Source organism: Lonchura striata, chromosome 37 (genome assembly GCF_050655825.1).
Source record: "Lonchura striata isolate lonStrDom1 chromosome 37, ASM5065582v1, whole genome shotgun sequence".
Classification (NCBI taxonomy): domain Eukaryota; kingdom Metazoa; phylum Chordata; class Aves; order Passeriformes; family Estrildidae; genus Lonchura; species Lonchura striata.
In genome coordinates this window covers 9151183-9727898 of record NC_140739.1, presented here as the reverse complement: position 1 = coordinate 9727898, position 576716 = coordinate 9151183, and the positions used below count along the sequence as shown (strand labels likewise).

The 576716-nt window shown below is 49.2% G+C and overlaps 1 protein-coding gene across 1 annotated transcript; it reads left to right on the top strand.

Annotated features, from left to right (window-relative positions):
* The first annotated feature begins 191505 nt into the window (after positions 1-191505).
* On the top strand, positions 191506-194117 carry LOC146763961 (uncharacterized). The gene has a single exon (XM_085565918.1). It carries the CDS (start codon positions 192058-192060, stop codon positions 193753-193755), a length of 1698 nt encoding a protein of 565 aa, XP_085422044.1. The 5' UTR covers positions 191506-192057; the 3' UTR covers positions 193756-194117.
* Positions 194118-576716: the final 382599 nt, after the last annotated feature.

Below are 576716 nucleotides of genomic sequence, written 5' to 3'. Positions count from 1 at the left end.
TGCTCTGTCCACGCTGCCCCTGGTCCGCACAGGGAGCAGAGCCCTCCACAGCCGGGGCAGGGCTCGCAGCTCCCCCGCCAGCCCTCGCGTGCAGCCCGCTGCCCTCACTCACCCTCACAGATGAGATGGAGCTCTTCCTTCCTCCCCCTCAGGTACCGCCCGGCCGTCCCTGGGAACACAGAGCCTGTCAGGCCCAGCGACACAGCTCCCTGCCAGCGGCGCCGCCAGCCCTGTGCCCACACGCCCTCCTGGCCCGGCTCGTGGCTCACCCATGAACCTGACGGCCGCCTCTCGCAGGGGCTCCTGTGGGCTCTGCAGGTAGGGCAGGGCCTGGCGCAGGTGCTCGGCCACGCTGCTGCTGTCCTCTGCCAGCTGGAGAGAGCGACAGGAGGGAAGGGTTGGCCCCGCAGCCCCCCGGGCCGGGGCTCCATGGGCACCCGGCTCGGGCCGCAGGAGCCTGGAGCAGAGCCCGCGCGGCCTCGGGCTGCAGCAGCGGGCAGGGGCACAGCTGCCAGCCTGCACACCGAGCACCGCGCTCAGGGGCTGCTCCAGGCTGGGGCTGCGGCTTCCCGGCCCTCCTTACCAGGATCTCAATGAACCTCCACAGTTTCTCCTTCTTTACAGGCTTTTCAAGAACTCTCCTGTTCAGGAATTTGGCCACACAAAGCAGGGTTTCCCAAGAAGCCTGGAGAGCAGTAGAGACACGGAAATGGCCCCACAGCCCAGGATCAGCATCCCTGTGCCAGGGCCAGGAGGAGGATGCAGCCTGCCAGGCGCCAGGGCAGGAGGCAGCCAAGCCCCCTCCCAGGGCGACAGCAGCAGCCCGTGAGTCCTCACCTCTGCCACACTCTGATTCTCATCATGGCAGTGGAAGAAGAGTGGGAGCAGGCTGTGACACACTTGTGTCATCAGGAACTTTTTCTCTTCTTCCACTACAGTAGACAGCAAGGCTCGAAATACAAACATGGAGATCCACTGCACATGCCAGTCATCCTGTGTAACAGGAAGGAAACAAGACCTTGGCATCAGCTGATTCTGGCCCACCTTGGCGCAGGCCTGCATCTCCACAGGGCACCAAGTGTCTGGGCAGCAGCCAGTGGCCGTGGCTGAGGGCACAGAGCCTTACGTGTTCAAAGAGTGGCAGGAGCACCTTAGCCAGCTGCAGGGCGATGGGGCTGGGTATTGGGGTGTCATTATCCAAGAAGAAATCACTAAGTAGAACAATGCTCATCCTGACCACATCACTATCATTTTCCTGCAGGAGCTCCCCGAGGCTTTCAGTCAGGCTCCGCATTCTTTTGGCCTGTGCGGAACAAAAGTGTGTGAAAGGCCACCCTGCTGCCACAGGGCCCAGAGGCCAAAGGCCTGTCCCGCAGCCCTCGGGCAGCTGAAGTGGGAGGCAGGAGAGCTGGGAGCAGCTGACCCAGTGCCTGAAGACCAGCAACTGCGTTCCCCAGCACCACGCTGCCTGCACGGCTTCAGCTGCTGCCCCCTCCTTACCATCGAGGGATTATCCCTGACCAAGAGGAGGGCTCTCAGAACCTGGCGGCGCATCTCTGTGTGCTCACTCAGCAAGTGCCTCGACAAGAGATCCATGATGCTGTCACTGCATGCACTCAAGTCCAGGCAATGCAGGACCTGAAAGGCACAGGGCAGTGACAGGGGACCCGGCCGGCAGGAGCCCAGAACCGCACAGGGCGGGGACCAGGCAGCAGCACAGGGCGTGGGCACCATCCCAGGCAGCTGCGGCTACGAGAGGGCAGAGAGCTGGGAGGCAGCGCCGGCCTTCAGACTCACCTCCACAAGGAATGCCAGGGCAGGGAAGTGCCAGTATGGCATCTCTTTGCGGAGCAACTGAAGGAGATAGTCTAAGATGCTTTTACACTCATCGATGGATTCTTTGCCCATCTCCCTGGAAGGCAGAAAATGGCACTAAGATGTGGCAGCAGCTCTCTGGCCTCAGAGAGAAACAAACAACTTTCCCAGGCATCGCCTGAGAAAGTCTGAGAAGATCAGAGGAAAGAATGAAAAAACATTCTTATCTTAACATGCTGCACCTGGCATTGTGAACATTCGGAATATGTTACAGAGATTTGTCTACCAAAATGTGCTTTCTTAAGTAACTAATGGTATAGTGTTTAGACTAGAAAACACATTAAATCAACCTATATCATAACTATCTATAAGAACAATGGGTTTCTTAATAATAATTATTATTGATCGGACCTCTGAAATACATGGAGTCAGTGATAATTACTGGCCGGGGGCCCGCTCCTACGACACTAAGACCCTGAGTCGGGGGGGGAAGCCCCTCCCAGGACAGACTGATGCAGTTCTTGTCTTTACCCCCCACCCTGCAGGGGGACCTGGGCCCTTTGAGATGTGGCTGCTGCTGGGCACCCTCCTCTCCCAGCCTTTCCCAGTCTGCTTGGCTGTCCCTCGTCCCTCTGGCCCATGGCCATGGGGACTGAGTGGGATATCCCAGCCACAGAGCACAAATGTCGGGAGCAATGGGGAGAAGGGGGTCTCACCTGGCCAGCAGACCCACGGCATAAATGTGGGTGTCAGCACAGAGCAGCGTGTCCCAGCCACGCTTGCGCTCCATTGACAACACCACATCCTCATAGTCCATTTGGCACAGCAGGGACTTCAGGGTCCTCACTGCAAACCTGAGTGCAGAGCAAAGCCCGGGTCACACTGGGAGCACTGGCTCCTGCCCTGGCCATGTGGCAGGGACAGAAGGATTGGGATAGAGCACCTGTTGGGGCTGCTGGCAAGGCCATGTTCTTCCTGGCATCCCTTCCAGAAGGTATCCACCTCCTCTGGCATCTCTTTGGTGCTGAAGAACACTTGGAAGAGCAGATGCACAAATAACTGCGGGAAATGCTCATCCACTATATCTGGGACACAGCGCTCCTGAAGGATCTTCCACATCACCACAGTTGCCTGCAAAGGACGAAGCCCCCCGAGGCAGCGTTCAGTGCCAAGGTGTCCGTGGGACAGGGCCCGAGCGTGGCAGGGAGAGGCCCAGAGAGACACAGGGGGAGCAGCGGGCCTGGTGGCCCTGCAGCTGTCCCTAGGCCAGCTTTCAGGCCAGTGCCTGAGGCAGGGAGATGCAGTGGGGAAAGGAGGATGGAGAGCTGCTGGACAGGTGGCCTTGGGGCCAGCAAAGTCCACTGGCAGAAACTCACAGCCAGGGCAAAGACAGTCATTCTGTTCCCATCGCAGGTGCTCATGCTGTGCTCTGGCCAGCTCCCCAGCACATCCAGGAGTATCTGCTGTGCCAGCTCTGCAGTCCAGGGTGTGCACATGATGGTCTTCCACATGGCCATGGCAGCTCTGCGGGGTTAGAGCTCTGTCTCAGGGCATCTCAGACACAGCACCGTGGTCTGGGCATCTCTAGAGGCCCGGGTTGACTGCCGGCTCTGCCTTTGCCCACTGCCCCTCTCCAGCAGCAGCCAGGCAGCCCAGCCCTGTGGGGACAGGCCCCTGTGGGACAACGAGGGAGCATGGCAGCAGGCTTGGGGCTGACATGCCAGGGCCTGGAAAGGGAGCAGCCAGAGGGCCCTGGGACTCTCTGTTGGTCAGAAACCTGGCCCAGGCTGTACAGGGCGATGGGTTGGGGTGAGCCCTGAGCCCTCTGGGCAGATGGGCCCCATACCTGTCACAGGATGGGGCCACACGCAGGAGTGTCATTACTGCCTCATTTGGCTGCGCTTCTGTGAGATACAGCAGGGCGTTGTCCAGCCTGTGCTCAGCAGAATCATTGGCCATGAGCCACTGGTGGATGTATCTCACCATGCCGGGCACCTGGAGAAGGCACAGGGAGACTTGGAAAGCTGCCAGAGGGATCAGCGTTCCCAGGGTCCCGAGAGAAGTGCTTCCCTTCCCGCCACACTGCGATGGCCTCAAAGGCTCACAGGGGCCAGCACTAGTGGCTTGGGAAGCCATATGACTCATGGGGCAATTGAAGCCTGGCCACATCTGCTTACTTGCTCTGCTCTGGGAACACCACTCTGCACAAGCAAATCCAGCAGGGCGGCACTGGTCTCATGTCCGAGGAGCTCTGAGTATGCTCTGAGCCCAGGGCTCATGACACTGGTCTCTTCCTGCCGAATTCTCTTGATGAATTTGCAAACGAGCTGTAGGAGAAGAGCAAGAAGCCATGGCATGCTGCAGGTGTGCTGCTGGGCTGAGCAGTGACAGCAGGCCCAGCCCAGGTGGGGATGGCTGCAGGTACCTGCGCTGTTCTGCGGAAGCGGCCACGGGTGCGTTCCTGCTCTTGTGTGCGCTGCACGGCTGCACCTGGCAAAGAGCGAGCGCAGCCCGAGCTGAGGGGCTGCCGGAGAGGCCGGAGAACACAGCCCAGCCCTGCACCGCCCAGGCAGGGACAGCCCCGTGACGGCCCAGGGCACGGAGCACGGCTGTGGGGTGTCTGCCCGGCCCCTATTCCATCCTGACCATGGGCATGGCCCCAGGGGATGGCATGGCATGGCATGGCATGGCATGGCATGGCATGGCATGGCATGGCATGGCATGGGGCCAAGCTGGCTGCAGGCACCAGCCCTGTGGCCCAGCTCTGCCACTCACCCTTCTGCCGTGGCTGGAACTGCTCCAGCTCTTCAGGCTGCTGTGCTGGGGCAGCTCCAGGGCCTTCTTTCTCCTCCTTCCCCCGGGCCAGCTTGGGCACGCTCACAGGTCTGTGCTCTACGACACTGCCTGGATTCATGGCTGCTTGCAGAAGGTGAAAAGGAAAAGGTCCAAGTCAGCAAGTGCTGCAGTCGTGCCTTAAGGGCACCTGCAAGTGTGAAGACTTGGCAAGGCTACAGGACAGCAAGTCCTGCACTCTGCTCTTGGGGCTCCAGCCACAAGGACAGGAGACTCCTGTCAAGGACAGTGAAAAGCAAATGCCACAGTCTGCCCTCGAGGGCAGCTGCAGAAGATTTGCCTTGGGAAGGCCAGGGGTCACCAAGTGCTCTGCTCTGGCCACGAGCTCACCTGCAGGAGTAATACCTTGGGAAAGCTCTGGGTCAGCAAGGAACGAGTGGCTGTGCGAGGGCTCCTCACAGCACCGCTCTCTCGCGTCCTCTCTCGTCGTGTGCACCGAGCACTGTGGAGTGTAACTGTAACTTGTAACTGCCAACACCTCTGCCAGAGCGTGTCACCAAGGGCCCTTGGAATCCCTGCCCCGTTCCATTCCACGGTGACCATGCTGCACCCTGTCACCAAGGGCCCTTGGATCCCCTGTCCCGTTCCATTCCACGGTGACCATGCTGCACCGTGTCACCAAGGGCCCTTGCACGCACTGCCACCTGCCCTGGGGCCACCCCCAGCCCCCCAGAGTGGCCCAGGGTGGAAGGAATGCCTTGCCCCAGGTGTGTCAGACAGCCAGACAGGATCTTTAGGAAGGGCTCAGCCCATCAGCAAACCCTGCCCTGCTCTGCGGGCTCAGAGCAGCAGGAGCCCCCGCAGCTGCCGACGCAGCCGCGGCGGGAAGGGCACGGGGCCTCCACAGAAGCTGGCACGGCCTCCTCGGGACACGTCCCACATGGTGGCCGTCCTAAGCACGGCCGTGGGACACAGACCGGGAACATGTGGACCAGGGCAGGAATGCTGCTCTGAGCCCTGGGGCCCGGGCAGCGCTGACAGCAGCAGGTGAGGCACAGTCCCCGCCCAAGCAGAGTTCCCCCGAGCCCTGGCAGCACCGGTGCCCATCTCCTGCCCCAGAAACCTGTGCCCCAAAAGGGCTTCTCTGCCAGAGGGCAGCCAAAGCTGGTGTGCACTGGGGGCTGTGCTCTGTCCTACAGGGGCTATTGGTAGCAGCACCTGGAGCAACTGGTGGCAACATTTGGTGCGTGTCAGATGTTGTTGCTCCTTCCCAGAATGATTTTTTCATGGAGGGGATTAGCAGTAGCACAGAAACACCAACAGCTACTGAACTTCACAGGACAAAAGGACTCCACCGAAACACTGCCATGTTTCCTTGTGCTTTTGCGTCTTTCTTGCACTCTGAAAGAAAAAGAATTGCCCCAAGCCCTGCTATTCAAATCTCCAGCTGCTGTGTGTCTTCCTGTGGCAGCTCTCTGCAAACAAAACTGGCTGCCTGCTCAGCTGGGCAATGGACGGCCACAAACAGGGAGGGCCCTGGTGAACATCTCTTTGGTCTCGTGGGGCAGCGAGGGCACAGGAGACAAAGACTGCTCCTCCCGAGTTCATGGGGCAACAGAGAGATTTTATTTCCCAAGCCCCCCCTTACACAGGGCATTTGAAAGACCAGGCCTGGAAGCTCTCATCGGTTTTAGCTCCACGCTCCTTCAGGTTCTGGCCCGTGAGGTGCCTGCAGTTTTGGGAGATATTTGATTGGTCAAGACCCCTGTCAATCATGGGAACACCTCACCCTCCTTTTCTTTATAAAATTCTGTGTATTGTTCTCTGTCACCCATCTGCAAGGGCCCTTTGCCAACATGGGGACAGAGGAGAGCGTGCATCTAATTTGCACTGGAGCTGCAGCATTCCCCTCCAGGAACTGTTAGGGGAGAACTCAGGCCACAGGCATAATGCTTCTTGGTTACAAATTGAACTTATCTCTAAAAGCAGAAAGCTATTTAATCCTGAGCCCATTAAACACTTAGAGAAAAACCCAATTTTAAAAAACAACCTTTAAGCACTTGATCCCTTGGGGAAAAACCAAACTTCCAGAAAACAATCTGTAAACAGAAAAACTGTTTGCAAACTTGAGAAATAATTTGTAAACAAATCAAATCCATCTATGAACTGTCCATGAGGCAGGTGATCATTTGTAATGCTGTCTGTGGTTTCCAGTGTCCATATTTTAGGCAGCTGTATTGTCCTGTTGTAGGATTTATTGTAAAACATGAGAACAGACTCAGAGGGGAGGAGGGTGTACCCTCAATCCAACCCCTTTCCCCTTTTTTCTTTGTATAAAAATAATAATAGGAACAGAACATGGACTTTGAATACTATTAACTTATGCAACGTTTCATCCACATTTACTGAAAATATTTGTCTTTATCAGTCAGGTTCAGGGCGAAGAACTTGATTGGGAGATGTTTTGATCAGAGCAAGGAACTTGGTTGGGAGACATTTTCTGTATTTATATTTTATCTAGTGCAAACCATATACTTTTTTCCCTTTGTTAGAAGTTAGAAATTTTGTTATTGACTTTAATAGCTGACTTTTCACTTTTAAAATGATGACAAGTGGCAGAATGTCAGTGAAAATCTTTGCAACTGCAATTTGCTTATGATAAATCGATGTTCTATGTGTACCTCAGTGGATATTCTTTGAATCATACCAGTTTATCTTAAAGCAATGCAAGAATAATTACTCGAATATTAAGAAAAGACATGTTAATGCACATACTAGGACTTCTTTAGGACAATGATTTACTAAAATATGAATATCAATCTAATATCGATATCCAACTGAGATGGACAAAAACTCTCTACGGGTTTAAAGTTAGAAAGTGTATGTTTATTGAGACAGCCAGGCAGTACCTGGGATAATTCCCTAATGCACACTGCAAAAATCACAGGTATTACAAAGCTTTTCTATTTACAGAAGTCTTGAATACACAAAATATGAATGCATATTCATATCCCTGTCACTTCCTCTGATCTGCTTCACATGCTGATTGGCAAAAAGGCAATTAAGCATGTGTAGTTCTGTTCCCTGAAATGAGTCTGGGGTCCATTTTGGGGAGGGGTTTCCAAAATGAGGAAGTAAAATAAGTCTTCCTCGTTCTGACCTTTCTGCCTTTCCCATGCACACGTGACAAATGAATCCTTGCCGTTTTCCTGTGCTTAATGGATTCCTAAAGTATGGGAAGTCTGCAACTGTTTTTGTGTCCCTGAAATCTGTTTATCACATTCTGTTTCACATGATAAGCACAGCTACCCAAGCATAAAGCTGGCAAGCAATGAGTTAATAGATCCTGGATATCTTATCTAAGATCCAGCTACTGTTAACTATGAACAAAGCCCATTTATCTACTTCCGATAAGTCAGCAACATCTAATTTAACTATCATCTTAACTTTCCTAAAATTCTTAATTCTTCAAAATTAATGTCTCACCGGGATTGGGGACAGAGAATGGGAATGGGGACAGGGAATGGGAATGGGGACAGGGAATGGGGAATGGGAATGGAGACAGGGACTGGGAGTGGTGACAGAGACAGGGAATGGGGACAGGGACCAGGAATGGGGACAGGGAATAGGACTGGGACAGGGACAGGGAATATGGTACAAGGATCAAGAATGGGGTCCGGATTGGGATGGGAGCAGGATGGGAACGGGACGGGGGGACACGGGAACAGGCAGGGGCAAGGGGAGTATGGAAGGGGAGTAAGGAATGGGGCAGCTGCTGCAGGGGATGAGGTGTTGGGATGGGGCACATGGGGACAGTTCCAGGGCAGGGGATCCTTGACCAGCTGCCCAGAACCTCCACCAGGGTCTCCCAGGGCAACTGGAGCCGCTCAGCCTGGGGTGCCCAAAGCCCTGAGCAACTCCCAGGTCCCTCCCAGGAACCCCCAAGTCCTTCAAACCCAGCATCCCCCATATCCCCTGCAAGACCCCCCCCTCCATGTCCCTATCCTTGTCTTAGCTCAACATCTTTATTTTTGCCTGCTTTTAAGAGTTTTGAAAGGGCAAAGAGAAATGAAAAGAAAATCCAGGCCACGGGGAGCCAGGAGGATGTGGATCCCCCCAGCTGGGTGTCTTCCCAACATGGATCAGCAGCACCACAGGTCACCAGGGCTCTGCCCACCGGGGCTCACTGGGGATCATCCAGCACGGATCCTCCCATGGGGGATGGAGCTGGAGCAGCGCACGGAGCTCTTCCCACACTGGGGCACTCGCAGGGCTGCCCTTCGTGGTGCCTCTGCTGGTTTGGGGTCAAGGTTGAGCTGTGTGATGAGCTCTTCCCACAACTGGGACACTCGTAGGGCCTGGGACATCACCAGGAGTGGGGCTGGGATGTGCCCTGGTGCTTGGGACATCACCAGGAGCGGGGCTGGGATGTGCTCTGGTGCCTGGGACATCACCAGGAGTGGGGCTGGCTCTGATGCTCTCCAGTGCCTGGGACATGACAAGGGGCGCTGCTGGCTGGGGTTTGTTTGGTGCCTGTGCAATCCCAAGGGCAGTGTCACAGCGGGGCAGCTCTCAGTGTCCCCAGCAGGTCACAGTGTCCAGGGCAGCCCGTGCCAGCGGTCACTGCGCACACAGGGCAGGCTGGGCTGGACAGGGGACGGGGCAGAAACGCTGCCCCGGGACTGGGGTCTCCCCCTGCCTCTGGGGCCCAGCCCCTGCTGGGAGTGCCTTGGGCAGGGCACGGGGCTGCTGCTGGGCCAGGGGGACAGGCCGTGCCCCCTGTCCCCTGCTGCTGGGCCAGGGTGTTATGGACAAATTCAATTGGGGAGGCTAATTTTAGATAAATCAATTAACAAGAATTTATTAAGCAAACGGTATTAAGCAAAATAACAGGTCTGGGTGGCCAGGGAGCCTCTGCTCTGCCACGGCGCACCTTCCCTATTTGACATTTTTGTTTTTATAGTCCCTTTTTTTTTCCGGCTGACGTATTTTCTCTCTATGCACTCTGTACCCGTGCAATTGGTTGCTAGGGGGTCTTTTTTTCTGCCCTTGGTGGTCGTAGGAATGAATGCTCCTCATCTTCCTTGCAGATTGTCCTTGGCCTAAAAGTTAACTTGTATATAATTACACAGTCTTCTATGCTAGTTGCATTCCCTACTCAGTTCAAATTCTCATATCCTTTAACGCTCATTTTGATGAACAAAGACCTTTTTATTTATTACAATGTCCCCTTTTCCTCTTTACCAATTTGTTCATTAAAATGCTTAAACTCTTGGTAGTTTAAGAACAGGGTTTCATCTACTTCTAAGTCCCTGGGCAATGTTTCCTACCTATCTCTATTAAGCATTAGATGAGCTGCCTCTAGTCTTCCTTTTACAATGTCTATGATTTTATTAAAAATGTAAGGTTTGAAAGTTAAACTTAGTAACAACAATATTACGGGATCTGCAATCCCCCTTATACAGAATTCTCCTTGAGTGCCATACCCCGGAGTTTTGCACCCCTCAGGGTACCATGAGGTATTTAAACATTTATCTTGATGGGTGACTGCCCAGGCGGTTGCTATGGTTTCACAGCCCCAATCCTCACACAGACATTCCACAGGATAATGACAATATCCCCTCCCAGGATTGGAACTAGGACACCAATAGGTAGCCTGGAGTTCAGGTTTACTCCATCCCCAGATAGAGTTTATCAAGTCTTTGTTAGTAACAAAAAAATGGGAGCTACAGTGGTGGCATTATGCTTAACAACTTTCCCTTGGTCTGTTTTGGTCAGAGTCCAATTAAATGGCTGGTGTGCATAGTCCCCTTGACCAGGCCAGGTACAACATATAACTAATATGCACAGAATTTGCAAGCAAGGGTGGAGTCCAAACCGCCCCAGGGTTTGATTATCATTATCTCCCCATTCCCAGTGCTTGTTTTGACATGTTATTGCCGGGCTCACCTTTACCCTTGGGAGATCAGTATCCTTGAGGCAGTTCTGGAAATACTTTGAATTGTCCCAGTCTGAGGGCTCTTTCCTCCACCGCTTCTCATCCCTCTGCCTCGCTCGCCGACTCGGTTGCTCTGAGCCGCGAGGCGCACCATCTTCTCGGAGCAAGGATATTCTTCAGGAGGACCCTTACTCTGTTTTTGTTGCCTCTTTTTGAATGATTCCAAATTTTTATCCTTCACTTGTGATGAGTCACACTGAATCCCAGGTAAAGTTTTCCAGCAATTCCCTTTTATAATTTGGAGTTCATTGGAGTGGAAACAAAAATTTTCAGGCCTAGCTCCCTTAATAAACACCTCCCACCACTCTTGGGATTCTCTTGGCAGGGTCCCGTTCTCTTCTCCAATCCTTAGGACTGACTCTGTCAGTTCTCTTTCTAACTGATAACACCCTTAACAAATACCCCTAGGAGGAGTGCCTCTGTAACTATGGACCCACCACTGTTCCGGCAAATTTTACAAATATGGCATACAAAAGGGTAACAATCACAATCACAATTTGTACAATATACTCTAAAATCATTAGTTATAGGATATCCATAGTCCAATATCTCACTCTACCAGCTGGTTCGTACAATTCTTACTGAGTCCACTCAGTCCATTTAAATGTGACCTTAAGATCCCCGGGCTGGCTGGTTATTCTCCAGGGCTCTTCGGCAGCAGCAGGAATCGCTCCCTTTATTCGGCTCGCATGGGTCCACCCCTTCTCGGAGGTTCTGACTGCAGTTTCTGTAGTGAGTAAAACAACATAGGGGGCTTGCCAATTTGGGGTTAGTGAGGTTTCTTTCTAGGTTTCTTATTAACACCTTATCACCTGGATTTATATTGTGGATTGCTAGGTCTAAAGGAGGTTGTTGCACTAGTAACCCAGCTCTTCTAAGCCCTTCCCGAGCCTTCATAAGTTGCATGACATATTGGTTAATTTGTTGATTACTTATTTCAGGGTGATCTATAGGAGAATCCATGTCATAAGGCACCCCATAAAGCATTTCAAATGGAGAAATTCCAATATTGGTTCTGGGCAGAATTCTTATATTTAACAAGGCTAAAGGTAAACATTTTACCCAAGATAACTGTGTTTTATACATCAATTTAGTTAGTTTTTCTTAATTTTCCCATTTACCCTTTTCACTTTACCTGAGCTTTGTGGATGTCAGGGAGTATGATATTGCCACTTTGTTCCTAGAGCTGTAACTACTTCTTTGATTATTTTGAAGGCAAAGTGCGGCCCTCTGTCAGAGTCTATTACTTCTGCTAGTCTGTAGCAAGGGATTATCTCTTCTAATAGTATTTTTACTACTGTTTGTGTAGTTGCCCTGGAGGTAGGGAATGTCCCTACAAAGTGAGTCAAGTGATCTATTATCACCAATAAGTGTTTATACCTTCCTACTTTAGGCAAATCAATAAAATCGATTTGAATGTGGGAAAACAGTCTATGTGCCAATTCCCGTCTTCCCCCATTTCCCAAACCACTCAGGATTTCTCACACCTGGGTCTACTCCTGGGTCAGGGGTCTCTTCAGCCCCTCTAGAAATCTCAGCCCTCGTTCTAGAGAGACTGCAGACTGTGTAGAGAAAGTTACCAGATTAAACACCAGGAAGATGGTCTCTTTAACAGTCAGGGGAAACGGAACATTCTCTAATAGGGAGCTAAGAGATTCTGAGGAGAAGAAGGAAAGCAACGGCTGAAAAGCCTCATCCCCTGCTTCCCCTCTAACAAACTGGCTGCACAAGCAGGACCATGAGCCATGCATTCCTGGAACAGACTTCAGCACCTTCATAAACCCCCTGGATGCCACCACACCCTAGCACAGCCTGATGGATATTCTGGTCAGTGCCCTTCTACTGCAAAAACTACGTATTAGGGACAATACCAGAGCTATTCCTGGATAAAAAAATAAACATAGAGACCATAGAGGGATTAAGATCTCAAAAAAAACCCTAGGGACCAGGAACACATACAGGCCTCCGCTCTAAAAGACACTATGAATTCAAACAACAAAGCCAGTAACTGCTCCATACTAACACAAAGTAATTGGAACCAAAATATGATTAGAACGTTTTTGGTTTTTTTTTCATTCTCTCCAGCCACGAGATGGGCAGCAAAATATTTGTCCTAGTTTGGGGCAAATTTGGGAGAAAAACCTCTGGAAGGAGCCCCCAGAAAACAAACCCCCATGGCCCCTCCCCACCCACCTGATTCGGGAAGAATTTTCTCTGAGAGAAGTGGAAAATAACCTGTTTATTTAACAAACAAAACCCTTCCCAGCACTAAAAAAATTAACAACACCAGGTGACAACCGAATTCTTTCACCACTCTGCAGAGATGACAAATCCAGAAAGTCTCTCCTGGGAGTGGTCGCCCGGGTCTGGGCGCTGGGGATTGCTCTGGGCACTGGGGATGGCTGCTGCAGATCACAGAGCGCAGGCTCTCGGTGCTCCTTGGTGTTTAGAGGGTCCCAGTCCAGAGCAGGTTGGAGTGACATTCAGGAAAGGGAAAGGGAAAGGGAAAGGGAAAGGGAAAGGGAAAGGGAAAGGGAAAGGGAAAGGGAAAGGGAAAGGGAAAGGGAAAGGGAAAGGGAAAGGGAAAGGGAAAGGGAAAGGGAAAGGGAAAGGGAAAGGGAAAGGAAAAGGGAAAGGGAAAGGGAAAGGGAAAAGAAACAGTCCAGGGAAAGAATTGGACTGCTTAGCTAAATTAATTTAAAATGCAAAGGCAAAAGGAAAAGCAAGCAAAAAAGCAAAGCAAAGCAAGCAAAAGCCAGCAAGCAAAAGAAAGCAAGTCAGTCAACACTGGCCTCTTCTAGACAGCAGACCATGGGGGCAGGTGAGCCGTCCGATAACAAGGCAAAACAAACCTTCACTTTCTGAGTCAGTTCTGAGAGCACAGAACAGAATATCAAACATAAACAGAACACACGATTGGAGATACAAACACCATAATGTCACCCTTGGACATTCCACCCCTTACCTCCATATCTTCAACATCATGTAAAAACTCCATCAAGTAAAAACTTCCATCTTTCACTTACTCATACACATTTCCTTCTATTTCACTTGCTCAAACCTTTGAGCCTTACACATTTCCTTCTGTCTCATGTCTGTGTGTTTTCGTGTACAGACACTGGCAGTAAAATCCAGCAAATAGTGATATTTGCACGAGTCTCACCCCACAGTCAGATCCCCCTGAGGTACACATCGTGTTGCTCCATCTCTCTGCATTATCCACCATGTACAACCTGGTCCCTGAGCAAAGACAATCCCACAAATGGGTTTGTCTGTACTTGAGGCAGAATTGATCCACACTGATTTCCCTAACAAACCTCTGACATGTGCCACTGGGACTTTATCTCCATCTACTATATTCAGGGGCTCAGACTGGGCAGGACCTGCTCAATTGGTGGAACCTCGGCTGTTAACTAACCAGGTGGCCTTTGCTAAATGCTGCTCCCAATTTTTGAAAGAACCCCCACCCAAAGCTTTTAAGGTTGTTTTTAACAGTCCATTGTACCTCTCCACTTTGCCTGCAGCTGGTGCATGGTTTGGGATGTGGTACGCCCACTCAATGCCATGTTCCCTAGCCCAGGTGTTGATAAGGCTGTTCTTGAAATGAGTCCCATGGTCTGACTCAATCCTCTCAGGGGTACCATGCCTCCAAAGGACCTGCTTCTCAAGGCCCAGGATGGTGTTACGGGCTATAGCATGAGACACAGGGTAGCTTTCCAACCATCCAGTGGTGGCTTCTACCATGGTCAGCACGTAGCGCTTGCCTTGGCGTGTCTGGGGCAGTGTGATGTAGTCAATCTGCCAGGCCTCCCCATACTTGTACTTGGACCACCGCCCACCATACCACAGGGGCTTCACTCTCATGGCCTGTTTGATGGCAGCGCACGTCTCACAGTCATGGATCACCTGAGAAACACTGTCCATGGTTAGAGCCACCCCTCAGTCTTGTGCCCACTTGTAGGTGGCATCTCTGCCCTGATGACCTGAGGTATCATGGGCCCATCGAGCCAGGGACAACTCCCCCTTACGGTGCCAGTCTAAGTCTATCTTTGACACCTCTATTGCTGCTGCCTGATCTACCTGCTCATTGTTTTGGTGGTGCTCATTAGCCCGACTTTTGGGGACATGGGTGTTGGAGGGATGCCGCGGGAGACAAGACTCATGATATCATGATCATCAAGTCTCAGTTTATTGTGACAGATTACACAGTTTATATATGTTCGTTAATTAGCTCATACATATTGCAAAAGCCAAGCTCATGATTGGTTGCTATGTGACTTGTACTATTATCTTAAAAGTATCTTTGTGATCGATACATGCCTGTCCAGCCGGCCTTGCAGTTAGAACAGCTTAGTACTCCTTTGTTCTTCTCTATCTACTTCTACATACCAAGCAGTTTCAATATCCTGCTTTCTGCACACCATCTACTCTTCAGGGCCATACGAATTTTGCAGCAGTCACGTAGCCCTCCCTATTTGGACTAATTTTACAATATCATGTCCCTTGTCGTTCAACCATTCCTCTGTCAGGCTCTCTTCATCTCCCCCGTTTTCCTTTTGTACAAGAAGGTGTGCATTCAGCATTTTCTGCAAAAGCTGCTGCATCAAGCCTTGCAAGCAAGTAAACACACAGGGCAAAACAAGCAAAAGCATCACAATTATGCTTAGAACTATTATGCCGTATTTGATAATGTCTCTTAACTATGGTCCGATCTCTAATCCTTTTAGCTATCTTTTTAAACCTAATCTATCCTCTACCTTTAACTGTTGAGTTAGCTTGGTCAATTTTCGTATTTGGTTGTGGATGGATGTAGAGTGATCAGATAAGTTCATACAGCACATTCCTTCAAATTCTTCATAACTATGACCTTGGGCTAGAAGAAGTAAATTAGTGGCAGCTGCTCTGTTTTGTAGAACTGCATGACAGATACTACCTATATTTGTGGCAAGCTCACTTAACATTTTAGATGGAATATTAATTTATTTTTCTGTCCAGTAGGCTAGGATTTTTAATTGTGTGAGAGCTTGCACTGAAGCAACTCGTGGGGTGAAAAATGAGGTTAGTATTACAGAAGTGCACCCCACTTCATATTTCTCATATTTTTGATTGTTCTGTTTAACATGAAAGGAACAAACTTAATTCTAAATACAAACTATATTTATGATAAACTTAATGTTATGCTTCTGATTATCTAATTGATTGTCCCTCTTTTTCTTTTACCATTGAAAAGCAATGGTAAAATGAACAGAAAAATCACAGGCATTACTAAAACTCATTAAAACTTAGTAAAAAAATCTATAACATAATTAAAAACACACTTATGAAAAAACCCAAAGTCTACAATCTTCTGTGGGTGAAACACAAATCTTTGCACAATCCACTTTTGCTGTGCATCCTCTGATTTACTTGTGGAGAGATTAGTGTTCTCTTGAAATTGATAAGTTTAACATTCTTCAATGAAATCTATCCAGATTCTGCACCTGCTAAAACACAAACAAACTCAACACTCCCCACAGGGACTGGAGGGTCCTCTCTCAATTCTGTTTCCTAAAATTTGCATGAAGAAATGGAAATATCAACATCTTTGTTATAAACATGAAAAAACATCAAGAACAAAACAATGCATACACAATTAATATTACATATAAAATCACAGTTACCAAGTGCTACACTATCAAATTGTCATCCCAGAGTCTGAAGCAGCTGATAAACCTTAAAACAACAGAGATCCGGATAAAACATGTCCAGATCATGTTTCTCCAAAACTCCTTTTGAGGCTCAGCTGCCCTATATGGTCAAATTGTCAAGCCAAAAGGACTTGAATACTTTTTGATGCAGAAAACACCTGGGTCAATCACACCATCCACGTAGAGCCAGAGCTTGGCCAGAGCTCAAACTCTAATTGGAGGATATGTTTTAACACATTATAAAACAAAAGTCCTAGAAATAACAGTTATAAGTAAAAAATCTTATTATTAAAAATGTATCAAACTATTAAATAATTGAACCTGTTTAAAATCTCTTTCAAGACAAAAATTCTCTAAATACAACAAACCCTTTCTTCAGAAATCTGAAAATTTGAAGTCTGAAATTTTGAATTAAAATTTGGACAATGAATTTTTAAAGGAAGATGAATTGCAGCTGCATAAAAGATTGGATAAAGACAACACATGAGTAGTTAAAAAATCAAAAACACAGGATCCTGAAAAAATATCTTGTAATCAATCACCTAAAGAGACAATAAAACATACAAAAACTGACTGTAAATACTATAGCAACACCTTAATACCTTAATACCTTAATAATAATTCTTATCACAAAAATCAGACAACTCACATTTTATGATCAACCTATTAACAAGAAATGTTTAAAATAGTTTAAGACAATCCTTTTAAAGCACTCATATAACATTAGTAACAATCACTACTTATCATTACTTACAAAAACTTAACAATCACTATTTATCGTATTATCTATAAAACTTAAAAATCACTATTACTTATATTATTATCTATAAAAACCCAAAGACAGAGATTACAAACTCAATACTAAAATTCCATCAGATGACATTTTCTCAACTCTTTGTTTTCAGAGACATTTTTGGTAATTAAATCATTACTAACATTTCTATCTTTATACAGTGATTTTTATCTATATCATATTTGAAATAACATTGATTCACATAATGTTCATCCTTCTTGGTATCTTGGAAAACACTCGGTACTGCTGTACTTTTTCATTACGTCTTCTGACTCTTGTAAGAAATTGGGAAGATGCTGTTGAAATTTTTGCTGTAGTGTTGCGATCCCGCCACCGGTGGCGCTGCTGCTCTCGGCGTTGTCGCTGCCATGGCAACCAGGACTGTGCCGCCATCTCCGCCGCCATTGCTGGGCGCTGCGGGGAGATGAGGGGCGGCGCCGCCTCGCTCCCGTCCTTGTTGTGTCACCTTGTGGATGGGAGAAGAGACACCCCCGCCACGGCCGCGCCCCGCCTGCTCCGGCTCCAGCGCGGCTGAGCCCCAGGAACGCCCCTCTCCCCCCTTGCGCTGCTGCTCGGCAGCAAGGAGCCTTCCGTCTCTCGGCTGATGTTCGCTCCGCCCCGGGCTCGCCTCCGGCTCGGTGCTGGCCGTCCCCGCTCTGTCTGGCCCCGCGCCTGCTCCGTTCTACCTGATTCCCGTTCACAAAAAGTGAATTTGGGATCCCATTCCCGTTGCTATAAAGCAATTTGGATCTCAATTTCCAGCACCTCAATGCTACTAGTGTCTATGGGAGGTACAGGCATTTCAGAAGCAGAGATGGGAATGGGAAAATTTGTGAGAACCGGAGGGTTTGGCTCACTGGAGAGAAGCGAGGGTTTACATTCCTTATTTTTCTCCAGAGCTGTCCGTATCGCTTCCACTGCCCTCTTTTCTGCCTGACACATTAGCAATTCGTTATCAACCACACTCCAAAGTTTACTCATTTTCTTGTCCGGTTTATCCTCATCTAACACTAATTCCCACAACTTATCCCTATATCTTCTCCATTCTGAAAGTTTATGAACACTATGGGGGTTAACAAAAAAGCCGTAAGACTCAGCATGATGCAATAGCGAAGGGAGATCCTTATCTAAGTCAATCCCCCTAATCTGCCTTTTTCTAAGAGAAGCACTAAATAAATCATATGCTGCTTGCCTTTCCATGATTACATCGGTACCGTTGCTGGCTCCTTCAGGCTTCGGCAGCACGTATCGGCTGAGCTCGCCGCTGCGGTCACTCAGGGTGCGGAGCAGAGCGTTTCGGCTCTTTCGCCGTCCTTCCAGCTGCAGGACCCGAACTCCAACGCAGCACCTCTCTCGCCTTAGGCTCGGATCAGGTCCCTGCTTTCGGGCGCCAGTTGTTAGAGGGAATGCCGCAGGAGACAAGACTCATGATATCATGATCATCAAGTCTCAGTTTATTGTGACAGATTACACAGTTTATATATGTTCGTTAATTAGCTCATACATATTGCAAAAGCCAAGCTCATGATTGGTTGCTATGTGACTTGTACTATTATCTTAAAAGTATCTTTATGATCGATACGTGCCTGTCCAGCTGGCCTTGCAGTTGGAACAGCTTAGTACCCCTTTGTTCTTCTCTATCTACTTCTACATACCAAGCAGTTTCAATATCCTGCTTTCTGCACACCATCTACTCTTCAGGGCCATGCGAACTTTGCAGCAGTCACGTAGCCCTCCCTATTTGGATTAATTTTACAGTGTCGTGTCCCTTGTCATTCAACCATTCCTCTGTCAGGCTCTCTTCATCAGGAGAGTAGCATAAAACAGCTTTAATATTAAGTGACAGCACCACAGAGTTCCTTGGCAAGAGTCACTCTGCTCCTGACTGGACACTTCAGGCACACCAAGGAAACAAAGCAACAACAAAACCAAACAAAATCCAGGCAATCAAACCAAAAATGGGTCAAGAACTGTCCCGGTGTCTGTGTGTCTCTGTGTGTTTGTGTGTGTCTGTGTTTGTGTGTGTCTGTGTGTGTGTGTGTGTGTGTGTGTGTGTGTGTGTGTGTGTGTGACAAAAGGACAGTGAGGGCAAGGATAAAAGGAATACAGCCTAAAAGCTAAAGAGAGCTGTGGAATAACACTTAACAATATTCAACTTCGCTTATAACTTCTATTAAGCTTCACAAATTAGCAAAAGAACAACTCTTAGCAGCATTTAACTTTGCTTACAGCTTGTGACTTTGTCGCTATAAGACACGTGAAAGCACGACGCGAGCCACCTGCTATTTTCAAGGTAAAGCTAAAAGTTTATTCTCTGACTCCAACTTTTATACTTTCCCAAAGGTGACATTGGATTGGAGAGTGAATGGGCCACCTGTCCAAAGACATTGGACAAAGCACTAGTACATCAAGTTTGTCCAGCCCCATAAAAGATTGTAAACAATATGTTGTTGAGTGAAATTGTGTGGGAAGGTTCTCCAACAGAATGGAAACTCAGAAGGCTTTAGAAAATCTTAAGAATCAGGGTGACATGACTTAACCTTACTTACAGGCCTGACTGGCTCAGCTATCCAAGGCAATCAAAGTCCTCAGAGAGCAGCATTTCTGCCACATTTCCCTGATCACAGGCACTCCTGTGTGCACACAGACACAAAGAGTCACTACAAGGCACCTGTGAGAAATTCCCCTGAGCAAAGGGAAATGTTCCCTGTGGAGGCTTTGGCATCTCCCCAGGAAATGAAGGGTTGAGCCTGGAGCAGACAGTGTCTTTGATGAGCTCCAGAGGAGCTGAGCCCAGGGGCTGCTGGCAAAGGCCCTGGCCCAGTGAGCATTTCTCAGCTGGCAGGGCGGCCTGAGAAGGGGAAAGGGGAATGCACCAGACCAGGAACCATGGAACCAAGGGACCATTGTTACACTGTGGGGCCTTGTGAGAAGAAGTGACCATTGGGACACTGTGGGACCATGTCAGATCAAGAGACCATTGGGATACTGTGAGTCCTCATGGATTCATGGACACCACTGACATTGCTGGGCCTCATGGAAGCAAGGGGACCCTAGTGATGCCGTGTGCCTCAGTGGAATGTAGGCATCATTGTGACACTGTGAGGCCCCATCCAGCCAAGGCTCCATTGGGACACTGCGAGACCCCACGGAAACAAAGCTCCAGGGTAACACAGAGAGGCTGCCTGTAATCAGTGCTCCATTGTGACACTGTGGAGCCAAAGGAGAGCGTTGTGACACTGCAAAGCCCCATGGTCCATTGGTCCAAAGGTCCATTGTGACATTGCAGGACTCATGGAACAGAGGAGTCACATGACACTGTGGGGCCTGTGGAACCATGGAGAACATTGTGACACTGCAAGGCCTCATGGAATCATTAGGACTGTTATACGTGTGTAGGATAATTCGTGCAAATAAAATTGTCATCTCTTTTATAGCTATGTGCTGTTAAATTATACTCTTATAGGAAGTTTTTAAATCGCACAAGCCAGCAACTGCGATTGCAACACCATGTCAAAGCCACCTGGACAAGAGAGGGAGGACTTTATTTACAAGCGAACGAATGTGGCCAGCCCAGAGAGGGATCATGCATCAAGGTTGTCCGAGAAACAGCCGGATGATAAATTGTCCTGGGTGGGTTGTAAGATATGCTTTTATTCTATTTGCCATCTGTTGGAAGTTGGGCAGGTTTGTTATCTCTCAAGAACAATGGTGTGCTAGAAGAGGTAATGGTTTTTAATGGTCCATTTACTGATTCAGTGCAGGGCTGGTAACGTAACACCATCCCATTGTGAGATGTTCCACCCAGAGGGGGAAGCCAAGCACTCTTTTATTGTATAAAGGGGTAGCTTTTGGGGAGACGAAGCAGCTCTCTCTTTGCGGGATTCCCAGAGAAGCAGCTCCTTCGGCAGGACTCCCAGAGAAGCGGCTGGAGCGCGGTGAGGCAGCGGCAGCGGGGCTCAGAGGCATCCCCGGCGCAGAGGAAGACCGGCCCAACTGCCAGCAGATCTTCAGAGAAAACTATACCCTTTCTAAAGATCACCACTTCAGCTGCATTTCATCAGCCACTGCAAAGGAGCAGCTATCATTTCGACCGGAGTGATACCAACACCCCGAATACTCAGGTTCTGGACTTTTTCACTAGTTTTTTTTGTACCGATTGCATTTGCCTTTTTAAATTCTTATCTGGTTTTCTCCTAGTAAAGAATTGTTACTCCCATTCCCATATATTTGCCTGAGAGCCTTTTAATTTAAAGATCCTGGTAATTCAGAGGGAGGGGGGTTTGCCGTTCTCCATTGCACAGGAGGCTTTGCCCTCTTTCACAGACTCCTGTCTTGTCGAACCAAGACAGATTTTGGCGCATCAATGTGGGGCACGAGGGCATTGAGAGGGAAAAAGTATTAACAGTTCTTAAGTAATTTGGTTTTTTGTTGTGTGTAAAAACATCTTAAGCATCACCTTGTGGTCTAGTTTACCTTGGTTTGGGTGGCATGTGATCATAGCTATACTTTTCCCATTTGCAGACCCCTATCTAAAAATGGGTCCTATAACTAAGGCTACTGTGTCTGTTATCAAGTTTGGCTTCTGGGTTAATTGGGTGAGGAATTCATGGATCTTTAATTTCCTCTGGAAGGCAGGTACATGGATTCATAGCTATCACACACTAACTGTATGTTTTTGGGGTTACTTTAATAACGGTACCTACTGCAAGGAAATAGCACCTGGGGAAACTTTCTCCCAACCTTTTAACCATCTTTTTGGGTCTGCTCCACCAGTTCTCAAAGGGTTAAGATCCTTTCTAAGTGCTAATGATACCATTCAACGGGCGGTGTTGCTGATAGTCCTGTTATATTTAGCACTCAGAGATAAGGGAAGATTAACCTGGATAACTACCCTCACACCTACACCAGAGGCTAGGTATGCTCCTGCAGAACCTGACACTGCCCCAGAGACTCGAGATGCTGCTGCTCCAGAGCCTGACCCTGCCCCACAGTCCACCTCAGAAATGAACCACCCAGATTGGGTGAGGGTTCTGGTTAAGGAGATACAAGAGATGCTGAAGGAGTGCATTTCCCCAGCTGGTGAGAAACCGGCCCTTTGCTTTGAGGAGGGATAGTCTAATAGTACAGCTGTGGAACCCACAGATGTTACAACTGTTCAGGTTCCAGCTGAACCACAAAGGCAGACACGGTCAGCAGCAGTTGCCCCAGTAGAAACAAGGAAGTCTAAGGTGAAAGCAGAGCACCCTGCAGATAGGGACACGAATGGAGGAACCTCACAACCCACAGGGGACCCAGAGATTGCTATCATCACCGAGTCCCTGACGTACGAAAGTCTTCGTAATCTGCATAAAGACATTGTGCGACGAGGGCATGAGGCTTATGCTACCTGGCTACTCCGGGTTTGGGATCTTATGGGTACAGGCGTGCAGCTGGATGGTGGTGAGGCAAGGAACTTGGGACCCTTGACCCAGGACTCGGGTATAAATCAGATTTTTGTAATGGAACCAGGGTCCCTTTCTCTCTGGGAGCGGCTCTTAATGATTGTCAGGGAGAGGTTTGTCCACAGGGAGAGAATGCAGGAGCACCATCATAGAATGCGCTGGAAGACCCTCGAGGAAGGGATCCAACAGCTGAGGGAAGTTCAGTATTGGAGGTACTCTTTGGGAGGGATGGACGACACAATAATAACCCCGACACGGTCAGGTGTACAGGACAAATGCTGTGGAGTCTAGCAAATCTTGGGCCATCTCAATACACCACTTTCATTGCAACAATCAGTGCTGACGCTCACCGGGAGACAGTGGGCTCTGTTGCCAACAAACTTAGGAATTATGAGAGTATGATTAATGGCCCAATGCAGGCTCATATCTCAGCTGTGATTAAGGAGTTTAAAGAGGAGATGAGGGAGGAGATAAGGAACCCGTGAGAGTCACAGGCCCCAGAATCAGTGCCCAACAATCCCCAGCTAGAGAGAGAGGGTGGTTCTTCCTGCGTGACCATGGGGAAGACATGGGGAGGTGGGATGGGAAACCCACTTCTGTCCTGGCAGCACGGGTCCGTCAACTCAAGGAGGGAAACTCTAACTGGGGGAGTTCCAACAAAGTAAAGGTAGCCTCAACCTCCCGTGACCAAGCTTGTGGGTACGATCTGTCAGACCCCCTTGAAGGGACCTCTAGTATGTATGCCCAAGAAAGGAATAATAACCAGTGTTAGAGGGGCCCTGTCTCTAGCCAGGGAGAGGCACGGGAAAACCGGATCTTCTGGACAGTGTGGATCCGATGGCCTGGCACATCAGAGCCACAAAGATATGATGCTTTAGTTGATACTGGTGCACAGTGTACTCTGATACCATCGGGACATGTGGGGGCAGAGCCTGTTTCCATTGCTGGTGTGACAGGGGGATCACAACAATTGACTCTGGTGGAAGCCGAGGTGAGACTGACTGGGAAGGAGTGGAAGAAACATCCTATAGTGACTGGCCCAGATGCTCCGTGTATCCTAGGCATAGACTTCCTCCGGAACGGCTATTACAAAGACCCAAAGGGACTCAGGTGGGCTTTTGGAATAGCCGCTGTAGAGGCAGAAGACATTAAGCAATTGAACACCTTGCCTGGACTGTCAGAAAACCCCTCTGCAGTAGGACTGCTAAGGGTGGAAGAACAACGCGTGCCAATTGCGATCTCGACAGTGCACCGCCAGCAGTATCGGATGGATCGAGATGGCGTGATCTCCACCCACAAAATGATTCGGGAGTTGGAGAGCCAAGGGGTGGTCAGCAAAACCCACTCACCCTTCAACAGCCCCATCTGGCCTGTGTGCAAATCTGAAAAAGAATGGAGATTGACTGTGGACTATCGTGGCTTAAATGAAGTGACTCCGCCACTGAGCGCTGCTGTACCGGATATGCTGGAACTCCAGTACGAGCTGGAGTCCAAGGCAGCAAAGTGGTATGCCACCATTGATATTGCTAATGCATTTTTTTCCATTCTTCTGGCAGCAGAATGCAGGCCTCAGTTTGCTTTCACCTGGAGGGGTGTGCAGTACACCTGGAACCGACTGCCCCAGGTGTGGAAACACAGCCCCACCATCTGCCATGGACTGATCCAGACTGCACTAGAAAAGGGTGAGGCTCCAGAACACCTGCAATAGATTGATGACATCATTGTGTGGGGGAGCACAGCGGCAGAAGTGTTTGAGAAAGGTGAGAGGATCATCCAGATACTACTAGAAGCTGGCTTCGCCATCAAGAAGAGCAAAGTCAAGGGACCTGCCCGAGAGATCCAGTTCCTGGGAGTGAAATGGCAGGATGGACGGTGCCAGATTCCCACTGAGGTCATCAACAAGATCACAGCTATGTCCCCACCAACCAGCAAAAAGGAAACACAAGCTTTCCTAGGTGCCATAGGTTTCTGGAGAACGCACATTCCCGAGTATAGCCAGATCGTGAGCCCTCTTTATCTGGTTACCCGAAAGAAGAATGATTTCCACTGGGGCCCTGAGCAGCAACAAGCCTTCACCCAGGTCAAGCAGGAGATCACTCATGCTGTAGCCCTTGGCCCAGTCAGAACGGGACCAGAGGTCAAGAACGTGCTCTACTCTGCAGCCGGGAACCATGGGTTGTCCTGGAGCCTTTGGCAGAAAGTGCCCGGGGAGACTCGAGGCCGACCACTGGGATTCTGGAGCCGAAGTTACAGAGGGTCTAAAGCCAACTACACTCCCACAGAGAAGGAAATCTTGGCTGCCTTTGAAGGAGTCCAAGCCGCCTCGGAGGTAATTGGCACAGAAACACAACTCCTCCTGGCACCCCGACTACCAGTGCTGGGGTGGATGTTTAAAGGAAAGGTTCTTACTACCCACCATGCCACTGACGCCACATGGAGAAAATGGATTGCCCTCATCACTCAGCGTGCCTGTATTGGAAACCTGAATCGCCCTGGGATTTTGGAGATAATTACAAACTGGCCAGAAGGTGAAAACTTTGGTCTCACTGATGATGAGGAGCAGGTACAAGTGGCAAGGGCTGAAGAAGCTCCACCATACAACCAACTACCAGCAGAGGAGTCCTGCTACGCTCTTTTCACTGATGGTTCCTGTCGCATTGTAGGGATGAACCGGAAATGGAAAGCAGCCGTATGGAGCCCCACACGCCAAGTTGCACAAGCTACTGAAGGAGAAGTTGGATCAAGCCAACTCGCTGAACTCAAGGCCGTTCAGCTAGCTCTAGACATTGCTGAAAAGGAGAAGTGGCCAAAGCTCTACCTTTATACTGATTCGTGGATGGTGGCCAATGCTCTGTGGGGCTGGCTGGGAAGGTGGAGGAAGGCCAACTGGCAACGTAGAGGAAAGCCAATCTGGGCTGCTGATATATGGAAAGACATTGCCTCTCGGGTGGAAAAGCTAATGGTGAAAGTCCATCATATAGATGCCCATGTTCCCAAAAGTTGGGCTAATGAGGAGCACCGAAACAACGAGCAGGTAGATCAGGCAGCAAAAATAGAGGTGTCATAGACTTAGATTGGCATCGTAAGGGGGAGTTGTTCCTGGCTCAATGCCTCAGGTCATCAGGGCAGAGATGCCACCTACAAGTGGGCACGAGACCGAGGGGTGGATCTAACCATGGACAGTGTTTCTCAGGTTATCCATGACTGTGAGACGTGTGCTGCCATCAAACAGGCCAAGAGAGTGAAGCCCCTATGGTATAGTGGGTGGTGGTCCAAGTACAAGTATGGGGAGGCCTGGCAGATTGACTACATCACACTGCCCCAGACACGCCAAGGCAAGCGCTACGTGCTGACCATGGTGGAAGCCACCACTAGATGGCTGGAGACTTTCCCTGTACCTCATGCCACTGCCCGGAACACCATCTTAGGCTTGGAAAAGCAAGTCCTGTGGAGACACGGCACACCTGAGAGAATTGAGTCTGACAACGGCACCCGTTTCAAGAACAGCCTTATCAACACCTGGGCCAGAGAACATGGTATCGAATGGATATGTCATATTCCTTATCATGCTCCAGCTGCCGGCAAAGTTGAACGGTGCAACGGACTCCTTAAGACTACCCTAAAGGCACTTGGTGGGGGAACATTTAGATACTGGGAAATTAACCTGGCAAAAGCAACCTGGATGGTCAACACCCGAGGGTCTGTCAGTCGAGCTGGCCCTGCCCAGTCAGAACCCTTACACACAGTAGATGGAGATAAGGTCCCTGTAGTAGATATGAAAGGTATTTTAGGGAAATCTGTTTAGATTAATCCCACCTCAGGCAAAGGCCAACCCATTCGTGGGGTTGTCTTTGCTCAAGGACCTGGTTACACTTGGTGGGTAATGCAGAAAGATGGTGAGACCCGCTGTGTACCACAGGGAAACTTAGTCTTAAGTGAGAACTGGGTGTAAGATTTCATTGTGTGCAGATGGAAATAGAATAAGGGGTGGATAATGTCCTGGTTTGTAAGATAAGCTTGTATTCTATTTGCCATCTGTTGGAGGTTGGGCAGGTTTGTTATCTCTTCCAAGAACAATGGTTTGCTACGAAGAGGTAATGGTTTGTTAATGGGCCATGGACTGAATCACTGCAGGGCTGGTAACATAACACCATCCCATTGTGAGATGCTCCACCCAGAGGGGGAAGCCAAGCACTCTGTTATTGTATAAAGTGGTACCTTTTGGGGAGACAGAGCAGCTCTCTCTCTTTGAGAGATTCCCAGAGAAGCAGCTCCTTCGGCAAGATTCCCGAGAGAAGCGGCCGGAGCGCGGTGAGGCAGCGGCGGCGGAGCTCGGAGGTGGCCCCCGCGCAGAGGAAGACCAGCCCAACTGCCACCAGATCTTCAGAGAAAACTGTACCATTCTAAAGATCACCATTTCAGCTGCAATTCATCAGCCACTGAAGAGGAGCAGCTGTAATTACAACTGGACTGCTACCAACACCCCGAATCCTCAGAGTGAAAGGTTGTAGAATTTATCACTAGTTTTGTTTGTACCAATTGCATTTGCCTTTTAAAATTGTTCTTTAGTTTCTCCTAGCAAAGAATTCTTACTCCCATTCCCATATCTTTGCCTGAAAGCTTTTAAATTTAAAAATCCTGGAAATTCGGAGGGAAGGGGTTTACCTTCTCCATTGCACAGGAGGCTTTTGCCCTACTTCACAGACTCCTGTCTTGTCCAAACAAGACACACAGACACTGGGACAGTTCTTGACTAATTTTGGGGTTGATTGCCTGGATTATGTTTGGTTTTGTTTTTGCTTTGTTTCCTTGGTGTGCCTGAAGTGTCCAGTCAGGAGCAGAGTGACTCTTGCCAAGGAACTCTGTGGTGCTGTCACTTAATATTAAAGCTGTTTTATGCTACTCCACTGCTAGGATTTCTAAAGTGCTCTCAAGCCCTCCTTCATAAGAGGGTGAAGGAGCCCTGGCCAAGCTCTGGCCCTGGGGGCACAGGGATGCTGCTAGGGGGTCCCTGTCTCCCTTTTCCAACTGTGACGGCCCTGAGCCCCTGTCCCCGTGTCAGGCTCTGGGCTTGATCTCCTCGAACATCCTCAGCGGGAGGCTGCAGCGCCAGGGGCAGGGGGACCCAGAGGGACACGGAATGCCACTGTGCACCAGCAGCTTTGGACTTCTCTGGGAGGAACTGTGAGTGGGAGCTGGCTTGAAGTGACCTCCCCAGTAAGGTCACAGAGCCCTTGAGATGTCACACTGCCTCCTGTGATGTCACAGCCCACCCTGGGATCTCACAAATCCCCCTTGTGATGTCACAGAGCCAGTGCTGCTCTATCACTCTGGGATGTCATACAGTTGCGCTGTGATGGCACAGAAGACTCTGGCATCACAAAGTCAGCCCGTGTCACAATCCTTTAGTGCAAGCGGGAATCATGACAGTTCATTTTCCCCGTCTCAGAATTAGCAGAAGTAGATAGGCTTATCATGAGAAACCGAATGTGATGAACATGTTAGAAATGCAAGGCTCCAAGTTATTAGTTATTATTTTAAAAAAAGTTATTAAGAGTACCAAATATAAATTTTGAGAAAAATGAAAAAATGCCACTATAAAAAAAGTCAGCGTGGAGCCAGGGATTGCCACCGGGTGAGACACAGGTTTGACAGCTGCAGCAGAGGGTCCTCTATGCTTCACACCGACCGTCCTGTCTGACCCATTTTTATACGATTTTCCTTGCCTGAGCCAGAGTCCCTTTTCTTCCTTTTTGGAGTGCATGTATTCATGTGGAGTTCTTTTCTCTGTGGCAAGTTGAACAAGACATGTCCGGAGAGTGATGAACACCTGTGTTTGCAGTCCCAGAATTCGGATTTGAGATGTACATCCCTGATGGCTCTGACTATCTCGGTCTCGGATATTTATCGTGTATTTATCGTCCAGGTGTTTCTCGGACAACCTTGATGCATGATCCCCCTCCGGGCTGGCCACTTTCATTTGCTTGTAAATAAAGTCCTCCCTCTCTTGTCCAGGTGGCTTTGACATGGTGTTGCAATCGCTGTTGCTGACTTGTGCGATTTAAAAACTCCCGATAAGAGTATAATTTAACAGCACATAACTATAAATTAGATGACAATTTTTCTTACTGACGTATAACAGTCCTAATGATTCCATGAGGCCTTGCAGTGTCACAATGTTCTCCATGGTTCCACAGGCCCCACAGTGTCATGTGACTCCTCTGTTCCATGAGTCCTGCAATGTCACAATGGACCTTTGGACCAATGGACCATGGGGCTTTGCAGTGTCACAACGGTCTCCTTTGGCTCCACAGGGTCACAATGGAGCACTGATTACAGGCAGCCTCTCTGTGTTACCCTGGAGCTTTGTTTCCGTGGGGTCTCGCAGTGTCCCATTGGAGCCTTGGTTGGATGGGGCCTCACAGTGTCACAATGATGCCTACATTCCACTGAGGCACACTGCGTCACTAGGGTCCCGTTGCTTCCATGAGGCCCAGCAATGTCACAGTGGTGTCCATGAATCCATGAGGACTCACAGTGTCCCAATGGTCCCTTGATCTCACATGGTCCCACAATGTCCCAATTGTCCCTTGGTCTCACAAAGCCCCACAGTGTCCCAATGGTCACTTCTTCTCACATGGCCCCACAGTGTAACAATGGTCCCTTGGTTCCATGATTCTTGGTCTGGTGCATTCCCCTCTCCCCTTCTCAGGCCGCCCTGCCATCTGAGAAATGCTCACTGGGCCAGGGCCTTGGCCAGCAGCCCCTGGGCTCAGCTCCTCTGGAGCTCATCGCAGACACTGTCTGCTCCAGGCTCAACCCTTCATCCCCTGGGGAGATGCCAAAGCCTCCAAAGGCAACATTTCCCTTTGCCCAGGGGAATTTATCACAGGTGCCTTGTAGTGACTCTCTGTGTCTGTGTGCACACAGGAGTGCCTGTGCTCAGGGAAAGGTGGCACAAATGCTGCTCTCTGAGGGCTTTGATTGCCTTGGATAGCTGAGCCTGTCAGGCCTGGAAGTAAGGTTAAGTCATGTCACCCTGATTCTTAAGATTTTCTAAAAACTTCTGAGTTTACATTCTCTTGGAGAACCTTCCCACACAATTTCTGTCAACAACATATTGTTTACAATCTTTTATGGGGCTGGACAAACTTGATGTACTAGTGGTTTGTCCAATGTCTTTGGACAGGTGGCCCATTCACTCTCCAATCCAATGTCACCGTTGGGAAAGTATAAAAGTTGGAGTCAGAGAATAAACTTTTCTCTTTACCTTGCAAATAGCAGGTGGCTCGCGTTGTGCTTTCACGTGTCTTATAGCAACAAAGTCACAAGCTGTAAGTAAAGTTAAATGCTGCTAAGAGTTGTTCTTTTGCTAATTTGTGAAGCTTAATAGAAGTTATAAGCGAAGTTGAATATTGTTAAGTGTTATTCCACAGCTCTCTTTAGCTTTTAGGCTGTATTCCTTTTATCCTTGCCCTCACTGTCCTTTCGTCACACACACACACACACACACACACAGACACACAAACACACACACACACACACAAACACACAGAGACACACAGACAGCGGGACAGTTCTTGACTCCTTTTTGGTTTGATTGCCTGGATTTTGTTTGGTTTTGTTGTTGCTTTGTTTCCTTGGTGTGCCTGAAGTGTCCAGTCAGGAGCAGAGTGAGTCTTGCCAAGGAACTCTGTGGTGCTGTCAGTTAATATTAAAGCTGTTTTATGCTACTCCCCTGCTGGGGATTTTTAAAGTGCTCTCAAGCCCTCCTTCATAAGAGGGTGAAGGAGCCCTGGCCAAGCTCTGGCCCTGGGGGCACAGGGATGCTGCTAGGGGGTCCCTGTCTCCCTGTTCCAACTGTGACGGCCCTGAGCCCCTGTCCCCGTGTCAGGCTCTGGGCTTGATCTCCTTGAACATCCTCAGCGGGAGGCTGCAGCACCAGGGGCAGGGGGACCCAGAGGGACACGGGATGCCACCGGGCACGAGCAGCTTTGGACTTCTCTGGGAGGAACTGTGAGTGGGAGCTGGCTTGAAGTGACCTCCCCAGTAAGGTCACAGAGCCCCTGAGATGTCACACTGCCTCCTGGGATGTCACAGCCCACCCTGAGATCTCACAAATCCCCCTTGTGATGTCACAGAGCCAGTGCTGCTCTATCATTCTGGGATGCCATACAGTTGCGCTGTGATGGCACAGAAGACTCTGGCATCACAAAGTCAGCCCGTGTCACAATCCTCTAGTGCAAGCGGGAATCATGACAGTTCATTTTCCCCATCTCAGAATTAGCAGAAGTAGATAGGCTTATCATGAGAAACTGAATGTGATGAACATGTTAGAAATGCAAGGCTCCAAGTTATTAATTTTTAATTTAATAAAAGTTATTAAGTGTACCAAATATAAACTTTGAGAAAAATGAAAAAAAGCCACTATAAAAAAAGGCCAATGTGGAGCCCGGGATTGCCACCGGGTGAGACACAGGTTTGACAGCTGCAGCAGAGGGTCCTCTATGCTTCACACCGACCGTCCTGTCTGACCCATTTTTATACGATTTTCCTTGCCTGAGCCAGAGTCCCCTTTCTTCCTTTTCAAAGTGCATGTATTCATGTGGAGTTCTTTTCTCTGTGGCAAGTTGAACAATACGTGTCCGGAGAGTGATGAACACCTGTGTTTGCAGTCCCGGAATTCGGATTTGAGATGTACCTCCCTGATGGCTCTGACTATCTCGGTCTCGGATATTTATCGTGTATTTATCGTCCGGGTGTTTCTCGGACAACCTTGATGCATGATCTGCTTTGGGTTGGCCACTTTCATTTGCTTATAAATGAAGTCCTCCCTCTCTTGTCCAGGTGGCTTTGACATGGTGTTGCAATCGCTGTTGCTGGCTTGTGCGATTTAAAAACTTCTTATAAGAGTATAATTTAACAGCACATAACTATAAAATAGACGACAATTTTATTTGCACGAATTATCCTATAGACATATAACAGTCCTAATGATTCCTTGAGGCCTTGCAGTGTCACAATGTTCTCCATGGTTCCACAGGCCCCACAGTGTCATGTGACTCCTCTGTTCCATGAGTCCTGCAATGTCACAATGGACCTTTGGACCAATGGACCATGGGGCTTTGCAGTGTCACAACGGTCTCCTTTGGCTCCACAGGGTCACAATGGAGCACTGATTACAGGCAGCCTCTCTGTGTTACCCTGGAGCTTTGTTTCCATGGGGTCTCGCAGTGTCCCATTGGAGCCTTGGTTGGATGGGGCCTCACAGTGTCACAATGATGCCTACATTCCACTGAGGCACACGGCGTCACTAGGGTCCCCTTCCTTCCATGAGGCCCAGCAATGTCACAGTGGTGTCCATGAATCCATGAGGACTCACAGTATGCCAATGGTCTCTTGATCTCACATGGTCCCACAGTGTCCCAATGGTCCCTTGGTCTCACAAGAACTCACAGTGTCCCAATGGTCCCTTCTTCTCACATGGCCCCACAGTGTAACAATGGTCCCTTGGTTCCATGGTTCCTGGTCTGGTGCATTCCCCTTTCCCCTTCTCAGGCCGCCCTGCCAGCTGAGAAATGCTCACTGGGCCAGGGCCTTGGCCAGCAGCCCCTGGGCTCAGCTCCTCTGGAGCTCATCACAGACACTGTCTGCTCCAGGCTCAACCCTTCATTTCCTGGGGAGATGCCAAAGCCTCCACAGGGAGCATTTCCCTTTGCTCAGGGGAATTTCTCACAGGTGCCTTGTAGTGACTCTTTGTGTCTGTGTGCACACAGGAGTGCCTGTGCTCAGGGAAATGTGGCAGAAATGCTGCTCTCTGAAGGCTTTGATTGCCTTGGATAGCTGAGCCAGTCAGGCCTGGAAGTAAGGTTAAGTCATGTCACCCTGATTCTTAAGATTTTCTAAAGCCTTCTGAGTTTCCATTTCGTTGGAGAACCTTCCCACACAATTTCACTCAACAACATATTGTTTACAATCTTTTATGGGGCTGGACAAACTTGATGTACTAGTGCTTTGTCCAATGTCTTTGGAGAGGTGGCCCATTCACTCTCCAATCCAATGTCACCTTTGGGAAAGTATAAAAGTTGGAGTCAGAGAATAAACTTTTAGCTTTACCTTGAAAATAGCAGGTGGCTCGCGTCGTGCTTTCACGTGTCTTATAGCGACAAAGTCACAAGATGTAAGCAAAGTTAAATGCTGCTAAGAGTTGTTCTTTTGCTAATTTGTGAAGCTTAATAGAAGTTATAAGCGAAGTTGAATATTGTTAAGTGTTATTCCACAGCTCTCTTTAGCTTTTAGGCTGTATTCCTTTTATCCTTGCCCTCACTGTCCTTTCGTCACACACACACACACACAAACACACAGAGACACACAGACACCGGGACAGTTCTTGACTCCTTTTTGGTTTGATTGCCTGGATTTTGTTTGGTTTTGTTGTTGCTTTGTTTCCTTGGTGTGCCTGAAGTGTCCAGTCAGGAGCAGAGTGACTCTTGCCAAGGAACTCTGTGGTGCTGTCAGTTCATATTAAAGCTGTTTTATGCTACTCCCCTGCTGGGGATTTTTAAAGTGCTCTCAAGCCCTCCTTCATAAGAGGGTGAAGGAGCCCTGGCCAAGCTCTGGCCCTGGGGGCACAGGGATGCTGCTAGGGGGTCCCTGTCTCCCTGTTCCAACTGTGACGGCCCTGAGCCCCTGTCCCCGTGTCAGGCTCTGGGCTTGATCTCCTCGAACATCCTCAGCGGGAGGCTGCAGCGCCAGGGGCAGGGGGACCCAGAGGGACACGGGATGCCACCGGGCACGAGCAGCTTTGGACTTCTCTGGGAGGAACTGTGAGTGGGAGCTGGCTTGAAGTGACCTCCCCAGTAAGGTCACAGAACCCCTGAGATGTCACACTGCCTCCTGGGATGTCACAGCCCACCCTGAGATCTCACAAATCCCCCTTGTGATGTCACAGAGCCAGTGCTGCTCTAGCACTCTGGGATGTCATACAGTTGCGCTGTGATGGCACAGAAGACTCTGGCATCACAAAGTCAGCCCGTGTCACAATCCTTTAGTGCAAGCGGGAATCATGACAGTTCATTTTCCCCATCTCAGAATTAGCAGAAGTAGATAGGCTTATCATGAGAAACCGAATGTGATGAACATGTTAGAAATGCAAGGCTCCAAGTTATTAATTTTTAATTTAATAAAAGTTATTAAGTGTACCAAATATAAACTTTGAGAAAAATGAAAAAAAGCCACTATAAAAAAAAGTCAATGTGGAGCCCGGGATTGCCACCGGGTGAGACACAGGTTGGACAGCTGCAGCAGAGGGTCCTCTATGCTTCACACCGACCGTCCTGTCTGACCCATTTTTATACGATTTTCCTTGCCTGAGCCAGAGTCCCTTTTCTTCCTTTTTGGAGTGCATGTATTCATGTGGAGTTCTTTTCTCTGTGGCAAGTTGAACAATACGTGTCCGGAGAGTGATGAACACCTGTGTTTGCAGTCCCGGAATTCGGATTTGAGATGTACCTCCCTGATGGCTCTGACTATCTCGGTCTCGGATATTTATCGTGTATTTATCGTCCGGGTGTTTCTCGGACAACCTTGATGCATGATCCCTCTCTGGGCTGGCCACTTTCGTTCGCTTGTAAATAAAGTCCTCCCTCTCTTGTCCAGGTGGCTTTGACATGGTGTTGCAGTCGCTGTTGCTGGCTTGTGCGATTTAAAAACTTCCTATAAGAGTATAATTTAACAGCACATAACTATAAAATAGACGACAATTTTATTTGCACGAATTATCCTATAGACATATAACAGTCCTAATGATTCCTTGAGGCCTTGCAGTGTCACAATGTTCTCCATGGTTCCACAGGCCCCACAGTGTCATGTGACTCCTCTGTTCCATGAGTCCTGCAATGTCACAATGGACCTTTGGACCAATGGACCATGGGGCTTTGCAGTGTCACAACGCTCTCCTTTGGCTCCACAGGGTCACAATGGAGCACTGATTACAGGCAGCCTCTCTGTGTTACCCTGGAGCTTTGTTTCCGTGGGGTCTCGCAGTGTCCCAATGGAGCCTTGGCTGGATGGGGCCTCACAGTGTCACAATGATGCCTACATTCCACTGAGGCACACGGCGTCACTAGGGTCCCCTTGCTTCCATGAGGCCCAGCAATGTCACAGTGGTGTCCATGAATCCATGAGGACTCACAGTATCCCAATGGTCCCTTGATCTCACATGGTCCCACAGTGTCCCAATGGTCCCTTGGTCTCACAAGGCCCCACAGTGTCCCAATGGTCACTTCTTCTCACATGGCCCCACAGTGTAACAATGGTCCCTTGGTTCCATGGTTCCTGGTCTGGTGCATTCCCCTTTCCCCTTCTCAGGCCACCCTGCCAGCTGAGAAATGCTCACTGGGCCTGGGCCTTGGCCAGCAGCCCCTGGGCTCAGCTCCTCTGGAGCTCATCACAGACACTGTCTGCTCCAGGCTCAACCCTTCATCCCCTGGGGAGATGCCAAAGCCTCCACAGGGAACATTTCCCTTTGCTCAGGGGAATTTCTCACAGGTGCCTTGTAGTGACTCTTTGTGTCTGTGTGCACACAGGAGTGCCTGTGCTCAGGGAAATGTGGCAGAAATGCTGCTCTCTGAGGGCTTTGATTGCCTTGGATAGCTGAGCCAGTCAGGCCTGGAAGTAAGGTTAAGTCATGTCACCCTGATTCTTAAGATTTTCTAAAGCCTTCTGAGTTTCCATTCTGTTGGAGAACCTTCCCACACAATTTCTGTCAACAACATATTGTTTACAATCTTTTATGGGGCTGGACAAACTTGATGTACTAGTGCTTTGTCCAATGTCTTTGGACAGGTGGTCCATTCACTCTCCAATCCAATGTCACCTTTGGGAAAGTATAAAAGTTGGAGTCAGAGAATAAACTTTTCTCTTTACCTTGCAAATAGCAGATGGCTCGCGTCGTGCTTTCACGTGTCTTATAGCGACAAAGTCACAAGATGTAAGCAAAGTTAAATGCTGCTAAGAGTTGTTCTTTTGCTAATTTGTGAAGCTTAATAGAAGTTATAAGCAAAGTTGAATATTGTTAAGTGTTATTCCACAGCTCTGTTTAGCTTTTAGGCTGTATTCCTTTTATCCTTGCCCTCACTGTCCTTTCGTCACACACACACACACACACACACACACACACACACCCACACACACACACACACACAAACACACAGAGACACACAGACACCGGGACAGTTCTTGACTCCTTTTTGGTTTGATTGCCTGGATTTTGTTTGGTTTTGTTGTTGCTTTGTTTCCTTGGTGTGCCTGAAGTGTCCAGTCAGGAGCAGAGTGACTCTTGCCAAGGAACTCTGTGGTGCTGTCAGTTCATATTAAAGCTGTTTTATGCTACTCCCCTGCTGGGGATTTTTAAAGTGCTCTCAAGCCCTCCTTCATAAGAGGGTGAAGGAGCCCTGGCCAAGCTCTGGCCCTGGGGGCACAGGGATGCTGCTAGGGGGTCCCTGTCTCCCTGTTCCAACTGTGACGGCCCTGAGCCCCTGTCCCCGTGTCAGGCTCTGGGCTTGATCTCCTCGAACATCCTCAGCGGGAGGCTGCAGCGCCAGGGGCAGGGGGACCCAGAGGGACACGGGATGCCACCGGGCACGAGCAGCTTTGGACTTCTCTGGGAGGAACTGTGAGTGGGAGCTGGCTTGAAGTGACCTCCCCAGTAAGGTCACAGAACCCCTGAGATGTCACACTGCCTCCTGGGATGTCACAGCCCACCCTGAGATCTCACAAATCCCCCTTGTGATGTCACAGAGCCAGTGCTGCTCTATCACTCTGGGATGTCATACAGTTGCGCTGTGATGGCACAGAAGACTCTGGCATCACAAAGTCAGCCCGTGTCACAATCCTCTAGTGCAAGCGGGAATCATGACAGTTCATTTTCCCCATCTCAGAATTAGCAGAAGTAGATAGGCTTATCATGAGAAACTGAATGTGATGAACATGTTAGAAATGCAAGGCTCCAAGTTATTAATTTTTAATTTAATAAAAGTTATTAAGTGTACCAAATATAAACTTTGAGAAAAATGAAAAAAAGCCACTATAAAAAAAAGTCAATGTGGAGCCCGGGATTGCCACCGGGTGAGACACAGGTTTGACAGCTGCAGCAGAGGGTCCTCTATGCTTCACACCGACCGTCCTGTCTGACCCATTTTTATACGATTTTCCTTGCCTGAGCCAGAGTCCCCTTTCTTCCTTTTCAAAGTGCATGTATTCATGTGGAGTTCTTTTCTCTGTGGCAAGTTGAACAATACGTGTCCGGAGAGTGATGAACACCTGTGTTTGCAGTCCCGGAATTCGGATTTGAGATGTACCTCCCTGATGGCTCTGACTATCTCGGTCTCGGATATTTATCGTGTATTTATCGTCCGGGTGTTTCTCGGACAACCTTGATGCATGATCCCTCTCTGGGCTGGCCACTTTCGTTCGCTTGTAAATAAAGTCCTCCCTCTCTCGTCCAGGTGGCTTTGACATGGTGTTGCAGTCGCAGTTGCTGGCTTGTGCGATTTAAAAACTTCCTATAAGAGTATAATTTAACAGCACATAACTATAAAAGAGACGACAATTTTATTTGCACGAATTATCCTATAGACATATAACAGTCCTAATGATTCCTTGAGGCCTTGCAGTGTCACAATGTTCTCCATGGTTCCACAGGCCCCACAGTGTCATGTGACTCCTCTGTTCCATGAGTCCTGCAATGTCACAATGGACCTTTCGACCAATGGACCATGGGGCTTTGCAGTGTCACAACGCTCTCTTTTGGCTCCACAGGGTCACAATGGAGCACTGATTACAGGCAGCCTCTCTGTGTTACCCTGGAGCTTTGTTTCTGTGGGGTCTCGCAGTGTCCCAATGGAGCCTTGGCTGGATGGGGCCTCACAGTGTCACAATGATGCCTACATTCCACTGAGGCACACGGCGTCACTAGGGTCCCCTTCCTTCCATGAATCCATGAGGACTCACAGTATCCCAATGGTCCCTTGATCTCACATGGTCCCACAGTGTCCCAATGGTCCCTTGGTCTCACAAGGCCCCACAGTGTCCCAATGGTCACTTCTTCTCACATGGCCCCACAGTGTAACAATGGTCCCTTGATTCCATGGTTCCTGGTCTGGTGCATTCCCCTTTCCCCTTCTCAGGCCACCCTGCCAGCTGAGAAATGCTCACTGGGCCAGGGCCTTGGCCAGCAGCTCCTGGGCTCAGCTCCTCTGGAGCTCATCACAGACACTGTCTGCTCCAGGCTCAACCCTTCATCCCCTGGGGAGATGCCAAAGCCTCCACAGGGAACATTTCCCTTTGCTCAGGGGAATTTCTCACAGGTGCCTTGTAGTGACTCTTTGTGTCTGTGTGCACACAGGAGTGCCTGTGCTCAGGGAAATGTGGCAGAAATGCTGCTCTCTGAGGGCTTTGATTGCCTTGGATAGCTGAGCCAGTCAGGCCTGGAAGTAAGGTTAAGTCATGTCACCCTGATTCTTAAGATTTTCTAAAGCCTTCTGAGTTTCCATTCTGTTGGAGAACCTTCCCACACAATTTCTGTCAACAACATATTGTTTACAATCTTTTATGGGGCTGGACAAACTTGATGTACTAGTGCTTTGTCCAATGTCTTTGGACAGGTGGTCCATTCACTCTCCAATCCAATGTCACCTTTGGGAAAGTATAAAAGTTGGAGTCAGAGAATAAACTTTTCTCTTTACCTTGCAAATAGCAGATGGCTCGCGTCGTGCTTTCACGTGTCTTATAGCGGCAAAGTCACAAGATGTAAGCAAAGTTAAATGCTGCTAAGAGTTGTTCTTTTGCTAATTTGTGAAGCTTAATAGAAGTTATAAGCAAAGTTGAATATTGTTAAGTGTTATTCCACAGCTCTGTTTAGCTTTTAGGCTGTATTCCTTTTATCCTTGCCCTCACTGTCCTTTCGTCACACACACACACACACACACACACACACACCCACACACACACACACACACACACAAACACACAGAGACACACAGACACCGGGACAGTTCTTGACTCCTTTTTGGTTTGATTGCCTGGATTTTGTTTGGTTTTGTTGTTGCTTTGTTTCCTTGGTGTGCCTGAAGTGTCCAGTCAGGAGCAGAGTGACTCTTGCCAAGGAACTCTGTGGTGCTGTCACTTAATATTAAAGTTGTTTTATGCTACTCCCCTGCTGGGGATTTTTAAAGTGCTCTCAAGCCCTCCTTCATAAGAGGGTGAAGGAGCCCTGGCCAAGCTCTGGCCCTGGGGGCACAGGGATGCTGCTAGGGGTTCCCTGTCTCCCTGTTCCAACTGTGATGGCCCTGAGCCCCTGTCCCCGTGTCAGGCTCTGGGCTTGATCTCCTCGAACATCCTCAGCGGGAGGCTGCAGCGCCAGGGGCAGGGGGACCCAGAGGGACACGGGATGCCACCGGGCACGAGCAGCTTTGGACTTCTCTGGGAGGAACTGTGAGTGGGAGCTGGCTTGAAGTGACCTCCCCAGTAAGGTCACAGAACCCCTGAGATGTCACACTGCCTCCTGGGATGTCACAGCCCACCCTGAGATCTCACAAATCCCCCTTGTGATGTCACAGAGCCAGTGCTGCTCTATCACTCTGGGATGTCATACAGTTGCGCTGTGATGGCACAGAAGACTCTGGCATCACAAAGTCAGCCCGTGTCACAATCCTCTAGTGCAAGCGGGAATCATGACAGTTCATTTTCCCCATCTCAGAATTAGCAGAAGTAGATAGGCTTATCATGAGAAACTGAATGTGATGAACATGTTAGAAATGCAAGGCTCCAAGTTATTAATTTTTAATTTAATAAAAGTTATTAAGTGTACCAAATATAAACTTTGAGAAAAATGAAAAAAAGCCACTATAAAAAAAAGTCAATGTGGAGCCCGGGATTGCCACCGGGTGAGACACAGGTTTGACAGCTGCAGCAGAGGGTCCTCTATGCTTCACACCGACCGTCCTGTCTGACCCATTTTTATACGATTTTCCTTGCCTGAGCCAGAGTCCCCTTTCTTCCTTTTCAAAGTGCATGTATTCATGTGGAGTTCTTTTCTCTGTGGCAAGTTGAACAATACGTGTCCGGAGAGTGATGAACACCTGTGTTTGCAGTCCTGGAATTCGGATTTGAGATGTACCTCCCTGATGGCTCTGACTATCTCGGTCTCGGATATTTATTGTGTATTTATCGTCCGGGTGTTTCTCGGACAACCTTGATGCATGATCCCTCTCTGGGCTGGCCACTTTCGTTCGCTTGTAAATAAAGTCCTCCCTCTCTCGTCCAGGTGGCTTTGACATGGTGTTGCAGTCGCAGTTGCTGGCTTGTGCGATTTAAAAACTTCCTATAAGAGTATAATTTAACAGCACATAACTATAAAAGAGACGACAATTTTATTTGCACGAATTATCCTATAGACATATAACAGTCCTAATGATTCCATGAGGCCTTGCAGTGTCACAATGTTCTCCATGGTTCCCCAGGCCCCACAGTGTCATGTGACTCCTCTGTTCCATGAGTCCTGCAATGTCACAATGGACCTTTGGACCAATGGACCATGGGGCTTTGCAGTGTCACAACGCTCTCCTTTGGCTCCACAGGGTCACAATGGAGCACTGATTACAGGCAGCCTCTCTGTGTTACCCTGGAGCTTTGTTTCCGTGGGGTCTCGCAGTGTCCCAATGGAGCCTTGGCTGGATGGGGCCTCACAGTGTCACAATGATGCCTACATTCCACTGAGGCACACGGCGTCACTAGGGTCCCCTTGCTTCCATGAGGCCCAGCAATGTCACAGTGGTGTCCATGAATCCATGAGGACTCACAGTATCCCAATGGTCTCTTGATCTCACATGGTCCCACAGTGTCCCAATGGTCCCTTGGTCTCACAAGGCCCCACAGTGTCCCAATGGTCACTTCTTCTCACATGGCCCCACAGTGTAACAATGGTCCCTTGGTTCCATGGTTCCTGGTCTGGTGCATTCCCCTTTCCCCTTCTCAGGCCACCCTGCCAGCTGAGAAATGCTCACTGGGCCTGGGCCTTGGCCAGCAGCCCCTGGGCTCAGCTCCTCTGGAGCTCATCACAGACACTGTCTGCTCCAGGCTCAACCCTTCATCCCCTGGGGAGATGCCAAAGCCTCCACAGGGAACATTTCCCTTTGCTCAGGGGAATTTCTCACAGGTGCCTTGTAGTGACTCTTTGTGTCTGTGTGCACACAGGAGTGCCTGTGCTCAGGGAAATGTGGCAGAAATGCTGCTCTCTGAGGGCTTTGATTGCCTTGGATAGCTGAGCCAGTCAGGCCTGGAAGTAAGGTTAAGTCATGTCACCCTGATTCTTAAGATTTTCTAAAGCCTTCTGAGTTTCCATTCTGTTGGAGAACCTTCCCACACAATTTCTGTCAACAACATATTGTTTACAATCTTTCATGGGGCTGGACAAACTTGATGTACTAGTGCTTTGTCCAATGTCTTTGGACAGGTGGTCCATTCACTCTCCAATCCAATGTCACCTTTGGGAAAGTATAAAAGTTGGAGTCAGAGAATAAACTTTTCTCTTTACCTTGAAAATAGCAGGTGGCTCGCGTCGTGCTTTCACGTGTCTTATAGCGACAAAGTCACAAGCTGTAAGCAAAGTTAAATGCTGCTAAAAGTTGTTCTTTTGCTAATTTGTGAAGCTTAATAGAAGTTATAAGCGAAGTTGAATATTGTTAAGTGTTATTCCACAGCTCTGTTTAGCTTTTAGGCTGTATTCCTTTTATCCTTGCCCTCACTGTCCTTTCGTCACACACACACACACACACACACACACACCCACACACACACACACACACACAAACACACAGAGACACACAGACACCGGGACAGTTCTTGACTCCTTTTCGGTTTGATTGCCTGGATTTTGTTTGGTTTTCTTGTTGCTTTGTTTCCTTGGTGTGCCTGAAGTGTCCAGTCAGGAGCAGAGTGACTCTTGCCAAGGAACTCTGTGGTGCTGTCACTTAATATTAAAGCTGTTTTATGCTACTCCCCTGCTGGGGATTTTTAAAGTGCTCTCAAGCCCTCCTTCATAAGAGGGTGAAGGAGCCCTGGCCAAGCTCTGGCCCTGGGGGCACAGGGATGCTGCTAGGGGGTCCCTGTCTCCCTGTTCCAACTGTGACGGCCCTGAGCCCCTGTCCCCGTGTCAGGCTCTGGGCTTGATCTCCTCGAACATCCTCAGCAGGGGGCTGCAGCGCCAGGGGCAGGGGGACCCAGAGGGACACGGGATGCCACCGGGCACGAGCAGCTTTGGACTTCTCTGGGAGGAACTGTGAGTGGGAGCTGGCTTGAAGTGACCTCCCCAGTAAGGTCACAGAGCCCCTGAGATGTCACACTGCCTCCTGGGATGTCACAGCCCACCCTGAGATCTCACAAATCCTCCTTGTGATGTCACAGAGCCAGTGCTGCTCTAGCACTCTGGGATGTCATACAGTTGCGCTGTGATGGCACAGAAGACTCTGGCATTACAAAGTCAGCCCGTGTCACAATCCTCTAGTGCAAGCGGGAATCATGACAGTTCATTTTCCCCATCTCAGAATTAGCAGAAGTAGATAGGCTTATCATGAGAAACTGAATGTGATGAACATGTTAGAAATGCAAGGCTCCAAGTTATTAATTTTTAATTTAATAAAAGTTATTAAGTGTACCAAATATAAACTTTGAGAAAAATGAAAAAAAGCCACTATAAAAAAAAGTCAATGTGGAGCCCGGGATTGCCACCGGGTGAGACACAGGTTGGACAGCTGCAGCAGAGAGTCCTCTATGCTTCACACCGACCGTCCTGTCTGACCCATTTTTATACTATTTTCCTTGCCTGAGCCAGAGTCCCCTTTCTGCCTTTTCAAAGTGCATGTATTCATGTGGAGTTCTTTTCTCTGTGGCAAGTTGAACAATACGTGTCCGGAGAGTGATGAACACCTGTGTTTGCAGTCCCGGAATTCGGATTTGAGATGTACCTCCCTGATGGCTCTGACTATCTCGGTCTCGGATATTTATCGTGTATTTATCGTCCGGGTGTTTCTCGGACAACCTTGATGCATGATCCCTCTCTGGGCTGGCCACTTTCGTTCGCTTGTAAATAAAGTCCTCCCTCTCTCGTCCAGGTGGCTTTGACATGGTGTTGCAGTCGCAGTTGCTGGCTTGTGCGATTTAAAAACTTCCTATAAGAGTATAATTTAACAGCACATAACTATAAAAGAGACGACAATTTTATTTGCACGAATTATCCTATAGACATATAACAGTCCTAATGATTCCTTGAGGCCTTGCAGTGTCACAATGTTCTCCATGGTTCCACAGGCCCCACAGTGTCATGTGACTCCTCTGTTCCATGAGTCCTGCAATGTCACAATGGACCTTTGGACCAATGGACCATGGGGCTTTGCAGTGTCACAACGCTCTCCTTTGGCTCCACAGGGTCACAATGGAGCACTGATTACAGGCAGCCTCTCTGTGTTACCCTGGAGCTTTGTTTCCGTGGGGTCTCGCAGTGTCCCAATGGAGCCTTGGCTGGATGGGGCCTCACAGTGTCACAATGATGCCTACATTCCACTGAGGCACACGGCGTCACTAGGGTCCCCTTGCTTCCATGAGGCCCAGCAATGTCACAGTGGTGTCCATGAATCCATGAGGACTCACAGTATCCCAATGGTCTCTTGATCTCACATGGTCCCACAGTGTCCCAATGGTCCCTTGGTTCCATGGTTCCTGGTCTGGTGCATTCCCCTTTCCCCTTCTCAGGCCACCCTGCCAGCTGAGAAATGCTCACTGGGCCAGGGCCTTGGCCAGCAGCCCCTGGGCTCAGCTCCTCTGGAGCTCATCACAGACACTGTCTGCTCCAGGCTCAACCCTTCATCCCCTGGGGAGATGCCAAAGCCTCCACAGGGAACATTTCCCTTTGCTCAGGGGAATTTCTCACAGGTGCCTTGTAGTGACTCTTTGTGTCTGTGTGCACACAGGAGTGCCTGTGCTCAGGGAAATGTGGCAGAAATGCTGCTCTCTGAGGGCTTTGATTGCCTTGGATAGCTGAGCCAGTCAGGCCTGCAAGTAAGGTTAAGTCATGTCACCCTGATTCTTAAGATTTTCTAAAGCCTTCTGAGTTTCCATTCTGTTGGAGAACCTTCCCACACAATTTCTGTCAACAACATATTGTTTACAATCTTTCATGGGGCTGGACAAACTTGATGTACTAGTGCTTTGTCCAATGTCTTTGGACAGGTGGTCCATTCACTCTCCAATCCAATGTCACCTTTGGGAAAGTATAAAAGTTGGAGTCAGAGAATAAACTTTTCTCTTTACCTTGAAAATAGCAGGTGGCTCGCGTCGTGCTTTCACGTGTCTTATAGCGACAAAGTCACAAGCTGTAAGCAAAGTTAAATGCTGCTAAGAGTTGTTCTTTTGCTAATTTGTGAAGCTTAATAGAAGTTATAAGCAAAGTTGAATATTGTTAAGTGTTATTCCACAGCTCTGTTTAGCTTTTAGGCTGTATTCCTTTTATCCTTGCCCTCACTGTCCTTTCGTCACACACACACACACACACACACACACACACACACCCACACACACACACACACACAAACACACAGAGACACACAGACACCGGGACAGTTCTTGACTTCTTTTCGGTTTGATTGCCTGGATTTTGTTTGGTTTTGTTGTTGCTTTGTTTCCTTGGTGTGCCTGAAGTGTCCAGTCAGGAGCAGAGTGACTCTTGCCAAGGAACTCTGTGGTGCTGTCACTTAATATTAAAGCTGTTTTATGCTACTCCCCTGCTGGGGATTTTTAAAGTGCTCTCAAGCCCTCCTTCATAAGAGGGTGAAGGAGCCCTGGCCAAGCTCTGGCCCTGGGGGCACAGGGATGCTGCTAGGGGGTCCCTGTCTCCCTGTTCCAACTGTGACGGCCCTGAGCCCCTGTCCCCGTGTCAGGCTCTGGGCTTGATCTCCTCGAACATCCTCAGCAGGGGGCTGCAGCGCCAGGGGCAGGGGGACCCAGAGGGACACGGGATGCCACCGGGCACGAGCAGCTTTGGACTTCTCTGGGAGGAACTGTGAGTGGGAGCTGGCTTGAAGTGACCTCCCCAGTAAGGTCACAGAGCCCCTGAGATGTCACACTGCCTCCTGGGATGTCACAGCCCACCCTGAGATCTCACAAATCCCCCTTGTGATGTCACAGAGCCAGTGCTGCTCTAGCACTCTGGGATGTCATACAGTTGCGCTGTGATGGCACAGAAGACTCTGGCATTACAAAGTCAGCCCGTGTCACAATCCTCTAGTGCAAGCGGGAATCATGACAGTTCATTTTCCCCATCTCAGAATTAGCAGAAGTAGATAGGCTTATCATGAGAAACTGAATGTGATGAACATGTTAGAAATGCAAGGCTCCAAGTTATTAATTTTTAATTTAATAAAAGTTATTAAGTGTACCAAATATAAACTTTGAGAAAAATGAAAAAAAGCCACTATAAAAAAAAGTCAATGTGGAGCCCGGGATTGCCACCGGGTGAGACACAGGTTGGACAGCTGCAGCAGAGAGTCCTCTATGCTTCACACCGACCGTCCTGTCTGACCCATTTTTATACGATTTTCCTTGCCTGAGCCAGAGTCCCCTTTCTGCCTTTTCAAAGTGCATGTATTCATGTGGAGTTCTTTTCTCTGTGGCAAGTTGAACAATACGTGTCCGGAGAGTGATGAACACCTGTGTTTGCAGTCCCGGAATTCGGATTTGAGATGTACCTCCCTGATGGCTCTGACTATCTCGGTCTCGGATATTTATCGTGTATTTATCGTCCGGGTGTTTCTCGGACAACCTTGATGCATGATCCCTCTCTGGGCTGGCCACTTTCGTTCGCTTGTAAATAAAGTCCTCCCTCTCTCGTCCAGGTGGCTTTGACATGGTGTTGCAATCGCTGTTGCTGGCTTGTGCGATTTAAAAACTTCCTATAAGAGTATAATTTAACAGCACATAACTATAAAAGAGACGACAATTTTATTTGCACGAATTATCCTATAGACATATAACAGTCCTAATGATTCCTTGAGGCCTTGCAGTGTCACAATGTTCTCCATGGTTCCCCAGGCCCCACAGTGTCATGTGACTCCTCTGTTCCATGAGTCCTGCAATGTCACAATGGACCTTTGGACCAATGGACCATGGGGCTTTGCAGTGTCACAACGCTCTCCTTTGGCTCCACAGGGTCACAATGGAGCACTGATTACAGGCAGCCTCTCTGTGTTACCCTGGAGCTTTGTTTCCGTGGGGTCTCGCAGTGTCCCAATGGAGCCTTGGCTGGATGGGGCCTCACAGTGTCACAATGATGCCTACATTCCACTGAGGCACACGGCGTCACTAGGGTCCCCTTGCTTCCATGAGGCCCAGCAATGTCACAGTGGTGTCCATGAATCCATGAGGACTCACAGTATCCCAATGGTCTCTTGATCTCACATGGTCCCACAGTGTCCCAATGGTCCCTTGGTCTCACAAGGCCCCACAGTGTCCCAATGGTCACTTCTTCTCACATGGCCCCACAGTGTAACAATGGTCCCTTGGTTCCATGGTTCCTGGTCTGGTGCATTCCTCTTTCCCCTTCTCAGGCCACCCTGCCAGCTGAGAAATGCTCACTGGGCCAGGGCCTTGGCCAGCAGCCCCTGGGCTCAGCTCCTCTGGAGCTCATCACAGACACTGTCTGCTCCAGGCTCAACCCTTCATCCCCTGGGGAGATGCCAAAGCCTCCACAGGGAACATTTCCCTTTGCTCAGGGGAATTTCTCACAGGTGCCTTGTAGTGACTCTTTGTGTCTGTGTGCACACAGGAGTGCCTGTGCTCAGGGAAATGTGGCAGAAATGCTGCTCTCTGAGGGCTTTGATTGCCTTGGATAGCTGAGCCAGTCAGGCCTGCAAGTAAGGTTAAGTCATGTCACCCTGATTCTTAAGATTTTCTAAAGCCTTCTGAGTTTCCATTCTGTTGGAGAACCTTCCCACACAATTTCTGTCAACAACATATTGTTTACAATCTTTTATGGGGCTGGACAAACTTGATGTACTAGTGCTTTGTCCAATGTCTTTGGACAGGTGGTCCATTCACTCTCCAATCCAATGTCACCTTTGGGAAAGTATAAAAGTTGGAGTCAGAGAATAAACTTTTCTCTTTACCTTGAAAATAGCAGGTGGCTCGCGTCGTGCTTTCACTTGTCTTATAGCGACAAAGTCACAAGCTGTAAGCAAAGTTAAATGCTGCTAAGAGTTGTTCTTTTGCTAATTTGTGAAGCTTAATAGAAGTTATAAGCAAAGTTGAATATTGTTAAGTGTTATTCCACAGCTCTGTTTAGCTTTTAGGCTGTATTCCTTTTATCCTTGCCCTCACTGTCCTTTCGTCACACACACACACACACACACACACCCACACCCACACACACACACACACACAAACACACAGAGACACACAGACACCGGGACAGTTCTTGACTCCTTTTTGGTTTGATTGCCTGGATTTTGTTTGGTTTTGTTGTTGCTTTGTTTCCTTGGTGTGCCTGAAGTGTCCAGTCAGGAGCAGAGTGACTCTTGCCAAGGAACTCTGTGGTGCTGTCACTTAATATTAAAGCTGTTTTATGCTACTCCCCTGCTGGGGATTTTTAAAGTGCTCTCAAGCCCTCCTTCATAAGAGGGTGAAGGAGCCCTGGCCAAGCTCTGGCCCTGGGGGCACAGGGATGCTGCTAGGGGGTCCCTGTCTCCCTGTTCCAACTGTGACGGCCCTGAGCCCCTGTCCCCGTGTCAGGCTCTGGGCTTGATCTCCTCGAACATCCTCAGGGGGAGGTTGCAGCGCCAGGGGCAGGGGGACCCAGAGGGACACGGGATGCCACCGGGCACGAGCAGCTTTGGACTTCTCTGGGAGGAACTGTGAGTGGGAGCTGGCTTGAAGTGACCTCCCCAGTAAGGTCACAGAGCCCCTGAGATGTCACACTGCCTCCTGGGATGTCACAGCCCACCCTGAGATCTCACAAATCCCCCTTGTGATGTCACAGAGCCAGTGCTGCTCTATCACTCTGGGATGTCATACAGTTGCGCTGTGATGGCACAGAAGACTCTGGCATCACAAAGTCAGCCCGTGTCACAATCCTCTAGTGCAAGCGGGAATCATGACAGTTCATTTTCCCCATCTCAGAATTAGCAGAAGTAGATAGGCTTATCATGAGAAACCGAATGTGATGAACATGTTAGAAATGCAAGGCTCCAAGTTATTAATTTTTAATTTAATAAAAGTTATTAAGTGTACCAAATATAAACTTTGAGAAAAATGAAAAAAAGCCACTATAAAAAAAAGTCAATGTGGAGCCCGGGATTGCCACCGGGTGAGACACAGGTTTGACAGCTGCAGCAGAGGGTCCTCTATGCTTCACACCGACCGTCCTGTCTGACCCATTTTTATACGATTTTCCTTGCCTGAGCCAGAGTCCCCTTTCTTCCTTTTCAAAGTGCATGTATTCATGTGGAGTTCTTTTCTCTGTGGCAAGTTGAACAATACGTGTCCGGAGAGTGATGAACACCTGTGTTTGCAGTCCCGGAATTCGGATTTGAGATGTACCTCCCTGATGGCTCTGACTATCTCGGTCTCGGATATTTATCGTGTATTTATCGTCCGGGTGTTTCTCGGACAACCTTGATGCATGATCCCTCTCTGGGCTGGCCACTTTCGTTCGCTTGTAAATAAAGTCCTCCCTCTCTCGTCCAGGTGGCTTTGACATGGTGTTGCAGTCGCAGTTGCTGGCTTGTGCGATTTAAAAACTTCCTATAAGAGTATAATTTAACAGCACATAACTATAAAAGAGACGACAATTTTATTTGCACGAATTATCCTATAGACATATAACAGTCCTAATGATTCCTTGAGGCCTTGCAGTGTCACAATGTTCTCCATGGTTCCACAGGCCCCACAGTGTCATGTGACTCCTCTGTTCCATGAGTCCTGCAATGTCACAATGGACCTTTGGACCAATGGACCATGGGGCTTTGCAGTGTCACAACGCTCTCCTTTGGCTCCACAGGGTCACAATGGAGCACTGATTACAGGCAGCCTCTCTGTGTTACCCTGGAGCTTTGTTTCCGTGGGGTCTCGCAGTGTCCCAATGGAGCCTTGGCTGGATGGGGCCTCACAGTGTCACAATGATGCCTACATTCCACTGAGGCACACGGCGTCACTAGGGTCCCCTTGCTTCCATGAGGCCCAGCAATGTCACAGTGGTGTCCATGAATCCATGAGGACTCACAGTATCCCAATGGTCTCTTGATCTCACATGGTCCCACAGTGTCCCAATGGTCCCTTGGTCTCACAAGGCCCCACAGTGTCCCAATGGTCACTTCTTCTCACATGGCCCCACAGTGTAACAATGGTCCCTTGGTTCCATGGTTCCTGGTCTGGTGCATTCCCCTTTCCCCTTCTCAGGCCACCCTGCCAGCTGAGAAATGCTCACTGGGCCTGGGCCTTGGCCAGCAGCCCCTGGGCTCAGCTCCTCTGGAGCTCATCACAGACACTGTCTGCTCCAGGCTCAACCCTTCATCCCCTGGGGAGATGCCAAAGCCTCCACAGGGAACATTTCCCTTTGCTCAGGGGAATTTCTCACAGGTGCCTTGTAGTGACTCTTTGTGTCTGTGTGCACACAGGAGTGCCTGTGCTCAGGGAAATGTGGCAGAAATGCTGCTCTCTGAGGGCTTTGATTGCCTTGGATAGCTGAGCCAGTCAGGCCTGGAAGTAAGGTTAAGTCATGTCACCCTGATTCTTAAGATTTTCTAAAGCCTTCTGAGTTTCCATTCTGTTGGAGAACCTTCCCACACAATTTTTGTCAACAACATATTGTTTACAATCTTTTATGGGGCTGGACAAACTTGATGTACTAGTGCTTTGTCCAATGTCTTTGGACAGGTGGTCCATTCACTCTCCAATCCAATGTCACCTTTGGGAAAGTATAAAAGTTGGAGTCAGAGAATAAACTTTTCTCTTTACCTTGAAAATAGCAGGTGGCTCGCGTCGTGCTTTCACTTGTCTTATAGCGACAAAGTCACAAGCTGTAAGCAAAGTTAAATGCTGCTAAAAGTTGTTCTTTTGCTAATTTGTGAAGCTTAATAGAAGTTATAAGCAAAGTTGAATATTGTTAAGTGTTATTCCACAGCTCTGTTTAGCTTTTAGGCTGTATTCCTTTTATCCTTGCCCTCACTGTCCTTTCGTCACACACACACACACACACACACACACACACCCACACACACACACACACACAAACACACAGAGACACACAGACACCGGGACAGTTCTTGACTCCTTTTTGGTTTGATTGCCTGGATTTTGTTTGGTTTTGTTGTTGCTTTGTTTCCTTGGTGTGCCTGAAGTGTCCAGTCAGGAGCAGAGTGACTCTTGCCAAGGAACTCTGTGGTGCTGTCACTTAATATTAAAGCTGTTTTATGCTACTCCCCTGCTGGGGATTTTTAAAGTGCTCTCAAGCCCTCCTTCATAAGAGGGTGAAGGAGCCCTGGCCAAGCTCTGGCCCTGGGGGCACAGGGATGCTGCTAGGGGGTCCCTGTCTCCCTGTTCCAACTGTGACGGCCCTGAGCCCCTGTCCCCGTGTCAGGCTCTGGGCTTGATCTCCTCGAACATCCTCAGGGGGAGGTTGCAGCGCCAGGGGCAGGGGGACCCAGAGGGACATGGGATGCCACCGGGCACGAGCAGCTTTGGACTTCTCTGGGAGGAACTGTGAGTGGGAGCTGGCTTGAAGTGACCTCCCCAGTAAGGTCACAGAGCCCCTGAGATGTCACACTGCCTCCTGGGATGTCACAGCCCACCCTGAGATCTCACAAATCCCCCTTGTGATGTCACAGAGCCAGTGCTGCTCTATCACTCTGGGATGTCATACAGTTGCGCTGTGATGGCACAGAAGACTCTGGCATCACAAAGTCAGCCCGTGTCACAATCCTCTAGTGCAAGCGGGAATCATGACAGTTCATTTTCCCCATCTCAGAATTAGCAGAAGTAGATAGGCTTATCATGAGAAACCGAATGTGATGAACATGTTAGAAATGCAAGGCTCCAAGTTATTAATTTTTAATTTAATAAAAGTTATTAAGTGTACCAAATATAAACTTTGAGAAAAATGAAAAAAAGCCACTATAAAAAAAAGTCAATGTGGAGCCCGGGATTGCCACCGGGTGAGACACAGGTTTGACAGCTGCAGCAGAGGGTCCTCTATGCTTCACACCGACCGTCCTGTCTGACCCATTTTTATACGATTTTCCTTGCCTGAGCCAGAGTCCCCTTTCTTCCTTTTCAAAGTGCATGTATTCATGTGGAGTTCTTTTCTCTGTGGCAAGTTGAACAATACGTGTCCGGAGAGTGATGAACACCTGTGTTTGCAGTCCCGGAATTCGGATTTGAGATGTACCTCCCTGATGGCTCTGACTATCTCGGTCTCGGATATTTATCGTGTATTTATCGTCCGGGTGTTTCTCGGACAACCTTGATGCATGATCCCTCTCTGGGCTGGCCACTTTCGTTCGCTTGTAAATAAAGTCCTCCCTCTCTCGTCCAGGTGGCTTTGACATGGTGTTGCAGTCGCAGTTGCTGGCTTGTGCGATTTAAAAACTTCCTATAAGAGTATAATTTAACAGCACATAACTATAAAAGAGACGACAATTTTATTTGCACGAATTATCCTATAGACATATAACAGTCCTAATGATTCCTTGAGGCCTTGCAGTGTCACAATGTTCTCCATGGTTCCACAGGCCCCACAGTGTCATGTGACTCCTCTGTTCCATGAGTCCTGCAATGTCACAATGGACCTTTGGACCAATGGACCATGGGGCTTTGCAGTGTCACAACGCTCTCCTTTGGCTCCACAGGGTCACAATGGAGCACTGATTACAGGCAGCCTCTCTGTGTTACCCTGGAGCTTTGTTTCCGTGGGGTCTCGCAGTGTCCCAATGGAGCCTTGGCTGGATGGGGCCTCACAGTGTCACAATGATGCCTACATTCCACTGAGGCACACGGCGTCACTAGGGTCCCCTTGCTTCCATGAGGCCCAGCAATGTCACAGTGGTGTCCATGAATCCATGAGGACTCACAGTATCCCAATGGTCTCTTGATCTCACATGGTCCCACAGTGTCCCAATGGTCCCTTGGTCTCACAAGGCCCCACAGTGTCCCAATGGTCACTTCTTCTCACATGGCCCCACAGTGTAACAATGGTCCCTTGGTTCCATGGTTCCTGGTCTGGTGCATTCCCCTTTCCCCTTCTCAGGCCACCCTGCCAGCTGAGAAATGCTCACTGGGCCAGGGCCTTGGCCAGCAGCCCCTGGGCTCAGCTCCTCTGGAGCTCATCACAGACACTGTCTGCTCCAGGCTCAACCCTTCATCCCCTGGGGAGATGCCAAAGCCTCCACAGGGAACATTTCCCTTTGCTCAGGGGAATTTCTCACAGGTGCCTTGTAGTGACTCTTTGTGTCTGTGTGCACACAGGAGTGCCTGTGCTCAGGGAAATGTGGCAGAAATGCTGCTCTCTGAGGGCTTTGATTGCCTTGGATAGCTGAGCCAGTCAGGCCTGCAAGTAAGGTTAAGTCATGTCACCCTGATTCTTAAGATTTTCTAAAGCCTTCTGAGTTTCCATTCTGTTGGAGAACCTTCCCACACAATTTCTGTCAACAACATATTGTTTACAATCTTTTATGGGGCTGGACAAACTTGATGTACTAGTGCTTTGTCCAATGTCTTTGGACAGGTGGTCCATTCACTCTCCAATCCAATGTCACCTTTGGGAAAGTATAAAAGTTGGAGTCAGAGAATAAACTTTTCTCTTTACCTTGAAAATAGCAGGTGGCTCGCGTCGTGCTTTCACATGTCTTATAGCGACAAAGTCACAAGCTGTAAGCAAAGTTAAATGCTGCTAAGAGTTGTTCTTTTGCTAATTTGTGAAGCTTAATAGAAGTTATAAGCAAAGTTGAATATTGTTAAGTGTTATTCCACAGCTCTGTTTAGCTTTTAGGCTGTATTCCTTTTATCCTTGCCCTCACTGTCCTTTCGTCACACACACACACACACACACACACACACACACCCACACACACACACACACACAAACACACAGAGACACACAGACACCGGGACAGTTCTTGACTCCTTTTTGGTTTGATTGCCTGGATTTTGTTTGGTTTTGTTGTTGCTTTGTTTCCTTGGTGTGCCTGAAGTGTCCAGTCAGGAGCAGAGTGACTCTTGCCAAGGAACTCTGTGGTGCTGTCACTTAATATTAAAGTTGTTTTATGCTACTCCCCTGCTGGGGATTTTTAAAGTGCTCTCAAGCCCTCCTTCATAAGAGGGTGAAGGAGCCCTGGCCAAGCTCTGGCCCTGGGGGCACAGGGATGCTGCTAGGGGGTCCCTGTCTCCCTGTTCCAACTGTGACGGCCCTGAGCCCCTGTCCCCGTGTCAGGCTCTGGGCTTGATCTCCTCGAACATCCTCAGCAGGGGGCTGCAGCGCCAGGGGCAGGGGGACCCAGAGGGACACGGGATGCCACCGGGCACGAGCAGCTTTGGACTTCTCTGGGAGGAACTGTGAGTGGGAGCTGGCTTGAAGTGACCTCCCCAGTAAGGTCACAGAGCCCCTGAGATGTCACACTGCCTCCTGGGATGTCACAGCCCACCCTGAGATCTCACAAATCCCCCTTGTGATGTCACAGAGCCAGTGCTGCTCTAGCACTCTGGGATGTCATACAGTTGCGCTGTGATGGCACAGAAGACTCTGGCATCACAAAGTCAGCCCGTGTCACAATCCTCTAGTGCAAGCGGGAATCATGACAGTTCATTTTCCCCATCTCAGAATTAGCAGAAGTAGATAGGCTTATCATGAGAAACCGAATGTGATGAACATGTTAGAAATGCAAGGCTCCAAGTTATTAATTTTTAATTTAATAAAAGTTATTAAGTGTACCAAATATAAACTTTGAGAAAAATGAAAAAAAGCCACTATAAAAAAAAGTCAATGTGGAGCCCGGGATTGCCACCGGGTGAGACACAGGTTGGACAGCTGCAGCAGAGGGTCCTCTATGCTTCACACCGACCGTCCTGTCTGACCCATTTTTATACGATTTTCCTTGCCTGAGCCAGAGTCCCCTTTCTTCCTTTTCAAAGTGCATGTATTCATGTGGAGTTCTTTTCTCTGTGGCAAGTTGAACAATACGTGTCCGGAGAGTGATGAACACCTGTGTTTGCAGTCCCGGAATTCGGATTTGAGATGTACCTCCCTGATGGCTCTGACTATCTCGGTCTCGGATATTTATCGTGTATTTATCGTCCGGGTGTTTCTCGGACAACCTTGATGCATGATCCCTCTCTGGGCTGGCCACTTTCGTTCGCTTGTAAATAAAGTCCTCCCTCTCTCGTCCAGGTGGCTTTGACATGGTGTTGCAGTCGCAGTTGCTGGCTTGTGCGATTTAAAAACTTCCTATAAGAGTATAATTTAACAGCACATAACTATAAAAGAGACGACAATTTTATTTGCACGAATTATCCTATAGACATATAACAGTCCTAATGATTCCATGAGGCCTTGCAGTGTCACAATGTTCTCCATGGTTCCCCAGGCCCCACAGTGTCATGTGACTCCTCTGTTCCATGAGTCCTGCAATGTCACAATGGACCTTTGGACCAATGGACCATGGGGCTTTGCAGTGTCACAACGCTCTCCTTTGGCTCCACAGGGTCACAATGGAGCACTGATTACAGGCAGCCTCTCTGTGTTACCCTGGAGCTTTGTTTCCGTGGGGTCTCGCAGTGTCCCAATGGAGCCTTGGCTGGATGGGGCCTCACAGTGTCACAATGATGCCTACATTCCACTGAGGCACACGGCGTCACTAGGGTCCCCTTGCTTCCATGAGGCCCAGCAATGTCACAGTGGTGTCCATGAATCCATGAGGACTCACAGTATCCCAATGGTCTCTTGATCTCACATGGTCCCACAGTGTCCCAATGGTCCCTTGGTCTCACAAGGCCCCACAGTGTCCCAATGGTCACTTCTTCTCACATGGCCCCACAGTGTAACAATGGTCCCTTGGTTCCATGGTTCCTGGTCTGGTGCATTCCCCTTTCCCCTTCTCAGGCCACCCTGCCAGCTGAGAAATGCTCACTGGGCCTGGGCCTTGGCCAGCAGCCCCTGGGCTCAGCTCCTCTGGAGCTCATCACAGACACTGTCTGCTCCAGGCTCAACCCTTCATCCCCTGGGGAGATGCCAAAGCCTCCACAGGGAACATTTCCCTTTGCTCAGGGGAATTTCTCACAGGTGCCTTGTAGTGACTCTTTGTGTCTGTGTGCACACAGGAGTGCCTGTGCTCAGGGAAATGTGGCAGAAATGCTGCTCTCTGAGGGCTTTGATTGCCTTGGATAGCTGAGCCAGTCAGGCCTGCAAGTAAGGTTAAGTCATGTCACCCTGATTCTTAAGATTTTCTAAAGCCTTCTGAGTTTCCATTCTGTTGGAGAACCTTCCCACACAATTTTTGTCAACAACATATTGTTTACAATCTTTCATGGGGCTGGACAAACTTGATGTACTAGTGCTTTGTCCAATGTCTTTGGACAGGTGGTCCATTCACTCTCCAATCCAATGTCACCTTTGGGAAAGTATAAAAGTTGGAGTCAGAGAATAAACTTTTCTCTTTACCTTGAAAATAGCAGGTGGCTCGCGTCGTGCTTTCACGTGTCTTATAGCGACAAAGTCACAAGCTGTAAGCAAAGTTAAATGCTGCTAAAAGTTGTTCTTTTGCTAATTTGTGAAGCTTAATAGAAGTTATAAGCGAAGTTGAATATTGTTAAGTGTTATTCCACAGCTCTGTTTAGCTTTTAGGCTGTATTCCTTTTATCCTTGCCCTCACTGTCCTTTCGTCACACACACACACACACACACACACACACCCACACACACACACACACACAAACACACAGAGACACACAGACACCGGGACAGTTCTTGACTCCTTTTCGGTTTGATTGCCTGGATTTTGTTTGGTTTTCTTGTTGCTTTGTTTCCTTGGTGTGCCTGAAGTGTCCAGTCAGGAGCAGAGTGACTCTTGCCAAGGAACTCTGTGGTGCTGTCACTTAATATTAAAGCTGTTTTATGCTACTCCCCTGCTGGGGATTTTTAAAGTGCTCTCAAGCCCTCCTTCATAAGAGGGTGAAGGAGCCCTGGCCAAGCTCTGGCCCTGGGGGCACAGGGATGCTGCTAGGGGGTCCCTGTCTCCCTGTTCCAACTGTGACGGCCCTGAGCCCCTGTCCCCGTGTCAGGCTCTGGGCTTGATCTCCTCGAACATCCTCAGCAGGGGGCTGCAGCGCCAGGGGCAGGGGGACCCAGAGGGACACGGGATGCCACCGGGCACGAGCAGCTTTGGACTTCTCTGGGAGGAACTGTGAGTGGGAGCTGGCTTGAAGTGACCTCCCCAGTAAGGTCACAGAGCCCCTGAGATGTCACACTGCCTCCTGGGATGTCACAGCCCACCCTGAGATCTCACAAATCCTCCTTGTGATGTCACAGAGCCAGTGCTGCTCTAGCACTCTGGGATGTCATACAGTTGCGCTGTGATGGCACAGAAGACTCTGGCATTACAAAGTCAGCCCGTGTCACAATCCTCTAGTGCAAGCGGGAATCATGACAGTTCATTTTCCCCATCTCAGAATTAGCAGAAGTAGATAGGCTTATCATGAGAAACTGAATGTGATGAACATGTTAGAAATGCAAGGCTCCAAGTTATTAATTTTTAATTTAATAAAAGTTATTAAGTGTACCAAATATAAACTTTGAGAAAAATGAAAAAAAGCCACTATAAAAAAAAGTCAATGTGGAGCCCGGGATTGCCACCGGGTGAGACACAGGTTGGACAGCTGCAGCAGAGAGTCCTCTATGCTTCACACCGACCGTCCTGTCTGACCCATTTTTATACTATTTTCCTTGCCTGAGCCAGAGTCCCCTTTCTGCCTTTTCAAAGTGCATGTATTCATGTGGAGTTCTTTTCTCTGTGGCAAGTTGAACAATACGTGTCCGGAGAGTGATGAACACCTGTGTTTGCAGTCCCGGAATTCGGATTTGAGATGTACCTCCCTGATGGCTCTGACTATCTCGGTCTCGGATATTTATCGTGTATTTATCGTCCGGGTGTTTCTCGGACAACCTTGATGCATGATCCCTCTCTGGGCTGGCCACTTTCGTTCGCTTGTAAATAAAGTCCTCCCTCTCTCGTCCAGGTGGCTTTGACATGGTGTTGCAGTCGCAGTTGCTGGCTTGTGCGATTTAAAAACTTCCTATAAGAGTATAATTTAACAGCACATAACTATAAAAGAGACGACAATTTTATTTGCACGAATTATCCTATAGACATATAACAGTCCTAATGATTCCTTGAGGCCTTGCAGTGTCACAATGTTCTCCATGGTTCCACAGGCCCCACAGTGTCATGTGACTCCTCTGTTCCATGAGTCCTGCAATGTCACAATGGACCTTTGGACCAATGGACCATGGGGCTTTGCAGTGTCACAACGCTCTCCTTTGGCTCCACAGGGTCACAATGGAGCACTGATTACAGGCAGCCTCTCTGTGTTACCCTGGAGCTTTGTTTCCGTGGGGTCTCGCAGTGTCCCAATGGAGCCTTGGCTGGATGGGGCCTCACAGTGTCACAATGATGCCTACATTCCACTGAGGCACACGGCGTCACTAGGGTCCCCTTGCTTCCATGAGGCCCAGCAATGTCACAGTGGTGTCCATGAATCCATGAGGACTCACAGTATCCCAATGGTCTCTTGATCTCACATGGTCCCACAGTGTCCCAATGGTCCCTTGGTTCCATGGTTCCTGGTCTGGTGCATTCCCCTTTCCCCTTCTCAGGCCACCCTGCCAGCTGAGAAATGCTCACTGGGCCAGGGCCTTGGCCAGCAGCCCCTGGGCTCAGCTCCTCTGGAGCTCATCACAGACACTGTCTGCTCCAGGCTCAACCCTTCATCCCCTGGGGAGATGCCAAAGCCTCCACAGGGAACATTTCCCTTTGCTCAGGGGAATTTCTCACAGGTGCCTTGTAGTGACTCTTTGTGTCTGTGTGCACACAGGAGTGCCTGTGCTCAGGGAAATGTGGCAGAAATGCTGCTCTCTGAGGGCTTTGATTGCCTTGGATAGCTGAGCCAGTCAGGCCTGGAAGTAAGGTTAAGTCATGTCACCCTGATTCTTAAGATTTTCTAAAGCCTTCTGAGTTTCCATTCTGTTGGAGAACCTTCCCACACAATTTCTGTCAACAACATATTGTTTACAATCTTTCATGGGGCTGGACAAACTTGATGTACTAGTGCTTTGTCCAATGTCTTTGGACAGGTGGTCCATTCACTCTCCAATCCAATGTCACCTTTGGGAAAGTATAAAAGTTGGAGTCAGAGAATAAACTTTTCTCTTTACCTTGAAAATAGCAGGTGGCTCGCGTCGTGCTTTCACGTGTCTTATAGCGACAAAGTCACAAGCTGTAAGCAAAGTTAAATGCTGCTAAGAGTTGTTCTTTTGCTAATTTGTGAAGCTTAATAGAAGTTATAAGCAAAGTTGAATATTGTTAAGTGTTATTCCACAGCTCTGTTTAGCTTTTAGGCTGTATTCCTTTTATCCTTGCCCTCACTGTCCTTTCGTCACACACACACACACACACACACACACACACACACCCACACACACACACACACACAAACACACAGAGACACACAGACACCGGGACAGTTCTTGACTTCTTTTCGGTTTGATTGCCTGGATTTTGTTTGGTTTTGTTGTTGCTTTGTTTCCTTGGTGTGCCTGAAGTGTCCAGTCAGGAGCAGAGTGACTCTTGCCAAGGAACTCTGTGGTGCTGTCACTTAATATTAAAGCTGTTTTATGCTACTCCCCTGCTGGGGATTTTTAAAGTGCTCTCAAGCCCTCCTTCATAAGAGGGTGAAGGAGCCCTGGCCAAGCTCTGGCCCTGGGGGCACAGGGATGCTGCTAGGGGGTCCCTGTCTCCCTGTTCCAACTGTGACGGCCCTGAGCCCCTGTCCCCGTGTCAGGCTCTGGGCTTGATCTCCTCGAACATCCTCAGCAGGGGGCTGCAGCGCCAGGGGCAGGGGGACCCAGAGGGACACGGGATGCCACCGGGCACGAGCAGCTTTGGACTTCTCTGGGAGGAACTGTGAGTGGGAGCTGGCTTGAAGTGACCTCCCCAGTAAGGTCACAGAGCCCCTGAGATGTCACACTGCCTCCTGGGATGTCACAGCCCACCCTGAGATCTCACAAATCCCCCTTGTGATGTCACAGAGCCAGTGCTGCTCTAGCACTCTGGGATGTCATACAGTTGCGCTGTGATGGCACAGAAGACTCTGGCATCACAAAGTCAGCCCGTGTCACAATCCTCTAGTGCAAGCGGGAATCATGACAGTTCATTTTCCCCATCTCAGAATTAGCAGAAGTAGATAGGCTTATCATGAGAAACCGAATGTGATGAACATGTTAGAAATGCAAGGCTCCAAGTTATTAATTTTTAATTTAATAAAAGTTATTAAGTGTACCAAATATAAACTTTGAGAAAAATGAAAAAAAGCCACTATAAAAAAAAGTCAATGTGGAGCCCGGGATTGCCACCGGGTGAGACACAGGTTGGACAGCTGCAGCAGAGAGTCCTCTATGCTTCACACCGACCGTCCTGTCTGACCCATTTTTATACGATTTTCCTTGCCTGAGCCAGAGTCCCCTTTCTGCCTTTTCAAAGTGCATGTATTCATGTGGAGTTCTTTTCTCTGTGGCAAGTTGAACAATACGTGTCCGGAGAGTGATGAACACCTGTGTTTGCAGTCCCGGAATTCGGATTTGAGATGTACCTCCCTGATGGCTCTGACTATCTCGGTCTCGGATATTTATCGTGTATTTATCGTCCGGGTGTTTCTCGGACAACCTTGATGCATGATCCCTCTCTGGGCTGGCCACTTTCGTTCGCTTGTAAATAAAGTCCTCCCTCTCTCGTCCAGGTGGCTTTGACATGGTGTTGCAGTCGCAGTTGCTGGCTTGTGCGATTTAAAAACTTCCTATAAGAGTATAATTTAACAGCACATAACTATAAAAGAGACGACAATTTTATTTGCACGAATTATCCTATAGACATATAACAGTCCTAATGATTCCATGAGGCCTTGCAGTGTCACAATGTTCTCCATGGTTCCCCAGGCCCCACAGTGTCATGTGACTCCTCTGTTCCATGAGTCCTGCAATGTCACAATGGACCTTTGGACCAATGGACCATGGGGCTTTGCAGTGTCACAACGCTCTCCTTTGGCTCCACAGGGTCACAATGGAGCACTGATTACAGGCAGCCTCTCTGTGTTACCCTGGAGCTTTGTTTCCGTGGGGTCTCGCAGTGTCCCAATGGAGCCTTGGCTGGATGGGGCCTCACAGTGTCACAATGATGCCTACATTCCACTGAGGCACACGGCGTCACTAGGGTCCCCTTGCTTCCATGAGGCCCAGCAATGTCACAGTGGTGTCCATGAATCCATGAGGACTCACAGTATCCCAATGGTCTCTTGATCTCACATGGTCCCACAGTGTCCCAATGGTCCCTTGGTCTCACAAGGCCCCACAGTGTCCCAATGGTCACTTCTTCTCACATGGCCCCACAGTGTAACAATGGTCCCTTGGTTCCATGGTTCCTGGTCTGGTGCATTCCCCTTTCCCCTTCTCAGGCCACCCTGCCAGCTGAGAAATGCTCACTGGGCCTGGGCCTTGGCCAGCAGCCCCTGGGCTCAGCTCCTCTGGAGCTCATCACAGACACTGTCTGCTCCAGGCTCAACCCTTCATCCCCTGGGGAGATGCCAAAGCCTCCACAGGGAACATTTCCCTTTGCTCAGGGGAATTTCTCACAGGTGCCTTGTAGTGACTCTTTGTGTCTGTGTGCACACAGGAGTGCCTGTGCTCAGGGAAATGTGGCAGAAATGCTGCTCTCTGAGGGCTTTGATTGCCTTGGATAGCTGAGCCAGTCAGGCCTGCAAGTAAGGTTAAGTCATGTCACCCTGATTCTTAAGATTTTCTAAAGCCTTCTGAGTTTCCATTCTGTTGGAGAACCTTCCCACACAATTTTTGTCAACAACATATTGTTTACAATCTTTCATGGGGCTGGACAAACTTGATGTACTAGTGCTTTGTCCAATGTCTTTGGACAGGTGGTCCATTCACTCTCCAATCCAATGTCACCTTTGGGAAAGTATAAAAGTTGGAGTCAGAGAATAAACTTTTCTCTTTACCTTGAAAATAGCAGGTGGCTCGCGTCGTGCTTTCACGTGTCTTATAGCGACAAAGTCACAAGCTGTAAGCAAAGTTAAATGCTGCTAAAAGTTGTTCTTTTGCTAATTTGTGAAGCTTAATAGAAGTTATAAGCAAAGTTGAATATTGTTAAGTGTTATTCCACAGCTCTGTTTAGCTTTTAGGCTGTATTCCTTTTATCCTTGCCCTCACTGTCCTTTCGTCACACACACACACACACACACACACACACCCACACACACACACACACACACAAACACACAGAGACACACAGACACCGGGACAGTTCTTGACTCCTTTTCGGTTTGATTGCCTGGATTTTGTTTGGTTTTCTTGTTGCTTTGTTTCCTTGGTGTGCCTGAAGTGTCCAGTCAGGAGCAGAGTGACTCTTGCCAAGGAACTCTGTGGTGCTGTCACTTAATATTAAAGCTGTTTTATGCTACTCCCCTGCTGGGGATTTTTAAAGTGCTCTCAAGCCCTCCTTCATAAGAGGGTGAAGGAGCCCTGGCCAAGCTCTGGCCCTGGGGGCACAGGGATGCTGCTAGGGGGTCCCTGTCTCCCTGTTCCAACTGTGACGGCCCTGAGCCCCTGTCCCCGTGTCAGGCTCTGGGCTTGATCTCCTCGAACATCCTCAGCAGGGGGCTGCAGCGCCAGGGGCAGGGGGACCCAGAGGGACACGGGATGCCACCGGGCACGAGCAGCTTTGGACTTCTCTGGGAGGAACTGTGAGTGGGAGCTGGCTTGAAGTGACCTCCCCAGTAAGGTCACAGAGCCCCTGAGATGTCACACTGCCTCCTGGGATGTCACAGCCCACCCTGAGATCTCACAAATCCTCCTTGTGATGTCACAGAGCCAGTGCTGCTCTAGCACTCTGGGATGTCATACAGTTGCGCTGTGATGGCACAGAAGACTCTGGCATTACAAAGTCAGCCCGTGTCACAATCCTCTAGTGCAAGCGGGAATCATGACAGTTCATTTTCCCCATCTCAGAATTAGCAGAAGTAGATAGGCTTATCATGAGAAACTGAATGTGATGAACATGTTAGAAATGCAAGGCTCCAAGTTATTAATTTTTAATTTAATAAAAGTTATTAAGTGTACCAAATATAAACTTTGAGAAAAATGAAAAAAAGACACTATAAAAAAAAGTCAATGTGGAGCCCGGGATTGCCACCGGGTGAGACACAGGTTGGACAGCTGCAGCAGAGAGTCCTCTATGCTTCACACCGACCGTCCTGTCTGACCCATTTTTATACGATTTTCCTTGCCTGAGCCAGAGTCCCCTTTCTGCCTTTTCAAAGTGCATGTATTCATGTGGAGTTCTTTTCTCTGTGGCAAGTTGAACAATACGTGTCCGGAGAGTGATGAACACCTGTGTTTGCAGTCCCGGAATTCGGATTTGAGATGTACCTCCCTGATGGCTCTGACTATCTCGGTCTCGGATATTTATCGTGTATTTATCGTCCGGGTGTTTCTCGGACAACCTTGATGCATGATCCCTCTCTGGGCTGGCCACTTTCGTTCGCTTGTAAATAAAGTCCTCCCTCTCTCGTCCAGGTGGCTTTGACATGGTGTTGCAGTCGCAGTTGCTGGCTTGTGCGATTTAAAAACTTCCTATAAGAGTATAATTTAACAGCACATAACTATAAAAGAGACGACAATTTTATTTGCACGAATTATCCTATAGACATATAACAGTCCTAATGATTCCTTGAGGCCTTGCAGTGTCACAATGTTCTCCATGGTTCCACAGGCCCCACAGTGTCATGTGACTCCTCTGTTCCATGAGTCCTGCAATGTCACAATGGACCTTTGGACCAATGGACCATGGGGCTTTGCAGTGTCACAACGCTCTCCTTTGGCTCCACAGGGTCACAATGGAGCACTGATTACAGGCAGCCTCTCTGTGTTACCCTGGAGCTTTGTTTCCGTGGGGTCTCGCAGTGTCCCAATGGAGCCTTGGCTGGATGGGGCCTCACAGTGTCACAATGATGCCTACATTCCACTGAGGCACACGGCGTCACTAGGGTCCCCTTGCTTCCATGAGGCCCAGCAATGTCACAGTGGTGTCCATGAATCCATGAGGACTCACAGTATCCCAATGGTCTCTTGATCTCACATGGTCCCACAGTGTCCCAATGGTCCCTTGGTTCCATGGTTCCTGGTCTGGTGCATTCCCCTTTCCCCTTCTCAGGCCACCCTGCCAGCTGAGAAATGCTCACTGGGCCAGGGCCTTGGCCAGCAGCCCCTGGGCTCAGCTCCTCTGGAGCTCATCACAGACACTGTCTGCTCCAGGCTCAACCCTTCATCCCCTGGGGAGATGCCAAAGCCTCCACAGGGAACATTTCCCTTTGCTCAGGGGAATTTCTCACAGGTGCCTTGTAGTGACTCTTTGTGTCTGTGTGCACACAGGAGTGCCTGTGCTCAGGGAAATGTGGCAGAAATGCTGCTCTCTGAGGGCTTTGATTGCCTTGGATAGCTGAGCCAGTCAGGCCTGGAAGTAAGGTTAAGTCATGTCACCCTGATTCTTAAGATTTTCTAAAGCCTTCTGAGTTTCCATTCTGTTGGAGAACCTTCCCACACAATTTCTGTCAACAACATATTGTTTACAATCTTTCATGGGGCTGGACAAACTTGATGTACTAGTGCTTTGTCCAATGTCTTTGGACAGGTGGTCCATTCACTCTCCAATCCAATGTCACCTTTGGGAAAGTATAAAAGTTGGAGTCAGAGAATAAACTTTTCTCTTTACCTTGAAAATAGCAGGTGGCTCGCGTCGTGCTTTCACGTGTCTTATAGCGACAAAGTCACAAGCTGTAAGCAAAGTTAAATGCTGCTAAGAGTTGTTCTTTTGCTAATTTGTGAAGCTTAATAGAAGTTATAAGCAAAGTTGAATATTGTTAAGTGTTATTCCACAGCTCTGTTTAGCTTTTAGGCTGTATTCCTTTTATCCTTGCCCTCACTGTCCTTTCGTCACACACACACACACACACACACACACACACCCACACACACACACACACACAAACACACAGAGACACACAGACACCGGGACAGTTCTTGACTCCTTTTCGGTTTGATTGCCTGGATTTTGTTTGGTTTTGTTGTTGCTTTGTTTCCTTGGTGTGCCTGAAGTGTCCAGTCAGGAGCAGAGTGACTCTTGCCAAGGAACTCTGTGGTGCTGTCACTTAATATTAAAGCTGTTTTATGCTACTCCCCTGCTGGGGATTTTTAAAGTGCTCTCAAGCCCTCCTTCATAAGAGGGTGAAGGAGCCCTGGCCAAGCTCTGGCCCTGGGGGCACAGGGATGCTGCTAGGGGGTCCCTGTCTCCCTGTTCCAACTGTGACGGCCCTGAGCCCCTGTCCCCGTGTCAGGCTCTGGGCTTGATCTCCTCGAACATCCTCAGCAGGGGGCTGCAGCGCCAGGGGCAGGGGGACCCAGAGGGACACGGGATGCCACCGGGCACGAGCAGCTTTGGACTTCTCTGGGAGGAACTGTGAGTGGGAGCTGGCTTGAAGTGACCTCCCCAGTAAGGTCACAGAGCCCCTGAGATGTCACACTGCCTCCTGGGATGTCACAGCCCACCCTGAGATCTCACAAATCCCCCTTGTGATGTCACAGAGCCAGTGCTGCTCTAGCACTCTGGGATGTCATACAGTTGCGCTGTGATGGCACAGAAGACTCTGGCATTACAAAGTCAGCCCGTGTCACAATCCTCTAGTGCAAGCGGGAATCATGACAGTTCATTTTCCCCATCTCAGAATTAGCAGAAGTAGATAGGCTTATCATGAGAAACTGAATGTGATGAACATGTTCGAAATGCAAGGCTCCAAGTTATTAATTTTTAATTTAATAAAAGTTATTAAGTGTACCAAATATAAACTTTGAGAAAAATGAAAAAAAGCCACTATAAAAAAAAGTCAATGTGGAGCCCGGGATTGCCACCGGGTGAGACACAGGTTGGACAGCTGCAGCAGAGAGTCCTCTATGCTTCACACCGACCGTCCTGTCTGACCCATTTTTATACGATTTTCCTTGCCTGAGCCAGAGTCCCCTTTCTGCCTTTTCAAAGTGCATGTATTCATGTGGAGTTCTTTTCTCTGTGGCAAGTTGAACAATACGTGTCCGGAGAGTGATGAACACCTGTGTTTGCAGTCCCGGAATTCGGATTTGAGATGTACCTCCCTGATGGCTCTGACTATCTCGGTCTCGGATATTTATCGTGTATTTATCGTCCGGGTGTTTCTCGGACAACCTTGATGCATGATCCCTCTCTGGGCTGGCCACTTTCGTTCGCTTGTAAATAAAGTCCTCCCTCTCTCGTCCAGGTGGCTTTGACATGGTGTTGCAATCGCTGTTGCTGGCTTGTGCGATTTAAAAACTTCCTATAAGAGTATAATTTAACAGCACATAACTATAAAAGAGACGACAATTTTATTTGCACGAATTATCCTATAGACATATAACAGTCCTAATGATTCCTTGAGGCCTTGCAGTGTCACAATGTTCTCCATGGTTCCCCAGGCCCCACAGTGTCATGTGACTCCTCTGTTCCATGAGTCCTGCAATGTCACAATGGACCTTTGGACCAATGGACCATGGGGCTTTGCAGTGTCACAACGCTCTCCTTTGGCTCCACAGGGTCACAATGGAGCACTGATTACAGGCAGCCTCTCTGTGTTACCCTGGAGCTTTGTTTCCGTGGGGTCTCGCAGTGTCCCAATGGAGCCTTGGCTGGATGGGGCCTCACAGTGTCACAATGATGCCTACATTCCACTGAGGCACACGGCGTCACTAGGGTCCCCTTGCTTCCATGAGGCCCAGCAATGTCACAGTGGTGTCCATGAATCCATGAGGACTCACAGTATCCCAATGGTCTCTTGATCTCACATGGTCCCACAGTGTCCCAATGGTCCCTTGGTCTCACAAGGCCCCACAGTGTCCCAATGGTCACTTCTTCTCACATGGCCCCACAGTGTAACAATGGTCCCTTGGTTCCATGGTTCCTGGTCTGGTGCATTCCCCTTTCCCCTTCTCAGGCCACCCTGCCAGCTGAGAAATGCTCACTGGGCCAGGGCCTTGGCCAGCAGCCCCTGGGCTCAGCTCCTCTGGAGCTCATCACAGACACTGTCTGCTCCAGGCTCAACCCTTCATCCCCTGGGGAGATGCCAAAGCCTCCACAGGGAACATTTCCCTTTGCTCAGGGGAATTTCTCACAGGTGCCTTGTAGTGACTCTTTGTGTCTGTGTGCACACAGGAGTGCCTGTGCTCAGGGAAATGTGGCAGAAATGCTGCTCTCTGAGGGCTTTGATTGCCTTGGATAGCTGAGCCAGTCAGGCCTGCAAGTAAGGTTAAGTCATGTCACCCTGATTCTTAAGATTTTCTAAAGCCTTCTGAGTTTCCATTCTGTTGGAGAACCTTCCCACACAATTTCTGTCAACAACATATTGTTTACAATCTTTCATGGGGCTGGACAAACTTGATGTACTAGTGCTTTGTCCAATGTCTTTGGACAGGTGGTCCATTCACTCTCCAATCCAATGTCACCTTTGGGAAAGTATAAAAGTTGGAGTCAGAGAATAAACTTTTCTCTTTACCTTGAAAATAGCAGGTGGCTCGCGTCGTGCTTTCACGTGTCTTATAGCGACAAAGTCACAAGCTGTAAGCAAAGTTAAATGCTGCTAAAAGTTGTTCTTTTGCTAATTTGTGAAGCTTAATAGAAGTTATAAGCAAAGTTGAATATTGTTAAGTGTTATTCCACAGCTCTGTTTAGCTTTTAGGCTGTATTCCTTTTATCCTTGCCCTCACTGTCCTTTCGTCACACACACACACACACACACACACACACCCACACACACACACACACACAAACACACAGAGACACACAGACACCGGGACAGTTCTTGACTCCTTTTCGGTTTGATTGCCTGGATTTTGTTTGGTTTTGTTGTTGCTTTGTTTCCTTGGTGTGCCTGAAGTGTCCAGTCAGGAGCAGAGTGACTCTTGCCAAGGAACTCTGTGGTGCTGTCACTTAATATTAAAGCTGTTTTATGCTACTCCCCTGCTGGGGATTTTTAAAGTGCTCTCAAGCCCTCCTTCATAAGAGGGTGAAGGAGCCCTGGCCAAGCTCTGGCCCTGGGGGCACAGGGATGCTGCTAGGGGGTCCCTGTCTCCCTGTTCCAACTGTGACGGCCCTGAGCCCCTGTCCCCGTGTCAGGCTCTGGGCTTGATCTCCTCGAACATCCTCAGCAGGGGGCTGCAGCGCCAGGGGCAGGGGGACCCAGAGGGACACGGGATGCCACCGGGCACGAGCAGCTTTGGACTTCTCTGGGAGGAACTGTGAGTGGGAGCTGGCTTGAAGTGACCTCCCCAGTAAGGTCACAGAGCCCCTGAGATGTCACACTGCCTCCTGGGATGTCACAGCCCACCCTGAGATCTCACAAATCCTCCTTGTGATGTCACAGAGCCAGTGCTGCTCTAGCACTCTGGGATGTCATACAGTTGCGCTGTGATGGCACAGAAGACTCTGGCATCACAAAGTCAGCCCGTGTCACAATCCTCTAGTGCAAGCGGGAATCATGACAGTTCATTTTCCCCATCTCAGAATTAGCAGAAGTAGATAGGCTTATCATGAGAAACCGAATGTGATGAACATGTTAGAAATGCAAGGCTCCAAGTTATTAATTTTTAATTTAATAAAAGTTATTAAGTGTACCAAATATAAACTTTGAGAAAAATGAAAAAAAGACACTATAAAAAAAAGTCAATGTGGAGCCCGGGATTGCCACCGGGTGAGACACAGGTTGGACAGCTGCAGCAGAGGGTCCTCTATGCTTCACACCGACCGTCCTGTCTGACCCATTTTTATACTATTTTCCTTGCCTGAGCCAGAGTCCCCTTTCTGCCTTTTCAAAGTGCATGTATTCATGTGGAGTTCTTTTCTCTGTGGCAAGTTGAACAATACGTGTCCGGAGAGTGATGAACACCTGTGTTTGCAGTCCCGGAATTCGGATTTGAGATGTACCTCCCTGATGGCTCTGACTATCTCGGTCTCGGATATTTATCGTGTATTTATCGTCCGGGTGTTTCTCGGACAACCTTGATGCATGATCCCTCTCTGGGCTGGCCACTTTCGTTCGCTTGTAAATAAAGTCCTCCCTCTCTCGTCCAGGTGGCTTTGACATGGTTTTGCAATCGCTGTTGCTGGCTTGTGCGATTTAAAAACTTCCTATAAGAGTATAATTTAACAGCACATAACTATAAAAGAGACGACAATTTTATTTGCACGAATTATCCTATAGACATATAACAGTCCTAATGATTCCTTGAGGCCTTGCAGTGTCACAATGTTCTCCATGGTTCCCCAGGCCCCACAGTGTCATGTGACTCCTCTGTTCCATGAGTCCTGCAATGTCACAATGGACCTTTGGACCAATGAACCATGGGGCTTTGCAGTGTCACAACGCTCTCCTTTGGCTCCACAGGGTCACAATGGAGCACTGATTACAGGCAGCCTCTCTGTGTTACCCTGGAGCTTTGTTTCCGTGGGGTCTCGCAGTGTCCCAATGGAGCCTTGGCTGGATGGGGCCTCACAGTGTCACAATGATGCCTACATTCCACTGAGGCACACGGCGTCACTAGGGTCCCCTTGCTTCCATGAGGCCCAGCAATGTCACAGTGGTGTCCATGAATCCATGAGGACTCACAGTATCCCAATGGTCTCTTGATCTCACATGGTCCCACAGTGTCCCAATGGTCCCTTGGTCTCACAAGGCCCCACAGTGTCCCAATGGTCACTTCTTCTCACATGGCCCCACAGTGTAACAATGGTCCCTTGGTTCCATGGTTCCTGGTCTGGTGCATTCCCCTTTCCCCTTCTCAGGCCACCCTGCCAGCTGAGAAATGCTCACTGGGCCAGGGCCTTGGCCAGCAGCCCCTGGGCTCAGCTCCTCTGGAGCTCATCACAGACACTGTCTGCTCCAGGCTCAACCCTTCATCCCCTGGGGAGATGCCAAAGCCTCCACAGGGAACATTTCCCTTTGCTCAGGGGAATTTCTCACAGGTGCCTTGTAGTGACTCTTTGTGTCTGTGTGCACACAGGAGTGCCTGTGCTCAGGGAAATGTGGCAGAAATGCTGCTCTCTGAGGGCTTTGATTGCCTTGGATAGCTGAGCCAGTCAGGCCTGGAAGTAAGGTTAAGTCATGTCACCCTGATTCTTAAGATTTTCTAAAGCCTTCTGAGTTTCCATTCTGTTGGAGAACCTTCCCACACAATTTTTGTCAACAACATATTGTTTACAATCTTTTATGGGGCTGGACAAACTTGATGTACTAGTGCTTTGTCCAATGTCTTTGGACAGGTGGTCCATTCACTCTCCAATCCAATGTCACCTTTGGGAAAGTATAAAAGTTGGAGTCAGAGAATAAACTTTTCTCTTTACCTTGAAAATAGCAGGTGGCTCGCGTCGTGCTTTCACATGTCTTATAGCGACAAAGTCACAAGCTGTAAGCAAAGTTAAATGCTGCTAAGAGTTGTTCTTTTGCTAATTTGTGAAGCTTAATAGAAGTTATAAGCAAAGTTGAATATTGTTAAGTGTTATTCCACAGCTCTGTTTAGCTTTTAGGCTGTATTCCTTTTATCCTTGCCCTCACTGTCCTTTCGTCACACACACACACACACACACACACACACACCCACACACACACACACACACAAACACACAGAGACACACAGACACCGGGACAGTTCTTGACTCCTTTTTGGTTTGATTGCCTGGATTTTGTTTGGTTTTGTTGTTGCTTTGTTTCCTTGGTGTGCCTGAAGTGTCCAGTCAGGAGCAGAGTGACTCTTGCCAAGGAACTCTGTGGTGCTGTCACTTAATATTAAAGTTGTTTTATGCTACTCCCCTGCTGGGGATTTTTAAAGTGCTCTCAAGCCCTCCTTCATAAGAGGGTGAAGGAGCCCTGGCCAAGCTCTGGCCCTGGGGGCACAGGGATGCTGCTAGGGGGTCCCTGTCTCCCTGTTCCAACTGTGACGGCCCTGAGCCCCTGTCCCCGTGTCAGGCTCTGGGCTTGATCTCCTCGAACATCCTCAGGGGGAGGCTGCAGCGCCAGGGGCAGGGGGACCCAGAGGGACACGGGATGCCACCGGGCACGAGCAGCTTTGGACTTCTCTGGGAGGAACTGTGAGTGGGAGCTGGCTTGAAGTGACCTCCCCAGTAAGGTCACAGAGCCCCTGAGATGTCACACTGCCTCCTGGGATGTCACAGCCCACCCTGAGATCTCACAAATCCTCCTTGTGATGTCACAGAGCCAGTGCTGCTCTAGCACTCTGGGATGTCATACAGTTGCGCTGTGATGGCACAGAAGACTCTGGCATCACAAAGTCAGCCCGTGTCACAATCCTCTAGTGCAAGCGGGAATCATGACAGTTCATTTTCCCCATCTCAGAATTAGCAGAAGTAGATAGGCTTATCATGAGAAACCGAATGTGATGAACATGTTAGAAATGCAAGGCTCCAAGTTATTAATTTTTAATTTAATAAAAGTTATTAAGTGTACCAAATATAAACTTTGAGAAAAATGAAAAAAAGACACTATAAAAAAAAGTCAATGTGGAGCCCGGGATTGCCACCGGGTGAGACACAGGTTGGACAGCTGCAGCAGAGGGTCCTCTATGCTTCACACCGACCGTCCTGTCTGACCCATTTTTATACTATTTTCCTTGCCTGAGCCAGAGTCCCCTTTCTTCCTTTTCAAAGTGCATGTATTCATGTGGAGTTCTTTTCTCTGTGGCAAGTTGAACAATACGTGTCCGGAGAGTGATGAACACCTGTGTTTGCAGTCCCGGAATTCGGATTTGAGATGTACCTCCCTGATGGCTCTGACTATCTCGGTCTCGGATATTTATCGTGTATTTATCGTCCGGGTGTTTCTCGGACAACCTTGATGCATGATCCCTCTCTGGGCTGGCCACTTTCGTTCGCTTGTAAATAAAGTCCTCCCTCTCTCGTCCAGGTGGCTTTGACATGGTGTTGCAGTCGCAGTTGCTGGCTTGTGCGATTTAAAAACTTCCTATAAGAGTATAATTTAACAGCACATAACTATAAAAGAGACGACAATTTTATTTGCACGAATTATCCTATAGACATATAACAGTCCTAATGATTCCTTGAGGCCTTGCAGTGTCACAATGTTCTCCATGGTTCCCCAGGCCCCACAGTGTCATGTGACTCCTCTGTTCCATGAGTCCTGCAATGTCACAATGGACCTTTGGACCAATGGACCATGGGGCTTTGCAGTGTCACAACGCTCTCCTTTGGCTCCACAGGGTCACAATGGAGCACTGATTACAGGCAGCCTCTCTGTGTTACCCTGGAGCTTTGTTTCCGTGGGGTCTCGCAGTGTCCCAATGGAGCCTTGGCTGGATGGGGCCTCACAGTGTCACAATGATGCCTACATTCCACTGAGGCACACGGCGTCACTAGGGTCCCCTTGCTTCCATGAGGCCCAGCAATGTCACAGTGGTGTCCATGAATCCATGAGGACTCACAGTATCCCAATGGTCTCTTGATCTCACATGGTCCCACAGTGTCCCAATGGTCCCTTGGTCTCACAAGGCCCCACAGTGTCCCAATGGTCACTTCTTCTCACATGGCCCCACAGTGTAACAATGGTCCCTTGGTTCCATGGTTCCTGGTCTGGTGCATTCCCCTTTCCCCTTCTCAGGCCACCCTGCCAGCTGAGAAATGCTCACTGGGCCAGGGCCTTGGCCAGCAGCCCCTGGGCTCAGCTCCTCTGGAGCTCATCACAGACACTGTCTGCTCCAGGCTCAACCCTTCATCCCCTGGGGAGATGCCAAAGCCTCCACAGGGAACATTTCCCTTTGCTCAGGGGAATTTCTCACAGGTGCCTTGTAGTGACTCTTTGTGTCTGTGTGCACACAGGAGTGCCTGTGCTCAGGGAAATGTGGCAGAAATGCTGCTCTCTGAGGGCTTTGATTGCCTTGGATAGCTGAGCCAGTCAGGCCTGCAAGTAAGGTTAAGTCATGTCACCCTGATTCTTAAGATTTTCTAAAGCCTTCTGAGTTTCCATTCTGTTGGAGAACCTTCCCACACAATTTTTGTCAACAACATATTGTTTACAATCTTTTATGGGGCTGGACAAACTTGATGTACTAGTGCTTTGTCCAATGTCTTTGGACAGGTGGTCCATTCACTCTCCAATCCAATGTCACCTTTGGGAAAGTATAAAAGTTGGAGTCAGAGAATAAACTTTTCTCTTTACCTTGAAAATAGCAGGTGGCTCGCGTCGTGCTTTCACATGTCTTATAGCGACAAAGTCACAAGCTGTAAGCAAAGTTAAATGCTGCTAAGAGTTGTTCTTTTGCTAATTTGTGAAGCTTAATAGAAGTTATAAGCAAAGTTGAATATTGTTAAGTGTTATTCCACAGCTCTGTTTAGCTTTTAGGCTGTATTCCTTTTATCCTTGCCCTCACTGTCCTTTCGTCACACACACACACACACACACACACACACACCCACACACACACACACACACAAACACACAGAGACACACAGACACCGGGACAGTTCTTGACTCCTTTTTGGTTTGATTGCCTGGATTTTGTTTGGTTTTGTTGTTGCTTTGTTTCCTTGGTGTGCCTGAAGTGTCCAGTCAGGAGCAGAGTGACTCTTGCCAAGGAACTCTGTGGTGCTGTCACTTAATATTAAAGTTGTTTTATGCTACTCCCCTGCTGGGGATTTTTAAAGTGCTCTCAAGCCCTCCTTCATAAGAGGGTGAAGGAGCCCTGGCCAAGCTCTGGCCCTGGGGGCACAGGGATGCTGCTAGGGGGTCCCTGTCTCCCTGTTCCAACTGTGACGGCCCTGAGCCCCTGTCCCCGTGTCAGGCTCTGGGCTTGATCTCCTCGAACATCCTCAGGGGGAGGCTGCAGCGCCAGGGGCAGGGGGACCCAGAGGGACACGGGATGCCACCGGGCACGAGCAGCTTTGGACTTCTCTGGGAGGAACTGTGAGTGGGAGCTGGCTTGAAGTGACCTCCCCAGTAAGGTCACAGAGCCCCTGAGATGTCACACTGCCTCCTGGGATGTCACAGCCCACCCTGAGATCTCACAAATCCCCCTTGTGATGTCACAGAGCCAGTGCTGCTCTAGCACTCTGGGATGTCATACAGTTGCGCTGTGATGGCACAGAAGACTCTGGCATCACAAAGTCAGCCCGTGTCACAATCCTCTAGTGCAAGCGGGAATCATGACAGTTCATTTTCCCCATCTCAGAATTAGCAGAAGTAGATAGGCTTATCATGAGAAACCGAATGTGATGAACATGTTAGAAATGCAAGGCTCCAAGTTATTAATTTTTAATTTAATAAAAGTTATTAAGTGTACCAAATATAAACTTTGAGAAAAATGAAAAAAAGCCACTATAAAAAAAAGTCAATGTGGAGCCCGGGATTGCCACCGGGTGAGACACAGGTTTGACAGCTGCAGCAGAGGGTCCTCTATGCTTCACACCGACCGTCCTGTCTGACCCATTTTTATACGATTTTCCTTGCCTGAGCCAGAGTCCCCTTTCTTCCTTTTCAAAGTGCATGTATTCATGTGGAGTTCTTTTCTCTGTGGCAAGTTGAACAATACGTGTCCGGAGAGTGATGAACACCTGTGTTTGCAGTCCCGGAATTCGGATTTGAGATGTACCTCCCTGATGGCTCTGACTATCTCGGTCTCGGATATTTATCGTGTATTTATCGTCCGGGTGTTTCTCGGACAACCTTGATGCATGATCCCTCTCTGGGCTGGCCACTTTCGTTCGCTTGTAAATAAAGTCCTCCCTCTCTCGTCCAGGTGGCTTTGACATGGTGTTGCAGTCGCAGTTGCTGGCTTGTGCGATTTAAAAACTTCCTATAAGAGTATAATTTAACAGCACATAACTATAAAAGAGACGACAATTTTATTTGCACGAATTATCCTATAGACATATAACAGTCCTAATGATTCCTTGAGGCCTTGCAGTGTCACAATGTTCTCCATGGTTCCACAGGCCCCACAGTGTCATGTGACTCCTCTGTTCCATGAGTCCTGCAATGTCACAATGGACCTTTGGACCAATGGACCATGGGGCTTTGCAGTGTCACAACGCTCTCCTTTGGCTCCACAGGTCACAATGGAGCACTGATTACAGGCAGCCTCTCTGTGTTACCCTGGAGCTTTGTTTCCGTGGGGTCTCGCAGTGTCCCAATGGAGCCTTGGCTGGATGGGGCCTCACAGTGTCACAATGATGCCTACATTCCACTGAGGCACACGGCGTCACTAGGGTCCCCTTGCTTCCATGAGGCCCAGCAATGTCACAGTGGTGTCCATGAATCCATGAGGACTCACAGTATCCCAATGGTCTCTTGATCTCACATGGTCCCACAGTGTCCCAATGGTCCCTTGGTCTCACAAGGCCCCACAGTGTCCCAATGGTCACTTCTTCTCACATGGCCCCACAGTGTAACAATGGTCCCTTGGTTCCATGGTTCCTGGTCTGGTGCATTCCCCTTTCCCCTTCTCAGGCCACCCTGCCAGCTGAGAAATGCTCACTGGGCCAGGGCCTTGGCCAGCAGCCCCTGGGCTCAGCTCCTCTGGAGCTCATCACAGACACTGTCTGCTCCAGGCTCAACCCTTCATCCCCTGGGGAGATGCCAAAGCCTCCACAGGGAACATTTCCCTTTGCTCAGGGGAATTTCTCACAGGTGCCTTGTAGTGACTCTTTGTGTCTGTGTGCACACAGGAGTGCCTGTGCTCAGGGAAATGTGGCAGAAATGCTGCTCTCTGAGGGCTTTGATTGCCTTGGATAGCTGAGCCAGTCAGGCCTGGAAGTAAGGTTAAGTCATGTCACCCTGATTCTTAAGATTTTCTAAAGCCTTCTGAGTTTCCATTCTGTTGGAGAACCTTCCCACACAATTTTTGTCAACAACATATTGTTTACAATCTTTTATGGGGCTGGACAAACTTGATGTACTAGTGCTTTGTCCAATGTCTTTGGACAGGTGGTCCATTCACTCTCCAATCCAATGTCACCTTTGGGAAAGTATAAAAGTTGGAGTCAGAGAATAAACTTTTCTCTTTACCTTGAAAATAGCAGGTGGCTCGCGTCGTGCTTTCACATGTCTTATAGCGACAAAGTCACAAGCTGTAAGCAAAGTTAAATGCTGCTAAGAGTTGTTCTTTTGCTAATTTGTGAAGCTTAATAGAAGTTATAAGCAAAGTTGAATATTGTTAAGTGTTATTCCACAGCTCTGTTTAGCTTTTAGGCTGTATTCCTTTTATCCTTGCCCTCACTGTCCTTTCGTCACACACACACACACACACACACACACACACCCACACACACACACACACACAAACACACAGAGACACACAGACACCGGGACAGTTCTTGACTCCTTTTTGGTTTGATTGCCTGGATTTTGTTTGGTTTTGTTGTTGCTTTGTTTCCTTGGTGTGCCTGAAGTGTCCAGTCAGGAGCAGAGTGACTCTTGCCAAGGAACTCTGTGGTGCTGTCACTTAATATTAAAGTTGTTTTATGCTACTCCCCTGCTGGGGATTTTTAAAGTGCTCTCAAGCCCTCCTTCATAAGAGGGTGAAGGAGCCCTGGCCAAGCTCTGGCCCTGGGGGCACAGGGATGCTGCTAGGGGGTCCCTGTCTCCCTGTTCCAACTGTGACGGCCCTGAGCCCCTGTCCCCGTGTCAGGCTCTGGGCTTGATCTCCTCGAACATCCTCAGCAGGGGGCTGCAGCGCCAGGGGCAGGGGGACCCAGAGGGACACGGGATGCCACCGGGCACGAGCAGCTTTGGACTTCTCTGGGAGGAACTGTGAGTGGGAGCTGGCTTGAAGTGACCTCCCCAGTAAGGTCACAGAGCCCCTGAGATGTCACACTGCCTCCTGGGATGTCACAGCCCACCCTGAGATCTCACAAATCCCCCTTGTGATGTCACAGAGCCAGTGCTGCTCTAGCACTCTGGGATGTCATACAGTTGCGCTGTGATGGCACAGAAGACTCTGGCATCACAAAGTCAGCCCGTGTCACAATCCTCTAGTGCAAGCGGGAATCATGACAGTTCATTTTCCCCATCTCAGAATTAGCAGAAGTAGATAGGCTTATCATGAGAAACCGAATGTGATGAACATGTTAGAAATGCAAGGCTCCAAGTTATTAATTTTTAATTTAATAAAAGTTATTAAGTGTACCAAATATAAACTTTGAGAAAAATGAAAAAAAGCCACTATAAAAAAAAGTCAATGTGGAGCCCGGGATTGCCACCGGGTGAGACACAGGTTTGACAGCTGCAGCAGAGGGTCCTCTATGCTTCACACCGACCGTCCTGTCTGACCCATTTTTATACGATTTTCCTTGCCTGAGCCAGAGTCCCCTTTCTTCCTTTTCAAAGTGCATGTATTCATGTGGAGTTCTTTTCTCTGTGGCAAGTTGAACAATACGTGTCCGGAGAGTGATGAACACCTGTGTTTGCAGTCCCGGAATTCGGATTTGAGATGTACCTCCCTGATGGCTCTGACTATCTCGGTCTCGGATATTTATCGTGTATTTATCGTCCGGGTGTTTCTCGGACAACCTTGATGCATGATCCCTCTCTGGGCTGGCCACTTTCGTTCGCTTGTAAATAAAGTCCTCCCTCTCTCGTCCAGGTGGCTTTGACATGGTGTTGCAGTCGCAGTTGCTGGCTTGTGCGATTTAAAAACTTCCTATAAGAGTATAATTTAACAGCACATAACTATAAAAGAGACGACAATTTTATTTGCACGAATTATCCTATAGACATATAACAGTCCTAATGATTCCTTGAGGCCTTGCAGTGTCACAATGTTCTCCATGGTTCCCCAGGCCCCACAGTGTCATGTGACTCCTCTGTTCCATGAGTCCTGCAATGTCACAATGGACCTTTGGACCAATGGACCATGGGGCTTTGCAGTGTCACAACGCTCTCCTTTGGCTCCACAGGGTCACAATGGAGCACTGATTACAGGCAGCCTCTCTGTGTTACCCTGGAGCTTTGTTTCCGTAGGGTCTCGCAGTGTCCCAATGGAGCCTTGGCTGGATGGGGCCTCACAGTGTCACAATGATGCCTACATTCCACTGAGGCACACGGCGTCACTAGGGTCCCCTTGCTTCCATGAGGCCCAGCAATGTCACAGTGGTGTCCATGAATCCATGAGGACTCACAGTATCCCAATGGTCTCTTGATCTCACATGGTCCCACAGTGTCCCAATGGTCCCTTGGGGTCACAAGGCCCCACAGTGTCCCAATGGTCACTTCTTCTCACATGGCCCCACAGTGTAACAATGGTCCCTTGGTTCCATGGTTCCTGGTCTGGTGCATTCCCCTTTCCCCTTCTCAGGCCACCCTGCCAGCTGAGAAATGCTCACTGGGCCAGGGCCTTGGCCAGCAGCCCCTGGGCTCAGCTCCTCTGGAGCTCATCACAGACACTGTCTGCTCCAGGCTCAACCCTTCATCCCCTGGGGAGATGCCAAAGCCTCCACAGGGAACATTTCCCTTTGCTCAGGGGAATTTCTCACAGGTGCCTTGTAGTGACTCTTTGTGTCTGTGTGCACACAGGAGTGCCTGTGCTCAGGGAAATGTGGCAGAAATGCTGCTCTCTGAGGGCTTTGATTGCCTTGGATAGCTGAGCCAGTCAGGCCTGGAAGTAAGGTTAAGTCATGTCACCCTGATTCTTAAGATTTTCTAAAGCCTTCTGAGTTTCCATTCTGTTGGAGAACCTTCCCACACAATTTTTGTCAACAACATATTGTTTACAATCTTTCATGGGGCTGGACAAACTTGATGTACTAGTGCTTTGTCCAATGTCTTTGGACAGGTGGTCCATTCACTCTCCAATCCAATGTCACCTTTGGGAAAGTATAAAAGTTGGAGTCAGAGAATAAACTTTTCTCTTTACCTTGAAAATAGCAGGTGGCTCGCGTCGTGCTTTCACGTGTCTTATAGCGACAAAGTCACAAGCTGTAAGCAAAGTTAAATGCTGCTAAAAGTTGTTCTTTTGCTAATTTGTGAAGCTTAATAGAAGTTATAAGCAAAGTTGAATATTGTTAAGTGTTATTCCACAGCTCTGTTTAGCTTTTAGGCTGTATTCCTTTTATCCTTGCCCTCACTGTCCTTTCGTCACACACACACACACACACACACACACACACACACACCCACACACACACACACACACACAAACACACAGAGACACACAGACACCGGGACAGTTCTTGACTCCTTTTTGGTTTGATTGCCTGGATTTTGTTTGGTTTTGTTGTTGCTTTGTTTCCTTGGTGTGCCTGAAGTGTCCAGTCAGGAGCAGAGTGACTCTTGCCAAGGAACTCTGTGGTGCTGTCACTTAATATTAAAGCTGTTTTATGCTACTCCCCTGCTGGGGATTTTTAAAGTGCTCTCAAGCCCTCCTTCATAAGAGGGTGAAGGAGCCCTGGCCAAGCTCTGGCCCTGGGGGCACAGGGATGCTGCTAGGGGGTCCCTGTCTCCCTGTTCCAACTGTGACGGCCCTGAGTCCCTGTCCCCGTGTCAGGCTCTGGGCTTGATCTCCTCGAACATCCTCAGCAGGGGGCTGCAGCGCCAGGGGCAGGGGGACCCAGAGGGACACGGGATGCCACCGGGCACGAGCAGCTTTGGACTTCTCTGGGAGGAACTGTGAGTGGGAGCTGGCTTGAAGTGACCTCCCCAGTAAGGTCACAGAGCCCCTGAGATGTCACACTGCCTCCTGGGATGTCACAGCCCACCCTGAGATCTCACAAATCCCCCTTGTGATGTCACAGAGCCAGTGCTGCTCTAGCACTCTGGGATGTCATACAGTTGCGCTGTGATGGCACAGAAGACTCTGGCATTACAAAGTCAGCCCGTGTCACAATCCTCTAGTGCAAGCGGGAATCATGACAGTTCATTTTCCCCATCTCAGAATTAGCAGAAGTAGATAGGCTTATCATGAGAAACCAAATGTGATGAACATGTTAGAAATGCAAGGCTCCAAGTTATTAATTTTTAATTTAATAAAAGTTATTAAGTGTACCAAATATAAACTTTGAGAAAAATGAAAAAAAGCCACTATAAAAAAAAGTCAATGTGGAGCCCGGGATTGCCACCGGGTGAGACACAGGTTGGACAGCTGCAGCAGAGGGTCCTCTATGCTTCACACCGACCGTCCTGTCTGACCCATTTTTATACGATTTTCCTTGCCTGAGCCAGAGTCCCCTTTCTTCCTTTTCAAAGTGCATGTATTCATGTGGAGTTCTTTTCTCTGTGGCAAGTTGAACAATACGTGTCCGGAGAGTGATGAACACCTGTGTTTGCAGTCCCGGAATTCGGATTTGAGATGTACCTCCCTGATGGCTCTGACTATCTCGGTCTCGGATATTTATCGTGTATTTATCGTCCGGGTGTTTCTCGGACAACCTTGATGCATGATCCCTCTCTGGGCTGGCCACTTTCGTTCGCTTGTAAATAAAGTCCTCCCTCTCTCGTCCAGGTGGCTTTGACATGGTGTTGCAATCGCTGTTGCTGGCTTGTGCGATTTAAAAACTTCCTATAAGAGTATAATTTAACAGCACATAACTATAAAAGAGACGACAATTTTATTTGCACGAATTATCCTATAGACATATAACAGTCCTAATGATTCCTTGAGGCCTTGCAGTGTCACAATGTTCTCCATGGTTCCACAGGCCCCACAGTGTCATGTGACTCCTCTGTTCCATGAGTCCTGCAATGTCACAATGGACCTTTGGACCAATGGACCATGGGGCTTTGCAGTGTCACAACGCTCTCCTTTGGCTCCACAGGGTCACAATGGAGCACTGATTACAGGCAGCCTCTCTGTGTTACCCTGGAGCTTTGTTTCCGTGGGGTCTCGCAGTGTCCCAAAGGAGCCTTGGTTGGATGGGGCCTCACAGTGTCACAATGATGCCTACATTCCACTGAGGCACACGGCGTCACTAGGGTCCCCTTGCTTCCATGAGGCCCAGCAATGTCACAGTGGTGTCCATGAATCCATGAGGACTCACAGTATCCCAATGGTCTCTTGATCTCACATGGTCCCACAGTGTCCCAATGGTCCCTTGGTCTCACAAGGCCCCACAGTGTCCCAATGGTCCCTTGGTCTCACAAGGCCCCACAGTGTCCCAATGGTCCCTTGGTCTCACAAGGCCCCACAGTGTCCCAATGGTCACTTCTTCTCACATGGCCCCACAGTGTAACAATGGTCCCTTGGTTCCATGGTTCCTGGTCTGGTGCATTCCCCTTTCCCCTTCTCAGGCCACCCTGCCAGCTGAGAAATGCTCACTGGGCCAGGGCCTTGGCCAGCAGCTCCTGGGCTCAGCTCCTCTGGAGCTCATCACAGACGCTGTCTGCTCCAGGCTCAACCCTTCATCCCCTGGGGAGATGCCAAAGCCTCCACAGGGAACATTTCCCTTTGCTCAGGGGAATTTCTCACAGGTGCCTTGTAGTGACTCTTTGTGTCTGTGTGCACACAGGAGTGCCTGTGCTCAGGGAAATGTGGCAGAAATGCTGCTCTCTGAGGGCTTTGATTGCCTTGGATAGCTGAGCCAGTCAGGCCTGGAAGTAAGGTTAAGTCATGTCACCCTGATTCTTAAGATTTTCTAAAGCCTTCTGAGTTTCCATTCTGTTGGAGAACCTTCCCACACAATTTCTGTCAACAACATATTGTTTATAATCTTTTATGGGGCTGGACAAACTTGATGTACTAGTGCTTTGTCCAATGTCTTTGGACAGGTGGTCCATTCACTCTCCAATCCAATGTCACCTTTGGGAAAGTATAAAAGTTGGAGTCAGAGAATAAACTTTTCTCTTTACCTTGAAAATAGCAGGTGGCTCGCGTCGTGCTTTCACGTGTCTTATAGCGACAAAGTCACAAGCTGTAAGCAAAGTTAAATGCTGCTAAAAGTTGTTCTTTTGCTAATTTGTGAAGCTTAATAGAAGTTATAAGCGAAGTTGAATATTGTTAAGTGTTATTCCACAGCTCTGTTTAGCTTTTAGGCTGTATTCCTTTTATCCTTGCCCTCACTGTCCTTTCGTCACACACACACACACACACACACACACACACCCACACACACACACACACACACACACAAACACACAGAGACACACAGACACCGGGACAGTTCTTGACTCCTTTTTGGTTTGATTGCCTGGATTTTGTTTGGTTTTGTTGTTGCTTTGTTTCCTTGGTGTGCCTGAAGTGTCCAGTCAGGAGCAGAGTGACTCTTGCCAAGGAACTCTGTGGTGCTGTCACTTAATATTAAAGCTGTTTTATGCTACTCCCCTGCTGGGGATTTTTAAAGTGCTCTCAAGCCCTCCTTCATAAGAGGGTGAAGGAGCCCTGGCCAAGCTCTGGCCCTGGGGGCACAGGGATGCTGCTAGGGGGTCCCTGTCTCCCTGTTCCAACTGTGACGGCCCTGAGTCCCTGTCCCCGTGTCAGGCTCTGGGCTTGATCTCCTCGAACATCCTCAGCAGGGGGCTGCAGCGCCAGGGGCAGGGGGACCCAGAGGGACACGGGATGCCACCGGGCACGAGCAGCTTTGGACTTCTCTGGGAGGAACTGTGAGTGGGAGCTGGCTTGAAGTGACCTCCCCAGTAAGGTCACAGAGCCCCTGAGATGTCACACTGCCTCCTGGGATGTCACAGCCCACCCTGAGATCTCACAAATCCCCCTTGTGATGTCACAGAGCCAGTGCTGCTCTAGCACTCTGGGATGTCATACAGTTGCGCTGTGATGGCACAGAAGACTCTGGCATCACAAAGTCAGCCCGTGTCACAATCCTCTAGTGCAAGCGGGAATCATGACAGTTCATTTTCCCCATCTCAGAATTAGCAGAAGTAGATAGGCTTATCATGAGAAACCGAATGTGATGAACATGTTAGAAATGCAAGGCTCCAAGTTATTAATTTTTAATTTAATAAAAGTTATTAAGTGTACCAAATATAAACTTTGAGAAAAATGAAAAAAAGACACTATAAAAAAAAGTCAATGTGGAGCCCGGGATTGCCACCGGGTGAGACACAGGTTTGACAGCTGCAGCAGAGGGTCCTCTATGCTTCACACCGACCGTCCTGTCTGACCCATTTTTATACGATTTTCCTTGCCTGAGCCAGAGTCCCCTTTCTTCCTTTTCAAAGTGCATGTATTCATGTGGAGTTCTTTTCTCTGTGGCAAGTTGAACAATACGTGTCCGGAGAGTGATGAACACCTGTGTTTGCAGTCCCGGAATTCGGATTTGAGATGTACCTCCCTGATGGCTCTGACTATCTCGGTCTCGGATATTTATCGTGTATTTATCGTCCGGGTGTTTCTCGGACAACCTTGATGCATGATCCCTCTCTGGGCTGGCCACTTTCGTTCGCTTGTAAATAAAGTCCTCCCTCTCTCGTCCAGGTGGCTTTGACATGGTGTTGCAATCGCTGTTGCTGGCTTGTGCGATTTAAAAACTTCCTATAAGAGTATAATTTAACAGCACATAACTATAAAAGAGACGACAATTTTATTTGCACGAATTATCCTATAGACATATAACAGTCCTAATGATTCCTTGAGGCCTTGCAGTGTCACAATGTTCTCCATGGTTCCACAGGCCCCACAGTGTCATGTGACTCCTCTGTTCCATGAGTCCTGCAATGTCACAATGGACCTTTGGACCAATGGACCATGGGGCTTTGCAGTGTCACAACGCTCTCCTTTGGCTCCACAGGGTCACAATGGAGCACTGATTACAGGCAGCCTCTCTGTGTTACCCTGGAGCTTTGTTTCCGTGGGGTCTCGCAGTGTCCCAATGGAGCCTTGGTTGGATGGGGCCTCACAGTGTCACAATGATGCCTACATTCCACTGAGGCACACGGCGTCACTAGGGTCCCCTTGCTTCCATGAGGCCCAGCAATGTCACAGTGGTGTCCATGAATCCATGAGGACTCACAGTATCCCAATGGTCTCTTGATCTCACATGGTCCCACAGTGTCCCAATGGCCCCTTGGTCTCACAAGGCCCCACAGTGTCCCAATGGTCACTTCTTCTCACATGGCCCCACAGTGTAACAATGGTCCCTTGGTTCCATGGTTCCTGGTCTGGTGCATTCCCCTTTCCCCTTCTCAGGCCACCCTGCCAGCTGAGAAATGCTCACTGGGCCAGGGCCTTGGCCAGCAGCTCCTGGGCTCAGCTCCTCTGGAGCTCATCACAGACACTGTCTGCTCCAGGCTCAACCCTTCATCCCCAGGGGAGATGCCAAAGCCTCCACAGGGAACATTTCCCTTTGCTCAGGGGAATTTCTCACAGGTGCCTTGTAGTGACTCTTTGTGTCTGTGTGCACACAGGAGTGCCTGTGCTCAGGGAAATGTGGCAGAAATGCTGCTCTCTGAGGGCTTTGATTGCCTTGGATAGCTGAGCCAGTCAGGCCTGGAAGTAAGGTTAAGTCATGTCACCCTGATTCTTAAGATTTTCTAAAGCCTTCTGAGTTTCCATTCTGTTGGAGAACCTTCCCACACAATTTCTGTCAACAACATATTGTTTACAATCTTTTATGGGGCTGGACAAACTTGATGTACTAGTGCTTTGTCCAATGTCTTTGGACAGGTGGTCCATTCACTCTCCAATCCAATGTCACCTTTGGGAAAGTATAAAAGTTGGAGTCAGAGAATAAACTTTTCTCTTTACCTTGAAAATAGCAGGTGGCTCGCGTCGTGCTTTCACGTGTCTTATAGCGACAAAGTCACAAGCTGTAAGCAAAGTTAAATGCTGCTAAGAGTTGTTCTTTTGCTAATTTGTGAAGCTTAATAGAAGTTATAAGCGAAGTTGAATATTGTTAAGTGTTATTCCACAGCTCTGTTTAGCTTTTAGGCTGTATTCCTTTTATCCTTGCCCTCACTGTCCTTTCGTCACACACACACACCCACACACACACACACACACCCACACACACACACACACACACAAACACACAGAGACACACAGACACCGGGACAGTTCTTGACTCTTTTTTGGTTTGATTGCCTGGATTTTGTTTGGTTTTGTTGTTGCTTTGTTTCCTTGGTGTGCCTGAAGTGTCCAGTCAGGAGCAGAGTGACTCTTGCCAAGGAACTCTGTGGTGCTGTCACTTAATATTAAAGCTGTTTTATGCTACTCCCCTGCTGGGGATTTTTAAAGTGCTCTCAAGCCCTCCTTCATAAGAGGGTGAAGGAGCCCTGGCCAAGCTCTGGCCCTGGGGGCACAGGGATGCTGCTAGGGGGTCCCTGTCTCCCTGTTCCAACTGTGACGGCCCTGAGTCCCTGTCCCCGTGTCAGGCTCTGGGCTTGATCTCCTCGAACATCCTCAGCAGGGGGCTGCAGCGCCAGGGGCAGGGGGACCCAGAGGGACACGGGATGCCACCGGGCACGAGCAGCTTTGGACTTCTCTGGGAGGAACTGTGAGTGGGAGCTGGCTTGAAGTGACCTCCCCAGTAAGGTCACAGAGCCCCTGAGATGTCACACTGCCTCCTGGGATGTCACAGCCCACCCTGAGATCTCACAAATCCCCCTTGTGATGTCACAGAGCCAGTGCTGCTCTAGCACTCTGGGATGTCATACAGTTGCGCTGTGATGGCACAGAAGACTCTGGCATCACAAAGTCAGCCCGTGTCACAATCCTCTAGTGCAAGCGGGAATCATGACAGTTCATTTTCCCCATCTCAGAATTAGCAGAAGTAGATAGGCTTATCATGAGAAACCGAATGTGATGAACATGTTAGAAATGCAAGGCTCCAAGTTATTAATTTTTAATTTAATAAAAGTTATTAAGTGTACCAAATATAAACTTTGAGAAAAATGAAAAAAAGCCACTATAAAAAAAAGTCAATGTGGAGCCCGGGATTGCCACCGGGTGAGACACAGGTTTGACAGCTGCAGCAGAGGGTCCTCTATGCTTCACACCGACCGTCCTGTCTGACCCATTTTTATACGATTTTCCTTGCCTGAGCCAGAGTCCCCTTTCTTCCTTTTCAAAGTGCATGTATTCATGTGGAGTTCTTTTCTCTGTGGCAAGTTGAACAATACGTGTCCGGAGAGTGATGAACACCTGTGTTTGCAGTCCCGGAATTCGGATTTGAGATGTACCTCCCTGATGGCTCTGACTATCTCGGTCTCGGATATTTATCGTGTATTTATCGTCCGGGTGTTTCTCGGACAACCTTGATGCATGATCCCTCTCTGGGCTGGCCACTTTCGTTCGCTTGTAAATAAAGTCCTCCCTCTCTCGTCCAGGTGGCTTTGACATGGTGTTGCAATCGCTGTTGCTGGCTTGTGCGATTTAAAAACTTCCTATAAGAGTATAATTTAACAGCACATAACTATAAAAGAGACGACAATTTTATTTGCACAAATTATCCTATAGACATATAACAGTCCTAATGATTCCTTGAGGCCTTGCAGTGTCACAATGTTCTCCATGGTTCCACAGGCCCCACAGTGTCATGTGACTCCTCTGTTCCATGAGTCCTGCAATGTCACAATGGACCTTTGGACCAATGGACCATGGGGCTTTGCAGTGTCACAACGCTCTCCTTTGGCTCCACAGGGTCACAATGGAGCACTGATTACAGGCAGCCTCTCTGTGTTACCCTGGAGCTTTGTTTCCGTGGGGTCTCGCAGTGTCCCAATGGAGCCTTGGTTGGATGGGGCCTCACAGTGTCACAATGATGCCTACATTCCACTGAGGCACACGGCGTCACTAGGGTCCCCTTGCTTCCATGAGGCCCAGCAATGTCACAGTGGTGTCCATGAATCCATGAGGACTCACAGTATCCCAATGGTCTCTTGATCTCACATGGTCCCACAGTGTCCCAATGGTCCCTTGGTCTCACAAGGCCCCACAGTGTCCCAATGGTCACTTCTTCTCACATGGCCCCACAGTGTAACAATGGTCCCTTGGTTCCATGGTTCCTGGTCTGGTGCATTCCCCTTTCCCCTTCTCAGGCCACCCTGCCAGCTGAGAAATGCTCACTGGGCCAGGGCCTTGGCCAGCAGCTCCTGGGCTCAGCTCCTCTGGAGCTCATCACAGACACTGTCTGCTCCAGGCTCAACCCTTCATCCCCTGGGGAGATGCCAAAGCCTCCACAGGGAACATTTCCCTTTGCTCAGGGGAATTTCTCACAGGTGCCTTGTAGTGACTCTTTGTGTCTGTGTGCACACAGGAGTGCCTGTGCTCAGGGAAATGTGGCAGAAATGCTGCTCTCTGAGGGCTTTGATTGCCTTGGATAGCTGAGCCAGTCAGGCCTGGAAGTAAGGTTAAGTCATGTCACCCTGATTCTTAAGATTTTCTAAAGCCTTCTGAGTTTCCATTCTGTTGGAGAACCTTCCCACACAATTTCTGTCAACAACATATTGTTTACAATCTTTCATGGGGCTGGACAAACTTGATGTACTAGTGCTTTGTCCAATGTCTTTGGACAGGTGGTCCATTCACTCTCCAATCCAATGTCACCTTTGGGAAAGTATAAAAGTTGGAGTCAGAGAATAAACTTTTCTCTTTACCTTGAAAATAGCAGGTGGCTCGCGTCGTGCTTTCACGTGTCTTATAGCGACAAAGTCACAAGCTGTAAGCAAAGTTAAATGCTGCTAAAAGTTGTTCTTTTGCTAATTTGTGAAGCTTAATAGAAGTTATAAGCGAAGTTGAATATTGTTAAGTGTTATTCCACAGCTCTGTTTAGCTTTTAGGCTGTATTCCTTTTATCCTTGCCCTCACTGTCCTTTCGTCACACACACACACACACACACACACACACACCCACACACACACACACACACACACACAAACACACAGAGACACACAGACACCGGGACAGTTCTTGACTCCTTTTTGGTTTGATTGCCTGGATTTTGTTTGGTTTTGTTGTTGCTTTGTTTCCTTGGTGTGCCTGAAGTGTCCAGTCAGGAGCAGAGTGACTCTTGCCAAGGAACTCTGTGGTGCTGTCACTTAATATTAAAGCTGTTTTATGCTACTCCCCTGCTGGGGATTTTTAAAGTGCTCTCAAGCCCTCCTTCATAAGAGGGTGAAGGAGCCCTGGCCAAGCTCTGGCCCTGGGGGCACAGGGATGCTGCTAGGGGGTCCCTGTCTCCCTGTTCCAACTGTGACGGCCCTGAGTCCCTGTCCCCGTGTCAGGCTCTGGGCTTGATCTCCTCGAACATCCTCAGCAGGGGGCTGCAGCGCCAGGGGCAGGGGGACCCAGAGGGACACGGGATGCCACCGGGCACGAGCAGCTTTGGACTTCTCTGGGAGGAACTGTGAGTGGGAGCTGGCTTGAAGTGACCTCCCCAGTAAGGTCACAGAGCCCCTGAGATGTCACACTGCCTCCTGGGATGTCACAGCCCACCCTGAGATCTCACAAATCCCCCTTGTGATGTCACAGAGCCAGTGCTGCTCTAGCACTCTGGGATGTCATACAGTTGCGCTGTGATGGCACAGAAGACTCTGGCATCACAAAGTCAGCCCGTGTCACAATCCTCTAGTGCAAGCGGGAATCATGACAGTTCATTTTCCCCATCTCAGAATTAGCAGAAGTAGATAGGCTTATCATGAGAAACCGAATGTGATGAACATGTTAGAAATGCAAGGCTCCAAGTTATTAATTTTTAATTTAATAAAAGTTATTAAGTGTACCAAATATAAACTTTGAGAAAAATGAAAAAAAGCCACTATAAAAAAAAGTCAATGTGGAGCCCGGGATTGCCACCGGGTGAGACACAGGTTTGACAGCTGCAGCAGAGGGTCCTCTATGCTTCACACCGACCGTCCTGTCTGACCCATTTTTATACGATTTTCCTTGCCTGAGCCAGAGTCCCCTTTCTTCCTTTTCAAAGTGCATGTATTCATGTGGAGTTCTTTTCTCTGTGGCAAGTTGAACAATACGTGTCCGGAGAGTGATGAACACCTGTGTTTGCAGTCCCGGAATTCGGATTTGAGATGTACCTCCCTGATGGCTCTGACTATCTCGGTCTCGGATATTTATCGTGTATTTATCGTCCGGGTGTTTCTCGGACAACCTTGATGCATGATCCCTCTCTGGGCTGGCCACTTTCGTTCGCTTGTAAATAAAGTCCTCCCTCTCTCGTCCAGGTGGCTTTGACATGGTGTTGCAATCGCTGTTGCTGGCTTGTGCGATTTAAAAACTTCCTATAAGAGTATAATTTAACAGCACATAACTATAAAAGAGACGACAATTTTATTTGCACAAATTATCCTATAGACATATAACAGTCCTAATGATTCCTTGAGGCCTTGCAGTGTCACAATGTTCTCCATGGTTCCACAGGCCCCACAGTGTCATGTGACTCCTCTGTTCCATGAGTCCTGCAATGTCACAATGGACCTTTGGACCAATGGACCATGGGGCTTTGCAGTGTCACAACGCTCTCCTTTGGCTCCACAGGGTCACAATGGAGCACTGATTACAGGCAGCCTCTCTGTGTTACCCTGGAGCTTTGTTTCCGTGGGGTCTCGCAGTGTCCCAATGGAGCCTTGGCTGGATGGGGCCTCACAGTGTCACAATGATGCCTACATTCCACTGAGGCACACGGCGTCACTAGGGTCCCCTTGCTTCCATGAGGCCCAGCAATGTCACAGTGGTGTCCATGAATCCATGAGGACTCACAGTGTCCCAATGGTCTCTTGATCTCACATGGTCCCACAGTGTCCCAATGGCCCCTTGGTCTCACAAGGCCCCACAGTGTCCCAATGGTCACTTCTTCTCACATGGCCCCACAGTGTAACAATGGTCCCTTGGTTCCATGGTTCCTGGTCTGGTGCATTTCCCTTTCCCCTTCTCAGGCCGCCCTGCCAGCTGAGAAATGCTCACTGGGCCAGGGCCTTGGCCAGCAGCCCCTGGGCTCAGCTCCTCTGGAGCTCATCACAGACACTGTCTGCTCCAGGCTCAACCCTTCATCCCCTGGGGAGATGCCAAAGCCTCCACAGGGAACATTTCCCTTTGCTCAGGGGAATTTCTCACAGGTGCCTTGTAGTGACTCTTTGTGTCTGTGTGCACACAGGAGTGCCTGTGCTCAGGGAAATGTGGCAGAAATGCTGCTCTCTGAGGGCTTTGATTGCCTTGGATAGCTGAGCCAGTCAGGCCTGGAAGTAAGGTTAAGTCATGTCACCCTGATTCTTAAGATTTTCTAAAGCCTTCTGAGTTTCCATTCTGTTGGAGAACCTTCCCACACAATTTCTGTCAACAACATATTGTTTACAATCTTTTATGGGGCTGGACAAACTTGATGTACTAGTGCTTTGTCCAATGTCTTTGGACAGGTGGTCCATTCACTCTCCAATCCAATGTCACCTTTGGGAAAGTATAAAAGTTGGAGTCAGAGAATAAACTTTTCTCTTTACCTTGAAAATAGCAGGTGGCTCGCGTCGTGCTTTCACGTGTCTTATAGCGACAAAGTCACAAGCTGTAAGCAAAGTTAAATGCTGCTAAGAGTTGTTCTTTTGCTAATTTGTGAAGCTTAATAGAAGTTATAAGCGAAGTTGAATATTGTTAAGTGTTATTCCACAGCTCTGTTTAGCTTTTAGGCTGTATTCCTTTTATCCTTGCCCTCACTGTCCTTTCGTCACACACACACACCCACACACACACACACACACCCACACACACACACACACACACACAAACACACAGAGACACACAGACACCGGGACAGTTCTTGACTCTTTTTTGGTTTGATTGCCTGGATTTTGTTTGGTTTTGTTGTTGCTTTGTTTCCTTGGTGTGCCTGAAGTGTCCAGTCAGGAGCAGAGTGACTCTTGCCAAGGAACTCTGTGGTGCTGTCACTTAATATTAAAGCTGTTTTATGCTACTCCCCTGCTGGGGATTTTTAAAGTGCTCTCAAGCCCTCCTTCATAAGAGGGTGAAGGAGCCCTGGCCAAGCTCTGGCCCTGGGGGCACAGGGATGCTGCTAGGGGGTCCCTGTCTCCCTGTTCCAACTGTGACGGCCCTGAGTCCCTGTCCCCGTGTCAGGCTCTGGGCTTGATCTCCTCGAACATCCTCAGCAGGGGGCTGCAGCGCCAGGGGCAGGGGGACCCAGAGGGACACGGGATGCCACCGGGCACGAGCAGCTTTGGACTTCTCTGGGAGGAACTGTGAGTGGGAGCTGGCTTGAAGTGACCTCCCCAGTAAGGTCACAGAGCCCCTGAGATGTCACACTGCCTCCTGGGATGTCACAGCCCACCCTGAGATCTCACAAATCCCCCTTGTGATGTCACAGAGCCAGTGCTGCTCTAGCACTCTGGGATGTCATACAGTTGCGCTGTGATGGCACAGAAGACTCTGGCATCACAAAGTCAGCCCGTGTCACAATCCTTTAGTGCAAGCGGGAATCATGACAGTTCATTTTCCCCATCTCAGAATTAGCAGAAGTAGATAGGCTTATCATGAGAAACCGAATGTGATGAACATGTTAGAAATGCAAGGCTCCAAGTTATTAATTTTTAATTTAATAAAAGTTATTAAGTGTACCAAATATAAACTTTGAGAAAAATGAAAAAAAGCCACTATAAAAAAAAGTCAATGTGGAGCCCGGGATTGCCACCGGGTGAGACACAGGTTTGACAGCTGCAGCAGAGGGTCCTCTATGCTTCACACCGACCGTCCTGTCTGACCCATTTTTATACGATTTTCCTTGCCTGAGCCAGAGTCCCCTTTCTTCCTTTTCAAAGTGCATGTATTCATGTGGAGTTCTTTTCTCTGTGGCAAGTTGAACAATACGTGTCCGGAGAGTGATGAACACCTGTGTTTGCAGTCCCGGAATTCGGATTTGAGATGTACCTCCCTGATGGCTCTGACTATCTCGGTCTCGGATATTTATCGTGTATTTATCGTCCGGGTGTTTCTCGGACAACCTTGATGCATGATCCCTCTCTGGGCTGGCCACTTTCGTTCGCTTGTAAATAAAGTCCTCCCTCTCTCGTCCAGGTGGCTTTGACATGGTGTTGCAATCGCTGTTGCTGGCTTGTGCGATTTAAAAACTTCCTATAAGAGTATAATTTAACAGCACATAACTATAAAAGAGACGACAATTTTATTTGCACGAATTATCCTATAGACATATAACAGTCCTAATGATTCCTTGAGGCCTTGCAGTGTCACAATGTTCTCCATGGTTCCCCAGGCCCCACAGTGTCATGTGACTCCTCTGTTCCATGAGTCCTGCAATGTCACAATGGACCTTTGGACCAATGGACCATGGGGCTTTGCAGTGTCACAACGCTCTCCTTTGGCTCCACAGGGTCACAATGGAGCACTGATTACAGGCAGCCTCTCTGTGTTACCCTGGAGCTTTGTTTCCGTGGGGTCTCGCAGTGTCCCAATGGAGCCTTGGCTGGATGGGGCCTCACAGTGTCACAATGATGCCTACATTCCACTGAGGCACACGGCGTCACTAGGGTCCCCTTGCTTCCATGAGGCCCAGCAATGTCACAGTGGTGTCCATGAATCCATGAGGACTCACAGTATCCCAATGGTCTCTTGATCTCACATGGTCCCACAGTGTCCCAATGGTCCCTTGGTCTCACAAGGCCCCACAGTGTCCCAATGGTCACTTCTTCTCACATGGCCCCACAGTGTAACAATGGTCCCTTGGTTCCATGGTTCCTGGTCTGGTGCATTCCCCTTTCCCCTTCTCAGGCCACCCTGCCAGCTGAGAAATGCTCACTGGGCCTGGGCCTTGGCCAGCAGCCCCTGGGCACAGCTCCTCTGGAGCTCATCAAAGACACTGTCTGCTCCAGGCTCAACCCTTCATCCCCTGGGGAGATGCCAAAGCCTCCACAGGGAGCATTTCCCTTTGCTCAGGGGAATTTCTCACAGGTGCCTTGTAGTGACTCTTTGTGTCTGTGTGCACACAGGAGTGCCTGTGCTCAGGGAAATGTGGCAGAAATGCTGCTCTCTGAGGGCTTTGATTGCCTTGGATAGCTGAGCCAGTCAGGCCTGGAAGTAAGGTTAAGTCATGTCACCCTGATTCTTAAGATTTTCTAAAGCCTTCTGAGTTTCCATTCTGTTGGAGAACCTTCCCACACAATTTCTGTCAACAACATATTGTTTACAATCTTTTGTGGGGCTGGACAAACTTGATGTACTAGTGCTTTGGCCGATGTCTTTGGACAGGTGGTCCATTCACTCTCCAATCCAATGTCACCTTTGGGAAAGTATAAAAGTTGGAGTCAGAGAATAAACTTTTCTCTTTACCTTGAAAATAGCAGGTGGCTCGCGTCGTGCTTTCACGTGTCTTATAGCGACAAAGTCACAAGCTGTAAGCAAAGTTAAATGCTGCTAAGAGTTGTTCTTTTGCTAATTTGTGAAGCTTAATAGAAGTTATAAGCAAAGTTGAATATTGTTAAGTGTTATTCCACAGCTCTGTTTAGCTTTTAGGCTGTATTCCTTTTATCCTTGCCCTCACTGTCCTTTCGTCATACACACACACACACCCACACACACACCCACACCCACACACACACACACACAAACACACAGAGACACACAGACACCGGGACAGTTCTTGACTCCTTTTTGGTTTGATTGCCTGGATTTTGTTTGGTTTTGTTGTTGCTTTGTTTCCTTGGTGTGCCTGAAGTGTCCAGTCAGGAGCAGAGTGACTCTTGCCAAGGAACTCTGTGGTGCTGTCACTTAATATTAAAGCTGTTTTATGCTACTCCCCTGCTGGGGATTTTTAAAGTGCTCTCAAGCCCTCCTTCATAAGAGGGTGAAGGAGCCCTGGCCAAGCTCTGGCCCTGGGGGCACAGGGATGCTGCTAGGGGGTCCCTGTCTCCCTGTTCCAACTGTGACGGCCCTGAGTCCCTGTCCCCGTGTCAGGCTCTGGGCTTGATCTCCTCGAACATCCTCAGCAGGGGGCTGCAGCGCCAGGGGCAGGGGGACCCAGAGGGACACGGGATGCCACCGGGCACGAGCAGCTTTGGACTTCTCTGGGAGGAACTGTGAGTGGGAGCTGGCTTGAAGTGACCTCCCCAGTAAGGTCACAGAGCCCCTGAGATGTCACACTGCCTCCTGGGATGTCACAGCCCACCCTGAGATCTCACAAATCCCCCTTGTGATGTCACAGAGCCAGTGCTGCTCTAGCACTCTGGGATGTCATACAGTTGCGCTGTGATGGCACAGAAGACTCTGGCATCACAAAGTCAGCCCGTGTCACAATCCTTTAGTGCAAGCGGGAATCATGACAGTTCATTTTCCCCATCTCAGAATTAGCAGAAGTAGATAGGCTTATCATGAGAAACCGAATGTGATGAACATGTTAGAAATGCAAGGCTCCAAGTTATTAATTTTTAATTTAATAAAAGTTATTAAGTGTACCAAATATAAACTTTGAGAAAAATGAAAAAAATACACTATAAAAAAAAGTCAATGTGGAGCCCGGGATTGCCACCGGGTGAGACACAGGTTTGACAGCTGCAGCAGAGGGTCCTCTATGCTTCACACCAACCGTCCTGTCTGACCCATTTTTATACGATTTTCCTTGCCTGAGCCAGAGTCCCCTTTCTTCCTTTTCAAAGTGCATGTATTCATGTGGAGTTCTTTTCTCTGTGGCAAGTTGAACAATACGTGTCCGGAGAGTGATGAACAACCTGTGTTTGCAGTCCCGGAATTCGGATTTGAGATGTACCTCCCTGATGGCTCTGACTATCTCGGTCTCGGATATTTATAGTGTATTTATCGTCCGGGTGTTTCTCGGACAACCTTGATGCATGATCCCTCTCTGGGCTGGCCACTTTCGTTCGCTTGTAAATAAAGTCCTCCCTCTCTCGTCCAGGTGGCTTTGACATGGTGTTGCAATCGCTGTTGCTGGCTTGTGCGATTTAAAAACTTCCTATAAGAGTATAATTTAACAGCACATAACTATAAAAGAGACGACAATTTTATTTGCACGAATTATCCTATAGACATATAACAGTCCTAATGATTCCTTGAGGCCTTGCAGTGTCACAATGTTCTCCATGGTTCCACAGGCCCCACAGTGTCATGTGACTCCTCTGTTCCATGAGTCCTGCAATGTCACAATGGACCTTTGGACCAATGGACCATGGGGCTTTGCAGTGTCACAACGCTCTCCTTTGGCTCCACAGGGTCACAATGGAGCACTGATTACAGGCAGCCTCTCTGTGTTACCCTGGAGCTTTGTTTCCGTGGGGTCTCGCAGTGTCCCAATGGAGCCTTGGCTGGATGGGGCCTCACAGTGTCACAATGATGCCTACATTCCACTGAGGCACACGGCGTCACTAGGGTCCCCTTGCTTCCATGAGGCCCAGCAATGTCACAGTGGTGTCCATGAATCCATGAGGACTCACAGTATCCCAATGGTCTCTTGATCTCACATGGTCCCACAGTGTCCCAATGGTCCCTTGGTCTCACAAGGCCCCACAGTGTCCCAATGGTCACTTCTTCTCACATGGCCCCACAGTGTAACAATGGTCCCTTGGTTCCATGGTTCCTGGTCTGGTGCATTCCCCTTTCCCCTTCTCAGGCCACCCTGCCAGCTGAGAAATGCTCACTGGGCCAGGGCCTTGGCCAGCAGCCCCTGGGCTCAGCTCCTCTGGAGCTCATCACAGACACTGTCTGCTCCAGGCTCAACCCTTCATCCCCTGGGGAGATGCCAAAGCCTCCACAGGGAACATTTCCCTTTGCTCAGGGGAATTTCTCACAGGTGCCTTGTAGTGACTCTTTGTGTCTGTGTGCACACAGGAGTGCCTGTGCTCAGGGAAATGTGGCAGAAATGCTGCTCTCTGAGGGCTTTGATTGCCTTGGATAGCTGAGCCAGTCAGGCCTGGAAGTAAGGTTAAGTCATGTCACCCTGATTCTTAAGATTTTCTAAAGCCTTCTGAGTTTCCATTCTGTTGGAGAACCTTCCCACACAATTTCTGTCAACAACATATTGTTTACAATCTTTCATGGGGCTGGACAAACTTGATGTACTAGTGCTTTGTCCAATGTCTTTGGACAGGTGGTCCATTCACTCTCCAATCCAATGTCACCTTTGGGAAAGTATAAAAGTTGGAGTCAGAGAATAAACTTTTCTCTTTACCTTGAAAATAGCAGGTGGCTCGCGTCGTGCTTTCACGTGTCTTATAGCGACAAAGTCACAAGCTGTAAGCAAAGTTAAATGCTGCTAAGAGTTGTTCTTTTGCTAATTTGTGAAGCTTAATAGAAGTTATAAGCAAAGTTGAATATTGTTAAGTGTTATTCCACAGCTCTGTTTAGCTTTTAGGCTGTATTCCTTTTATCCTTGCCCTCACTGTCCTTTCGTCACACACACACACACACACACACACACACACCCACACACACACCCACACACACACACACACAAACACACAGAGACACACAGACACCGGGACAGTTCTTGACTCCTTTTTGGTTTGATTGCCTGGATTTTGTTTGGTTTTGTTGTTGCTTTGTTTCCTTGGTGTGCCTGAAGTGTCCAGTCAGGAGCAGAGTGACTCTTGCCAAGGAACTCTGTGGTGCTGTCACTTAATATTAAAGCTGTTTTATGCTACTCCCCTGCTGGGGATTTTTAAAGTGCTCTCAAGCCCTCCTTCATAAGAGGGTGAAGGAGCCCTGGCCAAGCTCTGGCCCTGGGGGCACAGGGATGCTGCTAGGGGGTCCCTGTCTCCCTGTTCCAACTGTGACGGCCCTGAGTCCCTGTCCCCGTGTCAGGCTCTGGGCTTGATCTCCTCGAACATCCTCAGCAGGGGGCTGCAGCGCCAGGGGCAGGGGGACCCAGAGGGACACGGGATGCCACCGGGCACGAGCAGCTTTGGACTTCTCTGGGAGGAACTGTGAGTGGGAGCTGGCTTGAAGTGACCTCCCCAGTAAGGTCACAGAGCCCCTGAGATGTCACACTGCCTCCTGGGATGTCACAGCCCACCCTGAGATCTCACAAATCCCCCTTGTGATGTCACAGAGCCAGTGCTGCTCTAGCACTCTGGGATGTCATACAGTTGCGCTGTGATGGCACAGAAGACTCTGGCATCACAAAGTCAGCCCGTGTCACAATCCTCTAGTGCAAGCGGGAATCATGACAGTTCATTTTCCCCATCTCAGAATTAGCAGAAGTAGATAGGCTTATCATGAGAAACCGAATGTGATGAACATGTTAGAAATGCAAGGCTCCAAGTTATTAATTTTTAATTTAATAAAAGTTATTAAGTGTACCAAATATAAACTTTGAGAAAAATGAAAAAAAGCCACTATAAAAAAAAGTCAATGTGGAGCCCGGGATTGCCACCGGGTGAGACACAGGTTTGACAGCTGCAGCAGAGGGTCCTCTATGCTTCACACCGACCGTCCTGTCTGACCCATTTTTATACGATTTTCCTTGCCTGAGCCAGAGTCCCCTTTCTTCCTTTTCAAAGTGCATGTATTCATGTGGAGTTCTTTTCTCTGTGGCAAGTTGAACAATACGTGTCCGGAGAGTGATGAACACCTGTGTTTGCAGTCCCGGAATTCGGATTTGAGATGTACCTCCCTGATGGCTCTGACTATCTCGGTCTCGGATATTTATCGTGTATTTATCGTCCGGGTGTTTCTCGGACAACCTTGATGCATGATCCCTCTCTGGGCTGGCCACTTTCGTTCGCTTGTAAATAAAGTCCTCCCTCTCTCGTCCAGGTGGCTTTGACATGGTGTTGCAATCGCTGTTGCTGGCTTGTGCGATTTAAAAACTTCCTATAAGAGTATAATTTAACAGCACATAACTATAAAAGAGACGACAATTTTATTTGCACAAATTATCCTATAGACATATAACAGTCCTAATGATTCCTTGAGGCCTTGCAGTGTCACAATGTTCTCCATGGTTCCACAGGCCCCACAGTGTCATGTGACTCCTCTGTTCCATGAGTCCTGCAATGTCACAATGGACCTTTGGACCAATGGACCATGGGGCTTTGCAGTGTCACAACGCTCTCCTTTGGCTCCACAGGGTCACAATGGAGCACTGATTACAGGCAGCCTCTCTGTGTTACCCTGGAGCTTTGTTTCCGTGGGGTCTCGCAGTGTCCCAATGGAGCCTTGGCTGGATGGGGCCTCACAGTGTCACAATGATGCCTACATTCCACTGAGGCACACGGCGTCACTAGGGTCCCCTTGCTTCCATGAGGCCCAGCAATGTCACAGTGGTGTCCATGAATCCATGAGGACTCACAGTGTCCCAATGGTCTCTTGATCTCACATGGTCCCACAGTGTCCCAATGGCCCCTTGGTCTCACAAGGCCCCACAGTGTCCCAATGGTCACTTCTTCTCACATGGCCCCACAGTGTAACAATGGTCCCTTGGTTCCATGGTTCCTGGTCTGGTGCATTTCCCTTTCCCCTTCTCAGGCCGCCCTGCCAGCTGAGAAATGCTCACTGGGCCAGGGCCTTGGCCAGCAGCCCCTGGGCTCAGCTCCTCTGGAGCTCATCACAGACACTGTCTGCTCCAGGCTCAACCCTTCATCCCCTGGGGAGATGCCAAAGCCTCCACAGGGAACATTTCCCTTTGCTCAGGGGAATTTCTCACAGGTGCCTTGTAGTGACTCTTTGTGTCTGTGTGCACACAGGAGTGCCTGTGCTCAGGGAAATGTGGCAGAAATGCTGCTCTCTGAGGGCTTTGATTGCCTTGGATAGCTGAGCCAGTCAGGCCTGGAAGTAAGGTTAAGTCATGTCACCCTGATTCTTAAGATTTTCTAAAGCCTTCTGAGTTTCCATTCTGTTGGAGAACCTTCCCACACAATTTCTGTCAACAACATATTGTTTACAATCTTTTATGGGGCTGGACAAACTTGATGTACTAGTGCTTTGTCCAATGTCTTTGGACAGGTGGTCCATTCACTCTCCAATCCAATGTCACCTTTGGGAAAGTATAAAAGTTGGAGTCAGAGAATAAACTTTTCTCTTTACCTTGAAAATAGCAGGTGGCTCGCGTCGTGCTTTCACGTGTCTTATAGCGACAAAGTCACAAGCTGTAAGCAAAGTTAAATGCTGCTAAGAGTTGTTCTTTTGCTAATTTGTGAAGCTTAATAGAAGTTATAAGCGAAGTTGAATATTGTTAAGTGTTATTCCACAGCTCTGTTTAGCTTTTAGGCTGTATTCCTTTTATCCTTGCCCTCACTGTCCTTTCGTCACACACACACACCCACACACACACACACACACCCACACACACACACACACACACACAAACACACAGAGACACACAGACACCGGGACAGTTCTTGACTCTTTTTTGGTTTGATTGCCTGGATTTTGTTTGGTTTTGTTGTTGCTTTGTTTCCTTGGTGTGCCTGAAGTGTCCAGTCAGGAGCAGAGTGACTCTTGCCAAGGAACTCTGTGGTGCTGTCACTTAATATTAAAGCTGTTTTATGCTACTCCCCTGCTGGGGATTTTTAAAGTGCTCTCAAGCCCTCCTTCATAAGAGGGTGAAGGAGCCCTGGCCAAGCTCTGGCCCTGGGGGCACAGGGATGCTGCTAGGGGGTCCCTGTCTCCCTGTTCCAACTGTGACGGCCCTGAGTCCCTGTCCCCGTGTCAGGCTCTGGGCTTGATCTCCTCGAACATCCTCAGCAGGGGGCTGCAGCGCCAGGGGCAGGGGGACCCAGAGGGACACGGGATGCCACCGGGCACGAGCAGCTTTGGACTTCTCTGGGAGGAACTGTGAGTGGGAGCTGGCTTGAAGTGACCTCCCCAGTAAGGTCACAGAGCCCCTGAGATGTCACACTGCCTCCTGGGATGTCACAGCCCACCCTGAGATCTCACAAATCCCCCTTGTGATGTCACAGAGCCAGTGCTGCTCTAGCACTCTGGGATGTCATACAGTTGCGCTGTGATGGCACAGAAGACTCTGGCATCACAAAGTCAGCCCGTGTCACAATCCTTTAGTGCAAGCGGGAATCATGACAGTTCATTTTCCCCATCTCAGAATTAGCAGAAGTAGATAGGCTTATCATGAGAAACCGAATGTGATGAACATGTTAGAAATGCAAGGCTCCAAGTTATTAATTTTTAATTTAATAAAAGTTATTAAGTGTACCAAATATAAACTTTGAGAAAAATGAAAAAAAGCCACTATAAAAAAAAGTCAATGTGGAGCCCGGGATTGCCACCGGGTGAGACACAGGTTTGACAGCTGCAGCAGAGGGTCCTCTATGCTTCACACCGACCGTCCTGTCTGACCCATTTTTATACGATTTTCCTTGCCTGAGCCAGAGTCCCCTTTCTTCCTTTTCAAAGTGCATGTATTCATGTGGAGTTCTTTTCTCTGTGGCAAGTTGAACAATACGTGTCCGGAGAGTGATGAACACCTGTGTTTGCAGTCCCGGAATTCGGATTTGAGATGTACCTCCCTGATGGCTCTGACTATCTCGGTCTCGGATATTTATCGTGTATTTATCGTCCGGGTGTTTCTCGGACAACCTTGATGCATGATCCCTCTCTGGGCTGGCCACTTTCGTTCGCTTGTAAATAAAGTCCTCCCTCTCTCGTCCAGGTGGCTTTGACATGGTGTTGCAATCGCTGTTGCTGGCTTGTGCGATTTAAAAACTTCCTATAAGAGTATAATTTAACAGCACATAACTATAAAAGAGACGACAATTTTATTTGCACGAATTATCCTATAGACATATAACAGTCCTAATGATTCCTTGAGGCCTTGCAGTGTCACAATGTTCTCCATGGTTCCCCAGGCCCCACAGTGTCATGTGACTCCTCTGTTCCATGAGTCCTGCAATGTCACAATGGACCTTTGGACCAATGGACCATGGGGCTTTGCAGTGTCACAACGCTCTCCTTTGGCTCCACAGGGTCACAATGGAGCACTGATTACAGGCAGCCTCTCTGTGTTACCCTGGAGCTTTGTTTCCGTGGGGTCTCGCAGTGTCCCAATGGAGCCTTGGCTGGATGGGGCCTCACAGTGTCACAATGATGCCTACATTCCACTGAGGCACACGGCGTCACTAGGGTCCCCTTGCTTCCATGAGGCCCAGCAATGTCACAGTGGTGTCCATGAATCCATGAGGACTCACAGTATCCCAATGGTCTCTTGATCTCACATGGTCCCACAGTGTCCCAATGGTCCCTTGGTCTCACAAGGCCCCACAGTGTCCCAATGGTCACTTCTTCTCACATGGCCCCACAGTGTAACAATGGTCCCTTGGTTCCATGGTTCCTGGTCTGGTGCATTCCCCTTTCCCCTTCTCAGGCCACCCTGCCAGCTGAGAAATGCTCACTGGGCCTGGGCCTTGGCCAGCAGCCCCTGGGCACAGCTCCTCTGGAGCTCATCAAAGACACTGTCTGCTCCAGGCTCAACCCTTCATCCCCTGGGGAGATGCCAAAGCCTCCACAGGGAGCATTTCCCTTTGCTCAGGGGAATTTCTCACAGGTGCCTTGTAGTGACTCTTTGTGTCTGTGTGCACACAGGAGTGCCTGTGCTCAGGGAAATGTGGCAGAAATGCTGCTCTCTGAGGGCTTTGATTGCCTTGGATAGCTGAGCCAGTCAGGCCTGGAAGTAAGGTTAAGTCATGTCACCCTGATTCTTAAGATTTTCTAAAGCCTTCTGAGTTTCCATTCTGTTGGAGAACCTTCCCACACAATTTCTGTCAACAACATATTGTTTACAATCTTTTGTGGGGCTGGACAAACTTGATGTACTAGTGCTTTGGCCGATGTCTTTGGACAGGTGGTCCATTCACTCTCCAATCCAATGTCACCTTTGGGAAAGTATAAAAGTTGGAGTCAGAGAATAAACTTTTCTCTTTACCTTGAAAATAGCAGGTGGCTCGCGTCGTGCTTTCACGTGTCTTATAGCGACAAAGTCACAAGCTGTAAGCAAAGTTAAATGCTGCTAAGAGTTGTTCTTTTGCTAATTTGTGAAGCTTAATAGAAGTTATAAGCAAAGTTGAATATTGTTAAGTGTTATTCCACAGCTCTGTTTAGCTTTTAGGCTGTATTCCTTTTATCCTTGCCCTCACTGTCCTTTCGTCATACACACACACACACCCACACACACACCCACACCCACACACACACACACACAAACACACAGAGACACACAGACACCGGGACAGTTCTTGACTCCTTTTTGGTTTGATTGCCTGGATTTTGTTTGGTTTTGTTGTTGCTTTGTTTCCTTGGTGTGCCTGAAGTGTCCAGTCAGGAGCAGAGTGACTCTTGCCAAGGAACTCTGTGGTGCTGTCACTTAATATTAAAGCTGTTTTATGCTACTCCCCTGCTGGGGATTTTTAAAGTGCTCTCAAGCCCTCCTTCATAAGAGGGTGAAGGAGCCCTGGCCAAGCTCTGGCCCTGGGGGCACAGGGATGCTGCTAGGGGGTCCCTGTCTCCCTGTTCCAACTGTGACGGCCCTGAGTCCCTGTCCCCGTGTCAGGCTCTGGGCTTGATCTCCTCGAACATCCTCAGCAGGGGGCTGCAGCGCCAGGGGCAGGGGGACCCAGAGGGACACGGGATGCCACCGGGCACGAGCAGCTTTGGACTTCTCTGGGAGGAACTGTGAGTGGGAGCTGGCTTGAAGTGACCTCCCCAGTAAGGTCACAGAGCCCCTGAGATGTCACACTGCCTCCTGGGATGTCACAGCCCACCCTGAGATCTCACAAATCCCCCTTGTGATGTCACAGAGCCAGTGCTGCTCTAGCACTCTGGGATGTCATACAGTTGCGCTGTGATGGCACAGAAGACTCTGGCATCACAAAGTCAGCCCGTGTCACAATCCTTTAGTGCAAGCGGGAATCATGACAGTTCATTTTCCCCATCTCAGAATTAGCAGAAGTAGATAGGCTTATCATGAGAAACCGAATGTGATGAACATGTTAGAAATGCAAGGCTCCAAGTTATTAATTTTTAATTTAATAAAAGTTATTAAGTGTACCAAATATAAACTTTGAGAAAAATGAAAAAAATACACTATAAAAAAAAGTCAATGTGGAGCCCGGGATTGCCACCGGGTGAGACACAGGTTTGACAGCTGCAGCAGAGGGTCCTCTATGCTTCACACCAACCGTCCTGTCTGACCCATTTTTATACGATTTTCCTTGCCTGAGCCAGAGTCCCCTTTCTTCCTTTTCAAAGTGCATGTATTCATGTGGAGTTCTTTTCTCTGTGGCAAGTTGAACAATACGTGTCCGGAGAGTGATGAACAACCTGTGTTTGCAGTCCCGGAATTCGGATTTGAGATGTACCTCCCTGATGGCTCTGACTATCTCGGTCTCGGATATTTATAGTGTATTTATCGTCCGGGTGTTTCTCGGACAACCTTGATGCATGATCCCTCTCTGGGCTGGCCACTTTCGTTCGCTTGTAAATAAAGTCCTCCCTCTCTCGTCCAGGTGGCTTTGACATGGTGTTGCAATCGCTGTTGCTGGCTTGTGCGATTTAAAAACTTCCTATAAGAGTATAATTTAACAGCACATAACTATAAAAGAGACGACAATTTTATTTGCACGAATTATCCTATAGACATATAACAGTCCTAATGATTCCTTGAGGCCTTGCAGTGTCACAATGTTCTCCATGGTTCCACAGGCCCCACAGTGTCATGTGACTCCTCTGTTCCATGAGTCCTGCAATGTCACAATGGACCTTTGGACCAATGGACCATGGGGCTTTGCAGTGTCACAACGCTCTCCTTTGGCTCCACAGGGTCACAATGGAGCACTGATTACAGGCAGCCTCTCTGTGTTACCCTGGAGCTTTGTTTCCGTGGGGTCTCGCAGTGTCCCAATGGAGCCTTGGCTGGATGGGGCCTCACAGTGTCACAATGATGCCTACATTCCACTGAGGCACACGGCGTCACTAGGGTCCCCTTGCTTCCATGAGGCCCAGCAATGTCACAGTGGTGTCCATGAATCCATGAGGACTCACAGTATCCCAATGGTCTCTTGATCTCACATGGTCCCACAGTGTCCCAATGGTCCCTTGGTCTCACAAGGCCCCACAGTGTCCCAATGGTCACTTCTTCTCACATGGCCCCACAGTGTAACAATGGTCCCTTGGTTCCATGGTTCCTGGTCTGGTGCATTCCCCTTTCCCCTTCTCAGGCCACCCTGCCAGCTGAGAAATGCTCACTGGGCCAGGGCCTTGGCCAGCAGCCCCTGGGCTCAGCTCCTCTGGAGCTCATCACAGACACTGTCTGCTCCAGGCTCAACCCTTCATCCCCTGGGGAGATGCCAAAGCCTCCACAGGGAACATTTCCCTTTGCTCAGGGGAATTTCTCACAGGTGCCTTGTAGTGACTCTTTGTGTCTGTGTGCACACAGGAGTGCCTGTGCTCAGGGAAATGTGGCAGAAATGCTGCTCTCTGAGGGCTTTGATTGCCTTGGATAGCTGAGCCAGTCAGGCCTGGAAGTAAGGTTAAGTCATGTCACCCTGATTCTTAAGATTTTCTAAAGCCTTCTGAGTTTCCATTCTGTTGGAGAACCTTCCCACACAATTTCTGTCAACAACATATTGTTTACAATCTTTCATGGGGCTGGACAAACTTGATGTACTAGTGCTTTGTCCAATGTCTTTGGACAGGTGGTCCATTCACTCTCCAATCCAATGTCACCTTTGGGAAAGTATAAAAGTTGGAGTCAGAGAATAAACTTTTCTCTTTACCTTGAAAATAGCAGGTGGCTCGCGTCGTGCTTTCACGTGTCTTATAGCGACAAAGTCACAAGCTGTAAGCAAAGTTAAATGCTGCTAAGAGTTGTTCTTTTGCTAATTTGTGAAGCTTAATAGAAGTTATAAGCAAAGTTGAATATTGTTAAGTGTTATTCCACAGCTCTGTTTAGCTTTTAGGCTGTATTCCTTTTATCCTTGCCCTCACTGTCCTTTCGTCACACACACACACACACACACACACACACACCCACACACACACCCACACACACACACACACAAACACACAGAGACACACAGACACCGGGACAGTTCTTGACTCCTTTTTGGTTTGATTGCCTGGATTTTGTTTGGTTTTGTTGTTGCTTTGTTTCCTTGGTGTGCCTGAAGTGTCCAGTCAGGAGCAGAGTGACTCTTGCCAAGGAACTCTGTGGTGCTGTCACTTAATATTAAAGCTGTTTTATGCTACTCCCCTGCTGGGGATTTTTAAAGTGCTCTCAAGCCCTCCTTCATAAGAGGGTGAAGGAGCCCTGGCCAAGCTCTGGCCCTGGGGGCACAGGGATGCTGCTAGGGGGTCCCTGTCTCCCTGTTCCAACTGTGACGGCCCTGAGTCCCTGTCCCCGTGTCAGGCTCTGGGCTTGATCTCCTCGAACATCCTCAGCAGGGGGCTGCAGCGCCAGGGGCAGGGGGACCCAGAGGGACACGGGATGCCACCAGGCACGAGCAGCTTTGGACTTCTCTGGGAGGAACTGTGAGTGGGAGCTGGCTTGAAGTGACCTCCCCAGTAAGGTCACAGAGCCCCTGAGATGTCACACTGCCTCCTGGGATGTCACAGCCCACCCTGAGATCTCACAAATCCCCCTTGTGATGTCACAGAGCCAGTGCTGCTCTAGCACTCTGGGATGTCATACAGTTGCGCTGTGATGGCACAGAAGACTCTGGCATCACAAAGTCAGCCCGTGTCACAATCCTTTAGTGCAAGCGGGAATCATGACAGTTCATTTTCCCCATCTCAGAATTAGCAGAAGTAGATAGGCTTATCATGAGAAACCGAATGTGATGAACATGTTAGAAATGCAAGGCTCCAAGTTATTAATTTTTAATTTAATAAAAGTTATTAAGTGTACCAAATATAAACTTTGAGAAAAATGAAAAAAAGACACTATAAAAAAAAGTCAATGTGGAGCCCGGGATTGCCACCGGGTGAGACACAGGTTTGACAGCTGCAGCAGAGGGTCCTCTATGCTTCACACCAACCGTCCTGTCTGACCCATTTTTATACGATTTTCCTTGCCTGAGCCAGAGTCCCCTTTCTTCCTTTTCAAAGTGCATGTATTCATGTGGAGTTCTTTTCTCTGTGGCAAGTTGAACAATACGTGTCCGGAGAGTGATGAACAACCTGTGTTTGCAGTCCCGGAATTCGGATTTGAGATGTACCTCCCTGATGGCTCTGACTATCTCGGTCTCGGATATTTATAGTGTATTTATCGTCCAGGTGTTTCTCGGACAACCTTGGTGCATGATCCCTCTCTGGGCTGGCCACTTTCGTTCGCTTGTAAATAAAGTCCTCCCTCTCTCGTCCAGGTGGCTTTGACATGGTGTTGCAATCGCTGTTGCTGGCTTGTGCGATTTAAAAACTTCCTATAAGAGTATAATTTAACAGCACATAACTATAAAAGAGACGACAATTTTATTTGCACGAATTATCCTATAGACATATAACAGTCCTAATGATTCCTTGAGGCCTTGCAGTGTCACAATGTTCTCCATGGTTCCACAGGCCCCACAGTGTCATGTGACTCCTCTGTTCCATGAGTCCTGCAATGTCACAATGGACCTTTGGACCAATGGACCATGGGGCTTTGCAGTGTCACAACGCTCTCCTTTGGCTCCACAGGGTCACAATGGAGCACTGATTACAGGCAGCCTCTCTGTGTTACCCTGGAGCTTTGTTTCCGTGGGGTCTCGCAGTGTCCCAATGGAGCCTTGGCTGGATGGGGCCTCACAGTGTCACAATGATGCCTACATTCCACTGAGGCACACGGCGTCACTAGGGTCCCCTTGCTTCCATGAGGCCCAGCAATGTCACAGTGGTGTCCATGAATCCATGAGGACTCACAGTATCCCAATGGTCTCTTGATCTCACATGGTCCCACAGTGTCCCAATGGTCCCTTGGTCTCACAAGGCCCCACAGTGTCCCAATGGTCACTTCTTCTCACATGGCCCCACAGTGTAACAATGGTCCCTTGGTTCCATGGTTCCTGGTCTGGTGCATTCCCCTTTCCCCTTCTCAGGCCACCCTGCCAGCTGAGAAATGCTCACTGGGCCAGGGCCTTGGCCAGCAGCCCCTGGGCTCAGCTCCTCTGGAGCTCATCACAGACACTGTCTGCTCCAGGCTCAACCCTTCATCCCCTGGGGAGATGCCAAAGCCTCCACAGGGAACATTTCCCTTTGCTCAGGGGAATTTCTCACAGGTGCCTTGTAGTGACTCTTTGTGTCTGTGTGCACACAGGAGTGCCTGTGCTCAGGGAAATGTGGCAGAAATGCTGCTCTCTGAGGGCTTTGATTGCCTTGGATAGCTGAGCCAGTCAGGCCTGGAAGTAAGGTTAAGTCATGTCACCCTGATTCTTAAGATTTTCTAAAGCCTTCTGAGTTTCCATTCTGTTGGAGAACCTTCCCACACAATTTCTGTCAACAACATATTGTTTACAATCTTTCATGGGGCTGGACAAACTTGATGTACTAGTGCTTTGTCCAATGTCTTTGGACAGGTGGTCCATTCACTCTCCAATCCAATGTCACCTTTGGGAAAGTATAAAAGTTGGAGTCAGAGAATAAACTTTTCTCTTTACCTTGAAAATAGCAGGTGGCTCGCGTCGTGCTTTCACGTGTCTTATAGCGACAAAGTCACAAGCTGTAAGCAAAGTTAAATGCTGCTAAGAGTTGTTCTTTTGCTAATTTGTGAAGCTTAATAGAAGTTATAAGCAAAGTTGAATATTGTTAAGTGTTATTCCACAGCTCTGTTTAGCTTTTAGGCTGTATTCCTTTTATCCTTGCCCTCACTGTCCTTTCGTCACACACACACACACACACACACACACACACCCACACACACACCCACACACACACACACACAAACACACAGAGACACACAGACACCGGGACAGTTCTTGACTCCTTTTTGGTTTGATTGCTTGGATTTTGTTTGGTTTTGTTGTTGCTTTGTTTCCTTGGTGTGCCTGAAGTGTCCAGTCAGGAGCAGAGTGACTCTTGCCAAGGAACTCTGTGGTGCTGTCACTTAATATTAAAGCTGTTTTATGCTACTCCCCTGCTGGGGATTTTTAAAGTGCTCTCAAGCCCTCCTTCATAAGAGGGTGAAGGAGCCCTGGCCAAGCTCTGGCCCTGGGGGCACAGGGATGCTGCTAGGGGGTCCCTGTCTCCCTGTTCCAACTGTGACGGCCCTGAGTCCCTGTCCCCGTGTCAGGCTCTGGGCTTGATCTCCTCGAACATCCTCAGCAGGGGGCTGCAGCGCCAGGGGCAGGGGGACCCAGAGGGACACGGGATGCCACCGGGCACGAGCAGCTTTGGACTTCTCTGGGAGGAACTGTGAGTGGGAGCTGGCTTGAAGTGACCTCCCCAGTAAGGTCACAGAGCCCCTGAGATGTCACACTGCCTCCTGGGATGTCACAGCCCACCCTGAGATCTCACAAATCCCCCTTGTGATGTCACAGAGCCAGTGCTGCTCTAGCACTCTGGGATGTCATACAGTTGCGCTGTGATGGCACAGAAGACTCTGGCATCACAAAGTCAGCCCGTGTCACAATCCTCTAGTGCAAGCGGGAATCATGACAGTTCATTTTCCCCATCTCAGAATTAGCAGAAGTAGATAGGCTTATCATGAGAAACCGAATGTGATGAACATGTTAGAAATGCAAGGCTCCAAGTTATTAATTTTTAATTTAATAAAAGTTATTAAGTGTACCAAATATAAACTTTGAGAAAAATGAAAAAAAGACACTATAAAAAAAAGTCAATGTGGAGCCCGGGATTGCCACCGGGTGAGACACAGGTTTGACAGCTGCAGCAGAGGGTCCTCTATGCTTCACACCGACCGTCCTGTCTGACCCATTTTTATACGATTTTCCTTGCCTGAGCCAGAGTCCCCTTTCTTCCTTTTCAAAGTGCATGTATTCATGTGGAGTTCTTTTCTCTGTGGCAAGTTGAACAATACGTGTCCGGAGAGTGATGAACAACCTGTGTTTGCAGTCCCGGAATTCGGATTTGAGATGTACCTCCCTGATGGCTCTGACTATCTCGGTCTCGGATATTTATAGTGTATTTATCGTCCGGGTGTTTCTCGGACAACCTTGATGCATGATCCCTCTCTGGGCTGGCCACTTTCGTTCGCTTGTAAATAAAGTCCTCCCTCTCTCGTCCAGGTGGCTTTGACATGGTGTTGCAATCGCTGTTGCTGGCTTGTGCGATTTAAAAACTTCCTATAAGAGTATAATTTAACAGCACATAACTATAAAAGAGACGACAATTTTATTTGCACGAATTATCCTATAGACATATAACAGTCCTAATGATTCCTTGAGGCCTTGCAGTGTCACAATGTTCTCCATGGTTCCACAGGCCCCACAGTGTCATGTGACTCCTCTGTTCCATGAGTCCTGCAATGTCACAATGGACCTTTGGACCAATGGACCATGGGGCTTTGCAGTGTCACAACGCTCTCCTTTGGCTCCACAGGGTCACAATGGAGCACTGATTACAGGCAGCCTCTCTGTGTTACCCTGGAGCTTTGTTTCCGTGGGGTCTCGCAGTGTCCCAATGGAGCCTTGGCTGGATGGGGCCTCACAGTGTCACAATGATGCCTACATTCCACTGAGGCACACGGCGTCACTAGGGTCCCCTTGCTTCCATGAGGCCCAGCAATGTCACAGTGGTGTCCATGAATCCATGAGGACTCACAGTATCCCAATGGTCTCTTGATCTCACATGGTCCCACAGTGTCCCAATGGTCCCTTGGTCTCACAAGGCCCCACAGTGTCCCAATGGTCACTTCTTCTCACATGGCCCCACAGTGTAACAATGGTCCCTTGGTTCCATGGTTCCTGGTCTGGTGCATTCCCCTTTCCCCTTCTCAGGCCACCCTGCCAGCTGAGAAATGCTCACTGGGCCAGGGCCTTGGCCAGCAGCCCCTGGGCTCAGCTCCTCTGGAGCTCATCACAGACACTGTCTGCTCCAGGCTCAACCCTTCATCCCCTGGGGAGATGCCAAAGCCTCCACAGGGAACATTTCCCTTTGCTCAGGGGAATTTCTCACAGGTGCCTTGTAGTGACTCTTTGTGTCTGTGTGCACACAGGAGTGCCTGTGCTCAGGGAAATGTGGCAGAAATGCTGCTCTCTGAGGGCTTTGATTGCCTTGGATAGCTGAGCCAGTCAGGCCTGGAAGTAAGGTTAAGTCATGTCACCCTGATTCTTAAGATTTTCTAAAGCCTTCTGAGTTTCCATTCTGTTGGAGAACCTTCCCACACAATTTCTGTCAACAACATATTGTTTACAATCTTTCATGGGGCTGGACAAACTTGATGTACTAGTGCTTTGTCCAATGTCTTTGGACAGGTGGTCCATTCACTCTCCAATCCAATGTCACCTTTGGGAAAGTATAAAAGTTGGAGTCAGAGAATAAACTTTTCTCTTTACCTTGAAAATAGCAGGTGGCTCGCGTCGTGCTTTCACGTGTCTTATAGCGACAAAGTCACAAGCTGTAAGCAAAGTTAAATGCTGCTAAGAGTTGTTCTTTTGCTAATTTGTGAAGCTTAATAGAAGTTATAAGCAAAGTTGAATATTGTTAAGTGTTATTCCACAGCTCTGTTTAGCTTTTAGGCTGTATTCCTTTTATCCTTGCCCTCACTGTCCTTTCGTCATACACACACACACACCCACACACACACCCACACCCACACACACACACACACAAACACACAGAGACACACAGACACCGGGACAGTTCTTGACTCCTTTTTGGTTTGATTGCCTGGATTTTGTTTGGTTTTGTTGTTGCTTTGTTTCCTTGGTGTGCCTGAAGTGTCCAGTCAGGAGCAGAGTGACTCTTGCCAAGGAACTCTGTGGTGCTGTCACTTAATATTAAAGCTGTTTTATGCTACTCCCCTGCTGGGGATTTTTAAAGTGCTCTCAAGCCCTCCTTCATAAGAGGGTGAAGGAGCCCTGGCCAAGCTCTGGCCCTGGGGGCACAGGGATGCTGCTAGGGGGTCCCTGTCTCCCTGTTCCAACTGTGACGGCCCTGAGTCCCTGTCCCCGTGTCAGGCTCTGGGCTTGATCTCCTCGAACATCCTCAGCAGGGGGCTGCAGCGCCAGGGGCAGGGGGACCCAGAGGGACACGGGATGCCACCAGGCACGAGCAGCTTTGGACTTCTCTGGGAGGAACTGTGAGTGGGAGCTGGCTTGAAGTGACCTCCCCAGTAAGGTCACAGAGCCCCTGAGATGTCACACTGCCTCCTGGGATGTCACAGCCCACCCTGAGATCTCACAAATCCCCCTTGTGATGTCACAGAGCCAGTGCTGCTCTAGCACTCTGGGATGTCATACAGTTGCGCTGTGATGGCACAGAAGACTCTGGCATCACAAAGTCAGCCCGTGTCACAATCCTTTAGTGCAAGCGGGAATCATGACAGTTCATTTTCCCCATCTCAGAATTAGCAGAAGTAGATAGGCTTATCATGAGAAACCGAATGTGATGAACATGTTAGAAATGCAAGGCTCCAAGTTATTAATTTTTAATTTAATAAAAGTTATTAAGTGTACCAAATATAAACTTTGAGAAAAATGAAAAAAAGACACTATAAAAAAAAGTCAATGTGGAGCCCGGGATTGCCACCGGGTGAGACACAGGTTTGACAGCTGCAGCAGAGGGTCCTCTATGCTTCACACCAACCGTCCTGTCTGACCCATTTTTATACGATTTTCCTTGCCTGAGCCAGAGTCCCCTTTCTTCCTTTTCAAAGTGCATGTATTCATGTGGAGTTCTTTTCTCTGTGGCAAGTTGAACAATACGTGTCCGGAGAGTGATGAACAACCTGTGTTTGCAGTCCCGGAATTCGGATTTGAGATGTACCTCCCTGATGGCTCTGACTATCTCGGTCTCGGATATTTATAGTGTATTTATCGTCCAGGTGTTTCTCGGACAACCTTGGTGCATGATCCCTCTCTGGGCTGGCCACTTTCGTTCGCTTGTAAATAAAGTCCTCCCTCTCTCGTCCAGGTGGCTTTGACATGGTGTTGCAATCGCTGTTGCTGGCTTGTGCGATTTAAAAACTTCCTATAAGAGTATAATTTAACAGCACATAACTATAAAAGAGACGACAATTTTATTTGCACGAATTATCCTATAGACATATAACAGTCCTAATGATTCCTTGAGGCCTTGCAGTGTCACAATGTTCTCCATGGTTCCACAGGCCCCACAGTGTCATGTGACTCCTCTGTTCCATGAGTCCTGCAATGTCACAATGGACCTTTGGACCAATGGACCATGGGGCTTTGCAGTGTCACAACGCTCTCCTTTGGCTCCACAGGGTCACAATGGAGCACTGATTACAGGCAGCCTCTCTGTGTTACCCTGGAGCTTTGTTTCCGTGGGGTCTCGCAGTGTCCCAATGGAGCCTTGGCTGGATGGGGCCTCACAGTGTCACAATGATGCCTACATTCCACTGAGGCACACGGCGTCACTAGGGTCCCCTTGCTTCCATGAGGCCCAGCAATGTCACAGTGGTGTCCATGAATCCATGAGGACTCACAGTATCCCAATGGTCTCTTGATCTCACATGGTCCCACAGTGTCCCAATGGTCCCTTGGTCTCACAAGGCCCCACAGTGTCCCAATGGTCACTTCTTCTCACATGGCCCCACAGTGTAACAATGGTCCCTTGGTTCCATGGTTCCTGGTCTGGTGCATTCCCCTTTCCCCTTCTCAGGCCACCCTGCCAGCTGAGAAATGCTCACTGGGCCAGGGCCTTGGCCAGCAGCCCCTGGGCTCAGCTCCTCTGGAGCTCATCACAGACACTGTCTGCTCCAGGCTCAACCCTTCATCCCCTGGGGAGATGCCAAAGCCTCCACAGGGAACATTTCCCTTTGCTCAGGGGAATTTCTCACAGGTGCCTTGTAGTGACTCTTTGTGTCTGTGTGCACACAGGAGTGCCTGTGCTCAGGGAAATGTGGCAGAAATGCTGCTCTCTGAGGGCTTTGATTGCCTTGGATAGCTGAGCCAGTCAGGCCTGGAAGTAAGGTTAAGTCATGTCACCCTGATTCTTAAGATTTTCTAAAGCCTTCTGAGTTTCCATTCTGTTGGAGAACCTTCCCACACAATTTCTGTCAACAACATATTGTTTACAATCTTTCATGGGGCTGGACAAACTTGATGTACTAGTGCTTTGTCCAATGTCTTTGGACAGGTGGTCCATTCACTCTCCAATCCAATGTCACCTTTGGGAAAGTATAAAAGTTGGAGTCAGAGAATAAACTTTTCTCTTTACCTTGAAAATAGCAGGTGGCTCGCGTCGTGCTTTCACGTGTCTTATAGCGACAAAGTCACAAGCTGTAAGCAAAGTTAAATGCTGCTAAGAGTTGTTCTTTTGCTAATTTGTGAAGCTTAATAGAAGTTATAAGCAAAGTTGAATATTGTTAAGTGTTATTCCACAGCTCTGTTTAGCTTTTAGGCTGTATTCCTTTTATCCTTGCCCTCACTGTCCTTTCGTCACACACACACACACACACACACACACACACCCACACACACACCCACACACACACACACACAAACACACAGAGACACACAGACACCGGGACAGTTCTTGACTCCTTTTTGGTTTGATTGCTTGGATTTTGTTTGGTTTTGTTGTTGCTTTGTTTCCTTGGTGTGCCTGAAGTGTCCAGTCAGGAGCAGAGTGACTCTTGCCAAGGAACTCTGTGGTGCTGTCACTTAATATTAAAGCTGTTTTATGCTACTCCCCTGCTGGGGATTTTTAAAGTGCTCTCAAGCCCTCCTTCATAAGAGGGTGAAGGAGCCCTGGCCAAGCTCTGGCCCTGGGGGCACAGGGATGCTGCTAGGGGGTCCCTGTCTCCCTGTTCCAACTGTGACGGCCCTGAGTCCCTGTCCCCGTGTCAGGCTCTGGGCTTGATCTCCTCGAACATCCTCAGCAGGGGGCTGCAGCGCCAGGGGCAGGGGGACCCAGAGGGACACGGGATGCCACCGGGCACGAGCAGCTTTGGACTTCTCTGGGAGGAACTGTGAGTGGGAGCTGGCTTGAAGTGACCTCCCCAGTAAGGTCACAGAGCCCCTGAGATGTCACACTGCCTCCTGGGATGTCACAGCCCACCCTGAGATCTCACAAATCCCCCTTGTGATGTCACAGAGCCAGTGCTGCTCTAGCACTCTGGGATGTCATACAGTTGCGCTGTGATGGCACAGAAGACTCTGGCATCACAAAGTCAGCCCGTGTCACAATCCTTTAGTGCAAGCGGGAATCATGACAGTTCATTTTCCCCATCTCAGAATTAGCAGAAGTAGATAGGCTTATCATGAGAAACCGAATGTGATGAACATGTTAGAAATGCAAGGCTCCAAGTTATTAATTTTTAATTTAATAAAAGTTATTAAGTGTACCAAATATAAACTTTGAGAAAAATGAAAAAAAGACACTATAAAAAAAAGTCAATGTGGAGCCCGGGATTGCCACCGGGTGAGACACAGGTTTGACAGCTGCAGCAGAGGGTCCTCTATGCTTCACACCGACCGTCCTGTCTGACCCATTTTTATACGATTTTCCTTGCCTGAGCCAGAGTCCCCTTTCTTCCTTTTCAAAGTGCATGTATTCATGTGGAGTTCTTTTCTCTGTGGCAAGTTGAACAATACGTGTCCGGAGAGTGATGAACAACCTGTGTTTGCAGTCCCGGAATTCGGATTTGAGATGTACCTCCCTGATGGCTCTGACTATCTCGGTCTCGGATATTTATAGTGTATTTATCGTCCGGGTGTTTCTCGGACAACCTTGGTGCATGATCCCTCTCTGGGCTGGCCACTTTCGTTCGCTTGTAAATAAAGTCCTCCCTCTCTCGTCCAGGTGGCTTTGACATGGTGTTGCAATCGCTGTTGCTGGCTTGTGCGATTTAAAAACTTCCTATAAGAGTATAATTTAACAGCACATAACTATAAAAGAGACGACAATTTTATTTGCACGAATTATCCTATAGACATATAACAGTCCTAATGATTCCTTGAGGCCTTGCAGTGTCACAATGTTCTCCATGGTTCCACAGGCCCCACAGTGTCATGTGACTCCTCTGTTCCATGAGTCCTGCAATGTCACAATGGACCTTTGGACCAATGGACCATGGGGCTTTGCAGTGTCACAACGCTCTCCTTTGGCTCCACAGGGTCACAATGGAGCACTGATTACAGGCAGCCTCTCTGTGTTACCCTGGAGCTTTGTTTCCGTGGGGTCTCGCAGTGTCCCAATGGAGCCTTGGCTGGATGGGGCCTCACAGTGTCACAATGATGCCTACATTCCACTGAGGCACACGGCGTCACTAGGGTCCCCTTGCTTCCATGAGGCCCAGCAATGTCACAGTGGTGTCCATGAATCCATGAGGACTCACAGTATCCCAATGGTCTCTTGATCTCACATGGTCCCACAGTGTCCCAATGGTCCCTTGGTCTCACAAGGCCCCACAGTGTCCCAATGGTCACTTCTTCTCACATGGCCCCACAGTGTAACAATGGTCCCTTGGTTCCATGGTTCCTGGTCTGGTGCATTCCCCTTTCCCCTTCTCAGGCCACCCTGCCAGCTGAGAAATGCTCACTGGGCCAGGGCCTTGGCCAGCAGCCCCTGGGCTCAGCTCCTCTGGAGCTCATCACAGACACTGTCTGCTCCAGGCTCAACCCTTCATCCCCTGGGGAGATGCCAAAGCCTCCACAGGGAACATTTCCCTTTGCTCAGGGGAATTTCTCACAGGTGCCTTGTAGTGACTCTTTGTGTCTGTGTGCACACAGGAGTGCCTGTGCTCAGGGAAATGTGGCAGAAATGCTGCTCTCTGAGGGCTTTGATTGCCTTGGATAGCTGAGCCAGTCAGGCCTGGAAGTAAGGTTAAGTCATGTCACCCTGATTCTTAAGATTTTCTAAAGCCTTCTGAGTTTCCATTCTGTTGGAGAACCTTCCCACACAATTTCTGTCAACAACATATTGTTTACAATCTTTTATGGGGCTGGACAAACTTGATGTACTAGTGCTTTGTCCAATGTCTTTGGACAGGTGGTCCATTCACTCTCCAATCCAATGTCACCTTTGGGAAAGTATAAAAGTTGGAGTCAGAGAATAAACTTTTCTCTTTACCTTGAAAATAGCAGGTGGCTCGCGTTGTGCTTTCACGTGTCTTATAGCGACAAAGTCACAAGCTGTAAGCAAAGTTAAATGCTGCTAAGAGTTGTTCTTTTGCTAATTTGTGAAGCTTAATAGAAGTTATAAGCGAAGTTGAATATTGTTAAGTGTTATTCCACAGCTCTGTTTAGCTTTTAGGCTGTATTCCTTTTATCCTTGCCCTCACTGTCCTTTCGTCACACACACACACACACACACACACACACCCACACACACACACACACACAAACACACAGAGACACACAGACACCGGGACAGTTCTTGACTCCTTTTCGGTTTGATTGCCTGGATTTTGTTTGGTTTTGTTGTTGCTTTGTTTCCTTGGTGTGCCTGAAGTGTCCAGTCAGGAGCAGAGTGACTCTTGCCAAGGAACTCTGTGGTGCTGTCACTTAATATTAAAGCTGTTTTATGCTACTCCCCTGCTGGGGATTTTTAAAGTGCTCTCAAGCCCTCCTTCATAAGAGGGTGAAGGAGCCCTGGCCAAGCTCTGGCCCTGGGGGCACAGGGATGCTGCTAGGGGGTCCCTGTCTCCCTGTTCCAACTGTGACGGCCCTGAGTCCCTGTCCCCGTGTCAGGCTCTGGGCTTGATCTCCTCGAACATCCTCAGCGGGAGGCTGCAGCGCCAGGGGCAGGGGGACCCAGAGGGACACGGGATGCCACCGGGCACGAGCAGCTTTGGACTTCTCTGGGAGGAACTGTGAGTGGGAGCTGGCTTGAAGTGACCTCCCCAGTAAGGTCACAGAGCCCCTGAGATGTCACACTGCCTCCTGGGATGTCACAGCCCACCCTGAGATCTCACAAATCCCCCTTGTGATGTCACAGAGCCAGTGCTGCTCTAGCACTCTGGGATGTCATACAGTTGCGCTGTGATGGCACAGAAGACTCTGGCATCACAAAGTCAGCCCGTGTCACAATCCTTTAGTGCAAGCGGGAATCATGACAGTTCATTTTCCCCATCTCAGAATTAGCAGAAGTAGATAGGCTTATCATGAGAAACCGAATGTGATGAACATGTTAGAAATGCAAGGCTCCAAGTTATTAATTTTTAATTTAATAAAAGTTATTAAGTGTACCAAATATAAACTTTGAGAAAAATGAAAAAAAGACACTATAAAAAAAAGTCAATGTGGAGCCCGGGATTGCCACCGGGTGAGACACAGGTTTGACAGCTGCAGCAGAGGGTCCTCTATGCTTCACACCGACCGTCCTGTCTGACCCATTTTTATACGATTTTCCTTGCCTGAGCCAGAGTCCCCTTTCTTCCTTTTCAAAGTGCATGTATTCATGTGGAGTTCTTTTCTCTGTGGCAAGTTGAACAATACGTGTCCGGAGAGTGATGAACACCTGTGTTTGCAGTCCCGGAATTCGGATTTGAGATGTACCTCCCTGATGGCTCTGACTATCTCGGTCTCGGATATTTATCGTGTATTTATCGTCCGGGTGTTTCTCGGACAACCTTGATGCATGATCCCTCTCTGGGCTGGCCACTTTCGTTCGCTTGTAAATAAAGTCCTCCCTCTCTCGTCCAGGTGGCTTTGACATGGTGTTGCAATCGCTGTTGCTGGCTTGTGCGATTTAAAAACTTCCTATAAGAGTATAATTTAACAGCACATAACTATAAAAGAGACGACAATTTTATTTGCACGAATTATCCTATAGACATATAACAGTCCTAATGATTCCTTGAGGCCTTGCAGTGTCACAATGTTCTCCATGGTTCCACAGGCCCCACAGTGTCATGTGACTCCTCTGTTCCATGAGTCCTGCAATGTCACAATGGACCTTTGGACCAATGGACCATGGGGCTTTGCAGTGTCACAACGCTCTCCTTTGGCTCCACAGGGTCACAATGGAGCACTGATTACAGGCAGCCTCTCTGTGTTACCCTGGAGCTTTGTTTCCGTGGGGTCTCGCAGTGTCCCAATGGAGCCTTGGCTGGATGGGGCCTCACAGTGTCACAATGATGCCTACATTCCACTGAGGCACACGGCGTCACTAGGGTCCCCTTGCTTCCATGAGGCCCAGCAATGTCACAGTGGTGTCCATGAATCCATGAGGACTCACAGTATCCCAATGGTCTCTTGATCTCACATGGTCCCACAGTGTCCCAATGGTCCCTTGGTCTCACAAGGCCCCACAGTGTCCCAATGGTCACTTCTTCTCACATGGCCCCACAGTGTAACAATGGTCCCTTGGTTCCATGGTTCCTGGTCTGGTGCATTCCCCTTTCCCCTTCTCAGGCCACCCTGCCAGCTGAGAAATGCTCACTGGGCCTGGGCCTTGGCCAGCAGCCCCTGGGCACAGCTCCTCTGGAGCTCATCAAAGACACTGTCTGCTCCAGGCTCAACCCTTCATCCCCTGGGGAGATGCCAAAGCCTCCACAGGGAGCATTTCCCTTTGCTCAGGGGAATTTCTCACAGGTGCCTTGTAGTGACTCTTTGTGTCTGTGTGCACACAGGAGTGCCTGTGCTCAGGGAAATGTGGCAGAAATGCTGCTCTCTGAGGGCTTTGATTGCCTTGGATAGCTGAGCCAGTCAGGCCTGGAAGTAAGGTTAAGTCATGTCACCCTGATTCTTAAGATTTTCTAAAGCCTTCTGAGTTTCCATTCTGTTGGAGAACCTTCCCACACAATTTCTGTCAACAACATATTGTTTACAATCTTTTGTGGGGCTGGACAAACTTGATGTACTAGTGCTTTGGCCGATGTCTTTGGACAGGTGGTCCATTCACTCTCCAATCCAATGTCACCTTTGGGAAAGTATAAAAGTTGGAGTCAGAGAATAAACTTTTCTCTTTACCTTGAAAATAGCAGGTGGCTCGCGTCGTGCTTTCACGTGTCTTATAGCGACAAAGTCACAAGCTGTAAGCAAAGTTAAATGCTGCTAAGAGTTGTTCTTTTGCTAATTTGTGAAGGTTAATAGAAGTTATAAGCGAAGTTGAATATTGTTAAGTGTTATTCCACAGCTCTGTTTAGCTTTTAGGCTGTATTCCTTTTATCCTTGCCCTCACTGTCCTTTCGTCACACACACACACACACACACACACACACCCACACACACACACACACACACACACAAACACACAGAGACACACAGACACCGGGACAGTTCTTGACTCCTTTTTGGTTTGATTGCCTGGATTTTGTTTGGTTTTGTTGTTGCTTTGTTTCCTTGGTGTGCCTGAAGTGTCCAGTCAGGAGCAGAGTGACTCTTGCCAAGGAACTCTGTGGTGCTGTCACTTAATATTAAAGTTGTTTTATGCTACTCCCCTGCTGGGGATTTTTAAAGTGCTCTCAAGCCCTCCTTCATAAGAGGGTGAAGGAGCCCTGGCCAAGCTCTGGCCCTGGGGGCACAGGGATGCTGCTAGGGGGTCCCTGTCTCCCTGTTCCAACTGTGACGGCCCTGAGTCCCTGTCCCCGTGTCAGGCTCTGGGCTTGATCTCCTCGAACATCCTCAGCAGGGGGCTGCAGCGCCAGGGGCAGGGGGACCCAGAGGGACACGGGATGCCACCGGGCACGAGCAGCTTTGGACTTCTCTGGGAGGAACTGTGAGTGGGAGCTGGCTTGAAGTGACCTCCCCAGTAAGGTCACAGAGCCCCTGAGATGTCACACTGCCTCCTGGGATGTCACAGCCCACCCTGAGATCTCACAAATCCCCCTTGTGATGTCACAGAGCCAGTGCTGCTCTAGCACTCTGGGATGTCATACAGTTGCGCTGTGATGGCACAGAAGACTCTGGCATCACAAAGTCAGCCCGTGTCACAATCCTTTAGTGCAAGCGGGAATCATGACAGTTCATTTTCCCCATCTCAGAATTAGCAGAAGTAGATAGGCTTATCATGAGAAACCGAATGTGATGAACATGTTAGAAATGCAAGGCTCCAAGTTATTAATTTTTAATTTAATAAAAGTTATTAAGTGTACCAAATATAAACTTTGAGAAAAATGAAAAAAAGACACTATAAAAAAAAGTCAATGTGGAGCCCGGGATTGCCACCGGGTGAGACACAGGTTTGACAGCTGCAGCAGAGGGTCCTCTATGCTTCACACCAACCGTCCTGTCTGACCCATTTTTATACGATTTTCCTTGCCTGAGCCAGAGTCCCCTTTCTTCCTTTTCAAAGTGCATGTATTCATGTGGAGTTCTTTTCTCTGTGGCAAGTTGAACAATACGTGTCCGGAGAGTGATGAACAACCTGTGTTTGCAGTCCCGGAATTCGGATTTGAGATGTACCTCCCTGATGGCTCTGACTATCTCGGTCTCGGATATTTATCGTGTATTTATCGTCCGGGTGTTTCTCGGACAACCTTGATGCATGATCCCTCTCTGGGCTGGCCACTTTCGTTCGCTTGTAAATAAAGTCCTCCCTCTCTCGTCCAGGTGGCTTTGACATGGTGTTGCAATCGCTGTTGCTGGCTTGTGCGATTTAAAAACTTCCTATAAGAGTATAATTTAACAGCACATAACTATAAAAGAGAGGACAATTTTATTTGCACGAATTATCCTATAGACATATAACAGTCCTAATGATTCCTTGAGGCCTTGCAGTGTCACAATGTTCTCCATGGTTCCACAGGCCCCACAGTGTCATGTGACTCCTCTGTTCCATGAGTCCTGCAATGTCACAATGGACCTTTGGACCAATGGACCATGGGGCTTTGCAGTGTCACAACGCTCTCCTTTGGCTCCACAGGGTCACAATGGAGCACTGATTACAGGCAGCCTCTCTGTGTTACCCTGGAGCTTTGTTTCCGTGGGGTCTCGCAGTGTCCCAATGGAGCCTTGGCTGGATGGGGCCTCACAGTGTCACAATGATGCCTACATTCCACTGAGGCACACGGCGTCACTAGGGTCCCCTTGCTTCCATGAGGCCCAGCAATGTCACAGTGGTGTCCATGAATCCATGAGGACTCACAGTATCCCAATGGTCTCTTGATCTCACATGGTCCCACAGTGTCCCAATGGTCCCTTGGTCTCACAAGGCCCCACAGTGTCCCAATGGTCACTTCTTCTCACATGGCCCCACAGTGTAACAATGGTCCCTTGGTTCCATGGTTCCTGGTCTGGTGCATTCCCCTTTCCCCTTCTCAGGCCACCCTGCCAGCTGAGAAATGCTCACTGGGCCAGGGCCTTGGCCAGCAGCCCCTGGGCTCAGCTCCTCTGGAGCTCATCACAGACACTGTCTGCTCCAGGCTCAACCCTTCATCCCCTGGGGAGATGCCAAAGCCTCCACAGGGAACATTTCCCTTTGCTCAGGGGAATTTCTCACAGGTGCCTTGTAGTGACTCTTTGTGTCTGTGTGCACACAGGAGTGCCTGTGCTCAGGGAAATGTGGCAGAAATGCTGCTCTCTGAGGGCTTTGATTGCCTTGGATAGCTGAGCCAGTCAGGCCTGGAAGTAAGGTTAAGTCATGTCACCCTGATTCTTAAGATTTTCTAAAGCCTTCTGAGTTTCCATTCTGTTGGAGAACCTTCCCACACAATTTCTGTCAACAACATATTGTTTACAATCTTTCATGGGGCTGGACAAACTTGATGTACTAGTGCTTTGTCCAATGTCTTTGGACAGGTGGTCCATTCACTCTCCAATCCAATGTCACCTTTGGGAAAGTATAAAAGTTGGAGTCAGAGAATAAACTTTTCTCTTTACCTTGAAAATAGCAGGTGGCTCGCGTCGTGCTTTCACGTGTCTTATAGCGACAAAGTCACAAGCTGTAAGCAAAGTTAAATGCTGCTAAGAGTTGTTCTTTTGCTAATTTGTGAAGCTTAATAGAAGTTATAAGCGAAGTTGAATATTGTTAAGTGTTATTCCACAGCTCTGTTTAGCTTTTAGGCTGTATTCCTTTTATCCTTGCCCTCACTGTCCTTTCGTCACACACACACACACACACACACACACACACCCACACACACACACACACACACACACAAACACACAGAGACACACAGACACCGGGACAGTTCTTGACTCCTTTTTGGTTTGATTGCTTGGATTTTGTTTGGTTTTGTTGTTGCTTTGTTTCCTTGGTGTGCCTGAAGTGTCCAGTCAGGAGCAGAGTGACTCTTGCCAAGGAACTCTGTGGTGCTGTCACTTAATATTAAAGCTGTTTTATGCTACTCCCCTGCTGGGGATTTTTAAAGTGCTCTCAAGCCCTCCTTCATAAGAGGGTGAAGGAGCCCTGGCCAAGCTCTGGCCCTGGGGGCACAGGGATGCTGCTAGGGGGTCCCTGTCTCCCTGTTCCAACTGTGACGGCCCTGAGTCCCTGTCCCCGTGTCAGGCTCTGGGCTTGATCTCCTCGAACATCCTCAGCAGGGGGCTGCAGCGCCAGGGGCAGGGGGACCCAGAGGGACACGGGATGCCACCGGGCACGAGCAGCTTTGGACTTCTCTGGGAGGAACTGTGAGTGGGAGCTGGCTTGAAGTGACCTCCCCAGTAAGGTCACAGAGCCCCTGAGATGTCACACTGCCTCCTGGGATGTCACAGCCCACCCTGAGATCTCACAAATCCCCCTTGTGATGTCACAGAGCCAGTGCTGCTCTAGCACTCTGGGATGTCATACAGTTGCGCTGTGATGGCACAGAAGACTCTGGCATCACAAAGTCAGCCCGTGTCACAATCCTTTAGTGCAAGCGGGAATCATGACAGTTCATTTTCCCCATCTCAGAATTAGCAGAAGTAGATAGGCTTATCATGAGAAACCGAATGTGATGAACATGTTAGAAATGCAAGGCTCCAAGTTATTAATTTTTAATTTAATAAAAGTTATTAAGTGTACCAAATATAAACTTTGAGAAAAATGAAAAAAAGACACTATAAAAAAAAGTCAATGTGGAGCCCGGGATTGCCACCGGGTGAGACACAGGTTGGACAGCTGCAGCAGAGGGTCCTCTATGCTTCACACCGACCGTCCTGTCTGACCCATTTTTATACGATTTTCCTTGCCTGAGCCAGAGGCCCCTTTCTTCCTTTTCAAAGTGCATGTATTCATGTGGAGTTCTTTTCTCTGTGGCAAGTTGAACAATACGTGTCCGGAGAGTGATGAACAACCTGTGTTTGCAGTCCCGGAATTCGGATTTGAGATGTACCTCCCTGATGGCTCTGACTATCTCGGTCTCGGATATTTATCGTGTATTTATCGTCCGGGTGTTTCTCGGACAACCTTGATGCATGATCCCTCTCTGGGCTGGCCACTTTCGTTCGCTTGTAAATAAAGTCCTCCCTCTCTCGTCCAGGTGGCTTTGACATGGTGTTGCAATCGCTGTTGCTGGCTTGTGCGATTTAAAAACTTCCTATAAGAGTATAATTTAACAGCACATAACTATAAAAGAGACGACAATTTTATTTGCACGAATTATCCTATAGACATATAACAGTCCTAATGATTCCTTGAGGCCTTGCAGTGTCACAATGTTCTCCATGGTTCCACAGGCCCCACAGTGTCATGTGACTCCTCTGTTCCATGAGTCCTGCAATGTCACAATGAACCTTTGGACCAATGGACCATGGGGCTTTGCAGTGTCACAACGCTCTCCTTTGGCTCCACAGGGTCACAATGGAGCACTGATTACAGGCAGCCTCTCTGTGTTACCCTGGAGCTTTGTTTCCGTGGGGTCTCGCAGTGTCCCAATGGAGCCTTGGCTGGATGGGGCCTCACAGTGTCACAATGATGCCTACATTCCACTGAGGCACACGGCGTCACTAGGGTCCCCTTGCTTCCATGAGGCCCAGCAATGTCACAGTGGTGTCCATGAATCCATGAGGACTCACAGTATCCCAATGGTCTCTTGATCTCACATGGTCCCACAGTGTCCCAATGGTCCCTTGCTCTCACAAGGCCCCACAGTGTCCCAATGGTCACTTCTTCTCACATGGCCCCACAGTGTAACAATGGTCCCTTGGTTCCATGGTTCCTGGTCTGGTGCATTCCCCTTTCCCCTTCTCAGGCCACCCTGCCAGCTGAGAAATGCTCACTGGGCCAGGGCCTTGGCCAGCAGCCCCTGGGCTCAGCTCCTCTGGAGCTCATCACAGACACTGTCTGCTCCAGGCTCAACCCTTCATCCCCTGGGGAGATGCCAAAGCCTCCACAGGGAACATTTCCCTTTGCTCAGGGGAATTTCTCACAGGTGCCTTGTAGTGACTCTTTGTGTCTGTGTGCACACAGGAGTGCCTGTGCTCAGGGAAATGTGGCAGAAATGCTGCTCTCTGAGGGCTTTGATTGCCTTGGATAGCTGAGCCAGTCAGGCCTGGAAGTAAGGTTAAGTCATGTCACCCTGATTCTTAAGATTTTCTAAAGCCTTCTGAGTTTCCATTCTGTTGGAGAACCTTCCCACACAATTTCTGTCAACAACATATTGTTTACAATCTTTTATGGGGCTGGACAAACTTGATGTACTAGTGCTTTGTCCAATGTCTTTGGACAGGTGGTCCATTCACTCTCCAATCCAATGTCACCTTTGGGAAAGTATAAAAGTTGGAGTCAGAGAATAAACTTTTCTCTTTACCTTGAAAATAGCAGGTGGCTCGCGTCGTGCTTTCACGTGTCTTATAGCGACAAAGTCACAAGCTGTAAGCAAAGTTAAATGCTGCTAAGAGTTGTTCTTTTGCTAATTTGTGAAGCTTAATAGAAGTTATAAGCGAAGTTGAATATTGTTAAGTGTTATTCCACAGCTCTGTTTAGCTTTTAGGCTGTATTCCTTTTATCCTTGCCCTCACTGTCCTTTCGTCACACACACACACACACACACACACACACCCACACACACACACACACACACAAACACACAGAGACACACAGACACCGGGACAGTTCTTGACTCCTTTTTGGTTTGATTGCCTGGATTTTGTTTGGTTTTGTTGTTGCTTTGTTTCCTTGGTGTGCCTGAAGTGTCCAGTCAGGAGCAGAGTGACTCTTGCCAAGGAACTCTGTGGTGCTGTCACTTAATATTAAAGTTGTTTTATGCTACTCCCCTGCTGGGGATTTTTAAAGTGCTCTCAAGCCCTCCTTCATAAGAGGGTGAAGGAGCCCTGGCCAAGCTCTGGCCCTGGGGGCACAGGGATGCTGCTAGGGGGTCCCTGTCTCCCTGTTCCAACTGTGACGGCCCTGAGTCCCTGTCCCCGTGTCAGGCTCTGGGCTTGATCTCCTCGAACATCCTCAGCAGGGGGCTGCAGCGCCAGGGGCAGGGGGACCCAGAGGGACACGGGATGCCACCGGGCACGAGCAGCTTTGGACTTCTCTGGGAGGAACTGTGAGTGGGAGCTGGCTTGAAGTGACCTCCCCAGTAAGGTCACAGAGCCCCTGAGATGTCACACTGCCTCCTGGGATGTCACAGCCCACCCTGAGATCTCACAAATCCCCCTTGTGATGTCACAGAGCCAGTGCTGCTCTAGCACTCTGGGATGTCATACAGTTGCGCTGTGATGGCACAGAAGACTCTGGCATCACAAAGTCAGCCCGTGTCACAATCCTTTAGTGCAAGCGGGAATCATGACAGTTCATTTTCCCCATCTCAGAATTAGCAGAAGTAGATAGGCTTATCATGAGAAACCGAATGTGATGAACATGTTAGAAATGCAAGGCTCCAAGTTATTAATTTTTAATTTAATAAAAGTTATTAAGTGTACCAAATATAAACTTTGAGAAAAATGAAAAAAAGCCACTATAAAAAAAAGTCAATGTGGAGCCCGGGATTGCCACCGGGTGAGACACAGGTTTGACAGCTGCAGCAGAGGGTCCTCTATGCTTCACACCGACCGTCCTGTCTGACCCATTTTTATACGATTTTCCTTGCCTGAGCCAGAGTCCCCTTTCTTCCTTTTCAAAGTGCATGTATTCATGTGGAGTTCTTTTCTCTGTGGCAAGTTGAACAATACGTGTCCGGAGAGTGATGAACAACCTGTGTTTGCAGTCCCGGAATTCGGATTTGAGATGTACCTCCCTGATGGCTCTGACTATCTCGGTCTCGGATATTTATCGTGTATTTATCGTCCGGGTGTTTCTCGGACAACCTTGATGCATGATCCCTCTCTGGGCTGGCCACTTTCGTTCGCTTGTAAATAAAGTCCTCCCTCTCTCGTCCAGGTGGCTTTGACATGGTGTTGCAATCGCTGTTGCTGGCTTGTGCGATTTAAAAACTTCCTATAAGAGTATAATTTAACAGCACATAACTATAAAAGAGATGACAATTTTATTTGCACGAATTATCCTATAGACATATAACAGTCCTAATGATTCCTTGAGGCCTTGCAGTGTCACAATGTTCTCCATGGTTCCCCAGGCCCCACAGTGTCATGTGACTCCTCTGTTCCATGAGTCCTGCAATGTCACAATGGACCTTTGGACCAATGGACCATGGGGCTTTGCAGTGTCACAACGCTCTCCTTTGGCTCCACAGGGTCACAATGGAGCACTGATTACAGGCAGCCTCTCTGTGTTACCCTGGAGCTTTGTTTCCGTGGGGTCTCGCAGTGTCCCAATGGAGCCTTGGCTGGATGGGGCCTCACAGTGTCACAATGATGCCTACATTCCACTGAGGCACACGGCGTCACTAGGGTCCCCTTGCTTCCATGAGGCCCAGCAATGTCACAGTGGTGTCCATGAATCCATGAGGACTCACAGTATCCCAATGGTCTCTTGATCTCACATGGTCCCACAGTGTCCCAATGGTCCCTTGGTCTCACAAGGCCCCACAGTGTCCCAATGGTCACTTCTTCTCACATGGCCCCACAGTGTAACAATGGTCCCTTGGTTCCATGGTTCCTGGTCTGGTGCATTCCCCTTTCCCCTTCTCAGGCCACCCTGCCAGCTGAGAAATGCTCACTGGGCCAGGGCCTTGGCCAGCAGCCCCTGGGCTCAGCTCCTCTGGAGCTCATCACAGACACTGTCTGCTCCAGGCTCAACCCTTCATCCCCTGGGGAGATGCCAAAGCCTCCACAGGGAACATTTCCCTTTGCTCAGGGGAATTTCTCACAGGTGCCTTGTAGTGACTCTTTGTGTCTGTGTGCACACAGGAGTGCCTGTGCTCAGGGAAATGTGGCAGAAATGCTGCTCTCTGAGGGCTTTGATTGCCTTGGATAGCTGAGCCAGTCAGGCCTGGAAGTAAGGTTAAGTCATGTCACCCTGATTCTTAAGATTTTCTAAAGCCTTCTGAGTTTCCATTCTGTTGGAGAACCTTCCCACACAATTTCTGTCAACAACATATTGTTTACAATCTTTTATGGGGCTGGACAAACTTGATGTACTAGTGCTTTGTCCAATGTCTTTGGACAGGTGGTCCATTCACTCTCCAATCCAATGTCACCTTTGGGAAAGTATAAAAGTTGGAGTCAGAGAATAAACTTTTCTCTTTACCTTGAAAATAGCAGGTGGCTCGCGTCGTGCTTTCACGTGTCTTATAGCGACAAAGTCACAAGCTGTAAGCAAAGTTAAATGCTGCTAAGAGTTGTTCTTTTGCTAATTTGTGAAGCTTAATAGAAGTTATAAGCGAAGTTGAATATTGTTAAGTGTTATTCCACAGCTCTGTTTAGCTTTTAGGCTGTATTCCTTTTATCCTTGCCCTCACTGTCCTTTCGTCACACACACACACACACACACACACACACACCCACACACACACACACACACACACAAACACACAGAGACACACAGACACCGGGACAGTTCTTGACTCCTTTTTGGTTTGATTGCCTGGATTTTGTTTGGTTTTGTTGTTGCTTTGTTTCCTTGGTGTGCCTGAAGTGTCCAGTCAGGAGCAGAGTGACTCTTGCCAAGGAACTCTGTGGTGCTGTCACTTAATATTAAAGCTGTTTTATGCTACTCCCCTGCTGGGGATTTTTAAAGTGCTCTCAAGCCCTCCTTCATAAGAGGGTGAAGGAGCCCTGGCCAAGCTCTGGCCCTGGGGGCACAGGGATGCTGCTAGGGGGTCCCTGTCTCCCTGTTCCAACTGTGACGGCCCTGAGTCCCTGTCCCCGTGTCAGGCTCTGGGCTTGATCTCCTCGAACATCCTCAGCAGGGGGCTGCAGCGCCAGGGGCAGGGGGACCCAGAGGGACACGGGATGCCACCGGGCACGAGCAGCTTTGGACTTCTCTGGGAGGAACTGTGAGTGGGAGCTGGCTTGAAGTGACCTCCCCAGTAAGGTCACAGAGCCCCTGAGATGTCACACTGCCTCCTGGGATGTCACAGCCCACCCTGAGATCTCACAAATCCCCCTTGTGATGTCACAGAGCCAGTGCTGCTCTAGCACTCTGGGATGTCATACAGTTGCGCTGTGATGGCACAGAAGACTCTGGCATCACAAAGTCAGCCCGTGTCACAATCCTTTAGTGCAAGCGGGAATCATGACAGTTCATTTTCCCCATCTCAGAATTAGCAGAAGTAGATAGGCTTATCATGAGAAACCGAATGTGATGAACATGTTAGAAATGCAAGGCTCCAAGTTATTAATTTTTAATTTAATAAAAGTTATTAAGTGTACCAAATATAAACTTTGAGAAAAATGAAAAAAAGACACTATAAAAAAAAGTCAATGTGGAGCCCGGGATTGCCACCGGGTGAGACACAGGTTTGACAGCTGCAGCAGAGGGTCCTCTATGCTTCACACCGACCGTCCTGTCTGACCCATTTTTATACGATTTTCCTTGCCTGAGCCAGAGTCCCCTTTCTTCCTTTTCAAAGTGCATGTATTCATGTGGAGTTCTTTTCTCTGTGGCAAGTTGAACAATACGTGTCCGGAGAGTGATGAACAACCTGTGTTTGCAGTCCCGGAATTCGGATTTGAGATGTACCTCCCTGATGGCTCTGACTATCTCGGTCTCGGATATTTATCGTGTATTTATCGTCCGGGTGTTTCTCGGACAACCTTGATGCATGATCCCTCTCTGGGCTGGCCACTTTCGTTCGCTTGTAAATAAAGTCCTCCCTCTCTCGTCCAGGTGGCTTTGACATGGTGTTGCAGTCGCTGTTGCTGGCTTGTGCGATTTAAAAACTTCCTATAAGAGTATAATTTAACAGCACATAACTATAAAAGAGACGACAATTTTATTTGCACGAATTATCCTATAGACATATAACAGTCCTAATGATTCCTTGAGGCCTTGCAGTGTCACAATGTTCTCCATGGTTCCACAGGCCCCACAGTGTCATGTGACTCCTCTGTTCCATGAGTCCTGCAATGTCACAATGGACCTTTGGACCAATGGACCATGGGGCTTTGCAGTGTCACAACGCTCTCCTTTGGCTCCACAGGGTCACAATGGAGCACTGATTACAGGCAGCCTCTCTGTGTTACCCTGGAGCTTTGTTTCCGTGGGGTCTCGCAGTGTCCCAATGGAGCCTTGGCTGGATGGGGCCTCACAGTGTCACAATGATGCCTACATTCCACTGAGGCACACGGCGTCACTAGGGTCCCCTTGCTTCCATGAGGCCCAGCAATGTCACAGTGGTGTCCATGAATCCATGAGGACTCACAGTATCCCAATGGTCTCTTGATCTCACATGGTCCCACAGTGTCCCAATGGTCCCTTGGTCTCACAAGGCCCCACAGTGTCCCAATGGTCACTTCTTCTCACATGGCCCCACAGTGTAACAATGGTCCCTTGGTTCCATGGTTCCTGGTCTGGTGCATTCCCCTTTCCCCTTCTCAGGCCACCCTGCCAGCTGAGAAATGCTCACTGGGCCAGGGCCTTGGCCAGCAGCCCCTGGGCTCAGCTCCTCTGGAGCTCATCACAGACACTGTCTGCTCCAGGCTCAACCCTTCATCCCCTGGGGAGATGCCAAAGCCTCCACAGGGAACATTTCCCTTTGCTCAGGGGAATTTCTCACAGGTGCCTTGTAGTGACTCTTTGTGTCTGTGTGCACACAGGAGTGCCTGTGCTCAGGGAAATGTGGCAGAAATGCTGCTCTCTGAGGGCTTTGATTGCCTTGGATAGCTGAGCCAGTCAGGCCTGCAAGTAAGGTTAAGTCATGTCACCCTGATTCTTAAGATTTTCTAAAGCCTTCTGAGTTTCCATTCTGTTGGAGAACCTTCCCACACAATTTCTGTCAACAACATATTGTTTACAATCTTTTATGGGGCTGGACAAACTTGATGTACTAGTGCTTTGTCCAATGTCTTTGGACAGGTGGTCCATTCACTCTCCAATCCAATGTCACCTTTGGGAAAGTATAAAAGTTGGAGTCAGAGAATAAACTTTTCTCTTTACCTTGAAAATAGCAGGTGGCTCGCATCGTGCTTTCACGTGTCTTATAGCGACAAAGTCACAAGCTGTAAGCAAAGTTAAATGCTGCTAAGAGTTGTTCTTTTGCTAATTTGTGAAGCTTAATAGAAGTTATAAGCAAAGTTGAATATTGTTAAGTGTTATTCCACAGCTCTGTTTAGCTTTTAGGCTGTATTCCTTTTATCCTTGCCCTCACTGTCCTTTCGTCACACACACACACACACACACACACACACCCACACCCACACACACACACAAACACACAGAGACACACAGACACCGGGACAGTTCTTGACTCCTTTTCGGTTTGATTGCCTGGATTTTGTTTGGTTTTGTTGTTGCTTTGTTTCCTTGGTGTGCCTGAAGTGTCCAGTCAGGAGCAGAGTGACTCTTGCCAAGGAACTCTGTGGTGCTGTCACTTAATATTAAAGTTGTTTTATGCTACTCCCCTGCTGGGGATTTTTAAAGTGCTCTCAAGCCCTCCTTCATAAGAGGGTGAAGGAGCCCTGGCCAAGCTCTGGCCCTGGGGGCACAGGGATGCTGCTAGGGGGTCCCTGTCTCCCTGTTCCAACTGTGACGGCCCTGAGTCCCTGTCCCCGTGTCAGGCTCTGGGCTTGATCTTCTCGAACATCCTCAGCAGGGGGCTGCAGCGCCAGGGGCAGGGGGACCCAGAGGGACACGGGATGCCACCGGGCACGAGCAGCTTTGGACTTCTCTGGGAGGAACTGTGAGTGGGAGCTGGCTTGAAGTGACCTCCCCAGTAAGGTCACAGAGCCCCTGAGATGTCACACTGCCTCCTGGGATGTCACAGCCCACCCTGAGATCTCACAAATCCCCCTTGTGATGTCACAGAGCCAGTGCTGCTCTAGCACTCTGGGATGTCATACAGTTGCGCTGTGATGGCACAGAAGACTCTGGCATCACAAAGTCAGCCCGTGTCACAATCCTTTAGTGCAAGCGGGAATCATGACAGTTCATTTTCCCCATCTCAGAATTAGCAGAAGTAGATAGGCTTATCATGAGAAACCGAATGTGATGAACATGTTAGAAATGCAAGGCTCCAAGTTATTAATTTTTAATTTAATAAAAGTTATTAAGTGTACCAAATATAAACTTTGAGAAAAATGAAAAAAAGACACTATAAAAAAAAGTCAATGTGGAGCCCGGGATTGCCACCGGGTGAGACACAGGTTGGACAGCTGCAGCAGAGGGTCCTCTATGCTTCACACCGACCGTCCTGTCTGACCCATTTTTATACGATTTTCCTTGCCTGAGCCAGAGTCCCCTTTCTTCCTTTTCAAAGTGCATGTATTCATGTGGAGTTCTTTTCTCTGTGGCAAGTTGAACAATACGTGTCCGGAGAGTGATGAACAACCTGTGTTTGCAGTCCCGGAATTCGGATTTGAGATGTACCTCCCTGATGGCTCTGACTATCTCGGTCTCGGATATTTATCGTGTATTTATCGTCCGGGTGTTTCTCGGACAACCTTGATGCATGATCCCTCTCTGGGCTGGCCACTTTCGTTCGCTTGTAAATAAAGTCCTCCCTCTCTCGTCCAGGTGGCTTTGACATGGTGTTGCAATCGCTGTTGCTGGCTTGTGCGATTTAAAAACTTCCTATAAGAGTATAATTTAACAGCACATAACTATAAAAGAGACGACAATTTTATTTGCACGAATTATCCTATAGACATATAACAGTCCTAATGATTCCTTGAGGCCTTGCAGTGTCACAATGTTCTCCATGGTTCCACAGGCCCCACAGTGTCATGTGACTCCTCTGTTCCATGAGTCCTGCAATGTCACAATGAACCTTTGGACCAATGGACCATGGGGCTTTGCAGTGTCACAACGCTCTCCTTTGGCTCCACAGGGTCACAATGGAGCACTGATTACAGGCAGCCTCTCTGTGTTACCCTGGAGCTTTGTTTCCGTGGGGTCTCGCAGTGTCCCAATGGAGCCTTGGCTGGATGGGGCCTCACAGTGTCACAATGATGCCTACATTCCACTGAGGCACACGGCGTCACTAGGGACCCCTTGCTTCCATGAGGCCCAGCAATGTCACAGTGGTGTCCATGAATCCATGAGGACTCACAGTATCCCAATGGTCTCTTGATCTCACATGGTCCCACAGTGTCCCAATGGTCCCTTGGTGTCATAAGGCCCCACAGTGTCCCAATGGTCACTTCTTCTCACATGGCCCCACAGTGTAACAATGGTCCCTTGGTTCCATGGTTCCTGGTCTGGTGCATTCCCCTTTCCCCTTCTCAGGCCACCCTGCCAGCTGAGAAATGCTCACTGGGCCTGGGCCTTGGCCAGCAGCCCCTGGGCTCAGCTCCTCTGGAGCTCATCACAGACACTGTCTGCTCCAGGCTCAACCCTTCATCCCCTGGGGAGATGCCAAAGCCTCCACAGGGAACATTTCCCTTTGCTCAGGGGAATTTCTCACAGGTGCCTTGTAGTGACTCTTTGTGTCTGTGTGCACACAGGAGTGCCTGTGCTCAGGGAAATGTGGCAGAAATGCTGCTCTCTGAGGGCTTTGATTGCCTTGGATAGCTGAGCCAGTCAGGCCTGGAAGTAAGGTTAAGTCATGTCACCCTGATTCTTAAGATTTTCTAAAGCCTTCTGAGTTTCCATTCTGTTGGAGAACCTTCCCACACAATTTCTGTCAACAACATATTGTTTACAATCTTTTATGGGGCTGGACAAACTTGATGTACTAGTGCTTTGTCCAATGTCTTTGGACAGGTGGTCCATTCACTCTCCAATCCAATGTCACCTTTGGGAAAGTATAAAAGTTGGAGTCAGAGAATAAACTTTTCTCTTTACCTTGAAAATAGCAGGTGGCTCGCGTCGTGCTTTCACGTGTCTTATAGCGACAAAGTCACAAGCTGTAAGCAAAGTTAAATGCTGCTAAGAGTTGTTCTTTTGCTAATTTGTGAAGCTTAATAGAAGTTCTAAGCGAAGTTGAATATTGTTAAGTGTTATTCCACAGCTCTGTTTAGCTTTTAGGCTGTATTCCTTTTATCCTTGCCCTCACTGTCCTTTCGTCACACACACACACACACACACACACACCCACACACACACACACACACACAAACACACAGAGACACACAGACACCGGGACAGTTCTTGACTCCTTTTTGGTTTGATTGCCTGGATTTTGTTTGGTTTTGTTGTTGCTTTGTTTCCTTGGTGTGCCTGAAGTGTCCAGTCAGGAGCAGAGTGACTCTTGCCAAGGAACTCTGTGGTGCTGTCACTTAATATTAAAGCTGTTTTATGCTACTCCCCTGCTGGGGATTTTTAAAGTGCTCTCAAGCCCTCCTTCATAAGAGGGTGAAGGAGCCCTGGCCAAGCTCTGGCCCTGGGGGCACAGGGATGCTGCTAGGGGGTCCCTGTCTCCCTGTTCCAACTGTGACGGCCCTGAGTCCCTGTCCCCGTGTCAGGCTCTGGGCTTGATCTCCTCGAACATCCTCAGCAGGGGGCTGCAGCGCCAGGGGCAGGGGGACCCAGAGGGACACGGGATGCCACCGGGCACGAGCAGCTTTGGACTTCTCTGGGAGGAACTGTGAGTGGGAGCTGGCTTGAAGTGACCTCCCCAGTAAGGTCACAGAGCCCCTGAGATGTCACACTGCCTCCTGGGATGTCACAGCCCACCCTGAGATCTCACAAATCCCCCTTGTGATGTCACAGAGCCAGTGCTGCTCTAGCACTCTGGGATGTCATACAGTTGCGCTGTGATGGCACAGAAGACTCTGGCATCACAAAGTCAGCCCGTGTCACAATCCTTTAGTGCAAGCGGGAATCATGACAGTTCATTTTCCCCATCTCAGAATTAGCAGAAGTAGATAGGCTTATCATGAGAAACCGAATGTGATGAACATGTTAGAAATGCAAGGCTCCAAGTTATTAATTTTTAATTTAATAAAAGTTATTAAGTGTACCAAATATAAACTTTGAGAAAAATGAAAAAAAGACACTATAAAAAAAAGTCAATGTGGAGCCCGGGATTGCCACCGGGTGAGACACAGGTTGGACAGCTGCAGCAGAGGGTCCTCTATGCTTCACACCGACCGTCCTGTCTGACCCATTTTTATACGATTTTCCTTGCCTGAGCCAGAGTCCCCTTTCTTCCTTTTCAAAGTGCATGTATTCATGTGGAGTTCTTTTCTCTGTGGCAAGTTGAACAATACGTGTCCGGAGAGTGATGAACAACCTGTGTTTGCAGTCCCGGAATTCGGATTTGAGATGTACCTCCCTGATGGCTCTGACTATCTCGGTCTCGGATATTTATCGTGTATTTATCGTCCGGGTGTTTCTCGGACAACCTTGATGCATGATCCCTCTCTGGGCTGGCCACTTTCGTTCGCTTGTAAATAAAGTCCTCCCTCTCTCGTCCAGGTGGCTTTGACATGGTGTTGCAATCGCTGTTGCTGGCTTGTGCGATTTAAAAACTTCCTATAAGAGTATAATTTAACAGCACATAACTATAAAAGAGACGACAATTTTATTTGCACAAATTATCCTATAGACATATAACAGTCCTAATGATTCCTTGAGGCCTTGCAGTGTCACAATGTTCTCCATGGTTCCACAGGCCCCACAGTGTCATGTGACTCCTCTGTTCCATGAGTCCTGCAATGTCACAATGAACCTTTGGACCAATGGACCATGGGGCTTTGCAGTGTCACAACGCTCTCCTTTGGCTCCACAGGGTCACAATGGAGCACTGATTACAGGCAGCCTCTCTGTGTTACCCTGGAGCTTTGTTTCCGTGGGGTCTCGCAGTGTCCCAATGGAGCCTTGGCTGGATGGGGCCTCACAGTGTCACAATGATGCCTACATTCCACTGAGGCACACGGCGTCACTAGGGTCCCCTTGCTTCCATGAGGCCCAGCAATGTCACAGTGGTGTCCATGAATCCATGAGGACTCACAGTATCCCAATGGTCTCTTGATCTCACATGGTCCCACGGTGTCCCAATGGTCCCTTGGTCTCACAAGGCCCCACAGTGTCCCAATGGTCACTTCTTCTCACATGGCCCCACAGTGTAACAATGGTCCCTTGGTTCCATGGTTCCTGGTCTGGTGCATTCCCCTTTCCCCTTCTCAGGCCACCCTGCCAGCTGAGAAATGCTCACTGGGCCAGGGCCTTGGCCAGCAGCCCCTGGGCTCAGCTCCTCTGGAGCTCATCACAGACACTGTCTGCTCCAGGCTCAACCCTTCATCCCCTGGGGAGATGCCAAAGTCTCCTCAGGGAACATTTCCCTTTGCTCAGGGGAATTTCTCACAGGTGCCTTGTAGTGACTCTTTGTGTCTGTGTGCACACAGGAGTGCCTGTGCTCAGGGAAATGTGGCAGAAATGCTGCTCTCTGAGGGCTTTGATTGCCTTGGATAGCTGAGCCAGTCAGGCCTGGAAGTAAGGTTAAGTCATGTCACCCTGATTCTTAAGATTTTCTAAAGCCTTCTGAGTTTCCATTCTGTTGGAGAACCTTCCCACACAATTTCTGTCAACAACATATTGTTTACAATCTTTTATGGGGCTGGACAAACTTGATGTACTAGTGCTTTGTCCAATGTCTTTGGACAGGTGGTCCATTCACTCTCCAATCCAATGTCACCTTTGGGAAAGTATAAAAGTTGGAGTCAGAGAATAAACTTTTCTCTTTACCTTGAAAATAGCAGGTGGCTCGCGTCGTGCTTTCACGTGTCTTATAGCGACAAAGTCACAAGCTGTAAGCAAAGTTAAATGCTGCTAAGAGTTGTTCTTTTGCTAATTTGTGAAGCTTAATAGAAGTTCTAAGCGAAGTTGAATATTGTTAAGTGTTATTCCACAGCTCTGTTTAGCTTTTAGGCTGTATTCCTTTTATCCTTGCCCTCACTGTCCTTTCGTCACACACACACACACACACACACACACACCCACACACACACACACACACACACAAACACACAGAGACACACAGACACCGTGTGTTCTTGACTCCTTTTTGGTTTGATTGCTTGGATTTTGTTTGGTTTTGTTGTTGCTTTGTTTCCTTGGTGTGCCTGAAGTGTCCAGTCAGGAGCAGAGTGACTCTTGCCAAGGAACTCTGTGGTGCTGTCACTTAATATTAAAGCTGTTTTATGCTACTCCCCTGCTGGGGATTTTTAAAGTGCTCTCAAGCCCTCCTTCATAAGAGGGTGAAGGAGCCCTGGCCAAGCTCTGGCCCTGGGGGCACAGGGATGCTGCTAGGGGGTCCCTGTCTCCCTGTTCCAACTGTGACGGCCCTGAGTCCCTGTCCCCGTGTCAGGCTCTGGGCTTGATCTCCTCGAACATCCTCAGCAGGGGGCTGCAGCGCCAGGGGCAGGGGGACCCAGAGGGACACGGGATGCCACCGGGCACGAGCAGCTTTGGACTTCTCTGGGAGGAACTGTGAGTGGGAGCTGGCTTGAAGTGACCTCCCCAGTAAGGTCACAGAGCCCCTGAGATGTCACACTGCCTCCTGGGATGTCACAGCCCACCCTGAGATCTCACAAATCCCCCTTGTGATGTCACAGAGCCAGTGCTGCTCTAGCACTCTGGGATGTCATACAGTTGCGCTGTGATGGCACAGAAGACTCTGGCATCACAAAGTCAGCCCGTGTCACAATCCTTTAGTGCAAGCGGGAATCATGACAGTTCATTTTCCCCATCTCAGAATTAGCAGAAGTAGATAGGCTTATCATGAGAAACCGAATGTGATGAACATGTTAGAAATGCAAGGCTCCAAGTTATTAATTTTTAATTTAATAAAAGTTATTAAGTGTACCAAATATAAACTTTGAGAAAAATGAAAAAAAGACACTATAAAAAAAAGTCAATGTGGAGCCCGGGATTGCCACCGGGTGAGACACAGGTTGGACAGCTGCAGCAGAGGGTCCTCTATGCTTCACACCGACCGTCCTGTCTGACCCATTTTTATACGATTTTCCTTGCCTGAGCCAGAGTCCCCTTTCTTCCTTTTCAAAGTGCATGTATTCATGTGGAGTTCTTTTCTCTGTGGCAAGTTGAACAATACGTGTCCGGAGAGTGATGAACACCTGTGTTTGCAGTCCCGGAATTCGGATTTGAGATGTACCTCCCTGATGGCTCTGACTATCTCGGTCTCGGATATTTATCGTGTATTTATCGTCCGGGTGTTTCTCGGACAACCTTGATGCATGATCCCTCTCTGGGCTGGCCACTTTCGTTCGCTTGTAAATAAAGTCCTCCCTCTCTCGTCCAGGTGGCTTTGACATGGTGTTGCAATCGCTGTTGCTGGCTTGTGCGATTTAAAAACTTCCTATAAGAGTATAATTTAACAGCACATAACTATAAAAGAGACGACAATTTTATTTGCACAAATTATCCTATAGACATATAACAGTCCTAATGATTCCTTGAGGCCTTGCAGTGTCACAATGTTCTCCATGGTTCCACAGGCCCCACAGTGTCATGTGACTCCTCTGTTCCATGAGTCCTGCAATGTCACAATGGACCTTTGGACCAATGGACCATGGGGCTTTGCAGAGTCACAACGCTCTCCTTTGGCTCCACAGGGTCACAATGGAGCACTGATTACAGGCAGCCTCTCTGTGTTACCCTGGAGCTTTGTTTCCGTGGGGCCTCACAGTGTCACAATGATGCCTACATTCCACTGAGGCACACGGCGTCACTAGGGTCCCCTTGCTTCCATGAGGCCCAGCAATGTCACAGTGGTGTCCATGAATCCATGAGGACTCACAGTATCCCAATGGTCTCTTGATCTCACATGGTCCCACAGTGTCCCAATGGTCCCTTGGTCTCACAAGACCCCACAGTGTCCCAATGGTCACTTCTTCTCACATGGCCCCACAGTGTAACAATGGTCCCTTGGTTCCATGGTTCCTGGTCTGGTGCATTCCCCTTTCCCCTTCTCAGGCCACCCTGCCAGCTGAGAAATGCTCACTGGGCCAGGGCCTTGGCCAGCAGCCCCTGGGCTCAGCTCCTCTGGAGCTCATCACAGACACTGTCTGCTCCAGGCTCAACCCTTCATCCCCAGGGGAGATGCCAAAGCCTCCACAGGGAACATTTCCCTTTGCTCAGGGGAATTTCTCACAGGTGCCTTGTAGTGACTCTTTGTGTCTGTGTGCACACAGGAGTGCCTGTGCTCAGGGAAATGTGGCAGAAATGCTGCTCTCTGAGGGCTTTGATTGCCTTGGATAGCTGAGCCAGTCAGGCCTGGAAGTAAGGTTAAGTCATGTCACCCTGATTCTTAAGATTTTCTAAAGCCTTCTGAGTTTCCATTCTGTTGGAGAACCTTCCCACACAATTTCTGTCAACAACATATTGTTTACAATCTTTTATGGGGCTGGACAAACTTGATGTACTAGTGCTTTGTCCAATGTCTTTGGACAGGTGGTCCATTCACTCTCCAATCCAATGTCACCTTTGGGAAAGTATAAAAGTTGGAGTCAGAGAATAAACTTTTCTCTTTACCTTGAAAATAGCAGGTGGCTCGCGTCGTGCTTTCACGTGTCTTATAGCGACAAAGTCACAAGCTGTAAGCAAAGTTAAATGCTGCTAAGAGTTGTTCTTTTGCTAATTTGTGAAGCTTAATAGAAGTTCTAAGCGAAGTTGAATATTGTTAAGTGTTATTCCACAGCTCTGTTTAGCTTTTAGGCTGTATTCCTTTTATCCTTGCCCTCACTGTCCTTTCGTCACACACACACACACACACACACACACCCACACACACACACACACACACAAACACACAGAGACACACAGACACCGTGTGTTCTTGACTCCTTTTTGGTTTGATTGCTTGGATTTTGTTTGGTTTTGTTGTTGCTTTGTTTCCTTGGTGTGCCTGAAGTGTCCAGTCAGGAGCAGAGTGACTCTTGCCAAGGAACTCTGTGGTGCTGTCACTTAATATTAAAGCTGTTTTATGCTACTCCCCTGCTGGGGATTTTTAAAGTGCTCTCAAGCCCTCCTTCATAAGAGGGTGAAGGAGCCCTGGCCAAGCTCTGGCCCTGGGGGCACAGGGATGCTGCTAGGGGGTCCCTGTCTCCCTGTTCCAACTGTGACGGCCCTGAGTCCCTGTCCCCGTGTCAGGCTCTGGGCTTGATCTCCTCGAACATCCTCAGCAGGGGGCTGCAGCGCCAGGGGCAGGGGGACCCAGAGGGACACGGGATGCCACCGGGCACGAGCAGCTTTGGACTTCTCTGGGAGGAACTGTGAGTGGGAGCTGGCTTGAAGTGACCTCCCCAGTAAGGTCACAGAGCCCCTGAGATGTCACACTGCCTCCTGGGATGTCACAGCCCACCCTGAGATCTCACAAATCCCCCTTGTGATGTCACAGAGCCAGTGCTGCTCTATCACTCTGGGATGTCATACAGTTGCGCTGTGATGGCACAGAAGACTCTGGCATCACAAAGTCAGCCCGTGTCACAATCCTTTAGTGCAAGCGGGAATCATGACAGTTCATTTTCCCCATCTCAGAATTAGCAGAAGTAGATAGGCTTATCATGAGAAACCGAATGTGATGAACATGTTAGAAATGCAAGGCTCCAAGTTATTAATTTTTAATTTAATAAAAGTTATTAAGTGTACCAAATATAAACTTTGAGAAAAATGAAAAAAAGACACTATAAAAAAAAGTCAATGTGGAGCCCGGGATTGCCACCGGGTGAGACACAGGTTGGACAGCTGCAGCAGAGGGTCCTCTATGCTTCACACCGACCGTCCTGTCTGACCCATTTTTATACGATTTTCCTTGCCTGAGCCAGAGTCCCCTTTCTTCCTTTTCAAAGTGCATGTATTCATGTGGAGTTCTTTTCTCTGTGGCAAGTTGAACAATACGTGTCCGGAGAGTGATGAACAACCTGTGTTTGCAGTCCCGGAATTCGGATTTGAGATGTACCTCCCTGATGGCTCTGACTATCTCGGTCTCGGATATTTATCGTGTATTTATCGTCCGGGTGTTTCTCGGACAACCTTGATGCATGATCCCTCTCTGGGCTGGCCACTTTCGTTCGCTTGTAAATAAAGTCCTCCCTCTCTCGTCCAGGTGGCTTTGACATGGTGTTGCAATCGCTGTTGCTGGCTTGTGCGATTTAAAAACTTCCTATAAGAGTATAATTTAACAGCACATAACTATAAAAGAGACGACAATTTTATTTGCACAAATTATCCTATAGACATATAACAGTCCTAATGATTCCTTGAGGCCTTGCAGTGTCACAATGTTCTCCATGGTTCCACAGGCCCCACAGTGTCATGTGACTCCTCTGTTCCATGAGTCCTGCAATGTCACAATGAACCTTTGGACCAATGGACCATGGGGCTTTGCAGTGTCACAACGCTCTCCTTTGGCTCCACAGGGTCACAATGGAGCACTGATTACAGGCAGCCTCTCTGTGTTACCCTGGAGCTTTGTTTCCGTGGGGTCTCGCAGTGTCCCAATGGAGCCTTGGCTGGATGGGGCCTCACAGTGTCACAATGATGCCTACATTCCACTGAGGCACACGGCGTCACTAGGGTCCCCTTGCTTCCATGAGGCCCAGCAATGTCACAGTGGTGTCCATGAATCCATGAGGACTCACAGTATCCCAATGGTCTCTTGATCTCACATGGTCCCACGGTGTCCCAATGGTCCCTTGGTCTCACAAGGCCCCACAGTGTCCCAATGGTCACTTCTTCTCACATGGCCCCACAGTGTAACAATGGTCCCTTGGTTCCATGGTTCCTGGTCTGGTGCATTCCCCTTTCCCCTTCTCAGGCCACCCTGCCAGCTGAGAAATGCTCACTGGGCCAGGGCCTTGGCCAGCAGCCCCTGGGCTCAGCTCCTCTGGAGCTCATCACAGACACTGTCTGCTCCAGGCTCAACCCTTCATCCCCTGGGGAGATGCCAAAGTCTCCTCAGGGAACATTTCCCTTTGCTCAGGGGAATTTCTCACAGGTGCCTTGTAGTGACTCTTTGTGTCTGTGTGCACACAGGAGTGCCTGTGCTCAGGGAAATGTGGCAGAAATGCTGCTCTCTGAGGGCTTTGATTGCCTTGGATAGCTGAGCCAGTCAGGCCTGGAAGTAAGGTTAAGTCATGTCACCCTGATTCTTAAGATTTTCTAAAGCCTTCTGAGTTTCCATTCTGTTGGAGAACCTTCCCACACAATTTCTGTCAACAACATATTGTTTACAATCTTTTATGGGGCTGGACAAACTTGATGTACTAGTGCTTTGTCCAATGTCTTTGGACAGGTGGTCCATTCACTCTCCAATCCAATGTCACCTTTGGGAAAGTATAAAAGTTGGAGTCAGAGAATAAACTTTTCTCTTTACCTTGAAAATAGCAGGTGGCTCGCGTCGTGCTTTCACGTGTCTTATAGCGACAAAGTCACAAGCTGTAAGCAAAGTTAAATGCTGCTAAGAGTTGTTCTTTTGCTAATTTGTGAAGCTTAATAGAAGTTCTAAGCGAAGTTGAATATTGTTAAGTGTTATTCCACAGCTCTGTTTAGCTTTTAGGCTGTATTCCTTTTATCCTTGCCCTCACTGTCCTTTCGTCACACACACACACACACACACACACACACACCCACACACACACACACACACACAAACACACAGAGACACACAGACACCGTGTGTTCTTGACTCCTTTTTGGTTTGATTGCTTGGATTTTGTTTGGTTTTGTTGTTGCTTTGTTTCCTTGGTGTGCCTGAAGTGTCCAGTCAGGAGCAGAGTGACTCTTGCCAAGGAACTCTGTGGTGCTGTCACTTAATATTAAAGCTGTTTTATGCTACTCCCCTGCTGGGGGTGCTCTCAAGCCCTCCTTCATAAGAGGGTGAAGGAGCCCTGGCCAAGCTCTGGCCCTGGGGGCACAGGGATGCTGCTAGGGGGTCCCTGTCTCCCTGTTCCAACTGTGACGGCCCTGAGTCCCTGTCCCCGTGTCAGGCTCTGGGCTTGATCTCCTCGAACATCCTCAGCAGGGGGCTGCAGCGCCAGGGGCAGGGGGACCCAGAGGGACACGGGATGCCACCGGGCACGAGCAGCTTTGGACTTCTCTGGGAGGAACTGTGAGTGGGAGCTGGCTTGAAGTGACCTCCCCAGTAAGGTCACAGAGCCCCTGAGATGTCACACTGCCTCCTGGGATGTCACAGCCCACCCTGAGATCTCACAAATCCCCCTTGTGATGTCACAGAGCCAGTGCTGCTCTAGCACTCTGGGATGTCATACAGTTGCGCTGTGATGGCACAGAAGACTCTGGCATCACAAAGTCAGCCCGTGTCACAATCCTTTAGTGCAAGCGGGAATCATGACAGTTCATTTTCCCCATCTCAGAATTAGCAGAAGTAGATAGGCTTATCATGAGAAACCGAATGTGATGAACATGTTAGAAATGCAAGGCTCCAAGTTATTAATTTTTAATTTAATAAAAGTTATTAAGTGTACCAAATATAAACTTTGAGAAAAATGAAAAAAAGACACTATAAAAAAAAGTCAATGTGGAGCCCGGGATTGCCACCGGGTGAGACACAGGTTGGACAGCTGCAGCAGAGGGTCCTCTATGCTTCACACCGACCGTCCTGTCTGACCCATTTTTATACGATTTTCCTTGCCTGAGCCAGAGTCCCCTTTCTTCCTTTTCAAAGTGCATGTATTCATGTGGAGTTCTTTTCTCTGTGGCAAGTTGAACAATACGTGTCCGGAGAGTGATGAACAACCTGTGTTTGCAGTCCCGGAATTCGGATTTGAGATGTACCTCCCTGATGGCTCTGACTATCTCGGTCTCGGATATTTATCGTGTATTTATCGTCCGGGTGTTTCTCGGACAACCTTGATGCATGATCCCTCTCTGGGCTGGCCACTTTCGTTCGCTTGTAAATAAAGTCCTCCCTCTCTCGTCCAGGTGGCTTTGACATGGTGTTGCAGTCGCTGTTGCTGGCTTGTGCGATTTAAAAACTTCCTATAAGAGTATAATTTAACAGCACATAACTATAAAAGAGACGACAATTTTATTTGCACGAATTATCCTATAGACATATAACAGTCCTAATGATTCCTTGAGGCCTTGCAGTGTCACAATGTTCTCCATGGTTCCACAGGCCCCACAGTGTCATGTGACTCCTCTGTTCCATGAGTCCTGCAATGTCACAATGAACCTTTGGACCAATGGACCATGGGGCTTTGCAGTGTCACAACGCTCTCCTTTGGCTCCACAGGGTCACAATGGAGCACTGATTACAGGCAGCCTCTCTGTGTTACCCTGGAGCTTTGTTTCCGTGGGGTCTCGCAGTGTCCCAATGGAGCCTCGGTTGGATGGGGCCTCACAGTGTCACAATGATGCCTACATTCCACTGAGGCACACGGCGTCACTAGGGTCCCCTTGCTTCCATGAGGCCCAGCAATGTCACAGTGGTGTCCATGAATCCATGAGGACTCACAGTATCCCAATGGTCTCTTGATCTCACATGGTCCCACGGTGTCCCAATGGTCCCTTGGTCTCACAAGGCCCCACAGTGTCCCAATGGTCACTTCTTCTCACATGGCCCCACAGTGTAACAATGGTCCCTTGGTTCCATGGTTCCTGGTCTGGTGCATTCCCCTTTCCCCTTCTCAGGCCACCCTGCCAGCTGAGAAATGCTCACTGGGCCAGGGCCTTGGCCAGCAGCCCCTGGGCTCAGCTCCTCTGGAGCTCATCACAGACACTGTCTGCTCCAGGCTCAACCCTTCATCCCCTGGGGAGATGCCAAAGTCTCCTCAGGGAACATTTCCCTTTGCTCAGGGGAATTTCTCACAGGTGCCTTGTAGTGACTCTTTGTGTCTGTGTGCACACAGGAGTGCCTGTGCTCAGGGAAATGTGGCAGAAATGCTGCTCTCTGAGGGCTTTGATTGCCTTGGATAGCTGAGCCAGTCAGGCCTGGAAGTAAGGTTAAGTCATGTCACCCTGATTCTTAAGATTTTCTAAAGCCTTCTGAGTTTCCATTCTGTTGGAGAACCTTCCCACACAATTTCTGTCAACAACATATTGTTTACAATCTTTTATGGGGCTGGACAAACTTGATGTACTAGTGCTTTGTCCAATGTCTTTGGACAGGTGGTCCATTCACTCTCCAATCCAATGTCACCTTTGGGAAAGTATAAAAGTTGGAGTCAGAGAATAAACTTTTCTCTTTACCTTGAAAATAGCAGGTGGCTCGCGTCGTGCTTTCACGTGTCTTATAGCGACAAAGTCACAAGCTGTAAGCAAAGTTAAATGCTGCTAAGAGTTGTTCTTTTGCTAATTTGTGAAGCTTAATAGAAGTTCTAAGCGAAGTTGAATATTGTTAAGTGTTATTCCACAGCTCTGTTTAGCTTTTAGGCTGTATTCCTTTTATCCTTGCCCTCACTGTCCTTTCGTCACACACACACACACACACACACACACACACCCACACACACACACACACACACAAACACACAGAGACACACAGACACCGTGTGTTCTTGACTCCTTTTTGGTTTGATTGCTTGGATTTTGTTTGGTTTTGTTGTTGCTTTGTTTCCTTGGTGTGCCTGAAGTGTCCAGTCAGGAGCAGAGTGACTCTTGCCAAGGAACTCTGTGGTGCTGTCACTTAATATTAAAGCTGTTTTATGCTACTCCCCTGCTGGGGATTTTTAAAGTGCTCTCAAGCCCTCCTTCATAAGAGGGTGAAGGAGCCCTGGCCAAGCTCTGGCCCTGGGGGCACAGGGATGCTGCTAGGGGGTCCCTGTCTCCCTGTTCCAACTGTGACGGCCCTGAGTCCCTGTCCCCGTGTCAGGCTCTGGGCTTGATCTCCTCGAACATCCTCAGCAGGGGGCTGCAGCGCCAGGGGCAGGGGGACCCAGAGGGACACGGGATGCCACCGGGCACGAGCAGCTTTGGACTTCTCTGGGAGGAACTGTGAGTGGGAGCTGGCTTGAAGTGACCTCCCCAGTAAGGTCACAGAGCCCCTGAGATGTCACACTGCCTCCTGGGATGTCACAGCCCACCCTGAGATCTCACAAATCCCCCTTGTGATGTCACAGAGCCAGTGCTGCTCTAGCACTCTGGGATGTCATACAGTTGCGCTGTGATGGCACAGAAGACTCTGGCATCACAAAGTCAGCCCGTGTCACAATCCTTTAGTGCAAGTGGGAATCATGACAGTTCATTTTCCCCATCTCAGAATTAGCAGAAGTAGATAGGCTTATCATGAGAAACCGAATGTGATGAACATGTTAGAAATGCAAGGCTCCAAGTTATTAATTTTTAATTTAATAAAAGTTATTAAGTGTACCAAATATAAACTTTGAGAAAAATGAAAAAAAGACACTATAAAAAAAAGTCAATGTGGAGCCCGGGATTGCCACCGGGTGAGACACAGGTTGGACAGCTGCAGCAGAGGGTCCTCTATGCTTCACACCGACCGTCCTGTCTGACCCATTTTTATACGATTTTCCTTGCCTGAGCCAGAGTCCCCTTTCTTCCTTTTCAAAGTGCATGTATTCATGTGGAGTTCTTTTCTCTGTGGCAAGTTGAACAATACGTGTCCGGAGAGTGATGAACAACCTGTGTTTGCAGTCCCGGAATTCGGATTTGAGATGTACCTCCCTGATGGCTCTGACTATCTCGGTCTCGGATATTTATCGTGTATTTATCGTCCGGGTGTTTCTCGGACAACCTTGATGCATGATCCCTCTCTGGGCTGGCCACTTTCGTTCGCTTGTAAATAAAGTCCTCCCTCTCTCGTCCAGGTGGCTTTGACATGGTGTTGCAATCGCTGTTGCTGGCTTGTGCGATTTAAAAACTTCCTATAAGAGTATAATTTAACAGCACATAACTATAAAAGAGACGACAATTTTATTTGCACAAATTATCCTATAGACATATAACAGTCCTAATGATTCCTTGAGGCCTTGCAGTGTCACAATGTTCTCCATGGTTCCACAGGCCCCACAGTGTCATGTGACTCCTCTGTTCCATGAGTCCTGCAATGTCACAATGAACCTTTGGACCAATGGACCATGGGGCTTTGCAGTGTCACAACGCTCTCCTTTGGCTCCACAGGGTCACAATGGAGCACTGATTACAGGCAGCCTCTCTGTGTTACCCTGGAGCTTTGTTTCCGTGGGGTCTCGCAGTGTCCCAATGGAGCCTTGGCTGGATGGGGCCTCACAGTGTCACAATGATGCCTACATTCCACTGAGGCACACGGCGTCACTAGGGACCCCTTGCTTCCATGAGGCCCAGCAATGTCACAGTGGTGTCCATGAATCCATGAGGACTCACAGTATCCCAATGGTCTCTTGATCTCACATGGTCCCACGGTGTCCCAATGGTCCCTTGGTCTCACAAGGCCCCACAGTGTCCCAATGGTCACTTCTTCTCACATGGCCCCACAGTGTAACAATGGTCCCTTGGTTCCATGGTTCCTGGTCTGGTGCATTCCCCTTTCCCCTTCTCAGGCCACCCTGCCAGCTGAGAAATGCTCACTGGGCCAGGGCCTTGGCCAGCAGCCCCTGGGCTCAGCTCCTCTGGAGCTCATCACAGACACTGTCTGCTCCAGGCTCAACCCTTCATCCCCTGGGGAGATGCCAAAGTCTCCTCAGGGAACATTTCCCTTTGCTCAGGGGAATTTCTCACAGGTGCCTTGTAGTGACTCTTTGTGTCTGTGTGCACACAGGAGTGCCTGTGCTCAGGGAAATGTGGCAGAAATGCTGCTCTCTGAGGGCTTTGATTGCCTTGGATAGCTGAGCCAGTCAGGCCTGGAAGTAAGGTTAAGTCATGTCACCCTGATTCTTAAGATTTTCTAAAGCCTTCTGAGTTTCCATTCTGTTGGAGAACCTTCCCACACAATTTCTGTCAACAACATATTGTTTACAATCTTTTATGGGGCTGGACAAACTTGATGTACTAGTGCTTTGTCCAATGTCTTTGGACAGGTGGTCCATTCACTCTCCAATCCAATGTCACCTTTGGGAAAGTATAAAAGTTGGAGTCAGAGAATAAACTTTTCTCTTTACCTTGAAAATAGCAGGTGGCTCGCGTCGTGCTTTCACGTGTCTTATAGCGACAAAGTCACAAGCTGTAAGCAAAGTTAAATGCTGCTAAGAGTTGTTCTTTTGCTAATTTGTGAAGCTTAATAGAAGTTCTAAGCGAAGTTGAATATTGTTAAGTGTTATTCCACAGCTCTGTTTAGCTTTTAGGCTGTATTCCTTTTATCCTTGCCCTCACTGTCCTTTCGTCACACACACACACACACACACACACACACCCACACACACACACACACACACAAACACACAGAGACACACAGACACCGTGTGTTCTTGACTCCTTTTTGGTTTGATTGCTTGGATTTTGTTTGGTTTTGTTGTTGCTTTGTTTCCTTGGTGTGCCTGAAGTGTCCAGTCAGGAGCAGAGTGACTCTTGCCAAGGAACTCTGTGGTGCTGTCACTTAATATTAAAGCTGTTTTATGCTACTCCCCTGCTGGGGATTTTTAAAGTGCTCTCAAGCCCTCCTTCATAAGAGGGTGAAGGAGCCCTGGCCAAGCTCTGGCCCTGGGGGCACAGGGATGCTGCTAGGGGGTCCCTGTCTCCCTGTTCCAACTGTGACGGCCCTGAGTCCCTGTCCCCGTGTCAGGCTCTGGGCTTGATCTCCTCGAACATCCTCAGCAGGGGGCTGCAGCGCCAGGGGCAGGGGGACCCAGAGGGACACGGGATGCCACCGGGCACGAGCAGCTTTGGACTTCTCTGGGAGGAACTGTGAGTGGGAGCTGGCTTGAAGTGACCTCCCCAGTAAGGTCACAGAGCCCCTGAGATGTCACACTGCCTCCTGGGATGTCACAGCCCACCCTGAGATCTCACAAATCCCCCTTGTGATGTCACAGAGCCAGTGCTGCTCTAGCACTCTGGGATGTCATACAGTTGCGCTGTGATGGCACAGAAGACTCTGGCATCACAAAGTCAGCCCGTGTCACAATCCTTTAGTGCAAGCGGGAATCATGACAGTTCATTTTCCCCATCTCAGAATTAGCAGAAGTAGATAGGCTTATCATGAGAAACCGAATGTGATGAACATGTTAGAAATGCAAGGCTCCAAGTTATTAATTTTTAATTTAATAAAAGTTATTAAGTGTACCAAATATAAACTTTGAGAAAAATGAAAAAAAGACACTATAAAAAAAAGTCAATGTGGAGCCCGGGATTGCCACCGGGTGAGACACAGGTTTGACAGCTGCAGCAGAGGGTCCTCTATGCTTCACACCGACCGTCCTGTCTGACCCATTTTTATACGATTTTCCTTGCCTGAGCCAGAGTCCCCTTTCTTCCTTTTCAAAGTGCATGTATTCATGTGGAGTTCTTTTCTCTGTGGCAAGTTGAACAATACGTGTCCGGAGAGTGATGAACACCTGTGTTTGCAGTCCCGGAATTCGGATTTGAGATGTACCTCCCTGATGGCTCTGACTATCTCGGTCTCGGATATTTATCGTGTATTTATCGTCCGGGTGTTTCTCGGACAACCTTGATGCATGATCCCTCTCTGGGCTGGCCACTTTCGTTCGCTTGTAAATAAAGTCCTCCCTCTCTCGTCCAGGTGGCTTTGACATGGTGTTGCAATCGCTGTTGCTGGCTTGTGCGATTTAAAAACTTCCTATAAGAGTATAATTTAACAGCACATAACTATAAAAGAGACGACAATTTTATTTGCACAAATTATCCTATAGACATATAACAGTCCTAATGATTCCTTGAGGCCTTGCAGTGTCACAATGTTCTCCATGGTTCCACAGGCCCCACAGTGTCATGTGACTCCTCTGTTCCATGAGTCCTGCAATGTCACAATGGACCTTTGGACCAATGGACCATGGGGCTTTGCAGAGTCACAACGCTCTCCTTTGGCTCCACAGGGTCACAATGGAGCACTGATTACAGGCAGCCTCTCTGTGTTACCCTGGAGCTTTGTTTCCGTGGGGCCTCACAGTGTCACAATGATGCCTACATTCCACTGAGGCACACGGCGTCACTAGGGTCCCCTTGCTTCCATGAGGCCCAGCAATGTCACAGTGGTGTCCATGAATCCATGAGGACTCACAGTATCCCAATGGTCTCTTGATCTCACATGGTCCCACAGTGTCCCAATGGTCCCTTGGTCTCACAAGACCCCACAGTGTCCCAATGGTCACTTCTTCTCACATGGCCCCACAGTGTAACAATGGTCCCTTGGTTCCATGGTTCCTGGTCTGGTGCATTCCCCTTTCCCCTTCTCAGGCCACCCTGCCAGCTGAGAAATGCTCACTGGGCCAGGGCCTTGGCCAGCAGCTCCTGGGCTCAGCTCCTCTGGAGCTCATCACAGACACTGTCTGCTCCAGGCTCAACCCTTCATCCCCTGGGGAGATGCCAAAGCCTCCACAGGGAACATTTCCCTTTGCTCAGGGGAATTTCTCACAGGTGCCTTGTAGTGACTCTTTGTGTCTGTGTGCACACAGGAGTGCCTGTGCTCAGGGAAATGTGGCAGAAATGCTGCTCTCTGAGGGCTTTGATTGCCTTGGATAGCTGAGCCAGTCAGGCCTGGAAGTAAGGTTAAGTCATGTCACCCTGATTCTTAAGATTTTCTAAAGCCTTCTGAGTTTCCATTCTGTTGGAGAACCTTCCCACACAATTTCTGTCAACAACATATTGTTTACAATCTTTTATGGGGCTGGACAAACTTGATGTACTAGTGCTTTGTCCAATGTCTTTGGACAGGTGGTCCATTCACTCTCCAATCCAATGTCACCTTTGGGAAAGTATAAAAGTTGGAGTCAGAGAATAAACTTTTCTCTTTACCTGGAAAATAGCAGGTGGCTCGCGTCGTGCTTTCACGTGTCTTATAGCGACAAAGTCACAAGCTGTAAGCAAAGTTAAATGCTGCTAAGAGTTGTTCTTTTGCTAATTTGTGAAGCTTAATAGAAGTTATAAGCAAAGTTGAATATTGTTAAGTGTTATTCCACAGCTCTGTTTAGCTTTTAGGCTGTATTCCTTTTATCCTTGCCCTCACTGTCCTTTCGTCACACACACACACACACACACACACACCCACACACACACACACACACACAAACACACAGAGACACACAGACACCGGGACAGTTCTTGACTCCTTTTTGGTTTGATTGCCTGGATTTTGTTTGGTTTTGTTGTTGCTTTGTTTCCTTGGTGTGCCTGAAGTGTCCAGTCAGGAGCAGAGTGACTCTTGCCAAGGAACTCTGTGGTGCTGTCACTTAATATTAAAGCTGTTTTATGCTACTCCCCTGCTGGGGATTTTTAAAGTGCTCTCAAGCCCTCCTTCATAAGAGGGTGAAGGAGCCCTGGCCAAGCTCTGGCCCTGGGGGCACAGGGATGCTGCTAGGGGGTCCCTGTCTCCCTGTTCCAACTGTGACGGCCCTGAGTCCCTGTCCCCGTGTCAGGCTCTGGGCTTGATCTCCTCGAACATCCTCAGCAGGGGGCTGCAGCGCCAGGGGCAGGGGGACCCAGAGGGACACGGGATGCCACCGGGCACGAGCAGCTTTGGACTTCTCTGGGAGGAACTGTGAGTGGGAGCTGGCTTGAAGTGACCTCCCCAGTAAGGTCACAGAGCCCCTGAGATGTCACACTGCCTCCTGGGATGTCACAGCCCACCCTGAGATCTCACAAATCCCCCTTGTGATGTCACAGAGCCAGTGCTGCTCTATCACTCTGGGATGTCATACAGTTGCGCTGTGATGGCACAGAAGACTCTGGCATCACAAAGTCAGCCCGTGTCACAATCCTTTAGTGCAAGCGGGAATCATGACAGTTCATTTTCCCCATCTCAGAATTAGCAGAAGTAGATAGGCTTATCATGAGAAACCGAATGTGATGAACATGTTCGAAATGCAAGGCTCCAAGTTATTAATTTTTAATTTAATAAAAGTTATTAAGTGTACCAAATATAAACTTTGAGAAAAATGAAAAAAAGCCACTATAAAAAAAAGTCAATGTGGAGCCCGGGATTGCCACCGGGTGAGACACAGGTTGGACAGCTGCAGCAGAGGGTCCTCTATGCTTCACACCGACCGTCCTGTCTGACCCATTTTTATACGATTTTCCTTGCCTGAGCCAGAGTCCCCTTTCTTCCTTTTCAAAGTGCATGTATTCATGTGGAGTTCTTTTCTCTGTGGCAAGTTGAACAATACGTGTCCGGAGAGTGATGAACAACCTGTGTTTGCAGTCCCGGAATTCGGATTTGAGATGTACCTCCCTGATGGCTCTGACTATCTCGGTCTCGGATATTTATCGTGTATTTATCGTCCGGGTGTTTCTCGGACAACCTTGATGCATGATCCCTCTCTGGGCTGGCCACTTTCGTTCGCTTGTAAATAAAGTCCTCCCTCTCTCGTCCAGGTGGCTTTGACATGGTGTTGCAATCGCTGTTGCTGGCTTGTGCGATTTAAAAACTTCCTATAAGAGTATAATTTAACAGCACATAACTATAAAAGAGACGACAATTTTATTTGCACAAATTATCCTATAGACATATAACAGTCCTAATGATTCCTTGAGGCCTTGCAGTGTCACAATGTTCTCCATGGTTCCACAGGCCCCACAGTGTCATGTGACTCCTCTGTTCCATGAGTCCTGCAATGTCACAATGGACCTTTGGACCAATGGACCATGGGGCTTTGCAGAGTCACAACGCTCTCCTTTGGCTCCACAGGGTCACAATGGAGCACTGATTACAGGCAGCCTCTCTGTGTTACCCTGGAGCTTTGTTTCCATGGGGCCTCACAGTGTCACAATGATGCCTACATTCCACTGAGGCACACGGCGTCACTAGGGTCCCCTTGCTTCCATGAGGCCCAGCAATGTCACAGTGGTGTCCATGAATCCATGAGGACTCACAGTATCCCAATGGTCTCTTGATCTCACATGGTCCCACAGTGTCCCAATGGTCCCTTGGTCTCACAAGACCCCACAGTGTCCCAATGGTCACTTCTTCTCACATGGCCCCACAGTGTAACAATGGTCCCTTGGTTCCATGGTTCCTGGTCTGGTGCATTCCCCTTTCCCCTTCTCAGGCCACCCTGCCAGCTGAGAAATGCTCACTGGGCCAGGGCCTTGGCCAGCAGCTCCTGGGCTCAGCTCCTCTGGAGCTCATCACAGACACTGTCTGCTCCAGGCTCAACCCTTCATCCCCTGGGGAGATGCCAAAGCCTCCACAGGGAACATTTCCCTTTGCTCAGGGGAATTTCTCACAGGTGCCTTGTAGTGACTCTTTGTGTCTGTGTGCACACAGGAGTGCCTGTGCTCAGGGAAATGTGGCAGAAATGCTGCTCTCTGAGGGCTTTGATTGCCTTGGATAGCTGAGCCAGTCAGGCCTGGAAGTAAGGTTAAGTCATGTCACCCTGATTCTTAAGATTTTCTAAAGCCTTCTGAGTTTCCATTCTGTTGGAGAACCTTCCCACACAATTTCTGTCAACAACATATTGTTTACAATCTTTTATGGGGCTGGACAAACTTGATGTACTAGTGCTTTGTCCAATGTCTTTGGACAGGTGGTCCATTCACTCTCCAATCCAATGTCACCTTTGGGAAAGTATAAAAGTTGGAGTCAGAGAATAAACTTTTCTCTTTACCTGGAAAATAGCAGGTGGCTCGCGTCGTGCTTTCACGTGTCTTATAGCGACAAAGTCACAAGCTGTAAGCAAAGTTAAATGCTGCTAAGAGTTGTTCTTTTGCTAATTTGTGAAGCTTAATAGAAGTTATAAGCAAAGTTGAATATTGTTAAGTGTTATTCCACAGCTCTGTTTAGCTTTTAGGCTGTATTCCTTTTATCCTTGCCCTCACTGTCCTTTCGTCACACACACACACACACACACACACACCCACACACACACACACACACACAAACACACAGAGACACACAGACACCGGGACAGTTCTTGACTCCTTTTTGGTTTGATTGCCTGGATTTTGTTTGGTTTTGTTGTTGCTTTGTTTCCTTGGTGTGCCTGAAGTGTCCAGTCAGGAGCAGAGTGACTCTTGCCAAGGAACTCTGTGGTGCTGTCACTTAATATTAAAGCTGTTTTATGCTACTCCCCTGCTGGGGATTTTTAAAGTGCTCTCAAGCCCTCCTTCATAAGAGGGTGAAGGAGCCCTGGCCAAGCTCTGGCCCTGGGGGCACAGGGATGCTGCTAGGGGGTCCCTGTCTCCCTGTTCCAACTGTGACGGCCCTGAGTCCCTGTCCCCGTGTCAGGCTCTGGGCTTGATCTCCTCGAACATCCTCAGCAGGGGGCTGCAGCGCCAGGGGCAGGGGGACCCAGAGGGACACGGGATGCCACCGGGCACGAGCAGCTTTGGACTTCTCTGGGAGGAACTGTGAGTGGGAGCTGGCTTGAAGTGACCTCCCCAGTAAGGTCACAGAGCCCCTGAGATGTCACACTGCCTCCTGGGATGTCACAGCCCACCCTGAGATCTCACAAATCCCCCTTGTGATGTCACAGAGCCAGTGCTGCTCTAGCACTCTGGGATGTCATACAGTTGCGCTGTGATGGCACAGAAGACTCTGGCATCACAAAGTCAGCCCGTGTCACAATCCTTTAGTGCAAGCGGGAATCATGACAGTTCATTTTCCCCATCTCAGAATTAGCAGAAGTAGATAGGCTTATCATGAGAAACCGAATGTGATGAACATGTTCGAAATGCAAGGCTCCAAGTTATTAATTTTTAATTTAATAAAAGTTATTAAGTGTACCAAATATAAACTTTGAGAAAAATGAAAAAAAGCCACTATAAAAAAAAGTCAATGTGGAGCCCGGGATTGCCACCGGGTGAGACACAGGTTGGACAGCTGCAGCAGAGGGTCCTCTATGCTTCACACCGACCGTCCTGTCTGACCCATTTTTATACGATTTTCCTTGCCTGAGCCAGAGTCCCCTTTCTTCCTTTTCAAAGTGCATGTATTCATGTGGAGTTCTTTTCTCTGTGGCAAGTTGAACAATACGTGTCCGGAGAGTGATGAACAACCTGTGTTTGCAGTCCCGGAATTCGGATTTGAGATGTACCTCCCTGATGGCTCTGACTATCTCGGTCTCGGATATTTATCGTGTATTTATCGTCCGGGTGTTTCTCGGACAACCTTGATGCATGATCCCTCTCTGGGCTGGCCACTTTCGTTCGCTTGTAAATAAAGTCCTCCCTCTCTCGTCCAGGTGGCTTTGACATGGTGTTGCAATCGCTGTTGCTGGCTTGTGCGATTTAAAAACTTCCTATAAGAGTATAATTTAACAGCACATAACTATAAAAGAGACGACAATTTTATTTGCACAAATTATCCTATAGACATATAACAGTCCTAATGATTCCTTGAGGCCTTGCAGTGTCACAATGTTCTCCATGGTTCCACAGGCCCCACAGTGTCATGTGACTCCTCTGTTCCATGAGTCCTGCAATGTCACAATGGACCTTTGGACCAATGGACCATGGGGCTTTGCAGAGTCACAACGCTCTCCTTTGGCTCCACAGGGTCACAATGGAGCACTGATTACAGGCAGCCTCTCTGTGTTACCCTGGAGCTTTGTTTCCGTGGGGTCTCGCAGTGTCCCAATGGAGCCTTGGCTGGATGGGGCCTCACAGTGTCACAATGATGCCTACATTCCACTGAGGCACACGGCGTCACTAGGGTCCCCTTGCTTCCATGAGGCCCAGCAATGTCACAGTGGTGTCCATGAATCCATGAGGACTCACAGTATCCCAATGGTCTCTTGATCTCACATGGTCCCACGGTGTCCCAATGGTCCCTTGGTCTCACAAGGCCCCACAGTGTCCCAATGGTCACTTCTTCTCACATGGCCCCACAGTGTAACAATGGTCCCTTGGTTCCATGGTTCCTGGTCTGGTGCATTCCCCTTTCCCCTTCTCAGGCCACCCTGCCAGCTGAGAAATGCTCACTGGGCCAGGGCCTTGGCCAGCAGCCCCTGGGCTCAGCTCCTCTGGAGCTCATCACAGACACTGTCTGCTCCAGGCTCAACCCTTCATCCCCTGGGGAGATGCCAAAGCCTCCACAGGGAACATTTCCCTTTGCTCAGGGGAATTTCTCACAGGTGCCTTGTAGTGACTCTTTGTGTCTGTGTGCACACAGGAGTGCCTGTGCTCAGGGAAATGTGGCAGAAATGCTGCTCTCTGAGGGCTTTGATTGCCTTGGATAGCTGAGCCAGTCAGGCCTGGAAGTAAGGTTAAGTCATGTCACCCTGATTCTTAAGATTTTCTAAAGCCTTCTGAGTTTCCATTCTGTTGGAGAACCTTCCCACACAATTTCTGTCAACAACATATTGTTTACAATCTTTTATGGGGCTGGACAAACTTGATGTACTAGTGCTTTGTCCAATGTCTTTGGACAGGTGGTCCATTCACTCTCCAATCCAATGTCACCTTTGGGAAAGTATAAAAGTTGGAGTCAGAGAATAAACTTTTCTCTTTACCTGGAAAATAGCAGGTGGCTCGCGTCGTGCTTTCACGTGTCTTATAGCGACAAAGTCACAAGCTGTAAGCAAAGTTAAATGCTGCTAAGAGTTGTTCTTTTGCTAATTTGTGAAGCTTAATAGAAGTTATAAGCAAAGTTGAATATTGTTAAGTGTTATTCCACAGCTCTGTTTAGCTTTTAGGCTGTATTCCTTTTATCCTTGCCCTCACTGTCCTTTCGTCACACACACACACACACACACACACACCCACACACACACACACACACACAAACACACAGAGACACACAGACACCGGGACAGTTCTTGACTCCTTTTTGGTTTGATTGCCTGGATTTTGTTTGGTTTTGTTGTTGCTTTGTTTCCTTGGTGTGCCTGAAGTGTCCAGTCAGGAGCAGAGTGACTCTTGCCAAGGAACTCTGTGGTGCTGTCACTTAATATTAAAGCTGTTTTATGCTACTCCCCTGCTGGGGATTTTTAAAGTGCTCTCAAGCCCTCCTTCATAAGAGGGTGAAGGAGCCCTGGCCAAGCTCTGGCCCTGGGGGCACAGGGATGCTGCTAGGGGGTCCCTGTCTCCCTGTTCCAACTGTGACGGCCCTGAGTCCCTGTCCCCGTGTCAGGCTCTGGGCTTGATCTCCTCGAACATCCTCAGCAGGGGGCTGCAGCGCCAGGGGCAGGGGGACCCAGAGGGACACGGGATGCCACCGGGCACGAGCAGCTTTGGACTTCTCTGGGAGGAACTGTGAGTGGGAGCTGGCTTGAAGTGACCTCCCCAGTAAGGTCACAGAGCCCCTGAGATGTCACACTGCCTCCTGGGATGTCACAGCCCACCCTGAGATCTCACAAATCCCCCTTGTGATGTCACAGAGCCAGTGCTGCTCTAGCACTCTGGGATGTCATACAGTTGCGCTGTGATGGCACAGAAGACTCTGGCATCACAAAGTCAGCCCGTGTCACAATCCTTTAGTGCAAGCGGGAATCATGACAGTTCATTTTCCCCATCTCAGAATTAGCAGAAGTAGATAGGCTTATCATGAGAAACCGAATGTGATGAACATGTTAGAAATGCAAGGCTCCAAGTTATTAATTTTTAATTTAATAAAAGTTATTAAGTGTACCAAATATAAACTTTGAGAAAAATGAAAAAAAGCCACTATAAAAAAAAGTCAATGTGGAGCCCGGGATTGCCACCGGGTGAGACACAGGTTGGACAGCTGCAGCAGAGGGTCCTCTATGCTTCACACCGACCGTCCTGTCTGACCCATTTTTATACGATTTTCCTTGCCTGAGCCAGAGTCCCCTTTCTTCCTTTTCAAAGTGCATGTATTCATGTGGAGTTCTTTTCTCTGTGGCAAGTTGAACAATACGTGTCCGGAGAGTGATGAACAACCTGTGTTTGCAGTCCCGGAATTCGGATTTGAGATGTACCTCCCTGATGGCTCTGACTATCTCGGTCTCGGATATTTATCGTGTATTTATCGTCCGGGTGTTTCTCGGACAACCTTGATGCATGATCCCTCTCTGGGCTGGCCACTTTCGTTCGCTTGTAAATAAAGTCCTCCCTCTCTCGTCCAGGTGGCTTTGACATGGTGTTGCAATCGCTGTTGCTGGCTTGTGCGATTTAAAAACTTCCTATAAGAGTATAATTTAACAGCACATAACTATAAAAGAGACGACAATTTTATTTGCACAAATTATCCTATAGACATATAACAGTCCTAATGATTCCTTGAGGCCTTGCAGTGTCACAATGTTCTCCATGGTTCCACAGGCCCCACAGTGTCATGTGACTCCTCTGTTCCATGAGTCCTGCAATGTCACAATGGACCTTTGGACCAATGGACCATGGGGCTTTGCAGTGTCACAACGCTCTCCTTTGGCTCCACAGGGTCACAATGGAGCACTGATTACAGGCAGCCTCTCTGTGTTACCCTGGAGCTTTGTTTCCGTGGGGTCTCGCAGTGTCCCAATGGAGCCTTGGCTGGATGGGGCCTCACAGTGTCACAATGATGCCTACATTCCACTGAGGCACACGGCGTCACTAGGGTCCCCTTGCTTCCATGAGGCCCAGCAATGTCACAGTGGTGTCCATGAATCCATGAGGACTCACAGTATCCCAATGGTCTCTTGATCTCACATGGTCCCACGGTGTCCCAATGGTCCCTTGGTCTCACAAGGCCCCACAGTGTCCCAATGGTCACTTCTTCTCACATGGCCCCACAGTGTAACAATGGTCCCTTGGTTCCATGGTTCCTGGTCTGGTGCATTCCCCTTTCCCCTTCTCAGGCCACCCTGCCAGCTGAGAAATGCTCACTGGGCCAGGGCCTTGGCCAGCAGCCCCTGGGCTCAGCTCCTCTGGAGCTCATCACAGACACTGTCTGCTCCAGGCTCAACCCTTCATCCCCTGGGGAGATGCCAAAGTCTCCTCAGGGAACATTTCCCTTTGCTCAGGGGAATTTCTCACAGGTGCCTTGTAGTGACTCTTTGTGTCTGTGTGCACACAGGAGTGCCTGTGCTCAGGGAAATGTGGCAGAAATGCTGCTCTCTGAGGGCTTTGATTGCCTTGGATAGCTGAGCCAGTCAGGCCTGGAAGTAAGGTTAAGTCATGTCACCCTGATTCTTAAGATTTTCTAAAGCCTTCTGAGTTTCCATTCTGTTGGAGAACCTTCCCACACAATTTCTGTCAACAACATATTGTTTACAATCTTTTATGGGGCTGGACAAACTTGATGTACTAGTGCTTTGTCCAATGTCTTTGGACAGGTGGTCCATTCACTCTCCAATCCAATGTCACCTTTGGGAAAGTATAAAAGTTGGAGTCAGAGAATAAACTTTTCTCTTTACCTTGAAAATAGCAGGTGGCTCGCATCGTGCTTTCACGTGTCTTATAGCGACAAAGTCACAAGCTGTAAGCAAAGTTAAATGCTGGTAAAAGTTGTTCTTTTGCTAATTTGTGAAGCTTAATAGAAGTTATAAGCAAAGTTGAATATTGTTAAGTGTTATTCCACAGCTCTGTTTAGCTTTTAGGCTGTATTCCTTTTATCCTTGCCCTCACTGTCCTTTCGTCACACACACACACACACACACACACACCCACACACACACACACACACACAAACACACAGAGACACACAGACACCGGGACAGTTCTTGACTCCTTTTTGGTTTGATTGCCTGGATTTTGTTTGGTTTTGTTGTTGCTTTGTTTCCTTGGTGTGCCTGAAGTGTCCAGTCAGGAGCAGAGTGACTCTTGCCAAGGAACTCTGTGGTGCTGTCACTTAATATTAAAGCTGTTTTATGCTACTCCCCTGCTGGGGATTTTTAAAGTGCTCTCAAGCCCTCCTTCATAAGAGGGTGAAGGAGCCCTGGCCAAGCTCTGGCCCTGGGGGCACAGGGATGCTGCTAGGGGGTCCCTGTCTCCCTGTTCCAACTGTGACGGCCCTGAGTCCCTGTCCCCGTGTCAGGCTCTGGGCTTGATCTCCTCGAACATCCTCAGCAGGGGGCTGCAGCGCCAGGGGCAGGGGGACCCAGAGGGACACGGGATGCCACCGGGCACGAGCAGCTTTGGACTTCTCTGGGAGGAACTGTGAGTGGGAGCTGGCTTGAAGTGACCTCCCCAGTAAGGTCACAGAGCCCCTGAGATGTCACACTGCCTCCTGGGATGTCACAGCCCACCCTGAGATCTCACAAATCCCCCTTGTGATGTCACAGAGCCAGTGCTGCTCTATCACTCTGGGATGTCATACAGTTGCGCTGTGATGGCACAGAAGACTCTGGCATCACAAAGTCAGCCCGTGTCACAATCCTTTAGTGCAAGCGGGAATCATGACAGTTCATTTTCCCCATCTCAGAATTAGCAGAAGTAGATAGGCTTATCATGAGAAACCGAATGTGATGAACATGTTAGAAATGCAAGGCTCCAAGTTATTAATTTTTAATTTAATAAAAGTTATTAAGTGTACCAAATATAAACTTTGAGAAAAATGAAAAAAAGACACTATAAAAAAAAGTCAATGTGGAGCCTGGGATTGCCACCGGGTGAGACACAGGTTGGACAGCTGCAGCAGAGGGTCCTCTATGCTTCACACCGACCGTCCTGTCTGACCCATTTTTATACGATTTTCCTTGCCTGAGCCAGAGTCCCCTTTCTTCCTTTTCAAAGTGCATGTATTCATGTGGAGTTCTTTTCTCTGTGGCAAGTTGAACAATACGTGTCCGGAGAGTGATGAACAACCTGTGTTTGCAGTCCCGGAATTCGGATTTGAGATGTACCTCCCTGATGGCTCTGACTATCTCGGTCTCGGATATTTATCGTGTATTTATCGTCCGGGTGTTTCTCGGACAACCTTGATGCATGATCCCTCTCTGGGCTGGCCACTTTCGTTCGCTTGTAAATAAAGTCCTCCCTCTCTCGTCCAGGTGGCTTTGACATGGTGTTGCAATCGCTGTTGCTGGCTTGTGCGATTTAAAAACTTCCTATAAGAGTATAATTTAACAGCACATAACTATAAAAGAGACGACAATTTTATTTGCACGAATTATCCTATAGACATATAACAGTCCTAATGATTCCTTGAGGCCTTGCAGTGTCACAATGTTCTCCATGGTTCCACAGGCCCCACAGTGTCATGTGACTCCTCTGTTCCATGAGTCCTGCAATGTCACAATGGACCTTTGGACCAATGGACCATGGGGCTTTGCAGTGTCACAACGCTCTCCTTTGGCTCCACAGGGTCACAATGGAGCACTGATTACAGGCAGCCTCTCTGTGTTACCCTGGAGCTTTGTTTCCGTGGGGTCTCGCAGTGTCCCAATGGAGCCTTGGCTGGATGGGGCCTCACAGTGTCACAATGATGCCTACATTCCACTGAGGCACACGGCGTCACTAGGGACCCCTTGCTTCCATGAGGCCCAGCAATGTCACAGTGGTGTCCATGAATCCATGAGGACTCACAGTATCCCAATGGTCTCTTGATCTCACATGGTCCCACGGTGTCCCAATGGTCCCTTGGTCTCACAAGGCCCCACAGTGTCCCAATGGTCACTTCTTCTCACATGGCCCCACAGTGTAACAATGGTCCCTTGGTTCCATGGTTCCTGGTCTGGTGCATTCCCCTTTCCCCTTCTCAGGCCACCCTGCCAGCTGAGAAATGCTCACTGGGCCTGGGCCTTGGCCAGCAGCCCCTGGGCTCAGCTCCTCTGGAGCTCATCACAGACACTGTCTGCTCCAGGCTCAACCCTTCATCCCCTGGGGAGATGCCAAAGTCTCCTCAGGGAACATTTCCCTTTGCTCAGGGGAATTTCTCACAGGTGCCTTGTAGTGACTCTTTGTGTCTGTGTGCACACAGGAGTGCCTGTGCTCAGGGAAATGTGGCAGAAATGCTGCTCTCTGAGGGCTTTGATTGCCTTGGATAGCTGAGCCAGTCAGGCCTGGAAGTAAGGTTAAGTCATGTCACCCTGATTCTTAAGATTTTCTAAAGCCTTCTGAGTTTCCATTCTGTTGGAGAACCTTCCCACACAATTTCTGTCAACAACATATTGTTTACAATCTTTTATGGGGCTGGACAAACTTGATGTACTAGTGCTTTGTCCAATGTCTTTGGACAGGTGGTCCATTCACTCTCCAATCCAATGTCACCTTTGGGAAAGTATAAAAGTTGGAGTCAGAGAATAAACTTTTCTCTTTACCTTGAAAATAGCAGGTGGCTCGCATCGTGCTTTCACGTGTCTTATAGCGACAAAGTCACAAGCTGTAAGCAAAGTTAAATGCTGGTAAAAGTTGTTCTTTTGCTAATTTGTGAAGCTTAATAGAAGTTATAAGCAAAGTTGAATATTGTTAAGTGTTATTCCACAGCTCTGTTTAGCTTTTAGGCTGTATTCCTTTTATCCTTGCCCTCACTGTCCTTTCGTCACACACACACACACACACACACACACCCCCACACACACACACACACACACACAAACACACAGAGACACACAGACACCGGGACAGTTCTTGACTCCTTTTTGGTTTGATTGCCTGGATTTTGTTTGGTTTTGTTGTTGCTTTGTTTCCTTGGTGTGCCTGAAGTGTCCAGTCAGGAGCAGAGTGACTCTTGCCAAGGAACTCTGTGGTGCTGTCACTTAATATTAAAGCTGTTTTATGCTACTCCCCTGCTGGGGATTTTTAAAGTGCTCTCAAGCCCTCCTTCATAAGAGGGTGAAGGAGCCCTGGCCAAGCTCTGGCCCTGGGGGCACAGGGATGCTGCTAGGGGGTCCCTGTCTCCCTGTTCCAACTGTGACGGCCCTGAGTCCCTGTCCCCGTGTCAGGCTCTGGGCTTGATCTCCTCGAACATCCTCAGCAGGGGGCTGCAGCGCCAGGGGCAGGGGGACCCAGAGGGACACGGGATGCCACCGGGCACGAGCAGCTTTGGACTTCTCTGGGAGGAACTGTGAGTGGGAGCTGGCTTGAAGTGACCTCCCCAGTAAGGTCACAGAGCCCCTGAGATGTCACACTGCCTCCTGGGATGTCACAGCCCACCCTGAGATCTCACAAATCCCCCTTGTGATGTCACAGAGCCAGTGCTGCTCTATCACTCTGGGATGTCATACAGTTGCGCTGTGATGGCACAGAAGACTCTGGCATCACAAAGTCAGCCCGTGTCACAATCCTTTAGTGCAAGCGGGAATCATGACAGTTCATTTTCCCCATCTCAGAATTAGCAGAAGTAGATAGGCTTATCATGAGAAACCGAATGTGATGAACATGTTAGAAATGCAAGGCTCCAAGTTATTAATTTTTAATTTAATAAAAGTTATTAAGTGTACCAAATATAAACTTTGAGAAAAATGAAAAAAAGACACTATAAAAAAAAGTCAATGTGGAGCCTGGGATTGCCACCGGGTGAGACACAGGTTGGACAGCTGCAGCAGAGGGTCCTCTATGCTTCACACCGACCGTCCTGTCTGACCCATTTTTATACGATTTTCCTTGCCTGAGCCAGAGTCCCCTTTCTTCCTTTTCAAAGTGCATGTATTCATGTGGAGTTCTTTTCTCTGTGGCAAGTTGAACAATACGTGTCCGGAGAGTGATGAACACCTGTGTTTGCAGTCCCGGAATTCGGATTTGAGATGTACCTCCCTGATGGCTCTGACTATCTCGGTCTCGGATATTTATCGTGTATTTATCGTCCGGGTGTTTCTCGGACAACCTTGATGCATGATCCCTCTCTGGGCTGGCCACTTTCGTTCGCTTGTAAATAAAGTCCTCCCTCTCTCGTCCAGGTGGCTTTGACATGGTGTTGCAATCGCTGTTGCTGGCTTGTGCGATTTAAAAACTTCCTATAAGAGTATAATTTAACAGCACATAACTATAAAAGAGACGACAATTTTATTTGCACAAATTATCCTATAGACATATAACAGTCCTAATGATTCCTTGAGGCCTTGCAGTGTCACAATGTTCTCCATGGTTCCACAGGCCCCACAGTGTCATGTGACTCCTCTGTTCCATGAGTCCTGCAATGTCACAATGGACCTTTGGACCAATGGACCATGGGGCTTTGCAGTGTCACAACGCTCTCCTTTGGCTCCACAGGGTCACAATGGAGCACTGATTACAGGCAGCCTCTCTGTGTTACCCTGGAGCTTTGTTTCCGTGGGGTCTCGCAGTGTCCCAATGGAGCCTTGGCTGGATGGGGCCTCACAGTGTCACAATGATGCCTACATTCCACTGAGGCACACGGCGTCACTAGGGTCCCCTTGCTTCCATGAGGCCCAGCAATGTCACAGTGGTGTCCATGAATCCATGAGGACTCACAGTATCCCAATGGTCTCTTGATCTCACATGGTCCCACGGTGTCCCAATGGTCCCTTGGTCTCACAAGGCCCCACAGTGTCCCAATGGTCACTTCTTCTCACATGGCCCCACAGTGTAACAATGGTCCCTTGGTTCCATGGTTCCTGGTCTGGTGCATTCCCCTTTCCCCTTCTCAGGCCACCCTGCCAGCTGAGAAATGCTCACTGGGCCAGGGCCTTGGCCAGCAGCCCCTGGGCTCAGCTCCTCTGGAGCTCATCACAGACACTGTCTGCTCCAGGCTCAACCCTTCATCCCCTGGGGAGATGCCAAAGTCTCCTCAGGGAACATTTCCCTTTGCTCAGGGGAATTTCTCACAGGTGCCTTGTAGTGACTCTTTGTGTCTGTGTGCACACAGGAGTGCCTGTGCTCAGGGAAATGTGGCAGAAATGCTGCTCTCTGAGGGCTTTGATTGCCTTGGATAGCTGAGCCAGTCAGGCCTGGAAGTAAGGTTAAGTCATGTCACCCTGATTCTTAAGATTTTCTAAAGCCTTCTGAGTTTCCATTCTGTTGGAGAACCTTCCCACACAATTTCTGTCAACAACATATTGTTTACAATCTTTTATGGGGCTGGACAAACTTGATGTACTAGTGCTTTGTCCAATGTCTTTGGACAGGTGGTCCATTCACTCTCCAATCCAATGTCACCTTTGGGAAAGTATAAAAGTTGGAGTCAGAGAATAAACTTTTCTCTTTACCTTGAAAATAGCAGGTGGCTCGCATCGTGCTTTCACGTGTCTTATAGCGACAAAGTCACAAGCTGTAAGCAAAGTTAAATGCTGGTAAAAGTTGTTCTTTTGCTAATTTGTGAAGCTTAATAGAAGTTATAAGCAAAGTTGAATATTGTTAAGTGTTATTCCACAGCTCTGTTTAGCTTTTAGGCTGTATTCCTTTTATCCTTGCCCTCACTGTCCTTTCGTCACACACACACACACACACACACACACCCACACACACACACACACACACAAACACACAGAGACACACAGACACCGGGACAGTTCTTGACTCCTTTTTGGTTTGATTGCCTGGATTTTGTTTGGTTTTGTTGTTGCTTTGTTTCCTTGGTGTGCCTGAAGTGTCCAGTCAGGAGCAGAGTGACTCTTGCCAAGGAACTCTGTGGTGCTGTCACTTAATATTAAAGCTGTTTTATGCTACTCCCCTGCTGGGGATTTTTAAAGTGCTCTCAAGCCCTCCTTCATAAGAGGGTGAAGGAGCCCTGGCCAAGCTCTGGCCCTGGGGGCACAGGGATGCTGCTAGGGGGTCCCTGTCTCCCTGTTCCAACTGTGACGGCCCTGAGTCCCTGTCCCCGTGTCAGGCTCTGGGCTTGATCTCCTCGAACATCCTCAGCAGGGGGCTGCAGCGCCAGGGGCAGGGGGACCCAGAGGGACACGGGATGCCACCGGGCACGAGCAGCTTTGGACTTCTCTGGGAGGAACTGTGAGTGGGAGCTGGCTTGAAGTGACCTCCCCAGTAAGGTCACAGAGCCCCTGAGATGTCACACTGCCTCCTGGGATGTCACAGCCCACCCTGAGATCTCACAAATCCCCCTTGTGATGTCACAGAGCCAGTGCTGCTCTATCACTCTGGGATGTCATACAGTTGCGCTGTGATGGCACAGAAGACTCTGGCATCACAAAGTCAGCCCGTGTCACAATCCTTTAGTGCAAGCGGGAATCATGACAGTTCATTTTCCCCATCTCAGAATTAGCAGAAGTAGATAGGCTTATCATGAGAAACCGAATGTGATGAACATGTTAGAAATGCAAGGCTCCAAGTTATTAATTTTTAATTTAATAAAAGTTATTAAGTGTACCAAATATAAACTTTGAGAAAAATGAAAAAAAGACACTATAAAAAAAAGTCAATGTGGAGCCTGGGATTGCCACCGGGTGAGACACAGGTTGGACAGCTGCAGCAGAGGGTCCTCTATGCTTCACACCGACCGTCCTGTCTGACCCATTTTTATACGATTTTCCTTGCCTGAGCCAGAGTCCCCTTTCTTCCTTTTCAAAGTGCATGTATTCATGTGGAGTTCTTTTCTCTGTGGCAAGTTGAACAATACGTGTCCGGAGAGTGATGAACAACCTGTGTTTGCAGTCCCGGAATTCGGATTTGAGATGTACCTCCCTGATGGCTCTGACTATCTCGGTCTCGGATATTTATCGTGTATTTATCGTCCGGGTGTTTCTCGGACAACCTTGATGCATGATCCCTCTCTGGGCTGGCCACTTTCGTTCGCTTGTAAATAAAGTCCTCCCTCTCTCGTCCAGGTGGCTTTGACATGGTGTTGCAATCGCTGTTGCTGGCTTGTGCGATTTAAAAACTTCCTATAAGAGTATAATTTAACAGCACATAACTATAAAAGAGACGACAATTTTATTTGCACGAATTATCCTATAGACATATAACAGTCCTAATGATTCCTTGAGGCCTTGCAGTGTCACAATGTTCTCCATGGTTCCACAGGCCCCACAGTGTCATGTGACTCCTCTGTTCCATGAGTCCTGCAATGTCACAATGGACCTTTGGACCAATGGACCATGGGGCTTTGCAGTGTCACAACGCTCTCCTTTGGCTCCACAGGGTCACAATGGAGCACTGATTACAGGCAGCCTCTCTGTGTTACCCTGGAGCTTTGTTTCCGTGGGGTCTCGCAGTGTCCCAATGGAGCCTTGGCTGGATGGGGCCTCACAGTGTCACAATGATGCCTACATTCCACTGAGGCACACGGCGTCACTAGGGACCCCTTGCTTCCATGAGGCCCAGCAATGTCACAGTGGTGTCCATGAATCCATGAGGACTCACAGTATCCCAATGGTCTCTTGATCTCACATGGTCCCACGGTGTCCCAATGGTCCCTTGGTCTCACAAGGCCCCACAGTGTCCCAATGGTCACTTCTTCTCACATGGCCCCACAGTGTAACAATGGTCCCTTGGTTCCATGGTTCCTGGTCTGGTGCATTCCCCTTTCCCCTTCTCAGGCCACCCTGCCAGCTGAGAAATGCTCACTGGGCCTGGGCCTTGGCCAGCAGCCCCTGGGCTCAGCTCCTCTGGAGCTCATCACAGACACTGTCTGCTCCAGGCTCAACCCTTCATCCCCTGGGGAGATGCCAAAGTCTCCTCAGGGAACATTTCCCTTTGCTCAGGGGAATTTCTCACAGGTGCCTTGTAGTGACTCTTTGTGTCTGTGTGCACACAGGAGTGCCTGTGCTCAGGGAAATGTGGCAGAAATGCTGCTCTCTGAGGGCTTTGATTGCCTTGGATAGCTGAGCCAGTCAGGCCTGGAAGTAAGGTTAAGTCATGTCACCCTGATTCTTAAGATTTTCTAAAGCCTTCTGAGTTTCCATTCTGTTGGAGAACCTTCCCACACAATTTCTGTCAACAACATATTGTTTACAATCTTTTATGGGGCTGGACAAACTTGATGTACTAGTGCTTTGTCCAATGTCTTTGGACAGGTGGTCCATTCACTCTCCAATCCAATGTCACCTTTGGGAAAGTATAAAAGTTGGAGTCAGAGAATAAACTTTTCTCTTTACCTTGAAAATAGCAGGTGGCTCGCATCGTGCTTTCACGTGTCTTATAGCGACAAAGTCACAAGCTGTAAGCAAAGTTAAATGCTGGTAAAAGTTGTTCTTTTGCTAATTTGTGAAGCTTAATAGAAGTTATAAGCAAAGTTGAATATTGTTAAGTGTTATTCCACAGCTCTGTTTAGCTTTTAGGCTGTATTCCTTTTATCCTTGCCCTCACTGTCCTTTCGTCACACACACACACACACACACACACACCCCCACACACACACACACACACACACAAACACACAGAGACACACAGACACCGGGACAGTTCTTGACTCCTTTTTGGTTTGATTGCCTGGATTTTGTTTGGTTTTGTTGTTGCTTTGTTTCCTTGGTGTGCCTGAAGTGTCCAGTCAGGAGCAGAGTGACTCTTGCCAAGGAACTCTGTGGTGCTGTCACTTAATATTAAAGCTGTTTTATGCTACTCCCCTGCTGGGGATTTTTAAAGTGCTCTCAAGCCCTCCTTCATAAGAGGGTGAAGGAGCCCTGGCCAAGCTCTGGCCCTGGGGGCACAGGGATGCTGCTAGGGGGTCCCTGTCTCCCTGTTCCAACTGTGACGGCCCTGAGTCCCTGTCCCCGTGTCAGGCTCTGGGCTTGATCTCCTCGAACATCCTCAGCAGGGGGCTGCAGCGCCAGGGGCAGGGGGACCCAGAGGGACACGGGATGCCACCGGGCACGAGCAGCTTTGGACTTCTCTGGGAGGAACTGTGAGTGGGAGCTGGCTTGAAGTGACCTCCCCAGTAAGGTCACAGAGCCCCTGAGATGTCACACTGCCTCCTGGGATGTCACAGCCCACCCTGAGATCTCACAAATCCCCCTTGTGATGTCACAGAGCCAGTGCTGCTCTATCACTCTGGGATGTCATACAGTTGCGCTGTGATGGCACAGAAGACTCTGGCATCACAAAGTCAGCCCGTGTCACAATCCTTTAGTGCAAGCGGGAATCATGACAGTTCATTTTCCCCATCTCAGAATTAGCAGAAGTAGATAGGCTTATCATGAGAAACCGAATGTGATGAACATGTTAGAAATGCAAGGCTCCAAGTTATTAATTTTTAATTTAATAAAAGTTATTAAGTGTACCAAATATAAACTTTGAGAAAAATGAAAAAAAGACACTATAAAAAAAAGTCAATGTGGAGCCTGGGATTGCCACCGGGTGAGACACAGGTTGGACAGCTGCAGCAGAGGGTCCTCTATGCTTCACACCGACCGTCCTGTCTGACCCATTTTTATACGATTTTCCTTGCCTGAGCCAGAGTCCCCTTTCTTCCTTTTCAAAGTGCATGTATTCATGTGGAGTTCTTTTCTCTGTGGCAAGTTGAACAATACGTGTCCGGAGAGTGATGAACACCTGTGTTTGCAGTCCCGGAATTCGGATTTGAGATGTACCTCCCTGATGGCTCTGACTATCTCGGTCTCGGATATTTATCGTGTATTTATCGTCCGGGTGTTTCTCGGACAACCTTGATGCATGATCCCTCTCTGGGCTGGCCACTTTCGTTCGCTTGTAAATAAAGTCCTCCCTCTCTCGTCCAGGTGGCTTTGACATGGTGTTGCAATCGCTGTTGCTGGCTTGTGCGATTTAAAAACTTCCTATAAGAGTATAATTTAACAGCACATAACTATAAAAGAGACGACAATTTTATTTGCACAAATTATCCTATAGACATATAACAGTCCTAATGATTCCTTGAGGCCTTGCAGTGTCACAATGTTCTCCATGGTTCCACAGGCCCCACAGTGTCATGTGACTCCTCTGTTCCATGAGTCCTGCAATGTCACAATGAACCTTTGGACCAATGGACCATGGGGCTTTGCAGTGTCACAACGCTCTCCTTTGGCTCCACAGGGTCACAATGGAGCACTGATTACAGGCAGCCTCTCTGTGTTACCCTGGAGCTTTGTTTCCGTGGGGTCTCGCAGTGTCCCAATGGAGCCTTGGCTGGATGGGGCCTCACAGTGTCACAATGATGCCTACATTCCACTGAGGCACACGGCGTCACTAGGGACCCCTTGCTTCCATGAGGCCCAGCAATGTCACAGTGGTGTCCATGAATCCATGAGGACTCACAGTATCCCAATGGTCTCTTGATCTCACATGGTCCCACAGTGTCCCAATGGTCCCTTGGTCTCACAAGACCCCACAGTGTCCCAATGGTCACTTCTTCTCACATGGCCCCACAGTGTAACAATGGTCCCTTGGTTCCATGGTTCCTGGTCTGGTGCATTCCCCTTTCCCCTTCTCAGGCCACCCTGCCAGCTGAGAAATGCTCACTGGGCCAGGGCCTTGGCCAGCAGCTCCTGGGCTCAGCTCCTCTGGAGCTCATCACAGACACTGTCTGCTCCAGGCTCAACCCTTCATCCCCTGGGGAGATGCCAAAGCCTCCACAGGGAACATTTCCCTTTGCTCAGGGGAATTTCTCACAGGTGCCTTGTAGTGACTCTTTGTGTCTGTGTGCACACAGGAGTGCCTGTGCTCAGGGAAATGTGGCAGAAATGCTGCTCTCTGAGGGCTTTGATTGCCTTGGATAGCTGAGCCAGTCAGGCCTGGAAGTAAGGTTAAGTCATGTCACCCTGATTCTTAAGATTTTCTAAAGCCTTCTGAGTTTCCATTCTGTTGGAGAACCTTCCCACACAATTTCTGTCAACAACATATTGTTTACAATCTTTTATGGGGCTGGACAAACTTGATGTACTAGTGCTTTGTCCAATGTCTTTGGACAGGTGGTCCATTCACTCTCCAATCCAATGTCACCTTTGGGAAAGTATAAAAGTTGGAGTCAGAGAATAAACTTTTCTCTTTACCTGGAAAATAGCAGGTGGCTCGCGTCGTGCTTTCACGTGTCTTATAGCGACAAAGTCACAAGCTGTAAGCAAAGTTAAATGCTGCTAAGAGTTGTTCTTTTGCTAATTTGTGAAGCTTAATAGAAGTTCTAAGCAAAGTTGAATATTGTTAAGTGTTATTCCACAGCTCTGTTTAGCTTTTAGGCTGTATTCCTTTTATCCTTGCCCTCACTGTCCTTTCGTCACACACACACACACACACACACACACCCACACACACACACACACACAAACACACAGAGACACACAGACACCGGGACAGTTCTTGACTCCTTTTTGGTTTGATTGCCTGGATTTTGTTTGGTTTTGTTGTTGCTTTGTTTCCTTGGTGTGCCTGAAGTGTCCAGTCAGGAGCAGAGTGACTCTTGCCAAGGAACTCTGTGGTGCTGTCACTTAATATTAAAGCTGTTTTATGCTACTCCCCTGCTGGGGATTTTTAAAGTGCTCTCAAGCCCTCCTTCATAAGAGGGTGAAGGAGCCCTGGCCAAGCTCTGGCCCTGGGGGCACAGGGATGCTGCTAGGGGGTCCCTGTCTCCCTGTTCCAACTGTGACGGCCCTGAGTCCCTGTCCCCGTGTCAGGCTCTGGGCTTGATCTCCTCGAACATCCTCAGCAGGGGGCTGCAGCGCCAGGGGCAGGGGGACCCAGAGGGACACGGGATGCCACCGGGCACGAGCAGCTTTGGACTTCTCTGGGAGGAACTGTGAGTGGGAGCTGGCTTGAAGTGACCTCCCCAGTAAGGTCACAGAGCCCCTGAGATGTCACACTGCCTCCTGGGATGTCACAGCCCACCCTGAGATCTCACAAATCCCCCTTGTGATGTCACAGAGCCAGTGCTGCTCTATCACTCTGGGATGTCATACAGTTGCGCTGTGATGGCACAGAAGACTCTGGCATCACAAAGTCAGCCCGTGTCACAATCCTTTAGTGCAAGCGGGAATCATGACAGTTCATTTTCCCCATCTCAGAATTAGCAGAAGTAGATAGGCTTATCATGAGAAACCGAATGTGATGAACATGTTAGAAATGCAAGGCTCCAAGTTATTAATTTTTAATTTAATAAAAGTTATTAAGTGTACCAAATATAAACTTTGAGAAAAATGAAAAAAAGCCACTATAAAAAAAAGTCAATGTGGAGCCTGGGATTGCCACCGGGTGAGACACAGGTTGGACAGCTGCAGCAGAGGGTCCTCTATGCTTCACACCGACCGTCCTGTCTGACCCATTTTTATACGATTTTCCTTGCCTGAGCCAGAGTCCCCTTTCTTCCTTTTCAAAGTGCATGTATTCATGTGGAGTTCTTTTCTCTGTGGCAAGTTGAACAATACGTGTCCGGAGAGTGATGAACAACCTGTGTTTGCAGTCCCGGAATTCGGATTTGAGATGTACCTCCCTGATGGCTCTGACTATCTCGGTCTCGGATATTTATCGTGTATTTATCGTCCGGGTGTTTCTCGGACAACCTTGATGCATGATCCCTCTCTGGGCTGGCCACTTTCGTTCGCTTGTAAATAAAGTCCTCCCTCTCTCGTCCAGGTGGCTTTGACATGGTGTTGCAATCGCTGTTGCTGGCTTGTGCGATTTAAAAACTTCCTATAAGAGTATAATTTAACAGCACATAACTATAAAAGAGACGACAATTTTATTTGCACAAATTATCCTATAGACATATAACAGTCCTAATGATTCCTTGAGGCCTTGCAGTGTCACAATGTTCTCCATGGTTCCACAGGCCCCACAGTGTCATGTGACTCCTCTGTTCCATGAGTCCTGCAATGTCACAATGGACCTTTGGACCAATGGACCATGGGGCTTTGCAGTGTCACAACGCTCTCCTTTGGCTCCACAGGGTCACAATGGAGCACTGATTACAGGCAGCCTCTCTGTGTTACCCTGGAGCTTTGTTTCCGTGGGGTCTCGCAGTGTCCCAATGGAGCCTTGGCTGGATGGGGCCTCACAGTGTCACAATGATGCCTACATTCCACTGAGGCACACGGCGTCACTAGGGTCCCCTTGCTTCCATGAGGCCCAGCAATGTCACAGTGGTGTCCATGAATCCATGAGGACTCACAGTATCCCAATGGTCTCTTGATCTCACATGGTCCCACAGTGTCCCAATGGTCCCTTGGTCTCACAAGGCCCCACAGTGTCCCAATGGTCACTTCTTCTCACATGGCCCCACAGTGTAACAATGGTCCCTTGGTTCCATGGTTCCTGGTCTGGTGCATTCCCCTTTCCCCTTCTCAGGCCACCCTGCCAGCTGAGAAATGCTCACTGGGCCAGGGCCTTGGCCAGCAGCTCCTGGGCTCAGCTCCTCTGGAGCTCATCACAGACACTGTCTGCTCCAGGCTCAACCCTTCATCCCCTGGGGAGATGCCAAAGCCTCCACAGGGAACATTTCCCTTTGCTCAGGGGAATTTCTCACAGGTGCCTTGTAGTGACTCTTTGTGTCTGTGTGCACACAGGAGTGCCTGTGCTCAGGGAAATGTGGCAGAAATGCTGCTCTCTGAGGGCTTTGATTGCCTTGGATAGCTGAGCCAGTCAGGCCTGGAAGTAAGGTTAAGTCATGTCACCCTGATTCTTAAGATTTTCTAAAGCCTTCTGAGTTTCCATTCTGTTGGAGAACCTTCCCACACAATTTCTGTCAACAACATATTGTTTACAATCTTTTATGGGGCTGGACAAACTTGATGTACTAGTGCTTTGTCCAATGTCTTTGGACAGGTGGTCCATTCACTCTCCAATCCAATGTCACCTTTGGGAAAGTATAAAAGTTGGAGTCAGAGAATAAACTTTTCTCTTTACCTTGAAAATAGCAGGTGGCTCGCATCGTGCTTTCACGTGTCTTATAGCGACAAAGTCACAAGCTGTAAGCAAAGTTAAATGCTGCTAAGAGTTGTTCTTTTGCTAATTTGTGAAGCTTAATAGAAGTTATAAGCAAAGTTGAATATTGTTAAGTGTTATTCCACAGCTCTGTTTAGCTTTTAGGCTGTATTCCTTTTATCCTTGCCCTCACTGTCCTTTCGTCACACACACACACACACACACACACACCCACACACACACACACACACACAAACACACAGAGACACACAGACACCGGGACAGTTCTTGACTCCTTTTTGGTTTGATTGCCTGGATTTTGTTTGGTTTTGTTGTTGATTTGTTTCCTTGGTGTGCCTGAAGTGTCCAGTCAGGAGCAGAGTGACTCTTGCCAAGGAACTCTGTGGTGCTGTCACTTAATATTAAAGCTGTTTTATGCTACTCCCCTGCTGGGGATTTTTAAAGTGCTCTCAAGCCCTCCTTCATAAGAGGGTGAAGGAGCCCTGGCCAAGCTCTGGCCCTGGGGGCACAGGGATGCTGCTAGGGGGTCCCTGTCTCCCTGTTCCAACTGTGACGGCCCTGAGTCCCTGTCCCCGTGTCAGGCTCTGGGCTTGATCTCCTCGAACATCCTCAGCAGGAGGCTGCAGCGCCAGGGGCAGGGGGACCCAGAGGGACACGGGATGCCACCGGGCACGAGCAGCTTTGGACTTCTCTGGGAGGAACTGTGAGTGGGAGCTGGCTTGAAGTGACCTCCCCAGTAAGGTCACAGAGCCCCTGAGATGTCACACTGCCTCCTGGGATGTCACAGCCCACCCTGAGATCTCACAAATCCCCCTTGTGATGTCACAGAGCCAGTGCTGCTCTAGCACTCTGGGATGTCATACAGTTGCGCTGTGATGGCACAGAAGACTCTGGCATCACAAAGTCAGCCCGTGTCACAATCCTTTAGTGCAAGCGGGAATCATGACAGTTCATTTTCCCCATCTCAGAATTAGCAGAAGTAGATAGGCTTATCATGAGAAACCGAATGTGATGAACATGTTAGAAATGCAAGGCTCCAAGTTATTAATTTTTAATTTAATAAAAGTTATTAAGTGTACCAAATATAAACTTTGAGAAAAATGAAAAAAAGACACTATAAAAAAAAGTCAATGTGGAGCCTGGGATTGCCACCGGGTGAGACACAGGTTTGACAGCTGCAGCAGAGGGTCCTCTATGCTTCACACCGACCGTCCTGTCTGACCCATTTTTATACGATTTTCCTTGCCTGAGCCAGAGTCCCCTTTCTTCCTTTTCAAAGTGCATGTATTCATGTGGAGTTCTTTTCTCTGTGGCAAGTTGAACAATACGTGTCCGGAGAGTGATGAACAACCTGTGTTTGCAGTCCCGGAATTCGGATTTGAGATGTACCTCCCTGATGGCTCTGACTATCTCGGTCTCGGATATTTATCGTGTATTTATCGTCCGGGTGTTTCTCGGACAACCTTGATGCATGATCCCTCTCTGGGCTGGCCACTTTCGTTCGCTTGTAAATAAAGTCCTCCCTCTCTCGTCCAGGTGGCTTTGACATGGTGTTGCAATCGCTGTTGCTGGCTTGTGCGATTTAAAAACTTCCTATAAGAGTATAATTTAACAGCACATAACTATAAAAGAGACGACAATTTTATTTGCACAAATTATCCTATAGACATATAACAGTCCTAATGATTCCTTGAGGCCTTGCAGTGTCACAATGTTCTCCATGGTTCCACAGGCCCCACAGTGTCATGTGACTCCTCTGTTCCATGAGTCCTGCAATGTCACAATGGACCTTTGGACCAATGGACCATGGGGCTTTGCAGTGTCACAACGCTCTCCTTTGGCTCCACAGGGTCACAATGGAGCACTGATTACAGGCAGCCTCTCTGTGTTACCCTGGAGCTTTGTTTCCGTGGGGTCTCGCAGTGTCCCAATGGAGCCTTGGCTGGATGGGGCCTCACAGTGTCACAATGATGCCTACATTCCACTGAGGCACACGGCGTCACTAGGGTCCCCTTGCTTCCATGAGGCCCAGCAATGTCACAGTGGTGTCCATGAATCCATGAGGACTCACAGTATCCCAATGGTCTCTTGATCTCACATGGTCCCACAGTGTCCCAATGGTCCCTTGGTCTCACAAGACCCCACAGTGTCCCAATGGTCACTTCTTCTCACATGGCCCCACAGTGTAACAATGGTCCCTTGGTTCCATGGTTCCTGGTCTGGTGCATTCCCCTTTCCCCTTCTCAGGCCACCCTGCCAGCTGAGAAATGCTCACTGGGCCAGGGCCTTGGCCAGCAGCTCCTGGGCTCAGCTCCTCTGGAGCTCATCACAGACACTGTCTGCTCCAGGCTCAACCCTTCATCCCCTGGGGAGATGCCAAAGCCTCCACAGGGAACATTTCCCTTTGCTCAGGGGAATTTCTCACAGGTGCCTTGTAGTGACTCTTTGTGTCTGTGTGCACACAGGAGTGCCTGTGCTCAGGGAAATGTGGCAGAAATGCTGCTCTCTGAGGGCTTTGATTGCCTTGGATAGCTGAGCCAGTCAGGCCTGGAAGTAAGGTTAAGTCATGTCACCCTGATTCTTAAGATTTTCTAAAGCCTTCTGAGTTTCCATTCTGTTGGAGAACCTTCCCACACAATTTCTGTCAACAACATATTGTTTACAATCTTTTATGGGGCTGGACAAACTTGATGTACTAGTGCTTTGTCCAATGTCTTTGGACAGGTGGTCCATTCACTCTCCAATCCAATGTCACCTTTGGGAAAGTATAAAAGTTGGAGTCAGAGAATAAACTTTTCTCTTTACCTGGAAAATAGCAGGTGGCTCGCGTCGTGCTTTCACGTGTCTTATAGCGACAAAGTCACAAGCTGTAAGCAAAGTTAAATGCTGCTAAGAGTTGTTCTTTTGCTAATTTGTGAAGCTTAATAGAAGTTCTAAGCAAAGTTGAATATTGTTAAGTGTTATTCCACAGCTCTGTTTAGCTTTTAGGCTGTATTCCTTTTATCCTTGCCCTCACTGTCCTTTCGTCACACACACACACACACACACACACACCCACACACACACACACACACACAAACACACAGAGACACACAGACACCGGGACAGTTCTTGACTCCTTTTTGGTTTGATTGCCTGGATTTTGTTTGGTTTTGTTGTTGCTTTGTTTCCTTGGTGTGCCTGAAGTGTCCAGTCAGGAGCAGAGTGACTCTTGCCAAGGAACTCTGTGGTGCTGTCACTTAATATTAAAGCTGTTTTATGCTACTCCCCTGCTGGGGATTTTTAAAGTGCTCTCAAGCCCTCCTTCATAAGAGGGTGAAGGAGCCCTGGCCAAGCTCTGGCCCTGGGGGCACAGGGATGCTGCTAGGGGGTCCCTGTCTCCCTGTTCCAACTGTGACGGCCCTGAGCCCCTGTCCCCGTGTCAGGCTCTGGGCTTGATCTCCTCGAACATCCTCAGCGGGAGGCTGCAGCGCCAGGGGCAGGGGGACCCAGAGGGACACGGGATGCCACCGGGCACGAGCAGCTTTGGACTTCTCTGGGAGGAACTGTGAGTGGGAGCTGGCTTGAAGTGACCTCCCCAGTAAGGTCACAGAGCCCCTGAGATGTCACACTGCCTCCTGGGATGTCACAGCCCACCCTGAGATCTCACAAATCCCCCTTGTGATGTCACAGAGCCAGTGCTGCTCTAGCACTCTGGGATGTCATACAGTTGCGCTGTGATGGCACAGAAGACTCTGGCATCACAAAGTCAGCCCGTGTCACAATCCTTTAGTGCAAGCGGGAATCATGACAGTTCATTTTCCCCATCTCAGAATTAGCAGAAGTAGATAGGCTTATCATGAGAAACCGAATGTGATGAACATGTTCGAAATGCAAGGCTCCAAGTTATTAATTTTTAATTTAATAAAAGTTATTAAGTGTACCAAATATAAACTTTGAGAAAAATGAAAAAAAGACACTATAAAAAAAAGTCAATGTGGAGCCCGGGATTGCCACCGGGTGAGACACAGGTTGGACAGCTGCAGCAGAGGGTCCTCTATGCTTCACACCGACCGTCCTGTCTGACCCATTTTTATACGATTTTCCTTGCCTGAGCCAGAGTCCCCTTTCTTCCTTTTCAAAGTGCATGTATTCATGTGGAGTTCTTTTCTCTGTGGCAAGTTGAACAATACGTGTCCGGAGAGTGATGAACAACCTGTGTTTGCAGTCCCGGAATTCGGATTTGAGATGTACCTCCCTGATGGCTCTGACTATCTCGGTCTCGGATATTTATCGTGTATTTATCGTCCGGGTGTTTCTCGGACAACCTTGATGCATGATCCCTCTCTGGGCTGGCCACTTTCGTTCGCTTGTAAATAAAGTCCTCCCTCTCTCGTCCAGGTGGCTTTGACATGGTGTTGCAATCGCTGTTGCTGGCTTGTGCGATTTAAAAACTTCCTATAAGAGTATAATTTAACAGCACATAACTATAAAAGAGACGACAATTTTATTTGCACAAATTATCCTATAGACATATAACAGTCCTAATGATTCCTTGAGGCCTTGCAGTGTCACAATGTTCTCCATGGTTCCACAGGCCCCACAGTGTCATGTGACTCCTCTGTTCCATGAGTCCTGCAATGTCACAATGGACCTTTGGACCAATGGACCATGGGGCTTTGCAGTGTCACAACGCTCTCCTTTGGCTCCACAGGGTCACAATGGAGCACTGATTACAGGCAGCCTCTCTGTGTTACCCTGGAGCTTTGTTTCCGTGGGGTCTCGCAGTGTCCCAATGGAGCCTTGGCTGGATGGGGCCTCACAGTGTCACAATGATGCCTACATTCCACTGAGGCACACGGCGTCACTAGGGTCCCCTTGCTTCCATGAGGCCCAGCAATGTCACAGTGGTGTCCATGAATCCATGAGGACTCACAGTATCCCAATGGTCTCTTGATCTCACATGGTCCCACAGTGTCCCAATGGTCCCTTGGTCTCACAAGGCCCCACAGTGTCCCAATGGTCACTTCTTCTCACATGGCCCCACAGTGTAACAATGGTCCCTTGGTTCCATGGTTCCTGGTCTGGTGCATTCCCCTTTCCCCTTCTCAGGCCACCCTGCCAGCTGAGAAATGCTCACTGGGCCAGGGCCTTGGCCAGCAGCCCCTGGGCTCAGCTCCTCTGGAGCTCATCACAGACACTGTCTGCTCCAGGCTCAACCCTTCATCCCCTGGGGAGATGCCAAAGTCTCCTCAGGGAACATTTCCCTTTGCTCAGGGGAATTTCTCACAGGTGCCTTGTAGTGACTCTTTGTGTCTGTGTGCACACAGGAGTGCCTGTGCTCAGGGAAATGTGGCAGAAATGCTGCTCTCTGAGGGCTTTGATTGCCTTGGATAGCTGAGCCAGTCAGGCCTGGAAGTAAGGTTAAGTCATGTCACCCTGATTCTTAAGATTTTCTAAAGCCTTCTGAGTTTCCATTCTGTTGGAGAACCTTCCCACACAATTTCTGTCAACAACATATTGTTTACAATCTTTTATGGGGCTGGACAAACTTGATGTACTAGTGCTTTGTCCAATGTCTTTGGACAGGTGGTCCATTCACTCTCCAATCCAATGTCACCTTTGGGAAAGTATAAAAGTTGGAGTCAGAGAATAAACTTTTCTCTTTACCTTGAAAATAGCAGGTGGCTCGCATCGTGCTTTCACGTGTCTTATAGCGACAAAGTCACAAGCTGTAAGCAAAGTTAAATGCTGGTAAAAGTTGTTCTTTTGCTAATTTGTGAAGCTTAATAGAAGTTATAAGCAAAGTTGAATATTGTTAAGTGTTATTCCACAGCTCTCTTTAGCTTTTAGGCTGTATTCCTTTTATCCTTGCCCTCACTGTCCTTTCGTCACACACACACACACACACACACACACCCACACACACACACACACACACAAACACACAGAGACACACAGACACCGGGACAGTTCTTGACTCCTTTTTGGTTTGATTGCCTGGATTTTGTTTGGTTTTGTTGTTGCTTTGTTTCCTTGGTGTGCCTGAAGTGTCCAGTCAGGAGCAGAGTGACTCTTGCCAAGGAACTCTGTGGTGCTGTCACTTAATATTAAAGCTGTTTTATGCTACTCCCCTGCTGGGGATTTTTAAAGTGCTCTCAAGCCCTCCTTCATAAGAGGGTGAAGGAGCCCTGGCCAAGCTCTGGCCCTGGGGGCACAGGGATGCTGCTAGGGGGTCCCTGTCTCCCTGTTCCAACTGTGACGGCCCTGAGCCCCTGTCCCCGTGTCAGGCTCTGGGCTTGATCTCCTCGAACATCCTCAGCGGGAGGCTGCAGCGCCAGGGGCAGGGGGACCCAGAGGGACACGGGATGCCACCGGGCACGAGCAGCTTTGGACTTCTCTGGGAGGAACTGTGAGTGGGAGCTGGCTTGAAGTGACCTCCCCAGTAAGGTCACAGAGCCCCTGAGATGTCACACTGCCTCCTGGGATGTCACAGCCCACCCTGAGATCTCACAAATCCCCCTTGTGATGTCACAGAGCCAGTGCTGCTCTAGCACTCTGGGATGTCATACAGTTGCGCTGTGATGGCACAGAAGACTCTGGCATCACAAAGTCAGCCCGTGTCACAATCCTTTAGTGCAAGCGGGAATCATGACAGTTCATTTTCCCCATCTCAGAATTAGCAGAAGTAGATAGGCTTATCATGAGAAACCGAATGTGATGAACATGTTCGAAATGCAAGGCTCCAAGTTATTAATTTTTAATTTAATAAAAGTTATTAAGTGTACCAAATATAAACTTTGAGAAAAATGAAAAAAAGACACTATAAAAAAAAGTCAATGTGGAGCCTGGGATTGCCACCGGGTGAGACACAGGTTTGACAGCTGCAGCAGAGGGTCCTCTATGCTTCACACCGACCGTCCTGTCTGACCCATTTTTATACGATTTTCCTTGCCTGAGCCAGAGTCCCCTTTCTTCCTTTTCAAAGTGCATGTATTCATGTGGAGTTCTTTTCTCTGTGGCAAGTTGAACAATACGTGTCCGGAGAGTGATGAACAACCTGTGTTTGCAGTCCCGGAATTCGGATTTGAGATGTACCTCCCTGATGGCTCTGACTATCTCGGTCTCGGATATTTATCGTGTATTTATCGTCCGGGTGTTTCTCGGACAACCTTGATGCATGATCCCTCTCTGGGCTGGCCACTTTCGTTCGCTTGTAAATAAAGTCCTCCCTCTCTCGTCCAGGTGGCTTTGACATGGTGTTGCAATCGCTGTTGCTGGCTTGTGCGATTTAAAAACTTCCTATAAGAGTATAATTTAACAGCACATAACTATAAAAGAGACGACAATTTTATTTGCACGAATTATCCTATAGACATATAACAGTCCTAATGATTCCTTGAGGCCTTGCAGTGTCACAATGTTCTCCATGGTTCCACAGGCCCCACAGTGTCATGTGACTCCTCTGTTCCATGAGTCCTGCAATGTCACAATGGACCTTTGGACCAATGGACCATGGGGCTTTGCAGTGTCACAACGCTCTCCTTTGGCTCCACAGGGTCACAATGGAGCACTGATTACAGGCAGCCTCTCTGTGTTACCCTGGAGCTTTGTTTCCGTGGGGTCTCGCAGTGTCCCAATGGAGCCTTGGCTGGATGGGGCCTCACAGTGTCACAATGATGCCTACATTCCACTGAGGCACACGGCGTCACTAGGGTCCCCTTGCTTCCATGAGGCCCAGCAATGTCACAGTGGTGTCCATGAATCCATGAGGACTCACAGTATCCCAATGGTCTCTTGATCTCACATGGTCCCACAGTGTCCCAATGGTCCCTTGGTCTCACAAGGCCCCACAGTGTCCCAATGGTCACTTCTTCTCACATGGCCCCACAGTGTAACAATGGTCCCTTGGTTCCATGGTTCCTGGTCTGGTGCATTCCCCTCTCCCCTTCTCAGGCCACCCTGCCAGCTGAGAAATGCTCACTGGGCCAGGGCCTTGGCCAGCAGCTCCTGGGCTCAGCTCCTCTGGAGCTCATCACAGACACTGTCTGCTCCAGGCTCAACCCTTCATCCCCTGGGGAGATGCCAAAGCCTCCACAGGGAACATTTCCCTTTGCTCAGGGGAATTTCTCACAGGTGCCTTGTAGTGACTCTTTGTGTCTGTGTGCACACAGGAGTGCCTGTGCTCAGGGAAATGTGGCAGAAATGCTGCTCTCTGAGGGCTTTGATTGCCTTGGATAGCTGAGCCAGTCAGGCCTGGAAGTAAGGTTAAGTCATGTCACCCTGATTCTTAAGATTTTCTAAAGCCTTCTGAGTTTCCATTCTGTTGGAGAACCTTCCCACACAATTTCTGTCAACAACATATTGTTTACAATCTTTTATGGGGCTGGACAAACTTGATGTACTAGTGCTTTGTCCAATGTCTTTGGACAGGTGGTCCATTCACTCTCCAATCCAATGTCACCTTTGGGAAAGTATAAAAGTTGGAGTCAGAGAATAAACTTTTCTCTTTACCTTGAAAATAGCAGGTGGATCGCGTCGTGCTTTCACGTGTCTTATAGCGACAAAGTCACAAGATGTAAGCAAAGTTAAATGCTGCTAAGAGTTGTTCTTTTGCTAATTTGTGAAGCTTAATAGAAGTTCTAAGCAAAGTTGAATATTGTTAAGTGTTATTCCACAGCTCTGTTTAGCTTTTAGGCTGTATTCCTTTTATCCTTGCCCTCACTGTCCTTTCGTCACACACACCCACACACACACACACACACCCACACACACACACACACACACAAACACACAGAGACACACAGACACCGGGACAGTTCTTGACTCCTTTTTGGTTTGATTGCCTGGATTTTGTTTGGTTTTGTTGTTGCTTTGTTTCCTTGGTGTGCCTGAAGTGTCCAGTCAGGAGCAGAGTGACTCTTGCCAAGGAACTCTGTGGTGCTGTCACTTAATATTAAAGCTGTTTTATGCTACTCCCCTGCTGGGGATTTTTAAAGTGCTCTCAAGCCCTCCTTCATAAGAGGGTGAAGGAGCCCTGGCCAAGCTCTGGCCCTGGGGGCACAGGGATGCTGCTAGGGGGTCCCTGTCTCCCTGTTCCAACTGTGACGGCCCTGAGCCCCTGTCCCCATGTCAGGCTCTGGGCTTGATCTCCTCGAACATCCTCAGGGGGAGGCTGCAGCGCCAGGGGCAGGCGGACCCAGAGGGACACGGGATGCCACCGGGCACGAGCAGCTTTGGACTCCTCTGGGAGGAACTGTGAGTGGGAGCTGGCTTGAAGTGACCTCCCCAGTAAGGTCACAGAGCCCCTGAGATGTCACACTGCCTCCTGGGATGTCACAGCCCACCCTGAGATCTCACAAATCCCCCTTGTGATGTCACAGAGCCAGTGCTGCTCTATCACTCTGGGATGTCATACAGTTGCGCTGTGATGGCACAGAAGACTCTGGCATCACAAAGTCAGCCCGTGTCACAATCCTCTAGTGCAAGCGGGAATCATGACAGTTCATTTTCCCCATCTCAGAATTAGCAGAAGTAGACAGGCTTATCATGAGAAACTGAATGTGATGAACATGTTAGAAATGCAAGGCTCCAAGTTATTAATTTTTAATTTAATAAAAGTTATTAAGTGTACCAAATATAAACTTTGAGAAAAATGAAAAAAAGCCACTATAAAAAAAAGTCAATGTGGAGCCCGGGATTGCCACCGGGTGAGACACAGGTTGGACAGCTGCAGCAGAGGGTCCTCTATGCTTCACACCGACCGTCCTGTCTGACCCATTTTTATACGATTTTCCTTGCCTGAGCCAGAGTCCCCTTTCTTCCTTTTCAAAGTGCATGTATTCATGTGGAGTTCTTTTCTCTGTGGCAAGTTGAACAATACGTGTCCGGAGAGTGATGAACACGTGTGTTTGCAGTCCCGGAATTCGGATTTGAGATGTACCTCCCTGATGGCTCTGACTATCTCGGTCTCGGATATTTATCGTGTATTTATCGTCCGGGTGTTTCTCGGACAACCTTGATGCATGATCCCTCTCTGGGCTGGCCACTTTCGTTCGCTTGTAAATAAAGTCCTCCCTCTCTCGTCCAGGTGGCTTTGACATGGTGTTGCAATCGCTGTTGCTGGCTTGTGCGATTTAAAAACTTCCTATAAGAGTATAATTTAACAGCACATAACTATAAAAGAGACGACAATTTTATTTGCACGAATTATCCTATAGACATATAACAGTCCTAATGATTCCTTGAGGCCTTGCAGTGTCACAATGTTCTCCATGGTTCCACAGGCCCCACAGTGTCATGTGACTCCTCTGTTCCATGAGTCCTGCAATGTCACAATGGACCTTTGGACCAATGGACCATGGGGCTTTGCAGTGTCACAACGCTCTCCTTTGGCTCCACAGGGTCACAATGGAGCACTGATTACAGGCAGCCTCTCTGTGTTACCCTGGAGCTTTGTTTCCGTGGGGTCTCGCAGTGTCCCAATGGAGCCTTGGTTGGATGGGGCCTCACAGTGTCACAATGATGCCTACATTCCACTGAGGCACACGGCGTCACTAGGGTCCCCTTGCTTCCATGAGGCCCAGCAATGTCACAGTGGTGTCCATGAATCCATGAGGACTCACAGTATCCCAATGGTCTCTTGATCTCACATGGTCCCACAGTGTCCCAATGGTCCCTTGGGGTCACAAGGCCCCACAGTGTCCCAATGGTCACTTCTTCTCACATGGCCCCACAGTGTAACAATGGTCCCTTGTTTCCATGGTTCCTGGTCTGGTGCATTCCCCTTTCCCCTTCTCAGGCCACCCTGCCAGCTGAGAAATGCTCACTGGGCCTGGGCCTTGGCCAGCAGCCCCTGGGCTCAGCTCCTCTGGAGCTCATCAAAGACACTGTCTGCTCCAGGTTCAACCCTTCATTTCCTGGGGAGATGCCAAAGCCTCCACAGGGAACATTTCCCTTTGCTCAGGGGAATTTCTCACAGGTGCCTTGTAGTGACTCTTTGTGTCTGTGTGCACACAGGAGTGCCTGTGCTCAGGGAAATGTGGCAGAAATGCTGCTCTCTGAGGGCTTTGATTGCCTTGGATAGCTGAGCCAGTCAGGCCTGGAAGTAAGGTTAAGTCATGTCACCCTGATTCTTAAGATTTTCTAAAGCCTTCTGAGTTTCCATTCTGTTGGAGAACCTTCCCACACAATTTCTGTCAACAACATATTGTTTACAATCTTTTATGGGGCTGGACAAACTTGATGTACTAGTGCTTTGTCCAATGTCTTTGGACAGGTGGTCCATTCACTCTCCAATCCAATGTCACCTTTGGGAAAGTATAAAAGTTGGAGTCAGAGAATAAACTTTTCTCTTTACCTTGAAAATAGCAGGTGGCTCGCGTCGTGCTTTCACGTGTCTTATAGCGACAAAGTCACAAGATGTAAGCAAAGTTAAATGCTGCTAAGAGTTGTTCTTTTGCTAATTTGTGAAGCTTAATATAAGTTATAAGCGAAGTTGAATATTGTTAAGTGTTATTCCACAGCTCTGTTTAGCTTTTAGGCTGTATTCCTTTTATCCTTGCCCTCACTGTCCTTTCGTCACACACACACACACACACACACACACCCCCACACACACACACACACACAAACACACAGAGACACACAGACACCGGGACAGTTCTTGACTCCTTTTCGGTTTGATTGCCTGGATTTTGTTTGGTTTTGTTGTTGCTTTGTTTCCTTGGTGTGCCTGAAGTGTCCAGTCAGGAGCAGAGTGACTCTTGCCAAGGAACTCTGTGGTGCTGTCACTTAATATTAAAGCTGTTTTATGCTACTCCCCTGCTGGGGATTTTTAAAGTGCTCTCAAGCCCTCCTTCATAAGAGGGTGAAGGAGCCCTGGCCAAGCTCTGGCCCTGGGGGCACAGGGATGCTGCTAGGGGGTCCCTGTCTCCCTGTTCCAACTGTGACGGCCCTGAGCCCCTGTCCCCATGTCAGGCTCTGGGCTTGATCTCCTCAAACATCCTCAGCGGGAGGCTGCAGCGCCAGGGGCAGGGGGACCCAGAGGGACACGGGATGCCACCGGGCACGAGCAGCTTTGGACTTCTCTGGGAGGAACTGTGAGTGGGAGCTGGCTTGAAGTGACCTCCCCAGTAAGGTCACAGAGCCCCTGAGATGTCACACTGCCTCCTGGGATGTCACAGCCCACCCTGAGATCTCACAAATCCCCCTTGTGATGTCACAGAGCCAGTGCTGCTCTAGCACTCTGGGATGTCATACAGTTGCGCTGTGATGGCACAGAAGACTCTGGCATCACAAAGTCAGCCCGTGTCACAATCCTCTAGTGCAAGCGGGAATCATGACAGTTCATTTTCCCCATCTCAGAATTAGCAGAAGTAGATAGGCTTATCATGAGAAACCGAATGTGATGAACATGTTAGAAATGCAAGGCTCCAAGTTATTAATTTTTAATTTAATAAAAGTTATTAAGTGTACCAAATATAAACTTTGAGAAAAATGAAAAAAAGACACTATAAAAAAAAGTCAATGTGGAGCCCGGGATTGCCACCGGGTGAGACACAGGTTTGACAGCTGCAGCAGAGGGTCCTCTATGCTTCACACCGACCGTCCTGTCTGACCCATTTTTATACGATTTTCCTTGCCTGAGCCAGAGTCCCCTTTCTGCCTTTTCAAAGTGCATGTATTCATGTGGAGTTCTTTTCTCTGTGGCAAGTTGAACAATACGTGTCCGGAGAGTGATGAACACCTGTGTTTGCAGTCCCGGAATTCGGATTTGAGATGTACCTCCCTGATGGCTCTGACTATCTCGGTCTCGGATATTTATCGTGTATTTATCGTCCGGGTGTTTCTCGGACAACCTTGATGCATGATCCCTCTCTGGGCTGGCCACTTTCGTTCGCTTGTAAATGAAGTCCTCCCTCTCTCGTCCAGGTGGCTTTGACATGGTGTTGCAATCGCTGTTGCTGGCTTGTGCGATTTAAAAACTTCCTATAAGAGTATAATTTAACAGCACATAACTATAAAAGAGACGACAATTTTATTTGCACAAATTATCCTATAGACATATAACAGTCCTAATGATTCCTTGAGGCCTTGCAGTGTCACAATGTTCTCCATGGTTCCACAGGCCCCACAGTGTCATGTGACTCCTCTGTTCCATGAGTCCTGCAATGTCACAATGGACCTTTGGACCAATGGACCATGGGGCTTTGCAGTGTCACAACGCTCTCCTTTGGCTCCACAGGGTCACAATGGAGCACTGATTACAGGCAGCCTCTCTGTGTTACCCTGGAGCTTTGTTTCCGTGGGGTCTCGCAGTGTCCCAATGGAGCCTTGGTTGGATGGGGCCTCACAGTGTCACAATGATGCCTACATTCCACTGAGGCACACGGCGTCACTAGGGTCCCCTTGCTTCCATGAGGCCCAGCAATGTCACAGTGGTGTCCATGAATCCATGAGGACTCACAGTATCCCAATGGTCTCTTGATCTCACATGGTCCCACAGTGTCCCAATGGTCCCTTGGTCTCACAAGGCCCCACAGTGTCCCAATGGTCACTTCTTCTCACATGGCCCCACAGTGTAACAATGGTCCCTTGGTTCCATGGTTCCTGGTCTGGTGCATTCCCCTTTCCCCTTCTCAGGCCACCCTGCCAGCTGAGAAATGCTCACTGGGCCTGGGCCTTGGCCAGCAGCCCCTGGGCTCAGCTCCTCTGGAGCTCATCAAAGACACTGTCTGCTCCAGGTTCAACCCTTCATCCCCTGGGGAGATGCCAAAGCCTCCACAGGGAACATTTCCCTTTGCTCAGGGGAATTTCTCACAGGTGCCTTGTAGTGACTCTTTGTGTCTGTGTGCACACAGGAGTGCCTGTGCTCAGGGAAATGTGGCAGAAATGCTGCTCTCTGAGGGCTTTGATTGCCTTGGATAGCTGAGCCAGTCAGGCCTGGAAGTAAGGTTAAGTCATGTCACCCTGATTCTTAAGATTTTCTAAAGCCTTCTGAGTTTCCATTCTGTTGGAGAACCTTCCCACACAATTTCTGTCAACAACATATTGTTTACAATCTTTTATGGGGCTGGACAAACTTGATGTACTAGTGCTTTGTCCAATGTCTTTGGACAGGTGGTCCATTCACTCTCCAATCCAATGTCACCTTTGGGAAAGTATAAAAGTTGGAGTCAGAGAATAAACTTTTCTCTTTACCTTGAAAATAGCAGGTGGCTCGCGTCGTGCTTTCACGTGTCTTATAGCGACAAAGTCACAAGCTGTAAGCAAAGTTAAATGCTGCTAAGAGTTGTTCTTTTGCTAATTTGTGAAGCTTAATAGAAGTTATAAGCAAAGTTGAATATTGTTAAGTGTTATTCCACAGCTCTGTTTAGCTTTTAGGCTGTATTCCTTTTATCCTTGCTCTCACTGTCCTTTCGTCATACACACAAACACACAGAGACACACAGACACCGGGACAGTTCTTGACTCCTTTTCGGTTTGATTGCCTGGATTTTGTTTGGTTTTGTTGTTGCTTTGTTTCCTTGGTGTGCCTGAAGTGTCCAGTCAGGAGCAGAGTGACTCTTGCCAAGGAACTCTGTGGTGCTGTCACTTAATATTAAAGCTGTTTTATGCTACTCCCCTGCTGGGGATTTTTAAAGTGCTCTCAAGCCCTCCTTCATAAGAGGGTGAAGGAGCCCTGGCCAAGCTCTGGCCCTGGGGGCACAGGGATGCTGCTAGGGGGTCCCTGTCTCCCTGTTCCAACTGTGACGGCCCTGAGCCCCTGTCCCCGTGTCAGGCTCTGGGCTTGATCTCCTCGAACATCTTCAGGGGGAGGCTGCAGCGCCAGGGGCAGGGGGACCCAGAGGGACACGGGATGCCACCGGGCACGAGCAGCTTTGGACTTCTCTGGGAGGAACTGTGAGTGGGAGCTGGCTTGAAGTGACCTCCCCAGTAAGGTCACAGAGCCCCTGAGATGTCACACTGCCTCCTGGGATGTCACAGCCCACCCTGAGATCTCACAAATCCCCCTTGTGATGTCACAGAGCCAGTGCTGCTCTAGCACTCTGGGATGTCATACAGTTGCGCTGTGATGGCACAGAAGACTCTGGCATCACAAAGTCAGCCCGTGTCACAATCCTCTAGTGCAAGCGGGAATCATGACAGTTCATTTTCCCCATCTCAGAATTAGCAGAAGTAGATAGGCTTATCATGAGAAACCGAATGTGATGAACATGTTAGAAATGCAAGGCTCCAAGTTATTAATTTTTAATTTAATAAAAGTTATTAAGTGTACCAAATATAAACTTTGAGAAAAATGAAAAAAAGCCACTATAAAAAAAAGTCAATGTGGAGCCCGGGATTGCCACCGGGTGAGACACAGGTTTGACAGCTGCAGCAGAGGGTCCTCTATGCTTCACACCGACCGTCCTGTCTGACCCATTTTTATACGATTTTCCTTGCCTGAGCCAGAGTCCCCTTTCTGCCTTTTCAAAGTGCATGTATTCATGTGGAGTTCTTTTCTCTGTGGCAAGTTGAACAATACGTGTCCGGAGAGTGATGAACACCTATGTTTGCAGTCCCGGAATTCGGATTTGAGATGTACCTCCCTGATGGCTCTGACTATCTCGGTCTCGGATATTTATCGTGTATTTATCGTCCGGGTGTTTCTCGGACAACCTTGATGCATGATCCCTCTCTGGGCTGGCCACTTTCGTTCGCTTGTAAATAAAGTCCTCCCTCTCTCGTCCAGGTGGCTTTGACATGGTGTTGCAATCGCTGTTGCTGGCTTGTGCGATTTAAAAACTTCCTATAAGAGTATAATTTAACAGCACATAACTATAAAAGAGACGACAATTTTATTTGCACAAATTATCCTATAGACATATAACAGTCCTAATGATTCCTTGAGGCCTTGCAGTGTCACAATGTTCTCCATGGTTCCACAGGCCCCACAGTGTCATGTGACTCCTCTGTTCCATGAGTCCTGCAATGTCACAATGGACCTTTGGACCAATGGACCATGGGGCTTTGCAGTGTCACAACGCTCTCCTTTGGCTCCACAGGGTCACAATGGAGCACTGATTACAGGCAGCCTCTCTGTGTTACCCTGGAGCTTTGTTTCCGTGGGGTCTCGCAGTGTCCCAATGGAGCCTTGGCTGGATGGGGCCTCACAGTGTCACAATGATGCCTACATTCCACTGAGGCACACGGCGTCACTAGGGTCCCCTTGCTTCCATGAGGCCCAGCAATGTCACAGTGGTGTCCATGAATCCATGAGGACTCACAGTATCCCAATGGTCACTTCTTCTCACATGGTCCCACAGTGTCCCAATGGTCCCTTGGTTCCATAGTTCCTGGTCTGGTGCATTCCCCTTTCCCCTTCTCAGGCCACCCTTCCAGCTGAGAAATGCTCACTGGGCCAGGGCCTTGGCCAGCAGCCCCTGGGCTCAGCTCCTCTGGAGCTCATCACAGACACTGTCTGCTCCAGGCTCAACCCTTCATCCCCTGGGGAGATGCCAAAGCCTCCACAGGGAACATTTCCCTTTGCTCAGGGGAATTTCTCACAGGTGCCTTGTAGTGACTCTTTGTGTCTGTGTGCACACAGGAGTGCCTGTGCTCAGGGAAATGTGGCAGAAATGCTGCTCTCTGAGGGCTTTGATTGCCTTGGATAGCTGAGCCAGTCAGGCCTGGAAGTAAGGTTAAGTCATGTCACCCTGATTCTTAAGATTTTCTAAAGCCTTCTGAGTTTCCATTCTGTTGGAGAACCTTCCCACACAATTTCTGTCAACAACATATTGTTTACAATCTTTTATGGGGCTGGACAAACTTGATGTACTAGTGCTTTGTCCAATGTCTTTGGACAGGTGGTCCATTCACTCTCCAATCCAATGTCACCTTTGGGAAAGTATAAAAGTTGGAGTCAGAGAATAAACTTTTCTCTTTACCTTGAAAATAGCAGGTGGCTCGCGTCGTGCTTTCACGTGTCTTATAGCGACAAAGTCACAAGATGTAAGCAAAGTTAAATGCTGCTAAGAGTTGTTCTTTTGCTAATTTGTGAAGCTTAATATATGTTATAAGCGAAGTTGAATATTGTTAAGTGTTATTCCACAGCTCTGTTTAGCTTTTAGGCTGTATTCCTTTTATCCTTGCCCTCACTGTCCTTTCGTCACACACACACACACACACACACACACACCCACACACACACACACACACAAACACACAGAGACACACAGACACCGGGACAGTTCTTGACTCCTTTTTGGTTTGATTGCCTGGATTTTGTTTGGTTTTGTTGTTGCTTTGTTTCCTTGGTGTGCCTGAAGTGTCCAGTCAGGAGCAGAGTGACTCTTGCCAAGGAACTCTGTGGTGCTGTCACTTAATATTAAAGCTGTTTTATGCTACTCCCCTGCTGGGGATTTTTAAAGTGCTCTCAAGCCCTCCTTCATAAGAGGGTGAAGGAGCCCTGGCCAAGCTCTGGCCCTGGGGGCACAGGGATGCTGCTAGGGGGTCCCTGTCTCCCTGTTCCAACTGTGACGGCCCTGAGCCCCTGTCCCCATGTCAGGCTCTGGGCTTGATCTCCTCAAACATCCTCAGCGGGAGGCTGCAGCGCCAGGGGCAGGGGGACCCAGAGGGACACGGGATGCCACCGGGCACGAGCAGCTTTGGACTTCTCTGGGAGGAACTGTGAGTGGGAGCTGGCTTGAAGTGACCTCCCCAGTAAGGTCACAGAGCCCCTGAGATGTCACACTGCCTCCTGGGATGTCACAGCCCACCCTGAGATCTCACAAATCCCCCTTGTGATGTCACAGAGCCAGTGCTGCTCTAGCACTCTGGGATGTCATACAGTTGCGCTGTGATGGCACAGAAGACTCTGGCATCACAAAGTCAGCCCGTGTCACAATCCTCTAGTGCAAGCGGGAATCATGACAGTTCATTTTCCCCATCTCAGAATTAGCAGAAGTAGACAGGCTTATCATGAGAAACCGAATGTGATGAACATGTTAGAAATGCAAGGCTCCAAGTTATTAATTTTTAATTTAATAAAAGTTATTAAGTGTACCAAATATAAACTTTGAGAAAAATGAAAAAAAGACACTATAAAAAAAAGTCAATGTGGAGCCCGGGATTGCCACCGGGTGAGACACAGGTTTGACAGCTGCAGCAGAGGGTCCTCTATGCTTCACACCGACCGTCCTGTCTGACCCATTTTTATACGATTTTCCTTGCCTGAGCCAGAGTCCCCTTTCTGCCTTTTCAAAGTGCATGTATTCATGTGGAGTTCTTTTCTCTGTGGCAAGTTGAACAATACGTGTCCGGAGAGTGATGAACACCTGTGTTTGCAGTCCCGGAATTCGGATTTGAGATGTACCTCCCTGATGGCTCTGACTATCTCGGTCTCGGATATTTATCGTGTATTTATCGTCCGGGTGTTTCTCGGACAACCTTGATGCATGATCCCTCTCTGGGCTGGCCACTTTCGTTCGCTTGTAAATAAAGTCCTCCCTCTCTCATCCAGGTGGCTTTGACATGGTGTTGCAGTCGCAGTTGCTGGCTTGTGCGATTTAAAAACTTCCTATAAGAGTATAATTTAACAGCACATAACTATAAAAGAGACGACAATTTTATTTGCACGAATTATCCTATAGACATATAACAGTCCTAATGATTCCTTGAGGCTTTGCAGTGTCACAATGTTCTCCATGGTTCCACAGGCCCCACAGTGTCATGTGACTCCTCTGTTCCATGAGTCCTGCAATGTCACAATGGACCTTTGGACCAATGGACCATGGGGCTTTGCAGTGTCACAACGCTCTCCTTTGGCTCCACAGGGTCACAATGGAGCACTGATTACAGGCAGCCTCTCTGTGTTACCCTGGAGCTTTGTTTCCGTGGGGTCTCGCAGTGTCCCAATGGAGCCTTGGCTGGATGGGGCCTCACAGTGTCACAATGATGCCTACATTCCACTGAGGCACACGGCGTCACTAGGGTCCCCTTGCTTCCATGAGGCCCAGCAATGTCACAGTGGTGTCCATGAATCCATGAGGACTCACAGTATCCCAATGGTCTCTTGATCTCACATGGTCCCACAGTGTCCCAATGGTCCCTTGGGGTCACAAGGCCCCACAGTGTCCCAATGGTCACTTCTTCTCACATGGCCCCACAGTGTAACAATGGTCCCTTGGTTCCATGGTTCCTGGTCTGGTGCATTCCCCTTTCCCCTTCTCAGGCCACCCTGCCAGCTGAGAAATGCTCACTGGGCCAGGGCCTTGGCCAGCAGCCCCTGGGCTCAGCTCCTCTGGAGCTCATCACAGACACTGTCTGCTCCAGGCTCAACCCTTCATCCCCTGGGGAGATGCCAAAGCCTCCACAGGGAACATTTCCCTTTGCTCAGGGGAATTTCTCACAGGTGCCTTGTAGTGACTCTTTGTGTCTGTGTGCACACAGGAGTGCCTGTGCTCAGGGAAATGTGGCAGAAATGCTGCTCTCTGAGGGCTTTGATTGCCTTGGATAGCTGAGCCAGTCAGGCCTGGAAGTAAGGTTAAGTCATGTCACCCTGATTCTTAAGATTTTCTAAAGCCTTCTGAGTTTCCATTCTGTTGGAGAACCTTCCCACACAATTTCTGTCAACAACATATTGTTTACAATCTTTTATGGGGCTGGACAAATATGGAGAGTTTTGTGGAAGAATGGCTTCGTGAGAAAGGACATGACTACGTGCAGTTAGTGAAGCAGTAGCTGAAAATTGCACAGTGCAGCAATAGCAGATGTAGCAATAATATCTTATGTCCTTGGCTAAGCTGGTTCTCAACAGTAGAATGTTCAGCAAATAGATAAATGTAAGGGAAGACAAAGCAAGCTTAGAAAGCTCCAAAGGCGGGGTTGACCTGTTTTCCATACACCAATGATGAGCTTAAATTTTGCAATATGCATGAGCTTCATTATAACGGGTATAACTATACATGTGTGCTTGAAATAAACTGAGACTTGTTGACATTATAGAATGGACTTGTCTCCCGTCATTTTTTCCACAAAATGGTGACCCCGACGTGATAGGCGCCACGGTGGAGTGACGAAAAAGGGTTCGGGTCCTGATGCAGCCAGGACGGCAAAAGTGCTGAATTGAAATAGAGTGCACCGTGCCCCAGGTGACTGCAGAGGCAAGCCTGGCCGATACGTGCTGCCGACGACCTCGGAGGGCTGCAACAGCGCTGACAATATAGGTATGGAGAGGCAAGCAGCATATGATTTATTTACTGCATTCTTGCAGAAAAGGCAGATTAAAGGCATTGATTTGCAAAAAGATCTGCCAGGGTTATTAACATATGGGTATTCTAAGGGGTTCTTTGTAAATCCTCATACAGTACATGAGTTGTCTGAGTGGCGTAAGTTTGGGGATAAACTATGGGAGGAAGTTTTAGATGATGATAAGACAGCTAAAAAGTTGGGAAAGTGGTGGAAGATAGTTCATAATGAATTATTACAACATCAGGCAGAAAAGAAAGCTGCCGAGCAGAGAACTTCAGCACTAGAGAAAAATAGAGGTTTTAACGGGGAGGATTGGTTGCCTGGTGTTTCCATGCCACCTGCTGTATCTACAGTGGAGTTACCTCCCTTGCGACCTGTGCCTGAGGATACGGGAACAGAGTTGCGTTGTGAGCCCACGGCTCCTCCAGCCCCCTCAGAACAGAAATCGACAGTTCGTCAAAGTTTGTCTGCCAGTAAGCCGACCCCTAGGGCAGAGTCTGACCTAACGGAGGCTCTGGCCAGGGAACGGAGGGAAGTTTGGGCGACTTTGGCAAGAGAGGAACTGGACAAAGGAGATGGGCAGGCTTTGGAACTAGCAACAGAACTGGCTTGTCCTGTAATTTTTCAGCAGCAGGCAGGCGGGGGGTTAACAGCTCAGATTACACCGTTAGATTGGAAGTTGTTGTCACAGTTGCGAGCTACAGTGAGTCAATTTGGAGTTACTAGTGAACCGGCTAGGCAGATATTGGATTATGTTTGGAGTACTAATATATTGCTACCAGGAGATTGTAGAAGTCTTGCTAAGCTTATTTTCTCGCCACATCAGAGGCTTTTGTTTGGTGCACACTGGCAGGCAGAAGTTAATGAAGCTGTAGCTATACAAAGGCAGCCTGGAGATCCTCTTCATGGAGTAACTGTAGATGAATTGATGGGCTTAGGACCATATTTTCGCACTGAGGCACAAGCTATGCTAGGACCTGAGAAGTGTCGAGAGGCAATGCGACTAGCTCGAAGGGCTATAGATAAGGTGAAAGACCCGGGAGGTTTGCCAGCGTATATGGGAATTAAACAAGGAAGGGATGAGACTTTTGGAGCATTTATTGATAAGGCAGCGGCAGCAATAGAGAGAGCTGGAGTGCCTGAGTTTATGCGTGGATCATTGTTGAAGCAGTGTGCTTTGCAAAATTGTAATGCTTCTACAAGAAGTGTGTTAAACACATTAGGAGCTAATTGGACTATAGAAGATGCATTAGAGAGGATGGCTACTATACCAACGGGGCAACAGGCATTTTTAGTTGAGGCTATTAAAGAGCTGGGGGAGGGATTAAAAGAGCAGGCAAAAGCTTCACAGACACAAGTGTTAGCTGCTCTTGCACCCCTCCAAGCGTCAGTAGCAACCCAGGGAAATGTTTACGGCAGCCGTATGAGATGTTTCCGATGTGGAGGGACAGGACACGTTCGGCGAGAATGCTCTGCTGCTGGAATATGGTGTCCTAAGTGCAAATCGGATACTCATAACATTGCTGCCTGTAAGAGGAGACCGGGAAACGCCCGAAACAGCGCGAACAAGAGCAGCCGCGCTCCGACACAAATAGCTGCTCCAGCCTTTCCAACAGCGACACCTTGCGTCCAGCCACAAGAGGGAGCCTCGGGTTGGACTTGGCAGCCGCAGTAGAAGTGACTTTAATGACACCACAGCCGCAGAAGATCCCCACTGGAGTTAATGGACCTATTATAATAGAGGGCAGGACAATGGGAGCTTTGTTATTGGGAAGATCATCGGCCTCTATGCTTGGATTATTTGTGCTGCCTGGTGTCATTGATGCAGACTATACTGGTGAAATTATGATTATGGTTCATACTCCATTTCCTCCTATTCGGATTAATAAAGGACAAAGGATTGCTCAATTGGTTCCTCTAGAGCAAGTTACTAAGGCTGTATCCTCACGGAAAAGCCGTGGAGGAGATGGATTTGGATCTACAGGAGGTTTGACTCTATTAACTTTGGATCTGAATGACAGACCAAGAAAGGAGGTTTTGTTGGAATATAAGGGACAAAAATACATGCTTACAGGTTTGCTGGACACGGGTGCTGATTCAAGTATTATTGCACCACAGTGTTGGCCTGCACATTGGCCTTTACAGCCAGCTGCTACAGCAGTAACAGGAGTTGGAGGTTTAACTCTTGCAAGTCGCTCGCCATCTCTTACTGTCTCAATAGATGGTAAAATCATAAAGGCAATATTTTCTGTTGTTCAGTTACCACCTACGGTGCAATGCCTAATTGGGCGAGACATTTTAACACAGTTAGGGGTTGTCCTGACAAATGAGCACCCTTTGGGATAATAGCCATTGCTTGGACTTTCCCGATTCCCATAATTTGGAAAAGTGATGAGCCTATATGGGTAAAGCAATGGCCTTTAAAAAGGGAAAGTCTGCAACATGCTCATGCCTTGGTCACTGAACAATATCAACAAGGGCATCTGAAATTATCTACAAGTCCTTGGAATACCCCTATCTTTGTGATAAAGAAAAAGTCAGGGAAATATCGCTTGCTACATGACTTGCGGGAGGTTAATAAACAGATGGAGCCAATGGGTGCACTACAGCCAGGTCTGCCTAATCCAGCAATGTTACCTGAAGGATGGCCTCTATTGATAATAGATCTCAAAGATTGTTTTTTCACAATAGCTTTGCATGACAGGGATACAAAGCGTTTTGCATTTACTTTGCCAGCTCTGAACAGAGAAGGTCCAGATCAACGATTTGAATGGACGGTTTTGCCTCAGGGTATGCGTAACAGCCCTACTTTATGTCAACTTTACGTAGATTCTGCATTACAACCATTGAGGCAACAGTGGCCACAAGCTATCATTTATCACTATATGGATGATATTTTGATTGCTCAGCCTAAGTCATTTACAAGTCAACAGGTTAAACATGTACAAAACTTGCTGGGACGTTTTAAGCTTGTTGTGGCCCCAGAGAAAATACAGTTAACTTCTCCTTGGAAATACTTGGGATGGACATTGTCTCAAAGTTTGGTGACACCTCAGAAATTAGAACTGAAAACACAGATTGTTACTTTAAATGATGCTCAGAAATTACTAGGTGATTTACAATGGCTTAAACCTATAGTGGGCCTTCCAAATGAACTGTTAGATTCTCTTAGACCCTTATTGAAGGGCACAGACCCAACAGCACCAGTGATCCTTAATCCTCAGCAGAAAAGAACTCTTCAGCAAATTACAGACTGTGTGGTTCAGGGTCGTGTACATCGGCGAATACTGGGAATCCCGCTTAATCTCACTATATGGTGTGGTGAAAAACATTTGCTGGGAGCTTTAACACAGCTAGAAACAAAAACGGGGGAGATAAGGGTGTTGGAATGGCTATCCCCTCCACTTCAGCAAACAAAAACTTTAATTCAAAAAATTGAACTGTTAGCAGCTTTGATAAAACGGGGTCGTGAGAGAATTTTGCAGGTTGATGGGCGAGAGCCTGAACTAATACAGATTCCTATGAAAAAGGACTCTTTACAATGGTATTTGGTCAATAGTGAAGAATTGCAAGAAGCTTTGCTAGGAATAGGAGGTGCTGTCATAACTGAAAGTATTAAAAATCCTCCATTACAGTGGATTGGAAAATTGAGTTGGATGGTTCGGCCACAGCAAGAAAAGGAGCCGATTCCTGATGCAATAACGGCATACACAGATGCAGGGAAGAGGTCAAGAACAGCAGCAATTACATGGCAGGAGCAGGGAGTCTGGAATCATGAAATTCTTACTGCAGATGACTCAGATACCCTTCAGACCTTGGAGTTAGCAGCTGTGGTATGGGCTCTAACAGTCCTGAAGGGGCCTTTGAATATTGTTACAGATTCCTTGTATGTAGTTGGTGTCGTGGAAAGAATAGAAGACGCTGCTATCAAGGAAGTACGAAATCAGAGACTATTTGAACTGTTCATACAACTTCAAAAAGCAGTAAAAATCCGAGAACATCCTTATGCTATTATTCATATAAGAAGTCACAAATGGGAAATTGGTTTAGGAGAGGGTAATGCTCGGGCAGATAAGCTCGTCACAGTTACTCAATCTTCTCCTTTATCAGGGCAAATGCTTGCTAGGGAGGCACATTCTATGTTTCATCAGAACGCAAAAGGGTTACAACGGGAGTTTGGAATATCCCATGCAGATGCCACTGCTATAGTGAGAGCTTGTCCTACCTGTAGTCATCATAATGGGGGTCATGGCATGGGATGGGGAGTTAATCCACGAGGTCTTTCATCTAATGAACTCTGGCAGATGGATGTTACTCATGTAAATAGTTTTGGTCGCTTGAAATATGTTCATGTTACTATAGATACATATAGTAAATACATCTGGGCAACAGCTCAAGCTGGAGAAAAAGCATTACATGTTATAAGGCATTTGTGTAGTTGTTTTGCAGTAATGGGAGTGCCAAAGCAGATTAAGACAGACAATGGTCCTGCATACATTGGTGGCAGGGTGAATAGATTTTTAAAATCATGGGGAATTAAGCACATTACAGGAATAGCACATTCTCCCACTGGACAAGCAATTGTAGAAAGGGCAAATGGAACTTTGAAGAGATATCTGGAAAAACATAGAGAGATTGGAGATGTTCAGGAAAGATTAATGAAAGTGCTCTTTGTTCTTAATCATTTGTGTGTATTTGGGGATTCAGAGGCACCACCTGCAATGGTTCATTATGGTCAAAAAGAAATGAGAGAAAGGGGCAAAGAAGTATGGGTCAGGTATAGGGACCCTAAAACAGGTATTTGGCAGAACCCAGCAAAGGTCCTATATTGGGGAAGGGGATATCTTTGTGTTTCCACCCCTACAGGTTCACTCTGGGTGCCAGCAAAGTGGACTAAACCAGCTCTGGATGAGTCGTCTCTTAGCTCGCCTGACGGATCAGGACCAGAGGAGAATTGAAGAAAAGCTGATTCGCACAGTGGGACCTATTCTTCAAGAGATAAGAGGACTTTCCCCAGTGACTGATCAACTTTTGCCTTCAGAGTTAACTTTTACAGCAATTGTTACAGCTATTGAGGCTTTACAGACTGTTCATATTCCAGGACCAAAGAATCCTGAGTGTCTTAGTTGTGGGAATTTTAATTGTAATAGTTGGATTGCTTTTGTTTGTGGGGGTTGTGGAAAAACATACTGGGAAGATCAAGTATTTTTAAAACGACATTTTTGGTGTAAACATTGTGACTTTCAAAAACGAGGAGATTCTTGGCAGAGAGATTTAATACGAGACACAGGCTTAGGAGTTGCTATAGCTTTACAGTTATTTGAAGCACCAGAACAAAAAATATTAGCTTTTTATAGGTGGGAAGCAGAACACGCTTGTGATAGATTAATTAAGCAAGCAAATTCAAAAGTTTTATCAACAAGGTGTCAAAAGCAAGTGAAGGTATCTATAAGATCTTATTTAGGAAAACCAGTAGTAGGAAATCCAGACATAGAATTAGATAAGCTTATTAAATATGTGCAGACATTAAAATTAAAATCCAAGCAGAAGAAATCATGAGAGCGATAAGGTGGATAATCTATTTTGTTCTTTTGACTAATCTTTGTCATGGACTAATAGAATTTAATCAGCCCAGAGAAAATATTTGGGTAACCTTGGCTAACATGACTAATCAAAGTTCACTATGCCTTAGCTTGGGAGGAGTGACAAATCCATTTCGTACCTGCCTAACAGGTGTTCCTGTCTGGAGACCAGAGGAATTTTGTGGGTTGATAAGGAATCAGACGCTTTGCAAGAATTTTGCAAAGGTGAAAGGGCCAGACAAGAATATTGGTTATACAGAAGCTCAAAGAGATGGCTATAGGCAATGTCTGTTAGTACTGTCACTTAAAGAAACATTGCAATCTCCACCAGAGGAATTAGATCTCTTTGGAAGTGCTAATGCTAGTTTAGGGAATGCTTCAACAGGAGGATGGTTTAGCTTTGTTCCATTGAATTTGCAGAGTGTAAATAACCCAAGAAACAAATGGGCTTCTCTGGACTCTTCACTGGATTCAGAAAGGGTATCATCTCAGTTATATTCCAACTGTGATGGTTCCAAGATAACGAAACCCTTAAGGTTGCCAAAGGGTGTGTTTTTGATTTGTGGAGATAGAGCTTGGAATGGAATACCGGTAAAACCACAAGGGGGACCCTGTTACCTAGGAAAACTAGCACTGTTCCATCCTAATATATCCTTGCTACTGCAATGGGACAGGCTAGGGACGACAAGGAAGAGGCGTGATGTGCATGACTTAAAATGTGATCAGGTTGGACAACCTCAATTTTGGAGTACTTTAAAACAGGTAATAGTGGCAACCCTGTTACCAGGAGGAGCTGCCAAAAAGGCTATGGTGTTAGCTGAACAATTGGGATGCTGGACTAAAGATGAACTTAACAAAACATCGGAGGTTTTATCTATGCTTGCTATGGATGTACAAAGTGTAAATCATGCTGTACTGCAGAACAGAGCAGCCATTGATTTTTTGTTGTTAGCCCAGGGACATGGATGTGAAGAATTTGAAGGAATGTGTTGCATGAATCTCTCTGATCATTCTGTATCAATACATGCTAAGATTAAAGAACTACAACAGGGCCTTCATCAATTAAAAGAAGAAGATGGTCTAGGGATAGAAGAATGGCTTAAAAGTTTAGGGATTGGTCCTTGGCTAAGAACTTTTATCATGTATGCAGTGGGAATCTTGATTGTTGTTTTACTACTCTTGCTGATTTTGCCCTGCCTGTTTAACTGTCTTCAGAAGCTGGTGGAACGCATGGTTCAAAAGATGTGGACAACTAACTTAATGGTCCAAAACAAAAACGGGGGAAATATGGAGAGTTTTGTGGAAGAATGGCTTCGTGAGAAAGGACATGACTACGTGCAGTTAGTGAAGCAGTAGCTGAAAATTGCACAGTGCAGCAATAGCAGATGTAGCAATAATATCTTATGTCCTTGGCTAAGCTGGTTCTCAACAGTAGAATGTTCAGCAAATAGATAAATGTAAGGGAAGACAAAGCAAGCTTAGAAAGCTCCAAAGGCGGGGTTGACCTGTTTTCCATACACCAATGATGAGCTTAAATTTTGCAATATGCATGAGCTTCATTATAACGGGTATAACTATACATGTGTGCTTGAAATAAACTGAGACTTGTTGACATTATAGAATGGACTTGTCTCCCGTCATTTTTTCCACAGACAAACTTGATGTACTAGTGCTTTGTCCAATGTCTTTGGACAGGTGGTCCATTCACTCTCCAATCCAATGTCACCTTTGGGAAAGTATAAAAGTTGGAGTCAGAGAATAAACTTTTCTCTTTACCTTGAAAATAGCAGGTGGCTCGCGTCGTGCTTTCACGTGTCTTATAGCGACAAAGTCACAAGATGTAAGCAAAGTTAAATGCTGCTAAGAGTTGTTCTTTTGCTAATTTGTGAAGATTAATATAAGTTATAAGCGAAGTTGAATATTGTTAAGTGTTATTCCACAGCTCTGTTTAGCTTTTAGGCTGTATTCCTTTTATCCTTGCCCTCACTGTCCTTTCGTCACACACACACACCCACACACACACACACCCACACACACACACACACACAAACACACAGAGACACACAGACACCGGGACAGTTCTTGACTCCTTTTTGGTTTGATTGCCTGGATTTTGTTTGGTTTTGTTGTTGCTTTGTTTCCTTGGTGTGCCTGAAGTGTCCAGTCAGGAGCAGAGTGACTCTTGCCAAGGAACTCTGTGGTGCTGTCACTTAATATTAAAGCTGTTTTATGCTACTCCCCTGCTGGGGATTTTTAAAGTGCTCTCAAGCCCTCCTTCATAAGAGGGTGAAGGAGCCCTGGCCAAGCTCTGGCCCTGGGGGCACAGGGATGCTGCTAGGGGGTCCCTGTCTCCCTGTTCCAACTGTGACGGCCCTGAGCCCCTGTCCCCATGTCAGGCTCTGGGCTTGATCTCCTCAAACATCCTCAGCGGGAGGCTGCAGCGCCAGGGGCAGGGGGACCCAGAGGGACACGGGATGCCACCGGGCACGAGCAGCTTTGGACTTCTCTGGGAGGAACTGTGAGTGGGAGCTGGCTTGAAGTGACCTCCCCAGTAAGGTCACAGAGCCCCTGAGATGTCACACTGCCTCCTGGGATGTCACAGCCCACCCTGAGATCTCACAAATCCCCCTTGTGATGTCACAGAGCCAGTGCTGCTCTAGCACTCTGGGATGTCATACAGTTGCGCTGTGATGGCACAGAAGACTCTGGCATCACAAAGTCAGCCCGTGTCACAATCCTCTAGTGCAAGCGGGAATCATGACAGTTCATTTTCCCCATCTCAGAATTAGCAGAAGTAGATAGGCTTATCATGAGAAACCGAATGTGATGAACATGTTAGAAATGCAAGGCTCCAAGTTATTAATTTTTAATTTAATAAAAGTTATTAAGTGTACCAAATATAAACTTTGAGAAAAATGAAAAAAAGACACTATAAAAAAAAGTCAATGTGGAGCCCGGGATTGCCACCGGGTGAGACACAGGTTTGACAGCTGCAGCAGAGGGTCCTCTATGCTTCACACCGACCGTCCTGTCTGACCCATTTTTATACGATTTTCCTTGCCTGAGCCAGAGTCCCCTTTCTGCCTTTTCAAAGTGCATGTATTCATGTGGAGTTCTTTTCTCTGTGGCAAGTTGAACAATACGTGTCCGGAGAGTGATGAACACCTGTGTTTGCAGTCCCGGAATTCGGATTTGAGATGTACCTCCCTGATGGCTCTGACTATCTCGGTCTCGGATATTTATCGTGTATTTATCGTCCGGGTGTTTCTCGGACAACCTTGATGCATGATCCCTCTCTGGGCTGGCCACTTTCGTTCGCTTGTAAATAAAGTCCTCCCTCTCTCGTCCAGGTGGCTTTGACATGGTGTTGCAATCGCTGTTGCTGGCTTGTGCGATTTAAAAACTTCCTATAAGAGTATAATTTAACAGCACATAACTATAAAAGAGACGACAATTTTATTTGCACAAATTATCCTATAGACATATAACAGTCCTAATGATTCCTTGAGGCCTTGCAGTGTCACAATGTTCTCCATGGTTCCACAGGCCCCACAGTGTCATGTGACTCCTCTGTTCCATGAGTCCTGCAATGTCACAATGGACCTTTGGACCAATGGACCATGGGGCTTTGCAGTGTCACAACGCTCTCCTTTGGCTCCACAGGGTCACAATGGAGCACTGATTACAGGCAGCCTCTCTGTGTTACCCTGGAGCTTTGTTTCCGTGGGGTCTCGCAGTGTCCCAATGGAGCCTTGGTTGGATGGGGCCTCACAGTGTCACAATGATGCCTACATTCCACTGAGGCACACGGCGTCACTAGGGTCCCCTTGCTTCCATGAGGCCCAGCAATGTCACAGTGGTGTCCATGAATCCATGAGGACTCACAGTATCCCAATGGTCTCTTGATCTCACATGGTCCCACAGTGTCCCAATGGTCCCTTGGTCTCACAAGGCCCCACAGTGTCCCAATGGTCACTTCTTCTCACATGGCCCCACAGTGTAACAATGGTCCCTTGGTTCCATGGTTCCTGGTCTGGTGCATTCCCCTTTCCCCTTCTCAGGCCACCCTGCCAGCTGAGAAATGCTCACTGGGCCAGGGCCTTGGCCAGCAGCCCCTGGGCTCAGCTCCTCTGGAGCTCATCAAAGACACTGTCTGCTCCAGGTTCAACCCTTCATTTCCTGGGGAGATGCCAAAGCCTCCACAGGGAACATTTCCCTTTGCTCAGGGGAATTTCTCACAGGTGCCTTGTAGTGACTCTTTGTGTCTGTGTGCACACAGGAGTGCCTGTGCTCAGGGAAATGTGGCAGAAATGCTGCTCTCTGAGGGCTTTGATTGCCTTGGATAGCTGAGCCAGTCAGGCCTGGAAGTAAGGTTAAGTCATGTCACCCTGATTCTTAAGATTTTCTAAAGCCTTCTGAGTTTCCATTCTGTTGGAGAACCTTCCCACACAATTTCTGTCAACAACATATTGTTTACAATCTTTTATGGGGCTGGACAAACTTGATGTACTAGTGCTTTGTCCAATGTCTTTGGACAGGTGGTCCATTCACTCTCCAATCCAATGTCACCTTTGGGAAAGTATAAAAGTTGGAGTCAGAGAATAAACTTTTCTCTTTACCTTGAAAATAGCAGGTGGCTCGCGTCGTGCTTTCACGTGTCTTATAGCGACAAAGTCACAAGCTGTAAGCAAAGTTAAATGCTGCTAAGAGTTGTTCTTTTGCTAATTTGTGAAGCTTAATAGAAGTTCTAAGCGAAGTTGAATATTGTTAAGTGTTATTCCACAGCTCTGTTTAGCTTTTAGGCTGTATTCCTTTTATCCTTGCCCTCACTGTCCTTTCGTCACACACACACACACACACACACACACACACCCCCACACACACACACACACACAAACACACAGAGACACACAGACACCGGGACAGTTCTTGACTCCTTTTCGGTTTGATTGCCTGGATTTTGTTTGGTTTTGTTGTTGCTTTGTTTCCTTGGTGTGCCTGAAGTGTCCAGTCAGGAGCAGAGTGACTCTTGCCAAGGAACTCTGTGGTGCTGTCACTTAATATTAAAGCTGTTTTATGCTACTCCCCTGCTGGGGATTTTTAAAGTGCTCTCAAGCCCTCCTTCATAAGAGGGTGAAGGAGCCCTGGCCAAGCTCTGGCCCTGGGGGCACAGGGATGCTGCTAGGGGGTCCCTGTCTCCCTGTTCCAACTGTGACGGCCCTGAGCCCCTGTCCCCGTGTCAGGCTCTGGGCTTGATCTCCTCGAACATCTTCAGGGGGAGGCTGCAGCGCCAGGGGCAGGGGGACCCAGAGGGACACGGGATGCCACCGGGCACGAGCAGCTTTGGACTTCTCTGGGAGGAACTGTGAGTGGGAGCTGGCTTGAAGTGACCTCCCCAGTAAGGTCACAGAGCCCCTGAGATGTCACACTGCCTCCTGGGATGTCACAGCCCACCCTGAGATCTCACAAATCCCCCTTGTGATGTCACAGAGCCAGTGCTGCTCTAGCACTCTGGGATGTCATACAGTTGCGCTGTGATGGCACAGAAGACTCTGGCATCACAAAGTCAGCCCGTGTCACAATCCTCTAGTGCAAGCGGGAATCATGACAGTTCATTTTCCCCATCTCAGAATTAGCAGAAGTAGATAGGCTTATCATGAGAAACCGAATGTGATGAACATGTTAGAAATGCAAGGCTCCAAGTTATTAATTTTTAATTTAATAAAAGTTATTAAGTGTACCAAATATAAACTTTGAGAAAAATGAAAAAAAGACACTATAAAAAAAAGTCAATGTGGAGCCCGGGATTGCCACCGGGTGAGACACAGGTTTGACAGCTGCAGCAGAGGGTCCTCTATGCTTCACACCGACCGTCCTGTCTGACCCATTTTTATACGATTTTCCTTGCCTGAGCCAGAGTCCCCTTTCTGCCTTTTCAAAGTGCATGTATTCATGTGGAGTTCTTTTCTCTGTGGCAAGTTGAACAATACGTGTCCGGAGAGTGATGAACACCTGTGTTTGCAGTCCCGGAATTCGGATTTGAGATGTACCTCCCTGATGGCTCTGACTATCTCGGTCTCGGATATTTATCGTGTATTTATGGTCCGGGTGTTTCTCGGACAACCTTGATGCATGATCCCTCTCTGGGCTGGCCACTTTCGTTCGCTTGTAAATAAAGTCCTCCCTCTCTCATCCAGGTGGCTTTGACATGGTGTTGCAGTCGCTGTTGCTGGCTTGTGCAATTTAAAAACTTCCTATAAGAGTATAATTTAACAGCACATAACTATAAAAGAGACGACAATTTTATTTGCACGAATTATCCTATAGACATATAACAGTCCTAATGATTCCTTGAGGCTTTGCAGTGTCACAATGTTCTCCATGGTTCCACAGGCCCCACAGTGTCATGTGACTCCTCTGTTCCATGAGTCCTGCAATGTCACAATGGACCTTTGGACCAATGGACCATGGGGCTTTGCAGTGTCACAACGCTCTCCTTTGGCTCCACAGGGTCACAATGGAGCACTGATTACAGGCAGCCTCTCTGTGTTACCCTGGAGCTTTGTTTCCGTGGGGTCTCGCAGTGTCCCAATGGAGCCTTGGCTGGATGGGGCCTCACAGTGTCACAATGATGCCTACATTCCACTGAGGCACACGGCGTCACTAGGGTCCCCTTGCTTCCATGAGGCCCAGCAATGTCACAGTGGTGTCCATGAATCCATGAGGACTCACAGTATCCCAATGGTCTCTTGATCTCACATGGTCCCACAGTGTCCCAATGGTCCCTTGGGGTCACAAGGCCCCACAGTGTCCCAATGGTCACTTCTTCTCACATGGCCCCACAGTGTAACAATGGTCCCTTGGTTCCATGGTTCCTGGTCTGGTGCATTCCCCTTTCCCCTTCTCAGGCCACCCTGCCAGCTGAGAAATGCTCACTGGGCCAGGGCCTTGGCCAGCAGCCCCTGGGCTCAGCTCCTCTGGAGCTCATCACAGACACTGTCTGCTCCAGGCTCAACCCTTCATCCCCTGGGGAGATGCCAAAGCCTCCACAGGGAACATTTCCCTTTGCTCAGGGGAATTTCTCACAGGTGCCTTGTAGTGACTCTTTGTGTCTGTGTGCACACAGGAGTGCCTGTGCTCAGGGAAATGTGGCAGAAATGCTGCTCTCTGAGGGCTTTGATTGCCTTGGATAGCTGAGCCAGTCAGGCCTGGAAGTAAGGTTAAGTCATGTCACCCTGATTCTTAAGATTTTCTAAAGCCTTCTGAGTTTCCATTCTGTTGGAGAACCTTCCCACACAATTTCTGTCAACAACATATTGTTTACAATCTTTTATGGGGCTGGACAAACTTGATGTACTAGTGCTTTGTCCAATGTCTTTGGACAGGTGGTCCATTCACTCTCCAATCCAATGTCACCTTTGGGAAAGTATAAAAGTTGGAGTCAGAGAATAAACTTTTCTCTTTACCTTGAAAATAGCAGGTGGCTCGCGTCGTGCTTTCACGTGTCTTATAGCGACAAAGTCACAAGATGTAAGCAAAGTTAAATGCTGCTAAGAGTTGTTCTTTTGCTAATTTGTGAAGCTTAATATAAGTTATAAGCGAAGTTGAATATTGTTAAGTGTTATTCCACAGCTCTGTTTAGCTTTTAGGCTGTATTCCTTTTATCCTTGCCCTCACTGTCCTTTCGTCACACACACACACACACACACACACACCCCCACACACACACACACACACAAACACACAGAGACACACAGACACCGGGACAGTTCTTGACTCCTTTTCGGTTTGCTTGCCTGGATTTTGTTTGGTTTTGTTGTTGCTTTGTTTCCTTGGTGTGCCTGAAGTGTCCAGTCAGGAGCAGAGTGACTCTTGCCAAGGAACTCTGTGGTGCTGTCACTTAATATTAAAGCTGTTTTATGCTACTCCCCTGCTGGGGATTTTTAAAGTGCTCTCAAGCCCTCCTTCATAAGAGGGTGAAGGAGCCCTGGCCAAGCTCTGGCCCTGGGGGCACAGGGATGCTGCTAGGGGGTCCCTGTCTCCCTGTTCCAACTGTGACGGCCCTGAGCCCCTGTCCCCATGTCAGGCTCTGGGCTTGATCTCCTCAAACATCCTCAGCGGGAGGCTGCAGCGCCAGGGGCAGGGGGACCCAGAGGGACACGGGATGCCACCGGGCACGAGCAGCTTTGGACTTCTCTGGGAGGAACTGTGAGTGGGAGCTGGCTTGAAGTGACCTCCCCAGTAAGGTCACAGAGCCCCTGAGATGTCACACTGCCTCCTGGGATGTCACAGCCCACCCTGAGATCTCACAAATCCCCCTTGTGATGTCACAGAGCCAGTGCTGCTCTAGCACTCTGGGATGTCATACAGTTGCGCTGTGATGGCACAGAAGACTCTGGCATCACAAAGTCAGCCCGTGTCACAATCCTCTAGTGCAAGCGGGAATCATGACAGTTCATTTTCCCCATCTCAGAATTAGCAGAAGTAGATAGGCTTATCATGAGAAACCGAATGTGATGAACATGTTAGAAATGCAAGGCTCCAAGTTATTAATTTTTAATTTAATAAAAGTTATTAAGTGTACCAAATATAAACTTTGAGAAAAATGAAAAAAAGACACTATAAAAAAAAGTCAATGTGGAGCCCGGGATTGCCACCGGGTGAGACACAGGTTTGACAGCTGCAGCAGAGGGTCCTCTATGCTTCACACCGACCGTCCTGTCTGACCCATTTTTATACGATTTTCCTTGCCTGAGCCAGAGTCCCCTTTCTGCCTTTTCAAAGTGCATGTATTCATGTGGAGTTCTTTTCTCTGTGGCAAGTTGAACAATACGTGTCCGGAGAGTGATGAACACCTGTGTTTGCAGTCCCGGAATTCGGATTTGAGATGTACCTCCCTGATGGCTCTGACTATCTCGGTCTCGGATATTTATCGTGTATTTATCGTCCGGGTGTTTCTCGGACAACCTTGATGCATGATCCCTCTCTGGGCTGGCCACTTTCGTTCGCTTGTAAATAAAGTCCTCCCTCTCTCATCCAGGTGGCTTTGACATGGTGTTGCAGTCGCTGTTGCTGGCTTGTGCAATTTAAAAACTTCCTATAAGAGTATAATTTAACAGCACATAACTATAAAAGAGACGACAATTTTATTTGCACGAATTATCCTATAGACATATAACAGTCCTAATGATTCCTTGAGGCTTTGCAGTGTCACAATGTTCTCCATGGTTCCACAGGCCCCACAGTGTCATGTGACTCCTCTGTTCCATGAGTCCTGCAATGTCACAATGGACCTTTGGACCAATGGACCATGGGGCTTTGCAGTGTCACAACGCTCTCCTTTGGCTCCACAGGGTCACAATGGAGCACTGATTACAGGCAGCCTCTCTGTGTTACCCTGGAGCTTTGTTTCCGTGGGGTCTCGCAGTGTCCCAATGGAGCCTTGGCTGGATGGGGCCTCACAGTGTCACAATGATGCCTACATTCCACTGAGGCACACGGCGTCACTAGGGTCCCCTTGCTTCCATGAGGCCCAGCAATGTCACAGTGGTGTCCATGAATCCATGAGGACTCACAGTATCCCAATGGTCTCTTGATCTCACATGGTCCCACAGTGTCCCAATGGTCCCTTGGGGTCACAAGGCCCCACAGTGTCCCAATGGTCACTTCTTCTCACATGGCCCCACAGTGTAACAATGGTCCCTTGGTTCCATGGTTCCTGGTCTGGTGCATTCCCCTTTCCCCTTCTCAGGCCACCCTGCCAGCTGAGAAATGCTCACTGGGCCAGGGCCTTGGCCAGCAGCCCCTGGGCTCAGCTCCTCTGGAGCTCATCACAGACACTGTCTGCTTCAGGCTCAACCCTTCATCCCCTGGGGAGATGCCAAAGCCTCCACAGGGAACATTTCCCTTTGCTCAGGGGAATTTCTCACAGGTGCCTTGTAGTGACTCTTTGTGTCTGTGTGCACACAGGAGTGCCTGTGCTCAGGGAAATGTGGCAGAAATGCTGCTCTCTGAGGGCTTTGATTGCCTTGGATAGCTGAGCCAGTCAGGCCTGGAAGTAAGGTTAAGTCATGTCACCCTGATTCTTAAGATTTTCTAAAGCCTTCTGAGTTTCCATTCTGTTGGAGAACCTTCCCACACAATTTTTGTCAACAACATATTGTTTACAATCTTTCATGGGGCTGGACAAACTTGATGTACTAGTGCTTTGTCCAATGTCTTTGGACAGGTGGTCCATTCACTCTCCAATCCAATGTCACCTTTGGGAAAGTATAAAAGTTGGAGTCAGAGAATAAACTTTTCTCTTTACCTTGAAAATAGCAGGTGGCTCGCGTCGTGCTTTCACGTGTCTTATAGCGACAAAGTCACAAGCTGTAAGCAAAGTTAAATGCTGCTAAAAGTTGTTCTTTTGCTAATTTGTGAAGCTTAATAGAAGTTATAAGCGAAGTTGAATATTGTTAAGTGTTATTCCACAGCTCTGTTTAGCTTTTAGGCTGTATTCCTTTTATCCTTGCCCTCACTGTCCTTTCGTCACACACACACACCCACACACACACACACCCACACACACACACACACACAAACACACAGAGACACACAGACACCGGGACAGTTCTTGACTCCTTTTCGGTTTGATTGCCTGGATTTTGTTTGGTTTTGTTGTTGCTTTGTTTCCTTGGTGTGCCTGAAGTGTCCAGTCAGGAGCAGAGTGACTCTTGCCAAGGAACTCTGTGGTGCTGTCACTTAATATTAAAGCTGTTTTATGCTACTCCCCTGCTGGGGATTTTTAAAGTGCTCTCAAGCCCTCCTTCATAAGAGGGTGAAGGAGCCCTGGCCAAGCTCTGGCCCTGGGGGCACAGGGATGCTGCTAGGGGGTCCCTGTCTCCCTGTTCCAACTGTGACGGCCCTGAGTCCCTGTCCCCGTGTCAGGCTCTGGGCTTGATCTCCTCGAACATCCTCAGCAGGGGGCTGCAGCGCCAGGGGCAGGGGGACCCAGAGGGACACGGGATGCCACCGGGCACGAGCAGCTTTGGACTTCTCTGGGAGGAACTGTGAGTGGGAGCTGGCTTGAAGTGACCTCCCCAGTAAGGTCACAGAGCCCCTGAGATGTCACACTGCCTCCTGGGATGTCACAGCCCACCCTGAGATCTCACAAATCCCCCTTGTGATGTCACAGAGCCAGTGCTGCTCTAGCACTCTGGGATGTCATACAGTTGCGCTGTGATGGCACAGAAGACTCTGGCATTACAAAGTCAGCCCGTGTCACAATCCTCTAGTGCAAGCGGGAATCATGACAGTTCATTTTCCCCATCTCAGAATTAGCAGAAGTAGATAGGCTTATCATGAGAAACTGAATGTGATGAACATGTTAGAAATGCAAGGCTCCAAGTTATTAATTTTTAATTTAATAAAAGTTATTAAGTGTACCAAATATAAACTTTGAGAAAAATGAAAAAAAGCCACTATAAAAAAAAGTCAATGTGGAGCCCGGGATTGCCACCGGGTGAGACACAGGTTTGACAGCTGCAGCAGAGGGTCCTCTATGCTTCACACCGACCGTCCTGTCTGACCCATTTTTATACTATTTTCCTTGCCTGAGCCAGAGTCCCCTTTCTGCCTTTTCAAAGTGCATGTATTCATGTGGAGTTCTTTTCTCTGTGGCAAGTTGAACAATACGTGTCCGGAGAGTGATGAACACCTGTGTTTGCAGTCCCGGAATTCGGATTTGAGATGTACCTCCCTGATGGCTCTGACTATCTCGGTCTCGGATATTTATCGTGTATTTATCGTCCGGGTGTTTCTCGGACAACCTTGATGCATGATCCCTCTCTGGGCTGGCCACTTTCGTTCGCTTGTAAATAAAGTCCTCCCTCTCTCGTCCAGGTGGCTTTGACATGGTGTTGCAATCGCTGTTGCTGGCTTGTGCGATTTAAAAACTTCCTATAAGAGTATAATTTAACAGCACATAACTATAAAAGAGACGACAATTTTATTTGCACAAATTATCCTATAGACATATAACAGTCCTAATGATTCCTTGAGGCCTTGCAGTGTCACAATGTTCTCCATGGTTCCACAGGCCCCACAGTGTCATGTGACTCCTCTGTTCCATGAGTCCTGCAATGTCACAATGGACCTTTGGACCAATGGACCATGGGGCTTTGCAGTGTCACAACGCTCTCCTTTGGCTCCACAGGGTCACAATGGAGCACTGATTACAGGCAGCCTCTCTGTGTTACCCTGGAGCTTTGTTTCCGTGGGGTCTCGCAGTGTCCCAATGGAGCCTTGGCTGGATGGGGCCTCACAGTGTCACAATGATGCCTACATTCCACTGAGGCACACGGCGTCACTAGGGTCCCCTTGCTTCCATGAGGCCCAGCAATGTCACAGTGGTGTCCATGAATCCATGAGGACTCACAGTATCCCAATGGTCTCTTGATCTCACATGGTCCCACAGTGTCCCAATGGTCCCTTGGGGTCACAAGGCCCCACAGTGTCCCAATGGTCACTTCTTCTCACATGGCCCCACAGTGTAACAATGGTCCCTTGGTTCCATGGTTCCTGGTCTGGTGCATTCCCCTTTCCCCTTCTCAGGCCACCCTGCCAGCTGAGAAATGCTCACTGGGCCAGGGCCTTGGCCAGCAGCCCCTGGGCTCAGCTCCTCTGGAGCTCATCACAGACACTGTCTGCTCCAGGCTCAACCCTTCATCCCCTGGGGAGATGCCAAAGCCTCCACAGGGAACATTTCCCTTTGCTCAGGGGAATTTCTCACAGGTGCCTTGTAGTGACTCTTTGTGTCTGTGTGCACACAGGAGTGCCTGTGCTCAGGGAAATGTGGCAGAAATGCTGCTCTCTGAGGGCTTTGATTGCCTTGGATAGCTGAGCCAGTCAGGCCTGGAAGTAAGGTTAAGTCATGTCACCCTGATTCTTAAGATTTTCTAAAGCCTTCTGAGTTTCCATTCTGTTGGAGAACCTTCCCACACAATTTCTGTCAACAACATATTGTTTACAATCTTTTATGGGGCTGGACAAACTTGATGTACTAGTGCTTTGTCCAATGTCTTTGGACAGGTGGTCCATTCACTCTCCAATCCAATGTCACCTTTGGGAAAGTATAAAAGTTGGAGTCAGAGAATAAACTTTTCTCTTTACCTTGAAAATAGCAGGTGGCTCGCGTCGTGCTTTCACGTGTCTTATAGCGACAAAGTCACAAGCTGTAAGCAAAGTTAAATGCTGCTAAGAGTTGTTCTTTTGCTAATTTGTGAAGCTTAATAGAAGTTATAAGCAAAGTTGAATATTGTTAAGTGTTATTCCACAGCTCTGTTTAGCTTTTAGGCTGTATTCCTTTTATCCTTGCCCTCACTGTCCTTTCGTCACACACACACACACACACACACACACACCCACACACACACACACACACACAAACACACAGAGACACACAGACACCGGGACAGTTCTTGACTCCTTTTTGGTTTGATTGCTTGGATTTTGTTTGGTTTTGTTGTTGCTTTGTTTCCTTGGTGTGCCTGAAGTGTCCAGTCAGGAGCAGAGTGACTCTTGCCAAGGAACTCTGTGGTGCTGTCACTTAATATTAAAGCTGTTTTATGCTACTCCCCTGCTGGGGATTTTTAAAGTGCTCTCAAGCCCTCCTTCATAAGAGGGTGAAGGAGCCCTGGCCAAACTCTGGCCCTGGGGGCACAGGGATGCTGCTAGGGGGTCCCTGTCTCCCTGTTCCAACTGTGACGGCCCTGAGTCCCTGTCCCCGTGTCAGGCTCTGGGCTTGATCTCCTCGAACATCCTCAGCAGGGGGCTGCAGCGCCAGGGGCAGGGGGACCCAGAGGGACACGGGATGCCACCGGGCACGAGCAGCTTTGGACTTCTCTGGGAGGAACTGTGAGTGGGAGCTGGCTTGAAGTGACCTCCCCAGTAAGGTCACAGAGCCCCTGAGATGTCACACTGCCTCCTGGGATGTCACAGCCCACCCTGAGATCTCACAAATCCCCCTTGTGATGTCACAGAGCCAGTGCTGCTCTAGCACTCTGGGATGTCATACAGTTGCGCTGTGATGGCACAGAAGACTCTGGCATCACAAAGTCAGCCCGTGTCACAATCCTCTAGTGCAAGCGGGAATCATGACAGTTCATTGTCCCCATCTCAGAATTAGCAGAAGTAGATAGGCTTATCATGAGAAACCGAATGTGATGAACATGTTAGAAATGCAAGGCTCCAAGTTATTAATTTTTAATTTAATAAAAGTTATTAAGTGTACCAAATATAAACTTTGAGAAAAATGAAAAAAAGCCACTATAAAAAAAAGTCAATGTGGAGCCCGGGATTGCCACCGGGTGAGACACAGGTTTGACAGCTGCAGCAGAGGGTCCTCTATGCTTCACACCGACCGTCCTGTCTGACCCATTTTTATACTATTTTCCTTGCCTGAGCCAGAGTCCCCTTTCTTCTTTTTCAAAGTGCATGTATTCATGTGGAGTTCTTTTCTCTGTGGCAAGTTGAACAATACGTGTCCGGAGAGTGATGAACACCTGTGTTTGCAGTCCCGGAATTCGGATTTGAGATGTACCTCCCTGATGGCTCTGACTATCTCGGTCTCGGATATTTATCGTGTATTTATCGTCCGGGTGTTTCTCGGACAACCTTGATGCATGATCCCTCTCTGGGCTGGCCACTTTCGTTCGCTTGTAAATGAAGTCCTCCCTCTCTCGTCCAGGTGGCTTTGACATGGTGTTGCAATCGCTGTTGCTGGCTTGTGCGATTTAAAAACTTCCTATAAGAGTATAATTTAACAGCACATAACTATAAAAGAGACGACAATTTTATTTGCACGAATTATCCTATAGACATATAACAGTCCTAATGATTCCTTGAGGCCTTGCAGTGTCACAATGTTCTCCATGGTTCCACAGGCCCCACAGTGTCATGTGACTCCTCTGTTCCATGAGTCCTGCAATGTCACAATGGACCTTTGGACCAATGGACCATGGGGCTTTGCAGTGTCACAACGCTCTCCTTTGGCTCCACAGGGTCACAATGGAGCACTGATTACAGGCAGCCTCTCTGTGTTACCCTGGAGCTTTGTTTCCGTGGGGTCTCGCAGTGTCCCAATGGAGCCTTGGCTGGATGGGGCCTCACAGTGTCACAATGATGCCTACATTCCACTGAGGCACACGGCGTCACTAGGGTCCCCTTGCTTCCATGAGGCCCAGCAATGTCACAGTGGTGTCCATGAATCCATGAGGACTCACAGTATCCCAATGGTCTCTTGATCTCACATGGTCCCACAGTGTCCCAATGGTCCCTTGGTCTCACAAGGCCCCACAGTGTCCCAATGGTCACTTCTTCTCACATGGCCCCACAGTGTAACAATGGTCCCTTGGTTCCATGGTTCCTGGTCTGGTGCATTCCCCTTTCCCCTTCTCAGGCCGCCCTGCCAGCTGAGAAATGCTCACTGGGCCAGGGCCTTGGCCAGCAGCCCCTGGGCTCAGCTCCTCTGGAGCTCATCACAGACACTGTCTGCTCCAGGCTCAACCCTTCATCCCCTGGGGAGATGCCAAAGCCTCCACAGGGAACATTTCCCTTTGCTCAGGGGAATTTCTCACAGGTGCCTTGTAGTGACTCTTTGTGTCTGTGTGCACACAGGAGTGCCTGTGCTCAGGGAAATGTGGCAGAAATGCTGCTCTCTGAGGGCTTTGATTGCCTTGGATAGCTGAGCCAGTCAGGCCTGGAAGTAAGGTTAAGTCATGTCACCCTGATTCTTAAGATTTTCTAAAGCCTTCTGAGTTTCCATTCTGTTGGAGAACCTTCCCACACAATTTCTGTCAACAACATATTGTTTACAATCTTTTATGGGGCTGGACAAACTTGATGTACTAGTGCTTTGTCCAATGTCTTTGGACAGGTGGTCCATTCACTCTCCAATCCAATGTCACCTTTGGGAAAGTATAAAAGTTGGAGTCAGAGAATAAACTTTTCTCTTTACCTTGAAAATAGCAGGTGGCTCGCGTCGTGCTTTCACGTGTCTTATAGCGACAAAGTCACAAGCTGTAAGCAAAGTTAAATGCTGCTAAGAGTTGTTCTTTTGCTAATTTGTGAAGCTTAATAGATGTTATAAGCAAAGTTGAATATTGTTAAGTGTTATTCCACAGCTCTGTTTAGCTTTTAGGCTGTATTCCTTTTATCCTTGCCCTCACTGTCCTTTCGTCACACACACACACACACACACACACACACCCACACACACACACACACACACAAACACACAGAGACACACAGACACCGGGACAGTTCTTGACTCCTTTTCGGTTTGATTGCCTGGATTTTGTTTGGTTTTGTTGTTGCTTTGTTTCCTTGGTGTGCCTGAAGTGTCCAGTCAGGAGCAGAGTGACTCTTGCCAAGGAACTCTGTGGTGCTGTCACTTAATATTAAAGCTGTTTTATGCTACTCCCCTGCTGGGGATTTTTAAAGTGCTCTCAAGCCCTCCTTCATAAGAGGGTGAAGGAGCCCTGGCCAAGCTCTGGCCCTGGGGGCACAGGGATGCTGCTAGGGGGTCCCTGTCTCCCTGTTCCAACTGTGACGGCCCTGAGCCCCTGTCCCCGTGTCAGGCTCTGGGCTTGATCTCCTCGAACATCTTCAGGGGGAGGCTGCAGCGCCAGGGGCAGGCGGACCCAGAGGGACACGGGATGCCACCGGGCACGAGCAGCTTTGGACTTCTCTGGGAGGAACTGTGAGTGGGAGCTGGCTTGAAGTGACCTCCCCAGTAAGGTCACAGAGCCCCTGAGATGTCACACTGCCTCCTGGGATGTCACAGCCCACCCTGAGATCTCACAAATCCCCCTTGTGATGTCACAGAGCCAGTGCTGCTCTAGCACTCTGGGATGTCATACAGTTGCGCTGTGATGGCACAGAAGACTCTGGCATCACAAAGTCAGCCCGTGTCACAATCCTCTAGTGCAAGCGGGAATCATGACAGTTCATTTTCCCCATCTCAGAATTAGCAGAAGTAGATAGGCTTATCATGAGAAACCGAATGTGATGAACATGTTAGAAATGCAAGGCTCCAAGTTATTAATTTTTAATTTAATAAAAGTTATTAAGTGTACCAAATATAAACTTTGAGAAAAATGAAAAAAAGACACTATAAAAAAAAGTCAATGTGGAGCCCGGGATTGCCACCGGGTGAGACACAGGTTTGACAGCTGCAGCAGAGGGTCCTCTATGCTTCACACCGACCGTCCTGTCTGACCCATTTTTATACGATTTTCCTTGCCTGAGCCAGAGTCCCCTTTCTGCCTTTTCAAAGTGCATGTATTCATGTGGAGTTCTTTTCTCTGTGGCAAGTTGAACAATACGTGTCCGGAGAGTGATGAACACCTGTGTTTGCAGTCCCGGAATTCGGATTTGAGATGTACCTCCCTGATGGCTCTGACTATCTCGGTCTCGGATATTTATCGTGTATTTATCGTCCGGGTGTTTCTCGGACAACCTTGATGCATGATCCCTCTCTGGGCTGGCCACTTTCGTTCGCTTGTAAATAAAGTCCTCCCTCTCTCGTCCAGGTGGCTTTGACATGGTGTTGCAATCGCTGTTGCTGGCTTGTGCGATTTAAAAACTTCCTATAAGAGTATAATTTAACAGCACATAACTATAAAAGAGACGACAATTTTATTTGCACCAATTATCCTATAGACATATAACAGTCCTAATGATTCCTTGAGGCCTTGCAGTGTCACAATGTTCTCCATGGTTCCACAGTCCCACAGTGTCATGTGACTCCTCTGTTCCATGAGTCCTGCAATGTCACAATGGACCTTTGGACCAATGGACCATGGGGCTTTGCAGTGTCACAACGCTCTCCTTTGGCTCCACAGGGTCACAATGGAGCACTGATTACAGGCAGCCTCTCTGTGTTACCCTGGAGCTTTGTTTCCGTGGGGTCTCGCAGTGTCCCAATGGAGCCTTGGCTGGATGGGGCCTCACAGTGTCACAATGATGCCTACATTCCACTGAGGCACACGGCGTCACTAGGGTCCCCTTGCTTCCATGAGGCCCAGCAATGTCACAGTGGTGTCCATGAATCCATGAGGACTCACAGTATCCCAATGGTCACTTCTTCTCACATGGTCCCACAGTGTCCCAATGGTCCCTTGGTTCCATAGTTCCTGGTCTGATGCATTCCCCTTTCCCCTTCTCAGGCCACCCTGCCAGCTGAGAAATGCTCACTGGGCCAGGGCCTTGGCCAGCAGCCCCTGGGCTCAGCTCCTCTGGAGCTCATCACAGACACTGTCTGCTCCAGGCTCAACCCTTCATCCCCTGGGGAGATGCCAAAGCCTCCACAGGGAACATTTCCCTTTGCTCAGGGGAATTTCTCACAGGTGCCTTGTAGTGACTCTTTGTGTCTGTGTGCACACAGGAGTGCCTGTGCTCAGGGAAATGTGGCAGAAATGCTGCTCTCTGAGGGCTTTGATTGCCTTGGATAGCTGAGCCAGTCAGGCCTGGAAGTAAGGTTAAGTCATGTCACCCTGATTCTTAAGATTTTCTAAAGCCTTCTGAGTTTCCATTCTGTTGGAGAACCTTCCCACACAATTTCTGTCAACAACATATTGTTTACAATCTTTCATGGGGCTGGACAAACTTGATGTACTAGTGCTTTGTCCAATGTCTTTGGACAGGTGGTCCATTCACTCTCCAATCCAATGTCACCTTTGGGAAAGTATAAAAGTTGGAGTAAGAGAATAAACTTTTCTCTTTACCTTGAAAATAGCAGGTGGCTCGCGTCGTGCTTTCACGTGTCTTATAGCGACAAAGTCACAAGCTGTAAGCAAAGTTAAATGCTGCTAAGAGTTGTTCTTTTGCTAATTTGTGAAGCTTAATAGAAGTTCTAAGCGAAGTTGAATATTGTTAAGTGTTATTCCACAGCTCTGTTTAGCTTTTAGGCTGTATTCCTTTTATCCTTGCCCTCACTGTCCTTTCGTCACACACACACACACACACACACACACACCCACACACACACACACACACAAACACACAGAGACACACAGACACCGGGACAGTTCTTGACTCCTTTTCGGTTTGATTGCCTGGATTTTGTTTGGTTTTGTTGTTGCTTTGTTTCCTTGGTGTGCCTGAAGTGTCCAGTCAGGAGCAGAGTGACTCTTGCCAAGGAACTCTGTGGTGCTGTCACTTAATATTAAAGCTGTTTTATGCTACTCCCCTGCTGGGGATTTTTAAAGTGCTCTCAAGCCCTCCTTCATAAGAGGGTGAAGGAGCCCTGGCCAAGCTCTGGCCCTGGGGGCACAGGGATGCTGCTAGGGGGTCCCTGTCTCCCTGTTCCAACTGTGACGGCCCTGAGCCCCTGTCCCCATGTCAGGCTCTGGGCTTGATCTCCTCAAACATCCTCAGCGGGAGGCTGCAGCGCCAGGGGCAGGGGGACCCAGAGGGACACGGGATGCCACCGGGCACGAGCAGCTTTGGACTTCTCTGGGAGGAACTGTGAGTGGGAGCTGGCTTGAAGTGACCTCCCCAGTAAGGTCACAGAGCCCCTGAGATGTCACACTGCCTCCTGGGATGTCACAGCCCACCCTGAGATCTCACAAATCCCCCTTGTGATGTCACAGAGCCAGTGCTGCTCTAGCACTCTGGGATGTCATACAGTTGCGCTGTGATGGCACAGAAGACTCTGGCATCACAAAGTCAGCCCGTGTCACAATCCTCTAGTGCAAGCGGGAATCATGACAGTTCATTTTCCCCATCTCAGAATTAGCAGAAGTAGATAGGCTTATCATGAGAAACCGAATGTGATGAACATGTTAGAAATGCAAGGCTCCAAGTTATTAATTTTTAATTTAATAAAAGTTATTAAGTGTACCAAATATAAACTTTGAGAAAAATGAAAAAAAGCCACTATAAAAAAAAGTCAATGTGGAGCCCGGGATTGCCACCGGGTGAGACACAGGTTTGACAGCTGCAGCAGAGGGTCCTCTATGCTTCACACCGACCGTCCTGTCTGACCCATTTTTATACGATTTTCCTTGCCTGAGCCAGAGTCCCCTTTCTGCCTTTTCAAAGTGCATGTATTCATGTGGAGTTCTTTTCTCTGTGGCAAGTTGAACAATACGTGTCCGGAGAGTGATGAACACCTGTGTTTGCAGTCCCGGAATTCGGATTTGAGATGTACCTCCCTGATGGCTCTGACTATCTCGGTCTCGGATATTTATCGTGTATTTATCGTCCGGGTGTTTCTCGGACAACCTTGATGCATGATCCCTCTCTGGGCTGGCCACTTTCGTTCGCTTGTAAATAAAGTCCTCCCTCTCTCATCCAGGTGGCTTTGACATGGTGTTGCAGTCGCAGTTGCTGGCTTGTGCGATTTAAAAACTTCCTATAAGAGTATAATTTAACAGCACATAACTATAAAAGAGACGACAATTTTATTTGCACGAATTATCCTATAGACATATAACAGTCCTAATGATTCCTTGAGGCCTTGCAGTGTCACAATGTTCTCCATGGTTCCACAGGCCCCACAGTGTCATGTGACTCCTCTGTTCCATGAGTCCTGCAATGTCACAATGGACCTTTGGACCAATGGACCATGGGGCTTTGCAGTGTCACAACGCTCTCCTTTGGCTCCACAGGGTCACAATGGAGCACTGATTACAGGCAGCCTCTCTGTGTTACCCTGGAGCTTTGTTTCCGTGGGGTCTCGCAGTGTCCCAATGGAGCCTTGGCTGGATGGGGCCTCACAGTGTCACAATGATGCCTACATTCCACTGAGGCACACGGCGTCACTAGGGTCCCCTTGCTTCCATGAGGCCCAGCAATGTCACAGTGGTGTCCATGAATCCATGAGGACTCACAGTATCCCAATGGTCTCTTGATCTCACATGGTCCCACAGTGTCCCAATGGTCCCTTGGGGTCACAAGGCCCCACAGTGTCCCAATGGTCACTTCTTCTCACATGGCCCCACAGTGTAACAATGGTCCCTTGGTTCCATGGTTCCTGGTCTGGTGCATTCCCCTTTCCCCTTCTCAGGCCACCCTGCCAGCTGAGAAATGCTCACTGGGCCAGGGCCTTGGCCAGCAGCCCCTGGGCTCAGCTCCTCTGGAGCTCATCACAGACACTGTCTGCTCCAGGCTCAACCCTTCATCCCCTGGGGAGATGCCAAAGCCTCCACAGGGAACATTTCCCTTTGCTCAGGGGAATTTCTCACAGGTGCCTTGTAGTGACTCTTTGTGTCTGTGTGCACACAGGAGTGCCTGTGCTCAGGGAAATGTGGCAGAAATGCTGCTCTCTGAGGGCTTTGATTGCCTTGGATAGCTGAGCCAGTCAGGCCTGGAAGTAAGGTTAAGTCATGTCACCCTGATTCTTAAGATTTTCTAAAGCCTTCTGAGTTTCCATTCTGTTGGAGAACCTTCCCACACAATTTTTGTCAACAACATATTGTTTACAATCTTTCATGGGGCTGGACAAACTTGATGTACTAGTGCTTTGTCCAATGTCTTTGGACAGGTGGTCCATTCACTCTCCAATCCAATGTCACCTTTGGGAAAGTATAAAAGTTGGAGTCAGAGAATAAACTTTTCTCTTTACCTTGAAAATAGCAGGTGGCTCGCGTCGTGCTTTCACGTGTCTTATAGCGACAAAGTCACAAGCTGTAAGCAAAGTTAAATGCTGCTAAGAGTTGTTCTTTTGCTAATTTGTGAAGCTTAATAGAAGTTATAAGCAAAGTTGAATATTGTTAAGTGTTATTCCACAGCTCTGTTTAGCTTTTAGGCTGTATTCCTTTTATCCTTGCCCTCACTGTCCTTTCGTCACACACACACACACACACACACACACACCCACACACACACACACACACAAACACACAGAGACACACAGACACCGGGACAGTTCTTGACTCCTTTTCGGTTTGATTGCCTGGATTTTGTTTGGTTTTGTTGTTGCTTTGTTTCCTTGGTGTGCCTGAAGTGTCCAGTCAGGAGCAGAGTGACTCTTGCCAAGGAACTCTGTGGTGCTGTCACTTAATATTAAAGCTGTTTTATGCTACTCCCCTGCTGGGGATTTTTAAAGTGCTCTCAAGCCCTCCTTCATAAGAGGGTGAAGGAGCCCTGGCCAAGCTCTGGCCCTGGGGGCACAGGGATGCTGCTAGGGGGTCCCTGTCTCCCTGTTCCAACTGTGACGGCCCTGAGTCCCTGTCCCCGTGTCAGGCTCTGGGCTTGATCTCCTCGAACATCCTCAGCAGGGGGCTGCAGCGCCAGGGGCAGGGGGACCCAGAGGGACACGGGATGCCACCGGGCACGAGCAGCTTTGGACTTCTCTGGGAGGAACTGTGAGTGGGAGCTGGCTTGAAGTGACCTCCCCAGTAAGGTCACAGAGCCCCTGAGATGTCACACTGCCTCCTGGGATGTCACAGCCCACCCTGAGATCTCACAAATCCCCCTTGTGATGTCACAGAGCCAGTGCTGCTCTAGCACTCTGGGATGTCATACAGTTGCGCTGTGATGGCACAGAAGACTCTGGCATTACAAAGTCAGCCCGTGTCACAATCCTCTAGTGCAAGCGGGAATCATGACAGTTCATTTTCCCCATCTCAGAATTAGCAGAAGTAGATAGGCTTATCATGAGAAACTGAATGTGATGAACATGTTAGAAATGCAAGGCTCCAAGTTATTAATTTTTAATTTAATAAAAGTTATTAAGTGTACCAAATATAAACTTTGAGAAAAATGAAAAAAAGACACTATAAAAAAAAGTCAATGTGGAGCCCGGGATTGCCACCGGGTGAGACACAGGTTGGACAGCTGCAGCAGAGGGTCCTCTATGCTTCACACCGACCGTCCTGTCTGACCCATTTTTATACGATTTTCCTTGCCTGAGCCAGAGTCCCCTTTCTGCCTTTTCAAAGTGCACGTATTCATGTGGAGTTCTTTTCTCTGTGGCAAGTTGAACAATACGTGTCCGGAGAGTGATGAACACCTGTGTTTGCAGTCCCGGAATTCGGATTTGAGATGTACCTCCCTGATGGCTCTGACTATCTCGGTCTCGGATATTTATCGTGTATTTATCGTCCGGGTGTTTCTCGGACAACCTTGATGCATGATCCCTCTCTGGGCTGGCCACTTTCGTTCGCTTGTAAATAAAGTCCTCCCTCTCTCGTCCAGGTGGCTTTGACATGGTGTTGCAATCGCTGTTGCTGGCTTGTGCGATTTAAAAACTTCCTATAAGAGTATAATTTAACAGCACATAACTATAAAAGAGACGACAATTTTATTTGCACGAATTATCCTATAGACATATAACAGTCCTAATGATTCCTTGAGGCCTTGCAGTGTCACAATGTTCTCCATGGTTCCACAGGCCCCACAGTGTCATGTGACTCCTCTGTTCCATGAGTCCTGCAATGTCACAATGGACCTTTGGACCAATGGACCATGGGGCTTTGCAGTGTCACAACGCTCTCCTTTGGCTCCACAGGGTCACAATGGAGCACTGATTACAGGCAGCCTCTCTGTGTTACCCTGGAGCTTTGTTTCCGTGGGGTCTCGCAGTGTCCCAATGGAGCCTTGGCTGGATGGGGCCTCACAGTGTCACAATGATGCCTACATTCCACTGAGGCACACGGCGTCACTAGGGTCCCCTTGCTTCCATGAGGCCCAGCAATGTCACAGTGGTGTCCATGAATCCATGAGGACTCACAGTATCCCAATGGTCTCTTGATCTCACATGGTCCCACAGTGTCCCAATGGTCCCTTGGTCTCACAAGGCCCCACAGTGTCCCAATGGTCACTTCTTCTCACATGGCCCCACAGTGTAACAATGGTCCCTTGGTTCCATGGTTCCTGGTCTGGTGCATTCCCCTTTCCCCTTCTCAGGCCACCCTGCCAGCTGAGAAATGCTCACTGGGCCAGGGCCTTGGCCAGCAGCCCCTGGGCTCAGCTCCTCTGGAGCTCATCACAGACACTGTCTGCTCCAGGCTCAACCCTTCATCCCCTGGGGAGATGCCAAAGCCTCCACAAGGAACATTTCCCTTTGCTCAGGGGAATTTCTCACAGGTGCCTTGTAGTGACTCTTTGTGTCTGTGTGCACACAGGAGTGCCTGTGCTCAGGGAAATGTGGCAGAAATGCTGCTCTCTGAGGGCTTTGATTGCCTTGGATAGCTGAGCCAGTCAGGCCTGGAAGTAAGGTTAAGTCATGTCACCCTGATTCTTAAGATTTTCTAAAGCCTTCTGAGTTTCCATTCTGTTGGAGAACCTTCCCACACAATTTCTGTCAACAACATATTGTTTACAATCTTTTATGGGGCTGGACAAACTTGATGTACTAGTGCTTTGTCCAATGTCTTTGGACAGGTGGTCCATTCACTCTCCAATCCAATGTCACCTTTGGGAAAGTATAAAAGTTGGAGTCAGAGAATAAACTTTTCTCTTTACCTTGAAAATAGCAGGTGGCTCGCGTCGTGCTTTCACGTGTCTTATAGCGACAAAGTCACAAGCTGTAAGCAAAGTTAAATGCTGCTAAGAGTTGTTCTTTTGCTAATTTGTGAAGCTTAATAGAAGTTATAAGCAAAGTTGAATATTGTTAAGTGTTATTCCACAGCTCTGTTTAGCTTTTAGGCTGTATTCCTTTTATCCTTGCCCTCACTGTCCTTTCGTCACACACACACACACACACACACACACACCCACACACACACACACACACACAAACACACAGAGACACACAGACACCGGGACAGTTCTTGACTCCTTTTCGGTTTGATTGCCTGGATTTTGTTTGGTTTTCTTGTTGCTTTGTTTCCTTGGTGTGCCTGAAGTGTCCAGTCAGGAGCAGAGTGACTCTTGCCAAGGAACTCTGTGGTGCTGTCACTTAATATTAAAGCTGTTTTATGCTACTCCCCTGCTGGGGATTTTTAAAGTGCTCTCAAGCCCTCCTTCATAAGAGGGTGAAGGAGCCCTGGCCAAGCTCTGGCCCTGGGGGCACAGGGATGCTGCTAGGGGGTCCCTGTCTCCCTGTTCCAACTGTGACGGCCCTGAGTCCCTGTCCCCGTGTCAGGCTCTGGGCTTGATCTCCTCGAACATCCTCAGCAGGGGGCTGCAGCGCCAGGGGCAGGGGGACCCAGAGGGACACGGGATGCCACCGGGCACGAGCAGCTTTGGACTTCTCTGGGAGGAACTGTGAGTGGGAGCTGGCTTGAAGTGACCTCCCCAGTAAGGTCACAGAGCCCCTGAGATGTCACACTGCCTCCTGGGATGTCACAGCCCACCCTGAGATCTCACAAATCCCCCTTGTGATGTCACAGAGCCAGTGCTGCTCTATCACTCTGGGATGTCATACAGTTGCGCTGTGATGGCACAGAAGACTCTGGCATCACAAAGTCAGCCCGTGTCACAATCCTCTAGTGCAAGCGGGAATCATGACAGTTCATTTTCCCCATCTCAGAATTAGCAGAAGTAGATAGGCTTATCATGAGAAACCGAATGTGATGAACATGTTAGAAATGCAAGGCTCCAAGTTATTAATTTTTAATTTAATAAAAGTTATTAAGTGTACCAAATATAAACTTTGAGAAAAATGAAAAAAAGACACTATAAAAAAAAGTCAATGTGGAGCCCGGGATTGCCACCAGGTGAGACACAGGTTGGACAGCTGCAGCAGAGGGTCCTCTATGCTTCACACCGACCGTCCTGTCTGACCCATTTTTATACAATTTTCCTTGCCTGAGCCAGAGTCCCCTTTCTTCCTTTTCAAAGTGCATGTATTCATGTGGAGTTCTTTTCTCTGTGGCAAGTTGAACAATACGTGTCCGGAGAGTGATGAACACCTGTGTTTGCAGTCCCGGAATTCGGATTTGAGATGTACCTCCCTGATGGCTCTGACTATCTCGGTCTCGGATATTTATCGTGTATTTATCGTCCGGGTGTTTCTCGGACAACCTTGATGCATGATCCCTCTCTGGGCTGGCCACTTTCGTTCGCTTGTAAATAAAGTCCTCCCTCTCTCATCCAGGTGGCTTTGACATGGTGTTGCAGTCGCAGTTGCTGGCTTGTGCGATTTAAAAACTTCCTATAAGAGTATAATTTAACAGCACATAACTATAAAAGAGACGACAATTTTATTTGCACGAATTATCCTATAGACATATAACAGTCCTAATGATTCCTTGAGGCCTTGCAGTGTCACAATGTTCTCCATGGTTCCACAGGCCCCACAGTGTCATGTGACTCCTCTGTTCCATGAGTCCTGCAATGTCACAATGGACCTTTGGACCAATGGACCATGGGGCTTTGCAGTGTCACAACGCTCTCCTTTGGCTCCACAGGGTCACAATGGAGCACTGATTACAGGCAGCCTCTCTGTGTTACCCTGGAGCTTTGTTTCCGTGGGGTCTCGCAGTGTCCCAATGGAGCCTTGGCTGGATGGGGCCTCACAGTGTCACAATGATGCCTACATTCCACTGAGGCACACGGCGTCACTAGGGTCCCCTTGCTTCCATGAGGCCCAGCAATGTCACAGTGGTGTCCATGAATCCATGAGGACTCACAGTATCCCAATGGTCTCTTGATCTCACATGGTCCCACAGTGTCCCAATGGTCCCTTGGTCTCACAAGGCCCCACAGTGTCCCAATGGTCACTTCTTCTCACATGGCCCCACAGTGTAACAATGGTCCCTTGGTTCCATGGTTCCTGGTCTGGTGCATTCCCCTTTCCCCTTCTCAGGCCACCCTGCCAGCTGAGAAATGCTCACTGGGCCAGGGCCTTGGCCAGCAGCCCCTGGGCTCAGCTCCTCTGGAGCTCATCACAGACACTGTCTGCTCCAGGCTCAACCCTTCATCCCCTGGGGAGATGCCAAAGCCTCCACAGGGAACATTTCCCTTTGCTCAGGGGAATTTCTCACAGGTGCCTTGTAGTGACTCTTTGTGTCTGTGTGCACACAGGAGTGCCTGTGCTCAGGGAAATGTGGCAGAAATGCTGCTCTCTGAGGGCTTTGATTGCCTTGGATAGCTGAGCCAGTCAGGCCTGGAAGTAAGGTTAAGTCATGTCACCCTGATTCTTAAGATTTTCTAAAGCCTTCTGAGTTTCCATTCTGTTGGAGAACCTTCCCACACAATTTCTGTCAACAACATATTGTTTACAATCTTTCATGGGGCTGGACAAACTTGATGTACTAGTGCTTTGTCCAATGTCTTTGGACAGGTGGTCCATTCACTCTCCAATCCAATGTCACCTTTGGGAAAGTATAAAAGTTGGAGTCAGAGAATAAACTTTTCTCTTTACCTTGAAAATAGCAGGTGGCTCGCGTCGTGCTTTCACGTGTCTTATAGCGACAAAGTCACAAGCTGTAAGCAAAGTTAAATGCTGCTAAAAGTTGTTCTTTTGCTAATTTGTGAAGCTTAATAGAAGTTATAAGCAAAGTTGAATATTGTTAAGTGTTATTCCACAGCTCTGTTTAGCTTTTAGGCTGTATTCCTTTTATCCTTGCCCTCACTGTCCTTTCGTCACACACACACACACACACACACACACACACCCACACACACACACACACACAAACACACAGAGACACACAGACACCGGGACAGTTCTTGACTCCTTTTTGGTTTGATTGCCTGGATTTTGTTTGGTTTTGTTGTTGCTTTGTTTCCTTGGTGTGCCTGAAGTGTCCAGTCAGGAGCAGAGTGACTCTTGCCAAGGAACTCTGTGGTGCTGTCACTTAATATTAAAGCTGTTTTATGCTACTCCCCTGCTGGGGATTTTTAAAGTGCTCTCAAGCCCTCCTTCATAAGAGGGTGAAGGAGCCCTGGCCAAGCTCTGGCCCTGGGGGCACAGGGATGCTGCTAGGGGGTCCCTGTCTCCCTGTTCCAACTGTGACGGCCCTGAGTCCCTGTCCCCGTGTCAGGCTCTGGGCTTGATCTCCTCGAACATCCTCAGCAGGGGGCTGCAGCGCCAGGGGCAGGGGGACCCAGAGGGACACGGGATGCCACCGGGCACGAGCAGCTTTGGACTTCTCTGGGAGGAACTGTGAGTGGGAGCTGGCTTGAAGTGACCTCCCCAGTAAGGTCACAGAGCCCCTGAGATGTCACACTGCCTCCTGGGATGTCACAGCCCACCCTGAGATCTCACAAATCCCCCTTGTGATGTCACAGAGCCAGTGCTGCTCTAGCACTCTGGGATGTCATACAGTTGCGCTGTGATGGCACAGAAGACTCTGGCATTACAAAGTCAGCCCGTGTCACAATCCTCTAGTGCAAGCGGGAATCATGACAGTTCATTTTCCCCATCTCAGAATTAGCAGAAGTAGATAGGCTTATCATGAGAAACTGAATGTGATGAACATGTTAGAAATGCAAGGCTCCAAGTTATTAATTTTTAATTTAATAAAAGTTATTAAGTGTACCAAATATAAACTTTGAGAAAAATGAAAAAAAGACACTATAAAAAAAAGTCAATGTGGAGCCCGGGATTGCCACCGGGTGAGACACAGGTTGGACAGCTGCAGCAGAGGGTCCTCTATGCTTCACACCGACCGTCCTGTCTGACCCATTTTTATACGATTTTCCTTGCCTGAGCCAGAGTCCCCTTTCTGCCTTTTCAAAGTGCATGTATTCATGTGGAGTTCTTTTCTCTGTGGCAAGTTGAACAATACGTGTCCGGAGAGTGATGAACACCTGTGTTTGCAGTCCCGGAATTCGGATTTGAGATGTACCTCCCTGATGGCTCTGACTATCTCGGTCTCGGATATTTATCGTGTATTTATCGTCCGGGTGTTTCTCGGACAACCTTGATGCATGATCCCTCTCTGGGCTGGCCACTTTCGTTCGCTTGTAAATAAAGTCCTCCCTCTCTCGTCCAGGTGGCTTTGACATGGTGTTGCAATCGCTGTTGCTGGCTTGTGCGATTTAAAAACTTCCTATAAGAGTATAATTTAACAGCACATAACTATAAAAGAGACGACAATTTTATTTGCACGAATTATCCTATAGACATATAACAGTCCTAATGATTCCTTGAGGCCTTGCAGTGTCACAATGTTCTCCATGGTTCCACAGGCCCCACAGTGTCATGTGACTCCTCTGTTCCATGAGTCCTGCAATGTCACAATGGACCTTTGGACCAATGGACCATGGGGCTTTGCAGTGTCACAACGCTCTCCTTTGGCTCCACAGGGTCACAATGGAGCACTGATTACAGGCAGCCTCTCTGTGTTACCCTGGAGCTTTGTTTCCGTGGGGTCTCGCAGTGTCCCAATGGAGCCTTGGCTGGATGGGGCCTCACAGTGTCACAATGATGCCTACATTCCACTGAGGCACACGGCGTCACTAGGGTCCCCTTGCTTCCATGAGGCCCAGCAATGTCACAGTGGTGTCCATGAATCCATGAGGACTCACAGTATCCCAATGGTCTCTTGATCTCACATGGTCCCACAGTGTCCCAATGGTCCCTTGGGGTCACAAGGCCCCACAGTGTCCCAATGGTCACTTCTTCTCACATGGCCCCACAGTGTAACAATGGTCCCTTGGTTCCATGGTTCCTGGTCTGGTGCATTCCCCTTTCCCCTTCTCAGGCCACCCTGCCAGCTGAGAAATGCTCACTGGGCCAGGGCCTTGGCCAGCAGCCCCTGGGCTCAGCTCCTCTGGAGCTCATCACAGACACTGTCTGCTCCAGGCTCAACCCTTCATCCCCTGGGGAGATGCCAAAGCCTCCACAGGGAACATTTCCCTTTGCTCAGGGGAATTTCTCACAGGTGCCTTGTAGTGACTCTTTGTGTCTGTGTGCACACAGGAGTGCCTGTGCTCAGGGAAATGTGGCAGAAATGCTGCTCTCTGAGGGCTTTGATTGCCTTGGATAGCTGAGCCAGTCAGGCCTGGAAGTAAGGTTAAGTCATGTCACCCTGATTCTTAAGATTTTCTAAAGCCTTCTGAGTTTCCATTCTGTTGGAGAACCTTCCCACACAATTTCTGTCAACAACATATTGTTTACAATCTTTTATGGGGCTGGACAAACTTGATGTACTAGTGCTTTGTCCAATGTCTTTGGACAGGTGGTCCATTCACTCTCCAATCCAATGTCACCTTTGGGAAAGTATAAAAGTTGGAGTCAGAGAATAAACTTTTCTCTTTACCTTGAAAATAGCAGGTGGCTCGCGTCGTGCTTTCACGTGTCTTATAGCGACAAAGTCACAAGCTGTAAGCAAAGTTAAATGCTGCTAAGAGTTGTTCTTTTGCTAATTTGTGAAGCTTAATAGAAGTTATAAGCAAAGTTGAATATTGTTAAGTGTTATTCCACAACTCTGTTTAGCTTTTAGGCTGTATTCCTTTTATCCTTGCCCTCACTGTCCTTTCGTCACACACACACACACACACACACACACACCCACACACACACACACACACACAAACACACAGAGACACACAGACACCGGGACAGTTCTTGACTCCTTTTTGGTTTGATTGCCTGGATTTTGTTTGGTTTTGTTGTTGCTTTGTTTCCTTGGTGTGCCTGAAGTGTCCAGTCAGGAGCAGAGTGACTCTTGCCAAGGAACTCTGTGGTGCTGTCACTTAATATTAAAGCTGTTTTATGCTACTCCCCTGCTGGGGATTTTTAAAGTGCTCTCAAGCCCTCCTTCATAAGAGGGTGAAGGAGCCCTGGCCAAGCTCTGGCCCTGGGGGCACAGGGATGCTGCTAGGGGGTCCCTGTCTCCCTGTTCCAACTGTGACGGCCCTGAGCCCCTGTCCCCGTGTCAGGCTCTGGGCTTGATCTCCTCGAACATCTTCAGGGGGAGGCTGCAGCGCCAGGGGCAGGGGGACCCAGAGGGACACGGGATGCCACCGGGCACGAGCAGCTTTGGACTTCTCTGGGAGGAACTGTGAGTGGGAGCTGGCTTGAAGTGACCTCCCCAGTAAGGTCACAGAGCCCCTGAGATGTCACACTGCCTCCTGGGATGTCACAGCCCACCCTGAGATCTCACAAATCCCCCTTGTGATGTCACAGAGCCAGTGCTGCTCTAGCACTCTGGGATGTCATACAGTTGCGCTGTGATGGCACAGAAGACTCTGGCATCACAAAGTCAGCCCGTGTCACAATCCTCTAGTGCAAGCGGGAATCATGACAGTTCATTTTCCCCATCTCAGAATTAGCAGAAGTAGATAGGCTTATCATGAGAAACCGAATGTGATGAACATGTTAGAAATGCAAGGCTCCAAGTTATTAATTTTTAATTTAATAAAAGTTATTAAGTGTACCAAATATAAACTTTGAGAAAAATGAAAAAAAGACACTATAAAAAAAAGTCAATGTGGAGCCCGGGATTGCCACCGGGTGAGACACAGGTTGGACAGCTGCAGCAGAGGGTCCTCTATGCTTCACACCGACCGTCCTGTCTGACCCATTTTTATACGATTTTCCTTGCCTGAGCCAGAGTCCCCTTTCTGCCTTTTCAAAGTGCATGTATTCATGTGGAGTTCTTTTCTCTGTGGCAAGTTGAACAATACGTGTCCGGAGAGTGATGAACACCTGTGTTTGCAGTCCCGGAATTCGGATTTGAGATGTACCTCCCTGATGGCTCTGACTATCTCGGTCTCGGATATTTATCGTGTATTTATCGTCCGGGTGTTTCTCGGACAACCTTGATGCATGATCCCTCTCTGGGCTGGCCACTTTCGTTCGCTTGTAAATAAAGTCCTCCCTCTCTCATCCAGGTGGCTTTGACATGGTGTTGCAGTCGCAGTTGCTGGCTTGTGCGATTTAAAAACTTCCTATAAGAGTATAATTTAACAGCACATAACTATAAAAGAGACGACAATTTTATTTGCACGAATTATCCTATAGACATATAACAGTCCTAATGATTCCTTGAGGCCTTGCAGTGTCACAATGTTCTCCATGGTTCCACAGGCCCCACAGTGTCATGTGACTCCTCTGTTCCATGAGTCCTGCAATGTCACAATGGACCTTTGGACCAATGGACCATGGGGCTTTGCAGTGTCACAACGCTCTCCTTTGGCTCCACAGGGTCACAATGGAGCACTGATTACAGGCAGCCTCTCTGTGTTACCCTGGAGCTTTGTTTCCGTGGGGTCTCGCAGTGTCCCAATGGAGCCTTGGCTGGATGGGGCCTCACAGTGTCACAATGATGCCTACATTCCACTGAGGCACACGGCGTCACTAGGGTCCCCTTGCTTCCATGAGGCCCAGCAATGTCACAGTGGTGTCCATGAATCCATGAGGACTCACAGTATCCCAATGGTCTCTTGATCTCACATGGTCCCACAGTGTCCCAATGGTCCCTTGGGGTCACAAGGCCCCACAGTGTCCCAATGGTCACTTCTTCTCACATGGCCCCACAGTGTAACAATGGTCCCTTGGTTCCATGGTTCCTGGTCTGGTGCATTCCCCTTTCCCCTTCTCAGGCCACCCTGCCAGCTGAGAAATGCTCACTGGGCCAGGGCCTTGGCCAGCAGCCCCTGGGCTCAGCTCCTCTGGAGCTCATCACAGACACTGTCTGCTCCAGGCTCAACCCTTCATCCCCTGGGGAGATGCCAAAGCCTCCACAGGGAACATTTCCCTTTGCTCAGGGGAATTTCTCACAGGTGCCTTGTAGTGACTCTTTGTGTCTGTGTGCACACAGGAGTGCCTGTGCTCAGGGAAATGTGGCAGAAATGCTGCTCTCTGAGGGCTTTGATTGCCTTGGATAGCTGAGCCAGTCAGGCCTGGAAGTAAGGTTAAGTCATGTCACCCTGATTCTTAAGATTTTCTAAAGCCTTCTGAGTTTCCATTCTGTTGGAGAACCTTCCCACACAATTTTTGTCAACAACATATTGTTTACAATCTTTCATGGGGCTGGACAAACTTGATGTACTAGTGCTTTGTCCAATGTCTTTGGACAGGTGGTCCATTCACTCTCCAATCCAATGTCACCTTTGGGAAAGTATAAAAGTTGGAGTCAGAGAATAAACTTTTCTCTTTACCTTGAAAATAGCAGGTGGCTCGCGTCGTGCTTTCACGTGTCTTATAGCGACAAAGTCACAAGCTGTAAGCAAAGTTAAATGCTGCTAAAAGTTGTTCTTTTGCTAATTTGTGAAGCTTAATAGAAGTTATAAGCGAAGTTGAATATTGTTAAGTGTTATTCCACAGCTCTGTTTAGCTTTTAGGCTGTATTCCTTTTATCCTTGCCCTCACTGTCCTTTCGTCACACACACACACACACACACACACACACCCACACACACACACACACACAAACACACAGAGACACACAGACACCGGGACAGTTCTTGACTCCTTTTCGGTTTGATTGCCTGGATTTTGTTTGGTTTTGTTGTTGCTTTGTTTCCTTGGTGTGCCTGAAGTGTCCAGTCAGGAGCAGAGTGACTCTTGCCAAGGAACTCTGTGGTGCTGTCACTTAATATTAAAGCTGTTTTATGCTACTCCCCTGCTGGGGATTTTTAAAGTGCTCTCAAGCCCTCCTTCATAAGAGGGTGAAGGAGCCCTGGCCAAGCTCTGGCCCTGGGGGCACAGGGATGCTGCTAGGGGGTCCCTGTCTCCCTGTTCCAACTGTGACGGCCCTGAGTCCCTGTCCCCGTGTCAGGCTCTGGGCTTGATCTCCTCGAACATCCTCAGCAGGGGGCTGCAGCGCCAGGGGCAGGGGGACCCAGAGGGACACGGGATGCCACCGGGCACGAGCAGCTTTGGACTTCTCTGGGAGGAACTGTGAGTGGGAGCTGGCTTGAAGTGACCTCCCCAGTAAGGTCACAGAGCCCCTGAGATGTCACACTGCCTCCTGGGATGTCACAGCCCACCCTGAGATCTCACAAATCCCCCTTGTGATGTCACAGAGCCAGTGCTGCTCTAGCACTCTGGGATGTCATACAGTTGCGCTGTGATGGCACAGAAGACTCTGGCATTACAAAGTCAGCCCGTGTCACAATCCTCTAGTGCAAGCGGGAATCATGACAGTTCATTTTCCCCATCTCAGAATTAGCAGAAGTAGATAGGCTTATCATGAGAAACTGAATGTGATGAACATGTTAGAAATGCAAGGCTCCAAGTTATTAATTTTTAATTTAATAAAAGTTATTAAGTGTACCAAATATAAACTTTGAGAAAAATGAAAAAAAGCCACTATAAAAAAAAGTCAATGTGGAGCCCGGGATTGCCACCGGGTGAGACACAGGTTGGACAGCTGCAGCAGAGGGTCCTCTATGCTTCACACCGACCGTCCTGTCTGACCCATTTTTATACGATTTTCCTTGCCTGAGCCAGAGTCCCCTTTCTGCCTTTTCAAAGTGCATGTATTCATGTGGAGTTCTTTTCTCTGTGGCAAGTTGAACAATACGTGTCCGGAGAGTGATGAACACCTGTGTTTGCAGTCCCGGAATTCGGATTTGAGATGTACCTCCCTGATGGCTCTGACTATCTCGGTCTCGGATATTTATCGTGTATTTATCGTCCGGGTGTTTCTCGGACAACCTTGATGCATGATCCCTCTCTGGGCTGGCCACTTTCGTTCGCTTGTAAATAAAGTCCTCCCTCTCTCGTCCAGGTGGCTTTGACATGGTGTTGCAATCGCTGTTGCTGGCTTGTGCGATTTAAAAACTTCCTATAAGAGTATAATTTAACAGCACATAACTATAAAAGAGACGACAATTTTATTTGCACGAATTATCCTATAGACATATAACAGTCCTAATGATTCCTTGAGGCCTTGCAGTGTCACAATGTTCTCCATGGTTCCACAGGCCCCACAGTGTCATGTGACTCCTCTGTTCCATGAGTCCTGCAATGTCACAATGGACCTTTGGACCAATGGACCATGGGGCTTTGCAGTGTCACAACGCTCTCCTTTGGCTCCACAGGGTCACAATGGAGCACTGATTACAGGCAGCCTCTCTGTGTTACCCTGGAGCTTTGTTTCCGTGGGGTCTCGCAGTGTCCCAATGGAGCCTTGGCTGGATGGGGCCTCACAGTGTCACAATGATGCCTACATTCCACTGAGGCACACGGCGTCACTAGGGTCCCCTTGCTTCCATGAGGCCCAGCAATGTCACAGTGGTGTCCATGAATCCATGAGGACTCACAGTATCCCAATGGTCTCTTGATCTCACATGGTCCCACAGTGTCCCAATGGTCCCTTGGTCTCACAAGGCCCCACAGTGTCCCAATGGTCACTTCTTCTCACATGGCCCCACAGTGTAACAATGGTCCCTTGGTTCCATGGTTCCTGGTCTGGTGCATTCCCCTTTCCCCTTCTCAGGCCACCCTGCCAGCTGAGAAATGCTCACTGGGCCAGGGCCTTGGCCAGCAGCCCCTGGGCTCAGCTCCTCTGGAGCTCATCACAGACACTGTCTGCTCCAGGCTCAACCCTTCATCCCCTGGGGAGATGCCAAAGCCTCCACAGGGAACATTTCCCTTTGCTCAGGGGAATTTCTCACAGGTGCCTTGTAGTGACTCTTTGTGTCTGTGTGCACACAGGAGTGCCTGTGCTCAGGGAAATGTGGCAGAAATGCTGCTCTCTGAGGGCTTTGATTGCCTTGGATAGCTGAGCCAGTCAGGCCTGGAAGTAAGGTTAAGTCATGTCACCCTGATTCTTAAGATTTTCTAAAGCCTTCTGAGTTTCCATTCTGTTGGAGAACCTTCCCACACAATTTCTGTCAACAACATATTGTTTACAATCTTTTATGGGGCTGGACAAACTTGATGTACTAGTGCTTTGTCCAATGTCTTTGGACAGGTGGTCCATTCACTCTCCAATCCAATGTCACCTTTGGGAAAGTATAAAAGTTGGAGTCAGAGAATAAACTTTTCTCTTTACCTTGAAAATAGCAGGTGGCTCGCGTCGTGCTTTCACGTGTCTTATAGCGACAAAGTCACAAGATGTAAGCAAAGTTAAATGCTGCTAAGAGTTGTTCTTTTGCTAATTTGTGAAGCTTAATAGAAGTTATAAGCAAAGTTGAATATTGTTAAGTGTTATTCCACAGCTCTGTTTAGCTTTTAGGCTGTATTCCTTTTATCCTTGCCCTCACTGTCCTTTCGTCACACACACACACACACACACACACACACCCACACACACACACACACACACAAACACACAGAGACACACAGACACCGGGACAGTTCTTGACTCCTTTTTGGTTTGATTGCCTGGATTTTGTTTGGTTTTGTTGTTGCTTTGTTTCCTTGGTGTGCCTGAAGTGTCCAGTCAGGAGCAGAGTGACTCTTGCCAAGGAACTCTGTGGTGCTGTCACTTAATATTAAAGCTGTTTTATGCTACTCCCCTGCTGGGGATTTTTAAAGTGCTCTCAAGCCCTCCTTCATAAGAGGGTGAAGGAGCCCTGGCCAAGCTCTGGCCCTGGGGGCACAGGGATGCTGCTAGGGGGTCCCTGTCTCCCTGTTCCAACTGTGACGGCCCTGAGCCCCTGTCCCCGTGTCAGGCTCTGGGCTTGATCTCCTCGAACATCCTCAGCGGGAGGCTGCAGCGCCAGGGGCAGGGGGACCCAGAGGGACACGGGATGCCACCGGGCACGAGCAGCTTTGGACTTCTCTGGGAGGAACTGTGAGTGGGAGCTGGCTTGAAGTGACCTCCCCAGTAAGGTCACAGAGCCCCTGAGATGTCACACTGCCTCCTGGGATGTCACAGCCCACCCTGAGATCTCACAAATCCCCCTTGTGATGTCACAGAGCCAGTGCTGCTCTATCACTCTGGGATGTCATACAGTTGCGCTGTGATGGCACAGAAGACTCTGGCATCACAAAGTCAGCCCGTGTCACAATCCTCTAGTGCAAGCGGGAATCATGACAGTTCATTTTCCCCATCTCAGAATTAGCAGAAGTAGATAGGCTTATCATGAGAAACCGAATGTGATGAACATGTTAGAAATGCAAGGCTCCAAGTTATTAATTTTTAATTTAATAAAAGTTATTAAGTGTACCAAATATAAACTTTGAGAAAAATGAAAAAAAGACACTATAAAAAAAAGTCAATGTGGAGCCCGGGATTGCCACCAGGTGAGACACAGGTTTGACAGCTGCAGCAGAGGGTCCTCTATGCTTCACACCGACCGTCCTGTCTGACCCATTTTTATACAATTTTCCTTGCCTGAGCCAGAGTCCCCTTTCTTCCTTTTCAAAGTGCATGTATTCATGTGGAGTTCTTTTCTCTGTGGCAAGTTGAACAATACGTGTCCGGAGAGTGATGAACACCTGTGTTTGCAGTCCCGGAATTCGGATTTGAGATGTACCTCCCTGATGGCTCTGACTATCTCGGTCTCGGATATTTATCGTGTATTTATCGTCCGGGTGTTTCTCGGACAACCTTGATGCATGATCCCTCTCTGGGCTGGCCACTTTCGTTCGCTTGTAAATGAAGTCCTCCCTCTCTCGTCCAGGTGGCTTTGACATGGTGTTGCAATCGCTGTTGCTGGCTTGTGCGATTTAAAAACTTCCTATAAGAGTATAATTTAACAGCACATAACTATAAAAGAGACGACAATTTTATTTGCACCAATTATCCTATAGACATATAACAGTCCTAATGATTCCTTGAGGCCTTGCAGTGTCACAATGTTCTCCATGGTTCCACAGGCCCCACAGTGTCATGTGACTCCTCTGTTCCATGAGTCCTGCAATGTCACAATGGACCTTTGGACCAATGGACCATGGGGCTTTGCAGTGTCACAACGCTCTCCTTTGGCTCCACAGGGTCACAATGGAGCACTGATTACAGGCAGCCTCTCTGTGTTACCCTGGAGCTTTGTTTCCGTGGGGTCTCGCAGTGTCCCAATGGAGCCTTGGCTGGATGGGGCCTCACAGTGTCACAATGATGCCTACATTCCACTGAGGCACACGGCGTCACTAGGGTCCCCTTGCTTCCATGAGGCCCAGCAATGTCACAGTGGTGTCCATGAATCCATGAGGACTCACAGTATCCCAATGGTCTCTTGATCTCACATGGTCCCACAGTGTCCCAATGGTCCCTTGGGGTCACAAGGCCCCACAGTGTCCCAATGGTCACTTCTTCTCACATGGCCCCACAGTGTAACAATGGTCCCTTGGTTCCATGGTTCCTGGTCTGGTGCATTCCCCTTTCCCCTTCTCAGGCCACCCTGCCAGCTGAGAAATGCTCACTGGGCCAGGGCCTTGGCCAGCAGCCCCTGGGCTCAGCTCCTCTGGAGCTCATCACAGACACTGTCTGCTCCAGGCTCAACCCTTCATCCCCTGGGGAGATGCCAAAGCCTCCACAGGGAACATTTCCCTTTGCTCAGGGGAATTTCTCACAGGTGCCTTGTAGTGACTCTTTGTGTCTGTGTGCACACAGGAGTGCCTGTGCTCAGGGAAATGTGGCAGAAATGCTGCTCTCTGAGGGCTTTGATTGCCTTGGATAGCTGAGCCAGTCAGGCCTGGAAGTAAGGTTAAGTCATGTCACCCTGATTCTTAAGATTTTCTAAAGCCTTCTGAGTTTCCATTCTGTTGGAGAACCTTCCCACACAATTTTTGTCAACAACATATTGTTTACAATCTTTCATGGGGCTGGACAAACTTGATGTACTAGTGCTTTGTCCAATGTCTTTGGACAGGTGGTCCATTCACTCTCCAATCCAATGTCACCTTTGGGAAAGTATAAAAGTTGGAGTCAGAGAATAAACTTTTCTCTTTACCTTGAAAATAGCAGGTGGCTCGCGTCGTGCTTTCACGTGTCTTATAGCGACAAAGTCACAAGATGTAAGCAAAGTTAAATGCTGCTAAGAGTTGTTCTTTTGCTAATTTGTGAAGCTTAATAGAAGTTATAAGCAAAGTTGAATATTGTTAAGTGTTATTCCACAGCTCTGTTTAGCTTTTAGGCTGTATTCCTTTTATCCTTGCCCTCACTGTCCTTTCGTCACACACACACACACACACACACACACACCCACACACACACACACACACACAAACACACAGAGACACACAGACACCGGGACAGTTCTTGACTCCTTTTTGGTTTGATTGCCTGGATTTTGTTTGGTTTTGTTGTTGCTTTGTTTCCTTGGTGTGCCTGAAGTGTCCAGTCAGGAGCAGAGTGACTCTTGCCAAGGAACTCTGTGGTGCTGTCACTTAATATTAAAGCTGTTTTATGCTACTCCCCTGCTGGGGATTTTTAAAGTGCTCTCAAGCCCTCCTTCATAAGAGGGTGAAGGAGCCCTGGCCAAGCTCTGGCCCTGGGGGCACAGGGATGCTGCTAGGGGGTCCCTGTCTCCCTGTTCCAACTGTGACGGCCCTGAGCCCCTGTCCCCGTGTCAGGCTCTGGGCTTGATCTCCTCGAACATCCTCAGCGGGAGGCTGCAGCGCCAGGGGCAGGGGGACCCAGAGGGACACGGGATGCCACCGGGCACGAGCAGCTTTGGACTTCTCTGGGAGGAACTGTGAGTGGGAGCTGGCTTGAAGTGACCTCCCCAGTAAGGTCACAGAGCCCCTGAGATGTCACACTGCCTCCTGGGATGTCACAGCCCACCCTGAGATCTCACAAATCCCCCTTGTGATGTCACAGAGCCAGTGCTGCTCTATCACTCTGGGATGTCATACAGTTGCGCTGTGATGGCACAGAAGACTCTGGCATCACAAAGTCAGCCCGTGTCACAATCCTCTAGTGCAAGCGGGAATCATGACAGTTCATTTTCCCCATCTCAGAATTAGCAGAAGTAGATAGGCTTATCATGAGAAACCGAATGTGATGAACATGTTAGAAATGCAAGGCTCCAAGTTATTAATTTTTAATTTAATAAAAGTTATTAAGTGTACCAAATATAAACTTTGAGAAAAATGAAAAAAAGACACTATAAAAAAAAGTCAATGTGGAGCCCGGGATTGCCACCAGGTGAGACACAGGTTTGACAGCTGCAGCAGAGGGTCCTCTATGCTTCACACCGACCGTCCTGTCTGACCCATTTTTATACAATTTTCCTTGCCTGAGCCAGAGTCCCCTTTCTTCCTTTTCAAAGTGCATGTATTCATGTGGAGTTCTTTTCTCTGTGGCAAGTTGAACAATACGTGTCCGGAGAGTGATGAACACCTGTGTTTGCAGTCCCGGAATTCGGATTTGAGATGTACCTCCCTGATGGCTCTGACTATCTCGGTCTCGGATATTTATCGTGTATTTATCGTCCGGGTGTTTCTCGGACAACCTTGATGCATGATCCCTCTCTGGGCTGGCCACTTTCGTTCGCTTGTAAATGAAGTCCTCCCTCTCTCGTCCAGGTGGCTTTGACATGGTGTTGCAATCGCTGTTGCTGGCTTGTGCGATTTAAAAACTTCCTATAAGAGTATAATTTAACAGCACATAACTATAAAAGAGACGACAATTTTATTTGCACCAATTATCCTATAGACATATAACAGTCCTAATGATTCCTTGAGGCCTTGCAGTGTCACAATGTTCTCCATGGTTCCACAGGCCCCACAGTGTCATGTGACTCCTCTGTTCCATGAGTCCTGCAATGTCACAATGGACCTTTGGACCAATGGACCATGGGGCTTTGCAGTGTCACAACGCTCTCCTTTGGCTCCACAGGGTCACAATGGAGCACTGATTACAGGCAGCCTCTCTGTGTTACCCTGGAGCTTTGTTTCCGTGGGGTCTCGCAGTGTCCCAATGGAGCCTTGGCTGGATGGGGCCTCACAGTGTCACAATGATGCCTACATTCCACTGAGGCACACGGCGTCACTAGGGTCCCCTTGCTTCCATGAGGCCCAGCAATGTCACAGTGGTGTCCATGAATCCATGAGGACTCACAGTATCCCAATGGTCTCTTGATCTCACATGGTCCCACAGTGTCCCAATGGTCCCTTGGGGTCACAAGGCCCCACAGTGTCCCAATGGTCACTTCTTCTCACATGGCCCCACAGTGTAACAATGGTCCCTTGGTTCCATGGTTCCTGGTCTGGTGCATTCCCCTTTCCCCTTCTCAGGCCACCCTGCCAGCTGAGAAATGCTCACTGGGCCAGGGCCTTGGCCAGCAGCCCCTGGGCTCAGCTCCTCTGGAGCTCATCACAGACACTGTCTGCTCCAGGCTCAACCCTTCATCCCCTGGGGAGATGCCAAAGCCTCCACAGGGAACATTTCCCTTTGCTCAGGGGAATTTCTCACAGGTGCCTTGTAGTGACTCTTTGTGTCTGTGTGCACACAGGAGTGCCTGTGCTCAGGGAAATGTGGCAGAAATGCTGCTCTCTGAGGGCTTTGATTGCCTTGGATAGCTGAGCCAGTCAGGCCTGGAAGTAAGGTTAAGTCATGTCACCCTGATTCTTAAGATTTTCTAAAGCCTTCTGAGTTTCCATTCTGTTGGAGAACCTTCCCACACAATTTTTGTCAACAACATATTGTTTACAATCTTTCATGGGGCTGGACAAACTTGATGTACTAGTGCTTTGTCCAATGTCTTTGGACAGGTGGTCCATTCACTCTCCAATCCAATGTCACCTTTGGGAAAGTATAAAAGTTGGAGTCAGAGAATAAACTTTTCTCTTTACCTTGAAAATAGCAGGTGGCTCGCGTCGTGCTTTCACGTGTCTTATAGCGACAAAGTCACAAGCTGTAAGCAAAGTTAAATGCTGCTAAAAGTTGTTCTTTTGCTAATTTGTGAAGCTTAATAGAAGTTATAAGCGAAGTTGAATATTGTTAAGTGTTATTCCACAGCTCTGTTTAGCTTTTAGGCTGTATTCCTTTTATCCTTGCCCTCACTGTCCTTTCGTCACACACACACACACACACACACACACACCCACACACACACACACACACAAACACACAGAGACACACAGACACCGGGACAGTTCTTGACTCCTTTTCGGTTTGATTGCCTGGATTTTGTTTGGTTTTGTTGTTGCTTTGTTTCCTTGGTGTGCCTGAAGTGTCCAGTCAGGAGCAGAGTGACTCTTGCCAAGGAACTCTGTGGTGCTGTCACTTAATATTAAAGCTGTTTTATGCTACTCCCCTGCTGGGGATTTTTAAAGTGCTCTCAAGCCCTCCTTCATAAGAGGGTGAAGGAGCCCTGGCCAAGCTCTGGCCCTGGGGGCACAGGGATGCTGCTAGGGGGTCCCTGTCTCCCTGTTCCAACTGTGACGGCCCTGAGTCCCTGTCCCCGTGTCAGGCTCTGGGCTTGATCTCCTCGAACATCCTCAGCAGGGGGCTGCAGCGCCAGGGGCAGGGGGACCCAGAGGGACACGGGATGCCACCGGGCACGAGCAGCTTTGGACTTCTCTGGGAGGAACTGTGAGTGGGAGCTGGCTTGAAGTGACCTCCCCAGTAAGGTCACAGAGCCCCTGAGATGTCACACTGCCTCCTGGGATGTCACAGCCCACCCTGAGATCTCACAAATCCCCCTTGTGATGTCACAGAGCCAGTGCTGCTCTAGCACTCTGGGATGTCATACAGTTGCGCTGTGATGGCACAGAAGACTCTGGCATTACAAAGTCAGCCCGTGTCACAATCCTCTAGTGCAAGCGGGAATCATGACAGTTCATTTTCCCCATCTCAGAATTAGCAGAAGTAGATAGGCTTATCATGAGAAACTGAATGTGATGAACATGTTAGAAATGCAAGGCTCCAAGTTATTAATTTTTAATTTAATAAAAGTTATTAAGTGTACCAAATATAAACTTTGAGAAAAATGAAAAAAAGACACTATAAAAAAAAGTCAATGTGGAGCCCGGGATTGCCACCGGGTGAGACACAGGTTTGACAGCTGCAGCAGAGGGTCCTCTATGCTTCACACCGACCGTCCTGTCTGACCCATTTTTATACGATTTTCCTTGCCTGAGCCAGAGTCCCCTTTCTGCCTTTTCAAAGTGCATGTATTCATGTGGAGTTCTTTTCTCTGTGGCAAGTTGAACAATACGTGTCCGGAGAGTGATGAACACCTGTGTTTGCAGTCCCGGAATTCGGATTTGAGATGTACCTCCCTGATGGCTCTGACTATCTCGGTCTCGGATATTTATCGTGTATTTATCGTCCGGGTGTTTCTCGGACAACCTTGATGCATGATCCCTCTCTGGGCTGGCCACTTTCGTTCGCTTGTAAATAAAGTCCTCCCTCTCTCGTCCAGGTGGCTTTGACATGGTGTTGCAATCGCTGTTGCTGGCTTGTGCAATTTAAAAACTTCCTATAAGAGTATAATTTAACAGCACATAACTATAAAAGAGACGACAATTTTATTTGCACGAATTATCCTATAGACATATAACAGTCCTAATGATTCCTTGAGGCCTTGCAGTGTCACAATGTTCTCCATGGTTCCACAGGCCCCACAGTGTCATGTGACTCCTCTGTTCCATGAGTCCTGCAATGTCACAATGGACCTTTGGACCAATGGACCATGGGGCTTTGCAGTGTCACAACGCTCTCCTTTGGCTCCACAGGGTCACAATGGAGCACTGATTACAGGCAGCCTCTCTGTGTTACCCTGGAGCTTTGTTTCCGTGGGGTCTCGCAGTGTCCCAATGGAGCCTTGGCTGGATGGGGCCTCACAGTGTCACAATGATGCCTACATTCCACTGAGGCACACGGCGTCACTAGGGTCCCCTTGCTTCCATGAGGCCCAGCAATGTCACAGTGGTGTCCATGAATCCATGAGGACTCACAGTATCCCAATGGTCTCTTGATCTCACATGGTCCCACAGTGTCCCAATGGTCCCTTGGTCTCACAAGGCCCCACAGTGTCCCAATGGTCACTTCTTCTCACATGGCCCCACAGTGTAACAATGGTCCCTTGGTTCCATGGTTCCTGGTCTGGTGCATTCCCCTTTCCCCTTCTCAGGCCACCCTGCCAGCTGAGAAATGCTCACTGGGCCAGGGCCTTGGCCAGCAGCCCCTGGGCTCAGCTCCTCTGGAGCTCATCACAGACACTGTCTGCTCCAGGCTCAACCCTTCATCCCCTGGGGAGATGCCAAAGCCTCCACAGGGAACATTTCCCTTTGCTCAGGGGAATTTCTCACAGGTGCCTTGTAGTGACTCTTTGTGTCTGTGTGCACACAGGAGTGCCTGTGCTCAGGGAAATGTGGCAGAAATGCTGCTCTCTGAGGGCTTTGATTGCCTTGGATAGCTGAGCCAGTCAGGCCTGGAAGTAAGGTTAAGTCATGTCACCCTGATTCTTAAGATTTTCTAAAGCCTTCTGAGTTTCCATTCTGTTGGAGAACCTTCCCACACAATTTCTGTCAACAACATATTGTTTACAATCTTTTATGGGGCTGGACAAACTTGATGTACTAGTGCTTTGTCCAATGTCTTTGGACAGGTGGTCCATTCACTCTCCAATCCAATGTCACCTTTGGGAAAGTATAAAAGTTGGAGTCAGAGAATAAACTTTTCTCTTTACCTTGAAAATAGCAGGTGGCTCGCGTCGTGCTTTCACGTGTCTTATAGCGACAAAGTCACAAGCTGTAAGCAAAGTTAAATGCTGCTAAGAGTTGTTCTTTTGCTAATTTGTGAAGCTTAATAGAAGTTATAAGCAAAGTTGAATATTGTTAAGTGTTATTCCACAGCTCTGTTTAGCTTTTAGGCTGTATTCCTTTTATCCTTGCCCTCACTGTCCTTTCGTCACACACACACACACACACACACACACACCCACACACACACACACACACACAAACACACAGAGACACACAGACACCGGGACAGTTCTTGACTCCTTTTTGGTTTGATTGCCTGGATTTTGTTTGGTTTTGTTGTTGCTTTGTTTCCTTGGTGTGCCTGAAGTGTCCAGTCAGGAGCAGAGTGACTCTTGCCAAGGAACTCTGTGGTGCTGTCACTTAATATTAAAGCTGTTTTATGCTACTCCCCTGCTGGGGATTTTTAAAGTGCTCTCAAGCCCTCCTTCATAAGAGGGTGAAGGAGCCCTGGCCAAGCTCTGGCCCTGGGGGCACAGGGATGCTGCTAGGGGGTCCCTGTCTCCCTGTTCCAACTGTGACGGCCCTGAGCCCCTGTCCCCGTGTCAGGCTCTGGGCTTGATCTCCTCGAACATCCTCAGCGGGAGGCTGCAGCGCCAGGGGCAGGGGGACCCAGAGGGACACGGGATGCCACCGGGCACGAGCAGCTTTGGACTTCTCTGGGAGGAACTGTGAGTGGGAGCTGGCTTGAAGTGACCTCCCCAGTAAGGTCACAGAGCCCCTGAGATGTCACACTGCCTCCTGGGATGTCACAGCCCACCCTGAGATCTCACAAATCCCCCTTGTGATGTCACAGAGCCAGTGCTGCTCTAGCACTCTGGGATGTCATACAGTTGCGCTGTGATGGCACAGAAGACTCTGGCATCACAAAGTCAGCCCGTGTCACAATCCTCTAGTGCAAGCGGGAATCATGACAGTTCATTTTCCCCATCTCAGAATTAGCAGAAGTAGATAGGCTTATCATGAGAAACCGAATGTGATGAACATGTTAGAAATGCAAGGCTCCAAGTTATTAATTTTTAATTTAATAAAAGTTATTAAGTGTACCAAATATAAACTTTGAGAAAAATGAAAAAAAGACACTATAAAAAAAAGTCAGTGTGGAGCCCGGGATTGCCACCAGGTGAGACACAGGTTTGACAGCTGCAGCAGAGGGTCCTCTATGCTTCACACCGACCGTCCTGTCTGACCCATTTTTATACAATTTTCCTTGCCTGAGCCAGAGTCCCCTTTCTTCCTTTTCAAAGTGCATGTATTCATGTGGAGTTCTTTTCTCTGTGGCAAGTTGAACAATACGTGTCCGGAGAGTGATGAACACCTGTGTTTGCAGTCCCGGAATTCGGATTTGAGATGTACCTCCCTGATGGCTCTGACTATCTCGGTCTCGGATATTTATCGTGTATTTATCGTCCGGGTGTTTCTCGGACAACCTTGATGCATGATCCCTCTCTGGGCTGGCCACTTTCGTTCGCTTGTAAATGAAGTCCTCCCTCTCTCGTCCAGGTGGCTTTGACATGGTGTTGCAATCGCTGTTGCTGGCTTGTGCGATTTAAAAACTTCCTATAAGAGTATAATTTAACAGCACATAACTATAAAAGAGACGACAATTTTATTTGCACGAATTATCCTATAGACATATAACAGTCCTAATGATTCCTTGAGGCCTTGCAGTGTCACAATGTTCTCCATGGTTCCACAGGCCCCACAGTGTCATGTGACTCCTCTGTTCCATGAGTCCTGCAATGTCACAATGGACCTTTGGACCAATGGACCATGGGGCTTTGCAGTGTCACAACGCTCTCCTTTGGCTCCACAGGGTCACAATGGAGCACTGATTACAGGCAGCCTCTCTGTGTTACCCTGGAGCTTTGTTTCCGTGGGGTCTCGCAGTGTCCCAATGGAGCCTTGGCTGGATGGGGCCTCACAGTGTCACAATGATGCCTACATTCCACTGAGGCACACGGCGTCACTAGGGTCCCCTTGCTTCCATGAGGCCCAGCAATGTCACAGTGGTGTCCATGAATCCATGAGGACTCACAGTATCCCAATGGTCTCTTGATCTCACATGGTCCCACAGTGTCCCAATGGTCCCTTGGTCTCACAAGGCCCCACAGTGTCCCAATGGTCACTTCTTCTCACATGGCCCCACAGTGTAACAATGGTCCCTTGGTTCCATGGTTCCTGGTCTGGTGCATTCCCCTTTCCCCTTCTCAGGCCACCCTGCCAGCTGAGAAATGCTCACTGGGCCAGGGCCTTGGCCAGCAGCCCCTGGGCTCAGCTCCTCTGGAGCTCATCACAGACACTGTCTGCTCCAGGCTCAACCCTTCATCCCCTGGGGAGATGCCAAAGCCTCCACAGGGAACATTTCCCTTTGCTCAGGGGAATTTCTCACAGGTGCCTTGTAGTGACTCTTTGTGTCTGTGTGCACACAGGAGTGCCTGTGCTCAGGGAAATGTGGCAGAAATGCTGCTCTCTGAGGGCTTTGATTGCCTTGGATAGCTGAGCCAGTCAGGCCTGGAAGTAAGGTTAAGTCATGTCACCCTGATTCTTAAGATTTTCTAAAGCCTTCTGAGTTTCCATTCTGTTGGAGAACCTTCCCACACAATTTCTGTCAACAACATATTGTTTACAATCTTTTATGGGGCTGGACAAACTTGATGTACTAGTGCTTTGTCCAATGTCTTTGGACAGGTGGTCCATTCACTCTCCAATCCAATGTCACCTTTGGGAAAGTATAAAAGTTGGAGTCAGAGAATAAACTTTTCTCTTTACCTTGAAAATAGCAGGTGGCTCGCGTCGTGCTTTCACGTGTCTTATAGCGACAAAGTCACAAGCTGTAAGCAAAGTTAAATGCTGCTAAGAGTTGTTCTTTTGCTAATTTGTGAAGCTTAATAGAAGTTATAAGCAAAGTTGAATATTGTTAAGTGTTATTCCACAGCTCTGTTTAGCTTTTAGGCTGTATTCCTTTTATCCTTGCCCTCACTGTCCTTTCGTCACACACACACACACACACACACACACACCCACACACACACACACACACACAAACACACAGAGACACACAGACACCGGGACAGTTCTTGACTCCTTTTCGGTTTGATTGCCTGGATTTTGTTTGGTTTTGTTGTTGCTTTGTTTCCTTGGTGTGCCTGAAGTGTCCAGTCAGGAGCAGAGTGACTCTTGCCAAGGAACTCTGTGGTGCTGTCACTTAATATTAAAGCTGTTTTATGCTACTCCCCTGCTGGGGATTTTTAAAGTGCTCTCAAGCCCTCCTTCATAAGAGGGTGAAGGAGCCCTGGCCAAGCTCTGGCCCTGGGGGCACAGGGATGCTGCTAGGGGGTCCCTGTCTCCCTGTTCCAACTGTGACGGCCCTGAGTCCCTGTCCCCGTGTCAGGCTCTGGGCTTGATCTCCTCGAACATCCTCAGCGGGAGGCTGCAGCGCCAGGGGCAGGGGGACCCAGAGGGACACGGGATGCCACCGGGCACGAGCAGCTTTGGACTTCTCTGGGAGGAACTGTGAGTGGGAGCTGGCTTGAAGTGACCTCCCCAGTAAGGTCACAGAGCCCCTGAGATGTCACACTGCCTCCTGGGATGTCACAGCCCACCCTGAGATCTCACAAATCCCCCTTGTGATGTCACAGAGCCAGTGCTGCTCTAGCACTCTGGGATGTCATACAGTTGCGCTGTGATGGCACAGAAGACTCTGGCATCACAAAGTCAGCCCGTGTCACAATCCTCTAGTGCAAGCGGGAATCATGACAGTTCATTTTCCCCATCTCAGAATTAGCAGAAGTAGATAGGCTTATCATGAGAAACCGAATGTGATGAACATGTTAGAAATGCAAGGCTCCAAGTTATTAATTTTTAATTTAATAAAAGTTATTAAGTGTACCAAATATAAACTTTGAGAAAAATGAAAAAAAGACACTATAAAAAAAAGTCAATGTGGAGCCCGGGATTGCCACCAGGTGAGACACAGGTTTGACAGCTGCAGCAGAGGGTCCTCTATGCTTCACACCGACCGTCCTGTCTGACCCATTTTTATACAATTTTCCTTGCCTGAGCCAGAGTCCCCTTTCTGCCTTTTCAAAGTGCATGTATTCATGTGGAGTTCTTTTCTCTGTGGCAAGTTGAACAATACGTGTCCGGAGAGTGATGAACACCTGTGTTTGCAGTCCCGGAATTCGGATTTGAGATGTACCTCCCTGATGGCTCTGACTATCTCGGTCTCGGATATTTATCGTGTATTTATCGTCCGGGTGTTTCTCGGACAACCTTGATGCATGATCCCTCTCTGGGCTGGCCACTTTCGTTCGCTTGTAAATGAAGTCCTCCCTCTCTCGTCCAGGTGGCTTTGACATGGTGTTGCAATCGCTGTTGCTGGCTTGTGCGATTTAAAAACTTCCTATAAGAGTATAATTTAACAGCACATAACTATAAAAGAGACGACAATTTTATTTGCACGAATTATCCTATAGACATATAACAGTCCTAATGATTCCTTGAGGCCTTGCAGTGTCACAATGTTCTCCATGGTTCCACAGGCCCCACAGTGTCATGTGACTCCTCTGTTCCATGAGTCCTGCAATGTCACAATGGACCTTTGGACCAATGGACCATGGGGCTTTGCAGTGTCACAACGCTCTCCTTTGGCTCCACAGGGTCACAATGGAGCACTGATTACAGGCAGCCTCTCTGTGTTACCCTGGAGCTTTGTTTCCGTGGGGTCTCGCAGTGTCCCAATGGAGCCTTGGCTGGATGGGGCCTCACAGTGTCACAATGATGCCTACATTCCACTGAGGCACACGGCGTCACTAGGGTCCCCTTGCTTCCATGAGGCCCAGCAATGTCACAGTGGTGTCCATGAATCCATGAGGACTCACAGTATCCCAATGGTCTCTTGATCTCACATGGTCCCACAGTGTCCCAATGGTCCCTTGGTCTCACAAGGCCCCACAGTGTCCCAATGGTCACTTCTTCTCACATGGCCCCACAGTGTAACAATGGTCCCTTGGTTCCATGGTTCCTGGTCTGGTGCATTCCCCTTTCCCCTTCTCAGGCCACCCTGCCAGCTGAGAAATGCTCACTGGGCCAGGGCCTTGGCCAGCAGCCCCTGGGCTCAGCTCCTCTGGAGCTCATCACAGACACTGTCTGCTCCAGGCTCAACCCTTCATCCCCTGGGGAGATGCCAAAGCCTCCACAGGGAACATTTCCCTTTGCTCAGGGGAATTTCTCACAGGTGCCTTGTAGTGACTCTTTGTGTCTGTGTGCACACAGGAGTGCCTGTGCTCAGGGAAATGTGGCAGAAATGCTGCTCTCTGAGGGCTTTGATTGCCTTGGATAGCTGAGCCAGTCAGGCCTGGAAGTAAGGTTAAGTCATGTCACCCTGATTCTTAAGATTTTCTAAAGCCTTCTGAGTTTCCATTCTGTTGGAGAACCTTCCCACACAATTTCTGTCAACAACATATTGTTTACAATCTTTTATGGGGCTGGACAAACTTGATGTACTAGTGCTTTGTCCAATGTCTTTGGACAGGTGGTCCATTCACTCTCCAATCCAATGTCACCTTTGGGAAAGTATAAAAGTTGGAGTCAGAGAATAAACTTTTCTCTTTACCTTGAAAATAGCAGGTGGCTCGCGTCGTGCTTTCACGTGTCTTATAGCGACAAAGTCACAAGCTGTAAGCAAAGTTAAATGCTGCTAAGAGTTGTTCTTTTGCTAATTTGTGAAGCTTAATAGAAGTTATAAGCAAAGTTGAATATTGTTAAGTGTTATTCCACAGCTCTGTTTAGCTTTTAGGCTGTATTCCTTTTATCCTTGCCCTCACTGTCCTTTCGTCACACACACACACACACACACACACACACCCACACACACACACACACACACAAACACACAGAGACACACAGACACCGGGACAGTTCTTGACTCCTTTTCGGTTTGATTGCCTGGATTTTGTTTGGTTTTGTTGTTGCTTTGTTTCCTTGGTGTGCCTGAAGTGTCCAGTCAGGAGCAGAGTGACTCTTGCCAAGGAACTCTGTGGTGCTGTCACTTAATATTAAAGCTGTTTTATGCTACTCCCCTGCTGGGGATTTTTAAAGTGCTCTCAAGCCCTCCTTCATAAGAGGGTGAAGGAGCCCTGGCCAAGCTCTGGCCCTGGGGGCACAGGGATGCTGCTAGGGGGTCCCTGTCTCCCTGTTCCAACTGTGACGGCCCTGAGTCCCTGTCCCCGTGTCAGGCTCTGGGCTTGATCTCCTCGAACATCCTCAGCGGGAGGCTGCAGCGCCAGGGGCAGGGGGACCCAGAGGGACACGGGATGCCACCGGGCACGAGCAGCTTTGGACTTCTCTGGGAGGAACTGTGAGTGGGAGCTGGCTTGAAGTGACCTCCCCAGTAAGGTCACAGAGCCCCTGAGATGTCACACTGCCTCCTGGGATGTCACAGCCCACCCTGAGATCTCACAAATCCCCCTTGTGATGTCACAGAGCCAGTGCTGCTCTAGCACTCTGGGATGTCATACAGTTGCGCTGTGATGGCACAGAAGACTCTGGCATCACAAAGTCAGCCCGTGTCACAATCCTCTAGTGCAAGCGGGAATCATGACAGTTCATTTTCCCCATCTCAGAATTAGCAGAAGTAGATAGGCTTATCATGAGAAACCGAATGTGATGAACATGTTAGAAATGCAAGGCTCCAAGTTATTAATTTTTAATTTAATAAAAGTTATTAAGTGTACCAAATATAAACTTTGAGAAAAATGAAAAAAAGACACTATAAAAAAAAGTCAATGTGGAGCCCGGGATTGCCACCAGGTGAGACACAGGTTTGACAGCTGCAGCAGAGGGTCCTCTATGCTTCACACCGACCGTCCTGTCTGACCCATTTTTATACAATTTTCCTTGCCTGAGCCAGAGTCCCCTTTCTTCCTTTTCAAAGTGCACGTATTCATGTGGAGTTCTTTTCTCTGTGGCAAGTTGAACAATACGTGTCCGGAGAGTGATGAACACCTGTGTTTGCAGTCCCGGAATTCGGATTTGAGATGTACCTCCCTGATGGCTCTGACTATCTCGGTCTCGGATATTTATCGTGTATTTATCGTCCGGGTGTTTCTCGGACAACCTTGATGCATGATCCCTCTCTGGGCTGGCCACTTTCGTTCGCTTGTAAATGAAGTCCTCCCTCTCTCGTCCAGGTGGCTTTGACATGGTGTTGCAATCGCTGTTGCTGGCTTGTGCGATTTAAAAACTTCCTATAAGAGTATAATTTAACAGCACATAACTATAAAAGAGACGACAATTTTATTTGCACGAATTATCCTATAGACATATAACAGTCCTAATGATTCCTTGAGGCCTTGCAGTGTCACAATGTTCTCCATGGTTCCACAGGCCCCACAGTGTCATGTGACTCCTCTGTTCCATGAGTCCTGCAATGTCACAATGGACCTTTGGACCAATGGACCATGGGGCTTTGCAGTGTCACAACGCTCTCCTTTGGCTCCACAGGGTCACAATGGAGCACTGATTACAGGCAGCCTCTCTGTGTTACCCTGGAGCTTTGTTTCCGTGGGGTCTCGCAGTGTCCCAATGGAGCCTTGGCTGGATGGGGCCTCACAGTGTCACAATGATGCCTACATTCCACTGAGGCACACGGCGTCACTAGGGTCCCCTTGCTTCCATGAGGCCCAGCAATGTCACAGTGGTGTCCATGAATCCATGAGGACTCACAGTATCCCAATGGTCTCTTGATCTCACATGGTCCCACAGTGTCCCAATGGTCCCTTGGTCTCACAAGGCCCCACAGTGTCCCAATGGTCACTTCTTCTCACATGGCCCCACAGTGTAACAATGGTCCCTTGGTTCCATGGTTCCTGGTCTGGTGCATTCCCCTTTCCCCTTCTCAGGCCACCCTGCCAGCTGAGAAATGCTCACTGGGCCAGGGCCTTGGCCAGCAGCCCCTGGGCTCAGCTCCTCTGGAGCTCATCACAGACACTGTCTGCTCCAGGCTCAACCCTTCATCCCCTGGGGAGATGCCAAAGCCTCCACAGGGAACATTTCCCTTTGCTCAGGGGAATTTCTCACAGGTGCCTTGTAGTGACTCTTTGTGTCTGTGTGCACACAGGAGTGCCTGTGCTCAGGGAAATGTGGCAGAAATGCTGCTCTCTGAGGGCTTTGATTGCCTTGGATAGCTGAGCCAGTCAGGCCTGGAAGTAAGGTTAAGTCATGTCACCCTGATTCTTAAGATTTTCTAAAGCCTTCTGAGTTTCCATTCTGTTGGAGAACCTTCCCACACAATTTCTGTCAACAACATATTGTTTACAATCTTTTATGGGGCTGGACAAACTTGATGTACTAGTGCTTTGTCCAATGTCTTTGGACAGGTGGTCCATTCACTCTCCAATCCAATGTCACCTTTGGGAAAGTATAAAAGTTGGAGTCAGAGAATAAACTTTTCTCTTTACCTTGAAAATAGCAGGTGGCTCGCGTCGTGCTTTCACGTGTCTTATAGCGACAAAGTCACAAGCTGTAAGCAAAGTTAAATGCTGCTAAGAGTTGTTCTTTTGCTAATTTGTGAAGCTTAATAGAAGTTATAAGCAAAGTTGAATATTGTTAAGTGTTATTCCACAGCTCTGTTTAGCTTTTAGGCTGTATTCCTTTTATCCTTGCCCTCACTGTCCTTTCGTCACACACACACACACACACACACACACACCCACACACACACACACACACACAAACACACAGAGACACACAGACACCGGGACAGTTCTTGACTCCTTTTCGGTTTGATTGCCTGGATTTTGTTTGGTTTTCTTGTTGCTTTGTTTCCTTGGTGTGCCTGAAGTGTCCAGTCAGGAGCAGAGTGACTCTTGCCAAGGAACTCTGTGGTGCTGTCACTTAATATTAAAGCTGTTTTATGCTACTCCCCTGCTGGGGATTTTTAAAGTGCTCTCAAGCCCTCCTTCATAAGAGGGTGAAGGAGCCCTGGCCAAGCTCTGGCCCTGGGGGCACAGGGATGCTGCTAGGGGGTCCCTGTCTCCCTGTTCCAACTGTGACGGCCCTGAGTCCCTGTCCCCGTGTCAGGCTCTGGGCTTGATCTCCTCGAACATCCTCAGCGGGAGGCTGCAGCGCCAGGGGCAGGGGGACCCAGAGGGACACGGGATGCCACCGGGCACGAGCAGCTTTGGACTTCTCTGGGAGGAACTGTGAGTGGGAGCTGGCTTGAAGTGACCTCCCCAGTAAGGTCACAGAGCCCCTGAGATGTCACACTGCCTCCTGGGATGTCACAGCCCACCCTGAGATCTCACAAATCCCCCTTGTGATGTCACAGAGCCAGTGCTGCTCTATCGCTCTGGGATGTCATACAGTTGCGCTGTGATGGCACAGAAGACTCTGGCATCACAAAGTCAGCCCGTGTCACAATCCTCTAGTGCAAGCGGGAATCATGACAGTTCATTTTCCCCATCTCAGAATTAGCAGAAGTAGATAGGCTTATCATGAGAAACCGAATGTGATGAACATGTTAGAAATGCAAGGCTCCAAGTTATTAATTTTTAATTTAATAAAAGTTATTAAGTGTACCAAATATAAACTTTGAGAAAAATGAAAAAAAGACACTATAAAAAAAAGTCAATGTGGAGCCCGGGATTGCCACCGGGTGAGACACAGGTTTGACAGCTGCAGCAGAGGGTCCTCTATGCTTCACACCGACCGTCCTGTCTGACCCATTTTTATACTATTTTCCTTGCCTGAGCCAGAGTCCCCTTTCTTCTTTTTCAAAGTGCATGTATTCATGTGGAGTTCTTTTCTCTGTGGCAAGTTGAACAATACGTGTCCGGAGAGTGATGAAAAACCTGTGTTTGCAGTCCCGGAATTCGGATTTGAGATGTACCTCCCTGATGGCTCTGACTATCTCGGTCTCGGATATTTATCGTGTATTTATCGTCCGGGTGTTTCTCGGACAACCTTGATGCATGATCCCTCTCTGGGCTGGCCACTTTCGTTCGCTTGTAAATAAAGTCCTCCCTCTCTCGTCCAGGTGGCTTTGACATGGTGTTGCAATCGCTGTTGCTGGCTTGTGCGATTTAAAAACTTCCTATAAGAGTATAATTTAACAGCACATAACTATAAAAGAGACGACAATTTTATTTGCACGAATTATCCTATAGACATATAACAGTCCTAATGATTCCTTGAGGCCTTGCAGTGTCACAATGTTCTCCATGGTTCCACAGGCCCCACAGTGTCATGTGACTCCTCTGTTCCATGAGTCCTGCAATGTCACAATGGACCTTTGGACCAATGGACCATGGGGCTTTGCAGTGTCACAACGCTCTCCTTTGGCTCCACAGGGTCACAATGGAGCACTGATTACAGGCAGCCTCTCTGTGTTACCCTGGAGCTTTGTTTCCGTGGGGTCTCGCAGTGTCCCAATGGAGCCTTGGCTGGATGGGGCCTCACAGTGTCACAATGATGCCTACATTCCACTGAGGCACACGGCGTCACTAGGGTCCCCTTGCTTCCATGAGGCCCAGCAATGTCACAGTGGTGTCCATGAATCCATGAGGACTCACAGTATCCCAATGGTCTCTTGATCTCACATGGTCCCACAGTGTCCCAATGGTCCCTTGGTCTCACAAGGCCCCACAGTGTCCCAATGGTCACTTCTTCTCACATGGCCCCACAGTGTAACAATGGTCCCTTGGTTCCATGGTTCCTGGTCTGGTGCATTCCCCTTTCCCCTTCTCAGGCCACCCTGCCAGCTGAGAAATGCTCACTGGGCCAGGGCCTTGGCCAGCAGCCCCTGGGCTCAGCTCCTCTGGAGCTCATCACAGACACTGTCTGCTCCAGGCTCAACCCTTCATCCCCTGGGGAGATGCCAAAGCCTCCACAGGGAACATTTCCCTTTGCTCAGGGGAATTTCTCACAGGTGCCTTGTAGTGACTCTTTGTGTCTGTGTGCACACAGGAGTGCCTGTGCTCAGGGAAATGTGGCAGAAATGCTGCTCTCTGAGGGCTTTGATTGCCTTGGATAGCTGAGCCAGTCAGGCCTGGAAGTAAGGTTAAGTCATGTCACCCTGATTCTTAAGATTTTCTAAAGCCTTCTGAGTTTCCATTCTGTTGGAGAACCTTCCCACACAATTTCTGTCAACAACATATTGTTTACAATCTTTTATGGGGCTGGACAAACTTGATGTACTAGTGCTTTGTCCAATGTCTTTGGACAGGTGGTCCATTCACTCTCCAATCCAATGTCACCTTTGGGAAAGTATAAAAGTTGGAGTCAGAGAATAAACTTTTCTCTTTACCTTGAAAATAGCAGGTGGCTCGCGTCGTGCTTTCACGTGTCTTATAGCGACAAAGTCACAAGCTGTAAGCAAAGTTAAATGCTGCTAAGAGTTGTTCTTTTGCTAATTTGTGAAGCTTAATAGAAGTTATAAGCAAAGTTGAATATTGTTAAGTGTTATTCCACAGCTCTGTTTAGCTTTTAGGCTGTATTCCTTTTATCCTTGCCCTCACTGTCCTTTCGTCACACACACACACACACACACACACACACCCACACACACACACACACACACAAACACACAGAGACACACAGACACCGGGACAGTTCTTGACTCCTTTTCGGTTTGATTGCCTGGATTTTGTTTGGTTTTCTTGTTGCTTTGTTTCCTTAGTGTGCCTGAAGCGTCCAGTCAGGAGCAGAGTGACTCTTGCCAAGGAACTCTGTGGTGCTGTCACTTAATATTAAAGCTGTTTTATGCTACTCCCCTGCTGGGGATTTTTAAAGTGCTCTCAAGCCCTCCTTCATAAGAGGGTGAAGGAGCCCTGGCCAAGCTCTGGCCCTGGGGGCACAGGGATGCTGCTAGGGGGTCCCTGTCTCCCTGTTCCAACTGTGACGGCCCTGAGTCCCTGTCCCCGTGTCAGGCTCTGGGCTTGATCTCCTCGAACATCCTCAGCAGGGGGCTGCAGCGCCAGGGGCAGGGGGACCCAGAGGGACACGGGATGCCACCGGGCACGAGCAGCTTTGGACTTCTCTGGGAGGAACTGTGAGTGGGAGCTGGCTTGAAGTGACCTCCCCAGTAAGGTCACAGAGCCCCTGAGATGTCACACTGCCTCCTGGGATGTCACAGCCCACCCTGAGATCTCACAAATCCCCCTTGTGATGTCACAGAGCCAGTGCTGCTCTATCGCTCTGGGATGTCATACAGTTGCGCTGTGATGGCACAGAAGACTCTGGCATCACAAAGTCAGCCCGTGTCACAATCCTCTAGTGCAAGCGGGAATCATGACAGTTCATTTTCCCCATCTCAGAATTAGCAGAAGTAGATAGGCTTATCATGAGAAACCGAATGTGATGAACATGTTAGAAATGCAAGGCTCCAAGTTATTAATTTTTAATTTAATAAAAGTTATTAAGTGTACCAAATATAAACTTTGAGAAAAATGAAAAAAAGACACTATAAAAAAAAGTCAATGTGGAGCCCGGGATTGCCACCGGGTGAGACACAGGTTTGACAGCTGCAGCAGAGGGTCCTCTATGCTTCACACCGACCGTCCTGTCAGACCCATTTTTATACTATTTTCCTTGCCTGAGCCAGAGTCCCCTTTCTTCTTTTTCAAAGTGCATGTATTCATGTGGAGTTCTTTTCTCTGTGGCAAGTTGAACAATACGTGTCCGGAGAGTGATGAAAAACCTGTGTTTGCAGTCCCGGAATTCGGATTTGAGATGTACCTCCCTGATGGCTCTGACTATCTCGGTCTCGGATATTTATCGTGTATTTATCGTCCGGGTGTTTCTCGGACAACCTTGATGCATGATCCCTCTCTGGGCTGGCCACTTTCGTTCGCTTGTAAATAAAGTCCTCCCTCTCTCGTCCAGGTGGCTTTGACATGGTGTTGCAATCGCTGTTGCTGGCTTGTGCAATTTAAAAACTTCCTATAAGAGTATAATTTAACAGCACATAACTATAAAAGAGACGACAATTTTATTTGCACGAATTATCCTATAGACATATAACAGTCCTAATGATTCCTTGAGGCCTTGCAGTGTCACAATGTTCTCCATGGTTCCACAGGCCCCACAGTGTCATGTGACTCCTCTGTTCCATGAGTCCTGCAATGTCACAATGGACCTTTGGACCAATGGACCATGGGGCTTTGCAGTGTCACAACGCTCTCCTTTGGCTCCACAGGGTCACAATGGAGCACTGATTACAGGCAGCCTCTCTGTGTTACCCTGGAGCTTTGTTTCCGTGGGGTCTCGCAGTGTCCCAATGGAGCCTTGGCTGGATGGGGCCTCACAGTGTCACAATGATGCCTACATTCCACTGAGGCACACGGCGTCACTAGGGTCCCCTTGCTTCCATGAGGCCCAGCAATGTCACAGTGGTGTCCATGAATCCATGAGGACTCACAGTATCCCAATGGTCTCTTGATCTCACATGGTCCCACAGTGTCCCAATGGTCCCTTGGTCTCACAAGGCCCCACAGTGTCCCAATGGTCACTTCTTCTCACATGGCCCCACAGTGTAACAATGGTCCCTTGGTTCCATGGTTCCTGGTCTGGTGCATTCCCCTTTCCCCTTCTCAGGCCACCCTGCCAGCTGAGAAATGCTCACTGGGCCAGGGCCTTGGCCAGCAGCCCCTGGGCTCAGCTCCTCTGGAGCTCATCACAGACACTGTCTGCTCCAGGCTCAACCCTTCATCCCCTGGGGAGATGCCAAAGCCTCCACAGGGAACATTTCCCTTTGCTCAGGGGAATTTCTCACAGGTGCCTTGTAGTGACTCTTTGTGTCTGTGTGCACACAGGAGTGCCTGTGCTCAGGGAAATGTGGCAGAAATGCTGCTCTCTGAGGGCTTTGATTGCCTTGGATAGCTGAGCCAGTCAGGCCTGGAAGTAAGGTTAAGTCATGTCACCCTGATTCTTAAGATTTTCTAAAGCCTTCTGAGTTTCCATTCTGTTGGAGAACCTTCCCACACAATTTCTGTCAACAACATATTGTTTACAATCTTTTATGGGGCTGGACAAACTTGATGTACTAGTGCTTTGTCCAATGTCTTTGGACAGGTGGTCCATTCACTCTCCAATCCAATGTCACCTTTGGGAAAGTATAAAAGTTGGAGTCAGAGAATAAACTTTTCTCTTTACCTTGAAAATAGCAGGTGGCTCGCGTCGTGCTTTCACGTGTCTTATAGCGACAAAGTCACAAGCTGTAAGCAAAGTTAAATGCTGCTAAGAGTTGTTCTTTTGCTAATTTGTGAAGCTTAATAGAAGTTATAAGCAAAGTTGAATATTGTTAAGTGTTATTCCACAGCTCTGTTTAGCTTTTAGGCTGTATTCCTTTTATCCTTGCCCTCACTGTCCTTTCGTCACACACACACACACACACACACACACACCCACACACACACACACACACACAAACACACAGAGACACACAGACACCGGGACAGTTCTTGACTCCTTTTCGGTTTGATTGCCTGGATTTTGTTTGGTTTTCTTGTTGCTTTGTTTCCTTGGTGTGCCTGAAGTGTCCAGTCAGGAGCAGAGTGACTCTTGCCAAGGAACTCTGTGGTGCTGTCACTTAATATTAAAGCTGTTTTATGCTACTCCCCTGCTGGGGATTTTTAAAGTGCTCTCAAGCCCTCCTTCATAAGAGGGTGAAGGAGCCCTGGCCAAGCTCTGGCCCTGGGGGCACAGGGATGCTGCTAGGGGGTCCCTGTCTCCCTGTTCCAACTGTGACGGCCCTGAGCCCCTGTCCCCGTGTCAGGCTCTGGGCTTGATCTCCTCGAACATCCTCAGCAGGGGGCTGCAGCGCCAGGGGCAGGGGGACCCAGAGGGACACGGGATGCCACCGGGCACGAGCAGCTTTGGACTTCTCTGGGAGGAACTGTGAGTGGGAGCTGGCTTGAAGTGACCTCCCCAGTAAGGTCACAGAGCCCCTGAGATGTCACACTGCCTCCTGGGATGTCACAGCCCACCCTGAGATCTCACAAATCCCCCTTGTGATGTCACAGAGCCAGTGCTGCTCTATCGCTCTGGGATGTCATACAGTTGCGCTGTGATGGCACAGAAGACTCTGGCATCACAAAGTCAGCCCGTGTCACAATCCTCTAGTGCAAGCGGGAATCATGACAGTTCATTTTCCCCATCTCAGAATTAGCAGAAGTAGATAGGCTTATCATGAGAAACCGAATGTGATGAACATGTTAGAAATGCAAGGCTCCAAGTTATTAATTTTTAATTTAATAAAAGTTATTAAGTGTACCAAATATAAACTTTGAGAAAAATGAAAAAAAGACACTATAAAAAAAAGTCAATGTGGAGCCCGGGATTGCCACCAGGTGAGACACAGGTTTGACAGCTGCAGCAGAGGGTCCTCTATGCTTCACACCGACCGTCCTGTCTGACCCATTTTTATACAATTTTCCTTGCCTGAGCCAGAGTCCCCTATCTTCCTTTTCAAAGTGCATGTATTCATGTGGAGTTCTTTTCTCTGTGGCAAGTTGAACAATACGTGTCCAGAGAGTGATGAACACCTGTGTTTGCAGTCCCGGAATTCGGATTTGAGATGTACCTCCCTGATGGCTCTGACTATCTCGGTCTCGGATATTTATCGTGTATTTATCGTCCGGGTGTTTCTCGGACAACCTTGATGCATGATCCCTCTCTGGGCTGGCCACTTTCGTTCGCTTGTAAATGAAGTCCTCCCTCTCTCGTCCAGGTGGCTTTGACATGGTGTTGCAATCGCTGTTGCTGGCTTGTGCGATTTAAAAACTTCCTATAAGAGTATAATTTAACAGCACATAACTATAAAAGAGACGACAATTTTATTTGCACGAATTATCCTATAGACATATAACAGTCCTAATGATTCCTTGAGGCCTTGCAGTGTCACAATGTTCTCCATGGTTCCACAGGCCCCACAGTGTCATGTGACTCCTCTGTTCCATGAGTCCTGCAATGTCACAATGGACCTTTGGACCAATGGACCATGGGGCTTTGCAGTGTCACAACGCTCTCCTTTGGCTCCACAGGGTCACAATGGAGCACTGATTACAGGCAGCCTCTCTGTGTTACCCTGGAGCTTTGTTTCCGTGGGGTCTCGCAGTGTCCCAATGGAGCCTTGGCTGGATGGGGCCTCACAGTGTCACAATGATGCCTACATTCCACTGAGGCACACGGCGTCACTAGGGTCCCCTTGCTTCCATGAGGCCCAGCAATGTCACAGTGGTGTCCATGAATCCATGAGGACTCACAGTATCCCAATGGTCTCTTGATCTCACATGGTCCCACAGTGTCCCAATGGTCCCTTGGTCTCACAAGGCCCCACAGTGTCCCAATGGTCACTTCTTCTCACATGGCCCCACAGTGTAACAATGGTCCCTTGGTTCCATGGTTCCTGGTCTGGTGCATTCCCCTTTCCCCTTCTCAGGCCACCCTGCCAGCTGAGAAATGCTCACTGGGCCAGGGCCTTGGCCAGCAGCCCCTGGGCTCAGCTCCTCTGGAGCTCATCACAGACACTGTCTGCTCCAGGCTCAACCCTTCATCCCCTGGGGAGATGCCAAAGCCTCCACAGGGAACATTTCCCTTTGCTCAGGGGAATTTCTCACAGGTGCCTTGTAGTGACTCTTTGTGTCTGTGTGCACACAGGAGTGCCTGTGCTCAGGGAAATGTGGCAGAAATGCTGCTCTCTGAGGGCTTTGATTGCCTTGGATAGCTGAGCCAGTCAGGCCTGGAAGTAAGGTTAAGTCATGTCACCCTGATTCTTAAGATTTTCTAAAGCCTTCTGAGTTTCCATTCTGTTGGAGAACCTTCCCACACAATTTCTGTCAACAACATATTGTTTACAATCTTTTATGGGGCTGGACAAACTTGATGTACTAGTGCTTTGTCCAATGTCTTTGGACAGGTGGTCCATTCACTCTCCAATCCAATGTCACCTTTGGGAAAGTATAAAAGTTGGAGTCAGAGAATAAACTTTTCTCTTTACCTTGAAAATAGCAGGTGGCTCGCGTCGTGCTTTCACGTGTCTTATAGCGACAAAGTCACAAGCTGTAAGCAAAGTTAAATGCTGCTAAGAGTTGTTCTTTTGCTAATTTGTGAAGCTTAATAGAAGTTATAAGCAAAGTTGAATATTGTTAAGTGTTATTCCACAGCTCTGTTTAGCTTTTAGGCTGTATTCCTTTTATCCTTGCCCTCACTGTCCTTTCGTCACACACACACACACACACACACACACACCCACACACACACACACACACACAAACACACAGAGACACACAGACACCGGGACAGTTCTTGACTCCTTTTCGGTTTGATTGCCTGGATTTTGTTTGGTTTTGTTGTTGCTTTGTTTCCTTGGTGTGCCTGAAGTGTCCAGTCAGGAGCAGAGTGACTCTTGCCAAGGAACTCTGTGGTGCTGTCACTTAATATTAAAGCTGTTTTATGCTACTCCCCTGCTGGGGATTTTTAAAGTGCAATCAAGCCCTCCTTCATAAGAGGGTGAAGGAGCCCTGGCCAAGCTCTGGCCCTGGGGGCACAGGGATGCTGCTAGGGGGTCCCTGTCTCCCTGTTCCAACTGTGACGGCCCTGAGTCCCTGTCCCCGTGTCAGGCTCTGGGCTTGATCTCCTCGAACATCCTCAGCAGGGGGCTGCAGCGCCAGGGGCAGGGGGACCCAGAGGGACACGGGATGCCACCGGGCACGAGCAGCTTTGGACTTCTCTGGGAGGAACTGTGAGTGGGAGCTGGCTTGAAGTGACCTCCCCAGTAAGGTCACAGAGCCCCTGAGATGTCACACTGCCTCCTGGGATGTCACAGCCCACCCTGAGATCTCACAAATCCCCCTTGTGATGTCACAGAGCCAGTGCTGCTCTAGCACTCTGGGATGTCATACAGTTGCGCTGTGATGGCACAGAAGACTCTGGCATCACAAAGTCAGCCCGTGTCACAATCCTCTAGTGCAAGCGGGAATCATGACAGTTCATTTTCCCCATCTCAGAATTAGCAGAAGTAGATAGGCTTATCATGAGAAACCGAATGTGATGAACATGTTAGAAATGCAAGGCTCCAAGTTATTAATTTTTAATTTAATAAAAGTTATTAAGTGTACCAAATATAAACTTTGAGAAAAATGAAAAAAAGACACTATAAAAAAAAGTCAATGTGGAGCCCGGGATTGCCACCAGGTGAGACACAGGTTTGACAGCTGCAGCAGAGGGTCCTCTATGCTTCACACCGACCGTCCTGTCTGACCCATTTTTATACAATTTTCCTTGCCTGAGCCAGAGTCCCCTTTCTTCCTTTTCAAAGTGCATGTATTCATGTGGAGTTCTTTTCTCTGTGGCAAGTTGAACAATACGTGTCCGGAGAGTGATGAACACCTGTGTGTGCAGTCCCGGAATTCGGATTTGAGATGTACCTCCCTGATGGCTCTGACTATCTCGGTCTCGGATATTTATCGTGTATTTATCGTCCGGGTGTTTCTCGGACAACCTTGATGCATGATCCCTCTCTGGGCTGGCCACTTTCGTTCGCTTGTAAATGAAGTCCTCCCTCTCTCGTCCAGGTGGCTTTGACATGGTGTTGCAATCGCTGTTGCTGGCTTGTGCGATTTAAAAACTTCCTATAAGAGTATAATTTAACAGCACATAACTATAAAAGAGACGACAATTTTATTTGCACGAATTATCCTATAGACATATAACAGTCCTAATGATTCCTTGAGGCCTTGCAGTGTCACAATGTTCTCCATGGTTCCACAGGCCCCACAGTGTCATGTGACTCCTCTGTTCCATGAGTCCTGCAATGTCACAATGGACCTTTGGACCAATGAACCATGGGGCTTTGCAGTGTCACAACGCTCTCCTTTGGCTCCACAGGGTCACAATGGAGCACTGATTACAGGCAGCCTCTCTGTGTTACCCTGGAGCTTTGTTTCCGTGGGGTCTCGCAGTGTCCCAATGGAGCCTTGGCTGGATGGGGCCTCACAGTGTCACAATGATGCCTACATTCCACTGAGGCACACGGCGTCACTAGGGTCCCCTTGCTTCCATGAGGCCCAGCAATGTCACAGTGGTGTCCATGAATCCATGAGGACTCACAGTATCCCAATGGTCTCTTGATCTCACATGGTCCCACAGTGTCCCAATGGTCCCTTGGTCTCACAAGGCCCCACAGTGTCCCAATGGTCACTTCTTCTCACATGGCCCCACAGTGTAACAATGGTCCCTTGGTTCCATGGTTCCTGGTCTGGTGCATTCCCCTTTCCCCTTCTCAGGCCACCCTGCCAGCTGAGAAATGCTCACTGGGCCAGGGCCTTGGCCAGCAGCCCCTGGGCTCAGCTCCTCTGGAGCTCATCACAGACACTGTCTGCTCCAGGCTCAACCCTTCATCCCCTGGGGAGATGCCAAAGCCTCCACAGGGAACATTTCCCTTTGCTCAGGGGAATTTCTCACAGGTGCCTTGTAGTGACTCTTTGTGTCTGTGTGCACACAGGAGTGCCTGTGCTCAGGGAAATGTGGCAGAAATGCTGCTCTCTGAGGGCTTTGATTGCCTTGGATAGCTGAGCCAGTCAGGCCTGGAAGTAAGGTTAAGTCATGTCACCCTGATTCTTAAGATTTTCTAAAGCCTTCTGAGTTTCCATTCTGTTGGAGAACCTTCCCACACAATTTCTGTCAACAACATATTGTTTACAATCTTTTATGGGGCTGGACAAACTTGATGTACTAGTGCTTTGTCCAATGTCTTTGGACAGGTGGTCCATTCACTCTCCAATCCAATGTCACCTTTGGGAAAGTATAAAAGTTGGAGTCAGAGAATAAACTTTTCTCTTTACCTTGAAAATAGCAGGTGGCTCGCGTCGTGCTTTCACGTGTCTTATAGCGACAAAGTCACAAGCTGTAAGCAAAGTTAAATGCTGCTAAGAGTTGTTCTTTTGCTAATTTGTGAAGCTTAATAGAAGTTATAAGCAAAGTTGAATATTGTTAAGTGTTATTCCACAGCTCTGTTTAGCTTTTAGGCTGTATTCCTTTTATCCTTGCCCTCACTGTCCTTTCGTCACACACACACACACACACACACACACCCACACACACACACACACACACAAACACAGAGAGACACACAGACACCGGGACAGTTCTTGACTCCTTTTTGGTTTGATTGCTTGGATTTTGTTTGGTTTTGTTGTTGCTTTGTTTCCTTGGTGTGCCTGAAGTGTCCAGTCAGGAGCAGAGTGACTCTTGCCAAGGAACTCTGTGGTGCTGTCACTTAATATTAAAGCTGTTTTATGCTACTCCCCTGCTGGGGATTTTTAAAGTGCTCTCAAGCCCTCCTTCATAAGAGGGTGAAGGAGCCCTGGCCAAGCTCTGGCCCTGGGGGCACAGGGATGCTGCTAGGGGGTCCCTGTCTCCCTGTTCCAACTGTGACGGCCCTGAGTCCCTGTCCCCGTGTCAGGCTCTGGGCTTGATCTCCTCGAACATCCTCAGCAGGGGGCTGCAGCGCCAGGGGCAGGGGGACCCAGAGGGACACGGGATGCCACCGGGCACGAGCAGCTTTGGACTTCTCTGGGAGGAACTGTGAGTGGGAGCTGGCTTGAAGTGACCTCCCCAGTAAGGTCACAGAGCCCCTGAGATGTCACACTGCCTCCTGGGATGTCACAGCCCACCCTGAGATCTCACAAATCCCCCTTGTGATGTCACAGAGCCAGTGCTGCTCTATCGCTCTGGGATGTCATACAGTTGCGCTGTGATGGCACAGAAGACTCTGGCATCACAAAGTCAGCCCGTGTCACAATCCTCTAGTGCAAGCGGGAATCATGACAGTTCATTTTCCCCATCTCAGAATTAGCAGAAGTAGATAGGCTTATCATGAGAAACCGAATGTGATGAACATGTTAGAAATGCAAGGCTCCAAGTTATTAATTTTTAATTTAATAAAAGTTATTAAGTGTACCAAATATAAACTTTGAGAAAAATGAAAAAAAGACACTATAAAAAAAAGTCAATGTGGAGCCCGGGATTGCCACCGGGTGAGACACAGGTTTGACAGCTGCAGCAGAGGGTCCTCTATGCTTCACACCGACCGTCCTGTCTGACCCATTTTTATACGATTTTCCTTGCCTGAGCCAGAGTCCCCTTTCTTCCTTTTCAAAGTGCATGTATTCATGTGGAGTTCTTTTCTCTGTGGCAAGTTGAACAATACGTGTCCGGAGAGTGATGAACAACCTGTGTTTGCAGTCCCGGAATTCGGATTTGAGATGTACCTCCCTGATGGCTCTGACTATCTCGGTCTCGGATATTTATCGTGTATTTATCGTCCGGGTGTTTCTCGGACAACCTTGATGCATGATCCCTCTCTGGGCTGGCCACTTTCGTTCGCTTGTAAATAAAGTCCTCCCTCTCTCGTCCAGGTGGCTTTGACATGGTGTTGCAATCGCTGTTGCTGGCTTGTGCGATTTAAAAACTTCCTATAAGAGTATAATTTAACAGCACATAACTATAAAAGAGACGACAATTTTATTTGCACGAATTATCCTATAGACATATAACAGTCCTAATGATTCCTTGAGGCCTTGCAGTGTCACAATGTTCTCCATGGTTCCACAGGCCCCACAGTGTCATGTGACTCCTCTGTTCCATGAGTCCTGCAATGTCACAATGGACCTTTGGACCAATGGACCATGGGGCTTTGCAGTGTCACAACGCTCTCCTTTGGCTCCACAGGGTCACAATGGAGCACTGATTACAGGCAGCCTCTCTGTGTTACCCTGGAGCTTTGTTTCCGTGGGGTCTCGCAGTGTCCCAATGGAGCCTTGGCTGGATGGGGCCTCACAGTGTCACAATGATGCCTACATTCCACTGAGGCACACGGCGTCACTAGGGTCCCCTTGCTTCCATGAGGCCCAGCAATGTCACAGTGGTGTCCATGAATCCATGAGGACTCACAGTATCCCAATGGTCTCTTGATCTCACATGGTCCCACAGTGTCCCAATGGTCCCTTGGTCTCACAAGGCCCCACAGTGTCCCAATGGTCACTTCTTCTCACATGGCCCCACAGTGTAACAATGGTCCCTTGGTTCCATGGTTCCTGGTCTGGTGCATTCCCCTTTCCCCTTCTCAGGCCACCCTGCCAGCTGAGAAATGCTCACTGGGCCAGGGCCTTGGCCAGCAGCCCCTGGGCTCAGCTCCTCTGGAGCTCATCACAGACACTGTCTGCTCCAGGCTCAACCCTTCATCCCCTGGGGAGATGCCAAAGCCTCCACAGGGAACATTTCCCTTTGCTCAGGGGAATTTCTCACAGGTGCCTTGTAGTGACTCTTTGTGTCTGTGTGCACACAGGAGTGCCTGTGCTCAGGGAAATGTGGCAGAAATGCTGCTCTCTGAGGGCTTTGATTGCCTTGGATAGCTGAGCCAGTCAGGCCTGGAAGTAAGGTTAAGTCATGTCACCCTGATTCTTAAGATTTTCTAAAGCCTTCTGAGTTTCCATTCTGTTGGAGAACCTTCCCACACAATTTCTGTCAACAACATATTGTTTACAATCTTTTATGGGGCTGGACAAACTTGATGTACTAGTGCTTTGTCCAATGTCTTTGGACAGGTGGTCCATTCACTCTCCAATCCAATGTCACCTTTGGGAAAGTATAAAAGTTGGAGTCAGAGAATAAACTTTTCTCTTTACCTTGCAAATAGCAGGTGGCTCGCGTCGTGCTTTCACGTGTCTTATAGCGACAAAGTCACAAGCTGTAAGCAAAGTTAAATGCTGCTAAGAGTTGTTCTTTTGCTAATTTGTGAAGCTTAATAGAAGTTATAAGCAAAGTTGAATATTGTTAAGTGTTATTCCACAGCTCTGTTTAGCTTTTAGGCTGTATTCCTTTTATCCTTGCCCTCACTGTCCTTTCGTCACACACACACACACACACACACACACACACCCACACACACACACACACACACAAACACACAGAGACACACAGACACCGGGACAGTTCTTGACTCCTTTTTGGTTTGATTGCTTGGATTTTGTTTGGTTTTGTTGTTGCTTTGTTTCCTTGGTGTGCCTGAAGTGTCCAGTCAGGAGCAGAGTGACTCTTGCCAAGGAACTCTGTGGTGCTGTCACTTAATATTAAAGCTGTTTTATGCTACTCCCCTGCTGGGGATTTTTAAAGTGCTCTCAAGCCCTCCTTCATAAGAGGGTGAAGGAGCCCTGGCCAAGCTCTGGCCCTGGGGGCACAGGGATGCTGCTAGGGGGTCCCTGTCTCCCTGTTCCAACTGTGACGGCCCTGAGCCCCTGTCCCCGTGTCAGGCTCTGGGCTTGATCTCCTCGAACATCCTCAGCAGGGGGCTGCAGCGCCAGGGGCAGGGGGACCCAGAGGGACACGGGATGCCACCGGGCATGAGCAGCTTTGGACTTCTCTGGGAGGAACTGTGAGTGGGAGCTGGCTTGAAGTGACCTCCCCAGTAAGGTCACAGAGCCCCTGAGATGTCACACTGCCTCCTGGGATGTCACAGCCCACCCTGAGATCTCACAAATCCCCCTTGTGATGTCACAGAGCCAGTGCTGCTCTAGCACTCTGGGATGTCATACAGTTGCGCTGTGATGGCACAGAAGACTCTGGCATCACAAAGTCAGCCCGTGTCACAATCCTCTAGTGCAAGCGGGAATCATGACAGTTCATTTTCCCCATCTCAGAATTAGCAGAAGTAGATAGGCTTATCATGAGAAACCGAATGTGATGAACATGTTAGAAATGCAAGGCTCCAAGTTATTAATTTTTAATTTAATAAAAGTTATTAAGTGTACCAAATATAAACTTTGAGAAAAATGAAAAAAAGCCACTATAAAAAAAAGTCAATGTGGAGCCCGGGATTGCCACCGGGTGAGACACAGGTTGGACAGCTGCAGCAGAGGGTCCTCTATGCTTCACACCGACCGTCCTGTCTGACCCATTTTTATACAATTTTCCTTGCCTGAGCCAGAGTCCCCTTTCTTCCTTTTCAAAGTGCATGTATTCATGTGGAGTTCTTTTCTCTGTGGCAAGTTGAACAATACGTGTCCGGAGAGTGATGAAAAACCTGTGTTTGCAGTCCCGGAATTCGGATTTGAGATGTACCTCCCTGATGGCTCTGACTATCTCGGTCTCGGATATTTATCGTGTATTTATCGTCCGGGTGTTTCTCGGACAACCTTGATGCATGATCCCTCTCTGGGCTGGCAACTTTCGTTCGCTTGTAAATGAAGTCCTCCCTCTCTCGTCCAGGTGGCTTTGACATGGTGTTGCAATCGCTGTTGCTGGCTTGTGCGATTTAAAAACTTCCTATAAGAGTATAATTTAACAGCACATAACTATAAAAGAGACGACAATTTTATTTGCACGAATTATCCTATAGACATATAACAGTCCTAATGATTCCTTGAGGCCTTGCAGTGTCACAATGTTCTCCATGGTTCCACAGGCCCCACAGTGTCATGTGACTCCTCTGTTCCATGAGTCCTGCAATGTCACAATGGACCTTTGGACCAATGGACCATGGGGCTTTGCAGTGTCACAACGCTCTCCTTTGGCTCCACAGGGTCACAATGGAGCACTGATTACAGGCAGCCTCTCTGTGTTACCCTGGAGCTTTGTTTCCGTGGGGTCTCGCAGTGTCCCAATGGAGCCTTGGCTGGATGGGGCCTCACAGTGTCACAATGATGCCTACATTCCACTGAGGCACACGGCGTCACTAGGGTCCCCTTGCTTCCATGAGGCCCAGCAATGTCACAGTGGTGTCCATGAATCCATGAGGACTCACAGTATCCCAATGGTCTCTTGATCTCACATGGTCCCACAGTGTCCCAATGGTCCCTTGGTCTCACAAGGCCCCACAGTGTCCCAATGGTCACTTCTTCTCACATGGCCCCACAGTGTAACAATGGTCCCTTGGTTCCATGGTTCCTGGTCTGGTGCATTCCCCTTTCCCCTTCTCAGGCCACCCTGCCAGCTGAGAAATGCTCACTGGGCCAGGGCCTTGGCCAGCAGCCCCTGGGCTCAGCTCCTCTGGAGCTCATCACAGACACTGTCTGCTCCAGGCTCAACCCTTCATCCCCTGGGGAGATGCCAAAGCCTCCACAGGGAACATTTCCCTTTGCTCAGGGGAATTTCTCACAGGTGCCTTGTAGTGACTCTTTGTGTCTGTGTGCACACAGGAGTGCCTGTGCTCAGGGAAATGTGGCAGAAATGCTGCTCTCTGAGGGCTTTGATTGCCTTGGATAGCTGAGCCAGTCAGGCCTGGAAGTAAGGTTAAGTCATGTCACCCTGATTCTTAAGATTTTCTAAAGCCTTCTGAGTTTCCATTCTGTTGGAGAATCTTCCCACACAATTTCTGTCAACAACATATTGTTTACAATCTTTTATGGGGCTGGACAAACTTGATGTACTAGTGCTTTGTCCAATGTCTTTGGACAGGTGGTCCATTCACTCTCCAATCCAATGTCACCTTTGGGAAAGTATAAAAGTTGGAGTCAGAGAATAAACTTTTCTCTTTACCTTGCAAATAGCAGGTGGCTCGCGTCGTGCTTTCACGTGTCTTATAGCGACAAAGTCACAAGCTGTAAGCAAAGTTAAATGCTGCTAAGAGTTGTTCTTTTGCTAATTTGTGAAGCTTAATAGAAGTTATAAGCAAAGTTGAATATTGTTAAGTGTTATTCCACAGCTCTGTTTAGCTTTTAGGCTGTATTCCTTTTATCCTTGCCCTCACTGTCCTTTCGTCACACACACACACACACACACACACACACCCACACACACACACACACACACAAACACACAGAGACACACAGACACCGGGACAGTTCTTGACTCCTTTTCGGTTTGATTGCCTGGATTTTGTTTGGTTTTCTTGTTGCTTTGTTTCCTTGGTGTGCCTGAAGTGTCCAGTCAGGAGCAGAGTGACTCTTGCCAAGGAACTCTGTGGTGCTGTCACTTAATATTAAAGCTGTTTTATGCTACTCCCCTGCTGGGGATTTTTAAAGTGCTCTCAAGCCCTCCTTCATAAGAGGGTGAAGGAGCCCTGGCCAAGCTCTGGCCCTGGGGGCACAGGGATGCTGCTAGGGGGTCCCTGTCTCCCTGTTCCAACTGTGACGGCCCTGAGCCCCTGTCCCCGTGTCAGGCTCTGGGCTTGATCTCCTCGAACATCCTCAGCAGGGGGCTGCAGCGCCAGGGGCAGGGGGACCCAGAGGGACACGGGATGCCACCGGGCACGAGCAGCTTTGGACTTCTCTGGGAGGAACTGTGAGTGGGAGCTGGCTTGAAGTGACCTCCCCAGTAAGGTCACAGAGCCCCTGAGATGTCACACTGCCTCCTGGGATGTCACAGCCCACCCTGAGATCTCACAAATCCCCCTTGTGATGTCACAGAGCCAGTGCTGCTCTAGCACTCTGGGATGTCATACAGTTGCGCTGTGATGGCACAGAAGACTCTGGCATCACAAAGTCAGCCCGTGTCACAATCCTTTAGTGCAAGCGGGAATCATGACAGTTCATTTTCCCCATCTCAGAATTAGCAGAAGTAGATAGGCTTATCATGAGAAACCGAATGTGATGAACATGTTAGAAATGCAAGGCTCCAAGTTATTAATTTTTAATTTAATAAAAGTTATTAAGTGTACCAAATATAAACTTTGAGAAAAATGAAAAAAAGCCATAATAAAAAAAAGTCAATGTGGAGCCCGGGATTGCCACCGGGTGAGACACAGGTTGGACAGCTGCAGCAGAGGGTCCTCTATGCTTCACACCGACCGTCCTGTCTGACCCATTTTTATACAATTTTCCTTGCCTGAGCCAGAGTCCCCTTTCTTCCTTTTCAAAGTGCATGTATTCATGTGGAGTTCTTTTCTCTGTGGCAAGTTGAACAATACGTGTCCGGAGAGTGATGAACAACCTGTGTTTGCAGTCCCGGAATTCGGATTTGAGATGTACCTCCCTGATGGCTCTGACTATCTCGGTCTCGGATATTTATCGTGTATTTATCGTCCGGGTGTTTCTCGGACAACCTTGATGCATGATCCCTCTCTGGGCTGGCAACTTTCGTTCGCTTGTAAATGAAGTCCTCCCTCTCTCGTCCAGGTGGCTTTGACATGGTGTTGCAATCGCTGTTGCTGGCTTGTGCGATTTAAAAACTTCCTATAAGAGTATAATTTAACAGCACATAACTATAAAAGAGACGACAATTTTATTTGCACGAATTATCCTATAGACATATAACAGTCCTAATGATTCCTTGAGGCCTTGCAGTGTCACAATGTTCTCCATGGTTCCACAGGCCCCACAGTGTCATGTGACTCCTCTGTTCCATGAGTCCTGCAATGTCACAATGGACCTTTGGACCAATGGACCATGGGGCTTTGCAGTGTCACAACGCTCTCCTTTGGCTCCACAGGGTCACAATGGAGCACTGATTACAGGCAGCCTCTCTGTGTTACCCTGGAGCTTTGTTTCCGTGGGGTCTCGCAGTGTCCCAATGGAGCCTTGGCTGGATGGGGCCTCACAGTGTCACAATGATGCCTACATTCCACTGAGGCACACGGCGTCACTAGGGTCCCCTTGCTTCCATGAGGCCCAGCAATGTCACAGTGGTGTCCATGAATCCATGAGGACTCACAGTATCCCAATGGTCTCTTGATCTCACATGGTCCCACAGTGTCCCAATGGTCCCTTGGTCTCACAAGGCCCCACAGTGTCACAATGGTCACTTCTTCTCACATGGCCCCACAGTGTAACAATGGTCCCTTGGTTCCATGGTTCCTGGTCTGGTGCATTCCCCTTTCCCCTTCTCAGGCCACCCTGCCAGCTGAGAAATGCTCACTGGGCCAGGGCCTTGGCCAGCAGCCCCTGGGCTCAGCTCCTCTGGAGCTCATCACAGACACTGTCTGCTCCAGGCTCAACCCTTCATCCCCTGGGGAGATGCCAAAGCCTCCACAGGGAACATTTCCCTTTGCTCAGGGGAATTTCTCACAGGTGCCTTGTAGTGACTCTTTGTGTCTGTGTGCACACAGGAGTGCCTGTGCTCAGGGAAATGTGGCAGAAATGCTGCTCTCTGAGGGCTTTGATTGCCTTGGATAGCTGAGCCAGTCAGGCCTGGAAGTAAGGTTAAGTCATGTCACCCTGATTCTTAAGATTTTCTAAAGCCTTCTGAGTTTCCATTCTGTTGGAGAACCTTCCCACACAATTTCTGTCAACAACATATTGTTTACAATCTTTTATGGGGCTGGACAAACTTGATGTACTAGTGCTTTGTCCAATGTCTTTGGACAGGTGGTCCATTCACTCTCCAATCCAATGTCACCTTTGGGAAAGTATAAAAGTTGGAGTCAGAGAATAAACTTTTCTCTTTACCTTGAAAATAGCAGGTGGCTCGCGTCGTGCTTTCACGTGTCTTATAGCGACAAAGTCACAAGCTGTAAGCAAAGTTAAATGCTGCTAAGAGTTGTTCTTTTGCTAATTTGTGAAGCTTAATAGAAGTTATAAGCAAAGTTGAATATTGTTAAGTGTTATTCCACAGCTCTGTTTAGCTTTTAGGCTGTATTCCTTTTATCCTTGCCCTCACTGTCCTTTCGTCACACACACACACACACACACACACACCCACACACACACACACACACACAAACACACAGAGACACACAGACACCGGGACAGTTCTTGACTCCTTTTTGGTTTGATTGCTTGGATTTTGTTTGGTTTTGTTGTTGCTTTGTTTCCTTGGTGTGCCTGAAGTGTCCAGTCAGGAGCAGAGTGACTCTTGCCAAGGAACTCTGTGGTGCTGTCACTTAATATTAAAGCTGTTTTATGCTACTCCCCTGCTGGGGATTTTTAAAGTGCTCTCAAGCCCTCCTTCATAAGAGGGTGAAGGAGCCCTGGCCAAGCTCTGGCCCTGGGGGCACAGGGATGCTGCTAGGGGGTCCCTGTCTCCCTGTTCCAACTGTGACGGCCCTGAGTCCCTGTCCCCGTGTCAGGCTCTGGGCTTGATCTCCTCGAACATCCTCAGCAGGGGGCTGCAGCGCCAGGGGCAGGGGGACCCAGAGGGACACGGGATGCCACCGGGCACGAGCAGCTTTGGACTTCTCTGGGAGGAACTGTGAGTGGGAGCTGGCTTGAAGTGACCTCCCCAGTAAGGTCACAGAGCCCCTGAGATGTCACACTGCCTCCTGGGATGTCACAGCCCACCCTGAGATCTCACAAATCCCCCTTGTGATGTCACAGAGCCAGTGCTGCTCTATCACTCTGGGATGTCATACAGTTGCGCTGTGATGGCACAGAAGACTCTGGCATCACAAAGTCAGCCCGTGTCACAATCCTTTAGTGCAAGCGGGAATCATGACAGTTCATTTTCCCCATCTCAGAATTAGCAGAAGTAGATAGGCTTATCATGAGAAACCGAATGTGATGAACATGTTAGAAATGCAAGGCTCCAAGTTATTAATTTTTAATTTAATAAAAGTTATTAAGTGTACCAAATATAAACTTTGAGAAAAATGAAAAAAAGCCACTATAAAAAAAAGTCAATGTGGAGCCCGGGATTGCCACCGGGTGAGACACAGGTTGGACAGCTGCAGCAGAGGGTCCTCTATGCTTCACACCGACCGTCCTGTCTGACCCATTTTTATACAATTTTCCTTGCCTGAGCCAGAGTCCCCTTTCTTCCTTTTCAAAGTGCATGTATTCATGTGGAGTTCTTTTCTCTGTGGCAAGTTGAACAATACGTGTCCGGAGAGTGATGTACACCTGTGTTTGCATTCCCGGAATTCGGATTTGAGATGTACCTCCCTGATGGCTCTGACTATCTCGGTCTCGGATATTTATCGTGTATTTATCGTCCGGGTGTTTCTCGGACAACCTTGATGCATGATCCCTCTCTGGGCTGGCCACTTTTGTTCGCTTGTAAATAAAGTCCTCCCTCTCTCGTCCAGGTGGCTTTGACATGGTGTTGCAATCGCTGTTGCTGGCTTGTGCGATTTAAAAACTTCCTATAAGAGTATAATTTAACAGCACATAACTATAAAAGAGACGACAATTTTATTTGCACGAATTATCCTATAGACATATAACAGTCCTAATGATTCCTTGAGGCCTTGCAGTGTCACAATGTTCTCCATGGTTCCACAGGCCCCACAGTGTCATGTGACTCCTCTGTTCCATGAGTCCTGCAATGTCACAATGGACCTTTGGACCAATGGACCATGGGGCTTTGCAGTGTCACAACGCTCTCCTTTGGCTCCACAGGGTCACAATGGAGCACTGATTACAGGCAGCCTCTCTGTGTTACCCTGGAGCTTTGTTTCCGTGGGGTCTCGCAGTGTCCCAATGGAGCCTTGGCTGGATGGGGCCTCACAGTGTCACAATGATGCCTACATTCCACTGAGGCACACGGCGTCACTAGGGTCCCCTTGCTTCCATGAGGCCCAGCAATGTCACAGTGGTGTCCATGAATCCATGAGGACTCACAGTATCCCAATGGTCTCTTGATCTCACATGGTCCCACAGTGTCCCAATGGTCCCTTGGTCTCACAAGGCCCCACAGTGTCACAATGGTCACTTCTTCTCACATGGCCCCACAGTGTAACAATGGTCCCTTGGTTCCATGGTTCCTGGTCTGGTGCATTCCCCTTTCCCCTTCTCAGGCCACCCTGCCAGCTGAGAAATGCTCACTGGGCCAGGGCCTTGGCCAGCAGCCCCTGGGCTCAGCTCCTCTGGAGCTCATCACAGACACTGTCTGCTCCAGGCTCAACCCTTCATCCCCTGGGGAGATGCCAAAGCCTCCACAGGGAACATTTCCCTTTGCTCAGGGGAATTTCTCACAGGTGCCTTGTAGTGACTCTTTGTGTCTGTGTGCACACAGGAGTGCCTGTGCTCAGGGAAATGTGGCAGAAATGCTGCTCTCTGAGGGCTTTGATTGCCTTGGATAGCTGAGCCAGTCAGGCCTGGAAGTAAGGTTAAGTCATGTCACCCTGATTCTTAAGATTTTCTAAAGCCTTCTGAGTTTCCATTCTGTTGGAGAACCTTCCCACACAATTTCTGTCAACAACATATTGTTTACAATCTTTTATGGGGCTGGACAAACTTGATGTACTAGTGCTTTGTCCAATGTCTTTGGACAGGTGGTCCATTCACTCTCCAATCCAATGTCACCTTTGGGAAAGTATAAAAGTTGGAGTCAGAGAATAAACTTTTCTCTTTACCTTGAAAATAGCAGGTGGCTCGCGTCGTGCTTTCACGTGTCTTATAGCGACAAAGTCACAAGCTGTAAGCAAAGTTAAATGCTGCTAAGAGTTGTTCTTTTGCTAATTTGTGAAGCTTAATAGAAGTTATAAGCAAAGTTGAATATTGTTAAGTGTTATTCCACAGCTCTGTTTAGCTTTTAGGCTGTATTCCTTTTATCCTTGCCCTCACTGTCCTTTCGTCACACACACACACACACACACACACACCCACACACACACACACACACACAAACACACAGAGACACACAGACACCGGGACAGTTCTTGACTCCTTTTTGGTTTGATTGCTTGGATTTTGTTTGGTTTTGTTGTTGCTTTGTTTCCTTGGTGTGCCTGAAGTGTCCAGTCAGGAGCAGAGTGACTCTTGCCAAGGAACTCTGTGGTGCTGTCACTTAATATTAAAGCTGTTTTATGCTACTCCCCTGCTGGGGATTTTTAAAGTGCTCTCAAGCCCTCCTTCATAAGAGGGTGAAGGAGCCCTGGCCAAGCTCTGGCCCTGGGGGCACAGGGATGCTGCTAGGGGGTCCCTGTCTCCCTGTTCCAACTGTGACGGCCCTGAGTCCCTGTCCCCGTGTCAGGCTCTGGGCTTGATCTCCTCGAACATCCTCAGCAGGGGGCTGCAGCGCCAGGGGCAGGGGGACCCAGAGGGACACGGGATGCCACCGGGCACGAGCAGCTTTGGACTTCTCTGGGAGGAACTGTGAGTGGGAGCTGGCTTGAAGTGACCTCCCCAGTAAGGTCACAGAGCCCCTGAGATGTCACACTGCCTCCTGGGATGTCACAGCCCACCCTGAGATCTCACAAATCCCCCTTGTGATGTCACAGAGCCAGTGCTGCTCTAGCACTCTGGGATGTCATACAGTTGCGCTGTGATGGCACAGAAGACTCTGGCATCACAAAGTCAGCCCGTGTCACAATCCTCTAGTGCAAGCGGGAATCATGACAGTTCATTTTCCCCATCTCAGAATTAGCAGAAGTAGATAGGCTTATCATGAGAAACCGAATGTGATGAACATGTTAGAAATGCAAGGCTCCAAGTTATTAATTTTTAATTTAATAAAAGTTATTAAGTGTACCAAATATAAACTTTGAGAAAAATGAAAAAAAGCCATAATAAAAAAAAGTCAATGTGGAGCCCGGGATTGCCACCGGGTGAGACACAGGTTGGACAGCTGCAGCAGAGGGTCCTCTATGCTTCACACCGACCGTCCTGTCTGACCCATTTTTATACAATTTTCCTTGCCTGAGCCAGAGTCCCCTTTCTTCCTTTTCAAAGTGCATGTATTCATGTGGAGTTCTTTTCTCTGTGGCAAGTTGAACAATACGTGTCCGGAGAGTGATGTACACCTCTGTTTGCATTCCCGGAATTCGGATTTGAGATGTACCTCCCTGATGGCTCTGACTATCTCGGTCTCGGATATTTATCGTGTATTTATCGTCCGGGTGTTTCTCGGACAACCTTGATGCATGATCCCTCTCTGGGCTGGCCACTTTTGTTCGCTTGTAAATAAAGTCCTCCCTCTCTTGTCCAGGTGGCTTTGACATGGTGTTGCAATCGCTGTTGCTGGCTTGTGCAATTTAAAAACTTCCTATAAGAGTATAATTTAACAGCACATAACTATAAAAGAGACGACAATTTTATTTGCACGAATTATCCTATAGACATATAACAGTCCTAATGATTCCTTGAGGCCTTGCAGTGTCACAATGTTCTCCATGGTTCCACAGGCCCCACAGTGTCATGTGACTCCTCTGTTCCATGAGTCCTGCAATGTCACAATGGACCTTTGGACCAATGGACCATGGGGCTTTGCAGTGTCACAACGCTCTCCTTTGGCTCCACAGGGTCACAATGGAGCACTGATTACAGGCAGCCTCTCTGTGTTACCCTGGAGCTTTGTTTCCGTGGGGTCTCGCAGTGTCCCAATGGAGCCTTGGCTGGATGGGGCCTCACAGTGTCACAATGATGCCTACATTCCACTGAGGCACACGGCGTCACTAGGGTCCCCTTGCTTCCATGAGGCCCAGCAATGTCACAGTGGTGTCCATGAATCCATGAGGACTCACAGTATCCCAATGGTCTCTTGATCTCACATGGTCCCACAGTGTCCCAATGGTCCCTTGGTCTCACAAGGCCCCACAGTGTCCCAATGGTCACTTCTTCTCACATGGCCCCACAGTGTAACAATGGTCCCTTGGTTCCATGGTTCCTGGTCTGGTGCATTCCCCTTTCCCCTTCTCAGGCCACCCTGCCAGCTGAGAAATGCTCACTGGGCCAGGGCCTTGGCCAGCAGCCCCTGGGCTCAGCTCCTCTGGAGCTCATCACAGACACTGTCTGCTCCAGGCTCAACCCTTCATCCCCTGGGGAGATGCCAAAGCCTCCACAGGGAACATTTCCCTTTGCTCAGGGGAATTTCTCACAGGTGCCTTGTAGTGACTCTTTGTGTCTGTGTGCACACAGGAGTGCCTGTGCTCAGGGAAATGTGGCAGAAATGCTGCTCTCTGAGGGCTTTGATTGCCTTGGATAGCTGAGCCAGTCAGGCCTGGAAGTAAGGTTAAGTCATGTCACCCTGATTCTTAAGATTTTCTAAAGCCTTCTGAGTTTCCATTCTGTTGGAGAACCTTCCCACACAATTTCTGTCAACAACATATTGTTTACAATCTTTTATGGGGCTGGACAAACTTGATGTACTAGTGCTTTGTCCAATGTCTTTGGACAGGTGGTCCATTCACTCTCCAATCCAATGTCACCTTTGGGAAAGTATAAAAGTTGGAGTCAGAGAATAAACTTTTCTCTTTACCTTGAAAATAGCAGGTGGCTCGCGTCGTGCTTTCACGTGTCTTATAGCGACAAAGTCACAAGCTGTAAGCAAAGTTAAATGCTGCTAAGAGTTGTTCTTTTGCTAATTTGTGAAGCTTAATAGAAGTTATAAGCGAAGTTGAATATTGTTAAGTGTTATTCCACAGCTCTGTTTAGCTTTTAGGCTGTATTCCTTTTATCCTTGCCCTCACTGTCCTTTCGTCACACACCCACACACACACACACACACCCACACACACACACACACACACAAACACACAGAGACACACAGACACCGGGACAGTTCTTGACTCCTTTTTGGTTTGATTGCCTGGATTTTGTTTGGTTTTGTTGTTGCTTTGTTTCCTTGGTGTGCCTGAAGTGTCCAGTCAGGAGCAGAGTGACTCTTGCCAAGGAACTCTGTGGTGCTGTCACTTAATATTAAAGCTGTTTTATGCTACTCCCCTGCTGGGGATTTTTAAAGTACTCTCAAGCCCTCCTTCATAAGAGGGTGAAGGAGCCCTGGCCAAGCTCTGGCCCTGGGGGCACAGGGATGCTGCTAGGGGGTCCCTGTCTCCCTGTTCCAACTGTGACGGCCCTGAGTCCCTGTCCCCGTGTCAGGCTCTGGGCTTGATCTCCTCGAACATCCTCAGCAGGGGGCTGCAGCGCCAGGGGCAGGGGGACCCAGAGGGACACGGGATGCCACCGGGCACGAGCAGCTTTGGACTTCTCTGGGAGGAACTGTGAGTGGGAGCTGGCTTGAAGTGACCTCCCCAGTAAGGTCACAGAGCCCCTGAGATGTCACACTGCCTCCTGGGATGTCACAGCCCACCCTGAGATCTCACAAATCCCCCTTGTGATGTCACAGAGCCAGTGCTGCTCTAGCACTCTGGGATGTCATACAGTTGCGCTGTGATGGCACAGAAGACTCTGGCATCACAAAGTCAGCCCGTGTCACAATCCTTTAGTGCAAGCGGGAATCATGACAGTTCATTTTCCCCATCTCAGAATTAGCAGAAGTAGATAGGCTTATCATGAGAAACCGAATGTGATGAACATGTTAGAAATGCAAGGCTCCAAGTTATTAATTTTTAATTTAATAAAAGTTATTAAGTGTACCAAATATAAACTTTGAGAAAAATGAAAAAAAGACACTATAAAAAAAAGTCAATGTGGAGCCCGGGATTGCCACCAGGTGAGACACAGGTTTGACAGCTGCAGCAGAGGGTCCTCTATGCTTCACACCGACCGTCCTGTCTGACCCATTTTTATACGATTTTCCTTGCCTGAGCCAGAGTCCCCTTTCTTCCTTTTCAAAGTGCATGTATTCATGTGGAGTTCTTTTCTCTGTGGCAAGTTGAACAATACGTGTCCGGAGAGTGATGAACAACCTGTGTTTGCAGTCCCGGAATTCGGATTTGAGATGTACCTCCCTGATGGCTCTGACTATCTCGGTCTCGGATATTTATCGTGTATTTATCGTCCGGGTGTTTCTCGGACAACCTTGATGCATGATCCCTCTCTGGGCTGGCCACTTTCGTTCGCTTGTAAATAAAGTCCTCCCTCTCTCGTCCAGGTGGCTTTGACATGGTGTTGCAATCGCTGTTGCTGGCTTGTGCGATTTAAAAACTTCCTATAAGAGTATAATTTAACAGCACATAACTATAAAAGAGACGACAATTTTATTTGCACGAATTATCCTATAGACATATAACAGTCCTAATGATTCCTTGAGGCCTTGCAGTGTCACAATGTTCTCCATGGTTCCACAGGCCCCACAGTGTCATGTGACTCCTCTGTTCCATGAGTCCTGCAATGTCACAATGGACCTTTGGACCAATGGACCATGGGGCTTTGCAGTGTCACAACGCTCTCCTTTGGCTCCACAGGGTCACAATGGAGCAATGATTACAGGCAGCCTCTCTGTGTTACCCTGGAGCTTTGTTTCCGTGGGGTCTCGCTGTGTCCCAATGGAGCCTTGGCTGGATGGGGCCTCACAGTGTCACAATGATGCCTACATTCCACTGAGGCACACGGCGTCACTAGGGTCCCCTTGCTTCCATGAGGCCCAGCAATGTCACAGTGGTGTCCATGAATCCATGAGGACTCACAGTATCCCAATGGTCTCTTGATCTCACATGGTCCCACAGTGTCCCAATGGTCCCTTGGTCTCACAAGGCCCCACAGTGTCCCAATGGTCACTTCTTCTCACATGGCCCCACAGTGTAACAATGGTCCCTTGGTTCCATGGTTCCTGGTCTGGTGCATTCCCCTTTCCCCTTCTCAGGCCACCCTGCCAGCTGAGAAATGCTCACTGGGCCAGGGCCTTGGCCAGCAGCCCCTGGGCTCAGCTCCTCTGGAGCTCATCACAGACACTGTCTGCTCCAGGCTCAACCCTTCATCCCCTGGGGAGATGCCAAAGCCTCCACAGGGAACATTTCCCTTTGCTCAGGGGAATTTCTCACAGGTGCCTTGTAGTGACTCTTTGTGTCTGTGTGCACACAGGAGTGCCTGTGCTCAGGGAAATGTGGCAGAAATGCTGCTCTCTGAGGGCTTTGATTGCCTTGGATAGCTGAGCCAGTCAGGCCTGGAAGTAAGGTTAAGTCATGTCACCCTGATTCTTAAGATTTTCTAAAGCCTTCTGAGTTTCCATTCTGTTGGAGAACCTTCCCACACAATTTCTGTCAACAACATATTGTTTACAATCTTTTATGGGGCTGGACAAACTTGATGTACTAGTGCTTTGTCCAATGTCTTTGGACAGGTGGTCCATTCACTCTCCAATCCAATGTCACCTTTGGGAAAGTATAAAAGTTGGAGTCAGAGAATAAACTTTTCTCTTTACCTTGAAAATAGCAGGTGGCTCGCGTCGTGCTTTCACGTGTCTTATAGCGACAAAGTCACAAGCTGTAAGCAAAGTTAAATGCTGCTAAGAGTTGTTCTTTTGCTAATTTGTGAAGCTTAATAGAAGTTATAAGCGAAGTTGAATATTGTTAAGTGTTATTCCACAGCTCTGTTTAGCTTTTAGGCTGTATTCCTTTTATCCTTGCCCTCACTGTCCTTTCGTCACACACACACACACACACACACACACACACACACACACACACACACAAACACACAGAGACACACAGACACCGGGACAGTTCTTGACTCCTTTTTGGTTTGATTGCCTGGATTTTGTTTGGTTTTGTTGTTGCTTTGTTTCCTTGGTGTGCCTGAAGTGTCCAGTCAGGAGCAGAGTGACTCTTGCCAAGGAACTCTGTGGTGCTGTCACTTAATATTAAAGCTGTTTTATGCTACTCCCCTGCTGGGGATTTTTAAAGTGCTCTCAAGCCCTCCTTCATAAGAGGGTGAAGGAGCCCTGGCCAAACTCTGGCCCTGGGGGCACAGGGATGCTGCTAGGGGGTCCCTGTCTCCCTGTTCCAACTGTGACGGCCCTGAGTCCCTGTCCCCGTGTCAGGCTCTGGGCTTGATCTCCTCGAACATCCTCAGCAGGGGGCTGCAGCGCCAGGGGCAGGGGGACCCAGAGGGACACGGGATGCCACCGGGCACGAGCAGCTTTGGACTTCTCTGGGAGGAACTGTGAGTGGGAGCTGGCTTGAAGTGACCTCCCCAGTAAGGTCACAGAGCCCCTGAGATGTCACACTGCCTCCTGGGATGTCACAGCCCACCCTGAGATCTCACAAATCCCCCTTGTGATGTCACAGAGCCAGTGCTGCTCTAGCACTCTGGGATGTCATACAGTTGCGCTGTGATGGCACAGAAGACTCTGGCATCACAAAGTCAGCCCGTGTCACAATCCTTTAGTGCAAGCGGGAATCATGACAGTTCATTTTCCCCATCTCAGAATTAGCAGAAGTAGATAGGCTTATCATGAGAAACCGAATGTGATGAACATGTTAGAAATGCAAGGCTCCAAGTTATTAATTTTTAATTTAATAAAAGTTATTAAGTGTACCAAATATAAACTTTGAGAAAAATGAAAAAAAGACACTATAAAAAAAAGTCAATGTGGAGCCCGGGATTGCCACCGGGTGAGACACAGGTTTGACAGCTGCAGCAGAGGGTCCTCTATGCTTCACACCGACCGTCCTGTCTGACCCATTTTTATACGATTTTCCTTGCCTGAGCCAGAGTCCCCTTTCTTCCTTTTCAAAGTGCATGTATTCATGTGGAGTTCTTTTCTCTGTGGCAAGTTGAACAATACCTGTCCGGAGAGTGATGAACACCTGTGTTTGCAGTCCCGGAATTCGGATTTGAGATGTACCTCCCTGATGGCTCTGACTATCTCGGTCTCGGATATTTATCGTGTATTTATCGTCCGGGTGTTTCTCGGACAACCTTGATGCATGATCCCTCTCTGGGCTGGCCACTTTCGTTCGCTTGTAAATAAAGTCCTCCCTCTCTCGTCCAGGTGGCTTTGACATGGTGTTGCAATCGCTGTTGCTGGCTTGTGCGATTTAAAAACTTCCTATAAGAGTATAATTTAACAGCACATAACTATAAAAGAGACGACAATTTTATTTGCACGAATTATCCTATAGACATATAACAGTCCTAATGATTCCTTGAGGCCTTGCAGTGTCACAATGTTCTCCATGGTTCCACAGGCCCCACAGTGTCATGTGACTCCTCTGTTCCATGAGTCCTGCAATGTCACAATGGACCTTTGGACCAATGGACCATGGGGCTTTGCAGTGTCACAACGCTCTCCTTTGGCTCCACAGGGTCACAATGGAGCACTGATTACAGGCAGCCTCTCTGTGTTACCCTGGAGCTTTGTTTCCGTGGGGTCTCGCAGTGTCCCAATGGAGCCTTGGTTGGATGGGGCCTCACAGTGTCACAATGATGCCTACATTCCACTGAGGCACACGGCGTCACTAGGGTCCCCTTGCTTCCATGAGGCCCAGCAATGTCACAGTGGTGTCCATTAATCCATGAGGACTCACAGAATCCCAATGGTCTCTTGATCTCACAAGGCCCCACAGTGTCCCAATGGTCACTTCTTCTCACATGGCCCCACAGTGTAACAATGGTCCCTTGGTTCCATGGTTCCTGGTCTGGTGCATTCCCCTTTCCCCTTCTCAGGCCACCCTGCCAGCTGAGAAATGCTCACTGGGCCAGGGCCTTGGCCAGCAGCTCCTGGGCTCAGCTCCTCTGGAGCTCATCACAGACACTGTCTGCTCCAGGCTCAACCCTTCATCCCCTGGGGAGATGCCAAAGCCTCCACAGGGAACATTTCCCTTTGCTCAGGGGAATTTCTCACAGGTGCCTTGTAGTGACTCTTTGTGTCTGTGTGCACACAGGAGTGCCTGTGCTCAGGGAAATGTGGCAGAAATGCTGCTCTCTGAGGGCTTTGATTGCCTTGGATAGCTGAGCCAGTCAGGCCTGGAAGTAAGGTTAAGTCATGTCACCCTGATTCTTAAGATTTTCTAAAGCCTTCTGAGTTTCCATTCTGTTGGAGAACCTTCCCACACAATTTCTGTCAACAACATATTGTTTACAATCTTTTATGGGGCTGGACAAACTTGATGTACTAGTGCTTTGTCCAATGTCTTTGGACAGGTGGTCCATTCACTCTCCAATCCAATGTCACCTTTGGGAAAGTATAAAAGTTGGAGTCAGAGAATAAACTTTTCTCTTTACCTTGAAAATAGCAGGTGGCTCGCGTCGTGCTTTCACGTGTCTTATAGCGACAAAGTCACAAGCTGTAAGCAAAGTTAAATGCTGCTAAGAGTTGTTCTTTTGCTAATTTGTGAAGCTTAATAGAACTTATAAGCAAAGTTGAATATTGTTAAGTGTTATTCCACAGCTCTGTTTAGCTTTTAGGCTGTATTCCTTTTATCCTTGCCCTCACTGTCCTTTCGTCACACACACCCACACACACACACACACACCCACACACACACACACACACACAAACACACAGAGACACACAGACACCGGGACAGTTCTTGACTCCTTTTTGGTTTGATTGCCTGGATTTTGTTTGGTTTTCTTGTTGCTTTGTTTCCTTGGTGTGCCTGAAGTGTCCAGTCAGGAGCAGAGTGACTCTTGCCAAGGAACTCTGTGGTGCTGTCACTTAATATTCAAGCTGTTTTATGCTACTCCCCTGCTGGGGATTTTTAAAGTGCTCTCAAGCCCTCCTTCATAAGAGGGTGAAGGAGCCCTGGCCAAGCTCTGGCCCTGGGGGCACAGGGATGCTGCTAGGGGGTCCCTGTCTCCCTGTTCCAACTGTGACAGCCCTGAGCCCCTGTCCCCGTGTCAGGCTCTGGGCTTGATCTCCTCGAACATCCTCAGCGGGAGGCTGCAGCGCCAGGGGCAGGCGGACCCAGAGGGACACGGGATGCCACCGGGCACGAGCAGCTTTGGACTCCTCTGGGAGGAACTGTGAGTGGGAGCTGGCTTGAAGTGACCTCCCCAGTAAGGTCACAGAGCCCCTGAGATGTCACACTGCCTCCTGGGATGTCACAGCCCACCCTGAGATCTCACAAATCCCCCTTGTGATGTCACAGAGCCAGTGCTGCTCTATCACTCTGGGATGTCATACAGTTGCGCTGTGATGGCACAGAAGACTCTGGCATCACAAAGTCAGCCCGTGTCACAATCCTCTAGTGCAAGCGAAAATCATGACAGTTCATTTTCCCCATCTCAGAATTAGCAGAAGTAGATAGGCTTATCATGAGAAACCGAATGTGATGAACATGTTAGAAATGCAAGGCTCCAAGTTATTAATTTTTAATTTAATAAAAGTTATTAAGTGTACCAAATATAAACTTTGAGAAAAATGAAAAAAAGCCACTATAAAAAAAAGTCAATGTGGAGCCCGGGATTGCCACCGGGTGAGACACAGGTTTGACAGCTGCAACAGAGGGTCCTCTATGCTTCACACCGACCGTCCTGTCTGACCCATTTTTATACGATTTTCCTTGCCTGAGCCAGAGTCCCCTTTCTTCCTTTTCAAAGTGCATGTATTCATGTGGAGTTCTTTTCTCTGTGGCAAGTTGAACAATACGTGTCCGGAGAGTGATGAAAAACCTGTGTTTGCAGTCCCGGAATTCGGATTTGAGATGTACCTCCCTGATGGCTCTGACTATCTCGGTCTCGGATATTTATCGTGTATTTATCGTCCGGGTGTTTCTTGGACAACCTTGATGCATGATCCCTCTCTGGGCTGGCCACTTTCGTTCGCTTGTAAATAAAGTCCTCCCTCTCTCGTCCAGGTGGCTTTGACATGGTGTTGCAATCGCTGTTGCTGGCTTGTGCGATTTAAAAACTTCTTATAAGAGTATAATTTAACAGCACATAACTATAAAAGAGACGACAATTTTATTTGCACAAATTATCCTATAGACATATAACAGTCCTAATGATTCCTTGAGGCCTTGCAGTGTCACAATGTTCTCCATGGTTCCACAGGCCCCACAGTGTCATGTGACTCCTCTGTTCCATGAGTCCTGCAATGTCACAATGGACCTTTGGACCAATGGACCATGGGGCTTTGCAGTGTCACAACGCTCTCCTTTGGCTCCACAGGGTCACAATGGAGCACTGATTACAGGCAGCCTCTCTGTGTTACCCTGGAGCTTTGTTTCCGTGGGGTCTCGCAGTGTCCCAATGGAGCCTTGGCTGGATGGGGCCTCACAGTGTCACAATGATGCCTACATTCCACTGAGGCACACGGCGTCACTAGGGTCCCCTTGCTTCCATGAGGCCCAGCAATGTCACAGTGGTGTCCATGAATCCATGAGGACTCACAGTATCCCAATGGTCTCTTGATCTCACATGGTCCCACAGTGTCCCAATGGTCCCTTGGTCTCACAAGGCCCCACAGTGTCACAATGGTCACTTCTTCTCACATGGCCCCACAGTGTAACAATGGTCCCTTGGTTCCATGGTTCCTGGTCTGGTGCATTCCCCTTTCCCCTTCTCAGGCCACCCTGCCAGCTGAGAAATGCTCACTGGGCCTGGGCCTTGGCCAGCAGCCCCTGGGCTCAGCTCCTCTGGAGCTCATCACAGACACTGTCTGCTCCAGGCTCAACCCTTCATCCCCTGGGGAGATGCCAAAGCCTCCACAGGGAACATTTCCCTTTGCTCAGGGTAATTTCTCACAGGTGCCTTGTAGTGACTCTTTGTGTCTGTGTGCACACAGGAGTGCCTGTGCTCAGGGAAATGTGGCAGAAATGCTGCTCTCTGAGGGCTTTGATTGCCTTGGATAGCTGAGCCAGTCAGGCCTGGAAGTAAGGTTAAGTCATGTCACCCTGATTCTTAAGATTTTCTAAAGCCTTCTGAGTTTCCATTCTGTTGGAGAACCTTCCCACACAATTTCTGTCAACAACATATTGTTTACAATCTTTTATGGGGCTGGACAAACTTGATGTACTAGTGCTTTGTCCAATGTCTTTGGACAGGTGGTCCATTCACTCTCCAATCCAATGTCACCTTTGGGAAAGTATAAAAGTTGGAGTCAGAGAATAAACTTTTCTCTTTACCTTGAAAATAGCAGGTGGCTCGCGTCGTGCTTTCACGTGTCTTATAGCGACAAAGTCACAAGCTGTAAGCAAAGTTAAATGCTGCTAAGAGTTGTTCTTTTGCTAATTTGTGAAGCTTAATAGAAGTTCTAAGCGAAGTTGAATATTGTTAAGTGTTATTCCACAGCTCTGTTTAGCTTTTAGGCTGTATTCCTTTTATCCTTGCCCTCACTGTCCTTTCGTCACACACACACACACACACACACACACACACACACACACACACACACACAAACACACAGAGACACACAGACACCGGGACAGTTCTTGACTCCTTTTCGGTTTGATTGCCTGGATTTTGTTTGGTTTTCTTGTTGCTTTGTTTCCTTGGTGTGCCTGAAGTGTCCAGTCAGGAGCAGAGTGACTCTTGCCAAGGAACTCTGTGGTGCTGTCACTTAATATTAAAGCTGTTTTATGCTACTCCCCTGCTGGGGATTTTTAAAGTGCTCTCAAGCCCTCCTTCATAAGAGGGTGAAGGAGCCCTGGCCAAGCTCTGGCCCTGGGGGCACAGGGATGCTGCTAGGGGGTCCCTGTCTCCCTGTTCCAACTGTGACGGCCCTGAGTCCCTGTCCCCGTGTCAGGCTCTGGGCTTGATCTCCTCGAACATCCTCAGCGGGAGGCTGCAGCGCCAGGGGCAGGGGGACCCAGAGGGACACGGGATGCCACCGGGCACGAGCAGCTTTGGACTTCTCTGGGAGGAACTGTGAGTGGGAGCTGGCTTGAAGTGACCTCCCCAGTAAGGTCACAGAGCCCCTGAGATGTCACACTGCCTCCTGGGATGTCACAGCCCACCCTGAGATCTCACAAATCCCCCTTGTGATGTCACAGAGCCAGTGCTGCTCTAGCACTCTGGGATGTCATACAGTTGCGCTGTGATGGCACAGAAGACTCTGGCATCACAAAGTCAGCCCGTGTCACAATCCTCTAGTGCAAGCGGGAATCATGACAGTTCATTTTCCCCATCTCAGAATTAGCAGAAGTAGATAGGCTTATCATGAGAAACTGAATGTGATGAACATGTTAGAAATGCAAGGCTCCAAGTTATTAATTTTTAATTTAATAAAAGTTATTAAGTGTACCAAATATAAACTTTGAGAAAAATGAAAAAAAGCCACTATAAAAAAAAGTCAATGTGGAGCCCGGGATTGCCACCGGGTGAGACACAGGTTTGACAGCTGCAGCAGAGGGTCCTCTATGCTTCACACCGACCGTCCTGTCTGACCCATTTTTATACAATTTTCCTTGCCTGAGCCAGAGTCCCCTTTCTTCCTTTTCAAAGTGCACGTATTCATGTGGAGTTCTTTTCTCTGTGGCAAGTTGAACAATACGTGTCCGGAGAGTGATGAACACCTGTGTTTGCAGTCCCGGAATTCGGATTTGAGATGTACCTCCCTGATGGCTCTGACTATCTCGGTCTCGGATATTTATCGTGTATTTATCGTCCGGGTGTTTCTCGGACAACCTTGATGCATGATCCCTCTCTGGGCTGGCCACTTTCGTTCGCTTGTAAATAAAGTCCTCCCTCTCTCGTCCAGGTGGCTTTGACATGGTGTTGCAATCGCTGTTGCTGGCTTGTGCGATTTAAAAACTTCCTATAAGAGTATAATTTAACAGCACATAACTATAAAAGAGACGACAATTTTATTTGCACGAATTATCCTATAGACATATAACAGTCCTAATGATTCCTTGAGGCCTTGCAGTGTCACAATGTTCTCCATGGTTCCACAGGCCCCACAGTGTCATGTGACTCCTCTGTTCCATGAGTCCTGCAATGTCACAATGGACCTTTGGACCAATGGACCATGGGGCTTTGCAGTGTCACAACGCTCTCCTTTGGCTCCACAGGGTCACAATGGAGCACTGATTACAGGCAGCCTCTCTGTGTTACCCTGGAGCTTTGTTTCCGTGGGGTCTCGCAGTGTCCCAATGGAGCCTTGGCTGGATGGGGCCTCACAGTGTCACAATGATGCCTACATTCCACTGAGGCACACGGCGTCACTAGGGTCCCCTTGCTTCCATGAGGCCCAGCAATGTCACAGTGGTGTCCATGAATCCATGAGGACTCACAGTATCCCAATGGTCTCTTGATCTCACATGGTCCCACAGTGTCCCAATGGTCCCTTGGTCTCACAAGGCCCCACAGTGTCCCAATGGTCACTTCTTCTCACATGGCCCCACAGTGTAACAATGGTCCCTTGGTTCCATGGTTCCTGGTCTGGTGCATTCCCCTTTCCCCTTCTCAGGCCACCCTGCCAGCTGAGAAATGCTCACTGGGCCAGGGCCTTGGCCAGCAGCCCCTGGGCTCAGCTCCTCTGGAGCTCATCACAGACACTGTCTGCTCCAGGCTCAACCCTTCATCCCCTGGGGAGATGCCAAAGCCTCCACAGGGAACATTTCCCTTTGCTCAGGGGAATTTCTCACAGGTGCCTTGTAGTGACTCTTTGTGTCTGTGTGCACACAGGAGTGCCTGTGCTCAGGGAAATGTGGCAGAAATGCTGCTCTCTGAGGGCTTTGATTGCCTTGGATAGCTGAGCCAGTCAGGCCTGGAAGTAAGGTTAAGTCATGTCACCCTGATTCTTAAGATTTTCTAAAGCCTTCTGAGTTTCCATTCTGTTGGAGAACCTTCCCACACAATTTCTGTCAACAACATATTGTTTACAATCTTTTATGGGGCTGGACAAACTTGATGTACTAGTGCTTTGTCCAATGTCTTTGGACAGGTGGTCCATTCACTCTCCAATCCAATGTCACCTTTGGGAAAGTATAAAAGTTGGAGTCAGAGAATAAACTTTTCTCTTTACCTTGAAAATAGCAGGTGGCTCGCGTCGTGCTTTCACGTGTCTTATAGCGACAAAGTCACAAGCTGTAAGCAAAGTTAAATGCTGCTAAGAGTTGTTCTTTTGCTAATTTGTGAAGCTTAATAGAAGTTATAAGCAAAGTTGAATATTGTTAAGTGTTATTCCACAGCTCTGTTTAGCTTTTAGGCTGTATTCCTTTTATCCTTGCCCTCACTGTCCTTTCGTCACACACACCCACACACACACACACACACCCACACACACACACACACACACAAACACACAGAGACACACAGACACCGGGACAGTTCTTGACTCCTTTTTGGTTTGATTGCCTGGATTTTGTTTGGTTTTGTTGTTGCTTTGTTTCCTTGGTGTGCCTGAAGTGTCCAGTCAGGAGCAGAGTGACTCTTGCCAAGGAACTCTGTGGTGCTGTCACTTAATATTAAAGCTGTTTTATGCTACTCCCCTGCTGGGGATTTTTAAAGTGCTCTCAAGCCCTCCTTCATAAGAGGGTGAAGGAGCCCTGGCCAAACTCTGGCCCTGGGGGCACAGGGATGCTGCTAGGGGGTCCCTGTCTCCCTGTTCCAACTGTGACGGCCCTGAGTCCCTGTCCCCGTGTCAGGCTCTGGGCTTGATCTCCTCGAACATCCTCAGCAGGGGGCTGCAGCGCCAGGGGCAGGGGGACCCAGAGGGACACGGGATGCCACCGGGCACGAGCAGCTTTGGACTTCTCTGGGAGGAACTGTGAGTGGGAGCTGGCTTGAAGTGACCTCCCCAGTAAGGTCACAGAGCCCCTGAGATGTCACACTGCCTCCTGGGATGTCACAGCCCACCCTGAGATCTCACAAATCCCCCTTGTGATGTCACAGAGCCAGTGCTGCTCTAGCACTCTGGGATGTCATACAGTTGCGCTGTGATGGCACAGAAGACTCTGGCATCACAAAGTCAGCCCGTGTCACAATCCTCTAGTGCAAGCGGGAATCATGACAGTTCATTTTCCCCATCTCAGAATTAGCAGAAGTAGATAGGCTTATCATGAGAAACCGAATGTGATGAACATGTTAGAAATGCAAGGCTCCAAGTTATTAATTTTTAATTTAATAAAAGTTATTAAGTGTACCAAATATAAACTTTGAGAAAAATGAAAAAAAGCCACTATAAAAAAAAGTCAATGTGGAGCCCGGGATTGCCACCGGGTGAGACACAGGTTGGACAGCTGCAGCAGAGGGTCCTCTATGCTTCACACCGACCGTCCTGTCTGACCCATTTTTATACAATTTTCCTTGCCTGAGCCAGAGTCCCCTTTCTTCCTTTTCAAAGTGCATGTATTCATGTGGAGTTCTTTTCTCTGTGGCAAGTTGAACAATACGTGTCCGGAGAGTGATGAACACCTGTGTTTGCAGTCCCGGAATTCGGATTTGAGATGTACCTCCCTGATGGCTCTGACTATCTCGGTCTCGGATATTTATCGTGTATTTATCGTCCGGGTGTTTCTCGGACAACCTTGATGCATGATCCCTCTCTGGGCTGGCCACTTTCGTTCGCTTGTAAATAAAGTCCTCCCTCTCTCGTCCAGGTGGCTTTGACATGGTGTTGCAATCGCTGTTGCTGGCTTGTGCGATTTAAAAACTTCCTATAAGAGTATAATTTAACAGCACATAACTATAAAAGAGACGACAATTTTATTTGCACAAATTATCCTATAGACATATAACAGTCCTAATGATTCCTTGAGGCCTTGCAGTGTCACAATGTTCTCCATGGTTCCACAGGCCCCACAGTGTCATGTGACTCCTCTGTTCCATGAGTCCTGCAATGTCACAATGGACCTTTGGACCAATGGACCATGGGGCTTTGCAGTGTCACAACGCTCTCCTTTGGCTCCACAGGGTCACAATGGAGCACTGATTACAGGCAGCCTCTCTGTGTTACCCTGGAGCTTTGTTTCCGTGGGGTCTCGCAGTGTCCCAATGGAGCCTTGGCTGGATGGGGCCTCACAGTGTCACAATGATGCCTACATTCCACTGAGGCACACGGCGTCACTAGGGTCCCCTTGCTTCCATGAGGCCCAGCAATGTCACAGTGGTGTCCATGAATCCATGAGGACTCACAGTAACCCAATGGTCCCTTGATCTCACATGGTCCCACAGTGTCCCAATGGTCCCTTGGTCTCACAAGGCCCCACAGTGTCCCAATGGTCACTTCTTCTCACATGGCCCCACAGTGTAACAATGGTCCCTTGGTTCCATGGTTCCTGGTCTGGTGCATTCCCCTCTCCCCTTCTCAGGCCACCCTGCCAGCTGAGAAATGCTCACTGGGCCTGGGCCTTGGCCAGCAGCCCCTGGGCTCAGCTCCTCTGGAGCTCATCACAGACACTGTCTGCTCCAGGCTCAACCCTTCATCCCCTGGGGAGATGCCAAAGCCTCCACAGGGAACATTTCCCTTTGCTCAGGGGAATTTCTCACAGGTGCCTTGTAGTGACTCTTTGTGTCTGTGTGCACACAGGAGTGCCTGTGCTCAGGGAAATGTGGCAGAAATGCTGCTCTCTGAGGGCTTTGATTGCCTTGGATAGCTGAGCCAGTCAGGCCTGCAAGTAAGGTTAAGTCATGTCACCCTGATTCTTAAGATTTTCTAAAGCCTTCTGAGTTTCCATTCTGTTGGAGAACCTTCCCACACAATTTCTGTCAACAACATATTGTTTACAATCTTTTATGGGGCTGGACAAACTTGATGTACTAGTGCTTTGTCCAATGTCTTTGGACAGGTGGTCCATTCACTCTCCAATCCAATGTCACCTTTGGGAAAGTATAAAAGTTGGAGTCAGAGAATAAACTTTTCTCTTTACCTTGAAAATAGCAGGTGGCTCGCGTCGTGCTTTCACGTGTCTTATAGCGACAAAGTCACAAGCTGTAAGCAAAGTTAAATGCTGCTAAGAGTTGTTCTTTTGCTAATTTGTGAAGCTTAATAGAAGTTATAAGCAAAGTTGAATATTGTTAAGTGTTATTCCACAGCTCTGTTTAGCTTTTAGGCTGTATTCCTTTTATCCTTGCCCTCACTGTCCTTTCGTCACACACACCCACACACACACACACACACCCACACACACACACACACACACAAACACACAGAGACACACAGACACCGGGACAGTTCTTGACTCCTTTTCGGTTTGATTGCCTGGATTTTGTTTGGTTTTCTTGTTGCTTTGTTTCCTTGGTGTGCCTGAAGTGTCCAGTCAGGAGCAGAGTGACTCTTGCCAAGGAACTCTGTGGTGCTGTCACTTAATATTAAAGCTGTTTTATGCTACTCCCCTGCTGGGGATTTTTAAAGTGCTCTCAAGCCCTCCTTCATAAGAGGGTGAAGGAGCCCTGGCCAAGCTCTGGCCCTGGGGGCACAGGGATGCTGCTAGGGGGTCCCTGTCTCCCTGTTCCAACTGTGACGGCCCTGAGTCCCTGTCCCCGTGTCAGGCTCTGGGCTTGATCTCCTCGAACATCCTCAGCAGGGGGCTGCAGCGCCAGGGGCAGGGGGACCCAGAGGGACACGGGATGCCACCGGGCACGAGCAGCTTTGGACTTCTCTGGGAGGAACTGTGAGTGGGAGCTGGCTTGAAGTGACCTCCCCAGTAAGGTCACAGAGCCCCTGAGATGTCACACTGCCTCCTGGGATGTCACAGCCCACCCTGAGATCTCACAAATCCCCCTTGTGATGTCACAGAGCCAGTGCTGCTCTATCACTCTGGGATGTCATACAGTTGCGCTGTGATGGCACAGAAGACTCTGGCATCACAAAGTCAGCCCGTGTCACAATCCTCTAGTGCAAGCGGGAATCATGACAGTTCATTTTCCCCATCTCAGAATTAGCAGAAGTAGATAGGCTTATCATGAGAAACCGAATGTGATGAACATGTTAGAAATGCAAGGCTCCAAGTTATTAATTTTTAATTTAATAAAAGTTATTAAGTGTACCAAATATAAACTTTGAGAAAAATGAAAAAAAGCCACTATAAAAAAAAGTCAATGTGGAGCCCGGGATTGCCACCAGGTGAGACACAGGTTTGACAGCTGCAGCAGAGGGTCCTCTATGCTTCACACCGACCGTCCTGTCTGACCCATTTTTATACAATTTTCCTTGCCTGAGCCAGAGTCCCCTTTCTTCCTTTTCAAAGTGCACGTATTCATGTGGAGTTCTTTTCTCTGTGGCAAGTTGAACAATACGTGTCCGGAGAGTGATGAACACCTGTGTTTGCAGTCCCGGAATTCGGATTTGAGATGTACCTCCCTGATGGCTCTGACTATCTCGGTCTCGGATATTTATCGTGTATTTATCGTCCGGGTGTTTCTCGGACAACCTTGATGCATGATCCCTCTCTGGGCTGGCCACTTTCGTTCGCTTGTAAATAAAGTCCTCCCTCTCTCGTCCAGGTGGCTTTGACATGGTGTTGCAATCGCTGTTGCTGGCTTGTGCGATTTAAAAACTTCCTATAAGAGTATAATTTAACAGCACATAACTATAAAAGAGACGACAATTTTATTTGCACCAATTATCCTATAGACATATAACAGTCCTAATGATTCCTTGAGGCCTTGCAGTGTCACAATGTTCTCCATGGTTCCACAGGCCCCACAGTGTCATGTGACTCCTCTGTTCCATGAGTCCTGCAATGTCACAATGGACCTTTGGACCAATGGACCATGGGGCTTTGCAGTGTCACAACGCTCTCCTTTGGCTCCACAGGGTCACAATGGAGCACTGATTACAGGCAGCCTCTCTGTGTTACCCTGGAGCTTTGTTTCCATGGGGTCTCGGAGTGTCCCAATGGAGCCTTGGTTGGATGGGGCCTCACAGTGTCACAATGATGCCTACATTCCACTGAGGCACACGGCGTCACTAGGGTCCCCTTGCTTCCATGAGGCCCAGCAATGTCACAGTGGTGTCCATGAATCCATGAGGACTCACAGTATCCCAATGGTCTCTTGATCTCACATGGTCCCACAGTGTCCCAATGGTCCCTTGGTCTCACAAGGCCCCACAGTGTCCCAATGGTCACTTCTTCTCACATGGCCCCACAGTGTAACAATGGTCCCTTGGTTCCATGGTTCCTGGTCTGGTGCATTCCCCTTTCCCCTTCTCAGGCCACCCTGCCAGCTGAGAAATGCTCACTGGGCCAGGGCCTTGGCCAGCAGCCCCTGGGCTCAGCTCCTCTGGAGCTCATCACAGACACTGTCTGCTCCAGGCTCAACCCTTCATCCCCTGGGGAGATGCCAAAGCCTCCACAGGGAACATTTCCCTTTGCTCAGGGGAATTTCTCACAGGTGCCTTGTAGTGACTCTTTGTGTCTGTGTGCACACAGGAGTGCCTGTGCTCAGGGAAATGTGGCAGAAATGCTGCTCTCTGAGGGCTTTGATTGCCTTGGATAGCTGAGCCAGTCAGGCCTGGAAGTAAGGTTAAGTCATGTCACCCTGATTCTTAAGATTTTCTAAAGCCTTCTGAGTTTCCATTCTGTTGGAGAACCTTCCCACACAATTTCTGTCAACAACATATTGTTTACAATCTTTTATGGGGCTGGACAAACTTGATGTACTAGTGCTTTGTCCAATGTCTTTGGACAGGTGGTCCATTCACTCTCCAATCCAATGTCACCTTTGGGAAAGTATAAAAGTTGGAGTCAGAGAATAAACTTTTCTCTTTACCTTGAAAATAGCAGGTGGCTCGCGTCGTGCTTTCACGTGTCTTATAGCGACAAAGTCACAAGCTGTAAGCAAAGTTAAATGCTGCTAAGAGTTGTTCTTTTGCTAATTTGTGAAGCTTAATAGAAGTTATAAGCAAAGTTGAATATTGTTAAGTGTTATTCCACAGCTCTGTTTAGCTTTTAGGCTGTATTCCTTTTATCCTTGCCCTCACTGTCCTTTCGTCACACACACCCACACACACACACACACACCCACACACACACACACACACACAAACACACAGAGACACACAGACACCGGGACAGTTCTTGACTCCTTTTTGGTTTGATTGCCTGGATTTTGTTTGGTTTTGTTGTTGCTTTGTTTCCTTGGTGTGCCTGAAGTGTCCAGTCAGGAGCAGAGTGACTCTTGCCAAGGAACTCTGTGGTGCTGTCACTTAATATTAAAGCTGTTTTATGCTACTCCCCTGCTGGGGATTTTTAAAGTGCTCTCAAGCCCTCCTTCATAAGAGGGTGAAGGAGCCCTGGCCAAACTCTGGCCCTGGGGGCACAGGGATGCTGCTAGGGGGTCCCTGTCTCCCTGTTCCAACTGTGACGGCCCTGAGTCCCTGTCCCCGTGTCAGGCTCTGGGCTTGATCTCCTCGAACATCCTCAGCAGGGGGCTGCAGCGCCAGGGGCAGGGGGACCCAGAGGGACACGGGATGCCACCGGGCACGAGCAGCTTTGGACTTCTCTGGGAGGAACTGTGAGTGGGAGCTGGCTTGAAGTGACCTCCCCAGTAAGGTCACAGAGCCCCTGAGATGTCACACTGCCTCCTGGGATGTCACAGCCCACCCTGAGATCTCACAAATCCCCCTTGTGATGTCACAGAGCCAGTGCTGCTCTAGCACTCTGGGATGTCATACAGTTGCGCTGTGATGGCACAGAAGACTCTGGCATCACAAAGTCAGCCCGTGTCACAATCCTCTAGTGCAAGCGGGAATCATGACAGTTCATTTTCCCCATCTCAGAATTAGCAGAAGTAGATAGGCTTATCATGAGAAACCGAATGTGATGAACATGTTAGAAATGCAAGGCTCCAAGTTATTAATTTTTAATTTAATAAAAGTTATTAAGTGTACCAAATATAAACTTTGAGAAAAATGAAAAAAAGCCACTATAAAAAAAAGTCAATGTGGAGCCCGGGATTGCCACCGGGTGAGACACAGGTTTGACAGCTGCAGCAGAGGGTCCTCTATGCTTCACACCGACCGTCCTGTCTGACCCATTTTTATACAATTTTCCTTGCCTGAGCCAGAGTCCCCTTTCTTCCTTTTCAAAGTGCATGTATTCATGTGGAGTTCTTTTCTCTGTGGCAAGTTGAACAATACGTGTCCGGAGAGTGATGAACACCTGTGTTTGCAGTCCCGGAATTCGGATTTGAGATGTACCTCCCTGATGGCTCTGACTATCTCGGTCTCGGATATTTATCGTGTATTTATCGTCCGGGTGTTTCTCGGACAACCTTGATGCATGATCCCTCTCTGGGCTGGCCACTTTCGTTCGCTTGTAAATAAAGTCCTCCCTCTCTCGTCCAGGTGGCTTTGACATGGTGTTGCAATCGCTGTTGCTGGCTTGTGCGATTTAAAAACTTCCTATAAGAGTATAATTTAACAGCACATAACTATAAAAGAGACGACAATTTTATTTGCACAAATTATCCTATAGACATATAACAGTCCTAATGATTCCTTGAGGCCTTGCAGTGTCACAATGTTCTCCATGGTTCCACAGGCCCCACAGTGTCATGTGACTCCTCTGTTCCATGAGTCCTGCAATGTCACAATGGACCTTTGGACCAATGGACCATGGGGCTTTGCAGTGTCACAACGCTCTCCTTTGGCTCCACAGGGTCACAATGGAGCACTGATTACAGGCAGCCTCTCTGTGTTACCCTGGAGCTTTGTTTCCGTGGGGTCTCGCAGTGTCCCAATGGAGCCTTGGCTGGATGGGGCCTCACAGTGTCACAATGATGCCTACATTCCACTGAGGCACACGGCGTCACTAGGGTCCCCTTGCTTCCATGAGGCCCAGCAATGTCACAGTGGTGTCCATGAATCCATGAGGACTCACAGTAACCCAATGGTCCCTTGATCTCACATGGTCCCACAGTGTCCCAATGGTCCCTTGGTCTCACAAGGCCCCACAGTGTCCCAATGGTCACTTCTTCTCACATGGCCCCACAGTGTAACAATGGTCCCTTGGTTCCATGGTTCCTGGTCTGGTGCATTCCCCTCTCCCCTTCTCAGGCCACCCTGCCAGCTGAGAAATGCTCACTGGGCCTGGGCCTTGGCCAGCAGCCCCTGGGCTCAGCTCCTCTGGAGCTCATCACAGACACTGTCTGCTCCAGGCTCAACCCTTCATCCCCTGGGGAGATGCCAAAGCCTCCACAGGGAACATTTCCCTTTGCTCAGGGGAATTTCTCACAGGTGCCTTGTAGTGACTCTTTGTGTCTGTGTGCACACAGGAGTGCCTGTGCTCAGGGAAATGTGGCAGAAATGCTGCTCTCTGAGGGCTTTGATTGCCTTGGATAGCTGAGCCAGTCAGGCCTGGAAGTAAGGTTAAGTCATGTCACCCTGATTCTTAAGATTTTCTAAAGCCTTCTGAGTTTCCATTCTGTTGGAGAACCTTCCCACACAATTTCTGTCAACAACATATTGTTTACAATCTTTTATGGGGCTGGACAAACTTGATGTACTAGTGCTTTGTCCAATGTCTTTGGACAGGTGGTCCATTCACTCTCCAATCCAATGTCACCTTTGGGAAAGTATAAAAGTTGGAGTCAGAGAATAAACTTTTCTCTTTACCTTGAAAATAGCAGGTGGCTCGCGTCGTGCTTTCACGTGTCTTATAGCGACAAAGTCACAAGCTGTAAGCAAAGTTAAATGCTGCTAAGAGTTGTTCTTTTGCTAATTTGTGAAGCTTAATAGAAGTTATAAGCAAAGTTGAATATTGTTAAGTGTTATTCCACAGCTCTGTTTAGCTTTTAGGCTGTATTCCTTTTATCCTTGCCCTCACTGTCCTTTCGTCACACACACCCACACACACACACACACACCCACACACACACACACACACACAAACACACAGAGACACACAGACACCGGGACAGTTCTTGACTCCTTTTCGGTTTGATTGCCTGGATTTTGTTTGGTTTTCTTGTTGCTTTGTTTCCTTGGTGTGCCTGAAGTGTCCAGTCAGGAGCAGAGTGACTCTTGCCAAGGAACTCTGTGGTGCTGTCACTTAATATTAAAGCTGTTTTATGCTACTCCCCTGCTGGGGATTTTTAAAGTGCTCTCAAGCCCTCCTTCATAAGAGGGTGAAGGAGCCCTGGCCAAGCTCTGGCCCTGGGGGCACAGGGATGCTGCTAGGGGGTCCCTGTCTCCCTGTTCCAACTGTGACGGCCCTGAGTCCCTGTCCCCGTGTCAGGCTCTGGGCTTGATCTCCTCGAACATCCTCAGCAGGGGGCTGCAGCGCCAGGGGCAGGGGGACCCAGAGGGACACGGGATGCCACCGGGCACGAGCAGCTTTGGACTTCTCTGGGAGGAACTGTGAGTGGGAGCTGGCTTGAAGTGACCTCCCCAGTAAGGTCACAGAGCCCCTGAGATGTCACACTGCCTCCTGGGATGTCACAGCCCACCCTGAGATCTCACAAATCCCCCTTGTGATGTCACAGAGCCAGTGCTGCTCTATCACTCTGGGATGTCATACAGTTGCGCTGTGATGGCACAGAAGACTCTGGCATCACAAAGTCAGCCCGTGTCACAATCCTCTAGTGCAAGCGGGAATCATGACAGTTCATTTTCCCCATCTCAGAATTAGCAGAAGTAGATAGGCTTATCATGAGAAACCGAATGTGATGAACATGTTAGAAATGCAAGGCTCCAAGTTATTAATTTTTAATTTAATAAAAGTTATTAAGTGTACCAAATATAAACTTTGAGAAAAATGAAAAAAAGCCACTATAAAAAAAAGTCAATGTGGAGCCCGGGATTGCCACCGGGTGAGACACAGGTTTGACAGCTGCAGCAGAGGGTCCTCTATGCTTCACACCGACCGTCCTGTCTGACCCATTTTTATACAATTTTCCTTGCCTGAGCCAGAGTCCCCTTTCTTCCTTTTCAAAGTGCACGTATTCATGTGGAGTTCTTTTCTCTGTGGCAAGTTGAACAATACGTGTCCGGAGAGTGATGAACACCTGTGTTTGCAGTCCCGGAATTCGGATTTGAGATGTACCTCCCTGATGGCTCTGACTATCTCGGTCTCGGATATTTATCGTGTATTTATCGTCCGGGTGTTTCTCGGACAACCTTGATGCATGATCCCTCTCTGGGCTGGCCACTTTCGTTCGCTTGTAAATAAAGTCCTCCCTCTCTCGTCCAGGTGGCTTTGACATGGTGTTGCAATCGCTGTTGCTGGCTTGTGCGATTTAAAAACTTCCTATAAGAGTATAATTTAACAGCACATAACTATAAAAGAGACGACAATTTTATTTGCACCAATTATCCTATAGACATATAACAGTCCTAATGATTCCTTGAGGCCTTGCAGTGTCACAATGTTCTCCATGGTTCCACAGGCCCCACAGTGTCATGTGACTCCTCTGTTCCATGAGTCCTGCAATGTCACAATGGACCTTTGGACCAATGGACCATGGGGCTTTGCAGTGTCACAACGCTCTCCTTTGGCTCCACAGGGTCACAATGGAGCACTGATTACAGGCAGCCTCTCTGTGTTACCCTGGAGCTTTGTTTCCATGGGGTCTCGGAGTGTCCCAATGGAGCCTTGGTTGGATGGGGCCTCACAGTGTCACAATGATGCCTACATTCCACTGAGGCACACGGCGTCACTAGGGTCCCCTTGCTTCCATGAGGCCCAGCAATGTCACAGTGGTGTCCATGAATCCATGAGGACTCACAGTATCCCAATGGTCTCTTGATCTCACATGGTCCCACAGTGTCCCAATGGTCCCTTGGTCTCACAAGGCCCCACAGTGTCCCAATGGTCACTTCTTCTCACATGGCCCCACAGTGTAACAATGGTCCCTTGGTTCCATGGTTCCTGGTCTGGTGCATTCCCCTTTCCCCTTCTCAGGCCACCCTGCCAGCTGAGAAATGCTCACTGGGCCAGGGCCTTGGCCAGCAGCCCCTGGGCTCAGCTCCTCTGGAGCTCATCACAGACACTGTCTGCTCCAGGCTCAACCCTTCATCCCCTGGGGAGATGCCAAAGCCTCCACAGGGAGCATTTCCCTTTGCTCAGGGGAATTTCTCACAGGTGCCTTGTAGTGACTCTTTGTGTCTGTGTGCACACAGGAGTGCCTGTGCTCAGGGAAATGTGGCAGAAATGCTGCTCTCTGAGGGCTTTGATTGCCTTGGATAGCTGAGCCAGTCAGGCCTGGAAGTAAGGTTAAGTCATGTCACCCTGATTCTTAAGATTTTCTAAAGCCTTCTGAGTTTCCATTCTGTTGGAGAACCTTCCCACACAATTTCTGTCAACAACATATTGTTTACAATCTTTTATGGGGCTGGACAAACTTGATGTACTAGTGCTTTGTCCAATGTCTTTGGACAGGTGGTCCATTCACTCTCCAATCCAATGTCACCTTTGGGAAAGTATAAAAGTTGGAGTCAGAGAATAAACTTTTCTCTTTACCTTGAAAATAGCAGGTGGCTCGCGTCGTGCTTTCACGTGTCTTATAGCGACAAAGTCACAAGCTGTAAGCAAAGTTAAATGCTGCTAAGAGTTGTTCTTTTGCTAATTTGTGAAGCTTAATAGAAGTTATAAGCAAAGTTGAATATTGTTAAGTGTTATTCCACAGCTCTGTTTAGCTTTTAGGCTGTATTCCTTTTATCCTTGCCCTCACTGTCCTTTCGTCACACACACCCACACACACACACACACACCCACACACACACACACACACACAAACACACAGAGACACACAGACACCGGGACAGTTCTTGACTCCTTTTCGGTTTGATTGCCTGGATTTTGTTTGGTTTTCTTGTTGCTTTGTTTCCTTGGTGTGCCTGAAGTGTCCAGTCAGGAGCAGAGTGACTCTTGCCAAGGAACTCTGTGGTGCTGTCACTTAATATTAAAGCTGTTTTATGCTACTCCCCTGCTGGGGATTTTTAAAGTGCTCTCAAGCCCTCCTTCATAAGAGGGTGAAGGAGCCCTGGCCAAGCTCTGGCCCTGGGGGCACAGGGATGCTGCTAGGGGGTCCCTGTCTCCCTGTTCCAACTGTGACGGCCCTGAGTCCCTGTCCCCGTGTCAGGCTCTGGGCTTGATCTCCTCGAACATCCTCAGCAGGGGGCTGCAGCGCCAGGGGCAGGGGGACCCAGAGGGACACGGGATGCCACCGGGCACGAGCAGCTTTGGACTTCTCTGGGAGGAACTGTGAGTGGGAGCTGGCTTGAAGTGACCTCCCCAGTAAGGTCACAGAGCCCCTGAGATGTCACACTGCCTCCTGGGATGTCACAGCCCACCCTGAGATCTCACAAATCCCCCTTGTGATGTCACAGAGCCAGTGCTGCTCTAGCACTCTGGGATGTCATACAGTTGCGCTGTGATGGCACAGAAGACTCTGGCATCACAAAGTCAGCCCGTGTCACAATCCTCTAGTGCAAGCGGGAATCATGACAGTTCATTTTCCCCATCTCAGAATTAGCAGAAGTAGATAGGCTTATCATGAGAAACCGAATGTGATGAACATGTTAGAAATGCAAGGCTCCAAGTTATTAATTTTTAATTTAATAAAAGTTATTAAGTGTACCAAATATAAACTTTGAGAAAAATGAAAAAAAGACACTATAAAAAAAAGTCAATGTGGAGCCCGGGATTGCCACCGGGTGAGACACAGGTTTGACAGCTGCAGCAGAGGGTCCTCTATGCTTCACACCGACCGTCCTGTCTGACCCATTTTTATACGATTTTCCTTGCCTGAGCCAGAGTCCCCTTTCTTCCTTTTCAAAGTGCATGTATTCATGTGGAGTTCTTTTCTCTGTGGCAAGTTGAACAATACGTGTCCGGAGAGTGATAAAAAACCTGTGTTTGCAGTCCCGGAATTCGGATTTGAGATGTACCTCCCTGATGGCTCTGACTATCTCGGTCTCGGATATTTATCGTGTATTTATCGTCCGGGTGTTTCTCGGACAACCTTGATGCATGATCCCTCTCTGGGCTGGCCACTTTCGTTCGCTTGTAAATAAAGTCCTCCCTCTCTCGTCCAGGTGGCTTTGACATGGTGTTGCAATCGCTGTTGCTGGCTTGTGCGATTTAAAAACTTCCTATAAGAGTATAATTTAACAGCACATAACTATAAAAGAGACGACAATTTTATTTGCACGAATTATCCTATAGACATATAACAGTCCTAATGATTCCTTGAGGCCTTGCAGTGTCACAATGTTCTCCATGGTTCCACAGGCCCCACAGTGTCATGTGACTCCTCTGTTCCATGAGTCCTGCAATGTCACAATGGACCTTTGGACCAATGGACCATGGGGCTTTGCAGTGTCACAACGCTCTCCTTTGGCTCCACAGGGTCACAATGGAGCACTGATTACAGGCAGCCTCTCTGTGTTACCCTGGAGCTTTGTTTCCGTGGGGTCTCGCAGTGTCCCAATGGAGCCTTGGCTGGATGGGGCCTCACAGTGTCACAATGATGCCTACATTCCACTGAGGCACACGGCGTCACTAGGGTCCCCTTGCTTCCATGAGGCCCAGCAATGTCACAGTGGTGTCCATGAATCCATGAGGACTCACAGTATCCCAATGGTCTCTTGATCTCACAAGGCCCCACAGGGTCCCAATGGTCACTTCTTCTCACATGGCCCCACAGTGTAACAATGGTCCCTTGGTTCCATGGTTCCTGGTCTGGTGCATTCCCCTTTCCCCTTCTCAGGCCACCCTGCCAGCTGAGAAATGCTCACTGGGCCTGGGCCTTGGCCAGCAGCCCCTGGGCTCAGCTCCTCTGGAGTTCATCAAAGACACTGTCTGCTCCAGGCTCAACCCTTCATCCCCTGGGGAGATGCCAAAGCCTCCACAGGGAACATTTCCCTTTGCTCAGGGTAATTTCTCACAGGTGCCTTGTAGTGACTCTTTGTGTCTGTGTGCACACAGGAGTGCCTGTGCTCAGGGAAATGTGGCAGAAATGCTGCTCTCTGAGGGCTTTGATTGCCTTGGATAGCTGAGCCAGTCAGGCCTGGAAGTAAGGTTAAGTCATGTCACCCTGATTCTTAAGATTTTCTAAAGCCTTCTGAGTTTCCATTCTGTTGGAGAACCTTCCCACACAATTTCTGTCAACAACATATTGTTTACAATCTTTTATGGGGCTGGACAAACTTGATGTACTAGTGCTTTGTCCAATGTCTTTGGACAGGTGGTCCATTCACTCTCCAATCCAATGTCACCTTTGGGAAAGTATAAAAGTTGGAGTCAGAGAATAAACTTTTCTCTTTACCTTGAAAATAGCAGGTGGCTCGCGTCGTGCTTTCACGTGTCTTATAGCGACAAAGTCACAAGCTGTAAGCAAAGTTAAATGCTGCTAAGAGTTGTTCTTTTGCTAATTTGTGAAGCTTAATAGAAGTTCTAAGCGAAGTTGAATATTGTTAAGTGATATTCCACAGCTCTGTTTAGCTTTTAGGCTGTATTCCTTTTATCCTTGCTCTCACTGTCCTTTCGTCACACACACAAACACACAGAGACACACAGACACCGGGACAGTTCTTGACTCCTTTTCGGTTTGATTGCCTGGATTTTGTTTGGTTTTCTTGTTGCTTTGTTTCCTTGGTGTGCCTGAAGTGTCCAGTCAGGAGCAGAGTGACTCTTGCCAAGGAACTCTGTGGTGCTGTCACTTAATATTAAAGCTGTTTTATGCTACTCCCCTGCTGGGGATTTTTAAAGTGCTCTCAAGCCCTCCTTCATAAGAGGGTGAAGGAGCCCTGGCCAAGCTCTGGCCCTGGGGGCACAGGGATGCTGCTAGGGGGTCCCTGTCTCCCTGTTCCAACTGTGACGGCCCTGAGCCCCTGTCCCCGTGTCAGGCTCTGGGCTTGATCTCCTCGAACATCTTCAGGGGGAGGCTGCAGCGCCAGGGGCAGGCGGACCCAGAGGGACACGAGATGCCACCGGGCACGAGCAGCTTTGGACTTCTCTGGGAGGAACTGTGAGTGGGAGCTGGCTTGAAGTGACCTCCCCAGTAAGGTCACAGAGCCCCTGAGATGTCACACTGCCTCCTGGGATGTCACAGCCCACCCTGAGATCTCACAAATCCCCCTTGTGATGTCACAGAGCCAGTGCTGCTCTAGCACTCTGGGATGTCATGCAGTTGCACTGTGATGGCACAGAAGACTCTGGCATCACAAAGTCAGCCCGTGTCACAATCCTCTAGTGCAAGCGGGAATCATGACAGTTCATTTTCCCCATCTCAGAATTAGCAGAAGTAGATAGGCTTATCATGAGAAACCGAATGTGATGAACATGTTAGAAATGCAAGGCTCCAAGTTATTAATTTTTAATTTAATAAAAGTTATTAAGTGTACCAAATATAAACTTTGAGAAAAATGAAAAAAAGCCACTATAAAAAAAAGTCAATGTGGAGCCCGGGATTGCCACCGGGTGAGACACAGGTTGGACAGCTGCAGCAGAGGGTCCTCTATGCTTCACACCGACCGTCCTGTCTGACCCATTTTTATACGATTTTCCTTGCCTGAGCCAGAGTCCCCTTTCTTCCTTTTCAAAGTGCATGTATTCATGTGGAGTTCTTTTCTCTGTGGCAAGTTGAACAATACGTGTCCGGAGAGTGATGAACACCTGTGTTTGCAGTCCCGGAATTCGGATTTGAGATGTACCTCCCTGATGGCTCTGACTATCTCGGTCTCGGATATTTATCGTGTATTTATCGTCCGGGTGTTTCTCGGACAACCTTGATGCATGATCCCTCTCTGGGCTGGCCACTTTCGTTCGCTTGTAAATAAAGTCCTCCCTCTCTCGTCCAGGTGGCTTTGACATGGTGTTGCAATCACTGTTGCTGGCTTGTGCGATTTAAAAACTTCCTATAAGAGTATAATTTAACAGCACATAACTATAAAAGAGACGACAATTTTATTTGCACCAATTATCCTATAGACATATAACAGTCCTAATGATTCCTTGAGGCCTTGCAGTGTCACAATGTTCTCCATGGTTCCACAGGCCCCACAGTGTCATGTGACTCCTCTGTTCCATGAGTCCTGCAATGTCACAATGGACCTTTGGACCAATGGACCATGGGGCTTTGCAGTGTCACAACGCTCTCCTTTGGCTCCACAGGGTCACAATGGAGCACTGATTACAGGCAGCCTCTCTGTGTTACCCTGGAGCTTTGTTTCCGTGGGGTCTCGCAGTGTCCCAATGGAGCCTTGGTTGGATGGGGCCTCACAGTGTCACAATGATGCCTACATTCCACTGAGGCACACGGCGTCACTAGGGTCCCCTTGCTTCCATGAGGCCCAGCAATGTCACAGTGGTGTCCATGAATCCATGAGGACTCACAGTATCCCAATGGTCTCTTGATCTCACAAGGCCCCACAGGGTCCCAATGGTCACTTCTTCTCACATGGCCCCACAGTGTAACAATGGTCCCTTGGTTCCATGGTTCCTGGTCTGGTGCATTCCCCTTTCCCCTTCTCAGGCCACCCTGCCAGCTGAGAAATGCTCACTGGGCCTGGGCCTTGGCCAGCAGCCCCTGGGCTCAGCTCCTCTGGAGTTCATCAAAGACACTGTCTGCTCCAGGCTCAACCCTTCATCCCCTGGGGAGATGCCAAAGCCTCCACAGGGAACATTTCCCTTTGCTCAGGGTAATTTCTCACAGGTGCCTTGTAGTGACTCTTTGTGTCTGTGTGCACACAGGAGTGCCTGTGCTCAGGGAAATGTGGCAGAAATGCTGCTCTCTGAGGGCTTTGATTGCCTTGGATAGCTGAGCCAGTCAGGCCTGGAAGTAAGGTTAAGTCATGTCACCCTGATTCTTAAGATTTTCTAAAGCCTTCTGAGTTTCCATTCTGTTGGAGAACCTTCCCACACAATTTCTGTCAACAACATATTGTTTACAATCTTTTATGGGGCTGGACAAACTTGATGTACTAGTGCTTTGTCCAATGTCTTTGGACAGGTGGTCCATTCACTCTCCAATCCAATGTCACCTTTGGGAAAGTATAAAAGTTGGAGTCAGAGAATAAACTTTTCTCTTTACCTTGAAAATAGCAGGTGGCTCGCGTCGTGCTTTCACGTGTCTTATAGCGACAAAGTCACAAGCTGTAAGCAAAGTTAAATGCTGCTAAGAGTTGTTCTTTTGCTAATTTGTGAAGCTTAATAGAAGTTCTAAGCGAAGTTGAATATTGTTAAGTGTTATTCCACAGCTCTGTTTAGCTTTTAGGCTGTATTCCTTTTATCCTTGCTCTCACTGTCCTTTCGTCACACACACAAACACAGAGAGACACACAGACACCGGGACAGTTCTTGACTCCTTTTCGGTTTGATTGCCTGGATTTTGTTTGGTTTTCTTGTTGCTTTGTTTCCTTGGTGTGCCTGAAGTGTCCAGTCAGGAGCAGAGTGACTCTTGCCAAGGAACTCTGTGGTGCTGTCACTTAATATTAAAGCTGTTTTATGCTACTCCCCTGCTGGGGATTTTTAAAGTGCTCTCAAGCCCTCCTTCATAAGAGGGTGAAGGAGCCCTGGCCAAGCTCTGGCCCTGGGGGCACAGGGATGCTGCTAGGGGGTCCCTGTCTCCCTGTTCCAACTGTGACGGGCCTGAGCCCCTGTCCCCGTGTCAGGCTCTGGGCTTGATCTCCTCGAACATCCTCAGGGGGAGGCTGCAGCGCCAGGGGCAGGGGGACCCAGAGGGACACGGGATGCCACCGGGCACGAGCAGCTTTGGACTTCTCTGGGAGGAACTGTGAGTGGAAGCTGGCTTGAAGTGACCTCCCCAGTAAGGTCACAGAGCCCCTGAGATGTCACACTGCCTCCTGGGATGTCACAGCCCACCCTGAGATCTCACAAATCCCCCTTGTGATGTCACAGAGCCAGTGCTGCTCTAGCACTCTGGGATGTCATACAGTTGCGCTGTGATGGCACAGAAGACTCTGGCATCACAAAGTCAGCCCGTGTCACAATCCTCTAGTGCAAGCGGGAATCATGACAGTTCATTTTCCCCATCTCAGAATTAGCAGAAGTAGATAGGCTTATCATGAGAAACCGAATGTGATGAACATGTAAGAAATGCAAGGCTCCAAGTTATTAATTTTTAATTTAATAAAAGTTATTAAGTGTACCAAATATAAACTTTGAGAAAAATGAAAAAAAGACACTATAAAAAAAAGTCAATGTGGAGCCCGGGATTGCCACCGGGTGAGACACAGGTTTGACAGCTGCAGCAGAGGGTCCTCTATGCTTCACACCGACCGTCCTGTCTGACCCATTTTTATACGATTTTCCTTGCCTGAGCCAGAGTCCCCTTTCTTCCTTTTCAAAGTGCACGTATTCATGTGGAGTTCTTTTCTCTGTGGCAAGTTGAACAATACGTGTCCGGAGAGTGATGAACACCTGTGTTTGCAGTCCCGGAATTCGGATTTGAGATGTACCTCCCTGATGGCTCTGACTATCTCGGTCTCGGATATTTATCGTGTATTTATCGTCCGGGTGTTTCTCGGACAACCTTGATGCATGATCCCTCTCTGGGCTGGCCACTTTCGTTCGCTTGTAAATAAAGTCCTCCCTCTCTCGTCCAGGTGGCTTTGACATGGTGTTGCAGTCGCAGTTGCTGGCTTGTGCGATTTAAAAACTTCCTATAAGAGTATAATTTAACAGCACATAACTATAAAAGAGACGACAATTTTATTTGCACCAATTATCCTATAGACATATAACAGTCCTAATGATTCCTTGAGGCCTTGCAGTGTCACAATGTTCTCCATGGTTCCACAGGCCCCACAGTGTCATGTGACTCCTCTGTTCCATGAGTCCTGCAATGTCACAATGGACCTTTGGACCAATGGACCATGGGGCTTTGCAGTGTCACAACGCTCTCCTTTGGCTCCACAGGGTCACAATGGAGCACTGATTACAGGCAGCCTCTCTGTGTTACCCTGGAGCTTTGTTTCCGTGGGGTCTCGCAGTGTCCCAATGGAGCCTTGGCTGGACGGGGCCTCACAGTGTCACAATGATGCCTACATTCCACTGAGGCACACGGCGTCACTAGGGTCCCCTTGCTTCCATGAGGCCCAGCAATGTCACAGTGGTGTCCATGAATCCATGAGGACTCACAGTATCCCAATGGTCTCTTGATCTCACATGGTCCCACAGTGTCCCAATGGTCCCTTGGTCTCACAAGGCCCCACAGTGTCCCAATGGTCACTTCTTCTCACATGGCCCCACAGTGTAACAATGGTCCCTTGGTTCCATGGTTCCTGGTCTGGTGCATTCCCCTCTCCCCTTCTCAGGCCACCCTGCCAGCTGAGAAATGCTCACTGGGCCTGGGCCTTGGCCAGCAGCCCCTGGGCTCAGCTCCTCTGGAGCTCATCACAGACACTGTCTGCTCCAGGCTCAACCCTTCATCCCCTGGGGAGATGCCAAAGCCTCCACAGGGAACATTTCCCTTTGCTCAGGGGAATTTCTCACAGGTGCCTTGTAGTGACTCTTTGTGTCTGTGTGCACACAGGAGTGCCTGTGCTCAGGGAAATGTGGCAGAAATGCTGCTCTCTGAGGGCTTTGATTGCCTTGGATAGCTGAGCCAGTCAGGCCTGGAAGTAAGGTTAAGTCATGTCACCCTGATTCTTAAGATTTTCTAAAGCCTTCTGAGTTTCCATTCTGTTGGAGAACCTTCCCACACATTTTCTGTCAACAACATATTGTTTACAATCTTTTATGGGGTTGGACAAACTTGATGTACTAGTGGTTTGTCCAATGTCTTTGGACAGGTGGTCCATTCACTCTCCAATCCAATGTCACCTTTGGGAAAGTATAAAAGTTGGAGTCAGAGAATAAACTTTTCTCTTTACCTTGAAAATAGCAGGTGGCTCGCGTCGTGCTTTCACGTGTCTTATAGCGACAAAGTCACAAGCTGTAAGCAAAGTTAAATGCTGCTAAGAGTTGTTCTTTTGCTAATTTGTGAAGCTTAATAGAAGTTCTAAGCGAAGTTGAATATTGTTAAGTGTTATTCCACAGCTCTGTTTAGCTTTTAGGCTGTATTCCTTTTATCCTTGCCCTCACTGTCCTTTCGTCACACACACACACACACACACACACACACACCCACACACACACACACACACACAAACACACAGAGACACACAGACACCGGGACAGTTCTTGACTCCTTTTTGTTTTGATTGCCTGGATTTTGTTTGGTTTTGTTGTTGCTTTGTTTCCTTGGTGTGCCTGAAGTGTCCAGTCAGGAGCAGAGTGACTCTTGCCAAGGAACTCTGTGGTGCTGTCACTTAATATTAAAGCTGTTTTATGCTACTCCCCTGCTGGGGATTTTTAAAGTGCTCTCAAGCCCTCCTTCATAAGAGGGTGAAGGAGCCCTGGCCAAGCTCTGGCCCTGGGGGCACAGGGATGCTGCTAGGGGGTCCCTGTCTCCCTGTTCCAACTGTGACGGCCCTGAGCCCCTGTCCCCGTGTCAGGCTCTGGGCTTGATCTCCTCGAACATCCTCAGCGGGAGGCTGCAGCGCCAGGGGCAGGGGGACCCAGATGGACACAGGATACCACCGGGCACGAGCAGCTTTGGACTTCTCTGGGAGGAACTGTGAGTGGAAGCTGGCTTGAAGTGACCTCCCCAGTAAGGTCACAGAGCCCCTGAGATGTCACACTGCCTCCTGGGATGTCACAGCCCACCCTGAGATCTCACAAATCCCCCTTGTGATGTCACAGAGCCAGTGCTGCTCTAGCACTCTGGGATGTCATACAGTTGCGCTGTGATGGCACAGAAGACTCTGGCATCACAAAGTCAGCCCGTGTCACAATCCTCTAGTGCAAGGGGGAATCATGACAGTTCATTTTCCCCATCTCAGAATTAGCAGAAGTAGATAGGCTTATCATGAGAAACCGAATGTGATGAACATGTTAGAAATGCAAGGCTCCAAGTTATTAATTTTTAATTTAATAAAAGTTATTAAGTGTACCAAATATAAACTTTGAGAAAAATGAAAAAAAGCCACTATAAAAAAAAGTCAATGTGGAGCCCGGGATTGCCACCGGGTGAGACACAGGTTGGACAGCTGCAGCAGAGGGTCCTCTATGCTTCACACCGACCGTCCTGTCTGACCCATTTTTATACGATTTTCCTTGCCTGAGCCAGAGTCCCCTTTCTTCCTTTTCAAAGTGCATGTATTCATGTGGAGTTCTTTTCTCTGTGGCAAGTTGAACAATACGTGTCCGGAGAGTGATGAACACCTGTGTTTGCAGTCCCGGAATTCGGATTTGAGATGTACCTCCCTGATGGCTCTGACTATCTCGGTCTCGGATATTTATCGTGTATTTATCGTCCGGGTGTTTCTCGGACAACCTTGATGCATGATCCCTCTCTGGGCTGGCCACTTTCGTTCGCTTGTAAATAAAGTCCTCCCTCTCTCGTCCAGGTGGCTTTGACATGGTGTTGCAATCACTGTTGCTGGCTTGTGCGATTTAAAAACTTCCTATAAGAGTATAATTTAACAGCACATAACTATAAAAGAGACGACAATTTTATTTGCACCAATTATCCTATAGACATATAACAGTCCTAATGATTCCTTGAGGCCTTGCAGTGTCACAATGTTCTCCATGGTTCCACAGGCCCCACAGTGTCATGTGACTCCTCTGTTCCATGAGTCCTGCAATGTCACAATGGACCTTTGGACCAATGGACCATGGGGCTTTGCAGTGTCACAACGCTCTCCTTTGGCTCCACAGGGTCACAATGGAGCACTGATTACAGGCAGCCTCTCTGTGTTACCCTGGAGCTTTGTTTCCGTGGGGTCTCGCAGTGTCCCAATGGAGCCTTGGTTGGATGGGGCCTCACAGTGTCACAATGATGCCTACATTCCACTGAGGCACACGGCGTCACTAGGGTCCCCTTGCTTCCATGAGGCCCAGCAATGTCACAGTGGTGTCCATGAATCCATGAGGACTCACAGTATCCCAATGGTCTCTTGATCTCACAAGGCCCCACAGGGTCCCAATGGTCACTTCTTCTCACATGGCCCCACAGTGTAACAATGGTCCCTTGGTTCCATGGTTCCTGGTCTGGTGCATTCCCCTTTCCCCTTCTCAGGCCACCCTGCCAGCTGAGAAATGCTCACTGGGCCTGGGCCTTGGCCAGCAGCCCCTGGGCTCAGCTCCTCTGGAGCTCATCAAAGACACTGTCTGCTCCAGGCTCAACCCTTCATCCCCTGGGGAGATGCCAAAGCCTCCACAGGGAACATTTCCCTTTGCTCAGGGTAATTTCTCACAGGTGCCTTGTAGTGACTCTTTGTGTCTGTGTGCACACAGGAGTGCCTGTGCTCAGGGAAATGTGGCAGAAATGCTGCTCTCTGAGGGCTTTGATTGCCTTGGATAGCTGAGCCAGTCAGGCCTGGAAGTAAGGTTAAGTCATGTCACCCTGATTCTTAAGATTTTCTAAAGCCTTCTGAGTTTCCATTCTGTTGGAGAACCTTCCCACACAATTTCTGTCAACAACATATTGTTTACAATCTTTTATGGGGCTGGACAAACTTGATGTACTAGTGCTTTGTCCAATGTCTTTGGACAGGTGGTCCATTCACTCTCCAATCCAATGTCACCTTTGGGAAAGTATAAAAGTTGGAGTCAGAGAATAAACTTTTCTCTTTACCTTGAAAATAGCAGGTGGCTCGCGTCGTGCTTTCACGTGTCTTATAGCGACAAAGTCACAAGCTGTAAGCAAAGTTAAATGCTGCTAAGAGTTGTTCTTTTGCTAATTTGTGAAGCTTAATAGAAGTTCTAAGCGAAGTTGAATATTGTTAAGTGTTATTCCACAGCTCTGTTTAGCTTTTAGGCTGTATTCCTTTTATCCTTGCTCTCACTGTCCTTTCGTCACACACACAAACACAGAGAGACACACAGACACCGGGACAGTTCTTGACTCCTTTTCGGTTTGATTGCCTGGATTTTGTTTGGTTTTGTTGTTGCTTTGTTTCCTTGGTGTGCCTGAAGTGTCCAGTCAGGAGCAGAGTGACTCTTGCCAAGGAACTCTGTGGTGCTGTCACTTAATATTCAAGCTGTTTTATGCTACTCCCCTGCTGGGGATTTTTAAAGTGCTCTCAAGCCCTCCTTCATAAGAGGGTGAAGGAGCCCTGGCCAAGCTCTGGCCCTGGGGGCACAGGGATGCTGCTAGGGGGTCCCTGTCTCCCTGTTCCAACTGTGACGGGCCTGAGCCCCTGTCCCCGTGTCAGGCTCTGGGCTTGATCTCCTCGAACATCCTCAGGGGGAGGCTGCAGCGCCAGGGGCAGGGGGACCCAGAGGGACACGGGATGCCACCGGGCACGAGCAGCTTTGGACTTCTCTGGGAGGAACTGTGAGTGGAAGCTGGCTTGAAGTGACCTCCCCAGTAAGGTCACAGAGCCCCTGAGATGTCACACTGCCTCCTGGGATGTCACAGCCCACCCTGAGATCTCACAAATCCCCCTTGTGATGTCACAGAGCCAGTGCTGCTCTAGCACTCTGGGATGTCATACAGTTGCGCTGTGATGGCACAGAAGACTCTGGCATCACAAAGTCAGCCCGTGTCACAATCCTCTAGTGCAAGCGGGAATCATGACAGTTCATTTTCCCCATCTCAGAATTAGCAGAAGTAGATAGGCTTATCATGAGAAACCGAATGTGATGAACATGTAAGAAATGCAAGGCTCCAAGTTATTAATTTTTAATTTAATAAAAGTTATTAAGTGTACCAAATATAAACTTTGAGAAAAATGAAAAAAAGACACTATAAAAAAAAGTCAATGTGGAGCCCGGGATTGCCACCGGGTGAGACACAGGTTTGACAGCTGCAGCAGAGGGTCCTCTATGCTTCACACCGACCGTCCTGTCTGACCCATTTTTATACGATTTTCCTTGCCTGAGCCAGAGTCCCCTTTCTTCCTTTTCAAAGTGCACGTATTCATGTGGAGTTCTTTTCTCTGTGGCAAGTTGAACAATACCTGTCCGGAGAGTGATGAACACCTGTGTTTGCAGTCCCGGAATTCGGATTTGAGATGTACCTCCCTGATGGCTCTGACTATCTCGGTCTCGGATATTTATCGTGTATTTATCGTCCGGGTGTTTCTCGGACAACCTTGATGCATGATCCCTCTCTGGGCTGGCCACTTTCGTTCGCTTGTAAATAAAGTCCTCCCTCTCTCGTCCAGGTGGCTTTGACATGGTGTTGCAGTCGCAGTTGCTGGCTTGTGCGATTTAAAAACTTCCTATAAGAGTATAATTTAACAGCACATAACTATAAAAGAGACGACAATTTTATTTGCACCAATTATCCTATAGACATATAACAGTCCTAATGATTCCTTGAGGCCTTGCAGTGTCACAATGTTCTCCATGGTTCCACAGGCCCCACAGTGTCATGTGACTCCTCTGTTCCATGAGTCCTGCAATGTCACAATGGACCTTTGGACCAATGGACCATGGGGCTTTGCAGTGTCACAACGCTCTCCTTTGGCTCCACAGGGTCACAATGGAGCACTGATTACAGGCAGCCTCTCTGTGTTACCCTGGAGCTTTGTTTCCGTGGGGTCTCGCAGTGTCCCAATGGAGCCTTGGTTGGATGGGGCCTCACAGTGTCACAATGATGCCTACATTCCACTGAGGCACACGGCGTCACTAGGGTCCCCTTGCTTCCATGAGGCCCAGCAATGTCACAGTGGTGTCCATGAATCCATGAGGACTCACAGTATCCCAATGGTCTCTTGATCTCACAAGGCCCCACAGGGTCCCAATGGTCACTTCTTCTCACATGGCCCCACAGTGTAACAATGGTCCCTTGGTTCCATGGTTCCTGGTCTGGTGCATTCCCCTTTCCCCTTCTCAGGCCACCCTGCCAGCTGAGAAATGCTCACTGGGCCTGGGCCTTGGCCAGCAGCCCCTGGGCTCAGCTCCTCTGGAGTTCATCAAAGACACTGTCTGCTCCAGGCTCAACCCTTCATCCCCTGGGGAGATGCCAAAGCCTCCACAGGGAACATTTCCCTTTGCTCAGGGTAATTTCTCACAGGTGCCTTGTAGTGACTCTTTGTGTCTGTGTGCACACAGGAGTGCCTGTGCTCAGGGAAATGTGGCAGAAATGCTGCTCTCTGAGGGCTTTGATTGCCTTGGATAGCTGAGCCAGTCAGGCCTGGAAGTAAGGTTAAGTCATGTCACCCTGATTCTTAAGATTTTCTAAAGCCTTCTGAGTTTCCATTCTGTTGGAGAACCTTCCCACACAATTTCTGTCAACAACATATTGTTTACAATCTTTTATGGGGCTGGACAAACTTGATGTACTAGTGCTTTGTCCAATGTCTTTGGACAGGTGGTCCATTCACTCTCCAATCCAATGTCACCTTTGGGAAAGTATAAAAGTTGGAGTCAGAGAATAAACTTTTCTCTTTACCTTGAAAATAGCAGGTGGCTCGCGTCGTGCTTTCACGTGTCTTATAGCGACAAAGTCACAAGCTGTAAGCAAAGTTAAATGCTGCTAAGAGTTGTTCTTTTGCTAATTTGTGAAGCTTAATAGAAGTTCTAAGCGAAGTTGAATATTGTTAAGTGTTATTCCACAGCTCTGTTTAGCTTTTAGGCTGTATTCCTTTTATCCTTGCTCTCACTGTCCTTTCGTCACACACACAAACACAGAGAGACACACAGACACCGGGACAGTTCTTGACTCCTTTTCGGTTTGATTGCCTGGATTTTGTTTGGTTTTGTTGTTGCTTTGTTTCCTTGGTGTGCCTGAAGTGTCCAGTCAGGAGCAGAGTGACTCTTGCCAAGGAACTCTGTGGTGCTGTCACTTAATATTCAAGCTGTTTTATGCTACTCCCCTGCTGGGGATTTTTAAAGTGCTCTCAAGCCCTCCTTCATAAGAGGGTGAAGGAGCCCTGGCCAAGCTCTGGCCCTGGGGGCACAGGGATGCTGCTAGGGGGTCCCTGTCTCCCTGTTCCAACTGTGACGGGCCTGAGCCCCTGTCCCCGTGTCAGGCTCTGGGCTTGATCTCCTCGAACATCCTCAGGGGGAGGCTGCAGCGCCAGGGGCAGGGGGACCCAGAGGGACACGGGATGCCACCGGGCACGAGCAGCTTTGGACTTCTCTGGGAGGAACTGTGAGTGGAAGCTGGCTTGAAGTGACCTCCCCAGTAAGGTCACAGAGCCCCTGAGATGTCACACTGCCTCCTGGGATGTCACAGCCCACCCTGAGATCTCACAAATCCCCCTTGTGATGTCACAGAGCCAGTGCTGCTCTAGCACTCTGGGATGTCATACAGTTGCGCTGTGATGGCACAGAAGACTCTGGCATCACAAAGTCAGCCCGTGTCACAATCCTCTAGTGCAAGCGGGAATCATGACAGTTCATTTTCCCCATCTCAGAATTAGCAGAAGTAGATAGGCTTATCATGAGAAACCGAATGTGATGAACATGTAAGAAATGCAAGGCTCCAAGTTATTAATTTTTAATTTAATAAAAGTTATTAAGTGTACCAAATATAAACTTTGAGAAAAATGAAAAAAAGACACTATAAAAAAAAGTCAATGTGGAGCCCGGGATTGCCACCGGGTGAGACACAGGTTTGACAGCTGCAGCAGAGGGTCCTCTATGCTTCACACCGACCGTCCTGTCTGACCCATTTTTATACGATTTTCCTTGCCTGAGCCAGAGTCCCCTTTCTTCCTTTTCAAAGTGCACGTATTCATGTGGAGTTCTTTTCTCTGTGGCAAGTTGAACAATACCTGTCCGGAGAGTGATGAACACCTGTGTTTGCAGTCCCGGAATTCGGATTTGAGATGTACCTCCCTGATGGCTCTGACTATCTCGGTCTCGGATATTTATCGTGTATTTATCGTCCGGGTGTTTCTCGGACAACCTTGATGCATGATCCCTCTCTGGGCTGGCCACTTTCGTTCGCTTGTAAATAAAGTCCTCCCTCTCTCGTCCAGGTGGCTTTGACATGGTGTTGCAGTCGCAGTTGCTGGCTTGTGCGATTTAAAAACTTCCTATAAGAGTATAATTTAACAGCACATAACTATAAAAGAGACGACAATTTTATTTGCACCAATTATCCTATAGACATATAACAGTCCTAATGATTCCTTGAGGCCTTGCAGTGTCACAATGTTCTCCATGGTTCCACAGGCCCCACAGTGTCATGTGACTCCTCTGTTCCATGAGTCCTGCAATGTCACAATGGACCTTTGGACCAATGGACCATGGGGCTTTGCAGTGTCACAACGCTCTCCTTTGGCTCCACAGGGTCACAATGGAGCACTGATTACAGGCAGCCTCTCTGTGTTACCCTGGAGCTTTGTTTCCGTGGGGTCTCGCAGTGTCCCAATGGAGCCTTGGCTGGATGGGGCCTCACAGTGTCACAATGATGCCTACATTCCACTGAGGCACACGGCGTCACTAGGGTCCCCTTGCTTCCATGAGGCCCAGCAATGTCACAGTGGTGTCCATGAATCCATGAGGACTCACAGTATCCCAATGGTCTCTTGATCTCACAAGGCCCCACAGGGTCCCAATGGTCACTTCTTCTCACATGGCCCCACAGTGTAACAATGGTCCCTTGGTTCCATGGTTCCTGGTCTGGTGCATTCCCCTTTCCCCTTCTCAGGCCACCCTGCCAGCTGAGAAATGCTCACTGGGCCTGGGCCTTGGCCAGCAGCCCCTGGGCTCAGCTCCTCTGGAGTTCATCAAAGACACTGTCTGCTCCAGGCTCAACCCTTCATCCCCTGGGGAGATGCCAAAGCCTCCACAGGGAACATTTCCCTTTGCTCAGGGTAATTTCTCACAGGTGCCTTGTAGTGACTCTTTGTGTCTGTGTGCACACAGGAGTGCCTGTGCTCAGGGAAATGTGGCAGAAATGCTGCTCTCTGAGGGCTTTGATTGCCTTGGATAGCTGAGCCAGTCAGGCCTGGAAGTAAGGTTAAGTCATGTCACCCTGATTCTTAAGATTTTCTAAAGCCTTCTGAGTTTCCATTCTGTTGGAGAACCTTCCCACACAATTTCTGTCAACAACATATTGTTTACAATCTTTTATGGGGCTGGACAAACTTGATGTACTAGTGCTTTGTCCAATGTCTTTGGACAGGTGGTCCATTCACTCTCCAATCCAATGTCACCTTTGGGAAAGTATAAAAGTTGGAGTCAGAGAATAAACTTTTCTCTTTACCTTGAAAATAGCAGGTGGCTCGCGTCGTGCTTTCACGTGTCTTATAGCGACAAAGTCACAAGCTGTAAGCAAAGTTAAATGCTGCTAAGAGTTGTTCTTTTGCTAATTTGTGAAGCTTAATAGAAGTTCTAAGCGAAGTTGAATATTGTTAAGTGTTATTCCACAGCTCTGTTTAGCTTTTAGGCTGTATTCCTTTTATCCTTGCTCTCACTGTCCTTTCGTCACACACACAAACACAGAGAGACACACAGACACCGGGACAGTTCTTGACTCCTTTTCGGTTTGATTGCCTGGATTTTGTTTGGTTTTCTTGTTGCTTTGTTTCCTTGGTGTGCCTGAAGTGTCCAGTCAGGAGCAGAGTGACTCTTGCCAAGGAACTCTGTGGTGCTGTCACTTAATATTAAAGCTGTTTTATGCTACTCCCCTGCTGGGGATTTTTAAAGTGCTCTCAAGCCCTCCTTCATAAGAGGGTGAAGGAGCCCTGGCCAAGCTCTGGCCCTGGGGGCACAGGGATGCTGCTAGGGGGTCCCTGTCTCCCTGTTCCAACTGTGACGGGCCTGAGCCCCTGTCCCCGTGTCAGGCTCTGGGCTTGATCTCCTCGAACATCCTCAGCGGGAGGCTGCAGCGCCAGGGGCAGGGGGACCCAGATGGACACAGGATACCACCGGGCACGAGCAGCTTTGGACTTCTCTGGGAGGAACTGTGAGTGGAAGCTGGCTTGAAGTGACCTCCCCAGTAAGGTCACAGAGCCCCTGAGATGTCACACTGCCTCCTGGGATGTCACAGCCCACCCTGAGATCTCACAAATCCCCCTTGTGATGTCACAGAGCCAGTGCTGCTCTAGCACTCTGGGATGTCATACAGTTGCGCTGTGATGGCACAGAAGACTCTGGCATCACAAAGTCAGCCCGTGTCACAATCCTCTAGTGCAAGGGGGAATCATGACAGTTCATTTTCCCCATCTCAGAATTAGCAGAAGTAGATAGGCTTATCATGAGAAACCGAATGTGATGAACATGTTAGAAATGCAAGGCTCCAAGTTATTAATTTTTAATTTAATAAAAGTTATTAAGTGTACCAAATATAAACTTTGAGAAAAATGAAAAAAAGCCACTATAAAAAAAAGTCAATGTGGAGCCCGGGATTGCCACCGGGTGAGACACAGGTTGGACAGCTGCAGCAGAGGGTCCTCTATGCTTCACACCGACCGTCCTGTCTGACCCATTTTTATACGATTTTCCTTGCCTGAGCCAGAGTCCCCTTTCTTCCTTTTCAAAGTGCATGTATTCATGTGGAGTTCTTTTCTCTGTGGCAAGTTGAACAATACGTGTCCGGAGAGTGATGAACACCTGTGTTTGCAGTCCCGGAATTCGGATTTGAGATGTACCTCCCTGATGGCTCTGACTATCTCGGTCTCGGATATTTATCGTGTATTTATCGTCCGGGTGTTTCTCGGACAACCTTGATGCATGATCCCTCTCTGGGCTGGCCACTTTCGTTCGCTTGTAAATAAAGTCCTCCCTCTCTCGTCCAGGTGGCTTTGACATGGTGTTGCAATCACTGTTGCTGGCTTGTGCGATTTAAAAACTTCCTATAAGAGTATAATTTAACAGCACATAACTATAAAAGAGACGACAATTTTATTTGCACCAATTATCCTATAGACATATAACAGTCCTAATGATTCCTTGAGGCCTTGCAGTGTCACAATGTTCTCCATGGTTCCACAGGCCCCACAGTGTCATGTGACTCCTCTGTTCCATGAGTCCTGCAATGTCACAATGGACCTTTGGACCAATGGACCATGGGGCTTTGCAGTGTCACAACGCTCTCCTTTGGCTCCACAGGGTCACAATGGAGCACTGATTACAGGCAGCCTCTCTGTGTTACCCTGGAGCTTTGTTTCCGTGGGGTCTCGCAGTGTCCCAATGGAGCCTTGGTTGGATGGGGCCTCACAGTGTCACAATGATGCCTACATTCCACTGAGGCACACGGCGTCACTAGGGTCCCCTTGCTTCCATGAGGCCCAGCAATGTCACAGTGGTGTCCATGAATCCATGAGGACTCACAGTATCCCAATGGTCTCTTGATCTCACAAGGCCCCACAGGGTCCCAATGGTCACTTCTTCTCACATGGCCCCACAGTGTAACAATGGTCCCTTGGTTCCATGGTTCCTGGTCTGGTGCATTCCCCTTTCCCCTTCTCAGGCCACCCTGCCAGCTGAGAAATGCTCACTGGGCCTGGGCCTTGGCCAGCAGCCCCTGGGCTCAGCTCCTCTGGAGTTCATCAAAGACACTGTCTGCTCCAGGCTCAACCCTTCATCCCCTGGGGAGATGCCAAAGCCTCCACAGGGAACATTTCCCTTTGCTCAGGGTAATTTCTCACAGGTGCCTTGTAGTGACTCTTTGTGTCTGTGTGCACACAGGAGTGCCTGTGCTCAGGGAAATGTGGCAGAAATGCTGCTCTCTGAGGGCTTTGATTGCCTTGGATAGCTGAGCCAGTCAGGCCTGGAAGTAAGGTTAAGTCATGTCACCCTGATTCTTAAGATTTTCTAAAGCCTTCTGAGTTTCCATTCTGTTGGAGAACCTTCCCACACAATTTCTGTCAACAACATATTGTTTACAATCTTTTATGGGGCTGGACAAACTTGATGTACTAGTGCTTTGTCCAATGTCTTTGGACAGGTGGTCCATTCACTCTCCAATCCAATGTCACCTTTGGGAAAGTATAAAAGTTGGAGTCAGAGAATAAACTTTTCTCTTTACCTTGAAAATAGCAGGTGGCTCGCGTCGTGCTTTCACGTGTCTTATAGCGACAAAGTCACAAGCTGTAAGCAAAGTTAAATGCTGCTAAGAGTTGTTCTTTTGCTAATTTGTGAAGCTTAATAGAAGTTCTAAGCGAAGTTGAATATTGTTAAGTGTTATTCCACAGCTCTGTTTAGCTTTTAGGCTGTATTCCTTTTATCCTTGCTCTCACTGTCCTTTCGTCACACACACAAACACAGAGAGACACACAGACACCGGGACAGTTCTTGACTCCTTTTCGGTTTGATTGCCTGGATTTTGTTTGGTTTTCTTGTTGCTTTGTTTCCTTGGTGTGCCTGAAGTGTCCAGTCAGGAGCAGAGTGACTCTTGCCAAGGAACTCTGTGGTGCTGTCACTTAATATTCAAGCTGTTTTATGCTACTCCCCTGCTGGGGATTTTTAAAGTGCTCTCAAGCCCTCCTTCATAAGAGGGTGAAGGAGCCCTGGCCAAGCTCTGGCCCTGGGGGCACAGGGATGCTGCTAGGGGGTCCCTGTCTCCCTGTTCCAACTGTGACGGGCCTGAGCCCCTGTCCCCGTGTCAGGCTCTGGGCTTGATCTCCTCGAACATCCTCAGGGGGAGGCTGCAGCGCCAGGGGCAGGGGGACCCAGAGGGACACGGGATGCCACCGGGCACGAGCAGCTTTGGACTTCTCTGGGAGGAACTGTGAGTGGAAGCTGGCTTGAAGTGACCTCCCCAGTAAGGTCACAGAGCCCCTGAGATGTCACACTGCCTCCTGGGATGTCACAGCCCACCCTGAGATCTCACAAATCCCCCTTGTGATGTCACAGAGCCAGTGCTGCTCTAGCACTCTGGGATGTCATACAGTTGCGCTGTGATGGCACAGAAGACTCTGGCATCACAAAGTCAGCCCGTGTCACAATCCTCTAGTGCAAGGGGGAATCATGACAGTTCATTTTCCCCATCTCAGAATTAGCAGAAGTAGATAGGCTTATCATGAGAAACCGAATGTGATGAACATGTAAGAAATGCAAGGCTCCAAGTTATTAATTTTTAATTTAATAAAAGTTATTAAGTGTACCAAATATAAACTTTGAGAAAAATGAAAAAAAGACACTATAAAAAAAAGTCAATGTGGAGCCCGGGATTGCCACCGGGTGAGACACAGGTTTGACAGCTGCAGCAGAGGGTCCTCTATGCTTCACACCGACCGTCCTGTCTGACCCATTTTTATACGATTTTCCTTGCCTGAGCCAGAGTCCCCTTTCTTCCTTTTCAAAGTGCACGTATTCATGTGGAGTTCTTTTCTCTGTGGCAAGTTGAACAATACCTGTCCGGAGAGTGATGAACACCTGTGTTTGCAGTCCCGGAATTCGGATTTGAGATGTACCTCCCTGATGGCTCTGACTATCTCGGTCTCGGATATTTATCGTGTATTTATCGTCCGGGTGTTTCTCGGACAACCTTGATGCATGATCCCTCTCTGGGCTGGCCACTTTCGTTCGCTTGTAAATAAAGTCCTCCCTCTCTCGTCCAGGTGGCTTTGACATGGTGTTGCAGTCGCAGTTGCTGGCTTGTGCGATTTAAAAACTTCCTATAAGAGTATAATTTAACAGCACATAACTATAAAAGAGACGACAATTTTATTTGCACCAATTATCCTATAGACATATAACAGTCCTAATGATTCCTTGAGGCCTTGCAGTGTCACAATGTTCTCCATGGTTCCACAGGCCCCACAGTGTCATGTGACTCCTCTGTTCCATGAGTCCTGCAATGTCACAATGGACCTTTGGACCAATGGACCATGGGGCTTTGCAGTGTCACAACGCTCTCCTTTGGCTCCACAGGGTCACAATGGAGCACTGATTACAGGCAGCCTCTCTGTGTTACCCTGGAGCTTTGTTTCCGTGGGGTCTCGCAGTGTCCCAATGGAGCCTTGGCTGGACGGGGCCTCACAGTGTCACAATGATGCCTACATTCCACTGAGGCACACGGCGTCACTAGGGTCCCCTTGCTTCCATGAGGCCCAGCAATGTCACAGTGGTGTCCATGAATCCATGAGGACTCACAGTATCCCAATGGTCTCTTGATCTCACATGGTCCCACAGTGTCCCAATGGTCCCTTGGTCTCACAAGGCCCCACAGTGTCCCAATGGTCACTTCTTCTCACATGGCCCCACAGTGTAACAATGGTCCCTTGGTTCCATGGTTCCTGGTCTGGTGCATTCCCCTCTCCCCTTCTCAGGCCGCCCTGCCAGCTGAGAAATGCTCACTGGGCCTGGGCCTTGGCCAGCAGCCCCTGGGCTCAGCTCCTCTGGAGCTCATCACAGACACTGTCTGCTCCAGGCTCAACCCTTCATCCCCTGGGGAGATGCCAAAGCCTCCACAGGGAACATTTCCCTTTGCTCAGGGGAATTTCTCACAGGTGCCTTGTAGTGACTCTTTGTGTCTGTGTGCACACAGGAGTGCCTGTGCTCAGGGAAATGTGGCAGAAATGCTGCTCTCTGAGGGCTTTGATTGCCTTGGATAGCTGAGCCAGTCAGGCCTGGAAGTAAGGTTAAGTCATGTCACCCTGATTCTTAAGATTTTCTAAAGCCTTCTGAGTTTCCATTCTGTTGGAGAACCTTCCCACACATTTTCTGTCAACAACATATTGTTTACAATCTTTTATGGGGTTGGACAAACTTGATGTACTAGTGGTTTGTCCAATGTCTTTGGACAGGTGGTCCATTCACTCTCCAATCCAATGTCACCTTTGGGAAAGTATAAAAGTTGGAGTCAGAGAATAAACTTTTCTCTTTACCTTGAAAATAGCAGGTGGCTCGCGTCGTGCTTTCACGTGTCTTATAGCGACAAAGTCACAAGCTGTAAGCAAAGTTAAATGCTGCTAAGAGTTGTTCTTTTGCTAATTTGTGAAGCTAAATAGAAGTTCTAAGCGAAGTTGAATATTGTTAAGTGTTATTCCACAGCTCTGTTTAGCTTTTAGGCTGTATTCCTTTTATCCTTGCCCTCACTGTCCTTTCGTCACACACACACACACACACACACACACACACCCACACACACACACACACACACAAACACACAGAGACACACAGACACCGGGACAGTTCTTGACTCCTTTTTGTTTTGATTGCCTGGATTTTGTTTGGTTTTGTTGTTGCTTTGTTTCCTTGGTGTGCCTGAAGTGTCCAGTCAGGAGCAGAGTGACTCTTGCCAAGGAACTCTGTGGTGCTGTCACTTAATATTCAAGCTGTTTTATGCTACTCCCCTGCTGGGGATTTTTAAAGTGCTCTCAAGCCCTCCTTCATAAGAGGGTGAAGGAGCCCTGGCCAAGCTCTGGCCCTGGGGGCACAGGGATGCTGCTAGGGGGTCCCTGTCTCCCTGTTCCAACTGTGACGGCCCTGAGCCCCTGTCCCCGTGTCAGGCTCTGGGCTTGATCTCCTCGAACATCCTCAGCGGGAGGCTGCAGCGCCAGGGGCAGGGGGACCCAGATGGACACAGGATACCACCGGGCACGAGCAGCTTTGGACTTCTCTGGGAGGAACTGTGAGTGGAAGCTGGCTTGAAGTGACCTCCCCAGTAAGGTCACAGAGCCCCTGAGATGTCACACTGCCTCCTGGGATGTCACAGCCCACCCTGAGATCTCACAAATCCCCCTTGTGATGTCACAGAGCCAGTGCTGCTCTAGCACTCTGGGATGTCATACAGTTGCGCTGTGATGGCACAGAAGACTCTGGCATCACAAAGTCAGCCCGTGTCACAATCCTCTAGTGCAAGGGGGAATCATGACAGTTCATTTTCCCCATCTCAGAATTAGCAGAAGTAGATAGGCTTATCATGAGAAACCGAATGTGATGAACATGTTAGAAATGCAAGGCTCCAAGTTATTAATTTTTAATTTAATAAAAGTTATTAAGTGTACCAAATATAAACTTTGAGAAAAATGAAAAAAAGCCACTATAAAAAAAAGTCAATGTGGAGCCCGGGATTGCCACCGGGTGAGACACAGGTTTGACAGCTGCAGCAGAGGGTCCTCTATGCTTCACACCGACCGTCCTGTCTGACCCATTTTTATACGATTTTCCTTGCCTGAGCCAGAGTCCCCTTTCTTCCTTTTCAAAGTGCACGTATTCATGTGGAGTTCTTTTCTCTGTGGCAAGTTGAACAATACCTGTCCGGAGAGTGATGAACACCTGTGTTTGCAGTCCCGGAATTCGGATTTGAGATGTACCTCCCTGATGGCTCTGACTATCTCGGTCTCGGATATTTATCGTGTATTTATCGTCCGGGTGTTTCTCGGACAACCTTGATGCATGATCCCTCTCTGGGCTGGCCACTTTCGTTCGCTTGTAAATAAAGTCCTCCCTCTCTGGTCCAGGTGGCTTTGACATGGTGTTGCAGTCGCAGTTGCTGGCTTGTGCGATTTAAAAACTTCCTATAAGAGTATAATTTAACAGCACATAACTATAAAAGAGACGACAATTTTATTTGCACCAATTATCCTATAGACATATAACAGTCCTAATGATTCCTTGAGGCCTTGCAGTGTCACAATGTTCTCCATGGTTCCACAGGCCCCACAGTGTCATGTGACTCCTCTGTTCCATGAGTCCTGCAATGTCACAATGGACCTTTGGACCAATGGACCATGGGGCTTTGCAGTGTCACAACGCTCTCCTTTGGCTCCACAGGGTCACAATGGAGCACTGATTACAGGCAGCCTCTCTGTGTTACCCTGGAGCTTTGTTTCCGTGGGGTCTCGCAGTGTCCCAATGGAGCCTTGGCTGGACGGGGCCTCACAGTGTCACAATGATGCCTACATTCCACTGAGGCACACGGCATCACTAGGGTCCCCTTGCTTCCATGAGGCCCAGCAATGTCACAGTGGTGTCCATGAATCCATGAGGACTCACAGTATCCCAATGGTCTCTTGATCTCACATGGTCCCACAGTGTCCCAATGGTCCCTTGGTCTCACAAGGCCCCACAGTGTCCCAATGGTCACTTCTTCTCACATGGCCCCACAGTGTAACAATGGTCCCTTGGTTCCATGGTTCCTGGTCTGGTGCATTCCCCTCTCCCCTTCTCAGGCCGCCCTGCCAGCTGAGAAATGCTCACTGGGCCTGGGCCTTGGCCAGCAGCCCCTGGGCTCAGCTCCTCTGGAGCTCATCACAGACACTGTCTGCTCCAGGCTCAACCCTTCATCCCCTGGGGAGATGCCAAAGCCTCCACAGGGAACATTTCCCTTTGCTCAGGGGAATTTCGCACAGGTGCCTTGTAGTGACTCTTTGTGTCTGTGTGCACACAGGAGTGCCTGTGCTCAGGGAAATGTGGCAGAAATGCTGCTCTCTGAGGGCTTTGATTGCCTTGGATAGCTGAGCCAGTCAGGCCTGGAAGTAAGGTTAAGTCATGTCACCCTGATTCTTAAGATTTTCTAAAGCCTTCTGAGTTTCCATTCTGTTGGAGAACCTTCCCACACAATTTCTGTCAACAACATATTGTTTACAATCTTTTATGGGGTTGGACAAACTTGATGTACTAGTGCTTTGTCCAATGTCTTTGGACAGGTGGTCCATTCACTCTCCAATCCAATGTCACCTTTGGGAAAGTATAAAAGTTGGAGTCAGAGAATAAACTTTTCTCTTTATCTTGAAAATAGCAGGTGGCTCGCGTCGTGCTTTCACGTGTCTTATAGCGACAAAGTCACAAGCTGTAAGCAAAGTTAAATGCTGCTAAGAGTTGTTCTTTTGCTAATTTGTGAAGCTTAATAGAAGTTCTAAGCGAAGTTGAATATTGTTAAGTGTTATTCCACAGTTCTGTTTAGCTTTTAGGCTGTATTCCTTTTATCCTTGCCCTCACTGTCCTTTCGTCACACACACACACACACACCCACACACACACCCACACACACACACACACACACACAGAGACACACAGACACCGGGACAGTTCTTGACTCCTTTTCGGTTTGATTGCCTGGATTTTGTTTGGTTTTCTTGTTGCTTTGTTTCCTTGGTGTGCCTGAAGTGTCCAGTCAGGAGCAGAGTGACTCTTGCCAAGGAACTCTGTGGTGCTGTCACTTAATATTAAAGCTGTTTTATGCTACTCCCCTGCTGGGGATTTTTAAAGTGCTCTCAAGCCCTCCTTCATAAGAGGGTGAAGGAGCCCTGGCCAAGCTCTGGCCCTGGGGGCACAGGGATGCTGCTAGGGGGTCCCTGTCTCCCTGTTCCAACTGTGACGGCCCTGAGCCCCTGTCCCCGTGTCAGGCTCTGGGCTTGATCTCCTCGAACATCCTCAGGGGGAGGCTGCAGCGCCAGGGGCAGGGGGACCCAGAGGGACACGGGATGCCACCGGGCACGAGCAGCTTTGGACTTCTCTGGGAGGAACTGTGAGTGGAAGCTGGCTTGAAGTGACCTCCCCAGTAAGGTCACAGAGCCCCTGAGATGTCACACTGCCTCCTGGGATGTCACAGCCCACCCTGAGATCTCACAAATCCCCCTTGTGATGTCACAGAGCCAGTGCTGCTCTAGCACTCTGGGATGTCATACAGTTGCGCTGTGATGGCACAGAAGACTCTGGCATCACAAAGTCAGCCCGTGTCACAATCCTCTAGTGCAAGGGGGAATCATGACAGTTCATTTTCCCCATCTCAGAATTAGCAGAAGTAGATAGGCTTATCATGAGAAACTGAATGTGATGAACATGTTAGAAATGCAAGGCTCCAAGTTATTAATTTTTAATTTAATAAAAGTTATTAAGTGTACCAAATATAAACTTTGAGAAAAATGAAAAAAAGCCACTATAAAAAAAAGTCAATGTGGAGCCCGGGATTGCCACCGGGTGAGACACAGGTTTGACAGCTGCAGCAGAGGGTCCTCTATGCTTCACACCGACCGTCCTGTCTGACCCATTTTTATACGATTTTCCTTGCCTGAGCCAGAGTCCCCTTTCTTCCTTTTCAAAGTGCATGTATTCATGTGGAGTTCTTTTCTCTGTGGCAAGTTGAACAATACGTGTCCGGAGAGTGATGAACACCTGTGTTTGCAGTCCCGGAATTCGGATTTGAGATGTACCTCCCTGATGGCTCTGACTATCTCGGTCTCGGATATTTATCGTGTATTTATCGTCCGGGTGTTTCTCGGACAACCTTGATGCATGATCCCTCTCTGGGCTGGCCACTTTCGTTCGCTTGTAAATAAAGTCCTCCCTCTCTGGTCCAGGTGGCTTTGACATGGTGTTGCAGTCGCAGTTGCTGGCTTGTGCGATTTAAAAACTTCCTATAAGAGTATAATTTAACAGCACATAACTGTAAAAGAGACGACAATTTTATTTGCACCAATTATCCTATAGACATATAACAGTCCTAATGATTCCTTGAGGCCTTGCAGTGTCACAATGTTCTCCATGGTTCCACAGGCCCCACAGTGTCATGTGACTCCTCTGTTCCATGAGTCCTGCAATGTCACAATGGACCTTTGGACCAATGGACCATGGGGCTTTGCAGTGTCACAACGCTCTCCTTTGGCTCCACAGGGTCACAATGGAGCACTGATTACAGGCAGCCTCTCTGTGTTACCCTGGAGCTTTGTTTCCGTGGGGTCTCGCAGTGTCCCAATGGAGCCTTGGCTGGATGGGGCCTCACAGTGTCACAATGATGCCTACATTCCACTGAGGCACACGGCGTCACTAGGGTCCCCTTGCTTCCATGAGGCCCAGCAATGTCACAGTGGTGTCCATGAATCCATGAGGACTCACAGTATCCCAATGGTCTCTTGATCTCACATGGTCCCACAGTGTCCCAATGGTCCCTTGGTCTCACAAGGCCCCACAGTGTCCCAATGGTCACTTCTTCTCACATGGCCCCACAGTGTAACAATGGTCCCTTGGTTCCATGGTTCCTGGTCTGGTGCATTCCCCTCTCCCCTTCTCAGGCCGCCCTGCCAGCTGAGAAATGCTCACTGGGCCTGGGCCTTGGCCAGCAGCCCCTGGGCTCAGCTCCTCTGGAGCTCATCACAGACACTGTCTGCTCCAGGCTCAACCCTTCATCCCCTGGGGAGATGCCAAAGCCTCCACAGGGAACATTTCCCTTTGCTCAGGGGAATTTCTCACAGGTGCCTTGTAGTGACTCTTTGTGTCTGTGTGCACACAGGAGTGCCTGTGCTCAGGGAAATGTGGCAGAAATGCTGCTCTCTGAGGGCTTTGATTGCCTTGGATAGCTGAGCCAGTCAGGCCTGGAAGTAAGGTTAAGTCATGTCACCCTGATTCTTAAGATTTTCTAAAGCCTTCTGAGTTTCCATTCTGTTGGAGAACCTTCCCACACAATTTCTGTCAACAACATATTGTTTACAATCTTTTATGGGGTTGGACAAACTTGATGTACTAGTGCTTTGTCCAATGTCTTTGGACAGGTGGTCCATTCACTCTCCAATCCAATGTCACCTTTGGGAAAGTATAAAAGTTGGAGTCAGAGAATAAACTTTTCTCTTTACCTTGAAAATAGCAGGTGGCTCGCGTCGTGCTTTCACGTGTCTTATAGCGACAAAGTCACAAGCTGTAAGCAAAGTTAAATGCTGCTAAGAGTTGTTCTTTTGCTAATTTGTGAAGCTTAATAGAAGTTCTAAGCAAAGTTGAATATTGTTAAGTGTTATTCCACAGCTCTGTTTAGCTTTTAGGCTGTATTCCTTTTATCCTTGCCCTCACTGTCCTTTCGTCACACACACACACACACACACACACACACACACCCACACACACACACACACACACAAACACACAGAGACACACAGACACCGGGACAGTTCTTGACTCCTTTTTGTTTTGATTGCCTGGATTTTGTTTGGTTTTGTTGTTGCTTTGTTTCCTTGGTGTGCCTGAAGTGTCCAGTCAGGAGCAGAGTGACTCTTGCCAAGGAACTCTGTGGTGCTGTCACTTAATATTCAAGCTGTTTTATGCTACTCCCCTGCTGGGGATTTTTAAAGTGCTCTCAAGCCCTCCTTCATAAGAGGGTGAAGGAGCCCTGGCCAAGCTCTGGCCCTGGGGGCACAGGGATGCTGCTAGGGGGTCCCTGTCTCCCTGTTCCAACTGTGACGGGCCTGAGCCCCTGTCCCCGTGTCAGGCTCTGGGCTTGATCTCCTCGAACATCCTCAGGGGGAGGCTGCAGCGCCAGGGGCAGGGGGACCCAGATGGACACAGGATACCACCGGGCACGAGCAGCTTTGGACTTCTCTGGGAGGAACTGTGAGTGGAAGCTGGCTTGAAGTGACCTCCCCAGTAAGGTCACAGAGCCCCTGAGATGTCACACTGCCTCCTGGGATGTCACAGCCCACCCTGAGATCTCACAAATCCTCCTTGTGATGTCACAGAGCCAGTGCTGCTCTAGCACTCTGGGATGTCATACAGTTGCGCTGTGATGGCACAGAAGACTCTGGCATCACAAAGTCAGCCCGTGTCACAATCCTCTAGTGCAAGGGGGAATCATGACAGTTCATTTTCCCCATCTCAGAATTAGCAGAAGTAGATAGGCTTATCATGAGAAACTGAATGTGATGAACATGTTAGAAATGCAAGGCTCCAAGTTATTAATTTTTAATTTAATAAAAGTTATTAAGTGTACCAAATATAAACTTTGAGAAAAATGAAAAAAAGCCACTATAAAAAAAAGTCAATGTGGAGCCCGGGATTGCCACCGGGTGAGACACAGTTTTGACAGCTGCAGCAGAGGGTCCTCTATGCTTCACACCGACCGTCCTGTCTGACCCATTTTTATACGATTTTCCTTGCCTGAGCCAGAGTCCCCTTTCTTCCTTTTCAAAGTGCATGTATTCATGTGGAGTTCTTTTCTCTGTGGCAAGTTGAACAATACGTGTCCGGAGAGTGATGAACACCTGTGTTTGCAGTCCCGGAATTCGGATTTGAGATGTACCTCCCTGATGGCTCTGACTATCTCGGTCTCGGATATTTATCGTGTATTTATCGTCCGGGTGTTTCTCGGACAACCTTGATGCATGATCCCTCTCTGGGCTGGCCACTTTCGTTCGCTTGTAAATAAAGTCCTCCCTCTCTCGTCCAGGTGGCTTTGACATGGTGTTGCAGTCGCAGTTGCTGGCTTGTGCGATTTAAAAACTTCCTATAAGAGTATAATTTAACAGCACATAACTATAAAAGAGACGACAATTTTATTTGCACCAATTATCCTATAGACATATAACAGTCCTAATGATTCCTTGAGGCCTTGCAGTGTCACAATGTTCTCCATGGTTCCACAGGCCCCACAGTGTCATGTGACTCCTCTGTTCCATGAGTCCTGCAATGTCACAATGGACCTTTGGACCAATGGACCATGGGGCTTTGCAGTGTCACAACGCTCTCCTTTGGCTCCACAGGGTCACAATGGAGCACTGATTACAGGCAGCCTCTCTGTGTTACCCTGGAGCTTTGTTTCCGTGGGGTCTCGCAGTGTCCCAATGGAGCCTTGGCTGGATGGGGCCTCACAGTGTCACAATGATGCCTACATTCCACTGAGGCACACGGCGTCACTAGGGTCCCCTTGCTTCCATGAGGCCCAGCAATGTCACAGTGGTGTGGTCTCTTGATCTCACATGGTCCCACAGTGTCCCAATGGTCCCTTGGTCTCACAAGGCCCCACAGTGTCCCAATGGTCACTTCTTCTCACATGGCCCCACAGTGTAACAATGGTCCCTTGGTTCCATGGTTCCTGGTCTGGTGCATTCCCCTCTCCCCTTCTCAGGCCGCCCTGCCAGCTGAGAAATGCTCACTGGGCCTGGGCCTTGGCCAGCAGCCCCTGGGCTCAGCTCCTCTGGAGCTCATCACAGACACTGTCTGCTCCAGGCTCAACCCTTCATCCCCTGGGGAGATGCCAAAGCCTCCACAGGGAACATTTCCCTTTGCTCAGGGGAATTTCTCACAGGTGCCTTGTAGTGACTCTTTGTGTCTGTGTGCACACAGGAGTGCCTGTGCTCAGGGAAATGTGGCAGAAATGCTGCTCTCTGAGGGCTTTGATTGCCTTGGATAGCTGAGCCAGTCAGGCCTGCAAGTAAGGTTAAGTCATGTCACCCTGATTCTTAAGATTTTCTAAAGCCTTCTGAGTTTCCATTCTGTTGGAGAACCTTCCCACACATTTTCTGTCAACAACATATTGTTTACAATCTTTTATGGGGCTGGACAAACTTGATGTACTAGTGCGTTGTCCAATGTCTTTGGACAGGTGGTCCATTCACTCTCCAATCCAATGTCACCTTTGGGAAAGTATAAAAGTTGGAGTCAGAGAATAAACTTTTCTCTTTACCTTGAAAATAGCAGGTGGCTCGCGTCGTGCTTTCACGTGTCTTATAGCGACAAAGTCACAAGCTGTAAGCAAAGTTAAATGCTGCTAAGAGTTGTTCTTTTGCTAATTTGTGAAGCTTAATAGAAGTTCTAAGCGAAGTTGAATATTGTTAAGTGTTATTCCACAGCTCTGTTTAGCTTTTAGGCTGTATTCCTTTTATCCTTGCCCTCACTGTCCTTTCGTCACACACACACACACACACACACACACACACACCCACACACACACACACACACACAAACACACAGAGACACACAGACACCGGGACAGTTCTTGACTCCTTTTTGGTTTGATTGCCTGGATTTTGTTTGGTTTTGTTGTTGCTTTGTTTCCTTGGTGTGCCTGAAGTGTCCAGTCAGGAGCAGAGTGACTCTTGCCAAGGAACTCTGTGGTGCTGTCACTTAATATTCAAGCTGTTTTATGCTACTCCCCTGCTGGGGATTTTTAAAGTGCTCTCAAGCCCTCCTTCATAAGAGGGTGAAGGAGCCCTGGCCAAGCTCTGGCCCTGGGGGCACAGGGATGCTGCTAGGGGGTCCCTGTCTCCCTGTTCCAACTGTGACGGGCCTGAGCCCCTGTCCCCGTGTCAGGCTCTGGGCTTGATCTCCTCGAACATCCTCAGCGGGAGGCTGCAGCGCCAGGGGCAGGGGGACCCAGATGGACACAGGATACCACCGGGCACGAGCAGCTTTGGACTTCTCTGGGAGGAACTGTGAGTGGAAGCTGGCTTGAAGTGACCTCCCCAGTAAGGTCACAGAGCCCCTGAGATGTCACACTGCCTCCTGGGATGTCACAGCCCACCCTGAGATCTCACAAATCCCCCTTGTGATGTCACAGAGCCAGTGCTGCTCTAGCACTCTGGGATGTCATACAGTTGCGCTGTGATGGCACAGAAGACTCTGGCATCACAAAGTCAGCCCGTGTCACAATCCTCTAGTGCAAGGGGGAATCATGACAGTTCATTTTCCCCATCTCAGAATTAGCAGAAGTAGATAGGCTTATCATGAGAAACCGAATGTGATGAACATGTTAGAAATGCAAGGCTCCAAGTTATTAATTTTTAATTTAATAAAAGTTATTAAGTGTACCAAATATAAACTTTGAGAAAAATGAAAAAAAGCCACTATAAAAAAAAGTCAATGTGGAGCCCGGGATTGCCACCGGGTGAGACACAGGTTTGACAGCTGCAGCAGAGGGTCCTCTATGCTTCACACCGACCGTCCTGTCTGACCCATTTTTATACGATTTTCCTTGCCTGAGCCAGAGTCCCCTTTCTTCCTTTTCAAAGTGCACGTATTCATGTGGAGTTCTTTTCTCTGTGGCAAGTTGAACAATACCTGTCCGGAGAGTGATGAACACCTGTGTTTGCAGTCCCGGAATTCGGATTTGAGATGTACCTCCCTGATGGCTCTGACTATCTCGGTCTCGGATATTTATCGTGTATTTATCGTCCGGGTGTTTCTCGGACAACCTTGATGCATGATCCCTCTCTGGGCTGGCCACTTTCGTTCGCTTGTAAATAAAGTCCTCCCTCTCTGGTCCAGGTGGCTTTGACATGGTGTTGCAGTCGCAGTTGCTGGCTTGTGCGATTTAAAAACTTCCTATAAGAGTATAATTTAACAGCACATAACTATAAAAGAGACGACAATTTTATTTGCACCAATTATCCTATAGACATATAACAGTCCTAATGATTCCTTGAGGCCTTGCAGTGTCACAATGTTCTCCATGGTTCCACAGGCCCCACAGTGTCATGTGACTCCTCTGTTCCATGAGTCCTGCAATGTCACAATGGACCTTTGGACCAATGGACCATGGGGCTTTGCAGTGTCACAACGCTCTCCTTTGGCTCCACAGGGTCACAATGGAGCACTGATTACAGGCAGCCTCTCTGTGTTACCCTGGAGCTTTGTTTCCGTGGGGTCTCGCAGTGTCCCAATGGAGCCTTGGCTGGACGGGGCCTCACAGTGTCACAATGATGCCTACATTCCACTGAGGCACACGGCATCACTAGGGTCCCCTTGCTTCCATGAGGCCCAGCAATGTCACAGTGGTGTCCATGAATCCATGAGGACTCACAGTATCCCAATGGTCTCTTGATCTCACATGGTCCCACAGTGTCCCAATGGTCCCTTGGTCTCACAAGGCCCCACAGTGTCCCAATGGTCACTTCTTCTCACATGGCCCCACAGTGTAACAATGGTCCCTTGGTTCCATGGTTCCTGGTCTGGTGCATTCCCCTCTCCCCTTCTCAGGCCGCCCTGCCAGCTGAGAAATGCTCACTGGGCCTGGGCCTTGGCCAGCAGCCCCTGGGCTCAGCTCCTCTGGAGCTCATCACAGACACTGTCTGCTCCAGGCTCAACCCTTCATCCCCTGGGGAGATGCCAAAGCCTCCACAGGGAACATTTCCCTTTGCTCAGGGGAATTTCGCACAGGTGCCTTGTAGTGACTCTTTGTGTCTGTGTGCACACAGGAGTGCCTGTGCTCAGGGAAATGTGGCAGAAATGCTGCTCTCTGAGGGCTTTGATTGCCTTGGATAGCTGAGCCAGTCAGGCCTGGAAGTAAGGTTAAGTCATGTCACCCTGATTCTTAAGATTTTCTAAAGCCTTCTGAGTTTCCATTCTGTTGGAGAACCTTCCCACACAATTTCTGTCAACAACATATTGTTTACAATCTTTTATGGGGTTGGACAAACTTGATGTACTAGTGCTTTGTCCAATGTCTTTGGACAGGTGGTCCATTCACTCTCCAATCCAATGTCACCTTTGGGAAAGTATAAAAGTTGGAGTCAGAGAATAAACTTTTCTCTTTACCTTGAAAATAGCAGGTGGCTCGCGTCGTGCTTTCACGTGTCTTATAGCGACAAAGTCACAAGCTGTAAGCAAAGTTAAATGCTGCTAAGAGTTGTTCTTTTGCTAATTTGTGAAGCTTAATAGAAGTTCTAAGCAAAGTTGAATATTGTTAAGTGTTATTCCACAGCTCTGTTTAGCTTTTAGGCTGTATTCCTTTTATCCTTGCCCTCACTGTCCTTTCGTCACACACACACACACACACACACACACACACACCCACACACACACACACACACACAAACACACAGAGACACACAGACACCGGGACAGTTCTTGACTCCTTTTTGTTTTGATTGCCTGGATTTTGTTTGGTTTTGTTGTTGCTTTGTTTCCTTGGTGTGCCTGAAGTGTCCAGTCAGGAGCAGAGTGACTCTTGCCAAGGAACTCTGTGGTGCTGTCACTTAATATTCAAGCTGTTTTATGCTACTCCCCTGCTGGGGATTTTTAAAGTGCTCTCAAGCCCTCCTTCATAAGAGGGTGAAGGAGCCCTGGCCAAGCTCTGGCCCTGGGGGCACAGGGATGCTGCTAGGGGGTCCCTGTCTCCCTGTTCCAACTGTGACGGGCCTGAGCCCCTGTCCCCGTGTCAGGCTCTGGGCTTGATCTCCTCGAACATCCTCAGGGGGAGGCTGCAGCGCCAGGGGCAGGGGGACCCAGATGGACACAGGATACCACCGGGCACGAGCAGCTTTGGACTTCTCTGGGAGGAACTGTGAGTGGAAGCTGGCTTGAAGTGACCTCCCCAGTAAGGTCACAGAGCCCCTGAGATGTCACACTGCCTCCTGGGATGTCACAGCCCACCCTGAGATCTCACAAATCCTCCTTGTGATGTCACAGAGCCAGTGCTGCTCTAGCACTCTGGGATGTCATACAGTTGCGCTGTGATGGCACAGAAGACTCTGGCATCACAAAGTCAGCCCGTGTCACAATCCTCTAGTGCAAGGGGGAATCATGACAGTTCATTTTCCCCATCTCAGAATTAGCAGAAGTAGATAGGCTTATCATGAGAAACTGAATGTGATGAACATGTTAGAAATGCAAGGCTCCAAGTTATTAATTTTTAATTTAATAAAAGTTATTAAGTGTACCAAATATAAACTTTGAGAAAAATGAAAAAAAGCCACTATAAAAAAAAGTCAATGTGGAGCCCGGGATTGCCACCGGGTGAGACACAGGTTTGACAGCTGCAGCAGAGGGTCCTCTATGCTTCACACCGACCGTCCTGTCTGACCCATTTTTATACGATTTTCCTTGCCTGAGCCAGAGTCCCCTTTCTTCCTTTTCAAAGTGCATGTATTCATGTGGAGTTCTTTTCTCTGTGGCAAGTTGAACAATACGTGTCCGGAGAGTGATGAACACCTGTGTTTGCAGTCCCGGAATTCGGATTTGAGATGTACCTCCCTGATGGCTCTGACTATCTCGGTCTCGGATATTTATCGTGTATTTATCGTCCGGGTGTTTCTCGGACAACCTTGATGCATGATCCCTCTCTGGGCTGGCCACTTTCGTTCGCTTGTAAATAAAGTCCTCCCTCTCTCGTCCAGGTGGCTTTGACATGGTGTTGCAGTCGCAGTTGCTGGCTTGTGCGATTTAAAAACTTCCTATAAGAGTATAATTTAACAGCACATAACTATAAAAGAGACGACAATTTTATTTGCACCAATTATCCTATAGACATATAACAGTCCTAATGATTCCTTGAGGCCTTGCAGTGTCACAATGTTCTCCATGGTTCCACAGGCCCCACAGTGTCATGTGACTCCTCTGTTCCATGAGTCCTGCAATGTCACAATGGACCTTTGGACCAATGGACCATGGGGCTTTGCAGTGTCACAACGCTCTCCTTTGGCTCCACAGGGTCACAATGGAGCACTGATTACAGGCAGCCTCTCTGTGTTACCCTGGAGCTTTGTTTCCGTGGGGTCTCGCAGTGTCCCAATGGAGCCTTGGCTGGATGGGGCCTCACAGTGTCACAATGATGCCTACATTCCACTGAGGCACACGGCGTCACTAGGGTCCCCTTGCTTCCATGAGGCCCAGCAATGTCACAGTGGTGTGGTCTCTTGATCTCACATGGTCCCACAGTGTCCCAATGGTCCCTTGGTCTCACAAGGCCCCACAGTGTCCCAATGGTCACTTCTTCTCACATGGCCCCACAGTGTAACAATGGTCCCTTGGTTCCATGGTTCCTGGTCTGGTGCATTCCCCTCTCCCCTTCTCAGGCCGCCCTGCCAGCTGAGAAATGCTCACTGGGCCTGGGCCTTGGCCAGCAGCCCCTGGGCTCAGCTCCTCTGGAGCTCATCACAGACACTGTCTGCTCCAGGCTCAACCCTTCATCCCCTGGGGAGATGCCAAAGCCTCCACAGGGAACATTTCCCTTTGCTCAGGGGAATTTCTCACAGGTGCCTTGTAGTGACTCTTTGTGTCTGTGTGCACACAGGAGTGCCTGTGCTCAGGGAAATGTGGCAGAAATGCTGCTCTCTGAGGGCTTTGATTGCCTTGGATAGCTGAGCCAGTCAGGCCTGCAAGTAAGGTTAAGTCATGTCACCCTGATTCTTAAGATTTTCTAAAGCCTTCTGAGTTTCCATTCTGTTGGAGAACCTTCCCACACATTTTCTGTCAACAACATATTGTTTACAATCTTTTATGGGGCTGGACAAACTTGATGTACTAGTGCGTTGTCCAATGTCTTTGGACAGGTGGTCCATTCACTCTCCAATCCAATGTCACCTTTGGGAAAGTATAAAAGTTGGAGTCAGAGAATAAACTTTTCTCTTTACCTTGAAAATAGCAGGTGGCTCGCGTCGTGCTTTCACGTGTCTTATAGCGACAAAGTCACAAGCTGTAAGCAAAGTTAAATGCTGCTAAGAGTTGTTCTTTTGCTAATTTGTGAAGCTTAATAGAAGTTCTAAGCGAAGTTGAATATTGTTAAGTGTTATTCCACAGCTCTGTTTAGCTTTTAGGCTGTATTCCTTTTATCCTTGCCCTCACTGTCCTTTCGTCACACACACACACACACACACACACACACACACCCACACACACACACACACACACAAACACACAGAGACACACAGACACCGGGACAGTTCTTGACTCCTTTTTGGTTTGATTGCCTGGATTTTGTTTGGTTTTGTTGTTGCTTTGTTTCCTTGGTGTGCCTGAAGTGTCCAGTCAGGAGCAGAGTGACTCTTGCCAAGGAACTCTGTGGTGCTGTCACTTAATATTCAAGCTGTTTTATGCTACTCCCCTGCTGGGGATTTTTAAAGTGCTCTCAAGCCCTCCTTCATAAGAGGGTGAAGGAGCCCTGGCCAAGCTCTGGCCCTGGGGGCACAGGGATGCTGCTAGGGGGTCCCTGTCTCCCTGTTCCAACTGTGACGGGCCTGAGCCCCTGTCCCCGTGTCAGGCTCTGGGCTTGATCTCCTCGAACATCCTCAGGGGGAGGCTGCAGCGCCAGGGGCAGGGGGACCCAGAGGGACACGGGATGCCACCGGGCACGAGCAGCTTTGGACTTCTCTGGGAGGAACTGTGAGTGGAAGCTGGCTTGAAGTGACCTCCCCAGTAAGGTCACAGAGCCCCTGAGATGTCACACTGCCTCCTGGGATGTCACAGCCCACCCTGAGATCTCACAAATCCTCCTTGTGATGTCACAGAGCCAGTGCTGCTCTAGCACTCTGGGATGTCATACAGTTGCGCTGTGATGGCACAGAAGACTCTGGCATCACAAAGTCAGCCCGTGTCACAATCCTCTAGTGCAAGCGGGAATCATGACAGTTCATTTTCCCCATCTCAGAATTAGCAGAAGTAGATAGGCTTATCATGAGAAACTGAATGTGATGAACATGTAAGAAATGCAAGGCTCCAAGTTATTAATTTTTAATTTAATAAAAGTTATTAAGTGTACCAAATATAAACTTTGAGAAAAATGAAAAAAAGACACTATAAAAAAAAGTCAATGTGGAGCCCGGGATTGCCACCGGGTGAGACACAGGTTTGACAGCTGCAGCAGAGGGTCCTCTATGCTTCACACCGACCGTCCTGTCTGACCCATTTTTATACGATTTTCCTTGCCTGAGCCAGAGTCCCCTTTCTTCCTTTTCAAAGTGCACGTATTCATGTGGAGTTCTTTTCTCTGTGGCAAGTTGAACAATACCTGTCCGGAGAGTGATGAACACCTGTGTTTGCAGTCCCGGAATTCGGATTTGAGATGTACCTCCCTGATGGCTCTGACTATCTCGGTCTCGGATATTTATCGTGTATTTATCGTCCGGGTGTTTCTCGGACAACCTTGATGCATGATCCCTCTCTGGGCTGGCCACTTTCGTTCGCTTGTAAATAAAGTCCTCCCTCTCTCGTCCAGGTGGCTTTGACATGGTGTTGCAGTCGCAGTTGCTGGCTTGTGCGATTTAAAAACTTCCTATAAGAGTATAATTTAACAGCACATAACTATAAAAGAGACGACAATTTTATTTGCACCAATTATCCTATAGACATATAACAGTCCTAATGATTCCTTGAGGCCTTGCAGTGTCACAATGTTCTCCATGGTTCCACAGGCCCCACAGTGTCATGTGACTCCTCTGTTCCATGAGTCCTGCAATGTCACAATGGACCTTTGGACCAATGGACCATGGGGCTTTGCAGTGTCACAACGCTCTCCTTTGGCTCCACAGGGTCACAATGGAGCACTGATTACAGGCAGCCTCTCTGTGTTACCCTGGAGCTTTGTTTCCGTGGGGTCTCGCAGTGTCCCAATGGAGCCTTGGCTGGACGGGGCCTCACAGTGTCACAATGATGCCTACATTCCACTGAGGCACACGGCGTCACTAGGGTCCCCTTGCTTCCATGAGGCCCAGCAATGTCACAGTGGTGTCCATGAATCCATGAGGACTCACAGTATCCCAATGGTCTCTTGATCTCACATGGTCCCACAGTGTCCCAATGGTCCCTTGGTCTCACAAGGCCCCACAGTGTCCCAATGGTCACTTCTTCTCACATGGCCCCACAGTGTAACAATGGTCCCTTGGTTCCATGGTTCCTGGTCTGGTGCATTCCCCTCTCCCCTTCTCAGGCCGCCCTGCCAGCTGAGAAATGCTCACTGGGCCTGGGCCTTGGCCAGCAGCCCCTGGGCTCAGCTCCTCTGGAGCTCATCACAGACACTGTCTGCTCCAGGCTCAACCCTTCATCCCCTGGGGAGATGCCAAAGCCTCCACAGGGAACATTTCCCTTTGCTCAGGGGAATTTCTCACAGGTGCCTTGTAGTGACTCTTTGTGTCTGTGTGCACACAGGAGTGCCTGTGCTCAGGGAAATGTGGCAGAAATGCTGCTCTCTGAGGGCTTTGATTGCCTTGGATAGCTGAGCCAGTCAGGCCTGGAAGTAAGGTTAAGTCATGTCACCCTGATTCTTAAGATTTTCTAAAGCCTTCTGAGTTTCCATTCTGTTGGAGAACCTTCCCACACATTTTCTGTCAACAACATATTGTTTACAATCTTTTATGGGGTTGGACAAACTTGATGTACTAGTGGTTTGTCCAATGTCTTTGGACAGGTGGTCCATTCACTCTCCAATCCAATGTCACCTTTGGGAAAGTATAAAAGTTGGAGTCAGAGAATAAACTTTTCTCTTTACCTTGAAAATAGCAGGTGGCTCGCGTCGTGCTTTCACGTGTCTTATAGCGACAAAGTCACAAGCTGTAAGCAAAGTTAAATGCTGCTAAGAGTTGTTCTTTTGCTAATTTGTGAAGCTTAATAGAAGTTCTAAGCGAAGTTGAATATTGTTAAGTGTTATTCCACAGCTCTGTTTAGCTTTTAGGCTGTATTCCTTTTATCCTTGCCCTCACTGTCCTTTCGTCACACACACACACACACACACACACACACACACACCCACACACACACACACACACACACACACAAACACACAGAGACACACAGACACCGGGACAGTTCTTGACTCCTTTTTGGTTTGATTGCCTGGATTTTGTTTGGTTTTGTTGTTGCTTTGTTTCCTTGGTGTGCCTGAAGTGTCCAGTCAGGAGCAGAGTGACTCTTGCCAAGGAACTCTGTGGTGCTGTCACTTAATATTAAAGCTGTTTTATGCTACTCCCCTGCTGGGGATTTTTAAAGTGCTCTCAAGCCCTCCTTCATAAGAGGGTGAAGGAGCCCTGGCCAAGCTCTGGCCCTGGGGGCACAGGGATGCTGCTAGGGGGTCCCTGTCTCCCTGTTCCAACTGTGACGGCCCTGAGCCCCTGTCCCCGTGTCAGGCTCTGGGCTTGATCTCCTCGAACATCCTCAGCGGGAGGCTGCAGCGCCAGGGGCAGGGGGACCCAGATGGACACAGGATGCCACCGGGCACGAGCAGCTTTGGACTTCTCTGGGAGGAACTGTGAGTGGAAGCTGGCTTGAAGTGACCTCCCCAGTAAGGTCACAGAGCCCCTGAGATGTCACACTGCCTCCTGGGATGTCACAGCCCACCCTGAGATCTCACAAATCCCCCTTGTGATGTCACAGAGCCAGTGCTGCTCTAGCACTCTGGGATGTCATACAGTTGCGCTGTGATGGCACAGAAGACTCTGGCATCACAAAGTCAGCCCGTGTCACAATCCTCTAGTGCAAGGGGGAATCATGACAGTTCATTTTCCCCATCTCAGAATTAGCAGAAGTAGATAGGCTTATCATGAGAAACCGAATGTGATGAACATGTTAGAAATGCAAGGCTCCAAGTTATTAATTTTTAATTTAATAAAAGTTATTAAGTGTACCAAATATAAACTTTGAGAAAAATGAAAAAAAGCCACTATAAAAAAAAGTCAATGTGGAGCCCGGGATTGCCACCGGGTGAGACACAGGTTTGACAGCTGCAGCAGAGGGTCCTCTATGCTTCACACCGACCGTCCTGTCTGACCCATTTTTATACGATTTTCCTTGCCTGAGCCAGAGTCCCCTTTCTTCCTTTTCAAAGTGCACGTATTCATGTGGAGTTCTTTTCTCTGTGGCAAGTTGAACAATACCTGTCCGGAGAGTGATGAACACCTGTGTTTGCAGTCCCGGAATTCGGATTTGAGATGTACCTCCCTGATGGCTCTGACTATCTCGGTCTCGGATATTTATCGTGTATTTATCGTCCGGGTGTTTCTCGGACAACCTTGATGCATGATCCCTCTCTGGGCTGGCCACTTTCGTTCGCTTGTAAATAAAGTCCTCCCTCTCTGGTCCAGGTGGCTTTGACATGGTGTTGCAGTCGCAGTTGCTGGCTTGTGCGATTTAAAAACTTCCTATAAGAGTATAATTTAACAGCACATAACTATAAAAGAGACGACAATTTTATTTGCACCAATTATCCTATAGACATATAACAGTCCTAATGATTCCTTGAGGCCTTGCAGTGTCACAATGTTCTCCATGGTTCCACAGGCCCCACAGTGTCATGTGACTCCTCTGTTCCATGAGTCCTGCAATGTCACAATGGACCTTTGGACCAATGGACCATGGGGCTTTGCAGTGTCACAACGCTCTCCTTTGGCTCCACAGGGTCACAATGGAGCACTGATTACAGGCAGCCTCTCTGTGTTACCCTGGAGCTTTGTTTCCGTGGGGTCTCGCAGTGTCCCAATGGAGCCTTGGCTGGACGGGGCCTCACAGTGTCACAATGATGCCTACATTCCACTGAGGCACACGGCATCACTAGGGTCCCCTTGCTTCCATGAGGCCCAGCAATGTCACAGTGGTGTCCATGAATCCATGAGGACTCACAGTATCCCAATGGTCTCTTGATCTCACATGGTCCCACAGTGTCCCAATGGTCCCTTGGTCTCACAAGGCCCCACAGTGTCCCAATGGTCACTTCTTCTCACATGGCCCCACAGTGTAACAATGGTCCCTTGGTTCCATGGTTCCTGGTCTGGTGCATTCCCCTCTCCCCTTCTCAGGCCGCCCTGCCAGCTGAGAAATGCTCACTGGGCCTGGGCCTTGGCCAGCAGCCCCTGGGCTCAGCTCCTCTGGAGCTCATCACAGACACTGTCTGCTCCAGGCTCAACCCTTCATCCCCTGGGGAGATGCCAAAGCCTCCACAGGGAACATTTCCCTTTGCTCAGGGGAATTTCTCACAGGTGCCTTGTAGTGACTCTTTGTGTCTGTGTGCACACAGGAGTGCCTGTGCTCAGGGAAATGTGGCAGAAATGCTGCTCTCTGAGGGCTTTGATTGCCTTGGATAGCTGAGCCAGTCAGGCCTGGAAGTAAGGTTAAGTCATGTCACCCTGATTCTTAAGATTTTCTAAAGCCTTCTGAGTTTCCATTCTGTTGGAGAACCTTCCCACACATTTTCTGTCAACAACATATTGTTTACAATCTTTTATGGGGTTGGACAAACTTGATGTACTAGTGGTTTGTCCAATGTCTTTGGACAGGTGGTCCATTCACTCTCCAATCCAATGTCACCTTTGGGAAAGTATAAAAGTTGGAGTCAGAGAATAAACTTTTCTCTTTACCTTGAAAATAGCAGGTGGCTCGCGTCGTGCTTTCACGTGTCTTATAGCGACAAAGTCACAAGCTGTAAGCAAAGTTAAATGCTGCTAAGAGTTGTTCTTTTGCTAATTTGTGAAGCTTAATAGAAGTTCTAAGCGAAGTTGAATATTGTTAAGTGTTATTCCACAGCTCTGTTTAGCTTTTAGGCTGTATTCCTTTTATCCTTGCCCTCACTGTCCTTTCGTCACACACACACACACACACACACACACACACACACCCACACACACACACAAACACACAGAGACACACAGACACCGGGACAGTTCTTGACTCCTTTTTGGTTTGATTGCCTGGATTTTGTTTGGTTTTGTTGTTGCTTTGTTTCCTTGGTGTGCCTGAAGTGTCCAGTCAGGAGCAGAGTGACTCTTGCCAAGGAACTCTGTGGTGCTGTCACTTAATATTAAAGCTGTTTTATGCTACTCCCCTGCTGGGGATTTTTAAAGTGCTCTCAAGCCCTCCTTCATAAGAGGGTGAAGGAGCCCTGGCCAAGCTCTGGCCCTGGGGGCACAGGGATGCTGCTAGGGGGTCCCTGTCTCCCTGTTCCAACTGTGACGGCCCTGAGCCCCTGTCCCCGTGTCAGGCTCTGGGCTTGATCTCCTCGAACATCCTCAGCGGGAGGCTGCAGCGCCAGGGGCAGGGGGACCCAGATGGACACAGGATGCCACCGGGCACGAGCAGCTTTGGACTTCTCTGGGAGGAACTGTGAGTGGAAGCTGGCTTGAAGTGACCTCCCCAGTAAGGTCACAGAGCCCCTGAGATGTCACACTGCCTCCTGGGATGTCACAGCCCACCCTGAGATCTCACAAATCCCCCTTGTGATGTCACAGAGCCAGTGCTGCTCTAGCACTCTGGGATGTCATACAGTTGCGCTGTGATGGCACAGAAGACTCTGGCATCACAAAGTCAGCCCGTGTCACAATCCTCTAGTGCAAGGGGGAATCATGACAGTTCATTTTCCCCATCTCAGAATTAGCAGAAGTAGATAGGCTTATCATGAGAAACCGAATGTGATGAACATGTTAGAAATGCAAGGCTCCAAGTTATTAATTTTTAATTTAATAAAAGTTATTAAGTGTACCAAATATAAACTTTGAGAAAAATGAAAAAAAGCCACTATAAAAAAAAGTCAATGTGGAGCCCGGGATTGCCACCGGGTGAGACACAGGTTTGACAGCTGCAGCAGAGGGTCCTCTATGCTTCACACCGACCGTCCTGTCTGACCCATTTTTATACGATTTTCCTTGCCTGAGCCAGAGTCCCCTTTCTTCCTTTTCAAAGTGCACGTATTCATGTGGAGTTCTTTTCTCTGTGGCAAGTTGAACAATACCTGTCCGGAGAGTGATGAACACCTGTGTTTGCAGTCCCGGAATTCGGATTTGAGATGTACCTCCCTGATGGCTCTGACTATCTCGGTCTCGGATATTTATCGTGTATTTATCGTCCGGGTGTTTCTCGGACAACCTTGATGCATGATCCCTCTCTGGGCTGGCCACTTTCGTTCGCTTGTAAATAAAGTCCTCCCTCTCTGGTCCAGGTGGCTTTGACATGGTGTTGCAGTCGCAGTTGCTGGCTTGTGCGATTTAAAAACTTCCTATAAGAGTATAATTTAACAGCACATAACTATAAAAGAGACGACAATTTTATTTGCACCAATTATCCTATAGACATATAACAGTCCTAATGATTCCTTGAGGCCTTGCAGTGTCACAATGTTCTCCATGGTTCCACAGGCCCCACAGTGTCATGTGACTCCTCTGTTCCATGAGTCCTGCAATGTCACAATGGACCTTTGGACCAATGGACCATGGGGCTTTGCAGTGTCACAACGCTCTCCTTTGGCTCCACAGGGTCACAATGGAGCACTGATTACAGGCAGCCTCTCTGTGTTACCCTGGAGCTTTGTTTCCGTGGGGTCTCGCAGTGTCCCAATGGAGCCTTGGCTGGACGGGGCCTCACAGTGTCACAATGATGCCTACATTCCACTGAGGCACACGGCATCACTAGGGTCCCCTTGCTTCCATGAGGCCCAGCAATGTCACAGTGGTGTCCATGAATCCATGAGGACTCACAGTATCCCAATGGTCTCTTGATCTCACATGGTCCCACAGTGTCCCAATGGTCCCTTGGTCTCACAAGGCCCCACAGTGTCCCAATGGTCACTTCTTCTCACATGGCCCCACAGTGTAACAATGGTCCCTTGGTTCCATGGTTCCTGGTCTGGTGCATTCCCCTCTCCCCTTCTCAGGCCGCCCTGCCAGCTGAGAAATGCTCACTGGGCCTGGGCCTTGGCCAGCAGCCCCTGGGCTCAGCTCCTCTGGAGCTCATCACAGACACTGTCTGCTCCAGGCTCAACCCTTCATCCCCTGGGGAGATGCCAAAGCCTCCACAGGGAACATTTCCCTTTGCTCAGGGGAATTTCTCACAGGTGCCTTGTAGTGACTCTTTGTGTCTGTGTGCACACAGGAGTGCCTGTGCTCAGGGAAATGTGGCAGAAATGCTGCTCTCTGAGGGCTTTGATTGCCTTGGATAGCTGAGCCAGTCAGGCCTGGAAGTAAGGTTAAGTCATGTCACCCTGATTCTTAAGATTTTCTAAAGCCTTCTGAGTTTCCATTCTGTTGGAGAACCTTCCCACACAATTTCTGTCAACAACATATTGTTTACAATCTTTTATGGGGTTGGACAAACTTGATGTACTAGTGCTTTGTCCAATGTCTTTGGACAGGTGGTCCATTCACTCTCCAATCCAATGTCACCTTTGGGAAAGTATAAAAGTTGGAGTCAGAGAATAAACTTTTCTCTTTACCTTGAAAATAGCAGGTGGCTCGCGTCGTGCTTTCACGTGTCTTATAGCGACAAAGTCACAAGCTGTAAGCAAAGTTAAATGCTGCTAAGAGTTGTTCTTTTGCTAATTTGTGAAGCTTAATAGAAGTTCTAAGCGAAGTTGAATATTGTTAAGTGTTATTCCACAGCTCTGTTTAGCTTTTAGGCTGTATTCCTTTTATCCTTGCCCTCACTGTCCTTTCGTCACACACACACACACACACCCACACACACACCCACACACACACACACACACACACACAGAGACACACAGACACCGGGACAGTTCTTGACTCCTTTTCGGTTTGATTGCCTGGATTTTGTTTGGTTTTGTTGTTGCTTTGTTTCCTTGGTGTGCCTGAAGTGTCCAGTCAGGAGCAGAGTGACTCTTGCCAAGGAACTCTGTGGTGCTGTCACTTAATATTAAAGCTGTTTTATGCTACTCCCCTGCTGGGGATTTTTAAAGTGCTCTCAAGCCCTCCTTCATAAGAGGGTGAAGGAGCCCTGGCCAAGCTCTGGCCCTGGGGGCACAGGGATGCTGCTAGGGGGTCCCTGTCTCCCTGTTCCAACTGTGACGGCCCTGAGTCCCTGTCCCCGTGTCAGGCTCTGGGCTTGATCTCCTCGAACATCCTCAGCGGGAGGCTGCAGCGCCAGGGGCAGGGGGACCCAGAGGGACACGGGATGCCACCGGGCACGAGCAGCTTTGGACTTCTCTGGGAGGAACTGTGAGTGGGAGCTGGCTTGAAGTGACCTCCCCAGTAAGGTCACAGAGCCCCTGAGATGTCACACTGCCTCCTGGGATGTCACAGCCCACCCTGAGATCTCACAAATCCCCCTTGTGATGTCACAGAGCCAGTGCTGCTCTAGCACTCTGGGATGTCATACAGTTGCGCTGTGATGGCACAGAAGACTCTGGCATCACAAAGTCAGCCCGTGTCACAATCCTCTAGTGCAAGCGGGAGTCATGACAGTTCATTTTCCCCATCTCAGAATTAGCAGAAGTAGATAGGCTTATCATGAGAAACCGAATGTGATGAACATGTTAGAAATGCAAGGCTCCAAGTTATTAATTTTTAATTTAATAAAAGTTATTAAGTGTACCAAATATAAACTTTGAGAAAAATGAAAAAAAGCCACTATAAAAAAAAGTCAATGTGGAGCCCGGGATTGCCACCGGGTGAGACACAGGTTTGACAGCTGCAGCAGAGGGTCCTCTATGCTTCACACCGACCGTCCTGTCTGACCCATTTTTATACGATTTTCCTTGCCTGAGCCAGAGTCCCCTTTCTTCCTTTTCAAAGTGCACGTATTCATGTGGAGTTCTTTTCTCTGTGGCAAGTTGAACAATACCTGTCCGGAGAGTGATGAACACCTGTGTTTGCAGTCCCGGAATTCGGATTTGAGATGTACCTCCCTGATGGCTCTGACTATCTCGGTCTCGGATATTTATCGTGTATTTATCGTCCGGGTGTTTCTCGGACAACCTTGATGCATGATCCCTCTCTGGGCTGGCCACTTTCGTTCGCTTGTAAATAAAGTCCTCCCTCTCTGGTCCAGGTGGCTTTGACATGGTGTTGCAGTCGCAGTTGCTGGCTTGTGCGATTTAAAAACTTCCTATAAGAGTATAATTTAACAGCACATAACTATAAAAGAGACGACAATTTTATTTGCACCAATTATCCTATAGACATATAACAGTCCTAATGATTCCTTGAGGCCTTGCAGTGTCACAATGTTCTCCATGGTTCCACAGGCCCCACAGTGTCATGTGACTCCTCTGTTCCATGAGTCCTGCAATGTCACAATGGACCTTTGGACCAATGGACCATGGGGCTTTGCAGTGTCACAACGCTCTCCTTTGGCTCCACAGGGTCACAATGGAGCACTGATTACAGGCAGCCTCTCTGTGTTACCCTGGAGCTTTGTTTCCGTGGGGTCTCGCAGTGTCCCAATGGAGCCTTGGCTGGACGGGGCCTCACAGTGTCACAATGATGCCTACATTCCACTGAGGCACACGGCATCACTAGGGTCCCCTTGCTTCCATGAGGCCCAGCAATGTCACAGTGGTGTCCATGAATCCATGAGGACTCACAGTATCCCAATGGTCTCTTGATCTCACATGGTCCCACAGTGTCCCAATGGTCCCTTGGTCTCACAAGGCCCCACAGTGTCCCAATGGTCACTTCTTCTCACATGGCCCCACAGTGTAACAATGGTCCCTTGGTTCCATGGTTCCTGGTCTGGTGCATTCCCCTCTCCCCTTCTCAGGCCGCCCTGCCAGCTGAGAAATGCTCACTGGGCCTGGGCCTTGGCCAGCAGCCCCTGGGCTCAGCTCCTCTGGAGCTCATCACAGACACTGTCTGCTCCAGGCTCAACCCTTCATCCCCTGGGGAGATGCCAAAGCCTCCACAGGGAACATTTCCCTTTGCTCAGGGGAATTTCTCACAGGTGCCTTGTAGTGACTCTTTGTGTCTGTGTGCACACAGGAGTGCCTGTGCTCAGGGAAATGTGGCAGAAATGCTGCTCTCTGAGGGCTTTGATTGCCTTGGATAGCTGAGCCAGTCAGGCCTGGAAGTAAGGTTAAGTCATGTCACCCTGATTCTTAAGATTTTCTAAAGCCTTCTGAGTTTCCATTCTGTTGGAGAACCTTCCCACACAATTTCTGTCAACAACATATTGTTTACAATCTTTTATGGGGTTGGACAAACTTGATGTACTAGTGCTTTGTCCAATGTCTTTGGACAGGTGGTCCATTCACTCTCCAATCCAATGTCACCTTTGGGAAAGTATAAAAGTTGGAGTCAGAGAATAAACTTTTCTCTTTACCTTGAAAATAGCAGGTGGCTCGCGTCGTGCTTTCACGTGTCTTATAGCGACAAAGTCACAAGCTGTAAGCAAAGTTAAATGCTGCTAAGAGTTGTTCTTTTGCTAATTTGTGAAGCTTAATAGAAGTTCTAAGCGAAGTTGAATATTGTTAAGTGTTATTCCACAGCTCTGTTTAGCTTTTAGGCTGTATTCCTTTTATCCTTGCCCTCACTGTCCTTTCGTCACACACACACACACACACCCACACACACACCCACACACACACACACACACACACACAGAGACACACAGACACCGGGACAGTTCTTGACTCCTTTTTGGTTTGATTGCCTGGATTTTGTTTGGTTTTGTTGTTGCTTTGTTTCCTTGGTGTGCCTGAAGTGTCCAGTCAGGAGCAGAGTGACTCTTGCCAAGGAACTCTGTGGTGCTGTCACTTAATATTCAAGCTGTTTTATGCTACTCCCCTGCTGGGGATTTTTAAAGTGCTCTCAAGCCCTCCTTCATAAGAGGGTGAAGGAGCCCTGGCCAAGCTCTGGCCCTGGGGGCACAGGGATGCTGCTAGGGGGTCCCTGTCTCCCTGTTCCAACTGTGACGGCCCTGAGCCCCTGTCCCCGTGTCAGGCTCTGGGCTTGATCTCCTCGAACATCCTCAGGGGGAGGCTGCAGCGCCAGGGGCAGGGGGACCCAGAGGGACACGGGATGCCACCGGGCACGAGCAGCTTTGGACTTCTCTGGGAGGAACTGTGAGTGGAAGCTGGCTTGAAGTGACCTCCCCAGTAAGGTCACAGAGCCCCTGAGATGTCACACTGCCTCCTGGGATGTCACAGCCCACCCTGAGATCTCACAAATCCCCCTTGTGATGTCACAGAGCCAGTGCTGCTCTAGCACTCTGGGATGTCATACAGTTGCGCTGTGATGGCACAGAAGACTCTGGCATCACAAAGTCAGCCCGTGTCACAATCCTCTAGTGCAAGGGGGAATCATGACAGTTCATTTTCCCCATCTCAGAATTAGCAGAAGTAGATAGGCTTATCATGAGAAACTGAATGTGATGAACATGTTAGAAATGCAAGGCTCCAAGTTATTAATTTTTAATTTAATAAAAGTTATTAAGTGTACCAAATATAAACTTTGAGAAAAATGAAAAAAAGCCACTATAAAAAAAAGTCAATGTGGAGCCCGGGATTGCCACCGGGTGAGACACAGGTTTGACAGCTGCAGCAGAGGGTCCTCTATGCTTCACACCGACCGTCCTGTCTGACCCATTTTTATACGATTTTCCTTGCCTGAGCCAGAGTCCCCTTTCTTCCTTTTCAAAGTGCATGTATTCATGTGGAGTTCTTTTCTCTGTGGCAAGTTGAACAATACCTGTCCGGAGAGTGATGAACACCTGTGTTTGCAGTCCCGGAATTCGGATTTGAGATGTACCTCCCTGATGGCTCTGACTATCTCGGTCTCGGATATTTATCGTGTATTTATCGTCCGGGTGTTTCTCGGACAACCTTGATGCATGATCCCTCTCTGGGCTGGCCACTTTCGTTCGCTTGTAAATAAAGTCCTCCCTCTCTCGTCCAGGTGGCTTTGACATGGTGTTGCAGTCGCAGTTGCTGGCTTGTGCGATTTAAATCTTCCTATAAGAGTATAATTTAACAGCACATAACTATAAAAGAGACGACAATTTTATTTGCACCAATTATCCTATAGACATATAACAGTCCTAATGATTCCTTGAGGCCTTGCAGTGTCACAATGTTCTCCATGGTTCCACAGGCCCCACAGTGTCATGTGACTCCTCTGTTCCATGAGTCCTGCAATGTCACAATGGACCTTTGGACCAATGGACCATGGGGCTTTGCAGTGTCACAACGCTCTCCTTTGGCTCCACAGGGTCACAATGGAGCACTGATTACAGGCAGCCTCTCTGTGTTACCCTGGAGCTTTGTTTCCGTGGGGTCTCGCAGTGTCCCAATGGAGCCTTGGCTGGACGGGGCCTCACAGTGTCACAATGATGCCTACATTCCACTGAGGCACACGGCGTCACTAGGGTCCCCTTGCTTCCATGAGGCCCAGCAATGTCACAGTGGTGTCCATGAATCCATGAGGACTCACAGTATCCCAATGGTCTCTTGATCTCACATGGTCCCACAGTGTCCCAATGGTCCCTTGGTCTCACAAGGCCCCACAGTGTCCCAATGGTCACTTCTTCTCACATGGCCCCACAGTGTAACAATGGTCCCTTGGTTCCATGGTTCCTGGTCTGGTGCATTCCCCTCTCCCCTTCTCAGGCCGCCCTGCCAGCTGAGAAATGCTCACTGGGCCTGGGCCTTGGCCAGCAGCCCCTGGGCTCAGCTCCTCTGGAGCTCATCACAGACACTGTCTGCTCCAGGCTCAACCCTTCATCCCCTGGGGAGATGCCAAAGCCTCCACAGGGAACATTTCCCTTTGCTCAGGGGAATTTCTCACAGGTGCCTTGTAGTGACTCTTTGTGTCTGTGTGCACACAGGAGTGCCTGTGCTCAGGGAAATGTGGCAGAAATGCTGCTCTCTGAGGGCTTTGATTGCCTTGGATAGCTGAGCCAGTCAGGCCTGGAAGTAAGGTTAAGTCATGTCACCCTGATTCTTAAGATTTTCTAAAGCCTTCTGAGTTTCCATTCTGTTGGAGAACCTTCCCACACATTTTCTGTCAACAACATATTGTTTACAATCTTTTATGGGGCTGGACAAACTTGATGTACTAGTGCGTTGTCCAATGTCTTTGGAGAGGTGGTCCATTCACTCTCCAATCCAATGTCACCTTTGGGAAAGTATAAAAGTTGGAGTCAGAGAATAAACTTTTCTCTTTACCTTGAAAATAGCAGGTGGCTCGCGTCGTGCTTTCACGTGTCTTATAGCGACAAAGTCACAAGCTGTAAGCAAAGTTAAATGCTGCTAAGAGTTGTTCTTTTGCTAATTTGTGAAGCTTAATAGAAGTTCTAAGCGAAGTTGAATATTGTTAAGTGTTATTCCACAGCTCTGTTTAGCTTTTAGGCTGTATTCCTTTTATCCTTGCCCTCACTGTCCTTTCGTCACACACACACACACACACACACACACACACACACACACACACACACACACACACAAACACACAGAGACACACAGACACCGGGACAGTTCTTGACTCCTTTTTGGTTTGATTGCCTGGATTTTGTTTGGTTTTGTTGTTGCTTTGTTTCCTTGGTGTGCCTGAAGTGTCCAGTCAGGAGCAGAGTGACTCTTGCCAAGGAACTCTGTGGTGCTGTCACTTAATATTCAAGCTGTTTTATGCTACTCCCCTGCTGGGGATTTTTAAAGTGCTCTCAAGCCCTCCTTCATAAGAGGGTGAAGGAGCCCTGGCCAAGCTCTGGCCCTGGGGGCACAGGGATGCTGCTAGGGGGTCCCTGTCTCCCTGTTCCAACTGTGACGGCCCTGAGCCCCTGTCCCCGTGTCAGGCTCTGGGCTTGATCTCCTCGAACATCCTCAGGGGGAGGCTGCAGCGCCAGGGGCAGGGGGACCCAGAGGGACACGGGATGCCACCGGGCACGAGCAGCTTTGGACTTCTCTGGGAGGAACTGTGAGTGGAAGCTGGCTTGAAGTGACCTCCCCAGTAAGGTCACAGAGCCCCTGAGATGTCACACTGCCTCCTGGGATGTCACAGCCCACCCTGAGATCTCACAAATCCCCCTTGTGATGTCACAGAGCCAGTGCTGCTCTAGCACTCTGGGATGTCATACAGTTGCACTGTGATGGCACAGAAGACTCTGGCATCACAAAGTCAGCCCGTGTCACAATCCTCTAGTGCAAGCGGGAATCATGACAGTTCATTTTCCCCATCTCAGAATTAGCAGAAGTAGATAGGCTTATCATGAGAAACTGAATGTGATGAACATGTAAGAAATGCAAGGCTCCAAGTTATTAATTTTTAATTTAATAAAAGTTATTAAGTGTACCAAATATAAACTTTGAGAAAAATGAAAAAAAGCCACTATAAAAAAAAGTCAATGTGGAGCCCGGGATTGCCACCGGGTGAGACACAGGTTTGACAGCTGCAGCAGAGGGTCCTCTATGCTTCACACCGACCGTCCTGTCTGACCCATTTTTATACGATTTTCCTTGCCTGAGCCAGAGTCCCCTTTCTTCCTTTTCAAAGTGCACGTATTCATGTGGAGTTCTTTTCTCTGTGGCAAGTTGAACAATACCTGTCCGGAGAGTGATGAACACCTGTGTTTGCAGTCCCGGAATTCGGATTTGAGATGTACCTCCCTGATGGCTCTGACTATCTCGGTCTCGGATATTTATCGTGTATTTATCGTCCGGGTGTTTCTCGGACAACCTTGATGCATGATCCCTCTCTGGGCTGGCCACTTTCGTTCGCTTGTAAATAAAGTCCTCCCTCTCTCGTCCAGGTGGCTTTGACATGGTGTTGCAGTCGCAGTTGCTGGCTTGTGCGATTTAAAAACTTCCTATAAGAGTATAATTTAACAGCACATAACTATAAAAGAGACGACAATTTTATTTGCACCAATTATCCTATAGACATATAACAGTCCTAATGATTCCTTGAGGCCTTGCAGTGTCACAATGTTCTCCATGGTTCCACAGGCCCCACAGTGTCATGTGACTCCTCTGTTCCATGAGTCCTGCAATGTCACAATGGACCTTTGGACCAATGGACCATGGGGCTTTGCAGTGTCACAACGCTCTCCTTTGGCTCCACAGGGTCACAATGGAGCACTGATTACAGGCAGCCTCTCTGTGTTACCCTGGAGCTTTGTTTCCGTGGGGTCTCGCAGTGTCCCAATGGAGCCTTGGCTGGACGGGGCCTCACAGTGTCACAATGATGCCTACATTCCACTGAGGCACACGGCGTCACTAGGGTCCCCTTGCTTCCATGAGGCCCAGCAATGTCACAGTGGTGTCCATGAATCCATGAGGACTCACAGTATCCCAATGGTCTCTTGATCTCACATGGTCCCACAGTGTCCCAATGGTCCCTTGGTCTCACAAGGCCCCACAGTGTCCCAATGGTCACTTCTTCTCACATGGCCCCACAGTGTAACAATGGTCCCTTGGTTCCATGGTTCCTGGTCTGGTGCATTCCCCTCTCCCCTTCTCAGGCCGCCCTGCCAGCTGAGAAATGCTCACTGGGCCTGGGCCTTGGCCAGCAGCCCCTGGGCTCAGCTCCTCTGGAGCTCATCACAGACACTGTCTGCTCCAGGCTCAACCCTTCATCCCCTGGGGAGATGCCAAAGCCTCCACAGGGAACATTTCCCTTTGCTCAGGGGAATTTCTCACAGGTGCCTTGTAGTGACTCTTTGTGTCTGTGTGCACACAGGAGTGCCTGTGCTCAGGGAAATGTGGCAGAAATGCTGCTCTCTGAGGGCTTTGATTGCCTTGGATAGCTGAGCCAGTCAGGCCTGGAAGTAAGGTTAAGTCATGTCACCCTGATTCTTAAGATTTTCTAAAGCCTTCTGAGTTTCCATTCTGTTGGAGAACCTTCCCACACAATTTCTGTCAACAACATATTGTTTACAATCTTTTATGGGGCTGGACAAACTTGATGTACTAGTGCTTTGTCCAATGTCTTTGGACAGGTGGTCCATTCACTCTCCAATCCAATGTCACCTTTGGGAAAGTATAAAAGTTGGAGTCAGAGAATAAACTTTTCTCTTTACCTTGAAAATAGCAGGTGGCTCGCGTCGTGCTTTCACGTGTCTTATAGCGACAAAGTCACAAGCTGTAAGCAAAGTTAAATGCTGCTAAGAGTTGTTCTTTTGCTAATTTGTGAAGCTTAATAGAAGTTCTAAGCGAAGTTGAATATTGTTAAGTGTTATTCCACAGCTCTGTTTAGCTTTTAGGCTGTATTCCTTTTATCCTTGCCCTCACTGTCCTTTCGTCACACACACACACACACACACACACACACACACACACACACACACACACACAAACACACAGAGACACACAGACACCGGGACAGTTCTTGACTCCTTTTTGGTTTGATTGCCTGGATTTTGTTTGGTTTTGTTGTTGCTTTGTTTCCTTGGTGTGCCTGAAGTGTCCAGTCAGGAGCAGAGTGACTCTTGCCAAGGAACTCTGTGGTGCTGTCACTTAATATTAAAGCTGTTTTATGCTACTCCCCTGCTGGGGATTTTTAAAGTGCTCTCAAGCCCTCCTTCATAAGAGGGTGAAGGAGCCCTGGCCAAGCTCTGGCCCTGGGGGCACAGGGATGCTGCTAGGGGGTCCCTGTCTCCCTGTTCCAACTGTGACGGCCCTGAGTCCCTGTCCCCATGTCAGGCTCTGGGCTTGATCTCCTCGAACATCCTCAGCGGGAGGCTGCAGCGCCAGGGGCAGGGGGACCCAGAGGGACACGGGATGCCACCGGGCACGAGCAGCTTTGGACTTCTCTGGGAGGAACTGTGAGTGGGAGCTGGCTTGAAGTGACCTCCCCAGTAAGGTCACAGAGCCCCTGAGATGTCACACTGCCTCCTGGGATGTCACAGCCCACCCTGAGATCTCACAAATCCCCCTTGTGATGTCACAGAGCCAGTGCTGCTCTATCACTCTGGGATGTCATACAGTTGCGCTGTGATGGCACAGAAGACTCTGGCATCACAAAGTCAGCCCGTGTCACAATCCTCTAGTGCAAGCGGGAATCATGACAGTTCATTTTCCCCATCTCAGAATTAGCAGAAGTAGATAGGCTTATCATGAGAAACCGAATGTGATGAACATGTTAGAAATGCAAGGCTCCAAGTTATTAATTTTTAATTTAATAAAAGTTATTAAGTGTACCAAATATAAACTTTGAGAAAAATGAAAAAAAGCCACTATAAAAAAAAGTCAATGTGGAGCCCGGGATTGCCACCGGGTGAGACACAGGTTTGACAGCTGCAGCAGAGGGTCCTCTATGCTTCACACCGACCGTCCTGTCTGACCCATTTTTATACGATTTTCCTTGCCTGAGCCAGAGTCCCCTTTCTTCCTTTTCAAAGTGCACGTATTCATGTGGAGTTCTTTTCTCTGTGGCAAGTTGAACAATACGTGTCCGGAGAGTGATGAACACCTGTGTTTGCAGTCCCGGAATTCGGATTTGAGATGTACCTCCCTGATGGCTCTGACTATCTCGGTCTCGGATATTTATCGTGTATTTATCGTCCGGGTGTTTCTCGGACAACCTTGATGCATGATCCCTCTCTGGGCTGGCCACTTTCGTTCGCTTGTAAATAAAGTCCTCCCTCTCTCGTCCAGGTGGCTTTGACATGGTGTTGCAATCGCTGTTGCTGGCTTGTGCGATTTAAAAACTTCCTATAAGAGTATAATTTAACAGCACATAACTATAAAAGAGACGACAATTTTATTTGCACAAATTATCCTATAGACATATAACAGTCCTAATGATTCCTTGAGGCCTTGCAGTGTCACAATGTTCTCCATGGTTCCACAGGCCCCACAGTGTCATGTGACTCCTCTGTTCCATGAGTCCTGCAATGTCACAATGGACCTTTGGACCAATGGACCATGGGGCTTTGCAGTGTCACAACGCTCTCCTTTGGCTCCACAGGGTCACAATGGAGCACTGATTACAGGCAGCCTCTCTGTGTTACCCTGGAGCTTTGTTTCCATGGGGTCTCGGAGTGTCCCAATGGAGCCTTGGTTGGATGGGGCCTCACAGTGTCACAATGATGCCTACATTCCACTGAGGCACACGGCGTCACTAGGGTCCCCTTGCTTCCATGAGGCCCAGCAATGTCACAGTGGTGTCCATGAATCCATGAGGACTCACAGTATCCCAATGGTCTCTTGATCTCACATGGTCCCACAGTGTCCCAATGGTCCCTTGGTCTCACAAGGCCCCACAGTGTCCCAATGGTCACTTCTTCTCACATGGCCCCACAGTGTAACAATGGTCCCTTGGTTCCATGGTTCCTGGTCTGGTGCATTCCCCTCTCCCCTTCTCAGGCCGCCCTGCCAGCTGAGAAATGCTCACTGGGCCTGGGCCTTGGCCAGCAGCCCCTGGGCTCAGCTCCTCTGGAGCTCATCACAGACACTGTCTGCTCCAGGCTCAACCCTTCATCCCCTGGGGAGATGCCAAAGCCTCCACAGGGAACATTTCCCTTTGCTCAGGGGAATTTCTCACAGGTGCCTTGTAGTGACTCTTTGTGTCTGTGTGCACACAGGAGTGCCTGTGCTCAGGGAAATGTGGCAGAAATGCTGCTCTCTGAGGGCTTTGATTGCCTTGGATAGCTGAGCCAGTCAGGCCTGGAAGTAAGGTTAAGTCATGTCACCCTGATTCTTAAGATTTTCTAAAGCCTTCTGAGTTTCCATTCTGTTGGAGAACCTTCCCACACAATTTCTGTCAACAACATATTGTTTACAATCTTTTATGGGGTTGGACAAACTTGATGTACTAGTGCTTTGTCCAATGTCTTTGGACAGGTGGTCCATTCACTCTCCAATCCAATGTCACCTTTGGGAAAGTATAAAAGTTGGAGTCAGAGAATAAACTTTTCTCTTTACCTTGAAAATAGCAGGTGGCTCGCGTCGTGCTTTCACGTGTCTTATAGCGACAAAGTCACAAGCTGTAAGCAAAGTTAAATGCTGCTAAGAGTTGTTCTTTTGCTAATTTGTGAAGCTTAATAGAAGTTCTAAGCGAAGTTGAATATTGTTAAGTGTTATTCCACAGCTCTGTTTAGCTTTTAGGCTCTATTCCTTTTATCCTTGCCCTCACTGTCCTTTCGTCACACACACACACACACACACACACACACCCACACACACACACACACACACAAACACACAGAGACACACAGACACCGGGACAGTTCTTGACTCCTTTTTGGTTTGATTGCCTGGATTTTGTTTGGTTTTGTTGTTGCTTTGTTTCCTTGGTGTGCCTGAAGTGTCCAGTCAGGAGCAGAGTGACTCTTGCCAAGGAACTCTGTGGTGCTGTCACTTAATATTAAAGCTGTTTTATGCTACTCCCCTGCTGGGGATTTTTAAAGTGCTCTCAAGCCCTCCTTCATAAGAGGGTGAAGGAGCCCTGGCCAAACTCTGGCCCTGGGGGCACAGGGATGCTGCTAGGGGGTCCCTGTCTCCCTGTTCCAACTGTGACGGCCCTGAGTCCCTGTCCCCGTGTCAGGCTCTGGGCTTGATCTCCTCGAACATCCTCAGCGGGAGGCTGCAGCGCCAGGGGCAGGGGGACCCAGAGGGACACGGGATGCCACCGGGCACGAGCAGCTTTGGACTTCTCTGGGAGGAACTGTGAGTGGGAGCTGGCTTGAAGTGACCTCCCCAGTAAGGTCACAGAGCCCCTGAGATGTCACACTGCCTCCTGGGATGTCACAGCCCACCCTGAGATCTCACAAATCCCCCTTGTGATGTCACAGAGCCAGTGCTGCTCTAGCACTCTGGGATGTCATACAGTTGCGCTGTGATGGCACAGAAGACTCTGGCATCACAAAGTCAGCCCGTGTCACAATCCTCTAGTGCAAGCGGGAATCATGACAGTTCATTTTCCCCATCTCAGAATTAGCAGAAGTAGATAGGCTTATCATGAGAAACCGAATGTGATGAACATGTTAGAAATGCAAGGCTCCAAGTTATTAATTTTTAATTTAATAAAAGTTATTAAGTGTACCAAATATAAACTTTGAGAAAAATGAAAAAAAGCCACTATAAAAAAAAGTCAATGTGGAGCCCGGGATTGCCACCGGGTGAGACACAGGTTTGACAGCTGCAGCAGAGGGTCCTCTATGCTTCACACCGACCGTCCTGTCTGACCCATTTTTATACAATTTTCCTTGCCTGAGCCAGAGTCCCCTTTCTTCCTTTTCAAAGTGCACGTATTCATGTGGAGTTCTTTTCTCTGTGGCAAGTTGAACAATACGTGTCCGGAGAGTGATGAACACCTGTGTTTGCAGTCCCGGAATTCGGATTTGAGATGTACCTCCCTGATGGCTCTGACTATCTCGGTCTCGGATATTTATCGTGTATTTATCGTCCGGGTGTTTCTCGGACAACCTTGATGCATGATCCCTCTCTGGGCTGGCCACTTTCGTTCGCTTGTAAATAAAGTCCTCCCTCTCTCGTCCAGGTGGCTTTGACATGGTGTTGCAATCGCTGTTGCTGGCTTGTGCGATTTAAAAACTTCCTATAAGAGTATAATTTAACAGCACATAACTATAAAAGAGACGACAATTTTATTTGCACCAATTATCCTATAGACATATAACAGTCCTAATGATTCCTTGAGGCCTTGCAGTGTCACAATGTTCTCCATGGTTCCACAGGCCCCACAGTGTCATGTGACTCCTCTGTTCCATGAGTCCTGCAATGTCACAATGGACCTTTGGACCAATGGACCATGGGGCTTTGCAGTGTCACAACGCTCTCCTTTGGCTCCACAGGGTCACAATGGAGCACTGATTACAGGCAGCCTCTCTGTGTTACCCTGGAGCTTTGTTTCCATGGGGTCTCGGAGTGTCCCAATGGAGCCTTGGTTGGATGGGGCCTCACAGTGTCACAATGATGCCTACATTCCACTGAGGCACACGGCGTCACTAGGGTCCCCTTGCTTCCATGAGGCCCAGCAATGTCACAGTGGTGTCCATGAATCCATGAGGACTCACAGTATCCCAATGGTCTCTTGATCTCACATGGTCCCACAGTGTCCCAATGGTCCCTTGGTCTCACAAGGCCCCACAGTGTCCCAATGGTCACTTCTTCTCACATGGCCCCACAGTGTAACAATGGTCCCTTGGTTCCATGGTTCCTGGTCTGGTGCATTCCCCTCTCCCCTTCTCAGGCCGCCCTGCCAGCTGAGAAATGCTCACTGGGCCTGGGCCTTGGCCAGCAGCCCCTGGGCTCAGCTCCTCTGGAGCTCATCACAGACACTGTCTGCTCCAGGCTCAACCCTTCATCCCCTGGGGAGATGCCAAAGCCTCCACAGGGAACATTTCCCTTTGCTCAGGGGAATTTCTCACAGGTGCCTTGTAGTGACTCTTTGTGTCTGTGTGCACACAGGAGTGCCTGTGCTCAGGGAAATGTGGCAGAAATGCTGCTCTCTGAGGGCTTTGATTGCCTTGGATAGCTGAGCCAGTCAGGCCTGGAAGTAAGGTTAAGTCATGTCACCCTGATTCTTAAGATTTTCTAAAGCCTTCTGAGTTTCCATTCTGTTGGAGAACCTTCCCACACAATTTCTGTCAACAACATATTGTTTACAATCTTTTATGGGGTTGGACAAACTTGATGTACTAGTGCTTTGTCCAATGTCTTTGGACAGGTGGTCCATTCACTCTCCAATCCAATGTCACCTTTGGGAAAGTATAAAAGTTGGAGTCAGAGAATAAACTTTTCTCTTTACCTTGAAAATAGCAGGTGGCTCGCGTCGTGCTTTCACGTGTCTTATAGCGACAAAGTCACAAGCTGTAAGCAAAGTTAAATGCTGCTAAGAGTTGTTCTTTTGCTAATTTGTGAAGCTTAATAGAAGTTCTAAGCGAAGTTGAATATTGTTAAGTGTTATTCCACAGCTCTGTTTAGCTTTTAGGCTCTATTCCTTTTATCCTTGCCCTCACTGTCCTTTCGTCACACACACACACACACACACACACACACCCACACACACACACACACACACAAACACACAGAGACACACAGACACCGGGACAGTTCTTGACTCCTTTTTGGTTTGATTGCCTGGATTTTGTTTGGTTTTGTTGTTGCTTTGTTTCCTTGGTGTGCCTGAAGTGTCCAGTCAGGAGCAGAGTGACTCTTGCCAAGGAACTCTGTGGTGCTGTCACTTAATATTAAAGCTGTTTTATGCTACTCCCCTGCTGGGGATTTTTAAAGTGCTCTCAAGCCCTCCTTCATAAGAGGGTGAAGGAGCCCTGGCCAAACTCTGGCCCTGGGGGCACAGGGATGCTGCTAGGGGGTCCCTGTCTCCCTGTTCCAACTGTGACGGCCCTGAGTCCCTGTCCCCGTGTCAGGCTCTGGGCTTGATCTCCTCGAACATCCTCAGCGGGAGGCTGCAGCGCCAGGGGCAGGGGGACCCAGAGGGACACGGGATGCCACCGGGCACGAGCAGCTTTGGACTTCTCTGGGAGGAACTGTGAGTGGGAGCTGGCTTGAAGTGACCTCCCCAGTAAGGTCACAGAGCCCCTGAGATGTCACACTGCCTCCTGGGATGTCACAGCCCACCCTGAGATCTCACAAATCCCCCTTGTGATGTCACAGAGCCAGTGCTGCTCTAGCACTCTGGGATGTCATACAGTTGCGCTGTGATGGCACAGAAGACTCTGGCATCACAAAGTCAGCCCGTGTCACAATCCTCTAGTGCAAGCGGGAATCATGACAGTTCATTTTCCCCATCTCAGAATTAGCAGAAGTAGATAGGCTTATCATGAGAAACCGAATGTGATGAACATGTTAGAAATGCAAGGCTCCAAGTTATTAATTTTTAATTTAATAAAAGTTATTAAGTGTACCAAATATAAACTTTGAGAAAAATGAAAAAAAGCCACTATAAAAAAAAGTCAATGTGGAGCCCGGGATTGCCACCGGGTGAGACACAGGTTTGACAGCTGCAGCAGAGGGTCCTCTATGCTTCACACCGACCGTCCTGTCTGACCCATTTTTATACAATTTTCCTTGCCTGAGCCAGAGTCCCCTTTCTTCCTTTTCAAAGTGCACGTATTCATGTGGAGTTCTTTTCTCTGTGGCAAGTTGAACAATACGTGTCCGGAGAGTGATGAACACCTGTGTTTGCAGTCCCGGAATTCGGATTTGAGATGTACCTCCCTGATGGCTCTGACTATCTCGGTCTCGGATATTTATCGTGTATTTATCGTCCGGGTGTTTCTCGGACAACCTTGATGCATGATCCCTCTCTGGGCTGGCCACTTTCGTTCGCTTGTAAATAAAGTCCTCCCTCTCTCGTCCAGGTGGCTTTGACATGGTGTTGCAATCGCTGTTGCTGGCTTGTGCGATTTAAAAACTTCCTATAAGAGTATAATTTAACAGCACATAACTATAAAAGAGACGACAATTTTATTTGCACCAATTATCCTATAGACATATAACAGTCCTAATGATTCCTTGAGGCCTTGCAGTGTCACAATGTTCTCCATGGTTCCACAGGCCCCACAGTGTCATGTGACTCCTCTGTTCCATGAGTCCTGCAATGTCACAATGGACCTTTGGACCAATGGACCATGGGGCTTTGCAGTGTCACAACGCTCTCCTTTGGCTCCACAGGGTCACAATGGAGCACTGATTACAGGCAGCCTCTCTGTGTTACCCTGGAGCTTTGTTTCCATGGGGTCTCGGAGTGTCCCAATGGAGCCTTGGTTGGATGGGGCCTCACAGTGTCACAATGATGCCTACATTCCACTGAGGCACACGGCGTCACTAGGGTCCCCTTGCTTCCATGAGGCCCAGCAATGTCACAGTGGTGTCCATGAATCCATGAGGACTCACAGTATCCCAATGGTCTCTTGATCTCACATGGTCCCACAGTGTCCCAATGGTCCCTTGGTCTCACAAGGCCCCACAGTGTCCCAATGGTCACTTCTTCTCACATGGCCCCACAGTGTAACAATGGTCCCTTGGTTCCATGGTTCCTGGTCTGGTGCATTCCCCTTTCCCCTTCTCAGGCCACCCTGCCAGCTGAGAAATGCTCACTGGGCCAGGGCCTTGGCCAGCAGCCCCTGGGCTCAGCTCCTCTGGAGCTCATCACAGACACTGTCTGCTCCAGGCTCAACCCTTCATCCCCTGGGGAGATGCCAAAGCCTCCACAGGGAACATTTCCCTTTGCTCAGGGGAATTTCTCACAGGTGCCTTGTAGTGACTCTTTGTGTCTGTGTGCACACAGGAGTGCCTGTGCTCAGGGAAATGTGGCAGAAATGCTGCTCTCTGAGGGCTTTGATTGCCTTGGATAGCTGAGCCAGTCAGGCCTGGAAGTAAGGTTAAGTCATGTCACCCTGATTCTTAAGATTTTCTAAAGCCTTCTGAGTTTCCATTCTGTTGGAGAACCTTCCCACACAATTTCTGTCAACAACATATTGTTTACAATCTTTTATGGGGCTGGACAAACTTGATGTACTAGTGCTTTGTCCAATGTCTTTGGACAGGTGGTCCATTCACTCTCCAATCCAATGTCACCTTTGGGAAAGTATAAAAGTTGGAGTCAGAGAATAAACTTTTCTCTTTACCTTGAAAATAGCAGGTGGCTCGCGTCGTGCTTTCACATGTCTTATAGCGACAAAGTCACAAGCTGTAAGCAAAGTTAAATGCTGCTAAGAGTTGTTCTTTTGCTAATTTGTGAAGCTTAATAGAACTTATAAGCAAAGTTGAATATTGTTAAGTGTTATTCCACAGCTCTGTTTAGCTTTTAGGCTGTATTCCTTTTATCCTTGCCCTCACTGTCCTTTCGTCACACACACCCACACACACACACACACACCCACACACACACACACACACACAAACACACAGAGACACACAGACACCGGGACAGTTCTTGACTCCTTTTTGGTTTGATTGCCTGGATTTTGTTTGGTTTTGTTGTTGCTTTGTTTCCTTGGTGTGCCTGAAGTGTCCAGTCAGGAGCAGAGTGACTCTTGCCAAGGAACTCTGTGGTGCTGTCACTTAATATTAAAGCTGTTTTATGCTACTCCCCTGCTGGGGATTTTTAAAGTGCTCTCAAGCCCTCCTTCATAAGAGGGTGAAGGAGCCCTGGCCAAACTCTGGCCCTGGGGGCACAGGGATGCTGCTAGGGGGTCCCTGTCTCCCTGTTCCAACTGTGACGGCCCTGAGTCCCTGTCCCCGTGTCAGGCTCTGGGCTTGATCTCCTCGAACATCCTCAGCAGGGGGCTGCAGCGCCAGGGGCAGGGGGACCCAGAGGGACACGGGATGCCACCGGGCACGAGCAGCTTTGGACTTCTCTGGGAGGAACTGTGAGTGGGAGCTGGCTTGAAGTGACCTCCCCAGTAAGGTCACAGAGCCCCTGAGATGTCACACTGCCTCCTGGGATGTCACAGCCCACCCTGAGATCTCACAAATCCCCCTTGTGATGTCACAGAGCCAGTGCTGCTCTATCACTCTGGGATGTCATACAGTTGCGCTGTGATGGCACAGAAGACTCTGGCATCACAAAGTCAGCCCGTGTCACAATCCTCTAGTGCAAGCGGGAATCATGACAGTTCATTTTCCCCATCTCAGAATTAGCAGAAGTAGATAGGCTTATCATGAGAAACCGAATGTGATGAACATGTTAGAAATGCAAGGCTCCAAGTTATTAATTTTTAATTTAATAAAAGTTATTAAGTGTACCAAATATAAACTTTGAGAAAAATGAAAAAAAGCCACTATAAAAAAAAGTCAATGTGGAGCCCGGGATTGCCACCGGGTGAGACACAGGTTTGACAGCTGCAGCAGAGGGTCCTCTATGCTTCACACCGACCGTCCTGTCTGACCCATTTTTATACAATTTTCCTTGCCTGAGCCAGAGTCCCCTTTCTTCCTTTTCAAAGTGCACGTATTCATGTGGAGTTCTTTTCTCTGTGGCAAGTTGAACAATACGTGTCCGGAGAGTGATGAACACCTGTGTTTGCAGTCCCGGAATTCGGATTTGAGATGTACCTCCCTGATGGCTCTGACTATCTCGGTCTCGGATATTTATCGTGTATTTATCGTCCGGGTGTTTCTCGGACAACCTTGATGCATGATCCCTCTCTGGGCTGGCCACTTTCGTTCGCTTGTAAATAAAGTCCTCCCTCTCTCGTCCAGGTGGCTTTGACATGGTGTTGCAATCGCTGTTGCTGGCTTGTGCGATTTAAAAACTTCCTATAAGAGTATAATTTAACAGCACATAACTATAAAAGAGACGACAATTTTATTTGCACGAATTATCCTATAGACATATAACAGTCCTAATGATTCCTTGAGGCCTTGCAGTGTCACAATGTTCTCCATGGTTCCACAGGCCCCACAGTGTCATGTGACTCCTCTGTTCCATGAGTCCTGCAATGTCACAATGGACCTTTGGACCAATGGACCATGGGGCTTTGCAGTGTCACAACGCTCTCCTTTGGCTCCACAGGGTCACAATGGAGCACTGATTACAGGCAGCCTCTCTGTGTTACCCTGGAGCTTTGTTTCCATGGGGTCTCGGAGTGTCCCAATGGAGCCTTGGTTGGATGGGGCCTCACAGTGTCACAATGATGCCTACATTCCACTGAGGCACACGGCGTCACTAGGGTCCCCTTGCTTCCATGAGGCCCAGCAATGTCACAGTGGTGTCCATGAATCCATGAGGACTCACAGTATCCCAATGGTCTCTTGATCTCACATGGTCCCACAGTGTCCCAATGGTCCCTTGGTCTCACAAGGCCCCACAGTGTCCCAATGGTCACTTCTTCTCACATGGCCCCACAGTGTAACAATGGTCCCTTGGTTCCATGGTTCCTGGTCTGGTGCATTCCCCTTTCCCCTTCTCAGGCCACCCTGCCAGCTGAGAAATGCTCACTGGGCCAGGGCCTTGGCCAGCAGCCCCTGGGCTCAGCTCCTCTGGAGCTCATCACAGACACTGTCTGCTCCAGGCTCAACCCTTCATCCCCTGGGGAGATGCCAAAGCCTCCACAGGGAACATTTCCCTTTGCTCAGGGGAATTTCTCACAGGTGCCTTGTAGTGACTCTTTGTGTCTGTGTGCACACAGGAGTGCCTGTGCTCAGGGAAATGTGGCAGAAATGCTGCTCTCTGAGGGCTTTGATTGCCTTGGATAGCTGAGCCAGTCAGGCCTGGAAGTAAGGTTAAGTCATGTCACCCTGATTCTTAAGATTTTCTAAAGCCTTCTGAGTTTCCATTCTGTTGGAGAACCTTCCCACACAATTTCTGTCAACAACATATTGTTTACAATCTTTTATGGGGCTGGACAAACTTGATGTACTAGTGCTTTGTCCAATGTCTTTGGACAGGTGGTCCATTCACTCTCCAATCCAATGTCACCTTTGGGAAAGTATAAAAGTTGGAGTCAGAGAATAAACTTTTCTCTTTACCTTGAAAATAGCAGGTGGCTCGCGTCGTGCTTTCACATGTCTTATAGCGACAAAGTCACAAGCTGTAAGCAAAGTTAAATGCTGCTAAGAGTTGTTCTTTTGCTAATTTGTGAAGCTTAATAGAACTTATAAGCAAAGTTGAATATTGTTAAGTGTTATTCCACAGCTCTGTTTAGCTTTTAGGCTGTATTCCTTTTATCCTTGCCCTCACTGTCCTTTCGTCACACACACCCACACACACACACACACACCCACACACACACACACACACACAAACACACAGAGACACACAGACACCGGGACAGTTCTTGACTCCTTTTTGGTTTGATTGCCTGGATTTTGTTTGGTTTTGTTGTTGCTTTGTTTCCTTGGTGTGCCTGAAGTGTCCAGTCAGGAGCAGAGTGACTCTTGCCAAGGAACTCTGTGGTGCTGTCACTTAATATTAAAGCTGTTTTATGCTACTCCCCTGCTGGGGATTTTTAAAGTGCTCTCAAGCCCTCCTTCATAAGAGGGTGAAGGAGCCCTGGCCAAACTCTGGCCCTGGGGGCACAGGGATGCTGCTAGGGGGTCCCTGTCTCCCTGTTCCAACTGTGACGGCCCTGAGTCCCTGTCCCCGTGTCAGGCTCTGGGCTTGATCTCCTCGAACATCCTCAGCAGGGGGCTGCAGCGCCAGGGGCAGGGGGACCCAGAGGGACACGGGATGCCACCGGGCACGAGCAGCTTTGGACTTCTCTGGGAGGAACTGTGAGTGGGAGCTGGCTTGAAGTGACCTCCCCAGTAAGGTCACAGAGCCCCTGAGATGTCACACTGCCTCCTGGGATGTCACAGCCCACCCTGAGATCTCACAAATCCCCCTTGTGATGTCACAGAGCCAGTGCGGCTCTAGCACTCTGGGATGTCATACAGTTGCGCTGTGATGGCACAGAAGACTCTGGCATCACAAAGTCAGCCCGTGTCACAATCCTCTAGTGCAAGCGGGAATCATGACAGTTCATTTTCCCCATCTCAGAATTAGCAGAAGTAGATAGGCTTATCATGAGAAACCGAATGTGATGAACATGTTAGAAATGCAAGGCTCCAAGTTATTAATTTTTAATTTAATAAAAGTTATTAAGTGTACCAAATATAAACTTTGAGAAAAATGAAAAAAAGCCACTATAAAAAAAAGTCAATGTGGAGCCCGGGATTGCCACCGGGTGAGACACAGGTTTGACAGCTGCAGCAGAGGGTCCTCTATGCTTCACACCGACCGTCCTGTCTGACCCATTTTTATACAATTTTCCTTGCCTGAGCCAGAGTCCCCTTTCTTCCTTTTCAAAGTGCACGTATTCATGTGGAGTTCTTTTCTCTGTGGCAAGTTGAACAATACGTGTCCGGAGAGTGATGAACACCTGTGTTTGCAGTCCCGGAATTCGGATTTGAGATGTACCTCCCTGATGGCTCTGACTATCTCGGTCTCGGATATTTATCGTGTATTTATCGTCCGGGTGTTTCTCGGACAACCTTGATGCATGATCCCTCTCTGGGCTGGCCACTTTCGTTCGCTTGTAAATAAAGTCCTCCCTCTCTCGTCCAGGTGGCTTTGACATGGTGTTGCAATCGCTGTTGCTGGCTTGTGCGATTTAAAAACTTCCTATAAGAGTATAATTTAACAGCACATAACTATAAAAGAGACGACAATTTTATTTGCACGAATTATCCTATAGACATATAACAGTCCTAATGATTCCTTGAGGCCTTGCAGTGTCACAATGTTCTCCATGGTTCCACAGGCCCCACAGTGTCATGTGACTCCTCTGTTCCATGAGTCCTGCAATGTCACAATGGACCTTTGGACCAATGGACCATGGGGCTTTGCAGTGTCACAACGCTCTCCTTTGGCTCCACAGGGTCACAATGGAGCACTGATTACAGGCAGCCTCTCTGTGTTACCCTGGAGCTTTGTTTCCATGGGGTCTCGGAGTGTCCCAATGGAGCCTTGGTTGGATGGGGCCTCACAGTGTCACAATGATGCCTACATTCCACTGAGGCACACGGCGTCACTAGGGTCCCCTTGCTTCCATGAGGCCCAGCAATGTCACAGTGGTGTCCATGAATCCATGAGGACTCACAGTATCCCAATGGTCTCTTGATCTCACATGGTCCCACAGTGTCCCAATGGTCCCTTGGTCTCACAAGGCCCCACAGTGTCCCAATGGTCACTTCTTCTCACATGGCCCCACAGTGTAACAATGGTCCCTTGGTTCCATGGTTCCTGGTCTGGTGCATTCCCCTTTCCCCTTCTCAGGCCACCCTGCCAGCTGAGAAATGCTCACTGGGCCAGGGCCTTGGCCAGCAGCCCCTGGGCTCAGCTCCTCTGGAGCTCATCACAGACACTGTCTGCTCCAGGCTCAACCCTTCATCCCCTGGGGAGATGCCAAAGCCTCCACAGGGAACATTTCCCTTTGCTCAGGGGAATTTCTCACAGGTGCCTTGTAGTGACTCTTTGTGTCTGTGTGCACACAGGAGTGCCTGTGCTCAGGGAAATGTGGCAGAAATGCTGCTCTCTGAGGGCTTTGATTGCCTTGGATAGCTGAGCCAGTCAGGCCTGGAAGTAAGGTTAAGTCATGTCACCCTGATTCTTAAGATTTTCTAAAGCCTTCTGAGTTTCCATTCTGTTGGAGAACCTTCCCACACAATTTCTGTCAACAACATATTGTTTACAATCTTTTATGGGGCTGGACAAACTTGATGTACTAGTGCTTTGTCCAATGTCTTTGGACAGGTGGTCCATTCACTCTCCAATCCAATGTCACCTTTGGGAAAGTATAAAAGTTGGAGTCAGAGAATAAACTTTTCTCTTTACCTTGAAAATAGCAGGTGGCTCGCGTCGTGCTTTCACATGTCTTATAGCGACAAAGTCACAAGCTGTAAGCAAAGTTAAATGCTGCTAAGAGTTGTTCTTTTGCTAATTTGTGAAGCTTAATAGAACTTATAAGCAAAGTTGAATATTGTTAAGTGTTATTCCACAGCTCTGTTTAGCTTTTAGGCTGTATTCCTTTTATCCTTGCCCTCACTGTCCTTTCGTCACACACACCCACACACACACACACACACCCACACACACACACACACACACAAACACACAGAGACACACAGACACCGGGACAGTTCTTGACTCCTTTTTGGTTTGATTGCCTGGATTTTGTTTGGTTTTGTTGTTGCTTTGTTTCCTTGGTGTGCCTGAAGTGTCCAGTCAGGAGCAGAGTGACTCTTGCCAAGGAACTCTGTGGTGCTGTCACTTAATATTAAAGCTGTTTTATGCTACTCCCCTGCTGGGGATTTTTAAAGTGCTCTCAAGCCCTCCTTCATAAGAGGGTGAAGGAGCCCTGGCCAAACTCTGGCCCTGGGGGCACAGGGATGCTGCTAGGGGGTCCCTGTCTCCCTGTTCCAACTGTGACGGCCCTGAGTCCCTGTCCCCGTGTCAGGCTCTGGGCTTGATCTCCTCGAACATCCTCAGCAGGGGGCTGCAGCGCCAGGGGCAGGGGGACCCAGAGGGACACGGGATGCCACCGGGCACGAGCAGCTTTGGACTTCTCTGGGAGGAACTGTGAGTGGGAGCTGGCTTGAAGTGACCTCCCCAGTAAGGTCACAGAGCCCCTGAGATGTCACACTGCCTCCTGGGATGTCACAGCCCACCCTGAGATCTCACAAATCCCCCTTGTGATGTCACAGAGCCAGTGCGGCTCTAGCACTCTGGGATGTCATACAGTTGCGCTGTGATGGCACAGAAGACTCTGGCATCACAAAGTCAGCCCGTGTCACAATCCTCTAGTGCAAGCGGGAATCATGACAGTTCATTTTCCCCATCTCAGAATTAGCAGAAGTAGATAGGCTTATCATGAGAAACCGAATGTGATGAACATGTTAGAAATGCAAGGCTCCAAGTTATTAATTTTTAATTTAATAAAAGTTATTAAGTGTACCAAATATAAACTTTGAGAAAAATGAAAAAAAGCCACTATAAAAAAAAGTCAATGTGGAGCCCGGGATTGCCACCGGGTGAGACACAGGTTTGACAGCTGCAGCAGAGGGTCCTCTATGCTTCACACCGACCGTCCTGTCTGACCCATTTTTATACAATTTTCCTTGCCTGAGCCAGAGTCCCCTTTCTTCCTTTTCAAAGTGCACGTATTCATGTGGAGTTCTTTTCTCTGTGGCAAGTTGAACAATACGTGTCCGGAGAGTGATGAACACCTGTGTTTGCAGTCCCGGAATTCGGATTTGAGATGTACCTCCCTGATGGCTCTGACTATCTCGGTCTCGGATATTTATCGTGTATTTATCGTCCGGGTGTTTCTCGGACAACCTTGATGCATGATCCCTCTCTGGGCTGGCCACTTTCGTTCGCTTGTAAATAAAGTCCTCCCTCTCTCGTCCAGGTGGCTTTGACATGGTGTTGCAATCGCTGTTGCTGGCTTGTGCGATTTAAAAACTTCCTATAAGAGTATAATTTAACAGCACATAACTATAAAAGAGACGACAATTTTATTTGCACGAATTATCCTATAGACATATAACAGTCCTAATGATTCCTTGAGGCCTTGCAGTGTCACAATGTTCTCCATGGTTCCACAGGCCCCACAGTGTCATGTGACTCCTCTGTTCCATGAGTCCTGCAATGTCACAATGGACCTTTGGACCAATGGACCATGGGGCTTTGCAGTGTCACAACGCTCTCCTTTGGCTCCACAGGGTCACAATGGAGCACTGATTACAGGCAGCCTCTCTGTGTTACCCTGGAGCTTTGTTTCCATGGGGTCTCGGAGTGTCCCAATGGAGCCTTGGTTGGATGGGGCCTCACAGTGTCACAATGATGCCTACATTCCACTGAGGCACACGGCGTCACTAGGGTCCCCTTGCTTCCATGAGGCCCAGCAATGTCACAGTGGTGTCCATGAATCCATGAGGACTCACAGTATCCCAATGGTCTCTTGATCTCACATGGTCCCACAGTGTCCCAATGGTCCCTTGGTCTCACAAGGCCCCACAGTGTCCCAATGGTCACTTCTTCTCACATGGCCCCACAGTGTAACAATGGTCCCTTGGTTCCATGGTTCCTGGTCTGGTGCATTCCCCTTTCCCCTTCTCAGGCCACCCTGCCAGCTGAGAAATGCTCACTGGGCCAGGGCCTTGGCCAGCAGCCCCTGGGCTCAGCTCCTCTGGAGCTCATCACAGACACTGTCTGCTCCAGGCTCAACCCTTCATCCCCTGGGGAGATGCCAAAGCCTCCACAGGGAACATTTCCCTTTGCTCAGGGGAATTTCTCACAGGTGCCTTGTAGTGACTCTTTGTGTCTGTGTGCACACAGGAGTGCCTGTGCTCAGGGAAATGTGGCAGAAATGCTGCTCTCTGAGGGCTTTGATTGCCTTGGATAGCTGAGCCAGTCAGGCCTGGAAGTAAGGTTAAGTCATGTCACCCTGATTCTTAAGATTTTCTAAAGCCTTCTGAGTTTCCATTCTGTTGGAGAACCTTCCCACACAATTTCTGTCAACAACATATTGTTTACAATCTTTTATGGGGCTGGACAAACTTGATGTACTAGTGCTTTGTCCAATGTCTTTGGACAGGTGGTCCATTCACTCTCCAATCCAATGTCACCTTTGGGAAAGTATAAAAGTTGGAGTCAGAGAATAAACTTTTCTCTTTACCTTGAAAATAGCAGGTGGCTCGCGTCGTGCTTTCACATGTCTTATAGCGACAAAGTCACAAGCTGTAAGCAAAGTTAAATGCTGCTAAGAGTTGTTCTTTTGCTAATTTGTGAAGCTTAATAGAACTTATAAGCAAAGTTGAATATTGTTAAGTGTTATTCCACAGCTCTGTTTAGCTTTTAGGCTGTATTCCTTTTATCCTTGCCCTCACTGTCCTTTCGTCACACACACCCACACACACACACACACACCCACACACACACACACACACACAAACACACAGAGACACACAGACACCGGGACAGTTCTTGACTCCTTTTTGGTTTGATTGCCTGGATTTTGTTTGGTTTTGTTGTTGCTTTGTTTCCTTGGTGTGCCTGAAGTGTCCAGTCAGGAGCAGAGTGACTCTTGCCAAGGAACTCTGTGGTGCTGTCACTTAATATTAAAGCTGTTTTATGCTACTCCCCTGCTGGGGATTTTTAAAGTGCTCTCAAGCCCTCCTTCATAAGAGGGTGAAGGAGCCCTGGCCAAACTCTGGCCCTGGGGGCACAGGGATGCTGCTAGGGGGTCCCTGTCTCCCTGTTCCAACTGTGACGGCCCTGAGTCCCTGTCCCCGTGTCAGGCTCTGGGCTTGATCTCCTCGAACATCCTCAGCAGGGGGCTGCAGCGCCAGGGGCAGGGGGACCCAGAGGGACACGGGATGCCACCGGGCACGAGCAGCTTTGGACTTCTCTGGGAGGAACTGTGAGTGGGAGCTGGCTTGAAGTGACCTCCCCAGTAAGGTCACAGAGCCCCTGAGATGTCACACTGCCTCCTGGGATGTCACAGCCCACCCTGAGATCTCACAAATCCCCCTTGTGATGTCACAGAGCCAGTGCTGCTCTAGCACTCTGGGATGTCATACAGTTGCGCTGTGATGGCACAGAAGACTCTGGCATCACAAAGTCAGCCCGTGTCACAATCCTCTAGTGCAAGCGGGAATCATGACAGTTCATTTTCCCCATCTCAGAATTAGCAGAAGTAGATAGGCTTATCATGAGAAACCGAATGTGATGAACATGTTAGAAATGCAAGGCTCCAAGTTATTAATTTTTAATTTAATAAAAGTTATTAAGTGTACCAAATATAAACTTTGAGAAAAATGAAAAAAAGCCACTATAAAAAAAAGTCAATGTGGAGCCCGGGATTGCCACCGGGTGAGACACAGGTTTGACAGCTGCAGCAGAGGGTCCTCTATGCTTCACACCGACCGTCCTGTCTGACCCATTTTTATACAATTTTCCTTGCCTGAGCCAGAGTCCCCTTTCTTCCTTTTCAAAGTGCACGTATTCATGTGGAGTTCTTTTCTCTGTGGCAAGTTGAACAATACGTGTCCGGAGAGTGATGAACACCTGTGTTTGCAGTCCCGGAATTCGGATTTGAGATGTACCTCCCTGATGGCTCTGACTATCTCGGTCTCGGATATTTATCGTGTATTTATCGTCCGGGTGTTTCTCGGACAACCTTGATGCATGATCCCTCTCTGGGCTGGCCACTTTCGTTCGCTTGTAAATAAAGTCCTCCCTCTCTCGTCCAGGTGGCTTTGACATGGTGTTGCAATCGCTGTTGCTGGCTTGTGCGATTTAAAAACTTCCTATAAGAGTATAATTTAACAGCACATAACTATAAAAGAGACGACAATTTTATTTGCACCAATTATCCTATAGACATATAACAGTCCTAATGATTCCTTGAGGCCTTGCAGTGTCACAATGTTCTCCATGGTTCCACAGGCCCCACAGTGTCATGTGACTCCTCTGTTCCATGAGTCCTGCAATGTCACAATGGACCTTTGGACCAATGGACCATGGGGCTTTGCAGTGTCACAACGCTCTCCTTTGGCTCCACAGGGTCACAATGGAGCACTGATTACAGGCAGCCTCTCTGTGTTACCCTGGAGCTTTGTTTCCGTGGGGTCTCGCAGTGTCCCAATGGAGCCTTGGTTGGATGGGGCCTCACAGTGTCACAATGATGCCTACATTCCACTGAGGCACACGGCGTCACTAGGGTCCCCTTGCTTCCATGAGGCCCAGCAATGTCACAGTGGTGTCCATGAATCCATGAGGACTCACAGTATCCCAATGGTCTCTTGATCTCACATGGTCCCACAGTGTCCCAATGGTCCCTTGGTCTCACAAGGCCCCACAGTGTCCCAATGGTCACTTCTTCTCACATGGCCCCACAGTGTAACAATGGTCCCTTGGTTCCATGGTTCCTGGTCTGGTGCATTCCCCTTTCCCCTTCTCAGGCCACCCTGCCAGCTGAGAAATGCTCACTGGGCCTGGGCCTTGGCCAGCAGCCCCTGGGCTCAGCTCCTCTGGAGCTCATCACAGACACTGTCTGCTCCAGGCTCAACCCTTCATCCCCTGGGGAGATGCCAAAGCCTCCACAGGGAACATTTCCCTTTGCTCAGGGGAATTTCTCACAGGTGCCTTGTAGTGACTCTTTGTGTCTGTGTGCACACAGGAGTGCCTGTGCTCAGGGAAATGTGGCAGAAATGCTGCTCTCTGAGGGCTTTGATTGCCTTGGATAGCTGAGCCAGTCAGGCCTGGAAGTAAGGTTAAGTCATGTCACCCTGATTCTTAAGATTTTCTAAAGCCTTCTGAGTTTCCATTCTGTTGGAGAACCTTCCCACACAATTTCTGTCAACAACATATTGTTTACAATCTTTTATGGGGCTGGACAAACTTGATGTACTAGTGCTTTGTCCAATGTCTTTGGACAGGTGGTCCATTCACTCTCCAATCCAATGTCACCTTTGGGAAAGTATAAAAGTTGGAGTCAGAGAATAAACTTTTCTCTTTACCTTGAAAATAGCAGGTGGCTCGCGTCGTGCTTTCACGTGTCTTATAGCGACAAAGTCACAAGCTGTAAGCAAAGTTAAATGCTGCTAAGAGTTGTTCTTTTGCTAATTTGTGAAGCTTAATAGAAGTTCTAAGCGAAGTTGAATATTGTTAAGTGTTATTCCACAGCTCTGTTTAGCTTTTAGGCTGTATTCCTTTTATCCTTGCCCTCACTGTCCTTTCGTCACACACACACACACACACACACACACACACACACACACACACACACACAAACACACAGAGACACACAGACACCGGGACAGTTCTTGACTCCTTTTCGGTTTGATTGCCTGGATTTTGTTTGGTTTTCTTGTTGCTTTGTTTCCTTGGTGTGCCTGAAGTGTCCAGTCAGGAGCAGAGTGACTCTTGCCAAGGAACTCTGTGGTGCTGTCACTTAATATTAAAGCTGTTTTATGCTACTCCCCTGCTGGGGATTTTTAAAGTGCTCTCAAGCCCTCCTTCATAAGAGGGTGAAGGAGCCCTGGCCAAGCTCTGGCCCTGGGGGCACAGGGATGCTGCTAGGGGGTCCCTGTCTCCCTGTTCCAACTGTGACGGCCCTGAGTCCCTGTCCCCGTGTCAGGCTCTGGGCTTGATCTCCTCGAACATCCTCAGCGGGAGGCTGCAGCGCCAGGGGCAGGGGGACCCAGAGGGACACGGGATGCCACCGGGCACGAGCAGCTTTGGACTTCTCTGGGAGGAACTGTGAGTGGGAGCTGGCTTGAAGTGACCTCCCCAGTAAGGTCACAGAGCCCCTGAGATGTCACACTGCCTCCTGGGATGTCACAGCCCACCCTGAGATCTCACAAATCCCCCTTGTGATGTCACAGAGCCAGTGCTGCTCTAGCACTCTGGGATGTCATACAGTTGCGCTGTGATGGCACAGAAGACTCTGGCATCACAAAGTCAGCCCGTGTCACAATCCTCTAGTGCAAGCGGGAATCATGACAGTTCATTTTCCCCATCTCAGAATTAGCAGAAGTAGATAGGCTTATCATGAGAAACCGAATGTGATGAACATGTTAGAAATGCAAGGCTCCAAGTTATTAATTTTTAATTTAATAAAAGTTATTAAGTGTACCAAATATAAACTTTGAGAAAAATGAAAAAAAGCCACTATAAAAAAAAGTCAATGTGGAGCCCGGGATTGCCACCGGGTGAGACACAGGTTTGACAGCTGCAGCAGAGGGTCCTCTATGCTTCACACCGACCGTCCTGTCTGACCCATTTTTATACAATTTTCCTTGCCTGAGCCAGAGTCCCCTTTCTTCCTTTTCAAAGTGCACGTATTCATGTGGAGTTCTTTTCTCTGTGGCAAGTTGAACAATACGTGTCCGGAGAGTGATGAACACCTGTGTTTGCAGTCCCGGAATTCGGATTTGAGATGTACCTCCCTGATGGCTCTGACTATCTCGGTCTCGGATATTTATCGTGTATTTATCGTCCGGGTGTTTCTCGGACAACCTTGATGCATGATCCCTCTCTGGGCTGGCCACTTTCGTTCGCTTGTAAATAAAGTCCTCCCTCTCTCGTCCAGGTGGCTTTGACATGGTGTTGCAATCGCTGTTGCTGGCTTGTGCGATTTAAAAACTTCCTATAAGAGTATAATTTAACAGCACATAACTATAAAAGAGACGACAATTTTATTTGCACGAATTATCCTATAGACATATAACAGTCCTAACGATTCCTTGAGGCCTTGCAGTGTCACAATGTTCTCCATGGTTCCACAGGCCCCACAGTGTCATGTGACTCCTCTGTTCCATGAGTCCTGCAATGTCACAATGGACCTTTGGACCAATGGACCATGGGGCTTTGCAGTGTCACAACGCTCTCCTTTGGCTCCACAGGGTCACAATGGAGCACTGATTACAGGCAGCCTCTCTGTGTTACCCTGGAGCTTTGTTTCCATGGGGTCTCGGAGTGTCCCAATGGAGCCTTGGTTGGATGGGGCCTCACAGTGTCACAATGATGCCTACATTCCACTGAGGCACACGGCGTCACTAGGGTCCCCTTGCTTCCATGAGGCCCAGCAATGTCACAGTGGTGTCCATGAATCCATGAGGACTCACAGTATCCCAATGGTCTCTTGATCTCACATGGTCCCACAGTGTCCCAATGGTCCCTTGGTCTCACAAGGCCCCACAGTGTCCCAATGGTCACTTCTTCTCACATGGCCCCACAGTGTAACAATGGTCCCTTGGTTCCATGGTTCCTGGTCTGGTGCATTCCCCTTTCCCCTTCTCAGGCCACCCTGCCAGCTGAGAAATGCTCACTGGGCCTGGGCCTTGGCCAGCAGCCCCTGGGCTCAGCTCCTCTGGAGCTCATCACAGACACTGTCTGCTCCAGGCTCAACCCTTCATCCCCTGGGGAGATGCCAAAGCCTCCACAGGGAACATTTCCCTTTGCTCAGGAGAATTTCTCACAGGTGCCTTGTAGTGACTCTTTGTGTCTGTGTGCACACAGGAGTGCCTGTGCTCAGGGAAATGTGGCAGAAATGCTGCTCTCTGAGGGCTTTGATTGCCTTGGATAGCTGAGCCAGTCAGGCCTGGAAGTAAGGTTAAGTCATGTCACCCTGATTCTTAAGATTTTCTAAAGCCTTCTGAGTTTCCATTCTGTTGGAGAACCTTCCCACACAATTTCTGTCAACAACATATTGTTTACAATCTTTTATGGGGCTGGACAAACTTGATGTACTAGTGCTTTGTCCAATGTCTTTGGACAGGTGGTCCATTCACTCTCCAATCCAATGTCACCTTTGGGAAAGTATAAAAGTTGGAGTCAGAGAATAAACTTTTCTCTTTACCTTGAAAATAGCAGGTGGCTCGCGTCGTGCTTTCACGTGTCTTATAGCGACAAAGTCACAAGCTGTAAGCAAAGTTAAATGCTGCTAAGAGTTGTTCTTTTGCTAATTTGTGAAGCTTAATAGAAGTTATAAGCAAAGTTGAATATTGTTAAGTGTTATTCCACAGCTCTGTTTAGCTTTTAGGCTGTATTCCTTTTATCCTTGCCCTCACTGTCCTTTCGTCACACACACACACACACACACACACACACACACACACACACACACACACAAACACACAGAGACACACAGACACCGGGACAGTTCTTGACTCCTTTTCGGTTTGATTGCCTGGATTTTGTTTGGTTTTCTTGTTGCTTTGTTTCCTTGGTGTGCCTGAAGTGTCCAGTCAGGAGCAGAGTGACTCTTGCCAAGGAACTCTGTGGTGCTGTCACTTAATATTAAAGCTGTTTTATGCTACTCCCCTGCTGGGGATTTTTAAAGTGCTCTCAAGCCCTCCTTCATAAGAGGGTGAAGGAGCCCTGGCCAAGCTCTGGCCCTGGGGGCACAGGGATGCTGCTAGGGGGTCCCTGTCTCCCTGTTCCAACTGTGACGGCCCTGAGTCCCTGTCCCCGTGTCAGGCTCTGGGCTTGATCTCCTCGAACATCCTCAGCGGGAGGCTGCAGCGCCAGGGGCAGGGGGACCCAGAGGGACACGGGATGCCACCGGGCACGAGCAGCTTTGGACTTCTCTGGGAGGAACTGTGAGTGGGAGCTGGCTTGAAGTGACCTCCCCAGTAAGGTCACAGAGCCCCTGAGATGTCACACTGCCTCCTGGGATGTCACAGCCCACCCTGAGATCTCACAAATCCCCCTTGTGATGTCACAGAGCCAGTGCTGCTCTAGCACTCTGGGATGTCATACAGTTGCGCTGTGATGGCACAGAAGACTCTGGCATCACAAAGTCAGCCCGTGTCACAATCCTCTAGTGCAAGCGGGAATCATGACAGTTCATTTTCCCCATCTCAGAATTAGCAGAAGTAGATAGGCTTATCATGAGAAACCGAATGTGATGAACATGTTAGAAATGCAAGGCTCCAAGTTATTAATTTTTAATTTAATAAAAGTTATTAAGTGTACCAAATATAAACTTTGAGAAAAATGAAAAAAAGCCACTATAAAAAAAAGTCAATGTGGAGCCCGGGATTGCCACCGGGTGAGACACAGGTTTGACAGCTGCAGCAGAGGGTCCTCTATGCTTCACACCGACCGTCCTGTCTGACCCATTTTTATACAATTTTCCTTGCCTGAGCCAGAGTCCCCTTTCTTCCTTTTCAAAGTGCACGTATTCATGTGGAGTTCTTTTCTCTGTGGCAAGTTGAACAATACGTGTCCGGAGAGTGATGAACACCTGTGTTTGCAGTCCCGGAATTCGGATTTGAGATGTACCTCCCTGATGGCTCTGACTATCTCGGTCTCGGATATTTATCGTGTATTTATCGTCCGGGTGTTTCTCGGACAACCTTGATGCATGATCCCTCTCTGGGCTGGCCACTTTCGTTCGCTTGTAAATAAAGTCCTCCCTCTCTCGTCCAGGTGGCTTTGACATGGTGTTGCAATCGCTGTTGCTGGCTTGTGCGATTTAAAAACTTCCTATAAGAGTATAATTTAACAGCACATAACTATAAAAGAGACGACAATTTTATTTGCACGAATTATCCTATAGACATATAACAGTCCTAACGATTCCTTGAGGCCTTGCAGTGTCACAATGTTCTCCATGGTTCCACAGGCCCCACAGTGTCATGTGACTCCTCTGTTCCATGAGTCCTGCAATGTCACAATGGACCTTTGGACCAATGGACCATGGGGCTTTGCAGTGTCACAACGCTCTCCTTTGGCTCCACAGGGTCACAATGGAGCACTGATTACAGGCAGCCTCTCTGTGTTACCCTGGAGCTTTGTTTCCATGGGGTCTCGGAGTGTCCCAATGGAGCCTTGGTTGGATGGGGCCTCACAGTGTCACAATGATGCCTACATTCCACTGAGGCACACGGCGTCACTAGGGTCCCCTTGCTTCCATGAGGCCCAGCAATGTCACAGTGGTGTCCATGAATCCATGAGGACTCACAGTATCCCAATGGTCTCTTGATCTCACATGGTCCCACAGTGTCCCAATGGTCCCTTGGTCTCACAAGGCCCCACAGTGTCCCAATGGTCACTTCTTCTCACATGGCCCCACAGTGTAACAATGGTCCCTTGGTTCCATGGTTCCTGGTCTGGTGCATTCCCCTTTCCCCTTCTCAGGCCACCCTGCCAGCTGAGAAATGCTCACTGGGCCTGGGCCTTGGCCAGCAGCCCCTGGGCTCAGCTCCTCTGGAGCTCATCACAGACACTGTCTGCTCCAGGCTCAACCCTTCATCCCCTGGGGAGATGCCAAAGCCTCCACAGGGAACATTTCCCTTTGCTCAGGAGAATTTCTCACAGGTGCCTTGTAGTGACTCTTTGTGTCTGTGTGCACACAGGAGTGCCTGTGCTCAGGGAAATGTGGCAGAAATGCTGCTCTCTGAGGGCTTTGATTGCCTTGGATAGCTGAGCCAGTCAGGCCTGGAAGTAAGGTTAAGTCATGTCACCCTGATTCTTAAGATTTTCTAAAGCCTTCTGAGTTTCCATTCTGTTGGAGAACCTTCCCACACAATTTCTGTCAACAACATATTGTTTACAATCTTTTATGGGGCTGGACAAACTTGATGTACTAGTGCTTTGTCCAATGTCTTTGGACAGGTGGTCCATTCACTCTCCAATCCAATGTCACCTTTGGGAAAGTATAAAAGTTGGAGTCAGAGAATAAACTTTTCTCTTTACCTTGAAAATAGCAGGTGGCTCGCGTCGTGCTTTCACGTGTCTTATAGCGACAAAGTCACAAGCTGTAAGCAAAGTTAAATGCTGCTAAGAGTTGTTCTTTTGCTAATTTGTGAAGCTTAATAGAAGTTATAAGCAAAGTTGAATATTGTTAAGTGTTATTCCACAGCTCTGTTTAGCTTTTAGGCTGTATTCCTTTTATCCTTGCCCTCACTGTCCTTTCGTCACACACACACACACACACACACACACACACACACACACACACACACACAAACACACAGAGACACACAGACACCGGGACAGTTCTTGACTCCTTTTCGGTTTGATTGCCTGGATTTTGTTTGGTTTTCTTGTTGCTTTGTTTCCTTGGTGTGCCTGAAGTGTCCAGTCAGGAGCAGAGTGACTCTTGCCAAGGAACTCTGTGGTGCTGTCACTTAATATTAAAGCTGTTTTATGCTACTCCCCTGCTGGGGATTTTTAAAGTGCTCTCAAGCCCTCCTTCATAAGAGGGTGAAGGAGCCCTGGCCAAGCTCTGGCCCTGGGGGCACAGGGATGCTGCTAGGGGGTCCCTGTCTCCCTGTTCCAACTGTGACGGCCCTGAGTCCCTGTCCCCGTGTCAGGCTCTGGGCTTGATCTCCTCGAACATCCTCAGCGGGAGGCTGCAGCGCCAGGGGCAGGGGGACCCAGAGGGACACGGGATGCCACCGGGCACGAGCAGCTTTGGACTTCTCTGGGAGGAACTGTGAGTGGGAGCTGGCTTGAAGTGACCTCCCCAGTAAGGTCACAGAGCCCCTGAGATGTCACACTGCCTCCTGGGATGTCACAGCCCACCCTGAGATCTCACAAATCCCCCTTGTGATGTCACAGAGCCAGTGCTGCTCTAGCACTCTGGGATGTCATACAGTTGCGCTGTGATGGCACAGAAGACTCTGGCATCACAAAGTCAGCCCGTGTCACAATCCTCTAGTGCAAGCGGGAATCATGACAGTTCATTTTCCCCATCTCAGAATTAGCAGAAGTAGATAGGCTTATCATGAGAAACCGAATGTGATGAACATGTTAGAAATGCAAGGCTCCAAGTTATTAATTTTTAATTTAATAAAAGTTATTAAGTGTACCAAATATAAACTTTGAGAAAAATGAAAAAAAGCCACTATAAAAAAAAGTCAATGTGGAGCCCGGGATTGCCACCGGGTGAGACACAGGTTTGACAGCTGCAGCAGAGGGTCCTCTATGCTTCACACCGACCGTCCTGTCTGACCCATTTTTATACAATTTTCCTTGCCTGAGCCAGAGTCCCCTTTCTTCCTTTTCAAAGTGCACGTATTCATGTGGAGTTCTTTTCTCTGTGGCAAGTTGAACAATACGTGTCCGGAGAGTGATGAACACCTGTGTTTGCAGTCCCGGAATTCGGATTTGAGATGTACCTCCCTGATGGCTCTGACTATCTCGGTCTCGGATATTTATCGTGTATTTATCGTCCGGGTGTTTCTCGGACAACCTTGATGCATGATCCCTCTCTGGGCTGGCCACTTTCGTTCGCTTGTAAATAAAGTCCTCCCTCTCTCGTCCAGGTGGCTTTGACATGGTGTTGCAATCGCTGTTGCTGGCTTGTGCGATTTAAAAACTTCCTATAAGAGTATAATTTAACAGCACATAACTATAAAAGAGACGACAATTTTATTTGCACGAATTATCCTATAGACATATAACAGTCCTAACGATTCCTTGAGGCCTTGCAGTGTCACAATGTTCTCCATGGTTCCACAGGCCCCACAGTGTCATGTGACTCCTCTGTTCCATGAGTCCTGCAATGTCACAATGGACCTTTGGACCAATGGACCATGGGGCTTTGCAGTGTCACAACGCTCTCCTTTGGCTCCACAGGGTCACAATGGAGCACTGATTACAGGCAGCCTCTCTGTGTTACCCTGGAGCTTTGTTTCCATGGGGTCTCGGAGTGTCCCAATGGAGCCTTGGTTGGATGGGGCCTCACAGTGTCACAATGATGCCTACATTCCACTGAGGCACACGGCGTCACTAGGGTCCCCTTGCTTCCATGAGGCCCAGCAATGTCACAGTGGTGTCCATGAATCCATGAGGACTCACAGTATCCCAATGGTCTCTTGATCTCACATGGTCCCACAGTGTCCCAATGGTCCCTTGGTCTCACAAGGCCCCACAGTGTCCCAATGGTCACTTCTTCTCACATGGCCCCACAGTGTAACAATGGTCCCTTGGTTCCATGGTTCCTGGTCTGGTGCATTCCCCTTTCCCCTTCTCAGGCCACCCTGCCAGCTGAGAAATGCTCACTGGGCCTGGGCCTTGGCCAGCAGCCCCTGGGCTCAGCTCCTCTGGAGCTCATCACAGACACTGTCTGCTCCAGGCTCAACCCTTCATCCCCTGGGGAGATGCCAAAGCCTCCACAGGGAACATTTCCCTTTGCTCAGGGGAATTTCTCACAGGTGCCTTGTAGTGACTCTTTGTGTCTGTGTGCACACAGGAGTGCCTGTGCTCAGGGAAATGTGGCAGAAATGCTGCTCTCTGAGGGCTTTGATTGCCTTGGATAGCTGAGCCAGTCAGGCCTGGAAGTAAGGTTAAGTCATGTCACCCTGATTCTTAAGATTTTCTAAAGCCTTCTGAGTTTCCATTCTGTTGGAGAACCTTCCCACACAATTTCTGTCAACAACATATTGTTTACAATCTTTTATGGGGCTGGACAAACTTGATGTACTAGTGCTTTGTCCAATGTCTTTGGACAGGTGGTCCATTCACTCTCCAATCCAATGTCACCTTTGGGAAAGTATAAAAGTTGGAGTCAGAGAATAAACTTTTCTCTTTACCTTGAAAATAGCAGGTGGCTCGCGTCGTGCTTTCACGTGTCTTATAGCGACAAAGTCACAAGCTGTAAGCAAAGTTAAATGCTGCTAAGAGTTGTTCTTTTGCTAATTTGTGAAGCTTAATAGAAGTTATAAGCAAAGTTGAATATTGTTAAGTGTTATTCCACAGCTCTGTTTAGCTTTTAGGCTGTATTCCTTTTATCCTTGCCCTCACTGTCCTTTCGTCACACACACCCACACACACACACACACACCCACACACACACACACACACACAAACACACAGAGACACACAGACACCGGGACAGTTCTTGACACCTTTTTGGTTTGATTGCCTGGATTTTGTTTGGTTTTGTTGTTGCTTTGTTTCCTTGGTGTGCCTGAAGTGTCCAGTCAGGAGCAGAGTGACTCTTGCCAAGGAACTCTGTGGTGCTGTCACTTAATATTAAAGCTGTTTTATGCTACTCCCCTGCTGGGGATTTTTAAAGTGCTCTCAAGCCCTCCTTCATAAGAGGGTGAAGGAGCCCTGGCCAAACTCTGGCCCTGGGGGCACAGGGATGCTGCTAGGGGGTCCCTGTCTCCCTGTTCCAACTGTGACGGCCCTGAGTCCCTGTCCCCGTGTCAGGCTCTGGGCTTGATCTCCTCGAACATCCTCAGCAGGGGGCTGCAGCGCCAGGGGCAGGGGGACCCAGAGGGACACGGGATGCCACCGGGCACGAGCAGCTTTGGACTTCTCTGGGAGGAACTGTGAGTGGGAGCTGGCTTGAAGTGACCTCCCCAGTAAGGTCACAGAGCCCCTGAGATGTCACACTGCCTCCTGGGATGTCACAGCCCACCCTGAGATCTCACAAATCCCCCTTGTGATGTCACAGAGCCAGTGCTGCTCTAGCACTCTGGGATGTCATACAGTTGCGCTGTGATGGCACAGAAGACTCTGGCATCACAAAGTCAGCCCGTGTCACAATCCTCTAGTGCAAGCGGGAATCATGACAGTTCATTTTCCCCATCTCAGAATTAGCAGAAGTAGATAGGCTTATCATGAGAAACCGAATGTGATGAACATGTTAGAAATGCAAGGCTCCAAGTTATTAATTTTTAATTTAATAAAAGTTATTAAGTGTACCAAATATAAACTTTGAGAAAAATGAAAAAAAGACACTATAAAAAAAAGTCAATGTGGAGCCCGGGATTGCCACCGGGTGAGACACAGGTTTGACAGCTGCAGCAGAGGGTCCTCTATGCTTCACACCGACCGTCCTGTCTGACCCATTTTTATACAATTTTCCTTGCCTGAGCCAGAGTCCCCTTTCTTCCTTTTCAAAGTGCATGTATTCATGTGGAGTTCTTTTCTCTGTGGCAAGTTGAACAATACGTGTCCGGAGAGTGATGAACACCTGTGTTTGCAGTCCCGGAATTCGGATTTGAGATGTACCTCCCTGATGGCTCTGACTATCTCGGTCTCGGATATTTATCGTGTATTTATCGTCCGGGTGTTTCTCGGACAACCTTGATGCATGATCCCTCTCTGGGCTGGCCACTTTCGTTCGCTTGTAAATAAAGTCCTCCCTCTCTCGTCCAGGTGGCTTTGACATGGTGTTGCAATCGCTGTTGCTGGCTTGTGCGATTTAAAAACTTCCTATAAGAGTATAATTTAACAGCACATAACTATAAAAGAGACGACAATTTTATTTGCACGAATTATCCTATAGACATATAACAGTCCTAATGATTCCTTGAGGCCTTGCAGTGTCACAATGTTCTCCATGGTTCCACAGGCCCCACAGTGTCATGTGACTCCTCTGTTCCATGAGTCCTGCAATGTCACAATGGACCTTTGGACCAATGGACCATGGGGCTTTGCAGTGTCACAACGCTCTCCTTTGGCTCCACAGGGTCACAATGGAGCACTGATTACAGGCAGCCTCTCTGTGTTACCCTGGAGCTTTGTTTCCGTGGGGTCTCGCAGTGTCCCAATGGAGCCTTGGTTGGATGGGGCCTCACAGTGTCACAATGATGCCTACATTCCACTGAGGCACACGGCGTCACTAGGGTCCCCTTGCTTCCATGAGGCCCAGCAATGTCACAGTGGTGTCCATGAATCCATGAGGACTCACAGTATCCCAATGGTCTCTTGATCTCACAAGGCCCCACAGTGTCCCAATGGTCACTTCTTCTCACATGGCCCCACAGTGTAACAATGGTCCCTTGGTTCCATGGTTCCTGGTCTGGTGCATTCCCCTTTCCCCTTCTCAGGCCACCCTGCCAGCTGAGAAATGCTCACTGGGCCTGGGCCTTGGCCAGCAGCCCCTGGGCTCAGCTCCTCTGGAGTTCATCAAAGACACTGTCTGCTCCAGGCTCAACCCTTCATCCCCTGGGGAGATGCCAAAGCCTCCACAGGGAACATTTCCCTTTGCTCAGGGTAATTTCTCACAGGTGCCTTGTAGTGACTCTTTGTGTCTGTGTGCACACAGGAGTGCCTGTGCTCAGGGAAATGTGGCAGAAATGCTGCTCTCTGAGGGCTTTGATTGCCTTGGATAGCTGAGCCAGTCAGGCCTGGAAGTAAGGTTAAGTCATGTCACCCTGATTCTTAAGATTTTCTAAAGCCTTCTGAGTTTCCATTCTGTTGGAGAACCTTCCCACACAATTTCTGTCAACAACATATTGTTTACAATCTTTTATGGGGCTGGACAAACTTGATGTACTAGTGCTTTGTCCAATGTCTTTGGACAGGTGGTCCATTCACTCTCCAATCCAATGTCACCTTTGGGAAAGTATAAAAGTTGGAGTCAGAGAATAAACTTTTCTCTTTACCTTGAAAATAGCAGGTGGCTCGCGTCGTGCTTTCACGTGTCTTATAGCGACAAAGTCACAAGCTGTAAGCAAAGTTAAATGCTGCTAAGAGTTGTTCTTTTGCTAATTTGTGAAGCTTAATAGAAGTTCTAAGCGAAGTTGAATATTGTTAAGTGTTATTCCACAGCTCTGTTTAGCTTTTAGGCTGTATTCCTTTTATCCTTGCTCTCACTGTCCTTTCGTCACACACACAAACACAGAGAGACACACAGACACCGGGACAGTTCTTGACTCCTTTTCGGTTTGATTGCCTGGATTTTGTTTGGTTTTCTTGTTGCTTTGTTTCCTTGGTGTGCCTGAAGTGTCCAGTCAGGAGCAGAGTGACTCTTGCCAAGGAACTCTGTGGTGCTGTCACTTAATATTAAAGCTGTTTTATGCTACTCCCCTGCTGGGGATTTTTAAAGTGCTCTCAAGCCCTCCTTCATAAGAGGGTGAAGGAGCCCTGGCCAAGCTCTGGCCCTGGGGGCACAGGGATGATGCTAGGGGGTCCCTGTCTCCCTGTTCCAACTGTGACGGCCCTGAGCCCCTGTCCCCGTGTCAGGCTCTGGGCTTGATCTCCTCGAACATCCTCAGGGGGAGGCTGCAGCGCCAGGGGCAGGGGGACCCAGAGGGACACGGGATGCCACCGGGCACGAGCAGCTTTGGACTTCTCTGGGAGGAACTGTGAGTGGAAGCTGGCTTGAAGTGACCTCCCCAGTAAGGTCACAGAGCCCCTGAGATGTCACACTGCCTCCTGGGATGTCACAGCCCACCCTGAGATCTCACAAATCCCCCTTGTGATGTCACAGAGCCAGTGCTGCTCTAGCACTCTGGGATGTCATACAGTTGCGCTGTGATGGCACAGAAGACTCTGGCATCACAAAGTCAGCCCGTGTCACAATCCTCTAGTGCAAGCGGGAATCATGACAGTTCATTTTCCCCATCTCAGAATTAGCAGAAGTAGATAGGCTTATCATGAGAAACTGAATGTGATGAACATGTTAGAAATGCAAGGCTCCAAGTTATTAATTTTTAATTTAATAAAAGTTATTAAGTGTACCAAATATAAACTTTGAGAAAAATGAAAAAAAGCCACTATAAAAAAAAGTCAATGTGGAGCCCGGGATTGCCACCGGGTGAGACACAGTTTTGACAGCTGCAGCAGAGGGTCCTCTATGCTTCACACCGACCGTCCTGTCTGACCCATTTTTATACGATTTTCCTTGCCTGAGCCAGAGTCCCCTTTCTTCCTTTTCAAAGTGCATGTATTCATGTGGAGTTCTTTTCTCTGTGGCAAGTTGAACAATACGTGTCCGGAGAGTGATGAACACCTGTGTTTGCAGTCCCGGAATTCGGATTTGAGATGTACCTCCCTGATGGCTCTGACTATCTCGGTCTCGGATATTTATCGTGTATTTATCGTCCGGGTGTTTCTCGGACAACCTTGATGCATGATCCCTCTCTGGGCTGGCCACTTTCGTTCGCTTGTAAATAAAGTCCTCCCTCTCTCGTCCAGGTGGCTTTGACATGGTGTTGCAGTCGCAGTTGCTGGCTTGTGCGATTTAAAAACTTCCTATAAGAGTATAATTTAACAGCACATAACTATAAAAGAGACGACAATTTTATTTGCACCAATTATCCTATAGACATATAACAGTCCTAATGATTCCTTGAGGCCTTGCAGTGTCACAATGTTCTCCATGGTTCCACAGGCCCCACAGTGTCATGTGACTCCTCTGTTCCATGAGTCCTGCAATGTCACAATGGACCTTTGGACCAATGGACCATGGGGCTTTGCAGTGTCACAACGCTCTCCTTTGGCTCCACAGGGTCACAATGGAGCACTGATTACAGGCAGCCTCTCTGTGTTACCCTGGAGCTTTGTTTCCGTGGGGTCTCGCAGTGTCCCAATGGAGCCTTGGCTGGATGGGGCCTCACAGTGTCACAATGATGCCTACATTCCACTGAGGCACACGGCATCACTAGGGTCCCCTTGCTTCCATGAGGCCCAGCAATGTCACAGTGGTGTCCATGAATCCATGAGGACTCACAGTATCCCAATGGTCTCTTGATCTCACATGGTCCCACAGTGTCCCAATGGTCCCTTGGTCTCACAAGGCCCCACAGTGTCCCAATGGTCACTTCTTCTCACATGGCCCCACAGTGTAACAATGGTCCCTTGGTTCCATGGTTCCTGGTCTGGTGCATTCCCCTTTCCCCTTCTCAGGCCGCCCTGCCAGCTGAGAAATGCTCACTGGGCCAGGGCCTTGGCCAGCAGCCCCTGGGCTCAGCTCCTCTGGAGCTCATCACAGACACTGTCTGCTCCAGGCTCAACCCTTCATCCCCTGGGGAGATGCCAAAGCCTCCACAGGGAACATTTCCCTTTGCTCAGGGGAATTTCTCACAGGTGCCTTGTAGTGACTCTTTGTGTCTGTGTGCACACAGGAGTGCCTGTGCTCAGGGAAATGTGGCAGAAATGCTGCTCTCTGAGGGCTTTGATTGCCTTGGATAGCTGAGCCAGTCAGGCCTGGAAGTAAGGTTAAGTCATGTCACCCTGATTCTTAAGATTTTCTAAAGCCTTCTGAGTTTCCATTCTGTTGGAGAACCTTCCCACACAATTTCTGTCAACAACATATTGTTTACAATCTTTTATGGGGCTGGACAAACTTGATGTACTAGTGCTTTGTCCAATGTCTTTGGACAGGTGGTCCATTCACTCTCCAATCCAATGTCACCTTTGGGAAAGTATAAAAGTTGGAGTCAGAGAATAAACTTTTCTCTTTACCTTGAAAATAGCAGGTGGCTCGCGTCGTGCTTTCACGTGTCTTATAGCGACAAAGTCACAAGCTGTAAGCAAAGTTAAATGCTGCTAAGAGTTGTTCTTTGCTAATTTGTGAAGCTTAATAGAACTTATAAGCAAAGTTGAATATTGTTAAGTGTTATTCCACAGCTCTGTTTAGCTTTTAGGCTGTATTCCTTTTATCCTTGCCCTCACTGTCCTTTCGTCACACACACCCACACACACACACACACACCCACACACACACACACACACACAAACACACAGAGACACACAGACACCGGGACAGTTCTTGACTCCTTTTTGGTTTGATTGCCTGGATTTTGTTTGGTTTTGTTGTTGCTTTGTTTCCTTGGTGTGCCTGAAGTGTCCAGTCAGGAGCAGAGTGACTCTTGCCAAGGAACTCTGTGGTGCTGTCACTTAATATTAAAGCTGTTTTATGCTACTCCCCTGCTGGGGATTTTTAAAGTGCTCTCAAGCCCTCCTTCATAAGAGGGTGAAGGAGCCCTGGCCAAGCTCTGGCCCTGGGGGCACAGGGATGCTGCTAGGGGGTCCCTGTCTCCCTGTTCCAACTGTGACGGCCCTGAGTCCCTGTCCCCGTGTCAGGCTCTGGGCTTGATCTCCTCGAACATCCTCAGCAGGGGGCTGCAGCGCCAGGGGCAGGGGGACCCAGAGGGACACGGGATGCCACCGGGCACGAGCAGCTTTGGACTTCTCTGGGAGGAACTGTGAGTGGGAGCTGGCTTGAAGTGACCTCCCCAGTAAGGTCACAGAGCCCCTGAGATGTCACACTGCCTCCTGGGATGTCACAGCCCACCCTGAGATCTCACAAATCCCCCTTGTGATGTCACAGAGCCAGTGCTGCTCTATCACTCTGGGATGTCATACAGTTGCGCTGTGATGGCACAGAAGACTCTGGCATCACAAAGTCAGCCCGTGTCACAATCCTCTAGTGCAAGCGGGAATCATGACAGTTCATTTTCCCCATCTCAGAATTAGCAGAAGTAGATAGGCTTATCATGAGAAACCGAATGTGATGGACATGTTAGAAATGCAAGGCTCCAAGTTATTAATTTTTAATTTAATAAAAGTTATTAAGTGTACCAAATATAAACTTTGAGAAAAATGAAAAAAAGACACTATAAAAAAAAGTCAATGTGGAGCCCGGGATTGCCACCGGGTGAGACACAGGTTTGACAGCTGCAGCAGAGGGTCCTCTATGCTTCACACCGACCGTCCTGTCTGACCCATTTTTATACAATTTTCCTTGCCTGAGCCAGAGTCCCCTTTCTTCCTTTTCAAAGTGCACGTATTCATGTGGAGTTCTTTTCTCTGTGGCAAGTTGAACAATACGTGTCCGGAGAGTGATGAACACCTGTGTTTGCAGTCCCGGAATTCGGATTTGAGATGTACCTCCCTGATGGCTCTGACTATCTCGGTCTCGGATATTTATCGTGTATTTATCGTCCGGGTGTTTCTCGGACAACCTTGATGCATGATCCCTCTCTGGGCTGGCCACTTTCGTTCGCTTGTAAATAAAGTCCTCCCTCTCTCGTCCAGGTGGCTTTGACATGGTGTTGCAATCGCTGTTGCTGGCTTGTGCGATTTAAAAACTTCCTATAAGAGTATAATTTAACAGCACATAACTATAAAAGAGACGACAATTTTATTTGCACCAATTATCCTATAGACATATAACAGTCCTAATGATTCCTTGAGGCCTTGCAGTGTCACAATGTTCTCCATGGTTCCACAGGCCCCACAGTGTCATGTGACTCCTCTGTTCCATGAGTCCTGCAATGTCACAATGGACCTTTGGACCAATGGACCATGGGGCTTTGCAGTGTCACAACGCTCTCCTTTGGCTCCACAGGGTCACAATGGAGCACTGATTACAGGCAGCCTCTCTGTGTTACCCTGGAGCTTTGTTTCCGTGGGGTCTCGCAGTGTCCCAATGGAGCCTTGGTTGGATGGGGCCTCACAGTGTCACAATGATGCCTACATTCCACTGAGGCACACGGCGTCACTAGGGTCCCCTTGCTTCCATGAGGCCCAGCAATGTCACAGTGGTGTCCATGAATCCATGAGGACTCACAGTATCCCAATGGTCTCTTGATCTCACATGGTCCCACAGTGTCCCAATGGTCCCTTGGTCTCACAAGGCCCCACAGTGTCCCAATGGTCACTTCTTCTCACATGGCCCCACAGTGTAACAATGGTCCCTTGGTTCCATGGTTCCTGGTCTGGTGCATTCCCCTTTCCCCTTCTCAGGCCACCCTGCCAGCTGAGAAATGCTCACTGGGCCTGGGCCTTGGCCAGCAGCCCCTGGGCTCAGCTCCTCTGGAGCTCATCACAGACACTGTCTGCTCCAGGCTCAACCCTTCATCCCCTGGGGAGATGCCAAAGCCTCCACAGGGAACATTTCCCTTTGCTCAGGGGAATTTCTCACAGGTGCCTTGTAGTGACTCTTTGTGTCTGTGTGCACACAGGAGTGCCTGTGCTCAGGGAAATGTGGCAGAAATGCTGCTCTCTGAGGGCTTTGATTGCCTTGGATAGCTGAGCCAGTCAGGCCTGGAAGTAAGGTTAAGTCATGTCACCCTGATTCTTAAGATTTTCTAAAGCCTTCTGAGTTTCCATTCTGTTGGAGAACCTTCCCACACAATTTCTGTCAACAACATATTGTTTACAATCTTTTATGGGGCTGGACAAACTTGATGTACTAGTGCTTTGTCCAATGTCTTTGGACAGGTGGTCCATTCACTCTCCAATCCAATGTCACCTTTGGGAAAGTATAAAAGTTGGAGTCAGAGAATAAACTTTTCTCTTTACCTTGAAAATAGCAGGTGGCTCGCGTCGTGCTTTCACGTGTCTTATAGCGACAAAGTCACAAGCTGTAAGCAAAGTTAAATGCTGCTAAGAGTTGTTCTTTTGCTAATTTGTGAAGCTTAATAGAAGTTCTAAGCGAAGTTGAATATTGTTAAGTGTTATTCCACAGCTCTGTTTAGCTTTTAGGCTGTATTCCTTTTATCCTTGCCCTCACTGTCCTTTCGTCACACACACACACACACACACACACACACACACACACACACACACACACAAACACACAGAGACACACAGACACCGGGACAGTTCTTGACTCCTTTTTGGTTTGATTGCCTGGATTTTGTTTGGTTTTCTTGTTGCTTTGTTTCCTTGGTGTGCCTGAAGTGTCCAGTCAGGAGCAGAGTGACTCTTGCCAAGGAACTCTGTGGTGCTGTCACTTAATATTAAAGCTGTTTTATGCTACTCCCCTGCTGGGGATTTTTAAAGTGCTCTCAAGCCCTCCTTCATAAGAGGGTGAAGGAGCCCTGGCCAAGCTCTGGCCCTGGGGGCACAGGGATGCTGCTAGGGGGTCCCTGTCTCCCTGTTCCAACTGTGACGGCCCTGAGTCCCTGTCCCCGTGTCAGGCTCTGGGCTTGATCTCCTCGAACATCCTCAGCGGGAGGCTGCAGCGCCAGGGGCAGGGGGACCCAGAGGGACACGGGATGCCACCGGGCACGAGCAGCTTTGGACTTCTCTGGGAGGAACTGTGAGTGGGAGCTGGCTTGAAGTGACCTCCCCAGTAAGGTCACAGAGCCCCTGAGATGTCACACTGCCTCCTGGGATGTCACAGCCCACCCTGAGATCTCACAAATCCCCCTTGTGATGTCACAGAGCCAGTGCTGCTCTAGCACTCTGGGATGTCATACAGTTGCGCTGTGATGGCACAGAAGACTCTGGCATCACAAAGTCAGCCCGTGTCACAATCCTCTAGTGCAAGCGGGAATCATGACAGTTCATTTTCCCCATCTCAGAATTAGCAGAAGTAGATAGGCTTATCATGAGAAACCGAATGTGATGAACATGTTAGAAATGCAAGGCTCCAAGTTATTAATTTTTAATTTAATAAAAGTTATTAAGTGTACCAAATATAAACTTTGAGAAAAATGAAAAAAAGCCACTGTAAAAAAAAGTCAATGTGGAGCCCGGGATTGCCACCGGGTGAGACACAGGTTTGACAGCTGCAGCAGAGGGTCCTCTATGCTTCACACCGACCGTCCTGTCTGACCCATTTTTATACAATTTTCCTTGCCTGAGCCAGAGTCCCCTTTCTTCCTTTTCAAAGTGCACGTATTCATGTGGAGTTCTTTTCTCTGTGGCAAGTTGAACAATACGTGTCCGGAGAGTGATGAACACCTGTGTTTGCAGTCCCGGAATTCGGATTTGAGATGTACCTCCCTGATGGCTCTGACTATCTCGGTCTCGGATATTTATCGTGTATTTATCGTCCGGGTGTTTCTCGGACAACCTTGATGCATGATCCCTCTCTGGGCTGGCCACTTTCGTTCGCTTGTAAATAAAGTCCTCCCTCTCTCGTCCAGGTGGCTTTGACATGGTGTTGCAATCGCTGTTGCTGGCTTGTGCGATTTAAAAACTTCCTATAAGAGTATAATTTAACAGCACATAACTATAAAAGAGACGACAATTTTATTTGCACCAATTATCCTATAGACATATAACAGTCCTAATGATTCCTTGAGGCCTTGCAGTGTCACAATGTTCTCCATGGTTCCACAGGCCCCACAGTGTCATGTGACTCCTCTGTTCCATGAGTCCTGCAATGTCACAATGGACCTTTGGACCAATGGACCATGGGGCTTTGCAGTGTCACAACGCTCTCCTTTGGCTCCACAGGGTCACAATGGAGCACTGATTACAGGCAGCCTCTCTGTGTTACCCTGGAGCTTTGTTTCCATGGGGTCTCGGAGTGTCCCAATGGAGCCTTGGTTGGATGGGGCCTCACAGTGTCACAATGATGCCTACATTCCACTGAGGCACACGGCGTCACTAGGGTCCCCTTGCTTCCATGAGGCCCAGCAATGTCACAGTGGTGTCCATGAATCCATGAGGACTCACAGTATCCCAATGGTCTCTTGATCTCACATGGTCCCACAGTGTCCCAATGGTCCCTTGGTCTCACAAGGCCCCACAGTGTCCCAATGGTCACTTCTTCTCACACGGCCCCACAGTGTAACAATGGTCCCTTGGTTCCATGGTTCCTGGTCTGGTGCATTCCCCTTTCCCCTTCTCAGGCCACCCTGCCAGCTGAGAAATGCTCACTGGGCCAGGGCCTTGGCCAGCAGCCCCTGGGCTCAGCTCCTCTGGAGCTCATCACAGACACTGTCTGCTCCAGGCTCAACCCTTCATCCCCTGGGGAGATGCCAAAGCCTCCACAGGGAACATTTCCCTTTGCTCAGGGGAATTTCTCACAGGTGCCTTGTAGTGACTCTTTGTGTCTGTGTGCACACAGGAGTGCCTGTGCTCAGGGAAATGTGGCAGAAATGCTGCTCTCTGAGGGCTTTGATTGCCTTGGATAGCTGAGCCAGTCAGGCCTGGAAGTAAGGTTAAGTCATGTCACCCTGATTCTTAAGATTTTCTAAAGCCTTCTGAGTTTCCATTCTGTTAGAGAACCTTCCCACACAATTTCTGTCAACAACATATTGTTTACAATCTTTTATGGGGCTGGACAAACTTGATGTACTAGTGCTTTGTCCAATGTCTTTGGACAGGTGGTCCATTCACTCTCCAATCCAATGTCACCTTTGGGAAAGTATAAAAGTTGGAGTCAGAGAATAAACTTTTCTCTTTACCTTGAAAATAGCAGGTGGCTCGCGTCGTGCTTTCACGTGTCTTATAGCGACAAAGTCACAAGCTGTAAGCAAAGTTAAATGCTGCTAAGAGTTGTTCTTTTGCTAATTTGTGAAGCTTAATAGAAGTTCTAACCAAAGTTGAATATTGTTAAGTGTTATTCCACAGCTCTGTTTAGCTTTTAGGCTGTATTCCTTTTATCCTTGCCCTCACTGTCCTTTCGTCACACACACCCACACACACACACACACACCCACACACACACACACACACACAAACACACAGAGACACACAGACACCGGGACAGTTCTTGACTCCTTTTTGGTTTGATTGCCTGGATTTTGTTTGGTTTTGTTGTTGCTTTGTTTCCTTGGTGTGCCTGAAGTGTCCAGTCAGGAGCAGAGTGACTCTTGCCAAGGAACTCTGTGGTGCTGTCACTTAATATTAAAGCTGTTTTATGCTACTCCCCTGCTGGGGATTTTTAAAGTGCTCTCAAGCCCTCCTTCATAAGAGGGTGAAGGAGCCCTGGCCAAACTCTGGCCCTGGGGGCACAGGGATGCTGCTAGGGGGTCCCTGTCTCCCTGTTCCAACTGTGACGGCCCTGAGTCCCTGTCCCCGTGTCAGGCTCTGGGCTTGATCTCCTCGAACATCCTCAGCAGGGGGCTGCAGCGCCAGGGGCAGGGGGACCCAGAGGGACACGGGATGCCACCGGGCACGAGCAGCTTTGGACTTCTCTGGGAGGAACTGTGAGTGGGAGCTGGCTTGAAGTGACCTCCCCAGTAAGGTCACAGAGCCCCTGAGATGTCACACTGCCTCCTGGGATGTCACAGCCCACCCTGAGATCTCACAAATCCCCCTTGTGATGTCACAGAGCCAGTGCTGCTCTAGCACTCTGGGATGTCATACAGTTGCGCTGTGATGGCACAGAAGACTCTGGCATCACAAAGTCAGCCCGTGTCACAATCCTCTAGTGCAAGCGGGAATCATGACAGTTCATTTTCCCCATCTCAGAATTAGCAGAAGTAGATAGGCTTATCATGAGAAACCGAATGTGATGAACATGTTAGAAATGCAAGGCTCCAAGTTATTAATTTTTAATTTAATAAAAGTTATTAAGTGTACCAAATATAAACTTTGAGAAAAATGAAAAAAAGACACTATAAAAAAAAGTCAATGTGGAGCCCGGGATTGCCACCGGGTGAGATACAGGTTTGACAGCTGCAGCAGAGGGTCCTCTATGCTTCACACCGACCGTCCTGTCTGACCCATTTTTATACAATTTTCCTTGCCTGAGCCAGAGTCCCCTTTCTTCCTTTTCAAAGTGCATGTATTCATGTGGAGTTCTTTTCTCTGTGGCAAGTTGAACAATACGTGTCCGGAGAGTGATGAACACCTGTGTTTGCAGTCCCGGAATTCGGATTTGAGATGTACCTCCCTGATGGCTCTGACTATCTCGGTCTCGGATATTTATCGTGTATTTATCGTCCGGGTGTTTCTCGGACAACCTTGATGCATGATCCCTCTCTGGGCTGGCCACTTTCGTTCGCTTGTAAATAAAGTCCTCCCTCTCTCGTCCAGGTGGCTTTGACATGGTGTTGCAATCGCTGTTGCTGGCTTGTGCGATTTAAAAACTTCCTATAAGAGTATAATTTAACAGCACATAACTATAAAAGAGACGACAATTTTATTTGCACAAATTATCCTATAGACATATAACAGTCCTAATGATTCCTTGAGGCCTTGCAGTGTCACAATGTTCTCCATGGTTCCACAGGCCCCACAGTGTCATGTGACTCCTCTGTTCCATGAGTCCTGCAATGTCACAATGGACCTTTGGACCAATGGACCATGGGGCTTTGCAGTGTCACAACGCTCTCCTTTGGCTCCACAGGGTCACAATGGAGCACTGATTACAGGCAGCCTCTCTGTGTTACCCTGGAGCTTTGTTTCCGTGGGGTCTCGCAGTGTCCCAATGGAGCCTTGGTTGGATGGGGCCTCACAGTGTCACAATGATGCCTACATTCCACTGAGGCACACGGCGTCACTAGGGTCCCCTTGCTTCCATGAGGCCCAGCAATGTCACAGTGGTGTCCATGAATCCATGAGGACTCACAGTATCCCAATGGTCTCTTGATCTCACAAGGCCCCACAGTGTCCCAATGGTCACTTCTTCTCACATGGCCCCACAGTGTAACAATGGTCCCTTGGTTCCATGGTTCCTGGTCTGGTGCATTCCCCTTTCCCCTTCTCAGGCCACCCTGCCAGCTGAGAAATGCTCACTGGGCCTGGGCCTTGGCCAGCAGCCCCTGGGCTCAGCTCCTCTGGAGTTCATCAAAGACACTGTCTGCTCCAGGCTCAACCCTTCATCCCCTGGGGAGATGCCAAAGCCTCCACAGGGAACATTTCCCTTTGCTCAGGGGAATTTCTCACAGGTGCCTTGTAGTGACTCTTTGTGTCTGTGTGCACACAGGAGTGCCTGTGCTCAGGGAAATGTGGCAGAAATGCTGCTCTCTGAGGGCTTTGATTGCCTTGGATAGCTGAGCCAGTCAGGCCTGGAAGTAAGGTTAAGTCATGTCACCCTGATTCTTAAGATTTTCTAAAGCCTTCTGAGTTTCCATTCTGTTGGAGAACCTTCCCACACAATTTCTGTCAACAACATATTGTTTACAATCTTTTATGGGGCTGGACAAACTTGATGTACTAGTGCTTTGTCCAATGTCTTTGGACAGGTGGTCCATTCACTCTCCAATCCAATGTCACCTTTGGGAAAGTATAAAAGTTGGAGTCAGAGAATAAACTTTTCTCTTTACCTTGAAAATAGCAGGTGGCTCGCGTCGTGCTTTCACGTGTCTTATAGCGACAAAGTCACAAGCTGTAAGCAAAGTTAAATGCTGCTAAGAGTTGTTCTTTTGCTAATTTGTGAAGCTTAATAGAAGTTCTAAGCGAAGTTGAATATTGTTAAGTGTTATTCCACAGCTCTGTTTAGCTTTTAGGCTGTATTCCTTTTATCCTTGCTCTCACTGTCCTTTCGTCACACACACAAACACAGAGAGACACACAGACACCGGGACAGTTCTTGACTCCTTTTCGGTTTGATTGCCTGGATTTTGTTTGGTTTTGTTGTTGCTTTGTTTCCTTGGTGTGCCTGAAGTGTCCAGTCAGGAGCAGAGTGACTCTTGCCAAGGAACTCTGTGGTGCTGTCACTTAATATTCAAGCTGTTTTATGCTACTCCCCTGCTGGAGATTTTTAAAGTGCTCTCAAGCCCTCCTTCATAAGAGGGTGAAGGAGCCCTGGCCAAGCTCTGGCCCTGGGGGCACAGGGATGCTGCTAGGGGGTCCCTGTCTCCCTGTTCCAACTGTGACGGCCCTGAGCCCCTGTCCCCGTGTCAGGCTCTGGGCTTGATCTCCTCGAACATCCTCAGCGGGAGGCTGCAGCGCCAGGGGCAGGGGGACCCAGATGGACACGGGATGCCACCGGGCACGAGCAGCTTTGGACTTCTCTGGGAGGAACTGTGAGTGGAAGCTGGCTTGAAGTGACCTCCCCAGTAAGGTCACAGAGCCCCTGAGATGTCACACTGCCTCCTGGGATGTCACAGCCCACCCTGAGATCTCACAAATCCCCCTTGTGATGTCACAGAGCCAGTGCTGCTCTAGCACTCTGGGATGTCATACAGTTGCGCTGTGATGGCACAGAAGACTCTGGCATCACAAAGTCAGCCCGTGTCACAATCCTCTAGTGCAAGCGGGAGTCATGACAGTTCATTTTCCCCATCTCAGAATTAGCAGAAGTAGATAGGCTTATCATGAGAAACCGAATGTGATGAACATGTTAGAAATGCAAGGCTCCAAGTTATTAATTTTTAATTTAATAAAAGTTATTAAGTGTACCAAATATAAACTTTGAGAAAAATGAAAAAAAGCCACTATAAAAAAAAGTCAATGTGGAGCCCGGGATTGCCACCGGGTGAGACACAGGTTTGACAGCTGCAGCAGAGGGTCCTCTATGCTTCACACCGACCGTCCTGTCTGACCCATTTTTATACGATTTTCCTTGCCTGAGCCAGAGTCCCCTTTCTTCCTTTTCAAAGTGCACGTATTCATGTGGAGTTCTTTTCTCTGTGGCAAGTTGAACAATACGTGTCCGGAGAGTGATGAACAACCTGTGTTTGCAGTCCCGGAATTCGGATTTGAGATGTACCTCCCTGATGGCTCTGACTATCTCGGTCTCGGATATTTATCGTGTATTTATCGTCCGGGTGTTTCTCGGACAACCTTGATGCATGATCCCTCTCTGGGCTGGCCACTTTCGTTCGCTTATAAATAAAGTCCTCCCTCTCTGGTCCAGGTGGCTTTGACATGGTGTTGCAGTCGCAGTTGCTGGCTTGTGCGATTTAAAAACTTCCTATAAGAGTATAATTTAACAGCACATAACTATAAAAGAGACGACAATTTTATTTGCACCAATTATCCTATAGACATATAACAGTCCTAATGATTCCTTGAGGCCTTGCAGTGTCACAATGTTCTCCATGGTTCCACAGGCCCCACAGTGTCATGTGACTCCTCTGTTCCATGAGTCCTGCAATGTCACAATGGACCTTTGGACCAATGGACCATGGGGCTTTGCAGTGTCACAACGCTCTCCTTTGGCTCCACAGGGTCACAATGGAGCACTGATTACAGGCAGCCTCTCTGTGTTACCCTGGAGCTTTGTTTCCGTGGGGTCTCGCAGTGTCCCAATGGAGCCTTGGCTGGACGGGGCCTCACAGTGTCACAATGATGCCTACATTCCACTGAGGCACACGGCATCACTAGGGTCCCCTTGCTTCCATGAGGCCCAGCAATGTCACAGTGGTGTCCATGAATCCATGAGGACTCACAGTATCCCAATGGTCTCTTGATCTCACATGGTCCCACAGTGTCCCAATGGTCCCTTGGTCTCACAAGGCCCCACAGTGTCCCAATGGTCACTTCTTCTCACATGGCCCCACAGTGTAACAATGGTCCCTTGGTTCCATGGTTCCTGGTCTGGTGCATTCCCCTCTCCCCTTCTCAGGCCGCCCTGCCAGCTGAGAAATGCTCACTGGGCCTGGGCCTTGGCCAGCAGCCCCTGGGCTCAGCTCCTCTGGAGCTCATCACAGACACTGTCTGCTCCAGGCTCAACCCTTCATCCCCTGGGGAGATGCCAAAGCCTCCACAGGGAACATTTCCCTTTGCTCAGGGGAATTTCTCACAGGTGCCTTGTAGTGACTCTTTGTGTCTGTGTGCACACAGGAGTGCCTGTGCTCAGGGAAATGTGGCAGAAATGCTGCTCTCTGAGGGCTTTGATTGCCTTGGATAGCTGAGCCAGTCAGGCCTGGAAGTAAGGTTAAGTCATGTCACCCTGATTCTTAAGATTTTCTAAAGCCTTCTGAGTTTCCATTCTGTTGGAGAACCTTCCCACACAATTTCTGTCAACAACATATTGTTTACAATCTTTTATGGGGTTGGACAAACTTGATGTACTAGTGCTTTGTCCAATGTCTTTGGACAGGTGGTCCATTCACTCTCCAATCCAATGTCACCTTTGGGAAAGTATAAAAGTTGGAGTCAGAGAATAAACTTTTCTCTTTACCTTGAAAATAGCAGGTGGCTCGCGTCGTGCTTTCACGTGTCTTATAGCGACAAAGTCACAAGCTGTAAGCAAAGTTAAATGCTGCTAAGAGTTGTTCTTTTGCTAATTTGTGAAGCTTAATAGAAGTTCTAAGCGAAGTTGAATATTGTTAAGTGTTATTCCACAGCTCTGTTTAGCTTTTAGGCTGTATTCCTTTTATCCTTGCCCTCACTGTCCTTTCGTCACACACACACACACACACCCACACACACACCCACACACACACACACACACACACAAACACACAGAGACACACAGACACCGGGACAGTTCTTGACTCCTTTTTGTTTTGATTGCCTGGATTTTGTTTGGTTTTGTTGTTGCTTTGTTTCCTTGGTGTGCCTGAAGTGTCCAGTCAGGAGCAGAGTGACTCTTGCCAAGGAACTCTGTGGTGCTGTCACTTAATATTAAAGCTGTTTTATGCTACTCCCCTGCTGGAGATTTTTAAAGTGCTCTCAAGCCCTCCTTCATAAGAGGGTGAAGGAGCCCTGGCCAAGCTCTGGCCCTGGGGGCACAGGGATGCTGCTAGGGGGTCCCTGTCTCCCTGTTCCAACTGTGACGGCCCTGAGCCCCTGTCCCCGTGTCAGGCTCTGGGCTTGATCTCCTCGAACATCCTCAGCGGGAGGCTGCAGCGCCAGGGGCAGGGGGACCCAGATGGACACAGGATGCCACCGGGCACGAGCAGCTTTGGACTTCTCTGGGAGGAACTGTGAGTGGAAGCTGGCTTGAAGTGACCTCCCCAGTAAGGTCACAGAGCCCCTGAGATGTCACACTGCCTCCTGGGATGTCACAGCCCACCCTGAGATCTCACAAATCCCCCTTGTGATGTCACAGAGCCAGTGCTGCTCTAGCACTCTGGGATGTCATACAGTTGCGCTGTGATGGCACAGAAGACTCTGGCATCACAAAGTCAGCCCGTGTCACAATCCTCTAGTGCAAGCGGGAATCATGACAGTTCATTTTCCCCATCTCAGAATTAGCAGAAGTAGATAGGCTTATCATGAGAAACCGAATGTGATGAACATGTTAGAAATGCAAGGCTCCAAGTTATTAATTTTTAATTTAATAAAAGTTATTAAGTGTACCAAATATAAACTTTGAGAAAAATGAAAAAAAGCCACTATAAAAAAAAGTCAATGTGGAGCCCGGGATTGCCACCGGGTGAGACACAGGTTTGACAGCTGCAGCAGAGGGTCCTCTATGCTTCACACCGACCATCCTGTCTGACCCATTTTTATACGATTTTCCTTGCCTGAGCCAGAGTCCCCTTTCTTCCTTTTCAAAGTGCATGTATTCATGTGGAGTTCTTTTCTCTGTGGCAAGTTGAACAATACGTGTCCGGAGAGTGATGAACACCTGTGTTTGCAGTCCCGGAATTCAGATTTGAGATGTACCTCCCTGATGGCTCTGACTATCTCGGTCTCGGATATTTATCGTGTATTTATCGTCCGGGTGTTTCTCGGACAACCTTGATGCATGATCCCTCTCTGGGCTGGCCACTTTCGTTCGCTTGTAAATAAAGTCCTCCCTCTCTCGTCCAGGTGGCTTTGACATGGTGTTGCAATCACTGTTGCTGGCTTGTGCGATTTAAAAACTTCCTATAAGAGTATAATTTAACAGCACATAACTATAAAAGAGACGACAATTTTATTTGCACCAATTATCCTATAGACATATAACAGTCCTAATGATTCCTTGAGGCCTTGCAGTGTCACAATGTTCTCCATGGTTCCACAGGCCCCACAGTGTCATGTGACTCCTCTGTTCCATGAGTCCTGCAATGTCACAATGGACCTTTGGACCAATGGACCATGGGGCTTTGCAGTGTCACAACGCTCTCCTTTGGCTCCACAGGGTCACAATGGAGCACTGATTACAGGCAGCCTCTCTGTGTTACCCTGGAGCTTTGTTTCCGTGGGGTCTCGCAGTGTCCCAATGGAGCCTTGGTTGGATGGGGCCTCACAGTGTCACAATGATGCCTACATTCCACTGAGGCACACGGCGTCACTAGGGTCCCCTTGCTTCCATGAGGCCCAGCAATGTCACAGTGGTGTCCATGAATCCATGAGGACTCACAGTATCCCAATGGTCTCTTGATCTCACAAGGCCCCACAGTGTCCCAATGGTCACTTCTTCTCACATGGCCCCACAGTGTAACAATGGTCCCTTGGTTCCATGGTTCCTGGTCTGGTGCATTCCCCTTTCCCCTTCTCAGGCCACCCTGCCAGCTGAGAAATGCTCACTGGGCCTGGGCCTTGGCCAGCAGCCCCTGGGCTCAGCTCCTCTGGAGTTCATCAAAGACACTGTCTGCTCCAGGCTCAACCCTTCATCCCCTGGGGAGATGCCAAAGCCTCCACAGGGAACATTTCCCTTTGCTCAGGGGAATTTCTCACAGGTGCCTTGTAGTGACTCTTTGTGTCTGTGTGCACACAGGAGTGCCTGTGCTCAGGGAAATGTGGCAGAAATGCTGCTCTCTGAGGGCTTTGATTGCCTTGGATAGCTGAGCCAGTCAGGCCTGGAAGTAAGGTTAAGTCATGTCACCCTGATTCTTAAGATTTTCTAAAGCCTTCTGAGTTTCCATTCTGTTGGAGAACCTTCCCACACAATTTCTGTCAACAACATATTGTTTACAATCTTTTATGGGGCTGGACAAACTTGATGTACTAGTGCTTTGTCCAATGTCTTTGGACAGGTGGTCCATTCACTCTCCAATCCAATGTCACCTTTGGGAAAGTATAAAAGTTGGAGTCAGAGAATAAACTTTTCTCTTTACCTTGAAAATAGCAGGTGGCTCGCGTCGTGCTTTCACGTGTCTTATAGCGACAAAGTCACAAGCTGTAAGCAAAGTTAAATGCTGCTAAGAGTTGTTCTTTTGCTAATTTGTGAAGCTTAATAGAAGTTCTAAGCGAAGTTGAATATTGTTAAGTGTTATTCCACAGCTCTGTTTAGCTTTTAGGCTGTATTCCTTTTATCCTTGCTCTCACTGTCCTTTCGTCACACACACAAACACACAGAGACACACAGACACCGGGACAGTTCTTGACTCCTTTTCGGTTTGATTGCCTGGATTTTGTTTGGTTTTCTTGTTGCTTTGTTTCCTTGGTGTGCCTGAAGTGTCCAGTCAGGAGCAGAGTGACTCTTGCCAAGGAACTCTGTGGTGCTGTCACTTAATATTCAAGCTGTTTTATGCTACTCCCCTGCTGGGGATTTTTAAAGTGCTCTCAAGCCCTCCTTCATAAGAGGGTGAAGGAGCCCTGGCCAAGCTCTGGCCCTGGGGGCACAGGGATGCTGCTAGGGGGTCCCTGTCTCCCTGTTCCAACTGTGACAGCCCTGAGCCCCTGTCCCCGTGTCAGGCTCTGGGCTTGATCTCCTCGAACATCTTCAGGGGGAGGCTGCAGCGCCAGGGGCAGGGGGACCCAGATGGACACGGGATGCCACCGGGCACGAGCAGCTTTGGACTTCTCTGGGAGGAACTGTGAGTGGAAGCTGGCTTGAAGTGACCTCCCCAGTAAGGTCACAGAGCCCCTGAGATGTCACACTGCCTCCTGGGATGTCACAGCCCACCCTGAGATCTCACAAATCCCCCTTGTGATGTCACAGAGCCAGTGCTGCTCTAGCACTCTGGGATGTCATACAGTTGCGCTGTGATGGCACAGAAGACTCTGGCATCACAAAGTCAGCCCGTGTCACAATCCTCTAGTGCAAGCGGGAATCATGACAGTTCATTTTCCCCACCTCAGAATTAGCAGAAGTAGATAGGCTTATCATGAGAAACCGAATGTGATGAACATGTTAGAAATGCAAGGCTCCAAGTTATTAATTTTTAATTTAATAAAAGTTATTAAGTGTACCAAATATAAACTTTGAGAAAAATGAAAAAAAGACACTATAAAAAAAAGTCAATGTGGAGCCCGGGATTGCCACCGGGTGAGACACAGGTTTGACAGCTGCAGCAGAGGGTCCTCTATGCTTCACACCGACCATCCTGTCTGACCCATTTTTATACGATTTTCCTTGCCTGAGCCAGAGTCCCCTTTCTTCCTTTTCAAAGTGCATGTATTCATGTGGAGTTCTTTTCTCTGTGGCAAGTTGAACAATACGTGTCCGGAGAGTGATGAACACCTGTGTTTGCAGTCCCGGAATTCGGATTTGAGATGTACCTCCCTGATGGCTCTGACTATCTCGGTCTCGGATATTTATCGTGTATTTATCGTCTGGGTGTTTCTCGGACAACCTTGATGCATGATCCCTCTCTGGGCTGGCCACTTTCGTTCGCTTGTAAATAAAGTCCTCCCTCTCTCGTCCAGGTGGCTTTGACATGGTGTTGCAATCACTGTTGCTGGCTTGTGCGATTTAAAAACTTCCTATAAGAGTATAATTTAACAGCACATAACTATAAAAGAGACGACAATTTTATTTGCACCAATTATCCTATAGACATATAACAGTCCTAATGATTCCTTGAGGCCTTGCAGTGTCACAATGTTCTCCATGGTTCCACAGGCCCCACAGTGTCATGTGACTCCTCTGTTCCATGAGTCCTGCAATGTCACAATGGACCTTTGGACCAATGGACCATGGGGCTTTGCAGTGTCACAACGCTCTCCTTTGGCTCCACAGGGTCACAATGGAGCACTGATTACAGGCAGCCTCTCTGTGTTACCCTGGAGCTTTGTTTCCGTGGGGTCTCGCAGTGTCCCAATGGAGCCTTGGTTGGATGGGGCCTCACAGTGTCACAATGATGCCTACATTCCACTGAGGCACACGGCGTCACTAGGGTCCCCTTGCTTCCATGAGGCCCAGCAATGTCACAGTGGTGTCCATTAATCCATGAGGACTCACAGTATCCCAATGGTCTCTTGATCTCACAAGGCCCCACAGTGTCCCAATGGTCACTTCTTCTCACATGGCCCCACAGTGTAACAATGGTCCCTTGGTTCCATGGTTCCTGGTCTGGTGCATTCCCCTTTCCCCTTCTCAGGCCACCCTGCCAGCTGAGAAATGCTCACTGGGCCTGGGCCTTGGCCAGCAGCCCCTGGGCTCAGCTCCTCTGGAGCTCATCACAGACACTGTCTGCTCCAGGCTCAACCCTTCATCCCCTGGGGAGATGCCAAAGCCTCCACAGGGAACATTTCCCTTTGCTCAGGGGAATTTCTCACAGGTGCCTTGTAGTGACTCTTTGTGTCTGTGTGCACACAGGAGTGCCTGTGCTCAGGGAAATGTGGCAGAAATGCTGCTCTCTGAGGGCTTTGATTGCCTTGGATAGCTGAGCCAGTCAGGCCTGGAAGTAAGGTTAAGTCATGTCACCCTGATTCTTAAGATTTTCTAAAGCCTTCTGAGTTTCCATTCTGTTGGAGAACCTTCCCACACAATTTCTGTCAACAACATATTGTTTACAATCTTTTATGGGGCTGGACAAACTTGATGTACTAGTGCTTTGTCCAATGTCTTTGGACAGGTGGTCCATTCACTCTCCAATCCAATGTCACCTTTGGGAAAGTATAAAAGTTGGAGTCAGAGAATAAACTTTTCTCTTTACCTTGAAAATAGCAGGTGGCTCGCGTCGTGCTTTCACGTGTCTTATAGCGACAAAGTCACAAGCTGTAAGCAAAGTTAAATGCTGCTAAGAGTTGTTCTTTTGCTAATTTGTGAAGCTTAATAGAAGTTATAAGCAAAGTTGAATATTGTTAAGTGTTATTCCACAGCTCTGTTTAGCTTTTAGGCTGTATTCCTTTTATCCTTGCTCTCACTGTCCTTTCGTCACACACACAAACACAGAGAGACACACAGACACCGGGACAGTTCTTGACTCCTTTTCGGTTTGATTGCCTGGATTTTGTTTGGTTTTCTTGTTGCTTTGTTTCCTTGGTGTGCCTGAAGTGTCCAGTCAGGAGCAGGGTGACTCTTGCCAAGGAACTCTGTGGTGCTGTCACTTAATATTCAAGCTGTTTTATGCTACTCCCCTGCTGGAGATTTTTAAAGTGCTCTCAAGCCCTCCTTCATAAGAGGGTGAAGGAGCCCTGGCCAAGCTCTGGCCCTGGGGGCACAGGGATGCTGCTAGGGGGTCCCTGTCTCCCTGTTCCAACTGTGACGGCCCTGAGCCCCTGTCCCCGTGTCAGGCTCTGGGCTTGATCTCCTCGAACATCCTCAGCGGGAGGCTGCAGCGCCAGGGGCAGGGGGACCCAGATGGACACGGGATGCCACCGGGCACGAGCAGCTTTGGACTTCTCTGGGAGGAACTGTGAGTGGGAGCTGGCTTGAAGTGACCTCCCCAGTAAGGTCACAGAGCCCCTGAGATGTCACACTGCCTCCTGGGATGTCACAGCCCACCCTGAGATCTCACAAATCCCCCTTGTGATGTCACAGAGCCAGTGCTGCTCTAGCACTCTGGGATGTCATACAGTTGCGCTGTGATGGCACAGAAGACTCTGGCATCACAAAGTCAGCCCGTGTCACAATCCTCTAGTGCAAGGGGGAATCATGACAGTTCATTTTCCCCATCTCAGAATTAGCAGAAGTAGATAGGCTTATCATGAGAAACTGAATGTGATGAACATGTTAGAAATGCAAGGCTCCAAGTTATTAATTTTTAATTTAATAAAAGTTATTAAGTGTACCAAATATAAACTTTGAGAAAAATGAAAAAAAGCCACTATAAAAAAAAGTCAATGTGGAGCCCGGGATTGCCACCGGGTGAGACACAGGTTTGACAGCTGCAGCAGAGGGTCCTCTATGCTTCACACCGACCGTCCTGTCTGACCCATTTTTATACGATTTTCCTTGCCTGAGCCAGAGTCCCCTTTCTTCCTTTTCAAAGTGCATGTATTCATGTGGAGTTCTTTTCTCTGTGGCAAGTTGAACAATACGTGTCCGGAGAGTGATGAACACCTGTGTTTGCAGTCCCGGAATTCGGATTTGAGATGTACCTCCCTGATGGCTCTGACTATCTCGGTCTCGGATATTTATCGTGTATTTATCGTCCGGGTGTTTCTCGGACAACCTTGATGCATGATCCCTCTCTGGGCTGGCCACTTTCGTTCGCTTGTAAATAAAGTCCTCCCTCTCTCGTCCAGGTGGCTTTGACATGGTGTTGCAATCACTGTTGCTGGCTTGTGCAATTTAAAAACTTCCTATAAGAGTATAATTTAACAGCACATAACTATAAAAGAGACGACAATTTTATTTGCACCAATTATCCTATAGACATATAACAGTCCTAATGATTCCTTGAGGCCTTGCAGTGTCACAATGTTCTCCATGGTTCCACAGGCCCCACAGTGTCATGTGACTCCTCTGTTCCATGAGTCCTGCAATGTCACAATGGACCTTTGGACCAATGGACCATGGGGCTTTGCAGTGTCACAACGCTCTCCTTTGGCTCCACAGGGTCACAATGGAGCACTGATTACAGGCAGCCTCTCTGTGTTACCCTGGAGCTTTGTTTCCGTGGGGTCTCGCAGTGTCCCAATGGAGCCTTGGTTGGATGGGGCCTCACAGTGTCACAATGATGCCTACATTCCACTGAGGCACACGGCGTCACTAGGGTCCCCTTGCTTCCATGAGGCCCAGCAATGTCACAGTGGTGTCCATTAATCCATGAGGACTCACAGTATCCCAATGGTCTCTTGATCTCACAAGGCCCCACAGTGTCCCAATGGTCACTTCTTCTCACATGGCCCCACAGTGTAACAATGGTCCCTTGGTTCCATGGTTCCTGGTCTGGTGCATTCCCCTTTCCCCTTCTCAGGCCGCCCTGCCAGCTGAGAAATGCTCACTGGGCCTGGGCCTTGGCCAGCAGCCCCTGGGCTCAGCTCCTCTGGAGTTCATCAAAGACACTGTCTGCTCCAGGCTCAACCCTTCATCCCCTGGGGAGATGCCAAAGCCTCCACAGGGAACATTTCCCTTTGCTCAGGGGAATTTCTCACAGGTGCCTTGTAGTGACTCTTTGTGTCTGTGTGCACACAGGAGTGCCTGTGCTCAGGGAAATGTGGCAGAAATGCTGCTCTCTGAGGGCTTTGATTGCCTTGGATAGCTGAGCCAGTCAGGCCTGGAAGTAAGGTTAAGTCATGTCACCCTGATTCTTAAGATTTTCTAAAGCCTTCTGAGTTTCCATTCTGTTGGAGAACCTTCCCACACAATTTCTGTCAACAACATATTGTTTACAATCTTTTATGGGGCTGGACAAACTTGATGTACTAGTGCTTTGTCCAATGTCTTTGGACAGGTGGTCCATTCACTCTCCAATCCAATGTCACCTTTGGGAAAGTATAAAAGTTGGAGTCAGAGAATAAACTTTTCTCTTTACCTTGAAAATAGCAGGTGGCTCGCGTCGTGCTTTCACGTGTCTTATAGCGACAAAGTCACAAGCTGTAAGCAAAGTTAAATGCTGCTAAGAGTTGTTCTTTTGCTAATTTGTGAAGCTTAATAGAAGTTATAAGCAAAGTTGAATATTGTTAAGTGTTATTCCACAGCTCTGTTTAGCTTTTAGGCTGTATTCCTTTTATCCTTGCTCTCACTGTCCTTTCGTCACACACACAAACACAGAGAGACACACAGACACCGGGACAGTTCTTGACTCCTTTTCGGTTTGATTGCCTGGATTTTGTTTGGTTTTGTTGTTGCTTTGTTTCCTTGGTGTGCCTGAAGTGTCCAGTCAGGAGCAGAGTGACTCTTGCCAAGGAACTCTGTGGTGCTGTCACTTAATATTAAAGCTGTTTTATGCTACTCCCCTGCTGGGGATTTTTAAAGTGCTCTCAAGCCCTCCTTCATAAGAGGGTGAAGGAGCCCTGGCCAAGCTCTGGCCCTGGGGGCACAGGGATGCTGCTAGGGGGTCCCTGTCTCCCTGTTCCAACTGTGACGGCCCTGAGCCCCTGTCCCCGTGTCAGGCTCTGGGCTTGATCTCCTCGAACATCCTCAGCGGGAGGCTGCAGCGCCAGGGGCAGGGGGACCCAGAGGGACACGGGATGCCACCGGGCACGAGCAGCTTTGGACTTCTCTGGGAGGAACTGTGAGTGGAAGCTGGCTTGAAGTGACCTCCCCAGTAAGGTCACAGAGCCCCTGAGATGTCACACTGCCTCCTGGGATGTCACAGCCCACCCTGAGATCTCACAAATCCCCCTTGTGATGTCACAGAGCCAGTGCTGCTCTAGCACTCTGGGATGTCATACAGTTGCGCTGTGATGGCACAGAAGACTCTGGCATCACAAAGTCAGCCCGTGTCACAATCCTCTAGTGCAAGGGGGAATCATGACAGTTCATTTTCCCCATCTCAGAATTAGCAGAAGTAGATAGGCTTATCATGAGAAACTGAATGTGATGAACATGTTAGAAATGCAAGGCTCCAAGTTATTAATTTTTAATTTAATAAAAGTTATTAAGTGTACCAAATATAAACTTTGAGAAAAATGAAAAAAAGCCACTATAAAAAAAAGTCAATGTGGAGCCCGGGATTGCCACCGGGTGAGACACAGGTTTGACAGCTGCAGCAGAGGGTCCTCTATGCTTCACACCGACCGTCCTGTCTGACCCATTTTTATACGATTTTCCTTGCCTGAGCCAGAGTCCCCTTTCTTCGTTTTCAAAGTGCATGTATTCATGTGGAGTTCTTTTCTCTGTGGCAAGTTGAACAATACGTGTCCGGAGAGTGATGAACACCTGTGTTTGCAGTCCCGGAATTCGGATTTGAGATGTACCTCCCTGATGGCTCTGACTATCTCGGTCTCGGATATTTATCGTGTATTTATCGTCCGGGTGTTTCTCGGACAACCTTGATGCATGATCCCTCTCTGGGCTGGCCACTTTCGTTCGCTTGTAAATAAAGTCCTCCCTCTCTGGTCCAGGTGGCTTTGACATGGTGTTGCAGTCGCAGTTGCTGGCTTGTGCGATTTAAAAACTTCCTATAAGAGTATAATTTAACAGCACATAACTATAAAAGAGACGACAATTTTATTTGCACCAATTATCCTATAGACATATAACAGTCCTAATGATTCCTTGAGGCCTTGCAGTGTCACAATGTTCTCCATGGTTCCACAGGCCCCACAGTGTCATGTGACTCCTCTGTTCCATGAGTCCTGCAATGTCACAATGGACCTTTGGACCAATGGACCATGGGGCTTTGCAGTGTCACAACGCTCTCCTTTGGCTCCACAGGGTCACAATGGAGCACTGATTACAGGCAGCCTCTCTGTGTTACCCTGGAGCTTTGTTTCCGTGGGGTCTCGCAGTGTCCCAATGGAGCCTTGGCTGGACGGGGCCTCACAGTGTCACAATGATGCCTACATTCCACTGAGGCACACGGCATCACTAGGGTCCCCTTGCTTCCATGAGGCCCAGCAATGTCACAGTGGTGTCCATGAATCCATGAGGACTCACAGTATCCCAATGGTCTCTTGATCTCACATGGTCCCACAGTGTCCCAATGGTCCCTTGGTCTCACAAGGCCCCACAGTGTCCCAATGGTCACTTCTTCTCACATGGCCCCACAGTGTAACAATGGTCCCTTGGTTCCATGGTTCCTGGTCTGGTGCATTCCCCTCTCCCCTTCTCAGGCCGCCCTGCCAGCTGAGAAATGCTCACTGGGCCTGGGCCTTGGCCAGCAGCCCCTGGGCTCAGCTCCTCTGGAGCTCATCACAGACGCTGTCTGCTCCAGGCTCAACCCTTCATCCCCTGGGGAGATGCCAAAGCCTCCACAGGGAACATTTCCCTTTGCTCAGGGGAATTTCTCACAGGTGCCTTGTAGTGACTCTTTGTGTCTGTGTGCACACAGGAGTGCCTGTGCTCAGGGAAATGTGGCAGAAATGCTGCTCTCTGAGGGCTTTGATTGCCTTGGATAGCTGAGCCAGTCAGGCCTGGAAGTAAGGTTAAGTCATGTCACCCTGATTCTTAAGATTTTCTAAAGCCTTCTGAGTTTCCATTCTGTTGGAGAACCTTCCCACACATTTTCTGTCAACAACATATTGTTTACAATCTTTTATGGGGCTGGACAAACTTGATGTACTAGTGCGTTGTCCAATGTCTTTGGAGAGGTGGTCCATTCACTCTCCAATCCAATGTCACCTTTGGGAAAGTATAAAAGTTGGAGTCAGAGAATAAACTTTTCTCTTTACCTTGAAAATAGCAGGTGGCTCGCGTCGTGCTTTCACGTGTCTTATAGCGACAAAGTCACAAGCTGTAAGCAAAGTTAAATGCTGCTAAGAGTTGTTCTTTTGCTAATTTGTGAAGCTTAATAGAAGTTCTAAGCGAAGTTGAATATTGTTAAGTGTTATTCCACAGCTCTGTTTAGCTTTTAGGCTGTATTCCTTTTATCCTTGCCCTCACTGTCCTTTCGTCACACACACACACACACACACACACACACACACACCCACACACACACACACACACACAAACACACAGAGACACACAGACACCGGGACAGTTCTTGACTCCTTTTTGGTTTGATTGCCTGGATTTTGTTTGGTTTTGTTGTTGCTTTGTTTCCTTGGTGTGCCTGAAGTGTCCAGTCAGGAGCAGAGTGACTCTTGCCAAGGAACTCTGTGGTGCTGTCACTTAATATTCAAGCTGTTTTATGCTACTCCCCTGCTGGGGATTTTTAAAGTGCTCTCAAGCCCTCCTTCATAAGAGGGTGAAGGAGCCCTGGCCAAGCTCTGGCCCTGGGGGCACAGGGATGCTGCTAGGGGGTCCCTGTCTCCCTGTTCCAACTGTGACGGGCCTGAGCCCCTGTCCCCGTGTCAGGCTCTGGGCTTGATCTCCTCGAACATCCTCAGGGGGAGGCTGCAGCGCCAGGGGCAGGGGGACCCAGAGGGACACGGGATGCCACCGGGCACGAGCAGCTTTGGACTTCTCTGGGAGGAACTGTGAGTGGAAGCTGGCTTGAAGTGACCTCCCCAGTAAGGTCACAGAGCCCCTGAGATGTCACACTGCCTCCTGGGATGTCACAGCCCACCCTGAGATCTCACAAATCCCCCTTGTGATGTCACAGAGCCAGTGCTGCTCTAGCACTCTGGGATGTCATACAGTTGCGCTGTGATGGCACAGAAGACTCTGGCATCACAAAGTCAGCCCGTGTCACAATCCTCTAGTGCAAGCGGGAATCATGACAGTTCATTTTCCCCATCTCAGAATTAGCAGAAGTAGATAGGCTTATCATGAGAAACTGAATGTGATGAACATGTAAGAAATGCAAGGCTCCAAGTTATTAATTTTTAATTTAATAAAAGTTATTAAGTGTACCAAATATAAACTTTGAGAAAAATGAAAAAAAGCCACTATAAAAAAAAGTCAATGTGGAGCCCGGGATTGCCACCGGGTGAGACACAGGTTTGACAGCTGCAGCAGAGGGTCCTCTATGCTTCACACCGACTGTCCTGTCTGACCCATTTTTATACGATTTTCCTTGCCTGAGCCAGAGTCCCCTTTCTTCCTTTTCAAAGTGCACGTATTCATGTGGAGTTCTTTTCTCTGTGGCAAGTTGAACAATACGTGTCCGGAGAGTGATGAACACCTGTGTTTGCAGTCCCGGAATTCGGATTTGAGATGTACCTCCCTGATGGCTCTGACTATCTCGGTCTCGGATATTTATCGTGTATTTATCGTCCGGGTGTTTCTCGGACAACCTTGATGCATGATCCCTCTCTGGGCTGGCCACTTTCGTTCGCTTGTAAATAAAGTCCTCCCTCTCTCGTCCAGGTGGCTTTGACATGGTGTTGCAGTCGCAGTTGCTGGCTTGTGCGATTTAAAAACTTCCTATAAGAGTATAATTTAACAGCACATAACTATAAAAGAGACGACAATTTTATTTGCACCAATTATCCTATAGACATATAACAGTCCTAATGATTCCTTGAGGCCTTGCAGTGTCACAATGTTCTCCATGGTTCCACAGGCCCCACAGTGTCATGTGACTCCTCTGTTCCATGAGTCCTGCAATGTCACAATGGACCTTTGGACCAATGGACCATGGGGCTTTGCAGTGTCACAACGCTCTCCTTTGGCTCCACAGGGTCACAATGGAGCACTGATTACAGGCAGCCTCTCTGTGTTACCCTGGAGCTTTGTTTCCGTGGGGTCTCGCAGTGTCCCAATGGAGCCTTGGCTGGACGGGGCCTCACAGTGTCACAATGATGCCTACATTCCACTGAGGCACACGGCATCACTAGGGTCCCCTTGCTTCCATGAGGCCCAGCAATGTCACAGTGGTGTCCATGAATCCATGAGGACTCACAGTATCCCAATGGTCTCTTGATCTCACATGGTCCCACAGTGTCCCAATGGTCCCTTGGTCTCACAAGGCCCCACAGTGTCCCAATGGTCACTTCTTCTCACATGGCCCCACAGTGTAACAATGGTCCCTTGGTTCCATGGTTCCTGGTCTGGTGCATTCCCCTCTCCCCTTCTCAGGCCGCCCTGCCAGCTGAGAAATGCTCACTGGGCCTGGGCCTTGGCCAGCAGCCCCTGGGCTCAGCTCCTCTGGAGCTCATCACAGACACTGTCTGCTCCAGGCTCAACCCTTCATCCCCTGGGGAGATGCCAAAGCCTCCACAGGGAACATTTCCCTTTGCTCAGGGGAATTTCTCACAGGTGCCTTGTAGTGACTCTTTGTGTCTGTGTGCACACAGGAGTGCCTGTGCTCAGGGAAATGTGGCAGAAATGCTGCTCTCTGAGGGCTTTGATTGCCTTGGATAGCTGAGCCAGTCAGGCCTGGAAGTAAGGTTAAGTCATGTCACCCTGATTCTTAAGATTTTCTAAAGCCTTCTGAGTTTCCATTCTGTTGGAGAACCTTCCCACACATTTTCTGTCAACAACATATTGTTTACAATCTTTTATGGGGTTGGACAAACTTGATGTACTAGTGCTTTGTCCAATGTCTTTGGACAGGTGGTCCATTCACTCTCCAATCCAATGTCACCTTTGGGAAAGTATAAAAGTTGGAGTCAGAGAATAAACTTTTCTCTTTACCTTGAAAATAGCAGGTGGCTCGCGTCGTGCTTTCACGTGTCTTATAGCGACAAAGTCACAAGCTGTAAGCAAAGTTAAATGCTGCTAAGAGTTGTTCTTTTGCTAATTTGTGAAGCTTAATAGAAGTTCTAAGCGAAGTTGAATATTGTTAAGTGTTATTCCACAGCTCTGTTTAGCTTTTAGGCTGTATTCCTTTTATCCTTGCCCTCACTGTCCTTTCGTCACACACACACACACACACACACCCACACACCCACACACACACACACACACACACAAACACACAGAGACACACAGACACCGGGACAGTTCTTGACTCCTTTTTGTTTTGATTGCCTGGATTTTGTTTGGTTTTGTTGTTGCTTTGTTTCCTTGGTGTGCCTGAAGTGTCCAGTCAGGAGCAGAGTGACTCTTGCCAAGGAACTCTGTGGTGCTGTCACTTAATATTAAAGCTGTTTTATGCTACTCCCCTGCTGGAGATTTTTAAAGTGCTCTCAAGCCCTCCTTCATAAGAGGGTGAAGGAGCCCTGGCCAAGCTCTGGCCCTGGGGGCACAGGGATGCTGCTAGGGGGTCCCTGTCTCCCTGTTCCAACTGTGACGGCCCTGAGCCCCTGTCCCCGTGTCAGGCTCTGGGCTTGATCTCCTCGAACATCCTCAGCGGGAGGCTGCAGCGCCAGGGGCAGGGGGACCCAGATGGACACAGGATGCCACCGGGCACGAGCAGCTTTGGACTTCTCTGGGAGGAACTGTGAGTGGAAGCTGGCTTGAAGTGACCTCCCCAGTAAGGTCACAGAGCCCCTGAGATGTCACACTGCCTCCTGGGATGTCACAGCCCACCCTGAGATCTCACAAATCCCCCTTGTGATGTCACAGAGCCAGTGCTGCTCTAGCACTCTGGGATGTCATACAGTTGCGCTGTGATGGCACAGAAGACTCTGGCATCACAAAGTCAGCCCGTGTCACAATCCTCTAGTGCAAGCGGGAGTCATGACAGTTCATTTTCCCCATCTCAGAATTAGCAGAAGTAGATAGGCTTATCATGAGAAACCGAATGTGATGAACATGTTAGAAATGCAAGGCTCCAAGTTATTAATTTTTAATTTAATAAAAGTTATTAAGTGTACCAAATATAAACTTTGAGAAAAATGAAAAAAAGCCACTATAAAAAAAAGTCAATGTGGAGCCCGGGATTGCCACCGGGTGAGACACAGGTTTGACAGCTGCAGCAGAGGGTCCTCTATGCTTCACACCGACCGTCCTGTCTGACCCATTTTTATACGATTTTCCTTGCCTGAGCCAGAGTCCCCTTTCTTCGTTTTCAAAGTGCATGTATTCATGTGGAGTTCTTTTCTCTGTGGCAAGTTGAACAATACGTGTCCGGAGAGTGATGAACACCTGTGTTTGCAGTCCCGGAATTCGGATTTGAGATGTACCTCCCTGATGGCTCTGACTATCTCGGTCTCGGATATTTATCGTGTATTTATCGTCCGGGTGTTTCTCGGACAACCTTGATGCATGATCCCTCTCTGGGCTGGCCACTTTCGTTCGCTTGTAAATAAAGTCCTCCCTCTCTGGTCCAGGTGGCTTTGACATGGTGTTGCAGTCGCAGTTGCTGGCTTGTGCGATTTAAAAACTTCCTATAAGAGTATAATTTAACAGCACATAACTATAAAAGAGACGACAATTTTATTTGCACCAATTATCCTATAGACATATAACAGTCCTAATGATTCCTTGAGGCCTTGCAGTGTCACAATGTTCTCCATGGTTCCACAGGCCCCACAGTGTCATGTGACTCCTCTGTTCCATGAGTCCTGCAATGTCACAATGGACCTTTGGACCAATGGACCATGGGGCTTTGCAGTGTCACAACGCTCTCCTTTGGCTCCACAGGGTCACAATGGAGCACTGATTACAGGCAGCCTCTCTGTGTTACCCTGGAGCTTTGTTTCCGTGGGGTCTCGCAGTGTCCCAATGGAGCCTTGGCTGGACGGGGCCTCACAGTGTCACAATGATGCCTACATTCCACTGAGGCACACGGCATCACTAGGGTCCCCTTGCTTCCATGAGGCCCAGCAATGTCACAGTGGTGTCCATGAATCCATGAGGACTCACAGTATCCCAATGGTCTCTTGATCTCACATGGTCCCACAGTGTCCCAATGGTCCCTTGGTCTCACAAGGCCCCACAGTGTCCCAATGGTCACTTCTTCTCACATGGCCCCACAGTGTAACAATGGTCCCTTGGTTCCATGGTTCCTGGTCTGGTGCATTCCCCTCTCCCCTTCTCAGGCCGCCCTGCCAGCTGAGAAATGCTCACTGGGCCTGGGCCTTGGCCAGCAGCCCCTGGGCTCAGCTCCTCTGGAGCTCATCACAGACACTGTCTGCTCCAGGCTCAACCCTTCATCCCCTGGGGAGATGCCAAAGCCTCCACAGGGAACATTTCCCTTTGCTCAGGGGAATTTCTCACAGGTGCCTTGTAGTGACTCTTTGTGTCTGTGTGCACACAGGAGTGCCTGTGCTCAGGGAAATGTGGCAGAAATGCTGCTCTCTGAGGGCTTTGATTGCCTTGGATAGCTGAGCCAGTCAGGCCTGGAAGTAAGGTTAAGTCATGTCACCCTGATTCTTAAGATTTTCTAAAGCCTTCTGAGTTTCCATTCTGTTGGAGAACCTTCCCACACATTTTCTGTCAACAACATATTGTTTACAATCTTTTATGGGGTTGGACAAACTTGATGTACTAGTGCTTTGTCCAATGTCTTTGGACAGGTGGTCCATTCACTCTCCAATCCAATGTCACCTTTGGGAAAGTATAAAAGTTGGAGTCAGAGAATAAACTTTTCTCTTTACCTTGAAAATAGCAGGTGGCTCGCGTCGTGCTTTCACGTGTCTTATAGCGACAAAGTCACAAGCTGTAAGCAAAGTTAAATGCTGCTAAGAGTTGTTCTTTTGCTAATTTGTGAAGCTTAATAGAAGTTCTAAGCGAAGTTGAATATTGTTAAGTGTTATTCCACAGCTCTGTTTAGCTTTTAGGCTGTATTCCTTTTATCCTTGCCCTCACTGTCCTTTCGTCACACACACACACACACACACACCCACACACCCACACACACACACACACACACACAAACACACAGAGACACACAGACACCGGGACAGTTCTTGACTCCTTTTTGTTTTGATTGCCTGGATTTTGTTTGGTTTTGTTGTTGCTTTGTTTCCTTGGTGTGCCTGAAGTGTCCAGTCAGGAGCAGAGTGACTCTTGCCAAGGAACTCTGTGGTGCTGTCACTTAATATTAAAGCTGTTTTATGCTACTCCCCTGCTGGAGATTTTTAAAGTGCTCTCAAGCCCTCCTTCATAAGAGGGTGAAGGAGCCCTGGCCAAGCTCTGGCCCTGGGGGCACAGGGATGCTGCTAGGGGGTCCCTGTCTCCCTGTTCCAACTGTGACGGCCCTGAGCCCCTGTCCCCGTGTCAGGCTCTGGGCTTGATCTCCTCGAACATCCTCAGCGGGAGGCTGCAGCGCCAGGGGCAGGGGGACCCAGATGGACACAGGATGCCACCGGGCACGAGCAGCTTTGGACTTCTCTGGGAGGAACTGTGAGTGGAAGCTGGCTTGAAGTGACCTCCCCAGTAAGGTCACAGAGCCCCTGAGATGTCACACTGCCTCCTGGGATGTCACAGCCCACCCTGAGATCTCACAAATCCCCCTTGTGATGTCACAGAGCCAGTGCTGCTCTAGCACTCTGGGATGTCATACAGTTGCGCTGTGATGGCACAGAAGACTCTGGCATCACAAAGTCAGCCCGTGTCACAATCCTCTAGTGCAAGCGGGAGTCATGACAGTTCATTTTCCCCATCTCAGAATTAGCAGAAGTAGATAGGCTTATCATGAGAAACCGAATGTGATGAACATGTTAGAAATGCAAGGCTCCAAGTTATTAATTTTTAATTTAATAAAAGTTATTAAGTGTACCAAATATAAACTTTGAGAAAAATGAAAAAAAGACACTATAAAAAAAAGTCAATGTGGAGCCCGGGATTGCCACCGGGTGAGACACAGGTTTGACAGCTGCAGCAGAGGGTCCTCTATGCTTCACACCGACCGTCCTGTCTGACCCATTTTTATACGATTTTCCTTGCCTGAGCCAGAGTCCCCTTTCTTCCTTTTCAAAGTGCATGTATTCATGTGGAGTTCTTTTCTCTGTGGCAAGTTGAACAATACCTGTCCGGAGAGTGATGAACACCTGTGTTTGCAGTCCCGGAATTCGGATTTGAGATGTACCTCCCTGATGGCTCTGACTATCTCGGTCTCGGATATTTATCGTGTATTTATCGTCCGGGTGTTTCTCGGACAACCTTGATGCATGATCCCTCTCTGGGCTGGCCACTTTCGTTCGCTTGTAAATAAAGTCCTCCCTCTCTCGTCCAGGTGGCTTTGACATGGTGTTGCAGTCGCAGTTGCTGGCTTGTGCGATTTAAAAACTTCCTATAAGAGTATAATTTAACAGCACATAACTATAAAAGAGACGACAATTTTATTTGCACCAATTATCCTATAGACATATAACAGTCCTAATGATTCCTTGAGGCCTTGCAGTGTCACAATGTTCTCCATGGTTCCACAGGCCCCACAGTGTCATGTGACTCCTCTGTTCCATGAGTCCTGCAATGTCACAATGGACCTTTGGACCAATGGACCATGGGGCTTTGCAGTGTCACAACGCTCTCCTTTGGCTCCACAGGGTCACAATGGAGCACTGATTACAGGCAGCCTCTCTGTGTTACCCTGGAGCTTTGTTTCCGTGGGGTCTCGCAGTGTCCCAATGGAGCCTTGGCTGGACGGGGCCTCACAGTGTCACAATGATGCCTACATTCCACTGAGGCACACGGCATCACTAGGGTCCCCTTGCTTCCATGAGGCCCAGCAATGTCACAGTGGTGTCCATGAATCCATGAGGACTCACAGTATCCCAATGGTCTCTTGATCTCACATGGTCCCACAGTGTCCCAATGGTCCCTTGGTCTCACAAGGCCCCACAGTGTCCCAATGGTCACTTCTTCTCACATGGCCCCACAGTGTAACAATGGTCCCTTGGTTCCATGGTTCCTGGTCTGGTGCATTCCCCTCTCCCCTTCTCAGGCCGCCCTGCCAGCTGAGAAATGCTCACTGGGCCTGGGCCTTGGCCAGCAGCCCCTGGGCTCAGCTCCTCTGGAGCTCATCACAGACACTGTCTGCTCCAGGCTCAACCCTTCATCCCCTGGGGAGATGCCAAAGCCTCCACAGGGAACATTTCCCTTTGCTCAGGGGAATTTCTCACAGGTGCCTTGTAGTGACTCTTTGTGTCTGTGTGCACACAGGAGTGCCTGTGCTCAGGGAAATGTGGCAGAAATGCTGCTCTCTGAGGGCTTTGATTGCCTTGGATAGCTGAGCCAGTCAGGCCTGGAAGTAAGGTTAAGTCATGTCACCCTGATTCTTAAGATTTTCTAAAGCCTTCTGAGTTTCCATTCTGTTGGAGAACCTTCCCACACATTTTCTGTCAACAACATATTGTTTACAATCTTTTATGGGGTTGGACAAACTTGATGTACTAGTGCTTTGTCCAATGTCTTTGGACAGGTGGTCCATTCACTCTCCAATCCAATGTCACCTTTGGGAAAGTATAAAAGTTGGAGTCAGAGAATAAACTTTTCTCTTTACCTTGAAAATAGCAGGTGGCTCGCGTCGTGCTTTCACGTGTCTTATAGCGACAAAGTCACAAGCTGTAAGCAAAGTTAAATGCTGCTAAGAGTTGTTCTTTTGCTAATTTGTGAAGCTTAATAGAAGTTCTAAGCGAAGTTGAATATTGTTAAGTGTTTGTCGTGGTTTGACACGGAAAAATAATTTTTCCCCGGAAAGAAGAGGTCAATTTAGATATTGACCAATTGAAAGTAGACACGCCTCTGAGAACACAGAGAGGTTGAAAGCAAAATTCCCAGGGGAACTCGCTCTCTTTAGTTCCGGTCAGCGTGTAATGCAGACCTTCCCCCCCCCAGCCACGAGCTGGGTGGGGGAGGGGAAGCCCCCATAGCCTAAAAGGTAGGCCGAAAACCCCAAGAGTAGTGAAAGAACTAGAACCGGGCTAGCCCCTGCAGATAGAAGAGTGGAAGAAATCTGAAATGTCTCCATTTCCCCCCCCAGAGTTCCTCTCCCGAGAGGGAGAGAGAAAGCCGCAAGAAAAGAGGAGCGGGGGGAGCTGCTGCAAGGTGCCCAGTTGTGTGAAAGTTGCTAAATGTCCGGGCATCGAACCATCCTGGGAGTTCGGACTTTTAACCCTTCCTTAAAAAATGAAAGCTTTGTAAATTTTCCTTTCCCCTCCTCGGTTTGAAAGAGAGGAAGAGAGACACCTTGAACCCTGGGATGGGATGTTGGAAGGAAAAATTCTGAATAGGAGGGGGACAAAAAGTAGCTTTTGGCTGAACTTTTCCGTATTAGCCACAACCTGAACCAAATCTTCTCCGTCAAGAGAGACTGTGTTTTGGGAGAATGCCAGTGAGTCAAGAAACCTGCTTCAGCTGAGAAAAAGACAAAAGTAAAGTGAACAAAGAAAAAGTTAAGAAGTTTGTGGTAGCGCCCCCTTGCCCTGGAAAAGAAAGAGAAGAAAAGAAAATCTCTGTTCTTGAGCCCTCGGCCCCAGGGGAAAATGGGGGGGACTGTGGTCCCAAACAATGAAAAACTGAACTGTTGTTTTCTCCCCTCTTGGCAGGGCATCCTTGAAAGGAAAAATCCTAAAAGCAGTAACCATCCATGCATTAGTGGTGAGAGCACTGTGCATAGAAAGGAGAAGGGTCACCATGACAAACCTTTTCTCCGGGCGGTGCCATGTGTAACATGGAAACACAGGATTGTAGAGCTGTGTTTCTTAGGGGAGTCTGTGGCACAAGAGAAACTCTGTTCCCTCGATAAACTAAGTATCGATTGTTTAGAAGGTAGAAACCTAATTAGAGTCCAGATTGTGTCTCGCTGTAGTTTGTTAGAGTTGAGTGATAGAAGAGAAAAATGTTTTGCAAAGTTTTCATTTAAATCTTTGTGTAGTTTTTTTTTTCCCTTCTTTAGTTTTCTCTTTTCTTTTATAGTAGTAGTTTAATAAAGTTTTTTTCCTGTTATTAAGCTTAAGCCTGCTTTACTCTATTCTAGATTCCACTTCACAGCATTCAAAGTAAAAATCACATTTTCATAGAAGCACTAACCTTGTACCAGTGTCAAACCATGACAGTGTTATTCCACAGCTCTGTTTAGCTTTTAGGCTGTATTCCTTTTATCCTTGCCCTCACTGTCCTTTCGTCACACACACACACACACACACACCCACACACCCACACACACACACACACACACACAAACACACAGAGACACACAGACACCGGGACAGTTCTTGACTCCTTTTTGTTTTGATTGCCTGGATTTTGTTTGGTTTTGTTGTTGCTTTGTTTCCTTGGTGTGCCTGAAGTGTCCAGTCAGGAGCAGAGTGACTCTTGCCAAGGAACTCTGTGGTGCTGTCACTTAATATTAAAGCTGTTTTATGCTACTCCCCTGCTGGAGATTTTTAAAGTGCTCTCAAGCCCTCCTTCATAAGAGGGTGAAGGAGCCCTGGCCAAGCTCTGGCCCTGGGGGCACAGGGATGCTGCTAGGGGGTCCCTGTCTCCCTGTTCCAACTGTGACGGCCCTGAGCCCCTGTCCCCGTGTCAGGCTCTGGGCTTGATCTCCTCGAACATCCTCAGCGGGAGGCTGCAGCGCCAGGGGCAGGGGGACCCAGATGGACACAGGATGCCACCGGGCACGAGCAGCTTTGGACTTCTCTGGGAGGAACTGTGAGTGGAAGCTGGCTTGAAGTGACCTCCCCAGTAAGGTCACAGAGCCCCTGAGATGTCACACTGCCTCCTGGGATGTCACAGCCCACCCTGAGATCTCACAAATCCCCCTTGTGATGTCACAGAGCCAGTGCTGCTCTAGCACTCTGGGATGTCATACAGTTGCGCTGTGATGGCACAGAAGACTCTGGCATCACAAAGTCAGCCCGTGTCACAATCCTCTAGTGCAAGCGGGAGTCATGACAGTTCATTTTCCCCATCTCAGAATTAGCAGAAGTAGATAGGCTTATCATGAGAAACCGAATGTGATGAACATGTTAGAAATGCAAGGCTCCAAGTTATTAATTTTTAATTTAATAAAAGTTATTAAGTGTACCAAATATAAACTTTGAGAAAAATGAAAAAAAGCCACTATAAAAAAAAGTCAATGTGGAGCCCGGGATTGCCACCGGGTGAGACACAGGTTTGACAGCTGCAGCAGAGGGTCCTCTATGCTTCACACCGACCGTCCTGTCTGACCCATTTTTATACGATTTTCCTTGCCTGAGCCAGAGTCCCCTTTCTTCGTTTTCAAAGTGCATGTATTCATGTGGAGTTCTTTTCTCTGTGGCAAGTTGAACAATACGTGTCCGGAGAGTGATGAACACCTGTGTTTGCAGTCCCGGAATTCGGATTTGAGATGTACCTCCCTGATGGCTCTGACTATCTCGGTCTCGGATATTTATCGTGTATTTATCGTCCGGGTGTTTCTCGGACAACCTTGATGCATGATCCCTCTCTGGGCTGGCCACTTTCGTTCGCTTGTAAATAAAGTCCTCCCTCTCTGGTCCAGGTGGCTTTGACATGGTGTTGCAGTCGCAGTTGCTGGCTTGTGCGATTTAAAAACTTCCTATAAGAGTATAATTTAACAGCACATAACTATAAAAGAGACGACAATTTTATTTGCACCAATTATCCTATAGACATATAACAGTCCTAATGATTCCTTGAGGCCTTGCAGTGTCACAATGTTCTCCATGGTTCCACAGGCCCCACAGTGTCATGTGACTCCTCTGTTCCATGAGTCCTGCAATGTCACAATGGACCTTTGGACCAATGGACCATGGGGCTTTGCAGTGTCACAACGCTCTCCTTTGGCTCCACAGGGTCACAATGGAGCACTGATTACAGGCAGCCTCTCTGTGTTACCCTGGAGCTTTGTTTCCGTGGGGTCTCGCAGTGTCCCAATGGAGCCTTGGCTGGACGGGGCCTCACAGTGTCACAATGATGCCTACATTCCACTGAGGCACACGGCATCACTAGGGTCCCCTTGCTTCCATGAGGCCCAGCAATGTCACAGTGGTGTCCATGAATCCATGAGGACTCACAGTATCCCAATGGTCTCTTGATCTCACATGGTCCCACAGTGTCCCAATGGTCCCTTGGTCTCACAAGGCCCCACAGTGTCCCAATGGTCACTTCTTCTCACATGGCCCCACAGTGTAACAATGGTCCCTTGGTTCCATGGTTCCTGGTCTGGTGCATTCCCCTCTCCCCTTCTCAGGCCGCCCTGCCAGCTGAGAAATGCTCACTGGGCCTGGGCCTTGGCCAGCAGCCCCTGGGCTCAGCTCCTCTGGAGCTCATCACAGACACTGTCTGCTCCAGGCTCAACCCTTCATCCCCTGGGGAGATGCCAAAGCCTCCACAGGGAACATTTCCCTTTGCTCAGGGGAATTTCTCACAGGTGCCTTGTAGTGACTCTTTGTGTCTGTGTGCACACAGGAGTGCCTGTGCTCAGGGAAATGTGGCAGAAATGCTGCTCTCTGAGGGCTTTGATTGCCTTGGATAGCTGAGCCAGTCAGGCCTGGAAGTAAGGTTAAGTCATGTCACCCTGATTCTTAAGATTTTCTAAAGCCTTCTGAGTTTCCATTCTGTTGGAGAACCTTCCCACACATTTTCTGTCAACAACATATTGTTTACAATCTTTTATGGGGTTGGACAAACTTGATGTACTAGTGCTTTGTCCAATGTCTTTGGACAGGTGGTCCATTCACTCTCCAATCCAATGTCACCTTTGGGAAAGTATAAAAGTTGGAGTCAGAGAATAAACTTTTCTCTTTACCTTGAAAATAGCAGGTGGCTCGCGTCGTGCTTTCACGTGTCTTATAGCGACAAAGTCACAAGCTGTAAGCAAAGTTAAATGCTGCTAAGAGTTGTTCTTTTGCTAATTTGTGAAGCTTAATAGAAGTTCTAAGCGAAGTTGAATATTGTTAAGTGTTATTCCACAGCTCTGTTTAGCTTTTAGGCTGTATTCCTTTTATCCTTGCCCTCACTGTCCTTTCGTCACACACACACACACACACACACCCACACACCCACACACACACACACACACACACAAACACACAGAGACACACAGACACCGGGACAGTTCTTGACTCCTTTTTGTTTTGATTGCCTGGATTTTGTTTGGTTTTGTTGTTGCTTTGTTTCCTTGGTGTGCCTGAAGTGTCCAGTCAGGAGCAGAGTGACTCTTGCCAAGGAACTCTGTGGTGCTGTCACTTAATATTAAAGCTGTTTTATGCTACTCCCCTGCTGGAGATTTTTAAAGTGCTCTCAAGCCCTCCTTCATAAGAGGGTGAAGGAGCCCTGGCCAAGCTCTGGCCCTGGGGGCACAGGGATGCTGCTAGGGGGTCCCTGTCTCCCTGTTCCAACTGTGACGGCCCTGAGCCCCTGTCCCCGTGTCAGGCTCTGGGCTTGATCTCCTCGAACATCCTCAGCGGGAGGCTGCAGCGCCAGGGGCAGGGGGACCCAGATGGACACAGGATGCCACCGGGCACGAGCAGCTTTGGACTTCTCTGGGAGGAACTGTGAGTGGAAGCTGGCTTGAAGTGACCTCCCCAGTAAGGTCACAGAGCCCCTGAGATGTCACACTGCCTCCTGGGATGTCACAGCCCACCCTGAGATCTCACAAATCCCCCTTGTGATGTCACAGAGCCAGTGCTGCTCTAGCACTCTGGGATGTCATACAGTTGCGCTGTGATGGCACAGAAGACTCTGGCATCACAAAGTCAGCCCGTGTCACAATCCTCTAGTGCAAGCGGGAGTCATGACAGTTCATTTTCCCCATCTCAGAATTAGCAGAAGTAGATAGGCTTATCATGAGAAACCGAATGTGATGAACATGTTAGAAATGCAAGGCTCCAAGTTATTAATTTTTAATTTAATAAAAGTTATTAAGTGTACCAAATATAAACTTTGAGAAAAATGAAAAAAAGACACTATAAAAAAAAGTCAATGTGGAGCCCGGGATTGCCACCGGGTGAGACACAGGTTTGACAGCTGCAGCAGAGGGTCCTCTATGCTTCACACCGACCGTCCTGTCTGACCCATTTTTATACGATTTTCCTTGCCTGAGCCAGAGTCCCCTTTCTTCCTTTTCAAAGTGCATGTATTCATGTGGAGTTCTTTTCTCTGTGGCAAGTTGAACAATACCTGTCCGGAGAGTGATGAACACCTGTGTTTGCAGTCCCGGAATTCGGATTTGAGATGTACCTCCCTGATGGCTCTGACTATCTCGGTCTCGGATATTTATCGTGTATTTATCGTCCGGGTGTTTCTCGGACAACCTTGATGCATGATCCCTCTCTGGGCTGGCCACTTTCGTTCGCTTGTAAATAAAGTCCTCCCTCTCTCGTCCAGGTGGCTTTGACATGGTGTTGCAGTCGCAGTTGCTGGCTTGTGCGATTTAAAAACTTCCTATAAGAGTATAATTTAACAGCACATAACTATAAAAGAGACGACAATTTTATTTGCACCAATTATCCTATAGACATATAACAGTCCTAATGATTCCTTGAGGCCTTGCAGTGTCACAATGTTCTCCATGGTTCCACAGGCCCCACAGTGTCATGTGACTCCTCTGTTCCATGAGTCCTGCAATGTCACAATGGACCTTTGGACCAATGGACCATGGGGCTTTGCAGTGTCACAACGCTCTCCTTTGGCTCCACAGGGTCACAATGGAGCACTGATTACAGGCAGCCTCTCTGTGTTACCCTGGAGCTTTGTTTCCGTGGGGTCTCGCAGTGTCCCAATGGAGCCTTGGCTGGACGGGGCCTCACAGTGTCACAATGATGCCTACATTCCACTGAGGCACACGGCATCACTAGGGTCCCCTTGCTTCCATGAGGCCCAGCAATGTCACAGTGGTGTCCATGAATCCATGAGGACTCACAGTATCCCAATGGTCTCTTGATCTCACATGGTCCCACAGTGTCCCAATGGTCCCTTGGTCTCACAAGGCCCCACAGTGTCCCAATGGTCACTTCTTCTCACATGGCCCCACAGTGTAACAATGGTCCCTTGGTTCCATGGTTCCTGGTCTGGTGCATTCCCCTCTCCCCTTCTCAGGCCGCCCTGCCAGCTGAGAAATGCTCACTGGGCCTGGGCCTTGGCCAGCAGCCCCTGGGCTCAGCTCCTCTGGAGCTCATCACAGACACTGTCTGCTCCAGGCTCAACCCTTCATCCCCTGGGGAGATGCCAAAGCCTCCACAGGGAACATTTCCCTTTGCTCAGGGGAATTTCTCACAGGTGCCTTGTAGTGACTCTTTGTGTCTGTGTGCACACAGGAGTGCCTGTGCTCAGGGAAATGTGGCAGAAATGCTGCTCTCTGAGGGCTTTGATTGCCTTGGATAGCTGAGCCAGTCAGGCCTGGAAGTAAGGTTAAGTCATGTCACCCTGATTCTTAAGATTTTCTAAAGCCTTCTGAGTTTCCATTCTGTTGGAGAACCTTCCCACACATTTTCTGTCAACAACATATTGTTTACAATCTTTTATGGGGTTGGACAAACTTGATGTACTAGTGCTTTGTCCAATGTCTTTGGACAGGTGGTCCATTCACTCTCCAATCCAATGTCACCTTTGGGAAAGTATAAAAGTTGGAGTCAGAGAATAAACTTTTCTCTTTACCTTGAAAATAGCAGGTGGCTCGCGTCGTGCTTTCACGTGTCTTATAGCGACAAAGTCACAAGCTGTAAGCAAAGTTAAATGCTGCTAAGAGTTGTTCTTTTGCTAATTTGTGAAGCTTAATAGAAGTTCTAAGCGAAGTTGAATATTGTTAAGTGTTTGTCGTGGTTTGACACGGAAAAATAATTTTTCCCCGGAAAGAAGAGGTCAATTTAGATATTGACCAATTGAAAGTAGACACGCCTCTGAGAACACAGAGAGGTTGAAAGCAAAATTCCCAGGGGAACTCGCTCTCTTTAGTTCCGGTCAGCGTGTAATGCAGACCTTCCCCCCCCCAGCCACGAGCTGGGTGGGGGAGGGGAAGCCCCCATAGCCTAAAAGGTAGGCCGAAAACCCCAAGAGTAGTGAAAGAACTAGAACCGGGCTAGCCCCTGCAGATAGAAGAGTGGAAGAAATCTGAAATGTCTCCATTTCCCCCCCCAGAGTTCCTCTCCCGAGAGGGAGAGAGAAAGCCGCAAGAAAAGAGGAGCGGGGGGAGCTGCTGCAAGGTGCCCAGTTGTGTGAAAGTTGCTAAATGTCCGGGCATCGAACCATCCTGGGAGTTCGGACTTTTAACCCTTCCTTAAAAAATGAAAGCTTTGTAAATTTTCCTTTCCCCTCCTCGGTTTGAAAGAGAGGAAGAGAGACACCTTGAACCCTGGGATGGGATGTTGGAAGGAAAAATTCTGAATAGGAGGGGGACAAAAAGTAGCTTTTGGCTGAACTTTTCCGTATTAGCCACAACCTGAACCAAATCTTCTCCGTCAAGAGAGACTGTGTTTTGGGAGAATGCCAGTGAGTCAAGAAACCTGCTTCAGCTGAGAAAAAGACAAAAGTAAAGTGAACAAAGAAAAAGTTAAGAAGTTTGTGGTAGCGCCCCCTTGCCCTGGAAAAGAAAGAGAAGAAAAGAAAATCTCTGTTCTTGAGCCCTCGGCCCCAGGGGAAAATGGGGGGGACTGTGGTCCCAAACAATGAAAAACTGAACTGTTGTTTTCTCCCCTCTTGGCAGGGCATCCTTGAAAGGAAAAATCCTAAAAGCAGTAACCATCCATGCATTAGTGGTGAGAGCACTGTGCATAGAAAGGAGAAGGGTCACCATGACAAACCTTTTCTCCGGGCGGTGCCATGTGTAACATGGAAACACAGGATTGTAGAGCTGTGTTTCTTAGGGGAGTCTGTGGCACAAGAGAAACTCTGTTCCCTCGATAAACTAAGTATCGATTGTTTAGAAGGTAGAAACCTAATTAGAGTCCAGATTGTGTCTCGCTGTAGTTTGTTAGAGTTGAGTGATAGAAGAGAAAAATGTTTTGCAAAGTTTTCATTTAAATCTTTGTGTAGTTTTTTTTTTCCCTTCTTTAGTTTTCTCTTTTCTTTTATAGTAGTAGTTTAATAAAGTTTTTTTCCTGTTATTAAGCTTAAGCCTGCTTTACTCTATTCTAGATTCCACTTCACAGCATTCAAAGTAAAAATCACATTTTCATAGAAGCACTAACCTTGTACCAGTGTCAAACCATGACAGTGTTATTCCACAGCTCTGTTTAGCTTTTAGGCTGTATTCCTTTTATCCTTGCCCTCACTGTCCTTTCGTCACACACACACACACACACACACCCACACACCCACACACACACACACACACACACAAACACACAGAGACACACAGACACCGGGACAGTTCTTGACTCCTTTTTGTTTTGATTGCCTGGATTTTGTTTGGTTTTGTTGTTGCTTTGTTTCCTTGGTGTGCCTGAAGTGTCCAGTCAGGAGCAGAGTGACTCTTGCCAAGGAACTCTGTGGTGCTGTCACTTAATATTAAAGCTGTTTTATGCTACTCCCCTGCTGGAGATTTTTAAAGTGCTCTCAAGCCCTCCTTCATAAGAGGGTGAAGGAGCCCTGGCCAAGCTCTGGCCCTGGGGGCACAGGGATGCTGCTAGGGGGTCCCTGTCTCCCTGTTCCAACTGTGACGGCCCTGAGCCCCTGTCCCCGTGTCAGGCTCTGGGCTTGATCTCCTCGAACATCCTCAGCGGGAGGCTGCAGCGCCAGGGGCAGGGGGACCCAGATGGACACAGGATGCCACCGGGCACGAGCAGCTTTGGACTTCTCTGGGAGGAACTGTGAGTGGAAGCTGGCTTGAAGTGACCTCCCCAGTAAGGTCACAGAGCCCCTGAGATGTCACACTGCCTCCTGGGATGTCACAGCCCACCCTGAGATCTCACAAATCCCCCTTGTGATGTCACAGAGCCAGTGCTGCTCTAGCACTCTGGGATGTCATACAGTTGCGCTGTGATGGCACAGAAGACTCTGGCATCACAAAGTCAGCCCGTGTCACAATCCTCTAGTGCAAGCGGGAGTCATGACAGTTCATTTTCCCCATCTCAGAATTAGCAGAAGTAGATAGGCTTATCATGAGAAACCGAATGTGATGAACATGTTAGAAATGCAAGGCTCCAAGTTATTAATTTTTAATTTAATAAAAGTTATTAAGTGTACCAAATATAAACTTTGAGAAAAATGAAAAAAAGACACTATAAAAAAAAGTCAATGTGGAGCCCGGGATTGCCACCGGGTGAGACACAGGTTTGACAGCTGCAGCAGAGGGTCCTCTATGCTTCACACCGACCGTCCTGTCTGACCCATTTTTATACGATTTTCCTTGCCTGAGCCAGAGTCCCCTTTCTTCCTTTTCAAAGTGCATGTATTCATGTGGAGTTCTTTTCTCTGTGGCAAGTTGAACAATACCTGTCCGGAGAGTGATGAACACCTGTGTTTGCAGTCCCGGAATTCGGATTTGAGATGTACCTCCCTGATGGCTCTGACTATCTCGGTCTCGGATATTTATCGTGTATTTATCGTCCGGGTGTTTCTCGGACAACCTTGATGCATGATCCCTCTCTGGGCTGGCCACTTTCGTTCGCTTGTAAATAAAGTCCTCCCTCTCTCGTCCAGGTGGCTTTGACATGGTGTTGCAGTCGCAGTTGCTGGCTTGTGCGATTTAAAAACTTCCTATAAGAGTATAATTTAACAGCACATAACTATAAAAGAGACGACAATTTTATTTGCACCAATTATCCTATAGACATATAACAGTCCTAATGATTCCTTGAGGCCTTGCAGTGTCACAATGTTCTCCATGGTTCCACAGGCCCCACAGTGTCATGTGACTCCTCTGTTCCATGAGTCCTGCAATGTCACAATGGACCTTTGGACCAATGGACCATGGGGCTTTGCAGTGTCACAACGCTCTCCTTTGGCTCCACAGGGTCACAATGGAGCACTGATTACAGGCAGCCTCTCTGTGTTACCCTGGAGCTTTGTTTCCGTGGGGTCTCGCAGTGTCCCAATGGAGCCTTGGCTGGACGGGGCCTCACAGTGTCACAATGATGCCTACATTCCACTGAGGCACACGGCATCACTAGGGTCCCCTTGCTTCCATGAGGCCCAGCAATGTCACAGTGGTGTCCATGAATCCATGAGGACTCACAGTATCCCAATGGTCTCTTGATCTCACATGGTCCCACAGTGTCCCAATGGTCACTTCTTCTCACATGGCCCCACAGTGTAACAATGGTCCCTTGGTTCCATGGTTCCTGGTCTCGTGCATTCCCCTCTCCCCTTCTCAGGCCGCCCTGCCAGCTGAGAAATGCTCACTGGGCCTGGGCCTTGGCCAGCAGCCCCTGGGCTCAGCTCCTCTGGAGCTCATCACAGACACTGTCTGCTCCAGGCTCAACCCTTCATCCCCTGGGGAGATGCCAAAGCCTCCACAGGGAACATTTCCCTTTGCTCAGGGGAATTTCTCACAGGTGCCTTGTAGTGACTCTTTGTGTCTGTGTGCACACAGGAGTGCCTGTGCTCAGGGAAATGTGGCAGAAATGCTGCTCTCTGAGGGCTTTGATTGCCTTGGATAGCTGAGCCAGTCAGGCCTGGAAGTAAGGTTAAGTCATGTCACCCTGATTCTTAAGATTTTCTAAAGCCTTCTGAGTTTCCATTCTGTTGGAGAACCTTCCCACACATTTTCTGTCAACAACATATTGTTTACAATCTTTTATGGGGTTGGACAAACTTGATGTACTAGTGCTTTGTCCAATGTCTTTGGACAGGTGGTCCATTCACTCTCCAATCCAATGTCACCTTTGGGAAAGTATAAAAGTTGGAGTCAGAGAATAAACTTTTCTCTTTACCTTGAAAATAGCAGGTGGCTCGCGTCGTGCTTTCACGTGTCTTATAGCGACAAAGTCACAAGCTGTAAGCAAAGTTAAATGCTGCTAAGAGTTGTTCTTTTGCTAATTTGTGAAGCTTAATAGAAGTTCTAAGCGAAGTTGAATATTGTTAAGTGTTATTCCACAGCTCTGTTTAGCTTTTAGGCTGTATTCCTTTTATCCTTGCCCTCACTGTCCTTTCGTCACACACACACACACACACACACACCCACACACCCACACACACACACACACACACACAAACACACAGAGACACACAGACACCGGGACAGTTCTTGACTCCTTTTTGTTTTGATTGCCTGGATTTTGTTTGGTTTTGTTGTTGCTTTGTTTCCTTGGTGTGCCTGAAGTGTCCAGTCAGGAGCAGAGTGACTCTTGCCAAGGAACTCTGTGGTGCTGTCACTTAATATTAAAGCTGTTTTATGCTACTCCCCTGCTGGGGATTTTTAAAGTGCTCTCAAGCCCTCCTTCATAAGAGGGTGAAGGAGCCCTGGCCAAGCTCTGGCCCTGGGGGCACAGGGATGCTGCTAGGGGGTCCCTGTCTCCCTGTTCCAACTGTGACGGCCCTGAGCCCCTGTCCCCGTGTCAGGCTCTGGGCTTGATCTCCTCGAACATCCTCAGCGGGAGGCTGCAGCGCCAGGGGCAGGGGGACCCAGATGGACACAGGATGCCACCGGGCACGAGCAGCTTTGGACTTCTCTGGGAGGAACTGTGAGTGGAAGCTGGCTTGAAGTGACCTCCCCAGTAAGGTCACAGAGCCCCTGAGATGTCACACTGCCTCCTGGGATGTCACAGCCCACCCTGAGATCTCACAAATCCCCCTTGTGATGTCACAGAGCCAGTGCTGCTCTAGCACTCTGGGATGTCATACAGTTGCGCTGTGATGGCACAGAAGACTCTGGCATCACAAAGTCAGCCCGTGTCACAATCCTCTAGTGCAAGCGGGAATCATGACAGTTCATTTTCCCCATCTCAGAATTAGCAGAAGTAGATAGGCTTATCATGAGAAACCGAATGTGATGAACATGTTAGAAATGCAAGGCTCCAAGTTATTAATTTTTAATTTAATAAAAGTTATTAAGTGTACCAAATATAAACTTTGAGAAAAATGAAAAAAAGCCACTATAAAAAAAAGTCAATGTGGAGCCCGGGATTGCCACCGGGTGAGACACAGGTTTGACAGCTGCAGCAGAGGGTCCTCTATGCTTCACACCGACCGTCCTGTCTGACCCATTTTTATACGATTTTCCTTGCCTGAGCCAGAGTCCCCTTTCTTCCTTTTCAAAGTGCATGTACTCATGTGGAGTTCTTTTCTCTGTGGCAAGTTGAACAATACGTGTCCGGAGAGTGATGAACACCTGTGTTTGCAGTCCCGGAATTCGGATTTGAGATGTACCTCCCTGATGGCTCTGACTATCTCGGTCTCGGATATTTATCGTGTATTTATCGTCCGGGTGTTTCTCGGACAACCTTGATGCATGATCCCTCTCTGGGCTGGCCACTTTCGTTCGCTTGTAAATAAAGTCCTCCCTCTCTCGTCCAGGTGGCTTTGACATGGTGTTGCAGTCGCAGTTGCTGGCTTGTGCGATTTAAAAACTTCCTATAAGAGTATAATTTAACAGCACATAACTATAAAAGAGACGACAATTTTATTTGCACCAATTATCCTATAGACATATAACAGTCCTAATGATTCCTTGAGGCCTTGCAGTGTCACAATGTTCTCCATGGTTCCACAGGCCCCACAGTGTCATGTGACTCCTCTGTTCCATGAGTCCTGCAATGTCACAATGGACCTTTGGACCAATGGACCATGGGGCTTTGCAGTGTCACAACGCTCTCCTTTGGCTCCACAGGGTCACAATGGAGCACTGATTACAGGCAGCCTCTCTGTGTTACCCTGGAGCTTTGTTTCCGTGGGGTCTCGCAGTGTCCCAATGGAGCCTTGGTTGGATGGGGCCTCACAGTGTCACAATGATGCCTACATTCCACTGAGGCACATGGCGTCACTAGGGTCCCCTTGCTTCCATGAGGCCCAGCAATGTCACAGTGGTGTCCATGAATCCATGAGGACTCACAGTATCCCAATGGTCTCTTGATCTCACATGGTCCCACAGTGTCCCAATGGTCCCTTGGTCTCACAAGGCCCCACAGTGTCCCAATGGTCACTTCTTCTCACATGGCCCCACAGTGTAACAATGGTCCCTTGGTTCCATGGTTCCTGGTCTGGTGCATTCCCCTCTCCCCTTCTCAGGCCGCCCTGCCAGCTGAGAAATGCTCACTGGGCCAGGGCCTTGGCCAGCAGCCCCTGGGCTCAGCTCCTCTGGAGCTCATCACAGACACTGTCTGCTCCAGGCTCAACCCTTCATCCCCTGGGGAGATGCCAAAGCCTCCACAGGGAACATTTCCCTTTGCTCAGGGGAATTTCTCACAGGTGCCTTGTAGTGACTCTTTGTGTCTGTGTGCACACAGGAGTGCCTGTGCTCAGGGAAATGTGGCAGAAATGCTGCTCTCTGAGGGCTTTGATTGCCTTGGATAGCTGAGCCAGTCAGGCCTGGAAGTAAGGTTAAGTCATGTCACCCTGATTCTTAAGATTTTCTAAAGCCTTCTGAGTTTCCATTCTGTTGGAGAACCTTCCCACACATTTTCTGTCAACAACATATTGTTTACAATCTTTTATGGGGTTGGACAAACTTGATGTACTAGTGCTTTGTCCAATGTCTTTGGACAGGTGGTCCATTCACTCTCCAATCCAATGTCACCTTTGGGAAAGTATAAAAGTTGGAGTCAGAGAATAAACTTTTCTCTTTACCTTGAAAATAGCAGGTGGCTCGCGTCGTGCTTTCACGTGTCTTATAGCGACAAAGTCACAAGCTGTAAGCAAAGTTAAATGCTGCTAAGAGTTGTTCTTTTGCTAATTTGTGAAGCTTAATAGAAGTTCTAACCAAAGTTGAATATTGTTAAGTGTTATTCCACAGCTCTGTTTAGCTTTTAGGCTGTATTCCTTTTATCCTTGCCCTCACTGTCCTTTCGTCACACACACCCACACACACACACACACACCCACACACCCACACACACACACACACACACAAACACACAGAGACACACAGACACCGGGACAGTTCTTGACTCCTTTTTGTTTTGATTGCCTGGATTTTGTTTGGTTTTGTTGTTGCTTTGTTTCCTTGGTGTGCCTGAAGTGTCCAGTCAGGAGCAGAGTGACTCTTGCCAAGGAACTCTGTGGTGCTGTCACTTAATATTAAAGCTGTTTTATGCTACTCCCCTGCTGGGGATTTTTAAAGTGCTCTCAAGCCCTCCTTCATAAGAGGGTGAAGGAGCCCTGGCCAAGCTCTGGCCCTGGGGGCACAGGGATGCTGCTAGGGGGTCCCTGTCTCCCTGTTCCAACTTTCAGGGCCCTGAGCCCCTGTCCCCGTGTCAGGCTCTGGGCTTGATCTCCTCGAACATCCTCAGCGGGAGGCTGCAGCGCCAGGGGCAGGGGGACCCAGATGGACACAGGATGCCACCGGGCACGAGCAGCTTTGGACTTCTCTGGGAGGAACTGTGAGTGGAAGCTGGCTTGAAGTGACCTCCCCAGTAAGGTCACAGAGCCCCTGAGATGTCACACTGCCTCCTGGGATGTCACAGCCCACCCTGAGATCTCACAAATCCCCCTTGTGATGTCACAGAGCCAGTGCTGCTCTATCACTCTGGGATGTCATACAGTTGCGCTGTGATGGCACAGAAGACTCTGGCATCACAAAGTCAGCCCGTGTCACAATCCTCTAGTGCAAGCGGGAATCATGACAGTTCATTTTCCCCATCTCAGAATTAGCAGAAGTAGATAGGCTTATCATGAGAAACCGAATGTGATGAACATGTTAGAAATGCAAGGCTCCAAGTTATTAATTTTTAATTTAATAAAAGTTATTAAGTGTACCAAATATAAACTTTGAGAAAAATGAAAAAAAGCCACTATAAAAAAAAGTCAATGTGGAGCCCGGGATTGCCACCGGGTGAGACACAGGTTGGACAGCTGCAGCAGAGGGTCCTCTATGCTTCACACCGACCGTCCTGTCTGACCCATTTTTATACGATTTTCCTTGCCTGAGCCAGAGTCCCCTTTCTTCCCTTTCAAAGTGCATGTATTCATGTGGAGTTCTTTTCTCTGTGGCAAGTTGAACAATACGTGTCCGGAGAGTGATGAACACCTGTGTTTGCAGTCCCGGAATTCGGATTTGAGATGTACCTCCCTGATGGCTCTGACTATCTCGGTCTCGGATATTTATCGTGTATTTATCGTCCGGGTGTTTCTCGGACAACCTTGATGCATGATCCCTCTCTGGGCTGGCCACTTTCGTTCGCTTGTAAATAAAGTCCTCCCTCTCTCGTCCAGGTGGCTTTGACATGGTGTTGCAATCGCTGTTGCTGGCTTGTGCGATTTAAAAACTTCCTATAAGAGTATAATTTAACAGCACATAACTATAAAAGAGACGACAATTTTATTTGCACGAATTATCCTATAGACATATAACAGTCCTAATGATTCCTTGAGGCCTTGCAGTGTCACAATGTTCTCCATGGTTCCACAGGCCCCACAGTGTCATGTGACTCCTCTGTTCCATGAGTCCTGCAATGTCACAATGGACCTTTGGACCAATGGACCATGGGGCTTTGCAGTGTCACAACGCTCTCCTTTGGCTCCACAGGGTCACAATGGAGCACTGATTACAGGCAGCCTCTCTGTGTTACCCTGGAGCTTTGTTTCCGTGGGGTCTCGCAGTGTCCCAATGGAGCCTTGGCTGGATGGGGCCTCACAGTGTCACAATGATGCCTACATTCCACTGAGGCACACGGCGTCACTAGGGTCCCCTTGCTTCCATGAGGCCCAGCAATGTCACAGTGGTGTCCATGAATCCATGAGGACTCACAGTATCCCAATGGTCTCTTGATCTCACATGGTCCCACAGTGTCCCAATGGTCCCTTGGTCTCACAAGGCCCCACAGTGTCCCAATGGTCACTTCTTCTCACATGGCCCCACAGTGTAACAATGGTCCCTTGGTTCCATGGTTCCTGGTCTGGTGCATTCCCCTCTCCCCTTCTCAGGCCGCCCTGCCAGCTGAGAAATGCTCACTGGGCCAGGGCCTTGGCCAGCAGCCCCTGGGCTCAGCTCCTCTGGAGCTCATCACAGACACTGTCTGCTCCAGGCTCAACCCTTCATCCCCTGGGGAGATGCCAAAGCCTCCACAGGGAACATTTCCCTTTGCTCAGGGGAATTTCTCACAGGTGCCTTGTAGTGACTCTTTGGGTCTGTGTGCACACAGGAGTGCCTGTGCTCAGGGAAATGTGGCAGAAATGCTGCTCTCTGAGGGCTTTGATTGCCTTGGATAGCTGAGCCAGTCAGGCCTGGAAGTAAGGTTAAGTCATGTCACCCTGATTCTTAAGATTTTCTAAAGCCTTCTGAGTTTCCATTCTGTTGGAGAACCTTCCCACACATTTTCTGTCAACAACATATTGTTTACAATCTTTTATGGGGCTGGACAAACTTGATGTACTAGTGGTTTGTCCAATGTCTTTGGAGAGGTGGTCCATTCACTCTCCAATCCAATGTCACCTTTGGGAAAGTATAAAAGTTGGAGTCAGAGAATAAACTTTTCTCTTTACCTTGAAAATAGCAGGTGGCTCGCGTCGTGCTTTCACATGTCTTATAGCGACAAAGTCACAAGCTGTAAGCAAAGTTAAATGCTGCTAAGAGTTGTTCTTTTGCTAATTTGTGAAGCTTAATAGAAGTTCTAAGCGAAGTTGAATATTGTTAAGTGTTATTCCACAGCTCTGTTTAGCTTTTAGGCTGTATTCCTTTTATCCTTGCCCTCACTGTCCTTTCGTCACACACACACACACACACACACACACACCCACACACCCACACACACACACACACACACACAAACACACAGAGACACACAGACACCGGGACAGTTCTTGACTCCTTTTTGGTTTGATTGCCTGGATTTTGTTTGGTTTTGTTGTTGCTTTGTTTCCTTGGTGTGCCTGAAGTGTCCAGTCAGGAGCAGAGTGACTCTTGCCAAGGAACTCTGTGGTGCTGTCACTTAATATTAAAGCTGTTTTATGCTACTCCCCTGCTGGAGATTTTTAAAGTGCTCTCAAGCCCTCCTTCATAAGAGGGTGAAGGAGCCCTGGCCAAGCTCTGGCCCTGGGGGCACAGGGATGCTGCTAGGGGGTCCCTGTCTCCCTGTTCCAACTGTGACGGCCCTGAGCCCCTGTCCCCGTGTCAGGCTCTGGGCTTGATCTCCTCGAACATCCTCAGCGGGAGGCTGCAGCGCCAGGGGCAGGGGGACCCAGATGGACACAGGATGCCACCGGGCACGAGCAGCTTTGGACTTCTCTGGGAGGAACTGTGAGTGGAAGCTGGCTTGAAGTGACCTCCCCAGTAAGGTCACAGAGCCCCTGAGATGTCACACTGCCTCCTGGGATGTCACAGCCCACCCTGAGATCTCACAAATCCCCCTTGTGATGTCACAGAGCCAGTGCTGCTCTAGCACTCTGGGATGTCATACAGTTGCGCTGTGATGGCACAGAAGACTCTGGCATCACAAAGTCAGCCCGTGTCACAATCCTCTAGTGCAAGCGGGAGTCATGACAGTTCATTTTCCCCATCTCAGAATTAGCAGAAGTAGATAGGCTTATCATGAGAAACCGAATGTGATGAACATGTTAGAAATGCAAGGCTCCAAGTTATTAATTTTTAATTTAATAAAAGTTATTAAGTGTACCAAATATAAACTTTGAGAAAAATGAAAAAAAGCCACTATAAAAAAAAGTCAATGTGGAGCCCGGGATTGCCACCGGGTGAGACACAGGTTTGACAGCTGCAGCAGAGGGTCCTCTATGCTTCACACCGACCGTCCTGTCTGACCCATTTTTATACGATTTTCCTTGCCTGAGCCAGAGTCCCCTTTCTTCCTTTTCAAAGTGCATGTATTCATGTGGAGTTCTTTTCTCTGTGGCAAGTTGAACAATACGTGTCCGGAGAGTGATGAACACCTGTGTTTGCAGTCCCGGAATTCGGATTTGAGATGTACCTCCCTGATGGCTCTGACTATCTCGGTCTCGGATATTTATCGTGTATTTATCGTCCGGGTGTTTCTCGGACAACCTTGATGCATGATCCCTCTCTGGGCTGGCCACTTTCGTTCGCTTGTAAATAAAGTCCTCCCTCTCTGGTCCAGGTGGCTTTGACATGGTGTTGCAGTCGCAGTTGCTGGCTTGTGCGATTTAAAAACTTCCTATAAGAGTATAATTTAACAGCACATAACTATAAAAGAGACGACAATTTTATTTGCACCAATTATCCTATAGACATATAACAGTCCTAATGATTCCTTGAGGCCTTGCAGTGTCACAATGTTCTCCATGGTTCCACAGGCCCCACAGTGTCATGTGACTCCTCTGTTCCATGAGTCCTGCAATGTCACAATGGACCTTTGGACCAATGGACCATGGGGCTTTGCAGTGTCACAACGCTCTCCTTTGGCTCCACAGGGTCACAATGGAGCACTGATTACAGGCAGCCTCTCTGTGTTACCCTGGAGCTTTGTTTCCGTGGGGTCTCGCAGTGTCCCAATGGAGCCTTGGCTGGACGGGGCCTCACAGTGTCACAATGATGCCTACATTCCACTGAGGCACACGGCATCACTAGGGTCCCCTTGCTTCCATGAGGCCCAGCAATGTCACAGTGGTGTCCATGAATCCATGAGGACTCACAGTATCCCAATGGTCTCTTGATCTCACATGGTCCCACAGTGTCCCAATGGTCCCTTGGTCTCACAAGGCCCCACAGTGTCCCAATGGTCACTTCTTCTCACATGGCCCCACAGTGTAACAATGGTCCCTTGGTTCCATGGTTCCTGGTCTGGTGCATTCCCCTCTCCCCTTCTCAGGCCGCCCTGCCAGCTGAGAAATGCTCACTGGGCCTGGGCCTTGGCCAGCAGCCCCTGGGCTCAGCTCCTCTGGAGCTCATCACAGACACTGTCTGCTCCAGGCTCAACCCTTCATCCCCTGGGGAGATGCCAAAGCCTCCACAGGGAACATTTCCCTTTGCTCAGGGGAATTTCTCACAGGTGCCTTGTAGTGACTCTTTGTGTCTGTGTGCACACAGGAGTGCCTGTGCTCAGGGAAATGTGGCAGAAATGCTGCTCTCTGAGGGCTTTGATTGCCTTGGATAGCTGAGCCAGTCAGGCCTGGAAGTAAGGTTAAGTCATGTCACCCTGATTCTTAAGATTTTCTAAAGCCTTCTGAGTTTCCATTCTGTTGGAGAACCTTCCCACACATTTTCTGTCAACAACATATTGTTTACAATCTTTTATGGGGTTGGACAAACTTGATGTACTAGTGCTTTGTCCAATGTCTTTGGACAGGTGGTCCATTCACTCTCCAATCCAATGTCACCTTTGGGAAAGTATAAAAGTTGGAGTCAGAGAATAAACTTTTCTCTTTACCTTGAAAATAGCAGGTGGCTCGCGTCGTGCTTTCACGTGTCTTATAGCGACAAAGTCACAAGCTGTAAGCAAAGTTAAATGCTGCTAAGAGTTGTTCTTTTGCTAATTTGTGAAGCTTAATAGAAGTTCTAAGCGAAGTTGAATATTGTTAAGTGTTATTCCACAGCTCTGTTTAGCTTTTAGGCTGTATTCCTTTTATCCTTGCCCTCACTGTCCTTTCGTCACACACACACACACACACACACCCACACACCCACACACACACACACACACACACAAACACACAGAGACACACAGACACCGGGACAGTTCTTGACTCCTTTTTGTTTTGATTGCCTGGATTTTGTTTGGTTTTGTTGTTGCTTTGTTTCCTTGGTGTGCCTGAAGTGTCCAGTCAGGAGCAGAGTGACTCTTGCCAAGGAACTCTGTGGTGCTGTCACTTAATATTAAAGCTGTTTTATGCTACTCCCCTGCTGGAGATTTTTAAAGTGCTCTCAAGCCCTCCTTCATAAGAGGGTGAAGGAGCCCTGGCCAAGCTCTGGCCCTGGGGGCACAGGGATGCTGCTAGGGGGTCCCTGTCTCCCTGTTCCAACTGTGACGGCCCTGAGCCCCTGTCCCCGTGTCAGGCTCTGGGCTTGATCTCCTCGAACATCCTCAGCGGGAGGCTGCAGCGCCAGGGGCAGGGGGACCCAGATGGACACAGGATGCCACCGGGCACGAGCAGCTTTGGACTTCTCTGGGAGGAACTGTGAGTGGAAGCTGGCTTGAAGTGACCTCCCCAGTAAGGTCACAGAGCCCCTGAGATGTCACACTGCCTCCTGGGATGTCACAGCCCACCCTGAGATCTCACAAATCCCCCTTGTGATGTCACAGAGCCAGTGCTGCTCTAGCACTCTGGGATGTCATACAGTTGCGCTGTGATGGCACAGAAGACTCTGGCATCACAAAGTCAGCCCGTGTCACAATCCTCTAGTGCAAGCGGGAGTCATGACAGTTCATTTTCCCCATCTCAGAATTAGCAGAAGTAGATAGGCTTATCATGAGAAACCGAATGTGATGAACATGTTAGAAATGCAAGGCTCCAAGTTATTAATTTTTAATTTAATAAAAGTTATTAAGTGTACCAAATATAAACTTTGAGAAAAATGAAAAAAAGACACTATAAAAAAAAGTCAATGTGGAGCCCGGGATTGCCACCGGGTGAGACACAGGTTTGACAGCTGCAGCAGAGGGTCCTCTATGCTTCACACCGACCGTCCTGTCTGACCCATTTTTATACGATTTTCCTTGCCTGAGCCAGAGTCCCCTTTCTTCCTTTTCAAAGTGCATGTATTCATGTGGAGTTCTTTTCTCTGTGGCAAGTTGAACAATACCTGTCCGGAGAGTGATGAACACCTGTGTTTGCAGTCCCGGAATTCGGATTTGAGATGTACCTCCCTGATGGCTCTGACTATCTCGGTCTCGGATATTTATCGTGTATTTATCGTCCGGGTGTTTCTCGGACAACCTTGATGCATGATCCCTCTCTGGGCTGGCCACTTTCGTTCGCTTGTAAATAAAGTCCTCCCTCTCTCGTCCAGGTGGCTTTGACATGGTGTTGCAGTCGCAGTTGCTGGCTTGTGCGATTTAAAAACTTCCTATAAGAGTATAATTTAACAGCACATAACTATAAAAGAGACGACAATTTTATTTGCACCAATTATCCTATAGACATATAACAGTCCTAATGATTCCTTGAGGCCTTGCAGTGTCACAATGTTCTCCATGGTTCCACAGGCCCCACAGTGTCATGTGACTCCTCTGTTCCATGAGTCCTGCAATGTCACAATGGACCTTTGGACCAATGGACCATGGGGCTTTGCAGTGTCACAACGCTCTCCTTTGGCTCCACAGGGTCACAATGGAGCACTGATTACAGGCAGCCTCTCTGTGTTACCCTGGAGCTTTGTTTCCGTGGGGTCTCGCAGTGTCCCAATGGAGCCTTGGCTGGACGGGGCCTCACAGTGTCACAATGATGCCTACATTCCACTGAGGCACACGGCATCACTAGGGTCCCCTTGCTTCCATGAGGCCCAGCAATGTCACAGTGGTGTCCATGAATCCATGAGGACTCACAGTATCCCAATGGTCTCTTGATCTCACATGGTCCCACAGTGTCCCAATGGTCACTTCTTCTCACATGGCCCCACAGTGTAACAATGGTCCCTTGGTTCCATGGTTCCTGGTCTCGTGCATTCCCCTCTCCCCTTCTCAGGCCGCCCTGCCAGCTGAGAAATGCTCACTGGGCCTGGGCCTTGGCCAGCAGCCCCTGGGCTCAGCTCCTCTGGAGCTCATCACAGACACTGTCTGCTCCAGGCTCAACCCTTCATCCCCTGGGGAGATGCCAAAGCCTCCACAGGGAACATTTCCCTTTGCTCAGGGGAATTTCTCACAGGTGCCTTGTAGTGACTCTTTGTGTCTGTGTGCACACAGGAGTGCCTGTGCTCAGGGAAATGTGGCAGAAATGCTGCTCTCTGAGGGCTTTGATTGCCTTGGATAGCTGAGCCAGTCAGGCCTGGAAGTAAGGTTAAGTCATGTCACCCTGATTCTTAAGATTTTCTAAAGCCTTCTGAGTTTCCATTCTGTTGGAGAACCTTCCCACACATTTTCTGTCAACAACATATTGTTTACAATCTTTTATGGGGTTGGACAAACTTGATGTACTAGTGCTTTGTCCAATGTCTTTGGACAGGTGGTCCATTCACTCTCCAATCCAATGTCACCTTTGGGAAAGTATAAAAGTTGGAGTCAGAGAATAAACTTTTCTCTTTACCTTGAAAATAGCAGGTGGCTCGCGTCGTGCTTTCACGTGTCTTATAGCGACAAAGTCACAAGCTGTAAGCAAAGTTAAATGCTGCTAAGAGTTGTTCTTTTGCTAATTTGTGAAGCTTAATAGAAGTTCTAAGCGAAGTTGAATATTGTTAAGTGTTATTCCACAGCTCTGTTTAGCTTTTAGGCTGTATTCCTTTTATCCTTGCCCTCACTGTCCTTTCGTCACACACACACACACACACACACACCCACACACCCACACACACACACACACACACACAAACACACAGAGACACACAGACACCGGGACAGTTCTTGACTCCTTTTTGTTTTGATTGCCTGGATTTTGTTTGGTTTTGTTGTTGCTTTGTTTCCTTGGTGTGCCTGAAGTGTCCAGTCAGGAGCAGAGTGACTCTTGCCAAGGAACTCTGTGGTGCTGTCACTTAATATTAAAGCTGTTTTATGCTACTCCCCTGCTGGGGATTTTTAAAGTGCTCTCAAGCCCTCCTTCATAAGAGGGTGAAGGAGCCCTGGCCAAGCTCTGGCCCTGGGGGCACAGGGATGCTGCTAGGGGGTCCCTGTCTCCCTGTTCCAACTGTGACGGCCCTGAGCCCCTGTCCCCGTGTCAGGCTCTGGGCTTGATCTCCTCGAACATCCTCAGCGGGAGGCTGCAGCGCCAGGGGCAGGGGGACCCAGATGGACACAGGATGCCACCGGGCACGAGCAGCTTTGGACTTCTCTGGGAGGAACTGTGAGTGGAAGCTGGCTTGAAGTGACCTCCCCAGTAAGGTCACAGAGCCCCTGAGATGTCACACTGCCTCCTGGGATGTCACAGCCCACCCTGAGATCTCACAAATCCCCCTTGTGATGTCACAGAGCCAGTGCTGCTCTAGCACTCTGGGATGTCATACAGTTGCGCTGTGATGGCACAGAAGACTCTGGCATCACAAAGTCAGCCCGTGTCACAATCCTCTAGTGCAAGCGGGAATCATGACAGTTCATTTTCCCCATCTCAGAATTAGCAGAAGTAGATAGGCTTATCATGAGAAACCGAATGTGATGAACATGTTAGAAATGCAAGGCTCCAAGTTATTAATTTTTAATTTAATAAAAGTTATTAAGTGTACCAAATATAAACTTTGAGAAAAATGAAAAAAAGCCACTATAAAAAAAAGTCAATGTGGAGCCCGGGATTGCCACCGGGTGAGACACAGGTTTGACAGCTGCAGCAGAGGGTCCTCTATGCTTCACACCGACCGTCCTGTCTGACCCATTTTTATACGATTTTCCTTGCCTGAGCCAGAGTCCCCTTTCTTCCTTTTCAAAGTGCATGTACTCATGTGGAGTTCTTTTCTCTGTGGCAAGTTGAACAATACGTGTCCGGAGAGTGATGAACACCTGTGTTTGCAGTCCCGGAATTCGGATTTGAGATGTACCTCCCTGATGGCTCTGACTATCTCGGTCTCGGATATTTATCGTGTATTTATCGTCCGGGTGTTTCTCGGACAACCTTGATGCATGATCCCTCTCTGGGCTGGCCACTTTCGTTCGCTTGTAAATAAAGTCCTCCCTCTCTCGTCCAGGTGGCTTTGACATGGTGTTGCAGTCGCAGTTGCTGGCTTGTGCGATTTAAAAACTTCCTATAAGAGTATAATTTAACAGCACATAACTATAAAAGAGACGACAATTTTATTTGCACCAATTATCCTATAGACATATAACAGTCCTAATGATTCCTTGAGGCCTTGCAGTGTCACAATGTTCTCCATGGTTCCACAGGCCCCACAGTGTCATGTGACTCCTCTGTTCCATGAGTCCTGCAATGTCACAATGGACCTTTGGACCAATGGACCATGGGGCTTTGCAGTGTCACAACGCTCTCCTTTGGCTCCACAGGGTCACAATGGAGCACTGATTACAGGCAGCCTCTCTGTGTTACCCTGGAGCTTTGTTTCCGTGGGGTCTCGCAGTGTCCCAATGGAGCCTTGGTTGGATGGGGCCTCACAGTGTCACAATGATGCCTACATTCCACTGAGGCACATGGCGTCACTAGGGTCCCCTTGCTTCCATGAGGCCCAGCAATGTCACAGTGGTGTCCATGAATCCATGAGGACTCACAGTATCCCAATGGTCTCTTGATCTCACATGGTCCCACAGTGTCCCAATGGTCCCTTGGTCTCACAAGGCCCCACAGTGTCCCAATGGTCACTTCTTCTCACATGGCCCCACAGTGTAACAATGGTCCCTTGGTTCCATGGTTCCTGGTCTGGTGCATTCCCCTCTCCCCTTCTCAGGCCGCCCTGCCAGCTGAGAAATGCTCACTGGGCCTGGGCCTTGGCCAGCAGCCCCTGGGCTCAGCTCCTCTGGAGCTCATCACAGACACTGTCTGCTCCAGGCTCAACCCTTCATCCCCTGGGGAGATGCCAAAGCCTCCACAGGGAACATTTCCCTTTGCTCAGGGGAATTTCTCACAGGTGCCTTGTAGTGACTCTTTGTGTCTGTGTGCACACAGGAGTGCCTGTGCTCAGGGAAATGTGGCAGAAATGCTGCTCTCTGAGGGCTTTGATTGCCTTGGATAGCTGAGCCAGTCAGGCCTGGAAGTAAGGTTAAGTCATGTCACCCTGATTCTTAAGATTTTCTAAAGCCTTCTGAGTTTCCATTCTGTTGGAGAACCTTCCCACACATTTTCTGTCAACAACATATTGTTTACAATCTTTTATGGGGTTGGACAAACTTGATGTACTAGTGCTTTGTCCAATGTCTTTGGACAGGTGGTCCATTCACTCTCCAATCCAATGTCACCTTTGGGAACGTATAAAAGTTGGAGTCAGAGAATAAACTTTTCTCTTTACCTTGAAAATAGCAGGTGGCTCGCGTCGTGCTTTCACGTGTCTTATAGCGACAAAGTCACAAGCTGTAAGCAAAGTTAAATGCTGCTAAGAGTTGTTCTTTTGCTAATTTGTGAAGCTTAATAGAAGTTCTAACCAAAGTTGAATATTGTTAAGTGTTATTCCACAGCTCTGTTTAGCTTTTAGGCTGTATTCCTTTTATCCTTGCCCTCACTGTCCTTTCGTCACACACACCCACACACACACACACACACCCACACACCCACACACACACACACACACACAAACACACAGAGACACACAGACACCGGGACAGTTCTTGACTCCTTTTTGTTTTGATTGCCTGGATTTTGTTTGGTTTTGTTGTTGCTTTGTTTCCTTGGTGTGCCTGAAGTGTCCAGTCAGGAGCAGAGTGACTCTTGCCAAGGAACTCTGTGGTGCTGTCACTTAATATTAAAGCTGTTTTATGCTACTCCCCTGCTGGGGATTTTTAAAGTGCTCTCAAGCCCTCCTTCATAAGAGGGTGAAGGAGCCCTGGCCAAGCTCTGGCCCTGGGGGCACAGGGATGCTGCTAGGGGGTCCCTGTCTCCCTGTTCCAACTTTCAGGGCCCTGAGCCCCTGTCCCCGTGTCAGGCTCTGGGCTTGATCTCCTCGAACATCCTCAGCGGGAGGCTGCAGCGCCAGGGGCAGGGGGACCCAGATGGACACAGGATGCCACCGGGCACGAGCAGCTTTGGACTTCTCTGGGAGGAACTGTGAGTGGAAGCTGGCTTGAAGTGACCTCCCCAGTAAGGTCACAGAGCCCCTGAGATGTCACACTGCCTCCTGGGATGTCACAGCCCACCCTGAGATCTCACAAATCCCCCTTGTGATGTCACAGAGCCAGTGCTGCTCTAGCACTCTGGGATGTCATACAGTTGCGCTGTGATGGCACAGAAGACTCTGGCATCACAAAGTCAGCCCGTGTCACAATCCTCTAGTGCAAGCGGGAATCATGACAGTTCATTTTCCCCATCTCAGAATTAGCAGAAGTAGATAGGCTTATCATGAGAAACCGAATGTGATGAACATGTTAGAAATGCAAGGCTCCAAGTTATTAATTTTTAATTTAATAAAAGTTATTAAGTGTACCAAATATAAACTTTGAGAAAAATGAAAAAAAGCCACTATAAAAAAAAGTCAATGTGGAGCCCGGGATTGCCACCGGGTGAGACACAGGTTGGACAGCTGCAGCAGAGGGTCCTCTATGCTTCACACCGACCGTCCTGTCTGACCCATTTTTATACGATTTTCCTTGCCTGAGCCAGAGTCCCCTTTCTTCCCTTTCAAAGTGCATGTATTCATGTGGAGTTCTTTTCTCTGTGGCAAGTTGAACAATACGTGTCCGGAGAGTGATGAACACCTGTGTTTGCAGTCCCGGAATTCGGATTTGAGATGTACCTCCCTGATGGCTCTGACTATCTCGGTCTCGGATATTTATCGTGTATTTATCGTCCGGGTGTTTCTCGGACAACCTTGATGCATGATCCCTCTCTGGGCTGGCCACTTTCGTTCGCTTGTAAATAAAGTCCTCCCTCTCTCGTCCAGGTGGCTTTGACATGGTGTTGCAATCGCTGTTGCTGGCTTGTGCGATTTAAAAACTTCCTATAAGAGTATAATTTAACAGCACATAACTATAAAAGAGACGACAATTTTATTTGCACGAATTATCCTATAGACATATAACAGTCCTAATGATTCCTTGAGGCCTTGCAGTGTCACAATGTTCTCCATGGTTCCACAGGCCCCACAGTGTCATGTGACTCCTCTGTTCCATGAGTCCTGCAATGTCACAATGGACCTTTGGACCAATGGACCATGGGGCTTTGCAGTGTCACAACGCTCTCCTTTGGCTCCACAGGGTCACAATGGAGCACTGATTACAGGCAGCCTCTCTGTGTTACCCTGGAGCTTTGTTTCCGTGGGGTCTCGCAGTGTCCCAATGGAGCCTTGGCTGGATGGGGCCTCACAGTGTCACAATGATGCCTACATTCCACTGAGGCACACGGCGTCACTAGGGTCCCCTTGCTTCCATGAGGCCCAGCAATGTCACAGTGGTGTCCATGAATCCATGAGGACTCACAGTATCCCAATGGTCTCTTGATCTCACATGGTCCCACAGTGTCCCAATGGTCCCTTGGTCTCACAAGGCCCCACAGTGTCCCAATGGTCACTTCTTCTCACATGGCCCCACAGTGTAACAATGGTCCCTTGGTTCCATGGTTCCTGGTCTGGTGCATTCCCCTCTCCCCTTCTCAGGCCGCCCTGCCAGCTGAGAAATGCTCACTGGGCCAGGGCCTTGGCCAGCAGCCCCTGGGCTCAGCTCCTCTGGAGCTCATCACAGACACTGTCTGCTCCAGGCTCAACCCTTCATCCCCTGGGGAGATGCCAAAGCCTCCACAGGGAACATTTCCCTTTGCTCAGGGGAATTTCTCACAGGTGCCTTGTAGTGACTCTTTGGGTCTGTGTGCACACAGGAGTGCCTGTGCTCAGGGAAATGTGGCAGAAATGCTGCTCTCTGAGGGCTTTGATTGCCTTGGATAGCTGAGCCAGTCAGGCCTGGAAGTAAGGTTAAGTCATGTCACCCTGATTCTTAAGATTTTCTAAAGCCTTCTGAGTTTCCATTCTGTTGGAGAACCTTCCCACACATTTTCTGTCAACAACATATTGTTTACAATCTTTTATGGGGCTGGACAAACTTGATGTACTAGTGGTTTGTCCAATGTCTTTGGAGAGGTGGTCCATTCACTCTCCAATCCAATGTCACCTTTGGGAAAGTATAAAAGTTGGAGTCAGAGAATAAACTTTTCTCTTTACCTTGAAAATAGCAGGTGGCTCGCGTCGTGCTTTCACATGTCTTATAGCGACAAAGTCACAAGCTGTAAGCAAAGTTAAATGCTGCTAAGAGTTGTTCTTTTGCTAATTTGTGAAGCTTAATAGAAGTTCTAAGCGAAGTTGAATATTGTTAAGTGTTATTCCACAGCTCTGTTTAGCTTTTAGGCTGTATTCCTTTTATCCTTGCCCTCACTGTCCTTTCGTCACACACACACACACACACACACACACACCCACACACCCACACACACACACACACACACACAAACACACAGAGACACACAGACACCAGGACAGTTCTTGACTCCTTTTTGGTTTGATTGCCTGGATTTTGTTTGGTTTTGTTGTTGCTTTGTTTCCTTGGTGTGCCTGAAGTGTCCAGTCAGGAGCAGAGTGACTCTTGCCAAGGAACTCTGTGGTGCTGTCACTTAATATTAAAGCTGTTTTATGCTACTCCCCTGCTGGGGATTTTTAAAGTGCTCTCAAGCCCTCCTTCATAAGAGGGTGAAGGAGCCCTGGCCAAGCTCTGGCCCTGGGGGCACAGGGATGCTGCTAGGGGGTCCCTGTCTCCCTGTTCCAACTGTGACGGCCCTGAGCCCCTGTCCCCGTGTCAGGCTCTGGGCTTGATCTCCTCGAACATCCTCAGCGGGAGGCTGCAGCGCCAGGGGCAGGGGGACCCAGATGGACACAGGATGCCACCGGGCACGAGCAGCTTTGGACTTCTCTGGGAGGAACTGTGAGTGGAAGCTGGCTTGAAGTGACCTCCCCAGTAAGGTCACAGAGCCCCTGAGATGTCACACTGCCTCCTGGGATGTCACAGCCCACCCTGAGATCTCACAAATCCCCCTTGTGATGTCACAGAGCCAGTGCTGCTCTAGCACTCTGGGATGTCATACAGTTGCGCTGTGATGGCACAGAAGACTCTGGCATCACAAAGTCAGCCCGTGTCACAATCCTCTAGTGCAAGCGGGAATCATGACAGTTCATTTTCCCCATCTCAGAATTAGCAGAAGTAGATAGGCTTATCATGAGAAACTGAATGTGATGAACATGTTAGAAATGCAAGGCTCCAAGTTATTAATTTTTAATTTAATAAAAGTTATTAAGTGTACCAAATATAAACTTTGAGAAAAATGAAAAAAAGACACTATAAAAAAAAGTCAATGTGGAGCCCGGGATTGCCACCGGGTGAGACACAGGTTTGACAGCTGCAGCAGAGGGTCCTCTATGCTCCACACCGACCGTCCTGTCTGACCCATTTTTATACGATTTTCCTTGCCTGAGCCAGAGTCCCCTTTCTTCCTTGTCAAAGTGCACGTATTCATGTGGAGTTCTTTTCTCTGTGGCAAGTTGAACAATACGTGTCCGGAGAGTGATGAACACCTGTGTTTGCAGTCCCGGAATTCGGATTTGAGATGTACCTCCCTGATGGCTCTGACTATCTCGGTCTCGGATATTTATCGTGTATTTATCGTCCGGGTGTTTCTCGGACAACCTTGATGCATGATCCCTCTCTGGGCTGGCCACTTTCGTTCGCTTGTAAATAAAGTCCTCCCTCTCTTGTCCAGGTGGCTTTGACATGGTGTTGCAATCGCTGTTGCTGGCTTGTGCGATTTAAAAACTTCCTATAAGAGTATAATTTAACAGCACATAACTATAAAAGAGACGACAATTTTATTTGCACGAATTATCCTATAGACATATAACAGTCCTAATGATTCCTTGAGGCCTTGCAGTGTCACAATGTTCTCCATGGTTCCACAGGCCCCACAGTGTCATGTGACTCCTCTGTTCCATGAGTCCTGCAATATCACAATGGACCTTTGGACCAATGGACCATGGGGCTTTGCAGTGTCACAACGCTCTCCTTTGGCTCCACAGGGTCACAATGGAGCACTGATTACAGGCAGCCTCTCTGTGTTACCCTGGAGCTTTGTTTCCGTGGGGTCTCGCAGTGTCCCAATGGAGCCTTGGTTGGATGGGGCCTCACAGTGTCACAATGATGCCTACATTCCACTGAGGCACACGGCGTCACCAGGGTCCCCTTGCTTCCATGAGGCCCAGCAATGTCACAGTGGTGTCCATGAATCCATGAGGACTCACAGTATCCCAATGGTCTCTTGATCTCACATGGTCCCACAGTGTCCCAATGGTCCCTTGGTCTCACAAGGCCCCACAGTGTCCCAATGGTCACTTCTTCTCACATGGCCCCACAGTGTAACAATGGTCCCTTGGTTCCATGGTTCCTGGTCTGGTGCATTCCCCTTTCCCCTTCTCAGGCCACCCTGCCAGCTGAGAAATGCTCACTGGGCCTGGGCCTTGGCCAGCAGCCCCTGGGCTCAGCTCCTCTGGAGCTCATCACAGACACTGTCTGCTCCAGGCTCAACCCTTCATTTCCCCTGGGGAGATGCCAAAGCCTCCACAGGGAACATTTCCCTTTGCTCAGGGGAATTTCTCACAGGTGCCTTGTAGTGACTCTTTGTGTCTGTGTGCACACAGGAGTGCCTGTGCTCAGGGAAATGTGGCAGAAATGCTGCTCTCTGAGGGCTTTGATTGCCTTGGATAGCTGAGCCAGTCAGGCCTGGAAGTAAGGTTAAGTCATGTCACCCTGATTCTTAAGATTTTCTAAAGCCTTCTGAGTTTCCATTCTGTTGGAGAACCTTCCCACACATTTTCTGTCAACAACATATTGTTTACAATCTTTTATGGGGCTGGACAAACTTGATGTACTAGTGGTTTGTCCAATGTCTTTGGAGAGGTGGTCCATTCACTCTCCAATCCAATGTCACCTTTGGGAAAGTATAAAAGTTGGAGTCAGAGAATAAACTTTTCTCTTTACCTTGAAAATAGCAGGTGGCTCGCGTCGTGCTTTCACGTGTCTTATAGCGACAAAGTCACAAGCTGTAAGCAAAGTTAAATGCTGCTAAGAGTTGTTCTTTTGCTAATTTGTGAAGCTTAATAGAAGTTATAAGCAAAGTTGAATATTGTTAAGTGTTATTCCACAGCTCTGTTTAGCTTTTAGGCTGTATTCCTTTTATCCTTGCCCTCACTGTCCTTTCGTCACACACACACACACACACACACACCCACCCACACCCACACACACACACAAACACACAGAGACACACAGACACCGGGACAGTTCTTGACTCCTTTTTGGTTTGATTGCCTGGATTTTGTTTGGTTTTGTTGTTGCTTTGTTTCCTTGGTGTGCCTGAAGTGTCCAGTCAGGAGCAGAGTGACTCTTGCCAAGGAACTCTGTGGTGCTGTCACTTAATATTAAAGCTGTTTTATGCTACTCCCCTGCTGGGGATTTTTAAAGTGCTCTCAAGCCCTCCTTCATAAGAGGGTGAAGGAGCCCTGGCCAAGCTCTGGCCCTGGGGGCACAGGGATGCTGCTAGGGGGTCCCTGTCTCCCTGTTCCAACTGTGACGGCCCTGAGCCCCTGTCCCCGTGTCAGGCTCTGGGCTTGATCTCCTCGAACATCCTCAGGGGGAGGCTGCAGCGCCAGGGGCAGGGGGACCCAGAGGGACACAGGATGCCACTGTGCACCAGCAGCTTTGGACTTCTCTGGGAGGAACTGTGAGTGGGAGCTGGCTTGAAGTGACCTCCCCAGTAAGGTCACAGAGCCCCTGAGATGTCACACTGCCTCCTGGGATGTCACAGCCCACCCTGAGATCTCACAAATCCCCCTTGTGATGTCACAGAGCCAGTGCTGCTCTAGCACTCTGGGATGTCATACAGTTGCGCTGTGATGGCACAGAAGACTCTGGCATCACAAAGTCAGCCCGTGTCACAATCCTTTAGTGCAAGCGGGAATCATGACAGTTCATTTTCCCCATCTCAGAATTAGCAGAAGTAGATAGGCTTATCATGAGAAACTGAATGTGATGAACATGTTAGAAATGCAAGGCTCCAAGTTATTAATTTTTAATTTAATAAAAGTTATTAAGTGTACCAAATATAAACTTTGAGAAAAATGAAAAAAAGACACTATAAAAAAAAGTCAATGTGGAGCCCGGGATTGCCACCGGGTGAGACACAGGTTTGACAGCTGCAGCAGAGGGTCCTCTATGCTTCACACCGACCGTCCTGTCTGACCCATTTTTATACGATTTTCCTTGCCTGAGCCAGAGTCCCCTTTCTTCCTTTTCAAAGTGCATGTATTCATGTGGAGTTCTTTTCTCTGTGGCAAGTTGAACAATACATGTCCGGAGAGTGATGAACACCTGTGTTTGCAGTCCCGGAATTCGGATTTGAGATGTACCTCCCTGATGGCTCTGACTATCTCGGTCTCGGATATTTATCGTGTATTTATCGTCCGGGTGTTTCTCGGACAACCTTGATGCATGATCCCTCTCTGGGCTGGCCACTTTCGTTCGCTTGTAAATAAAGTCCTCCCTCTCTCGTCCAGGTGGCTTTGACATGGTGTTGCAATCGCTGTTGCTGGCTTCTGCGATTTAAAAACTTCCTATAAGAGTATAATTTAACAGCACATAACTATAAAAGAGACGACAATTTTATTTGCACGAATTTTCCTATAGACATATAACAGTCCTAATGATTCCTTGAGGCCTTGCAGTGTCACAATGTTCTCCATGGTTCCACAGGCCCCACAGTGTCATGTGACTCCTCTGTTCCATGAGTCCTGCAATGTCACAATGGACCTTTGGACCAATGGACCATGGGGCTTTGCAGTGTCACAACGCTCTCCTTTGGCTCCACAGGGTCACAATGGAGCACTGATTACAGGCAGCCTCTCTGTGTTACCCTGGAGCTTTGTTTCCGTGGGGTCTCGCAGTGTCCCAATGGAGCCTTGGTTGGATGGGGCCTCACAGTGTCACAATGATGCCTACATTCCACTGAGGCACACGGCGTCACCAGGGTCCCCTTGCTTCCATGAGGCCCAGCAATGTCACAGTGGTGTCCATGAATCCATGAGGACTCACAGTATCCCAATGGTCTCTTGATCTCACATGGTCCCACAGTGTCCCAATGGTCCCTTGGTCTCACAAGGCCCCACAGTGTCCCAATGGTCACTTCTTCTCACATGGCCCCACAGTGTAACAATGGTCCCTTGGTTCCATGGTTCCTGGTCTGGTGCATTCCCCTCTCCCCTTCTCAGGCCGCCCTGCCAGCTGAGAAATGCTCACTGGGCCAGGGCCTTGGCCAGCAGCCCCTGGGCTCAGCTCCTCTGGAGCTCATCACAGACACTGTCTGCTCCAGGCTCAACCCTTCATTTCCTGGGGAGATGCCAAAGCCTCCGCAGGGAACATTTCCCTTTGCTCAGGGGAATTTCACACAGGTGCCTTGTAGTGACTCTTTGTGTCTGTGTGCACACAGGAGTGCCTGTGCTCAGGGAAATGTGGCCGATATGCTGCTCTCTGAGGACTTTGGATGCCTTGGATAGCTGAGCCAGTCAGGCCTGGAAGTAAGGTTAAGTCATGTTACCCTGATTCTTAAGATTTTCTAAAGCCTTCTGAGTTTACATTCTGTTGGAGAACCTTCCCACACAATTTCTGTCAACAACATATTGTTTACAATCTTTTATGGGGCTGGACAAACTTGATGTACTAGTGGTTTGTCCAATGTCTTTGGAGAGGTGGCCCATTCACTCTCCAATCCAATGTCACCTTTGGGAAAGTATAAAAGTTGGAGTCAGAGAATAAACTTTTAGCTTTACCTTGAAAATAGCAGGTGGCTCGCGTCGTGCTTTCACGTGTCTTATAGCGACAAAGTCACAAGCTGTAAGCAAAGTTAAATGCTGCTAAGAGTTGTTCTTTTGCTAATTTGTGAAGCTTAATAGAAGTTCTAAGCGAAGTTGAATATTGTTAAGTGTTATTCCACAGCTCTGTTTAGCTTTTAGGCTGTATTCCTTTTATCCTTGCCCTCACTGTCCTTTCGTCACACACACACACACACATTAACATACACACTCACACAAAAACACACAGAGACACACAGACACCGGGACAGTTCTTGACTCCTTTTTGGTTTGATTGCCTGGATTTTGTTTGGTTTTGTTGTTGCTTTGTTTCCTTGCTGTGCCTGAAGTTTCCAGTCAGGAGCAGAGTGACTCTTGCCAAGGAACTCTGTGGTGCTGTCACTTAATATTAAAGCTGTTTTATGCTAGTCCCCTGCTGGGGATTTTTATAAGTGTTCTCAAGCCCTCCTTCATAAGAGGGTGAAGGAGCCCTGGCCAAGCTCTGGCCCTGGGGGCACAGGGATGCTGCTAGGGGGTCCCTGTCTCCCTGTTCCAACTTTCAGGGCCCTGAGCCCCTGTCCCCGTGTCAGGCTCTGGGCTTGATCTCCTCGAACATCCTCAGGAGGAGGCTGCAGCGCCAGGGGCAGGGGGACCCAGAGGGACACGCGATGCCACTGTGCACCAGCAGCTTTGGACTTCTCTGGGAGGAACTGTGAGTGGGAGGTGGCTTGAAGTGACCTCCCCAGTAAGGTCACAGAGCCCCTGAGATGTCACTCTGCCTCCTGGGATGTCACAGCCCACCCTGAGATCTCACAAATCCCCCTTGTGATGCCACAGAGCCAGTGCTGCTCTATCACTCTGGGATGTCATACAGTTGCTCTGTGATGGCACAGAAGACTCTGGCATCACAAAGTCAGCCCGTGTCACAATCCTCTAGTGCAAGCGGGAATCATGACAGTTCATTTCCCCACCTCAGAATTAGCAGAAGTAGATAGGCTTATCATGAGAAACTGAATGTGATAAACATGTTAGAAATGAAAGGCTCCAAGTTATTAGTTATTAATTTAATAAAAGTTATTAAGTGTACCAAATATAAGTTTTGAGAAAAATGGAAAAAAGCCACTATAAAAAAAAGTCAGTGTGGAGCCCGGGATTGCCACCAGGTGAGACACAGGTTTGACAGCTGCAGCAGAGGGTCCTCTATGCTTCACACCGACCGTCCTGTCTGACCCATTTTTATACCATTTTCCATGCCTGAGCCAGAGTCCCTTTTCTTCCTTTTTGGAGTGCATGTATTCATGTGGAGTTCTTTTCTCTGTGGCAAGTTGAACAATACATGTCCGGAGAGTGATGAACACCTGTGTTTGCAGTCCCGGAATTCGGATTTGAGATGTACCTCCCTGATGGCTCTGACTATCTCGGTCTCGGATATTTATCGTGTATTTATGGTCCGGGTGTTTCTCGGACAACCTTGATGCACGATCCCTCTCTGGGCTGGCCACTTTCCTTCGCTTGTAAATAAAGTCCTCCCTCTCTCGTCCAGGTGGCTTTGACATGGTGTTGCAATCGCTGTTCCTGGCTTGTGCAATTTAAAAACTTCTTATAAGAGTATAATTTAACAGCACATAACTATAAAATAGATGACAATTTTATTTGCACGAATTATCCTATAGACATATAACAGTCCTAATGATTCCTTGAGGCCTTGCAGTGTCACAATGTTCTCCATGGTTCCACAGGCCCCACAGTGTCATGTGACTCCTCTGTTCCATGAGTCCTGCAATGTCACAATGGACCTTTGGACCAATGGACCATGGGGCTTTGCAGTGTCACAACGCTCTCCTTTGGCTCCACAGGGTCACAATGGAGCACTGATTACAGGCAGCCTCTCTGTGTTACCCTGGAGCTTTGTTTCCATGGGGTCTCGGAGTGTCCCAATGGAGCCTTGGTTGGATGGGGCCTCACAGTGTCACAATGATGCCTACATTCCACTGAGGCACACGGCGTCACTAGGGTCCCCTTGCTTCCATGAGGCCCAGCAATGTCACAGTGGTGTCCATGAATCCATGAGGACTCACAGTGTCCCAATGGTCACTTCTTCTCACATGGCCCCACAGTGTAACAATGGTCCCTTGGTTCCATGGTTCCTGGTCTGGTGCATTCCCCTTTCCCCTTCTCAGGCCGCCCTGCCAGCTGAGAAATGCTCACTGGGCCAGGGCCTTGGCCAGCAGCCCCTGGGCTCAGCTCCTCTGGAGCTCATCAAAGACACTGTCTGCTCCAGGCTCAACCCTTCATCCCCTGGGGAGATGCCAAAGTCTCCACAGGGAACATTTCCCTTTGCTCAGGGGAATTTTGCACAGGTGCCTTGTAGTGACTCTTTGTGTCTGTGTGCACACAGGAGTGCCTGTGCTCAGGGAAATGTGGCAGAAATGCTGCTCTCTGAGGGCTTTGATTGCCTTGGATAGCTGAGCCAGTCAGGCCTGGAAGTAAGGTTAAGTCATGTCACCCTGATTCTTAAGATTTTTAAAGCCTTCTGAGTTTACATTCTGTTGGAGAACCTTCCCACACAATTTCTGTCAACAACATATTGTTTACAATCTTTTATGGGGGTGGACAAACTTGATGTACTAGTGGTTTGTCCAATGTCTTTGGAGAGGTGGCCCATTCACTCTCCAATCCAATGTCACCTTTGGGAAAGTATAAAAGTTGGAGTCAGAGAATAAACTTTTAGCTTTACCTTGCAAATAGCAGGTGGCTCGCGTCGTGCTTTCACGTGTCTTATAGCGACAAAGTCACAAGCTGTAAGCAAAGTTAAATGCTGCTAAGAGTTGTTCTTTTGCTAATTTGTGAAGCTTAATAGAAGTTCTAAGCGAAGTTGAATATTGTTAAGTGTTATTCCACAGCTCTGTTTAGCTTTTAGGCTGTATTCCTTTTATCCTTGCCCTCACTGTCCTTTCGTCACACACACACACACACACATTAACATACACACTCACACAAAAACACACAGAGACACACAGACACCGGGACAGTTCTTGACTCCTTTTTGGTTTGATTGCCTGGATTTTGTTTGGTTTTGTTGTTGCTTTGTTTCCTTGCTGTGCCTGAAGTGTCCAGTCAGGAGCAGAGTGACTCTTGCCAAGGAACTCTGTGGTGCTGTCACTTAATATTAAAGCTGTTTTATGCTACTCCCCTGCTGGGGATTTTTATAAGTGTTCTCAAGCCCTCCTTCATAAGAGGGTGAAGGAGCCCTGGCCAAGCTCTGGCCCTGGGGGCACAGGGATGCTGCTAGGGGGTCCCTGTCTCCCTGTTCCAACTTTCAGGGCCCTGAGCCCCTGTCCCCGTGTCAGGCTCTGGGCTTGATCTCCTCGAACATCCTCAGGGGGAGGCTGCAGCACCAGGGGCAGGGGGACCCAGAGGGACACGGGATGCCACCGGGCACGAGCAGCTTTGGACTTCTCTGGGAGGAACTGTGAGTGGGAGCTGGCTTGAAGTGACCTCCCCAGTAAGGTCACAGAGCCCCTGAGATGTCACACTGCCTCCTGGGATGTCACAGCCCACCCTGAGATCTCACAAATCCCCCTTGTGATGTCACAGAGCCAGTGCTGCACTATCACTCTGGGATGTCATACAGTTGCGCTGTGATGGCACAGAAGACTCTGGCATCACAAAGTCAGCCCGTGTCACAATCCTTTAGTGCAAGCGGGAATCATGACAGTTTTTTTTCCCCATCTCAGAATTAGCAGAAGTAGATAGGCTTATCATGAGAAACCGAATGTGATAAACATGTTAGAAATGAAAGGCTCCAAGTTATTAGTTATTAATTTAATAAAAGTTATTAAGTGTACAAAATATAAGTTTTGAGAAAAATGGAAAAAAGCCACTATAAAAACAAGTCAGTGTGGAGCCCGGGATTGCCACCAGGTGAGACACAGGTTTGACAGCTGCAGCAGAGGGTCCTCTATGCTTCACACCGACCGTCCTGTCCGACCCATTTTTATACCATTTTCCATGCCTGAGCCAGAGTCCCTTTTCTTCCTTTTTGGAGTGCATGTATTCATGTGGAGTTCTTTTCTCTGTGGCAAGTTGAACAATACATGTCCGGAGAGTGATGAACACCTGTGTTTGCAGTCCCGGAATTCGGATTTGAGATGTACCTCCCTGATGGCTCTGACTATCTCGGTCTCGGATATTTATCGTGTATTTATGGTCCGGGTGTTTCTCGGACAACCTTGATGCATGATCCCTCTCCGGGCTGGCCACTTTCGTTCGCTTGTAAATAAAGTCCTCCCTCTCTTGTCCAGGTGGCTTTCACATGGTGTTGCAATCACTGTTGCTGGCTTGTGCAATTTAAAAACTTCTTATAAGAGTATAATTTAACAGCACATAACTATAAAATAGATGACAATTTTATTTGCACGAATTATCCTATAGACATATAACAGTCCTAATGATTCCTTGAGGCCTTGCAGTGTCACAATGTTCTCCATGGTTCCACAGGCCCCACAGTGTCATGTGACTCCTCTGTTCCATGAGTCCTGCAATGTCACAATGGACCTTTGGACCAATGGACCATGGGGCTTTGCAGTGTCACAACACTCTCCTTTGGCTCCACAGGGTCACAATGGAGCACTGATTACAGGCAGCCTCTCTGTGTTACCCTGGAGCTTTGTTTCCGTGGGGTCTCACAGTGTCCCAATGGAGCCTTGGTTGGATGGGGCCTCAGAGTGTCACAATGATGCCTACATTCCACTGAGGCACACGGCGTCACTAGGGTCCCCTTGCTTCCATGAGGCCCAGCAATGTCACAGTGGTGTCCATGAATCCATGAGGACTCACAGTGTCCCAATGGTCTCTTGATCTCACATGGTCCCACAGTGTCCCAATGGTCCCTTGGTCTCACAAGGCCCCACAGTGTCCCAATGGTCACTTCTTCTCACATGGCCCCACAGTGTAACAATGGTCCCTTGGTTCCATGGTTCCTGGTCTGGTGCATTCCCCTCTCCCCTTCTCAGGCCGCCCTGCCAGCTGAGAAATGCTCACTGGGCCAGGGCCTTGGCCAGCAGCCCCTGGGCTCAGCTCCTCTGGAGCTCATCACAGACACTGTCTGCTCCAGGCTCAACCCTTCATCCCCTGGGGAGATGCCAAAGCCTCCACAGGGAACATTTCCCTTTGCTCAGGGGAATTTCACACAGGTGCCTTGTAGTGACTCTTTGTGTCTGTGTGCACACAGGAGTGCCTGTGCTCAGGGAAATGTGGCAGATATGCTGCTCCCTGAGGACTTTGGATGCCTTGGATAGCTGAGCCAGTCAGGCCTGGAAGTAAGGTTAAGTCATGTTACCCTGATTCTTAAGATTTTCTAAAGCCTTCTGAGTTTCCATTCTGTTGGAGAACCTTCCCACACAATTTCTGTCAACAACATATTGTTTACAATCTTTTATGGGGGTGGACAAACTTGATGTACTAGTGGTTTGTCCAATGTCTTTGGAGAGGTGGCCCATTCACTCTCCAATCCAATGTCACCTTTGGGAAAGTATAAAAGTTGGAGTCAGAGAATAAACTTTTAGCTTTACCTTGCAAATAGCAGGTGGCTCGCGTCGTGCTTTCACGTGTCTTATAGCGACAAAGTCACAAGCTGTAAGCAAAGTTAAATGCTGCTAAGAGTTGTTCTTTTGCTAATTTGTGAAGCTTAATAGAAGTTCTAAGCGAAGTTGAATATTGTTAAGTGTTATTCCACAGCTCTGTTTAGCTTTTAGGCTGTATTCCTTTTATCCTTGCCCTCACTGTCCTTTCGTCACACACACACACACACACATTAACATACACACTCACACAAAAACACACAGAGACACACAGACACCGGGACAGTTCTTGACTCCTTTTTGGTTTGATTGCCTGGATTTTGTTTGGTTTTGTTGTTGCTTTGTTTCCTTGCTGTGCCTGAAGTGTCCAGTCAGGAGCAGAGTGACTCTTGCCAAGGAACTCTGTGGTGCTGTCACTTAATATTAAAGCTGTTTTATGCTACTCCCCTGCTGGGGATTTTTATAAGTGTTCTCAAGCCCTCCTTCATAAGAGGGTGAAGGAGCCCTGGCCAAGCTCTGGCCCTGGGGGCACAGGGATGCTGCTAGGGGGTCCCTGTCTCCCTGTTACAACTTTCAGGGCCCTGAGCCCCTGTCCCCGTGTCAGGCTCTGGGCTTGATCTCCTCGAACATCCTCAGGAGGAGGCTGCAGCGCCAGGGGCAGGGGGACCCAGAGGGACACAGGATGCCACTGTGCACCAGCAGCTTTGGACTTCTCTGGGAGGAACTGTGAGTGGGAGCTGGCTTGAAGTGACCTCCCCAGTAAGGTCACAGAGCCCCTGAGATGTCACACTGCCTCCTGGGATGTCACAGCCCACCCTGAGATCTCACAAATCCCCCTTGTGATGTCACAGAGCCAGTGCTGCTCTATCACTCTGGGATATCATACAGTTACGCTGTGATGGCACAGAAGACTCTGGCATCACAAAGTCAGCCCGTGTCACAATCCTCTAGTGCAAGCGGGAATCATGACAGTTCATTTTCCCCATCTCAGAATTAGCAGAAGTAGATAGGCTTATCATGAGAAACCGAATGTGATAAACATGTTAGAAATGAAAGGCTCCAAGTTATTAGTTATTAATTTAATAAAAGTTATTAAGTTTACCAAATATAAGTTTTGAGAAAAATGGAAAAAAGCCACTATAAAAAAAAGTCAGTGTGGAGCCCGGGATTGCCACCAGGTGAGACACAGGTTTGACAGCTGCAGCAGAGGGTCCTCTATGCTTCACACCGACCGTCCTGTCCGACCCATTTTTATACCATTTTCCATGCCTGAGCCAGAGTCCCTTTTCTTCCTTTTTGGAGTGCATGTATTCATGTGGAGTTCTTTTCTCTGTGGCAAGTTGAACAATACATGTCCGGAGAGTGATGAACACCTGTGTTTGCAGTCCCGGAATTCGGATTTGAGATGTACCTCCCTGATGGCTCTGACTATCTCGGTCTCGGATATTTATCGTGTATTTATGGTCCGGGTGTTTCTCGGACAACCTTGATGCATGATCCCTCTCCGGGCTGGCCACTTTCGTTCGCTTGTAAATAAAGTCCTCCCTCTCTTGTCCAGGTGGCTTTCACATGGTGTTGCAATCACTGTTGCTGGCTTGTGCAATTTAAAAACTTCTTATAAGAGTATAATTTAACAGCACATAACCATAAAATAGATGACAATTTTATTTGCACGAATTATCCTATAGACATATAACAGTCCTAATGATTCCTTGAGGCCTTGCAGTGTCACAATGTTCTCCTTTGGCTCCACAGGGTCACAATGGAGCACTGATTACAGCCAGCCTCTCTGTGTTACCCTGGAGCTTCGTTTCCGTGGGGTCTCGCAGTGTCTCAGTGGAGCCTTGGTTGGATGGGGCCTCACAGTGTCACAATGATGCCTACATTCCACTGAGGCACATGGCATCACTAGGGTCCCCTTGCTTCCATGAGGCCCAGCAATGTCACAGTGGTGTCCATGAATCCATGAGGACTCACAGTGTCCCAATGGTCTCTTGAGCTGACATGGCCCCACAGTGTAACAATGGTCCCTTGGTTCCATGGTTCCTGGTCTGGTGCATTCCCCTCTCCCCTTCTCAGGCCGCCCTGCCAGCTGAGAAATGCTCACTGGGCCTGGGCCTTGGCCAGCAGCCCCTGGGCTCAGCTCCTCTGGAGCTCATCAAAGACACTGTCTGCTCCAGGCTCAACCCTTCATCCCCTGGGGAGATGCCAAAGCCTCCACAGGGAACATTTCCCTTTGCTCAGGGGAATTTCTCACAGGTGCCTTGTAGTGACTCTTTGTGTCTGTGTGCACACAGGAGTGCCTGTGCTCAGGGAAATGTGGCAGAAATGCTGCTCTCTGAGGGCTTTGATTGCCTTGGATAGCTGAGCCAGTCAGGCCTGGAAGTAAGGTTAATTCATGTTACCCTGATTCTTAAGATTTTCTAAAGCCTTCTGAGTTTCCATTCTGTTGGAGAACCTTCCCACACAATTTCTGTCAACAACATATTGTTTACAATCTTTTATGGGGGTGGACAAACTTGATGTACTAGTGGTTTGTCCAATGTCTTTGGAGAGGTGGCCCATTCACTCTCCAATCCAATGTCACCTTTGGGAAAGTATAAAAGTTGGAGTCAGAGAATAAACTTTTCTCTTTACCTTGCAAATAGCAGGTGGCTCGCGTCGTGCTTTCACGTGTCTTATAGCGACAAAGTCACAAGCTGTAAGCAAAGTTAAATGCTGCTAAGAGTTGTTCTTTTGCTAATTTGTGAAGCTTAATAGAAGTTATAAGCAAAGTTGAATATTGTTAAGTGTTATTCCACAGCTCTGTTTAGCTTTTAGGCTGTATTCCTTTTATCCTTGCCCTCACTGTCCTTTCGTCACACACACACACACACACATTAACATACACACTCACACAAAAACACACAGAGACACACAGACACCGGGACAGTTCTTGACTCCTTTTTGGTTTGATTGCCTGGATTTTGTTTGGTTTTGTTGTTGCTTTGTTTCCTTGCTGTGCCTGAAGTGTCCAGTCAGGAGCAGAGTGACTCTTGCCAAGGAACTCTGTGGTGCTGTCACTTAATATTAAAGCTGTTTTATGCTACTCCCCTGCTGGGGATTTTTATAAGTGTTCTCAAGCCCTCCTTCATAAGAGGGTGAAGGAGCCCTGGCCAAGCTCTGGCCCTGGGGGCACAGGGATGCTGCTAGGGGGTCCCTGTCTCCCTGTTCCAACTTTCAGGGCCCTGAGCCCCTGTCCCCGTGTCAGGCTCTGGGCTTGATCTCCTCGAACATCCTCAGGAGGAGGCTGCAGCGCCAGGGGCAGGGGGACCCAGAGGGACACGGGATGCCACTGTGCACCAGCAGCTTTGGACTTCTCTGGGAGGAACTGTGAGTGGGAGCTGGCTTGAAGTGACCTCCCCAGTAAGGTCACAGAGCCCCTGAGATGTCACTCTGCCTCCTGGGATGTCACAGCCCACCCTGGGATCTCACAAATCCCCCTTGTGATGCCACAGAGCCAGTGCTGCTCTATCACTCTGGGACGTCATACAGTTACGCTGTGATGGCACAGAAGACTCTGGCATCACAAAGTCAGCCCGTGTCACAATCCTCTAGTGCAAGCGGGAATCATGACAGTTCATTTTCCCCATCTCAGAATTAGCAGAAGTAGATAGGCTTATCATGAGAAACCGAATGTGATGAACATGTTAGAAATGCAAGGCTCCAAGTTATTAATTTTTAATTTAATAAAAGTTATTAAGTGTACCAAATATAAACTTTAAGAAAAATGAAAAAAAGCCACTATAAAAAATAGTCAATGTGGAGCCCGGGATTGCCACCGGGTGAGACACAGGTTTGACAGCTGCAGCAGAGGGTCCTCTATGCTTCACACCGACCGTCCTGTCTGACCCATTTTTATACCATTTTCCATGCCTGAGCCAGAGTCCCTTTTCTTCCTTTTTGGAGTGCATGTATTCATGTGGAGTTCTTTTCTCTGTGGCAAGTTGAACAATACATGTCCGGAGAGTGATGAACACCTGTGTTTGCAGTCCCGGAATTCGGATTTGAGATGTACCTCCCTGATGGCTCTGACTATCTCGGTCTCGGATATTTATCGTGTATTTATGGTCCGGGTGTTTCTCGGACAACCTTGATGCACGATCCCTCTCTGGGCTGGCCACTTTCCTTCACTTGTAAATAAAGTCCTCCCTCTCTCGTCCAGGTGGCTTTGACATGGTGTTGCAATCGCTGTTCCTGGCTTGTGCAATTTAAAAACTTCTTATAAGAGTATAATTTAACAGCACATAACTATAAAAGAGACGACAATTTTATTTGCACAAATTATCCTATAGACATATAACAGTCCTAATGATTCCTTGAGGCCTTGCAGTGTCACAATGTTCTCCATGGTTCCACAGGCCCCACAGTGTCATGTGACTCCTCTGTTCCATGAGTCCTGCAATGTCACAATGGACCTTTGGACCAATGGACCATGGGGCTTTGCAGTGTCACAACGCTCTCCTTTGGCTCCACAGGGTCACAATGGAGCACTGATTACAGGCAGCCTCTCTGTGTTACCCTGGAGCTTTGTTTCCATGGGGTCTCGGAGTGTCCCAATGGAGCCTTGGTTGGATGGGGCCTCACAGTGTCACAATGATGCCTACATTCCACTGAGGCACACGGCGTCACTAGGGTCCCCTTGCTTCCATGAGGCCCAGCAATGTCACAGTGGTGTCCATGAATCCATGAGGACTCACAGTATCCCAATGGTCACTTCTTCTCACATGGCCCCACAGTGTAACAATGGTCCCTTGGTTCCATGGTTCCTGGTCTGGTGCATTCCCCTCTCCCCTTCTCAGGCCGCCCTGCCAGCTGAGAAATGCTCACTGGGCCTGGGCCTTGGCCAGCAGCCCCTGGGCTCAGCTCCTCTGGAGCTCATCAAAGACACTGTCTGCTCCAGGCTCAACCCTTCATCCCCTGGGGAGATGCCAAAGTCTCCACAGGGAACATTTCCCTTTGCTCAGGGGAATTTTGCACAGGTGCCTTGTAGTGACTCTTTGTGTCTGTGTGCACACAGGAGTGCCTGTGCTCAGGGAAATGTGGCAGAAATGCTGCTCTCTGAGGGCTTTGATTGCCTTGGATAGCTGAGCCAGTCAGGCCTGGAAGTAAGGTTAAGTCATGTCACCCTGATTCTTAAGATTTTTAAAGCCTTCTGAGTTTACATTCTGTTGGAGAACCTTCCCACACAATTTCTGTCAACAACATATTGTTTACAATCTTTTATGGGGGTGGACAAACTTGATGTACTAGTGGTTTGTCCAATGTCTTTGGAGAGGTGGCCCATTCACTCTCCAATCCAATGTCACCTTTGGGAAAGTATAAAAGTTGGAGTCAGAGAATAAACTTTTAGCTTTACCTTGCAAATAGCAGGTGGCTCGCGTCGTGCTTTCACGTGTCTTATAGCGACAAAGTCACAAGCTGTAAGCAAAGTTAAATGCTGCTAAGAGTTGTTCTTTTGCTAATTTGTGAAGCTTAATAGAAGTTCTAAGCGAAGTTGAATATTGTTAAGTGTTATTCCACAGCTCTGTTTAGCTTTTAGGCTGTATTCCTTTTATCCTTGCCCTCACTGTCCTTTCGTCACACACACACACACACACATTAACATACACACTCACACAAAAACACACAGAGACACACAGACACCGGGACAGTTCTTGACTCCTTTTTGGTTTGATTGCCTGGATTTTGTTTGGTTTTGTTGTTGCTTTGTTTCCTTGCTGTGCCTGAAGTGTCCAGTCAGGAGCAGAGTGACTCTTGCCAAGGAACTCTGTGGTGCTGTCACTTAATATTAAAGCTGTTTTATGCTACTCCCCTGCTGGGGATTTTTATAAGTGTTCTCAAGCCCTCCTTCATAAGAGGGTGAAGGAGCCCTGGCCAAGCTCTGGCCCTGGGGGCACAGGGATGCTGCTAGGGGGTCCCTGTCTCCCTGTTCCAACTTTCAGGGCCCTGAGCCCCTGTCCCCGTGTCAGGCTCTGGGCTTGATCTCCTCGAACATCCTCAGGGGGAGGCTGCAGCACCAGGGGCAGGGGGACCCAGAGGGACACGGGATGCCACCGGGCACGAGCAGCTTTGGACTTCTCTGGGAGGAACTGTGAGTGGGAGCTGGCTTGAAGTGACCTCCCCAGTAAGGTCACAGAGCCCCTGAGATGTCACACTGCCTCCTGGGATGTCACAGCCCACCCTGAGATCTCACAAATCCCCCTTGTGATGTCACAGAGCCAGTGCTGCACTATCACTCTGGGATGTCATACAGTTGCGCTGTGATGGCACAGAAGACTCTGGCATCACAAAGTCAGCCCGTGTCACAATCCTTTAGTGCAAGCGGGAATCATGACAGTTTTTTTTCCCCATCTCAGAATTAGCAGAAGTAGATAGGCTTATCATGAGAAACCGAATGTGATAAACATGTTAGAAATGAAAGGCTCCAAGTTATTAGTTATTAATTTAATAAAAGTTATTAAGTGTACCAAATATAAGTTTTGAGAAAAATGGAAAAAAGCCACTATAAAAACAAGTCAGTGTGGAGCCCGGGATTGCCACCAGGTGAGACACAGGTTTGACAGCTGCAGCAGAGGGTCCTCTATGCTTCACACCGACCGTCCTGTCCGACCCATTTTTATACCATTTTCCATGCCTGAGCCAGAGTCCCTTTTCTTCCTTTTTGGAGTGCATGTATTCATGTGGAGTTCTTTTCTCTGTGGCAAGTTGAACAATACATGTCCGGAGAGTGATGAACACCTGTGTTTGCAGTCCCGGAATTCGGATTTGAGATGTACCTCCCTGATGGCTCTGACTATCTCGGTCTCGGATATTTATCGTGTATTTATGGTCCGGGTGTTTCTCGGACAACCTTGATGCATGATCCCTCTCCGGGCTGGCCACTTTCGTTCGCTTGTAAATAAAGTCCTCCCTCTCTCGTCCAGGTGGCTTTCACATGGTGTTGCAATCACTGTTGCTGGCTTGTGCAATTTAAAAACTTCTTATAAGAGTATAATTTAACAGCACATAACCATAAAATAGATGACAATTTTATTTGCACGAATTATCCTATAGACATATAACAGTCCTAATGATTCCTTGAGGCCTTGCAGTGTCACAATGTTCTCCATGGTTCCACAGGCCCCACAGTGTCATGTGACTCCTCTGTTCCATGAGTCCTGCAATGTCACAATGGACCTTTGGACCAATGGACCATGGGGCTTTGCAGTGTCACAACACTCTCCTTTGGCTCCACAGGGTCACAATGGAGCACTGATTACAGGCAGCCTCTCTGTGTTACCCTGGAGCTTTGTTTCCGTGGGGTCTCACAGTGTCCCAATGGAGCCTTGGTTGGATGGGGCCTCAGAGTGTCACAATGATGCCTACATTCCACTGAGGCACACGGCGTCACTAGGGTCCCCTTGCTTCCATGAGGCCCAGCAATGTCACAGTGGTGTCCATGAATCCATGAGGACTCACAGTGTCCCAATGGTCTCTTGATCTCACATGGTCCCACAGTGTCCCAATGGTCCCTTGGTCTCACAAGGCCCCACAGTGTCCCAATGGTCACTTCTTCTCACATGGCCCCACAGTGTAACAATGGTCCCTTGGTTCCATGGTTCCTGGTCTGGTGCATTCCCCTCTCCCCTTCTCAGGCCGCCCTGCCAGCTGAGAAATGCTCACTGGGCCAGGGCCTTGGCCAGCAGCCCCTGGGCTCAGCTCCTCTGGAGCTCATCACAGACACTGTCTGCTCCAGGCTCAACCCTTCATCCCCTGGGGAGATGCCAAAGCCTCCACAGGGAACATTTCCCTTTGCTCAGGGGAATTTCACACAGGTGCCTTGTAGTGACTCTTTGTGTCTGTGTGCACACAGGAGTGCCTGTGCTCAGGGAAATGTGGCAGATATGCTGCTCCCTGAGGACTTTGGATGCCTTGGATAGCTGAGCCAGTCAGGCCTGGAAGTAAGGTTAAGTCATGTTACCCTGATTCTTAAGATTTTCTAAAGCCTTCTGAGTTTCCATTCTGTTGGAGAACCTTCCCACACAATTTCTGTCAACAACATATTGTTTACAATCTTTTATGGGGGTGGACAAACTTGATGTACTAGTGGTTTGTCCAATGTCTTTGGAGAGGTGGCCCATTCACTCTCCAATCCAATGTCACCTTTGGGAAAGTATAAAAGTTGGAGTCAGAGAATAAACTTTTCTCTTTACCTTGCAAATAGCAGGTGGCTCGCGTCGTGCTTTCACGTGTCTTATAGCGACAAAGTCACAAGCTGTAAGCAAAGTTAAATGCTGCTAAGAGTTGTTCTTTTGCTAATTTGTGAAGCTTAATAGAAGTTATAAGCAAAGTTGAATATTGTTAAGTGTTATTCCACAGCTCTGTTTAGCTTTTAGGCTGTATTCCTTTTATCCTTGCCCTCACTGTCCTTTCGTCACACACACACACACACACATTAACATACACACTCACACAAAAACACACAGAGACACACAGACACCGGGACAGTTCTTGACTCCTTTTTGGTTTGATTGCCTGGATTTTGTTTGGTTTTGTTGTTGCTTTGTTTCCTTGCTGTGCCTGAAGTGTCCAGTCAGGAGCAGAGTGACTCTTGCCAAGGAACTCTGTGGTGCTGTCACTTAATATTAAAGCTGTTTTATGCTACTCCCCTGCTGGGGATTTTTATAAGTGTTCTCAAGCCCTCCTTCATAAGAGGGTGAAGGAGCCCTGGCCAAGCTCTGGCCCTGGGGGCACAGGGATGCTGCTAGGGGGTCCCTGTCTCCCTGTTACAACTTTCAGGGCCCTGAGCCCCTGTCCCCGTGTCAGGCTCTGGGCTTGATCTCCTCGAACATCCTCAGGAGGAGGCTGCAGCGCCAGGGGCAGGGGGACCCAGAGGGACACAGGATGCCACTGTGCACCAGCAGCTTTGGACTTCTCTGGGAGGAACTGTGAGTGGGAGCTGGCTTGAAGTGACCTCCCCAGTAAGGTCACAGAGCCCCTGAGATGTCACACTGCCTCCTGGGATGTCACAGCCCACCCTGAGATCTCACAAATCCCCCTTGTGATGTCACAGAGCCAGTGCTGCTCTATCACTCTGGGATATCATACAGTTACGCTGTGATGGCACAGAAGACTCTGGCATCACAAAGTCAGCCCGTGTCACAATCCTCTAGTGCAAGCGGGAATCATGACAGTTCATTTTCCCCATCTCAGAATTAGCAGAAGTAGATAGGCTTATCATGAGAAACCGAATGTGATAAACATGTTAGAAATGAAAGGCTCCAAGTTATTAGTTATTAATTTAATAAAAGTTATTAAGTTTACCAAATATAAGTTTTGAGAAAAATGGAAAAAAGCCACTATAAAAAAAAGTCAGTGTGGAGCCCGGGATTGCCACCAGGTGAGACACAGGTTTGACAGCTGCAGCAGAGGGTCCTCTATGCTTCACACCGACCGTCCTGTCCGACCCATTTTTATACCATTTTCCATGCCTGAGCCAGAGTCCCTTTTCTTCCTTTTTGGAGTGCATGTATTCATGTGGAGTTCTTTTCTCTGTGGCAAGTTGAACAATACATGTCCGGAGAGTGATGAACACCTGTGTTTGCAGTCCCGGAATTCGGATTTGAGATGTACCTCCCTGATGGCTCTGACTATCTCGGTCTCGGATATTTATCGTGTATTTATGGTCCGGGTGTTTCTCGGACAACCTTGATGCATGATCCCTCTCCGGGCTGGCCACTTTCGTTCGCTTGTAAATAAAGTCCTCCCTCTCTTGTCCAGGTGGCTTTCACATGGTGTTGCAATCACTGTTGCTGGCTTGTGCAATTTAAAAACTTCTTATAAGAGTATAATTTAACAGCACATAACCATAAAATAGATGACAATTTTATTTGCACGAATTATCCTATAGACATATAACAGTCCTAATGATTCCTTGAGGCCTTGCAGTGTCACAATGTTCTCCTTTGGCTCCACAGGGTCACAATGGAGCACTGATTACAGGCAGCCTCTCTGTGTTACCCTGGAGCTTCGTTTCCGTGGGGTCTCGCAGTGTCTCAGTGGAGCCTTGGTTGGATGGGGCCTCACAGTGTCACAATGATGCCTACATTCCACTGAGGCACATGGCATCACTAGGGTCCCCTTGCTTCCATGAGGCCCAGCAATGTCACAGTGGTGTCCATGAATCCATGAGGACTCACAGTATCCCAATGGTCTCTTGAGCTGACATGGCCCCACAGTGTAACTATTGTCCCTTGGTTCCATGGTTCCTGGTCAGGTGCATTCCCCTCTCCCCTTCTCAGGCCGCCCTGCCAGCTGAGAAATGCTCACTGGGCCTGGGCCTTGGCCAGCAGCCCCTGGGCTCAGCTCCTCTGGAGCTCATCAAAGACACTGTCTGCTCCAGGCTCAACCCTTCATCCCCTGGGGAGATGCCAAAGTCTCCACAGGGAACATTTCCCTTTGCTCAGGGGAATTTCTCACAGGTGCCTTGTAGTGACTCTTTGTGTCTGTGTGCACACAGGAGTGCCTGTGCTCAGGGAAATGTGGCAGAAATGCTGCTCTCTGAGGGCTTTGATTGCCTTGGATAGCTGAGCCAGTCAGGCCTGGAAGTAAGGTTAATTCATGTTACCCTGATTCTTAAGATTTTCTAAAGCCTTCTGAGTTTCCATTCTGTTGGAGAACCTTCCCACACAATTTCTGTCAACAACATATTGTTTACAATCTTTTATGGGGGTGGACAAACTTGATGTACTAGTGGTTTGTCCAATGTCTTTGGAGAGGTGGCCCATTCACTCTCCAATCCAATGTCACCTTTGGGAAAGTATAAAAGTTGGAGTCAGAGAATAAACTTTTCTCTTTACCTTGCAAATAGCAGGTGGCTCGCGTCGTGCTTTCACGTGTCTTATAGCGACAAAGTCACAAGCTGTAAGCAAAGTTAAATGCTGCTAAGAGTTGTTCTTTTGCTAATTTGTGAAGCTTAATAGAAGTTATAAGCAAAGTTGAATATTGTTAAGTGTTATTCCACAGCTCTGTTTAGCTTTTAGGCTGTATTCCTTTTATCCTTGCCCTCACTGTCCTTTCGTCACACACACACACACACACATTAACATACACACTCACACAAAAACACACAGAGACACACAGACACCGGGACAGTTCTTGACTCCTTTTTGGTTTGATTGCCTGGATTTTGTTTGGTTTTGTTGTTGCTTTGTTTCCTTGCTGTGCCTGAAGTGTCCAGTCAGGAGCAGAGTGACTCTTGCCAAGGAACTCTGTGGTGCTGTCACTTAATATTAAAGCTGTTTTATGCTACTCCCCTGCTGGGGATTTTTATAAGTGTTCTCAAGCCCTCCTTCATAAGAGGGTGAAGGAGCCCTGGCCAAGCTCTGGCCCTGGGGGCACAGGGATGCTGCTAGGGGGTCCCTGTCTCCCTGTTCCAACTTTCAGGGCCCTGAGCCCCTGTCCCCGTGTCAGGCTCTGGGCTTGATCTCCTCGAACATCCTCAGGAGGAGGCTGCAGCGCCAGGGGCAGGGGGACCCAGAGGGACACGGGATGCCACTGTGCACCAGCAGCTTTGGACTTCTCTGGGAGGAACTGTGAGTGGGAGCTGGCTTGAAGTGACCTCCCCAGTAAGGTCACAGAGCCCCTGAGATGTCACTCTGCCTCCTGGGATGTCACAGCCCACCCTGGGATCTCACAAATCCCCCTTGTGATGCCACAGAGCCAGTGCTGCTCTATCACTCTGGGACGTCATACAGTTACGCTGTGATGGCACAGAAGACTCTGGCATCACAAAGTCAGCCCGTGTCACAATCCTCTAGTGCAAGCGGGAATCATGACAGTTCATTTTCCCCATCTCAGAATTAGCAGAAGTAGATAGGCTTATCATGAGAAACCGAATGTGATAAACATGTTAGAAATGAAAGGCTCCAAGTTATTAGTTATTAATTTAATAAAAGTTATTAAGTGTACCAAATATAAGTTTTGAGAAAAATGTAAAAAAGCCACTATAAAAAAAAGTCAGTGTGGAGCCCGGGATTGCCACCAGGTGAGACACAGGTTTGACAGCTGCAGCAGAGGGTCCTCTATGCTTCACACCGACCGTCCTGTCTGACCCATTTTTATACCATTTTCCATACCTGAGCCAGACTCCCTTTTCTACCTTTTTGGAGTGCATGTATTCATGTGGAGTTCTTTTCTCTGTGGCAAGTTGAACAATACGTGTCCGGAGAGTGATGAACACCTGTGTTTGCAGTCCCGGAATTCGGATTTGAGATGTACCTCCCTGATGGCTCTGACTATCTCGGTCTCGGATATTTATCGTGTATTTATCGTCCGGGTGTTTCTCGGACAACCTTGATGCACGATCCCTCTCCGGGCTGGCCACTTTCGTTCGCTTGTAAATAAAGTCCTCCCTCTCTTGTCCAGGTGGCTTTCACATGGTGTTACAATCACTGTTGCTGGCTTGTGCAATTTAAAAACTTCTTATAAGAGTATAATTTAACAGCACATAACCATAAAATAGATGACAATTTTATTTGCACGAATTCTCCTATAGACATATAACAGTCCTAATGATTCCTTGAGGCCTTGCAGTGTCACAATGTTCTCCATGGTTCCACAGGCCCCATAGTGTCATGTGACTCCTCTGTTCCATGAGTCCTGCAATGTCACAATGGACCTTTGGACCAATGGACAATGGGGCTTTGCAGTGTCACAACGTTCTCCTTTGGCTCCATAGGGTCACAATGGAGCACTGATTACAGGCAGCCTCTCTGTGTTACCCTGGAGCTTTGTTTCCGTGGGGTCTCGCAGTGTCCCAATGGAGCCTTGGTTGGATGGGGCCTCACAGTGTCACAATGATGCCTACATTCCACTGAGGCACACGGCGTCACTAGGGTCCCCTTGCTTCCATGAGGCCCAGCAATGTCACAGTGGTGTCCATGAATCCATGAGGACTCACAGTGTCCCAATGGTCACTTGATCTCACATGGTCCCACAGTGTCCCAATGGTCCCTTGGTCTCACAAGGCCCCACAGTGTCCCAATGGTCTCTTATTCTCACATGGCCCCACAGTGTAACAATGGTCCCTTGGTTCCATGGTTCCTGGTCTGGTGCATTCCCCTCTCCCCTTCTCAGGCCGCCCTGCCAGCTCAGAAATGCTCACTGGGCCAGGGCCTTGGCCAGCAGCCCCTGGGCTCAGCTCCTCTGGAGCTCATCACAGACACTGTGTGCTCCAGGCTCAACCCTTCATCCCCTGGGGAGATGCCAAAGCCTCCACAGGGAACATTTCCCTTTGCTCAGGGGAATTTCGCACAGGTGCCTTGTAGTGACTCTTTGTGTCTGTGTGCACACAGGAGTGCCTGTGCTCAGGGAAATGTGGCAGATATGCTGCTCTCTGAGGGCTTTGGATGCCTTGGATAGCTGAGCCAGTCAGGCCTGGAAGTAAGGTTAAGTCATGTCACCCTGATTCTTAAGATTTTCTAAAGCCTTCTGAGTTTACATTCTGTTGGAGAACCTTCCCACACAATTTCTGTCAACAACATATTGTTTACAATCTTTTATGGGGCTGGACAAACTTGATGTACTAGTGGTTTGTCCAATGTCTTTGGACAGGTGGCTCATTCAATCTCCGATCCAATGTCACCTTTGGGAAAGTATAAAAGTTGGAGTCAGAGAATAAACTTTTAGCTTTACCTTACAAATAGCAGGTGGCTCGCATCGTGCTTTCACGTGTCTTATAGCGACAAAGTCACAAGTTGTAAGCAAAGTTAAATGCTGCTAAGAGTTGTTCTTTTGCTAATTTGTGAAGCTTAATAGAAGTTCTAAGCGAAGTTGAATATTGTTAAGTGTTATTCCACAGCTCTGTTTAGCTTTTAGGCTGTATTCCTTTTATCCTTGCCCTCACTGTCCTTTCGTCACACACACACACACACATTAACATACACACTCACACAAAAACACACAGAGACACACAGACACCGGGACAGTTCTTGACTCCTTTTTGGTTTGATTGCCTGGATTTTGTTTGGTTTTGTTGTTGCTTTGTTTCCTTGCTGTGCCTGAAGTTTCCAGTCAGGAGCAGAGTGACTCTTGCCAAGGAACTCTGTGGTGCTGTCACTTAATATTGAAGCTGTTTTATGCTACTCCCCTGCTGGGGATTTTTATAAGTGTTCTCAAGCCCTCCTTCATAAGAGGGTGAAGGAGCCCTGGCCAAGCTCTGGCCCTGGGGGCACAGGGATGCTGCTAGGGGGTCCCTGTCTCCCTGTTACAACTTTCAGGGCCCTGAGCCCCTGTCCCCGTGTCAGGCTCTGGGCTTGATCTCCTCGAACATCCTCAGGGGGAGGCTGCAGCGCCAGGGGCAGGGGGACCCAGAGGGACACGGGATGCCACTGTGCACCAGCAGCTTTGGACTTCTCTGGGAGGAACTGTGAGTGGGGGCTGGCTTGAAGTGACCTCCCCAGTAAGGTCACAGAGCCCCTGAGATGTCACACTGCCTCCTGGGATGTCACAGCCCACCCTGAGATCTCACAAATCCCCCTTGTGATGTCACAGAGCCAGTGCTGCTCTATCACTCTGGGATGTCATACAGTTGCGCTGTGATGGCACAGAAGACTCTGGCATCACAAAGTCAGCCCGTGTCACAATCCTCTTGTGCAAGCGGGAATCATGACAGTTCATTTTCCCCATCTCAGAATTAGCAGAAGTAGATAGGCTTATCATGAGAAACTGAATGTGATGAACATGTTAGAAATGCAAGGCTCCAAGTTATTAATTTTTAATTTAATAAAAGTTATTAAGTGTACCAAATATAAACTTTGAGAAAAATGAAAAAAAGACACTATAAAAAAAAGTCAATGTGGAGCCCGGGATTGCCACCGGGTGAGACACAGGTTTGACAGCTGCAGCAGAGGGTCCTCTATGCTCCACACCGACCGTCCTGTCTGACCCATTTTTATACGATTTTCCTTGCCTGAGCCAGAGTCCCCTTTCTTCCTTGTCAAAGTGCACGTATTCATGTGGAGTTCTTTTCTCTGTGGCAAGTTGAACAATACATGTCCGGAGAGTGATGAACACCTGTGTTTGCAGTCCCGGAATTCGGATTTGAGATGTACCTCCCTGATGGCTCTGACTATCTCGGTCTCGGATATTTATCGTGTATTTATGGTCCGGGTGTTTCTCGGACAACCTTGATGCATGATCCCTCTCTGGGCTGGCCACTTTCGTTCGCTTGTAAATAAAGTCCTCCCTCTCTTGTCCAGGTGGCTTTGACATGGTGTTGCAATCGCTGTTGCTGGCTTGTGCAATTTAAAAACTTCTTATAAGAGTATAATTTAACAGCACATAACCATAAAATAGATGACAATTTTATTTGCACGAATTCTCCTATAGACATATAACAGTCCTAATGATTCCTTGAGGCCTTGCAGTGTCACAATGTTCTCCTTTGGCTCCACAGGGTCACAATGGAGCACTGATTACAGGCAGCCTCTCTGTGTTACCCTGGAGCTTCGTTTCCGTGGGGTCTCGCAGTGTCTCAGTGGAGCCTTGGTTGGATGGGGCCTCACAGTGTCACAATGATGCCTACATTCCACTGAGGCACATGGCATCACTAGGGTCCCCTTGCTTCCATGAGGCCCAGCAATGTCACAGTGGTGTCCATGAATCCATGAGGACTCACAGTATCCCAATGGTCTCTTGAGCTGACATGGCCCCACAGTGTAACTATTGTCCCTTGGTTCCATGGTTCCTGGTCTGGTGCATTCCCCTCTCCCCTTCTCAGGCCGCCCTGCCAGCTGAGAAATGCTCACTGGGCCTGGGCCTTGGCCAGCAGCCCCTGGGCTCAGCTCCTCTGGAGCTCATCAAAGACACTGTCTGCTCCAGGCTCAACCCTTCATCCCCTGGGGAGATGCCAAAGTCTCCACAGGGAACATTTCCCTTTGCTCAGGGGAATTTCTCACAGGTGCCTTGTAGTGACTCTTTGTGTCTGTGTGCACACAGGAGTGCCTGTGCTCAGGGAAATGTGGCAGAAATGCTGCTCTCTGAGGGCTTTGATTGCCTTGGATAGCTGAGCCAGTCAGGCCTGGAAGTAAGGTTAATTCATGTTACCCTGATTCTTAAGATTTTCTAAAGCCTTCTGAGTTTCCATTCTGTTGGAGAACCTTCCCACACAATTTCTGTCAACAACATATTGTTTACAATCTTTTATGGGGGTGGACAAACTTGATGTACTAGTGGTTTGTCCAATGTCTTTGGAGAGGTGGCCCATTCACTCTCCAATCCAATGTCACCTTTGGGAAAGTATAAAAGTTGGAGTCAGAGAATAAACTTTTCTCTTTACCTTGCAAATAGCAGGTGGCTCGCGTCGTGCTTTCACGTGTCTTATAGCGACAAAGTCACAAGCTGTAAGCAAAGTTAAATGCTGCTAAGAGTTGTTCTTTTGCTAATTTGTGAAGCTTAATAGAAGTTATAAGCAAAGTTGAATATTGTTAAGTGTTATTCCACAGCTCTGTTTAGCTTTTAGGCTGTATTCCTTTTATCCTTGCCCTCACTGTCCTTTCGTCACACACACACACACACACATTAACATACACACTCACACAAAAACACACAGAGACACACAGACACCGGGACAGTTCTTGACTCCTTTTTGGTTTGATTGCCTGGATTTTGTTTGGTTTTGTTGTTGCTTTGTTTCCTTGCTGTGCCTGAAGTGTCCAGTCAGGAGCAGAGTGACTCTTGCCAAGGAACTCTGTGGTGCTGTCACTTAATATTAAAGCTGTTTTATGCTACTCCCCTGCTGGGGATTTTTATAAGTGTTCTCAAGCCCTCCTTCATAAGAGGGTGAAGGAGCCCTGGCCAAGCTCTGGCCCTGGGGGCACAGGGATGCTGCTAGGGGGTCCCTGTCTCCCTGTTCCAACTTTCAGGGCCCTGAGCCCCTGTCCCCGTGTCAGGCTCTGGGCTTGATCTCCTCGAACATCCTCAGGAGGAGGCTGCAGCGCCAGGGGCAGGGGGACCCAGAGGGACACGGGATGCCACTGTGCACCAGCAGCTTTGGACTTCTCTGGGAGGAACTGTGAGTGGGAGCTGGCTTGAAGTGACCTCCCCAGTAAGGTCACAGAGCCCCTGAGATGTCACTCTGCCTCCTGGGATGTCACAGCCCACCCTGGGATCTCACAAATCCCCCTTGTGATGCCACAGAGCCAGTGCTGCTCTATCACTCTGGGACGTCATACAGTTACGCTGTGATGGCACAGAAGACTCTGGCATCACAAAGTCAGCCCGTGTCACAATCCTCTAGTGCAAGCGGGAATCATGACAGTTCATTTTCCCCATCTCAGAATTAGCAGAAGTAGATAGGCTTATCATGAGAAACCGAATGTGATAAACATGTTAGAAATGAAAGGCTCCAAGTTATTAGTTATTAATTTAATAAAAGTTATTAAGTGTACCAAATATAAGTTTTGAGAAAAATGTAAAAAAGCCACTATAAAAAAAAGTCAGTGTGGAGCCCGGGATTGCCACCAGGTGAGACACAGGTTTGACAGCTGCAGCAGAGGGTCCTCTATGCTTCACACCGACCGTCCTGTCTGACCCATTTTTATACCATTTTCCATACCTGAGCCAGACTCCCTTTTCTACCTTTTTGGAGTGCATGTATTCATGTGGAGTTCTTTTCTCTGTGGCAAGTTGAACAATACGTGTCCGGAGAGTGATGAACACCTGTGTTTGCAGTCCCGGAATTCGGATTTGAGATGTACCTCCCTGATGGCTCTGACTATCTCGGTCTCGGATATTTATCGTGTATTTATCGTCCGGGTGTTTCTCGGACAACCTTGATGCACGATCCCTCTCCGGGCTGGCCACTTTCGTTCGCTTGTAAATAAAGTCCTCCCTCTCTTGTCCAGGTGGCTTTCACATGGTGTTGCAATCACTGTTGCTGGCTTGTGCAATTTAAAAACTTCTTATAAGAGTATAATTTAACAGCACATAACCATAAAATAGATGACAATTTTATTTGCACGAATTCTCCTATAGACATATAACAGTCCTAATGATTCCTTGAGGCCTTGCAGTGTCACAATGTTCTCCATGGTTCCACAGGCCCCATAGTGTCATGTGACTCCTCTGTTCCATGAGTCCTGCAATGTCACAATGGACCTTTGGACCAATGGACAATGGGGCTTTGCAGTGTCACAACGTTCTCCTTTGGCTCCATAGGGTCACAATGGAGCACTGATTACAGGCAGCCTCTCTGTGTTACCCTGGAGCTTTGTTTCCGTGGGGTCTCGCAGTGTCCCAATGGAGCCTTGGTTGGATGGGGCCTCACAGTGTCACAATGATGCCTACATTCCACTGAGGCACACGGCGTCACTAGGGTCCCCTTGCTTCCATGAGGCCCAGCAATGTCACAGTGGTGTCCATGAATCCATGAGGACTCACAGTGTCCCAATGGTCACTTGATCTCACATGGTCCCACAGTGTCCCAATGGTCCCTTGGTCTCACAAGGCCCCACAGTGTCCCAATGGTCTCTTATTCTCACATGGCCCCACAGTGTAACAATGGTCCCTTGGTTCCATGGTTCCTGGTCTGGTGCATTCCCCTCTCCCCTTCTCAGGCCGCCCTGCCAGCTCAGAAATGCTCACTGGGCCAGGGCCTTGGCCAGCAGCCCCTGGGCTCAGCTCCTCTGGAGCTCATCACAGACACTGTGTGCTCCAGGCTCAACCCTTCATTTCCTGGGGAGATGCCAAAGCCTCCACAGGGAACATTTCCCTTTGCTCAGGGGAATTTCGCACAGGTGCCTTGTAGTGACTCTTTGTGTCTGTGTGCACACAGGAGTGCCTGTGCTCAGGGAAATGTGGCAGATATGCTGCTCTCTGAGGGCTTTGGATGCCTTGGATAGCTGAGCCAGTCAGGCCTGGAAGTAAGGTTAAGTCATGTCACCCTGATTCTTAAGATTTTCTAAAGCCTTCTGAGTTTACATTCTGTTGGAGAACCTTCCCACACAATTTCTGTCAACAACATATTGTTTACAATCTTTTATGGGGCTGGACAAACTTGATGTACTAGTGGTTTGTCCAATGTCTTTGGACAGGTGGCTCATTCAATCTCCGATCCAATGTCACCTTTGGGAAAGTATAAAAGTTGGAGTCAGAGAATAAACTTTTAGCTTTACCTTGCAAATAGCAGGTGGCTCGCATCGTGCTTTCACGTGTCTTATAGCGACAAAGTCACAAGTTGTAAGCAAAGTTAAATGCTGCTAAGAGTTGTTCTTTTGCTAATTTGTGAAGCTTAATAGAAGTTATAAGCAAAGTTGAATATTGTTAAGTGTTATTCCACAGCTCTGTTTAGCTTTTAGGCTGTATTCCTTTTATCCTTGCCCTCACTGTCCTTTCGTCACACACACACACACACATTAACATACACACTCACACAAAAACACACAGAGACACACAGACACCGGGACAGTTCTTGACTCCTTTTTGGTTTGATTGCCTGGATTTTGTTTGGTTTTGTTGTTGCTTTGTTTCCTTGCTGTGCCTGAAGTTTCCAGTCAGGAGCAGAGTGACTCTTGCCAAGGAACTCTGTGGTGCTGTCACTTAATATTGAAGCTGTTTTATGCTACTCCCCTGCTGGGGATTTTTATAAGTGTTCTCAAGCCCTCCTTCATAAGAGGGTGAAGGAGCCCTGGCCAAGCTCTGGCCCTGGGGGCACAGGGATGCTGCTAGGGGGTCCCTGTCTCCCTGTTACAACTTTCAGGGCCCTGAGCCCCTGTCCCCGTGTCAGGCTCTGGGCTTGATCTCCTCGAACAGCCTCAGGAGGAGGCTGCAGCGCCAGGGGCAGGGGGACCCAGAGGGACACGGGATGCCACTGTGCACCAGCAGCTTTGGACTTCTCTGGGAGGAACTGTGAGTGGGGGCTGGCTTGAAGTGACCTCCCCAGTAAGGTCACAGAGCCCCTGAGATGTCACACTGCCTCCTGGGATGTCACAGCCCACCCTGAGATCTCACAAATCCCCCTTGTGATGTCACAGAGCCAGTGCTGCTCTAGCACTCTGGGATGTCATACAGTTGCGCTGTGATGGCACAGAAGACTCTGGCATCACAAAGTCAGCCCGTGTCACAATCCTCTTGTGCAAGCGGGAATCATGACAGTTTATTTTCCCCATATCAGAATTAGCAGAAGTAGATAGGCTTATCATGAGAAACCGAATGTGATAAACATGTTAGAAATGAAAGGCTCCAAGTTATTAGTTATTAATTTAATAAAAGTTATTAAGTGTACCAAATATAAGTTTTGAGAAAAATGGAAAAAAGCCACTATAAAAAAAAGTCAGTGTGGAGCCCGGGATTGCCACCAGGTGAGACACAGGTTTGACAGCTGCAGCAGAGGGTCCTCTATGCTTCACACCGACCGTCCTGTCTGACCCATTTTTATACCATTTTCCATGCCTGAGCCAGAGTCCCCTTTCTTCCTTTTTGGAGTGCATGTATTCATGTGGAGTTCTTTTCTCTGTGGCAAGTTGAACAATACGTGTCCGGAGAGTGATGAACACCTGTGTTTGCAGTCCCGGAATTCGGATTTGAGATGTACCTCCCTGATGGCTCTGACTATCTCGGTCTCGGATATTTATCGTGTATTTATCGTCCGGGTGTTTCTCGGACAACCTTGATGCACGATCCCTCTCTGGGCTGGCCACTTTCGTTCGCTTGTAAATAAAGTCCTCCCTCTCTTGTCCAGGTGGCTTTGACATGGTGTTGCAATCACTGTTGCTGGCTTGTGCAATTTAAAAACTTCTTATAAGAGTATAATTTAACAGCACATAACTATAAAAGAGACGACAATTTTATTTGCACAAATTATCCTATAGACATATAACAGTCCTAATGATTCCTTGAGGCCTTGCAGTGTCACAATGTTCTCCATGGTTCCACAGGCCCCACAGTGTCATGTGACTCCTCTGTTCCATGAGTCCTGCAATGTCACAATGGACCTTTGGACCAATGGACCATGGGGCTTTGCAGTGTCACAACGCTCTCCTTTGGCTCCACAGGGTCACAATGGAGCACTGATTACAGGCAGCCTCTCTGTGTTACCCTGGAGCTTTGTTTCCGTGGGGTCTCGCAGTGTCCCAATGGAGCCTTGGTTGGATGGGGCCTCACAGTGTCACAATGATGCCTACATTCCACTGAGGCACACGGCGTCACTAGGGTCCCCTTGCTTCCATGAGGCCCAGCAATGTCACAGTGGTGTCCATGAATCCATGAGGACTCACAGTATCCCAATGGTCTCTTGATCTCACATGGTCCCACAGTGTCCCAATGGTCCCTTGGTCTCACAAGGCCCCACAGTGTCCCAATGGTCACTTCTTCTTACATGGCCCCACAGTGTAACAATGGTCCCTTGGTTCCATGGTTCCTGGTCTGGTGCATTCCCCTCTCCCCTTCTCAGGCCGCCCTGCCAGCTGAGAAATGCTCACTGGGCCTGGGCCTTGGCCAGCAGCCCCTGAGCTCAGCTCCTCTGGAGCTCATCACAGACACTGTCTGCTCCAGGTTCAGCCCTTCATCCCCTGGGGAGATGCCAAAGCCGGAATGGGAACAGGTGAGTGGTTATGTCAGTCTCGGGGGGTACGATAGTGGCTCTGAATCAGAGGCGGTGCGGGGCAGAGCGAGGCCGAAGCATAGCCGGGGTTGGAGCAGAAGCGTTCTCTCCCCCGTGATGATGCAGGCACGGACGGGGCGTGGCCAGGATGTAAAAATTCCTCAGGGCACGGTTCCGTCATCATTCCCATGGCAACAGACAGCCCAAGCCCAGGGCCAATCCCTGTCAGCTTCAGACATGGCCAAATTAGAACAATTATTGCAACAAGAGTCAGTTTCTCCGATTGCAGGGATCGCAAACGTGAATCAGTTGTTAGGAGAAATGCTTAAAGGTTTATCAGGAATATTGCGGAATTTGCTAATGTAAATCAATTGTCAGAAGAAATGCTCAAATGTTTATCGGAAGTGCAGATTGAAGAGCAGAGTGCGGTTCCCACCTCAGCTGGGCAGGCGGCATCGCCATCTAGCGGCGCATCCACAACATTGCAACAGGCGGCACAGAACTTGTCCGGTCAAGGCACTGCGCCATCCAGTGGTGGGACCGTGACATTGCAGGACTTTTTTCCAGTTTCTTATAAGAAAAACTCCAGGGTGAAAAAGGTCACATCTGCACGGCAGCAGGAACCTCCACTGACACCGGAACAGTGCGGGACTCAGGACACTTCTGCTGAGGCGCAGCAACGGGATGAAACGATACGCATCACTGCTTCGGAGAGTGTCCCAGCTTGGACAATTCCAAAATCAAGGTCTGCCAAAATTTCGGGGCAGGGAGAGTCAATTTTAATATCAAAGGGGGTTGTTGAATTTCTTTTACAATATTTAAGCACAGCCTTGGAGTCACAGCCAGAACTGTTGGTTCATCTTCCAAAAATTTTCCAAATAATGCAGGGCAGTCGTGTGTTCTCCTCCACAGCAGATGCTTCACTTTTCTCCAGAGACTCTCAGCCTTCATCTTCGCAGATGCTGCAGACGCCGTTGGTATCGGTGAGTGCTACTGCACCAGAGCTGCAGCCACAACAGATGACTCCACTCTACAGGCAAGTACCCACTGAATTTACGGCTTTGCAGAGTGCAAAAGTGGACTGGCAGGACATTCGAGCAGAGTTGGAGAAGGAGAAAGGTTTATTACAGGGCTCGGGAAACATAATGATGCCAGTGAACTATGACGCTCAGGGCCAAAACCCGAGATGGGAACACCTGGATTGTGGAGCAATCAAAGATTTAGCTAAGGCCATTTGGGACAATGGGTTGTCATCACCATATTTCAAGCAGATGTTAAAAAGTATTTTTGGCATGTATGACTTAACACCATATGATCTTAAATACCTTGCAACATCAGTTCTTACAGACACCCTAGGTCTCATGTGGCAGAAGGCGTGGAGGAGATCCCTGGAGGAGCTGAGAGCCAGATACCAGGGTGGGCCAAATGCAAACCTCACCATGGTGCAGCTTGCTGGTGATCCTCCTGAGGACGGTCTAACTCAACAGGCGGTGAGGCTCCCGCATCACGTGCTCAGCGACATCAAAGAGGCAGCACGGAGGGCAATTCTTCAGATTGCTCCAACGGGGGTCCAGGACAACATCTACACTGAGATCAAACAGGGTCCTTCAGAGCCGTTTTCTTCATTTGTGGATCGTCTTTCTCAGGCAGTGGAGCGGCAGGTGAGTGAGGAGGGAGGGAAACCACACCTGGTCAAAAGCCTTGCGTTCTCCAATGCCAAGCCGGAGTGCAGACGGATCATCAGCATGATGCCGCACCAGGCCACCTTGGCAGACATGATCGAGGCGTGCAGCAAGGTGGGGACACCACAACATGTTGCTTCCATCATGGAGGAACACTTGGGGGATCGAATTGAAAAACGTGTTAGGGAAGTTCTTGCAAATTATGCAAAGGGCAACTCCAGTGCAGACAGACGGTGCTTTGGGTGTGGGACACAAGAACATATTAAAAGGAACTGCCCACAACTTGCAAAGACCAACAAGCCACCAGACCTTTGCCATTGATTCAGGAGAGGGAAACATCTTGCAAGTGAGTGTCATTCACAGACAGATGTGGATGGGAAACTTCTCCCGATTCCGGGAAATGGGAAAAAGAGCGCGAATCAACGCCAGTGCGCTCAGGCAAAAATCCTGGCGGTGACATAGAACCAACAGGAACAATCCTCGGGGAGCAACAAACAGAACCCCTCGGCAGAGCAATCTCCAAAATCCCCAGCAACCCAGACTTGGTACCACCTGGGTTCCAATGCGTCTTGGCAACCTCCAAATTGATGTGTCTTTTGGACAATAGCCATGCAGTGATACCTACAGGTGTCACAGGGACTTCTTGGAAAAGGCAGGACTTTTTAATAATGGCCAGGGACAGAAGAACTATCCTTGGACTTGTTGTTTATCCATCTTTGATTTCAGCAAACCATAATGAGGAGCTGATGGTCACGGCAAAAGCCTTGCGACCACCTCTGACAATTCCACAAAACACACCGATTGCTCGAGCTATGGCTCTGCCATCTCATCCAGAAAGGCAAGCCATGCCGGTGTTCAACAAACGGGACTCTTTTCCTGGTGATCAAGCAGATGTGCATGCATCTTGGGTGAAACATTTGAGCCGGGATCGGCCCATCGTTACTTGTCAGTTGACTTGTAAAGAAAAGACAATTGCTATTACAGGGATGCTTGACACAGGAGCGGATGTTACAGTTATTTCATACATTTTTTGGCCTCGGGAATGGGACTTGGTTGCACCTTTGGGTTCTCTCACAGGCATAGGGGGGAGTTCCCTGTGCATGCAGAGAGAGAATGCAATTGTTGTCACAGGCCCGGGAAAAAAGACAGCAGTTATCCGTCCTTTCATCGTGCAAAAGCCCATCACAGTGTGGGGAAGGGACCTTTTGGCACAATGGGGACTGAAATTAGAATTGGATTTTTAACAGGGGTCACTGTGGCACTCGCCACTCTGAAATTGACCTGGAAAACAAATGATCCTGTTTGAGTGGATCAGTGGACCATAGAGCAGAAAAAATTGAGTGCATTGAAAAAGTTGGTCCAGGAACAGCTGCAGAAGGGACACATCAAACCAACAGACAGCCCATGGAACTCCCCAATGTTTGTCATTCGCAAGAAAACTTCAGGGTCTTGGAGACTGCTTCATGATCTCAGGAAAATCAACGAGGTCATCGAGGACATGGGGCCACTGCAGCTTGGGCTTCCATCTCTCTCGATGATCCCGAGGGACTGGTCGCTTGTGATCATTGATCTCAAGGACTGTTTTTTCAGCATTCCACTTCATCCAGATGATGCTCCACGCTTTGCATTTTCTGTCCCAAGCATCAACAGAGAAGAACCTCTGCAAAGATACCACTGAACAGTTCTTCCTCAGGGGCTCAAAAATTCTCCAAGCATTTGCCAATGGTACATGGCCCAAGCTTTGCATCCATCATGAGAGAAACATACAAAACCAAAAATTATCCATTATATGGATGATCTGCTCATTGCAGCACCAACAAAACAGGAGGTGCAAGAGGTTCGTGACTGTGTGATTGCGCAGGTGCAAAAAGCAGGACTGGAAACTAGTACACCAAAAATACAGGAAATTGCACCTTGGAAATACTTGGGATGGAAGATCACAAAGCAAACGATAAGGCCACAGAAACTGGAAATCAACACAAAGGTCACCAATCTCCAGGACTTGCAACAGCTTTTGGGGGAGATCAACTGGATGAGACCGACCCTGGGAATCACCAATGATGACATCTCGTCATTGCTCGATCTTTTGAGAGGGGACAACAACATCCAATCTCCCAGAACTCTGACGCCTGAAGCAAAAAGAGACCTTGAAAAGATCACAGACATGATTCAGCAGAGAAAAGAACATCGCTCTGTAGAATCATTGCCTTTTCATTTAGCAGTGTTGGCGGAAACAGCACAGCTATATGGGTTGATTTCTCAGTGGGATTTGTCTCAAGTGGACCCTCTTTTGTTAATAGAGTGGGATATTTTAGCTTACAGGCCCTCAAAAACAATTCTCACAGATCTAGAAATGGTAGCACAGATTATTATCAAGGCGAGAACCAGGTTGCTGACAATGTCAGGCAGAGATTTCTCAGTTATTCATGTTCTTTTGAAAATAGTGTATTTTGAATGGGCGATGCAGAAATCACAGGATTTTGTAGTTGCTTTGTTAGGATATCCGGGAGTTTGTACAATTCATTTTCCAGCTCACAGGATGCTGAATGCAAAAGTAAGTTTCAGGGAAAAACCAAAAATAAGCCAGGAACCAGTGGAAGGGGTGACAGTGTTCACTGATGGTTCGGGAAAAACACACAAATCAGTAGTTACATGGCAAAACCCAAAAACAGGGGAGTGGGAATCAGACATTAAAATGGTACAGGGTTCGCCACAAATTGTGGAATTGGCAGCAGTGGTCAGGGTTTTTCAATTGTTTCAGGAACCTCTCAATCTGATCACAGATTCAGCATATGTTGTGAATGTGGTCAAACAGTTAGAGGAATCACTTTTGAAACACACTGACAATGAAATTTTATATTCATATTTGTCATGCATGAGGACAATTCTAGAAAGTAGAGAACACGAATATTTTGTTACACATATCAGGGCACATTCATCACTCCCACGGTTCTTAGCAGCAGAAATGCTCACGCACACAGACTCACAATGACCGTATCTCAGACATTGCCAGATATTTTTGAGCAGGCAAAATTGAGCCATGCATTTTTCCATCAAAATGCACAGCCATTGATGGAATCCTTTCGCCTCTCTAAAAGTCAGGCATAGGAGATCATCAGTGCTTGTCCAGACTGTCAGCTTGTGCAGCCTCCTGCATCTACAGGAACTGTCAATCCAAGGGGATTGCAGAGTCTTCAGCTCTGGCAAGCTGATGTCACAAAATACCCATCCTTTGGGAGGCTCAAAAATATCCATGTTTCAGTAGACACATTTTCAGGGGCGATTTTTGCATCATTACATACAGGGGAGACCGCAGAACATGCCTGCAGACACTTTCTACAAGCATTTGCATCACTCGGGGTGCCACAAGAAATAAAAACAGATAATGGTCCAACTTATACAGGCAAGGTGCTTGAAAAATTTCTGAAAAAATGGGGAGTGAAACACACTTTTGGTATTCCTTATTCTCCCTCAGGTCAAGCAATCATTGAAAGAACACATCAAACCCTGAAATCCCTTTTGGATAAACAGAAAAGGGGAGAGGCAGGCACAACACCTTATATGTGGCTGAACAAAGCTCTGTATGTGTTGAATTTTTTAAATAGTTCATTCTCAGAGCCCACACCACCAATTGTCAGGCATTTTACAAACAGTGCACAAGCAAAGTTAAGGGAAAATCCTTTGGTTTTGATCAGAAATCCGGAATCAGGACAAATTGAAGGTCCATTTACATTAAATCTTGGGGCAAGGGTTTCTCTTGTGTTTCCACACAGTGAGGGCCGAATTGGTTGTCGGCGAGTTACATGAAACCTTTTCAGGTGCGGACGCAGGTGGACGCGGACCCGAGAAGCAAAGAAGAGAGCACGCAGACGGAGGCAGACAACGACGCTGCAGACGTCTCGTCAGACAACGATTGATTACGCAGAGACTTGGGGTTTTTTCGGGTAAATTAAGTGTTATTTAAGTGTTGCTGTATTGCAGGGATTTTCACAGAGGTTGGGGACATGGACATGGAGTTTAGACAGGTAGTGTTCATGTGTCTCATTCTCTTGCCTGTTGCTTTGGGCAATGAGACAGATTTTCCCATGAAACAACCGAGGGAAAATGTGTGGGAAACTTTGGCAAAGGCAGCAGGTCTGGACAGTATTTGTCTGATTCATTCAAAGCCAGGGAAACAATTTTCAACATGTTTGGTAGGTGTGCCAGTGAAGGAGCGGCCAATTCCAAAAAATATCCCTCCAAAGGTTTTGAAAACTTTTTCAGATCCTATGGAAGGATGGCATGTTTGGACGCAATACCTTCCTGTGCCTCACCTGGAACCCCCAGAGTTCGACATTTTTGGGTCAACAAAAATGAAATACTGCATCAAATTTAATCCAGTGGGAGTGGCAAAGACAGATAATCATACAATAGATGTCACTCCAATTCAGCCTTTTTATAAAAATGCATCATCCTGGTGCAATTACACCAAGGTGACGAGCAAATCATCCCTTCAACACCCAGCCACTTTACCGAAGGGAGTGTTTTTGATTTGTGGGGACAGAGTTTGTCCTGATATCCCTGCAAAAGTCAAGGGCAGTCCATGCAGCATTGGGGAGTTCTCATTGATAACACCTGATTTGAAAACTTTAAAGGAACAGACATGCAGGGAAAAAAGATCCCTTGATCAATAGAGTCCAAATTGTGATGATGATGATGTTTATACCTGGGACAAGGCTCGGAGGATTGCAGTTGCAATTTTCTCACCCCAAACAGCATCAGAGGTGGCCTTGACACAATTGGACCACATAGCTTGCTGGTTGAGCAAACACAGTCGTGCCATTTCGTCTGCACTGAGTGACATGTTAACAGACATCAGCAGTGCAAGACAGGCAGTGCTTCAAAACAGGGCAGCAATTGACTATTTGTTGCTGTCACATGGGCACGGATGTGAAGAATTTGAGGGGATGTGCTGCATGAACTTGTCAGATCATTCAAAATCCATTCATGAAAAAATAAAACAGTTAGAAAGTAGTATCACCAAGTTGAAAAAAGTAACAGGATCCTGGTGGGATGATTTCTTTAACCTTTTTGATCTCTCACCAGTGTGGAAAGAAATTTTAAAAACAATATTTTACATTCTTATAGGGCTTGTAGTTCTTCTGCTTATTATGCCATGCATTTTCATGTGTATTCTAAGGGCCTTGAACAAAGTGGCAAAGCAGGTGTTTTTGGTTCAAACAGGGAGGGGAGATGTGGGAACTCAAAATGTCTCTCAGACATTTTTAGAGGTTCCAGGCCTTTGTCAGAGCATTCTAGACCCCAGCAAGCAGCTGGAATCAGCTGTGATTTGAGTTTGAGCCATGGAATGAATTACCAACTTTTAAGGTGGAAAAATCAGTCACAAAGGGTTAGATAGTATAGTAAAAGTAGTTACAAAGTAGAGGGGAAATTTTTTTAGTATTGTACAGGGGGGTTTTAGCATATATACAGGGGGGTTTTTACTTTGTACATGGGGGTCAGAAGTTCTAAGATGGAGGAAAGTGGGCTGTTCCTGTCCTTCCTCTTTCTTCTTCCTTACATCCATGTTCTTGGTGATGTTGGCATTCGCAGATTGGTTTAGAGTAGAAAAGCACTTGGGAATATAGGTAGTAGGTATTGGGGAATAATTGTAAACATGTTATACGTAATATATCTTATAAAAGATAGCAGCAGCCCTGGGTGGGGAGGGAGAAGAAGAAGACACTGGACAGTCAGGGTGTCAGGAGTGTGTGCGTCTCTGCCCGGGCCGCTGATCAAACAGCCGCAGCCCGAGAACATAATCTGTTAGATAACTAGCAATAAATCATCTTGAGACCGAACAACAAGAGACTGTGGAGTTTTTCTTTGGAAGCACGGGTTGGAAGAGAGACTTTACCACCACACGAGACCCCCAAACCAAACCCAGGGTTCTCACAATTTGCAAATCCAATTAAGGGTAAGGACCATCCCATGAGATAAAAAGATAATAGTTCAAGTCATGAATTGATCCACTGGGGAATCCAAGGTTTGTGTGACCACTTTTTATGGGAAAATTTATCTATTGGAGTGTATGACCTGGCAAAGGCAGTCACAAGTGGATGTGTGATTTGCCTGAAAGCTGACCAATAGGTAATGAGAAAAACAGCACATGGGGGAGGAAAACTTGCTTTAAGACCTTTCCAAAACATACAAGTAGATTTCAGTAAAATGCCCTCTGTGCAGAGGTACAAACATTTACTAGTGATCGTAGATCATCTCACTCACTGGGCGGAGGCTTTCCCAATCAAAAGAAGTTGCAAAAATAATCTTAGAAAATATCATACCTCGATACGGGCTAGTCAGTAACATTGACTCACACTGAGGTCCACATTTTGTCGCTTGAACTTTGCATCAAGTAACAAAAGCCCTGGGGATAAGGTAGAGATTGCACACCCCATGGCATCTTCAAAGCTCGAGAAGGGCAGAAAGGATGAATAGAACTCTTAAAAATGTAACAACCAAATTAATTAAAGAGACAAAAATGAATTAGCTCAAATATTTACCTCTTACTGTCTTGTGCATTAGAACAAGACCTCGGTCCGACATAGGAGCTTCTCCTTATGAAATAATGTTTAGACTCCCTCTTCTAATCACCCCTTTCAGTACTGCAGATTATTTAGAAGGGGAGGCAGCAACTCAAAAATATTAAAAAACCATAAGAAAATCCCTAGAAAGCCTCAGAAAGAAGGAATATCTCCCCCAAACCTCCCCTCTAGATACCAATGCCCACATCAGTCCTGAGGATTGGGTGTTAATAAAATCCTAGAGCACCACCACTCCACTAACCCTCAGATTTGAAGGACCTTTCCAGGTGTTCAAGAAAAAGGCTGAACCCATATCACCAGAGTAAAAGGATCAGTGCCACCCCCAGACACCAGACCAGACCCAATAGGGTCACCCACCTCCTCTTGTATATGGATGGTAATTAGGGGACCTGAAGACTTAAAATTAACTTTAAAAAAACTTGCTAGAAGCTGATATACAGTAAGGTAGTAATAACCGTTTCTGAGTTAAAGTACCACAGTAAAAGTTTAAACACTTTGTAATTGTTTAATACGTGTCCTTTAGTCAAAGAAGTCAACTGAAGAAATTTTTAGTTAGAATATTATTCAGTCTTATGTTGCTTCTAGGAATTAAGAGAATTACCCAAAGAAGGTAACCCTCAAAAGCCAGAGACTGTAAGTTGATGCGGGCTTAAGCCCGATCAAAGAAATAGTGGAGGGATTTATTATGAACAAAACAGCCTTGCTGAGACACTTCGGTTTGGGCTAAGTACTGACATTGAAATATTAATTAGCGAATTGCTCCTGAGAATCACCTACACCCCCACCCACACTACCATTCTAGGATTGGGATGCAAAATAGAGAGACCTGTGGAATCACGGGAGGGGGTTTTGGGGATGAAAACACCCCTAAATGGAAGGCTGGGCACAGTGGAGGGGGCTGGATGGGTGAGCTGCTTGGGGAAAAGGGAACCACATCCCTGGTCTGTGTCTGACCTGTCACCATAGCCTGCAGGGGACCAGACTGGACTGGGCTGTGGGAAGCAGGAACAAAGGAACAACTCTTCCTGGTGTTCCCAGGAGGGAAGGACAGGGGACAGCTGCTGCTGCACTTTGGCAGCAGGCTCTGCACATGCCCTCACCCTTCGGCTACCAGGACTTCAGACACAGACTGCACACCTCTTCACCTCCGGCTACCAGTGTGCCACGGAGACTCCAGGGACAGACTCTGCAGCCTTCTCGCCCTTTGGCTACTGGGAAAAAGCTACAACAGCGGGGGTGAGCTCTGTATTGAGCTCCCTTGCTCTGCTGATCTTTTGAATAAAGAGCTGAACATTAATAAAGGCACGAGCCCTGTTTACTACATGAAGGCCCCCAAAATTCCACTAAAAAGCCCCAAAATCCCCTAAAAATCACTGCTGTTGTGCCCCCGTCCCCCGAATCCCCCATACCCCATTCAGGGTGGGCCTGGGACTGCCTGGGACCCCCAGATCTCCATAGGACCCCCTCCAGGAACCCCAAATCTTCCCCAGAGCCCCCCGCCAAAGTTGGCCCAGGACCCCCTGAGAGCCCCCAGACCCCAATTGCACCCAGCCCAGGATGCCCCCTGAGACCCCCTGAGACCCTTCCCAAGACCCCCCCCAGGACCCTTCCAGGACCCTCCAGACCCCGCCCCAAACCCAACTCTGGACCCCCCAGCCTCTCCCCAGATCCCTCCAGGACCTCTCCCAAAAACCCCCAACCCCCCCCAGACCCTCTCTGGGACCCTTCCAGATCCCCCAAAGCCCCTCCCCAAAACCTCCAAAACCTCCTAGGACGCCACCAGGACCCCCCAGACCGCTCCCCCAACTCCGCCCAGACCCTCCCAAGACCCCCCCTCCAGGCCCCTCTCAGGACCCATCCCCACCCCCCAGGTCCCCCCACAATGCTCCAAGACCCCTCCCCAGACTCTCCCTGACACCTCCAGGACCCCTCAGGATCCCCCACCCAAGAGCCCTCCAGGACGCCCAGACTGCCCCGAGGACTCCTCCATGAGCCATCCAGGACCCCCCAGAGCCCTCCCTAAACTCCCCCCGGATCCCTCCCCAAAGGCCCCCGATCCCCCCAGGACCCCTCCCCAGCCCCCCCAGCCCCTCCCAGCCCCCGGCCCCTGTGCGGAGCCCCCTCCCCAGCGTTGCGGCCCCCGCGGCTCCCGCGGCTCCCGCCTCTCCCAGCGCCTCCCCCGCTCTGGCAGCGCCGCCCGCAGGGCCCGCCCGAGCCCGGGGGGCGGGGCCGCCGGGGGAGGGGCGCCGCTCCCGGCTCCCTCTGATTGGCTGCAGCCGCGCGCTGATTGGTTGGTTCGGCACGGGGCGCGCCGCTATTGGCTGGAGGAGCCCGCGCGCGCGGTGCAGGCAGGAAATTGTCAGGGGAGCGCGGCTGAGGAGGGGCTGAGGTGGGGCCGGGGAAACTGAACGGGGGGTTTGGGGCGGCTCGGGGAGAAATTGGGGATTTCTGGGGAACTGACAGGAAATAGGCGTGTGTCTGCTGGGTTTGGGGGAATGAGGGGGCTTTAGGGAGCTTTGGGGGGAGCTTGAGAGCTTCTGGAGCGTTCTCCGTTGGGTTTAGGGGGATCTGAGGGTAATTGCGGGGGTCCGAGGGGACTTTGGCGGAGTTGTGAGAGGAACTGGGGGGATCTGGGGGTTCTGAGGTGGCTCTGGGGTCAATTTTGGGGTAAAGTGGGGGGATCTGAGGGTAATTTGGGGGCTTTAGGTGGGTCTGGGGTGGATTTGGGGCTCTGGGGACACCTAAAGGGGTGCCAGGGGGTGAAGGGGTCGCAGCCCCCCAGACGCCCCCTGAAGCCCCCCTGTCCCCACAGAGGGGTCCCGGCCCTGGCGGTGCAGGACCCCCGGCCCCAGCCCAGCATCTCCATCAACCACCTGAACCGGGACACCAAGGAGGACGGGGATGGCTGGGGGGTCCTGGGGGCTCTGAGAGTGTCCGTGCCTGTCCCCAGGGGCTCAGGCTGTCCCCTGGGTGTCCCCGAGCTGGAGAAGTCCCTCTGCGCCGTTTCCTCGCCGTTTGGGCAGATTTTGGACATTTTGGTGCGGCGCAGTCTCGGCCTGCGGGGCCAGGCCTTCCTCACCTTCAGGGAGATGAGCAGCGCCACCAACGCCCTGCGCTCCCTGCAGGGCTTCCCCTCCTGCGGCCAACCCGTGGGGAGACAGCGACTGGGGGAGTTCTGGCACTGGGGAAAGAACTGCAATGCTGGGGAAAAACCGCCAAACTCTGGCCTCAGATACCCCCAAAGTCCAACTTGGAATCCCACCAAACTCATTCACCCTGAACACCCCAAAGCTTCCCTTTCTATGACAAGCCCATGGTAAGACAGAAATGCTGGGTGAAATCCTGGAATTCTCATGGAAAAAACCCAAAATCCTGAGGAAAAAAAACAAACCCAACCAGGATTCCCCCCAAAATCCCATCAAGAATCCCTGAAATTGAGTTGGAAACACCCCTAAATCCAACCAGGAACCCCCCTAAGCTTCCCCTTCTATGACAAGTCCATGGTGAGACCCAAATCCTTGGGAAAATCCTGACATTTTGGGAAAAAATCCTGAAATTCTGGGAGAAATCCTGAATTCCTGGGGGAAAAACTCAAAATGCAGCCTCAAATATCCCCAAAATCCAACCAGGAACCGCCCCAAAGCTTCCCCTTCTACCAAATGTCCATGGTAAGAGACAAATCAGAGTAGAAGTCCTGGGATTTTGGGAACAATCCTGAAATTCTGGGAAAAACTCCAAAATCCTTGGGAAAAAACCCAAATCCAGCCTCAGTTATCCCTAAAATCCACCCTAACACCCCCCCCCACCCGCCAAAGCTTCCCCTTCCGGGACAAACCAGTGGTAATAGCAGAATCTTCAGGCAAATACCCAAATTTTGGGAAAAATCCTGTAATTCTGGGACAAAAGCACAAAATTCAATTGGGAACCCACCCAAAATCCGTCCAGGAGCCCCCAAGAATTCACCCTGAATCTCCTAAACCTTCCCCTTCTACCCCACAGTGAGACCCAAATTCAGGGAAAAATCCACAGATTCTTGAAAAAACAGGAAATCTTGGGAAAAAGCCTGAAATCTGGGGAAGAAACGGAAATCTCACCAGAAATCCACCCCCCAATCCCCTGGGAATGACCCCAAATCCCTGCTGGAACCTCCCCAATTCCTCTGAATTACCCCAAAATCCTGCTGAAATTCCCTGAATTCCTTCTAGGACTTGCCAAAATCCCTCAAAAACGTCCCTGATTGCTTCTGGAACTGCCCCAGATCCATTCTGGAGCATCCCCAAATCCCTCCGAACTTCTGAAAATCCCTTGGAAGACCCCAAAATCCCTCTTGAAACTCTCCCAGATCCCCTCAGAATTCCCCCAGATCCCTCAGAAAGCCCCAGATCCCCTCTGGAGCCTCTTCCAGATCCCCCCAAAATCCTCGGGAACAAGCCCAAACCCCCCGAGCCGTCCCCAGCTCCCCCCGGAGTGATCCCAAATCCCCCCGGAGCCAGCCCAGGTCCCCTCTGGAAGCTCCCCGAGTCCCTCGGGAAGCCGCAGATCCCCGGGAGCCGCCGGGCAGCGCCGGGAAAGCCCAAAGCCCCGCGGCAGTGCCGCATCCCGGCCGGAGCTGCCCCGGGAGCCCCGCGGGGCCGGGGCCGGGGCCGGGATGCGCCGTCCCAGCGGATCCAGCGCGCCCGGCCGGGCTCGGCCAGCGCGGCCCAGGGCAGGGAGCGCTGGTGGGGCGGGAGCGGGAGCGGAGCGCGAACGGGACCAGCGCAGAGCCAAGGGGGGAGAGGCCCCGGCCCCACAGAGAGCGGGGCCGGAGCGCGGGGCCGGGCGGGGATGGCTCGGCGATTGTCCCGGGCGATTCGGGCACTCGCAGCGATCTCTGCGGGATTCTTGGGCTGCTCCTGGGAGGTTTGGCTGGGATTTTGAGGGAAGTTTTCGTGGGGATTTTTGGGGTGGATTTCCTCGCACTTCGGGTGGGATGTGATAGGACTTGGGGGCATTTTTTGGGGAATTTGAGAGGGGTTTGGTGGGATTTCGGCGCGGATTTTTTGAGTGTATTTGGTGTGGATTTTGCGGGGGTTTAGGGAAATTTTGGTCGGATATTTTGGGTGATTTGGTGGGATTTTTTGTGTGGATTTTGTGTGATTGGGGGATTTTTGGCTGCATTTTTGTACAAATTTTTCTCTGTGGATTCTGTGGGATTTTCATGGGGATTTAGTGGGACTTTTTGTGGGATTTTTGTGTGGCATTTAAGGGGATTTTGGGGGCGATTTTTATGGGGATTTTGAGGGATTTCTGTGAGCCTTGGGGTGATTTTTTGTGGATTTTTTTGGGTGAGTTTTGTGGGCTTTTGGGTGGAATTTTTGTGGAGATTTACCTGGGATTTTGTGTGGTTTTTCTGGCATTTTCAAGGAATCTACAGTGGAATTTTTGTGGGAATTTTATGGTATTTTTGGTGGGATTTTTTGTGAGGATTTTGAGTCGATTTCTATTGGATTTTGGGGAGTTTTGGGGGATTTTTTAGGAAGATTTTAGTTGGGTTTTGGGTGTTTTGGGGGGGATTTTTATGGGATTTTGATGATATTTTTGTGAGGACTTTTGGTGATATTTTTGTGAGGGTGAGTGGTGCCTTTGGTTCCAACCAACTTTCCTCCCCGAGCCAACGTTACCCACTCCCTCACACGTCCCCCCCGTGCCTTCCCACTGCCTTGTCCTGTCTGGGCTTCCACAGCCCCTCATCCCTTCGTGGCCCCGTCCCCTCAGGGTCTCCCCCAGCCTGGCCAACCTGATCCATCAAGAGGCACCTGGGAGCCCTCAGCATTCCAGGCAGCAACACACGGGCAGGAGGACACGGATGGCGCTTCCTGCCTGGGACAGGGCTTGTGGCCATCTCCAGGCACCGCTCTCACAGAGATCCCCACAGCTCCAGCCCCTGCCCATCTGCTCTGTGGGCAGCACAAAGGCTTCAGCAGAACCACCAAAGGCCAAGGGGCTTCTGGCCATTTTCCCTGCAACCCTGCATGCCTGGGCAGCTTGCTGAGCCCAGGAACCCTTTTCTCCCTCTTCCCCTAGGCCCTGCAGAGCCTGGGCAGCAAAAGAAAGATCCTGGGAGTCTGTCTATTACAACACATCCTATATTTCTATGCTAAAGAAAAACAAAAAGAAGAAAAGAACAATCCTAAAGAAACGAAACATTACTGCTGGCTCGGGTGGTCCCAGCAGACAGAGCCTCTGGGATCAGCTCTCTGCAGAGCTGCAGCAGCGCAGCCAGCCGAGCCCTGACAGACGAGGCCGTCTCCTCCATGCCCTGCAGAGCCGATCATGCAGGCTGTGGAAGCGGGAATATCGAGCTCTCTCTATTCCCTGGAGGACAGACAATGTTTGAACTGCCAGGCTCGCAACGGCGACACTGATGTCATTGGCCGTGTCTTCTAGGGCTGAAAGAGAGAGGAACAGCGCCATGGTCAGTTCCCGCATCTGAGGGGACCCGAGGAGATCCCTGTGCCAGGGCCATCCCAGCCGGCTCTGGCCATGGCCAGCAGGGAGCAGGGACCAGCTGGATCAGCCCAAAGCTGCTAGCCACGAATCCCCCAGGTGCCCTGAAAGCTCTGTGTGCTCTGTCCACGCCGCCCCTGGTCTGCACAGGGAGCAGAGCCCTCCACAGCCGGGGCAGGGCTCGCAGCTCCCCCGCCAGCCCTCGCGTGCAGCCCGCTGCCCTCACTCACCCTCACAGATGAGATGGAGCTCTTCCTTCCTCCCCCTCAGGTACCGCCCGGCCGTCCCTGGGAACACAGAGCCTGTCAGGCCCAGCGGCACAGCTCCCTGCCAGCGGCGCCGCCAGCCCTGTGCCCACACGCCCTCCTGGCCCGGCTCGTGGCTCACCCATGAACCTGACGGCCGCCTCTCGCAGGGGCTCCTGTGGGCTCTGCAGGTAGGGCAGGGCCCGGCGCAGGTGCTCGGCCACGCTGCTGCTGTCCTCTGCCAGCTGGAGAGAGCGACAGGAGGGAAGGGTTGGCCCCGCAGCCCCCCGGGCCGGGGCTCCATGGGCACCCGGCTCGGGCCGCAGGAGCCTGGAGCAGAGCCCGCGCGGCCTCGGGCTGCAGCAGCGGGCAGGGGCACAGCTGCCAGCCCGCACACCGAGCACCGCGCTCAGGGGCTGCTCCAGGCTGGGGCTGCGGCTTCCCGGCCCTCCTTACCAGGATCTCAATGAACCTCCACAGTTTCTCCTTCTTTACAGGCTTTTCAAGAACTCTCCTGTTCAGGAATTTGGCCACACAAAGCAGGGTTTCCCAAGAAGCCTGGAGAGCAGTAGAGACACGGAAATGGCCCCACAGCCCAGGATCAGCATCCCTGTGCCAGGGCCAGGAGGAGGATGCAGCCTGCCAGGCGCCAGGGCAGGAGGCAGCCAAGCCCCCTCCCAGGGCGACAGCAGCAGCCCGTGAGTCCTCACCTCTGCCACACTCTGATTCTCATCATGGCAGTGGAAGAAGAGTGGGAGCAGGCTGTGACACACTTGTGTCATCAGGAACTTTTTCTCTTCTTCCACTACAGTAGACAGCAAGGCTCGAAATACAAACATGGAGATCCACTGCACATGCCAGTCATCCTGTGTAACAGGAAGGAAACAAGACCTTGGCATCAGCTGATTCTGGCCCACCTTGGCGCAGGCCTGCATCTCCACAGGGCACCAAGTGTCTGGGCAGCAGCCAGTGGCCGTGGCTGAGGGCACAGAGCCTTACGTGTTCAAAGAGTGGCAGGAGCACCTTAGCCAGCTGCAGGGCGATGGGGCTGGGTATTGGGGTGTCATTATCCAAGAAGAAATCACTAAGTAGAACAATGCTCATCCTGACCACATCACTATCATTTTCCTGCAGGAGCTCCCCGAGGCTTTCAGTCAGGCTCCGCATTCTTTTGGCCTGTGCGGAACAAAAGTGTGTGAAAGGCCACCCTGCTGCCACAGGGCCCAGAGGCCAAAGGCCTGTCCCGCAGCCCTCGGGCAGCTGAAGTGGGAGGCAGGAGAGCTGGGAGCGGCTGACCCAGTGCCTGAAGACCAGCAACTGCGTTCCCCAGCACCACGCTGCCTGCACGGCTTCAGCTGCTGCCCCCTCCTTACCATCGAGGGATTATCCCTGACCAAGAGGAGGGCTCTCAGAACCTGGCGGCGCATCTCTGTGTGCTCACTCAGCAAGTGCCTCGACAAGAGATCCATGATGCTGTCACTGCATGCACTCAAGTCCAGGCAATGCAGGACCTGAAAGGCACAGGGCAGTGACAGGGGACCCGGCCGGCAGGAGCCCAGAACCGCACAGGGCGGGGACCAGGCAGCAGCACAGGGCGTGGGCACCATCCCAGGCAGCTGCGGCTACGAGAGGGCAGAGAGCTGGGAGGCAGCGCCGGCCTTCAGACTCACCTCCACAAGGAATGCCAGGGCAGGGAAGTGCCAGTATGGCATCTCTTTGCGGAGCAACTGAAGGAGATAGTCTAAGATGCTTTTACACTCATCGATGGATTCTTTGCCCATCTCCCTGGAAGGCAGAAAATGGCACTAAGATGTGGCAGCAGCTCTCTGGCCTCAGAGAGAAACAAACAACTTTCCCAGGCATCGCCTGAGAAAGTCTGAGAAGATCAGAGGAAAGAATGAAAAAACATTCTTATCTTAACATGCTGCACCTGGCATTGTGAACATTCGGAATATGTTACAGAGATTTGTCTACCAAAATGTGCTTTCTTAAGTAACTAATGGTATAGTGTTTAGACTAGAAAACACATTAAATCAACCTATATCATAACTATCTATAAGAACAATGGGTTTCTTAATAATAATTATTATTGATCGGACCTCTGAAATACATGGAGTCAGTGATAATTACTGGCCGGGGGCCCGCTCCTACGACACTAAGACCCTGAGTCGGGGGGGAAGCCCCTCCCAGGACAGACTGATGCAGTTCTTGTCTTTACCCCCCACCCTGCAGGGGGACCTGGGCCCTTTGAGATGTGGCTGCTGCTGGGCACCCTCCTCTCCCAGCCTTTCCCAGTCTGCTTGGCTGTCCCTCGTCCCTCTGGCCCATGGCCATGGGGACTGAGTGGGATATCCCAGCCACAGAGCACAAATGCCGGGAGCAATGGGGAGAAGGGGGTCTCACCTGGCCAGCAGACCCACGGCATAAATGTGGGTGTCAGCACAGAGCAGCGTGTCCCAGCCACGCTTGCGCTCCATTGACAACACCACATCCTCATAGTCCATTTGGCACAGCAGGGACTTCAGGGTCCTCACTGCAAACCTGAGTGCAGAGCAAAGCCCGGGTCACACTGGGAGCACTGGCTCCTGCCCTGGCCATGTGGCAGGGACAGAAGGATTGGGATAGAGCACCTGTTGGGGCTGCTGGCAAGGCCATGTTCTTCCTGGCATCCCTTCCAGAAGGTATCCACCTCCTCTGGCATCTCTTTGGTGCTGAAGAACACTTGGAAGAGCAGATGCACAAATAACTGCGGGAAATGCTCATCCACTATATCTGGGACACAGCGCTCCTGAAGGATCTTCCATATCACCACAGTTGCCTGCAAAGGACAAAGTCCCCCGAGGCAGCGTTCAGTGCCAAGGTGTCCGTGTGACAGGGCCCGAGCGTGGCAGGGAGAGGCCCAGAGAGACACAGGGGGAGCAGCGGGCCTGGTGGCCCTGCAGCTGTCCCTAGGCCAGCTTTCAGGCCAGTGCCTGAGGCAGGGAGATGCAGTGGGGAAAGGAGGATGGAGAGCTGCTGGACAGGTGGCCTTGGGGCCAGCAAAGTCCACTGGCAGAAACTCACAGCCAGGGCAAAGACAGTCATTCTGTTCCCATCGCAGGTGCTCATGCTGTGCTCTGGCCAGCTCCCCAGCACATCCAGGAGTATCTGCTGTGCCAGCTCTGCAGTCCAGGGTGTGCACATGATGGTCTTCCACATGGCCATGGCAGCTCTGCGGGGTTAGAGCTCTGTCTCAGGGCATCTCAGACACAGCACCGTGGTCTGGGCATCTCTAGAGGCCCGGGTTGACTGCCGGCTCTGCCTTTGCCCACTGCCCCTCTCCAGCAGCAGCCAGGCAGCCCAGCTCTGTGGGGACAGGCCCCTGTGGGACAACGAGGGAGCATGACAGCAGGCTTGGGGCTGACATGCCAGGGCCTGGAAAGGGAGCAGCCAGAGGGCCCTGGGACTCTCTGTTGGTCAGAAACCTGGCCCAGGCTGTACAGGGCGATGGGTTGGGGTGAGCCCTGAGCCCTCTGGGCAGATGGGCCCCATACCTGTCACAGGATGGGGCCACACGCAGGAGTGTCATTACTGCCTCATTTGGCTGCGCTTCTGTGAGATACAGCAGGGCGTTGTCCAGCCTGTGCTCAGCAGAATCATTGGCCATGAGCCACTGGTGGATGTATCTCACCATGCCGGGCACCTGGAGAAGGCACAGGGAGACTTGGAAAGCTGCCAGAGGGATCAGCGTTCCCAGGGTCCCCAGAGAAGTGCTTCCCTTCCCGCCGCACTGCGATGGCCTCAAAGGCTCACAGGGGCCAGCACTAGTGGCTTGGAAAGCCATGTGACTCATGGGGCAATTGAAGCCTGGCCACATCTGCTTACTTGCTCTGCTCTGGGAACACCACTCTGCACAAGCAAATCCAGCAGGGCGGCACTGGTCTCATGTCCGAGGAGCTCTGAGTATGCTCTGAGCCCAGGGCTCATGACACTGGTCTCTTCCTGCCGAATTCTCTTGATGAATTTGCAAACAAGCTGTAGGAGAAGAGCAAGAAGCCATGGGGTGCTGCAGGTGTGCTGCTGGGCTGAGCAGTGCCAGCAGGCCCAGCCCAGGTGGGGATGGCTGCAGGTACCTGTGCTGTTCTGTGGAAGCGGCCATGGGCGGGTTCCTGCTCTTGTGTCTGGTCCAGGGCTGCATCTGGGAAAGAGCGAGCGCAGCCCGAGCTGAGGGGCTGCCGGAGAGGCCGGAGAACACAGCCCAGCCCTGCGCTGCCCAGGCAGGGACAGCCCCGTGACGGCCCAGGGCATGGAGCACGGCTGTGGGGTGTCTGCCCGGCCCCTATTCCATCCTGACCATGGGCATGGCCCCAGGGGATGGGATGGCATGGCATGGCATGGCATGGCATGGCACAGCATGGCATGGCATGGCATGGCATGGCATGGCATGGCATGGGGCCAAGCTGGCTGCAGGCACCAGCCCTGCGGCCCAGCTCTGCCACTCACCCTTCTGCCGTGGCTGGAACTGCTCCAGCTCTTCAGGCTGCTGTGCTGGGGCAGTTCCAGGGCCTTCTTTCTCCTCCTTCCCCCAGGCCAGCTTGGGCACGCTCGCAGGTCTGTGCTCTACGACACTGCCTGGATTCATGGCTGCTTGCAGAAGGTGAAAAGGAAAAGGTCCAAGTCAGCAAGTGCTGCAGTCGTGCCTTGAGGGCACCTGCAAGTGTGAAGACTTGGCAAGGCTACAGGACAGCAAGTCCTGCACTCTGCTCTTGGGGCTCCAGCCACAAGGACAGGAGACTCCTGTCAAGGACAGTGAAAAGCAAATGCCACAGTCTGCCCTCGAGGGCAGCTGCAGAAGATTTGCCTTGGGAAGGCCAGGGGTCACCAAGTGCTCTGCTCTGGCCACGAGCTCACCTGCAGGAGTAATACCTTGGGAAAGCTCTGGGTCAGCAAGGAACGAGTGGCTGTGCGAGGGCTCCTCACAGCACCGCTCTCTCGCGTCCTCTCTCGTCGTGTGCACCGAGCACTGTGGAGTGTAACTGTAACTTGTAACTGCCAACACCTCTGCCAGAGCGTGTCACCAAGGGCCCTTGGAATCCCTGTCCCGTTCCATTCCATGGTGACCATGCTGCACGGTGTCACCAAGGGCCCTTGGAATCCCTGTCCCGTTCCATTCCACGGTGACCATGCTGCACCCTGTCACCAAGGGCCCTTGCACGCACTGCCACCTGCCCTGGGGCCACCCCGTGCCCACCCAAAGTGGCCCAGGTTGGAAGGAATCCCTGGCCCCAAGTGTCTGAGACAGCCCGACGGGATCTTTAGGAATGACTCAGACCATCAGCCAACGCTGCCCTGCTCTGCAGGCTCAGGGCAGCAGAAGGAGCCCCCACGGGCTCTGCAGGAGCTGGCAGAGGCTGCCCAGCAGGGAGGCCATGGGGCACAGAGCCCCAAGGCTGCCCAGGGCCCCACGGCACAGGGGCCGTTCCCAGCCCCAATGCTCCTGGCCTGGCCTGGGCTGCACAGGGGCTGTGGCACCATGGCTGGGCCAGCACAGGGCCACAAAGGGGCCCCGCAGCCGCTGCCGGGGCTGGCAGCAAGTCCGGGCACAGACAAGGAATTGCTGAGCATGGCCTGCGCTGGCCAGGGCTGACTGTGCCAAAGGCAGAGCTCAGCTGCTCTTGATGCCTGCAGGAAAAGTCAAGAGGCCAAAGAGCCTCCATGGCTGTGCTGGGGACAGAGGCTGGAGGAGGGAAATGCAGGGAAGCTGTGGCATGGGGAGGACATGCAATTCCAGCAGACACCTCAGCCTGCAAGGTGCTCTGCTCTACCTCAGCTCCTCTCTTAGATATGCCAATCCCAGCTCAGCACCTCAGGGTACTGGGGCCCAACAAGTAGAACATGCCTGTTCATGGAAAGGGGAGCAGGTTTCAATATCTCTCTGTTCCATAACATACAAGCAAATCTTTATTATCTGGCTCACTGGAGAACTTTGAAGAAATGGTAATGTTTTCCCACCCAGAACAGGAATTTCCTGGCTCTACTGCTTTCTTCTACTGATGGCAGGAGAAGAAATACTCATCTTCCCCTCTACCTCTGCCACCAACATTCAGTATAATATTTCATGACGCGCTTCCTTTGGGTGTTTCCAGGACTCCTGGTTAAATGGCCCTATCTAAGGACATCTCTTCATTTAGAGCAGCTGCATGTATGTCCTTCCCATTGCTCCCAGATTTCCTCCTGCAGCTGTTCTCTGGTCATTCCAATGCATCTCCTTTAAATGGCTTCATGCTTTGAGCTTTTGGGAGTTTCCCAATTTTTCAGAAGTTTAAATAACTCCTTACTCAGCATCTTATTGTAAGTTTTACCTATCACCTCTTCTTATGCCTTTGTCTAAAATCCTGCCTTTATGGCAATGCCTTGTAGATGGTGGACATGTCAGATGCTGCTGGGATGTCACAAGGAGCAGAGGGAAGGGTTTTGCTTGATTCAATTTATCATATTCACATTTTTTGATGTTGGCCATGAAGAGAAAGTTTTCAGTACCCTCCTACCCCTGCCTCTGTGCGAACTGGCCAAGGAGAGACCGGGCGGGGGCGGCAAAAGTCTGCAGGCGGTGCCAGGGAGTCTGATGGGGCAGGGCGGGGCGCTCCCAACCATGGCTGGGCGGGGGCAGCGACAGACAGGGGCAGGGGCAGGGGCAGGGGCAGGGGCAGGGGCAGGGGCAGGGGCAGGGCAGGGGCGGGGAGAGAGGGGATGCGAGAGTGTGCGGCCGTGCGAGCGGGAGCGGCGGGGGCGGTGGGGAGCGGTGGTGTCTGAGGAGCCGGGCGTGTGTCCCTGTGTCTGTCTCTCTCTCTGTGTCAACGAGGCCCGAGGGCGGGCGGCTTCGTGCCGGCCCCGGGCGCCTCGGCACCGAGCCCCCGCGGCCCCCCAGGCTCCTTCCGAGGACCGAAGACCTCTGCGGGCCCTGAAGGAACCGGCCCCAAAGCGGCCGCCCGCTTGCCGGCGGTGCTGCCGGCGGCGGGCCGGGCCGGGCCGAGTCGCACCGGGGCCGGCGGCTGCGAGCTGATTTCCGCCGCACGGACGGGCTTCTCTTCCCCGCTGGCCCCGCTGACATTCTCTTCTGCGGGGCAGGGCTGTGTCGGCTCCCGGACGGGCGGCGGGGGGCACTGGGGACGCCGTTTCCACAGTTCTGCACCTCAGGAGACCCCAGCACAGGGCACGGGCTGCCCGTCGGCTCGCCTGCGGGTGCTCTGCATAATAAAGGAAACTGAACAAAATCTGCCAAGAAAATTTCTTTTTCGGCTAAGTTTCTCATACCAGGCAAATAGAAGAGCCATTCTTTCAAGAAAGGAGAAAATGGGGGGGAATAAAACCCTAAAGACAAACTGAATAAAACCCCAAACCAAAAAAATCTCAAAACAAAACACAAAACCCAAAGGAAAAAAACCCAAAAAATCCAAAACAAAACCAGAAAACCCAAAACAAAAGCCCTGCACCTCACCTGCCCTCCAAAAAACCACCCCAAAAAACGAAATACAACCCAGAAAAATACAAAAATATGTGTTGGTCTTGAAAGTGGGCGGTTTATGGGCTGGGATGGGGCTGCTAGAGCTGTCCGGCTCTGGGCTGTAAGGAGGCTGTGAGCTTCCCCTGGCTCCAGGGCCGCCGGTGCTGGGTCGGCACCCTTGCGGCAAGCGTTGTCAGGGGGCAGCAGGTCTACTCTTGCTCCAGGCAAGCCTGGGGCAATCAGGTCTACCCGTCTCCGGAGCCATCAGGTCTACCAGGATCTGGGGACTCCCGGCTCTTGGCGGTGCCTGTGCCACGGGCAGTGACGGGTGACACCAGGTCATCCCCAACTCCGCGCCGGCCCAGGGTTATCAGGTCTACCCAGCTCCAGGGTCACCTGGTTCGTGGCAGGACCTTCATGGCCAGGGTCAACAGGTCTACCCCGATGCTGAGTGACCGTAAGGTGTTGTGGCCAGGACAACAGGTCTACCCTGGCTCCGGGGCTGCTGGGTTCATTGCAGTGCCCTGGATGTGAGCGGTGGCGGGGGACAAAAGGTCTACCCTGGCTCCGGGCCGGCCCGGGGCCATCAGGACTACCCCTCTCCACGGCCGCCGTGCTCGTGGTTGCGCTCAAGCTGCGGGTGGGATTGACAGCTAGCAGAACAGAATGGTTGGAAAAAGATCTGCCACCACCAGACACCAGACCACACCCAACAGGGTCACCCACCTCCTCTTGTCTATGGACGGTAATTAGGGGACCTGAAGACTTAAAACTAATTTTAAAAAACTTGCTAGAAGCTGATATACAGTAAGGTAGTAATAACCATTTCTGAGTTAAAGTACCACGGTAAAAGTTTAAACACTTTGTAATTCTTTAATAAGTGTCCTTTAGCCAAGCAGGTCAACTGAAGAAAGTTTTAGTTAGAATATTATTAAGTCTCACTTAGTTGCTAGGAATTAAGAGAATTACCCAAAGAAGCTAACCCTCAAAAGCCAGAGACTGTAAGTTGATGCGGGCTTAAGCCCGATCAAAGAAATAGTGGAGGGATTTATTATGAACAAAACAGCCTTGCTGAGACATTTCGGTTTGGGCTAAGTACTGACATTGAAATATTAATTAGCGAATTGCTCCTGGGAATCACCTACACCCCCACCCACACTACCATTCTAGGACTGGGATGCAAAATAGAGAGACCAGTGGAATCACGGGAGGGGGTTTTGGGGATGAAAACACCCCTAAGTGGAAGGCTGGGCACAGTGGAGGGGGCTGGATGGGTGCGCTGCTTGGGGAAAAGGGAACCACATCCCTGGTCTGTGTCTGACCTGTCACCATAGCCTGCAGGGGACCAGACTGGACTGGGCTGTGGGAAGCAGGAACAAAGGAACAACTCTTCCTGGTGTTCCCAGGAGGGAAGGACAGGGGACAGCTGCTGCTGCACTTTGGCAGCAGGCTCTGCACATGCCCTCACCCTTCGGCTACCAGGACTTCAGACACAGACTGCACACCTCTTCACCTCCGGCTACCAGTGTGCCACGGAGACTCCAGGGACAGACTCTGCAGCCTTCTCGCCCTTTGGCTACTGGGAAAAAGCTACAACAGCGGGGGTGAGCTCTGTATTGAGCTCCCTTGCTCTGCTGATCTTTTGAATAAAGAGCTGAACATTAATAAAGGCACGAGCCCTGTTTACTACATGAAGGCCCCCAAAATTCCACTAAAAAGCCCCAAAATCCCCTAAAAATCACTGCTGTTGTGCCCCCGTCCCCCGAATCCCCCATACCCCATTCAGGGTGGGCCTGGGACTGCCTGGGACCCCCAGATCTCCATAGGACCCCCTCCAGGAACCCCAAATCTTCCCCAGAGCCCCCCGCCAAAGTTGGCCCAGGACCCCCTGAGAGCCCCCAGACCCCAATTGCACCCAGCCCAGGATGCCCCCTGAGACCCCCTGAGACCCTTCCCAAGACCCCCCCCAGGACCCTTCCAGGACCCTCCAGACCCCGCCCCAAACCCAACTCTGGACCCCCCAGCCTCTCCCCAGATCCCTCCAGGACCTCTCCCAAAAACCCCCAACCCCCCCCAGACCCTCTCTGGGACCCTTCCAGATCCCCCAAAGCCCCTCCCCAAAACCTCCAAAACCTCCTAGGACGCCACCAGGACCCCCCAGACCGCTCCCCCAACTCCGCCCAGACCCTCCCAAGACCCCCCCTCCAGGCCCCTCTCAGGACCCATCCCCACCCCCCAGGTCCCCCCACAATGCTCCAAGACCCCTCCCCAGACTCTCCCTGACACCTCCAGGACCCCTCAGGATCCCCCACCCAAGAGCCCTCCAGGACGCCCAGACTGCCCCGAGGACTCCTCCATGAGCCATCCAGGACCCCCCAGAGCCCTCCCTAAACTCCCCCCGGATCCCTCCCCAAAGGCCCCCGATCCCCCCAGGACCCCTCCCCAGCCCCCCCAGCCCCTCCCAGCCCCCGGCCCCTGTGCGGAGCCCCCTCCCCAGCGTTGCGGCCCCCGCGGCTCCCGCGGCTCCCGCCTCTCCCAGCGCCTCCCCCGCTCTGGCAGCGCCGCCCGCAGGGCCCGCCCGAGCCCGGGGGGCGGGGCCGCCGGGGGAGGGGCGCCGCTCCCGGCTCCCTCTGATTGGCTGCAGCCGCGCGCTGATTGGTTGGTTCGGCACGGGGCGCGCCGCTATTGGCTGGAGGAGCCCGCGCGCGCGGGGCAGGCGGGAAATTGTCAGGGGAGCGCGGCTGAGGAGGGGCTGAGGTGGGGCCGGGGAAACTGAACGGGGGGTTTGGGGCGGCTCGGGGAGAAACTGGGGATTTCTGGGGGAACTGACAGGAAATAGGCGTGTGTCTGCTGGGTTTGGGGGAATGAGGGGGCTTTAGGGAGCTTTGGGGGGAGCTTGAGAGCTTCTGGAGCGTTCTCCGTTGGGTTTAGGGGGATCTGAGGGTAATTGCGGGGGTCCGAGGGGACTTTGGCGGAGTTGTGAGAGGAACTGGAGGGATCTGGGGGTTCTGAGGTGGCTCTGGGGTCAATTTTGGGGTAAAGTGGGGGGACCTGAGGGTAATTTGGGGGCTTTAGGTGGGTCTGGGGTGGATTTGGGGCTCTGGGGACACCTAAAGGGGTGCCAGGGGGTGAAGGGGTCGCAGCCCCCCAGACGCCCCCTGAAGCCCCCCTGTCCCCACAGAGGGGTCCCGGCCCTGGCGGTGCAGGACCCCCGGCCCCAGCCCAGCATCTCCATCAACCACCTGAACCGGGACACCAAGGAGGACGGGGATGGCTGGGGGGTCCTGGGGGCTCTGAGAGTGTCCGTGCCTGTCCCCAGGGGCTCAGGCTGTCCCCTGGGTGTCCCCGAGCTGGAGAAGTCCCTCTGCGCCGTTTCCTCGCCGTTTGGGCAGATTTTGGACATTTTGGTGCGGCGCAGTCTCGGCCTGCGGGGCCAGGCCTTCCTCACCTTCAGGGAGATGAGCAGCGCCACCAACGCCCTGCACTCCCTGCAGGGCTTCCCCTCCTGCGGCCAACCCGTGGGGAGACAGCGACTGGGGGAGTTCTGGCACTGGGGAAAGAACTGCAATGCTGGGGAAAAACCGCCAAACTCTGGCCTCAGATACCCCCAAAGTCCAACTTGGAATCCCACCAAACTCATTCACCCTGAACACCCCAAAGCTTCCCTTTCTATGACAAGCCCATGGTAAGACAGAAATGCTGGGTGAAATCCTGGAATTCTCATGGAAAAAACCCAAAATCCTGAGGAAAAAAAACAAACCCAACCAGGATTCCCCCCAAAATCCCATCAAGAATCCCTGAAATTGAGTTGGAAACACCCCTAAATCCAACCAGGAACCCCCCTAAGCTTCCCCTTCTATGACAAGTCCATGGTGAGACCCAAATCCTTGGGAAAATCCTGACATTTTGGGAAAAAATCCTGAAATTCTGGGAGAAATCCTGAATTCCTGGGGGAAAAACTCAAAATGCAGCCTCAAATATCCCCAAAATCCAACCAGGAACCGCCCCAAAGCTTCCCCTTCTACCAAATGTCCATGGTAAGAGACAAATCAGAGTAGAAGTCCTGGGATTTTGGGAACAATCCTGAAATTCTGGGAAAAACTCCAAAATCCTTGGGAAAAAACCCAAATCCAGCCTCAGTTATCCCTAAAATCCACCCTAACACCCCCCCCCACCCGCCAAAGCTTCCCCTTCCGGGACAAACCTGTGGTAATAGCAGAATCTTCAGGCAAATACCCAAATTTTGGGAAAAATCCTGTAATTCTGGGACAAAAGCACAAAATTCAATTGGGAACCCACCCAAAATCCATCCAGGAGCCCCCAAGAATTCACCCTGAATCTCCTAAACCTTCCCCTTCTACCCCACAGTGAGACCCAAATTCAGGGAAAAATCCACAGATTCTTGAAAAAACAGGAAATCTTGGGAAAAAGCCTGAAATCTGGGGAAGAAACGGAAATCTCACCAGAAATCCACCCCCCAATCCCCTGGGAATGACCCCAAATCCCTGCTGGAACCTCCCCAATTCCTCTGAATTACCCCAAAATCCTGCTGAAATTCCCTGAATTCCTTCTAGGACTTGCCAAAATCCCTCAAAAACGTCCCTGATTGCTTCTGGAACTGCCCCAGATCCATTCTGGAGCATCCCCAAATCCCTCCGAACTTCTGAAAATCCCTTGGAAGACCCCAAAATCCCTCTTGAAACTCTCCCAGATCCCCTCAGAATTCCCCCAGATCCCTCAGAAAGCCCCAGATCCCCTCTGGAGCCTCTTCCAGATCCCCCCAAAATCCTCGGGAACAACCCCAAACCCCCCGAGCCGTCCCCAGCTCCCCCCGGAGTGATCCCAAATCCCCCCGGAGCCAGCCCAGGTCCCCTCTGGAAGCTCCCCGAGTCCCTCGGGAAGCCGCAGATCCCCGGGAGCCGCCGGGCAGCGCCGGGAGAGCCCAAAGCCCCGCGGCAGTGCCGCATCCCGGCCGGAGCTGCCCCGGGAGCCCCGCGGGGCCGGGGCCGGGGCCGGGATGCGCCGTCCCAGCGGATCCAGCGCGCCCGGCCGGGCTCGGCCAGCGCGGCCCAGGGCAGGGAGCGCTGGTGGGGCGGGAGCGGGAGCGGAGCGCGAACGGGACCAGCGCAGAGCCAAGGGGGGAGAGGCCCCGGCCCCACAGAGAGCGGGGCCGGAGCGCGGGGCCGGGCGGGGATGGCTCGGCGATTGTTCCGGGCGATTCGGGCACTCGCAGCGATCTCTGCGGGATTCTTGGGCTGCTTCTGGGAGGTTTGGCTGGGATTTTGAGGGAAGTTTTCGTGGGGATTTTTGGGGTGGATTTCCTCGCACTTCGGGTGGGATGTGATAGGACTTGGGGGCATTTTTTGGGGAATTTGAGAGGGGTTTGGTGGGATTTCGGCGCGGATTTTTTGAGTGTATTTGGTGTGGATTTTGCGGGGGTTTAGGGAAATTTTGGTCGGATATTTTGGGTGATTTGGTGGGATTTTTTGTGTGGATTTTGTGTGATTGGGGGATTTTTGGCTGCATTTTTGTACAAATTTTTCTCTGTGGATTCTGTGGGATTTTCATGGGGATTTAGTGGGACTTTTTGTGGGATTTTTGTGTGGCATTTAAGGGGATTTTGGGGGCGATTTTTATGGGGATTTTGAGGGATTTCTGTGAGCCTTGGGGTGATTTTTTGTGGATTTTTTTGGGTGAGTTTTGTGGGCTTTTGGGTGGAATTTTTGTGGAGATTTACCTGGGATTTTGTGTGGTTTTTCTGGCATTTTCAAGGAATCTACAGTGGAATTTTTGTGGGAATTTTATGGTATTTTTGGTGGGATTTTTTGTGAGGATTTTGAGTCGATTTCTATTGGATTTTGGGGAGTTTTGGGGGATTTTTTAGGAAGATTTTAGTTGGGTTTTGGGTGTTTTGGGGGGGATTTTTATGGGATTTTGATGATATTTTTGTGAGGACTTTTGGTGATATTTTTGTGAGGGTGAGTGGTGCCTTTGGTTCCAACCAACTTTCCTCCCCGAGCCAACGTTACCCACTCCCTCACACGTCCCCCCCGTGCCTTCCCACTGCCTTGTCCTGTCTGGGCTTCCACAGCCCCTCATCCCTTCGTGGCCCCGTCCCCTCAGGGTCTCCCCCAGCCTGGCCAACCTGATCCATCAAGAGGCACCTGGGAGCCCTCAGCATTCCAGGCAGCAACACACGGGCAGGAGGACACGGATGGCGCTTCCTGCCTGGGACAGGGCTTGTGGCCATCTCCAGGCACCGCTCTCACAGAGATCCCCACAGCTCCAGCCCCTGCCCATCTGCTCTGTGGGCAGCACAAAGGCTTCAGCAGAACCACCAAAGGCCAAGGGGCTTCTGGCCATTTTCCCTGCAACCCTGCATGCCTGGGCAGCTTGCTGAGCCCAGGAACCCTTTTCTCCCTCTTCCCCTAGGCCCTGCAGAGCCTGGGCAGCAAAAGAAAGATCCTGGGAGTCTGTCTATTACAACACATCCTATATTTCTATGCTAAAGAAAAACAAAAAGAAGAAAAGAACAATCCTAAAGAAACGAAACATTACTGCTGGCTCGGGTGGTCCCAGCAGACAGAGCCTCTGGGATCAGCTCTCTGCAGAGCTGCAGCAGCGCAGCCAGCCGAGCCCCGACAGACGAGGCCGTCTCCTCCATGCCCTGCAGAGCCGATCATGCAGGCTGTGGAAGCGGGAATATCGAGCTCTCTCTATTCCCTGGAGGACAGACAATGTTTGAACTGCCAGGCTCGCAACGGCGACACTGATGTCATTGGCCGTGTCTTCTAGGGCTGAAAGAGAGAGGAACAGCGCCATGGTCAGTTCCCGCATCTGAGGGGACCCGAGGAGATCCCTGTGCCAGGGCCATCCCAGCCGGCTCTGGCCATGGCCAGCAGGGAGCAGGGACCAGCTGGATCAGCCCAAAGCTGCTAGCCACGAATCCCCCAGGTGCCCTGAAAGCTCTGTGTGCTCTGTCCACGCCGCCCCTGGTCTGCACAGGGAGCAGAGCCCTCCACAGCCGGGGCAGGGCTCGCAGCTCCCCCGCCAGCCCTCGCGTGCAGCCCGCTGCCCTCACTCACCCTCACAGATGAGATGGAGCTCTTCCTTCCTCCCCCTCAGGTACCGCCCGGCCGTCCCTGGGAACACAGAGCCTGTCAGGCCCAGCGGCACAGCTCCCTGCCAGCGGCGCCGCCAGCCCTGTGCCCACACGCCCTCCTGGCCCGGCTCGTGGCTCACCCATGAACCTGACGGCCGCCTCTCGCAGGGGCTCCTGTGGGCTCTGCAGGTAGGGCAGGGCCCGGCGCAGGTGCTCGGCCACGCTGCTGCTGTCCTCTGCCAGCTGGAGAGAGCGACAGGAGGGAAGGGTTGGCCCCGCAGCCCCCCGGGCCGGGGCTCCATGGGCACCCGGCTCGGGCCGCAGGAGCCTGGAGCAGAGCCCACGCGGCCTCGGGCTGCAGCAGCGGGCAGGGGCACAGCTGCCAGCCCGCACACCGAGCACCGCGCTCAGGGGCTGCTCCAGGCTGGGGCTGCGGCTTCCCGGCCCTCCTTACCAGGATCTCAATGAACCTCCACAGTTTCTCCTTCTTTACAGGCTTTTCAAGAACTCTCCTGTTCAGGAATTTGGCCACACAAAGCAGGGTTTCCCAAGAAGCCTGGAGAGCAGTAGAGACACGGAAATGGCCCCACAGCCCAGGATCAGCATCCCTGTGCCAGGGCCAGGAGGAGGATGCAGCCTGCCAGGCGCCAGGGCAGGAGGCAGCCAAGCCCCCTCCCAGGGCGACAGCAGCAGCCCGTGAGTCCTCACCTCTGCCACACTCTGATTCTCATCATGGCAGTGGAAGAAGAGTGGGAGCAGGCTGTGACACACTTGTGTCATCAGGAACTTTTTCTCTTCTTCCACTACAGTAGACAGCAAGGCTCGAAATACAAACATGGAGATCCACTGCACATGCCAGTCATCCTGTGTAACAGGAAGGAAACAAGACCTTGGCATCAGCTGATTCTGGCCCACCTTGGCGCAGGCCTGCATCTCCACAGGGCACCAAGTGTCTGGGCAGCAGCCAGTGGCCGTGGCTGAGGGCACAGAGCCTTACGTGTTCAAAGAGTGGCAGGAGCACCTTAGCCAGCTGCAGGGCGATGGGGCTGGGTATTGGGGTGTCATTATCCAAGAAGAAATCACTAAGTAGAACAATGCTCATCCTGACCACATCACTATCATTTTCCTGCAGGAGCTCCCCGAGGCTTTCAGTCAGGCTCCGCATTCTTTTGGCCTGTGCGGAACAAAAGTGTGTGAAAGGCCACCCTGCTGCCACAGGGCCCAGAGGCCAAAGGCCTGTCCCGCAGCCCTCGGGCAGCTGAAGTGGGAGGCAGGAGAGCTGGGAGCGGCTGACCCAGTGCCTGAAGACCAGCAACTGCGTTCCCCAGCACCACGCTGCCTGCACGGCTTCAGCTGCTGCCCCCTCCTTACCATCGAGGGATTATCCCTGACCAAGAGGAGGGCTCTCAGAACCTGGCGGCGCATCTCCGTGTGCTCACTCAGCAAGTGCCTCGACAAGAGATCCATGATGCTGTCACTGCATGCACTCAAGTCCAGGCAATGCAGGACCTGAAAGGCACAGGGCAGTGACAGGGGACCCGGCCGGCAGGAGCCCAGAACCGCACAGGGCGGGGACCAGGCAGCAGCACAGGGCGTGGGCACCATCCCAGGCAGCTGCGGCTACGAGAGGGCAGAGAGCTGGGAGGCAGCGCCGGCCTTCAGACTCACCTCCACAAGGAATGCCAGGGCAGGGAAGTGCCAGTATGGCATCTCTTTGCGGAGCAACTGAAGGAGATAGTCTAAGATGCTTTTACACTCATCGATGGATTCTTTGCCCATCTCCCTGGAAGGCAGAAAATGGCACTAAGATGTGGCAGCAGCTCTCTGGCCTCAGAGAGAAACAAACAACTTTCCCAGGCATCGCCTGAGAAAGTCTGAGAAGATCAGAGGAAAGAATGAAAAAACATTCTTATCTTAACATGCTGCACCTGGCATTGTGAACATTCGGAATATGTTACAGAGATTTGTCTACCAAAATGTGCTTTCTTAAGTAACTAATGGTATAGTGTTTAGACTAGAAAACACATTAAATCAACCTATATCATAACTATCTATAAGAACAATGGGTTTCTTAATAATAATTATTATTGATCGGACCTCTGAAATACATGGAGTCAGTGATAATTACTGGCCGGGGGCCCGCTCCTACGACACTAAGACCCTGAGTCGGGGGGGGAAGCCCCTCCCAGGACAGACTGATGCAGTTCTTGTCTTTACCCCCCACCCTGCAGGGGGACCTGGGCCCTTTGAGATGTGGCTGCTGCTGGGCACCCTCCTCTCCCAGCCTTTCCCAGTCTGCTTGGCTGTCCCTCGTCCCTCTGGCCCATGGCCATGGGGACTGAGTGGGATATCCCAGCCACAGAGCACAAATGCCGGGAGCAATGGGGAGAAGGGGGTCTCACCTGGCCAGCAGACCCACGGCATAAATGTGGGTGTCAGCACAGAGCAGCGTGTCCCAGCCACGCTTGCGCTCCATTGACAACACCACATCCTCATAGTCCATTTGGCACAGCAGGGACTTCAGGGTCCTCACTGCAAACCTGAGTGCAGAGCAAAGCCCGGGTCACACTGGGAGCACTGGCTCCTGCCCTGGCCATGTGGCAGGGACAGAAGGATTGGGATAGAGCACCTGTTGGGGCTGCTGGCAAGGCCATGTTCTTCCTGGCATCCCTTCCAGAAGGTATCCACCTCCTCTGGCATCTCTTTGGTGCTGAAGAACACTTGGAAGAGCAGATGCACAAATAACTGCGGGAAATGCTCATCCACTATATCTGGGACACAGCGCTCCTGAAGGATCTTCCATATCACCACAGTTGCCTGCAAAGGACAAAGTCCCCCGAGGCAGCGTTCAGTGCCAAGGTGTCCGTGTGACAGGGCCCGAGCGTGGCAGGGAGAGGCCCAGAGAGACACAGGGGGAGCAGCGGGCCTGGTGGCCCTGCAGCTGTCCCTAGGCCAGCTTTCAGGCCAGTGCCTGAGGCAGGGAGATGCAGTGGGGAAAGGAGGATGGAGAGCTGCTGGACAGGTGGCCTTGGGGCCAGCAAAGTCCACTGGCAGAAACTCACAGCCAGGGCAAAGACAGTCATTCTGTTCCCATCGCAGGTGCTCATGCTGTGCTCTGGCCAGCTCCCCAGCACATCCAGGAGTATCTGCTGTGCCAGCTCTGCAGTCCAGGGTGTGCACATGATGGTCTTCCACATGGCCATGGCAGCTCTGCGGGGTTAGAGCTCTGTCTCAGGGCATCTCAGACACAGCACCGTGGTCTGGGCATCTCTAGAGGCCCGGGTTGACTGCCGGCTCTGCCTTTGCCCACTGCCCCTCTCCAGCAGCAGCCAGGCAGCCCAGCTCTGTGGGGACAGGCCCCTGTGGGACAACGAGGGAGCATGACAGCAGGCTTGGGGCTGACATGCCAGGGCCTGGAAAGGGAGCAGCCAGAGGGCCCTGGGACTCTCTGTTGGTCAGAAACCTGGCCCAGGCTGTACAGGGCGATGGGTTGGGGTGAGCCCTGAGCCCTCTGGGCAGATGGGCCCCATACCTGTCACAGGATGGGGCCACACGCAGGAGTGTCATTACTGCCTCATTTGGCTGCGCTTCTGTGAGATACAGCAGGGCGTTGTCCAGCCTGTGCTCAGCAGAATCATTGGCCATGAGCCACTGGTGGATGTATCTCACCATGCCGGGCACCTGGAGAAGGCACAGGGAGACTTGGAAAGCTGCCAGAGGGATCAGCGTTCCCAGGGTCCCCAGAGAAGTGCTTCCCTTCCCGCCGCACTGCGATGGCCTCAAAGGCTCACAGGGGCCAGCACTAGTGGCTTGGAAAGCCATGTGACTCATGGGGCAATTGAAGCCTGGCCACATCTGCTTACTTGCTCTGCTCTGGGAACACCACTCTGCACAAGCAAATCCAGCAGGGCGGCACTGGTCTCATGTCCGAGGAGCTCTGAGTATGCTCTGAGCCCAGGGCTCATGACACTGGTCTCTTCCTGCCGAATTCTCTTGATGAATTTGCAAACAAGCTGTAGGAGAAGAGCAAGAAGCCATGGGGTGCTGCAGGTGTGCTGCTGGGCTGAGCAGTGCCAGCAGGCCCAGCCCAGGTGGGGATGGCTGCAGGTACCTGTGCTGTTCTGTGGAAGCGGCCATGGGCGGGTTCCTGCTCTTGTGTCTGGTCCAGGGCTGCATCTGGGAAAGAGCGAGCGCAGCCCGAGCTGAGGGGCTGCCGGAGAGGCCGGAGAACACAGCCCAGCCCTGCGCTGCCCAGGCAGGGACAGCCCCGTGACGGCCCAGGGCATGGAGCACGGCTGTGGGGTGTCTGCCCGGCCCCTATTCCATCCTGACCATGGGCATGGCCCCAGGGGATGGGATGGCATGGCATGGCATGGCATGGCATGGCACGGCATGGCATGGCATGGCATGGCATGGCATGGCATGGCATGGCATGGCATGGCATGGCATGGGGCCAAGCTGGCTGCAGGCACCAGCCCTGCGGCCCAGCTCTGCCACTCACCCTTCTGCCGTGGCTGGAACTGCTCCAGCTCTTCAGGCTGCTGTGCTGGGGCAGTTCCAGGGCCTTCTTTCTCCTCCTTCCCCCAGGCCAGCTTGGGCACGCTCGCAGGTCTGTGCTCTACGACACTGCCTGGATTCATGGCTGCTTGCAGAAGGTGAAAAGGAAAAGGTCCAAGTCAGCAAGTGCTGCAGTCGTGCCTTGAGGGCACCTGCAAGTGTGAAGACTTGGCAAGGCTACAGGACAGCAAGTCCTGCACTCTGCTCTTGGGGCTCCAGCCACAAGGACAGGAGACTCCTGTCAAGGACAGTGAAAAGCAAATGCCACAGTCTGCCCTCGAGGGCAGCTGCAGAAGATTTGCCTTGGGAAGGCCAGGGGTCACCAAGTGCTCTGCTCTGGCCACGAGCTCACCTGCAGGAGTAATACCTTGGGAAAGCTCTGGGTCAGCAAGGAACGAGTGGCTGTGCGAGGGCTCCTCACAGCACCGCTCTCTCGCGTCCTCTCTCGTCGTGTGCACCGAGCACTGTGGAGTGTAACTGTAACTTGTAACTGCCAACACCTCTGCCAGAGCGTGTCACCAAGGGCCCTTGGAATCCCTGTCCCGTTCCATTCCACGGTGACCATGCTGCACGGTGTCACCAAGGGCCCTTGGAATCCCTGTCCCGTTCCATTCCACGGTGACCATGCTGCACCCTGTCACCAAGGGCCCTTGCACGCACTGCCACCTGCCCTGGGGCCACCCCGTGCCCACCCAAAGTGGCCCAGGTTGGAAGGAATCCCTGGCCCCAAGTGTCTGAGACAGCCCGACGGGATCTTTAGGAATGACTCAGACCATCAGCCAACGCTGCCCTGCTCTGCAGGCTCAGGGCAGCAGAAGGAGCCCCCACGGGCTCTGCAGGAGCTGGCAGAGGCTGCCCAGCAGGGAGGCCATGGGGCACAGAGCCCCAAGGCTGCCCAGGGCCCCACGGCACAGGGGCCGTTCCCAGCCCCAATGCTCCTGGCCTGGCCTGGGCTGCACAGGGGCTGTGGCACCATGGCTGGGCCAGCACAGGGCCACAAAGGGGCCCCGCAGCCGCTGCCGGGGCTGGCAGCAAGTCCGGGCACAGACAAGGAATTGCTGAGCATGGCCTGCGCTGGCCAGGGCTGACTGTGCCAAAGGCAGAGCTCAGCTGCTCTTGATGCCTGCAGGAAAAGTCAAGAGGCCAAAGAGCCTCCATGGCTGTGCTGGGGACAGAGGCTGGAGGAGGGAAATGCAGGGAAGCTGTGGCATGGGGAGGACATGCAATTCCAGCAGACACCTCAGCCTGCAAGGTGCTCTGCTCTACCTCAGCTCCTCTCTTAGATATGCCAATCCCAGCTCAGCACCTCAGGGTACTGGGGCCCAACAAGTAGAACATGCCTGTTCATGGAAAGGGGAGCAGGTTTCAATATCTCTCTGTTCCATAACATACAAGCAAATCTTTATTATCTGGCTCACTGGAGAACTTTGAAGAAATGGTAATGTTTTCCCACCCAGAACAGGAATTTCCTGGCTCTACTGCTTTCTTCTACTGATGGCAGGAGAAGAAATACTCATCTTCCCCTCTACCTCTGCCACCAACATTCAGTATAATATTTCATGACGCGCTTCCTTTGGGTGTTTCCAGGACTCCTGGTTAAATGGCCCTATCTAAGGACATCTCTTCATTTAGAGCAGCTGCATGTATGTCCTTCCCATTGCTCCCAGATTTCCTCCTGCAGCTGTTCTCTGGTCATTCCAATGCATCTCCTTTAAATGGCTTCATGCTTTGAGCTTTTGGGAGTTTCCCAATTTTTCAGAAGTTTAAATAACTCCTTACTCAGCATCTTATTGTAAGTTTTACCTATCACCTCTTCTTATGCCTTTGTCTAAAATCCTGCCTTTATGGCAATGCCTTGTAGATGGTGGACATGTCAGATGCTGCTGGGATGTCACAAGGAGCAGAGGGAAGGGTTTTGCTTGATTCAATTTATCATATTCACATTTTTTGATGTTGGCCATGAAGAGAAAGTTTTCAGTACCCTCCTACCCCTGCCTCTGTGCGAACTGGCCAAGGAGAGACCGGGCGGGGGCGGCAAAAGTCTGCAGGCGGTGCCAGGGAGTCTGATGGGGCAGGGCGGGGCGCTCCCAACCATGGCTGGGCGGGGGCCGCGACAGACAGGGGCAGGGGCAGGGGCAGGGGCAGGGGCAGGGGCAGGGGCAGGGGCAGGGGCAGGGCAGGGGCAGGGGCAGGGCAGGGGCAGGGGCAGGGGCAGGGGCAGGGGCGGGGAGAGAGGGGATGCGAGAGTGTGCGGCCGTGCGAGCGGGAGCGGCGGGGGCGGTGGGGAGCGGTGGTGTCTGAGGAGCCGGGCGTGTGTCCCTGTGTCTGTCTCTCTCTCTGTGTCAACGAGGCCCGAGGGCGGGCGGCTTCGTGCCGGCCCCGGGCGCCTCGGCACCGAGCCCCCGCGGCCCCCCAGGCTCCTTCCGAGGACCGAAGACCTCTGCGGGCCCTGAAGGAACCGGCCCCAAAGCGGCCGCCCGCTTGCCGGCGGTGCTGCCGGCGGCGGGCCGGGCCGGGCCGAGTCGCACCGGGGCCGGCGGCTGCGAGCTGATTTCCGCCGCACGGACGGGCTTCTCTTCCCCGCTGGCCCCGCTGACATTCTCTTCTGCGGGGCAGGGCTGTGTCGGCTCCCGGACGGGCGGCGGGGGGCACTGGGGACGCCGTTTCCACAGTTCTGCACCTCAGGAGACCCCAGCACAGGGCACGGGCTGCCCGTCGGCTCGCCTGCGGGTGCTCTGCATAATAAAGGAAACTGAACAAAATCTGCCAAGAAAATTTCTTTTTCGGCTAAGTTTCTCATACCAGGCAAATAGAAGAGCCATTCTTTCAAGAAAGGAGAAAATGGGGGGGAATAAAACCCTAAAGACAAACTGAATAAAACCCCAAACCAAAAAAATCTCAAAACAAAACACAAAACCCAAAGGAAAAAAACCCAAAAAATCCAAAACAAAACCAGAAAACCCAAAACAAAAGCCCTGCACCTCACCTGCCCTCCAAAAAACCACCCCAAAAAACGAAATACAACCCAGAAAAATACAAAAATATGTGTTGGTCTTGAAAGTGGGCGGTTTATGGGCTGGGATGGGGCTGCTAGAGCTGTCCGGCTCTGGGCTGTAAGGAGGCTGTGAGCTTCCCCTGGCTCCAGGGCCGCCGGTGCTGGGTCGGCACCCTTGCGGCAAGCGTTGTCAGGGGGCAGCAGGTCTACTCTTGCTCCAGGCAAGCCTGGGGCAATCAGGTCTACCCGTCTCCGGAGCCATCAGGTCTACCAGGATCTGGGGACTCCCGGCTCTTGGCGGTGCCTGTGCCACGGGCAGTGACGGGTGACACCAGGTCATCCCCAACTCCGCGCCGGCCCAGGGTTATCAGGTCTACCCAGCTCCAGGGTCACCTGGTTCGTGGCAGGACCTTCATGGCCAGGGTCAACAGGTCTACCCCGATGCTGAGTGACCGTAAGGTGTTGTGGCCAGGACAACAGGTCTACCCTGGCTCCGGGGCTGCTGGGTTCATTGCAGTGCCCTGGATGTGAGCGGTGGCGGGGGACAAAAGGTCTACCCTGGCTCCGGGCCGGCCCGGGGCCATCAGGACTACCCCTCTCCACGGCCGCCGTGCTCGTGGTTGCGCTCAAGCTGCGGGTGGGATTGACAGCTAGCAGAACAGAATGGTTGGAAAAAGATCTGCCACCACCAGACACCAGACCACACCCAACAGGGTCACCCACCTCCTCTTGTCTATGGACGGTAATTAGGGGACCTGAAGACTTAAAACTAATTTTAAAAAACTTGCTAGAAGCTGATATACAGTAAGGTAGTAATAACCATTTCTGAGTTAAAGTACCACGGTAAAAGTTTAAACACTTTGTAATTCTTTAATAAGTGTCCTTTAGCCAAGCAGGTCAACTGAAGAAAGTTTTAGTTAGAATATTATTAAGTCTCACTTAGTTGCTAGGAATTAAGAGAATTACCCAAAGAAGCTAACCCTCAAAAGCCAGAGACTGTAAGTTGATGCGGGCTTAAGCCCGATCAAAGAAATAGTGGAGGGATTTATTATGAACAAAACAGCCTTGCTGAGACATTTCGGTTTGGGCTAAGTACTGACATTGAAATATTAATTAGCGAATTGCTCCTGGGAATCACCTACACCCCCACCCACACTACCATTCTAGGACTGGGATGCAAAATAGAGAGACCAGTGGAATCACGGGAGGGGGTTTTGGGGATGAAAACACCCCTAAGTGGAAGGCTGGGCACAGTGGAGGGGGCTGGATGGGTGCGCTGCTTGGGGAAAAGGGAACCACATCCCTGGTCTGTGTCTGACCTGTCACCATAGCCTGCAGGGGACCAGACTGGACTGGGCTGTGGGAAGCAGGAACAAAGGAACAACTCTTCCTGGTGTTCCCAGGAGGGAAGGACAGGGGACAGCTGCTGCTGCACTTTGGCAGCAGGCTCTGCACATGCCCTCACCCTTCGGCTACCAGGACTTCAGACACAGACTGCACACCTCTTCACCTCCGGCTACCAGTGTGCCACGGAGACTCCAGGGACAGACTCTGCAGCCTTCTCGCCCTTTGGCTACTGGGAAAAAGCTACAACAGCGGGGGTGAGCTCTGTATTGAGCTCCCTTGCTCTGCTGATCTTTTGAATAAAGAGCTGAACATTAATAAAGGCACGAGCCCTGTTTACTACATGAAGGCCCCCAAAATTCCACTAAAAAGCCCCAAAATCCCCTAAAAATCACTGCTGTTGTGCCCCCGTCCCCCGAATCCCCCATACCCCATTCAGGGTGGGCCTGGGACTGCCTGGGACCCCCAGATCTCCATAGGACCCCCTCCAGGAACCCCAAATCTTCCCCAGAGCCCCCCGCCAAAGTTGGCCCAGGACCCCCTGAGAGCCCCCAGACCCCAATTGCACCCAGCCCAGGATGCCCCCTGAGACCCCCTGAGACCCTTCCCAAGACCCCCCCCAGGACCCTTCCAGGACCCTCCAGACCCCGCCCCAAACCCAACTCTGGACCCCCCAGCCTCTCCCCAGATCCCTCCAGGACCTCTCCCAAAAACCCCCAACCCCCCCCAGACCCTCTCTGGGACCCTTCCAGATCCCCCAAAGCCCCTCCCCAAAACCTCCAAAACCTCCTAGGACGCCACCAGGACCCCCCAGACCGCTCCCCCAACTCCGCCCAGACCCTCCCAAGACCCCCCCTCCAGGCCCCTCTCAGGACCCATCCCCACCCCCCAGGTCCCCCCACAATGCTCCAAGACCCCTCCCCAGACTCTCCCTGACACCTCCAGGACCCCTCAGGATCCCCCACCCAAGAGCCCTCCAGGACGCCCAGACTGCCCCGAGGACTCCTCCATGAGCCATCCAGGACCCCCCAGAGCCCTCCCTAAACTCCCCCCGGATCCCTCCCCAAAGGCCCCCGATCCCCCCAGGACCCCTCCCCAGCCCCCCCAGCCCCTCCCAGCCCCCGGCCCCTGTGCGGAGCCCCCTCCCCAGCGTTGCGGCCCCCGCGGCTCCCGCGGCTCCCGCCTCTCCCAGCGCCTCCCCCGCTCTGGCAGCGCCGCCCGCAGGGCCCGCCCGAGCCCGGGGGGCGGGGCCGCCGGGGGAGGGGCGCCGCTCCCGGCTCCCTCTGATTGGCTGCAGCCGCGCGCTGATTGGTTGGTTCGGCACGGGGCGCGCCGCTATTGGCTGGAGGAGCCCGCGCGCGCGGTGCAGGCAGGAAATTGTCAGGGGAGCGCGGCTGAGGAGGGGCTGAGGTGGGGCCGGGGAAACTGAACGGGGGGTTTGGGGCGGCTCGGGGAGAAATTGGGGATTTCTGGGGAACTGACAGGAAATAGGCGTGTGTCTGCTGGGTTTGGGGGAATGAGGGGGCTTTAGGGAGCTTTGGGGGGAGCTTGAGAGCTTCTGGAGCGTTCTCCGTTGGGTTTAGGGGGATCTGAGGGTAATTGCGGGGGTCCGAGGGGACTTTGGCGGAGTTGTGAGAGGAACTGGGGGGATCTGGGGGTTCTGAGGTGGCTCTGGGGTCAATTTTGGGGTAAAGTGGGGGGATCTGAGGGTAATTTGGGGGCTTTAGGTGGGTCTGGGGCGGATTTGGGGCTCTGGGGACACCTAAAGGGGTGCCAGGGGGTGAAGGGGTCGCAGCCCCCCAGACGCCCCCTGAAGCCCCCCTGTCCCCACAGAGGGGTCCCGGCCCTGGCGGTGCAGGACCCCCGGCCCCAGCCCAGCATCTCCATCAACCACCTGAACCGGGACACCAAGGAGGACGGGGATGGCTGGGGGGTCCTGGGGGCTCTGAGAGTGTCCGTGCCTGTCCCCAGGGGCTCAGGCTGTCCCCTGGGTGTCCCCGAGCTGGAGAAGTCCCTCTGCGCCGTTTCCTCGCCGTTTGGGCAGATTTTGGACATTTTGGTGCGGCGCAGTCTCGGCCTGCGGGGCCAGGCCTTCCTCACCTTCAGGGAGATGAGCAGCGCCACCAACGCCCTGCGCTCCCTGCAGGGCTTCCCCTCCTGCGGCCAACCCGTGGGGAGACAGCGACTGGGGGAGTTCTGGCACTGGGGAAAGAACTGCAATGCTGGGGAAAAACCGCCAAACTCTGGCCTCAGATACCCCCAAAGTCCAACTTGGAATCCCACCAAACTCATTCACCCTGAACACCCCAAAGCTTCCCTTTCTATGACAAGCCCATGGTAAGACAGAAATGCTGGGTGAAATCCTGGAATTCTCATGGAAAAAACCCAAAATCCTGAGGAAAAAAAACAAACCCAACCAGGATTCCCCCCAAAATCCCATCAAGAATCCCTGAAATTGAGTTGGAAACACCCCTAAATCCAACCAGGAACCCCCCTAAGCTTCCCCTTCTATGACAAGTCCATGGTGAGACCCAAATCCTTGGGAAAATCCTGACATTTTGGGAAAAAATCCTGAAATTCTGGGAGAAATCCTGAATTCCTGGGGGAAAAACTCAAAATGCAGCCTCAAATATCCCCAAAATCCAACCAGGAACCGCCCCAAAGCTTCCCCTTCTACCAAATGTCCATGGTAAGAGACAAATCAGAGTAGAAGTCCTGGGATTTTGGGAACAATCCTGAAATTCTGGGAAAAACTCCAAAATCCTTGGGAAAAAACCCAAATCCAGCCTCAGTTATCCCTAAAATCCACCCTAACACCCCCCCCCACCCGCCAAAGCTTCCCCTTCCGGGACAAACCAGTGGTAATAGCAGAATCTTCAGGCAAATACCCAAATTTTGGGAAAAATCCTGTAATTCTGGGACAAAAGCACAAAATTCAATTGGGAACCCACCCAAAATCCGTCCAGGAGCCCCCAAGAATTCACCCTGAATCTCCTAAACCTTCCCCTTCTACCCCACAGTGAGACCCAAATTCAGGGAAAAATCCACAGATTCTTGAAAAAACAGGAAATCTTGGGAAAAAGCCTGAAATCTGGGGAAGAAACGGAAATCTCACCAGAAATCCACCCCCCAATCCCCTGGGAATGACCCCAAATCCCTGCTGGAACCTCCCCAATTCCTCTGAATTACCCCAAAATCCTGCTGAAATTCCCTGAATTCCTTCTAGGACTTGCCAAAATCCCTCAAAAACGTCCCTGATTGCTTCTGGAACTGCCCCAGATCCATTCTGGAGCATCCCCAAATCCCTCCGAACTTCTGAAAATCCCTTGGAAGACCCCAAAATCCCTCTTGAAACTCTCCCAGATCCCCTCAGAATTCCCCCAGATCCCTCAGAAAGCCCCAGATCCCCTCTGGAGCCTCTTCCAGATCCCCCCAAAATCCTCGGGAACAAGCCCAAACCCCCCGAGCCGTCCCCAGCTCCCCCCGGAGTGATCCCAAATCCCCCCGGAGCCAGCCCAGGTCCCCTCTGGAAGCTCCCCGAGTCCCTCGGGAAGCCGCAGATCCCCGGGAGCCGCCGGGCAGCGCCGGGAAAGCCCAAAGCCCCGCGGCAGTGCCGCATCCCGGCCGGAGCTGCCCCGGGAGCCCCGCGGGGCCGGGGCCGGGGCCGGGATGCGCCGTCCCAGCGGATCCAGCGCGCCCGGCCGGGCTCGGCCAGCGCGGCCCAGGGCAGGGAGCGCTGGTGGGGCGGGAGCGGGAGCGGAGCGCGAACGGGACCAGCGCAGAGCCAAGGGGGGAGAGGCCCCGGCCCCACAGAGAGCGGGGCCGGAGCGCGGGGCCGGGCGGGGATGGCTCGGGGATTGTCCCGGGCGATTCGGGCACTCGCAGCGATCTCTGCGGGATTCTTGGGCTGCTCCTGGGAGGTTTGGCTGGGATTTTGAGGGAAGTTTTCGTGGGGATTTTTGGGGTGGATTTCCTCGCACTTCGGGTGGGATGTGATAGGACTTGGGGGCATTTTTTGGGGAATTTGAGAGGGGTTTGGTGGGATTTCGGCGCGGATTTTTTGAGTGTATTTGGTGTGGATTTTGCGAGGGTTTAGGGAAATTTTGGTCGGATATTTTGGGTGATTTGGTGGGATTTTTTGTGTGGATTTTGTGTGATTGGGGGATTTTTGGCTGCATTTTTGTACAAATTTTTCTCTGTGGATTCTGTGGGATTTTCATGGGGATTTAGTGGGACTTTTTGTGGGATTTTTGTGTGGCATTTAAGGGGATTTTGGGGGCGATTTTTATGGGGATTTTGAGGGATTTCTGTGAGCCTTGGGGTGATTTTTTGTGGATTTTTTTGGGTGAGTTTTGTGGGCTTTTGGGTGGAATTTTTGTGGAGATTTACCTGGGATTTTGTGTGGTTTTTCTGGCATTTTCAAGGAATCTACAGTGGAATTTTTGTGGGAATTTTATGGTATTTTTGGTGGGATTTTTTGTGAGGATTTTGAGTCGATTTCTATTGGATTTTGGGGAGTTTTGGGGGATTTTTTAGGAAGATTTTAGTTGGGTTTTGGGTGTTTTGGGGGGGATTTTTATGGGATTTTGATGATATTTTTGTGAGGACTTTTGGTGATATTTTTGTGAGGGTGAGTGGTGCCTTTGGTTCCAACCAACTTTCCTCCCCGAGCCAACGTTACCCACTCCCTCACACGTCCCCCCCGTGCCTTCCCACTGCCTTGTCCTGTCTGGGCTTCCACAGCCCCTCATCCCTTCGTGGCCCCGTCCCCTCAGGGTCTCCCCCAGCCTGGCCAACCTGATCCATCAAGAGGCACCTGGGAGCCCTCAGCATTCCAGGCAGCAACACACGGGCAGGAGGACACGGATGGCGCTTCCTGCCTGGGACAGGGCTTGTGGCCATCTCCAGGCACCGCTCTCACAGAGATCCCCACAGCTCCAGCCCCTGCCCATCTGCTCTGTGGGCAGCACAAAGGCTTCAGCAGAACCACCAAAGGCCAAGGGGCTTCTGGCCATTTTCCCTGCAACCCTGCATGCCTGGGCAGCTTGCTGAGCCCAGGAACCCTTTTCTCCCTCTTCCCCTAGGCCCTGCAGAGCCTGGGCAGCAAAAGAAAGATCCTGGGAGTCTGTCTATTACAACACATCCTATATTTCTATGCTAAAGAAAAACAAAAAGAAGAAAAGAACAATCCTAAAGAAACGAAACATTACTGCTGGCTCGGGTGGTCCCAGCAGACAGAGCCTCTGGGATCAGCTCTCTGCAGAGCTGCAGCAGCGCAGCCAGCCGAGCCCCGACAGACGAGGCCGTCTCCTCCATGCCCTGCAGAGCCGATCATGCAGGCTGTGGAAGCGGGAATATCGAGCTCTCTCTATTCCCTGGAGGACAGACAATGTTTGAACTGCCAGGCTCGCAACGGCGACACTGATGTCATTGGCCGTGTCTTCTAGGGCTGAAAGAGAGAGGAACAGCGCCATGGTCAGTTCCCGCATCTGAGGGGACCCGAGGAGATCCCTGTGCCAGGGCCATCCCAGCCGGCTCTGGCCATGGCCAGCAGGGAGCAGGGACCAGCTGGATCAGCCCAAAGCTGCTAGCCACGAATCCCCCAGGTGCCCTGAAAGCTCTGTGTGCTCTGTCCACGCCGCCCCTGGTCTGCACAGGGAGCAGAGCCCTCCACAGCCGGGGCAGGGCTCGCAGCTCCCCCGCCAGCCCTCGCGTGCAGCCCGCTGCCCTCACTCACCCTCACAGATGAGATGGAGCTCTTCCTTCCTCCCCCTCAGGTACCGCCCGGCCGTCCCTGGGAACACAGAGCCTGTCAGGCCCAGCGGCACAGCTCCCTGCCAGCGGCGCCGCCAGCCCTGTGCCCACACGCCCTCCTGGCCCGGCTCGTGGCTCACCCATGAACCTGACGGCCGCCTCTCGCAGGGGCTCCTGTGGGCTCTGCAGGTAGGGCAGGGCCCGGCGCAGGTGCTCGGCCACGCTGCTGCTGTCCTCTGCCAGCTGGAGAGAGCGACAGGAGGGAAGGGTTGGCCCCGCAGCCCCCCGGGCCGGGGCTCCATGGGCACCCGGCTCGGGCCGCAGGAGCCTGGAGCAGAGCCCGCGCGGCCTCGGGCTGCAGCAGCGGGCAGGGGCACAGCTGCCAGCCCGCACACCGAGCACCGCGCTCAGGGGCTGCTCCAGGCTGGGGCTGCGGCTTCCCGGCCCTCCTTACCAGGATCTCAATGAACCTCCACAGTTTCTCCTTCTTTACAGGCTTTTCAAGAACTCTCCTGTTCAGGAATTTGGCCACACAAAGCAGGGTTTCCCAAGAAGCCTGGAGAGCAGTAGAGACACGGAAATGGCCCCACAGCCCAGGATCAGCATCCCTGTGCCAGGGCCAGGAGGAGGATGCAGCCTGCCAGGCGCCAGGGCAGGAGGCAGCCAAGCCCCCTCCCAGGGCGACAGCAGCAGCCCGTGAGTCCTCACCTCTGCCACACTCTGATTCTCATCATGGCAGTGGAAGAAGAGTGGGAGCAGGCTGTGACACACTTGTGTCATCAGGAACTTTTTCTCTTCTTCCACTACAGTAGACAGCAAGGCTCGAAATACAAACATGGAGATCCACTGCACATGCCAGTCATCCTGTGTAACAGGAAGGAAACAAGACCTTGGCATCAGCTGATTCTGGCCCACCTTGGCGCAGGCCTGCATCTCCACAGGGCACCAAGTGTCTGGGCAGCAGCCAGTGGCCGTGGCTGAGGGCACAGAGCCTTACGTGTTCAAAGAGTGGCAGGAGCACCTTAGCCAGCTGCAGGGCGATGGGGCTGGGTATTGGGGTGTCATTATCCAAGAAGAAATCACTAAGTAGAACAATGCTCATCCTGACCACATCACTATCATTTTCCTGCAGGAGCTCCCCGAGGCTTTCGGTCAGGCTCCGCATTCTTTTGGCCTGTGCGGAACAAAAGTGTGTGAAAGGCCACCCTGCTGCCACAGGGCCCAGAGGCCAAAGGCCTGTCCCGCAGCCCTCGGGCAGCTGAAGTGGGAGGCAGGAGAGCTGGGAGCAGCTGACCCAGTGCCTGAAGACCAGCAACTGTGTTCCCCAGCACCACGCTGCCTGCACGGCTTCAGCTGCTGCCCCCTCCTTACCATCGAGGGATTATCCCTGACCAAGAGGAGGGCTCTCAGAACCTGGCGGCGCATCTCTGTGTGCTCACTCAGCAAGTGCCTCGACAAGAGATCCATGATGCTGTCACTGCATGCACTCAAGTCCAGGCAATGCAGGACCTGAAAGGCACAGGGCAGTGACAGGGGACCCGGCCGGCAGGAGCCCAGAACCGCACAGGGCGGGGACCAGGCAGCAGCACAGGGCGTGGGCACCATCCCAGGCAGCTGCGGCTACGAGAGGGCAGAGAGCTGGGAGGCAGCGCCGGCCTTCAGACTCACCTCCACAAGGAATGCCAGGGCAGGGAAGTGCCAGTATGGCATCTCTTTGCGGAGCAACTGAAGGAGATAGTCTAAGATGCTTTTACACTCATCGATGGATTCTTTGCCCATCTCCCTGGAAGGCAGAAAATGGCACTAAGATGTGGCAGCAGCTCTCTGGCCTCAGAGAGAAACAAACAACTTTCCCAGGCATCGCCTGAGAAAGTCTGAGAAGATCAGAGGAAAGAATGAAAAAACATTCTTATCTTAACATGCTGCACCTGGCATTGTGAACATTCGGAATATGTTACAGAGATTTGTCTACCAAAATGTGCTTTCTTAAGTAACTAATGGTATAGTGTTTAGACTAGAAAACACATTAAATCAACCTATATCATAACTATCTATAAGAACAATGGGTTTCTTAATAATAATTATTATTGATCGGACCTCTGAAATACATGGAGTCAGTGATAATTACTGGCCGGGGGCCCGCTCCTACGACACTAAGACCCTGAGTCGGGGGGGGAAGCCCCTCCCAGGACAGACTGATGCAGTTCTTGTCTTTACCCCCCACCCTGCAGGGGGACCTGGGCCCTTTGAGATGTGGCTGCTGCTGGGCACCCTCCTCTCCCAGCCTTTCCCAGTCTGCTTGGCTGTCCCTCGTCCCTCTGGCCCATGGCCATGGGGACTGAGTGGGATATCCCAGCCACAGAGCACAAATGCCGGGAGCAATGGGGAGAAGGGGGTCTCACCTGGCCAGCAGACCCACGGCATAAATGTGGGTGTCAGCACAGAGCAGCGTGTCCCAGCCACGCTTGCGCTCCATTGACAACACCACATCCTCATAGTCCATTTGGCACAGCAGGGACTTCAGGGTCCTCACTGCAAACCTGAGTGCAGAGCAAAGCCCGGGTCACACTGGGAGCACTGGCTCCTGCCCTGGCCATGTGGCAGGGACAGAAGGATTGGGATAGAGCACCTGTTGGGGCTGCTGGCAAGGCCATGTTCTTCCTGGCATCCCTTCCAGAAGGTATCCACCTCCTCTGGCATCTCTTTGGTGCTGAAGAACACTTGGAAGAGCAGATGCACAAATAACTGCGGGAAATGCTCATCCACTATATCTGGGACACAGCGCTCCTGAAGGATCTTCCACATCACCACAGTTGCCTGCAAAGGACGAAGCCCCCCGAGGCAGCGTTCAGTGCCAAGGTGTCCGTGTGACAGGGCCCGAGCGTGGCAGGGAGAGGCCCAGAGAGACACAGGGGGAGCAGCGGGCCTGGTGGCCCTGCAGCTGTCCCTAGGCCAGCTTTCAGGCCAGTGCCTGAGGCAGGGAGATGCAGTGGGGAAAGGAGGATGGAGAGCTGCTGGACAGGTGGCCTTGGGGCCAGCAAAGTCCACTGGCAGAAACTCACAGCCAGGGCAAAGACAGTCATTCTGTTCCCATCGCAGGTGCTCATGCTGTGCTCTGGCCAGCTCCCCAGCACATCCAGGAGTATCTGCTGTGCCAGCTCTGCAGTCCAGGGTGTGCACATGATGGTCTTCCACATGGCCATGGCAGCTCTGCGGGGTTAGAGCTCTGTCTCAGGGCATCTCAGACACAGCACCGTGGTCTGGGCATCTCTAGAGGCCCGGGTTGACTGCCGGCTCTGCCTTTGCCCACTGCCCCTCTCCAGCAGCAGCCAGGCAGCCCAGCCCTGTGGGGACAGGCCCCTGTGGGACAACGAGGGAGCATGGCAGCAGGCTTGGGGCTGACATGCCAGGGCCTGGAAAGGGAGCAGCCAGAGGGCCCTGGGACTCTCTGTTGGTCAGAAACCTGGCCCAGGCTGTACAGGGCGATGGGTTGGGGTGAGCCCTGAGCCCTCTGGGCAGATGGGCCCCATACCTGTCACAGGATGGGGCCACACGCAGGAGTGTCATTACTGCCTCATTTGGCTGCGCTTCTGTGAGATACAGCAGGGCGTTGTCCAGCCTGTGCTCAGCAGAATCATTGGCCATGAGCCACTGGTGGATGTATCTCACCATGCCGGGCACCTGGAGAAGGCACAGGGAGACTTGGAAAGCTGCCAGAGGGATCAGCGTTCCCAGGGTCCCCAGAGAAGTGCTTCCCTTCCCGCCACACTGCGATGGCCTCAAAGGCTCACAGGGGCCAGCACTAGTGGCTTGGGAAGCCATATGACTCATGGGGCAATTGAAGCCTGGCCACATCTGCTTACTTGCTCTGCTCTGGGAACACCACTCTGCACAAGCAAATCCAGCAGGGCGGCACTGGTCTCATGTCCGAGGAGCTCTGAGTATGCTCTGAGCCCAGGGCTCATGACACTGGTCTCTTCCTGCCGAATTCTCTTGATGAATTTGCAAACGAGCTGTAGGAGAAGAGCAAGAAGCCATGGCATGCTGCAGGTGTGCTGCTGGGCTGAGCAGTGACAGCAGGCCCAGCCCAGGTGGGGATGGCTGCAGGTACCTGCGCTGTTCTGCGGAAGCGGCCACGGGTGCGTTCCTGCTCTTGTGTGCGCTGCACGGCTGCACCTGGCAAAGAGCGAGCGCAGCCCGAGCTGAGGGGCTGCCGGAGAGGCCGGAGAACACAGCCCAGCCCTGCACCGCCCAGGCAGGGACAGCCCCGTGACGGCCCAGGGCACGGAGCACGGCTGTGGGGTGTCTGCCCGGCCCCTATTCCATCCTGACCATGGGCATGGCCCCAGGGGATGGCATGGCATGGCATGGCATGGCATGGCATGGCATGGCATGGCATGGCATGGCATGGGGCCAAGCTGGCTGCAGGCACCAGCCCTGTGGCCCAGCTCTGCCACTCACCCTTCTGCCGTGGCTGGAACTGCTCCAGCTCTTCAGGCTGCTGTGCTGGGGCAGCTCCAGGGCCTTCTTTCTCCTCCTTCCCCCGGGCCAGCTTGGGCACGCTCACAGGTCTGTGCTCTACGACACTGCCTGGATTCATGGCTGCTTGCAGAAGGTGAAAAGGAAAAGGTCCAAGTCAGCATGTGCTGCAGTCGTGCCTTAAGGGCACCTGCAAGTGTGAAGACTTGGCAAGGCTACAGGACAGCAAGTCCTGCACTCTGCTCTTGGGGCTCCAGCCACAAGGACAGGAGACTCCTGTCAAGGACAGTGAAAAGCAAATGCCACAGTCTGCCCTCGAGGGCAGCTGCAGAAGATTTGCCTTGGGAAGGCCAGGGGTCACCAAGTGCTCTGCTCTGGCCACGAGCTCACCTGCAGGAGTAATACCTTGGGAAAGCTCTGGGTCAGCAAGGAACGAGTGGCTGTGCGAGGGCTCCTCACAGCACCGCTCTCTCGCGTCCTCTCTCGTCGTGTGCACCGAGCACTGTGGAGTGTAACTGTAACTTGTAACTGCCAACACCTCTGCCAGAGCGTGTCACCAAGGGCCCTTGGAATCCCTGCCCCGTTCCATTCCACGGTGACCATGCTGCACCCTGTCACCAAGGGCCCTTGGATCCCCTGTCCCGTTCCATTCCACGGTGACCATGCTGCACCGTGTCACCAAGGGCCCTTGCACGCACTGCCACCTGCCCTGGGGCCACCCCCAGCCCCCCAGAGTGGCCCAGGGTGGAAGGAATGCCTTGCCCCAGGTGTGTCAGACAGCCAGACAGGATCTTTAGGAAGGGCTCAGCCCATCAGCAAACCCTGCCCTGCTCTGCGGGCTCAGAGCAGCAGGAGCCCCCGCAGCTGCCGACGCAGCCGCGGCGGGAAGGGCACGGGGCCTCCACAGAAGCTGGCACGGCCTCCTCGGGACACGTCCCACATGGTGGCCGTCCTAAGCACGGCCGTGGGACACAGACCGGGAACATGTGGACCAGGGCAGGAATGCTGCTCTGAGCCCTGGGGCCCGGGCAGCGCTGACAGCAGCAGGTGAGGCACAGTCCCCGCCCAAGCAGAGTTCCCCCGAGCCCTGGCAGCACCGGTGCCCATCTCCTGCCCCAGAAACCTGTGCCCCAAAAGGGCTTCTCTGCCAGAGGGCAGCCAAAGCTGGTGTGCACTGGGGGCTGTGCTCTGTCCTACAGGGGCTATTGGTAGCAGCACCTGGAGCAACTGGTGGCAACATTTGGTGCGTGTCAGATGTTGTTGCTCCTTCCCAGAATGATTTTTTCATGGAGGGGATTAGCAGTAGCACAGAAACACCAACAGCTACTGAACTTCACAGGACAAAAGGACTCCACCGAAACACTGCCATGTTTCCTTGTGCTTTTGCGTCTTTCTTGCACTCTGAAAGAAAAAGAATTGCCCCAAGCCCTGCTATTCAAATCTCCAGCTGCTGTGTGTCTTCCTGTGGCAGCTCTCTGCAAACAAAACTGGCTGCCTGCTCAGCTGGGCAATGGACGGCCACAAACAGGGAGGGCCCTGGTGAACATCTCTTTGGTCTCGTGGGGCAGCGAGGGCACAGGAGACAAAGACTGCTCCTCCCGAGTTCATGGGGCAACAGAGAGATTTTATTTCCCAAGCCCCCCCTTACACAGGGCATTTGAAAGACCAGGCCTGGAAGCTCTCATCGGTTTTAGCTCCACGCTCCTTCAGGTTCTGGCCCGTGAGGTGCCTGCAGTTTTGGGAGATATTTGATTGGTCAAGACCCCTGTCAATCATGGGAACACCTCACCCTCCTTTTCTTTATAAAATTCTGTGTATTGTTCTCTGTCACCCATCTGCAAGGGCCCTTTGCCAACATGGGGACAGAGGAGAGCGTGCATCTAATTTGCACTGGAGCTGCAGCATTCCCCTCCAGGAACTGTTAGGGGAGAACTCAAGCCACAGGCATAATGCTTCTTGGTTACAAATTGAACTTATCTCTAAAAGCAGAAAGCTATTTAATCCTGAGCCCATTAAACACTTAGAGAAAAACCCAATTTTAAAAAACAACCTTTAAGCACTTGATCCCTTGGGGAAAAACCAAACTTCCAGAAAACAATCTGTAAACAGAAAAACTGTTTGCAAACTTGAGAAATAATTTGTAAACAAATCAAATCCATCTATGAACTGTCCATGAGGCAGGTGATCATTTGTAATGCTGTCTGTGGTTTCCAGTGTCCATATTTTAGGCAGCTGTATTGTCCTGTTGTAGGATTTATTGTAAAACATGAGAACAGACTCAGAGGGGAGGAGGGTGTACCCTCAATCCAACCCCTTTCCCCTTTTTTCTTTGTATAAAAATAATAATAGGAACAGAACATGGACTTTGAATACTATTAACTTATGCAACGTTTCATCCACATTTACTGAAAATATTTGTCTTTATCAGTCAGGTTCAGGGCGAAGAACTTGATTGGGAGATGTTTTGATCAGAGCAAGGAACTTGGTTGGGAGACATTTTCTGTATTTATATTTTATCTAGTGCAAACCATATACTTTTTTCCCTTTGTTAGAAGTTAGAAATTTTGTTATTGACTTTAATAGCTGACTTTTCACTTTTAAAATGATGACAAGTGGCAGAATGTCAGTGAAAATCTTTGCAACTGCAATTTGCTTATGATAAATCGATGTTCTATGTGTACCTCAGTGGATATTCTTTGAATCATACCAGTTTATCTTAAAGCAATGCAAGAATAATTACTCGAATATTAAGAAAAGACATGTTAATGCACATACTAGGACTTCTTTAGGACAATGATTTACTAAAATATGAATATCTATCTAATATCGATATCCAACTGAGATGGACAAAAACTCTCTACGGGTTTAAAGTTAGAAAGTGTATGTTTATTGAGACAGCCAGGCAGTACCTGGGATAATTCCCTAATGCACACTGCAAAAATCACAGGTATTACAAAGCTTTTCTATTTACAGAAGTCTTGAATACACAAAATATGAATGCATATTCATATCCCTGTCACTTCCTCTGATCTGCTTCACATGCTGATTGGCAAAAAGGCAATTAAGCATGTGTAGTTCTGTTCCCTGAAATGAGTCTGGGGTCCATTTTGGGGAGGGGTTTCCAAAATGAGGAAGTAAAATAAGTCTTCCTCGTTCTGACCTTTCTGCCTTTCCCATGCACACGTGACAAATGAATCCTTGCCGTTTTCCTGTGCTTAATGGATTCCTAAAGTATGGGAAGTCTGCAACTGTTTTTGTGTCCCTGAAATCTGTTTATCACATTCTGTTTCACATGATAAGCACAGCTACCCAAGCATAAAGCTGGCAAGCAATGAGTTAATAGATCCTGGATATCTTATCTAAGATCCAGCTACTGTTAACTATGAACAAAGCCCATTTATCTACTTCCGATAAGTCAGCAACATCTAATTTAACTATCATCTTAACTTTCCTAAAATTCTTAATTCTTCAAAATTAATGTCTCACCGGGATTGGGGACAGGGAATGGGAATGGGGACAGGGAATGGGAATGGGGACAGGGAATGGGGAATGGGAATGGAGACAGGGACTGGGAGTGGTGACAGAGACAGGGAATGGGGACAGGGACCAGGAATGGGGACAGGGAATAGGACTGGGACAGGGACAGGGAATATGGTACAAGGATCAAGAATGGGGTCCGGATTGGGATGGGAGCAGGATGGGAACGGGACGGGGGGACACGGGAACAGGCAGGGGCAAGGGGAGTATGGAAGGGGAGTAAGGAATGGGGCAGCTGCTGCAGGGGATGAGGTGTTGGGATGGGGCACATGGGGACAGTTCCAGGGCAGGGGATCCTTGACCAGCTGCCCAGAACCTCCACCAGGGTCTCCCAGGGCAACTGGAGCCGCTCAGCCTGGGGTGCCCAAAGCCCTGAGCAACTCCCAGGTCCCTCCCAGGAACCCCCAAGTCCTTCAAACCCAGCATCCCCCATATCCCCTGCAAGACCCCCCCCTCCATGTCCCTATCCTTGTCTTAGCTCAACATCTTTATTTTTGCCTGCTTTTAAGAGTTTTGAAAGGGCAAAGAGAAATGAAAAGAAAATCCAGGCCACGGGGAGCCAGGAGGATGTGGATCCCCCCAGCTGGGTGTCTTCCCAACATGGATCAGCAGCACCACAGGTCACCAGGGCTCTGCCCACCGGGGCTCACTGGGGATCATCCAGCACGGATCCTCCCATGGGGGATGGAGCTGGAGCAGCGCACGGAGCTCTTCCCACACTGGGGCACTCGCAGGGCTGCCCTTCGTGGTGCCTCTGCTGGTTTGGGGTCAAGGTTGAGCTGTGTGATGAGCTCTTCCCACAACTGGGACACTCGTAGGGCCTGGGACATCACCAGGAGTGGGGCTGGGATGTGCCCTGGTGCTTGGGACATCACCAGGAGCGGGGCTGGGATGTGCTCTGGTGCCTGGGACATCACCAGGAGTGGGGCTGGCTCTGATGCTCTCCAGTGCCTGGGACATGACAAGGGGCGCTGCTGGCTGGGGTTTGTTTGGTGCCTGTGCAATCCCAAGGGCAGTGTCACAGCGGGGCAGCTCTCAGTGTCCCCAGCAGGTCACAGTGTCCAGGGCAGCCCGTGCCAGCGGTCACTGCGCACACAGGGCAGGCTGGGCTGGACAGGGGACGGGGCAGAAACGCTGCCCCGGGACTGGGGTCTCCCCCTGCCTCTGGGGCCCAGCCCCTGCTGGGAGTGCCTTGGGCAGGGCACGGGGCTGCTGCTGGGCCAGGGGGACAGGCCGTGCCCCCTGTCCCCTGCTGCTGGGCCAGGGTGTTATGGACAAATTCAATTGGGGAGGCTAATTTTAGATAAATCAATTAACAAGAATTTATTAAGCAAACGGTATTAAGCAAAATAACAGGTCTGGGTGGCCAGGGAGCCTCTGCTCTGCCACGGCGCACCTTCCCTATTTGACATTTTTGTTTTTATAGTCCCTTTTTTTTTCCGGCTGACGTATTTTCTCTCTATGCACTCTGTACCCGTGCAATTGGTTGCTAGGGGGTCTTTTTTTCTGCCCTTGGTGGTCGTAGGAATGAATGCTCCTCATCTTCCTTGCAGATTGTCCTTGGCCTAAAAGTTAACTTGTATATAATTACACAGTCTTCTATGCTAGTTGCATTCCCTACTCAGTTCAAATTCTCATATCCTTTAACGCTCATTTTGATGAACAAAGACCTTTTTATTTATTACAATGTCCCCTTTTCCTCTTTACCAATTTGTTCATTAAAATGCTTAAACTCTTGGTAGTTTAAGAACAGGGTTTCATCTACTTCTAAGTCCCTGGGCAATGTTTCCTACCTATCTCTATTAAGCATTAGATGAGCTGCCTCTAGTCTTCCTTTTACAATGTCTATGATTTTATTAAAAATGTAAGGTTTGAAAGTTAAACTTAGTAACAACAATATTACGGGATCTGCAATCCCCCTTATACAGAATTCTCCTTGAGTGCCATACCCCGGAGTTTTGCACCCCTCAGGGTACCATGAGGTATTTAAACATTTATCTTGATGGGTGACTGCCCAGGCGGTTGCTATGGTTTCACAGCCCCAATCCTCACACAGACATTCCACAGGATAATGACAATATCCCCTCCCAGGATTGGAACTAGGACACCAATAGGTAGCCTGGAGTTCAGGTTTACTCCATCCCCAGATAGAGTTTATCAAGTCTTTGTTAGTAACAAAAAAATGGGAGCTACAGTGGTGGCATTATGCTTAACAACTTTCCCTTGGTCTGTTTTGGTCAGAGTCCAATTAAATGGCTGGTGTGCATAGTCCCCTTGACCAGGCCAGGTACAACATATAACTAATATGCACAGAATTTGCAAGCAAGGGTGGAGTCCAAACCGCCCCAGGGTTTGATTATCATTATCTCCCCATTCCCAGTGCTTGTTTTGACATGTTATTGCCGGGCTCACCTTTACCCTTGGGAGATCAGTATCCTTGAGGCAGTTCTTGAAATACTTTGAATTGTCCCAGTCTGAGGGCTCTTTCCTCCACCGCTTCTCATCCCTCTGCCTCGCTCGCCGACTCGGTTGCTCTGAGCCGCGAGGCGCACCATCTTCTCGGAGCAAGGATATTCTTCAGGAGGACCCTTACTCTGTTTTTGTTGCCTCTTTTTGAATGATTCCAAATTTTTATCCTTCACTTGTGATGAGTCACACTGAATCCCAGGTAAAGTTTTCCAGCAATTCCCTTTTATAATTTGGAGTTCATTGGAGTGGAAACAAAAATTTTCAGGCCTAGCTCCCTTAATAAACACCTCCCACCACTCTTGGGATTCTCTTGGCAGGGTCCCGTTCTCTTCTCCAATCCTTAGGACTGACTCTGTCAGTTCTCTTTCTAACTGATAACACCCTTAACAAATACCCCTAGGAGGAGTGCCTCTGTAACTATGGACCCACCACTGTTCCGGCAAATTTTACAAATATGGCATACAAAAGGGTAACAATCACAATCACAATTTGTACAATATACTCTAAAATCATTAGTTATAGGATATCCATAGTCCAATATCTCACTCTACCAGCTGGTTCGTACAATTCTTACTGAGTCCACTCAGTCCATTTAAATGTGACCTTAAGATCCCCGGGCTGGCTGGTTATTCTCCAGGGCTCTTCGGCAGCAGCAGGAATCGCTCCCTTTATTCGGCTCGCATGGGTCCACCCCTTCTCGGAGGTTCTGACTGCAGTTTCTGTAGTGAGTAAAACAACATAGGGGGCTTGCCAATTTGGGGTTAGTGAGGTTTCTTTCTAGGTTTCTTATTAACACCTTATCACCTGGATTTATATTGTGGATTGCTAGGTCTAAAGGAGGTTGTTGCACTAGTAACCCAGCTCTTCTAAGCCCTTCCCGAGCCTTCATAAGTTGCATGACATATTGGTTAATTTGTTGATTACTTATTTCAGGGTGATCTATAGGAGAATCCATGTCATAAGGCACCCCATAAAGCATTTCAAATGGAGAAATTCCAATATTGGTTCTGGGCAGAATTCTTATATTTAACAAGGCTAAAGGTAAACATTTTACCCAAGATAACTGTGTTTTATACATCAATTTAGTTAGTTTTTCTTAATTTTCCCATTTACCCTTTTCACTTTACCTGAGCTTTGTGGATGTCAGGGAGTATGATATTGCCACTTTGTTCCTAGAGCTGTAACTACTTCTTTGATTATTTTGAAGGCAAAGTGCGGCCCTCTGTCAGAGTCTATTACTTCTGCTAGTCTGTAGCAAGGGATTATCTCTTCTAATAGTATTTTTACTACTGTTTGTGTAGTTGCCCTGGAGGTAGGGAATGTCCCTACAAAGTGAGTCAAGTGATCTATTATCACCAATAAGTGTTTATACCTTCCTACTTTAGGCAAATCAATAAAATCGATTTGAATGTGGGAAAACAGTCTATGTGCCAATTCCCGTCTTCCCCCATTTCCCAAACCACTCAGGATTTCTCACACCTGGGTCTACTCCTGGGTCAGGGGTCTCTTCAGCCCCTCTAGAAATCTCAGCCCTCGTTCTAGAGAGACTGCAGACTGTGTAGAGAAAGTTACCAGATTAAACACCAGGAAGATGGTCTCTTTAACAGTCAGGGGAAACGGAACATTCTCTAATAGGGAGCTAAGAGATTCTGAGGAGAAGAAGGAAAGCAACGGCTGAAAAGCCTCATCCCCTGCTTCCCCTCTAACAAACTGGCTGCACAAGCAGGACCATGAGCCATGCATTCCTGGAACAGACTTCAGCACCTTCATAAACCCCCTGGATGCCACCACACCCTAGCACAGCCTGATGGATATTCTGGTCAGTGCCCTTCTACTGCAAAAACTACGTATTAGGGACAATACCAGAGCTATTCCTGGATAAAAAAATAAACATAGAGACCATAGAGGGATTAAGATCTCAAAAAAAACCCTAGGGACCAGGAACACATACAGGCCTCCGCTCTAAAAGACACTATGAATTCAAACAACAAAGCCAGTAACTGCTCCATACTAACACAAAGTAATTGGAACCAAAATATGATTAGAACGTTTTTGGTTTTTTTTTCATTCTCTCCAGCCACGAGATGGGCAGCAAAATATTTGTCCTAGTTTGGGGCAAATTTGGGAGAAAAACCTCTGGAAGGAGCCCCCAGAAAACAAACCCCCATGGCCCCTCCCCACCCACCTGATTCGGGAAGAATTTTCTCTGAGAGAAGTGGAAAATAACCTGTTTATTTAACAAACAAAACCCTTCCCAGCACTAAAAAAATTAACAACACCAGGTGACAACCGAATTCTTTCACCACTCTGCAGAGATGACAAATCCAGAAAGTCTCTCCTGGGAGTGGTCGCCCGGGTCTGGGCGCTGGGGATTGCTCTGGGCACTGGGGATGGCTGCTGCAGATCACAGAGCGCAGGCTCTCGGTGCTCCTTGGTGTTTAGAGGGTCCCAGTCCAGAGCAGGTTGGAGTGACATTCAGGAAAGGGAAAGGGAAAGGGAAAGGGAAAGGGAAAGGGAAAGGGAAAGGGAAAGGGAAAGGGAAAGGGAAAGGGAAAGGGAAAGGGAAAGGGAAAGGGAAAGGGAAAGGGAAAGGAAAAGGGAAAGGGAAAGGGAAAGGGAAAAGAAACAGTCCAGGGAAAGAATTGGACTGCTTAGCTAAATTAATTTAAAATGCAAAGGCAAAAGGAAAAGCAAGCAAAAAAGCAAAGCAAAGCAAGCAAAAGCCAGCAAGCAAAAGAAAGCAAGTCAGTCAACACTGGCCTCTTCTAGACAGCAGACCATGGGGGCAGGTGAGCCGTCCGATAACAAGGCAAAACAAACCTTCACTTTCTGAGTCAGTTCTGAGAGCACAGAACAGAATATCAAACATAAACAGAACACACGATTGGAGATACAAACACCATAATGTCACCCTTGGACATTCCACCCCTTACCTCCATATCTTCAACATCATGTAAAAACTCCATCAAGTAAAAACTTCCATCTTTCACTTACTCATACACATTTCCTTCTATTTCACTTGCTCAAACCTTTGAGCCTTACACATTTCCTTCTGTCTCATGTCTGTGTGTTTTCGTGTACAGACACTGGCAGTAAAATCCAGCAAATAGTGATATTTGCACGAGTCTCACCCCACAGTCAGATCCCCCTGAGGTACACATCGTGTTGCTCCATCTCTCTGCATTATCCACCATGTACAACCTGGTCCCTGAGCAAAGACAATCCCACAAATGGGTTTGTCTGTACTTGAGGCAGAATTGATCCACACTGATTTCCCTAACAAACCTCTGACATGTGCCACTGGGACTTTATCTCCATCTACTATATTCAGGGGCTCAGACTGGGCAGGACCTGCTCAATTGGTGGAACCTCGGCTGTTAACTAACCAGGTGGCCTTTGCTAAATGCTGCTCCCAATTTTTGAAAGAACCCCCACCCAAAGCTTTTAAGGTTGTTTTTAACAGTCCATTGTACCTCTCCACTTTGCCTGCAGCTGGTGCATGGTTTGGGATGTGGTACGCCCACTCAATGCCATGTTCCCTAGCCCAGGTGTTGATAAGGCTGTTCTTGAAATGAGTCCCATGGTCTGACTCAATCCTCTCAGGGGTACCATGCCTCCAAAGGACCTGCTTCTCAAGGCCCAGGATGGTGTTACGGGCTATAGCATGAGACACAGGGTAGCTTTCCAACCATCCAGTGGTGGCTTCTACCATGGTCAGCACGTAGCGCTTGCCTTGGCGTGTCTGGGGCAGTGTGATGTAGTCAATCTGCCAGGCCTCCCCATACTTGTACTTGGACCACCGCCCACCATACCACAGGGGCTTCACTCTCATGGCCTGTTTGATGGCAGCGCACGTCTCACAGTCATGGATCACCTGAGAAACACTGTCCATGGTTAGAGCCACCCCTCAGTCTTGTGCCCACTTGTAGGTGGCATCTCTGCCCTGATGACCTGAGGTATCATGGGCCCATCGAGCCAGGGACAACTCCCCCTTACGGTGCCAGTCTAAGTCTATCTTTGACACCTCTATTGCTGCTGCCTGATCTACCTGCTCATTGTTTTGGTGGTGCTCATTAGCCCGACTTTTGGGGACATGGGTGTTGGAGGGATGCCGCGGGAGACAAGACTCATGATATCATGATCATCAAGTCTCAGTTTATTGTGACAGATTACACAGTTTATATATGTTCGTTAATTAGCTCATACATATTGCAAAAGCCAAGCTCATGATTGGTTGCTATGTGACTTGTACTATTATCTTAAAAGTATCTTTGTGGTCGATACATGCCTGTCCAGCTGGCCTTGCAGTTAGAACAGCTTAGTACTCCTTTGTTCTTCTCTATCTACTTCTACATACCAAGCAGTTTCAATATCCTGCTTTCTGCACACCATCTACTCTTCAGGGCCATACGAATTTTGCAGCAGTCACGTAGCCCTCCCTATTTGGACTAATTTTACAATATCATGTCCCTTGTCGTTCAACCATTCCTCTGTCAGGCTCTCTTCATCTCCCCCGTTTTCCTTTTGTACAAGAAGGTGTGCATTCAGCATTTTCTGCAAAAGCTGCTGCATCAAGCCTTGCAAGCAAGTAAACACACAGGGCAAAACAAGCAAAAGCATCACAATTATGCTTAGAACTATTATGCCGTATTTTATAATGTCTCTTAACTATGGTCCGATCTCTAATCCTTTTAGCTATCTTTTTAAACCTAATCTATCCTCTACCTTTAACTGTTGAGTTAGCTTGGTCAATTTTCGTATTTGGTTGTGGATGGATGTAGAGTGATCAGATAAGTTCATACAGCACATTCCTTCAAATTCTTCATAACTATGACCTTGGGCTAGAAGAAGTAAATTAGTGGCAGCTGCTCTGTTTTGTAGAACTGCATGACAGATACTACCTATATTTGTGGCAAGCTCACTTAACATTTTAGATGGAATATTAATTTATTTTTCTGTCCAGTAGGCTAGGATTTTTAATTGTGTGAGAGCTTGCACTGAAGCAACTCGTGGGGTGAAAAATGAGGTTAGTATTACAGAAGTGCACCCCACTTCATATTTCTCATATTTTTGATTGTTCTGTTTAACATGAAAGGAACAAACTTAATTCTAAATACAAACTATATTTATGATAAACTTAATGTTATGCTTCTGATTATCTAATTGATTGTCCCTCTTTTTCTTTTACCATTGAAAAGCAATGGTAAAATGAACAGAAAAATCACAGGCATTACTAAAACTCATTAAAACTTAGTAAAAAAATCTATAACATAATTAAAAACACACTTATGAAAAAACCCAAAGTCTACAATCTTCTGTGGGTGAAACACAAATCTTTGCACAATCCACTTTTGCTGTGCATCCTCTGATTTACTTGTGGAGAGATTAGTGTTCTCTTGAAATTGATAAGTTTAACATTCTTCAATGAAATCTATCCAGATTCTGCACCTGCTAAAACACAAACAAACTCAACACTCCCCACAGGGACTGGAGGGTCCTCTCTCAATTCTGTTTCCTAAAATTTGCATGAAGAAATGGAAATATCAACATCTTTGTTATAAACATGAAAAAACATCAAGAACAAAACAATGCATACACAATTAATATTACATATAAAATCACAGTTACCAAGTGCTACACTATCAAATTGTCATCCCAGAGTCTGAAGCAGCTGATAAACCTTAAAACAACAGAGATCCGGATAAAACATGTCCGGATCATGTTTCTCCAAAACTCCTTTTGAGGCTCAGCTGCCCTATATGGTCAAATTGTCAAGCCAAAAGGACTTGAATACTTTTTGATGCAGAAAACACCTGGGTCAATCACACCATCCACGTAGAGCCAGAGCTTGGCCAGAGCTCAAACTCTAATTGGAGGATATGTTTTAACACATTATAAAACAAAAGTCCTAGAAATAACAGTTATAAGTAAAAAATCTTATTATTAAAAATGTATCAAACTATTAAATAATTGAACCTGTTTAAAATCTCTTTCAAGACAAAAATTCTCTAAATACAACAAACCCTTTCTTCAGAAATCTGAAAATTTGAAGTCTGAAATTTTGAATTAAAATTTGGACAATGAATTTTTAAAGGAAGATGAATTGCAGCTGCATAAAAGATTGGATAAAGAAAACACATGAGTAGTTAAAAAATCAAAAACACAGGATCCTGAAAAAATATCTTGTAATCAATCACCTAAAGAGACAATAAAACATACAAAAACTGACTGTAAATACTATAACAACACCTTAATACCTTAATACCTTAATAATAATTCTTATCACAAAAATCAGACAACTCACATTTTATGATCAACCTATTAACAAGAAATGTTTAAAATAGTTTAAGACAATCCTTTTAAAGCACTCATATAACATTAGTAACAATCACTACTTATCATTACTTACAAAAACTTAACAATCACTATTTATCGTATTATCTATAAAACTTAAAAATCACTATTACTTATATTATTATCTATAAAAACCCAAAGACAGAGATTACAAACTCAATACTAAAATTCCATCAGATGACATTTTCTCAACTCTTTGTTTTCAGAGACATTTTTGGTAATTAAATCATTACTAACATTTCTATCTTTATACAGTGATTTTTATCTATATCATATTTGAAATAACATTGATTCACATAATGTTCATCCTTCTTGGTATCTTGGAAAACACTCGGTACTGCTGTACTTTTTCATTACGTCTTCTGACTCTTGTAAGAAATTGGGAAGATGCTGTTGAAATTTTTGCTGTAGTGTTGCGATCCCGCCACCGGTGGCGCTGCTGCTCTCGGCGTTGTCGCTGCCATGGCAACCAGGACTGTGCCGCCATCTCCGGCGCCATTGCTGGGCGCTGCGGGGAGATGAGGGGCGGCGCCGCCTCGCTCCCGTCCTTGTTGTGTCACCTTGTGGATGGGAGAAGAGACACCCCCGCCACGGCCGCGCCCCGCCTGCTCCGGCTCCAGCGCGGCTGAGCCCCAGGAACGCCCCTCTCCCCCCTTGCGCTGCTGCTCGGCAGCAAGGAGCCTTCCGTCTCTCGGCTGATGTTCGCTCCGCCCCGGGCTCGCCTCCGGCTCGGTGCTGGCCGTCCCCGCTCTGTCTGGCCCCGCGCCTGCTCCGTTCTACCTGATTCCCGTTCACAAAAAGTGAATTTGGGATCCCATTCCCGTTGCTATAAAGCAATTTGGATCTCAATTTCCAGCACCTCAATGCTACTAGTGTCTATGGGAGGTACAGGCATTTCAGAAGCAGAGATGGGAATGGGAAAATTTGTGAGAACCGGAGGGTTTGGCTCACTGGAGAGAAGCGAGGGTTTACATTCCTTATTTTTCTCCAGAGCTGTCCGTATCGCTTCCACTGCCCTCTTTTCTGCCTGACACATTAGCAATTCGTTATCAACCACACTCCAAAGTTTACTCATTTTCTTGTCCGGTTTATCCTCATCTAACACTAATTCCCACAACTTATCCCTATATCTTCTCCATTCTGAAAGTTTATGAACACTATGGGGGTTAACAAAAAAGCCGTAAGACTCAGCATGATGCAATAGTGAAGGGAGATCCTTATCTAAGTCAATCCCCCTAATCTGCCTTTTTCTAAGAGAAGCACTAAATAAATCATATGCTGCTTGCCTTTCCATGATTACATCGGTACCGTTGCTGGCTCCTTCAGGCTTCGGCAGCACGTATCGGCTGAGCTCGCCGCTGCGGTCACTCAGGGTGCGGAGCAGAGCGTTTCGGCTCTTTCGCCGTCCTTCCAGCTGCAGGACCCGAACTCCAACGCAGCACCTCTCTCGCCTTAGGCTCGGATCAGGTCCCTGCTTTCGGGCGCCAGTTGTTAGAGGGAATGCCGCAGGAGACAAGACTCATGATATCATGATCATCAAGTCTCAGTTTATTGTGACAGATTACACAGTTTATATATGTTCGTTAATTAGCTCATACATATTGCAAAAGCCAAGCTCATGATTGGTTGCTATGTGACTTGTACTATTATCTTAAAAGTATCTTTATGATCGATACGTGCCTGTCCAGCTGGCCTTGCAGTTGGAACAGCTTAGTACCCCTTTGTTCTTCTCTATCTACTTCTACATACCAAGCAGTTTCAATATCCTGCTTTCTGCACACCATCTACTCTTCAGGGCCATGCGAACTTTGCAGCAGTCACGTAGCCCTCCCTATTTGGATTAATTTTACAGTGTCGTGTCCCTTGTCATTCAACCATTCCTCTGTCAGGCTCTCTTCATCAGGAGAGTAGCATAAAACAGCTTTAATATTAAGTGACAGCACCACAGAGTTCCTTGGCAAGAGTCACTCTGCTCCTGACTGGACACTTCAGGCACACCAAGGAAACAAAGCAACAACAAAACCAAACAAAATCCAGGCAATCAAACCAAAAATGGGTCAAGAACTGTCCCGGTGTCTGTGTGTCTCTGTGTGTTTGTGTGTGTCTGTGTTTGTGTGTGTCTGTGTGTGTGTGTGTGTGTGTGTGTGTGTGTGTGTGTGTGTGTGACAAAAGGACAGTGAGGGCAAGGATAAAAGGAATACAGCCTAAAAGCTAAACAGAGCTGTGGAATAACACTTAACAATATTCAACTTCGCTTAGAACTTCTATTAAGCTTCACAAATTAGCAAAAGAACAACTCTTAGCAGCATTTAACTTTGCTTACAGCTTGTGACTTTGTCGCTATAAGACACGTGAAAGCACGACGCGAGCCACCTGCTATTTTCAAGGTAAAGCTAAAAGTTTATTCTCTGACTCCAACTTTTATACTTTCCCAAAGGTGACATTGGATTGGAGAGTGAATGGGCCACCTGTCCAAAGACATTGGACAAAGCACTAGTACATCAAGTTTGTCCAGCCCCATAAAAGATTGTAAACAATATGTTGTTGAGTGAAATTGTGTGGGAAGGTTCTCCAACAGAATGGAAACTCAGAAGGCTTTAGAAAATCTTAAGAATCAGGGTGACATGACTTAACCTTACTTACAGGCCTGACTGGCTCAGCTATCCAAGGCAATCAAAGTCCTCAGAGAGCAGCATTTCTGCCACATTTCCCTGATCACAGGCACTCCTGTGTGCACACAGACACAAAGAGTCACTACAAGGCACCTGTGAGAAATTCCCCTGAGCAAAGGGAAATGTTCCCTGTGGAGGCTTTGGCATCTCCCCAGGAAATGAAGGGTTGAGCCTGGAGCAGACAGTGTCTTTGATGAGCTCCAGAGGAGCTGAGCCCAGGGGCTGCTGGCAAAGGCCCTGGCCCAGTGAGCATTTCTCAGCTGGCAGGGCGGCCTGAGAAGGGGAAAGGGGAATGCACCAGACCAGGAACCATGGAACCAAGGGACCATTGTTACACTGTGGGGCCTTGTGAGAAGAAGTGACCATTGGGACACTGTGGGACCATGTCAGATCAAGAGACCATTGGGATACTGTGAGTCCTCATGGATTCATGGACACCACTGACATTGCTGGGCCTCATGGAAGCAAGGGGACCCTAGTGATGCCGTGTGCCTCAGTGGAATGTAGGCATCATTGTGACACTGTGAGGCCCCATCCAACCAAGGCTCCATTGGGACACTGCGAGACCCCACGGAAACAAAGCTCCAGGGTAACACAGAGAGGCTGCCTGTAATCAGTGCTCCATTGTGACACTGTGGAGCCAAAGGAGAGCGTTGTGACACTGCAAAGCCCCATGGTCCATTGGTCCAAAGGTCCATTGTGACATTGCAGGACTCATGGAACAGAGGAGTCACATGACACTGTGGGGCCTGTGGAACCATGGAGAACATTGTGACACTGCAAGGCCTCATGGAATCATTAGGACTGTTATACGTGTGTAGGATAATTCGTGCAAATAAAATTGTCATCTCTTTTATAGCTATGTGCTGTTAAATTATACTCTTATAGGAAGGTTTTAAATCGCACAAGCCAGCAACTGCGATTGCAACACCATGTCAAAGCCACCTGGACAAGAGAGGGAGGACTTTATTTACAAGCGAACGAATGTGGCCAGCCCAGAGAGGGATCATGCATCAAGGTTGTCCGAGAAACAGCCGGATGATAAATTGTCCTGGGTGGGTTGTAAGATATGCTTTTATTCTATTTGCCATCTGTTGGAAGTTGGGCAGGTTTGTTATCTCTCAAGAACAATGGTGTGCTAGAAGAGGTAATGGTTTTTAATGGTCCATTTACTGATTCAGTTCAGGGCTGGTAACGTAACACCATCCCATTGTGAGATGTTCCACCCAGTGGGGGAAGCCAAGCACTCTTTTATTGTATAAAGGGGTAGCTTTTGGGGAGACGAAGCAGCTCTCTCTTTGCGGGATTCCCAGAGAAGCAGCTCCTTCGGCAGGACTCCCAGAGAAGCGGCTGGAGCGCGGTGAGGCAGCGGCAGCGGGGCTCAGAGGCATCCCCGGCGCAGAGGAAGACCGGCCCAACTGCCAGCAGATCTTCAGAGAAAACTATACCCTTTCTAAAGATCACCACTTCAGCTGCATTTCATCAGCCACTGCAAAGGAGCAGCTATCATTTCGACCGGAGTGATACCAACACCCCGAATACTCAGGTTCTGGACTTTTTCACTAGTTTTTTTTGTACCGATTGCATTTGCCTTTTTAAATTCTTATCTGGTTTTCTCCTAGTAAAGAATTGTTACTCCCATTCCCATATATTTGCCTGAGAGCCTTTTAATTTAAAGATCCTGGTAATTCAGAGGGAGGGGGGTTTGCCGTTCTCCATTGCACAGGAGGCTTTGCCCTCTTTCACAGACTCCTGTCTTGTCGAACCAAGACAGATTTTGGCGCATCAATGTGGGGCACGAGGGCATTGAGAGGGAAAAAGTATTAACAGTTCTTAAGTAATTTGGTTTTTTGTTGTGTGTAAAAACATCTTAAGCATCACCTTGTGGTCTAGTTTACCTTGGTTTGGGTGGCATGTGATCATAGCTATACTTTTCCCATTTGCAGACCCCTATCTAAAAATGGGTCCTATAACTAAGGCTACTGTGTCTGTTATCAAGTTTGGCTTCTGGGTTAATTGGGTGAGGAATTCATGGATCTTTAATTTCCTCTGGAAGGCAGGTACATGGATTCATAGCTATCACACACTAACTGTATGTTTTTGGGGTTACTTTAATAACGGTACCTACTGCAAGGAAATAGCACCTGGGGAAACTTTCTCCCAACCTTTTAACCATCTTTTTGGGTCTGCTCCACCAGTTCTCAAAGGGTTAAGATCCTTTCTAAGTGCTAATGATACCATTCAACGGGCGGTGTTGCTGATAGTCCTGTTATATTTAGCACTCAGAGATAAGGGAAGATTAACCTGGATAACTACCCTCACACCTACACCAGAGGCTAGGTATGCTCCTGCAGAACCTGACACTGCCCCAGAGACTCGAGATGCTGCTGCTCCAGAGCCTGACCCTGCCCCACAGTCCACCTCAGAAATGAACCACCCAGATTGGGTGAGGGTTCTGGTTAAGGAGATACAAGAGATGCTGAAGGAGTGCATTTCCCTAGCTGGTGAGAAACCGGCCCTTTGCTTTGAGGAGGGATAGTCTAATAGTACAGCTGTGGAACCCACAGATGTTACAACTGTTCAGGTTCCAGCTGAACCACAAAGGCAGACACGGTCAGCAGCAGTTGCCCCAGTAGAAACAAGGAAGTCTAAGGTGAAAGCAGAGCACCCTGCAGATAGGGACACGAATGGAGGAACCTCACAACCCACAGGGGACCCAGAGATTGCTATCATCACCGAGTCCCTGACGTACGAAAGTCTTCGTAATCTGCATAAAGACATTGTGCGACGAGGGCATGAGGCTTATGCTACCTGGCTACTCCGGGTTTGGGATCTTATGGGTACAGGCGTGCAGCTGGATGGTGGTGAGGCAAGGAACTTGGGACCCTTGACCCAGGACTCGGGTATAAATCAGATTTTTGTAATGGAACCAGGGTCCCTTTCTCTCTGGGAGCGGCTCTTAATGATTGTCAGGGAGAGGTTTGTCCACAGGGAGAGAATGCAGGAGCACCATCATAGAATGCGCTGGAAGACCCTCGAGGAAGGGATCCAACAGCTGAGGGAAGTTCAGTATTGGAGGTACTCTTTGGGAGGGATGGACGACACAATAATAACCCCGACACGGTCAGGTGTACAGGACAAATGCTGTGGAGTCTAGCAAATCTTGGGCCATCTCAATACACCACTTTCATTGCAACAATCAGTGCTGACGCTCACCGGGAGACAGTGGGCTCTGTTGCCAACAAACTTAGGAATTATGAGAGTATGATTAATGGCCCAATGCAGGCTCATATCTCAGCTGTGATTAAGGAGTTTAAAGAGGAGATGAGGGAGGAGATAAGGAACCCGTGAGAGTCACAGGCCCCAGAATCAGTGCCCAACAATCCCCAGCTAGAGAGAGAGGGTGGTTCTTCCTGCGTGACCATGGGGAAGACATGGGGAGGTGGGATGGGAAACCCACTTCTGTCCTGGCAGCACGGGTCCGTCAACTCAAGGAGGGAAACTCTAACTGGGGGAGTTCCAACAAAGTAAAGGTAGCCTCAACCTCCCGTGACCAAGCTTGTGGGTACGATCTGTCAGACCCCCTTGAAGGGACCTCTAGTATGTATGCCCAAGAAAGGAATAATAACCAGTGTTAGAGGGGCCCTGTCTCTAGCCAGGGAGAGGCACGGGAAAACCGGATCTTCTGGACAGTGTGGATCCGATGGCCTGGCACATCAGAGCCACAAAGATATGATGCTTTAGTTGATACTGGTGCACAGTGTACTCTGATACCATCGGGACATGTGGGGGCAGAGCCTGTTTCCATTGCTGGTGTGACAGGGGGATCACAACAATTGACTCTGGTGGAAGCCGAGGTGAGACTGACTGGGAAGGAGTGGAAGAAACATCCTATAGTGACTGGCCCAGATGCTCCGTGTATCCTAGGCATAGACTTCCTCCGGAACGGCTATTACAAAGACCCAAAGGGACTCAGGTGGGCTTTTGGAATAGCCGCTGTAGAGGCAGAAGACATTAAGCAATTGAACACTTTGCCTGGACTGTCAGAAAACCCCTCTGCAGTAGGACTGCTAAGGGTGGAAGAACAACGCGTGCCAATTGCGATCTCGACAGTGCACCGCCAGCAGTATCGGATGGATCGAGATGGCGTGATCTCCACCCACAAAATGATTCGGGAGTTGGAGAGCCAAGGGGTGGTCAGCAAAACCCACTCACCCTTCAACAGCCCCATCTGGCCTGTGTGCAAATCTGAAAAAGAATGGAGATTGACTGTGGACTATCGTGGCTTAAATGAAGTGACTCCGCCACTGAGCGCTGCTGTACCGGATATGCTGGAACTCCAGTACGAGCTGGAGTCCAAGGCAGCAAAGTGGTATGCCACCATTGATATTGCTAATGCATTTTTTTCCATTCTTCTGGCAGCAGAATGCAGGCCTCAGTTTGCTTTCACCTGGAGGGGTGTGCAGTACACCTGGAACCGACTGCCCCAGGTGTGGAAACACAGCCCCACCATCTGCCATGGACTGATCCAGACTGCACTATAAAAGGGTGAGGCTCCAGAACACCTGCAATAGATTGATGACATCATTGTGTGGGGGAGCACAGCGGCAGAAGTGTTTGAGAAAGGTGAGAGGATCATCCAGATACTACTAGAAGCTGGCTTCGCCATCAAGAAGGGCAAAGTCAAGGGACCTGCCCGAGAGATCCAGTTCCTGGGAGTGAAATGGCAGGATGGACGGTGCCAGATTCCCACTGAGGTCATCAACAAGATCACAGCTATGTCCCCACCAACCAGCAAAAAGGAAACACAAGCTTTCCTAGGTGCCATAGGTTTCTGGAGAACGCACATTCCCGAGTATAGCCAGATCGTGAGCCCTCTTTATCTGGTTACCCGAAAGAAGAATGATTTCCACTGGGGCCCTGAGCAGCAACAAGCCTTCACCCAGGTCAAGCAGGAGATCACTCATGCTGTAGCCCTTGGCCCAGTCAGAACGGGACCAGAGGTCAAGAACGTGCTCTACTCTGCAGCCGGGAACCATGGGTTGTCCTGGAGCCTTTGGCAGAAAGTGCCCGGGGAGACTCGAGGCCGACCACTGGGATTCTGGAGCCGAAGTTACAGAGGGTCTAAAGCCAACTACACTCCCACAGAGAAGGAAATCTTGGCTGCCTTTGAAGGAGTCCAAGCCGCCTCGGAGGTAATTGGCACAGAAACACAACTCCTCCTGGCACCCCGACTACCAGTGCTGGGGTGGATGTTTAAAGGAAAGGTTCTTACTACCCACCATGCCACTGACGCCACATGGAGAAAATGGATTGCCCTCATCACTCAGCGTGCCTGTATTGGAAACCTGAATCGCCCTGGGATTTTGGAGATAATTACAAACTGGCCAGAAGGTGAAAACTTTGGTCTCACTGATGATGAGGAGCAGGTACAAGTGGCAAGGGCTGAAGAAGCTCCACCATACAACCAACTACCAGCAGAGGAGTCCTGCTACGCTCTTTTCACTGATGGTTCCTGTCGCATTGTAGGGATGAACCGGAAATGGAAAGCAGCCGTATGGAGCCCCACACGCCAAGTTGCACAAGCTACTGAAGGAGAAGTTGGATCAAGCCAACTCGCTGAACTCAAGGCCGTTCAGCTAGCTCTAGACATTGCTGAAAAGGAGAAGTGGCCAAAGCTCTACCTTTATACTGATTCGTGGATGGTGGCCAATGCTCTGTGGGGCTGGCTGGGAAGGTGGAGGAAGGCCAACTGGCAACGTAGAGGAAAGCCAATCTGGGCTGCTGATATATGGAAAGACATTGCCTCTCGGGTGGAAAAGCTAATGGTGAAAGTCCATCATGTAGATGCCCATGTTCCCAAAAGTTGGGCTAATGAGGAGCACCGAAACAACGAGCAGGTAGATCAGGCAGCAAAAATAGAGGTGTCATAGACTTAGATTGGCATCGTAAGGGGGAGTTGTTCCTGGCTCAATGCCTCAGGTCATCAGGGCAGAGATGCCACCTACAAGTGGGCACGAGACCGAGGGGTGGATCTAACCATGGACAGTGTTTCTCAGGTTATCCATGACTGTGAGACGTGTGCTGCCATCAAACAGGCCAAGAGAGTGAAGCCCCTATGGTATAGTGGGTGGTGGTCCAAGTACAAGTATGGGGAGGCCTGGCAGATTGACTACATCACACTGCCCCAGACACGCCAAGGCAAGCGCTACGTGCTGACCATGGTGGAAGCCACCACTAGATGGCTGGAGACTTTCCCTGTACCTCATGCCACTGCCCGGAACACCATCTTAGGCTTGGAAAAGCAAGTCCTGTGGAGACACGGCACACCTGAGAGAATTGAGTCTGACAACGGCACCCGTTTCAAGAACAGCCTTATCAACACCTGGGCCAGAGAACATGGTATCGAATGGATATGTCATATTCCTTATCATGCTCCAGCTGCCGGCAAAGTTGAACGGTGCAACGGACTCCTTAAGACTACCCTAAAGGCACTTGGTGGGGGAACATTTAGATACTGGGAAATTAACCTGGCAAAAGCAACCTGGATGGTCAACACCCGAGGGTCTGTCAGTCGAGCTGGCCCTGCCCAGTCAGAACCCTTACACACAGTAGATGGAGATAAGGTCCCTGTAGTAGATATGAAAGGTATTTTAGGGAAATCTGTTTAGATTAATCCCACCTCAGGCAAAGGCCAACCCATTCGTGGGGTTGTCTTTGCTCAAGGACCTGGTTACACTTGGTGGGTAATGCAGAAAGATGGTGAGACCCGCTGTGTACCACAGGGAAACTTAGTCTTAAGTGAGAACTGGGTGTAAGATTTCATTGTGTGCAGATGGAAATAGAATAAGGGGTGGATAATGTCCTGGTTTGTAAGATAAGCTTGTATTCTATTTGCCATCTGTTGGAGGTTGGGCAGGTTTGTTATCTCTTCCAAGAACAATGGTTTGCTACGAAGAGGTAATGGTTTGTTAATGGGCCATGGACTGAATCACTGCAGGGCTGGTAACATAACACCATCCCATTGTGAGATGCTCCACCCAGAGGGGGAAGCCAAGCACTCTGTTATTGTATAAAGTGGTACCTTTTGGGGAGACAGAGCAGCTCTCTCTCTTTGAGAGATTCCCAGAGAAGCAGCTCCTTCGGCAAGATTCCCGAGAGAAGCGGCCGGAGCGCGGTGAGGCAGCGGCGGCGGAGCTCGGAGGTGGCCCCCGCGCAGAGGAAGACCAGCCCAACTGCCACCAGATCTTCAGAGAAAACTGTACCATTCTAAAGATCACCATTTCAGCTGCAATTCATCAGCCACTGAAGAGGAGCAGCTGTAATTACAACTGGACTGCTACCAACACCCCGAATCCTCAGAGTGAAAGGTTGTAGAATTTATCACTAGTTTTGTTTGTACCAATTGCATTTGCCTTTTAAAATTGTTCTTTAGTTTCTCCTAGCAAAGAATTCTTACTCCCATTCCCATATCTTTGCCTGAAAGCTTTTAAATTTAAAAATCCTGGAAATTCGGAGGGAAGGGGTTTACCTTCTCCATTGCACAGGAGGCTTTTGCCCTACTTCACAGACTCCTGTCTTGTCCAAACAAGACACACAGACACTGGGACAGTTCTTGACTAATTTTGGGGTTGATTGCCTGGATTATGTTTGGTTTTGTTTTTGCTTTGTTTCCTTGGTGTGCCTGAAGTGTCCAGTCAGGAGCAGAGTGACTCTTGCCAAGGAACTCTGTGGTGCTGTCACTTAATATTAAAGCTGTTTTATGCTACTCCACTGCTAGGATTTCTAAAGTGCTCTCAAGCCCTCCTTCATAAGAGGGTGAAGGAGCCCTGGCCAAGCTCTGGCCCTGGGGGCACAGGGATGCTGCTAGGGGGTCCCTGTCTCCCTTTTCCAACTGTGACGGCCCTGAGCCCCTGTCCCCGTGTCAGGCTCTGGGCTTGATCTCCTCGAACATCCTCAGCGGGAGGCTGCAGCGCCAGGGGCAGGGGGACCCAGAGGGACACGGAATGCCACTGTGCACCAGCAGCTTTGGACTTCTCTGGGAGGAACTGTGAGTGGGAGCTGGCTTGAAGTGACCTCCCCAGTAAGGTCACAGAGCCCTTGAGATGTCACACTGCCTCCTGTGATGTCACAGCCCACCCTGGGATCTCACAAATCCCCCTTGTGATGTCACAGAGCCAGTGCTGCTCTATCACTCTGGGATGTCATACAGTTGCGCTGTGATGGCACAGAAGACTCTGGCATCACAAAGTCAGCCCGTGTCACAATCCTTTAGTGCAAGCGGGAATCATGACAGTTCATTTTCCCCGTCTCAGAATTAGCAGAAGTAGATAGGCTTATCATGAGAAACCGAATGTGATGAACATGTTAGAAATGCAAGGCTCCAAGTTATTAGTTATTATTTTAAAAAAGTTATTAAGAGTACCAAATATAAATTTTGAGAAAAATGAAAAAATGCCACTATAAAAAAAGTCAGCGTGGAGCCAGGGATTGCCACCGGGTGAGACACAGGTTTGACAGCTGCAGCAGAGGGTCCTCTATGCTTCACACCGACCGTCCTGTCTGACCCATTTTTATACGATTTTCCTTGCCTGAGCCAGAGTCCCTTTTCTTCCTTTTTGGAGTGCATGTATTCATGTGGAGTTCTTTTCTCTGTGGCAAGTTGAACAAGACATGTCCGGAGAGTGATGAACACCTGTGTTTGCAGTCCCAGAATTCGGATTTGAGATGTACATCCCTGATGGCTCTGACTATCTCGGTCTCGGATATTTATCGTGTATTTATCGTCCAGGTGTTTCTCGGACAACCTTGATGCATGATCCCTCTCCGGGCTGGCCACTTTCATTTGCTTGTAAATAAAGTCCTCCCTCTCTTGTCCAGGTGGCTTTGACATGGTGTTGCAATCGCTGTTGCTGACTTGTGCGATTTAAAAACTCCCGATAAGAGTATAATTTAACAGCACATAACTATAAATTAGATGACAATTTTTCTTACTGACGTATAACAGTCCTAATGATTCCATGAGGCCTTGCAGTGTCACAATGTTCTCCATGGTTCCACAGGCCCCACAGTGTCATGTGACTCCTCTGTTCCATGAGTCCTGCAATGTCACAATGGACCTTTGGACCAATGGACCATGGGGCTTTGCAGTGTCACAACGCTCTCCTTTGGCTCCACAGGGTCACAATGGAGCACTGATTACAGGCAGCCTCTCTGTGTTACCCTGGAGCTTTGTTTCCGTGGGGTCTCGCAGTGTCCCATTGGAGCCTTGGCTGGATGGGGCCTCACAGTGTCACAATGATGCCTACATTCCACTGAGGCACACTGCGTCACTAGGGTCCCGTTGCTTCCATGAGGCCCAGCAATGTCACAGTGGTGTCCATGAATCCATGAGGACTCACAGTATCCCAATGGTCCCTTGATCTCACATGGTCCCACAGTGTCCCAATGGTCCCTTGATCTCACATGGTCCCACAATGTCCCAATTGTCCCTTGGTCTCACAAAGCCCCACAGTGTCCCAATGGTCACTTCTTCTCACATGGCCCCACAGTGTAACAATGGTCCCTTGGTTCCATGATTCTTGGTCTGGTGCATTCCCCTCTCCCCTTCTCAGGCCGCCCTGCCATCTGAGAAATGCTCACTGGGCCAGGGCCTTGGCCAGCAGCCCCTGGGCTCAGCTCCTCTGGAGCTCATCGCAGACACTGTCTGCTCCAGGCTCAACCCTTCATCCCCTGGGGAGATGCCAAAGCCTCCAAAGGCAACATTTCCCTTTGCCCAGGGGAATTTATCACAGGTGCCTTGTAGTGACTCTCTGTGTCTGTGTGCACACAGGAGTGCCTGTGCTCAGGGAAAGGTGGCACAAATGCTGCTCTCTGAGGGCTTTGATTGCCTTGGATAGCTGAGCCTGTCAGGCCTGGAAGTAAGGTTAAGTCATGTCACCCTGATTCTTAAGATTTTCTAAAACCTTCTGAGTTTACATTCTCTTGGAGAACCTTCCCACACAATTTCTGTCAACAACATATTGTTTACAATCTTTTATGGGGCTGGACAAACTTGATGTACTAGTGGTTTGTCCAATGTCTTTGGACAGGTGGCCCATTCACTCTCCAATCCAATGTCACCGTTGGGAAAGTATAAAAGTTGGAGTCAGAGAATAAACTTTTCTCTTTACCTTGCAAATAGCAGGTGGCTCGCGTTGTGCTTTCACGTGTCTTATAGCAACAAAGTCACAAGCTGTAAGTAAAGTTAAATGCTGCTAAGAGTTGTTCTTTTGCTAATTTGTGAAGCTTAATAGAAGTTATAAGCGAAGTTGAATATTGTTAAGTGTTATTCCACAGCTCTCTTTAGCTTTTAGGCTGTATTCCTTTTATCCTTGCCCTCACTGTCCTTTCGTCACACACACACACACACACACACACAGACACACAAACACACACACACACACACAAACACACAGAGACACACAGACAGCGGGACAGTTCTTGACTCCTTTTTGGTTTGATTGCCTGGATTTTGTTTGGTTTTGTTGTTGCTTTGTTTCCTTGGTGTGCCTGAAGTGTCCAGTCAGGAGCAGAGTGAGTCTTGCCAAGGAACTCTGTGGTGCTGTCAGTTAATATTAAAGCTGTTTTATGCTACTCCCCTGCTGGGGATTTTTAAAGTGCTCTCAAGCCCTCCTTCATAAGAGGGTGAAGGAGCCCTGGCCAAGCTCTGGCCCTGGGGGCACAGGGATGCTGCTAGGGGGTCCCTGTCTCCCTGTTCCAACTGTGACGGCCCTGAGCCCCTGTCCCCGTGTCAGGCTCTGGGCTTGATCTCCTTGAACATCCTCAGCGGGAGGCTGCAGCACCAGGGGCAGGGGGACCCAGAGGGACACGGGATGCCACCGGGCACGAGCAGCTTTGGACTTCTCTGGGAGGAACTGTGAGTGGGAGCTGGCTTGAAGTGACCTCCCCAGTAAGGTCACAGAGCCCCTGAGATGTCACACTGCCTCCTGGGATGTCACAGCCCACCCTGAGATCTCACAAATCCCCCTTGTGATGTCACAGAGCCAGTGCTGCTCTATCATTCTGGGATGCCATACAGTTGCGCTGTGATGGCACAGAAGACTCTGGCATCACAAAGTCAGCCCGTGTCACAATCCTCTAGTGCAAGCGGGAATCATGACAGTTCATTTTCCCCATCTCAGAATTAGCAGAAGTAGATAGGCTTATCATGAGAAACTGAATGTGATGAACATGTTAGAAATGCAAGGCTCCAAGTTATTAATTTTTAATTTAATAAAAGTTATTAAGTGTACCAAATATAAACTTTGAGAAAAATGAAAAAAAGCCACTATAAAAAAAGGCCAATGTGGAGCCCGGGATTGCCACCGGGTGAGACACAGGTTTGACAGCTGCAGCAGAGGGTCCTCTATGCTTCACACCGACCGTCCTGTCTGACCCATTTTTATACGATTTTCCTTGCCTGAGCCAGAGTCCCCTTTCTTCCTTTTCAAAGTGCATGTATTCATGTGGAGTTCTTTTCTCTGTGGCAAGTTGAACAATACGTGTCCGGAGAGTGATGAACACCTGTGTTTGCAGTCCCGGAATTCGGATTTGAGATGTACCTCCCTGATGGCTCTGACTATCTCGGTCTCGGATATTTATCGTGTATTTATCGTCCGGGTGTTTCTCGGACAACCTTGATGCATGATCTGCTTTGGGTTGGCCACTTTCATTTGCTTATAAATGAAGTCCTCCCTCTCTTGTCCAGGTGGCTTTGACATGGTGTTGCAATCGCTGTTGCTGGCTTGTGCGATTTAAAAACTTCTTATAAGAGTATAATTTAACAGCACATAACTATAAAATAGACGACAATTTTATTTGCACGAATTATCCTATAGACATATAACAGTCCTAATGATTCCTTGAGGCCTTGCAGTGTCACAATGTTCTCCATGGTTCCACAGGCCCCACAGTGTCATGTGACTCCTCTGTTCCATGAGTCCTGCAATGTCACAATGGACCTTTGGACCAATGGACCATGGGGCTTTGCAGTGTCACAACGGTCTCCTTTGGCTCCACAGGGTCACAATGGAGCACTGATTACAGGCAGCCTCTCTGTGTTACCCTGGAGCTTTGTTTCCATGGGGTCTCGCAGTGTCCCATTGGAGCCTTGGTTGGATGGGGCCTCACAGTGTCACAATGATGCCTACATTCCACTGAGGCACACGGCGTCACTAGGGTCCCCTTCCTTCCATGAGGCCCAGCAATGTCACAGTGGTGTCCATGAATCCATGAGGACTCACAGTATGCCAATGGTCTCTTGATCTCACATGGTCCCACAGTGTCCCAATGGTCCCTTGGTCTCACAAGAACTCACAGTGTCCCAATGGTCCCTTCTTCTCACATGGCCCCACAGTGTAACAATGGTCCCTTGGTTCCATGGTTCCTGGTCTGGTGCATTCCCCTCTCCCCTTCTCAGGCCGCCCTGCCAGCTGAGAAATGCTCACTGGGCCAGGGCCTTGGCCAGCAGCCCCTGGGCTCAGCTCCTCTGGAGCTCATCACAGACACTGTCTGCTCCAGGCTCAACCCTTCATTTCCTGGGGAGATGCCAAAGCCTCCACAGGGAGCATTTCCCTTTGCTCAGGGGAATTTCTCACAGGTGCCTTGTAGTGACTCTTTGTGTCTGTGTGCACACAGGAGTGCCTGTGCTCAGGGAAATGTGGCAGAAATGCTGCTCTCTGAGGGCTTTGATTGCCTTGGATAGCTGAGCCAGTCAGGCCTGGAAGTAAGGTTAAGTCATGTCACCCTGATTCTTAAGATTTTCTAAAGCCTTCTGAGTTTCCATTTCGTTGGAGAACCTTCCCACACAATTTCACTCAACAACATATTGTTTACAATCTTTTATGGGGCTGGACAAACTTGATGTACTAGTGCTTTGTCCAATGTCTTTGGAGAGGTGGCCCATTCACTCTCCAATCCAATGTCACCTTTGGGAAAGTATAAAAGTTGGAGTCAGAGAATAAACTTTTAGCTTTACCTTGAAAATAGCAGGTGGCTCGCGTCGTGCTTTCACGTGTCTTATAGCGACAAAGTCACAAGATGTAAGCAAAGTTAAATGCTGCTAAGAGTTGTTCTTTTGCTAATTTGTGAAGCTTAATAGAAGTTATAAGCGAAGTTGAATATTGTTAAGTGTTATTCCACAGCTCTCTTTAGCTTTTAGGCTGTATTCCTTTTATCCTTGCCCTCACTGTCCTTTCGTCACACACACACACACACAAACACACAGAGACACACAGACAGCGGGACAGTTCTTGACTCCTTTTTGGTTTGATTGCCTGGATTTTGTTTGGTTTTGTTGTTGCTTTGTTTCCTTGGTGTGCCTGAAGTGTCCAGTCAGGAGCAGAGTGACTCTTGCCAAGGAACTCTGTGGTGCTGTCAGTTAATATTAAAGCTGTTTTATGCTACTCCCCTGCTGGGGATTTTTAAAGTGCTCTCAAGCCCTCCTTCATAAGAGGGTGAAGGAGCCCTGGCCAAGCTCTGGCCCTGGGGGCACAGGGATGCTGCTAGGGGGTCCCTGTCTCCCTGTTCCAACTGTGACGGCCCTGAGCCCCTGTCCCCGTGTCAGGCTCTGGGCTTGATCTCCTTGAACATCCTCAGCGGGAGGCTGCAGCACCAGGGGCAGGGGGACCCAGAGGGACACGGGATGCCACCGGGCACGAGCAGCTTTGGACTTCTCTGGGAGGAACTGTGAGTGGGAGCTGGCTTGAAGTGACCTCCCCAGTAAGGTCACAGAGCCCCTGAGATGTCACACTGCCTCCTGGGATGTCACAGCCCACCCTGAGATCTCACAAATCCCCCTTGTGATGTCACAGAGCCAGTGCTGCTCTATCATTCTGGGATGCCATACAGTTGCGCTGTGATGGCACAGAAGACTCTGGCATCACAAAGTCAGCCCGTGTCACAATCCTCTAGTGCAAGCGGGAATCATGACAGTTCATTTTCCCCATCTCAGAATTAGCAGAAGTAGATAGGCTTATCATGAGAAACTGAATGTGATGAACATGTTAGAAATGCAAGGCTCCAAGTTATTAATTTTTAATTTAATAAAAGTTATTAAGTGTACCAAATATAAACTTTGAGAAAAATGAAAAAAAGCCACTATAAAAAAAGGCCAATGTGGAGCCCGGGATTGCCACCGGGTGAGACACAGGTTTGACAGCTGCAGCAGAGGGTCCTCTATGCTTCACACCGACCGTCCTGTCTGACCCATTTTTATACGATTTTCCTTGCCTGAGCCAGAGTCCCCTTTCTTCCTTTTCAAAGTGCATGTATTCATGTGGAGTTCTTTTCTCTGTGGCAAGTTGAACAATACGTGTCCGGAGAGTGATGAACACCTGTGTTTGCAGTCCCGGAATTCGGATTTGAGATGTACCTCCCTGATGGCTCTGACTATCTCGGTCTCGGATATTTATCGTGTATTTATCGTCCGGGTGTTTCTCGGACAACCTTGATGCATGATCTGCTTTGGGTTGGCCACTTTCATTTGCTTATAAATGAAGTCCTCCCTCTCTTGTCCAGGTGGCTTTGACATGGTGTTGCAATCGCTGTTGCTGGCTTGTGCGATTTAAAAACTTCTTATAAGAGTATAATTTAACAGCACATAACTATAAAATAGACGACAATTTTATTTGCACGAATTATCCTATAGACATATAACAGTCCTAATGATTCCTTGAGGCCTTGCAGTGTCACAATGTTCTCCATGGTTCCACAGGCCCCACAGTGTCATGTGACTCCTCTGTTCCATGAGTCCTGCAATGTCACAATGGACCTTTGGACCAATGGACCATGGGGCTTTGCAGTGTCACAACGGTCTCCTTTGGCTCCACAGGGTCACAATGGAGCACTGATTACAGGCAGCCTCTCTGTGTTACCCTGGAGCTTTGTTTCCATGGGGTCTCGCAGTGTCCCATTGGAGCCTTGGTTGGATGGGGCCTCACAGTGTCACAATGATGCCTACATTCCACTGAGGCACACGGCGTCACTAGGGTCCCCTTCCTTCCATGAGGCCCAGCAATGTCACAGTGGTGTCCATGAATCCATGAGGACTCACAGTATGCCAATGGTCTCTTGATCTCACATGGTCCCACAGTGTCCCAATGGTCCCTTGGTCTCACAAGAACTCACAGTGTCCCAATGGTCCCTTCTTCTCACATGGCCCCACAGTGTAACAATGGTCCCTTGGTTCCATGGTTCCTGGTCTGGTGCATTCCCCTCTCCCCTTCTCAGGCCGCCCTGCCAGCTGAGAAATGCTCACTGGGCCAGGGCCTTGGCCAGCAGCCCCTGGGCTCAGCTCCTCTGGAGCTCATCACAGACACTGTCTGCTCCAGGCTCAACCCTTCATTTCCTGGGGAGATGCCAAAGCCTCCACAGGGAGCATTTCCCTTTGCTCAGGGGAATTTCTCACAGGTGCCTTGTAGTGACTCTTTGTGTCTGTGTGCACACAGGAGTGCCTGTGCTCAGGGAAATGTGGCAGAAATGCTGCTCTCTGAGGGCTTTGATTGCCTTGGATAGCTGAGCCAGTCAGGCCTGGAAGTAAGGTTAAGTCATGTCACCCTGATTCTTAAGATTTTCTAAAGCCTTCTGAGTTTCCATTTCGTTGGAGAACCTTCCCACACAATTTCACTCAACAACATATTGTTTACAATCTTTTATGGGGCTGGACAAACTTGATGTACTAGTGCTTTGTCCAATGTCTTTGGAGAGGTGGCCCATTCACTCTCCAATCCAATGTCACCTTTGGGAAAGTATAAAAGTTGGAGTCAGAGAATAAACTTTTAGCTTTACCTTGAAAATAGCAGGTGGCTCGCGTCGTGCTTTCACGTGTCTTATAGCGACAAAGTCACAAGATGTAAGCAAAGTTAAATGCTGCTAAGAGTTGTTCTTTTGCTAATTTGTGAAGCTTAATAGAAGTTATAAGCGAAGTTGAATATTGTTAAGTGTTATTCCACAGCTCTCTTTAGCTTTTAGGCTGTATTCCTTTTATCCTTGCCCTCACTGTCCTTTCGTCACACACACACACACACAAACACACAGAGACACACAGACACCGGGACAGTTCTTGACTCCTTTTTGGTTTGATTGCCTGGATTTTGTTTGGTTTTGTTGTTGCTTTGTTTCCTTGGTGTGCCTGAAGTGTCCAGTCAGGAGCAGAGTGACTCTTGCCAAGGAACTCTGTGGTGCTGTCAGTTCATATTAAAGCTGTTTTATGCTACTCCCCTGCTGGGGATTTTTAAAGTGCTCTCAAGCCCTCCTTCATAAGAGGGTGAAGGAGCCCTGGCCAAGCTCTGGCCCTGGGGGCACAGGGATGCTGCTAGGGGGTCCCTGTCTCCCTGTTCCAACTGTGACGGCCCTGAGCCCCTGTCCCCGTGTCAGGCTCTGGGCTTGATCTCCTCGAACATCCTCAGCGGGAGGCTGCAGCGCCAGGGGCAGGGGGACCCAGAGGGACACGGGATGCCACCGGGCACGAGCAGCTTTGGACTTCTCTGGGAGGAACTGTGAGTGGGAGCTGGCTTGAAGTGACCTCCCCAGTAAGGTCACAGAACCCCTGAGATGTCACACTGCCTCCTGGGATGTCACAGCCCACCCTGAGATCTCACAAATCCCCCTTGTGATGTCACAGAGCCAGTGCTGCTCTATCACTCTGGGATGTCATACAGTTGCGCTGTGATGGCACAGAAGACTCTGGCATCACAAAGTCAGCCCGTGTCACAATCCTTTAGTGCAAGCGGGAATCATGACAGTTCATTTTCCCCATCTCAGAATTAGCAGAAGTAGATAGGCTTATCATGAGAAACCGAATGTGATGAACATGTTAGAAATGCAAGGCTCCAAGTTATTAATTTTTAATTTAATAAAAGTTATTAAGTGTACCAAATATAAACTTTGAGAAAAATGAAAAAAAGCCACTATAAAAAAAAGTCAATGTGGAGCCCGGGATTGCCACCGGGTGAGACACAGGTTGGACAGCTGCAGCAGAGGGTCCTCTATGCTTCACACCGACCGTCCTGTCTGACCCATTTTTATACGATTTTCCTTGCCTGAGCCAGAGTCCCTTTTCTTCCTTTTCAAAGTGCATGTATTCATGTGGAGTTCTTTTCTCTGTGGCAAGTTGAACAATACGTGTCCGGAGAGTGATGAACACCTGTGTTTGCAGTCCCGGAATTCGGATTTGAGATGTACCTCCCTGATGGCTCTGACTATCTCGGTCTCGGATATTTATCGTGTATTTATCGTCCGGGTGTTTCTCGGACAACCTTGATGCATGATCCCTCTCTGGGCTGGCCACTTCCGTTCGCTTGTAAATAAAGTCCTCCCTCTCTTGTCCAGGTGGCTTTGACATGGTGTTGCAGTCGCTGTTGCTGGCTTGTGCGATTTAAAAACTTCCTATAAGAGTATAATTTAACAGCACATAACTATAAAATAGACGACAATTTTATTTGCACGAATTATCCTATAGACATATAACAGTCCTAATGATTCCTTGAGGCCTTGCAGTGTCACAATGTTCTCCATAGTTCCACAGGCCCCACAGTGTCATGTGACTCCTCTGTTCCATGAGTCCTGCAATGTCACAATGGACCTTTGGACCAATGGACCATGGGGCTTTGCAGTGTCACAACGCTCTCCTTTGGCTCCACAGGGTCACAATGGAGCACTGATTACAGGCAGCCTCTCTGTGTTACCCTGGAGCTTTGTTTCCGTGGGGTCTCGCAGTGTCCCAATGGAGCCTTGGCTGGATGGGGCCTCACAGTGTCACAATGATGCCTACATTCCACTGAGGCACACGGCGTCACTAGGGTCCCCTTGCTTCCATGAGGCCCAGCAATGTCACAGTGGTGTCCATGAATCCATGAGGACTCACAGTATCCCAATGGTCCCTTGATCTCACATGGTCCCACAGTGTCCCAATGGTCCCTTGGTCTCACAAGGCCCCACAGTGTCCCAATGGTCACTTCTTCTCACATGGCCCCACAGTGTAACAATGGTCCCTTGGTTCCATGGTTCCTGGTCTGGTGCATTCCCCTTTCCCCTTCTCAGGCCGCCCTGCCAGCTGAGAAATGCTCACTGGGCCAGGGCCTTGGCCAGCAGCCCCTGGGCTCAGCTCCTCTGGAGCTCATCACAGACACTGTCTGCTCCAGGCTCAACCCTTCATCCCCTGGGGAGATGCCAAAGCCTCCACAGGGAACATTTCCCTTTGCTCAGGGGAATTTCTCACAGGTGCCTTGTAGTGACTCTTTGTGTCTGTGTGCACACAGGAGTGCCTGTGCTCAGGGAAATGTGGCAGAAATGCTGCTCTCTGAGGGCTTTGATTGCCTTGGATAGCTGAGCCAGTCAGGCCTGGAAGTAAGGTTAAGTCATGTCACCCTGATTCTTAAGATTTTCTAAAGCCTTCTGAGTTTCCATTCTGTTGGAGAACCTTCCCACACAATTTCTGTCAACAACATATTGTTTACAATCTTTTATGGGGCTGGACAAACTTGATGTACTAGTGCTTTGTCCAATGTCTTTGGACAGGTGGTCCATTCACTCTCCAATCCAATGTCACCTTTGGGAAAGTATAAAAGTTGGAGTCAGAGAATAAACTTTTCTCTTTACCTTGCAAATAGCAGATGGCTCGCGTCGTGCTTTCACGTGTCTTATAGCGACAAAGTCACAAGATGTAAGCAAAGTTAAATGCTGCTAAGAGTTGTTCTTTTGCTAATTTGTGAAGCTTAATAGAAGTTATAAGCAAAGTTGAATATTGTTAAGTGTTATTCCACAGCTCTGTTTAGCTTTTAGGCTGTATTCCTTTTATCCTTGCCCTCACTGTCCTTTCGTCACACACACACACACACACACACACACCCACACACCCACACACACACACACACACAAACACACAGAGACACACAGACACCGGGACAGTTCTTGACTCCTTTTTGGTTTGATTGCCTGGATTTTGTTTGGTTTTGTTGTTGCTTTGTTTCCTTGGTGTGCCTGAAGTGTCCAGTCAGGAGCAGAGTGACTCTTGCCAAGGAACTCTGTGGTGCTGTCAGTTCATATTAAAGCTGTTTTATGCTACTCCCCTGCTGGGGATTTTTAAAGTGCTCTCAAGCCCTCCTTCATAAGAGGGTGAAGGAGCCCTGGCCAAGCTCTGGCCCTGGGGGCACAGGGATGCTGCTAGGGGGTCCCTGTCTCCCTGTTCCAACTGTGACGGCCCTGAGCCCCTGTCCCCGTGTCAGGCTCTGGGCTTGATCTCCTCGAACATCCTCAGCGGGAGGCTGCAGCGCCAGGGGCAGGGGGACCCAGAGGGACACGGGATGCCACCGGGCACGAGCAGCTTTGGACTTCTCTGGGAGGAACTGTGAGTGGGGGCTGGCTTGAAGTGACCGCCCCAGTAAGGTCACAGAGCCCCTGAGATGTCACACTGCCTCCTGGGATGTCACAGCCCACCCTGAGATCTCACAAATCCCCCTTGTGATGTCACAGAGCCAGTGCTGCTCTATCACTCTGGGATGTCATACAGTTGCGCTGTGATGGCACAGAAGACTCTGGCATCACAAAGTCAGCCCGTGTCACAATCCTCTAGTGCAAGCGGGAATCATGACAGTTCATTTTCCCCATCTCAGAATTAGCAGAAGTAGATAGGCTTATCATGAGAAACCGAATGTGATAAACATGTTAGAAATGCAAGGCTCCAAGATATTCATTATTAATTTAATAAAAGTTATTAAGTGTACCAAATATAAACTTTGAGAAAAATGAAAAAAGCCACTATAAAAAAAAGTCAATGTGGAGCCCGGGATTGCCACCGGGTGAGACACAGGTTGGACAGCTGCAGCAGAGGGTCCTCTATGCTTCACACCGACCGTCCTGTCTGACCCATTTTTATACGATTTTCCTTGCCTGAGCCAGAGTCCCCTTTCTTCCTTTTCAAAGTGCATGTATTCATGTGGAGTTCTTTTCTCTGTGGCAAGTTGAACAATACATGTCCGGAGAGTGATGAACACCTGTGTTTGCAGTCCCGGAATTCGGATTTGAGATGTACATCCCTGAGTACTCTGACTATCTCGGACTCGGATATTTATCGTGTATTTATCGTCCGGGTGTTTCTCGGACAACCTTGATGCATGATCCCTCTCTGGGCTGGCCACTTCCGTTCGCTTGTAAATAAAGTCCTCCCTCTCTTGTCCAGGTGGCTTTGACATGGTGTTGCAGTCGCTGTTGCTGGCTTTTGCGATTTGAAAACTTCTTATAAGAGTATAATTTAACAGCACATAACTGTAAAATAGACGACAATTTTATTTGCACGAATTATCCTATAGACATATAACAGTCCTAATGATTCCTTGAGGCCTTGCAGTGTCACAATGTTCTCCATGGTTCCACAGGCCCCACAGTGTCATGTGACTCCTCTGTTCCATGAGTCCTGCAATGTCACAATGGACCTTTGGACCAATGGACCATGGGGCTTTGCAGTGTCACAACGCTCTCCTTTGGCTCCACAGGGTCACAATGGAGCACTGATTACAGGCAGCCTCTCTGTGTTACCCTGGAGCTTTGTTTCCGTGGGGTCTCGCAGTGTCCCAATGGAGCCTTGGCTGGATGGGGCCTCACAGTGTCACAATGATGCCTACATTCCACTGAGGCACACGGCGTCACTAGGGTCCCCTTGCTTCCATGAGGCCCAGCAATGTCACAGTGGTGTCCATGAATCCATGAGGACTCACAGTATCCCAATGGTCTCTTGATCTCACATGGTCCCACAGTGTCCCAATGGTCCCTTGGTCTCACAAGGCCCCACAGTGTCCCAATGGTCACTTCTTCTCACATGGCCCCACAGTGTAACAATGGTCCCTTGATTCCATGGTTCCTGGTCTGGTGCATTCCCCTTTCCCCTTCTCAGGCCACCCTGCCAGCTGAGAAATGCTCACTGGGCCAGGGCCTTGGCCAGCAGCTCCTGGGCTCAGCTCCTCTGGAGCTCATCACAGACACTGTCTGCTCCAGGCTCAACCCTTCATCCCCTGGGGAGATGCCAAAGCCGCCACAGGGAACATTTCCCTTTGCTCAGGGGAATTTCTCACAGGTGCCTTGTAGTGACTCTTTGTGTCTGTGTGCACACAGGAGTGCCTGTGCTCAGGGAAATGTGGCAGAAATGCTGCTCTCTGAGGGCTTTGATTGCCTTGGATAGCTGAGCCAGTCAGGCCTGGAAGTAAGGTTAAGTCATGTCACCCTGATTCTTAAGATTTTCTAAAGCCTTCTGAGTTTCCATTCTGTTGGAGAACCTTCCCACACAATTTCTGTCAACAACATATTGTTTACAATCTTTTATGGGGCTGGACAAACTTGATGTACTAGTGCTTTGTCCAATGTCTTTGGACAGGTGGTCCATTCACTCTCCAATCCAATGTCACCTTTGGGAAAGTATAAAAGTTGGAGTCAGAGAATAAACTTTTCTCTTTACCTTGCAAATAGCAGATGGCTCGCGTCGTGCTTTCACGTGTCTTATAGCGACAAAGTCACAAGATGTAAGCAAAGTTAAATGCTGCTAAGAGTTGTTCTTTTGCTAATTTGTGAAGCTTAATAGAAGTTATAAGCAAAGTTGAATATTGTTAAGTGTTATTCCACAGCTCTGTTTAGCTTTTAGGCTGTATTCCTTTTATCCTTGCCCTCACTGTCCTTTCGTCACACACACACACACACACACACACACACACCCACACACACACACACACACACACAAACACACAGAGACACACAGACACCGGGACAGTTCTTGACTCCTTTTTGGTTTGATTGCCTGGATTTTGTTTGGTTTTGTTGTTGCTTTGTTTCCTTGGTGTGCCTGAAGTGTCCAGTCAGGAGCAGAGTGACTCTTGCCAAGGAACTCTGTGGTGCTGTCACTTAATATTAAAGTTGTTTTATGCTACTCCCCTGCTGGGGATTTTTACAGTGCTCTCAAGCCCTCCTTCATAAGAGGGTGAAGGAGCCCTGGCCAAGCTCTGGCCCTGGGGGCACAGGGATGCTGCTAGGGGTTCCCTGTCTCCCTGTTCCAACTGTGATGGCCCTGAGCCCCTGTCCCCGTGTCAGGCTCTGGGCTTGATCTCCTCGAACATCCTCAGCGGGAGGCTGCAGCGCCAGGGGCAGGGGGACCCAGAGGGACACGGGATGCCACCGGGCACGAGCAGCTTTGGACTTCTCTGGGAGGAACTGTGAGTGGGAGCTGGCTTGAAGTGACCTCCCCAGTAAGGTCACAGAACCCCTGAGATGTCACACTGCCTCCTGGGATGTCACAGCCCACCCTGAGATCTCACAAATCCCCCTTGTGATGTCACAGAGCCAGTGCTGCTCTATCACTCTGGGATGTCATACAGTTGCGCTGTGATGGCACAGAAGACTCTGGCATCACAAAGTCAGCCCGTGTCACAATCCTCTAGTGCAAGCGGGAATCATGACAGTTCATTTTCCCCATCTCAGAATTAGCAGAAGTAGATAGGCTTATCATGAGAAACTGAATGTGATGAACATGTTAGAAATGCAAGGCTCCAAGTTATTAATTTTTAATTTAATAAAAGTTATTAAGTGTACCAAATATAAACTTTGAGAAAAATGAAAAAAAGCCACTATAAAAAAAAGTCAATGTGGAGCCCGGGATTGCCACCGGGTGAGACACAGGTTTGACAGCTGCAGCAGAGGGTCCTCTATGCTTCACACCGACCGTCCTGTCTGACCCATTTTTATACGATTTTCCTTGCCTGAGCCAGAGTCCCCTTTCTTCCTTTTCAAAGTGCATGTATTCATGTGGAGTTCTTTTCTCTGTGGCAAGTTGAACAATACGTGTCCGGAGAGTGATGAACACCTGTGTTTGCAGTCCCGGAATTCGAATTTGAGATGTACCTCCCTGATGGCTCTGACTATCTCGGTCTCGGATATTTATCGTGTATTTATCGTCCGGGTGTTTCTCGGACAACCTTGATGCATGATCCCTCTCTGGGCTGGCCACTTTCGTTCGCTTGTAAATAAAGTCCTCCCTCTCTCGTCCAGGTGGCTTTGACATGGTGTTGCAGTCGCAGTTGCTGGCTTGTGCGATTTAAAAACTTCCTATAAGAGTATAATTTAACAGCACATAACTATAAAAGAGACGACAATTTTATTTGCACGAATTATCCTATAGACATATAACAGTCCTAATGATTCCTTGAGGCCTTGCAGTGTCACAATGTTCTCCATGGTTCCACAGGCCCCACAGTGTCATGTGACTCCTCTGTTCCATGAGTCCTGCAATGTCACAATGGACCTTTCGACCAATGGACCATGGGGCTTTGCAGTGTCACAACGCTCTCTTTTGGCTCCACAGGGTCACAATGGAGCACTGATTACAGGCAGCCTCTCTGTGTTACCCTGGAGCTTTGTTTCCGTGGGGTCTCGCAGTGTCCCAATGGAGCCTTGGCTGGATGGGGCCTCACAGTGTCACAATGATGCCTACATTCCACTGAGGCACACGGCGTCACTAGGGTCCCCTTGCTTCCATGAGGCCCAGCAATGTCACAGTGGTGTCCATGAATCCATGAGGACTCACAGTATCCCAATGGTCCCTTGATCTCACATGGTCCCACAGTGTCCCAATGGTCCCTTGGTCTCACAAGGCCCCACAGTGTCCCAATGGTCACTTCTTCTCACATGGCCCCACAGTGTAACAATGGTCCCTTGATTCCATGGTTCCTGGTCTGGTGCATTCCCCTTTCCCCTTCTCAGGCCACCCTGCCAGCTGAGAAATGCTCACTGGGCCAGGGCCTTGGCCAGCAGCTCCTGGGCTCAGCTCCTCTGGAGCTCATCACAGACACTGTCTGCTCCAGGCTCAACCCTTCATCCCCTGGGGAGATGCCAAAGCCTCCACAGGGAACATTTCCCTTTGCTCAGGGGAATTTCTCACAGGTGCCTTGTAGTGACTCTTTGTGTCTGTGTGCACACAGGAGTGCCTGTGCTCAGGGAAATGTGGCAGAAATGCTGCTCTCTGAGGGCTTTGATTGCCTTGGATAGCTGAGCCAGTCAGGCCTGGAAGTAAGGTTAAGTCATGTCACCCTGATTCTTAAGATTTTCTAAAGCCTTCTGAGTTTCCATTCTGTTGGAGAACCTTCCCACACAATTTCTGTCAACAACATATTGTTTACAATCTTTTATGGGGCTGGACAAACTTGATGTACTAGTGCTTTGTCCAATGTCTTTGGACAGGTGGTCCATTCACTCTCCAATCCAATGTCACCTTTGGGAAAGTATAAAAGTTGGAGTCAGAGAATAAACTTTTCTCTTTACCTTGAAAATAGCAGGTGGCTCGCGTCGTGCTTTCACGTGTCTTATAGCGACAAAGTCACAAGATGTAAGCAAAGTTAAATGCTGCTAAGAGTTGTTCTTTTGCTAATTTGTGAAGCTTAATAGAAGTTATAAGCAAAGTTGAATATTGTTAAGTGTTATTCCACAGCTCTGTTTAGCTTTTAGGCTGTATTCCTTTTATCCTTGCCCTCACTGTCCTTTCGTCACACACACACACACACACACACACACACACCCACACACACACACACACACACACAAACACACAGAGACACACAGACACCGGGACAGTTCTTGACTCCTTTTTGGTTTGATTGCCTGGATTTTGTTTGGTTTTGTTGTTGCTTTGTTTCCTTGGTGTGCCTGAAGTGTCCAGTCAGGAGCAGAGTGACTCTTGCCAAGGAACTCTGTGGTGCTGTCACTTAATATTAAAGTTGTTTTATGCTACTCCCCTGCTGGGGATTTTTAAAGTGCTCTCAAGCCCTCCTTCATAAGAGGGTGAAGGAGCCCTGGCCAAGCTCTGGCCCTGGGGGCACAGGGATGCTGCTAGGGGTTCCCTGTCTCCCTGTTCCAACTGTGATGGCCCTGAGCCCCTGTCCCCGTGTCAGGCTCTGGGCTTGATCTCCTCGAACATCCTCAGCGGGAGGCTGCAGCGCCAGGGGCAGGGGGACCCAGAGGGACACGGGATGCCACCGGGCACGAGCAGCTTTGGACTTCTCTGGGAGGAACTGTGAGTGGGAGCTGGCTTGAAGTGACCTCCCCAGTAAGGTCACAGAACCCCTGAGATGTCACACTGCCTCCTGGGATGTCACAGCCCACCCTGAGATCTCACAAATCCCCCTTGTGATGTCACAGAGCCAGTGCTGCTCTATCACTCTGGGATGTCATACAGTTGCGCTGTGATGGCACAGAAGACTCTGGCATCACAAAGTCAGCCCGTGTCACAATCCTCTAGTGCAAGCGGGAATCATGACAGTTCATTTTCCCCATCTCAGAATTAGCAGAAGTAGATAGGCTTATCATGAGAAACTGAATGTGATGAACATGTTAGAAATGCAAGGCTCCAAGTTATTAATTTTTAATTTAATAAAAGTTATTAAGTGTACCAAATATAAACTTTGAGAAAAATGAAAAAAAGCCACTATAAAAAAAAGTCAATGTGGAGCCCGGGATTGCCACCGGGTGAGACACAGGTTGGACAGCTGCAGCAGAGGGTCCTCTATGCTTCACACCGACCGTCCTGTCTGACCCATTTTTATACGATTTTCCTTGCCTGAGCCAGAGTCCCCTTTCTTCCTTTTCAAAGTGCATGTATTCATGTGGAGTTCTTTTCTCTGTGGCAAGTTGAACAATACGTGTCCGGAGAGTGATGAACACCTGTGTTTGCAGTCCTGGAATTCGGATTTGAGATGTACCTCCCTGATGGCTCTGACTATCTCGGTCTCGGATATTTATTGTGTATTTATCGTCCGGGTGTTTCTCGGACAACCTTGATGCATGATCCCTCTCTGGGCTGGCCACTTTCGTTCGCTTGTAAATAAAGTCCTCCCTCTCTCGTCCAGGTGGCTTTGACGTGGTGTTGCAGTCGCAGTTGCTGGCTTGTGCGATTTAAAAACTTCCTATAAGAGTATAATTTAACAGCACATAACTATAAAAGAGACGACAATTTTATTTGCACGAATTATCCTATAGACATATAACAGTCCTAATGATTCCTTGAGGCCTTGCAGTGTCACAATGTTCTCCATGGTTCCACAGGCCCCACAGTGTCATGTGACTCCTCTGTTCCATGAGTCCTGCAATGTCACAATGGACCTTTGGACCAATGGACCATGGGGCTTTGCAGTGTCACAACGCTCTCCTTTGGCTCCACAGGGTCACAATGGAGCACTGATTACAGGCAGCCTCTCTGTGTTACCCTGGAGCTTTGTTTCCGTAGGGTCTCGCAGTGTCCCAATGGAGCCTTGGCTGGATGGGGCCTCACAGTGTCACAATGATGCCTACATTCCACTGAGGCACACGGCGTCACTAGGGTCCCCTTGCTTCCATGAGGCCCAGCAATGTCACAGTGGTGTCCATGAATCCATGAGGACTCACAGTATCCCAATGGTCTCTTGATCTCACATGGTCCCACAGTGTCCCAATGGTCCCTTGGTCTCACAAGGCCCCACAGTGTCCCAATGGTCACTTCTTCTCACATGGCCCCACAGTGTAACAATGGTCCCTTGGTTCCATGGTTCCTGGTCTGGTGCATTCCCCTTTCCCCTTCTCAGGCCACCCTGCCAGCTGAGAAATGCTCACTGGGCCAGGGCCTTGGCCAGCAGCCCCTGGGCTCAGCTCCTCTGGAGCTCATCACAGACACTGTCTGCTCCAGGCTCAACCCTTCATCCCCTGGGGAGATGCCAAAGCCTCCACAGGGAACATTTCCCTTTGCTCAGGGGAATTTCTCACAGGTGCCTTGTAGTGACTCTTTGTGTCTGTGTGCACACAGGAGTGCCTGTGCTCAGGGAAATGTGGCAGAAATGCTGCTCTCTGAGGGCTTTGATTGCCTTGGATAGCTGAGCCAGTCAGGCCTGGAAGTAAGGTTAAGTCATGTCACCCTGATTCTTAAGATTTTCTAAAGCCTTCTGAGTTTCCATTCTGTTGGAGAACCTTCCCACACAATTTCTGTCAACAACATATTGTTTACAATCTTTTATGGGGCTGGACAAACTTGATGTACTAGTGCTTTGTCCAATGTCTTTGGACAGGTGGTCCATTCACTCTCCAATCCAATGTCACCTTTGGGAAAGTATAAAAGTTGGAGTCAGAGAATAAACTTTTCTCTTTACCTTGAAAATAGCAGGTGGCTCGCGTCGTGCTTTCACGTGTCTTATAGCGACAAAGTCACAAGATGTAAGCAAAGTTAAATGCTGCTAAGAGTTGTTCTTTTGCTAATTTGTGAAGCTTAATAGAAGTTATAAGCAAAGTTGAATATTGTTAAGTGTTATTCCACAGCTCTGTTTAGCTTTTAGGCTGTATTCCTTTTATCCTTGCCCTCACTGTCCTTTCGTCACACACACACACACACACACACACACACACCCACACACACACACACACACACACAAACACACAGAGACACACAGACACCGGGACAGTTCTTGACTCCTTTTTGGTTTGATTGCCTGGATTTTGTTTGGTTTTGTTGTTGCTTTGTTTCCTTGGTGTGCCTGAAGTGTCCAGTCAGGAGCAGAGTGACTCTTGCCAAGGAACTCTGTGGTGCTGTCACTTAATATTAAAGCTGTTTTATGCTACTCCCCTGCTGGGGATTTTTAAAGTGCTCTCAAGCCCTCCTTCATAAGAGGGTGAAGGAGCCCTGGCCAAGCTCTGGCCCTGGGGGCACAGGGATGCTGCTAGGGGGTCCCTGTCTCCCTGTTCCAACTGTGACGGCCCTGAGCCCCTGTCCCCGTGTCAGGCTCTGGGCTTGATCTCCTCGAACATCCTCAGCGGGAGGCTGCAGCGCCAGGGGCAGGGGGACCCAGAGGGACACGGGATGCCACCGGGCACGAGCAGCTTTGGACTTCTCTGGGAGGAACTGTGAGTGGGAGCTGGCTTGAAGTGACCTCCCCAGTAAGGTCACAGAGCCCCTGAGATGTCACACTGCCTCCTGGGATGTCACAGCCCACCCTGAGATCTCACAAATCCCCCTTGTGATGTCACAGAGCCAGTGCTGCTCTATCACTCTGGGATGTCATACAGATGCGCTGTGATGGCACAGAAGACTCTGGCATCACAAAGTCAGCCCGTGTCACAATCCTCTAGTGCAAGCGGGAATCATGACAGTTCATTTTCCCCATCTCAGAATTAGCAGAAGTAGATAGGCTTATCATGAGAAACTGAATGTGATGAACATGTTAGAAATGCAAGGCTCCAAGTTATTAATTTTTAATTTAATAAAAGTTATTAAGTGTACCAAATATAAACTTTGAGAAAAATGAAAAAAAGCCACTATAAAAAAAAGTCAATGTGGAGCCCGGGATTGCCACCGGGTGAGACACAGGTTTGACAGCTGCAGCAGAGGGTCCTCTATGCTTCACACCGACCGTCCTGTCTGACCCATTTTTATACGATTTTCCTTGCCTGAGCCAGAGTCCCCTTTCTTCCTTTTCAAAGTGCATGTATTCATGTGGAGTTCTTTTCTCTGTGGCAAGTTGAACAATACGTGTCCGGAGAGTGATGAACACCTGTGTTTGCAGTCCCGGAATTCGGATTTGAGATGTACCTCCCTGATGGCTCTGACTATCTCGGTCTCGGATATTTATCGTGTATTTATCGTCCGGGTGTTTCTCGGACAACCTTGATGCATGATCCCTCTCTGGGCTGGCCACTTTCGTTCGCTTGTAAATAAAGTCCTCCCTCTCTCGTCCAGGTGGCTTTGACATGGTGTTGCAGTCGCAGTTGCTGGCTTGTGCGATTTAAAAACTTCTTATAAGAGTATAATTTAACAGCACATAACTATAAAAGAGACGACAATTTTACTTGCACGAATTATCCTATAGACATATAACAGTCCTAATGATTCCTTGAGGCCTTGCAGTGTCACAATGTTCTCCATGGTTCCACAGGCCCCACAGTGTCATGTGACTCCTCTGTTCCATGAGTCCTGCAATGTCACAATGGACCTTTGGACCAATGGACCATGGGGCTTTGCAGTGTCACAACGCTCTCCTTTGGCTCCACAGGGTCACAATGGAGCACTGATTACAGGCAGCCTCTCTGTGTTACCCTGGAGCTTTGTTTCCGTGGGGTCTCGCAGTGTCCCAATGGAGCCTTGGCTGGATGGGGCCTCACAGTGTCACAATGATGCCTACATTCCACTGAGGCACACGGCGTCACTAGGGTCCCCTTGCTTCCATGAGGCCCAGCAATGTCACAGTGGTGTCCATGAATCCATGAGGACTCACAGTATCCCAATGGTCTCTTGATCTCACATGGTCCCACAGTGTCCCAATGGTCCCTTGGGGTCACAAGGCCCCACAGTGTCCCAATGGTCACTTCTTCTCACATGGCCCCACAGTGTAACAATGGTCCCTTGGTTCCATGGTTCCTGGTCTGGTGCATTCCCCTTTCCCCTTCTCAGGCCACCCTGCCAGCTGAGAAATGCTCACTGGGCCTGGGCCTTGGCCAGCAGCCCCTGGGCTCAGCTCCTCTGGAGCTCATCACAGACACTGTCTGCTCCAGGCTCAACCCTTCATCCCCTAGGGAGATGCCAAAGCCTCCACAGGGAGCATTTCCCTTTGCTCAGGGGAATTTCTCACAGGTGCCTTGTAGTGACTCTTTGTGTCTGTGTGCACACAGGAGTGCCTGTGCTCAGGGAAATGTGGCAGAAATGCTGCTCTCTGAGGGCTTTGATTGCCTTGGATAGCTGAGCCAGTCAGGCCTGGAAGTAAGGTTAAGTCATGTTACCCTGATTCTTAAGATTTTCTAAAGCCTTCTGAGTTTCCATTCTGTTGGAGAACCTTCCCACACAATTTCTGTCAACAACATATTGTTTACAATCTTTTATGGGGCTGGACAAACTTGATGTACTAGTGCTTTGTCCAATGTCTTTGGACAGGTGGTCCATTCACTCTCCAATCCAATGTCACCTTTGGGAAAGTATAAAAGTTGGAGTCAGAGAATAAACTTTTCTCTTTACCTTGAAAATAGCAGGTGGCTCGCATCGTGCTTTCACATGTCTTATAGCGACAAAGTCACAAGCTGTAAGCAAAGTTAAATGCTGCTAAGAGTTGTTCTTTTGCTAATTTGTGAAGCTTAATAGAAGTTATAAGCAAAGTTGAATATTGTTAAGTGTTATTCCACAGCTCTGTTTAGCTTTTAGGCTGTATTCCTTTTATCCTTGCCCTCACTGTCCTTTCGTCACACACACACACACACACACACACACACACACCCACACACACACACACACACAAACACACAGAGACACACAGACACCGGGACAGTTCTTGACTCCTTTTCGGTTTGATTGCCTGGATTTTGTTTGGTTTTGTTGTTGCTTTGTTTCCTTGGTGTGCCTGAAGTGTCCAGTCAGGAGCAGAGTGACTCTTGCCAAGGAACTCTGTGGTGCTGTCACTTAATATTAAAGTTGTTTTATGCTACTCCCCTGCTGGGGATTTTTAAAGTGCTCTCAAGCCCTCCTTCATAAGAGGGTGAAGGAGCCCTGGCCAAGCTCTGGCCCTGGGGGCACAGGGATGCTGCTAGGGGGTCCCTGTCTCCCTGTTCCAACTGTGACGGCCCTGAGCCCCTGTCCCCGTGTCAGGCTCTGGGCTTGATCTCCTCGAACATCCTCAGCGGGAGGCTGCAGCGCCAGGGGCAGGGGGACCCAGAGGGACACGGGATGCCACCGGGCACGAGCAGCTTTGGACTTCTCTGGGAGGAACTGTGAGTGGGAGCTGGCTTGAAGTGACCTCCCCAGTAAGGTCACAGAGCCCCTGAGATGTCACACTGCCTCCTGGGATGTCACAGCCCACCCTGAGATCTCACAAATCCCCCTTGTGATGTCACAGAGCCAGTGCTGCTCTATCACTCTGGGATGTCATACAGTTGCGCTGTGATGGCACAGAAGACTCTGGCATCACAAAGTCAGCCCGTGTCACAATCCTCTAGTGCAAGCGGGAATCATGACAGTTCATTTTCCCCATCTCAGAATTAGCAGAAGTAGATAGGCTTATCATGAGAAACTGAATGTGATGAACATGTTAGAAATGCAAGGCTCCAAGTTATTAATTTTTAATTTAATAAAAGTTATTAAGTGTACCAAATATAAACTTTGAGAAAAATGAAAAAAAGCCACTATAAAAAAAAGTCAATGTGGAGCCCGGGATTGCCACCGGGTGAGACACAGGTTTGACAGCTGCAGCAGAGGGTCCTCTATGCTTCACACCGACCGTCCTGTCTGACCCATTTTTATACGATTTTCCTTGCCTGAGCCAGAGTCCCCTTTCTTCCTTTTCAAAGTGCATGTATTCATGTGGAGTTCTTTTCTCTGTGGCAAGTTGAACAATACGTGTCCGGAGAGTGATGAACACCTGTGTTTGCAGTCCCGGAATTCGGATTTGAGATGTACCTCCCTGATGGCTCTGACTATCTCGGTCTCGGATATTTATCGTGTATTTATCGTCCGGGTGTTTCTCGGACAACCTTGATGCATGATCCCTCTCTGGGCTGGCCACTTTCGTTCGCTTGTAAATAAAGTCCTCCCTCTCTCGTCCAGGTGGCTTTGACATGGTGTTGCAGTCGCAGTTGCTGGCTTGTGCGATTTAAAAACTTCTTATAAGAGTATAATTTAACAGCACATAACTATAAAAGAGACGACAATTTTACTTGCACGAATTATCCTATAGACATATAACAGTCCTAATGATTCCTTGAGGCCTTGCAGTGTCACAATGTTCTCCATGGTTCCACAGGCCCCACAGTGTCATGTGACTCCTCTGTTCCATGAGTCCTGCAATGTCACAATGGACCTTTGGACCAATGGACCATGGGGCTTTGCAGTGTCACAACGCTCTCCTTTGGCTCCACAGGGTCACAATGGAGCACTGATTACAGGCAGCCTCTCTGTGTTACCCTGGAGCTTTGTTTCCGTAGGGTCTCGCAGTGTCCCAATGGAGCCTTGGCTGGATGGGGCCTCACAGTGTCACAATGATGCCTACATTCCACTGAGGCACACGGCGTCACTAGGGTCCCCTTGCTTCCATGAGGCCCAGCAATGTCACAGTGGTGTCCATGAATCCATGAGGACTCACAGTATCCCAATGGTCTCTTGATCTCACATGGTCCCACAGTGTCCCAATGGTCCCTTGGGGTCACAAGGCCCCACAGTGTCCCAATGGTCACTTCTTCTCACATGGCCCCACAGTGTAACAATGGTCCCTTGGTTCCATGGTTCCTGGTCTGGTGCATTCCCCTTTCCCCTTCTCAGGCCACCCTGCCAGCTGAGAAATGCTCACTGGGCCTGGGCCTTGGCCAGCAGCCCCTGGGCTCAGCTCCTCTGGAGCTCATCACAGACACTGTCTGCTCCAGGCTCAACCCTTCATCCCCTGGGGAGATGCCAAAGCCTCCACAGGGAGCATTTCCCTTTGCTCAGGGGAATTTCTCACAGGTGCCTTGTAGTGACTCTTTGTGTCTGTGTGCACACAGGAGTGCCTGTGCTCAGGGAAATGTGGCAGAAATGCTGCTCTCTGAGGGCTTTGATTGCCTTGGATAGCTGAGCCAGTCAGGCCTGGAAGTAAGGTTAAGTCATGTTACCCTGATTCTTAAGATTTTCTAAAGCCTTCTGAGTTTCCATTCTGTTGGAGAACCTTCCCACACAATTTCTGTCAACAACATATTGTTTACAATCTTTTATGGGGCTGGACAAACTTGATGTACTAGTGCTTTGTCCAATGTCTTTGGACAGGTGGTCCATTCACTCTCCAATCCAATGTCACCTTTGGGAAAGTATAAAAGTTGGAGTCAGAGAATAAACTTTTCTCTTTACCTTGAAAATAGCAGGTGGCTCGCATCGTGCTTTCACATGTCTTATAGCGACAAAGTCACAAGCTGTAAGCAAAGTTAAATGCTGCTAAGAGTTGTTCTTTTGCTAATTTGTGAAGCTTAATAGAAGTTATAAGCAAAGTTGAATATTGTTAAGTGTTATTCCACAGCTCTGTTTAGCTTTTAGGCTGTATTCCTTTTATCCTTGCCCTCACTGTCCTTTCGTCACACACACACACACACACACACACACACACACCCACACACACACACACACACAAACACACAGAGACACACAGACACCGGGACAGTTCTTGACTCCTTTTCGGTTTGATTGCCTGGATTTTGTTTGGTTTTGTTGTTGCTTTGTTTCCTTGGTGTGCCTGAAGTGTCCAGTCAGGAGCAGAGTGACTCTTGCCAAGGAACTCTGTGGTGCTGTCACTTAATATTAAAGTTGTTTTATGCTACTCCCCTGCTGGGGATTTTTAAAGTGCTCTCAAGCCCTCCTTCATAAGAGGGTGAAGGAGCCCTGGCCAAGCTCTGGCCCTGGGGGCACAGGGATGCTGCTAGGGGGTCCCTGTCTCCCTGTTCCAACTGTGACGGCCCTGAGCCCCTGTCCCCGTGTCAGGCTCTGGGCTTGATCTCCTCGAACATCCTCAGCGGGAGGCTGCAGCGCCAGGGGCAGGGGGACCCAGAGGGACACGGGATGCCACCGGGCACGAGCAGCTTTGGACTTCTCTGGGAGGAACTGTGAGTGGGAGCTGGCTTGAAGTGACCTCCCCAGTAAGGTCACAGAGCCCCTGAGATGTCACACTGCCTCCTGGGATGTCACAGCCCACCCTGAGATCTCACAAATCCCCCTTGTGATGTCACAGAGCCAGTGCTGCTCTATCACTCTGGGATGTCATACAGTTGCGCTGTGATGGCACAGAAGACTCTGGCATCACAAAGTCAGCCCGTGTCACAATCCTCTAGTGCAAGCGGGAATCATGACAGTTCATTTTCCCCATCTCAGAATTAGCAGAAGTAGATAGGCTTATCATGAGAAACTGAATGTGATGAACATGTTAGAAATGCAAGGCTCCAAGTTATTAATTTTTAATTTAATAAAAGTTATTAAGTGTACCAAATATAAACTTTGAGAAAAATGAAAAAAAGCCACTATAAAAAAAAGTCAATGTGGAGCCCGGGATTGCCACCGGGTGAGACACAGGTTGGACAGCTGCAGCAGAGGGTCCTCTATGCTTCACACCGACCGTCCTGTCTGACCCATTTTTATACGATTTTCCTTGCCTGAGCCAGAGTCC

Excerpts from the sequence above, each read along its gene's own strand:
- LOC146763961 (XM_085565918.1), top strand. The coding sequence starts at position 192,058 with ATGGAGAGGCAAGCAGCATATGATTTATTTACTGCATTCTTGCAGAAA.